Raw genomic sequence first — 404289 nt, 5'->3', positions numbered from 1 at the left:
TAGGAAGAATACAGTTTGTAAGCATGGGAAGACTTAGATGAACAGATGCTAAGAAGAAACATAAAAACACATAAAAAGAAAAAAACATATATGCATACATACATATGAGAGAGAGAAAAAAAGACAGCAATGTAGTAAAAAGATTGACATAACTAAATTGTATAAATTTTTTGACTCTCTGGGCAGAGCATATATTTGATAAATGATATAAAATCAAAATATATAGGTGCATAGCACCTTTACCAAAAGTAACCATATGTTAGGCTATTAAAACCATACAAATTCAGAAAAGCAGAAACATTAAACACATATTTTTATAGACCACAATTCAATAAGAATATATTCATTTAAATCCTATTAAGAAAAAAAATTTGGAGACAAAATTTAATACTAAAGCATAAGTAGGTCAAAGAAAAAATCATAGAAATAATAATTTCATTAAATATAATAGTAACACTAAGACAACATATTGAAATCACTACTTAAAGGGAAATTTATATCTCTAAATCATTCTCTCAATAAAAAGGAGAAGAATAGAACCATAAATTTGGCATGCAACTAGAAAACTAGAAAACCAACAAATTAAATCCCAATTTAACACCAAAATGGAAATTCTGGAGGGAAACATTAATAAAACCAAAAGCAAAAAAAAATACAATAATAAAAACAACTAGGAGGTTTTTTTTTAAATAACAATTCATCAGGTAACTTGATTTTTTCCATAGAAGAAAGTCAAATTTCCAGCCAACATGAAAAATGAAACAGATTCATAATCAATGGAGAAATAAAAGAAACAATTAAAAAAAACTACTTTGCCTGGTCATATGCCAGTAACACTGACTATCTAAATAAAATGGTTAGATATTTACAAAAATACAAAATGCCCAGATAGAGGACTTAAATAACCCAATCTCAGAAAAATACATTTATCAAGCAAGCCTGGGAAAATTACTACTGAGAGAGAAATGAAGTAATGAAAAAAGACAAATTTGCCATGAGGGATTTCAGTTTAATAAATTTTTCTTTTTAACTATTACCTTCCATCTTAGAATCAATATGAAGTATTCATTCCAAGGCAAAAGAACAGTAGGACTAAGCAATTACGGTTAAGTGACTTGCCCAGAGTCACATAACTAGAAAGTATCCAAGGCTAGATTTGACCTCAAGACCTCCTGGGTCTCTAACCACTAAACCATCTAGTTGCTAAGTATTAAATGAGCATCTATTATTTATAAGACACTATGCTAGGAGCTGGGGATATGATAGCAAAATAAAAAATAGTTTCTACCTTCAAAGTGTTTATATTCTATAAAACAGGTTGTGTGTGCATGCATACATGTGTGCATGTGTGCGTGTGTGTGTGTGTGTGTGTGTGTGTGTAGAGCACTAGATCTGGAATCAGAAAGAATTGAGTTCAATCCTGCCTCAAATATTTGTCTGTATGACCTTGGACAAGTCATTTGATGTCTCAGTTTTCTCATCTGTAAAAATGGGAGTAATATCACCTTCTTCCCAGGGTTATTATGAGGATAAAATAAGACAATATTTATAAAGTACTTAGCATAGTGTGTGACACATAGTAGATGTTTAATACATTTTTATTGATTGATTGATTGCAAACCATAAGGCTCTATATAAACATTAGCTAATATTATTAGCATATGCATACCATATATATGTATGTATGTGTATATATATATACATATATATACACACACACCATAAATTGAAGAGGGAGAGAACACCAACAATTAAGAAGATCAAGAAAGGTTTCTTGTAGGAAATAGCATATGACCTAAAGGAAGGAAACCAGGTATTCTATGAGATAGAGCAGAGGGGGAAGTACATTCTAGGAATGGAATATAGCTGATGCAAAGGCATGGAGTTGGGCTTTGGAATGCTGAGTTTGGGAAACAGCAAATAGGCCAATTTGTCTGGAATTTGGAGTGTATGAAGAGAACCAATATGAAATGGGAAAAGACTTTCTGCTGAGAAAGCTAAATGTAGCTATAGGTATGACTCACAAAAGAACTGAAATAGCCCTGAGGCTAGCTGTCAAAAACACTGCAAACCCAATATGAAGAAAAGAAGCCTCCTAGCAGATTACTCTTTATGGGGCATAAACTTTGTAAACTATTGAATGGAATATTGTTTTTCCATAAGAAAGGACAAAATAGATACTTTCAGGATAAACTTTAAAGATCTACTTCTATGATGTGATACAGTTACCAATACTAGGAGAACAATTTTTACAATGACAGTAATATTGTAAGAAAAAAAAAACCTTGAAAGACTATAGAATTCTGGTGAATGCTATGAAAACCCACAAACCCAAGTCACTAAAGATGAACATGCCACCTACTTCCTACCAAAAATGTAATAAACTTAAAATGCAAATGCAGAAAAAGATGTACATTTTTGGTCATGATCAACTTAGGAATTTGTTTTGCTAGGTCATGTGTGCTTATAATGAGAGGTTTTTAAAATCTGCTTTTTGTTGTTCAATTGAGGGGGCTTAGTGGAAGGGACAGAGTATAATTGCATGTAAAAATAAATACATTTTTTTTAGTTTTAGATTATTCATCATCCTGGTTACCCTTCACTAGTCTCTCCAGATTATAATACTATCCTTTCTAATTTGCGATGTCTAAAACTGAACAATACTCTAGATATGGTCTGATTAGGAGAGAATGTAGTAGAAGTATCAAGCTTTTTATTATTGGAAATATACCTCTCTTAAGGTAACTCAATTCACCTTGGCTTTATTTGACTTCCATATCACACTATTGACCCACTGACTAAAACTCCTAGATCTCTTTTAGACAGACTGCTATCTAATCATGCTCCACCTTTTATACATAGGAAGTCAATTTTTGGAACCCAACTGTCATTTTTTTCACATTTATTGCCATTAAATTTCAGCAGCAGATGGAAGCTTAGAAGGAAGCCAGTGATAATAGCAGCAAGTAGCACTTTCTGAGGCAGAGGGCAGCCCTAATCTAGAGATATTAGTTTTTCAGGTTCTGAATTATTCCTCTTATTAACAGTGATATAGGAATCTTGTAGGAGAAGATATCACTGTGTACTTATGATAATTTTTCCTTGTTATTTACCTTATTATTGTTGAATTAAATGCCTATTCTTTGAATTAACATGTCATAGAGTAATTGATTGAAATCTAGAAGGGGCCTGTTAGATTTAAAATAGTTTTGAGCGTTAAATAGTTGTAGATAAGAGAGTGGGAGCCATAAAATGTGATAATTAAAATGTTTGGGAGCAAGGGAAATATATAACAATTATGACTGCTGAAATATGTTTTCTACTGTGTCTTGGTTTTATATAAATATAAGATGGTCGCCAGGGAATATATTCCCAATTTATGAATATGCCCAAGCCAACTGGGTTTTATAGAGAAATTTAATTTATAATACACTGATTAATCAATAGAAAAAGAGAAAAAGTAAGAAAGGAATAAGAATGAAGGGCCTCAAGCCAATAAGGCCTAGACCTCAGTCCTAAGAGATAAATCACTCAGTTGGTTTTATCACTCACCCAAGATCTCTCTAGGTAAGGCTTCTCATGCCAACCTCAGGCTCCACCTTCAAGAGAGCCTCCTTTCAAGAAAATGTTTCCAGAGAATTCTCCTCCTGACTCCTCCTGAGTTCTCCTTCCACAGCCTCCTTCAAGACCTCTCCAGGAGCTCTCCCTCCAGGACCTCTCTCCTCTCAGACCTCCTTCAGAGCATCAACCTCCTTTTTCCCTCAGTCCTCAGATCTACCAATCACTGTCGATCTCTCCCCTCTGCCAATGGTGGCTCTAGCTTAACCCAGGACCGCCCAGAGGTCTGTCTCCTTTGCACATGTCTTGTTGAAGGTCATATTCTCAAATAATTAAATCTTGATCTTTGCTACAGCCCTTCCTAAATCCTGTGACTCTGAGTAGGGTGGAGATTATAGTTTCCAAGACCTGGTTCTGTCATTCCAAGTATCTCTATTGTATCAATTCTAAAATCAATCATGACTCAAAGAACTTCCTGTTCTATGCTTAAGCATAGGTCAAAGCCCTTTCCATTGTTTAGCAAAAGGTTTCTGTCCTAAAGTAGTCTTAAGTAGGGAGGAGACGGATCCTCCCATGCCAAGGAGTTTCATATTCCAATAGAGTTCTTACTATCAATAGGAAATTTTTTCAAGTATGAAATTTCCCAATGGGGGAAATTTCCAACATTCATAAGTCTAAGAATTTTTAAGGTTTACAGGGCCTTAGAAGGAGCTAATCCACTCTTATTTCAAAAAATGGAGAAACTGAGACAGATAGCAGTTAAGTGATTTGCCCAAGGTCATATAACCAATAATTATCTGAGACAGGATTGAACAATCACTTTATAATCTTTCACTCAACTACCACTCACTATATTATTAAATCATTTCCTGATTTCTCCTATGCTAATATATATACCTATGATGGCAAACCTATGGCACATGTGCCAAAAAGGGCATGGAGAGCCCTCTCTGTGGGCACATCTGCAGTTGCCCACCAGAGTTCATTACTAGAAATCTAGAGGCATTAGGGATGGAGCTGTTCCCCTCTCCATGCACCTGAGGACATTCCTCACTTCACCTTCCCCTCTGCCCAGCACTCCAATGGGAGCACTTCCTCCCTTCCCTCTCTAGGGTAAGGAGGGGTTGGGGGGGAAAGAAGGAGGCAGGGAGTGGGGGGGAGTGGCAGGGCCTGACATTCCATGTCTAAAAGGTTCACTATCACTGGTATATACTTTGTATTTCTTTGTATGTATTTGTGTTATTCTACTGCAAAAAAAATATTAGTTCCTTGAAGATCTCTCTTTGACTTTTATCTTTGTATCCCCAGTGTTTAACATACAATTGGTGATTAAACAATGCTTGCTAATTGATTGATTGAAAGGGAATTGATGGGGCAGATACATAGTTTAGTAGATAGAGACCAAGCTGAGAGATGGGAGATCCCATGTTCAAATCCGACTGTAGACATGTCTTACTTGTGTGACTCTGGGCCAGTCACTTAGCCCTTACCTCTCTTCTGCCTTGGAATTCATACTTAGTATTGATTCTAAACCAGAAGGTTAGATGGTTTTTGTTTTGTTTTTTTTAGGGAACTGAGGCTTCAGACTCAGCAAACTTTCATTAAGGATTGGATTAGTTTAGGTACCACAGGCAATAGAAAATCTTTTGTTAATATTTCTAAATGTCTTAACTTGGTGTGTTATTTCTGAATCTATGTTCTTTGTTCCTCTTATAAAGGTAGCTATAGGTATGACTCACAAAAGAACTGAAATAGCCCTGAGGTTAGTTGTCACAAGCACTGCACACACTTAAAATATGAAATGGTTCAGACACTGTAAGGAAAAGAGGGAGTGAGTACTGGGTTTGGACATTTGGTTACAAGATCAATTCACTTAATTCATCAGTTAAAAAGCACAATGTAGGGATAGCTAAGTAGCTCAGTGGATTGAGAGTCAAGCCCAGAGATAGGAGGTCCTGAGTTCAAATCTGACCTCAAGACACTTCTTAGCTGTGTGACCCTGGGCAAGTCACTTAACCCCCATTGCCTAGTCCTTACCACTCTTCTTCCTTGGAACCAATATACAATAGAAAAGTTAAAAAAAAGTACAATGTATTCTATGAGGCACTAAGGCAAGAAAGATGAAAAATAACTATCCCTTTTCTTACAATAGAAGGGGGAATCAAATGTACATGAATGAAGAAGAACAAAAGGTGGGGGGAGGGAAAGATTTTCAGTGACCATATTGTCCCTTTCCCACAATATGAACTCTAAGCTTGAACCTTCTATCTCATGGACTCTACACGTACTCATCCTCCCAGTTTGTGGAGATATTTGAATTAATTGTTCTCATTTACCTATTTAATAAATGTCCCTAAGAGCTAACTAAATTTGACTGACAAATTGATAGCAACAGATAATAAATGGGTAAGAATATCAGTAGTGTTCCATACTGAGCCTGTTATTAAATCAAGAAACAAGCATTTTAAGCACCTATTAAGTGCCAGGCACTATCCTATTACCAGGAGAAACAAAAGAAAAAAGAAATAGTTTGTGTCCTTGAGGCTCTGTTATGATTAAAATTCTCTGGAGACCATATCTTAATTTTAGAATTATTACTTATTAGATATAAAAAAGCAAGGGGGGGGTGCTTTCAGCCACCTCCTCCCAGAAGAGGCTGAGCCAGCCCAAGCACTGTTCTGAGTCCCTGGTTCCAGGAAAAGGAAAGGCCAACTCCCTGTTTCGTCTGTCAATTTATGCCCTTCATGATGCCCCTTCCCTGAGGCTCTCTGATTGGAGGATTCAGATGGCAATCAGGACAAAAGATGCATCTTTTGGTCCCCTGAAATAACTCATATGCCCTGCTTCAGCCTGGAGAGAAGAAGCAAGTTCATAGCTTCAGCCTTATGAGACAACATTTTTTAGCTTTAAAATCAAAATGTTATGGGGGGGGCCAAAAAGGGGTACAAATGAATATTCACTTTTTACAGCTTGTGGTTTTTATTTTAGGTAGACAACATATTCATATATAAACAATTTTTTAAAAATACAAGATGCTTTGTCCTCCACCCTTACAAATATCTCATTTTATCTTCATAACAATCCTGGGAAGTAAGTGCTCTTATTATTCCTGATTTTACAGATGAGAAAACTGTGGCAAACAAAGGTTAAGTGATTTGCTTGCATGGCTGGTGAGAATATGAGGTTGATTGAAAGTTGGGCCTTTCTGACTCAAGATATAGCACTCCATCCATTGTACCACCCAACTATCTCATAAGGAAAGCTGACAAGGAAGAAGCATGAGTCAAATCAGCATGGCTCATAGTTATCCCCTATGCCCAGAATTCTCTCTCCTCTCATCTCCTCCTGGCTTCCCTTAAAGTCCCAGTTAAAATCTTACCTTCTATGGAAAGTCTTTCCCAATCCTTCTTAATTCTAGTGATTTCCCTCTATATAGCTTGCTTGTACATGGATATTTAGATGTTATCTCCAACATTAGTCCATAAGCTCTTTGAAAGCAGGGATTGTTTTCTGCTTTCCTTTGTAGCCCCAACCCTTAGCACAGTGTTTAGCACACAGAAGGTACTTAATAAATGCTTGTTGATTGACCAGCTGACTTCCAAATTTTTCTTCTCATAAAATACTGTGACAGTTTTTCTGCCTGTTTTTAATGGAAGTAGAGTTTAATTACAATGGAAAAGAAGATCATCATCTTGTCTTCCCCTTGCTAGAAATAATGAGTGAAATGTGAAATTCTGAAGCTCTTGAATGTTGGTTAATAATCCCAAGGATTACTGGGATAATAAGAAATATGTGCATCAAAGTAGGCTCTGGAGAGAAAAGAACACCCTACCAACAGAAGCAAATTTGGGTCCAACCATTATCACATAGTTCAAAAGAAGCCTGACTGGAGATCTGAAATCACAATTACAATCTTAATTTGAATTTGTGTGTGTGTGTGTGTGTGTGTGGTATTAGGGGTGAGAGGAGGACGGGCAGGTAGAAGAAGGAAGAAAATCTTCAAGGTCTTTTTAAAAATAGAATTCTAACCACCACCCCTTTCATTTGAAAGTTCTTTCTTTTGGACAGGGTAAGCAGACTTGTAGAATAGCATTCACCAGTGGCAATCAGTGACCCAGGAGACACCTAGGTCAGAAAGGAACACCTCCATTTTGGAATGTCACTTTCCATGTGTAAATCTTGAAATCTCTCAGACTTGTGAATGTTAAAAATTTCCCCATCGGGGAATTCTTCATTGGAACAAATTCCCTATTGAGAAACATTCCCCATTTTGATGTGAGAACTCGCCAGGATCAGAAATGGGAGGACCTCTACTCCAACCGTACTTAAGACTGCTTTAGGAGAGAAAACTCCTTGCTAAACAATGAAAGTACTTGGACCCATGCTTATAATAAAGCAAGGAGTTCTTTGAGCCAGGCCTATTTTTAGAATGGATACAATGGGATGCTAGGTACCTAAAAGGGTAGGGCAAGTTTTCTCTTGATGAGATTAGTTGACTCAGCTGTGTTTTCTCTCATTCAGACTTACTGAGGAGATTGGTCGACTTAGCAGGAATTTAGATGGGCAGTCCTTTGGAAAGCATCTACAGTGATTGGTAGATGTAGGGACTTAGGGGAGGTGACATGGGAGAAAAAACCCCTATATAAGAAAAAGCAGAATCTCTTGAGGATATATCCTTTTGGAGAAATCCTTTTGGAGGATCTCTGATGAGGATCGCTTGGGAAGAATCTCTTGAGAGAGGCTCTGGAGAAGGGAAGCTCTTGGAGGACAATCTCTAAGGAGGTCTCGCTGGAGCTCCTCTAAGGGGACTCTGTCCCTCTAGAGGCTCTGGAGAGAGGCCCTTTGGAACAGTCTCTGGCTGGAAGGCTCTCTGGTGAAGTCAGCTGAGATGGAGCTGGCCTGGTGTCACTAGAATCCTTGCTTAGGCAGACCTTGTGGTGAGTGTTAAAAGACTGACTGACTGATCTCTCTCTCTTAAGACTCAGGTCTAGGCCATGTTGGCTTAAGGCCCTTCATACTTATTTCCTTTTTTCTCTCTCTCTTTTCTTTAATTCCACATTTGTATTAATTAAACTCTCTATAAAACCCAGTTGACTTGGGTATTTGAATAATTGGGAATATTTCCCAGGCGACCACCTTATATTTGATTTAAAAACCAAGACACTGTAGTGAAACATATTTTCTGCAGTCAAATTTACTCACCCTCTCTTATATCTATCACAATTTATATCTTTCACCATTTTAACTCACTACAGTTTAAGACCTTCACCATTTTAAATCTCACACATGGCCATAACAAAGGCTTGTAAATCAAAGATAGAATTGGTTCTTTAAGTAAGACCAGTGACCATCTAACTGGGTGGGATAAAAAATGAGCACCCCCACCCACTCAAATGACAAACCTGGAGTCAGAAAATGGGAGTAGATGAGATAGTGTGAAAAAGGGCAAATGCAATGCATGGGTACAGATACAAACATTTTATAGGTTCCTAACCAAGGACCCCCACATTCCCCATCTGACTCCCTTTGTCTGGGAGACCAGGACTTACAATCTAGGCACAAAGTCTACCCCAAGCAGAAAAGAGCAAGATACAGAGCATTACTCATCATAAGCCTCTACTTGGGAGGGCTAAGGAGGGAAGGTAGCCATGTCCTTAGAAGTGACTCTCTTTGACAAGTGATATACTACCTTCCTTTTCTCTTGAGCTTTGTCAGTGTGTTCTTACAAAAGAAGCATTAAGAGGCCTCCCCAACTTGCCAGGTCTGCCTCCTAAATCTACTAAGCAAATAATCAAGAAGTCCTGGAAACTAAAACAGACTTGCTTACTCATTCCATTCTTGATTGGGTGTGTAAAATGGATGCTCATCCTGAGAAGGACACACTTCATTTTATTTCATTCATAACAGTAGTATAGATGACAATTATCCACGTTATTTGAGGAATGCTGAAAGCCATCTGGCCCGCGAGTCTCCCCTCATCCTCCATCTTCCACAAATGGACTGTAGACTTAGACCTGGAAAGGATATCAGAGGTTATCATATCCAATTCTCTCATTGAACAGAGAATTTATATGATTTGCCTTTGGTCACATAGCAAGACATGTCTGAATCCAAATCCACTGCCTCTTCCACTTTGACACATGGCTAGTGCTGAGATTCCCACACAGAATGCTAGGATCTTACAGGTTTGGGAGGAATCGTAGAGGTTACTTGACTAACTACTGACTCCAAATGGACCTTTATTTAAAGTTTAAAACATGAACCTGCTTGACATAAGATAGCCTAACTTGTTCTTTTTTGAATAAGTTTATTCATTCTATTTATATATTCTTTGGAACAAAGGGCTAGTCAGGATACATTGGGGAGTTGCATGCAGCCCCCTAAGAGGACTGATCTCGTCAAACCCTAACTAAAATATGAAACCCTCTCAGAAATGACTATCACATATTATGCCAGGTTTCAAATTAGATAGTCTGACTAAAGGGTCTAAGGATCTCCTTTTATAATGCAAATCTACTATGTAGGGAAGAGAACATATGTCCAATGAGCCAGTTTACTTCACAATGCCCTGAAGGGATGGGGCCCAAGGCAGGTAAATTGGAAGGGGGAAGGGTAATGACTGAAAAGTCTAAGGTCATATTTAACTAGGTCTTCTTGGTGAAGGGCCCTAGACTGATGGAGGGGTGCACATGGGTGTCTAAAAAGGACAGATGCAAGGGGAAGACACCAGAAAGAAAGATGGAGGGAAGCTCTTGGAGAAAGCATATTTATTTCATTCATTACAATGCAGGCTGGAGTCTCCAATTCACAATGCAAAGCAAATAGCTTCTTCCCCTTCCTGTTGCCCCTAACAACCCGCTACTGAAAGGCATATGTCAATGACTATTTCAATACAGAAAGGGAATGATGAATATACAGCCTTCTCACTCCCATGAGCAAGCGCTGTGGATTTTAGTTTTGCATATCTCACAACAGGGAAACCATCACTAATTCTCATAACAATCAGTACCACTGTTGTGTTTTTCCATCAGAAAAAAAACAAAACCCAGACCTACCCATTTACCAAGAAATTTACCAAGCTGATACAATTCAATTACACATTAAGTTTTTGGACACAGAATTGTTTTGTGGATTTTGAATTTTTTGTCTCTGTTTTTTGAAACCTTGACCATGAGTGATTATTTTTCAAAATGGTAATCCTTTCTTTAATGCCTTGGTATTGCTGTTCACCAAGAATCATTAATGTGATCCATTGATTGATCATTGGCTCAATCCATAAGTGTCCAAGTACCCATAAAACTTCACATGTATTGATTGGGACTGGACACAGTCAGGAAATACAAGCATTCAGGCATTCTCTTTTTGTCCTGGCTCTGCTCTCTATCTTTGTTCATGTCCCAGCCCAGCTTTCCAAAAACAACTAGGATAAAGCAGGATTTGGAGATGGTTGGGAATAGATTAACATGATTGTGCTTTGTGTGTGTACCTTGTATTTGGCATCTGATAATCCACACAAGGTGAAGGAGAAAAAAGGCATTCATCATCAAAAAAGGTGGCTGGTCCAACAATCTTTTCTAGTTGGATTTTGAGGGAATTTTTTATTTTGGTTTGATTCAGTTCCATTTAAGACAAGAAGCAGATGGGGCTAGGTAGCCTTGTGGATAGAGTATGCATACTGGACCAGATTCTAAATTCCACTTCAGATGCTAATTATCTATGTGATCCTAAATTACTTAAACTCTCTCAAACTCAATTTCCCAACTATAGCATCTCCCTCTGAAAGTTATTATGAAGATCAAGTGGGATAAAACAGAGAAAGTGATTTGTAAACTTTAAAGGGATTTGGACTAGACCTATGATTTCATCGATATTGGGAAGTAGAGGAAACTTTTTCTGCCAATGAAAATTGGCATCTGCTCTCTAGACTTGTAGACTTAGAGAACTGCTGACAGCACTGAGAGAGTTGAAGTCACATAGCTTGTATCAGAGACAGAATTTGGTTCAAAACTTCAAGGCTCCAAAACTACTACTGAATGTACCTTTCTACATTATTTTATGCAAACTGATAAGCACTACAGAGATGCCTATGTGGCCTTAGTGGATGGAGTACTGGCCTTGGTGCCAAGAAGATATGAGTTCAAATACAGCCTTAGACCCTTCCAGGCTATATAACTCTGAGCAAGTCACTTAACATCTGTCTCAGTTTCCTCAACTGTGAAATGGGTATGATAATAGCTTCTCTTGGAGTTATTGTGAAGACTAGATAAGATTTTTATATATAAAATATATGCATATTTATTGATTATCAAGTAATATATAATATATTTTATTAATATATTATCATATGATATTTTGTTAATATATTATTATACTATTTATTTTGTTATTATATACTATATAATAATTTATATATGCATATATATATATACTTATATATAAACTCTTACCTTCATCTTAGACTCAATACTTATATATTGTTTCCAAAGCAGAACAGTAAGGGCAAAGTGGGATAGGGATTGGGGTTAAGTGACTTGCCCAGGATTATACAATCAGGAAGTATTTTAGGTCAGATTTGAACTCAAGACTTCCCATCTCTAAGCCTGGCTCTCAATCCACTGAGCCACCTAGCTGCCCCCTAAATGAGATAATATTTGTAAAGTATCTGAAATAATATAAATAAAAGGTTTTTTTCTTCCTTTCAGGTACTTGTTCTTATTCCTAAAATTTGAATATGCCACATCCAATATTCTAGAATTTAGCTTCAATAATATGATTAAGCCACATCTTACTCCTTCATGCTCCCTAGTCTATGGTAGGACAAATATGTTTCTCTCTCTCTCTCTCTCTCTCATTGTCTTCTAAAACCTTTCAAAAGGAAGAGAAGGTTAAGTGGGCTACTTTGTAAGAAGAGGAAGTTGATATGTCAATAAACCCATATATAAGCAAATTAGGTAACTGACTATCAATATTGAGGCCTAAGAGGTCAGCAAAGTAAATAGCTGAGCAGGAGAGTGTCCTGCCTCAGGATCTGACTAAGAGGAAAATGGAAGCAAGAGTAGCTGCCATGCCATAAATTCCTTTAAAATAAAGCCACCATACCCATGTGTGCTATTACATACAAGCCAGAGACTTGAGCTATCATTAGGAAGCAGTAGCAGCCACTGATAACCCTGACATAGTCACATAGTCACCACTCTCTCTGTCTCTGTCTCTGTCTCTCTGTCTCTGTCTCTGTCTCTGTCTCTCTGTCTGTCTCTCTCTCTCTCTCTGTCTCTGTCTCTCTCTCTCTGAGGCAGCAGATAAAATCAGAGATCCAGAGATTTCAGATTTTTCTAAGAGCTGTTTGTCTTAGAAGAAGGGAGTAGGAGGTAGCCAAGTCTGACATCTTAGTATCAGAGTAGTCCAGCTCTAGTTGCTCTCATATTTCTAGCTACAAGAAAGACTCTGCAAGCCTGTGTTCTCCTGGATTATGTGCTTTTGCATGATTCTGGTGATGTCTTAGGCATGGATTGTGGTGGAATCTGCCTGGGATCTAAAGCACAAAAACCAACAAAGTCCTAGGAAATGATGTGGTATACATACTCTGTTCTCATGGGCCTGTCCATGTAAGAGGTTCAGGGACCCTGACACATCCATGTGTCTTGCTTCCAGGTGGCCATCTGTGGCTTGTGTCTGAGGTTTTGACCTCACTGTGCTTGGGTGGTGGGTAGTACCTTTGGTCACTTTTTAGCCCCATTCCTTATTGCCTGTTCAAGACCCTTTTCATTCAGCTCTGGTATTTTCAACTTACCTGGCTTGACATCTTCCTCAATAAATCCTGATTCCAGCTTTTACTTGTTTTCTCTGGTGTCCATGACCAATTCTGCCATTTTGATTTCCTCCTCTCAGCTAAGAGGAGTTGTCAGCCGTCCAATGTGGGCAAGCCCCACCCCATCTCCAAGGACCAGTAACTGTGGTTGACTGCTGAATGTCTCCCTCCTCACAGTAGGAGTAAGTACTCCCTATAATTTAACTTGAAAAGTCTGATTTGACTCAGTAAAATTGAAATGTATTCACCAGAGAACATTTGCTTGGAGCTCAGTGCATACAAGGCCCTGCACTCTCACAGACCTAACAAACTAGTCTTGGAAATATGAAATAGTCTCAAACAGTGGTCTACAAAGGATGTTTATGTCTATTGTGAAGATTGGATTTAGCTATCTCCTGATTGTAACAATGAAGATACTTAATCTAACAAAAATCAGGAATGTTTTGTGAACTTTACATTACTCCACCCTACTTAGTCTAACAAAATTAGGAATGTCTACACCCATACTAAAGGATTAAGTATTTAGGAAGATGGCCTTTAACAGGCATGTGCTAGCAAATGACAAATCAGAAACAGCTGACAGACCCCTGGGCTGTCCTAAGTCAAGCTTAAGCTACCATTAGTACCATATGAGACGCAGGAAAGTGATGTAAAATCGTCTATATATTTCTCATCACTTCTTCTCTCCGGCCTCTTTCCCGGAGAGGTGGTTCTGGCTGGCAGCGTGCTGAGCGTTCCGACATCTTGGCGTAGTGGCATGTTAAAATTAAAATCGCCAAACTGTGGCAGGTAAAAATTAGTTTCTCCGCTAGAAGTATTATATTTATGAGGTTTATTAAAGATTAAGAATTTAAGAAAATACAAGTAAGAAAGCAAGTGCCTAGGAGGGCCGAAAGGCCCATTCAATTTCACTTACATCATGAGATACATGTCTGCTTGGAAGCGGAAGTAGGAAGAGAACTTAGTAGGCTTTTACAGCCAGTTAAATAGAAATTTTGACCGAGCCCAGGTGGAAATCTCAGTGAGATTAGAGGGCATCTCGGGAACTAGAGCAAGGACTTCTGGGGATTGAAGTCCAGGATTCAAATCTCCATTTTTACAGGTAGCTATTGTCCGATTTGGTGGTGAGTTTTCCCTTGATACTATACTGGGAGAAGCTGAGTAGCTAGTTCAGGTTCAGGCATCTTAGCTGAACCCTCTTGGAGTTTAGGCTGATTCCTTTCTCCTTTACCTTCCAACACTATCCTCTTAAAAGCCACTAATTTGAACTCCGCCTGGCCTCCTACACCTTTCCCTCTCCATTCTCCTTAATTTCTTTCCTCTATATCAGTTAAAATCACCATAAATTTCCAGCTGACTAGGGTATTTTATTTGGGATATCCCCTGGCGACCAAAAATTAATTTAGTTTTAGGTCACAACCCTAAAATTATCCTTACACTGTCCCTAATCATTGTAGGTCTTGGAACCACAGACACACTACAAGATTGCTATTGAGATAAGGGCTGGACCTGTTTTTTCATTGATATAAAGAACTCTTGGATAAGGAAAGTCCCTCCAACCAATCCTAGTCATCTCATAGGAAATTTATAATCTTAGAGAGGAGCCTGAATACAGAGGATTAAGTAGGGATGAGGAAGGGAAAAAACAAACTGGTTCTATGAAAATATCCCTTTTCTCCATTAGTGGCATGCTCAAGCAACTTTTATCTTTATATTCCAGGAAGCTATTTTGCTCTCACTGTTTAACCCATCAACATCATACTCAGGTTCATATATATCAAAGGTAAGATTTCAGGGCTACTTCTCTATCTACTACACCCCCACTGTCTCTCAACATTAATATGGATTCATAAGATTTTAGAGCTAAGAGCATCATAAAAACTATTTTTTCCAACACCTCTGTTTTAGAGGAGAAAAAGCTGAAGCCTACAAAGGAGAAATGACTTGCCCAAAGTCATACAGCCATCCAGGAAGGAACAGAACCAGGTCTAGAACCCAGATTTTTTAATGAAACACAGCACTATTTTGGCCACACCATGTCACCTCCCTCTTTAGATGTTCTAATACTCACCAATTTAAGATAACTAGATAATAGTATTGTGATACATTGAGACCCTTGCAGGCCTATCTCCTTAGCATAATCTATAGGGTTCTAGCTGCCACTTCATTCTCAGGTGGCTATCAAGAAGTGAGAAATTTCTATATTTCCTTGGCTCTTCCACTACCCTTTTTGGTGTTTTAAAAAGTGTCTTTACTATAAAATCTGATAGAGAAAACCCTGAGGGGAAAGGGATAATATACAATAATACATGGGAAGGGAAAAACATTTACATGTTCCAAGACTTTTGCCATTTGATCCTTTTCCTAAGCACCCTCTCAGGTTTACTAGGTAATTCTCAGCTCCCTCTTGCCTTACCTACTACCAGATCTTGACCTCTGTTATCTCTCTCCTAGTTCTTCTTGGAGATGTGACTAGCTTGGATGCTTCACCTCAGTTCTCTTGAATCAATTATGGATGTTAGAAATTATTTCCTGGGCAAATATTTCCCACAGAGACCCATTTTTCCCCTCATCCCTAATCACCACCATCTCAATAGTTTTTTTAGCTCTTGAAACCCTGATTAAGGATTAAGGAAATTTTTGGCATCTCTCTGACTGCAAAAGGAAGAAAAAGGTATCCCAATTTAGTCACCAAAGCTAACTTTCCTTTTCAGGGTTCATGCTTTCATGTTATCTCCTCCTTCCTCTGAGAGTCTCCAAAACTTGACTCCTAGAAGCCACTTTTATCTCTATCCATTCTGCCTATTTTATTTTATCCAAATATATTCAATTCTACTAGCTGGGACTCCCTGATTAGCTCAGTCTTTAATGGTGAAATGATTTCTTCCATCTCTGCTCCAAATGGCTTATGCCACTGCTCATTCCAGCCTCTCTTCTTAGTATACATTTCTCTCTCTCTTTTAAAAATGACCACTAATCATTGGTTGAACTGAGCTAATAGACATAAGCTAAGACAAGTGCATCCAGGATACTTTTCCTTGTTCTCTTGCTCCTTGATCCAATTACTTCCCTCTCTCCAGCGAGTCATGGCCCATATGTGGGACCTTCCCCTCTGGGGATGAATCTTGAAGATTACATGTTTTTGCAATAATTACAAATAAAAAATGCATGAGCCTCCAGCAGCAGCAAGGCACTGTCACCCTCTCTATAACTGTCAGGACCATTCGACTACCTGCATAAAATGAGGAATTTTATGATTCAATCCCTCCTGTTCCCTATTTCATGATAGAAATAATGAATGCCTGATGGGTGTAGTTAGTGCATCCTCCATGATAAAATGACAATCCTCTGCCTTTGGAATCCTTGCTGTCTGCAAATCCAGTTAACCTAGGTACAATTCATTTCTAGGTTATACATCTCCAAAGGGGTTGTCATAGGACTGTTTTAAAACTACACTCATCATTCTCTCCAGCACAATGAAAGCTCAAGTGGGGCTTTGAGATTAGTGTCCATGTTTCTGGATAGCTCCTGTGAAGGAGCCAAAAACTTTGAATTGTCACGAGAACTTCTTTTACCTTCCTGTAGCCTTTAACACTGTTGGATCACTTCCTCCTTTTTCATATTCTCATTTCTCTTGGTTTCCATGACATCATTTTCTCCTGAATCTCTCCCTACCTATATAATCACTTTTTTTTTTAGAGTATCCTTTGCTGTTTCATCATCCATCTCCTACTGTCTAAGTGTGTGTCGGGGGAGTTCCTCCAAGATCTGTTCTCCATCCTTTTCTTCCTCCTCAGGCTGCCCCTTGAGACTCCTCACAACATCCTTGAGTTCTATTATCATCTTTATGCTAATGATTCCTGCATCCATCCAGTCTAGTCCTAATCTATCTATACATCACACAAAGTTCAAACTCACTGTGTCCAAAACAAAACTCAGCATCTTTCCCCCTAAACCTGGTCCTTCTCCTAGACTCCCTATTTCTATTACTAAAGAATTCTCTGGAGTGGGTGGGGGCAGGGGGAGGGTATTAAAAGATAGAGACAATGAAAAGTAAAGGGGAAAGTATTCAGTAACAAAATAAACATTTCACTCTTTAGGAAGTCACAGAGCCTTAAATAGCTCAACTGAATAAGAGATAAGCAAAGACAATTAATTGTCCCTAGAATACAGGCTGCAATCCTGTCCTTGTCTCTAACCACTCACCTGCAATAAGATCCCAAATGGAGTTTGTGAAGTATAACAGACTGAATTGGGATTAATTACCAGAAGACAAGGTAGAGTATTTTAATGAGAGAATGGGCTTTGAACCAGTAAGGGTTGTGGAATGGAGAGCCCAGACGTCTCCCAATGCCTTCCAGCATGTGAGAAACCTCAAAACTTAGAAGTCCCTAGGTGACTCGGTCATGGTACAGAAAGTAGATAAAGCACCCAGATCTGGAGTCAGGAAGACCTGAGTTTTAATCTGGCCTCAGACATTTCCTAACTTTGGGACCCCTGTTAAATCACAACTTCTCTCTGGCTCAGTTTTCTCAACTATAAAATGGGGCTAAGAATTACACCTACCAGGTAGGATGATTGTGAAGATAAAATAAGATAATATTTCCAATAGCTTAGCACATAGTAGGTGCTTAATAAATGTTCATTCCCTTTCTCCTTCCCCTTCCCTAAGGCTCTGAGGCAGATACAGAGGAGAGGCTTGTCAACTCTTGGCTAAGGGTCTTTGTCCTCCTCCAAAAGAATGCCAAAGCACTCAGTTGAAAAGCAAATATTGAGATTCTAATTTAAAAGGTTCAGGACATCCTGGTCCTTTACTTTATTCACACACCAGTGAATGAAGGCAATGAAAAGATGCAGCTGCCCATTGAAGGGCAAATGAAAGGAGTCCAGAAGACTGACCCATTCAGCAGATCCTAAGACAAAAACAACCTAACTATGACCAACTCCGAGAGCATCTGCCCACACATTTGGTCACACAGAATCCCAGGAGCTACTGTGACTAATAGTTCACTATCCTGCCTGATCCTGTAACTGATCTCACGAAGGAGACAGCCCAGAAGCCAAAAGATCTTTTCTACGCAGCCCAATGAAAGTTTGATCTGTGTAGCTGAGATACTTTGAACTCTTGAGGAACCAACCCAGGAGAGTAGTAGCTAAGTGGTACAGTGGATAGAACCCTGTATGGGCCTGGAATTAGGAAGATCTGAGTTCAAATTTGAGGTCAGCATTCTTTAGCTGTGTGACCTTGAGCAAGTCACTTAAACTTTCCATTCTTCATGTGTCAAGTGAGGGGACAAATTAGATGGTATTTAAGGTCCCTTATGGCTGCCAAGGTCTGATACTGCTCAATGAGCTATAGTGGCTCTCCATTACCTCCAGTATCTAAGACAAAATCCTCTGTTGACATTTAAAGCTCTTCTGAATCTGATCCATTCCTAGCTTACCCTTGATTCCCTTTCAATAGTTCTATGATCCAGATATACTGGCCTATAGATGCTCCCTATCCAAGTTACTTCATTAACTGATTAATATTTGTTTTCTATTATAGTACATTAAAATTCCATTATGATCCAATACTATGTTTTGTTAATTTATTCCTCAATTAATGCATACCCATTTTGTTTCCATTTTCCTAGAACCACAAAATGGACAGCTATAAATATTTTGGTAAATAAGAGATTTTCCCTCTGTCTTTGACTCTCTTGAGCTATAGTCCAAGTAAAGGTATCTCCCTCAATGAAAAGGGAATTAATGGTTTAGTCACTTTTCTACCATGGTTCTGTTGTAAGGAAAGTGTTGAAGTTTGCAGAGAGAAGTGGCATAAGACCAGCAGAAAGATTCTGGAACTTTGAAGGGGGCTTAGGTTGATATCAAGAGTGTTAGCTGGCTTTCTGGACAATCTCTGGAGGTGTTAGCTGCAAATTTCCTTGGTGGCTAATCCTATCCTTTCCTGACTGCTGTATTTCATGGAGGCAGTTCCTGGTGAACCTGATCCACCCACAGAGATAGAGTCTGGATCCTTTTTGGATCTAAGACCTTCCCTGGCCCTAGAAAAACCTTACACAGACCATTTCCTTAAATCAAACAAAGTGGGGTTTAGTTAAGGGTTTTAGTTAAGATCAGGGACTAAAGATTTGGGGTTAGGAAGAATTAGAGTAGGAAGTTCATGAAGAAGAAATGCCTGTGAAGGGATTTTTAGATCTGGTGGGTATAGGTAGATTAACATTAGTTTAGATTATCCCAAATCCCCTTTTCATCATCCCTTAAATCCAAAACTGTCCTGTGTTAATATAGTGGTCTGTGTTTATTAGCTCAAGGTCTGGCTCTGCCTGCCCTGAGCTTGGGTATCCTTCCCAAACCAGATTACTGGCCTAAATTACCATACCCTGAAACCGAACAGTTATATCAGATCCAAATTATTTTCCAGTGGTTGAATCAATTTTATGCTCTTCCAACCTGACTTTCCAGTCTTTGTTCTCATTGTTCCTCCTTCATGCCTTCTGAGTTCCAGGCAATTTAGAGTACTAGATGTTCCCTGAAATCAACAGTCTTACACCTTTTTGCATTTGTACAATCCATGCTGGGAGTATAGTCTTTCCTTGTTTCTGCGTCTCAGAATTATCTTCTGTTGTAACTCACTCAGATACAGTCTTCTCCATGAAGGCTCTCTGGGTTCTTATTATTAATATTCTCCCTCAACAAATTGTTAACCTGGGGGAAAACACAGAACTACTAAAGTAGTCAGAAAAAATAAGTCTTTAATCAGGAAAAAGATAAGTGTTCAATATTTGACAGCTACACAGAGTTAAGCACCTAACACTACACAGAGCCAAAAGCTCTGGCACTCTGGCAACAGTATCTCTGAGAGGATCACCATGCTAAATGATTCTCCCAAGAACAATAGATTTTGGGGAACATATACCATTTGGAGAACTAAAGACAGGGAAGTATTTCCTTTTGTCCATTGTATTGAAATTAATTGTGGTTGGGATTTATAATATATTAATTATGTGGTCGCCAGGGATTTAATTTCTAAATCCCAAAATGAAGTACTAAAGTAAATGGAATTTATGGTAGTTTTATTTCTAATATTCACAATAGAAGGAAGATATTAAGGAATGAGAGAGAGAAAAATCTGACTTCTTCTTATACCAGTTAGAATTTCTAAGTCCCAGCCAAGGGAAGAGAGTCTCAAGAAGATGGGCCTTATCTGGAGGCTTCATGTCTCCAGAAAGGCAGGGTCACTATATCAGTTAGAATTCTAAGCCCCAGTCAGGGGAAGAGAAAAACAAGTCTACTAAGTCAGCCTTTCACTCACCAATGGTGACAGTCTAAAAAGAAGTCTGGGTATCTGTCTTCCAGTCACTCCTCAGAGTCAGTGCCCGAATGTCTGAACAAATGTTCCCTAATCTCTGAATCTTTGAATGTTCAAATGTCCCCTTCTGGTCTTTACATCCTCTTTTTAAAGACTTTTTTCTCTTGTGTCACCTCCCCTAAATTTTCATGTCTACCAATCACAGTAGACTCTTTTCTCCAGGACAGTCCACTCTTTAGTTCTCACCTTCTTTGGTTAGATTTTCTCCAGGACTGTCCATTCTTTAGTTCTCACCTTCTCTGGTTAGATTATATCCTTTGGGTTACTTAACACCTCTTTCGGTAAATTCACCTTTTGTAGTTACTTAACACCTTTTTGTGGTTAAAATGGGCAGATCTACTTAAATACTAAGTTATCACTTTTTTGTGGATTACAATTTTATCTTCACAATAAAGGAAGAGCTAAGTATATTCACTGTTACAATCAGGAGATAGCTAAATCCAATCTTCACAATTGTAAAGCTAATTAACCATACTTCCCTGTCCTTAGTTCTCCAAAAGGTGTATAAGGCCTCTATGTTCTATTATTCTTTGGAAAATCATCCTTGGTAGTGGGTATTCCCAGAGATGCTATGACCAGAATGCCAGAGCTTTGGCTCTGTGCGGTATTAAGTGCTGACTGTGTGGTGGCCAAATATTGAGCACTGACTCTTGTCCTGATTAAAGATTTGGTCTTTCTGACTACTTTAGTGGTTCTGTTTTTCCAAGCTGACAATACAGATAGATAGATAGATAGATAGATAGACAGACAGACAGGTAGGTAAATAGGATAGATAGATGATAGACAGGCAAATATATATATATATATATATATATATATATATATAGAGAGAGAGAGAGAGAGAGAGAGAGAGAGAGAGAGAGAGAGAGAGAGAGAGAGTGAGAGAGAGAGAGAGAGAGAGAGAGAGAGAGAGAGAGAGAGAGAGAGATGGATGGATAGATAGATAGATGGATGGATAGATTTCTAGGGTTTTGCTTGAGGGGCACATTCTCCCTTCTATTAAAATAATCCTTGAGCTCAATCTTTTTTTTTTTAAACCCTTACCTTCTGTCTTAGTAACAACTCTTAAACCAGAAAGGCAAGGACTAAGCAAATGAGCTTAAGTGACTTATCCAGTCACAAAACTAGGAAGTGTCTGAGGTCAGATTTGAATCTACAACCTCTTGACTCCAGGCCTGGTGCTTTATCCAATGTACCACCTAGCTGTCCCCAGTGGGCTCAATCTTAAAGTGGCTGGTACACATATTCTTCCCACCAAGTTCACTTTTAAATGAGGTATGGGTAATGGACTGGTCCCATTCTCACTTGTAGCATGTAAGTGTCTTGACCACCTGGTTGATTCAGTATCGGGCTGTCATATATTGGATCTTCCTTTGGTTGAACTGGAATGACTATGGCAATCTCTGCAATGGACATTCAACCCTAGCCTTTTTGTGGCTCTCCAGATCTTTCAAAGCCCCCCAAGTCACTTCATCTCTTATACTTCTTTACCTAAAATTAAGGACAGAAGAAACAGTACAATGATATGTCCCCAGGCTACATGGCAGTTAGGGAGTTTCAATCTTGAAAAATGCAGAACCACCAAAGTAGTTAGAAAGAACAAGTCAGGACAAGGGAGACTGCTCTACTGTCTCCCACAGAGTCATGCACAAAATACCATCCCAGAGGCAAGCTCTGGGACTCTGGGAACACTATCTCCAGAAAAACGCACCTAGAAAGGAGATTTTCCAATGAACTGAATGCATTTCTGAAAGAAGTCTCCCCAAAAATATTTGGGGAATTAGCATCAGAGCAGACTGCATATGCTCACAGGACTGGGCCCCCATTGGCCAGTCCACCATTATGCTATGACAGTGCCTTCCATAGAGGAAGCTATCCATAAATGTTTGTTGCATCTATTTCAATTGCTGACAGAGTTCCTAAGAGTGAATATTCTTATAGTACATTTCATGGAGATCTAGACTGGACCTGGTTTCATTTGTTGTAAGAAGATCCCAGTGGAATACAGACTCTAAACCATCACCCTAGTGCAAATATCAATAATATGAGATAGGTCTTGATCAATGACACATGTGAAACCCAGAGGAATTGCTCATTGGCTACTGGGGGTTGGGGGAGGGGAGGAAAATAACATGATTCATGTAAGCATGGAAAAATACTCTAAATTAATTAATTAAATTAAAAAAAGAAGATTCCAGTGAAGAGTTTCACCTACCAAGATGAGTAAGCATCTTTTCTGCAACTTAGTCTTAGAGAATTGAAAGGTTAAGGAATTTATTTGTCCAGCATCACACAGTCAATATGTATCAAAGATAGAACAAGAACTCAAGTCTTCCCGGCTCCAAGGCCAGCTTTCTATCCATGACAAACTCTCTCATATTTCATAGTTATAATAAATAATAAAGGTTGGCAGGCTTTTATTTTTAAGTAGAAGGACTTTTAACATTCATTTTTTCAGCAACCTGTAAAAAAAATGTACAAAAGAACTTAATTAATTCAGACAGACCCCACTGATTCAGAATGTGTGATTATGCTATGTGGGAAATTGTCTTTGCTTCTTAAAATTCTTTCTTTATAGATAACACAAACAAGATTATATATAGAATACTCAAAATTCTTCAGAGGACAACCAATCTTCCCATCTCCCTAAGAACTTTAGAAATACCTATTTACAGATCATTGATGTGCTAATTGAAAATCATTCTTATCTATTCATTTAACCAAGTAACCTAAGGATTTCTTATTTTTATGTTGATGGAGTGACTAGGTGGTACTGAGAATGGAGCCCTGGGCCTGGAGACAGAAAAACCTGAGTTCAAATTCAGCCTCAGACACTAGCTATATGACTCTGGGCAAGTCTAACTGTGCTTGCCTCAGTTACTCATATGTAAAATGAGCTAGACATGGCAAACTACTTCAGCATCTCTGCCAAGAAAATACCAAAATGGATCACAAAGAGTCAGACATGACTGAAATGATTCAACAACAAAATGTTTATGCCCATCAAAATATCAAAATTTCATTTAAAAGTATTTTATGGGGGGCAGCTGGGTAGCTCAGTGGATTGAGAACCAGGCCTAGAGACTGGAGGTCCTAGGTTCAAATCTGGCCTCAGACACTTCCCAGCTGTGTGACCCTGGGCAAGTCACTTGACCCCCATTGCCTAGCCCTTACCACTCTTCTGCCTTAGAGCCAATACACAGTATTGACTCCAAGATGGAAGGTAAGGGTTTTAAAAAAAAAGTATTTTATGTTTATAATTTTATAATTAGTTCTATTAATAGAATATGTATATATTGTACTTCATAATAAAAAGTTTTTTTTCTTTGTACCCATCCTGGGAAGTACAATTGTTTTCCCCATCTTACCCATGAAGAAACTGATGCTTAGAATTAAAATGACTCACCCAGGCTAACAAGTAGTATCTTCATCAGAGAGTAGGGATTCAAACCTGAGTATTATAAATCCAAATCCAGTATTCTTTCTATACTACCACACTTTTTCTGGTCAGTTGGTATTTCTGAGATTTATTTTATTAGAATTTTTAAAAAATCCTTATCTTCTATTTTAGAATTGATAGTAAATACCCCTTCCAAGACAGAAGAACCATACTGGCCAGGCAATTGGAATTAAGTGACTTGTCCAGGTTCACATAGCTAAGAAGTGTTTTAGGACAAATTTGAACCCAGGACTTCCTGTCTTTAAGCCTGGCTCCATATCCCCTGAGCCTCTAAACCGCCCCTATTTCATCAGAATTTTCAGAATTTTACATTTGTGTTATGAGAAGAAAGTGGCAGGGAATCAATATGAATCTAGAAACTCTGAACCAAACTGAACCTCTAGTCTATGACATTTCAGTTATCCCATTTTTTGCTGCTCACAGAAGGAATTTGGAATGATGCCACTGGAAAAAAACCTGATAACTGACGAGCATGCTGAAGATAGTGCTAAAGGAGAAAAAAAATACATTCAGATTCAGAATAGTTGGCTCCTCTGGTGTTTCTAATGCAAGCTCAGTTAGAACTAATCTCCAGCCTATGGGGAGCAAGCTGGGTGAAAATTGGAAATGGTTTCTTTAGACTGTCAAGACTCCTAGTTACCGCCTTAGTCAGTATCTTAAGGTTGCTTGGAGGGGGGTTGCCCAGTTCATTTGCGGAATAGCCCCAGGACTCAATTCAAATTGATTAGTTTGTGTTCCAGTTGGAAATATACTCAGTGGTTCAGGATCTGGCATTAAGAAAGTGTCAAGATTTGCTTTTATCCACACCTGCCTGGTACCCAATCCCTTCTTTTTTTGTTATTGTTCAATTTTTTCAGTCTTAGCTGACTCTTAGTGGTCCCATTGAGAGACAAAGACACTGGTATCGTTTGCCATTTCCTTCTTCCGCTCATTTGACAGATGAGGAGACTGAAGGAAACAGGGTTAAGTGACTTGCCCAGGGTCACATAACTAAGTATCTGAGGTCAGATTTTAACTTGGAGAGATGAATCTGGCCAGTATTCTATCTAATGAGCCACCTTACTGCCCCCAATGCCTTCTTTAATCATATCAATTTACAGTGTCCCAAAAATTTTAGTGTAGTTTTAAGCTTTAAGAACTGAAAACTGACTCTGGGGACATTTTGTATTTACTTGGCTTCTCTCTCCATGATGTCAATAAGGAAGAAGATCAAGGAATAACCCATTTTGAATCAGAAAGGATAAGTCATCTAGCCCAGATCCTTCATATTCCAGATGAGGAAACTGAGATTCAGGGAGGTGAAGTATTTATTCAAAGTCACAAAGATAATGAGGGTCAGGGTGAGGATTCAGATCCAAGTCTATGGTACCAAATCCAACATGTTTTCTCCTGTATTTCATTTGGGGGAGATTGGGGTAGAATGAGAATAGCTCCCCCAAAACGTCCTTGAGCAAAAGTTTGTCCTGGTACCAAAGAGTTCTTAGCTAGAAAGGATAGCAAAATAGATAAAGCACTTCACTAAAGAGACAGATAGTCCTGAGTTCTAATACTTGTCTCATACACAAATCAGCCTCTTTTCAGGCTGTTTCATTATCTGTAAAATGAGGGATTCGAATCAAGAATTTCTAAAGACCCTTCCAGCACTAAATCAATCATCCTAGGGTGGCTGTGGGAGGACTTATAAGAAAAAAATAACAATCTAGCTAGGTAATCATGGGCAAGTCACTTAATTCCCATCGCCTAGCCCTTATCACTCTTCTGCCTTGAAACCAATACCCAATATTGATCCTAAGTGAGAAAATAAGGGTAAAAAAAAACTACTCTGGGGCACTAGGTGACACAGTAGACAGAAAGCCTGGGTTTCAAATCTGGACTCAGACACTTCCTGGCTGTATATTCCTGGCCAAGTCACTTAACCCCCATTGGCTAGCCCTTACTGCTCTTCTGCCTTGGAACCAATACATAGTATTGATTCTGAGATGGAAAGTGAGAGTTAAAAAAAGAAAAGAAAAGAAAAGAAAAGAAAAGAAAAGAAAAGAAACGAAAAGAGAAAAGAAAAGAAAAGAAACGAAAAGAGAAAAGAAAAGAAAAGAAAAAGAAAAAAACAGCCATTAAGCCGAACTTTATAAATCAGCAACCTGACTTTTTCTTTTTTACCAAATGTCTCAACAGAGAGAGAGAGAGAGAGAGAGAGAGAGAGAGAGAGAGAGAGAGAGAGAGAGAGAGAGAGAGAGTAGAATTGCTTTTGTTTGTTTTATTCTATCTTATTTTATTTTTAAGATAGGAGTATAGCTTACTGTATTCATTACTTAGCCATGGCTTGATTTTCTGAGAAGTTCTTTCACTGATCCTTGTCAGAAAAAATAAAAACCCTCATTATCCGGAACAACCTATTTGTCCTTCCTCTTGTTCCCTGATATGATCTGCCTTTGCCAGGTCATCTGGTAATGTAGAAATCCAATATCATTTTTTTTTAAGTGAGGATACAAATGCTTCATTGTAAAAATGAGAAGCACCAAACAGAAGGAAGAAAGGTTTCATAGATGGACGAGGCCACAGACTTCTGAACTGACTAGTTCTTCACCATGCCACATGGTGGAGCTTAGAGATTGCCTGACCCAGGAGGGGGGAAATCGTGGGGGCCAAGGAATGGACTTCCTTCAGACTTGTTGGACCCTGAAAAGTCAGAAACCTGTCCCAACTCCCTTCATGGAAGCAGATCTCCCAACAATAACAGAGCTAAAAGATTCACTTGCTCAGATGTGATTCCCCCCTGAGCCCAACAAAAAACTAGGCATGAAGCATATTCACTGAAAAATGCATGAGGCCAGACCTGTCTGGAATATACTCCTTCCTCACCTCCTCTTGAGCTTCCTTCAAGGATAAAATCAAGGGCAGCCTCTAGGGGCTCTTGCTTTACTCTCCCCAGTCACTAGTGCTCTTCCCTTCCATCCCCCTCCCAACAAGTGAAATGCCTTTGCATTGATTTTTAATTCCTCTGTGTGTGTGTGTGTGTGTGTGTGTGTGTGTGTGTGTGTGTGTGTGTGTATTTTCCCTAATAAAGTTTAAGCTCTATGAAGGTAGGGAAAGTTTAATGTCTGTCTTTGTTTCCTCTTTGTGCCTATTATATACTATGTACGACACATAGCAGGCACTTAACAGATGATCATTTTTAATTTGTTGATTAGACACACTGCCTTTTAGCTCAGCGGATTAAAAGCCAAGTCTTGAGAGAGGAGGTCTTGGGTTCAAATTTGACCTCAGACATTTTCTAGCTAGGTGATACTATTGATCACAGGCAAATCACTTAACCTGAGCCCCAGTTTTCTCCTCTGTAAAATGGAAATGCTAAATCTTATAGTATGTTCTACCTTATTCAATTGCCCTGAGAATCAAATGAGATATCAGGTGTCTGAAGAACAGACAACATCAATTTTAAATACACAAATGACAAGATAAAATTGTTCAAAACAGATGGGATGGGGGGCAGCTGGGTAGCTCAGTGGATTGAGACCCAGGCCTAGAGACTCAGGTTGTATTTGAGGGGTTGTTCTTTTGTAGTTGAGGGGTTAAGTATTGAGAATAGAGAGAGAGAGGAAAAGAGGAGACCTTCCTTCTCAAAGCAGCGTTCAGGGGAGACAGCTGATGTTTAAGGTTGGCTCAGAGAGAGGAGAGGGGGTTTGAAGATTTTCCTCCTTCTGCCTTCCCTCCTTAGCTAAGGCTGCTCTCTCAGATTCTTCTGTCCCTCTTGTCCCCCTTCCACTACTTGAGACCAAAGGGTCTCCCCTTGATCTGTTCACTCACACTTGATTCACAGCTTGAGGAAAAGATAACTATTTAATGTCAACTCAATCAGGGTAATACAAAGGAATAACTAGCAAGGAAAGAATGGGAGAGGAAAGTGGGGGAAAGGGGATCCCTGTCTCTATCTAAACCCTTTCCCCTCCCTCCTCAAGTTTGGGGGGAACTCAGGCCTTGGCAGCCTGAGCCCCCTGAGAGAAAGTCAGGTTGACTCATCCTGGGTTTGGCCAGTTGGTCACAGCTCAGACTCAGGGCAACAGGAGCTGAGGTAAAGTCTGACAGAGATTCAAAATATCTTTCTCAGGTTTCCTCTTCTATAGTCTTTTCAATTGGGAAATGTTGGGGGGAAGGATTTCCAGTCACAGATGGGGAAAAGTGAGTAACCCTCAGGAGAAAGTCTTTTTCAACCTTCTCTCTTCAGCTTCTTCCGACTCTTCCAGCCAGAATCTTCTGTTCCTCAAGATTCCAAACTCCTGGGACCCCTCCCCTGTTGAGGTGATCAGTTTCACACTCTTCATCCTGGCACTTTTCTTACTTGCCCGCCTCTGTCACAAGATCCTAGTTCAGATCTGGCCTCAGGCACTTCCTACCTATTCAACCCTGGACAAATCCCTTGATCCCCATTGCCTAGCCCTTGGAAGCAATACTCAGTATTTTTTCTAAGATGGAAGATAAGGCTTAACAAAATAAAGAAATATAGCCTATGACTAATTGCCCCCTAGACTTACATGAACTGGATTCAATCTTGGGTGTACATCCCCCAATTATGTTTGTCTCACTTAGCCCCCACCCAGAATCTACTCTGAGAAATACTCTGAACATAATATAGTATATCTTTTAAAATTTAAATTTATTTAATTGTTTGTTACTTTAAAATACCCAGTTCATACTATTGCTCCTCATCAAAGAAGGTACTATTTGACAACAATAGATAAATACAGATAGGCATAAAACTTTGTCTTACTTCTATTTGTCAGTCCTTTCTCTGGAGGTGGACATACACAAGTCACTCTTTAAACAATATTTCTGTTTCTTATATGATATTCTCTTGGTTCTACTCATTTTACCCTTCACAATTTTATGTAGGTCTTTCCATTTTTCCAAAATTAATCTACTCGTCATTTCTTACAGTGGTATTCCATCATTTTCATATGCTACAATTTGTTCAGTCATTTCCCAATTGATGGGCATCCCCTCCATTTCCAGTTCTTTGCCACCACAAAGAGAGCTGCTACAAATATTTTGGAACATATAGATTCTTTTCCTTTTTCCTGATCACCTTGGTTATAGAAATGTGGATGAAAAGATCCCCTACTTCCCACATAACTTACTCAAGATAAAAATGTGCCTATTGAGTGTAGGGCAGCCTTTATTCTACCTCCCTCTAAAAATGCCCCAAACACATAGCAATCTATAAGTAATCAATACAATTGTTTCCTCCTCTGAGTCCAGTCTTTACCAAGTCCCCTACGGTCTTCTAGACTTAAAACATGGCATATGTTTTGAGCTTTTTTTGAAAGGAAAGTATTTCTGTGAATCTCACTTTCATCCCTAAAGACTCATAGACATTCAGTCTCATGGTACTACAGTGAGGAATTAATTTCTCAGGAAGTAAAATGAACCAGGGGGTTGCAACTTTCCTGTTGGAATTTCACCGTCTAAGAAACTCATGATAATGGAAGAGAGCAAAGTCCTGGCCTTTTTTTTTTTTATCATGGCTTCAGTCCCTGGCTGCTCCTTACAGCTCTACATGGCCATGAGCAGGCTTTCTTTCTCCGAGAGGTTGGTGTTGCCTGGAAATTAATTTTCTGTGACTCTGGAGCACTAGAGTCTAAGTTTCTCTTATCTCTCTAAGATTAGTGCTTTCAGGAGTTCCCCTTCTCCTGACCCATTCCCCATTCATTTTAGTGCCTCCTCTCTGTCCCAATTTATCCTCTATGCAGCTTGATTGTATGTATTTGCTGCCCCTCACTAGACTGTCAGAACCTGGAGAGCAGGAACTTTGAGCTTTCTTTGTATCAGCACTATTCCTGACACATAATATAGACATTAAAAAACATTTTTTAAATTTATTTATTTATTCCCCCCCCCATTTGAATAAGTTTATTTAGTCAATTTAGAACATTATTCCTTGGTTACAAAAATCACAATATTTTCCTCCCTCCCCTCCACCCACTCTTCCCAATGCAAAATTTCATTGGGTATTACATGTGTCCTTGATCAGGACCTATTTCCATGTTGTTGTTTACACTAGGGTGTTCATTTATAGTCTACATCCTCAACCATATCCTTTCAACTCATGTATTCAAGCAGTTATTTTTCTTTGGTGTTTCTACTCCCACAGTGTTTCCTCTGACATTTTTTAGATTTAAACCCTTACCTTCCATCTTAGAAATTATACTGTATATTGATTCCAAGGCAGAAAAAAGTGAGGGCAAGGCAACAGGGGTTAAGTGACTTACCCAGGGTCACACAGCTAGGATGTGTCTGAGGTCAGATTTGAATGGAGCACCTCCCATCTCTAGGCCTGGCTCTCAATCCACTGAGCCACCTAACTGGCTCCACATAATATAAACTTAAATGTTTATTGAGTGACTGACACTGCTCCAAAACAGCCATTAGTTTACTCCTGAAGGGGACTCGTGCTGGGTGTGCAATCCCCTTCATCACTCCCCCTTCCTTTTTTCCCCTTTTCTTTCTCTTTTCTGCACACTTGCTACAAAGAACAGGTCAGGAAATACTAAGTCAAGCACAATCCCCGCCCCCCCAATTCCCCTCCACCCTGCCACATAGGCTAAATCTACCCAGCTACTTGGCTTGAGGTATGTACAAGGCTGCTTGGGTTTTGAGAGGTGTGCATGAGCATGGAAGAGGGGCAGGACTGGGTTGAGGAAGGTGATCTCAAGCCAGGAGGAGGAGAGGATTGGGTGTTAGATTGTGAGCCCCTTAGGTGCCTCCCCTGAAACTATACTTAAACACCTGCTTCAGGTTCAGCAGGTGCCTCCCAACTGAGTTATATCTGGGTTTCCGAGGTCCTTTTCCAGAAGAAAAATAAAACAGGCTCGCTGCTTTGTAGTCTCAGTCTTGCTTTTTTTCTCCTCTTTTCATTTTGAGTCATGGGCTGGCAGCCCACCCTCCTGATGCAGCAGCACACATATGATATCTGTTTGTCTCTCACACACATACCACAAGCACACGAATACACGGTCTTCTCTTAGGTACAACGCACTCCATTTGTATAGAGCTAACACGAGGGGATCCTTCCCACAAATGTCTACTGGATCCAAAATAAGTCCAGAAATGTTCAAGTGGGCATGGCCACAACCTGCCCAATGGAAGTGTCAAAGCAAAGGCTCACAACCTTGTTAGCCCAAGTTGATCAAGGCACTCTGATCCAATCTCTCTGTGTAGTTCAAAGGAAGGAGAAATCCTTCCTGAGCTGGGGGGGGTGGGGGGATGGGGAAGAATGGGGGGGGGCCAGGAGGCCCTTGAAGGATCTCTCAGATTTAAAGGGGGGGGGGAAGGAGAAAGGAGATTCCAAGCAAAGACAAGAACAAGGACAAAAATTTCAGAATTGGGAATGAGCAATGTGTTGCCCTAAGGTGCAGTGAAGAGTTCCTCATTAGGTCCCCATGGGGCATGAGTAGATCTCAATATTAGTAAGGTGCTTTACAGACATGGTTTACCATCTGGAGGGACCTTGCTGCAGTTCTGCTTCTGGTGCAATTGGTCATCCAGAGCCTGAGGCTTTAAATAAATAATACCTTTAATAAAAACATCTTTAAACACTCCCAGGTAATAGCAGTACTCAAGGCAGTTACAAAACAGTTCACAGTAAGATAAAAGCAGGTAAAGCCCAGTGGCAAGGAGATTGAAAGTAAAAGGAAGAAGGATCTCTGGGCTTTCCCCAGCAGTCTCTTAGAGTTAACTCAATACTCTCTTAGCCTGAAGGTCCTCACAGGTGGTTTCCATATAAATCCATTTGAGGGCAAAGTTAACCCACAGCTCCAGGTCTGCCCCAACACTTCTTTACTCCTAGCAATCCCAACTGGGGTTGTAAGCGTGTGAGGTGTTAACCCCAGCCTCTTCAGTTCCACCAGTTTTTTCCCATAACATTTAATGATTTAGTTTGAACCTTAACACCAAATGTTTCATTTGCCACTTCCAGGAAGTGTGTCTTTCCAATTTCCAATGTAACAGGATTGCTTTCCCTAGTTATCCTGTTTCTAGCTATATGTTGGGTTCTCTTTTCCAATGGAAGTCCTCCCATCTCTAGGCTTGGCTCTCAATCCACTGAGCCACCTGACCGCCCCTACATAATCTAATGTGGTGGTAGAACACTTTTTTTGGTAGAACATTTTCTGGCTCTGAAACCCAGAGCCAAAACCAAAGATCAGCATGAACCAACCTCCAGCTTCCTCCAAGTCTTCACCAACCAAGCTGAGCCTGTCCCTGCCTATTGAATAAGATGAAATGAGTGAGTAAGACTTATCTCAAGGAGGGCTCTCACCTGCAAAGTGTCTTCTGCAGATGCTGGCCTGAGCAGATGGAGGGCTCTACACATCTAATTAACTACAGATTTCTAATTTCTAACTAATAACTTCCCACAGGAGACATCTGGTAATCCAAGAATGAGGACATGATGTGCCATTGCAATAGAAAGAATGTTAGGGATTGAACTGATAATCTTTTTTTTTTAATTTTTAATTTTAGTTAGTCAATTTAGGATATTTTTCCTTGGTTACAAGAATCATGTTCTTTCCTTCTCCTCCCCCTACCCCCTCCCATATCCTACACACAATTCCACTGGGTTTTACATGTGTCCTTGATCAAAATCTATTTCTATATTATTGATATCTGCACTAGGGCGATGGTTTAGAGTCTAAGTCCCCAATCATATCCCCCTCAACCCATGTGATCAAGCAGTTGTTTTTCTTCTGTTTCTGCTCCCACAGTTCTTCCTCTGAATGTGGATGGTGTTTTTTCTCAAAAATCCCTCTGAATTGTTCTGGATCATTGCATTGCTACTACTAGAGAAGTCCATTACATTCCATTGTACCATAGTATATCCGTCTGTGTACAGAGTTCTTGAGTTCTTCACCTGAAAGGACTAAATCTATGTTAAGTCCCCCCCCCAAATAAAAATAAAAAACCAAACCAGAGATATTCTGGAGTGACTTTTAGCCAGCTCATAAGAGCTAAAGGTTAAATTTTCAGTATGAGCATTTACACCTCAGAAAACACAAATTAGGACTTAGTTTATTGTTTTATTAATTATCTATATTTACAAAAGTGATCAAAATGTTAACAATGCAGATTAAACTTCAAAGTGTGTCCTACATACATCCCCCCCCAAGAGAGCTGGTTGCTAAATATTTACAATCATCCCTTTTAATTCAAGACTAAAAAGTATTTTTTATACTTTATATTTTTTTTAAATACCTGGAGCTCCCCACAACAGAACAGAAAAACAGCATGATTTAGTGGAAAGAATACTAGATTTAGGATCAGAGGCTCTGAGTGAATTATGATTCTAACTTACAAGAAATTTTCCTTCCATAGACCCCATTTTCCTTCTCTGTAAGATAAGAAGGTAAACAACATCCTTCCTATCTCTAGATCCTATGATTATGCTTTGCTTGAACGTATAAGATACAATTCCAACCCTAACTCCTTTCAAACTAGAAATTCCACTCAAGGGCTTGGTCAGTGTCCAGAGATGTAACTAGGAATTTTAAAATGTTTTACACTTAGGGCAGGATACAGACTGGAGGTAGCAAGACATTTATCCCACTTCAATAATACAGGGGACCCCATTGTGGGAAAAATAAAGACCCTGGGACTCATGTAGCTAGAGTGCTGCTGGACTGGCTGTCACAGTGGAGGAGGGAAAGTTGGGAGCAGAGAAAGGAGGAAGAAAATGTTCACTGAACTCCCAGCCCTCTATCTGGCAGCTTCCTGTTTTAAGGAATTATTTCTCTAAAGCAGATGCCAAGTTCTGATTGTTTCTATGCTCCTTGAAGGTCTACAAGTACATTTTATGCCATCTAAATTAGGCACCTTGGGCTAAAACTCTGGTTGCTCCACCTTTGTTATAGTCTGAATGTGGTTAGTACTTTTCCATGCATTACTAGTGCCTGAGAACAATAGGAACCCTGCTAACAAAGCATTCTTGCCTTATCTGCTCTTTAAAAACATTAATAAAAACTTGATTCCCCCCCCCTTTTTATCCTCACCCACAATTCTATTCTTTTGGAAAACCCATGAACAGGGATTTTATAGCATAAAGATCAAGTCTCCTCATACCTGCTCTAATTTTGGCCCTCAACTATGATATCAACCTTTGCCTGTTACAAAAAACAAACAAACAAAAAACAACCATATTGGAGAGCCTGTCCATAGAGACCTAGAAGAGCATTTTAGAACTGGAAGGGAGAGCCTTTAGAGATGACCTGATCCTGCCTCCCTCTCAGTAAAGATGATGAAATTAAGGCCTAAAAAGGGGAAGGTTTTTTTTGTCTTTTTTTTTTTAACAAAGAAAACCCAACAATATCTGAGCAGAATTGGGAGAAGAACCTTGATCTGGGACTGTAAACCCTCCTGTTTTCTTTGTCTCATTTCTGTTCCCATCTTTTCCCTTCTCTTCTCCATGTCTGAGATCCTAAAACCCTTGTTTTGCCTTCAGATAACCAAATCTTCCTTTGGTCAAATATTGCAACCTCCCATCTGTATCCTTAGTAAGACTCCTTGGACTGGTCCTTCAGTGTCTCCCCTCTAATTCATTGGCTTAAGTGGATCTGTTCATTTCTCTCTTAAATCTTCACTTCCCCTGGATAGTAATACTATGGTCTCCTTGTCTCATTAGCTTTGGGACAGGGGAGAAGACAGAGCTAGATTTCATAGGATCCTCTAAAGTTCACTAACATCAACAGCTTTTCTCCTCTGACTTCTCCCTCTTCTGGGTTGCAATGTTCTCTGTCCAGCTTCATTGCAATGATGCTCTTTTTATAGACTTTACTCTGTGTGAATCACCACATCACAGAGCACTTCCACGACTGGTTCTAATGCATCAAGGAGCAATGAGACAGCAGAACAATGCCTACATTGTGTAGTGATGTTACCTGGTTGGGATGTGTTGTTAGGAGAAAGACAGAAGCCTCAAGGTCTCTGTTTGCCCTTGAGGAACCTAAACCCCAAGCTTAACTCATTCCATTCTTAAATTCTTTACACATCATAACATGTCAGAGGCTGGTCATGTTGTGACCAGGCTTGCTTTGTCTTCCAAGTGTTGCTTTCCTAGGGCTAATTCAATCAGTGCTTCCAAGCAAAGTTCCTGATTTCATCCCTCACCTCACCAAAGACCACTAGAAGAAAGGATAAGGGAAGTTTATGCCACTATTTTAATACATCAAGTGATTTTTTTTCTTTCTAAAAGAGTAGCTTACCTATTAATAATAGACAGAAATCTAGACCTAAGAGTCAGGATACTTGAGTTCAAATCCCACGTTGATATTTGTTACCTGTGAGATCTCTTTGGGCCTCAGTTTCCTCATCTGTAAAATGAAAGTGTTGGACTGGGAAGGTCTCTGAGGGTTTCTCCAACTCTGACCTCAAGATTCTGAGTTTTCTATTTCAATTCAGCAGTTTTACATAGTCACAATATGCCATGAGATCCTTTCATAAGCAAAATTCTCTTCAATTAGAAAAGAATAAGGTAGCATCTCCACTGTTCCACCTCAACCCCACTCCCCACAGGTAATATGCCCTTCGGTATTAAAGATTCTGACTGTCATACCCTAAGACCAAAGCAAGCAAAATATATCCATAAAACAGTGAAAGGCAAAGTCAAGAGGGCTGGACTTGTAGTCAGAGGACTGGGATTTGAACCCCAGCTCTGCTATAAAGAACCTAGATAAAACTTGGGCAAGTCGCTTAACCTCTATGGAGGTTATAAAGGCATAAAGGAAGTAGGATGACCTGGATAATCTCTAAGATTCCTTCTACTTCTAATTTTATGAGCTTGAGTGCCTCATTTTACCACTTGGTTTATCCATACCAGGTTCAAATTATGTCCCTAGTCTACATAGCCTCACTGGCCCCCAAGTATGCCATGTCATTCCCAGCTCTAAGCTTTGCTCATGCTATTTTTTTTGTCAAGAGTCTTCTCTGTCTGTCCAAATTTTGCCCTTAACCATGAGACCTTCACAGTCTATATATGCATTGTTCAAGTTCCAGCTCAGGCCTGATTTCACCCAGGAGGCCTTTTCTCACCACCCCCCATTCAGTCATTCAACAAACATTAATTAAACATTGCTATATGCAGGGCTTTGTTCTAGGCACTAGGAGGGATACCACACTGAACAAGGCATGGCCTCTGACTTCAAGACTAGTAAAAGGCAGAGCATAGGGACACAAATACTCACGAAATTAATTAGAAAATGAGAAGAGCACTGGGGAGGTATGGATAAAGTACTGTTAATGACTAAAGGTGAGACGTTAGGAAGATGGTAGCACCTGAGCTCATCCAGGGAAGATAAGATCATTGTAATTTTTAATTTCGTGAAGAAAGTACAGTTGGGTGGCCCAGTGGATAGAGTCTGGAATCAGGGTGGCTCATCTTCCTGAGTTCGAATCTACCTCAGACATGTACTAATTGTGTGATACTGGACAATTCACTTTTGTTCTGTTTGCCTCGGTTTCCTCATTCGTAAAATGAACCAGAGAAAGAAATGGCAAACCACCTCTGTATCTTTGCTAGGACAACCCCCAAAGGGTCACAAAGAGTCAAACATGACCAATCAGCAATAAGACAAAGAAAACAGCAGAAAAACAAGGAAGAAATGGACAGAAATTTTGTGAGAATTAAGCTTTTTTTCAATAATGGAATTGAAAGGTACTCCTTTTCTGTTTGGACATTTTATTTGCCAATAAAGGGCAAGAAAAGGAAATTTGCTTGAGAAAAGCAGCTTTGAGAAAGTGCTGGGAATGTGAGAGAATACAGTGCCTCCGTTAAATGTATTCAGAGGACTTTTTTTTGCTGCAGCTTAGAAACAAAATCACTGACAGAAGGTGAAGGTAGCCATAATGTATTCTATAGATCTCATTTACATATGACTATTTTCAGTGTTTTTGAAGGTTATAACAAACTGCAAATCAAAGAATAATTTGGGAATGACAGGAAAAGCCATTGTATGTTGTTGGTTCAGCTGCTAGAATTCTGGAATGAGGTTTCTCAGCCTGAATTAGAGATTGGACACCACTACTGAGTGCCTGATCTAGAAGGTTAGAGGAGGAGGAGGAGATGAGTGGCTCAAAATGGGAGCAGCAGAGGCGAGACTACTCTCTTACTTGGAAGCAAAGCCGAGGAGAAAGCTGCTCTGACAGATTCTGGGGCGATTTTGATTGGAAGGGAGCTCTGAAGCTGCTGGGCGCTCATTGGACAAAGTAGAATTCTTCTGCTCTGTGTGAAGTTGATTTAGCAAGGCTTGTCTGTCCTCAAGAAGCTTTCAAACTGTAGATGGCACTAAAGAGCAATATAGATTGGACCAGCCAGCCTGCTAGGAAGAAAACTGATGTGGTAGAAAGGAGCTCTCTGGAATGAGGAGGAGGGATGGTTCCAGCTCTAGTTTTTTTGCTGACTAATTGTGGGTTCCTTGGGCAAGTCATTAATCCCCTCTGGGCCTCAGTTATCTCTTCAGTAAAATGGATAAAGTGGGTTGGATGAAGGTTGTGAACTGAGCCTGAACCAAGCTAGTCTAAGGCATAAGGTTCAGAAATTAAATGAAGTGAATCACATCCTGATGCCTCTAACAGTTCAGTAAAGCAGTTTACTTAGCATGGAAAGGATATTCAGTCAGGATACAGCTCTGATTCACTTGGGCCAGGCTCCCCTGACATTGTGTTGGCCATGCTGGTGGTCGGAAGATTAAGGGGGAGAGGCTTTCAGTTCCCACAGACAGGTTTGCACTTGGGCAACCAGGAAGCTCCTTCAAGCCTTATTCCCCTGGACCAATTAAGTCTCAAGGGCAGTTTTAATACCTTTAAAGGAAAAACTAGACCAGCCTTCAGGAGGCAGAATATAAAAGTGATATTGTTCCTATCCCAGAACAAATGATCTCTGAGTTCCCTCCGTTATCTAACATTCTACTATTTTTCTAACTCATCTTTTGCCCTGGAATTAATATATATGGATTCTAAGACAGAAGAGTGATAAGGGCTAGGTAACTGAGGTTAAGAGACTTGCCCAGGATCACACATCTGGGAATTGTCTGAAGCCAGATCTGAACGCAAGTCTTTCCAACACAAGTCCTGGAGCTCTATCCAGTGTGCTACCTAGCTGCCCCAAATATATTTCTAATATTACTTAAAAAAAAAAAAAACTCTTACCTTCTGTTTAGAATCAATACTGAATGTGGATTCCAAGGCAGAAGAGCAATAAGGGCTAAGTAATTGGAGTTAAGTGATTTGCCCAGGGTCCCATAGCCAAGAAGTATCCAAGGCCAGATTTGAATCAAGGTCCTCTCATCTCTAGACCTGGTTCTCTATCCACTGAGCCACCTAACTGTACCTCTAATATTACATTTTAATCATTATAAGATTTCTTAAAAGAGGAGAAACAAGCCAGAGTTTTAAAAAATTACACAGACCACTAAAATGAATGGATTAGAATATTAAAAGAATTAGTTTCATATAACACCTTCTTTCACATATTCACTAAAATTTTATGAAGTGTAAAAGTAGTCTAAAAGCATGATGTTTGATCTTGGGGAATTAAAAAAATGGAATTGGAAAAAGTCTCCTGACCTCAGGGAGATTTTGATCATGGAAGAACCATTCCTCAACCTATTAAAGGTGCTTTGGAAATTGTGAAGTTCTATAAAATAGGAACTTTCCTTTTTATATTAAATATAATACTTTGGGACTGCTAGGTGGTACAGTGGGTAGAGCACAAGGCTAGAAATGAAGAAGACATCTTCTTGAGTTCAAATTTTACTTTAGACATATACTAATTGTGTGACCCTGGGTAAGTTACTTAATTCTATTTACCTCAGTTTCCTTATAGGTAAAATGGACTGAAGAAGGAAATGGCAAACAATTCCAGTATCTTTGTCAAGTCAACCCCAAATGGGGCCACAAAGAGTCGGACATGACTCAGACAACTAAACAGCATAATGCCATGAAATAATAGGATATGGAACTAGAAGGGACTTTAGAGATCATCCATCCCAACCTCCTCATTTTATTATTCATAATAATAGCAACATAATAACACCCTAAGATTTGCAAAGCATAAAACATGCGTCATCTCATTTGCTCCTTATAACACATCTGTGAAGAAGCAGGATTATCTCTATTTCAGGGATAAGAATGCTAAGGCTAAGAGAAGTTACTTGCCCAAGATCACACAGACAGTAGAAAGAAATATAGGATCATGGGATTTTTGAGCTGGAAAGGACCATAGGGATTATGTACTCCATCTTTCTCATTTTACAAAGGAGAAAACCAAGGAGGCTCAAATAAAGCCTAAGAAATAAAGTTGATCCTAAAGGATCTATAGTTGGAAAGATGATAGGAGACCTGGATCAAATAAAGGAAGAAAGACAAAGCCCCATGGAAGTAAATGAAGTCAAAATTGACTCTGATGCCTAGAATTACTCTTTCTGACTAATTTCCCAGGGGATTTCATTTTGCAAACCTATGGAAGGTCATAAAGGCTCCATTATTTACCTTTTAATGTCTATGCAAGCTAAGTAACCTTAAAGATTGAGTGTTTCCCAGGTCCTAAGAATCAAAAGGAATGGGTGTTATGGTGGAAAGTTTGGAGCTGAGCCTCCTGTTGATCAAACCAAAGATTTAGGTGATAAACTCTCAGCCAAAGGAGAGGTATTAATATACCCTTCTGGCAGAGAAGGAAACAAGGGAACAAGAAAGGTAAAGTTACTTTCCCAAAGTCGCAGAGTTAGTGGAAGAGCTGGGATCAGAGTCCAAGTTTCTTGACTGTTCAATGAATGCTCTTTTCATTAGACCACAAAAAGCCAATAACCAAAATTTCTGAAAAAAGCTAATTTTTTTCCCCCTTTCTACCTAGTTCTTTTATTATTTGTAGGCCTATCTTTATGTAGCTCTCAAGTTAAACCTGTCATGTTTAAAGGAAGCTAGAATGACATGAAGGGATTTTGGATTTAGAGTCAAGAGACCAAGGGTTCCTCGTTCAGAAAGTTCCTGAGTGACCTTGGGAGAGACAGTTAACTTTCCTGAACCTTAATGTCTTCCTCTATTGAATGAGGATGATCAAATTTCTGTTGAGAGCAAATTGGTTTAACCATCCTGTATAACAAAAATGTGAGCCATTACCATTAAAACTTACATGAAAGACAGATCAGTTGCCATATGGTAGTTTTTATTCTTCTCTCTACTGGCCCAAAGGGAGCTCAAGCAGTCATCTGATCCATTTTAGGATGTCCTCAAGTAAGAATGAGGCCTAGAACCAGACCATTTAAGAGATGTCACAATTTTCTTGGAAATGCTCAGATATTTATTATTAAGATTCTTTTGACAAACATTATAGAATCCAAAGACCATATAGTGAAGGAGTGAGGTGAAGTAGAATGGATGCTGGACTAGTCTGTGCCTAAATTCATATATTTAAAATAATAAAGACAGATGTATCTGTAAAAGGGGGGGGGGGCTGGACTTGATGGCTCCTAAGGTCTTTTCTAGCTCTAAATCTATGGTCCTATGTTCTTTGACCTTTTTTTGAGCCTTAGTTTCCTTAATTGTAAAATATGGATAATACCTATAGAACGTACTTCACAGGATGTTAATATTTTATTTTAAAGTTTCCATTTTGTGTTTCAGTTATATGTAACAACAATATTTCACATTTGTTTTCTAAAATGTTGAGTTCCAAATTCTTTTCTTCCCTCCCTCCTTTCCTCTGTTCCTAGTAATGAGGCTTTAATAGACGAATGTATGTAAAATGACTTGCAAACTTTAAAACATAGATTATTTATTATTTGGGGCTTAAAGGGTCCTTTGATATATCAATCAAAAAGCATTTGTTAGATAACCACTATAAATACCCATTATTCAGTCTTAGGCAAGATGGGATTTTTCCACATCTGAAGCTCCCTACCGAGAAGTGAAACAATGAAGACAGATTGATTCAGCATTTATTGAGTATCTCAGAGGGCAGCAAGGTGACAGTTATCATTAAATGATATTCACTAAGTAACCACTTACAAATGAAACATGTTGGGTAGAAAAATTGTACAAGCAAGTCAGAAAGACCTGGACCTTGGCCATAAAACGTTCAGAATTATACAAAAGACACTGAATTGTCCCTGAGGAGACAGTCTAATGAATTCAGAAATGATAGTATATGACCTTCTTTTCATTTTAGAAGACAGAGAACAAAGAATGAAATAAGAAAAAAGAGAGGTTAAGTATGGCACAACTCTTATGGTAGAACTAGAAGGAGAATTTGAGATGACTTAGTCCAGTCTGATATTTGTTAGTTGCATGATTGTGGCCAAGTCACCTGAGCTTCTTTGGGCCTCGGTTTCAACATCTGTGATCTGTGGCTTCTTGTACCTTATGGAGTTGTAGGGAAAATGCTTTGTAGCCCCTAGAGATTAAATAAAGGAGAGCTACTGTTATCTTTAACATTTTCATAGCAAACAGTCAAAATGTATTTAATTAATACCTTTACTTAACTAGTAGATTATAAAATTCTAGTTCTAGTAGATTATAAAGTCTTTGGCAGAGATTATTTCAGTCTGTAGATCTCCTGTGCTTAGCATCCTGTCTTTAAAAACAAACAAACAAACTTTACTTCCTGTCTTAGAATACTAAGTATTGGTAAGGGATAGGCAATTGGGATTAAGTGACTTGCTCAGTCATATAGTCAGGAGGTCATATTTGAACCTAGGTCTCCCCAACTCCCAGTCTGGTACTCTATCCACTGCTCCCTTGCTGCATAGTGCTTTGCAAATAGTTGTTGCTTAGAGAATATTGCTTGGCTTTATTTAACTTGAATTGCATCAGTTAAAAGTGAGATAATTGTGGGAAAAACAAGGAAGAACAATTAAAAATGGTTTAACTATAGAGTCAGTTGTCCTACCAGAGAGAGATCTTTGTCACTGGAGGGAGATCAAGCTCAGGCCAACCATGAGTTCCTGGGTTGTGTGAGAAAGACAGAATTGAACTAGGTGACTTCCAGAGTCCTTTCCTACTTCATGATTCTAGCAACCTTCCATTAATTTCCTTTAGTATTCTTCCATAGGGATTTAGTTATTATTTTTTCTAGTTCTAGGAAATAATTTTTGGGTAGTTTTCTTGGCATGATAGGGAATAGGTAAATTAATTCAGGTAGGATTGTTATTTTTATTAAATCGGCTTAGCCTATCCATGAGCAATTAATATTTTTCCAATTGTTTAGGTCTGACTTTATTTGTATGAAAAGTGTTTTGTAATTGTGTTCCTATTGTTGCTGGGTTTGCCTTCTTCCTTAGAAGAATCATCTAACTTAGTACATCAAATCCTCTGGAATTTAGCTCAATGGGACTCAATGTGTCTTCTTTCAAGAACCTGGGAGTGAGAGAATGAGTAGCCAAAAACAATGTAGAACAATCATTCTCAAAGTATGGTCTGTGGATTCTTTAGAGCCCTAGAGAATAGTGGTGCTGGAACCACCAGCTAGCACAGATTTCTAAGAAACTGAGTGTGAAATTTTTAGTCTGAGCATTTACACTTCAGAAATCAGCAAATGCCACAAATAGGGTTTATTATTTTCAAGAAATGTTAATATAGAGGAAATTCAAATATTTGTCTCTTTTTGGAGAGCTAGTTGTTAAATATTTACCAGATACCTCTGCCCAAGATCCTTTCCAGCCTCTCTGAAGTCAACATTTAAAAAGATAACTCTAAGATGTTATTTGCCTACTTAAATACTCCTCCCTCTTCAACTTCATATCTATGTGAGACTGGATTTTCTACATATATTGCACTTTGGTCATATTGTACTTCAGACAAAGCAATATATCAAAAGAAATTGAATGCACAAATAAATATAAGAATCTAGCTGTCTTCTAGACATTAAAGTAATTTGCAAAAATCTGTAAAAACAGTAATATTCTTCTCACCATTTTTTTTTGTTTTGGAAAATATAGTATTTTTCATTGGACTATATTATTTATAGGGGCAGCCAGTTTTCTCAGTGGTTAGAGAGCTGGGCCTGGAGATGGGAGGTCCTGGATTCAAATCTGACCTCAGATAACTTCCTAGCTATGTGACCTGGGCAAAAAATTTCATCCCAATTGCCTACCCCTTACTGATCTTCTGCTTTAGAACCAATACTTTGTATTTATTCTAAGACAGAAGGCAAGTTTTTTTAAAGTATATATATGTATACATATATACCCACACATACTATGTATACTAACATAAATTTGGTGTATTGTTATTTTTACATTAATTAATTAAATTACAATTACAATAATTTATACTAATTAATACATATTTTAAAATTTCATTCACTTTAATTTCCAAGTTTTAAAATATCAATAAGAAAACTCACATAATCAAAAACTCTTTGGAGTTCTTAATACTTTTTCAGGGTGTAAAAGGGTCCTGAAACCAAAAAAAGTCTGAGAAATGCTGCCCTACAGCAAGGGATTATCTCAATTTACACATTAACTCAGCCCCTTTCCTCACTAGGGTAATAGTACCACAAAAACAAGAGTGAAGATTTTGTGCTCAATCATATCTCACAACTGCCTGATTTAGTTTGCATGAGATATCAATGCAGAAGAAAACTCACTGTCATTACAGTCAGAGGAACTGGCTTTGTCACTTGTTACCTATGTCTTTTGGCAAGTCATTTTCTGAGCCACAGTTTCTTCATCTGTAAAATGACATGATTAGACTAGACAATCTCGAAGGTCCCTTCTAGCTCTAAAGTTTATCATCCTATGAGTTAAATGGCTTGGAGAAATGGTGAGAAGGTAGTACTGTTCAGTGATTTTTTAAAAAATGTATTGATTTATTTGTTTGTTACATTAAAATTCCCAGGTGTATCTCTCTCTCCTTTCCTTCTCCCAATTAAGACAAAAAGATATACGTGCATATATATATATATATATACATATATATATATATATATAATGTAGTAGTAGTAGTCTCTTGGTAACCGAGGATGACAATTGTCTTTGTGTGTTTTCATCTATGATAGATGAGTGTGCACAAAGACACTTGTGCGTGAAGGAGATTTAAGTGGAAAAGTCGTTGCACAGAGACAGTCCCACTCTCTCGGCGTTGGAAGCCTGGATCCAGTGGCACGAAAAATCGTTACACCTGGAGACTTCCTCAGCTGCATTGGATGGCCCTGTTGTCTTTTGTGCTCCAACACACCCTAAGCACTCCACAGCGCTTTGCTGCGTCACCATCTCAGCCATTGAACCTTCTTATTGGTTTCTTCTGTCTGTTCAGCCGAAGCAATCTTCACATGCTGAGTGAGCAAAGCCCTAGTTCACCAGGGGTCTATGACCCGGTGGCTACTCTCACAAGGTTTAGCGGGCCTGTCAAAGCTGTTGCCTGGGGTGTGGCCACTGCTGCAGCTACTAGGAGCCACAAGTGAGAGCTGGGTATATATATGGTATATATACATGTAAAACTATGTTTTGCTTGTTTCCATTCATCAATTCTTTCTTTGGAGGTGGACATGCACAAATCATTCTTCAAACTATTTCTATTGCAATATATAATGTTCTGCTCAAACTATTTCTATTGCAATATATAATGTTCTGCTCATTTCATTTTTCATAATTTCATGCAGGTCTTTCCATTAAGAAAATTTAACCTGATCATGATTTCTAACATAGTAGTATTCCGTCACAATCACATGTCACAATTTTTTTAGTTATTCCCAAACTGATGTTTCATTCTCATTTTCTATTCTAATAGAATGGAAGCTCCCTGCTCATAGGGGATGTGTTTTTTGCAGTCCTGTTATTCCCAGTACCCAGCATATCATTTGTGCTTATATATTTGTTGAATATAATTGAATTGTGAACCCACTTCTCTACTAGTATGAGCTCTGAGATATGATTTACTTGCAGATGTAAATAGTAGTTCTTCAGAGATAATTCTGTCCATAAACAACATGGAAGCAGATTTGGGGAGGGGAAGTAGATTCAGGGTTCAGGAGAAGTGATTTTTAAAACACTTATATGGGATAGGTGAATCCTTAGTAATAATTAGCTACTTTCCAGATAGAACTGAGCTAAAAAGTCTTATTGTAGGAGATTTAGATTCCTTTCAATTAGTTTCAAAAGAAGAAGCTAATTTTTGCATTAATTTAGGACTGGATAATTGGGTTATGAGCAGCTCAAAAGGAGCTGATGATTAAATTTTCAGTGAGAGCATTTACACCTCGGAAACTGGAAAAAGAAAAATAAAACCAGGGTTTGATTTATTGTTTTACTAATTGTCTAGACCTAAGAAAGTGATGGAAAAAATGTTAATAATGCAGATTATACTTAAAAGTGAATTGTGTATATTTTCCTCCTCCCCCAAAACTGATTGTTAAATATTTACCAGCACATCCCAGATAAAATCCTGAATCCCTGTTTATATTTAAAGTGAATTCAGAGCTAGTCATAACTAGATTTGGGTTCCACTACTACTACTTGTTGGGTGGTCTTAAACAAGTCCTTAGCCTCTCTGGGTTTATTTCTTCATCTCTGGAATGAATGAGGATGAAGGAAACCAACCATAAAGTTCTTTTCAGTTCTAAATCCCATGATTCAGCTCATCTCATTTTCCCCACCTATGTTTATAGACAAAGACAGGGATGCAGAGAATGATTTTCCTAAGATCATGCCTTTGAAATGGTGCTGGTTCTTTCTTGGCTAGATTTGGGAGTGATGTGTAGGATATTCTAAATTCACTATACAGAGTAATTGTGTCTATATAATCTGATATGTAGATATAGTCGGTGTTACATTTTAACAGAGACAAATCTTTTTTTAAAAAATGTATATATTTGTTTTCGGTTACATTAAAGTTCCCAGGTATCTCCCTCCCTCTTGATGTCAATTAACTTGTGTCATCTGTTTACATTTATTCCATGTAGTCTAGAAAAGCCAATTTTCCTCTGTTACTATGTATTAATATGCTATTCTCTTGCTTCATTTTGTGTATGTTTTGCTAGACTACAAACTAGGGTAAGACAAGGACTCTGTTTTTAATTTCATATTCATAAGAAAGCAGCTGGCCTATTGATAAGCTCTCTGAATACTTGAAAGCCTTCTCCTTAGGAAGTCATTAGACCAAGAGACCTCAAGTTTGCAGAAGGGACAGCTTTGCTGAGCTGATTTTAGAGCTTATATTGCTAGTCCTTTTGGGCGAAATGGTGGCAGGATGAGTTCAGTAAATGGACTGGAGTAGGAGAAGCATCAAATATTAAGCAATTCCTATGTGTCAGGCATTGTGTTAGGTGCTGGATGTGCACGTACAAGGAATGCCACTATTCCCCCTTAAAACAAGCTAACTTTCTAATAATTATGCATAAAAATACATACAAAATAAATATACAGTAAATAAATACAAACAATTATCAAAATAACATGGTAGTTTGAGATGGAGGGACCTAAAGGTTGAAAGGGCTAGGAATAGCTTCATGTAGAAAATGGTGCCTGCGCTGTAGCTTTAAGGAAGAGAGGAATTCTGTGAGGTGGAGGTAAGGAGGGAGTGCATTCCAGATATGAGAAGACAACCAGGGCTGGAATTGGGAGAACGTTGTGAGTGAGGAAGACTAGTTTGACTAGATTACAGAGTATGGAATCCAATGAGGCTGGAAAAGGAGTTGGAGACAAAGTTATGTGGTGCTTTTTAAACTAAACTTTACCCAGAAGCTCTGATGTTGGTTCAGTGGAATGGGCACATGGTTCATTTTGTGCTTAAGGAAAATTATTTTGAAAGCATTGTGAAGAGTGGATTGGAGTGGGGAGAGCCTTGAGGCAAAGAGATCAATTAGGAGACTACTGCAATAGTCTTTGGGAAGAGGTAATGAGAGCCTGAATTAATGTGGTAGTTGTGTGGGTGGAGAGAAAGGGTTAGAAACAGGGGATGGTGAAAAGTAGAAAGGGCAAGATCTGGTAACTGATGGGATTGGGGGGGGGGGGGCAGTGTGGGAGAGTGAGTCATTCAGAACAACACTCAGATTGACAGCCTGAGATTCAGGAAGAAAGATGGCGTCTTCAATAAAAATAGGGAAGTTTGGAAAAAAGTAGAGATTAGTGATGGGGAAAATGAGCTCAGTTTTAGATAGGCTAAGGTAAAGAGATCTCTGGGGAATCCAAATTGAAATGTCCAAAGACAATTGGTGATAGCCAGATTGATGCCCTGGGGAGAGCTGCTACATCTTCTGGACAGGCTGATGGTCTTTCAAACTCATTCAGTGTAGATCTCTCTCTGAATCCTGAAAGGAAGTGAAAATTCTCAGGTCTATAGACCCAGGAACATATGAAGAGTATGGAGTTTCATTCTAGAACCATAGGCTTATGGAGATGGAAAATGTTGTCAAGAAACAATCTAAATAATCATTCTATTTTACATGGGAAGATTTGGATTTTGGATGGAATAGAGAAATGACATGACCAAGGTCACACATAATTAGTAGCAAAGTTGGAAGCTTTCTGATTGCAAATCTAGGACTCCTTCCACTACACCACAATGTATTTACTCAGGGTGGTAGGCAGCACATGGGGCTTAGAATCAAAGGATATGAGCTCAAATCCGAATTTAGTTACTAAATTACTTCTCACCTTGGGAGAGGCACTTAGCCACAAAGTCTTCTGGAAAATTAGCAAATTAGGTTAGATGATCTAGATGATTTAGTGGCTAGAACACTGGGGAACCCAAGTTTAAATTCTAATTCAGATCTTTAAAAAATACCTACCTTACATAACTTACTAGTTACTTGACCTAAGGCAAATCTCTTTCAGCCTCAGTTTTATTTATAAAGTGGAGATAATAATAGCATTTACCTCTAGGGTTGTTGTGAGGATCAGATGAGATAACATATATAAAGTGCTCTTCAAAACTTAAAGTGCTATATGAATACTAGCTATTATAAAATCTTATGATCTCAGTTGCCACTGCTTTCCTAACCAGACCAGAATGGGGTTGGGGAGGTCTGAGCTCAGCGTTCTGATGAGACCAGCTTCAAGGAAGGGTGGGGCTGCTGCTTTGTCTGAGCCTGTGGATTGTCAGGTGTGGCCACCATCAAAAGGTAAGGCCATCCCTCCGGTGCAGATGAGGGGGGTGGGGGTGGGGGTGGGGGCTGACAGGCAGGGGAAAATCACTGTATATATGTCTCTTTTTGTATTTATTTGGTATTTATGTAATATATTATTTACTGACCAAAACAACTTACAATGAGAATCTATTCTTGAAGAAGAGTCTAAAAAAGGGCAAGCAAAGGGAAGAAAGCACCATACAAAATATTTTTTAAGTCACCTCCTAATACTAGTGTATCATATGGTAATTGATCATTGCTAACACAAGTCTTTTTTGTTTGAAAGAGGTGGTTTAGAAGGTTGTGAGAGTTCTTCAGTGTGGGGAAACTGACAAGATAGAAAACCCCTCCTGGCTGGCACTAATTTGCCTAGGTTTTTAAGGTGCCTTATCTAAAACACTTGCTTGAGACACTAAGAAGTAGAGAGAAAGTCCTCCAGTCCTTAAGCCAGTTTGCTTCTCTGAGGAATTATTGAGAAATAGATTTAGAATTTACTGACCACCAGGTCCAATTCCCTCATCCTTCAGTTATAGAAACTGAGGGAAATTAAGTGTTCAAGGTCACACAGGTGGCTAGTCAGAGCGGGGATTCTAACCTGGACCCTCTTATCGTTAATCTCATGCTGTTTCCAGACACCCTTCAGGTGACATTGGGAAATGCACGGCGGGACTGTTGCCCCAGTTCATAGGGCAAGTGGTGGCTAAGAAATAAGAGGCTCTGGTTGGGGAGGGTGCAGAGAAGGGGTGGAAACAGGACGAACTCTAGCCCCAGCAGAAGACCACTTCTGGTCGGCAGAAATAGAAGGGGCCTGAATAGCTAAGCTCCTCCCCCTGCCCTCTGCCCCTCCTCCCCGCACTAGGTGGGGCGGGGCGAGCGGTGGCACCTCCCTCGCTGCCGTGCCGGGTTGCTGGGGAGCTAGCTGTTCAGTGCGCTCATTAACCAGCAGCTGCCCCACGCTGCCCTGCACCGCCCCCTCCGCTTCGGGACACCTGGGGCAGGAGCCGAGCAAGCGAGCCGGGAGGCAGGTCCGCAGTCTCCTGCGGGAACTCGAAGAATCCCGGGGCGGGGTCAGGGCAGCGCAGCGCCTCGAACCCAGGGACTAGCGGCGAGGAGAGAAGCGCCCAGGTACCAGGAGAACTGTGAGAAGGGAAGCTCGGGACCTGCCTAGAAGAGCGGGGCGCAGCTGCCCTCCCGCCCGGCCAGGCTGCGGGGATGGAAGACACCAGCTCGCCCTGTAAGTACCGCAGCTCATATTCCCCCCTCCCTACTCTTCCTCCTCCTCCTCTTCTTCCCCTCCCTTTTCCTCAGCTCTTTTCTCCTTCCCTCTTCGCCCCACTCCTCCAGCTCTCTGCCTTTGTGTGGGTTTTGCTGCAGCCCCCTCCCCACCCACGGGCCCCAGCGCCCTCCTCCGTCCGTCAGTCCCTCCGCCCTCCTTTGTGGAGCCGCCCGCAGCCGCTGCAACCGCCCTTGAGCCCGGCCAGCCGCCGCCGCAGCCTCTCTCCCTCGTTGTCTCTGTGAGGACGCACCTCCGCCTGTCTCCCCTCGTGGGGCCTGGGCTCCAGCCCCGGCTTCGGGGCGCATCCGGGAGGGGGAGCTGCCTCTTTAGGTTGCCCTGACGGGTCCCCCTCAGGCCAGGCTTCCTCGCGCCCCCCGCCGCGCGCGGGCGCTCAGCTTTGTGTCTCCAGCTCCCCCGCCCCTCTTCCCCACCCCTTTTTCCTCCAAGGCTTTCCTACGCTCCCGGAGCTCTCTTGGCGGCCGCAGCCCTTGGAGGCTCCGGGTGAGGGGCCACGGTGGGGGTGGGAGTGGGCTGTGGTGTGGGGGTGCCGTCTCACCGCCCTCCCTGCCCCCCAGGGTCGGCGGATAGCCTGCCTGCGCCCGGGCGCTAAGGGGCTGCGTCAAAGAGCGCGCCGCCGCCGCAGGTGACAGGCTGGGCTGGGAAGTTCTCCCATCCCCCTCCTGTTCTCACCCTTTCCCTCTCTGCGCCCTACAGAGATGGACCGCGATGCCGCCTGGAGAGACCACCCCGGATCGCTGATGGAAACCCGGACTGAGGCCAGCGGTGACGCTCAGCCGGGGGGCGGCGGCGGCGGCAACGCGGACGGTGAAGAGTCCTCGGCTGCAGCAGATCCCAGTGCCCATCCCCAATCGAAGAAGATGCCGGAGCCCAGCATAAATGTGGCTGCAGCAGCAGCGCCCAAGGGCAGCCGGGCAGTTCCAAATCGGTGCGTCAAGGACCCCAAGCTAGTGCACCAGCGCTTCCTGCGGCGCAGCGTAGTGGACTCAGACCAGGAGGAGTTACCGGGTTTGGAGCCCCCAGAACCGGAGCCATCCCCGCAACCCCCGCAACCCTTGCGCAAGGTCCTGCTGCTCTCCAAGACGCGCCGGCTCATTGCGGAGCGGGCTAAGGGTGGAGGGGCGCGCGCGGCTCCTGAAGTCCCCAGGACCCCACCGCCACCAGCAGGCTCCCCGGTCCCCGAAGCTGCCCAAGAGGCGAGCCCAGGCCCCGGTAGCCTGGGGGAGGGGGTGGCCACTGCGAGTGTAGCAGCTTCTTCGGCTCCGGAGAGCAGCCAGGATGTGGAGAAGAAGGAGATTGCCACTGTGGCAGCCTCCTCGGCTCCGGCGGAGGTGAAGGCTGAACCCGGGCCCACCAAGAAAGAGGAGCCTGAGGAGGAGGAGGAAGATGATGAAGACGACTTGAAGGCGGTGGCAACGTCCCCAGATGGCAGGTTCCTCAAATTTGATATTGAGCTGGGTCGGGGCTCTTTCAAGACAGTCTACAAGGGGCTGGACACTGAGACCTGGGTGGAAGTGGCCTGGTGTGAACTTCAGGTAAGGATTTCTGACTTTGACTAGTGTAGTTGTCTAACCCCATTTCCCTTTTCCCTCTCAGCCTTCGACCCCCACCTCAATCTCAATCCCTCCCGTGGGCCATTGCTTGTGCATCTCCCAACCTGAGGCCTCATTTGGACATTGTTTCCATTCCTTGACATTTTTGAGACAGCTGTGTGTGTTTGTTGTGGTGGGAAGGGAGAAGGTAATGCATTTCCATGATTTCAGTTCATACCTGCTCTGTAGACCCTGTTCTTTCTGGACCTTGAAATCATGGATTCCTTTTCTGCCTGGGCAGTGTAGTTTTCTTGTCAAAGGAGTTCTTGAATGACTAGTCAAGTCACTAGGGGAAGAGAGTGCCACCTGCCATATTAAGCTAGAAACTTCTAGTATTTCAGCAAGGATAGTAATATCATTCTTTGTTTTTAAATGACCAAAATGGCTTGAATTTTAGCTGTAGGTGTATCAATTTGAAAAGATACTTTCAGTTCTATTGGGGATACCCACCTAAAGAGGTTTGTCATACATTATTTAGCATTGTGATCTGGGTGCCAAATATCTACTCCTATTCTAGTTGTTCTTTTATTTCCCAGGCTTGGTAGGGGATAAAGTAGAAGCTGACCATTGAAGGAGGGTGTCAAGGCCATTGGTTCATTTAGAGGACTGGTGAATTGGTGAAGCTCTTGAAACCAAATCATAGGAAATGTGAGTTTAAAAGTAAGGGCCATCCCTGGGCATGAATTTTTCATAAGTTAGCCACACATTGACTTTGCCTGCTCAGTATGCTACAGGATTATATAAATGACAATGAAGCTTTTGGAAACCTTGGGGCCTAATTGTCTATAGTCCTGTTTTATTAGTACCTAGTAAGAAAGAACTGCAGCCCTCAGCCATTCAGGGTTTGCCTAGTCGAATTTCCCCTGGGATTTCTGTAAACTATTATTTGAACTGGGCTTTAGACTAAAGTGACATTGAGGCAAATTGTTAAACTTTAAGAGTGAATTCCAGGTCTGTTGCAACACTCTAGTAAGATAGTCCTTAGTGACACCTAGGCTAATTCTTGTTCATTGTGCTGGATACCAGTAATATGATTTATCAATACCACATCTATCCCTAAGTCATCTAGCTATGTTCCTGGAGGGAAACTAGATGTAATTGGGGAAATCTGTCTAATTCAGTTACATTGAGGTTTCATGGCTTGTTGAGTCTTTCCTTAGAAATACAGTGAATAGTTCTTCAGTTTCTCTCTCATTTTTCAGTTGATTATCTTCCCTTTTTCAACCCAAATTAATGAATTTCTGCCTGCTGGGATTGGGGGTGGGGTGGTAGTTAGCCCTGTCTGTTCTACCTTAGCTTGTATATACTGCTGAGTTTGGCAGCTGCAGAGCCAGCAACTTGGAAGCTGATCAGGAAAAAAAGATAAGTCAGGAAGCTGCAGTGTTGAGGAACTCGAGGCTCAAGGCAGCCACTCACCAGTTCAGTAAGCAGTGACTACTTTGGTTGGATAAGAAAGCAGATCAGAAAAGAAAAAGTTAGTAAGACGTAAGAGGGTCTTTCCAGAAAAACTTATATCTTCTTTCTTAACGCTAATAATTTCTGAACTGTTATTACCTTCTCTTCTTCACCACCACCCAGCTTTTCCATGACTGCCAAATAGAGGGACATTGTGCCATACATAGTGCAAGTACTCAGTCAATTGAGGTTGAATTTGTAGGTTATCAAACAGGCCTGGATTCAGGAGGGATACATTCAAAAGGTGAAGAATACATAGTTAAAAGGAGGTGATTAATTCCTTTCCTTAAAAAGAAAACAAAAAACTTAATAGGAGGTAGCCAGCCATATTTCTGAATGTCTAAAGGACAATGATAGAGGACTTGGAGGTCATAAGTCTAGTGCCCTCATTTTACATATGAGGAATCTGAAAGCCAAAGGCTTAAAGTCATTTGGTGGTGTTGATTGGTCATTTCAATCGTGCCCAATGCTTTGTGACCTCATTTGGGGATTTCTTGGCAAAAGAACTGGAGTGGTTTGCCATTTCCTTCTCCAGCTCATTTGACAGATGAGGAAACTGAGGCAAATAGGATTAAGTGACTTGCTCTGGGTCACAGTAACTATATGAGGCCTGATTTGAATCTGGGTCACATAGGTAATAAGGGATCTACATAAACTCCTTTGAGTAGTTAAGTGACCTGGCCAAAGTCATACAGTTCACATTTGGCAGAGCTCAGAGGCTCAGTCCTCTGATTCCAAATCTACTTTTCTTTGTCCTGTGTAACACTGCTTCCCCTTCCATCAAAAAGATGAACTAAATGATGTTTCAAGATCATTTTTCTAAGGAAAAAAGGATTCCCTGAGGTTCTTTTTTTTCTAATTTTTTTAAAATTGTGAACTTACAGTCAACACCTTGGATTCTTGATAGGTGGAAAAGCAATAGGGTAGTGATCATTACATTTCTCAGTGCTTGCCAGATGTGGAAAAGAAAAGTCTGAGGTACAGTGTTTGCCCTTTAGAAGCTTAGGAATTTAAAACTGGGGAAAATGACATGTGTTAAAAAAACATAAACATGCCAACAAAACCGCCCTACCACATAAGGTGGCTAGGATTAATGCTAGATGAATGCTAAGTTTTGTTGGAATCCAAAGAAGGGAGAGTTTAGTTCTGTTGGACTAGTGAGGGAAAGTTTTTTTTTTTTTTTTTAGGAGGTAGAATTGGAGTGGGGCCTTGAGGGGAAAAGTAAGGAGGGGGAGAGAGGACATTCTAACCTAGAGGAGGAATAATGGAGAGCAAAAAGATGGATTCAGTTGGTTACTGAATTCATACAGTTAGTCCATAAACATTTATCAAGCACTTATGTATCAATTCCGTATTAAACACTAGGGATACAACAAGAGGCAACGACCTGTCCTCTAGGAGCTCACAGTCTTATGGAGAAAGACAAACAAAAAGGAACTGGCAAGCTCTATACAGGGTAAATAGGAAATAAGTAGAAGAGGGAAGCACTAGAATTAAGGGGAATTGGGAAAGGCCCCCCTACAAGATGGGCTTTAAGTGGGAACTTGAAAGAAAGGAGGAAGTAGAGATGAGAATGGAGAGCATTCCATGTTTATAGGATAGCCATAGAAAATAACCTGGATGGAAATGCAACAATGTCACTGGATTCAAGAATACATTTGGTAGAAAAGTGTAAGACCAGAAAGTTAGGAAGAGGTTAAATTAGGAAGGACTTTGAACATTAGAGGATTTTATATTTGGTTCTGGAGACAATAGGGAACCGCTGGAGTTTACTGAGTTAGTGGGGTTGGCATGGGCAACTACAACTTTGTACACCTTGGGAAAATCACTTTGTCAGCTGAATGGTGGATGGATTGGCATGAGGAGAGACTTGAGGCAGGTTATCTCGGTAGTCTAGATGTGAGGTGGGGAGGGCTGTACTGGAGAGATGGCGGTGTCAGAAAGGGGGGCATATCGAAAAAATGTTCCCAAAGTGAAATTTATAGGTCTTGGCTACAGATCGGGACACAGGGATGAGAGATTCATAAGTAGATAAGATTTTTTTGAGTGGAACAAGAGAAAAGTTTGCTTTAGGGCAGTAGTAAGAGATAAGACTGAAAAGGTCTGATCATTAAGGGCTTTGAATGTCAACTAAACACATTTTGACTTTATCCTATTGGCAATGGAAAAATGTTTGAGGTGAGAAATAATATGATGAAAGAAATATTTTAGGGACAACTCAGCAACATATCACTGTGGATTGAAGGGAAAGTTGAGGCAGGAAGTTCATTTGAGAGTTTTTTGGAATCTGTTGGTTTTAAGGGTATTGGCAGTGGGAAAACAAAACAAGACAGATTTACGTAACATTATGAAAGAAGGCTTAAAAGGACTTACTATTTAGCTGTGGAAAAAAGTCAAACGTTGTCTTTAAAAGACCCCAGAAACCAAGCGCCATGATCGACTAGACCTGGGAAGTTAGAAGAAAAGATGATGAATTTAATTTGGAATATGATGAATATGAGGTGATGGGGAACAATTAGGCATAGTTGACTTGTAGGAAATTGAAAATGAGAACTCGAAAGGTAAGGACTTGCTACAGATTTGGGAGAAAGTTATAGTTGAAGTGCAGAAATTTTTTTGTAGACACTCTCTTAAAGTAGAAATATTTTAAAAATGTGTTTATCATCAGTGTAATATTAGTAATATCATTGAGCAAGATGATGGCCAATGACTGCTATAGAGTAAAAAACTTTTTTTCTTTTAAAATTGGATTCCAGATGATCTAGTCTTTCTGCTCATAAAAGTAAGTCTTTTGCTTTTGTGTAGTTTTTCAGTTTTGAAGATTTTGTTGACTTAAACAGATCAATGAGTTCTAGATTCCCTCCACTCCCCATTTTTAGGAATGTTTCCATCTATAATTTGCATTCTAATCATTTTCTTCAACTACTCTTTAAGTTTCTCATTTTTTTCCCTCAAAAGCAGAAGAGACTTTAGATGAGTTCTTTTAAACTATGAGTGAAGAATGTTTAAGTGTTCAATATATTGGCAACTAGATGCCTCAGTAGATAGTGCCAGGCCTGGAGTCAGGAAGAATTGGTTCAAGTTTCCCCTTAGATGCTTACTAGCTATGTGACTCTGGGAAAGTCACTTAAAGCTCTGTTTGCCTAAATCTATTGGAGAAGGAAATGGCAAACCACTTTGTCCAAAAAAACCCCATGGACAGCATTGGTGTACAGTGATCCACAGGGTCATGAAGAACCAGTACAACTGAACAACAAAATATATTCCCCTGGAGTTCCTGAATTAGAAAGGAACCAATTTTTGTGCTGAATAAAACATGGACACAAATACAATGATATTTCCTTTGTCCTAGGTTTGCTGAATTTTCCAGAAAACTGAAACTTAATCTTTAAATAGCAAGTCTGGATATTTAAACATTTGGAAGGAAATCTTAACACACAATGTTTTACACATATAAAACATTTATGTGTATATGTGTGTGTGCATACATGTATATATACACTTCTCTGCCTTGCTAATTATATTCAATGTCATATAATTAACTTTTTGTTGACATCCTAGGATAGTTATCAGTGTTCTGTTATATGTGTAGTGTTTGGTGATGTCTTTGGAGGCCATAGAAGTAGGGAGATTGTGTGACCATCACAAAAAAGTCCTCAGGCTGTTTTTGAACTTGTTCTTTAAAGATATCTTCTCTTCCATTGTAATTCATTTTAACTGTAATCTATAGAGAATAGTAATCATTTGTTTGCTTTCTTCTTGACTCCACCTATTTCCAGTCTATCCTACAAGTGCAAATCATGCAGCCATCCTTGTTAAAATCATGCCAAATATAAGAGGAAACAGGTTGTGATTTAAGATGTATAGAGTTCTGCTAGGAGACAAAGACATGAATTCACGAATTATTTTTTATGATCTCTCTTTTGACTACTTAAAGGCTTTCTTTTTTTCTTCCCTTTTTGGCTTGCTTCCTGGTTTTCCCCTTGTGTTATAGATAGTTTAGCACAAGTGAACTCTGGATAAAATGAGATGCTATTGTAGAAAGAAATTACAACTCATTTTGAACTGGGGCCACCAATGGAAGTGTCCCCCCCCCCCCCCCCAAAAAAAAGAAAAATCCAGAAATCACTTGTATTCCATAATCACATACTTGGTTGACAGTGTGTTGTAGTGGTTCCAATGGGCTCTGATGTCAGATCTGAGATCAAATCCTGTCTCAGACACTTACTAGTTGTGTGACCCTAAGAAAGTCATAGAATCTTTCTGAGCCCCAATTTTCTTACCTATAAAAGAAAAGGGTTGGACTTGATGGGTCTCTCAGAGTTCTAAATATGTGATTCTATGACTAATCTCTTCCATACTTTTTCAGTTACATAAAACTCCATTTCTCAAACTTTCATGCCTTCAGCTCCCTTTCCTCCCTCTTTCCCCCTTCTTCAACTGGCTTAAGACAAAGGTGATATCATGGAGAGAGCAAAGCACTTTGAGCCAAACCCTTGGGTCAAGTCTCATCCCTGCCACATGTGTGCTGTATACTTGGGCAAATCAAATCATGTAACCCAAATAAGGCTGATTATGCCAGCACTACCTCTATGACAGAGTTGTTAAGAAAACACTGTAAACAAAGTGCTATCTAAATGGGAATTTATTCTTTTTCAGTGCTTAAGAAAAGCTGTGATTCTTTTTTATAGTTATTATTGCAATGGGAATTCCTTCCATCAAGGTTGATCACAAATCCTCTCTTCCTTTGGAGATAGTTTCAGAAGATGCTATAGGGAGGAAGCTGGATAGCTCAGAGGCCTAGAGATTGGGGGGGGGGGTCCTAGGTTCAAATCCGACCTCAGACAGACATGACCTAGCTGTGTGACCTTGGTCAAGTCACTTAACCCCCACTACCTGGCTCTTACCACTCTTCTGCCTTGGAACCCAATATACAGTATTGATAATCCAAGATGGAAGGTAAGGGTTTAAAAAAAAAAGTTGCTGTAGCCAAAATATTAATCATCTAATGGATGGTCTTCTGATCCTGAGCTTCTCAAAGCTTAGTGCATTCAGGTCCTCAGGAGACAGCCACACAGTCTGGTACCAGGCACATCCTCAAGGACTTTCTAGCTTGTCTAGGACTTGGCAAAATTTGTGACTTGTTGGCACAGCCTTGGAAATTCCGGGGTCACCTCTGAGCATTACACAAAGACTTTATTAGGAATGAGTGGTTTTATGATAATAATGATTATAATAATAATAATTAGTAGTAGTAATTAAATACTACCGATTTGTCATATGATTAAAGGAATGAATTCTGGAGCTGTATGGTATACATCATTACTTCTCTCCTCAAATATAACTTGGATTTCCTGACTTTTTTCCATTTTCCTCTTACTTCAGATATGGGAATACAGGGGAACAGCCACTCTCTGAGTCTGATCAGAGACAGAAATCTTTCTTGGTGCCCATGATGACATGATTTTGGAACCTGGGTAGCAGATAGCTCTAAATTATTCAGGGCATTGATGGTTTATTTCAGCTTCTTGCTTACCTTGCATTTGTGGTAATGCTTAAAGTTTGTAGAATCCTTTCATATGTTTTATTTGATCCTTATATGTTCTTTTAATTGTAAATAACTATTTATGTGTCACCAGTTTACAAGTCTTACATAACTCATCACCAAACAAGTAAATGAAGTTTCTAGGCTTGTTTGCATCCCAGTTGCCCATAAAAGCAACAAACTAAAATTTCATTGCTGTCCCATTTTCCTGTTCCTCTGGTAGCTTTCTCTTTCTCTCTCTCTCTCTCTCTCTCTCTCTCTCTCTCTCTCTCTCTCTCTCTCTCCCTGCCTCCCTCCCTGCCTTCTATCCTTCCATTCTTTCTCTTTCTTTCTTTCTCTCTTTCAGAGCTGTCGGATTCACCTTTGGTCTTCTGCATGTTTGTGCTATTTACTTTTTGTTTTGATTTTCAGTGTGCTTAATACCATAGTTGGGTGAATTTAACTAGTCTTTTTTAGCTTCTTTTGAATTCTTTCTCTTTCCTTTGATTAATTCCATTCTCTCTCACCAACTTTAGGTTCTGGAGTGCAATTTCTCTCTTATTTCCACTGTTATCCTACTAGTTCAAGCCTCTAGCATAAGGTCAATTGCATTAATCTCCTAACTGATCTCCTTTCTCTGACTATCTTCACACTATTGCCAAAATAATTTTTCTTTAATGCATAAGTCCTATTAGATCACAGAGGAGACAGGGTCAGGGGAAAACTGAATTTCCAGGCTCCTTCTGGTCTGTTCCTACAACTGTTAGCCTTGCTACTGTCCTTTCTCCACAGGGTGCTTCCTCATTTGTACCCATGCCACACTCTGTATTTATCTTTTGTCTCCTCTATTGCCTGGGTTACCATCAGCCCTTGGTTCCTCTTCTCTTTCCTGGGGGCAACTAGGAATTTTTTCAAGGTTCACTACTCAGAAGGGAGTTTGTTTTTCAGCATGACTCTGTGATGATATTATCGGTGATCTCTCTTTTTCTGTCACCTCTTTTGACTTTTTCTTTTACCCTAAATGAACATAGTTCCCAAAGATGCTGTGCTTGATTTCCCCTTTATTCTATCTTGATTATTTTCCCTGGTGATCTTTACTCTGGTAAAGTTATTATATTGTAGTGTTATATTGATTTAATTCATATAGGTGTTATATTGATTTAATTCATTCCTATAGCATAAACTGTCTTCTCCTTATGGATGCTTTCAAATTTTAGATCTCCAGTGCTGACTTTTTACTTTTCTAATTGCCTTCTTTTTTTTTAAACCCTTACCTTCCATCTTGGAGTCAATACTGTGTATTGGCTCCAAGGCAGAAGAGTGGTAAGGGCTAGGCAATGGGGGTCAAGTGACTTGCCCAGGGTCACACAGCTAGGAAGTGGCTGAGGTCAGATTTGAACCTAGGACCTCCTGTCTCTAGGCCTGGTTCTTAGTCCACTGAGCTACCCAGCTTCCCCCTCTAATTGCCTTCTTGATATATATATCTCACCTAGATTTCCTATCATCATCTCAATTTTGACGTGTCTAAAACAAAATTTATCTTTCTTCTTTCCTTCCTTGCTGCCATGATTCAGTTGCAACTGGCATTTCCAGTCTTAATTTTCATACATCATTGGTTGAATTTACAATAAAACTAATTCTTTCCCCAATTATACTTTGGGTTTTTTACATTATAAGCACCTCTATTTATACTATTTCCTTTTCATTTAATGCTTTTTGGTTTTCCTACATCCCCACCCCCATTTAGGAAGATTTAAACTAGTAGGTTTAATTAAATCTATTATGCTATTGAATTATCTTTATCTATATCTTTTTATGAGCATAAATAATTGAGAGATTGTTGAATAGGAAATCCAGTTCAGTGGACAGTGACTCTATTGCCCTACATTATTTATGGTAGTTGACAAGTTTTCAGGACTTTCTTTTTGAGGATGAATTCAATTCAGCAACATTTATTAAGTCTATATGTGTGCTAGGTGCTGGAGTTACAAAGAAGAAAATGGAAGAAATTTCCTTGTCCTTAGAGGGCTTGCTTGCATTCTACTCAATGGACATAGCTTGTACACAGATAAGAACGAGTTGAACAAAAGTGGAGAGAGATGCTGCTAACAACTGGGAAGGATTAGGTAAAACTTCTTGAAGGAGGTGGCCCATGAGCTAAGCCTTGAGGGTAGATTAAATATTCTGAGAGCAAAAGATGAAGAGGGAATACATTCCAATCTTGTAGGGAATAGTTTGTGCAAATGCAAAAAAGGCAGAATATATAACTTTAAGCTTGAAGAACAGCTGCTAAACAAGTTTGGTTGGAATATAGAATGCTCAAAGGGGAATACTGAGGTTTAACTGAAACTAGGTTGGAGTTACATTGTAGAGGACTTTTTTCCTAACCATTACAAGAAAGGGTTAGGAAATTAGGGTTAAGTGAGTTAAGTGACTTGTCCAGGGTCACATATCTAGAAAAAGTATCTGAGGCCAGATTTGAACTCAGGTCCCCCTTTCCAGGCCTGGTGTTCTGTCTGCTGTGCTAGCTGCCTAATGTGGAGGACTTTTAATGTTAAGATGAGAAATTGGTATGGATCATGGCATCTCTAGCCCAAGTTTCTGAGTGTCCTAGGGTTCACCATATCACACATTAGGATCCTATTTGTTGCTACTTTTTCTGACCCAGAAATGGTGGTCCCATGGAAAGGCTCTTGAGAAATGAGCCACTGAATGAGTCCTTCAGATTTAGGAGCAGAGTTGATTCTCTGAAGTATCTTCATCTTTGTGAAAATACTTTGACCTGCTCAACTTGTCCATTACAATTATGTAGTGTTTCATTGTCCTATTTATGTTGTGAAGTGTGTGTATTAACAAAGGAATCAGGTGAAACCATAGTAGCTGGGGAACAGCTTAAGGTCTGGGAATCAAAAAAACTTGAGTTATAATTCTGACCCCCCTGAATTGCTTCAATGCTGTATATCGCAGTTTTTGACTCTTAACGTGTTAAATTGTTTTCAGTTTTTCATTCCAAGATGATATTTGTTTGGGTTGTAGTTGGAAGGCCTTGCTGACAAGTAGGAGTTTTCCCCCTCTGTGTTTTACATTTTATTTTATTTACTTTCAGGGATGCTGGAATTAAGCTGAATATAGATCTCAGGATTAGGGTTAAGTAATCCCAAATTGCTATTTCTGATGTCCCCTGGGCATGCTCTGTATACGACCTTTCCTTATCCTAATACTCACATGCTGATATCTCCATTTTGATGGTATCTTGTATTCATGGGCAGTTTGTAGTGGATAGAGTGCTGGGTTTAAAGTCAGGAAGACTCATCTTGCCTCAATTTCTTCATCTGTAAAATTTCTGGAGAAGGAAATGATTACAGAGTTTTTACCAAAAACGAACCCAAATGGGGCCACAAAGAGTTAAACATACCTGGAATAACTAGACAGCAAATATGCATATCTGCCCTTGTCACCGCTGTCCTTCTCATCCCAGGAATATGTCATTTTTGAGAGATTTTGTTATTGATTTGAATCCTCAGCACCAACTGTAGGGCTAGCTAGCACAGAGTAGACACTTCATAAATACCTGCTGATTATTTCTTACTCCAAACAAGAAAAGGTAGTAAGATCACAGCATTAAGACCTGCAAAGGGGGTTTAGAGATCATAAAACTCAGCTTCCCTTTTTATAGATATGTCATGGATTTCTATCTCCCTCTGCCCCCCAAGGTCTTTGAACAGAGTCTGGGTGACGACTCATTGAGAATTTTATAGCTGGGATTCCTTTCATGGATGGATTGGACTAGATGGCCACTAAAGTCCCTTTCTGTGAAATTGTATATTTGTATGATAATTGAGTAAAATGGAGCAGGCTCACAATTACAGATAAAAGTTCTTTTTTAGTATTAATATATGTTAATACTTGTTATTATTAGTATGTGTCAATATAGTAGTATTAGTAATACTATTATTATTGTTAATAATATTACTGGAGACTGACAAAATATTGGGTCATAGGTATTATCCCAATTTTACAGATAAAGAAACTGAGTCTGGGGTGCAGCTGGGGGGCTCAGTGGATTGAGAGCCAGGCCTAGAGATGGGAGGTCATAGGTTCTAATCTGGCTTCAGACACTTCCCAGCTGTGTGACCCTGAGCAAGTCACTTAACCCCCACTACCTAATCCTTACTGCTCTTCTGCCTTGGACCCAATAAGGGTTTAAAAAAAAAAGGAAACTGAGTCTGAAAAAGAGTGTGATTGGTCATTGTCTCAGACCTAGTATATGTTAGAAGCAAAATTTGAACCTTGGGTCTTTCTGACTCCAAGGCTACCACTATGCCATACTGCTTATAAAAGGTAATTTTAGTGTAAGTGATATGATATATTTTGAAGGAAGGACACAATGTTGGTTAGATCTGCTTTTAAGCTCTGACTCTGACTAGGTATCATTGTCAAGTCATTAAATCTCTTAATGGCCCCAATCAGCTCTCTAGAGATTAGATTGCTTATCTCTTACCTATGAAATCATTAGTCTGAACCAAAACATACATATTTTAACAATCGTAAAATAAATGTTTTATATTCCTTAACTTTGTTGAAGAGTATAATTTAAAATTGATTTAATGATAAATATTATACTTTCTTAAATGAAATATTTATATTCTCTGATAATAACAATTTCAAGTATTTGGTTGTGGAATTTTTTTGGGGGGTGTGTGATGTGGGGATGACTGGGCAGAAGTGTTCATTTTTACTTTGTAATGCTTCTTTGTAATAGTCTTCCCCATCCTTCCTCCAACTTTCAACATGCAGAAATATGTGTATGCTTCTAATACATTTGTGAATAATCTTGAGACTTCCTCATAGTTTCAAGGCTGTAGAAATCTTTCCAAAAGCTTCCTTAGTCATTTAAATTTTGAATTTGTTGTGATACATGTCACCACATAAAACACCAAATAAATGAATAAAAATAGACTAATAGTTTAGGAGTAATGGAAATACAATATATACTTATGTATGTGTTGATTGCTGTCTTCATTAGGGGCTCTTAGCATTACTAAACTGTTCAGTCTGACACAGTGATACATTTTCAGTTCCTAGCTAACAGATTTAAAAAAAGAAATCTCTTCTGTGTGTTAAAAATTTCTGTACTTCATTAACTTAGTGAAATATAGATGCTTTCTCAATTCCTTTAGATTACTATCCCAGTACTTTCTTATCCTTTGAGATTCTTGCCTTTGTCTTTTCATAAGTTTTCAGAGAGGACCTACCCAACATATTGGAGGTTTTTTTAATGTCCTTTTGTAATGTTATGAATTTTATCTGCCACTTGAGTTGTCCAGCTTATTATATGCTCTAATTTCACTGCGGGATTGATATGTCTTATTTCCTGATATATTTCCTGATTCATACTGTTTTATATATACAAAATATGTTGGAAATATATAGTTCTGGCTTAAGAAAGAAGAGACTAAAAGATAGTAGGAGTCTCCTAGCTATGTATTGTGGATCATTTTCTCAAAAAGAGAGTTGGTAAAACATTGAATACCCTGAATACTGACTATCTTCAAAAAACGGAAGAGACCAGAGAAAACTGACAACTGCGGGAATCATTTCTGAATCAACTTTTGTAGTTCTGTCATTAAACTCAATCAAAGCTAATGTGATTGTATGTTCTTTGTTACTTAAGTTGTCCAGTTGTCCAGGTAGGCTGAAGCTATATTAGATGACAGAGAAGGTTTTTTTGTTTGTTTGTTTTAATGGGGAGAGCAGGGAAGAGTCTTGCTGACATTGCAAACCCCTCTTTGAGAGTGTATCTACTTTCATTCAACCAGTAATCACAAGTAGTAGCTCAAAAAGATGTAAGAATGTAAAAATAGGGTTGTTATATAATATCAAAATGAATTTCATCACCATTATGCAATATATCCTGATTGATCAGTATAATTTTAATATTTGGTTGATTTGCTTAGTTTTAGCTTTTCCAGAGTATATCTAGGGGTGTTTAATCCATCTTTTGAATTCATAAATATATAAATCATGTTATATGTATCAAGTTTCAGCATATCAATACTTTATAGTATTTGAGAAGAATGTTCTTTTAAAATTGTTGATACTTTTAAAAAATACAAATATTACTATCATTTCCCATTACTGTAATGATTAAAATACCTTGGAGACTGTATATTAATTTATAATTATTTTTTAGTAAAGGTGAGGGAGAGAATCACCAGGCCACTCTCACTAAAAGTCTCCAAGCCGTGCTGTGCTTCCTCTGCTCCAGCTCTGCTTAAATGCTCCAGAGTAGGAAGGGAAAGTCCCTCCAAAAAGAGAGCAAACTACTGCTCCATCCTTTCTTCTATAGCCAGTGATGTCACTCCCAACTAGGGCCTCTCTGATTGGACGGTCTGGGTCCCAGGTTCTGACTTCCTCACCTATTCTATGGGGACTTCTGCCAGGATGCCAGGTAGTCACACATGTGCTTCAGCCAACCTCTTCCAGGAAGTCATAGTACACATGTGTGGCCAGTCAAAGGATGTCACTATCAAATGTTATAAGGGGGTATATTTTATATTAAATTCACATAATACCTCTCTTTCAATAGAACCCTTACTTGCAACAAAAAAAGCTTAGGCAAAACAGATACATTGACCAAGCCTTATACTTATAGAACATTTATCATTCTGCACTTGTAGTCCATCATCTTTCTATTGGAAGAAAAGAGGCATGTTTACCTTTACTCCTTGGGAGTGAAGAATTATTAAAAAACAATTAAAAACATTTACCTTCTGTCTTAGAATACTAAGTATAAGTTCCAAGGCAGAAGAGTGGTAGGGGATAGGCAATCGAGGTTATGTCACTTGCTCAAGGTCATGCAATTAAGAAATGTCTAAAGCCATACTTGAACCCAGGACTTTCTATCTCTAGACCTGGCTCCCTATCCATTGAGTGACCTAGCTGCCCCTTGAACATTAATTGTTGCCTTAATGGCAATTTGTCTATTACCTATTTTTCTTTTTCTTTATAGGGAAAGTATTCATGACAGACAAAACTCTATTTTTGTCTAGATTTTATAGTCTTACTAGTTCCTCTTTTTTCATTGTAAGTAATTTTTAAACAAAATTCCTAAGAAAGAGGAATGTTTCCTCAAGCAGCTGACTTCACAATTTCCAACTCTCCATAAAAATTTTTTCTTTGTAGTATCTTAATGTTGAAAAATTTCAAAACCTTGCTGAAACCTGGTTGGAAAGCTTTAATGACATTTTTCACATTACAATTTTAATATAACAATGAATAATTTTTTGAGGGCAAGGAAATGTCGAAGGTATGAAGGGTAAATAGGAAGGGAGTTAATTGACCAATCTCTTATGAGCTCATGATAACTCACTGTCTCTAGTTGATATTTCTTCTTTTTTTTTTGGAAACTGTTACCCTCAGGGCCTTTCCATTTTTCCAGTTTAAGACTCTGTATGACTGGTTTTTTTTTTTAACTGAGTATGTAAACTGACCATCTTAACAATGTGAAAATACAGCCCTTTTAAAAAACAACTCCTAAGTTTTTGTATCATGTTGCATATGTTGTTTAAAACACATTTGAAGGCATCCATAATCAAAGAAAGGAAATCTATGTACCCTCTTTGGTACTTTAACTTGATTTAACTTCTTAGAATCATGGTCTCATCATCTGTAAAACGAGAGAGTTGCACCAGACAACCTCCTGAGGCCTCAACAGCTCCAAATAGTTCATATGAACTTTCTTCTTTAGGTCAGTTTGTACTCTGCTTCTAATACTTATGAAACCATCAATCATGCTGGCTCTTTTCTCATAGCATATTAGCCAGATTGTGTGCATTTATACTTTTGTTAAATGCCTACTGTGTGCCAGACACTGTTCTGTGTGTTGAAGAACATACAAAATTGATATATTTTCTGCTTTCTCAGTGCTTTGATCCTAATGGGATGAAACGTGTTGTATATATTAAAGTAAATGTAAGATATATACAAAGAAATTTCAGATGAGAATAATTGTAAGATAATTTAGAGGGAGGGAGGGTGTATATAGCTGAAATCAACTAGGTTGGAAGAGTTCCAATTTCTTAGGTCTCGGTTTCTGACATTAATTGTGGCACATGGGTGCTTAGTTAATGCTTCAGTGAATCAATGAACTCATAAGTTCAAGTATAACTTCTAATGGTCCATATGGCAAACCATCCCATCTCATTTATAATTCCTGTCCATATCCTCTCATAATTTTTCTTTTTCTTTTTGAGACTGGGTCAGCCTACCTCATCAAGCCAGAAGTACAATGGCTATTCATGATAGTCTAGATCCTTTTATTGAACATCAACAACATTAACCTATTCTGTTTGTCCAACTTAGATCAACTCACCTCTTCTTAGTAGCCTTGTAGCTCACTGCTCCCAGGAGCTCACAAAATTGGTGTTGGAATTTGTGTGAAAAGCAAATTGGCTTAGCTTACTGCAGCTCAGAATTCTCCCTGCTTTGTCCTTCCCAGCAAGAAGGGTTAGAGACATGTGCATGCTTGTAAATTCTCCCTAAAAGATTGACCAATGTATTTGAGGTCTTTCTCTAAGTCTTTTAACATTTTGTCAGTACTAGTTCATTGCTTAGGCTAGTTCTTGCCACATAGATGTCCTAACTTCTTTGATTATTCATTTCTAGGATGACCTTTTTTTCTTTCATATGTTGTGTCATCATTGGTAATATTCTGGAACTGACAGAGTCATAACTTTAACGCTAGAAGGAACCTGCAAGCCATCTAGTTCAACCTCCTCATACTGACAAGGCACATAAAGTTTAAATAATGAAATAATTTGACCAGAATCACACAGCAAGTAAGTGCCAGATTCAGCATTCAAAACCATGTTTTCTGTTTTTCTTCTCTTCTGTTTTGCATGGTGCGTGGCATATAACAGGCACTTGATTTATTATTCTAAAAGTAACATTTTATTCACGGTGCTATATTTCACTTTTCATACAGCAATATTCCATGTTCTCTTCATTGACCTCCAAAGTCTTCCAGCTCTAAATCCATTCTCTTTTGATTTTGCCATCTTAATTATTTGGTGATTATAGTGTGCATCATTTTAGCCATACAGCATTGGTTTCTACCCATTCAGTTAATGTGTATTAGACATTGATAAATTGGTAGTGGAAGATGCAAGAATGGCAGAATTCTTCACGCAGACTTGTAGAACTTTTAATAGTTGATATAATGCTTACTTTGATAGATCCATGATTTCATTTGTGTGGTTAGTTTCTCCATTGGTATGGTTCAAAACCTTACCACACCTTTTCATCCATCATTGTTCTTGTCTCTGTCCTTTTGGGTCTTTCTGTATTGATCTTCTATAGAGATCTAGCCTGGAAAAACAAAGTAGGTGAAAACACTAGCTTTTGATCTTATGCTTTTAATACTTGGGGGTGGGGAAGACTGTTTAGTTGTCAGGCTGTCTACATATGTCACATTTTTGGCATGAGGTTGACCTGTTTCCTCTTCTGATCATAATGTTCTTTCTTTCCTGGAACTTCTTGAATACAAAGGTAACACAAGTGTCAGACCCTGACTTAGGATAAATCAACTGGTTTTAGTCTTGGAGACTTCTCTCTAATGCTCTCTGTCTCATTTTGTACCCACTCAGGGTCACCTCCCAGCAATATCAAAATCTGGCTCATGAATCAAAGGGCCTAGGAAGACTTGGCAAGCACTGAGCAAAACAAAAGCATTGATGATAGAACAGGTTTGTTGAAGTCATGAAAGAACAGAGGAAACCTTTAGCAAGGCAGTGGTTATTGTCCTCCTTCAAGAGAGCTCTGTTTCCCTTCCTCTCCCACCCTCTGAATTTTACTCCCAGTTCCTGCAAAGTCCAGTACTTAATATCATCCCAGTTTTATGCACTACAATTACAGACTGAGGATAGTTTACAGGGTTAGTTGCTCCTCTTCTTCCTTTAGGGGTCCTGTATACTTGCTTGCATTAGTGTCCTTGCACCTGTTTTTAACTCCTGAACTCTCTTGGGTTGCATCTCAAACTATCTATTTAAGAACCTCTTTAATCTAATTTATGGTAGTCATCCATTGCAATTCCTAAATTTTCTGCTCATTAATCACCAAAAAGCTCTGGAGTTCAGGGTTTCCCAGGTTTTTTAAAGTTCGGAGTCTCTTATTGGCAAAGGAACAGAAGGGGAACAAGACTTGAGTGCAGATGAGCAACTTCCAAATATTTCGTGCTTTCTGTCTTTAAACCTTACCAAAGTCTGGGAGGGTCATTGGACATGCATTTATCAAGTGTTTACTATATCAACAGGCATTTATTTATTAAACACTATATGCTAGCTACTGTGCTAAGTACTGAGAATACAAATAAAAACATAAAGAAAGACTATGCTCTCAAAATACATGTATAACCCAGATCAAATTGCCTACCATCTCAGAAAGGCAAGGAGGAAGGGCAGCAATTTAGATATTATAACTTCAGAAAACATGTGGAAAATTGTTACTACATGTGTTTGGGAAAATAAAATATCTTTTAAAAAAATTATGCCACATCAAACTTATGGTGGTCTGATATGGAAAATCAACATATAAGGTACCTATGCGGGAGATTGGTGGAGAAAGATCTGGAGAGTCAAGAGCAGAGTCCCAGAGAGGAGTGAAAGAATAAACCTGTATGGCTTGGACACTTCCTTTAAATGGAGGTTCCAGGAGGAACTGACCAATCCGAGGAAGTATCCACAGGGAAAGAGGCTTCTTCCAGGGAGAGAAGGCTGCTACTGGTGCTTTTTGGAGAAAGGCATCTGGAGAATTAGGAATGGAACCCTGAGAGAAGTGACAGAATATTCAAATGTAATGCATTGTGCACTAAGCCCCAGAAATTCAAGTAGAAAAATGGAGACAGTTCATGCTCTCTAAGAGCTTCCTTTCTGATGGGGAGAGGGGAGACAACAGGTTTAAGTTTCAAGTCAGATGGAAAGTTTTCCTGGTTCTTAGGGTATGATGACAGAACAGATGATAATGCATGTTCCATAATATCACTTCCACTGATAAAAAAATGTCTCTGATTCTGTGCTATTTTACAGAATCAAATCTTTAGAGAATCTTGTTTTCCTACATCTTTGGTAGCCGTGGCTACTGATGAGGCAGGTAACTATAGAAGCTAGTACTAGGTCACATTTCCATAGGAGTTGTTTCCTGAGCCATTGGCTGTCAGAGTTGTGCTGAAAAGAGCCAGATAAAGAATTTATTGAGTGTTTACTATGTGCCAAGCATAGTAAACATCACTTTTATTATGTATAATAAACTATTTAAACTACACACTGGGGATTAAAAAAAAAAGACAAGAAAACCGGATAGCTTCTTCTCTCATGGATGTTATATCTTAAATAGGATAAGGCATAAGAACATAAACAGGAGCTTCTTTGGGAATATTTACATTGGAGCATAGTATCCAGAATAGAGGTAGAGCAAACTGACCAATGAGAAGGAACTGAAGAGAGCAGATTAGATGGGGTTCCTGAAAGTATGGTGGTTCTTGACAAGAGACTCACTAGTCAGCCAGGATCCCCTGAGTCCAGAACCATTCTTTGGTGGGCAAGGCAGTCAATTGTAGAGGTGGATGGAGTATATACCTTAGTTAGCAATAAAGATGACCAGTGGTCTTGGGAGATGCACCCATTTCCAGGTTTCTTGGGGATTACTCAGTTGTCAGTAACAGTTGGTTAATGGTAGGAGTGGTGGTGAGGAAAACAGACCCCGCCTCAGGGATGTCTTCAGACACAAGTTTGGAATCAGGGCTATGATCTGGAGATTACTGCTATTTTCAGGGTTCTTGGCTTCAGGCTTTTTGTGGCTGCCTAAAAGGAGGTGATGGCAGTGGCTTTAATCACTTGATACATGCCATTTCTCTGTCTCTATTTCTGTTGTCTCTGTCTTTTTCCTCCCTCCCTCTTTCTTTATCTCTCCTGTCTTGCGGGTGGCAGTTGGTAACTATTCATGCTATTTTATTTTCCAAAATGATAGTTGTCAATTTAAAAATTTTGGCAATTCAACTATCATTTCATTAAATAACCAGTCACCAGAGCACTGAACTAAGTATGAGTGAAGCTAAAAAGATGTGACAAGTTTGTTGTCCACATTGAGCTTATAATCTAGTAAAATTTGAGCTAGGAAAGGCATTACATTTCAAAGATGGCAAAAGACTTTCTACTAACACCCTTTACTCACTGCTATTTACTTGGCAGTGGGTATACTTGTGAGAATTCCAGTGTGTGGCATAGATACAACTGCCCACATCTTTCCTCTTTCCCAGGGGATGCTTCATGTTGGAAGTGTTTGTTTTGCTTGCAATATACTCACAATGACAGTGGTTTATGAATACTAGCAGATCTCTCCAAACTAGGACTAACAATGTTATTAATGGTCAAAATTACTGACCCATCCCAGGTCTGCTCAAAAGTGGCTGAGCTTAAAGCTAAAATCTAGGTATTCTGATGCTTGGGGCTATGTTTTTTCACTTTTTTTTAAAATCCTTACCTTCTGGCTGAGAATCAATACTATGTATTGGTTTTAAGGCAGAAAAGTGATAAGGGCTAGGCAATGGGGGTTAAGTGACTTGCCCAGGGTCACATAGCTAGGAAGTGTCAGAGGTCAAATTTGAACCCAGATCTCCTGTCTCCAGGTCTGGCTCTCCAACCACTGAGTAACCAAACTGACTCCATTCTTCTTCTTTTTTTCATAATGTGCATTTTGTCTTTTAAGAGCCATTCTGGATCTCCTTTCCCATTGGAACCTTCCTTTGTAACAAAGAAAATCAGTTTAGCCAAAAACTGATCATATGTAACATTTTACATTCCTGGGTTCCCCCATCCTTCTGTGTACAGTTTCATTTTCTGTATCCCATTTCTAATATTGTTCATTGCAATTAATATGAACATTTTTATTGGTTCATTTCCATTGTCATGTATATTTTCTTGTTTTGAAATTTTTAAAAATTATTACATTCTTCTGAATTGATCATATTCATTGCCTCCATATGTCTGCCTGTTTTATTTATTACCCAATTGATAGGCACTCATTTTGTTTCTAGATTTTGGTAGAGCAAAACATTCTATTATGCATATTTTGTTACATATAAGGACTTTACTTTCTGTTGCTGACCTCCTTGGGCTTTATATCCAATAGTGGAAGAGTTGAACATCTTGTTCTCTTTCCACAACAGAATACTTTCTTCTCTTGAATCTGGCTTGATCCCTTCCTGATGCCAAAGTGTTCCCTATTACAGTTTTACTGATGGATTTTATTGTATTATGTTATAGGCATATGAAAGAAGGAACTCTCCTGAGTGCTTGAGAAGCAAACCAAACTTCTATGCACCTCATACTATAGCTAAATGAACAGGAGGTGTGGCAATTGACAGAACTGTTACATTTTTCCTGCGTGGTATTGGAATAAGGAACAGGAGGTAGATCTTCAGCTCTGTAGCCCCTTTCATTCTATCTTGTACTGCAGTGAAAAAGGTTGAGCTAAGTCACAGAAGAACATTGTGAATCAGGAAGGAAAGCAGGCCAACCATCAGGTGACACTCATGCCTCAAGACTGGAAAATCTCTTTAAATGCTTGGCACCAGATGCCATTTTTGTTAACATGGTTAGCATTCAGTCTTACTCCATTGTGTTGCAGTTATGTTCTGGACCCAAGAAAGGAGAATGGACACTGGGATTACATTAACCTTCCTATTTTGGAAATTTGAAAGTGAGCAGTTAAATCAACAGGCAGCATCAAGGGAAAGGTTTGGTATTATCTTCATGGCAAGTTTTAGCAACAGCCCCTGGAGAGAACAGAAATTTCTCTATGTTGGATTCTACAGAAGTGTTTGAGATGCTGAGGGCCAATAATCCTAAGTCACCATGAGCAGCAGGTACTTAGGCTATTATCCAGGACAGGCAGTCCTCACTTTTTGCAACAGTACATTCCTGGAAGCCAGGTCATCTACAGTGCATTGTATTTTCCCAGAGGGATAGTGTTATAATTCAGGATTACGGTTTTGAGTAAGGACTGTGGCTCACATAAATTATAGATATGATCAACAATATGACATAAAAGCAAATATTACAACACCTATAAATCTCTCTAATAATGTAAATAGCTCTATAAAATGGGCACAAATGTACTGTGTGTTGGATAAATAAGAATGCTTTTCTCCTACCCCATCCCCTTCCCTTCATAGTATTATAAGTTGTGTACAACCATATTTATGCAAATAGGAGAAACACAGAAAATTAGACTTGGAAAAGACTTAAGTCTTTTTTTTTAAACCCTTGTCTTCTCTCTTAAAATCAATACTAAGTGTTGGTTCCAAGACAAAAGAGTGGTAAGAGGTAGGCAATTAGGGTTAAGTGACTTGCCTAGGATCATACAGCTAGGAAGTATCTGAGGCAAGATCTCCCATTTCCAGGATTGACTCTCTATCCATTGAGCCATCTAATTACATATGAAGGTCTAACAAAGGAAACTGAGGGAGTGACCAGTGGAAAGATCAGGAGTGAGCAATGCCACCAAAGAAGAGAGGGTGATTTGACAGTGGCAGAGAGACCCAGAGATGAGGACTGAGAATAGACTATTAGATTTGGCAAATAAGAGATCCCTGGTAATTTTGGAGAGAATTGTTTCCATTAAAGATCGAGCCAGAAGCTAGACTGCAGAGTGTTTAAAAGTGAGGAGAGAAGTGGGGGCTTTTTCAAAAAGAGTTGTGTAGACAAATAGGATGGCAGATAATGGAGATTTTCACGAGTGTGTTTTTTTTAAGGGTGGGGGATATATGTTATGTTTGTAGACACCAGAGAATGAAATGACCTATTAGCGAAAGAATGGTGGAAAATTATAGTAGGGATGGTAGAGGGGACAGTCTGCCAGACAAGATGGAAGAGGTTTCAAGGGTGCATATTGTGAAGGGGAGAGTTGCCATGACAAGAAGGATCATTTATTTCTTCATGTGAAGTTTATGAAAGAGGAGATAGTGGGGGAAGATTTCTTAGGGATGTGAGATGTCAAGGAGCATGAATAGTAGGGCCACAGATTTGAGTTTAAAGCATAGTTTGGAGTTGAACTTATTCACCAAGGGCTCAGGATAGGAAAGGAGGGAAACAGGATAGGCAGTGCAAAGATGATGGTCAGTGAAAGAACTGAGAAGTGAGAATGGAAAAGAGGGTTAGGGGTACTAAAATATAGGAAAAGATGGGATATTAAAGGTTTTGATCAGATAAAAGAATTTCAGAGTTCATGAATATGCAAGTGTGAGTGATAGCAGAGTCTCCTTCTCTGTGTGTGTGTGTGTGTGTGTGTGTGTGTGTGTGTGTGTGTGTGTGTGTGTGTGTGTGTGTAGCTGAGGTAGACCAGAGAAGCAGGTCTTGAGAATTGAATAAATTGAGGAACTGGGAAGTTGCGGTATTTGAAGGAACATCAAAGCTCCTTGTAGAGGCCCCTTGTATGAGGACAGGAATTAGAAAGATTGTAATACAGGCACTTAACTCCTTGTGGAAGAAAGGAGAGCTCCTGAAGGCTGATAGATAATGGCCACCAAGATCTAAATTGGGTGATAAATTTAGATAGGTTGAATTTCAAAGGAGGAGAGGTTGCTGGGTGATGGTAGTATGGGGAGAGTCTAGAAGTGGCATTGAGGAGCAAGGAGCATTCTAGGTCCTCTCAGATGATAAGTGAGTTTATTTGTGTTATTGGGGGAGGGATATGGAGTATAACCATCATTGAAAAGAGTGGTCATGGATGCAGTACTATGGGGAATGAGCCAGATTTTAGCAAGTGCCAAAATATGGAAGGAATGAGAAAGTTAAAGCTTGAAGATAAAAACAAGTTTGTTAATAATAGAGTAAGCACTTTGGAGAATGCAGTGAAAAGGGAGGATAGGTCTGGAGTAGCAGATCAACAGATAGTTCAGTTACCTCATGATAGTGCTGATGTTAAGCCCTGCTTCATTGAAGGCAGGATCCAACAAAAGTATGGCCTGAGAAGGCTGGCCATGAGGAAGTGGCAGTGGGAGGGGATCTGGTCCAGATATGGCTCTGGTGACGCCACAGTCTATGAGGTAGGCAGCGAATCTGGAATGATGCAGACCTCACTGAAGAAGCTATGGAGAGAAGACAGTTTGGAGACAGATGGCTGGATTCTGGGCCAATAAAGGATTCTCAGAGCTCTCTGGGAAGGCCCTGGAGGGAAGATAGAATCAGGAAGTGGATGGCTTGCAGTTGGATTGATGTAAAGACCATCGAGTTGCTATATCAGCACATTCGGGGTGGATAATGCATATGCACAGTGATTTGGACCCAGAATTTATAGGAGGAATAGAGCCATATGGATTGCATTTGGAAAACTGCAGTGTTTTTAATGATAACAAGCTGTTCCCTGGCAAAAAACAATAACAACAATAACAAAAAACTTGCAAGCATTTTCCTGGTGATGCTGTGTGGATGCTAAACCTTGAACATCCAATCTCTGAAGAGTCACAGCTGTTGGTGACCTTAGAGCTAATATAGAATTGTGGTGGTTGCAAATAGGCTACGGCATCTTTCTAATGATTTACAACCAAGAAGTGGTAGGGAAGGGTGTTGATGAATGGACCAAAGGGGATGGATTATAATACCAAAAGAAGATGAGATGGGCTAGTCAGGAATGAGATTGAGGGATGATAGCCAGATTGCTCTATTTCTACCCATGATATGTAAAAACATTTATGGGAATACTTCCATCACATTGCATATATTCCCTGAAGAGGATCTGTAGGTGAACCTGGAGAAGAATCATGAAGGTTGAGGAGGACTAATGAGATTGCAAATTTATCAAAGTATTGAAGGATCTCTGAACTGTAAGGAATAGTAAGTCAGAGAGCCTAACTTGTACCTAGTACAATAATTCCCCTTCACTGTGGCCCCCTGCAGCCAGCTTCTCTTTGAGCACTTGAGTATCGCCTTATCCTGATTAATAGATGGAGCTTCAGATTATCACGTTTACCTAGCCCAGCAGGAAAATGAAAGGGTGTGCCAATTTGTTATCCCCCTAAATAACTTAATCAATAATGAATAACCCTAAATAAGAAGGCATATAAATGTCTAATTCAAGTATGTTTGCATTCTCATCTCACTTTAGCCTTGAGAATTTAGTGTCCTTCAGAAAAGAAGTATGAATTTTCTATCTTGCACAAATTCCTCTTTAAGGCTAGAATTCTTAATGATTTTACAAGCAGTTTAATCCTAGTCTTTCATTACACTGTTGAAGAAGCAAGCCAATTTTGCAGAATTAATTAACCTAGTACTTCATTTCCGTCCACTTTTATATCCAAATATTAAACTTTGCACACATCACCAAACCAGATGTGCACATTAACAAGGTAATATTCTTTAATGGCTTACTGAATTTTAAAGGAATGAGGGAGGAATAAAACTTTTCTTTTTGAAATTATACAAATTATTTATTTGCTTGATTGGACAGGAGAGGTCCCTTAGATCAACATTACCAATCAAAGCTCTTCTAACTGCTGTCTTATACAGTGACTTGAGCTCCGTATTCCAGATCTGAACTCATTCATACCTGTGAATTAAACTTAAAATATTCTTTATTATTGGGAATTCTTTGACATCTATCTAGGAAAACCAATTTATTAACCTAGTTTTGTTTTTTTAGACCCTTACTTTCCATCTTAGAATCAATACTATGTATTAGTTCCAAGGCAGAAGAGTGGTAAGAATTGGGCAATGGGGGTTAAGTGACTTGCCCAGGGTCACCCAGCTAGGAAGTGTCTGAGGTCATATTTTAACCCAGGAGCTCCCATCTCTAGGCCTGGCTCTCAACCACCCAGCTCCCCAGCTCCCCTCCCCCCCCATCTGGATCTCAATCCACTGAGCCACCCAGCTTGCCCCCATTAACCTAGTTTTTTAAAAGCTTTATTACTATCTTTTCTATACCAACCATTTCCCCCAAATCCCTTCACTGCCCATCAAAACTTCTTATTTTTAAGGAAAAAGTTAAAAGTAAGTTAAATCTGAAAATCACAATGTTTGAAAATGCATGCAACATTCCACACTTGTGCTTCCCTATCTCTCTACTGAGAAAAAGTATTTCATTCCATTTATTGATCAAGATTGTATTACCATGTAATTTAGAAAAGAATCTTTTGTATTCAGTTACTTTGTTGTCAGAGAGAAGTTGAAAAAGAAGAAAAAATCAGATTCAGCAAGGCAAAGGAACAGCCCAAATGGGGGAAGGGCAAGGAAGACTCAAGATTCCAGGAAGGAACAAAGGAGCTGAAAGGATTCAAAACTGTCACTTTACTTCTGATCAGCTCTCTCCCCTGAGGTGGAGGGTCTAAGAGGAGGAGCTCTAAGACAGAGGATCTCTCTGGACATTGACTACCTTCCAGGGAACCCCTAAATCTCTCTGGTTACAACTAAAGACAAAAGTAGATTGGGACTTTATAGAAAGCCGTTTACTGAGAAGATTTCTCTTTCCCCAAATTGTCCTGAACTTCAACTCATAGCCATATTAGCTTAGGAGGAAGGACAAACCCAACGGCTGACCAAGGGATGGTCAGGCAGACATCCTGATCCCCTCAGGATTTGGGGGGGAGGTCATTTGCTAATCTATAAGGATTCCTATCTCCCACTTTCCTCAACCAGACACCCTCATCCTCCCTTCCCTGTGTGACATCAAGAATAAAATGTTACCCTTTAGATCAGGTCTGCCTGCTTTCTGATATCAAAGAAGGAGTGAAGATTTGGGGGGAATCATACTGTTTCCCAAAAGAGAGAATAGTTCAAGACCAGGACTAAGGAGTGAACTAAGTTTCAAAGGGAAAGGTGGCATTTGGGATATTGGGAGGATCCAGAGGCAGGAAATTCACCTGCCTCTGAGCAAGAGCTAAGATCAAGAAGGGAGGCAGTAGATCATTTCTCTAAGTGGATCATTTCTCCTCCAGTCCTTAACCTTCACTTCCCAAACCCAATCTCTGAGAAGACATATTCTGTGCCTCAGGAAGACAAATAGTGCTATCTACCCCAAGGGGAAGAGAGGGGAGGATCAATCTCTTCCCTCTCTCCATTTCTTCAGTTCTCTTACCCTCTCTCTCCAGTTCCCCAGGGTGTGAGTGTGTGACCTCCTTCTGGCCATATATTACATTGTTCAGTTTTCTTCATTGGGTTTTTCAAAAGAAAAAAAATAGTGTTCTCTCCTTAATTATTGAGAGCCTTAAAGGGGACTGGCCATTCTAATTTCTTTATGAATTTTGTGGTAACTATCTAAGTTTCTTATGTCTTTAAGTGTGACACGATATTCCTAGAACCACTGGTCCTTCCTTCATTTGAATATTTCACTATTATCCCCTAAACATATTTAATTTTACCCCAAATGGATCATTTTAATTGACTAGTCAATTGCTAATTGAATACAGAAAAAATCACATTTGATTCTTCTTGACCAGCATTGGCAAAGTATTGGCATATATGCCCAGTTGGCACTCAGGGAGCTGCTCTATTCCTCCTCTTCCCAGCACCAGAGGACATTTTTTGCATATCCCACCACCTAAACTGAGCACTTCTTCCCTCTGCTGTCTGGGATAACTCCAGTGGCTCACAGGCAGTTTGAAGTTGCAGTTTGGGCACCTGAACTTGAAAACCTTCACCATAACTGTTCTAGACCAAGCTCTTTTTTTAAAGTAACCATTACTTTTAGGACTGACAATAGTTCCATTCTTTTCATTTTACTTTGTTTTAACAGCTGGTCTCATTTTCAAAATTTTTTTATACAATCAAAATTATTTCTTTAATCCAATGAGATACTGGTAGTACTGGTATTGTTTACTAGAAAATGACACCAGATAAAGAAACTGAGGCTGAGAAAGATTACAATTTCTAGTTTTCTTCAATTATATGGTTTTATAGAACTGGCTTTATCTACTCCCTCCTATCTCCCAAAATCCGTGCTTTTCTTCAGACTCAGTTCAAGTACCACCTTCTACAAGGTTTACTTTTGGGTACTCACATTCCCCAACTATTTTGTATTAATTTATTTCTAAACCCTTAACTTCTGCCCTAATAACAACTAAGACAATTGGGGTTAGGTCACTTGCTCAGGTCACACAGCTAGGAAGTTTCTGAGTCCACATTTGAACCCAGGTTCTCCTGACTAAAGGCCTAGAACTCTTATCTACTCAGCCATTTAGCTACCCCTATTTATTTTTTACATATCCTCTACATACTTCTCTGTGTCCTCTTTCCCAACTAGAAGCTCTGAGGACTAAAACTATTTTGTGATTGATTTTGCATGCACCACACCTAGCCTACTGTAGATACTTTAAAAATGTTTGTTAATTGGTCAATATCTTTCTATCCTTCTAAACTGGTCATCCTGCTGCTTCTAAAAGGAGCATCCTACTTCCCATGTGCAGGCCTTTGGACAAGACTAGGATGCTCCATCATTTGGATTCTCCACTTCCTTCACAGCTCAGTTCAAGTTTGAGACTTTTCTTAATACCCCATCACAACTGCTAACACCTCCCCCAGCACTTAGAACAGTTCTTAGGTGCTGAATAAATGTTTATGAATTGACTCATATAATAAATGTTTGAATTGAAATTAGGTAGGTTTTGAGTACACACATAGCATCTTGTCAGAAAATACCGAAGATGGTCAGGACACTTGGTTTTGTTTTGTTTTTAATTTTGAAAATTTCATTTAATTAATTTGGAGTATTTTTCCATGGTTACAAGATTCATGTTCTTTCCTTCCCTTCTCCCCACTCCCCTCCCCTAGCTTATATGCAATTCTACTGGGTTTTACATGAGAACACTTGGTTTTGGTAACATTTGTGGAGGGGGTAGAGTTCCCCATTCCCATCCCCACTTTAAATGGATTTAAAATATATATATATATATATATATATATATATATATATATATATATATATATATATATATGTAGTGTGTGTGTGTGTATTTATATTGAGACTTGTGGGTTTTTTTAAAAAACCATTGGCCTCTTATCTCCTGAACTAGATTCTAAATCCCCTGAGAGCAGAGAACTTTGAATCTCCCATCTCACCCAGCATAATTCCCTGCACACAAAGACTCAGTAAATATTTTATTATAATGATAAAAGGAAACTTTTTTTTTCTTTTAGTAGGTAGAAATGTGTGGTGGCATTGAGGCATTCCTGTGTTCTTGTGTTTTTACTTTTTAAATTAAAAAACAAAACAAACAAAACCCAAACTCCAAGCACTTTATATCATAGAAGGAACAGCTGTCGGGTCCCAACAAAAGAGCTTTTTAGGGCTTGGCACAGCTCAACCCAGATGGAAACCTTGCCAGCTTTCCATCTGGCAAACTGAGCTGGTCCTCTGAGAAGTACAGGTCCTAGGGACCAGTCCTAATGGAAAGGTCAAAGTTCCCTTCTAATGCTTTAAGGAGAGTTTATCCAAACTCTTAGATGGAACTGGTTGGGGAGAAAGCTCCCAGGGCAGGTTAATACAGCCAAAGACAGGTAACTGTGAATAAGTCACAGGTCACTTGAAAATATTATAAGAAATTAGCTCAGCACTGGGGCCTCTCTAGCCTTCTTATGGGCCAGGCTGGCTGTGGAATTAATATAATGTACCAATTTAATTAGCATTATTCATGTGTCCTATCTGTATGAGGGCTATATTTAGGTCTCTCTCCTGAGCTGCCCTTTGTAGCTGCTGGACATAATTCAGCAGTAGAGTCAAATCCTATGCAAGTTTTATAAGCTAGTTTCACTTTTTCTTATTTACACAAGTCTAAACAAATGCTGATGTATGCTTGAGGTTTTTCTATGAATAAGAAATTAATGTCTCTTGCCCTCATTTGCCTTCAAATCTACAGGTAACTTGCCTTTCTACTTGGGTACAAATAGCATTTAGGGAGGTATAGGCAAAAAAAAATTATTGGGTGGCTTCTGTTGGCGTTATAGACATTTAGGGTATTTGTTAATTTAGGAATAAACAAGAGATGGATTAAAGGAATGATTCTGTCCTACGGGTGTTTGGCCGATAGGGTATCTCCTTAACCCTGCTTACTTCAAGTTTCAAAGCTTCAAGGATCTGTAATGGTGGCACTGCCAGGCAGATTATAAACCCCCAGAAACTTCATAGATGGTCTTCAGGAGTTGCTGTGGCCAAAACCAAGATCATCTGGTAGTAGAGCTGATGATAAGCCTTTCTGAACTGGGCTCTCGGTCTGTGCTTGGCTCAGCTGACTGACGCCCGTTGATCTCTTATCCTGGACGCCTTTCCAGCTTAGTGTAGGATCTGCCAGTGTTCGTACTCTGTTGGCACAGCCTTTGAGCACTCGGGGTCACCTTCATGCCATGAAGAGCCCTTTGCAGTAGGACTTGATGGAGGAGCCTCCTTATTTGTTGATTCAATTCCACAGTCAGAGAAGAAGCTGAGCTGGCAAACTATTTGTTACATAAGATCCTCTTGGATCTGAAACAAAATGATTTTGACAGCAACTTGGATGGTATCTTAGGATATGTCTAGTGCATTTGTTAATTGTACCATGTTAGAGGAGGTAACTAGTTCCTTGTTTGGTAATATCTAGCTAGATAGAAGGGAAGTAAGTGGATATGGAGTCAGGAAGACCTGAGTTCAGATTTGTCCTCAGATACTAATTCTAGCCATGTGATCCTGGGCAAGTCACTTTCCTTCATTTTCCTTTCTGTAAAATGGGGATAATAATAGCACCTACCTCCCAAGGTTGTTGATAATGATTGCAAGTGCCTAGTACGGTGGAATATTTATGTTAACTATTAATGGATCATAAGCAGAATCTAAAACAGCAATGCAACAATGTGATCTTCAGATCCCTACATAAAAAATCATGCTTTCTGTAATGGAAATGAAACATGCAAGTATTAAACTAATTGTTTAGTATCTCTCTCCGTGCTGTCTACCCTTATTTCCTCCTTGCATTCTGTATCTGCTAGGAGTGGGGCAGGAAGTGAAGTAGGGGGTGCAGCTGTAGAATTTCCCTTGGAGGGTTTGGAAAGAGCTATCGAACCTATATCTACACTGTTCCATGATGGACTTACTATGTCCAGATGAGATCAGAGGTTCATGCCACAGGACAAAGCAACCAAACTAGAGAATATTTACTGCTGTGAGAGCTCTAGTTTTCTTCCAAATCTACCCAGATTCCAAGTTTATTTCTTACACTATGAAATGCAGGTGTAGAATTTTGGCATCTTCATCTAAAGACTAGCCCTCTGGGAAGTAGAATTTGAGCATCACGGGGGCAGATGGGACAGAGAGATGGTCAAAATAAACACAGGCTGAGCAGTTGCTATAATTCTTGGCTCAGCACAGCTTTTGTATAGTCTTCTGAACTTTTAGGGCTTAAGAAAGGGGTAGACTTTTTTTTTTTAACTCTTTAAGACTTTTGTCTTAGTATCAATTCTAAGAAGAGTAATAAGGTCTAGGTAATTGGGGTTAAGTGACTTGCCCAGGGTTACACAACTAGGAAGTATCTGAAGCCAAATTTGAACCCAGGTCCTTCTAACTCCAAACCTGACACTCTACTGTGCTACTTAGCTGCCTTAAGAGAGGGGAAGACTTAGTCTCTTTGGAAGATTTTATTTTATTTTTTAATTCAGAAAGATCAAATGACACAATAAAGAGCCATCCTTGAAGCCAAGACCTGAGTTCAAATCCCAATTCTGACATGTACTGGTTATGTGATCCTAGGTAAGTCACTTAACTTCTCAGTGTTCTAAGCCACTCTGAAACTGTCGATTGTGGCAAAGTTGCCCACTTGCATTAGTAAAGAGAATTTATTCACTTGTGAATTCTCTACACCAATGAAATGAGAGGGATTATCCTGATTATATATTGAGGGCTAGTTACTATTTAGTATTTATTTGCTTATTGCTTCTATGCTAAGGTTAAAATCCTATACTAAAAGCAAAATCTAGGCAAGTTTGCTTGCCTTCTATGGAGAGACAGCACTCTTATGCCACAATCTCCTAACTGAAACTCACTTAATTGTACAGCAAGTTCAGAAAGAGGCCCATTTGGGCCAGCAAGTCAGACTTTTAGTGCTAATTTTGATTCAGTCAATCTATATACCCCTTGAACAGTGTTCCACTCTTAGAGGGAAACAGAACCTAAGGATAGAGCGCTACTGATTCTGAGAACCAAAGAGCTTGGGACCTATTGCACACTTTTAAAGAGTAGGACATGTACAAACCACCACGAGAATAAGGGTGGAACTGCCTGACTTCTCATTTATTAGGCATTAAAGCCCTTATTAGAGGGAATGCTCCCCTTCAGTATTCCCAAAGCTCTTTACCTGGCCATTGTCCTTTTTGGTCCTATCACTCCTTAACTTATGACCTGTGTAAATGCTATAGACTGCTCCCATCCCATATGTAGTCAAGTCAGTGAGGACAAGAACTGCCTTTAAAAAATTTTGGTATTCCACACATAATATTGTATACATAATAGGCTCTTAATAAAGATTAATATAATCGGTTGTCTTCAATTTTAGGCTCAATTAAGAATTTAAGACAAATCATTTAAGCACAGATTTAGAGCTGGAAGGACCTTGAGGTTGCTTTCTCCAATCCCCATATTCCCAGATGAGGAACCTAAAGCCTGGACAAATTAAATGACTTGCTATATAAACCAAGATCACACAGGCAGTGGGTGACACAGACTGGATTCAAAACCTAGTCTTCTGATTCTAAATCCAGTGATCTTTCTACTGCATCAGGGAGAATGACTAGAGAAAAGCAATTTTCAAAATTATAAAAAAGTGGCTAAGGGAGAGATGGGCTCTAGGTCAGACTGCTGGACTCCTGGAAAGGATTGTCAGCCTGTCATTCCACAAATATTTAGTGAGTGTCTACTATGTGTTAAGCCCATTCTAGGTGTCATAAAGGATACAAAAATACTTATCATGGCCTTTACCCCCAAGGAACTTACAGTTTGATAAGATCTATGCAGGAAAAGTTGACTAACAACTTGAAATCATCAGATCAGAGAATTCAGAGTAGGAAAACATAATCAATTGCTGGGACTGTCAGGGATACTTCATGGAGGAGGGAGGATGAGTTCTGGGCCCTCAGATCAACAAATATTTAATGAGTGTCTGCTACATGTAAGGCACACAGTATAGAGTACTGTAAAATGATGCCTTTTTGAGTCAGACTCAGACCAGTAACCTAAAGATGCCTGCTGGCTGCTACCCTATTGTTCTCTTGCATAAGTGACAGTCTGCTTGATTGACTGCCTCAATCCTTTTCTATTCCCAGGATTCTGATGTAATGTCTGAAAAAAGGGTTGTTATGGTATTTGAATAATTTGTTTTCTGAAGTCAGTTCAAGAAAACTTCTGCTCCTGTCCAGAAAGTAGAGCAAATTAAAAGTGATGAGAGGGATGGAATGTGCTTAGTCAGGTCTTTTCAAGGAGGACATTGAGCAGATTTTAAAAAATGTTTATTTAGGAGGATAGTGTCAAGTATAATTCAGCTTCTTTTCTAGATCCTATGAGAAGGAAAAAGATGATGAAGACACTGCACTTCCCCATGAAGAGCTTATAGTTTAGTCAGGTTGATGAGATATGAACCAAGCTCAAAAATAAATATACAAAGTGCTATTCTCACTTCAGACCTTTGAGACATACTATAAATGTTATAATGCCATTGATTAGAGAAGTTATTGACAGAGAAAAACTGTAACTTGCTCAGGGGTTCATGTAGCTAATTAGCCTCAGAACTGGATTTCTTGACCCCAAGACCGGCAACCTTCTTTATTACATCATGTACATTCTAAGAATATGGATGGAATCCTGTGGAAAACCACAAAGGAGTTAACTGGAGGGCCTTAGAGGCATCTCTGCCCCTGTAAGTCTTAGGCTGTGAGGTTCCTTGTGTGTCTGTGGATCTGCTCTGGGAGGCAGGACCTATCCTAGAGCTTCCCTCTTTCTGGGATGAGGGTACCAGACTGTCAGCCTTTGGAAGGCTCAGTTCTGGGGAGGTCCTGTTCATGCTCTCATTTGTTTCTGATTCCATTAACTTTCTTGTCTCCTTGCCTCCCCAATTTGTTTTTAGAGGAAATTCAGGTGTACTTAATCAAATAGTTCATCTCCTTTAGAGCAGATTTAAGGCAAGCTGTATCCAACCCTGGGTCATCTATCCAAAGGAGCTTAGAGGACTGACAGGTCATTTCCAGCTGGGCTGATCAGGGAAGTTTCAGTGAGCAGATGGTATTTGGTCTGGGCCTTGAATGATGGGCAGGATTTCAACAAGCAGAGCTGGTAGGAGGAACAGCATGAGCAGACACAGAAATGAGAAAGCTAGAAGCATCTTCTAGGGGACCATTTTGGTTATAGTGGAGGAGGAGGATATGGAGGGTAAAGAGTTTGAGTTTTATCCTTTGGGTGGTAGGTAACCATCCAAAAGCTTTTAAAAGTAGTTTTTCAATTTAATAGAAAAAAAATTTAATTCCTCTCCCTGCTTTGGTGGGTGGGGGACAAAATCCTGGAAGTAATGATTTGTAGTCAGGCTAAATAAATTCCAACATTGATCATATAAAAAAAAAAAGGCTAATTCTGAGCCTGGGTCCATTGCCTTTATGCTAAATGGCATAAAGGGACTTGGGGGTTAGTCATTACATTCATTGGAGATTTTTAGTCTTCATTTGAAAGTTTTTCAACAAAGGGTGAAAGGGACTTGGTCAAATCAGTATTTTAGGAAGATTATACTAACTATAGGATAAAAGGGAGAGAAAGGAGGCAGAGAGAGACCATTTAAAACTAAGGAAGCTATTCCACTGATGGGTCTCTTTTTGGAAATATGGTACTGCAGCTGATATAGTCTATGCTCTATATATTTGTTGTAGGATAGGGAAGTATCTTACTTAATATTCAGATGTAATTCTTATGGACCCTCATCTCAGAAGACCAAAAGCTGGATTAACTATTTCAACAAACATTGAGCACCTGTTTGAGGGATTGTAAAGAGCAGAAGGACATAGATTCTGTCTTCAAGGAATTTTATAATAAAAACAGCAACTTAAGTCTCCCAGGGAGCTTAGAAGTCATCTAGCTGAAGCATTACATTTTATACCTAAGGAAACAAACCCAATGGAGTTGTTATTTGTTCAAGATCACACAGGTAGTTTGGTAGAGTGAGAATTTGAGCCCAAATCTTCAGTCTCCAAATCCAATTGTATTTCACTTGTGTCTCAGTATAATATGAGGAAGAATAAGATCATTGTATTAAAAGGTATGAACAACATGGTTTTGGGGTCCAGAGGTATGAAAGGATCAAATGAGATAATGTATATAAAGCAGTTTGCAAACCTTAATTAAGGGTATAACTATAATAATAGTAAACTTGTAGAACATATTCCAAGTTATTAATTTAATGTCATAAATAGTGCTTCACTAATAATTATTTTAATTCTGCTTAGGGAGATCAGAGAAGGCTTGATGGAGGGGGTGGCATTTTCCTAACTTGAAGTATGGGAAGAATGAGAGAGGGAGTAGCCATTTCAGTTTGTAGGAATAATAATAATATTACTAGTTCAAATTTATATGATCTTTAGAGTTTAAGAATCACTTCCCCTTAAAACCATGTGAGGGAAGGTAGTATAAGTTGTTATTAGTTTCATTTTACAAATAAAGGGATTGGTTTCAGAGAGACCCAGTGACTTGCCTTCAGAAACAATATCTGAAAATATATCCTCCAGCACAGTGGTGGCAAACTCAAAAAGAAATGGAGGCCATTAATCCATGCATAAAGATCTCTGAAGACTATATATTGACTTAGTTTTAAAAATATAATGCTATCTGTGTTTTGTTGCATTTTCATTTATTTTGCTAAGTTTTCCCCAGTATTATATATATATATATATATATATATATATATTTTTTTTTTTAACCCTTACCTTCTATCTTGGAATCAATACTGTGTATTGGTTCCAAGGCAGAAGAGTGGTAAGGGCTAGGCAATGGGGGTTAAGTGACTTGCTCAGGGTCACACAGCTGGGAAGTGTCTGAGGTCAGATTTGAACCTAGGACCTCCCATCTCTAGACCTGGTTCTCAATCCACTGAGCTACCCAGCTATCCCCCCTCTCCCCCTCCAGTTATATTTTAATAAGGTTTGGGCCCCATTGGGAAGACTTTATGTTTGATACTTTTGCTCTAAGACACTGGACTTGAGATCAGTGATAGCTAGAGTTCACATTTCAAATGTGACCCTGGGTCTTCTCTGTGACCATGGGCAAGTCATCTAACCTCCCTGCCTTGAGAGGTTTGGACTAGATGACTTCTAAGATGCTTTGATCCTATGAATTCCAATGTCTGTTGCTCATCCTATTATATCACACTAATAAGACTCTTCTGCTAACCTCAGATTGTGGAACTTGCATCATAAATTTACTGGAATGACCTATATACTTCGGTGGGACAGAAAGAGAGTTGATCATGGTATATATCCTTTTGATTCATTTTTTTTCAAGCCAACAAACATTCATTAAGTGCCTATTCTCTGCTAGGCAAAGGGCCATACAGACAAAAATGGAAAAAGATCCTACTTGCATTATATAGGTTGGGGGGCAGACACCACACACACACACACACACACACACACACACACACACACACACACACACACACACAGATCCATACAAAGTAAATGGAAGAGGTTGGGGAATCTATCACAATTGGAATGATAAGCAAAGACCTCTATAGAATGAACCTGAAATGGGGCTGAATATTTTAAGAGATGGACAGAGATTTAAATCTTCTAAATCTTTGGGTCAAACTATAGAGTATTTATTTCCCCATGAAATATGGCATATGGCATATATTCTTACTACAACTTAAGAAAGGCTTAATAACTGGAAAATTTTCAGAGAGAAGCAACTGAAATGTAATTATGGATTTACATCTGGAGGAATCTCAGAGGTCATCTAGTTCAGCCCTCTTGTTTTTCAGATGAGGAGACTAAGGTCCACAGAGGTTGAATGGTCTTGCCCAAGGTCATTGGTAGTAAACAGAGTTAGGATTTGAACCCTGATTTTCCTGCTGTTATAGCTTGCTGCCTTTCAGGAACCAAGGGCTGGAGTGTGTATTAAGGATATGTGAATGAAGTCTCTTCATTAGCAGAAGTGGGAGGGGGAATCTATTCTTTGAATATACTATAAACTTTGAGCCAGAAAGGAAGGCTGTCATTTCTGAATAGGGACTTAACTATGCTATTTCATGAAACTGGATGCCAAAATATAGTCTCAAATTGTTTCAATTTGTCATTTTAAGATGGAGGGAGGAGGAAATCAATGAATATTAGTAATCAAGAAACTTAAGAATCTATTGAGCAGCCAAACTGTTGAACAAAAAATTGAAAAGTATTAATATTTATGGGGAAGTTTTCTGTCCAGTGAGTATGTTTTGTATCCAAGAAATAGATGCTTTTAAAGCTCCTAATTTTTACTGATTTGCCTATAAGCCAATGGCATTTAAATATTGATTTTGAATGGGATTTCTCTTTCTTGGCATTTAAATATTGAGATAAACATGGAAAGAATGAATTTTTGCTGATTTTGTGGAATATTTTGTTTCTTAAGCAAGGGGAGACAAAATTATGTATTTAAAAGGCCCCTAAATTAGATCTTGCTAAAACGTGAGGTATCAGTAAGTGAGCACATATGAAAGATACGTGCTCTGCCTGCATCTTTGCTCTCCACCCTTTAGCCCCTCCTGCTTCTCTGTTGCCTTCGAGCTGTGTGTTCATAGCAACAGTTGCTATGGTGGGAAGACAGTGATGCTCTATTGGCTTAATCACTAGAGGATATATTTTTGGCACTGCAGGTTTTTTTGGTGTCGCCTTTTAGCTGTTAATGTAACTAACAAAGAACTCTGCTGACAAAAAGCTACATTAGGAAAGCCTTTCAATAGGAATAATTATTTGAGAAATGTTAGTTTCTTGGTAGTAGCCTGATTCAGTTTAAGGAATATTTAACCATTTTTTTCTTGTCTTTCCTGTTGATAAGATCAGTTAAATAAACATTTAAATTTCTGAGGTGGTGTTATAGTACAACTGGATTTGCAGTTAGAGAATATGGGTCTGGATTTCAGCTCTACTCCTTATTAGCACTGTGACCTTGAACAAGTCACTTGATCTCTTGTAGCCTCAGTTTCTTATTCTATAAAATGAGAGGTTTAGATTCAATGACACCTAATGTCCCTTTCAGTCCTAAATTTATGGTATGCGCCTATAAGATCTTTACATTTAAAATGTCAACTTGGACACCCACAAATCCTACAAAATGGCACAGAATTAATGTTTAACTATAGCAGGGGTTCTTAATCTGGGTCTATGAATTTTCTTTAACTTTTTTTTTTTAAATAAACCCTTACCTTCTCTCTTGGAACCAATACACAATATTGTTCCAAGGCAGAAGAGTGGTAAGGGCTAGGCAATGGGAGTTAAGTGACTTGCCCAAGGTAACAGCTGGGAAGTGTCTGAGGTCAAATTTGAACCTAGGACCTCCCACCTCTAGGCCTGGCTCTCAGTCCACTTAGCTACCTAGCTGCCCCTCTTTTTTTTAACTCTTAGAACAATACTGAGTATCAGTTCCAAGGCAGAAGAAGAAGGGGTAGGTAATTGGGTTTAAATGACCTGCTTAGGAAAGTATAGTGTCTGAGGTCAGATTTGAACGGAAAACCTCCTGTCTCTAAGCTTGCATGAATTTGTTCTTAATATTTTGACAACTCTTAGAATATAATTAGTTTCTTCTGTAATCCCATATAGCATGCATTTTAAAAATATGGATTTAGAAAAGACTTCTTTGACCAAAGGGGTCCATGACATAAACAAATTTTAAGAACACCAGAACAATAAAGTATAAGTTCCTTGAAGTTGGAGGACTGCTTACTTATTTATTTATTCATTCATTCATTCATTCATTCATTTATTTATTTATTTATTTATTTGTTTATTTATTTATTTATTTATTTATTTTTGTTTTATCTTTATAGCCACAGTCTGAGCACAGTGGCATGCAAATAGTAGTTGCTTAATAGATGCTTTGTTAGGTTAGTGGCAAAAAAGCTTAAGATTGAGGTGTCAAACAGATTAAAATGTAATTGGAAAATTTTAACAAAAAATTACAATAAAACATAATACACTTTGAAATAAAGTCAGGCTCTGGCCCATAGGGATCCAGATGAATGTATTAAGTGCCCTGTTAATATTTGAATTTGACACCCATTGGCTTAAGAGATGACCTTTTCTTAGTTGCTCTCTGAGCTCCACTCCCACTTTATCAAATTCCTGTTAAACAGGACATTCCACAGTCATCTTAAATTTATTTTCTCCAAAACATAACTTATATATTCCCTTCCACTTCTCACCCCTAACCCTTCTTTCTTCTGAATTTTTCTATTACTGTTAAGGGCACCATCTTTCTTCCAGTCACCCAGGTTGGAAACTTTCATGTCATACATGATTCCTCTCTCATGCACCCTGCATGTCCAGTCAGGTGCCAAATCTTGTCATTTCTTTTTCTTCAGCATCTCTTGCCTATGTTCTCTTCTCTCGACTTACACAGCTGCTATCCTAATTTAGGATTTCATTAGCCTTTGGCTGAACTATGGCAATAGCCTTCTCATTGGTCTTAATTCAGGTCTCTGATCACACCAATCCATCCTCCACACAGCTACCAAAATGAATTTCAGGTCTGACAGTGACACTCCCTAAATCCAACAGTTCCTATCACCTCCATGATCAAATATAAAATCCTTTCTTTGACATTCAAAATGTGGCCCTTCAGCCTTCTTAGATTCAACTCCCCTCAATGCACCTTGTGATTGATTTTGCTATACTGGCTCCCTTATTCGTTTTCATCTATCTGCCCATCCATACTATCTCCAGGACTTTGTATTGACTTCTTTAGGCTTGTAATACTCTCTTCCTCAGCCTCTGACTCTTAGAATCTCTGACTTCCTTTACAACTTGGCTTAAGCTTCACCTCCTCCAGGAAGCCTTTTCTGGTTCCCTGCCCCAACACCCATGCCCATCTCTTCTGTACTTATCTTTTGCATTCTTTATATATATATATATATATATATATGGTCTCCCTTGTTTAAATGCATATTTTTGGAGTAAAGTGACTATGTTTTTGTTTTTGGTATGACTAGTGCTTAGCATAGTACCTGGCATATAATGATTTGTTAATTGACTGTTTTACAAGTGTGAAAGGTCAAAGGAAAATGAAACTCTTTCTCTTTTAAAAAATATTTCTATTCAATTGCGTCTGCAAAATGAATACACTTTCTTATTCAGCATATCACCAGATGCTTTTATCATTTAAGTCTGTAGTAAAGATTTCCAAAGTTATCAAAAGGTATTTCTTAGTTCTTATTTTCTCTGCTGATCTCTCCATCCCACTCAGTCAACTACGGGGTGCCAAGGGCTGTGCCACTAAGGATACAAAGAAATTGGGGGGGGGGAATCCCTGCTGTCAAGGAGCTCACAGTCTAATGGGGGAGACAGCTTGCAAGCAATTATATACAAACAAACTAAAGACAGGATATATTGGAGATAATTTCAGAAGGAAGACACTAAAATTAAGGGAGACTGGGAAAGGCTTCTTGCAGAAGGTGGGAATTTAGCTGAAATGTGAAGGAAGCCTGGGAAAGCAGAGGACTCAGATAGGGAGAGAGCATCCCAAGTCTAAGGCATAGCCAGTGGTTATGTGTAGTCAGGAGACAGCATGTTATGTAGGAGTAGCAAAGAGATTATTGTCACTGGATGGCAAATTAGGTGGAAGGGAGAAGAATGTAAGAAGACAAAATGGGCAGGAAGGGGCTAAGCTATGCAGGACTTCAAAAGACAAACAGAATCTGATATTTGGTACTGGAAGTAATAGGGAGCTATTAGAGTTTATTGACTAGAAATGAAACATCACTGGATAATATTGGTAGGTTTTATACCATCTCATGGTCATAGATGTGTCTTGTGTGAGTAATTCAAAGAATTTTAGAATATGAGCTTTAGAAGGGACTTTAATTTAGGTTATTTAGTTCAACCCATGTCTGGGTAGAGTAACTCCTGATAGTGGTCAGCTAAGTGCTTTTTAAGGATAGCTTCTGTTGAGAAGCTCACTACTACTTATGGCAGAGCCCATTTTACTCTTTGGCAGTTCTGTTCAGCCTGAGTTCTTTTAATTATATATAAACAGTCTAAGAGAGAGTCTGACTTAATGAAGATGGGGAAGAGCAGCAGTTGGAATATTTGAAATAGATTGTCAGTTCAGTGTGATAGTAGCGATGATAGGCAGAACCTGTGACTGACAGATTTTATGGGTGCCTCCTGATGTATGAGCAGTCAAGTCTTGGAGCCAGGGTATTTGGGCCAGCTATTTGTCTCTGTTGGAAAGGTGAAGTGAAGGGTATTGAGGACTTGGTTTTAGGACACGTGGCTTTTATGAGGACAGTCTGCTTATTTGCTTTCCAATTAGTGCCTGGTACAGTTCTCTGCAAAAATGGTACATCAAATGGTGGTTAAATGAACACATTATACACTGTTATTGTTCAGTCACATCCAACACTTTGTGACCCCATTTAGGGTTTTCATGCTAAAGATACTGAAGTGGTTTGCCATTTCCTTCTCCAGCTCATATTATATTTGATGAAACTGAGGCAAAGAGAGTTAAGTGACTTGCCCAGGGTCTCACAGCTATCACAGTATCTGAGACCAAATTTGAACTCAGGAACATGAGTCTTCCTCCGTCTACTATCTCTCTGCCCATTAATAAAGTTAATAATAATGATAGCTGTCAACTTAAGCAAAATGCTTAATAAATATTGTCATCTGAGCCTCACAGTAGCCCCATAAACTAAATGCTATTATTAACCTCATTTTACATATAAGGAAACAGAGGCACAGAAATCAAATGACTTGCCCAGGGTCTCCCAGCTACTATCTGAATCAGGATTTAAATCTAACTCTTCCTAATTCCACATCCAAGTCTATCCACTATAAAATTAATTCAACAAACATTATAAATTGTTTGAATGAACAGAATGTGCTAGGTTTGGAAAAATTGCCAAACCAACAAGCCTGTTCACTTTAATGGTCTATCTTTGCATGAAAATATTAAAAAAAAAAAACTTTTAGTCATCACTATGGTCCACTGAACTGAGCATTTGCTTTTTTTTCCAGTGGCATTAATCTCAGTTTTTTTTACTAAGATATTTTATTTTACCAATAATAATTTTCCACATAAGTTTTCTGATCCAAATTGTCTCCTCCCTCAGCTCCCTCCCCACTCCCGGAGCTGATAAGCAATTTGATCTGAGTTATACATGTATTATCATTCAAGACATATTTCCATATTGTTCATTTTTGTAAGAGAATACTCATATAAAACCAAAACTCCCAAATAAAAACCCAAATAAACCAAAATGGAAAATCATGTGCTTTGATCTTCATTTTGACTCTTAACAGTTCTTTCTCTGGAGGTGGACAGCATTCCTCATAAGTCCCTCAGAATTGTCCTGGATCATTGTAATGTTGAGAATAACTAAGTCTTTCACAGTTGATCATCCCACAATATTGCTGTAGAATGTTCTTCTGGTTCTGCTCATTTCTCTCTGCATCAGTTCATGTAGGTCTTTCCAGCTACTTCTGAAACTATCCTGTCCATAATTTCTTATAAAACAATAGTATTCCATCACCAGCATGTACCACAATTTGTTCAGCCATTCCCCGGTTGATGGATGTCCCCTCAATTTCCAATTCTTTGCCACTACAAAAAGAGCTGCTATAAATATTTTTATACAAGTGGGTACTCCTCCCTTCCCCTTGCAACTTTAAAAAAAATCTCTTTAGAATATAAACCTATAAAATACTGGTATTACTGGACAAAAGGTATGCATTGTTTTATAGTCCTTCGGGAATAATCTCAGAAAGTTAAAAGTTGTATCATTAAATATCCATAACTGTCTTTGATGGACACATAATCTTTGATCCATACCTTTATTAAACTAGGTTGTTGTTTTTTTAAATTGGTACAATTTTGGAGGTAATTTTCAGATGATGATTTTTTTTTTTTGGGGTTTTGTGAAGTAGAGCATCAGCTTGTCCTGGGAGACAGAACTAGGGGCTAGATGGAAAGCTAGATTTGGGCTTGATTTAACAAAACACTTTCAGATGATTAGAGTTGACTAAAAGTCAAATGGATATCCCTAAACAGCCAGTTTGCTATCATTCCAATCTATATCTGTAGGCAAAGTCTGAATGACCGACCACATGTTCTGAATATGCTAGCAGATTCCTATTCAAGTATAGTTGAACTAGATGCTGCTTTTGGGGTCCTCTCAAATGCTAAAGCTTTTGTTATTTTTTGGGGGGGCATTTTTAAAAATTGGTTCTGGAGCTGACTACAAAGATACACATCTGGGACTTTCCCATGTTGTAAGTGAAGAGAGAATATCAGAGAGGCAAGAGACAATAGATATGACCTACTTTCCCCCTCAGGTACTGATACATTTTTTCCTCTTTTCTTTTTTTTGTTCAAGGTATAGTAGCATAGAGAGAAGTGAAAAGATGGGGACAATAATAGTTTAGGTTGCAGAGGCTAGACTCTCCTGCCCTAGACAAACTGGATTGAACAATGATGAACTGAGATTCACAGCATTCTCAGCATGTCTTGGGATTGGTCACCTATGAGAATCACATGAGCTACTAATTGCTATCAGATCCCCAGGCAAGACTGCAGCATAGGCACATTTCTTTCCTCTGCAACTTCCTTTGTCCTCTGTTAAGGTGCCCGACTGCCTTGTGCTGTCTCATATGATTCAAAGTCCTCCCCCAAGTTCCCTGTGCTCCCAAATCCTCCCCACTCCCAAGTCACAACTGGCTTTTACTCAACCTTTTCTCTGATTGAAGGAAAAAAACCACACTTCCACTCTCCCCAGACTGTTATGCCTGATAGGCTTCACCCACCCAAGGATTATTTTTCTCTTGAGAGATATTAAATGAAGCTCCAATCAGTGTCAAGGATTCAACTATGAGGATGATACAGCCTCCCTGTACTACTCAGAACAAACATTTTGTGAAAATTGCCCACCCCTCTCTTCTAACCCCCAACACATACTTTTGCTATTTGATTTTATCCTTATCACTTTTTAGTAAGAATTTGGCCTCGTGAGAGGTTGTCCACTAAGCTGATTAAAATCCAGTGAAAAATTATAGAATAAAGCAAGTCTCTTGTTCTTCATTTTATCTTTTCAAAACTTACCCATAAAGGTTTAAGAGTACTTAATACTAGTATTTGGTGAACATATTTACTTTGCCCAGCCAAACTTATGGCTATAGGATCCAAGGGTTTTGTTTTTGTTTTTTTTTAAGCTAAAAGTACTCAAAATAACCTTAGAGAATACCCAGAAGTCTAGTATTTCATTTTACAGATGAGAAAATTGGGACCCAGTAGAATAATGTGACATATCCATGGTCATATTTGGGTTCTGTCTCTCACTCTATTTCTCTGTCCACTGTATCTGCCTGCGGAGGATCTGTGAGCTCATTGATGGGGATACACCCTCCAGTAATATATATTAGAGCCCAGCCATGCTTGCCTAGCCTGTGGTACTTCTGACCACGACTTCCCATAACCTTTCGACAGAAGGTGACCACCCATTGTGTATGTGATGGTGGGGAAACAGAGTGGGACATACCCTTTGAAATTTTAAGGAGGGAATGGGATAAATATGTAGTACACAATGCTAGACACTATGCTAAGCACTTTACTAATATTATCTCATCTGAACCTTACAACAACCCTGGGAAGGAGGTGCTATTAGCATTTCTATTTTCCAGTTGAAGAAACCGAGGCACGCCTAAGTTAACGTGGTGGACAATTAGGGTCACACAGCTAGTAAATTCATTGAGCCTGGATTTGAACTCTTCATCCATGGCATAATTTAGTCACCTCTGCCTTCTCATCTCTAGGCCATCTCTTTCAGACTAAAGAGGTCTCATGGTTTTAGTCTCATCTTTTAGACTGTGAGTTTCTTTCCCAAACTAGCTTATAAACTCCTGCACTGACCTAGTACTCTGGCATAGTCCTTTGTGTCCATCAACCCCCATCCTTGATACTAGGAGAATGATGATGGTTGAGATGGAATGGAACTTTTTTCTTTCTGATCTTTCCAGGAGAAAGAAGACCAGGTGACCAGTGGAAACTCACAGATTCAAATTGGTGATTGGGAATTTTGGATAATTAGTAATTCTGCCTTGATTTAGCATATTCAGTACAAGCTCCAAAACCATTTATAGAACAGAAGCCAAAGAGGCGCTTCAGGAAATTAAATTCCATGGTAACCCTCACTTTCAAAATTAAAATAGCATTGCTGTAAACACTTCTCAAACACCAAACTTTGCCTACTGCCTTGAACACTCCGAGCATGCACGGACACTGGGAGAATGAATTCTGATGATGGTATGTGTAACTGTTAAAAGTGAAGTAGCAGCACCCACACAGGCTTCTGGCTGTTTCCTTCTTTTAAGGGAAGTCTGTATAACCTCTGCATTTTCATCAGCTGCTCAGCCAACAAGAAAGCCTGCTCTAGCTTTTTGCTCTATTCAGAACTTCTGTGAGAGTGAAGGTTTGGCAGGAGGCTAGGAAGGGAGGGTGTGTATGATATAAACCAGGAGCTTTGTGCTGTTTATCTTCTGTCTTTGTGGTCGAATTCCACCTATTTAATCACGATGGTCAAAGGCACAGCAGTAATTCCTGTGGGTACAGAAGTGGCAAGGTGAAATGGGCATGGTGGAGGGTTGTTCTCAGGGCGGTCGCCATTGCTTAGCTGAGGAAGAAAGTGTGATCTTGGAGCAAGCAATGGGAGGAGACTGCTGAGTGAGTTGCTTGCTTTTCTCTGTGACTAATTCTCCCTCAGCCAGCAAAAAAACATCCGTGGGAAGCTGGGAATGGCTGAATCCCAAAGCACCTTCTCTAAAGGGCTTCTTATTCTTTCAGCTTCTGATGACAGCTTTCACCAGACTGATTCCCCAAGGGATGTTGAGTCTTCCTCCCCCAGGACCTGAAGTCAGAAAACTCTCTTCTCCTCAGTGTATCTAGGAGATGCTTGGAATTCTAAGTTTGTTTTGAAATTAAAGGAAGAAGCAAAATAAAGTAGGGTATATAGCAATATAGAATGATCAATTTATAAAGGAAGAACAATTTCCTATTTAGTCTGATCCTTTCTGAGCTCCCAATCCCTGAAGCCTTACATACCTTTTTTCTTATTGGAAGAGAAAGGATCAGTGAATCATGTCTATATAGCCACCTGTCCATTGGGACTATGGATAATTAAAGGGCTACTATTATAATATCCTTAGATGCTTTTTGGATCAGTGGAAAGGCCATAATCCAGAGCAGGACTTGAGAAACCATTTTGTCCAATCTCTTTATATTCCAAATGAGGAAACTAAAACCCAAGGCCTTACATATAAATTAGTTATCCTCAGAGGTAGGATTTGAATCCAGGTTCTCTGACTCTAGAGTTAGTGATCTTTGCAGTTTCACCCTGGCATCTGTACCTTTCTCTATGCTTAATCATAGAATGTTATATTGGGCAGCTAGATGGCACAGTAGTTCAATCACTGGCCCTGGAGTTCCTGAGTACAAATCTAGCCTGTCACTAGCTGTGTGACCCTGGGCCAGTCACTTATACCTGTTTTCCTCAGTTTCCTCAGCTGTAAAATGAGCTGGATAAGGAAATGTCAAATCACTCCAGTATATTTTCTAAGAAAGTACCAAATAGGGTCATGAAGAGTCAGACACAACTGAAATGAATTAACAAAAATGAAAGGACAAAAATTATATTAAATGGTGATTGATGATAGAGACATCTCTTGTTTTATAACACTTTGAAATTTGCAAAATAACTTAAATTATCTCATTCAAGCATTTTGGTGCAGTGGGTAGAGTACTGGATCTAGAATTAGGAAGACCCAAGTTCAAATCCATCCTCAATACTTTCTAGCTGTGTGACTCTGGGAAAAATCTCCAAAATGGAGATCATAATAGCATGACCTGCCAAACTACTTGACTTCTTCAGGCCTCAATTTCCTCATCTCTAAAATGAGTAGGTAATGATATTTGTCCATTCTGCTTTGCAGGATTATTGCAAGGAAAACACTTTGTAGATTTTAAAAACACTATGTAAATGTGAGCTTCAGAATTAGGGAGTGATCAGAGTCAAGCAGAGTTCAACAGAGTAGGTTCCTGGAGGGCAGGTGAGTTTAAAAAAAAAACTGTTTGGCTGCTAAATCTTTTAGGTTTTTTTTTCCCCTAAGGCTGATCCAAAAATATGACTTGTTGTACGAAAGCCCCATTGGCTATTTACTGATGAATGAGTACCCTAGGGATAAGGCAAGGGAGCTTTTCTGACCCTTGCCTTTTGTGGAGAAGCCTTAGAAAGCTTGGAAAGGGCCTTTTAAAAACCAGACACTAAATAAACTTACCTTTGCAGGGGTGAATATTTTATAGATGGAACAGACTTGTACCCACCCACAGACTGACAAGTCTTTAATCATAGGCAGGCAGGCAATTACCCTTGTCAGACTCACGCACCTACATGTGAATAACTGAATCTCAAATAAAGGATTACAGGTGGTGAGGACATTCGGTGTCTAATCTCCAAGGCTTTTTAGGCTGGAACTCTGAACCTGATTCTACCGTGGTGTCAGTTGTGGAAAGGGTGGCTGAGCTAAGTGACACACCTTAACTCTCTTAGAACGTTGGGGAGCCACCTGTCAGGTTCCTGCCAGAGTCCACACAAAGGAGAAGGAGGTAGGAAGCAGTGTTGACTCTGTTGATCATGCATACTTAGCTGTGCTGACCTCTCAGGTCAAGGTTCTCTTTTTATCCAAACATAACTGAAATGAAATCTTCTTGTCATTTCCTTATATGCTTTTCAGAGGAGGTTAGGGGTTATTTTGTTTGTTACTAAAGTTCTTTGGCTAAAAATACTCATGGCTATGCTTACAAAGCTTGTATTGTTTCTGTCCTACCAATAGGTTTGACACGTGAAATCTTTTATATTGCAAGTCTATTCAGCAAAAGTTTTTGGCATCTCTTTAGCTGCATTTTTAATAAAGACTCTGATCCATGCCCTCCTTCTTCCTGCTTTTCACCTTCTATTAATTTCCAAGGAAGCCCATAGGCATGTGTACCTTGAGCTGAGGTTTGGCTGGTGAGACTTGAACTCCTGGTTTCTTTTGGGAAATGGATAGCCAGTAGATGGTAGTCCTAGAACTGGAAAGGACCTAAATGCCAAACCGTCCAACCTCTTCATTTTAGAATGAGGAAACCAAGTTTCAGAGATGTGAAATTGTCTATGTGTAAATTGTCCGTGGAGGTTTTGGTAAAAAATGGTCAAATTGGGATTTATATTTGGGTTCCTGAGCTTTGTAGTTTCAAGGGCTCTTTCCCTAACACAAAAGCCAGCTCATCCCCAAAGATACCCTTTCCTTAGGTGGCAGGATCTCCTCTGATATTTGGGTGCCTCAATATGCATCAAATAATTGGCAGCAACAAACTAGTGAGAGTATCACAATGGAAGACAGCTCTGACTGGAGCAGGCAGGATAGGCTCCTCTACTTCTGAAACATTTTGGTTTCTCCAGCAATAATGACAATAACACCAACTAACATTTATGTGGAGCTTTGAGGTTTTCAAAGCATTTTACATTGATTGCTTTAATTTATCATTACAACAAGCCCATGATATAAGTAGTAAAGGCCTTTAGAATCATCTTCCTTTTGTAGATGAGGAGATGGAGGCACAGAAAAGTACCAGGTAGCTGCCTTCAAGTCCTTACTTGGAAGACTGTCATATAAAAGAAGGATTAGGCTTGTTCTGTTTGGACTCAGAGGGCAGAATTAGTAACATAGGATGGGAGTTGCAAAGAGGCCAATTTTGGCTTGGAAGTGAGAAAAACCTCTTTCACAGTGACATCTTCCCCAAAAGTGGAATGGGCTGCTTTGGAAGGCAGGGGGCACTCCTCTGATGGGAGAGCATCCATCAGAGGCTAGATAACTACATGTCAGCTGGGTTGTTTGAGCTCTCTCTCTCTCTCTCTCTCTCTCTCTCTCTCTCTCTCTCTCTCTCTCTCTCTCATATATATATATATATATATATATATATATATATATATATATATAAGAAACCAGTGATTTTGAGAGATAGTCATAAAAATATATGTTCTTGAAATGTTCACAGACCCCAGGTTAAGAATCCCTATGCAGCTTTTTACTTTCCCCATGCACTCTTTTATTTTTTCTTTTTAAAAGATTACCTTCTGTCTTACTATCAATTCAGAAGGGCAAGGGTTAGGCTATTATGGTTAAGTGACTTGTCCAGGGTCACACTGCTAGGAAGTATCTGAGTCCAGATTTGAACCCAAGACCTCCTAACTCCAGACCTAGGACTCTATCCACTCTGCCATCTAGCTGCCCATTCCCCATGTACTCTTCTCTTGATCTTTGGGTCATCCATGGTTTTTATTTTCCAAAGATGCTGATACTCTATAGTTCACAGCCCTCTTGACGAGAGATGTGGCATTGAAATAAAAACAAGCAGAGGTGAAATTGTGCTATTGAAATGCCATCTTAAGTCTACATATTAACAGATCATAATAGACTCCAGGATCAGAGCTACCTTATATAGGATGTTACTGTTGGATTTCAGGACTGTTTGTTTAGGTCCTCTGCTTCTCTTCATTCTGATATCTTTTGGCCATTTCGTTACATGCCAGAATTAGGAATGTGAGGGAACTCTAGTTACATTTTTAAAAAAATAAAGCCTTACTTTAAGTCTTAAAATCAACACTGAGGATTGGTTCCAAGGCAGAAGAGTGGTAAGGGCTAGGCAGTTGGGATTAAGTGATTTGTCCAGGGTTTCACTGCTAGTCCAGTTATATTTTGAGAAAGACGGTACTCTTTTGTCTTCTGGTATTCAGTCTTCAGGATCTGGTCATATCTTCAAAAGAAATTTTTTTAAGAAAGGAAGGAACATAGCAGAGGGATGTAGGAGAGGGTAGAAGGATGTTTATTCTGAAGACACCAGGCTTTTATGTTATAAGCTGGCAACATGCCTTGGTTTGTTGTGACCTCTTTTGATGGAAGATTAGTTATGATAGGGCATTGCTTGGACAAGCCTATTTTAGACAATTTAATTTGGAATTAAATGTTTTTGTACTTTATTGGCTTAGAAGGCTAAAATCCTTAGTTTTGTGTTATATAACTAAAGAGTGGGGTTTTTTCATTTTGATACATAGCAAACAGGGTCACTGTTCATCCTTTATCTTCTGACTTCCTTTGGGCAAGTCCTCAACCATTTACTCCTTTGACATGATTTCTAGACCCCTCATCCTTCTGATAATTTCCTCTTGGAAGGGCTCCATTTTGTGAATGTCCCTTTCACAATGTTATAAAGAAATAATAAATATCAAACAAATATGTTAGCTTCTCTGATGACTTGTGAAACTTTTTTTTTTTACTCCTTTAAAAAATTCTGTGTTTTAAGGTATGATTTTCCAGGGTGGAGAGAGGACTACCAGGGAATATTTGGGTGATAGAAAAATAAAATGTCAATAAAATTGATTTTTAAATTATAAATATGAGAGTTGAAATTTGCCTCCATTTTTTTTGTTGGAATTCTGTAAATAAATACAAATTAAAAAAAAAAAGAACTTAACCATGAAAAAATTCTGTTAATGCAGCCTCAAGTTACATTAGCTCATGTTGCAATGTTGGTTTATTTTGAGCTTGAAGTCCTTTTAAAGCTTCCATATCTTTGGAAATTTCTATCAAGTCAGTTGTCTCAGGCCCAAACTTTGAGAAAATTATTATTATTATTTTTAATCCCAAGGAAGGAATCTTCTAAAACTCTGGGCTAAGTGTTTTAGCCTATTGTCTTTTGATTCTAGGTCTTTCATTTGAGTTGTTAGCAATCCCTTCTCGTTTTCTCATCCATAGGACCCGTAAATCTGCCATCTTCCATGTCATTGATGAAGATGTTGAACATGGTAGTTTTGAGGACAGAGCCTGCATTAAGGCTGTCCTTCCACCAACCCAAGAACTTGGGAATAGTATGTACTGTTCAGTAATAAGTCAAAAAGGCATCTCTTAAGTACTACATGCCAGACTCTGTGCTAAGTGTTAGACATATAAAGAAAGACAAAAAATAGTCCCTGCCCCTGGGAGTTCTCATTCATTTTAAAATGTAAATAATTAGGTACATACAAGATATATACTAAGTAAATGGGAGATAATCTCAGCGGGGAAGGCACTGTTAAGCAGCTAGATGGCACACTGGACAGAGCTTTGGGCCTAGAATAAGGAAATCTGAGTTCAAATTTTGCCTTGGTCACTTTACTATCCATGTGACCTCAGATAATTCACTTAATCTCCCTTTGCCTCAGTTTCCTCATCCTCAAAATAAAAATCATCATGGCACCTACCTCCCAGGGTTATTGTGAAGATCAAGTGAGATTTTAATTGTAAAGTGCTTAGCATAGTGCCCAGAACATTGTAAATACTATATAAAAGTTAGCTATTATTACTCTTACTAGTTTATCTAGCTAGAGAATCTAGAGAAAGGTCCCTTACAGAGTGACATTGCAGCCAAATCAGAGGAAGAAAGAGATATGATTGAAGGAGCAGAACATTTCAAGCATGCAGTACAAAGCTGCAAAAACACAAAGATAATAATAATAATGGATTGTAGTGAAGAGACTTCAGGCAAAAGACCAGATAGAGAATGATCAGGCTATACTCACGAAAAATCCTACTTCTCCAAATAAGCATGTATGAATGACCTGAAAGAAATATGGCTCTGCTGAAAAGAAATCAGGCTGATGACAAATTAAAATTCTATGAAACACTGAAAATTTGACCCACAGCATGGACCTACCATTGAAGTTCTCCACCATGTTATGACATCAAAGTGACACACACAGTGCTATTTCAGCTTTCCAATGAGTTTTCTTTTTTTTTTCTTTCAACTAAGCTCTCAAATGTCCCACATTAATGTCATTTTCATATTAAGAAATGTGACATATTACAAGTTATGTGACCCAAAGAATGTCACTATATCCTTTCAACCTTAATTTTCTCCTCTTAAAATTGAGGATAATGATACTAATAGTACTTACATCATTGGGTTGTGAAGTTCAAATAAGATGATGTATGGGAAGCACCAAAATAAATTTAGAATCTATTCATTTAGTTTATTTGGGGTTGAGTAATTGGAGGCCCTTCTTGACACAGGCAATGATATCTAAATTAAGTCACAGGCAAGAATAAAGTACTATTCAGACTTGTCAGATTTAGAGTATTAAAAGAGGGATCTTTGTATGCTATCAGTCTTTGTATTACTAACTTTCAAAACCTAGAATTTGGGATTTGCTTAAGGCTTTTCTTTGTTTTGTTTTGAAGTAGGAAAGAAATCTGATTTTGTTTCCTATGATTTTTTTTTAATAAAGAAAAAATAATTATCTCTGAAATGAAGGAATTCTTGTGTTCTCTTCAGTTCTAAGATTCTTTGAACAGAATAACTAATCTGCATACCTAGAGTTACCTCCACCATCCACTTTTGACTTATGGATGGGACTGCACAACAATTTTGCATATTTATTTTTTCCACCAGAGAACTCAAATTCTATTTTGACTTTTAAAACCAGGATTGTTTTAATGAAGCCACTTTAGATATCTAGGCAAAGATAATCTTTGGAAATAAGGAGAGTGATGGCTCCTAGCATTTGTATCTATGCCTTTATAACCACTCATAGCACTTTTAGCTTTACAAAGCACTTTATTTTTCATTTTTGTCCTCACAGCAACAACTATTAGGTAGGTGCCAGCTCCATTTTAATGAGGGAACTCTTTATCTTATTGCTCAGGGACAGTTTAATGACTTGCCCATTGTCATGGCTAATGTTTGACTCTGGATTCAAACTTAAATTTTTAAAACTTCAAGCCCAACTTCATGCCACCTTGACAACTCAAATTGAGTGGCATCTACTGAAAGGAGACACAGGAGAAGTAACTCTTACTGCCCTCAAGAAGAGTACAATTTTTTCTATAGAGAGATAAGACATGGAGACACAAAAAGGTTAAGAAAATAAGACAGACAGTAATTTTTGTTGTTAATAACAGGATTAAGTATTATATGAGAGGCTAATCAGCTACTATCAATGTTAAAGGGAGTATCTATGTGCATTTGTCTTCCTGTGCCTCTCCTATTTCAGGAGAAAGAATATGTGAATAATCCATATCTTGTACTTTGATTCCCAGTTGAAATGGCCATTTGCTTGCTATACTGACTATGTCCTTATGAGGCATTTTCAGGATCTTGGTAGGTACTGAGAATGTTTAATAAAGGAGATTCAAGACCAGTTCCAAAATTTGATTAAAGTTCCAGAAGTGGTCTTCTACTGAAATTGTCAAAGCGGATCACCATAGTTTTGGAGAATGTTGGGATTATCTAGTCTGACCTTATTTGATCGTGCTGAGGTGACTTGCTCAACACTTGAGGGAGTTGTGTGCCTTTTCTTATTCCTGTGTTCTTTATATTATGATATGCAAATCCAGAGCCATTTCAACACCAGCTCTTTTTGATGTTAGCTGGAGTTGAAAGATTCAAGCTATAGAAATAGAAGGGATCTGAGAGATCTAGTCCCCTACCTCCATTTTACAGATAAGAAACCTAAGGCTCAGAGAGGTTAAATAACTTGCCCAAAATCCTATAGACAAAAAGTACCAGAAGTGGTATCTGAACACATGTCCTCTTTCTGCAAATCTACACCATGATGCTCCTTAACTGATCATTTTTCCTCAACCCTCCTTGTTTCTTATTCTAATGTCTCATTGAGCACACTAGCCTCTACTCAAAGGAGAAAGTGTCCATCAAGGATCTCTGATCCAATTTGATGTGAGTATTCACTCTTTTTTTTTAGGCTCTTAGAGAAATATCTTGCACATGGAGATAGGACTAGAACCCCAATCTTTGGACTCAGAGCTCTTTTCATTATACCCCACAGTTGGCTCACACTTTTATCTCTTTCACAATGTTCTCTACCGATTTATTTTTATGTGTGTCAATGTCTTATCTCTCTCTTCTAAATTAAATGCCTTTTGAGGACAAAGGATTATGTCTTTATTTTTTTCTGCATAGTCTCATATTGCCTAGCATGACCTTTTATATATGGGAACTATTGAATATTTGTTGAGTGAATGATGAGTGGTTGAGATAGTTCTAGACTATTTGTACCAACTTCTCCTTAGCTAGTTCCAAATCATTCTGGGAGATAAGGTACAGAATTCCCCCTAACAAAATCATTCATGGAACAGCTTGGATTTTTTTTACATAGGAGCCTTGCCATTGGACTTATTTTTTTTCTCTCTCCCCCCCCTCCCCCCTTAGCTTCCATCTTAGAATCAATCCTAAGAATCAGTTCCAAGACAAAAGAATGGTAAGGGCTAGGCAAGGCAGGGTAAGTGACTTATCTAGGGTAACGCAGATGGGAAATGTTTGCAGCCATATTGGAGCCTAGAATTCCCATCTCTAGGCCAGGCTCTTTATCCACTGAGTCATCCAGATGCCCATTATTGGACTTCTTGAAATTACTATTCTCTCGAATAGGAGAGAACTTTTGACAGTGTGAAGTATCTGTGATGTGTAATGATAGTAAAAGTAATCATGGCAATAGCTAGTACAGTGCTTCCAAGTTTGCAAAGCTCTTTACATGCCTTATCTCACATATAAAATGTATCCAAGTAGTGATCTGTACCCTCTCCCTACCCCAAACCCTCTCCAGGGAAGTAGGAGTGGATAGCATGGTAGCATGATTTGCTGCCACCAAAGGGATGCCCAATCTGTGGGATACTGTCTGTTGACCCTGTTTTTTCTACAGTGGTGTCTCCTTGTTGCCCTAAGAGCTTGAGAAATAGTCTTGCTCAACCTGGCATCTGCCCAGTGAGATTGGGGAGTGGTGAATGTTTGTACCTTCCAGATGAGGGCACTGTCCTTGGCAGTGGAAAATGTCATTCCAGTTGGTTTGAAATTTAGCCCCTGATAATAGTGGTGCCATCCAAATCTATCTTTGGGTGTCCCAGAGAGCAAAATAGCAATCAGGTGGTGACCATCCACTTTCTAGAAATTAGAAATATGATACGGTCAAGTGTGTTGGGGACGTAAAAGAATATCTAGTATTCAAGGATCCACACTCTTATTTATTCCAAGGGCTCTAACTTTTCCAATGATACTAAACTTGGTAAAAATGCAGCTTTCTCTACTAGGAGGAAAGATAGCCTGTGTATAACTAAATTCCTCTGTCTGATTGTGGAGAAATGCCTTGACATAGATTGAATTTTAAAAATTGTATCCATTTAAAAAAATTATCAGTATATAAGTGTCTGTAAAATGCTCAGCAGGGAGCTTGCTTGGTTCTTCATTTCATACCAGGATAAGTAAACCTCCAGGGTTTTGATCTCAGTATCTGAAGTTTTAAAGGACCCACATTTTACTTCTTTTTAGATAGTGTGATTTGTTTTCAAATGATTCAGGCTCCTTTTTGAGTACCTTTTGAAAAACCCACTATGCATTATTTTAATGTAACAAATACTTTCTCCATCAAATGTTACTTGATATAAAACAGAAAAGAGAAACAGTATGAGAAAACTGTTTTCTATACAAATAATTAAATACAATTAAGATAAATAAAAATAAGCCTTTCACAAATTGGATTTTTAAAAATGTTCAAATTTCACATCAAGATCAAGGTAGGCCAGATTCTATTTTCCTGAAAGTAACCTACAATAACAGAGAGTAGAACCAGAGGCAGTAATAACTACTTTACCTAAAGTGTCAGCTTATTTTAGACTATCATTTGAGAGGGGTTGCAACTGTTCTTGGAATCCTGTGTGGCTTTCCTTCCAGGGACTTAGGAACAAAAAAATCACTTAAGGTCCTACTATATGCCAGGCATAGTGCTAAATGTTTTATAAATATCTTCTTTGATCCTTACATCCTTATAATAAACTAAGGTAGATGCTGATAATTTCCATTTTACAGTTGAGAAAACTGAGGTAAATTGACTTGTTCAAGGTCACACAGTAAGTGTGTAAGGTTGAATTTGCACTTATGCCTGACCCAGTGTGCTATACACTGCACCACCTAGCTGCCTCTGTTATAAAAGGAAGAAAAGATACATAGGTAACAATTTTAGAAATGAGAGGGAGACAAATGTAAAATGTAAACTTATTTGTATAGTGTATACATGAATAATACACATAAGTGTAAACATAACAGGTACTATATCTATATCTATATCTATATGTGTATATCTTCCCTGTAAAGGGAAAGGAAGGGTCCAAGGAAAGTGCTGTGAGAAATTTGAAGTGAAAGACTTCATTTTCCACTGAGGGTTTGGGAGCCTACGTTGGTCAAAGAAGGTTCTTAGGATGCGGGAACCTCTGAGTTCAACTTTAGAGATATGGTTACAAGGAATAATAATAGCTAACATTTATGTAGCACTTTCTTTGGACTAGGCACTCTGCTGAGTGCTTTACAGTTATTATCTCATTTGATCCTCACAACATTTCTTTCCCTAGTAAAAAGAGTTTTAACTTTTTTGCGTATCATGGATGCATTTTGGCATTCTGGACCCCTTCTCAGAATAAAATTTTTAAATGAATAAAATAAAATACATAGGATTATAAAGGAAACCAATTAAGTTGCAATATAGTTATCAAAATATAAGTGAAACAAGCTTACCTATGCTCCAGTTTAAGAATTTAACCTCTGTTTTCCTCAGTTTTCTCAATTGTAAAATAGCAATAATATTAGATCCTACCTCCGGAGGTTGTTTCTGAAGATCAAATGAAATATCCAAAAAGCAATTAGTGTAGTGTCTGCTCTAATACTTCTGACACAACTGCTTTCAGTTAATTCCCTAAGTGGAACTTGTACAATGAGAGGGTCTCTCTTTTTATTTTTTTGACAGGGTCTCTTTTATAAAATTGGATTAACATCTTGGTTACATTATATTTCATTTGAATTCTATCTTCTGAAAACATGCTTAATTTTTTCTTATACTGTCCCATCTCCTACAAAATCTTCCCTTTGCCTTTTTGTCCCTTTGAAATCTTTCTCTCCTTTCTCACTAATAATATGTTTTTGAGAAATAGTCTATTCACTGTCTTCACTTCTTTATGATTTCTGTCTTCCTTCGGGTTTCTGCTTCCAACATTTTAACTTCTTTCTCAAACCTTACCATTGTCATCTTTTTATCAACTAACTTCATTGGAGTCTCCTCAATTTTTATCCTCATTAATTTCCAGTCTCTTTTCCTCTTTTAAGCCTTTCCATAGCCATTTTGTCCTCCCCAAACCAAAATACTTTATCCTACACGTTGATTTTAAATCCATCTTTTTATATACCGGTCTGTTTGTGTCATTTTAATGCTTATAACAAAAACCTTCAGAGTCCCTCCTCGAAAAAATCTAAAGTCTTTAGCCTCACATTCAAGGCCTTCCCTGCCTTGGCCTTAGTGTATCTTTGCTGCTCTCTCTCTACTTGCATATGTAGACTTGACTTTTTCTTAATGAGGCCATGCCTTTGCTTATGTGTTCCCTCTTTCTAGAGTGCTTCCTCTCCACCTCTGCCTACTGCATTCATCCTCAAAATCTAACTCAGATGGCTTATTTGGGGGAATAATTTGTTTTTTGTCAGGAGCACTAAAATCTACATAATCGTCTCAAGGCACAGATTTCTGAACTTTCATCTCTGCTGTTTTGTGTATGATCAGGCTCTTCTGTCCCATCCCATCCTTCCCTCATCACATATACCACACCCCCTGCAAAAAAAAAAAAGTTTTACATAAACCAGAATGTGACATGGATATTGGAATGTGTGTTCCTGTCAAGTGTGTATAAGAAAGAGTGAAGATGGAAAAAGGAGTGAATCTGGTTTTCATGTAATTGTTGATTACCTAAAAAGAGTGTTTAGCTGGAGATACAGTCTGTAAGGAACAGCAGTCTAAATTTCCTTGGAAAATGTCTTGCTTTTCCAGTACATTGAGATCTTAGTGGTTCTGCTAGTGTTTAATTTAGAGACACGTCACTGTGGCTTTATGAGTGTAGCTCTGAAATGAGCTTGAAAGCAAGGTTTATAAAATGGCTTTTCCCTGGGAAGATTAAAACCTTCAGCCTAGGTTTGCAAAGGAGTATGGGGACGAATATCTCTTGAAGGCAAATTCTTTGTCAGTGTGGTGACATCTCTCCCTCCCCCTTCCAATAAAACACAAAGTCATGTTCCATGTTTCTGGAAGACAATACCTTGGTCTGTATACTTACTTGGGCTATGAAAAAACAATGAATATCCGTGAATTCAGATCAATGACTCTCTCTGAGTGTCACCTTGTTTGACACTATTCACAGTTATAAGCTTTCTCCATGAGAAATAACCTCTCCTTGTTGGGCAAGGTTATGGTAGACAGAACTCGGTGCCATTAAAGCCACTCGTGTATACAGTGATCTTCCCCTCATGGCCAAAATAGGCAGAAGGATGCTTCTCCAGATGGCTTAGAATGTGCTTTGCTGAGATAGGTTTCTTAATCTGCTCTATCTTTCACCTACCCTAGCCCTGCCTCAGTGCTCTGAAACTGGAAGATTATGAGGTTATATGGGCAAAACAGGACTTGAGTTCTTTTCATCAGCCACAAAAGAGCAAAAGTTCTAATAGGGAGGATGTTTATAGCAATTAAAAGGTCTCTCTTTTCGGCTTCATTTAAAGATTTACAAGGTGACTGCTTCCTAAAAGCCCTGTGAAGTAGGTAGTATGAGGTTTCTAAGAGATAGTGGTGGAGTAGAGTGAAAGGTTTGAACCCTCTCTCAACCACTTCAAGTCATCAAGCCTAGCCCTTTCATTTTGTAGATAAGTAAACTGAGGCCAAAATGGTTAAGTGATTAATAAATATTTGGGGCAAAATTTGAATTTGGGTCTTGCAAACCCCACACCCTGTGTACTCTATCCACCAGGCTGCTTTGTCTTCCTCTTATCTTGGATATGTACATCCTGTCTTGTTTATTAGAATGTAAATTCTTCAAGCTCATAGCATTTGGCACATAGTAGATGCTTAATAAATGCTAAATGAGTGATTGACCTTGAGCAAGTAATTTTTCCTTTGAACTTTAGTTTCCTATCTGTGGAAAAAGAGAATTGGAATAGTCCAGGCTTCTTAAACTTTTTTGTGTCATGGATACCTCCAGCAATCTGGCAAAGCCTAGAGGCCTCTTCTTATAATAAGGTTTTGTTGCCTGCACTCATTTTTAGAAGTGCTAAATTTCAATTAGAAATCAGTAATTTTCTCCTCATCCAAGTTCACCTAATAATAATTTTTTTGTTTAGTCATTTTCAATTGTGCTTGACTCTTCATAAATTTTGGGGTTTTTTGGGCAAAAGCATTTTTTGGTTTGCCATTTCCATCTCCAGCTCACTTTACAGATGAGGAAACCAAGGCAAATAGAGTTAAGTGATTTACCTAGAAGCACACATAGCTGATAAGTTTCTGAAGCTGAATTTGAACGCAAGTCTTTTTGATTCCACTTACCTGCCCCAATAATGATAATAGTTAATTTTTTATATAGCACTTACTATGTGTCAGGTGATTTACAATTATGATCTCATTTGATCTCCACAACAACCCTGGAAAATAGGTGTTATTATTTTCATTTTATAGATGAGGAAACTGAGGCAAATTGAAGTTCCATGGCTTGCTCAGGCTTCACACAGCTGGAAAGGATCTACAGATCCCCGAGGAGTTCAGAACCCCTTGATTAGATGACTTTTAATTTCTTTTCCATCTCTAAATTTATTTTCCTGTTATCTCCATTTTACATGGAATGAACTGAGTTTTGGGGAATCCCTCCAGGGGAACAGAGCTCATAACTATCATAGTTAGGATTTTCATTCCACTTTCCTGACACTCCAGGTGTGTGCTTTAAAACTGTATCACCCTGAATTTCAACTATGAAGAGGAGAGACTTGTACTTTTTTGGCATAGCAGTTGAATACTTAATTTACTTTCTGTTCCATGAAGGCATGCCCGGGAGTGGATTATCTCATGGAACTTGAAATTGCCAAACTGATAAAGGTGTCAGCACAAGATCTGTTCTGGGAGTTCTTCATTGATCTAAATTCTCTAAGCTAGAGATAGCAAGAAAAAGAGAAACAAACAAGTCCTCCACTCAGTGCCTACATGTGGGCAGCATCTCTTCTCTTTGTAGATCCCTTGTTCCTAATAAGAGTTAAGGACTCTCATTTAACTTCACCTGAAGGCCCATGACTAGTCACATTTGAGAACTACTTTTAATTGATTAATTAACCCCTAAAATTATTTAATTAATTAATTTAGAGTAATTTTTCCTTGTTACATGATTCATGCTCTTTTCCCACCTTCCCTCCTCCCTCCTGGAGCCAACAAGCAATTCCACTGGGTTTTACATGTATCATTGTTCAAAACCTATTTCTATATTAATATTTACAGAGGAGTGATCTTTTAAAGTCAGTGTTCCCAATCATATCCCCATTGAATCATGTGATTGATTATATGTTTTTCTTCTGCATTTCAACTCCCACCATTCTTTCTCTGGATATGGTTAGCATTCTTTCTCCTAAGTCCCTCAGAATTGTCCTGGGTCATTGCATTGCTGCTAGTAGAGAAGTCCATTACATTTGATTGTACCACAGTGTATCAGGTCTCTGTATACATACAATGTTCTCCTGGTTCTGCTCCTCTCACTCTGCATCAATTCCTGGATGTCATTCCAGTTCACATGGAATTTCTGGAGTTCATTGTTGCTCTAGAAACTCCCAGAAAAGGGAGCAGAGGTGATCATGCTGCAGGGTTGGTAGAGGGTCACAAGCTGTAGTGGCAATATCTGGGGGGGAAAACTGTACCTCTTGGGTGCCAGACACCTTGAGGCAAATCTCCAATTGCTCCACCTTAGTTGCTGAGCACTTTCCTCTGCTCCTGGTTCAGCTTGTCACTGCTTCCTTAAATGAAGCATCTACAGTTGAACACAGTAATCGAAATATGATCTTATTAGGGCAAAGTATGGTGACACTTTTTACCCCTATTTTCTAGGTGCTAAATCTGTTATAGTGCAGCTTAAGATAATGTTAGATCTTTTGTTTGCTATGTAACTGTGATCCACTAAAATCTTCAGGTTATTTTCAGATAAATGTTTTGGTCTAGTCAGATCTCCCCATCTTATGCTTATGAAGGTGAATTTTTTTCAATTCAAGTGTAAGCCTTTGCAATTCTTTATCTTATCAAACTCACTTTTGTTCTCAACCTGTCACCCTGTGTTTTAGCTATGCCTCTTAAATTTTTAACATTACCTGCACATTTAATAAGCATATGATTAATATCTTCATCCAAGTCACAGATAAAAATGTTAACATCTCAGGGCCAAAGAGGTCCCTGGGTCATTCCATTCAAAACCTTTCTTTAAGTTGCTCTTGATCTATGACTACCTGCTTGTCATCTTGCCTGATATCAGTTGATAATCAATTGGAGGCTTCCCCTCCAGAGATGTATTGTCATGTATAAAGGCTACTCCTAATTCTGTCCTGAGTCTTTGTAGTTCCTCTGATCCTTTTACCAGCAAGTACCCAAGTATGGGGGAGGGGGAGGCATTAACAATGACTCTGTCCTTGTCCTATACCTTCTTTCTCCTTGGACTCTCAGACATCACCAAACACTGGAGCTGGGGACTCCTACCTGGCTCTGGCTAGGGACACTCTGGAATCTAGGGCCATGTTTGAGGTCCTTTGTAACCACCAGGCCACAGCCTTTCATTATCTACACTGTATCCAGCCAGGTCATGGGGACTTAATACATCCCACTGCAGCACCTGTTTCCTTTCTATCCATCACTGGTCCTAAGAGAGTGGTTCTTTTAACACTTGCCTGGATTTAGAATTTCTACACATTTGTGGAGCAAGGAGACTTCATTCTTATTGGCCCTGTAAGACAAGGCCACTTCAACATGGGGAGTCAGGATTGTGAATCTACTGTTACATTTCAGAAGTATTGCCTGCTTCACTGTTTTTCATTGAACTAGCTCAGAAATCAGTATTGCTACATCCCTTTGCAACCATTGGACACCCAGACAGCAGGCTTCTCTGGTGCCAGGACCAGGGCTTCAGGCATTAAGAGTTCTCACTGCCAGAGCAGGGCTTCAGACACCTTCGATCCACTTCTGTTCTCCAACAACCTCCTCTCACTTCCTTTTCTATTGCCTCTCCAGTCCTTAGCCTTGGATTATTATTTGATTTCCCTTGAAACTATTATTACTAGACAGTGCCATGTATTTCTTTACATTTCGTTTTAGTTGCTTTTGATCTCCTGTATATGACTTAAAATTTTTTTAAAATCTAAGTTGGTTAATGTGTTCTTATATATTCATATTTCTGCCATTAGATAGTTTCTCCATTTCCTTCTCATTGAAGTTATTTCTGCCTATGTCTTCATATTTTTTTCTTGAGATTTTTTCATCCCTTCTGGTCTGACTTCCCTCCAGAATTTTAGACTATTCATTCCTAGCTGACCTTTTTCAGAACCTTTGGAATTCTTCCCAAATCTAGGGCATGTGTCAAGACTAAGAGTGGCTTTCCACTCCTCTATAATTAATTATAAAATGAGGTGGACATGCCTCCCAAAGCTTCCTATCATTTCTCCTTCAAACAACTTATTGGTGAGAATAGGTATAGAATAGCAGCTCCCTTCAGTGTCTGCTTACCTTTTGAAAGATTATCTTTAAACAAGCCAATAATTTATTAGCTGACCTCTTGACAAAGAGGTCCAGAAATCCCCCATCACCACCATATCATCCCTCCAGCTAGGCTTATGACCTATTTAGCAGAGTCCTTGACAATTGAGTGGATTGAGTTTAATGTCATCAGTCAGCCATTGAAAGTGAAATGAATATCAAATTATACAGGAGTAGCTATTGATTATCAGACCTTCATTAATCAACACAACAGATTATTTTAAAATTAGAAATTATTAGCTCTGGAAGCAGCTTTAGAGTTCATCTAGCTTAACTCTTCATTCCACAGAAGAGAAAATGGAGGTCCAGAAAGCAGAAATGAAAAGGTCAAGAGAGTCACGACCATAAAGCTAATTGATATAGAGCTAGGACTGGAACCCACATTGCCCACATCGGGCCCTTACTCTTTCCACAGGATCATTTGTTCCAAATTCCAGATGTTTTTCAAATGACATACAAAAAGGGAACTTTGTGTCATAATCCATTCTATTTACTTAGTTTTGTCCAATAATTTATATCCATTTATTTCCGCAAATCCAAGGTCTGCTATTGTAGGGCATGATCTTGTTTTGCCTCCTTACTAGGACTTCATTCCCTGAAGCCTATCCTGTATCTCTTTGGTCCTGGCTGGTTTCCTGCATCCCTCACTCAGTGGATCAGTTCCTACTGTGACCCTTCTTTTCCTTCTCTGCCTCTTTTGGAGAACAAAGATTCTTTATGTGAACCTGCACCAGGGGATATGTTCCAAAGAGCCTTTTTATTTTTGGCTGAACTAGTTTTTTGTCCTCATGTATATCCTGGGCAAAAGTTTTAATCTTAAGGTTCTTTGGTGATATTTTTTTCCTCTGGATTTCTTAAAGTGCTACCCATTCATAGTTTTGTGTGTGATTTCTCCATGACTGTAATGACAAACTTCAGTCAGAGAACTCTATTTGGGGTCTTGATGAAGGAATTTTGAGATAACATTTTTGGTATTTCCTTTCTGAAACAAATGAAAATCTTTCCCATTTTGAAAGTAGTACACAAAAAGAAGACTCCATGGGTTTCCCTGTTAACCTCTTCAAATATCTGTTCTCCTAGAGTTGATAAACAAGAGATTATTGTTTATATAAGTAACTTCACAACAGCCCTTAACTTCTGTAACTTTTAAGTTTACAAAAGGTGCCTGGGACCCCCCTCCCTTTTTCTAATCCTCTTTTCTTTCTATCTTACAATTAATTCTGTTTATTGATCCTAAGACAGAATTGCTGTTTAGGGCTAGACAGTGGGGGTTAAGTGACTTTCCCAGGGTGACACAGCTAGGAAATGTCTGATCCCAAATTTGAACCCAGAACCTCCTGTCCAGGCCTGGTTCTCAATTCACTGAGCCACCTAGCTGCCCTCTGGGATTCCATTTAAAAGTTAAGTTTCTTAACCATGTTTGTGCTAGAGGTAGGTCTCAAATCTTGCTGATTCTGAGGCTGACCCTCTATTGGTGGCAATTTCATCCTTATGGGAACTTCCTGTGTGGAAGCTCCTTTCATCAAAGAATTTTGAGCTTCTGAAATGATAAAAGTGTGTGAAAAAGATTAATGTGGTATCCAGACCATATGCTTTGTAGAGAAAAAAAAAATAATAACCTTTGGGATTCATTCAAGTTACAACAAGGAACTTTGTTGGGAAAAAGACATAAATGTTCTCTTTGAAGAAATGGCTTGCAGTAATTCATCCAAGCTTACCATATTTTCATGATGTACTTTGTCTGAATAAATACATTATCAAAATTAACACAAGGAGTTTCCCAACAGCATATATTTTTACAAGTTGAGTCTTCTGAGGGAATTTTAATTTTTAATTTAATTTAATAAAATTGAATTAAAAACTTTTAATCTGTGTTTGGTAAATGGGGGTGAGTGAGGAGAGGGTGCCCTGGATTTGGAGTAAGGAAATGTAGGTGTGATTCCCTCCTCAGATTCTTGGTAGTTGCTCTGAGAATTTAAGTGACTTTCCTGGAATACGATTCTGAAGTTCCTTAATTGTGTGATGGGGATAACAATATTTGTACTTCCTTGCAAACAAGAGTTGTTTGGAAACATTAAAGTGTTGTAGAAATATCAGTTGTTATTTATGTTGGGAGATCCTAGCGACAGGCTCTATCTACCATTTCTGATGGATGCTTAATATGCCTGCATTTTATAGTCTTAATTGTTTGTCTAGTTGAGGAGTGGTCATATAGACAAAAGTCATATAGACAAAACATTGAACTCAGATCTTCCTGATTCAGGTCAGCACAGTTTTCACCACTACTTATCATTGTTGTTGCCTAATCAATGGCATTTGTGAGTTACTTCATAACTTTAGACCACATAGCTGGCAGAAATACCTCTCCATTAATAGCTAGGGAAGAACAGGTAGCAATTAGCCATAGACATGCTAAAATAGCAAGAATTTATGCCATAAAGAATCAAGTGCAAGTTACTGTTGTAGACATAGTAGAGGTCCTTCAAAGGAAAGAATATGATAAATGGGGATGATGAGTCAAATCGGTAAGCTTTTAGAGAGTATATTATATGCCAGTCACTGTGTTTAGGGGCTGGGAATACCAATATAAGCTGAAAAGAGAGGAGTCTGTAGTGGAGCTCAAAGAAGACTAAAGATCATCCCATTCACTAGAGTGATTGCGAGAATGGGGCCATGTCAACTTTAAAGTGCACTAGAAACTTGAATTTTTAAGACCACTGCTTAAGGAGATGAAACATTCAAAGCAAGAATATAGAAAAATATCACAATGCAGATTCCTATTTGTGATGCTAAAGGGGCACCGCCCAAAGAAGAGATGAGTTTGGGAATGGAGGTATTTACCGAAAGTCTTGTGTAGTAAAGAAATCATAAAAGTTTGGTGTGTAGAGAATATTGGACCAAATCCGGTCCATGTTCTTTATCATCAGTGTGTCTTTGAGCAAGTCCCACTGCCTCATTTGTAAAATGAAGAGGTTGGGTTAGGTGATTTCACAGATTCCTTTTGTCTACATCCTTTGATTTACTTTAAGAAAACAAAAACAAGAAAGAACAAACCTGATCTCGAGGAGGTCACTATTACTTTGTAACCTTTACTTCCATCCTAGTACTTTTCTGTCTGGTTAGATTCTACAGGAGATAGAAGACTTACCAAATGGAGGGAGTTTTTCTCTGTTTTAGCAGCTTAGCTTTGCTACTTCTCTTTTTTGATGGGAGGAGGGCACAGAGGGAGCAGGTGAGTGGAGAGATGAAAAAGCACGAACATCTTACATGTGAATGAAATTTTGAACCAGAAACTACTGTCATATTGTAACTCCTCCTTGATTGGTCAGACTTTGAGTTTTCTAAGGTTCCAGGATTTAATTATTTCTTTTTGTCCTTCCCCTTTTGGAAGGGTACTAGCATCACAACTAATAATGTGTCTGAATCTAATAGAATTCCCAAACCCCTCCAAGCCCTTAATCCTCAAAACCCCTGCCTCCTTCTTTGTCTTTCCTCTCTTCCCTAGCTTCTTGAGCAAAAACAAACAAACAAAAAAAACCAACCCCTTAAATCCTTTAAATCTGTATAAACCACAACTTGAACTTGAAACCATTGCCTTGATCTCCAAACCACAGTGCATCCCTGACAGCTGCAGGCTTGTGCTTGTCAGTGGGTAAGTTATATTGAACTTGCTTTGTCAGAGACTCCAGAGTTTGTCAGCAGAGGGTTGGTGACCCTGGGGGGAGACGTCAGTGGAGATCTTCCTACTTGGCACCTGCTTATCTGAGGGTTTGATTTCATTGTTCAATGCTTCAGCAAGACACTCGGGTAAAGAAAAGGCGCCATGCTTTTTGAGAATCCAGAGGGGTTGGTTTGTTTTGACATGTCCTGCCTTTACCTTACAAGGTCTTACTTCACGGTCTCTTTCCCATTTTAACTACTACTACTCTGACATGTGAAGTCTTGGCTTGAGGCTCTGCATCCACAGGCAGTCCTTCAGGGATGACTAAAAATTTCTCTGTGTGCTCTCTCTAAATGAAGCTTTAACTTTCAGAAGACAAAAGCCCAGAATTGGGGCTCATCTTCTACAAAGCCTGACGTGATGCTGCTAAACAATAGAATGTTGTTGCCATTTTCTTCTTCTACTATTTTTTTTTAAGCTTTACATTCTGTCTTAGAACTGATACTAAATTTTGGTTCCAAGACAGAAGTGCTGTAAAGGTTAGGTAGTGACACTTAAGTGATTTGCCTAGGGTCAAACATCTAGGGAGTATCTGAGGCCAAATTTGAACACAGATCCTCTCAATTTCAGGCTTTCTATCCACTGAGATACCTAGCTGCCCCAACATTAATCTTCTTTAAACATTTTCAAGTTTTTAAATAGAGTAGTAGTGGGATTAATCTTTAGTCCTCATTCTGAAACCCTATTATCTATTCAACAAAGTCTCTACTCTTTAAGTTGACATTGAAGGTCCCACACAATTGTGTGCCAAGTTATGTGTGCCACTTTTATTTTCCAATTTTAAAAAAACCCTTGTATTCTAACCAGGCCAGTCTCTCTCATTTTCCTATATAGGCTGTGGAAGATTATTCTCCAGAGAACAAAAGTTTTCTGCTTCATTCTCTGGTAATACCTTCTTCCCTCCCTTTCCCTCTCCTCCCTTACCTTCCTCTTAGAATCACTATGCATTGGTTCCAAGACAGAAGAGTGGTAAGGGCTAGGCAATGGGGGTTAAGTGCCTTGCCCAGGGTCACACAGCTAGGAAGTATCTGAGGCCAGATTTGAACCTAGGACCTCCTATCTCTAGATTGGGCTCTCAATCCACTGAGCCACCCTGCTGCTCCTAGTACCTCTTTTCTTACAAGTTCTCTTCAAGGCTTCCTATGCTCAAATGAGAGCTTCAGAGTGCAAAACAGCTGTATTATTTGTAAATAATTATAAATACATACACAATTGCTTACCATAAATTGGTATAGATGAACATAATCATATTGCTATCAGTTATTCTGTAATACCGGCTCTTCCCTCAGGCTTCTTCCTTGATATAGATACTTATCTAGTACACATTTGGTTCTTAAAAAATACTTGTTGACTAGGTTCCTATGCTCCCTGCCCACAGCCTTTCTAATCAAAACTGTATGTCACATCCTTTCTTACTGATCCACCCTCTTATATATACACCCAGTTTAGTCACCATGGAAACATTATCTTTTCTGTTGGGAGTTCCCTTTGAAACTGCCTTCTTAGGAGATACTTAAATCTCCCTTTAGAGCTTTCATGGATTCCATACCAATCCCAAATAAATATTTGTGTTTTGTCTTCCCTTCATATGGGCACACAGCCCAGGACTTGTCCCCAAGAAAGCATCTTTTGTTTTCCTCTCCACCAACCCATCTCTTGCCGATCTCGGCTCTCCCCATTAATCTTCATGTCTATTTCTCCCCGCTACTTTTTTCTAATTGCCATACTTTAATAACCCTTTTCATAGCTCCTATCTCCGTGCCTCTTCACTTTCTTTCCTTGATGTTATCATATATCTGGTCCCCATTTCAAGGTCTCTTTGTTCTACCAGAAAGAGAAAATGAATATCATTGTTTGAGGCAGCAAGGATAACAAGATACAGAACTGAGAGTTAGGACATAGTGAGCAACCTTGGGCATGTCAGTTGGTCAGCCTATCCCCACCTCATCTGTAAAATGAAGGGATTGGGCTACAATCTCTTGGTTCTCTGATCCCATTAAAAAAAAGTTTTGATAACTGTATTTTTAAAAAATCCATATATTTCATTTGATATATTTAAAGATATTATCCTGAAAAGGGGTCCTATGACATAACCACGAGAGCTGAAGGGATTCATGATGGGGAAAAAAAGTTAAGAATCGCCTCTGCCCTAGGTAATCTCTGAAATCAGTGTTCCATCCTTACCTTTGCATGCTGCTCTTACAAATCCCACTCAAACCTTTCCATCAGGCACAACATTAGCACATCAACAACACAAATACCTTTATGATTACCCTGGATAAAGAGTATTTTTCCCCATTAAACCATATGAGTAGGGAAATGTTATATGACATTTTCTATCAATCCTTTTCAGATTTCATCAGATTGCTTTGGATGTTTTATTTTTCTAAAGCTTTCCTCCATTAAGTAGTGTCTTGAGGCATAGTATCTTATGCTAATTTTGTATTTCCTTCAAGGCTAATACAGTTCTGGGCCCATAATAGGTATTCAGTAAATAGCTGAATGACTAAAAATCTTTTTAATATAGCTTCAGACTTTACAATCAACCCCCAGTTTATCATCTGAGTGCATTCCTACATGTTTAAAAAAAAACACAACATTTTACCAAGTGACCTTTTTGCCAAGTTAAACATTTTTTGATACCCTGGATTATTACAGTTAGAATTTTTTAACACTTCAAACAATTTTCTTTATTTAGATTGTGTTAATGAAGCTTATCCTACTTTATAAGTGCAGAGCATGTATGGAAATGGTATAGCTGTCTGCTCCTTAATCTTTTAATAAAAATCTCAGGTTTTTTCCTTCTGACTTGGATATATGTACTGAATTGACAATTAAGCCCCTTAGACCAGTTTAGGCTATGGAAGATATTCCCATGACTGCCTAATAAAATAACATCCTCCTGGTGATTTGACTCAGTACACTATTTAGTGCATTGGCAGAATAGTGTCATAAACTCTCTAGAGGAGGGAATGGTAAGCACTCTGCAACTGGGAAGAACTAATCATTAGGCATTTGACCCTTTTGTTCTGTTTCCTCATCTCTAAAATGGGGGAGTTGGAGTAAATGTTCTCAGATCTCTTCCATCTCTAAATTCATGATCTTATTTGTTAGTCAGGCATTATACCTTCTGATGTAGCAACAGACTTATCCTTACTATCCTAAGATATATGAGAGTGAGTGGATGCAATGAATCTAGCACTATTCCTATATCTTAAAATTATATAACGTCTTAAGTTAATTTATAGCTTTATCTTTATCTAACCCATTGTCTAATGTAGCCAGCCAAGGCACTAAAGCATCCGCAGTTTTCTAGAATTTAATGCCTTACTCTTATATAGAGATTTTCTACTTAAAAAGCAATTTCATCTTCAGCCTTGTGTGATTTCTCACTGTATAAGGGCCCTACCTTGTGAAGATGGAGCAGATGTTGTTATTGTTATTGTTGTTATCCTTTTTTTGCAGATGAGAAAATCAAAGTTTTAATAGGTGTCTTGTTCCCGAGATCAGACAAGACAGCAGGTACATGGCAGATTCACAACTGAAGTTTAGGTCATCTGGGCTATTTCTATCACGTAGGGAGAGCTGCCAATTAAACGAATTTCTCTTCTTGCTCAAATACATTCTATTAGCTTTGACACATTTGGGAGAAATGCAATTGGTGAGGAGAGGAACGTATGGAAAAATTTGACCTATTCTCTCTCAATTGACATGCAGTGTGGTTTGTCAGCATTGAGAAACTGAATGTAATGATTTGAAGTGAGAAGCATTCTCATGCAGGTGTTTCCAGGGTTAGAGTAGAAATAGGATAATAATAAGCATATTAATAAACCCTCCTTAGAAATCCTCCTTTAATGCTTCATTCTGCCACAGAGATGACCCTGAGTTCTTCAAACTCCTACCAAGCTAAAATGAGTTTGTAGACAATCTCAGAAGCACTCTCCTCTGTCTACTGACTGAGGACCCGGCCATTTAAGAAAGAGAAAGGTCATTTCCAGAAGGTTGGCCCCTAAGGGATAAATCTGGATTGGGTGACACATGAAATACAGATTAGAAAATAGAACTAAGTAGATAATTATGAAGCCTTTGACCTGCCCTTGCCTTAAGCTTTGCATTCCATCATCCAGGTCATTGCTAAAGGAAGCATGTCCCTAAAGGGCACCAGTTTATTTCCAGATAAGATGTTGCCTCTCTTAGCATGTAGGGAAAGACACTTACCACTTTCTCCCAATAACCCAACCTGATTCGCTTTAACTCTTCCAGATCATTTCACCCTGTTTGAAGGGAATGGCTACTCCCCAGTTTTCTTCCATGAAGTCTACTGGGTTGATCCTGAGAAACTGAGTTATGCCAGTACTTAGAACAGTGCCTGGCACATAGTAGGAATTTAACTCTTATTCACTGACTGGCTCTGCCTGAAGGGAGAGAGAGATTTAACTGAATACCTCCTGACTTAATGATGACAGTAAGAGTTATTGCTTTAATTACTTAGGGAAACGATGTTGATGTGCTCATATAGCAGAGACTATTCAGCTGCTATATGGAGTTTAGGTTTCTGAGATGGCTGTCATTGCTTTTTTTCAGACTGCAAGAGCCTGCAGAGTAGAGCCAATTTCTAATTGTCTTCTGCCCACTTGATTGACAATAAGTTTCGTTAAGCCTAGGCACTGCCTCACACTAACCATACCAGCTGCTCCCAAAAATATAGGATTAAATAACATCAATTTAGCCCAACCACTGGAGCTGTATTGAAGTATACATTAGTGAACAAACCCAAAGGGATTTTATTTTCCAAGTCCATTCCTTCTATGTGGACCACCGTATCGCTTTCACATATTTAGCAAAAGGAGCTTCTATGTACATAGCAAAACACACAAAAAAAGGATTATATTAGAAAAAAAGTCTCCATTTCCTACCACTATATATATTTTTTTAAAAATGTAATAAACTCAACATATTACTTTTATAACTATCCTGTTTGAACTTCCTTCTGTTCTCCTGTGCATTTTCCTTGTATTTTTTCTAATTACATGAAAAAACAATTTTTAACAATTAAAAAAATTTTGAATTTTGAATTCTCTCCCTCCTTATCTCCTTCCCTCCTTGAATTTTTATTATTTTTTTCTACTTCTATAAAATAGTTTTTTGGCAGTTTTATAGGTATGGTACTGAATAAGTAAATTAATTTAGGTAGGATTGTCATTATTATTTTATTAGCTCAGCCTACCCATGAATAATTAATGTTTTCCCAATTGTTTAGATCTAATTTTATTTGTGTAAAAAGTATTTTGTAATTTTGTTCATATAATTCCTGTTTTTGTCTCAGCAAATATATTTCCAAATATTTTATATTGTCTAGAGTGATTATAAATGGGTGTTTCTCTTTCTAACTCTTGCTGCTGAGTTTTGTTGGAAATAGATAGAAATGCTGATGATTTGTATGGATTTATTTTGTATTCTGCAACTTTTACTAAAGTTATTATTTCAACTAGTTTTTTAGTTGATTTCTAGGATTCTCCTGGTATACTATCATATCATCTGCAAAGAGTGATAGTTTATTTTTCTTATTGCCTACTTTGATTCCTTCAGTTTCTTTTTTTCTTCTCTGATTTCCAAAGCTATCATTTCTAGTACAATATTAAATAATGGTGGTGTTTAATGGGCATCCTTGCTTTACTCCTGATCTTATTGAGAAGGCTTATAACTTTTCCCTATTGCAGATGACACTTGCTGATGGTTTTAAATAAATACTACTTATTTTAAGGAAAGGCCCTTTTATTCCTGTGCTTTCTAGGGTTTTCAATAGTAATGGGTGTTGTATTTTATCAAAGGGTTTTTCTGCATCTATTGATAATCATGTGATTTCTGTTAGTTTGAGTATTGATGTGGTCAGTTATGCTGATGGTTTTCCTAATATTAAATCTGTCTTGCATTCCTGATGTAAATCCCACCTGGTCATAATGAATAATCTTTGTGATATATTGCTATAGTCTCTTTTCTAGTATTTTATTTAAGATTTTTTGCATCAATGTTCATTAAGGGAATTGATCTGTAATTTTCTTTCTGTTTTTAGTCTTCCTAGCTTAGGTATCAGCATGCTATTTGTGTCATAAAAATAATTTGGTACGATTCCTTCCTTGCCTATTTTGCCTAACAGTTTATATGGTATTGGGATTGTTCCTTAAATTTCACTCGTGAATCCATCTGGCTTTGGGGATTTTTTCTCGGAGAGTTCACTGATGGCTTGTTCAATTTCTTTTGCTGAGATGGGATTATTTAAGTATTTTATTTTATCTTTTGTTAATCTAGGCAATTTATATTTTTGTAAATATTTATCCATTTCACCTAGATTATCAGATTTGTTTTCATATAATTGGGTGAGATAGCTTCTAATAATTGCTTTAATTTCTTCATTAGAGGTGAAATCACCCCTTGCATTTTTGATAGTATTAATTTGACTTTCTTTTTCTCTTTCTCAAATTAACTAATGCTCTATTTTATTTGTTGTTGTTTTCATAGAATCAGCTCCTAGTTTTATTTATTAGTTCAATAGTTGATTTACTTTCAATTTTATCAATTTCTCCTTTGATTTTTAGGATTTCCAATTTAGTCTCTAACTGGGGATTTTTAATTTGTTCTTTTTCTCATTTTTTTAAGTTGCAAGCCCAATTCATTGATTTTCCTCCCTATTTTGTTGATATAGACAGAGATATGAATTTTTCCTTGAGTACTGCCTCGACTGTTTCCCATAATTTTGATATGTTGTCTCCTCATTGTCATTCCCTTGAATGAAATCAGTGATCATTTATGTGATTTATTCTTTGATCCACCTGTTTTGAAGAATTGGATTATTTTGTTTCCTATTAATTTTTAATTTGCCTCTGTGAAACCTTATTTATTATTACTTTTATTGCATTATGATGTGAAAATGTTGCATTTATTATTTCTGCTTTTCTGCATTTTATTTTGAAGTTTGTATGCCCTAATACTTGCTGAATCTTTGTATATGTATCATGTGCAGCTGAAATGAAGATATATTCCTTTTTATCTCTATTCAGTTTTTTCCAGATAGCTATTAAATCTGACTTTTCTAAAATTTCATTCACTTCCTTTACTTATTTTTTTGTTTAGATTTTCTAGTCCGATAGGAAACTACTAGTGTAGTTTTATTATCTATTTCCTCCATAAGCTTCTTTAGTTTCTATTTTTAAAAATCTGGGTGCTATGTTCATTACTAATATTTCTTCATTGTTTATACTACCTTTTATCAAGATGTAATTACCTTTCTTATCTCTGTTAATCAGATCTATTTTTGCTTTAGCTTTCTCTGAGATCATGATTGCTACTCCTGCTTTCTTTGTCTCAGTTGAAACCCAGTAGATTCTGCTCCAGCCTCTTACCTTTACTCAGTTTGTGTCTATCTGCCTCAAATGTGTTTCTTGTACATAGCATGTGATAGGATTTGGGTTTTTTTTTTTTAATATATTTTATTTGATCATTTCCAAGCATTATTCGTTAAAGACATAGATCATTTTCTTTTCCTCCCCCCCACCCCCCATAGCCGACGCATAAGTCCACTGGGCATTAGATGTTTTCTTGATTTGAACCCATTGCTTTGTTGATAGTATTTGCATTAGAGTGTTCATTTAAAGTCTATCCTCTGTCATGTCCCCTCAACCTCTGTATTCAGGCAGTTGCTTTTTCTCGGTGTTTCCACTCCCATAGTTTATCCTTTGCTTATGAATGGTGTTTTTTTTCTCCTGGATCCCTGAAAGTTGTTCAGGGACATTACACCGCCCCTAATGGAGAAGTCCATTACGTTCGATTATACCACAGTGTATTAGTCTCTGTGTACAATGTTCTCCTGGTTCTGCTCCTCTCGCTCTGCATCACTTCCTGGAGGTTGTTCCAGTCTCCATGGAACTTCTCCACTTTATTATTCCTTTGAGCACAATAGTATTCCATCACCAACATATACCACAGTTTGTTCAGCCATTCCCCAATTGATGGGCATCCCCTCGTTTTCCAGTTTTGGGCCACCACAAAGAGCGCAGCTATGAATATTTTTGTACAAGTCTTTGTGTCCATTATCTCTTTGGGGAGGATTTGGGTTTTTAATCCACTCTGTTATCCAATTCCATTTTATGGTGAATTCATCCTATTTACATTCACAGTTATAATTACCATCTGTGTATTCCTCTCCATTTTGATTTCCTCTTTTAATCCTGCCCTTTCTCTTTTCATGCTTTCCTTCCACAACTGCTATTTTGCTTTTAGTCACTGTCCCCCACTTCTCCCTCCCTTATATTAGTTCCCTCCCCACCACCCCATTCTTAGTCCCCTTCTGCTTCTCTGTAGGATAAAATAGAATTCTGTATCTCAACTGGCTGTTCTTTTTCTGAGCCAATTCCAATGAGAATAAGGTTTAAGTATTACTCATTACCACCTTTATCCTCCCCTGCACTGTAATAGTATTACTCCCCATGTTTCTTTATGTGATATAATTGTGAAACTCCATTTTATTATCTCTTCCTATTTCTCTAAGTACAATCCTCTTTTTCACCCCAGTTTTTTTTTTTACATATCATCCTAAGCAGCTTATTGCCACACCCTCTGTATATGTATACTACTCCTAACTACTATGATGATAATAATTTTTAAGAGTTACAGATATCATCTTTCCATATAGGAATATAAATAATCTGACCTTATTGAAGTTCTTGAATTTTTCCTCTTTCTTATTTGCCTTTTCATTTATTGCTTTTATTTTATATTTGGACATTCAATTTTCAGTTTGTTTGGTCTTTTCTTCAGGAATGCTTGGAAATCTTCTACTTTATTAAATGACCATTCTTTCCCCTGAAAGAAGATAGTAATTTTTAATGGGTAGGTGATTCTTGGTTATAGACCTAGTTCCCTTGCTTTCCAGAATATCATATTCCAACCCTTCTGGTTCTTGAGTGTGAAAGGTGCCACATCCTGTGTAATCCTGACTGATATTTGGATTGTTTCTCATACTGGCAGCTTGTAGTATTTTCTCCTTGGCTTGGGAACTCTTGAACCTGGCTATAACATTCCTGGGAGTTGTCATTTGGGGATTTATTGTAAGAGTTCATCTGTGGATTCTTTCAATTTTTATTTTACCCTCTTTGTTCAAGAACATCAGGACATTTTTCTTGGATAATTAATAATAACATAATATCTAGGCTTCTTTTTTGGTCATGACTTTTAGGTAGCCCAATAATTCTTAAATTGCCTATCTTGGGTCTGTTTTCCGAGTCAGTAGTTTGTTTTTTTTTTTAAATGAAATATTTTATAATTTCTTCTATTTTTTCATTCTTTTGATTTTGTTTTATTGTTTCTTGATGTCTCGTGAAGTCATTAGCTTCTATTTGCCCAGTTCTCATTTTTAAAGACTGGATTTCTTCCAAAACTGTTTGCTCATCCTTTTCCATTTCGTCCAGTCTACTTTTCATAGCACTCTTTTCTTCATTAGATTTTTGTGCCTCTTTTTCTGGTCTATGAATTTTACTTTTTAAGCTTTTATTTTCTTTTTGTGATGTTATTTTCTGTTTGCATTACTTTCATTTCTTTTTCCCATTTTTCTTTGACCTATCTCATTTGATTTTTAAATTCTTTTTAGTTTTTCCAGAGCTTCAGATGAACTTTTGCTTTTCTTAGAAGTTTTGCATGTGGTTGCTTGGATCTCACCATTCCCTGTTGGTTCCATGCTTTGCTCTGTCCCCATGGAAATTTTTGAGGACTAAGTGTTTCTTCTGCTGTTCCTCATTTTCCCAGGCTTTTTTTTTTTGCCTGTGGACTGGTAATTCTGAAAACTGATTTTGCCGGGATCAACACTGATAGCTATTTTGCCCTGGGACTAGGTCTTCACCCCAGAAAAGTAGGCTTGAAAGGGCCCAGTGCTATGAATTTCCTGGCCTCATTGTGGGCTGGTGCCAGGGCTTGGGACTTCAAGGGGTGGGTCTGAGTTTTGTTGGAATAGCCAGTATCTCGAAGTTAGCTTGTGTCTGTTTGTGGAACCTGGTGTGATAGGTGGGGGTCATGGTCAGCCTGCACTCCTCTCTATGCAGTTTTGCATCTGATTCCCCCTTATCCTGTGAAAATCAACTTTCTCTGTCTACCTTTCAAGTTGTGTTCAGCTGGAGAGCCCCCTTACTCTGTCTTGCTTATGGTTTTTGATTCTTGTCATTTTGAGGAGCTTTTTACAGATTGGTTTGGAGGGACTGTCAGAGTGGTTTCAGCTATTTCTGCTACCAGCTGCCATTATGGCTCCGCCCTTCCTCCCTCCTTGAGAAAGCAAACAATTAGATATAAATTATACTTTGTCAGTCAGGTTCTTTTGTACATTTTTAAAAAAAATGTTTCAATGATCTCTTTATTGGCATCTTTTTTATTAACCTTCACTTTTCTCCCCTATACTTCACACTTAAAAAAAAACAACAAAAAACTCTTTACCTTCTGTCTTTGAATCAATACTGATTATCATTTCCAAGGCAGAAGAGTAGTAAGAACTAGGCAATTGAGGTTAAATGACTTGCCCAGGGTCACATAGCTAGGAAGTATCTGAGGTCATATTTGAACCCAGAACCTCCTGTTGCTAGGCCTGGCTTTCTATCTACTGAGTTCTTATACCCTCCACTTAAAAACATGGAAGAAAAAGAACACTTGTCATAAAAAAGCAGTGGCAAGCAAAATAAATTCACTTAGTAGCCATGTCCAAAAATAGGATTCTTTCTCTACCTTGGGGCTATCACCTTTTTGTCTGGAACTGGGTAACATGCTTCATCATAAATCCTATCCCTGGGAAAGTGATTGGTAATTGATTGAATCAGGGTCCTTAAGTTTTTCAATAGTTTAAAAAAACTTTTCAATTAATATAAATTCATTATTTTATGTTTCCCTAATGGAGGCGGAGGAAGTAAAGAGCTTTGTCACAAACCTGAATGCTCTAGCAAAATGCATTCTAACATTGGTCATATCTGAAAAAAATGGGCTTCATTCTTTACCCTGTGCCCATCACTTCTGTGAGAATGTGGGCAGCATGTTTTATTATAGGTCCTATGACATCATGGTCAATACCTGCATTTATCAGAATTCTTAAGTCTTTCAAAATCATTCATCATTACAGTGTTTTGTATAATTCATTTAAGTTCTGCTTACTTTGCATCCATTCATGCAACTCTGAAATAGTTCCTTTCATCAGTTCTTATCATGTAGTAATATTCCATTACATTCATTTACCCTAATTTTCTTAGCCACTCTCCCTTTTATCTTTTCAGTCATTCTATACTCTAAGGGGTGTTATGTCCATTGTTGAAATTCTGGGTATAGGTTTTAGTGCATAACACATGATAGGAGAAGTTATAGAAAGGATATGAAGAAAAGCAACTTTTAAAACCAAAATCCCTTATTTACCAGATCTATCTAGACTCAGTCCTCTAGAAGAAGTCAAGTATCTTCATGCACCTATAATTTTATCCTTACAAAACTGCTATGAGGGAGGGAGTGGTTTCTTCATTATGGAAATAGGAGGTGTAAAGCAAAGTAGGAGAGACCCTAAATTTCTACTTCCTGATCTACTTATGCCCCCTACCCTTCTGTCTCCACTCCATTGATCCATGGGTAGGAACAGCCTTCAATGAATGTTCTTCAGTTGTGCCAGAGATATTTATGGATGATGATTTCATTTCTGTGATACTTTGGGGGTTTGTAGTGTGCTTTCTTCACAACAATCCAATTGAATCAAGTGGGACAAATGTTATTTACTTTTTTACAGATGAGCACAGTGAGAGTCAGTGCTAATAAATGGATTAAAATGCAAGTTTTTTCATCTCCTGTTCTAGTATTCCAATTCTATCTCATACTTTCTCCCTCTTAAGTGCACAGCACCAATCTTAGCACACAGACCTTTTTCATTTTGCCTTCTCTGTTTTCATTTAATGAATTGTTACACTCAAACAAAACCCAACCCCCCCCAAATAAAACCATAAATGCACTGATTCAAAAGATAGTATGAGTGTTTTTAAAATGTCTTTTATAAGACAACTAGGTGATTCCTTGGATGAAGAGCAAAACCTAGAGAGAGATTGTCATGGGTTCAAATCTGGCCTTAGACACTTTCTAGATGTGGGACTCTGAGCAAGTCATTTAACTCTAGTTGTCTAGCCCTTACCATTATTTTGTGTGGGAACCAATACCCAGTATCAGTTCTAAGACAGAAGGTAAGGGTATATGTAAGGCATTGTGTTAAGCATTGGGAAAGATTCAAAGAGAAATAAGACATGTTTTCTGACATCAAATAGCTTGCACTCTAGTAGAGATGATAAAATGTGCACAACTAAATTCAACATTGAATGTATGACAGGTCCTAGGGGATCCAGTGAGAGAGACAGAGAGACATGACATCCAAATGGGAGATGGAGGAGGCACTTTTTGCTGATGCTTGAAGAATGGGTAGAATGTCAAGAGACCCTATGTGAAGAAATGCATTCTACTTATGAATGTTTTAAAAATTTCTGCAGAGAGAGAGAGAGAATATGGAAAGGTAGCGGCTACTAGATCATGCAGAACTTTGGCCATGGAGTTAAACTTTATTCATTAAATATGAGGGAGCTATTGAAGGTTTTGAGTAGAAGAGTAACATGATTAGACCTTTTCCTTTCCATTTTCTTCTTTAACTTCTCTCTTTTCCTACTTTCCCATCCCTTTCCTTGTTCCTCCAGCCATACTTATGCCATTGGACAAATGGCATCAAGAGACAGTGTTACCCTTTCAGCTGACATGGGGCTTGGAAGAAGTTGCCAAGTCCTATTCCAGACTAAGTTGGCTCTGCTTATTGTTGTATATGACCACAAATCCTTATTCTGTGGTTCATACAATTTTGGTATTATTGCTACAGGGATAGATGAAACCTATGACTTTCTTAGCTGAATTCATGTCTACTAACAGAGTATGAGTCTAGTTGACTACTGAGGCTGAGCCATGCTGCCTTCCTGGCAATAGCTGACTCTTATTTCATGCTACTTTATAAAAATGAGTGAGCTTCAGATATCTTTGAGTCCCAGAACAGGAATATTTTGCAGGTTGACATTAAGTAGATTTCATTGGCTTTTCCATTATGGGACCAAATTGCAACAATTAAAACAACAACAACGAATCCCATGTGATAATACTATGGCAGAAGTTATTTTTAAAACCCCTATTTTAAAACAGGTCATGCATCTCTAACTCTTAGATCCTCTCCTCCCCACTGACCTTCCTTTAGGAAAATTGCTTATTTTATTGAAGCTCTAAAAAGACAGTGTTTATTCTTCCATATTAGATTTCAACTTTATGAAATTTTAAACAACTGGGACTTTTTTAAAAAGGAAAAGTTTGGCATCAGAATGGAAACTTCTTTCTGTATCTTTCTCAGTCTTGCCCTGACTTTATCTGTGTTTCTATCTTCCTTTCAATTGCTGTGAATTTTATTCACAGCTCATATCCAAGTCACAGATCACAGAACATAAGGCTCGAAAGAAGTTTAGAGAACATTAAATCTAATACCCTCATTTTACAGGTAATTGAGGCCTATTAACCGAGCTTTTTGACCTCTTAGAATACACAAATTTTAAAAATAGATCTAGGACAAAATCCTCTAACTCCATATATGTTTTTCTTTCTTCTGTATCACATTATGCTCATAGAAATTTGCTGTGGTCCATAGTTCTAAAATATTTAGTTGCAATTGGTTGTCTATTTTATCTTGCTTTGAAATTTTGATATTTAGCACTTCTGGTATTTAATACATACCCTATTCTATTGACATCTGGGCACAGTTACTATAGATAAAATAGTAATTTTGCTGATTCTGACACATGTGATTTGATTCTCACAAAGTAAAAACCACTTCAAAACCTAAACTATCAACCATCTCCTCTCCTCTAGGGAAGACTCAAGAGAAGTTAGATATAAGGCAGTTTATTAACTACAAGAATGGGGAAACAGCTTCTAGCTAAGTAAGGAGAAAATAGGAAAACTAGATGACACTTAATTCAATGTGGTTACCTTTTTTTTGTTTGACTCCCTATTGTACTGGATACCTCCATTTTCAAATACAATTTGTTACAAAACATAAGTGATCTGGGGGCTTTTTACCCTCTTAAATTATTTTCTATTTCTCTATTTCCATAAAAAAAATCCGCATCTCTTAACAATAGGTGATTGTTTAACTAGTTATGACTAAACCTTTCCAGCCATTGCAATGGTAAATGGATAAAATGGTAACTATTGGGGTACCAGAGAGAGGTAATTAATTTAGTCAGAAAGTGGCTATACTTATGGTTCATGATTTCTTAATCAGTATGTCTCACTTGATACTGCTACCTACCTTCCAAATAATTCCTTTGTATTCTATGATCTTTTGGATTTCCTTTCACTTCTTAGACTGATGCTTTTCCTTAAGAATAAAAGAGGCAGTGATCATGGGTTGGGAGACACACAGAGTTGAACAAATATATATTTTTTAATTAAAAGTTTTTTCCCCAATTCCATGTAATAACAATTTTCAACCCACATTTTCACAATTATAAGGTACAAATTGTCTCCCTCCCTTCCTTCTCCTTTTGGATATGGTAAGAAATTTTATCTGGATTATACATGTATTGTCATGTAATACATACTTCCATATTGGTCTTTGATATAAGAGAATGCTCCTGTAACACCAAAAAACCCCAAATAAAAACATAAACTAATGTGAAAAATAATATACTTTGGTCTGCATCTGACTCCAACAGTTCTTTCTCTGGAGGTGGATAATATTCTTTGCCATAAGTACTTCAGAATTGTTCTGGATCATTGTATTGCTGAGAATAGTTGTCATTCACAGTTGAATATGGTACAATGTTGCTCTTATTGTACATAAAGTTTTCCTGGTTCAGCTTATTTCACTCTGCATCATTTCATGTAGATCTTTCCAGTTTTTTCTGAAATTATCCTGCTCATTATTTCTTATAGCACAGAAGTATTCCATCACCATCATATACCACAATTTTGAACAAACATTTTAATAATCATCTATTATATGCAAGGCACTTCAGTAGGTGTTAGGATTAGAGATGAGCAAACAGTGCAGAGTGCTAAAAATGGATGAAAATGGAAAGAGTGGATGGAGAAATGGCTGGACTGGCAGTGAGGCAGGATTAAAGAGGAAGATTTTTTTTCCTATCTCCTTTCTCCCTTGGTGTTGTGGCAAATTCAACATTGGATCATGCTTTTTAAAAGATTAGGAAATGATACCTTGAGTCTAGAAAATCTCATAGTAGATGGATAACTGGTCTTAGAATCAGGAAGTTTAAATTCTGTTATTCTGGACAAAAAACTTGACTTTTCTCTTTGTGCCTTAGTTTCCTCATTTATAAAAGGAGAGGGTCAGACTCGGACCTCTCAAGTTCCTTCTCACTGTAAATCTGTGAGCCTAAGTTAAATACAGTAAATATATGTTACAGATGTAGATGGAAATTAGCATGGTCCACTCTGGTTTATGCCATATCAATAAGAAAGGTTTATCTTTGTGTGAGAGGCACCATGATGTAGTGGGTAGTTTGGGTTCAGTTTCTGCCTCTAATACATTCCGTCTGTTTTGAGCCAATCATTTAACTTTTCAATACCCAAGTCAGCTCTGAGACTAATTTACAGAGAAGGAACTAAGAAGGAGTCCTAATCTGGGAATTCCCTATTCCAAATGAAGTTGCAGATTCAAGCCCTGCCCCTACCTCCCTCAGCAGGTCACTGAAATCTCCTCAACTTAGATATCCTACAGACGGGCTGTCTTTCTGGTTGGCAGCACCATCTTCCTAGTCCCTCACACTTAGAGACTCAGACTTGTCAGACATCTCAGACTCTTGCCTTGACCTCTCCCTGACATACTTAGTTGACAGCATCTCTTGACTTGCCTTTTTAATGTCAGCCTCTTCTTTTCTCCACCTCTAAGATAGTCTAGTTCAAGCCCTTGTTACTTATCACCTGGACTACTGTAATAGCTTAAAAAAAAATAGAAATAGAAAAGAATCTTTACCTTGCATCTTAGAATCAACACTATGTATCGGTTCCAAGGCAGAAGAATGGTAAGGGCTAGGCAGTGGAGGGTTAGTGACTTGCCCAGGGTCACACAGCTGGGACATGTCTGAGGTCAGATTCAAATTCAGGACTTCCCACCTCTAGACCTGGCTCTCAATCTACTGAACCACCCAACTGACCCCATAATAACTATTTAACCGAGCTGCCAGTGTCCCTGTCAGTTCTCTCTTTACTCAATCCTTTGGAGTAGAAAGAATTCCAGAGTTGGAGTCAAGATCTAAATCCCTTTTCTGACACTTAAAGCAAGTCACCCAGGCTCTCTTCATTTGCTGAATGAAGATAATAGGATCCAAGGAAGGAAGGCAATGCACATTTGGAAACACTTACTGGTAATGCCATGGGTAGAGTGTGGGTCAGGCCTGATGTCAGGAAAACGAATTTTCTTGAGTTCAAATCTGTCCTTAGACACTTATTAGCTGTGTGACCTTGGACAGGTCATTTCATGTTGTTTGCCTTAGTTTTTTCATCTGTAAAATGAGCTGGAGAAGGAAATGACAAACCATTCCAGAATCTTTGCTAAGAAAACCCCAAATAGGGTCACAAAGAGTTGGACACCCCCAGACAACAACAAAGCACTTGAGTTTAGTGCTGGGGATGCACATTTAAGAAAAAAGGAACAATCCCTTCCCTGAAGCAGTTTACCTTCTATTTGGGGAAGATAACCAGAAAAGAGATCTGAATAGTGGTGGAGGGGGAGGGAAGGAAAGTATGGAGGTATGTGTGTACCTAGCAAATGACTTTGAAGTCCAGAAAGTCAACAGTAGGACCTGGAGGAGAATGAAGACAGGCTTTACTTCACTCTTCCACAAAATAAAGGCTCTAGGAGGAATGAATGAGCAAGTTGCTAGGCTGATAGGTTGTAACAAGACAGAGAGAGAAATTCCAGGATGACCCAGCTGGAACAAAGGCATGGTTTTGAAGTCCAGAAAGTCAGACAGGCCTGAATGGAGAATGAAGAAGAAATAATAAATAATAAAACCTTAATGAAGTTGTTGTGAAATAAACTAAGTTAAAGTATATAAAACATTCTTCAGGCTTTAAAGCATTTATGCAATGCTTTATAATAAAGCATTACATATAATATATCATATATATCTATTATTTGTGATACACACATATATAAATGGCTTATTACTATTCCTTACATACTACTCCAACCAGGCAATCTTCCACAATTGTTTGTTGCTTACTAAATAAATAGAAACCTCAGCATTCCCTCATCCTGGCTCTAACCGTCCTTTGCTGAGTTATCATCTAGTGTTACCCTTAAGAAACTACACACCAAAGGGAACTACTGCTTTATTGGAAGTCTTATCCTGCCCTCTCCCATCTCCATGTCTTTGTTCACTTCATCTTTAGTGCTGGAATGGACTCTCTTCTCCCCAGACCACCTTCTCCATGAAGGACGGATGTCCTTCAGCTGGAATGAACACTCTCCTACTTTTCCTTGGTCCTTTGACTTTAGAGGTAGAAGGGACCATAGTGACCAGAGAGCCAAAGATTCAAATTTGTAAAAAAAAAAAAGTTGATTTTTCATTTTGTAGATCAGGAAAGTAAGACTGATTGAGGCTTCACGATTTGCCAGGATCATACAGTGAACGTCCAAGATAGTGTATGAACTTGCTTCTTTATGACACTAAGTCCACTGTGCTCTATCTACTATAACATGTTTTCCCTTTGTGCTTATCTCATTCTCTTTTATATCATAGCTGTTTGTATACATGCCATTCCCATATTAGGTTGTAAACTCCTTGAGAATAAATGTGTGTCTGTCCTTTCACAATTTGAATCCCCATGATCTAGGTGCCTTAAATAGAGAAGATGCTTAATAAATGTTAATTGAGTCTCAATTTAGAGGCTTAGGGTAACATTTAGTTTATTTCAGTTTAGCAAGTAGTTATAGAATATCTGTTTTGTGACTAGCAGAAGTACATGATGCATAACCTGCCCTTAAGGAGCTTATCAAAAGAATGTAAAAGCAGAGCTATTCCTTCCCCTTTCCCCATCATGGAACTTTTTGGGAAGGTTTTCTGAGATAAAATCCATTTGTGTACAAAATGCAAAATAATTTTGATTACATTAAATTAAAAAGATTTTGCACAAACAAAACCAGTGCAATCAAAATTAGAAGAGAAGCAACAAATTGGGAAACAGTATAACAAATCTCTAACAAAGGTCTAATCATTCAAATTTATAAGGAGCTAAATCAATTGTACAAAAAATTAAGCCATTCTCCAATTGCTAAATGGGCAAGGGACATGAATAGGAAATTTTCAAATAAAGAAATCAAAACTATTAATAAGCACATGAAAAAGTGTTCTAAATCTCTTATAATCAAAGAAATGAAAATCAAAACAACTGGCAGATTGGCTAACATGATAGCAAAGGAAGATGATGAATGTTGAGGTGGCAAAATTGGGACATTAATGCATTGCTGGTGGAGTTGTGAATTGATCCAACCATTCTGGAGGGCAATTTGGAACTATGCCCAAAGGGCACTAAAAGACTGTCTGCCCTTTGATCCAGCCACACCACTGCTGGGTTTGTACCCCAAGGAGATAATAAGGAAAAATAAGTGTACAAAAATATTATAGCTACTCTCTTTGTGGTGACAAAAAATTGGAAAATGAGGGTTTGCCCTTCGATTGGGGAATGGCTGAACAAATTGTGGTATATGTTGATGAAGGAAAATATTCTAAAACATCTAATTAAATAAAATTTCCAAAAATTAAAATAAATAAAAATGCCAACTAGTGACATTAAAAAAATATATTCGTGTGCTAGGGTTCACTCCAAGAGAAACGTGTTATCACCAATCATAGTAGAATAGATTTAGAGCTAAAAGGGCCCCAAGTGATATTTAGCTTGTCTCCCTTATGTCACAGATGAGGAAATGAATATAAGCACTATATTTACTGACTTAATTTCCCTCAGTGGTAATAGTGAGCTGTCACTCACACATTTGCCATTGAACTTGAGGCTCATCAGAAAACATAGACCTGGGTTAATGGAGTAGTACTTGCTGTCTTATCTACAAGTGGGTGTTCACATAGAGATAAACTATTTAGATCCTTATTTTTTGAAGATCCACCCATCAGATCAGTATGTATCTATACGGGCTATAATCTCACTTTAAAAATAATGGGTCTCTTGTAGCCTTCCATCCTCCTCAATCTTAGCTAAGCCCACAGCTCTATCCCCTAATGGAAAAACTGTGACTTGTCTAAGATCAACTTTGGCAGTGGGTGGATCGTGCCCTCTAAAATGATCACAAGCCTGAATTTTACTGCTCAGGCACCAGGCAGTGTCTTTAAAAAGAGAGAACTCTCCTAAACCCAGGCTTTTCTCTGCTCTTGGGAAAAAATCTTAACAAGAGACCTTTTTTGCATTTATTTGTAAAGCTCTCCAACTTAGCATCCATTTAGATTTTAAAACTATAGAAGCTTGACTTTATACTGTCCTTTAAGTAACCATTTAAAAAAGTTGGATGGCCTGTCTCTTCCTTATTTAATATGTGCTTCCTCGTTCATAAGCAGAGACCTTATGTGTTTCTGTGTACAACAGTTTGCTACACACGCCCTTCCCTGATCCCTATTCCTAGCTGCTCGTCCTCCACCTCCCCACAATTACTCTCTATGCACTTCGTTACTTAGCTGTGTATGTGTTGCTTCTCCTTGTGAGAATCTAAACGTTCTAGGTCTGGGTTTGTTCCAGTTTTGGAACATCCAAGCATAGATACTTACATGTAGTAGGGGACCCTAATACCTTCTTGCCCAATCCTAACGGCTCAGTTTGAAAAGAGACAGAAGGTTTATATGGGGGAAAGTATAATGTGTTTGGGAATTTGCCAAATCAAGAGAAAATCTTCCTAAGCTACAGTAATGAACTTCCTTTGAGCTTTAATGACTTATTAATAAACCTGTTTAGATTTGGTTGGAGAGGATTCAGTCAATTCTTCAAGTCCCATGAGAAACATTCAGTTCAACAAACATTTAACATCTAATATGTGCAAGACCTTTGAGAGGTTCTAAGATTCAAAGCTGAAAGGTATTAGGGTCCTTGCCTTGCTTAAGAAGAGAAAGTTAATTTTTTTTTTCACTCATAGATCTAACGGTAGAAGGGACATCAGAGATTATCACACCCAAACCTCTTATATAGATGAGAAAATGGAGACCCAGGCAAGATTTGAACCCAAGCCTTCTGACTGTAGAGCAAGTGCTCTTTCTCATGTATCCTATTCCTTATAATTTTCTCTCTTTTTTTTTTTGAGCTGTGAAAGATAAAACTCTTTCATCAATAACTGTACTATAAAAGGAGTGTAATTAATGGAAGAGATCTGACAGATATACATATTGGGAACTTGATGGCCAAGATCAGGGGCATATATACTGTATGTTCTCTAGTAATAATGACTCACATTTGTGTGCTCTGTTTCATAATAAACTTTCTTCACTATGATCTTAAGTAGGCAGTATAAAGGTTATTGTCACCATTTCTTAAATGTGGATCCCAAAGCTCAGAGAGGTTAAATATATTATTTAAAGGTATTCCTATAACTCTAATTATTGTTGCTGAGAAAGGAATCATGATAGAGTGGATAGAATGCTGGAGTTGGAGTCAGGAAGAGCTGGGTTTGCTACCCCCTAAAACAAGTCACTTAAATCCCCCCGATATCACTTTCCTAATGTGTAAAATGAGGTTAGACACCCCCATCTTCCTTTCCCCGCAGGTTTCTTACAGCTTCGATTACCAGGACTTGAATTCTAACCTCTTGACTTTAGATCAAGTATACTTTCTGCTCCATCCCAGTGTGCCTAAGAAGTGTTTTCTTTGTCCCTGTCAAGCAAGGAATGTTCTCTTCTAAGTCTTCATTACTGGAAAGTGCATTCAAACCACTGGCTTATTTATTTATTTATTTATTTATTTTTTACTTTTTAAGTCTTTATTGCTGGAAAGTGCATTTAAATCAATGGTTTATATATTTATTTTTTACCTTCCTCCTCCAACCAGCAAGTACATGTAATGATGGAAACCTTCGTAATTTGATCCCAAACTCCTTCCCTTGGAAATCACTCTTTGGCTCTGCCTATACAGCTTTTTTATTTTTAATACTGACTTTTCTCTTGGTGAAGCCATTTTTCCTTTCCCCAACATGTTAAGTAGGACACACCTGGGGTTAGATCCTAGGATAAAGAGTATCTGACGTGACTTATCTGACGTGACTTCTATCCTATTGTGTAAACAAAGCTGCAGTTAATTTTCCATGCTAAGTAATTCTGTCTGATTTTTCCCATTAGATTGTGACCTTTTCCTTAGAAACTTTAGTAAAAAATTATTTCTTCCTTCCATATGAGAGAATTTTATCACTGCTTAATCATTTGGGATAAAATATATGACACCATGGGTCTGGTGACTCTAAATTGAATATAGTGAACTATCAGATATTGAGATAATTATCCATAGTAGAGTTTTCTAAATAGCTGGAAATTTTCTTCTTGAAAACTTTAACTTATTTTAATCATTATTGATGGATTATTTATAAAAGATACTACTCTCCCTATTTTATTTAACAGAGTTTAGAGAGTATCATTTTTTCCATTTTGCTTTAAATAAATACTAAGGAAAACAGTGGTGGTGGTCATGATGGTGGTAAATACATTGATAACAAATGACAGAAAGAAGACAGAACTATCTTTTTTTTTTCTTCTCGGTCAGGGGTTTTATTGGGATAACAGGATGGGAAACTGAGGTAAGAGGACAGTGAGTTGACATTGCAAAGAGGCAGATATGAGTTCATGTAGGAAAAACTTCCTAACAATTAGAGCTAAACTCCATGGAAATATGGTGCCTCTGAAAGTGCTATTCCTCGTAGACCTTACTTGTTCCCATTTCTTAGATGTAGGGCCCAAATTTCTGAGAGGTTAACTAGCTTCTCGGTAGTCACATAGCTATAGGTAGTAGGCTCCTCCTCTTCAAAAATCAAATAAAAATTGGATGACTACTTCTTAGAGTTGTTGGGGAGAGGCTCCTTGGCCAAGTTAGTATGCATTTAACCACATGGCCTCTCATGAGCTTCCAACTGCTTGAAATTCTTTGTTTCTATGAATTGTATAAAGATCACCCTTTAGGATTATTGAGATGCATAGGCTGTTCTTCCACTCCTTTCCATACTTCATCTCCAAAATGAAATGGTCTACATCTTGCATTTTTTTTTTAGTTCATCTGTTTTCACAATTTTTCCAATTCACAGCCAGTTACCCTGAATACCCTAATACAGTCCATCTAATCTTCTAATAGTTTGGAAATAATGTAATCAGTTTTGTTGGAATCAAATTGTAAAATAAGAGGAATCGGAATGTGAGTGAGCATCTGAGGGAATTAACTTAGTAATAAAATGCCATGTTTTAGTGTATCATCTTGGTGACACTAACTCTTCTGCTTAGAGATGGTTTTTTTTTTTTTTGCTGTTTCTTGTGTTCTCAGCAGGCAAGATTGCCAGATGGTGATGTACCAGAGAGGTAGTATCCAAAGAGATATTTTGTTTTTATTTTTATATATACATATAGGTATGCATATGTAAGTATGTGTATGTGTGTTCACCATTTCACCCCCTCCTCAAAAATCCTCAAAGATTTTAACTTTATTCTCTGTGGAAACAACTTAAAATCTTCACTTTGGCATTAAAACTCTTTATGATATGACTCCACCTTTCTGATTAAATTTCCCATTATTCCCTACATGGCCACTCCATGTAAAATGTTTCCGTTTTATGTATGTAATGTATGTATATGAACATGCATGTATATAAATATACAATGCCATTTCTTTTCCTCATACCTCTATATAGATAGTCCCACAGATCTTAAGTGCATTCCTTCTTCCCTCCATCTCTTAGAATTCTTCCATCAAAGTAAAATTCAGGTTTCAGTTGTTAGTGTTTTCTGAGAGAGAGAGAGAGAGAGAGAGAGAGAGAGAGAGAGAGAGAGAGAGAGAGAGAGAGAGAGAATATGAATGAGAATTACTTTATATTTGTCATCTGTGTATATGTTGTGTCTCCTCCAGAGACTGAGTTCCTTGTAGTAGGGATATATTTCATCCTTTTGCCTTTTTATCTGTGGCACCATGCACAGACACTAGTCAATAGTAGCCATAGTAAATGTTTGCTGAGTGGGATTGAAAGGCTTCAATCAAAAAAATAAAGCCAATACCAAAGTTCTTCTTTGCTTGAAATTTGACAGTAAAGATCCAAGGAATTGCTTGTTTCCTCTTCTTCCATACATGCTTTTTAAAGGTAACAAATGGCTTTGTATCATTGATTTAAAATAAGGATAAGGTTTACAAGTACTGAAAAAAATAGCTGATGTTCTTTCTATACCCTATAAAGAGACTGAGAAACCTGCATTTAGCAGATTCTGAAATGTGATCTGCTACTACTATCGATTTTAATGCCTATGACTATAAAAGCAGTTTCTAATTGATTCTATACATATCTTAATTATAGGATAGAAAACTGACAAAGTTGGAGAGACAAAGATTTAAAGAAGAAGCTGAAATGTTGAAAGGCCTGCAACATCCAAACATTGTTAGATTCTATGACTTCTGGGAGTCTTGCGCCAAAGGGAAGAGATGCATTGTGTTGGTAACTGAACTCATGACTTCCGGAACGTTGAAAACGTAAGTTACCAGACTGATTTCTACATTGTCAAATACCATATCTCCAACCCTCAAAGAATCTTGCCCTCCTCCCCATCTGTCTACCTGGAAATAAATAAATAAGGAAATAAATACACACATATTTACATACATGAATGTATGTATATAAACTCCTCCCAAACAGCAAGCATATCTTTCTTTGGTGTCTACAAAGCACTCATACCAGAAAAGATAATTGGAACAATTTTTAATTTCTTATACATCTTTCTATTTTATTCCATGCATAACAACAGATATGCAGCTTGTCAGTTGATTTTGCCTTCTTGATTTCTTTTTTATATCTGGGTGGTGTATCATAGGCTAGGAATCGATTTTAGTTTGGAATCTGGCCATATTATATTTTAATGACTCCCAAAATGGGCAGCGTTAGCAGGGTATTAGCTTTACTATTCAAAATCTGCAGTGGAAATTAAGAAGGCGGTACCAGATTTGAGAAGTGTTAAAACAAATTTTTTTTGTCCCCAGTGGATATGTTCTGGGTGAGTGTACAATATGGCAGTATAGAAGAGACCTTGGGGATTACTAGGCATGTGATTTTTTTTTTTAAACTTAGCTCTCTATCCCAAATATATTCCCTAGTGTGTGAGAGAGCACTATTTAAATCTTCAGCAATACTATTGATACACATTCTGAACTGGTTCCTTTTCCATTGTCCACATTGTTAAGTTCTTCAGATTTGCTTTTAAGGCTTAAATTTATCATCTCCTTGCTGCTTATTTAAAAAAAAAAGTGTGGTCCATAAACACTAAACCAGGACCCTTTTAGATAAAACGTATTTTTAGACTCCTGGGCTAACTGAAAGATTAGACATTAAAACATCACAGTGACCTGGCGTCTCTTTTATAGAATGGTTAGGAGGAAAAGCATATAACCTATATCCTAGCAATTGGCATTGCCAGTAATGCACCTGTGATAAGAATATTTTCCTAACAGAATTAGTGAGGAGTAGAAGGTCTTAACATTTGTACTAGATTTTAAAGCTGGTTCAAAAATAGAAATGCCTTGTTTTTCAGATTGAACTTGAACAGCTTTTAAAATAAACTACTTTCTTTAAAGACCACAAGATCAATCATTTTAGTAAGCTTTGTGGCTGTTCCTTTTCACCCTCTCTGCAGATATCTGAAGAGATTTAAAGTGATGAAACCCAAGGTTCTCCGCAGCTGGTGCCGGCAGATCCTGAAAGGCTTACTTTTTTTGCACACGAGGACTCCGCCAATTATTCACAGAGACTTAAAATGTGACAATATTTTTATCACTGGACCAACTGGATCTGTGAAAATAGGAGACCTGGGCCTGGCAACCCTGAAGAGAGCCTCATTTGCCAAAAGTGTAATAGGTAAATCCATCTCTTTTCCTTGTTGTACTTGGGGTCTTTAATATATGTATGCAAATGGTATGGCAAGTTTTCTACGGTAGGTTTTTTCATTCAGGTAGAATATAGTCAAATTGGAAATTTGATAAATTTTGTTTTCATTGTATTTTTCTACCGATATAATTTTAAAATTGTTTGATTACTGGCCTTATGGATTTTAATTCCTTCTTAGGATATAAAATTTTATTCTCTTTACCCTATTCTGGTTATTTTTCCTCCCTTTCAATCTGTGAATGTCTGTGCCCATATTATTTGTGTCAATACTTCTAATCTCTCTGACCCTTCTCCTATATCTTTCTTAGCACCATCCCTCTGATTCCCTTTTCTTTATCTTTTCCTCTTCCACCCCCCCATCCCCTTTGCTGTCTGAGTTTCCTTCATCTGTTCAAATATGGTAGACTTAAAAGAGGAATCATCTTTAAATTCTTCCCTTAGATATTCAGAAACACTTTAGTATTATTTTAGTATTTCTTTATAATAGTCCTACTTTTTACCCAAGTAGTGCTCAAGGACCTACAGAAGGAAATTATCTAAAAGGTCATCACATGTGCACACATACACAAAGTCTTTCTGGAGTTGACTTAGATTCCCAAAATTTAAATATGTTCATCAAGCTATCTAATCACAACTTCTTCTCCCATTCAATCTGAAATATTTAGGCTGTAGTATTTGGATTAGAATAAGGAATAAATCTTTTTATCTATTAATGAAATATTTATAAAGTGCTTAGCATGATACTCAGCACATAGGAAGTGCTACATAAATGCTAGTTATCAATATTATAATATTTTAATTATTATTATTATATATCATTATGTTTATTATTAAAGTAATTTTTTTATTAACCCCTTGGTGATAGGAGTAATCATAAATTATTGCCTTATTGGCTAGGGCTCACATCATGTGATCCAGTAGATAATCCTATAGTTATGGAAATCTTTTTATGCAAGATGTTTAATGTATCTTAATGATCTTCATCTTTGGGAAAGTATGAAGTGAAAAGCTGGAGTAAAATCATCAGAAAGGCTATACTATAGCCTTATGTATACACTTACTATAAAAATAATATACTAAATGAATTGATTATGGATATAAACTGATTAGATACTCTGCTTCCTGTGCTTACAAAGTAGCTTCAGTTTATATCAGTGAAGTGAAGTTCATAAGTGAACTTCTCTTCAGGACCAGGTGCAAGGATGCTAAAGAGACTCTTGTTATACAAAAATAAACTATTTATTGAGAATATAAGCATATAAAAGGATTTCTAACTCTAAGAGATTCTAACTCCACCCAAATAAAACTCCCTGGCTCTGCAAGGAACCTCTTCTCCTGTTTCCACAGGCTACACTGATCCTTCCTGATCTGACTAACCCCAATTTTCCCTATTCTACAATAAACTAACACTATTATTCTTATAAGAAGTATATAATTCTTAACTTTTTCTCCAAGTTATAAAAATTACAAAGGCCAGCTGGCTAAACCTCAGCAAGAACCAAGTTAGGACTCTTAAGCCTTAGAAGACTTAGAGTCCAAACCAAAGACCAGGTCATTCTTTGGTCTTCTCAGAGAGAAAACAATTTATGAAACAGCAATAGACAGTCACTAGTGTTTCTCAAGTTGGAAAAGGAAATCACTTAGCTCCTTCAGGTTTTTCCCTCTTTTCCTTCTACTTCAGACAATGAAGAGAGAGAGAGAAAAGATGTTACCTGTTCTAGCACTCTGAGAGAGAGCAACTGACACAGAAAAACTGTTAAACCTCCCACACACACTGTCAACATTTGAAATGACACTGTCTCAGATCTGTTTCAAACTTCAATTCTTTCTTAAGTCAGCTTTTCTACTTTTTATCTCTAAACTAATGTAATAAGACTTAATTTCTAAGATCATCCTTATAATACCAAGTTCTTTCTGACTGAAGTACCATGATGAGGGCTAAATGAGCACATTTTTCTTGGCCATGAATATGATTGGTTTGTGAATCGGGTGAATAGTTGACAGAGTAAGTGAATTTATCATTTCATGTTCAATTAACTCTTAACTAGGTTAAAAAAAGAATTGTAGATGTTGTGGACTTAATTTGGTAATCAGTACTTTATAGCAAGCTCTAGAATTCTCTAGCAAAAAATAAAACTTCTAGGTTTGTGATATTTCAGATAATCAAAAAAAGAAATGTAAACAAGCCCCCTCAGGGAAGGTTAGTCAGGATGTATCATAAAACAGTGAAAGAAAAATTTCTTTGTTTCTTTCTCTACATTGGTAGTAACACATTGACCAAAACACACTATAAGTTTATCAATAGGAATGCTGATTTCTAATTATGGGTTCGTATCTTTCAGGGAGTGGGAGATATTGGCTTTAATCTAATTAATATCTAATATTTCTGGGGTCTAAGCATGCCTACAATTGAGCTTGTCTGTTTTTTATCTAACAACTAGCTAATGATATTTGCCCTAAAATGAGTGAACTTCCCAGAGCAGTATAAGGCAGAACCTATAAAATAACTAATCTGGTAATTTCCTAAATGTGATAATAACTTCAGAGCCAAGGCCTTCAGAGAAAGAAAAAGGAAGGCCTGCAATTGTTCTGCTTTTCTCTTTTTTGCTCTTTTCACTTTCTACTTATCACATCCCATTAGTATCTTAAAGTACCATTATAAGGGGATTTATTATTACCTAACAAATTTGATTTTGCTGCCAATAACATTATAGCTTTCTCGTGTATATTGCCATATGTTATGAAATAACAGATTTGATTTTTGCTGAAAATAACTTATAGCTTATGTATAGTTCTGTATGAGTATCTTTAAAAAAATAAAGCAATGATGGCCTTAACATCAGAGTCTAGGTCTCTGGGTCCTTTTGAAGTCTCTTAATTTAATGAGAAAAACAGCTTGATTTCTGTTCCCTAAGACACTTCAGGGTTTCTCCAGAGCTTAGCTAATTGACTATCATAGAGTAACTTGTTTCTCATGCTTGTGTTGTATGAGACATATAGTTATTTTAATAATTACAAACATTAATTGGGTGAGAGGAAGGAAACAGAGGGAAACATATAAAAATTACTGATTTTATTAAAGGGAAAGGGATGAAGGGGTTGGGAATAAAAGGAAGGGTACAGTGACTGCTAACACTTATCCCAGATATTAAACCCACTAATACCTATTCTAAATCTAAATAACTAAGCTTATTAACATTAAGTCCAACAGGGTAAGAGTCTCACACAAGAGTCCTTGATAAATCAGGAGTCCCAATTGATTTGCTGCCAGCAGGGTAGAGGTCTTTCTCCAATCAGGCTGTCCAGAAAGCTGACCAGATATATTCTTTCACCCAGCTGAAATCCTCAAAGGCTAGTTGTTGATGAATGATCAGGATCTTTGCAGGCACACACCTTACTCCTCCTGCTCCTCCAGAGAAAGTGGCAGTTGGGGGAAAAAAAGCCCTCTTCAACTCTTTGGAACCTTGACCCAGTAGGCTCATGAGATTCTAAATCCTGCCAATCATTTTGCAATTGCTATCTTTCCTTGATACAGTCCCCTCTTTGCACAAAGCCTAAATTGTATTGAAAACACTATTTTGGCATTTGTACACAATCTAAAGTACTTAAAAATTACCTAAACTAAAATATCTACCCAAAATAACAACCCTCAACTATCTTATTCTAACTAATACTAACCTATACTAGGGATTTTAACAAGGAAAGGAAAAAAGGAATTAAATAATGAACAAGTACAAATTTCGAACATAAGCAAAGCACAACAAGCAAATAACATCAAAAGCAAAAGATGAACACAACTTCCATGTACACATTAAACTCATAAATACTACCTTAACATCAAGCTTAGAGAAAAATTTTGAAAATTACATGAAACACAACATTGCATACGTTTTTACACAGAAATTAAACTGAAACATTAAACTCACTTATGCAAACTACATGTAACACTAGATATAAGTGAGCTATGTACATAATTTACACACATATATACACAGCACATACATACAATATATACGTGTGTGCTATACACATGCACTCCACACTTCATCTTTACACACATGTTACATATATGTCACATATAGTCCATATTGACTCTTATCATTTTCTTAGCTGAAATGAAACTAGTTATCTTTAAAAAAATTTTTTACTAGCAATTATTCTCTTTCCCTCCTGCTTTCCACTATCTCATCTAACAATGAAAAAAGAAAAGAAAACCATCTCTGCATAGTTCAGAAGAACAAATCCCCATGTGTTGTCCATGTCCAAAAATGTATATCTCATTCTTCATTTGAAGTTTATCTTCTTTCTGTCAGTAGGAGGGTAACATATTTCATCTTGGTCCTCTGGATTTGAAAGTCATTTGTTTTTTTAAAAGTTGCCACCTACAAATTGGTGCTATTTGTTGAGCTCCTTACTTCCCTGTTCTTTTTAATTATTGTAATATTTTATGGAGCTTGGGGGTAATACAGCACTTATCCAGCAGAAACATGAGATCACCAATAAAGTTTCTTCAGCTGTTTGCACTCAGGCTGACTCCCCATGCCTGTACTTTCTCCTTGCTTTCTGCTGAACCATTTCAAGAGTCAAAGTTCATGTCCTTGAAGTGTAAAGGTGAGTGAGTTTCTAGGAGGGAAAAAGCCTTAGATTTAATTAAGCATTTTAAGGATCTTTATGTCTTCCACAACAAATATAGGACTGTGTATAGTGTTTAAGGAAATAAGACAACAGACTTTTTCTTTCTTCTTTCCAAAACATTCTGAATAGAAATACCTGGGAGACATATTAACAAACATTTTCATGCCCATGTAGAATATCACTTTCAGATACGTAACTCTTTGTAGCATCACATGGGCAATGAGAGACTGTGAATTTGGTGAAGACTATAGCTTATGGGGCTCTAAGTTAACAGAGAGAACTTTTTTTTAAAAATCAAGATTACTTTTAAAAGTTACTAATCTATTCATGTTTTATCAACTTGTGTTTGTCCCTTGGAGATAAAAGCAGCTTAGCTCTCTGCTTTGTTCAAGTGGTAAAATTCAAAATACAATCACAGTGGAAATGGCAAGAGGACAGCCTTGAATCACATGGTTATCTCATCACTAGCCTGTTCATGAGGACACATTCCTCTATCCAGTTTTGTCAGCTGTTGAAATATTGCGTACATATCCACTGTGACTTCTTAACTCTGGCCAAGGGTCTGATACTACTCTGTGGCCTTGAATATCTGATAGGATCTTTTTTCCCCCAAACAGTAATGTGTGTGCTTTACAGACCACCAATTCTGGAAGTCCCCTTCAGGAGGACACAAAATCAAGTCTCTGTTGATTAGAGAAAACAATTATCTCTTTGGATAACTCAGTTTTTTAAATGTATCTGTGTATTTTTCCCTATTTCAATGTGGAAATAGATATATACACACCAGATAATTCATTTTAAAATAATTCCCTCTGAAGAAAATCTCTCTACAAAAGGCAATTGTTCTGCACTGGATAGGCCTAGAATTGTATTATGGCACTAATAGATTTAATTGACTTGGTCTGTGTATGTCAGAGGTGAGACCTGAACGTGGATTTTTCTGATGCCTTGGCCAATTTTTATCCTCTTCATTAAATGAAATGGCACAATAGAACACCAGGGGTCTCTGAATTTGATTTTTAAATATTTTCAACACAGTACCTTGTATTTTATACAGTACTTGGTTTTCTTTGTAATCCTATAAATTTTATTTTATCCCTATAAAAACATTCTGCTAAGATTTTTAAAGGAGGTGAGACAGCTAGGTAGCACAGTGGATAGAGTGCCAGGCCTAGAGTCAGAAGGACCTGGGTTCAAATGTGGCCTGAGACACTTTCTAGTGGTGTGACACTAGACAAATTACTTAACCATTTAACTAGATCATAAGACAAAAGGTAAGGATTTTTTCACTAAGAATCTCTGAACTTTTCAATGATTTCAGTGTATATCATTCTTTTGTAGATGTGTGATGTTATAGGACTCAAGTGAAAACTCTTAACTTTATTATTCTTTCAATAAACATCTATTAAATTCCTAGTGTGTGCAAATTGCTCTGCTAAGATTTGGGAATGATAAAAAGTTTAGTCTCAACACCTTGTCTTGGGCTTGGCACTTTAGTGATCTTATCCACTGCCTCCCCTGACCATCTTCAATTTCTCTTAATCCAAATGACCTTTTTTCATTCATTCTTCATGATTGTTCTGCTGCTTTTGATGCCATTAATCAGTCCTTCTCCTGAATACTTTTCTCTAAACTCTCCTGACTCTACTCTTTCCAAGGTCTCCTAACTGACTGACCATTATTTTCCAGTCTTGTTTACTAGATCTTTCCTCATAAGTGAAGTTATCCCACAATGTTCTATCCAAAGTTCTCTTTTCTCCTTCTTCCACAGATCCCATTATTCTCCCACTTTTTATCTTGAATTTCCATCTAGATAGATAGAGACCACTCCCAAATCTATATATCCAACTACCATTTCTCCATTAACTCTAATCCCATATTACCAATTTCCTGCCAGACTGTTCTACCTAGATTTCCCATAAGTATCTCAAAGTCTAGTATTTTTTTCAAAGAGATTACATTTAATGGGAAGACCTCATTAAAAACTCCTCAAAGGTTCTCTTTTTTACCTTAGAACACCACTGTTCCTTCTATCAACCTGGCACCCTCCTTGACTATTGTCTTTCTCCCATTCCAGTCAAATGCCATGCCTTATTAATTCTACTTTTCCATCTCTGTCATCTATCCCTTTGTTTCCATCTAGGCAACCACCTGGTACATACCATTGTTTCTTCTTGTCTAGACTATTGCAACAGCCTTTTAACTGGTCTCCTTACATTCATCCTCTTTTCTGCCCAAGGCAACTTCCACGTAATAATTCCTAAAATGAAGCTCTGGCTATAACTTCCCTATTTTCAGTGGTTCCTTATTATCCCGTGGATAAAATACAGACAACTCTGTTTATGATTTAAAGGCCCTTACCATCTGGCTCCAGCCAACTTATTCTACCCTTTCTTCACATTGCTTACCTTTATCATGGTAGCTAAATAGGTCTATAGTTCTCTCCCTGAATTTGGCATCTTCTTTCCTGTCCAGCTTCTGTACAGACTATCCATTGTGTCTGAAATATATTCCTCCCCTCAGCTCTACTTCTCTATGTATCTATAGCTTTCTTCAATGTTCAGCTCAGGTGTTACCTCATATAAAATACTTTTTCTGATAATAATATTTAATATTCTCCTTTCTACAATTACTTTGAATTTACTTGTCTTCTTGCATCTTGTAATGCCTTGGGAAGTGGTAAGCATCTTAAAGAGAGAGAGTATTTTGGTTTTTGTCTTTGTAGTCACAACATTGAGCCCAGTATTAAACTTAAGACAGAGCAGACCCTTCACCAATCCTTGGTGAATGCTGACCAAATGGAATTAGCTACCAACAGTCGTGGTAAATACTAGATTATATAGTATGTGTATCGCAATTGTAAAACAAGATGTTCCATGAAATCCTAAGAAGATTTCAAAGACTAGACAAAAGTTGTTTGATTTTTTTTTTTAAGGAATAAATATAATTGGACTTTAGTTATTTGTATACATTCAATACAGTTGTCACCACACCGTATATCCCAAAACGTGTTCAAATTCCAAACATATGTTGCCCATTAATTTATAATTTTAGTCTATTAAGAGAAGCTTTGCCATCCTTCATCTTTATTCCATTTAATCAACAAAGTGCTGTCAAGGTGTTTGAAAAGCCACTTCACTTTATGTTATATTAGCAAACTAATCATGGTAAAATGTTATTTCTCTTAATGATTAGTGCCCTTGTCATAAAAACAATTACTACAGAATCTTTCTAATTCCCATGACACCACTCCATAGACCTCTAGTTCTGCTTCAAAGCCAATATGCTTACCCACCTCTTAGAAAGGAAGTAACATGAGCTCTCATTACAGCTATCTCCTATTAAGATTGATAAATGCATTTTATAAGGATAATGGAGTAACTAGAATGGCTAGAATCAAACTGTCCAAGCAAATAAATGTTTGGGTTGCTGATCTTTTTCTTTCTTTTTTTTTAATGGAATAAATTTCTTTGAGCGTTTCAAAACCAGTAAGTCACTTGTCCCTGTGCTGTTTTAAGATGAGTGAAAAAGGGGTCATTTTAATGAATTCATAAGGTCATTTTAGAAGTTAAAAACATTTTGATAGTTTTTTTCTAGCTCTCATACTTTAAAGATTTTTCTTATAACTTTCTGATGCTATTTTCTATAGCTTGGATAATGCAGATAATACTTGCTCTGCATACTGCCCAGTGTTATTGAACAGATAAAATGAGAATACTTTAAGATGTTATTCAAGTAATAATAGTATAAAATTGTGTCACATTTTCTCACATCAAAATTTGTTTTTGGAAGTTCATTTGTCATGAAAGTAGATTATTCAGATCACTGAAGGATAGATTTTTTAAATTTCCATTTCCATTTCTATTTTCTATTTCTTTCATCAACATAGTTATCCCAAGTATTCCTTTCCCTTCCCATCCCATATGACAAATATTGTTTTTTTAAGAAGGAAGAAAAAAGACAGCACAATTAATTGATACATTGAAAAAGCCTGAAAACATGTGCAATGTTTAACACATGTGTACCTCCCACTTCCATGAAAGAGTAAATTGGAAATATCTTCTCATATCTCTTCCTTACATCCCACTTGATTTTTATAATTTTGTTACATTTACTTTTTTTTTTTTGGTATGGCATTCTTTCCATTTACAATGTTATAATTTCTATGTTACGTTGTTTTCTTGGCTCTGCTTACTTCACTCTGTTAGTTCATATAGCTCTCTCCATCTTTCCACTTTCATCATACATATAATTTTTTAGTGAATAGAATATTCCATTATATTCATATACTACAGTTTGTTTAGCCATTCCCCAATTGATGGGCATCTACTTTGTTTCCAATTTTTAGGAATCACAAAAAATGCTGCTATAAATATTTTGGAGTATAAAGGGGACTTTTTTCTTATTGATGGCTTCCTTGGGTTATAAGCCCAGTTATGAAAATCTCGAATTCAAAGGATATCTACATTTGTCACTTAATCTGCATAATTTCAAATTGAATTGTTCCATTATTTCCTAGCTTCATCTACAATGTGTTATTGTGCATATCTTCCTGAATTCAAATCTAGCCTCAGACACTTACTAGCTGTGTGATCCTGAGCAAGTAATTTAATCCTATTTACCTCAATTCCCTCAGCTGTAAAATGAACTAGAGAAGGAAATGGCAAACTCTTCTAGTACCTTTGCCAGGAAAACCCCAAATGGGGTTACAGGAGTCAGACATGCCTGAAATGACTGAACAACAACTGCCTCTATCACATTTGGTTAAAATTCTATCTCTTACCCATAGCTGTGTGGGGGAAAAGTAATCCAAAGAAAAATAACTCAACTACAGATAATTATTATAGGGTATGGGAAGACCTGGGTTCAAATTCAGAGGAGAGTGAAGCTAAAACACCTACTTATAAAACAGCAAAGAAAAACACCAAATTGTCACAACCCCAAAAAGAGTTTTTGGAAAAGCCTAGAGAGGTTGAAGAAACTAGAAAAAAATAAGATCAGCACAAGAAAATCCAAACAATGCATATAAGAAAGATCACTCAATTGGAAAAAATGATCAAAAAATTCAAAGAAAAAAATACGTTATTAAAAATTAGAATTGGGCAAAGGAGAACAAGAAATAACACATCAATAGAATGAAATAATAGAAGAGAATATGAAACATCTTATTACAAAAACAAGTGGCCTGGAAAATAGATCAGGGAGAGACAATATAAGAATCAAAATGCACAGGAACATCCGGAATTAAGTTCAGGAAGTCCCAGGTTAAGGAGAAAAGCAACAAGAAAAAAACATTTAATTATCATGGAGCTACATTCTGAATAACACAAGATTTAGAAGCTTCAATGTTTAAAGAACAAAAGGCATAGAACATAATATTGTCAAAGAGCAATGGTGCTGGGGTTACAACCACAAATAACAGGCACAGCAAAGCTAAGTATAATTATACAAGATAAAAATAAATATTTAACCAACTAAAGGAGTTTCAACCATTCTTGGGAGAGAACCCATAGTTCTGAAATGTATATATTTAGTTTCTAATAGTATGGTTATGTATCCATTTATAATTATTATGAAATGTAATGTGTAGTATTGGTGTAAGCCTAATTTCTGGTGGATTGCTTCCAGATTTCCCAACAATTTTTATTAATTAGGGAGTTTTCCCCTAGGTGACATCCATTTTATCAAATATGGGGTTAATGAATTCTGTTTTTTTCTGACTCATCCTTGTCTCGTCTGTTTCCTTGATCTTTCTGTTATTTAGTCAGCATCAGTAGGGTTTCACAACTGCTACTTTATAATATAGTTTGAAATCTGGAAGTTCTGTTCATTCTTTGGCCCTCCTTTTCATCATTCCCCTTGATATTCTAGATATTTTTGCTTTCCCAAATGAATTTTGTTATTATTTTAGCAAAATATATAAAATATCCAATTGGTAATTTGATTGCTATAGCATTATCTATTTAAATTTATATTTTGAATATTTATTTTTGCTTTGTCTGATAGCATGATTACCACTTCTCATTTTTTTGATTTATTTTATGCGTAGTAAATTTTCTACTCATACTTTTTCATTTTGTGAATGTCATTGTTTTAAAAATGTTTCTTATAAGCACCAGATTGCAAGATTTATTTTCTTATCCAATCTGTCATTCTTTTTTGTTTTAATGGATTGTTTAACCCATTCAAACTTAAAATTATGAGTTAAGTTTATATTTTCCCCATCTGCCTCTAGTTATTTTTTGCAAGTTATGCTCTTTCTCCTCTTCTGCTATAAACATAGTGCTATGTTCCTTTACTTATTTTACTTCAATCCTTTATTAAGGTATGTGGCAGAGCATTTAAAAGTATAAATTAATTTTGATAGTATTATCATTTTTCTTATATTGGCATGGCCTAACCCCAATCACTGAATATTCTTACATATATTTAAGTTGTTCTTTATTTCTTTGTCGCATTTTGTAATTGAATGTATATGTCCAAATGTATCTGTACATTGGGAGAGTGATTTTATGCATTTTGTAATTACTTGTGTTGGGATTTCCCTTTATATGATTTCTTCTTGTGCTTTTTATTATTATATAAAAGTACTGGTGATATTTTAAAGATTTATTTCATACCCTGCAAATTTGCTGAAACTATATCATTTGTCTAGAGGCATTTTTGCTAATTCTCAAGAATTCTTCAAATTAGTCATCATATCATCAGCAAACAGAAATAGTTTTCTTTTCTCTTTACCTATCACTATTCCATTAATTTCTTTCTCTTGCCTTATTGCAATTGCTAGCATGTCCAGGAATATATTAATAATAGTGGGGAAAACGGATGGAGCCAAGATGGTGTAGAAAAGGCAGGTTCTCACCTGAATGTACCTAAATTCTTCTGCTTAGAACTTTAACATAGTACCTCAAAACACATATTGAAGTAGTAGAAACCCACAAAAGGATAGGGTAAAACAATTCTTTATCCCAAGACAATCTAGAAATTAGACAGGAAATATCTGGCTCGCCACGGTAAGAATGGAGTGCAGACTAATAGATATAATAAATACCCTGCCAAGAGAGCAGGAAGCCTTGCCTTGGTAAGCTATCAACAGTAGTCCTTGGAAGCAATTGAATCATCAGTATTGACTTCCAGAGCTCTCAGCACACAAATGGTAAGGGGGAATAACAACTGGTCAGAAGGAGATTATAGCAATCCCTTTGCTTATGTTGGGTGCAGGACTCTTTTTCAGTGCTCATATGGCGATCCCAAACCACACTCCTTGATTGCAGACATACTCAGAATGAGGAGGGACATTAACACACCAGAGATTGTGGTAGCAGGTGTAATAGGGTGGTGTAGAGGATGGGATATGATGGATTATATTGGGTCAGTATCAAGATGTTACACTATGTTTTGAAGACCAGCAGTTAACTCTAACCAGGGCAGAACCTGGTCTGAGATCAACACACAGACCACTCAGTAATAGGGAAAGTATTTAATTTTAATAGGAAAAGGTTAAAGGGAATCAGGATAAACCTAATGCTAATCCCACCAACTAAAATCCCCCAGATCTAAATGTCTCTGAGAGGAGGATTTTCACAGAGATGTTGGACTACTCTAATCTTTCCTCACTCACCTAAATTTCCCAGTCCTTGCACCAGCTAATTCTGCACTAAACCCCCTTTAGTTAGTATTAAAAGAATATTGGTCTGTGATAAACTTAGCAGGGCCCAGGGAAGGTCCAAGATCCAAAAGGACCTAGACTTGGTCTTACAATCACTGCAGATGGGTGGTTTAGGATCACCAAGTTCTTCTCCAAGGAAATACAACACACAAGACAGCAGACAGGATAGGAAACAGAACTAAGCACTCAGGATAAGCAGCCACACTTCCCAGACACCTCCAGAGAGAGAGACCACCAGATCCAACAATCTCTGAATAACAGCTTAACCCTTCCTGCAGAATTCCAGAATCTTTTCCTTGTTGGCCTCATGCCTCTGCCTTTTGCAAAACCTACCAAACTTATCTCTTCCTTATAACACAGGGGACAAGGGAGCCCCTGGTCACAGTTCTAGAGTGGAAAAGATTACTTGTGGTTGCTCTCAGACCAGTACGCATGTCAGGAGAGTATTAAATATACCTCTCCTTAGATCATATTACCTTGGAAGAACTAACAACTTAAACTAGCTCTGGAAAACAGCTGCACAGAAAAGCTGAAGGAAAGGATAGTTCCCCATCTTGGTAAAAATCAAGAAATGGGTCAGAAAAAATGAGCAAACAAAAAGAGAATATGATCATAGAAAGTTACTAATTTGATAGGGAAGATCAAAACACAAACTCAAGAAGACAACAAAATCAAAGCTACCACATCTAAAGTCTCAAAGAACAAATATGAATTGATCTTAGAGTCAAAAAAGAATTCGTAAAAGAGTTCAAAAAGGATTTTTTTCAATCAAATAAGAGAGGTAGAAAAAAATTGGAAAAGATATGAGAGCAATAAATGAAAATCATAAAAAGTAGAGTCAGTTGCTTAGTACAGAAGACAAAAATTACTGGATAATAACACTTAAAAACAGAATAGGCCAAATATTCAGGGAGACAGAAAAGTCTACTGGAGAGAACTCCTTGAGACATAGAAAAGTTTACAGAACAAAATAATTCCTAAAAAATAGAATTAGGTAAGTGGAAGGCAATGATTCTGTGAAATATCAAGGAATAATAGAACAAAATGAAAAGAATGAAAAAAATAGAAGAAAATGTGAAATATCTCATTTGAAAAACAATTGACCTGGAAAAATAAATCAAGGAGAGATCCAATAAGAATTATTGGGCTACCTGAAAGTCATGGTCAAAAAGAGCCAAGAAATCATCAAGGAAAACTGCCTTGATATTCTAGAACCAGAGGGGAAAATAGAATCAGAATGAACACACAGATCATCTTCTGAAAGAGATCCCAAATTGAAAACTTCCAGGAATATTATAGCCAAATTTCAGAGCTCTCCAAGTAAAGAAGAAAACATTTTAAGCAGCCAAAAAGAAAAAATATTTAAATATGGAGCCACACTCAGGATAACACAAGATTTTTCAGCTTCTTTGTTAAAGGATCAGAGGGCCTAGAATATGGAATTTTGGAGGAGTAAAGAGGCTAGAATTACATCCAAGAATCATCTACTGAGCAAAAGTGAGTAAAAGCCTTCAATGGGAAAAATATGGATATTTAATGAAGTAGAAGGCTTTCAAACATTCCTGATGAAAAGACCAAAGCTTAATAGAAAATTTGTCTACTAAATAATAATACTCAAGACTATAAGAATTAAAATTTAGGACACTGGTCCTTAATTTCCATAAAGTTTATTAGTATTTACTTGGATAGGTAGAGGCATAGAATTAGAGTGGGTGTTCTCAACATGGCTCCCTCAGCCACCTTCTTCTTGGCTGGTTCCTGTGAAAGAAACCCTGCTTCCTTGTCTCGAACCTTTTTTTTCTCCGCTGTAATCCACTTCAATCCCATCTGGTTCAAACTAAGTCTCTTTACCCACACTAGATGACGTAACTGGGATTGTAGGGATGCAGGTAAGACCCCATGTGTGATCCTGGGAGAGGATTCCCTTCATACAATCTCCCTTTGATTATTTGGGAGACCAGCATGTTAAATCTCCTCATTCATGTTTTCTAGGAGATTAACATGTCAGTTTTCCCCAGTGAAACTGGCTTTTTTTTTTTTTTGGTGGAAAGGAAGGTCATATAGCTATGGATTGTAGAAATAGAAACTAGGAAAATAGAAAAAAGAGCTAGAGAAATAATCATAACAATAAATCCTTTAACAGGGTCATTGATTGTAATAGCCTAAATTGTAACTTGGACCATAACATACCATGCCAACGAATCTATAATCACTGTGAGGTACCGCAGAGAAATAGAATGATCAGAGGGATGGCAGGAGGTACAGCCAGAGGTGTGGTCAAGGATGTGGCCAAAGGAATCTAGATTAATGATGGTACTTGGAAGGTGAAGGGACATCAAAGAGTCGGGAGGTGAATTTTAAGCCTTTTCAGATCCCACTGCCTTATTGGTGCTGTTTAAGTCCATTCCCTTCCCTGTAGTGGAGAAGTCTCTGTAATGCAATCTTGGATACAGATCTACACCTAGGAGACAAGGTGTATATAATTTCCAGTGAACTACTCTCAGCTATCAAATTCAGAGAAAAGGACTCTTGGATTCATTACTCACATGTAAAATGGGTACCTTCTACTGACACTGAGTATCCTGTCACATATATTGTATTTGCTGCCTGTTTGTTTTTATATTTAATTTTGTTTTTAAGTTTCAATATTAGCTGTATATTACTATTTATAACAAGCTTTTACCTGGTTAAAAAAATTATATACACTCACAATGTGGATCATGGCCAAGTTTGAGAGGAAATAGAACTTGCTTTTGAGTGAGAAACCTTTGTGTTATGCCTCTGTTTGGCTGACCGATGGTGAAATGGAATGTGCAATATGAATTTCTGATTTTTAAAATGATTGTTTTTCTTTTTTGTTTTCAATTGTATATTTGATTTTTTCTCTCTTATTTTTTGTACTTGAGTACACAGAATCAGTATTAATGTTTTTTATTTTGAAGGATAGGTTTGCAATATCTATTATCCCTAATGCTAGTGCTTACCCAAAAGCTTTAGACTATGGAAATCTGCAATTGATTGTTAAGTATTATGGGAATTTAATAATTGTTCAGATTTCAGAAGAAGAGATCACAAAAAATCTACTGCACAGTGCAAAGAAGCACAAGGTCAAGGAGCAACAATCCCTGTGGGATTGATGAGGATATTTGCCAAAACAGAGGACTTGTTTTGAGGTTTAAGAAAGCATGTTTGACAAATTCAGATGTTGGACTTCCCCATGCCAGGTTCCTATAAGTACCTCCATTTGGCTTTCATTTTGGCTCCCTATTCCCTGAAATTAAAGGTAAAATCAGACCAGGGAATCATATTTATCTTTTACCTCAGATTCTAGTCCCTTCTTTTTTATGATATGGCAATTTTCCATAGTTCAGGCTGCGATGGGTAAGTGCAATATTGTTGGAATTGTCCTGCATGCTTATAGGACACAAGCCACTTCAACTGGTCCTTGCTGGTGATTCAGGTTTTCTTTTTTAGTCATAAGTTTTTACACATAAGATTTTGATACATTTTCATCTGAATTTAATTTTTTCTCTGTATTTGGTTTTTGGTTTCTTTTGAGAATTGATTCATATACCTCATAACTCAGCCATGTATCCCCAGGGGGGATTATCGTGTTGGTTAACACCCTCCTAAGGGGAGATTGTTTAAGATCTTTTAAAGCAATTTTAGGAAAAGAAAATCCTCCATACCTGAATCAAGAAAGTGGATCTTTTGGAGAAGGTGTCATAAGGATGCCTATAGAAACCACACACTACATCAAGAGATCCAGAATGAACTTTGGGATATAGTGAACTGAACCAAAGGGGGTTGAATCTATCATATCTATCAATCATTTTTTTGTTTTCTTTCTCCTTTTTCTTTTCTTTCCCTCATCTTCATATTGTTATCATTTCCCCTTTGTAAAAGGCAATATTCTATATACTTGTAGTAAGAGTTTTTTTAGATACATAAGCTACATATGTGAAATGATTCATTGGGGAGACCTGACATGTTAATCTCCTAGAAAACCTGAATGAGGAGATTTAATATGCTGGTCTCCTAAAGAATCAAAGGGGGTATTGTGTGAAGGGAACCCTCTTCCAGGTTCATGCATGAGTGAAAATAGGATGGAGGCAAATACATAGTAATTATAATGGAAAAATTTTATAGTTAAGCTTCTTTGATAAAGGCCTCATTTCTCATATGCTAAGAACTGAGGCAAATTGATAAGAATACAGATCATTTTCCAATTGATAAATGGTCAAAGGATATGAAAAGACAATTTTCAAATGAAGTGGTAAAAGCAATTTATAGTCATATAAAATGTTCTAAGTCACCATTAATTAGAGAGTAATGCAAATTAAAACAACTCTGAAGCACCACCACCTATCAGATTGACTAATATGACAGAAAAGGAAAATGTTCAATATTGAAAGATAGATAGGAAAATTGAGACACTAAACTGTGAACAGGTTCAGCCATTCTGCACAGTAATTTGGAACTGTACCCAAATGACTATTAAACTGTGCATACCTTTTGATCTAGCTACTACTAGGTTTGTATCTCAAAGAGAATTTATAAAAAGGGAAAAGGACCCATTTGTACAAAAATATTTATGGCAGCTCTTTTTGTGTTGGCAAAGAATTGGAAATTAAGGAAATATCTACCAATTAGGGAATGACTGTACAAGTTCTGGTATATGTTTGTGATGGAATACTATTTATTGTGCTGTAGGAAATGATGACCGGGATGGTTTCAGAAAAACCTCTAAAGACTTACAATAACTGTTTAGCACAAAATTAAGTGAGCCGAACCAGGAGTACTTTGTATACAATAAGAACAATTTTGTTCCATAAACAACTGTGAATGACAACGATTCTTAGCAGTATAATGATCCAAGACAATTCTGAAGGACATAGGATCTCTCTCCATCTCTAGAGAAAGAACTGATAAAATCTGAAGGAAGATCATAGCTTCCTTTTTCAAAACTTTCTTTTTCTTCGGGGAGGGGGTTACTAGTCTGTTTTCTTTTACAATATGACTAACATGGAAGTGTTTTGCATGACTGCACATGTATATCTATATCAAATTGCCTTCTCAAAGGAAAGGAGGCAGGAAGGTGGGAGTGAGATAGCCTGGAACTTACATGTATTTTTTAAAATATTACCAGGTAACTTAATTTCTATAGCAAGTCAATTAGTCTTTTTTTTTTTTGAGTGCCTGAAATCTATATAGTTTTGAAATAAGCTTTAAATTACAGAAAAGGGTTTAAGAAAATGGCTCACAAGGAAATTCCATGTTAGTTGGGGAGATCAATAAAGAGATAAATACAAAACAACTAAGGCATAAGACACTGTCTGATACTTAGCTATATATTTAGGCATACATATTTGTTTATGAAGGCTGCAAAAAATCTTTGGCCATTGCCTTGCTGTGGTGTGGGGCTAACCCCAGGTTTTCAATGATTATGCTAGGGCTGGAGATTTTAAGGAACTTCCCCAAGGTCACACAGCTAGTTCTTCAAAGAGCTAGTAGAATTTGAATCTTAGTTTGGATTATGTTGTAGAGGATACAAAATTGGAGCCATGTTGAAAGCTATGTAGATGATGAGATGGAATAAGAAGATATTAAAGGCAAGGAGCCTGACTTTGGGCAAATTTCTCTTCAAGGATTATTTTCTTCATCTGCAGAATTAGGTTGGAGATAGATAAGGGAAACGCTAAACTGTAATACACATATAGTGTATTACACTTCTGTTTCTGAATGTATGATCTTATGAAAAGTGATTGACTTGAGGTTTTTCCATATGATTTTGCCAGAATAAGCTAATTGATCTTTTCAAAACTGACCAATGGGAGCTGAGAAACATCTTTTCACTTTTTTGTTCTAATTCCCAGGAATACCAGTGTGCTTCCTTGGTCCTAGATACACTATCCCCTAATTTGTGGTTCAGTTGTTTCAGTCATATCTGACTCCTTGAGACCCCATTTGGAGTTTTCTTGGCAAAGATACTGGAGTGGTTTGCCATTTCTTTTCTCCAGAGCATTTACAGATAAGTAAACTGAGACAAACAAGGTAAAGTGACTTTCCCAGCTAGTATGTGTGTGAGGCAGGATTTGAACGTGCGATTTCCTACCTTCAGGTCCAGCACTCTATCTGCTTCTACACCTCATGCTTTTATCCCCTAATAGCATCATGTGATTCACACTCACATATTGAGTTATACACTTTTGTGAACAGATTTTATAGAGTAGTTCATGTACTAAGATTTTGAAGAAGCTATCTGTGTATTTGATAAGCAGAATAAACATTTGCTGAAAGTAATTGCTTCTTTTGCATTTGACACAACAGCTGTCTTGGAAAATCACTGGGTTTAGAGACATGACCTGGCATAGACTTCTACTTCTGCTGTGTCATTTCTGTGAGACTTTAGGGAAGTCATTTCCTCTTGAGGAATCATCTTCCTAATCTATTATTCAGATTCAGTGAGCTTTACATTTCTTATTTCACAAGATATTTTGAGACTCCAGGAGTGGGCTTGTAAAGCATCTTGGAAAAATCAGATCATGCCATAGACAACCTGGCTGCATTTGTTTTCAGACATTTTTATTAGTATAAAGATAGAGTCCATTCATCAGTAATGAGCTCAAACTTTTTTTAATGAATATGGTTTTCACCCATACAAATGCTGGTCACTAGGGCAAGATGAGATATTCCGAGAAGCCACATCAGCTTGTTATAGGTTACCAAGGGATCACTTTGTAAATGGTTGTTTCATAGACATCATTGGCACCCAAGTGACCTAAAAGTGTTGACACAAAGGCGCCTGTTTACTCCCTTAGAGCAGCTTGTACATAGTAGAATCTGCTGCCTAATGCCCAATTCTGTTTCTAAATATGAGACAGAATGAAAACACAGCTTGAAACCATATAATAAATGCTCATTGATTTGAATATATGCTATGCTCACTCTTTTCCCACTAGATCTATTCAAGAAGCAAAACTGTTTATAGCATTTGGGAATTTTGGCTGTCAATTTATTATGTACTCAAAAAAGCATTGGCATTGCTTAGGATTGGAAAATGAGAAGAGTTGTCCAAAAGTGGAAATAAATGTATTCTCCCTTGATTGGAGGGCTTCTGGCAAATGGTGGATGATATTCAATATCTTTAGATAGGATTCTTGTTTTAAGTTCAGGCTGAACTAGCCTCTGAAGTCTATTCCAACTTTGAAATTCTGTGCACTTGCTTTTTCAGTCCCTTCAGTGATTATTTGAGGGATAGTTCTATGTGATTGGGTCAAAATTCCAAACAGACTTGGCAGGCCAGGCTTAGAAAGACAGGCAGAAGCCAGAAAAATGAAATTTGCTAGAAACAAATCTTGTCAGAATCAGGAAATCTATGTTTCAAGGAACCTCAGAGGCCATTTAGGCCAACTGTTATCTAACCAAAGACCTACTCTACAATATATGTGACAAGTGGTAATCCAGACACAGCTTATAAAGTTCTAGCGAGCAAGAACTCACTAATTTTAGAGGTAGCCAATCTCCCTTTTAGATGTCAATCAACCCACAAGTATTAAGCACCTTCTCTTGCCAGGCAGCTATGTCAGGTGTTGGAAATCCATGTGCAAATACTGAAACAACCTTACTCATCCTTGAGTTTACATTCTACTTGTAGTAGACAAGAAGTTTTATACAAATATGTGCACATATATATATAGACATACATACAAAGTAGTTTGGAAGGGAAGAATATTAGCAATTTGGAGTTTCATGCAGAAACTTGTTAGGACATTTGTTAATACATGAAAGCCCAAATCTGCCTCTTTGAAACCTCTATATACTACTGTTATTCTGTGCCCTCTGGGATCTAGTATGTCCAATCTCTCTTTCATTTAACAAGTAACCAGATACATCAGAATAGATACTCTGTCTCACCTCCCCGTCCTCCCCATGAGGCTTATATTTTCTAGTTTAATATTCCTAGTTCTTTCAACTAACTCTTGTATGATAAGATCTTCATCCTCTAGGTCACACTCTTCTGGTTGTGTAAAGCTGACCAACATCCATTCTAAAGTATGGCATGGAGAATTAACAGTTCTCCAGATGTGTTTTGACCAAGAGAGAATACAGCGAGACAAGCCCCAGCCCTAGGCATGATGTCTCCTACACTTAGTTTCAAAAACTCAGCTCCACAAATCAACTTAAATCAATTACATGTGATGGATCCTTGTGCAATAGATTCATGAATTTTAGTGGACTTTTATGTTATCTTCAGCAGTGTAGCATGGCACTCAAAAGAACTAATCATTGTTCTTGAGGATAAATATTGGTTGCAAGAGAATGGGAATGTTTAAAGAAGAAAATATATAGTGGGGACATGATAGCTGTCTTCATGTATTTGAAAGGTTATCTTTTAGGAGAATTCTTCTGCTTTTGCTTCAAGGGTAGAACTGGAAACATTGGGCATATGTTACAAGAAGGTAGATCTTGACTCAGTGTAAGAAAAAAGTTCGGACAATTAGAATAGGCTAAGAGTCAAAACGGCTGTCCTAGCAAGTCTTTGTGTTGTGAGATAAACGTTTGTTGGTGTTGTATGGAAGATTCTTGGTCAAGTATATTTGTATTTGATGACTTCTGAAGTTCCTTCCAAATCAGAGAGTCTGCGATTTTGGTGAATAAGGACTGTTGCCCTTTACTTCTTTCATCCTTTGAATGAAAAGTAATGCTCTTTCTACTGCTTGATAAGTCTAAACAGAGCCATGCTAATAACTAAAAAACATTTTACAACTTTGCAAGTCTAGCTGTAAGCAATTTTGATATGCTGTCTGAAACCTTGAGAAGCTGCTTGAAGCATGGGAGTGGTAGCCCATGTTGTACCAGGCGACATGGGAGCACTCAATGAAAGCTAATTGAATAAATTGAAGTTGAAGGCTAAAATAAAGTCTTTGTTGATTCCTTTCATCCATTGCTGCCTTTATTATCAATTTATAGAACTGCCAGTCAAGATACAATCACTATAGGCATGTAGCAGACAGAAGAATTGTGTTAGTATGAAATTTTTTTTAAATAAAATTTTTTTTTAAATTATAGCTCTTGGGACAAGGGTACTTTGAGTTTCAGGAAAGTGAGCACTTCCTTTTTTTGTAACTGCTAAAACTTCCTTCTTTATTGAATTTAATTAGCATTATTCTGTATTCATGTGCTATATTCTCTTACTCATCAAATCTTGCCTTGCTTCTTTCCGCCCCTGCACTTAGTCATACACTCAGAGAAGCTTAAAACTATAAAGGACTAGAGAGTGCTTCTCTCCCAAACCCCCTCATTATGTGGATATTGAGAAACTGAGGCCCAGAGATGCTCAAGATCACATAGTGAATTAATAACAGAGGAAAAAAATCAGAGTCAAGTCTCCTGACTCACAGTTTAGTGCTTCTAGATGCTTTTAACTCTTACCTGCTCTATAAAATCCCTCCCTATGTAGTCTTTCCTCTTTGGTGGGCAAAAATCTTTTTACAAATAAACATTCTACCTTTTGATGTCTTCCTACTTAGTGATGATCCTTCCTACTGGTAGTGATGATCATTAGCTCAAGAGGACCCTGGGTTCAAAAAAGGCAGTGGCTGAAGGTGGTGTGGTTCTCCAAAAAACATTATGCTGCTATCAGAACTGAGAGACAGGCCTGTCTCCAGACTCCTTTTATGCTGTTGCTGATCTTAGAATGCAAGGACACTTAAAAGGGGTTAAGTGGTCATTAAATTGTGAGCAGATGCTTCTAAGCCTGCATAGTGGGGCTCCAGGGTCAAATTAGGTTACTTTCTAGGTCATTTTCTTATGTGTTTTTTTTTATATGGACTTAGTTTTATGACCCAACCTGAAACACCTTGTTAAGTAGTCAAATGACAGACCTAGGGGACAAAAAGGCAAATTAAATTTGGTTTAAGCTCAGTGTTCCTTTTCAAGTCATAGTGCCATGGGTTATTGAGAACTGGAAAGGAATGAGAAGAGGGATCATTGGTGTTAAGGATCTAAATTTGATACTATTAACCAAGTTATGTCCCATCCTGGTTTTCCATGAAATGTGAGTGATGTTTATATGACCAAATTTTCATTCCAGCAATATTTCCTTCTCTGAAAAAAATTTTTGAATGTAAAATTATTATAACACTTGGGTAAGTAAACCCATATATAAGCACTTTTCATTTTTCTGCAGGAAAGAAGAATGAAAAGAACATAAAAAGAAAACATTGATAGGGTTTAATTATATTCCAAATGCTCGTGAATTTCCTTCTTCCCAGTGAGGGCACTGCCTTCCTTCTGATAGTTAAGGTTTTTCTCCCCCTTAAGCCCTTACCTTCTGTCTTAGAATCTATTCTAAGGTAGAAGATGGGTAAGGGCTAGGCAATTGGAGTTAAGTCACTTGCTTGGGATCACATAGCTAGGAAGTTCACATTTGAACCCAGGACCTCCTGACTTCAAGCTGGGCGTTTTTTCTATCAACTATTCTATCTAGATGTTCCTGAAATTGTAGGTTTTTAATTTCTTTTTCTTTGACTTCTTCCCTAAATTGAAACTGTTCTCTTCAAAGGTATCAATTATTTCTTATTTGCAAAGACCTTGTCCTAATCCTTATCTTCATAATCTCTGTGCAGTATTTGAAACTGCTGATCACCATTTCCTAAAAGTACTTATCTCTTCTGTAAGCTTTTTTCTTCTAGGTTTTCTCTTAGACTGACTCCTATACCTGTCTTCCTGTGCCTCCTTCTTTATTGGATCCTCTTAACTGTGGGTGTGTCTCACAACTCTGTCCTGAGCCCTCTTCTAAGTCCTTAATAAATGCTTGTTGACTAACCATTTCTCTATATTCTTAATTACTAATTTGATGAGTACTCGTAGGTTTAATTATTATCTCTATGTAATTGATTCCCAAATCACTAAGCCAAACCCAAGTCTCTCTCCTTGGGGCCTATTCTGTATCACAAATGCTAATCCAAGATTTGAACATTTCAGATTTGGTTTCCTGTAGACATCTCATACCACATTAAAAAAAATTATTATTTTGTATTTTTCTTAATTACATGTAAAAAAAAAGTTTAACTTTTAAAAAAAGATTTCAGTTCTAAATCTCCCTCCTTGAACAGGTAAACAGTTTGATATTGATTATGTTTGTGCAATTATGCAGAATATATTTGCGTATTGGCAATGTTGCAAAAGAAAACACAGGACGCCCTCGCCCCTCAAAAAAAATAAGAGAAAGAAAGAAAAAGTATGCATCCGTTTGCATACAGATCAGTTCTCTCTAGAGATAGCATTTTTTTATCACAAATCCATCTTGGAATATTGTGTTGCTGAGAAGAGTTGTCACTACAGTTGATCATCATACAATAATTGCTTTTACTGTGTGCAGTGTTCTGGTTCTGCTCACTTCACTTTGCATCAGCTTATGTAAGTCTTCCTAGTTTTCTGAAATCATCTTGCTCATCATTTTTATAACACAATAGCATTCCATTACAATCATATATCACGATTAGTCCAGCCATTCCCCAATTCATGGGCATCCAATAAATTTCCAACTATTTGCCACCACAAAAAGAATTTCTATAAATATTTTTGTAAATACAGGTCCTTTCCCTTTTTCTTTGGTCTCATTTGCATTCAGATTTAGTGATTGTATTGCTTGGTTACAGTTTTTAGCACATTGGGTATAGTTCCAAGTTGTCTTTCAGCATGGTTGGATCAGTTCAAAACTTCACCAACCGTGTATTAGTGTCCCAATCTTTCCACATCCCCTCCAACATTTGCCATTTTCCTTTTCTGTTATGTTAGCCAATCTGTTAGGTATGAGGTAGTACTTCAATGTTGTTATTTGCATTTCTCTAATTAATGGTGATTTAGAGCATTTTATATGACTAGATTGTTTTGATTTTTCTTACTCTGAAAACTCAGTGAATATCCTTTGACCATTTATCATTTGGGAAATTTTTTGTATTCTTATAAATTTGCCTTGGTTCTCTGTATATTTGAGAAATTCAGACTTTTTTAGAGAAATTGCTATGAAGTTTTCCCCCACATTGTCTTATTTCTTTATTGTGGCATCTTTTGCACTTAACAAATTGGAGTCTTATAGTTCTTAAATCATCATAATTTGGTGATGACACTCTTAATTTTATTAAATTTTCATTCTCAAGTAATATGTATAAACATAATGTTTGTAATATGTGCTTAACCTAATCCTGGGTTCTTTTTAGCTTTCTCAGGATATGGTAGTTATCACCTCCCTACAGCTCATTTTTCTAAGCAAAGGCTGGATATATCTTCCTAGGGTATACCTGTAGAAGGAATTCTGGCTTAGCACCAGTTAGATTAGTAAGCTATTACTTACTAATGGGTCTGTAAAGTCATTTATGTGGTCAGTCAACAAAGGCCTATTTACTTGTGGCATGCTAAGTACTCTAGATAAAAAGGAATGCTCACAACCCCACAAAACAGTCACTGTCCTCAAAGAGCTTACATTCTAAAGAGGGAGACATGTTAAAAATCAGGCTTGTACAAGATATATACAGAATCCTAAGAGGTAATCTTAGAGGGGAAGTCACTAGCAGTTGGTCTTTTACAACTTTGCAATTCTATATTTAAAAGATTTTTCTTTTTTGCTCACTGAATTCTGAGTATTAGATGTTTTTCAGACTGTCAAAAAAAAATTTAGTGTAGAAACCTTCCTTTTTCTGATTTGAGGCTGATACTTGGGTTAGCTAACTTTTATATTTCTCTTTTTTTGTGCCCAGGAACCCCAGAGTTTATGGCCCCAGAGATGTATGAAGAGCACTATGATGAATCCGTTGATGTCTATGCCTTTGGAATGTGTATGTTGGAAATGGCTACCTCAGAATATCCCTACTCAGAATGCCAGAACGCTGCCCAGATCTATCGGAAGGTCACTTGTGTAAGTCTGTTCCAAGGTCCCATCTCCAGTTTCTTTTACAAAGGTTCTCTCTTCTCCTCGCCAAATTGTTGTGTGCATAACTGTCCTATCAGAAGTAGAAATATCCTTTCCCCTTCTTTAAAAAACAAAACCCAAACCCAGTAAGTCACAGCAGGGTTGGTACATCCCATGGTGTTGGTTTCAAGACCAGCTGATACAAGGAATGTTCATTCATGTTTTCTTATTGATGGAACTTTTTGCTCTAACTGGAGGACTTCAGCTGGTCAAACAATTCTTTATAACCCTTAGCAATACTACCAGATAGTTCTACCACATTCACTTAAAGGAGTACTAATACTTTATAAAAAGGCAGATCAAATGCTCATGTAATTTACTCTTACCCCTGATGCCTGCCTTCCTCTTCTCCAAGGTAAATTCCTCCATACTCATTCAAATGAGTAAAAAATAAAAAGCTAGGTGAGAATCTACCATTAAGATTTAAACTTTTTTTTTTATTCTGAGGTTGGAATACCACTTTCTAACAACATCCCAGTTTTCTTTGAATTACTTTTGGGCTAATGTTTGGACCTTCTCTTGAATTCTGTGGAAAGGTCTAAGTAGCCCCAAATCATAGAGGTTTTAAAATGAGAAAAACAGTGCTTACATTAGACATAAAGCACTGTGTTTCTGAAGTTAGCACTTCTCTTATCTCTCTACAAGCAGTATTTATAGCAGTTGTTTTTATAAATCTGATATTGAGGAATTTGTTCATTATGGTCTAATCATAACCCATGTAGGATCCTTCATTAAGGATAAGATTAGAGTTCAGTTCTTTTGCCAATTTGAGAACTAGATCTTGAAAGTATAAATTACTTTCTCATAACTCTTAAGACCCAAAGGCAAAGACTAGGCACTTGGGGTTATGACTTGCCCAGGGTTGCAGCTAGGAAGTATCTGAGACCAGATTTGAACTCGAGTCCTCCAGAATCCAGACCTGGAACTCTCGCCACTGAGCCACCCAACTACCTCTTTAGTTTTTATACGTTGGTTTTGCAAAGGAGTCAAGGATTGCATTTGAAATTGAAATCCCTAATCTGAACCAATGCTTTTTCACCAAATCCCTTTTTATCTGCTGAAATTCTATTCCTCTTTTAAATTCTGACTCAAATCTCACTGCTTCCAAGATGCCTTCCTTAATTATTTAAGAGACAATATCTCATGTTTGGAAATTGTACAGTGCTTGGCTATAGCTTTCACATGGTATTTACCCTAATTTGTCCTGTATTCATTTGTGCACATTATATTTTTTCTGGATTGGAAACTCCTGGGGGGGGTGGGAAGGAATATTGACTTCGACATCTTTTTACCTTATATGATTCCTAGAAAAGTGCTTTAGATACCTCAAGAATCAGAATTTTATAGTGGAGAGAGCCCTGCACTGAGACTGAAAGCCCCCAACCCAGTTGGATCACTTCATGACTGTGTGACATTGGACATTTACTTAACTGCTTTCCAGCCTTCATTTCTTCATCTATAAAATGTGTATAATCTCTGCTTACCTCAGCACTGTTGCAAAGATCAAATGAGATACTGTAAAAGTTAAAATTAAATCTCAATAATAATATTATATTTTAAAAGATTTATTAATGATCATTAGAAATCAAGGAATAAAGAAGATACAAAATAAAGACCACATGCCAATGGCTGGTTAGCCATTTTAGCCATCCCCACTCACCACCATCACTGCTGATTCTATATCAGAGAGGAAGAGCCTCCAAAATCCACGCCCTTTATCCTCTGTCTACAGGAAGTACGTAATGACAGGAAGTCAGTGGGCTCTTGGGATAGGTAGTTCTTTTTTAGGGTAACAGATTTTCAATCATACAATACATAAATTATAGAATATTCTGTAAATGGGAGATAGTGGTGTTATTTGTTGAAATAATAATCTACTACTTGCAAAATGACATAACCTATGTATTGTGGAGTTTTGGTTTGTTTGAGTTTGTTTTGGATGGTCAGTGCCACAGTGATATGCAAGTGGTTAAACACTTTGGCCTTAAAAGTACAAATAGTCCAAATTTATTCCTGAAAAAGCACACTTCTCTTGAAATGGCCTTCTGAGATTTGAGCTCTGTGATACATGAAGGAATGTTAATAAGTAATGAAATTTAACAAATTGGATTCCTATGTCGTGTGGGATGTCACTGAAATTTGTAATAAAGTATTTATAGAACCAGGCTCAAAACTTTCAAAAACTTTAGTCTTCAAATCTGACTTGGGAACCAGTGTGCTAATTCCCACTACCATATACTAACAGGTGACCCTTTATCCTCTGCTTGAACATTTTCTATGGTGCCAAATGTCCTATTTCATGAAATAATTCTTTCCATTTTGGGACAGCTCTGGTCAGAAATTCTTCATTGTATTGGGAGACTTCCTGTCTCCTAATATCTAGACATTATAGTTCCAACTTCTGGAATTACACAGAGTGACAACCTTTCACATTTAAAGACAACTGTAATATGTCATTTTCATACCAAGTCTGAACCATATATATCCAGTTCCCTTATCATGACATGATTTCAAATCACATCATTGTTCTGCCCACCTTCCTCCAGACATATTCTGGCTTTTCACTATCCTTGAAATGTTGACTACAGAATGAAGCATCCATATTTTAGATCTAGAATGACCAGTACAGAGTATATTTAGACTATTTCCAAGAGCCAGAATTGGGTGGAGGGGTGTCCGGACTCTGTTCTTATTGTACTAATGATTTTAATGCCTAATTAGCAAGAATAATTATAACAGGAAGTTTGAGGTGCTTCCTTCCACACCTTCACAAGCCCATAGACTCATTCCAGGCAAGTCCATCTCCTATTGCCATTGTCCCCAAAAGGAGTCTTGTAGTATTACAGAGTTTTATCCTTATTGATTGCCTTTGGAACAGTGATTCTGCTGTTAGTTTCTATGATTTGGAAAATATACTATAAATATAACCTATGATCATGATAAGTTTTGTTGTTTGTTTTGGTTTTTTTTTTTGTTGTTGTTGTTAATAGTTCACCCTTTTGGCCCATTTTGAGTTTATAACCAACTGTTTGTTAGGTTACATATTCCCCATTGTGGATTTATGAAATTTATTCTTTTTCCCTAGTTGTAGAACTTATTTGTCCCTGTTAATTTCAACTTGTTAGTTTTTATCCCTCATTTCCCACCACACTTTGTCAGTAAAATTGTGTGTGTGTGCACATGTTTGTACATGTTATCCCTAAAATTTCTGATAAAGTGTTTAGAGAACTGGACTTGGGCTTCTGCAAGCCAACATATTAGCCATCCCATCCAGGGCTGGATAATTATTGAATAAATGTGTCATAGCAAAATCTCAATAATTCAAAGAAGGAACATCAGTGATCCTTTAGTCTAATATATTCTTGGGAAAAAAATTGTTACAATGTACAGACTTTGCTTGCTGACCTCTCATGAGGAGAAATTCAACCTCTTTCATGACAGCCTATTTGACTTATGGCTAGCACTGATTGTTTGCAAGTTTTTCCTGACATCAGACCTTGATCTGTCTCTTAATAGATTCATACCTTTCTCGTTCTTAGTTCTTTTCTCTGGGGATAAGCAGAATAAATCTTTCTTCTTCCATTGTGACAATGTTAAAATACTTTAGATGTTTGCTCTAGGTTAGCTCTTCTCTAGGTTAAGCATCCCAGCTCCTTTACCAATATACACTAAAGCATTTTAACCATTGTATTTACTTTTCTTTTAATACATTCAAGCTTTTTGTCCTTCATAAAATATGGCCACAAATTTGATTGTTTAGCTACAAATCCATGTCACTTTATTGTTATCTGAGCCATATTTCTTCTTCCTGTTTAAATATTGGCTGAAAATTTTTTGACATTGAAATGAAATTCAGTTCATCTGTATATTTCCCATCCTTTACTACTCCAAGTAAGATGGGGTTGAAAAGAAGGAAATAACGTTAGTTTGGCATAACTTTTTCTTCATGAACCAATGCTGGCTCCTAGTGATCATCATTTTCTCTTCTAAGTACTTTATAAATCTTAATACACACACATGCAAAATATATATTTTTTTTTCCTGGACCTTTGCCCCATATTATAATTTTTAGAATTTACCTTCACCTCTCCCTTCCCTCTGCTCTTTAAAGTTTTAATTATATTTGTTTGTCTTTAGTTTTCTGGTGTCTGTTCTCAGTGCTTTCTCAAAAAGCTCTGGTAGCTCTATTTTCCTATCTTCAAGTTCTTCTAATACTCTGAATTCAGGGGGACTTTGGACTTCAAATAATTTAAAGAATTTGGGATGGGCCCTTACTCTTCTTTAGACTATCTCAGGCTTCAATTTCCTAACCCAGCTTATTGTACTCTTCCTTTTTAGAGGTTTTTCTCTCACCTAAAATAGTAGGCCTTCCCTTACTTAGTGTTGATACTTCTTCAAACACTCCTTTAAGAGCTCCTTTTGTTAGCATTTCTTCACAAGTCTAAGCTCATTTTTGTTTTTTAGCTTTCTAATACATCTCATAGGAATTTGAACCTCCTTTTTTAATTCATTCTTTGGTTATGTGCCCTGCATTTATCTTTTGTACAAGATTCTTCAAAAATCTTAATCTTATTGGACTTAATTACTATTGATTTCTTTAGATCTCGCTTTGATTTCTTATCAAGATAACATGCTGTTACATTGTCAGAATTTTGTTTTTGACCATCCCCTTTCCTTTCTGAGCATACATGTTTCTTTTAAATTGTCTGCATTGGAATTAAATCTCTCTTTCTGAAAATTTAGACTATGTGTCTGAATATGCTTCTCTTACCTTTTGAGAGTTGAAACTCTCATTAAGGCAAATATAAATGTTATCAGATATTCTACTTATGTCAAGACAATTTCTACCAGACATCCAGATGGTTGACAACCCACATCATTACTATATATATACACACACACACACATATATATATATATATATGCAATTCTGTAATCTATCTTAGAAAAACATCATCTGTATCTTCCATGGGGTCATGTGATCTGAACTATACTCCCATAATTATCACTTTTTTCTCTCTTTATTTTTATGCATAGAAAAATATTCTTTATCTTGCATCTTAGGATTGCCGATATAGAAGCATTTGCACACACCTATATCTGTGTCTCTTTGTGATCTACAGTCCTATTCCTTAACCTTTAATTTTAAGGTCAATTTAATATGACAGCTAGTATATGTCAGAACCTGGGTTGAAACTTTTTTTTTCTTCGCAGTGTACCCACTATCTCTTGCTTGGTAACTATCCCAGTCACATTGGTGACACAGCATCAATATTATTTGATGATTCAAATATCTCACTTGAAGAAATCTTTCTTTTTTGACATTTATTTTTAGGGTGTTGCTCCTAGAAAGAATATTGACGAAGTTGTAATTCCTAACTTAGAATTTAAATATACATACCATTCAAGAAATGACCTTGTATAAGTGAATATTTGTTTATTTTCTTTTGGGTTTTTTCTTAATTGACAAAACTCTATTTGATTTTTTGCATCCTTACAGATAAATTGAGATAAATAACAGTAGTTTATTTTTGTGACCATAATTGCCAAGTAACCTACAAAGAGAACCAGACCAATCTGCTCTCTACTTATCGGTGCTTCCTATGGAGGGCTATCCTAACTTCATCTTTTAAGATGAAAATTTTTATTTTTTTTAATCTACTTATATTTTATACCCATTGAAATTCTAGGTACCTCTTTAGCCTTATGATAGAGAAGAAGCATTTAGGGTTTTTAGGCAGCATTGACTTTCCATCCATAACATTAATATACATTGGGAACATATACTTTGTGACACAGCACTGTGTTGGGTTGTATGAGAGATGCAAAGAACTATATGTTAGGGTTCTTGAAATCAAGATATTGACAATCTGGCTAGATCAGACGAGAGGCAGTTATAAGATTATATTAAAGTTTAGTGGTTATAGAGAGATTTAGGATAGCAGTTTTATCTATTAACTAGAAGGAAGTGAGAGTTAAATCCTGGAGACTACAAATATGATTTCCAAGGGAGAAATGTGGAGGAAGATTTGACAAGGACAGATTCTTGGAGAATGCCTGTGTTTATGGGGCTAGTGCTAGAAGAGGAACCATAAAAAGAACTAAAGAAGGGGTAGTCTGAGAAGGAAGAGTCAGAACCAAAACAGTGTCATGTGCCAACCTAGGGGAGCATAGTTTTAAGAAAGTTATAGTAGATGATGTCATACTGGTAGAGAGTTTAAATGAATGATGAATGAGACCTTTGAATTTGGCAGTTAAGAGGTCATTAGGGGCCTTGGAGGAAATAATTTCAGCAGGATAGTAGATTTGGAACCAGGATGCTGAGGGGAAAGAGAGAGAGAGATGGTAGATAGAGTGCACTCATTGGAAATTCTTGGCAGTGGAAGGTGAGGAACTGTCCGCTCTGAAGCAGGATTTACTGTTCCATAAATTTGAGAGAGGCGCAAGTATAGTACTTGGATTTCATTTTGGTTTATTTTAATAACTAGAAGTTTCACCTTATCTGCTGATTAATTACTTAGTAATTTTTGGTGCATTGCTTATGAGGCTGTAATTTAATTCAGTGGACAATTATTAACACAGGGCCCAGCGTTAGGCACTTGGAGAGATCAAAAAGTTTAGATAAGAAATGGTCCTTGCTTTCTTCTACAGGGGCTTAAAGTCTATTTAGATATGGGACTAGGTTTTATTTACATTATAGTTTTGTATCTAAGTGAAGAAAAATAGAGCAGTTAAAGTATACTCTGTGAAAGTGAGAGTAGGAAGGTCTTTACTGCCCAAGGGAATCAGGAACTATCTCCTATAGGAAGTAGCACTGGAATTGTATTATTTTCAAGATTGTCATTTTAATAATATAATTATAACAATCATTATAATACTCATTAAAATGAAAGTTCCTAGATAGTAAGGATTGGTTTATCCTTTGTGTTTGCATTCCCAGTGCCTAGCAACAGTGCCTAGTACATAGCTGCTCAATAAATGCTTGGTGTTTGATTATTAGGCAAAATGCTTTACAGTTGGCAAACCTTTATCCCCTCCAACAGCTTGCAAATAGGTCATCTAAGTAGTGCAGGTGTTATCATTCCCATTGTAAAAATACAAATGACACAACCATGATTAGAAGCAAAGTTGGTAGACTCCAAAGGTTAGGCAGCAATTGAGCAAGCATGGGGAGAGGCCTTCTAGTCACTAAGGACAATGGAATGAAAAGCACAAAATAATGGGAAGTTATGGTGGGTGGCAGGTAATGAAGAGCCTTGAATGCCTAGCAACAGATTTCAGGATTAATTTTGAAGACAATTGGGAAAGCTGTTGGTGGTCTTCAGCTTTGTAAGTAACCCAGTTAGCTCTTCTTCCTCACCTTTCCCATACTTAATGAGTTTTTAAGTCCTGTTATGACTTCCTTAGGAACCTCTTTTATATCCATCTGTTTTCACTCACTCAGACTATTTTTTAATACATTTTTTAAAAAATATTTTTCCATGGTTACATGATTTATGTTCTCTTTCTCTTCTCTCCCCTCCTTCCCCCCTCCTGGAGCTGATAAGCTATTCCACTGGATTATACATGTATTATCATTCAGAACCTATTGCCATATTATTCATTTTTATAATAATCTTTTAAAAACCCAAACCCCAAATCATACACCCATATAAACAAGTGATAAATCATACGTTTTCTTATGCATTTCTTCTCCAACCATTATTTCTCTTGATGTGGATAGCTTTCTTTCTCATAAATCCCTTGGGATTGTCCTGCAATCCCATTGCATGGCTTTTAGTAGCAAAATCAGTTACATTTGATTATCCCATAATGTTTCAGTTACTATGTATAATGTTCTCCTGGTTCTGCTCATTTCACTCTGCACCAGTTTATATGTGTCTTTCTAGTTCTTCTAGAAATTGAGCAGTTCATTATTCCTTATAGCATAGTAGTATTTCATCACCATCATATACCAATGGTTTGTTCAACCATTTCCCCAATCGAGGGACAACTCTTCATTTTCCAATTTTTCGCCACCACAAAAAGCACAACTATAAATATTTTTGTAGAAACAGATCCTTTCCCATTTTTTAAATCTCTTTTGACTACAAACCTAGTAGTGGTATTGCTGTATCAAAGGACATGCACTCTTTTAAAGCCCTTTGGGAATAATTCCAAATTGCCTTCCAGAATGCTTCATCAATTTACAACTCTACCACCAATGTATTAGTGTCCCAATTCTGCCATATCCTCTCCAAAATTTATTATTTTCCTTTAATGTCATATTGGCCAATCTTCTAGGTATGAGGTGGTACCTCAGAGTTGTTTTGATTTGCATTTCTCTAATCAGGAGGGATTTAGAACACTTTTTCATGTGAGTATTGATAGCTTTGATTTATTCATCTGAAAACTGCCTATTCATATCTCTTGACCATTTGTCAATTCTATCAGACTATTGAATAACAAACAGCCTTCTAACTCATTTCTTTGCCATTAATGTCTCTCCCTTCTCCAATCTGTTCTTTCTAGCTCCTAAAATAATTATGTGGTACAAAGAGTGCTGAACATTTGGGTCAAATCCTTATTTTTACTACTGCTCTTTACTACTGCTCTAATATCCTCTTTTTTTTTTTTTAAATAAACCCTTACGTTCCGTCTTGGAGTCAATACTGTGTATTGGCTCCAAGGCAGAAGAGTGGTAAGGGCTAGGCAATGGGGGTCAAGTGACTTGCTGGCGGTCACTCAGCTGGGAAGTGTCTGAGGTCAGATTTGAACCTGGGACCTCCCATCTCTAGGCCTGACTCTCAATCCACTGAGCTACCCAGCTGCCCCCTATCCTCTTATTTTTACTACTGCTGTAACCTTAGCAACTCATTTAACTTTTCTTGGTCTCAATTTCCTCAGTTGAAAAGACTGAACCAAACAACCATATTGAACATTTCTTCTTACTCTAAATCTTTATTGCTCAAATTTGTAATCTCCCAACTTTCTCTATGATAAAATATAAACTCTTTAAGTAAGACCCATCACATTCTGTGTCCAACATACTTTTCCAGTATTATTTCACATAACTCTTTTTTTACTTTTGAAGTTCCACAGAAACTCTACTTCTGGCTGCCCCCCAAATTGCTAACATCTTCCTTGTCTCTGCCTTTTAAAACTTAGCTTGGCTTAGATGCTCCCTCTCTTGGGAAGTCATTTCTTCTTCTTCTTTCCAGGCTTTTTATTTTTATTTTATTTTATTTTTTAAACATTATTTTATTTGGTCATTTTCATACATTATTCATTGGAAACAGATCATTTTCTTTTCCTCCCCCCTCCCCCCCCCCCCCCCCCCCCCGCCACCCCTTCCCTAGCCTATTCGTCTGGGTATCACATGTGTCCTTGCTCTGAACCCATTTCCCTGTTGTTGGTATTTGCAATTAGGGCACTCATTTAGCGTCTCTCCTCGATCATGTCCCCTCAACCTCTGTAGTCAAGCAGTTGCTTTTCCTCGGTGTTTTTACTCCCTCAGTTTGTCCTCTGCTTGAGGAGGAAGTCATTTCTTAACCTCCTAGCTGAAAGATCTTTTCCCTTCTTAAATAACTGTGGAGCACTTCACACATCTTCTTTCTTTCTTTCTTTCTTTCTTTCTTTCTTTCTTTCTTTCTTTCTTTCTTTCTTTCTTTCTTTCTTTCTTTCTTTCTTTCTTTCTTTCTTTCTTTCTTTCTTTCTTTCTTTCTTTCTTTCTTTCTTTCTTTCTTTCTTTCTTTCTTTCTTTCTTTCTTTCTTTCTTTCCTTCCTTCCTTCCTTCCTTCCTTCCTTCCTTCCTTCCTTCCTTCCTTCCTTCCTTCCTTCCTTCCTTCCTTCCTTCCTTCCTTCCTTCCTTCCTTCCTTCCTTCCTTCCTTCCTTCCTTCCTTCCTTCCTTCCTTCCTTCCTTCCTTCCTTCCTTCCTTCCTTCCTTCCTTCCTTCCTTCCTTCCTTCCTTCCTTCCTTCCTTCCTTCCTTCCTTCCTTCCTTCCTTCCTTCCTTCCTTCCTTCCTTCCTTCCTTCCTTCCTTCCTTCCTTCCTTCCTTCCTTCCTTCCTTCCTTCCTTCCTTCCTTCCTTCCTTCCTTAGATCTGGTTTTATATAATACTTAGCTAGGTAATAGATGCTTTTCTCCCTACCTCCCCTACTTAAGTTCCACGAGGGCAATATTATTTCTCTTCTGCCCTTGAATAACAATACTATGTCTTGCAAACAGTAGCCACTTCATAATGTTCTGTTGAATTTGGGTCATAGATAGTAGTTAGAAATATCTATCCATAGCTGACAAAATAGCAGATTGAATATATCCAAGGCACTTATTTGAAAATTCTGTTTAATTTATAGTCATTCAGATGAATAGTACCAAGGGTTTATCTTCATATGTGTGGAAGGAAAAAAACCTATATGATATTGATTATTAAACAGGACTTTAATAACCACAGAAAGTATTGCCATATGGGATAACTAATGAAAATTATTTTAAAACACTTTGCAAATACACAGTACATGTCATATAGGAATTTACTCCTTTGGATTTCTGTCTGTTATTTTTATAACATATCTATGATCATTTTCATCTTTAGTATGAGTGTGTTCAGTAAAACTGTTCTCTCCTTTCCCTATTTCTTTGTGAGTATCCATTCTGAGTGTAGAATTGTTCTAGGTGACAGAGGAAAAGTGTGGTCTAGTTGTATAAAGAAGTGTTGGAAGCGCTAAAGTTTAGATGAACTGAGTCTTGCTGGTAAACTGAAGGACCACAAATGAGTCTTTGATGTCACACATAACACTACAGTTCTAGATTGTGAGCATTTTCACAGGCTTGTCTTCCATGCCTGGAATTCTCTTTGCCACCCAGCTTCCCTGCCTTCCTTCCTTCAGGTCTCAGCTGAAGCTCTGCCTTCTGCAAGAAACCCTTCTCAGGTCTCCTTAAACCTAGTGCCTTCTTTTTGAGACTAACATCAGTTTTTTCTCTCTGTATCTTGTTTCTACATAGTTGTTTGCATGCTGTCTCCCCAATTAGACAGTGAGCTCCTTGAAAGCAGGACCTGCTTTTTAACCTTTTTTATTTTTATTTTTTGCCTTTCTTTGTATCTCTAGCACTTAGATTGCATGGCATGTAGTAGGTGCTTAATGCTAGTTGGCTGATGGGTTAGCAACCATGTACATTATCTTTTTCAGTACTGAATTTTATGCATGTTAATTCAGTAATTTACCACTTTCAAGTACCTAATATGAATGTCTTTGAAATACATTTGCTTTAGTTATAGAGAAAAAAGTTTAGAATCATAAGACAGTGGTGTACTTACATCCCTGATTTTAAATGGTTTACAAAGTAATTTAATAAAAACAGTTACTTTTTGTGATTGAATTTGGGATTATTAGGGATAAGCTTGTTGTTGTTGTTTTTTAAGTGCCATATTTTCCTTCCTCTCCCCCTGTACCATCCCTCATCTTATTTTCTTTGTACTTATAAAGAATCAAGAAATATTATGTTTGGTATTCTTTAGGGGGATATATATATATCACACAAGAACTTTGAAATAGTCAGCTCTGCTTTCTAATGTCTTTTAGGGGTTTGGTGAGAGAGGCTTGAGGTGAGTGAATTATGTATGTTGCAGGGGCCTTGAAACTAGTGTAAGAAACCTGTTTGGAGTGATAAATTCACCTTTGTGTAAGACAACATGAAAGATGGCTCTGCTTTGATGAAACCTATTTAAAGTGCATTTCTTTTATTCAAGTGATAAACTCAAGGCAACAAGAGAAAGTGCATAATTAGAAGCCAGCAGCTACTATTTTTAACCCTAAGATCAACAGAACAGCTGATTCCAAAAGCATGATGGATATTGGATTATCATACGCCACTTATGAGAACTGTTGCAAATGCTGTTTATTGAGCTTATCTAAGAAGTCACTAAAAGGTCACTGTTGTTTAATGTAATAGAGTTCGCATTTCAATATCCTTTAAATCCTCCATATTTTCTAGTAGTATTTTTAAAATAAAAATATTGCTGTCCCAAAGCCCTAAATCACAGTTCCATTTTTCCTCTTTTTGTTTTCCTATAGCCCTATGGATAACCACAGGACTCATACCTTGAACCAATATTATATTAGATGACAGACCAGAACTAAAACAGACCAACTTCTGATCTATTTAATATCTGGCAAAAAATGCTGCCGCCTTTGTTTGTAGATCAGCTTCACAGAATTATTTTTAGAAAGTTAGTGAAAAGGGGTTGTGGAGGTCCATTTTAACCCTGATAATTTTATTTTTATCTATTGCTTTTTTTCTATCTACTAATTTATTAAAAATTAATAATGATAACTATCATTTATATAATACTTGCTATATGCCAGGCAGTAGGGTAAGCACTTTACAAATGTTATCTCATTTTATCCTCACAACAACCCTGGGAGGTAGGTACTATTATTATCTATAGTTTATTGTTGGCAAAATTGAGGCTGACAGGTTAAGTAACTTGTCCCGAGTCCCAAATGTAGAAAATGTCTGAGGCTGGTTTTGAACTTGAGTCTTCCTGACTCCAGACCTAGTATTCTATATACTATGCCACTAGCTGTCTATCTGTCTCTTTATCTTGGGATTATACTGTTAGCATGGTTGTTCTCTTTTAAAGTGATTTTTTTTTTAAACCTGATCTGGGTTCAGGGAAGCAGAGCAGATTTTCAAAACTATAGTTGTTCATTACTGATGATTATTGAGAGAGAGAGTTAAGTCTTGTCTTTTCATCCTTTCATTCCCTTTTATTCCTGAAAGAATATTTGGTATTAAGACATCTGTCTGCACTGTTGGCACTAGATAAAGGCATCATGGTTAAGTATCCTCTGGAATTGTTTTCTGTGAGATTCCTTCATGGAAATTCCCTCCAGAAGGAGTCCTTTCCATCCCTCTCTAACAGACTTTAAAAAGTAGGAATACAATGTCAAATTAATGATCTGACTTACAGAAAGAAACATACCTGAAAAGTGATTTGGGGGTTAAAAATGTCTTACTCCTTCCATGAAAACTAGTAGCTAAATTTTCAGAAATTAGTAGAAAAGGTGTTTCTCAAATAAGTTCCTATTTCATTGTTTCCCTAAAGTTACCTAATACTCTTCAAAGTTGACAGGAATGACAGGAAGACCATCTACTTATAGAACAGTTTTACTTTTAAGTCAGCTGGTCACTTGTCACCATACTGTTAATCAATTCTAACTTTAGTTTCTTAGAGATGAAGTTGAAAAAGTTAGATTTGGTTACCTCTGAGGTCACTTGTAGCTTCTTCTAACAGTGTCTGATGGTATGGGCAGTTCTATGAAGGAACCTTAAACAGGTTTTCAGAATATGTTTCCACTATTTAGAAATAAATGTTTGTCCAACTATGTTAACAACTGTTGCTTTTTTTTCCCATCTAGAGTACAGAAAAATAAATTTTCATGAAAACAAAGATCTTTCAACAATAAGATCTAATTTTCTTAATGTCTGAGGTCACTTGCAAGGCAAAAAGATTTGAGATATTAATATTCTTCTCAAGGGAATACACTGTGGGAAAATAACCTTTATCCTTGTCCCTATCCTCTTTTTTTTCCCATCCATCTCTATTTTTTCATGCTTCATCATTGCCCCCATACCCTAGTGCTGGATATGTTTTCTGGAACTTTACTCCTTTCTGGACCTTTTCCTACCTGTCTCACCTTTTATTTTCTGAATCATCAGCCATCTCTTGCTCCCTTAGCTCAAAAATCTTCCATAGATCTATTCCAAATTCTCTCTTTAATCTCTATTCTTTTCCCCCTTGGCGATCCATTGAATTCAGAAGGATTTGATTATAATCTTTGCAGTTGACTTTCAAATCTACTCAACTAACTATAATTTTTCTTAGGAATTTCAGTCCCACATTACTTATTTCTCAAGTCTTCTTCTGTAGTTGGAATGATTTGGACTAAATGACTTTCCAACTCTTAATTTCATGATCAAATGCTTGGTGGATATCATCCCAATGGATGACTTATTAGCATCTCATAAACAACACATTTAAACTAAACACATTTAAAATGAAATTATATTTCCTTCTAAATTCACCTGTCCAACAAATTTTCTTTTCTGTTGAAGGGTATTACCAACCCTAAGCTTCACAACTTCATTATCATCCTTGATTATTCCTTTTTTCCACTGGCCATTAACACCTCCCCCCATTCAATCTGTTGCTAAATCTTATTGATTCTACCACTATGGCAGTTCCTTTTACTATGGCTACCACTCTGGTTAAGATTTTCTTTACCTCTTGCTCAGCTGTCTCTGCTTCTAGTCTCTTCTTTTTCTACACCATCTTTCATACAGGTACTAAATTATTTTCCTGAGAGACAGGTCTGAACAGTTTACTCTTGCTTAAAAACTTCCATTGTTCTCTCTTACCTGTTAGATAAGAGGCAAATTCAGGCTGGAATATAAGATCCTCATATTCTTCCAGTCTATCTTTCTTGTAACTATGTATCATATTCTATCAGCTTGTTCTAGTTGGAACACTAGATTTTCCCAAACTAGACTTTCCTACTTCCATGCATTCTCATAAGTTACTTTCCATTCATGCAGTCCATTTTGTCTTCCTCTTCTCCAACAGTCAGAATATTTTTCATGTTTCTTGACTTATGTAAAGATTAAAATTTGGGGAAACTGAGGCAGGTAGAAATTAATTTCTCTCTGCAAAGAGTATTATATTTTTAGAGGTTTATTGAAGATTAAAATATAAAGAAAATACAAGTAAGAGAGGCACGTGTCTAGGCCCAAAGAGCCTATTCACGACCACTCACATCTTGCCTGCTAGGTGGAGAGCCGCGTCTGTTCCCAAGTGGACGTAGGAAAGAGGGCAGAGCCTTTTTACAACCAGGTTAAATATCCCATCTCACTCTCGGCCCAGGTGAGGTTACAAGGCATTCTGGGGAAGTGGAGCAAGGACTTCTGGGGATTGAAGTCCTGGATTCAAGTCTCCATTTTTACACTTAGTTCATGTCTTATCTAATACCTAACAGTTTCACCCATTGCCCCATTTTTAGAGTTTGTTTGCTTTTCTACTTGCCTAGTATTTATTTCACTATTCCTATGTTGTCATTTCCACTAGCTCCTTGGGGTACTGATTCTGTGGTTCTCTTTGTACCCCCAATATCTTCAGTTGGGCTCATTAATATTGAATAGAACTGAGCAGTTAGAATACTGGCAGCTTTTTGAAGGAGCAATTAGCATGAATGTCTTTCAGGCCATAAAAAGAGAAGGAATGAATGAAAATGAGGGTGAAGTGAGCAAGTTTAGTTGTCCCACAAACAACAATTTGCAGAGCAAATCATTTGAGCTTCACATTGAGGCACTAAAGAATACACACACATATAGTAAGATGTATTTCCAAGGCTGTTTATGGATGTTCCAACATCACAAGATCGCATATCAAGAAATTCCTTATGGGCAAAGACTTTTGTTCTAATTCTTGTATTGGCAGTATTCCGAACAATACCCTGCTAACTGTAAGCAGTTAATAAATGCTTTCTTAGCTTTGTTACCTGAATGGAGCTGGAGCAAGAACTACAGGGAGATGAGTGGTTCAACCTTCTTTTGTCACAAATAAGAAAAACAGAAATCTAGTTGATGGGCTAAGTGAGTTGTCTTAGCATCCAAAATGGTTTTTTCATCCAGATCCTCTAACTCCTGAGACAATGCTTTCCCCCATGTTCTGTGCTGTTTCCATTCCAAGAACATTTCAGACATCTCCAACTAAGTTAATAAACATCATGAGTTAACTGCTTCTAAGCACCATATTGCACAGGTGGGTTTGTGCTTACCTTATTATGTATACAAATAGTCAATAGAGCACATTAGAAATATTTATATCTGGAAAATGTCTGTCTTTAAAACCACCTAGCATTAAGAAACATTCCTAGAAATGTTTTTTAGCTAGATTTGCTTTTGAAGATTGGCTTTATTCAGTATAAAGATTTCAGAGTCTCTTCTGTCTCCTTTCTATGAGGACTCTGCTGCTGCAGTAATGATGGCAGAAAAGGGAGTAGAAGGGGCTAAAAATAAAGAAGATTCTTGGAGGCTCTGTTTTTAAAATGGAAAAGCAAGACTGGACCCATATCTTTTCTCCTCTTCCTATCAGGTGACATATCCAGAAGCCCAAGCTTTTTCATTGGCTATGTTCCATTTTATAGCAACAACTTTTATTTGGCTGTCAGAATTAACTAAGTTTTTATTAACACCAATCCAAACATTAAGCTCTGTGTTTCAGGGACATTATGTAGTCTGAAATTCAGAACGGTAAATGATGACATTGTTGCATCTTGTTGCTAATATGATGATGATAATAAAACAAGTGAAAGCAGGTAAGATGCAGCTGGCATGAAAGATATACATCAGATTGAATCAGCTTCCATTTCAAAGCCTCAGAATCACCATAGGGCATCTTTCAAAACTATATCTAGTCAAATTTTGGCTTATGCATGGAAGAAAATGAGGCTCCCAAGTAGAAGTAAAAGAGGAGATTGATAAAGTTAATTGCAGTGACATCCACAAATTTATTTTAAAGCACCACTAACAAGAAATCAAGCTTGACTCAATCATTCTGGTTTATAAAATTAAAAAAAAAAAACACAATCACAAGAATTCATTAAGTGCTTACTCTTCCTGACTTCATACCAAGAGCAGGTTTTTTTTTTGTTTTTGTTTTTGTTTTTTACATTTTTACATTACATTTACAAAGGAATGTAAAAACAGGGTGCCTTTCCTCAAGAAAATTGAACTCTAAACAATTTTCTATGTTGGAGAAATGAGAGATGACAAGTCCATCTTTAAGTTGAATTCTCTTTAAAGTTGTATTCTTGCCTTTTGTTTTTTATACCCCAGTCATTTACTAGTCTACCCACCCTACTATGAACTCTCCCTTGTAACAAAGAAAAACAGGAAAGTAAAGCAAATTAACTTGGCACCTGACAGTGATGCAACGCAACATTGAACGCTTATAGTCCTTAACCTCCCTGGAAAGGGGAAATGTGCCTTGTCATTTGTTCTGTACCAAGGTTGATCAGTGCAAGGAACAAGTTGAGCCACCTTTTAATATTATTGATTGGCATTATTTTATTCATTAAGAAATTTCTTTGTCTGGTTCTGCTAACATCACTATGAATCGGTTGATATAGATTTTCCCCAAAAGTTTTTCTTTCCCATATATATATATAATCATTTCTAATGGCACAGTAATAGTATGTTATTTTGAAATACTACGGTGTGTCAAGGAATTTGCCAGTTGATAAGTGATTTTCTTTCCCCCATCCCAGTTCTTTGCCACCTAAAAAGGTATTACTATAAATATATTGGTTTATAGAGTTAGAGTCAGTATGGAACTTTCTCTGTCTCTTTTGGTTTATATGCCTAGAGATTAAATTATTAAAATTTTAATAATTTTTTACAATTCCAAATTGTTTTTCAGGATGTTTGGACTAATTTTACAGCTCTACCAAAAAAGTTTATTGTTATGGCTATGTTCCCACAACTACTTTCTATTTGCTGATTATCTTTTATCTATTTCTTTTATCATCTTCATTGATTTGTGAACATTCAGAGTTGTTTAAATGTACATTTCTCTTATTAGTGATTTAAATTATTTTCGCACATAGTGATTGATAGAAATTCTTTTAATTTTTTATTTCCCTAGTATGTAACCTTTTATATTGTGGTTATATATCCACTTGGAGCTTATTTATGGTATATAGTGTAATATGGTGGTCTAAATCTAGTTTCTTCCAAAATACTTCCCTGTTTTCTAGTGGTTCATTTTGAATAAGGTTTACTGAACTATTGTGTTCAATTGCTTCTGTGAATTACTTAGGAAGTATGCTCCATTGACCTGCCTTTCTATTTCTAAACAAGTAGCAACAAATTTTGTTCATTCCTACTTTATGAAAATAGTTTAAGCACTACTAATGATATACCCCTTTAATTGCTTAATTTTAAAAATTATTTTCCTTGAGATTTTTATCCAAATGATTTTTAAAAAATTATTTTATCTAGTTCTGCACATTAACTTGTTGTTAATATTATTGTCACAGCACCATAATTATAAATTAATTTTTCTAAATTTTAAAAATGAAACGGGAATGTTTTTCCTACCTTTTACAGGGTATCAAACCAGCAAGCTTTGAAAAAGTACATGATCCTGAAATCAAGGAGATTATTGGGGAATGCATCTGCAAAAACAAAGAAGAAAGGTTAGTTTTCAGTGAAACATAGTTGACTATTTGTATTCTTTTTTCAAGTTGAAATGATTGACAGTAAATTGGATCATTTCCTAGAATAAAAATAGAGCATTAGAGAATAAAAAGAAATTAGTTAAGACTTAAAAGAAGAACAGATGACTTGAATTTGGGTGGCTATTATATTGATCAGTTTGACATTGAAAAGCTAATAAAGTTATTGTGGGTGGACTATGGTATACACTGTCATTAAAGACATCAGTCAGTATGGTTAAATAGCATATTTGCCTAATTTAATAAGGCATACATTACACGAGGAATAGAAGTTATGATACATGGTTACTCATTGTCAACAAGTATACTCTTTTGAAGTAAAATGGGGGTGATTGACCCCCATTGCCTAGCCCTTACCACTCTTCTGCCTTGTAGCCAATACACAGTATTGACTCCTAGATGAAAGGTAAAGGTTATTAAAAAATGGAGGTGAAAAGTGGGGGAAGATGTGTTTTGGGGAAAAAAAAACTTGTAGGAAATGTTCATAAGGAAGTTCTTTAGGGCAAATTGTTCAGCACTATGGCCAGCTCCAAGACAATAACATGGAGAGCATATTTCATTAAATTTTGGGAAGAAGATTTCTTTCTTGCTGTTTATCTGCTCTACATTGACTTTTTGTTCAAACACCTCTGGATCAAATGGAGGAACACCTGTAACTCTGTATCAATTATCTTAAATTGTCTCTGTTGATACACTACTTAAACATTTGCTTTTGTCCTTTTCCAGGTATGAAATTAAAGATTTATTGGGTCATGCCTTTTTCGCAGAAGACACTGGGGTAAGAGTGGAACTTGCAGAAGAAGACCATGGTAGGAAATCTTCTATTGCCTTAAGGCTCTGGGTTGAAGATCCTAAGAAACTGAAAGGAAAACCCAAAGATAATGGAGCAATTGAATTTACTTTTGATTTGGAAAAGGAAACTCCTGATGATGTTGCACAAGAAATGGTAAAAATTAACTTTCTTCATTTCCCTCCCCCCCAAAAAAGTTTATATAAATATTAAGTGGCCTTCAAAGAACAAAAGGAAAAAAATCTGATCATATATGATCATATTGTTTCGATGACCACTGCTTTCTAGTATAGTTTGAGATTTGGTACTGCTTGGCCGCTTTCCTTCACATTTTTTTTTCATTATTTCCCTGAGTATCCTTGATCTTTTGTTCTTCCAAATGAACTTTGTTATGGGTTTTTTCTAATTCAGTAAAAAAGTTTCTTGGTAGTTTGATGGGTATAGCACTAAATAAGTAAATAAGTTTGGGTAGGATTGTCATTTTTATTATGTTAGCTTGTCCTACCCATGAGCAATTAATGTTTTTCCAATTATTTAGATCTAGTTTTAATTGTGTGGAAAGTTTTTTGTAGTTGTATTCATATAGTTCTTGTGTTTGTCTTGGCAGATATATTCCTAAGTATTTTATATTGTCTAGGGTGATTTTAAATGAAATTTCTCTTTAATTATAACTGCTGAGATATGTTGGAAATAAATAGAAATGCTGATGATTTATGTGGGTTTATTTTATATCCTGAAACTTTGCTAAAGTTGTTGATTATTTCCACTAGCTTTTTAGTTGATTCTGTAGGATTCTTTTAAGTAGACCATCATATCAAACACAGAATGATAGCTTGGTCTTCTCATTGCCAATTTTAATACCTTCAATTTCTTTTTCTTCTCTAATTGCTACTGCTAGTGTTTCTAGTACAATGTTAAATAATAGAGGTGATAATGGGCACCCTTGTTTGACTCTTGATCTTATTGGGAAGGCTTCTAGTTTATCCCCATTGCAGATGATGTTTGCTGATGGTTTTAGATATATACTGCTTATTATTTTTAGGAAAGACCCTTCTATTCCTATACTTTCTAGTGGTTTCAATAGGAATGAATGTTGTATTTTGTCAAAGGCTTTTTCTATGTCTATTAAGATAATCATGTGAGTTTTGTCAGTTTGCTTGTTGATATAGTCAATTCTGTGGATGGTTTTCCTAATATTGAACCATCCTTGCATTCCTGGTATGAATCCTACCTGGTCATAGTGAATAACCCTCGTAATCTCTTGCTGGAGTCTTTTTGCTAGTATTCTATTTAAGATATTTGCATCTATGTTCATTAGGGAGATTGGTTTATAGTTCTCTTTCTCTGTTTTTGACTTGCCTGGTTTTGGAATCAGAGCCATATTTGTGTCATAAAAGGAATTTGGTAGAATTCCTTCTTTGCTTATTATGTCAAATAGTTTGTATAATATTGGGATTAGTTAGTTCTTTGAATGTTTGATAAATTTCACTTGTGAATCCATCAGGCCCTGGGAATTTTTTCTTAGGGAGTTCTTTGATGGCTTATTCAGTTTCTTTTTCTGATATGGGATTATTTAAGTATTCTATTTCTTCTGTTAATCTAGGCAATTTACATTTTTTTTGTAAATATAACTGCTTGATCACATGAGGCAATGAGGATATGATTGGGGATGTAGACTCTAAATGGTCATTCTAGTACAAACATCAACAATATGGAAATAGATTTTGATCAAGGACAAATGTAAAACCCTGTGGAATTGCATGTTGGCTATGGGAGGGAGTCGGGGAAGGGGAGGGAAAGAACATGACTTATAACCAAGGAAAAATATTCTAAACTGACTAAATAAAAATTTCCTATATATATATATATATATATATTACATATATATATGATCATAATTTTAAAAATTATAGTTACCTAGTGTGGGTTTTTAAATTAATAATAACTAAGTATTATATTTTATAAAGTTTTATTAATAACTAAAGCAAAAGAACTTCCTGACTTCAGCCCAGTCACAGGTTCAAAAGAGGATGAGGGAGGGGTTTCAGCCACTTAAATACAATCACACAAAATGTGGGGATGCAGGAAAATGGAACCCTGGGAAAAACTAAGGGACTTCTGGGAGATGAAGTCCAAAGGCTCAAAAATCTCCATTTATACACTAGGGAACAGAGAGAATATGATAATTCTATGTTTGAAAAATGTGCATCATAACTCAAAAAGTAAATGAACATTTTAATAAAATAAGCTAATAATTTTAATGGGAAAATTACTTGATAATTGTGAGGATGGAAATTAGCCTAGTCATAATCTTTTTTATGTTGTGTGTTTTGTTTATAGTCAGAAACTTCATTAGGTATGATTGAAAGAAATAAGACCAAATAATAGGAAAGTGGTTGGGTAGAGGCCACAAAAATGAAGCATTAGTTCCTATATGTAATTTAGAAACTGAAAAAAATAGAGAGTGTTTTAATATATTAATGATTAATTCTAGCCACCTGTTTTTATAGAATTACATATTTAGTATTTCTAAGCTTTTTACAAGTGCAATTGAGCTTCTTAGTTTCTAATATTCATGTTTCTCCCTTCTCCCCGTTCTTTTCCTCTACTTCTCTCTCCTTTCTTCTCTTCTCCATGACTTGTAGGATGGGTATTCTTTTCTTCCATTCATTTGCTTGAAATGTACCAAGCATCAACTAACATGCCAGAAATTGTGGTAGTTGCTATGAGATATACAAATGTGAATGGAACACAATCCCTGCTCTTTGTCTAGTGGTGAAGATAAATCACAAGCTAACTTGAATGCAAAGTAGAAAGTACTAAGTGTAGTATAAGAATAACAAAATAGCTTGGGAATTTACTTCTAGGCAGAATGAGTCATGAAGTTAGAAGCATTTGATTATAAGGTATCAGATAAAGAAGTTTATGCTCATTTGAAATGGTGGCATAAGAGACACGAATTGATTTCTTTGGATAGAGGAAAGGAATAGAGTCTGGACCTATGATTTCCTTGCTATACGGAACTCCCTGATCAGGAAACTCCTCCTACCAGTACATATTGGTATCCTCACTATAACTAAATATCTTAGTGTTACCAAGAGTAGGAAGAAGTTAAATGCCTGACCAGAGACACACAGCCAGAATTGTGTTGCACATTGCAAGTAACTTGGCTTGCCTGTGGTGTATTATCATTCACAGAAGGGAGCATTGTCCAAAAAGGTTGGAAAAATAATATGGAGCTACTTAATGGAGACTGTCAAGTACTGGACAAAACAGTTCAAATTTTATTTGGAAGGCAATGCATGATTATTTAAAACCAACTTTGTGGCAGTGTTTGTTTTAGCAGAGGAGTAACATAATCTCAGTGTTTTTCTGAGAATCATATTGACCTGTCCAATCTGACTCAAACCAAGAATGGATCTCTTTTGGTGGCATAGCTAAAGAACTTAAAAGTCATTGAATTAAAGCTGGAAATGGCCTTTCTGTAAATAAGCCAGGGTCAGAGATATTGTGTTTTGTTTAAGGCCACACAGTTAGTAAATGACAGTGGTGGATTAGAACCCAGGCCTCTAGATTCCAAATGCCCTTTCCACTATAAGCTACTATAGCTTGCAAGGTAGTTGAAGTTGTGCAAAGCCTTTTGCCTTACTAGCTAGGAATTCCATGGGCTTTGAAGCTAGGATATTTAACTTAACCCATTTTATTGAGATCCCACTGCTGATTCATTTCCGTCTCCTAAATAGGCTATAGCAAACACTAGAGATGCGACATACATAAAAGTGGTTTGTATCCATAACATACTATATAATTTTAATTTGTTAAGATGGTAATCAGATGTGTGCTCAGGAGGTTAATATGATGTCAATCTGTAGGATAAACTGTATGGGCAAGAGCCTGGAAGAAAGTGCAATTAGGAACAAAGAGTTAGGATAAGAGGTAATGAATGAGAACATATACTAGTGTGGTGGCGATGGAAAGAGAAAAGAAGGTAGGTTTGCAAAATACATTCCAGAAATCACATCCTCCAAAGTATTTGGAAAATTGTTTGAGTGAATGAGTTGAGCCTGGGTTACTCAGAAAACAATGGCAGTACTGACATACATAGGGAATCCGGAAGGAAGAACACCTCTATTGGAAAGGATGGATGGGAAGAGATAGAACTTTGTTTTAGATGTTCCCTAGGTTAATACAGTTGGAGGAAGAAGGGTCTTCTTCCTCAGAGAGAGATTAAAGACTGGAAACATCCTGGAGTCTTAAAAAAAAAAACCCAACATATATGTAATTATTATTATTTTTTTTTTACTGAGAACTTAAGGCATAGGGATGGTAAGGGACTAGCCCAGGCTAATTTTGAGTGTCTGAGCCACAATTTGATTCTAGATCTTCTTGTCTCCAAGTCTGGCGCTCTATTCATTAAAATATGCTTCCTGGTTGAATGCCAGATTGAGGTGCAGGTTTGAATCTCAAATTTGAAATCTAGGCTTGAGAGAGTGATTTGGTGGTCATCTCCACCGAGGTAGATAATTGAAAACTTTAGAACTGGGTGAGATCATTATGGGATGGAATACAAGGAGAGAGAAGAAAAGAGAAACAAAAATATTCCTTTCTTTCTCTTTATCTTCTCTCCTTTGACTTTTAGTTCAAACAGCTTTGTGGCAAATGGAGGAACACATTGGACCAAATACCACCTTACATGTAAGAAGAATGCAATTCGACAGTCAGCTTGACATATACCCTGGGAAGCAACCACTTCCTAAGTGGTTATGTTTGGAGGCCTGCCAAGCAAGTCCTTGCCTACACAAATGACAGTTCTTTGCTCTGTAAAACCCACATCCACTAGGAGCTATATTCACAAGTTGGAAGGATTATGATAAAAATCATAACTATCCTAGACAGGGCCATTTAACCTCATTTAAAGCCCTTCTTCAAAAGGTTCTTTCCTGAACTGATTACTGATGTGCCTTTTATTTTGGACTTGTTCACTCTAATAATTTGAAACAATGAACCCTTGTTAATTCATACAACAGTAATTCAGGATTTGATGTATTCCAAATACACACTGCATTCAGCTTTTATCTATGAAATAGATAAAATTTCATAGATATGTTTATCTATGAAATAGATAAAAATACTAATATGGTGGCAATGGAAAGAGAAAAGAAGGTAGGTTTGCAAAATACATTCCAGAATCACATCCTCCAACGTATTTGGAAAATTGTTTGAGTGAATGAGTTGAGCCTGGGTTACTCAGAAAATAATGGCAGTACTGACATACATAGGGAATCCGGAAGGAAGAACACCTCTATTGGAAAGGATGGAGCTTTTATCTATGAAAATTGGGGTTTCCACACAAGATAATTCAAGTAACTTTCCTTTGTTTAATAAATGTATACTTAGTTGATTTTGCTGTTCACCCCAAAGTAATACCTGTGCCCTTTCTGCTTCAGTCCCTGTGAAACTTCGCCTGGCTTCTATTTGCTTCATCTCAATGTTAGCTCAGCAAGACACTGAAAATTTAATATTAGGAAATGAATAGGGTTGTGAAGCAGAGTCCATCATTCAGAGAGAAATTCCTTTTCCCAAACTAGAGAAGCTCCTTTATACCTTACCTTGCAACTTGGACTCTGGATGGTAAGATGATTGGGCTGTGACCATACTTCTTTAAACCTGCATCCCCTTTTCTATAAAGAAGATGGATTTCTCAGTTGGTCTCTGACAAGAAGGAAGGTATCAACCTTAGGAAAAAGTCTGATACTTGTCTTTGGAACTCTCTCCCTCCTGCTTCCCTATGCTCTTCTCCCAGATCTTAATGTCCTGATGTCCCCCACCATCTAGATACCCATTGTCCTTCATATTGTCCCATTTGGCTTCCCAAAGCCTTCCTTTGAGAAATCCATCAGTGTCATTTCTTTCTAGGGTTCCTGAAAAATACATTCTCCTTCCCTTCTGATTCTCACATTAATTTTCTTCTCATTTCTCTATGCTTATTAATCATAGCCAGGTGGCAGGAAAGAAGGGGGGAAAAAAGAATCAGTGTTGCTAAATTGATTCACAGTAAGATTCACCAAAAGTTATGTATCATTTCAGTTCTTAAAGTGAACGTTTTGAAAGTTGCAGGAAGAAATAGACAACAAAGCTATAAAAATTGGTAAACTCAATATACTCCTTCCAGACATAGACAAATCAAACAAAAATAAATCTCCAAGATGCAAGTTAAAGGCCTGAATAGAATTATTTGCAAGTTCTTTCTCATGTTCATCTGAGATTTTTGCCTCTCTGTAATTTGTACCTAAATCTTTCTCTTTACACTGAAATGTCATGGGACAATTATCATTTTATCTACTACTGTCATTGTATCTACTAATGTGATGCACAGAACTAAACATTACTTCTAGCTGCCTTCTGACCAACATGAATGCAAGGAATGACTGACTTTTGATCAGGACATTTTATTTTAATATTTTAATCAATTCTTTTTATCTAAGCATTACATTTTAATCAATAAAGCTTAAGATATTTGTATTATTTTAGTAGCTGAATCATTCTGTTGGCTCTTGTTGAGCTTGTGATTAATTAAAATTCCCACATCTTTTTCTGAGAGAGCTGCTGCCAAGATAGAAAGATTTAACCCAGTTAGTTTTTTTGTTCTTAAGTGAAGGATTTGGCATTAACAGGGATAAATGTAATCTTGTTAGTTTGGCCCTAGCATTCCAACCCATCAAGATTTTATAAAAGGCAGACATGTGAAATTTGATAATGGTATATTTTCAACCAAATTGATAATATTTGATGAAAATTTTGATTTTGATTGATAAACATGTGAAGCAGAACAGAGCTAAGAGCTAAGTTTTTAGAGATTTTACTTAGAGACCTCCCTCAATCTGGACACATAAACATTAATTGCTAATCTTGTAGAATATAATGACTTTTGTCTCTCCTAGCCTGAATTTCACTCTCTTATAAAGGTAGTACAGAAACTATCATGTTTTGCTCACATAAAGAAGTACAACTTTCTATCCTTGTCCTGATTGATTGATCTTATTAGTCTAAACGAAAGTTGGTTTGGCATGACCAATATTTTGCAAACTTGAGTCAATATTTTATAATTTTTTATCATTTTCATTATGAAATAAAAAATTTTAAGTAAAATTAGTATGTTTCAACCTCTTCAACACGAGAAACTTGAATGTCTGTTTTTCTTCTATTTAGTCTTCTCATATCCTGATTTATATAAAATGATAATCTTTCTGACTTTTCAGTTTTCAATAAATTTCTCATCTTTGAAGGAATCAATCTACGTGCCTATTGAAGGAGCCACTGTTAGAATGGTTTTATTTCTTTGTCTATGATGAAGCCACATGTTTAAGTGATTTATACTTGTTCATTGGTGTTACTTAGGGATCTCACGTCTGGCCCACTTCCTAGCTGGGCAACCCTCAGCAAGCCATTTTACTTTGCCCCATTACCTAGCCCTTACTGCTCTTCTTTAAAACTGATACTTATTTTTGATTCTAAGTGAAAGGAAGGCTTTAAAAAAAAAAGACATTTCCCATCCAGAAGAAGATTCACAGTCTAATAAGGAGTTCCTGATGTAAGAGAAATACTTGTTGAATGACCAATCTGGTAGGCACAGGGTTCAATTTAAAAAATGCTAAATTTATGGTCAGAAGACCTGGATTCAGATCCTTGCTCTTCCCTTTAATTAGAGTATCCAAGTGCTCTTAGGCAAGCCACTTAATTTCTCTGGACCTCAGCTTCCACATCTGTAAATCAAGAAGTTTGGACTAAATGGGCTCCAGGGTTCTTTTTAACTCTAAAATCCATGCTCTGAACCTATCTTTTTTAAAAAAAAAAATTTGTTGATACTGTTTGCTCTTACATTGCCTAAATTTCTACCAGTATTCCTCCCCTTCCCCTATCCCAGAGAGCCAGCATATTTAACAAAGAATGTTTAAAAGAAAATAAAGACAGAAAAAAAGTCATCAAAATCAATCAGTACATTGAAAAGATTTGGAACTACATCCATTGCTCCACACCCTTTGCAGAGATGGACCTTCACCTTTGCAGAAGAGTTGGGAGAAGATATCTTTCATCTCTTTTTGGAACCATTGAACTTCTGATCTTCTAAAAAGATCTTGAACTGTCCTTGTAACAAGTATTGAGAATAATGATAATTAAGCTAGAGATAGTACAGGGATGACCATGACCTATTAATAAAAGCAGATTGAGTCAGCAGATCTGAAACATATGCTAGACTGGAAGCTAACAGTTTCATTTTAATATATACACATACACACATATATACATACTTTATGTTAATTCTAAATATTGGATAGAAAAGTCTTATGCTTTTAAAAGGGAAAAAATGTCTTGAGTATGAAAAGATAAATTTAAGAAGGTACATATAGATTCATCCATGGTTCTACATTTTGGTTCTTTTGACTTGAAGTCTTACGGAGCAGAAGACAGATTTTTGCTAAAAATAATAAAAGAACAAGGGGAGTGCAGTAACCCAATTTCTATGAGCTCTAAGTGTACAAATTAGTGCCCTGTATCTAATAAATAGGAAACCAAAAGTTAGGGCTTCTCATTCCCAGAGACTGAAGTAGCTCTTTAATTTCAAGCATTTGGGAATCTGGATCTTGGTCCAAAGAATGTTGACACTCAAAGCATTCTCTAGAAAACAGAAGAAGGAATACAAAAATCAGATTACAAAGCAACTTTGTGGCAGCCAAAAGTCATAAGAAAGTATTATTATTATTAGTTTTTGCATTTCTTTCCTTTGAGCTCTAAGTGATAGATCACTAAACAAGGGAGAAATGAGATTATTCTTAACAAAGGAGGAAGGAAATGTTTATTTACTGCAGAAAAGGTATAATGAGACTGTGGGATAGTGGATCAATCTCTGGATGTAGAAATAGAACTCTGATTTAGAATTTTAACTCCTTTCTACCTGTGTGGAAAGAGGCAATGTATCCCCCACATCTTCAGGTTTCCTAATCTATAAAAAGAAGGGGTGGGACTCATTCATTCCTAAAGTCGCATCCAGCTCTAAGACCTAGGATACAAAGTAGGAAAGAATGTTTCCTTTGTTCCCTCCTGTCTTCACACCTCCAGGAAGCTTCCCTAGTAAAACAATACAAGTCCATCCATGGTCAGCCATCTGCTGGCCACTGTTGGCATTGCAAGCACCTTGTGGAAATAAGCCTACAATGGAGCCATTACTTATTATAAAGGAAGATTAAATGTAACCATCCTCAGTAATATTTCCAGGCATATAAACAGATTAAAAGATAAGACTTCTTAACCCAAATGAATTTCTGATTGGTGAGATGCAGGAATTGTGACTTATCAAATGTTAGCTGACTATAGAAAAGAGATCCTCAGGAAAAAAAGAATCTTTCTGGTGTCCTACTAGACATCCCAGGAAACCTAGATCAGACCCCGGGGCCTCTCTCAGTCATAGTACAATGGAAAGAGAACTTAATTTGGAGTCAAAGGATTTGTATTCCAATTCTGCCTCTTCCACATAAAACTTGTGTGAATTAGAGTAAGTCACTTAGCCTTTCTTGACCTCAGTGTCATCAGCTGCAAAATAACCTTTAACATACCTTCCAGTTCTAAATTTATGATCCTCTGATCATTTAATATCCTCAAAGCAACTTTCTGTCCCACTCTTTTGTGCCAACCTTATACTGGTATGGTAAGATGAAATTATGTGTATGTGGCCACACACTTTATGCCCTTATTAACTTTCTTTTTGTAGGATCCAGCTCCTCATCATTTCTATCTGTCAAGATTTTTTTATGTTTTAATTAATCCAATTTTGTGTCATCTATAGAATGGAAAAGCATATATTCCATGTTTTAATCCAAGTCATTGATTAACGTTTTAAACAGTAAAGGACCCAAGATACAAGACTGTGAAACTGCTCAGTCCATTAGTTGACATGGTCCAATAAGCAAAACCCTATGGGCATACACACAGAGTCCTTTGATTATAATTATCCCTAAATATATCCTACACACTCTTTCATCTTGTCTATAAGAGCAAAAGACTTTGCTAAATGCTTTGTCAAAATCCAGATGTGATACATGTCTAGTATTCTCTTGGTCTTCCAAGCTGTAATCCTTTCAGATAGGAACTTGCCCATTTCAGATTCTCCCTATTCAGAATTGGACCTAAAAGTAAGTCTATATAAGGCTATACCTAAAATATACCTAAAAACAGAGGCTCAAACAGAATGAAATCTGAGTTCATTGTGTAGGATCTCCTCATGATCTAATTTTTAATAGCTTTACACACACACACACACACACACACACACACACACACACACAACCAGGTGAAAGATTTCTCTTTAAAAAAACAAGAGAGAGAGAACTAGAATGGAATTAGAGCAACTTTGTACCAGCATCGTTTTCTCTGTGTCTATGCTCTTCTCCCTTTCTTTCTCTATTATTAGTTGATCTTATCCCTCTCCTGTAATGGAAAACATGTTGGTGTAAATAGTGAAGACAGAATCTATCTCTACTTGTGTAGCACATGATAGTGTCACCCTTCCCCTATATTTCTGGGTAGGAGCCTAAGGCATGAAAGGCTGAAACCTTATATTGCCCAAGTGTGTCACCATTCTGAGTGGCTGGAGAGTGAGGATTATGGCACAGCTGTGAAGTCATGAAGCCACTTGTGCAATTACATATCTTGAAATGTCAGTAACTGATCTGCCTGCATGTACTATCAGTCTGATGTTGGGCCCTGGCTTCAGGAGTTAGAAGTGGTCTCTCCAATTCTTGTTAAACAAAGTGGGATATCTGCGTTGCTCTGAAACGGTGATCTTTAGGCTTTGTGATTTTCAATAGTGCTTTTCAGTGCCTTGAACATCAGCTGCTCCTAGACACATATTAGGAATCGATCTATAAGGTGAAAGAACATATGAACTCTCAACATTAAATAGTAGCTTACTTTACTGTGGGCTTTAAAGTTTTTAGAACAGTTTCCTTACAAGTCTATAAAGTAGGTGGTATTGCACATTATCATCTCCCATTTTACAGATGAGGAAATTGAGAAGTGAATTGTCAGGGCAGCTACGTGGCTCAGTGGTTTGAGAACCAAGACTGAAGATGAGAGATCCTGGATTCAAATCTGGCCTCAGATTCTTCCTAATTTTGTGATCCTGGGCAAGTTCCTTAACCTCATTTGCTTAACTCTAATCACTCTTCTGCCTTGGAACCAATACACTGTATCAATTCTAAGACCAAAAGTAAGGGTTGTTTTTTGTTGTTGTTGTTGTTTGTTTGTTTGTTTTTTGTTTTTTAAGTGAATTGTCCTGCCTATGTTTTCCCAGGTAGGAATTGTTGGCATTGAAATTTTAGTTCAATTTTCATGTCTCCAAATTCTAACTTTTTTTCTTCTGTGACAAAGCACTGCTATCTTTAGAGATATATCACAGAATCTTTTTTTTTAAGGACCCCACACCTTTGCAACTTATGTGGTAATTATTGTTGGGAAAAGAACAATGGACTTGTTATTAGGAGAGACCTTGGTTCAAATCTTGCCCTTGCAATCAGTAGCCATTTACATAATGACCTTTGAGCTGATTACCTGGTTTGTATAATGGAAGCAAACACCAGTCCTTTGCAGTGTGGTTGTGAAGATCCACAAAAATAATAAGCTCTGGAAAGTGCTACAGCAATGTCAAGCCTTCAACTACTCTTTAAGAATTTAAAGGTTGAATTTCATGGGAAAATGAACATTAATTCCTAAGTTTGTTGTCATTAGAAAGTAAAGAGAACTTCGCCACCAAGAATTGTTTGAATTTTTCTCTGGATTTTTTCCCCTACAGTCATCTTCATTTTTAGCTTGGGCTCTGGCACATGCAAAGTATGTGGACATAAAGAGTTCCATACCTAAGAGTTCTGGCTGGGTGTGTGTGTGTGTGTGTGTGTGTGTGTGTGTGTGTGTGTAGTTAGAATAAGCCTCTTCTTGTGGCATAGCCATAGAATGGGCAAGGGACCAAGTCTAAATTGCTATATGATGCTGTTGTAAGGTCAAGAATTGAACAGCCTTTTATTACTCCAAGTTTTTAGTTTCATTCTACAAGAACAGACTACTAAGTTTTCTATCAGGCCTTTTTGTATTGGTCTAGAAACCAGAGAAATATTAGATTTTTGTAAGTGTGGGGAACTTTACTTTTGAATTGTACAAATAGTGAAAGTCCATTAACTAAGATTTGAATAGCTAAAATTCATCTATCAGTTCACAGTTGAGTAACAAGAAGGTTTTGTTGTTGTTGTTTATAAGACTGTTTTTCTCCCTATAGCATTATGAGGTAGATAGTTACTATTTATTATTATAATTATTATTTCCCTCATTTTGCAGATGAAGAAATGGTAGCCTAGAATCCAAGTAGCTTTCCATGGTTACACACTAAGTATGTTCCCAACCAACGCAAGAACCTGGGTCTGCTAACGTCCGAAGTTTGGTATTTCTGTTTTCTGTCCTGCCTTTTTCATTCTCTCTCTTTAAATCAAGACTCATTTACTATATTGCAAACTACATGGCAGGATCTCATGTAGTTCAGTCAAAGCTTCCAGTGAAAATTCCCTGTGGTATTCTAGCAGCAATAGTTAAATCTAGTGCCATTTGGTCTGAGGTAAAAAATAGTCTTTGAAAGGAACAACCCCAGGTGGTAAATCCAAGGAAACCGGCAGAGAGGCATAGCATGGAAAATACGAGGCCATTGGCTATAAGTTTGATGCTAAATAAGCATTGTAAAATGTTGGATTCCATTGTTCGAGATCTTTAACGCTTTTCTTTAAACATCATTAGTCATGCTAGAAAAACCTTAAGCCTCTGTGTGATATCCCTGCTGGGTGAAATTACCATGGACAGAAATGAATGGGCAAACAAGTTGAAGCCAATTCAAATTCATTTTCTTTGCCTGCTGTTTTCTTGCTGGCTGATGTCAGCCATTCAGAGATGAGTAATTTCTTTTATGTTGGTGTATCTTAGAAACAACTTCATTTGGGATGCTAAGCTCGCTGTTGGGGCTGTGGTAGTTAAGGTCTTGTAGTCATAGAATCTTAAGTTAGAAGGCGACCTCTAGATCATCTAGACTTCTGCCCAGGGTAGGAATTCCTATACAAAGTCCCTAATTCTACTTGGATATTTCCAGTAGAGGAAACAAATGGTCTCACACAGTCATCTGTTTCATTGTTGTTAATATCACTAATACCTTGTATTTAATAATACTACTAATAATGATGAACATTCCTGTACTGAGGCAGCCTAGGTAGCACAGGAAATAGTAGACCCAGCATGGAGTCAGGAAGGTCTGAATTCAAATTCAACCTCAGACACCTGGGAGCTGTGTGACCCTGGGCAAGTCACTTCACTTCTGTTTGCCTCAATTTCTTCATCTTTAAAGTGGGGATAATTAGCAACTAACTTCCAGGATTCCTGTGAGGATCAATTGAGATAATAATTATAAAGTTCTTAGTACAAAGTCATGCACATAGTAAGCATATTATTGTTGTTGGTGTTATTATTACCTTTGAAGTCTTCAAGACACTACATTATGTCTCATTTGATCCCCATAGCAACCTTTGGAAGTAGGTGCTGTTATTATCATCTCCATTTTATAGATGAGCAAATTGAGGCAAATGGAGTGACTTGCCCAGAGTCACAGCTAGTAAGTTTCTGAGGCCTAATTCAACTCCCAGTCTACTGTATTCACTGTACTACTTAGCTATTTTAGAGTTTCGTTATGAATTTCCAAAAGAGTCAAATGAGATAACATTGTAGCCTCGTGAAAGAAACTGAATAGCATCCTTTGGTGTACTGAGCTGAAATCTCTCTTCTTGAGTCTTCTAGCAATCAGTTCTGGTTCTGGTCTTTGATACTACACAGAGATGTGAAGGCAGCTGCCCCTTCTCCCCTCTATCTGGTTTTCCAGTATGTTTCACCCACTGCTTATGTCAAATGATTCCTAGATCTCTTACTGTCCTGCCTCAATGCCCTCCTCATCATTCTAATTTGTCACAATCTCTTTTCAAATGAAAAAGCTTCAGATCAAGCAGTAAAGAACACATTGGGAACCTTTTAATCACAGAGACAGCCTAGAGAAGTAAAAGGTTCAGATTCTACCTCTGATACTTAGTAACTGAGTGTTAGCAGAAAAATTACATAATTTTATTATCTGCAAAATGGGAATAATATTTGTATATAATGTCAGCATGTTGTTCTAAAGACCAAATGAAATAATGTATATACAGCACTTGGAAAATGATCAAAATGCTATAGAAATGGCCATTCAACAATTTGTGTTGAACGCCATTCAAATATACTTGAGTATACTATATACTTACATTTATACTCTATATTCATTTATAAAATGTATGTAATACATATATACTTACATATTTATACACCATTATTATGTTCAAGGAGCTTTCTTTTGGCTCAAATTGAGTTTGTGGTGCCCAAAATTATTACCAATTCTTTGTCACATGAAATTCTAACATCTATATCTCTTTCATTATATAGTTGGGGGTTTAAACCCCAATGAAAGGCTTAGCATTTATCCCTGATAAAAATAATTTTGAAACTTGATTAACTCTCTCTTCCCCTTAAGCAGTGCCTTCATTGTGTTATAGGAAATGATGAACAGGAGGAGTTCAGAAAAACCTGCAAAGACTTATATGAACTGATACAAAGTGGAGTGAGCAGAATCAAGAGAACAGTGTATATATAGTAACAAAAATATTGTACAGTGATCAACTAGAAAGAACTAAACTATTATAAGCAAAATAAGATAACCCCAAGGGAATCATAATAATAATAATAATAAAAACTATACACAGCCAAAGAAGGAACTATTGGAATATAATTGCAGATAAAAGCATACCATCCTTCACTTTATTTCCTTCATGAGTTTTTTTTATCATATATGTTATGCATGTTTAGTTATAGCATGAGGATTATGAAAATATGTATTGCATGAAAGCACTGATATAATCTATATCAGATGATTTACCACTTCAAGGGGTAGGGGAGGAAGGTAGAGAATCTGAATTGCAAAAGATCAGAATATCAGAAAATATTGTCAAAAATTGTTTCTTTGTGTAACTGGGAAAAATATCAATAAAATGATAGTCCTTCATTAACCTTGAAAGTCTGTTTAAATAGCAGTGATAGTCTTTATCGCACTCCTAGTAGATGGTCTCAAGTTTTTATGACAAATTTATTACCCTACAACCAAATTGGATGATAAACTTCTCCAAATTTCCTTTGGCTGATTCTTATACCCAGATAACCATTAGCTCATAATAAGTTCATGCCCCTGTTAGTAGGACCTATTAAAGTTGTTTCTGTGTTGGAATAACTTCCAAGAATGCAAGGTTTTTGTTATGGCGAGACCTCAGAATGAGACTCAAATAGGGAATCATAATCTAGAACTGGAAGGAGTCTCAGAAGACATCAGCCCAACCCCTTCACTTGAAATCCAAGGAAACTAAAGACATGAGACTTTAAGTGATTTTCCTAAGGTCTTTCAGAGGGAGTTACTGGTAGAGCCAGCATCCTCCATCTATGTTATTATAGTTGTGGGTAAAAACATATTGACATTTGCCTTTAAATGTGCCCAGTTTTATTCCTCCAATGGTTATGGAGTTTTTGTGTGTTTCATTTCTTACTCATGAACTCAACTGTGTGCTAAAAAATGTAGGTAGGTTACATTCCCAATGGATCTACATCATTTATGCCTTGATTCTATTATGTTTCAGGATGGATAGGTGTTAAGATTTATGATTTTTGGTTTTTATCTTTTTCTCAGTCTAGTCAAAAATAAGTGGTGTGCATGCTGTAGATTAACCCTCAGGATGACTTTCTTGCAGATTGAATCTGGATTTTTTCATGAAAGTGATGTCAAGATAGTGGCAAAGTCAATCCGAGACCGAGTGGCATTAATTCAGTGGAGAAGAGAGAGAATCTGGCCTATTGTTCAGTCTGAAGAGCGCCGGGACTCAGAGATCTTGGATAAGTCCAAGCTGCCCCAGGCACAGCTTCAGGTTCAGGTCACGTACCATTCTCATGTTGGCCAGCAGACTCCATTAGAACCTGAGGAGCCCGAAGTTGACCAGCATCTTTTTCAGCCGAAGCTTCCCACAAGTGCCACATCAGTGGCATGTAAGTCTGCTATTTCTTTCCTTTTCAATGAAAATATAATTTTGATATAACAGAACCCTATTTCAGATGTCAAATTGTGCCCCCTGAGACCAACATAGATATTTAAATTTATTTATTTATTCATTTATTTTTGCCAATTACATGTAATAACACATTTCCATATGTTTTCCTAAGTTATATGATTGAACTCATCTCCCTCCCCTCCCTTCCCCCTTCTAGTGCTGGCAGGCAATTGATTTGGGGTTATACATGTATTATCACAACATAGATATTTAAAAGCTATGGTTTGGGTTTTTTTTGCAAAGGAAGGGAAATAATAAGAATATTTTTTAAAACCGCTTTTGTGCATATTGACATTATAATAAAATAAGTAACAAATAGTTTTCATGTGCTATATGAGAAAATGAAAGCTATTGTGAAGGGGATTTATAGTTTCTCAGTAGGGAATTTTAGACAATACAATCTATGTGCTTTAATAAGGTCAAAATGGGCTCATTCTTTTTTTCCCCATCCTTTTAAATATTAGTACTGAGCAATGTGATACAGTAAAAAGGATACTGGGCTTAGAGTCAGAAGGGACTTAAGATTGAGTCAAATCATCTTAGTTATGTAAGATAAGTCCCTTAAATTCCCTGGGCCTTAGCTTTTTCATCTCTAAAATGACCACGTCGGTAGTATTTACTTCTCAGCTTTGTTTTGAGGCACATTGCAAACCTTAAAGATAGAGTCAGTTATACTAAACTGGAGAAGGCACTGGCTATTGCACAGGTTTCCAGCAACCATCCTGTTTTATGCTGGTGAAAATATCAGTGCTGAAATCAGTCATTTAACCTTTTTAAAGCTTCTGCAATGAGCCAGACATCTGAGATTCAAAGACAAAAGTGATCCAGTCCTTTCCCTCCTGGAGTTATCATTCTATTGGAAAAGACAATATGTGCATTTGTAAGTGTATACAAAATATAGATGCAAGGTAATTGGGGGTCAGAGGAGAGGCAGTAGTAGCACGGGGAATTCAGGAAAAGCCTCATGTATGTGGCAGCTCTTGATCTGGCATTCTAAGATGCAGAGACAAAAAAGAGAGGCTTTCCTCTCATTCCAGGTATGGAGGGTGAAAATAATAAAGCTGGGAAAGTACGTCTCAGGCAGGTTGTGAAGCCCCTTAAATGCCAAATAAAGAAGCTTCTATCTGACTCCAGAAGAAATGCGAAACCCCAGGGAGTTTGAGAAATGGAGTCACATGGCCAGACATGCTTTAACAAAATCATTTTGGCATCTGGGTTGAGGAGCTGGTTGGAGAAGGGAAAGACAGGGCAGGAATAAGAAATAGCAGCCAATTGAGGGATAGCACACCACTCTACTGCTAGAATCCCTTTAACAAGTAGGTCCCTCCTAATAACAATAGCTTTTTTCTTTTCAGGCCATCCTTTTAAAAGGAGAATTTTGGGAACTGAGCAAGCAAAAAAGTTTGTCTTTTTCAGTTTGAACTAGCAGGGTAGTGGTTAAGATTCAGTTAACTGCCTATCCTAATTTTAAGGTATTTTTGGTTGATATGTCTGAAATTTGTTTAAATTTTATGTGTTTTAATATAGATTGTCATTCACAGTGATTTGGAAAACAGAAAAAGATGGTCTAAGTTTTACAAGTTATATAAAATATATTTTTTAAAATAGTTCATTTTAAAAGTACTTTAATTTTTTTAAAGGAAAAAAGATACATTAGTTGAAGAAAAATAAACAGACTATAAGGAATGGTTTTAAAATATCTGGTTTATCAGATTACAAATCCAAAAATTATTTATTTATTGTAACTATATCACTTCTTGTTGCCTTCATAAAAACCCCATAAGTTGCCTCATTTTAAAGACAAAGGAACTGGAGGGTCTTATTTGACTGTCAGCACTTCATATTGGATGGAAAAGGAGGTTTTACTACTTTCAGTAGATGGTTCTTATATCTAGTTACTCTGGCAAACAGTTTAGGAGACAATTTGTGGTGCTAGATAGACTCCAGGACCAAAAACTGAGTTCAAATTTAGCCTCATATATTTTCTAGCAATATGACTCTGGGCATATCACTTTTATTTGTCTCAGTTCTTCAACTATAAAACAGTGGTAGCAATAGCACCTATCCCCCAGGATTATTGTTGTGAGGATCAAATGAGATAATATTTGTAAGGTATTGAGCACAATGCCTGAGGACACATAGTAGGTGCTTAATGTTTGTTTGCTTCCTCCCTCCTTTCCTTTCCTTTCTTTCCTTCTTCCATTTTGACCTTCATGGTGAAGAGGGAAAAGGGTCAGTCATTGGTTATGCCAACTAGTCAGCTTTACTGAGTGCTAACTTAGTCTGGTTCCTTTGTTTAGAAGCAATGTAGAAAGCTAACATTGTGCTTAGGTAGTTAGAAAATAGATTTGGCTGGGGAACAGCAGAACAAATCCCTAAACTTGAACATGCTATTCAGTAATATATTTAGTGGATAAGCAACTAAGGAGTAGCTAAATAATCTATTTGTTTCTCTTTATGACTTTCTGTAGGCAGTTTACCCAGCATAAGTAAATTGGAAGCAAAACCCCCATTGGATTTCTAACCCAGTTTATTCATATGGTGCTTTACCACATAATCCAGTAGTCCATGTCGTAACAGTTTTGATTGATAGTGCTTTTAGATTCTTCAGCCTAGTATAAACAGCTCTCTGCTTTTGGGGAGTTGAAAAGGAGAGATTGCTTTGTAAGTTAATAATTTAATATCTATGTGCACTTGAAGTACTGTAAACAGAGTTAGGTTCAGCTTATAATTGCTGTCACTTTTACATTCTTTACAACTGGTTTTGAGGTTATTTTTATTTCTACTAGTTTGCTATTGGATAAGTTCAGAGGAAATAAAGTCTGAGGAAGTCATATAAAGAATGAACTCTTTCTACTGATCACCTGCTTTCTGAAACATTAAAGATTAAAATTGAGTTTAGGCTCCTAGAATTGGAGATTCAAAACTTAGGTTTACAAACTTAAAAGGATAGTATCATTCTGTTTTCTAAATCATTGTAGATGACAGTGTGTATGCATGATGATGATGATGATGATGATGATGATATAATAATAACAGGAAAGAAGCAGATGGGGAAGGGGAGAGAAGGCGAGAGTTAGAAGGAGGGAAAGTAGGAGTGAGGGAGGAAGGATTTATTGTGTGCTTACTGTGCACCAGACTTTGTGCTAAGCACCTTACAGAGCATTTTAATGTTTGCAAAGTGATTTAAATTGCTATATCTATCAAGCCCTGTAGAAACCATGTTTGAGAGATGCTACAGGTGTTATTGTCTCCATTCTTCCAGTTAGGAGAAGTCACAGAGTCACACAGCTGGTCTGTGTCAGAAGTGGGATTTGAAATGAAATCATGACTCCAAGGCAAGCATGCCATCCACTAAACCATGCTACTTTGTAGAGTGCATGATAGATACATTTTTCACAATTCTTGGTCCAATTTTTGTTCAATAAGTTTAAACATCTGATTTTTTTACTTGATTACAAAAGAGGAGAGGAATTGAATTAGGTCATAGACACTATCACTACCACTGGAGCCATGCCTCCTCTTCTACTTTTTTTTTCTTTTTTTTGCTCTCTTCAATAGTACATTGGCAAAATTGACTTTCCCCACTGCTGCACTAGCATTAGTCTGATTGAGTTAAGAAAAGAAGGTTGCCATTTGGTGTATGCAAATCCTGATACCAGCAGTTAGGCTGTCACTGACATTGAGAGCTTCCTTTGGGATATGGGAACAAGAAAGGCATGATTGAGAACCAGCTGTCATTTTTCATTTTTACTGCAATGAAAGCTGTAGAGTGAACAATTTCCATGGGCACCATCTTGGAATTTTCCACTGAGGGACACAATAGTTTTAGTGAAACAAGCTTGTTAATTGTATGGAGATATTTAATAAGCCTCAGTGAATCTGAAAAGGCCCCTCTCAAGCTTTAATATTCAGTAAAACCATTATAATCCTGACTTACATTTGACAAAGATGCCATGATGGACCAATTGCCAAGCTTCTGCAGTTTCCAGACTTGAATTCAGACCAAGTCTCTGTCTGATGAGCAGCAACAAAGCTATGGATTGTGATGATGATTTTTTTTTAAACCTTGGCTCATGACAAACTTGGTGGTGCATAGAATGCTGGATAGATTATCCAGAGATATACTTTGGATTCAAACTGGGACAGCAACTGGAATACTGAATCCTTACTTTATGGCTTTATTTTTCCTAAATTCTAAATGAAAACAGGACCTATTCAGGTGATTCTGATGATCCTTGAGAGTTCTGCCAGTCTTTTAAGTGCTATCAATAGGACTGTTCATATCATTCCTCTACTTGATAAACTCATCCCTAGGATCAAATAAATATGTGCTTTACATTTTACAGTTTAGCATACTAGAATTCTTTATAACATTGTCCCTGATTTTCTAATCTTCTTGTATACTCTCCCTCTCTACATACTCTGATACAGTCATACTGTATTTTGTTTATTAGCATAATACGCAACACTATTTCCAAGCTTTTGAACTGGCAATCCTCCATGTGTGTTATATTATATATATTCCTCAATTCTGCCTTTTGGGATCTCTGGTGTCCATTAAGTCCCAGTTAGAAGCATGACCTTCTACATGAAATCTTTCCTGATCCTCCTACTTGCTAATATAATCCCTCTTAAAACTACCTTGTCAATCAGAGAATGAGCATTTATTAAGTGCTAATTATTATATGCTAGTCATTTTGCTAAGCAGAGGGGATAGGAATACAAGCAGAAAGACACTCAGTGCCCACAGGGATTGTCATTCTAATAAGAACATCTCCTATAAGGGAGCTAAAAAGTAGGATGTAGCATCCAGGGATAAAGTTCAGAGAGTAGAGAGAAGTCCCAAGACCGTCCCTGAAAATGGAGACTTTAGAAGGAGCTCGCTATTTGGGGAAGGGACCGTTCCAAGGTGAGAAGATTACAAGTGATGTCTGAAGTTGCATGATGAAAATTCAGCTTAAGTAAGGCATGGTGCCCAATTCTGAAGACTTAAAAAGCAGAGCCAAAGAAATAATGATATATGTATGTATGTATGTATGAATGTTCTAGGGCTCTGCCTTCCCTGCTATTGATTTTGTATGTCTTAGATGTATATTCATATGTACTTGGTTTTTTCTCTCCAGTAAAATAGAAACTTCTGGAGTTAGGGGATATTTTATTTTTGCCTTTGGATCCCCAACATCTAGTAGGTGCTTAACAACTAATTTTTGATCAGTTGATTGATGCTTTGTATATATCTTGTATTTGCTTATGTATATATGTATATGCATGTGTTCTCGTTCACAGAGAATGTTGGTTTCCAAAATGACTGGGGCAGATAGGTAGCTTAGCAGGTAGAGAGCCAAGCCTAGAGATGGGAGGTCCTAGTTTCAAATTTAGCCTCAGATACTTCCTAACTGTATGACCTTGGGCAAGTCCCCATTTCCTGGACCTTTCCGCTCTTCACACAATATTAATTCTAAGATGGGAGATAAGGGTTTATTAGATAAATAAAAATGCCTGATATTCAACCAAATGCCTAAAACTCTATATAAATACTTGAAATTATAAATTATTAAAAATAATTTTTGAGTGCCTCTTCTTTGAGAGGCTATGGGAATTCAAAATAGTCCTTTACCCTCAATGAGTTTATATGTGGGGAGGCAATATCTGATGAATATATATGGCAATAAGGGAATTAGGAGATGAATCCTTCTTAGAATGTGATGCTTCTTCAGTAAAATGAATGTTGTGAAGCAGGTAAGTCACCAACTGATAGCTTTAATTGCCTTCTTGTATAGAGAGCAGACCACCAAGATCTTTGGAGTTGATCTTATTTGCAAAGTTTTTAAAAATTCCTTAATGTGTTCTTCTAATGGAGAAGTAGATTTAAACATAATGTGTTCTAATGTTACCAGTTCTCTGGACATGTCCAGCATTCCTTGTACTGGGCATTCATGGGGCTGTAGTATTAAAAAAAATGTTTGTTCTAAACTGTGAAATTCTGTTTGTTGCCTCCAGCGGACAGCACATTTGACAGTGGCCAAGGCTCCACTGTGTACTCAGATTCCCAGAGTAGCCAGCAGAGCGTGATATACTCTTCCTTGCCCGACACCATCCCTCCCACTATTCAGCGTGTCTACAGCCCACCTGTCAGTGATGGTCAGGTTGTACCGCAGAGTCACCCATCCCTGGGGCCCTACCAGCAACCTGCAGCGGTAAGTTCTTATTCATCCCCCATTGCTCATATTTATAAAGTGATCTGTTCATACAATAAGATTTCTGAATGATCACTATAGTCAAATCTCACTTGTTTTCTCTAATGGCGGTGGGGAAGGAACAAATGCTATTGTATAAGCCAAAATTCATTTCTGCTTGGCTTTGGAACACATTAGACAATCAAGTCTGACTTTGACTAATTAGATTGAAGTCTCATTCTATGTCCCAGCTGACTGCACCAAACTTGGCTAGAAGCTCACTGAGAAGCAGGGGGCATATCAACCTGGGATTAAAATTTTTTCATAGGATAACCCTCAAAGTGAATTATTTACACATATGTCACTGAGAGTTAGCTGTAGTTCATTATTTTGCTCCCTACCCCCAACTTCTCATTCTCTTTGCTCAACATTCATACTAAATAGCTTCGATATTGACTTTTAGATTTACATATTTTTGTCTTGTTATAAAAGCATAGGACATCTAGCTTTCTTTTAAAAAGGCAATGATAATGATCACATTTTCAGATTTTCATTAAAATTGAGTTTAAATTCACACACAGACACACAGATACAGTGTTTTGTGACATTTTTGGAAACTCCCCCAGGATGCAGCAGATGGTCCCAGCATACCTAATAATTCTACTCAACTACCATTAACTGACTAGGTCTTTGAGGAGAACTCTCAAGTTCCATTAGTGGACACATGGTTGCTACTTTCTCTGTCTTTTGTGATGCTTTTTATTTTGTAACACAGAAGCTCTGCTGTTAGAGACATATAGCTAAAGTAATTGGAGAATTGCTGTGGCAACCATCCCTGCAAAGGGAAGACAGGAAATAAATCCTTGATATAAATGAGAAGAAGAAAGTCTTTCACAGTATCAGCAAAGTCCAGAAAAACATTTCCCCTAAAACAGGTGAAATTATGTAATTATGACAAGGAAAGATCGCCATATTCTTACCAGTCAAGGTCATTCTGTGTGTGTGTGACCTTATTTCAAAATAACCTCCTTGCTGTGAGGAGTGGGATTTTCTGGCAATAAGATGTATGCATTCATAAAAATAATAGCGTATTAAGAAATTTCATCCTATCTATTGTGCCCTATATGGCTGCTTATCCACAGTTCTGTCTCTGGCTTTGCTCAGAAGTCAAGACCAGGGATGAAAAATGGCCATTTTCCACATAGATGGATCCAAAGTGATATTATTGGCATGTATATAATTCAATATAATCAAATTCTTACACGTATCTTCCTCTATGTGCGATTCATTGCACTTGATGAGGATAAGAACAACAAAATATGCCTTCTTGGGGAAGGACATTTTTGTTTTTCTTTTCCTAATTTTTTTGGGGGGTGGTCTTTGGTAACTCCAAAATTTCCTAAAGAGTTTTCATTTTCCTCCTTGTCATTTTATTTTTTAACAACTTCCATTTTGCATATTGAATTAGTCTGCCATACTTTGAGGCTGTCCCGGAGTGAAATGTGAGGGCTTGTGCTTTCTGTTCTCTTCAGCCTGGACTGACTGTGGGCCCTGTTTCATCCACTGTGCTCCCTCCAAGACCCCAGCAACATTACCCAGAACCAGCAATGACTTTCTCAGTGCAGCCAACTACAGTTGCATCAGGGCATATGGGGCCAGCGCCATCTATGTTACCCAGCCAGCAGGTAAGTCTGTAAATTTCCTTTACTTATGAAAATCCATTTTTTAGGTGGAAAGAAAAAGAAGACAACTTATATTACTACCTTTTGTTTCTACATTGCAATTATTTCTTGATATGGTGCCTTCCCTCTCCAAAACAGAATAAAGAAAAAGTTAAGCTAAAACAACCGATAATAATGGCTACATCTTATGTTACATATATGTTATATCTGATATCTAGCATTCTCCCTCACTACCTCTTAGAGATCTTGAAATGAATGGATAGTCTGGGTATCTCAAACTCAACATGTCTGAAGCAAACCTCATTGTCTTCTCTCCAAAACCCCTTTCTTTTTAATATTTCTGTTATTGTTGAGAGTATCACCATCTGCACAGTCACTCAGGTTCCCAATGGTGGTGTCATCTTTAATTCTTCACTTTCACCCAAACCCCCCCCCAACCCCCCCCATCCAATCTATTGCTGAGGCTGGTCAATTCTACCTTTGCAACATCTCTCATCTATCCCCTTCTCTATATTCCCATAGCTACCACCCTGTTGTAGGCTGTATCACGGCATGCCTGATCTACTGAAATAGCCTTCTGTTTGGTCTCCCTGCACTAAATCTTTTGCCCTTTTTGGTTTTATGTGATTATTCTCTTATAAAAGTCATCAATATGGAAATACGTTTTGCATAATAATATATGTATAACCCAGATCAAATTGCTTGCCAACTCTAGGAAGGGGGAGGGAAGGCTGGAAAGGAGACAATTTGGATCATATAACTTCAGAAAACTTTTGTGAAAATTTGTTGTTACATATAATTGGTAAAATAAAATATCTTTATAATTAAAAATAAATAAATAAAATTAAGCACTGAAAGCAAGAAATTAAAAAAAAAAATCTGTTCTCCAGTCCAGGCTTCATTCAGCTGCCAAAATCTAATTTATTATTCTGTCCAGGTTACCTACTCAAACTCCAGGAGCTGCCTATTATCTCTAGTATCAGATATGAAATTTTCTGTTCAACATTTAAAGTCCTTTACAACCTGACTCTTTTCCTTTCTACCTTTCTAGACTTCCTCTCTACACACCCTGTGATTCAATAATACTTGCTTTCCATTCCTTGTGTATAACATTCTACCTCTTGACTCCTTTGTTTTTGACTGGATAATTTTCCACCCTTGTTTATGCCTCCTGATTTCCCTGGCTTCTTTCTGGACTTGGGTCAGATCTCACCTTCCTCAAGGGTCTCAGGCCTTTCCCCTTGGTTTACCTCCCATTTTCATTGTATATGTCTTGTGTGTGTGTGTGTGTGTGTGTGTAGATTGTCTTCCCCAATAGAATGTGAATATATGCGCTTAATAAGTACTTGTTGAATGAATATCTGCCTTTGTGAATTTGTAAAGTCTTCCCATATTTCTTTGAATTCTTCATATTCATTCTTTCTCTAAGCATTCATTTAGCATGCACTGCATGCCAAGCACATGTGCTAGGAGCTAGAGATATGAAGCTAAAAAAATGAAACGTTCCATTGAGGAGAAGCATAAAGTAAAAATAAAGTTTACTCAAAGCACAAAGTAATTTTGCTGGGCTGGGTCACTACTAACTTGCAGGGATGAGGAAAGGGCTTGTGTAGGAGGCAATCACAATGTTTAGAGATAAAAAGATCTGCACAATTATATATCATTTTGTTCCTAATGACTAAGCCACAGTTTGCTTAGTCATTTCTCAGATGATGAGTAACTGCTGGTTTTTAGTTTTTTGCACGAAAAGTGTTATTGTTAGTATTCCATTGTATCGTGACTTTTTATTTCCCTTGTTGACCTCTACAGGCTATATGCTCAGTAGTGGGGTTGCTAAGGCAAAGGGTGTGAACATGTTAGTCATTTTTCTCACCTGATGGCAAATGATTTTGCATGCTGAGTTTTACTCATAATAAAATTTTCTCAATTTACATATTCTTTAAGAAAAATGACAGAAATTGGTTTGAAGTACTTTACTTAGAATCTGTTATATTTTCCTCAGTTGTCAAATTAATCCTTCTAAAGTACAGTTCTGATCATGTCATCCACTCAAACTCTAATTAATGGCTCTCTGTCACCACCAAGATAAAATATAAAATGTATTTTATTGGTATTCAAAGGCTCTCACAATCTGCCTCCCTCCCCTTCCTACCTTTCCAATATTTTTATGCTTTATTTAGCCTTATGTAGGTGAGTACTAAAACCCCAATCAATATCTGACATCATCATCAAAATCAGTCACTGAATGCAGACCCTATTATGGACAAATACAATGAATAAAATCCCACTCACAAAGAAATACATATCCTTATAGGAGACAAACAGAACATATAAAATATATACAGATAGGCAGCTAGGTTGCCCAGTGGAGAGAGAGCTAGACCTAGAGATGAGAGGTCCTGGGATCAAATGTGACCTCAGACATTTCCTAGCTGTGTGACCCTGAGCAAATCACTTAACCTCAGTTGCCTAACTGTTACCACTCTTCTGCCTTGGAACAGACTCTCAGTACCAATTTTTTTAACCCGTACCTTACTCTTAGAACCAATACTATGTCTATATAATTAGAGATAATTAACAGAGAGAAGACTTTAGATTAAGGAGGAGCTAGATAGACATTTTGTAGAAAAATTTTATCTGAAATTTGAAAGATCCAGGGAAACTGTAAGGTAGAGAGGAGAAAGCAGAAATTTTCAACCATTGAAAATGCCTAAAGTTACTGGAATGACCTCCGGGAATTGATGCAGAGTGAATGGAGCAGAACCAGGAGAGCATTATTCACAGAGACTGATACACTATGGCACAATTTAATGTAATGGACTTCTCTACTAGCAGCAATGAAATGATCCAGAACTATTAGGAGGAACTTATGAGAAAAAACACTATCCACAGTCAGAGGAAGAACTGTGGGAGTAGAAACACAGAAGAAAAACAACTGCTTGATCACATGGGTTGATGGGGATATGATTGGAGATACAGACTCTAAATGATCACCCTATTGCAAATATTACTAATATGGAAATAGGTCTTAATCAATGACACATGTAAAACCCAGTGGAATTGCACATCAGCTAAGGGAAGGGAGGGAAAGAACATGAATCTTGTAACCAGGGACAAATATTCTTAATCTAAATTAAATAAAATTTTCAAAAAAAAAAAGAAAGAAAAGAAAATGTCCAAAGTTGAGAGAGAGAATAGCTTGTATGAAAAACCATCAGTATGCCAATGCCATTGGATCACAGAATATATAAGATTGAATAAGTTATAAAATACTAAAAAGGTAGAAAGAGGGAAGGAAGATTATGGAAGACATTGAACACAAAAAAGAGCATTTAACATTTTATTCTGGTGGTGGTAAGGAGCCATTATTTAGGGTTTATTAAGTGGGTGACATGGTTAGATCTGTACATTGAGAATCATTTGGACAGTTGAGTGGATGATAGACTGAGAAGAGAAAAGATTTGAGAAAGACCAACCGTTAGGCTATTGTAATAGTCTAAGCATGTTGTAATGAGAAAAAGAAGGGAAAAGGAAGTATTGATGAAAGATGTTAAGAAGGTAGAATTCACCAGATTTGGTCACCAATCAAATACTGGTGATGGAGATGAGAGAGTGAGGAATTGAAAATTTTATCAAGGTTGTCAGCTGGAATGACCAAGAGATTCTTGATAGTAATGAGGAATTTTAGAATAGGAAAGGTTGTGAGGAGGGCAGAGAGATAATGAGTTCATGTTTGAAAAGATTGAGTTTAAGATTTTCCTGGGACATCCAGTTCTACATGTCCAATAGACAGAGATATGAATCTATGGTTTAGAGTTGGGTAAGAAGTATGCTGAAAGTCCTCAGCATAGAGATAATTAAATCCATGAGAGTTGATAAGTTCACCAGGTGACAGAGAAGAGGGTCTCAGAGCTCTGGGGGACATTTAGCATTAGCCAGCATAACCTGGATGAAGATCCAACAAAGGAAACTGGAAGTGGTCAAACAGGTAGGAGAAGGACCAGGAGACAGCAGTGTCATGAAAGCCTAGAAAGAAGACAATATCAGGGAGAAGAGGATGAAAGATGGAGTCAATGACTGCAAAAAGTTCAAAAAGGATAAAGATTAGAAATAAGCTTTTAGATGTGGAAATTACATCTTCTACTCTGGAGAAAGTTGTTTTGGTTGAATGATAAGTTCAGAATTTGGACTTGAGAGAGTTTAGAAAGAGAATTAGACAAAAACTGAAACATCTTGGAACAATAATGTAATTGACTTTGCTACTACTAGTAGTAGGACAATCCTGAGGGCTTTAGGAGAAAGAATGCTATCCACATCCAGAGGAAGAACTGTGAGAGTAGAAACAGATAAAAACACAATTTTTCAATTTTTTATAAGATATATGATTTGGGGTTTGGGTTTTATAAGATTGGTCTATTGCAGAAATGAATAATATGGAAATAGGCATCAAGTGATAACACATGTATAACCCAGTAGAATTGCTTGTCGACTCTGGAAGGGGTGGGGAGAAGAGGAAAGGGAGAAAAAATTAATCACATAACCATGGAAAAATATTTAAAAAGAAAAAAGAAAGAGTGAGAGGAAAGGAAGTGGAAGTATGTTTTATTGATGGCCTTCTCAGTGAATTTTAGTTACAAAAGGGAGAAGGGACAAATTAGTGAGGGTTTTTCAAGGGGGATAAAATGGGAGATAACTGAATATTTTAATATAGCAAACAAATGTAAAAGAAGAAAAAAGAAAAGGAATGAAAAGGTTTGGAAGAGTTGCTTTGGTTAGTGGAATAAATTTATTAGGGAAATATAAAAAGAATGTCCTGCCAGGGTGAAGACCCAGCTGAGATTATGTAATATAAATCTGATGTGGAAAGAGTTAGGCACCATAAGGGCTAGTTGTGGATAATATATGAGACTGGAAAGCTAGGTTTGATCTAGGTTTTGAAAGGCTTTAACAACTAAACAGAGGAGTTTGTATTTGATTTGAGAAGCAATAGGGGGCCTCTGGAGTTTATCAAGTGGGGGGAATGACATATCAGATATACATTTTAAGAAAAATCACTTCTGCAGCAGAGATGATCATGATTGAGGTTTGCAAAACTCTAACAGCATTATGTTAATGCTTACATACTGAAGATATGTTGGGAATTTGGAGGCTGTTTGAAAAAAAATCTTTGCATGGCCTTGTTTGTGGGCAAGGACCTTGGGCTTTGTACACAGGTCGCTGTGGTTCTCTTCCTTCTGTTGGAAAGGTTGCAGTTCTTTGAATTAAACTGGGATGCTTTCCAACTGCAGACATCTGAAATGGCCTCCAGGCTTTCTGCTGAAGCATCACAAAAACACTGTTGTGAGAAAATATGGTTTGTCCTGTTCTGGAATCTGCTCCTTGCCTGCCCTTAGTTCTTTTATTTCCTCAGTATTTCTCATGCATAGGTCCAGCTGGTGTTTATCTTTTTGCCTTCACTAAGAAGTACAATCACGTACCCTGTAGTGAAGTTTATTTTCTTAGACTATAGTTGAATCTTTATCTGTTCCACTCTTCTCTCCTCCACACTCCTTTCGAAGACCTTTTAAAAAGAACAAAAAACTAAAACCTACCTCCCCAGGACACTCACGGAATTGGAGTTCAGATTTGAAAAATGGCTCGCCAAGTTCTCCATGTCCTCATGCATTGACCCGTGCTGTGCTCCTTGGATAATCTTTGGAGCTTGGCTTATGCAAAGGAATGCCTGACTCAGGAATAGAATACCTACAGAGAACTCAATTCTGCAGTTTTCCTATATGACAAGTGAGGAGGAAATTGAAATTTCTCACCCCTTGTCGTTAGTGGATCATAAATAGTTGATTTAGAGCCAGAAACATTGGTAGTTATTTTAATCCAGCCCCTTCATTTTACAGATGAGAAAACAGAAACTCAGAGAGATGAATTAAGTTAAGAACTTGATGAAATTTGAACCTGGATCCTCTTAATCCAAACCCAGCCCCCTTTATATTAATCATTCCTACCTTTCCTAGTTTCTTGAATTTCTTATTAGCTATGATTCTTATATCCACTCTACTACAACTCAACAGTGGCATAATCACATGTGCAACATCACCATCTCTCAAACTCCATGATTCCTTTTTCTAACAAATAATCTCCTCTTTAATCTCTTCAACCCTTTCTGAACAGTTTATCATCTTTCTCATGACTCATTCCCTAGCAGTTTGCTCTTTTCCCAGTTTAATGTCCTTGGCCTGATTTTCCTCTGTACCCAGCTTTGACTATTTTGTGGGCTAACTTCATTAATATTCTTTATTGTTCCTTGAATCCCTTATACCCTTCATCTTTCACTGTTCTTGCCTTGCTAATCTTAACTACCATTTGGTTCCTGTATTCCTATTCTGAAGCAGGTCACCAAGATAACACCGACTGCATCAACAAGCATTTATTCAAGTCAACAATTATTTATTAAATGTGTCAAGTACTTTGTAAATGTTAGGGATATGAAGAAAGAAAAGAAGTCCCTACTCTCCTGGAAATTGCATTAAATGGATCCACTAAGAATCTTTGCTATTTAATTTTAACTCAATTCTCTGTACTACATGGTCATCCTCTTATAGCATTTCTTATTGCCACTCTCTTTGCTATGACAACTTCTCATCAGATCAGAGCTCTTATTCACGGAACTAGAAAGAAGAAATTAAAATTAGTCCATATTAAAGATAATTCTCCCTGTCCCATCAGTCTTTAGCAAATGACTCTTCTTTTACTTCTCTGAAAAAAATGGGCCAGTCAATGTGTATTAAGTCAACTTTCTCCTCTCCCGTTTTCTCCATCTTTGACTACTCTCTAGTGAACCTGCCTTCTTGCTAAAGCTAAAGCCCAGCTGGTCCCTATCCCATCTAAACCTCCTCCTTGACCTTACACCATCAGTCTCTTGCACTTTGCTTTTCCCCCTTTTTATTTTGGGTCCTTCCCCTCAAACTACAAAAACGCTCAGGTGTCCCATATCCTTTAAAAAACAAAACCAAAAACCTTCCATTTACCTTGCCACCCTCTTCAAGCTATTATACCATCTCTCTCCTCCTCTTTGCTGCCAAACTTCAAGAAAGAATAATCTTATCTTCACTGTCACTTTTTCTACCACCCACTCATTCATCTTTCCTTTGAAATCCAGATTCTGTCTCGACCATTCTGTTATAAAAGCTCCTTCCAAAGCTACTAAGGACCACCATATCACCAAATCTAATGACATTATTTCTGTCTTTATTGACTCATCCTCTCGTTGGCCTTAAACATCATTGAGTACATCTTCCTGCAAAATGTTTTCATTCCATGAAGCTTGCATGAGACTTGCCTTTTGCCTCTCTAACTCCTCATTTTTTGCTCCCTAAAACAATGAAAGATTTAAAGATTAACAGATTAATACATCTTTCTGCCCCTTAAACATGATTATTTCTTAACATCCTGTGCTAAGCCCTTTTCATTTCTATTGCTATATTATCTTCCAAGGAGAGTTCCTTTACTTTCATAGCTTCAATTGTCACCTTTTCTAGAGACCTGTATCTTCACTGCCAGCCTCTTCTCAGAGTTGTGAGCCTATATGTATTTCTAACTACTTGTTAGGTGTCTCACATGTTCTAATATCACTTCAAATTCAACACTTTCAAAACTGAGCATATCCTTTCCTATGAAACTTAACCTATTTCCCTCAACTCACTAGTGTTTTGTTTCACCACTAATCTAGTATCTCAAGCACAGAACCACTCATAACTCTTGAATAGTAATGGTGAATCTTTTAGAGGAGCAGGTGATATCCTCAGTTGTGCGTGGAGAGGGGGAGGGGAGCAGCCCAGCGCTATGTCCCTCTAACTTTCTAGTAATGAACTCTGGCAAACTCTTGTCCTGGGATAAAGGCGTTCATGCCCACAGAGAGGGCTCTAAGTGCCCCCTCTGGCATGTGTGCCATAGGTTTTCCACCACAGCTCTAGAAAGTTACCTTTTGTATTTATTATCCTTGTCTTTTACCACTGACATATCCAATCTGCTATAAAGATCCCTCCCCAAACACTGAGAAGGCAAGCAATGTAATATCAATTATGCATGTGAAATCATGCAGAACATTTCTATATTAGTCATATTTTTTTAAAGCAAGAAAAAAATAATTCAATTTGCACTCATAGTTCAGTAGTTTTTTCTTTGGAGATGGATAGAATTTTTTTTATCATGAGTTCTTTGATATTGCCTTGGCTCATTGTATTGATCAAAGTGGCCAAGTCTTTCACAGTTGATCATCATTACATTTCTGTTACTGTGTAAAATGAATTCCCAGTTCTTCTTGCTTAACTTTTCATCAGTTTATATAAAAATTGCCATGTTTTTCTGAAACTACTCCTCTTGTCATTTCCTATAGCACAATAGTACTCCACTGCAAAATGCAACAGATTTTTCAACCATTCCCTAGGTGTGAAGATTGGATTTAGCTATTTCCTGGTTGTAACAATGAAGATACTTAGTTTAACAAAATCAGAAATTGTCTTGGGAACTCTAAATTTCTCCACCCTACTTAGACTGTACTTTAGGGGAAAATAAAGTTGTAATCTCCTGATTGAACAATGAAAGTACTTAACTCTTACTTTATAGTGAAGCTAGAACTTTAAGCTAAGTCTATTTTAAGATCTTAATACAAAAAAGGTGTTAAGTAACTATAAAGGTTAAATTAATCACAAAAAGTTTAAGTAACTCACAAAAGGTGAACTTAACAAAGAAGTGTTAAGTAACTCTAAAGATATAATCTAATCAAAGAAGATGAGAACTAAAAAGAATGGGCATTTAGAGGAGGAGACACAAGAGTGAAAGATCTCTATATTGGCTCATTTCCTCTCTCTGGTACCTTTTGTGGCAAAGAGTTGGCTGATAGCAGGGTGCTGGGCCTTTTGGCATCTTAGCATGGCTACAAGCTATTATCCGGTTTGGTGGTGAGTTTCTGGCTGAGTTTCCCTCCTTTACTTTTCCAACTGTATCCTCTTAGAAGCTTCTAATCTTCTTCAGAGACCTAGAGGTTGGAATTTTAAACTCCCCCTGGCACAGTCCAGGCAGGAGAAATCCTATATCCTCTTCCCCAGTTCTCCTTAAATTCCTTCCCTCTATATTAATTAAATTACCATAAATTTCCAGACTGACTTGGGTATTTTTTTGGGAATTTCCCCTGGCAGCCAATTAAATCTAGATTTTCAGTCACAACCTTAAAATTATCTTCACACAAGTGATGAGAATCCCTTCAATTTCTAGTTCTTCTCCATCATAAAAAGAGTGTGTGTGTGTGTGTGTACATATATATACACTCACAGGTCATTTTCCTTTTTCTTTGATCTCTTTGTGATTTGAACCTAGTAATTGTTTTGCTGGGTCAAAGAATATACATATTTTTATAGCCATCTGGGAATAGTTCCAAATTATTTAACAGAACAGTTGAAATTTGACTCAGTTCTAAATTCAAAATATATTTGAGAAATGAGGCTTTTATCAGAAAAATGTGCTATGAACATTTTTTATATTACTTAATTACTAATTAAGTAATTAGCTATATTACTTAATTTTATATGGTTCCTTTTGGTAAAATGTAGTTTTCCTATTATCTCTTTTAATTGGATCCATTTTTGCTTTGTCTGAGTTCATGACTACCTCCCCAACTTTTTTTTACTATAACTGAAATATATTAGGCCCTGTTCTAGTCCTTTATTTTAACTCTGTATTTTTCTGTTTCAAGTGTGTCTCTTAATAAGCACCATACTGTTGCATTCTAGTTTCTAATCTCTTGCTCTCTGATTCCATTTTATGAGTGAGCTGATCCATTCACTTTCATGATGATGATTACTATGTATTTCCCTCCATTCATTTAAGTGCATGTACATATTTTCTTCCTTCTTTGAACCAAATTTGAGGTTCAGGCATTATCTGCCACCTTCCCTGCGTTTTCTCCTCCATTATAAATGCTCTTCCTTGAATGACTCTTTTATGTGAGAAAATTTTTCCCATTTTGCTTTTCCCTTCCCCCTTCTCTCAGTGCATCCCTCTTTATCCTGCTCCACCCTTTCATTTTTTTGGAGATCATTTCAAGATAAGCAACTCACATTAATGCTCTCTATGTAAACTCTTTTTAACTACTCTCATAATGATAAAGTTTTTAGGAGTTATTTATATCATCTTCCCATATGGACATGTAAACAGTTTAAATTTAAGTACCTTATAATTACTTTCATATTTACCTTTTTATACTTCTCTTGAGTCTTGTGTTTGTTTGAATGTAGATTTTTTTATTCCATTTCGGGTATTTTCATCAATAATGCTAAAAGTGCTCTGTTTTATTAAATATCAGTTTTTCCCCAGAAGGATCATACTCAATTTTACTCAGATTATTCTTAGTTATAATTCTAGCTCCTTTGTTTTCTGCAATATCATATTCTAAGCCCTCTGCTCCTTTAACAAGGAAGCTGCTAAATCTTGTGTGATCCTGACTGTGGCCCCACAATATTTGAATTCTTTCTAGCTGCTTGAAGTATTTTCTCTAACTTGGGAACTCTGTGAATTGACTATAATATTCTTGGGAGTTTTCTTTTGGAGGTCGTCTAAGAAATAATAGGTGGATTCTTTCAATTTCCATTTTAAAATGTCAAGGGCAATTTTTCTTGATAATTTCTTAAAATATATTGTTGTAAGTTCTTTCTTTGATTTTGGCTTTCAGGAAGTCTGATGATTCTTAAAATTATCTCTCCTCATTCTGTTTTCCAGACCAATTGTTTTTCTCGTGAGATCTTTTATATTTCCTTCTGTTTTTTTCATTCTTTATAATTTGTTTAATGTTTCTTTCTGTGTTATGAAATCATTCACTTTTATATTTGGTCAATTTTGCTTTTAGGAAGTTCTTTTCTTCAATTAATTTTTGTACCTCCTTTTCCATTTGGCTCCTGTTTTTCAAGAAGTTCTTTTCTTCAGTAAATTTTTATGCGTCTTTTACCATTAGGCAAATTTTCTTTTTTGAGATGTTATTTTCTTCTTTGTGTGTGTCTCTTTTTACCAGCTATTAATTCTCTTCATACTTTTTTTTTGCTTCTCTCTTATTTATTTTCCCATTTTTTCTACCACTCTTACCTTTTTCTTTAACTCTTTCAGGAATTCTTCTTATGCTTAGGTTTAATTAGCATTTTCTATGAGGCTTTTTTTGGGTAGCTGTCTTCACATTATTCTCTTCTTTGGAGTTTATTAGTCTTCCCTACCACCATACAAAATTTTTATGGTCAAATTCTTTTTTTATTTTTGCTCTTTACTCATTTTTGTAGCCTATTTCATGACATTGAACTTTATGTTAAAGTTGTACTCTGCTCACCTCAGGGTGGGGAGGCATTGTCCCAATGTTAAGGATTTTTCATGCTGCTGTTTTCAAAACTTCAAAATTTTTAGTGTTTCCAAGGTGATATGATCCTGGGAGAGTTATGGTCAATGCTTTCCTTCTCTATGTTCTAAGGTCTTTACTAAGGAAGGGCAACTATTACCCTGTAGCTGTACATACTAGTTTTCCTCTCTGCTTTAGTCTTTTGACCAGGGCCCCTGCTCCCTTGTAACTGACCACCAGATCTCCTTTTCATCTTGAAACTTCAACTCAGAACTGTATATGGCCAATAGAGTTGTCAATCTTTGCCAACTGTACTCAGTGCCAGGGAGAACCCTGTAGTCTCTTTCTGAACAGTTGTCTAACTAACCCTTTCACCATCTCTAAGCTGAGAACTCATGAAGCTGCTATTATAGCCATGGCCTTTATGGGCTCTTGACGGGCTTTTATCAGATCTCCACTCCAGTGTTATATACTTCTACCAACCTCTTAAGTTTTCCTACTTAGACTAGAAATATATCTATCTAGCCCTGATTTTTTGTTGAATTCGTTGCTCCAAAATTTGATTCATTATTTTAAAGTTGTTTGGAGAATAATGATAAGATAATTCAACTGGGTGGCTGCTCCTAAACTGTCATCTTGGTTCCTCCCTCTTTTAGTTTCTTTTTCAATATTTCTTGCATGCATCCCTTCCTGTCAGCTCTCACTGCAGTGACATTTGTTCCAATCCCCTCTCTGTCTTGTGTAGATTCTAGACTCTTGTAATAATTTCCCAATTCACCTTCCTGCCAAGTCTCTTACCTTTTCATGTTATGTTACATTCCCTTTTACTCCTCTCCTCAAAAGTCAATGGCTACTCATTGCTTGCTATATAAATTATAAATGCCTTCCTCTAGTAGTCATGGCTCTTCAAATTCTTCTGTAACTTGCCTATCCAGCATCATTATCTCACTACTCTTCATGTATTCCACATTCACTGAAACTAAGCTACACTTTGTATTCTCGTCTTGCCGTTTTCTGTCTCTATGCTTTGTTCTTGCTCTCCTCTATGCATGGAGTGATTCCATACTCTTTTCCTATTTACTGTGAGACCCGACTCAGGTGTTGTCTTCCCAGTTAAAAATTATTTTTTCCCTCTTCAGATTTCTCGTCATTCTTTGCATAAATTACTCTTCTCTATGTACTACCTTGTATCAATTAATTTTTCATTTGACCCTTGTCCCTTCCCAGTTAGAGTGTATATTCTTAGAGTAAAATCTGTATTTTGTCTACCCTTGCATATGCAATACCTTAATGTACATTGAGGAATTGAAAATTATATGGGACATTGGTTATTCAACCCAGGAGAATACCCTGGAGCTTAAGGAAGTATATTTACTCATACAGACCCCATGGAAGTAGCTGAATATAAGGATAGGCTTGAGGGACTTTACATAGAAAGTTGATACATTAGTTTATAGTTTTGGAAAATTTTTTTAGAGCTTGAAGAAACTGAAGAGGTTCTATGATCCTGCTTCATTATCTTAAAAAAGAGGAAATGAAGGCCCAGTTAACTTGAGATATATCAAAGTGGACATTAAACTTGTGACAGAGTTCAGAGTGACAACATATTCTCCTAGCTCCCAAATCATTGGAGTTTTATGCTACTTTTTTAAGTATAAGTTTTATTTTTTTTAATATTTTCCATGGTTACATGAGATATTCTCTCCCTCTCCTATTCCCTCCCCCCTCCCAGAGCTGACAAGCAATTCCACTGGGTTTATTATACTTTTTAATAAGCAAAATCTATTTATTAAATAAGCAAAAGTCTATCTACAGATAGGGTGATCTAAATTGTCAGTTCATCAACAAGTCAATATTAAATGCCTACTACTAAAGCTCCCTACTTTTACTCTATTCTAGGAAGATCCTCAGATGCCTTAAGAAGTTTTCTAATGGTTATTTCTGATATCCCATTTCAGGTACAAGGAGGAAGAAAGCTCAATATTGACTTTTGAGTTTATCTGAGGATGTAGAAGGAAAAAGAGCATTGCCTTGACCATCCCCCCTAACTTATCTATCCAAATGATAAAATTGATTTAACACATTCTTTTCAAATAGCTACTGCACCTGGAGTGCTTCTTACACATTAGTCAAGGGGAAAGAAAATTTCAAAAAAAACATCCCCTAACCTTGTGGATGGCATAGGAACATAGAAGCGAACTAGCGAGCCATTTGAGAACCCGATATTGCTGCCATTGGAAGGGCCGTTGCTTCACATGTTTCCATAATAAGTGAAATAATAAATAAGAAAATGAGGAGGTCTCTAGACATAAAAGTTAGTGCTTGGGGAATTTTGTTTTTAGAAAACTATAACCAGAAGAGGCTATTTGTTTGATGGTTGAGTATTGAATGAATGGTGTATGTTGGTTTATTTCTTTATTTATTATAGCCTCCACCCCTGGCTCAGCCAGCTCCAATACAACAAGTTCTTGCCAGTCAACCCGTGTGCCCACACCAGCCAGCACCTCATCACTTGTCTCAGTACCCAGCTCCACCTTCACAGGTGGCTGCTGCTACTCAGCTACAGCCCCTGAAGATGCCACAGGTGCCACTACAGCCGCTTCCTCAAGTGCCACCTGCCCAGGTAAGCTGTGATCTTCTAACTTTGGGGATGGGGAGGAGGAAGAAAGGGGACAAGTGAATGGGTTGCCCTTTGAAGTGTGTTTGTTGACCAAAAAGAGAGTATATCCTTGATGAGTAAACATAATTTAAAATGTAGTAGATTTTGCATGATGTATAAGAAGAATGCATGTTAACTTTTGAGTGGTGGTACTGACAATAATAATGATGATGATGATAGTAGCTAATATTGATAACTCTTAGGACCACAAAACATTTTTCTCATTTGACCCTCCCTCTAATTCGAAATACCCATTTTACAGATAAGTGAATTTAGAGAGATTAAGTGACTTGTTCCATTATCAAGGAGCTACTAAGTGTCCTAAATGTGATTAAAGCTTGGATCTCTCTTGGTGTTTCAAGTTCAAGTCTTCAAACCTCCTTGATGAAGGCCTGTTTAGATGTACCCCCCAACACTGAATAAAAATAGCTTCCTGCCTGATGTTTTCCCTAATAGTGCAACCTAAATTAATTTTGTGACTCTTTATCAACTTTTGTCATTTTAGTTTTAATGCTACCTCCATTTTCAAATTAGCCCACCCACTTTTCCCTTCTCCTTAAGTGCACGAAGATTACTAGCATTTTTCCTTAAGCCTGATCCCCTTTCTTTCTGCCTAATTTCTGTTCCCTCCCCCTTGGTAATTCAACAAAGGTGTGTTTTGCTCTTTTCAGTCTTGAGTAGTAGAAAGATGCTGCTTTGACACCTTTTTCCCCATCACAGTCTACCTGTGCATTTTAGATGCATTTCTAGCCTTGGATCTTATCATTCCCTAGGTGCTTAAGAAGTAGGTATTAGAGGGAGAGTTGCTGGAGATCAGGAGAGTTCATTGCTAGGTTTTCTGGTGCAAAGCAGAAAGCAAGAAATTGCCTGGTGTATTACACTATACCAGCTAGCTTCATGTCCTATTGGTGGCAGGATCTGACTTTGGCTTCTTTTGCCTGAGATTAAAATATCCTTCTATGTACAAAGAAATTGGACTTTGTCATTTGATCAGAGATTTATTTACTTCATGATTCTGATGTGGAAGACATGGATTAACCCATGAAGCAGAAAATTCATACTGAACACAGTGAAGAAAATGTGGCATTTGCCTATAACTAATGTCTATAATAAGGAAACTTCAAACCTTCTCATGTAAAATATAAAAGAATTCCTACTGGTATAAAGGGAACATGGCCCATCATTTTCTTAGCACTAAATAAAAAGCAAATCTCCAGTTTCCTCTGTAAAAAAATTGTGCACAAGTTTTAGATAAGATATTTAACAGTTCTCTAGGTAGTGTGTGTGTGTGTGTGTGTGTGTGTGTGTGTGTGTATACATATACACATATATACACACACACACATATATATACACATATATATATACACACACACTAGAGGCACATAGAATAGAGTGAGAGTGCCAGGCTTGAACTCAGGAAGACCAGAGTTAAATCTGGTCTCATATCCTTACTAGTTGTGTGTTCCTAAACAAGTCACTTAACCCTTTTTGCCTCAGTTTCCTCATATATAAAAAGAGCTAAAGAAGGAAATGGCAAATCACTCTAGTATCTTTGCCAAGAAAATCTCAAATGGGGTTACTAAGAGTTGTACACAACTGAAACAATTGAAAAACAAGCACATATTTTAATTCATTGTTTTCTAGTTGGTAATAGTTCATTCCAAAATGTCTATTGAAATGGACATTTTTTTCTAATGCATTGCTTCCATCGTTCAGCATCCATCCTTTCAACTTTACAGAGAAGTAAGAGATTAGGATCCACCAGTTTTCTTCTAGTAGTATTGTGGTGAACACATCAAAGTGAAGAGATATTCCTGAGATTTATAGATATAAATTAGAAAAATAGCTTAGATGTATTTTCAGCTGGCACATTCCTTATTCTGCCAAAATATATTTTTATTGGCAACACTTTCCTATTTACTCCATTGGCAATTGACTTTACCTTACAGTGCCCCCATTCCCTTGCCATCATATACTAAGAGAACAAGGGCTAATACATCTAGCATGTTGGATAATTCCCATATGAAGAATCTATTAAAAAACATGAAGAAGAATGAAATCTACCAACAAACACTTTTTTTATTGTTGTTCAGTTGTTTCAGTTATGCCAACCTCTTCAGTGACCCCATTTGGAGTTTTCTTGGCAAAGATACTGGAGTGATTTGCAATTTCCTTCTCCAGCTCATTTTACATTGGAGGAAACTGAGGCAAATTGGGTCAAGTGACTTTCCAAGGTTTACATAGCTAGTAAATGTCTAAGTTTAGAGTTGAACTCAGAGAGATAAGTTTTCCTGACTCCAGGCCCAGAACTCTATCAACTTCACCATGTAGCTGCCCAAACATTTATTAAACTCCTATGTATGTCCACAAGCTCTGTGCTAGATGTTGTTGATATAAATACAAAAACAATTGGTCCACCCTCTCTCTGGAAAGACAGAATATGCTCACAGATAAATAATGCAAGAGGTATGAAAAATAAATTCTCATAGGGACAGGAAGAAAGGAATTAACTGCAGGACTTGGAATAGCCCTCTTTAAGAAGGTGGCATTTAAGCTGATCTTTGCTCAGAGGCAGGGGTTCAGTAAGAAGGCTAGTAGAGATTGCAAATGGCTGAGCAGGGGATATTCTAAACCTTCCTCTCCCTCTCCTTCTCGCCCTCCCTCTCTCTCTCTTTTTCTCTCTCTCTCTTTCTTTCCTTCTCCCTCTCCTTTTCCCTCTCCCTATTCTTCTCCCTCTCCCCCTCTCTTTCTCTTCCCCCCTCCCTCTCCCATTAGGTTATCTATCACTTTTTTAACACACTTAAATCCTGGATGTGCACTTTGTGGTTTTTATGAGGCTAAGTGAGCTTGGCCCTGAAGTATTTGAGTTAGTAATTTATTTTTCAAATATTATTTTTTTAATTAAAAAGTACTATTCAACAAATTTATTTTAGCCTTTGTAACTATGCACAGTGATGCCCATTATCCAAAGGCACACTTTTCAAGGAGGCCTTTTATTTCTCCTTAAGAGAACCATAATAGAAAATCATCTTACATTTTTCTTAGTTTAAATTACCCTAAAACCCTCAAACTCAAGTCTTAAACTTCTCATATAAACATTTGTTCTTCCATTCCTACTTAGTTAAAAAGGCTGAAAATCAGAATGAGACAAATTTATTTTTCCATGAGGTCTGTTATAAGATTTGTGGCCTTGTTTCTGTTCAACTAAGGCATGAAGAGACTGGTCAGTTTGGGATTTTGTCTCAGCTCCCCCGTTACTCATGCACCCTTGTGGGGCCAGTGTTTGGAATACAAACACAGCCAGTGAGAAACATTCAAAGAAATATTTTCACTGGAAGGAAAACCCTGCATCACCACCATCTCCCACTCCCCCACCCCCCAAAAAAAGTTTTTTCAGCTTCAGTTTGAGAGGGATTAAGTAATTTAAGTATATACTGGCTATATTGAGTTTAGAGTTGGTTGTTTTCAAATAAAAGCTATTTAAAGCAGTAAATGCTAGTCTAAAAACATGCTAGCAATTTACATTCATGAAAACCATTTTCTTGCTTTTAAAAGTACCAGTTCCTTTTTTATCATTTCTTTCTTCCAGGACCTGCAAATTAGCTACATAAACTGGGTTACTTGTTCTATGTTGATATAAAAAACATCTTAAAAGCATTTTAATTTCGTAACCAAGAATTTTCATTAGTCAAGATTTTCTTGTATGGCAGCCAAACTTAGATCACTTGGGGGCAGAGGTGGGGGGTGGGGGGCAGGAGATACCCCCTGGCTTTTTAGTTAGTGGATTAGTTAAACTTGTATTTCTATTTGAATTACATTCATTTTCATTATTTTTCCCCCACTGCTGACATGAAAAATGATCCCTGAAGTAAATCTCCTCCTTTTTGCATCAGGGTAGTATTGTAGCTAGGATCTTTTGGCCTTGGAAATCAACTTTTTTGATTCATTTAGAATTTTTTGAAGAGGGTAGCAGTGGAGGAAGGGAGGAAGAAATTGGTTTTCATCATTGATTTCATCCATGTTGGAATTCCCTTCACAGATTTCTGTAGCCTTAATTAGTTACTTGGAGCATTAAGAAGTTAAATGACTTGCCCAAAGTCACACAGTATGTCAGAGGCAAGACTTGAACTTGGGTAATATGCTTCCAACGCTACATTTCTCTTCTGTATGTCATGATTCTAGTTTATGAAACTCCTATAAACTAGTGAGGTAAACAAATGAGAAATACATCCTTAATCAGTCTAGGAAAAGATACCTGTTTGCTTTAACCCTTTATAACCTAAAGTCTTACTTCATTGCCTCATGGCATGAAGTCATTTCTAGTTGCTCATTGTGGGAGGAATTGTGGGAGGAAAATCTCTGATGCATCCTACCAAGCTGGAGAGACTTTGAGGACTTGTCTAGCGATTCGCATTGTCTCATCCAAGGGCTAGCCTTGGCTCATCACCAAACTGGCCTCAGGGTGATGAATTTTTTCGACTCTTGCAACTCTCAGAGACCATAAACCAAGTCATAAAGAGCTTGTGATCTGTGTTAGTGGGGTTCAGTCCCCACCCTGATGACACTGTGGATTGTCCAAGCACCCAAGTAAGTATTAAGTTTGTAAAGCTACTGAGGCTTGATGTATAGCATCAGTGAGAACTCCTGCAATTGATCTGATGTTATATCTTTTTCAGATTCCTCAGTTTCCTGTCATTCCTCCAATCACCCCTCTGGCAGGAATTGACAACCTTCCTCCAAACCTCTCTGATTTACCTGCAGCAAATGTGCCCCCTATTCCTCCTCCTTCTCAGTATTTTTCTCCAGCTGTGATTTTGCCAAGCCTTTCCATAAACCCTGTCGCCCCTCTGCCAGCTACCCCTGCCCTCCCTGTGCAGGCTGTCAAACTCCCACACACTTCCGTGGCGCCTTTGGTCATGCCCTGCCAAACGATAGTGCCAAATATGTCTGCCACGACGATACCATTGCTGGCCGTGGCCCCACAAGGCGTCACCGCATTACCCATCCATCAGGCCGTTGCCCAGCTCCCCCCACAACCACTGTATCAGGCTGCTTTCCAGCCAATCATTCAGAGCGAAGTCCCACCCTCTCCCCATCACACTCAGAACATACAAGCGGTCTCCCAGCAGCAGCCTCCGCCGCCACCACCCCAGCCTCAGCTGCCTCCACTTCCTCAGTCCCTTCAGCCAAGCGTAATTCATCCTTCAGAACAGGCTATTCCGGCTTCTGGGGCTGGTAACCAGGTAATCAATTTGATGTATTCTGCTCATTTTGGCATTGAGGATTTCATTGTTAAAAGGTTTTTGGAACCAAGAATACATCTATGTTCACCATTAGAGATAATTCTCACTCGCCGAGTCTTTTCTTCTGGATGAGTGGTTGAGTGGAAGGCAAGAGAAGGAAAAACCCAGGCAGAGCTTTGTTTTTGGTTGGCTATGCTAGGAAAAGTTATTGACACCAATTCTTAAAATTGCATTTTCAGGTTGTCCATGTTATGCCTCTCTTCCATCACTTTGGATGGTAGGAGGTCTGCCAGGAGTCAAAGAGTTTTCAAACTTGGGTAGCTGTTAGTATAATAATGAGTTATTGTTTCATGTTTGGTATCATGGAGCTACTGCTTGGTGTACAGAAAAGGTGGCAAAACACACAGTCCCCCGACCACAATATTCTTGAGTGTGGCCTGAACCAGACCAAAATGTAGTTCCTATCTGATTTTAATATGTTGATATATTAATAAAAAAGAAATAATACAAATGTGTGGTTTTCTAAGTCAATATACAGCCACAGAATCCTTGTATACTGTTTTAGTGACCCTGTGTTTATCTGATTTTGAAACTACTGGTATATAAGACTCTTGTAAAACGAGCAAGCACATAGGAAGTGGGTACTCTATTGACTGTTCATCTGGAACCAGATAGCTGGAATTTCTGTTTTGGATGTGAGGTTGGACTCACGTCTGAAGTCGTTTCCCATTCTAAGATTCTTTCGTTCTATAATCATTGGTAGAAATATAAAGTAGGAGAGTTGCCTGATTCTGTTTATTTTTTTAAAGTAAAGTGCCCTAGGCAATGCTTCAATAATGAGAACTGATGTATTATATTACTGAGTGGGAACAGTAATCACATCTTGCTAAAGAGAGAAGTAGGATTCATTGGTATTCTGCTGATGAGTTTTCCTCCCAAGGATGTATCTTTTATGTTTTTCTTGGGCCTCTGTGAAGGTTCTATAAACAAAGCACATGTCACAGTAAGTCTGTGATAAGTTCTCAGCAACACCAGCTTCAACTAATGAATATTTGTTGCAGAGCTCTTACAGATAGCATTTTGGAGAAGTCATTTGCAAGAGGACCCAGTTGGGTGGTAATGCTAGATACTTTTTGGCTCAAGTTACTAACATAAATGTCCTAACCTTTGTAAGATTAGCTAATGCTATGATGATACTAAGAACTCCTAGACAACATAATTTTGAGTACAGATTTCATCTAATGACTACAGCTGACAGACCATCCATTCAGCTCAGAATAGCCTCTGAAATTTTTTAAAATTCAAAATGTGATGGATGAGAGAGAGAGAGAGAGAGAGAGAGAGAGAGAGAGAGAGAGAGAGAGAGAGAGAGAGAGAGAGAGAGAGAGAGAGAGAGAGAGAGAGAAAGAAAGAAAAGCAGGTACAAGAAGGGAGAAGGTCTCAGGGAAAATGAAAGAAATGTAAGTCTTGGTTTCCAACTGTACTATGAACCCACAGCTTTGTTAATGCCCTTCAGCCTTTCCTGAACTCTCTTTAAATCTTACCTTTTGAATTTTCTTGGGCCTTCTTGTCAATCATGTATTTAGTACTCAGACATTTGTTTTTAAAGAAAATTGCTTGTTTGTGTGGTGAGTGCTATCAGACATAAGTGATGAAGGTCATTGTGCTTTCACAATTATTATATCTGAAGGAATCTAATGTTTCATTAGGATGGATAATGAATTGGAATAGATGACCTCTAAGGTCTCTTTCAGTTCTAGCATTCTATGACTCTTGATTAAAGAAATTACTCTGAATGAAATCAGGTGATTAGGTTGGAGGAGAGGACACAAAAAGAAATTCCCAGGCCCTCATTTGGTTATACCTTCTGCAGAGGTTCTCTATCAGCTAATAAGCAACAAAATAGAACCCCCTCTATCCCAAATTAATAGTGATTTTCCCCCAGGTACACAGGAGGGCAAAACTCAAGTCATTGTCTCATCTTTCTGAAGACTGAAGTAGTTTTTAATTCTGTCTTCCTTCCCCAATTCCCACATTATAAGATTATTTTATAAAGGGAAGTTTCTCCTGAATCACACAGAAATTTAAGTTTTTATGCCCTTATTCTCATGTGTATTAAATTTTCTTTAAATAATCCTAGCAGTTCCTTTAAGGAAGGAAGGGAGGGAGGGAGGGAGAGAGAGAGAGAGAGAGAGAGAGCAAGCGGGGGGGGGGGGGGGGGGGATAAAACAAAAAAAATCCCACCAGCTAATGAAAGGTGGCAAGTATTGATTACTTTATGTTTGTATGTATGTATGCCTTTGTGGGTTTTTTCCTCTTTTTTTAATAAGTGGTAACTCAATCACTGTGCATGGGTTGAAATAATTTAATGCATGATGTTGGGAGCAGAAAATGGAATGCTCCAGGATAGTCTCAAGTTGCAAACAAGTTCTGAGGTTCATTAATGGAGTTTTCCAAGACTGAACTAATTTGTATTGGCTGGCATACTAAGCTCTTATCCAGTTTTTCTAAACCATTTAGAAATGTGTAAATCCAATGTAATTATGACTGCCTTTACATGTCATATCCTACCCCCCAAAGGCCACAGAATGAAGTAGTATTCAATATATAAAATATTGATTTTGGTTTGTCGTTGAATAAGAAAATTTATTCAAATTTTCTGACCTACTTCCATACATATGGATGTATATATGCACATACACATGATATGTATGTCATGTCACCATTCTCAAGTGAACTCAATCTGGATAATTTTAATTCATTGTGCTGGCATCCTGTGTGTCTGTGTGGGTGGGTTGGGGGTAGATTATCTGTTAACATCAAAGACTTTTAGAGTTTGGCTCTTAGGTCCATGGATTAAATAAAGCAACTCTAATGTGCATTGTTGTTCATTATACAATAGCAAATACTCATTGGACACCCCCCTCCATATGGCGTGGATGTTGCAGCCCAGGTCCCTGTTGTACCAGTTCAGGCATCAGCAGTCCTATCTCCACCTTTGCAGTTCCAACCTGAAATATTACCTCCCATCGTTGCTACAGAGCATCTCCCTCAGATTTCTGGTACCTTGGCGACCACTACTGTATCAGTTGATCATAGTTTGCCTATTCAGACAACTGGCCTCCTGCCTCAACCAAACCCACCCCAATCCCTGATATCTTCAGCTTCCATTCCGTGTCCTGCTATCCAGTTGACTACAGAACCACCCCAAGAGGTATGATATATTTGGTATAAATGTCTTTTCATTTAGGCAGGTTTTTAGGTCACTAAAATTATAGCTCCCTTAAATTATAGCTCAGAAATTACAAAGAGAAAAATATGTTCAAATTTATTCACGCCATTAAACTGTTGAGTTAACTATGAACAATATGGTTGTGGTTCTTTTTAAGTAGAAGGCAGAGGTTCATGGCCAGTGATTTGTCATACTAATTTCTTGCTTTAGACATACTTTCTAGGGTAGTCAAATGGATTTAGTGTGCTCTTTGCTTCTCCTCTCCTTATACCTTACAGTTTCTCTAAGTTCACATAACAGTGTAGTGGCTTCAGAGTTTCACCCTGCTTCCTGTGCTATGTGATAGCAAAAATTTCCCTTCAAGGAAGCTGGTAAGATAAATGATAAAATTCACCATATTGCACTTGTGCCTTTTCAGGTATAAAAGGAGACTTAATATTTTTGCATAGTTTTTTTTGCATATTTTTTGCATAAAATGCAAAATGCATAAAATTTTTGCATATTTTTTTCAGTCAGCTTTTAGGAAATCAACTTGATTTAAAGTATGTTAATAGTAATAACAAAGCATTTATTTCTTAGAAAACTATTTTGTTATTAGGTCATTTCTCAATTCCATTTCTCTGTTATAATTTGTGTAGAACTTGCATCCATTAAACTGGATCAGGCTATGTTAAAGTATGTCCATGTACAAAATCCTATGAAGAATTAGGGAACCTTTTATTTCCCAGTGACTTCACAGTAGTCAGGATTTATGGATCTGCCTGGCTTTTTTGTTCTGTTTCAGGAGCAGACAATCCAAGAGAAACAACCAAACCTCCTGCAGAGCTGTGAAAGGTAATTCTGTCTAAAATTCAAAGGGATTCCAAGCCCAGGTGCAAGTGATATTTTCATCAGGGGCATAGTCTCAGCTCATTCTCTATCCTGTGATGTAAACAGTGATGCATTAGACCAAATAAAGATTTATATTTTACCCATTCATAAAATGACAAACTCTTCTTTTGCCCAGAATGGCTAAATGAATGCCCCTTCTCTTTCTCTGAATGGTAAAAAATGAAGTGTATATGTGTATACATGCATACATATGCCCACACATGTGTATGAACATGTATATTAATATTTGTGTGCATCTAGATAGCTATATGAATGCACACACATGTGCACCTCTGTATATTGTTTGTGCTCACATGCATGTACATATTTACACACATTAATTTAGTTAAGCTCTCTTTATAAGTTCTTGCTTAATAAAATGGAACAGAGAGCTCTTTAACCATAGGCTGGATGACCATTTGAATACGTTAGTGAGGTGAATCTTTTTCAGGTAGGGGTTAGATTGGTCATCCACTTCTGAATTCGATGATTCAGATAATGCTCCCAAAATTGAGATGTCTTATTTGAACTAATGAAAGCAAATGGTCTTAAAAGGAACTATGAGAGATTCCCCCCCCCCCATGTTCCTCACAGTGGAAAGAGTTGACCCCAAGGATCTGGGTTCATATTTTGTCTCTGATTAGTATTATCTGTGTGAACATGGGTATAACTCATTAGTGTGCTCATTAGTCCCATTAATTATTAGACCTCTATTTCTTCATTTTTAAATTGAGGAATCTGAATTAGATGGTCTCTGAAATTCTATCTAGCTCTTAATTTATTGTCTTTAGGTTGACAACATGAAGATTTTTCAGGTTAAAATCTTGTAGTAGTATGTTATATTAAACTCTTGCTACTAGAAACCTAACTGTCTTTTTTAAGGTTGTGTTATTTTGCTTTGTTTTTTTCTTTTATTCCATCCCCCTCCACCCCCCACACCCCCCAAATATTCTTGGTATCAACAAAGCTATGGAGGTTCTGATGTGGCTTCAGGAAAAGAAATGAGTGATAGCTGTGAAGGTGCATTTGGAGGAAAACAAGAAGGAAAATCTTCAAAGAAACATCATAGAAAGTCTACCCGCACTCGTTCACGCCAAGAGAAAGCCAATAAATCAAAACTAACTATCCTTAATGTGAGTAGGACATGTGTATTTGTATGTGTGTTTATGTATGAGTCTAGCCTGCCTAGGTAACTGATGAACATCTATATTTTCCAGGTATGTAACACTGGAGATAAAATGGTAGAGTGCCAATTGGAAACACACAATCATAAAATGGTAACCTTTAAGTTTGATCTAGATGGGGATGCTCCAGAAGAAATCGCTACTTATATGGTAAGCCTTGGCTTTCAAATATCCTTTAACATATCAAAAAGTCTTGAACTGATTCGTAGTATTATAGCCTTCCCTTAATGCAGGGATTCTTAACCTAAGAGTTGTAAGCTTGTTCTTTAGATAACTATATTTCAATGTGATTGGTTTTCTTTGTAATTCTTAACTTTTGTTTTCTACTTTTAAAAATATTATGAAAAGGGGGACTCTTAAAGTTTCCCCAGACTGATAAGGGGAGGTTCATAATAAACATAAAGGTAAAAACAATCTACTTTGGAGCAATGATAAAATACAATAAATTGATAATTGTCTAGCATTTAATTAACACATTAAGGTTTACAAAGCATTTTACAAATATTATATCATTTTATTCTGAAAGAAATGTTCTTAATTTATCCTTCAAGCCATGGAGCCTTTAGGGAGCTTTTGGAAAAGACATATATTGTATTTTAGACTGGCCCGTATAGGACTCTTCCCATTTGCCCACTCTGACTGCTGGTTCTAGTTCTAATCCATCCACGTGTACTAGAAAGAATGCTTTATAATTGGTCCTTTATCTACCAGAATCCTGCCTATATACTCTGGGTCATAAATGCTATAGCAGATGTTCAGCCTCCTGTAGATTCTTCAAAAATAGGGGTTTTGATTAAGTGAATATGTAGGCTAATGAGATAACTACTTTTTTCAATCAAACTATTTAAAAATTATTTTAGTAATATTGCCAAAGTATGTTTATTTGCCTTAATGAATTTAGTTTAGAGAGTATGTTTGAAACTTTTCTTAGATTAAGGACTTTTCTGCATTGCAGAATTACCATGTTGAAAATTAGTGTACATTTTATAGGCCTGTTGATGAAGATATAAGATGAGACTGAATATATACTGAACCCTGAATGTACCATACCTATAGGGTTTGATGGGAAGGGAAAAACAAATGTTTCATCATGTGTTGTCTCAAGAAAAAGAAACAAGTTAATTTAGTTGTTGTGGTTTTGTGTTACAAATATAAGCTAGTTTCTCTGCAAGGAAAAAAAAATGAACACACACGAGAAACTATTCATTAAACTTCAGGTTTTTTTAGAGAATATAAAGGGCTTCTTTCTATCCATGATGGAATAAATGGTCTAGAAAAGAGGCCAGGATGAAAAATATTCAAAAATATGCAGAGAATTATTTGGATCAATATCAAAAAGTTGAGGAATTAATGAATATGTTTCTGTATGAGAGGAGATAGAAAAGAGACTCAGCATCATCTCAGATCTATTTAATGTATAGGAACTGCCCATGGAGAGTAATAATAGATCTTCTGATGAAACAATATTCACTAGTCCTTGGAAGCATCAAGGATGATTCACATGCATCCGAAAAGTTCAGGAAATATTGTTCCTAAGCTCAGGAAAGAGAGCTGCATTATGAAGGTTGCCTTCTCCTTACCAAGAATTATCAAGATGCCCATCTGTCAGACATGGCTGCACTGTGTTGTCATTATGGGACATGTATCCAAGAGAAGATAGGATGCCTGCTATGATACCAACTGAAACTTAGTTCTTTTAATTCATAAGGATAGAAAGGTTAGAGTCAAAAGAAAACCAGAATATATCTCTAGTGACTTTGAAGGTCACAGACAGTGTTTTTTATGCCTTTGTCTAACTGAACATTAACAATGTGGAAAAAAATATACAGGAAACAGTTAGATATTAAGGTTGTGTCAAGGCTTTAGATTTGATTGCCTATACCATGGTATGATAGGAGAAGGATTAGCTCCTGACAAGGCATAATATGCCCCATTAAGATAGATAAGATTATATTTGACAAAGTTTTGTTGACTGATTCAAGACACCTTTCAATTATAATTGAGCAGATATAGAAAGTCTTAAGGAAAGTAGTCTAGCAAATAAAACTCAGTGTAATGATTGATTTAAAAGACCATTAGTGAGAAAGGCCAAAAAAACCCCAAACAACATTTTTCTCAGCTAAGAGTATAGAAAAGCATAAAATTTTACAACCTCAGATAGCTGTATATACTACAACTGTATAGGGCTGCAGAGAGCTTGACATTTTATTAGAAGACATATCTCATAAATATCTCTTAAGATGATGAGATCTGATGACTTAAAGCAGTCCAGAGTGGATTGTCAATCTTCAGAGAGTTCCTTCGAGGCAGCCTATAGAAGATCTTCTTGCTCTTGTTCTTTCACATATACATGTTGGTATGAATTGGAACAAGCCAAAAGGTGTACTTAACAAATGTGTGGCTGATCCAAAGCTATAGAGGAAATAATCAATATGTTGACTCACAGAAGCAAGATTCAAAAACTTGATTGTCTGCCTTTCCTAGACCAAAACTCTGAAGCTTACTAGGAATAATTATAATGTCCTGTATTTAGATTATAAAATCAATGACATTAAGAAAAGACCTGGCTTGATAATAAGTTTGTATGAAAGAAGTATGTGGGATTTTGCTTGATCACAAACTTAATATGTTTTAACTAGGTAATGCAGCTGCTAAAAATGTTAAAATCAATGTGGACTCCATTAATAAAAGCACAGCATGACATTTCTACAACAAATTCACATTTTAAACTTCAGATTAAATTAAATACCATTTTCTTCCTTATCTTGCCAGACTTCTCCTCTTGACTTTGCTGTCTTTGCCTATAAATTTCCCAGGCACACAGGCAAAAAAAATGTATAATCCTTTACCTCTGTATCTAGGGAGTCACCAGAGTTTCTTGGTGTCTCTCAATCTTGTTACTATCTTTTCTGTTCCTTTAATACATTGTTTCTCTATTCATTCTAATCTACTAGTGTTTTTCATAAAGTTACTAGATTAATTTTCTTTAAGAACTAGCATACTATGGTAAATAGAAATCAGGCCTTGGAATGAGGAAGTCTTGGGTTCAAATTTAGTTTCTGATATATAGTAGTTGTTCCCTTAGACAAATTATTTAACCTCTTAATGTCCCAAATAAGTCTCTTAAGATAATAAATTTAAAAACATTGGAAGAGGGAGCCTATCTCCAAGAATTCTTTATGTTGCTGAAATCTCAACAACACCTTAATTTCTATCAACAAATCACTGTATGTCTAGATTAGAAGGAATCACAGAAATCACATGTCACCAAGCTTCCCTATTCCAACACTCCTTGCAGGTCTTCTTCAATCCTATTTTTAAAATGAAATTGTTCCTCTGAGCCCTTTGTATTTACAGGTAGAGAATGAATTCATACTTCAGACTGAAAAGGAAACCTTCATTGAACAAATGAAAGATATCATTGATAAAGCAGAAGACATGCTTAGTGAGGATCTGGAGTGTGAACAGAGCTCGGATCAAGGAATGAGCCCTCAGCATAATACCTATGGACTAGACATTGGAGAAGTGAGTTTCATGTACTTCTGTTAGTGAATATTAAGTGCTAATGGCAAGTCTGTGGTATACATTAAAGAAGAATGTTTTCTTCTGAGGAGAAGAAATGCTTCTGGACAATTACATACTGAGCTTTCTGTTGAAATACTAATAGCCATCATAGAAAATAGTCCAATGTGAGCTAGAAGGTTGGACTAGATGAAATTTTTTTTTTGTTTTTCATTTAACCCATACTTAAGCTCTGACTGGATATGTGACTTAGATGTAAAAGGTCATATCATAAACAAATAAGAGAAGCAAGGAAGAAATTACCTTTTGGATCTCTGACTAGATGATCTCATAAGGTTAAGTACAACTCTTAAGTTAAGTTTGTAATTTATGCCAGGATGTTTTTGAAAAAATTTATACCAGGATGTTTTTTCCACATTAATCACATTAATTTCTAATCTGTTGTCCCTTAAAAAGGAGAATCGACAGTCTCAACTGAATGCCCCTGTGTATCAACAGAATGGTAAGCACTCCTTCCTTGCTACCCTTAAAAAATTTATATGAATATAATAATGTGAAGTTATAGCAGGTGCTCGAAAGCCATGACATGGGGAAGAACATTCTGTACTTTGTGCTTTAGGCACAAGCCTGCCAGGAGAATTTTTTTAATTAATTTGGATAAAAACACATCTAAACATTTCTTCTTAGGGAAAGAATCCAAAATTGAACAGAATTTCGTAATAGTCTTCAAATTCTCTCTCTCACAAGGCACTTCTTTCTGAATCACAAATTATGCTATTCCCAGACAAAAGACAACATTCTGCAATGGACTTAGGAAATGGCTACAGATCTCCAGTAAAACTTTACTTCACATTTCATTTCATCAAACAAATCAACAATATTCATTTTTGGTCTACTCTTATTTTCCTAAAACTATTCAGTCTCTCTTTGACCACTTCTCCAAAGTTTCCCCTTTCTGGTAGATCAAAGGTGAACTCAAGAAAATACTCCTTTTAACTGGTGTAATAAAATATTTCTTCCTCCTAGGCCAGAGTTTATTTTGACCTTGAGGGCCTGTGACCTCATTTCTTTAATATTTTAATTATATTTCAGTCTAATTGGTTTCCTTGTAATTTTATACATTTAAAAATATTTTTCTGAGAATGGGACTCACAAACTTTGACAGACTTCCAAAGAGGTCCACAACCCAAAGAAGTTTGTAAACCTTAGTCTTAGTCTGATTATTAAACTAGTTATTTCAAAGAGAAGTCTCTCCTGATCTGGTTATGAAAAAGGGTCTTGGGAGAGTGAATGAGAAACTAGTTGGACCTTTAGTAGAAGGGAAAGGAGACAGAAAGAATTCACTGTAGCAGGGTATTGTTTCAAAAGTCAATAGTTAAAGTTTCTTTCTGTTTAGTCCAAAGATTTCAGAGTTGGGTACTGAAAAAATACTTAATCTTTATAAGAGTGAGGGTAGAGGAATTTAGTATATGTATTTTCATTTTCATCAGAAAGCAAATGATGACCATTTCTAATAAGTTGGGAAGCCTTCAAATATCTGCGCTGTAACATACTATTTGTCTAAAGGAAGGCCAGACTGGATAAGTAGAGATTAATCCTAGGAGTTTATTTGAACATTTCCTGAAATTTATTTTAACCATGGCTTCTCTCACAATGGACCAAAATACAAAATTCCCCAAGCTTGTGTAACCTGGCAAGGACACAAAAAAAAAGAGCAAAAAAGTATCACAAAACTCAGAGTTCTTAGATGGTCTGCATCAGAGCGGCAAACTCTCTGGTGACCTGGAAATCTCCCAATTGTAGCCCAAACCAAATTAAGATGTAATTGGGAAATGTTTAATAAAATAAATACAATACAGTACCACAGAAGTACTATTAATTTGTGATTTTCTAAGTTAATATGGAGTCCCCCCAATTTTTATTTTAATTTGACACTAATGATCTGCATCTATTACATTTAAGTGTGAGGATTCTTAATATGCAGTTTTTGCATTGCAACAAACAAGTTGCTATGCTACTTGAGAAAAGAAAGTACATCTATGTTGATGTGCATATGCTAAAAATTGAAGACAGCAAAATTTGGAGTTAATTGAAAGAATAGTCTTCTCATTCTTTTTGGAGAGGAGAATAAAGGAGTTGGGAAGATGTGTTTTCATCATTCTCTCAACACCTGAAAACAGAATTATATGAGACACTTCATTTTACCTTGAAGTGTTCATAAAAAGCATTAACAAACACAGTAGGATGAAGAGAATTTTAACTTAGGTGTCAATAGTAATTGCAAAAGAAGAAAGAGGAAACTATTTTTTAATCCAACAATTGAACAAGCAATCATTTATCATATGCTAGTCATAGATATAAAAGGTGAAAAAATTATAATAGGCCTTGCCCCAAAGAGTTTATAATCCAGTCGGAAAAGAAAATATATACATAAATGTGTATGATGCAAAGTAGAAATTCACAAAAAAGTATCACTTTCAGCTGGTGAATTCAGGAAAGGCTTCCTAGAGAAAGTAGTACATGGTTGTTTCCTGTAACAATGAAAAGCATCCACAGGAAAAATGAACTGTTAGAGTTTTTGGTGTAAAATATCCAGGAATATTTGTAGATAAAACCAGGACAACAAACAGATATGAAGTAGAATATAGCTGCTATAAGTTTTATAGTCATCTATTTCCCCAGGCAACTCTCTAAGGCTATAAATTCCAATCTGGCATTGGTAGAGACAGTTTCTTCATTGGATGTTCCTTTATACCATTAAAGTCAACGGTCCAATTAGAAACATGGATAATGTGATTTTCCATGGCAGTGTGGAGCCCCACCATATTTGGACTGTAATTTAAAAATGTGAGGAGGTAACAATGACTGACAAGAAAGTCAGTAAAACTAACTGGAACTGGTGAAACACATTCAGCAATCTATACTGGAGGCAACACAATTTTACACATTCAGAAATTGATTTTTCAAACTCATTCAAAAGAGGGGGAGATTTCCAAAAGAATGGACGAGATCAGATAATGCTTTCATAACGGGAGAAAAAAGAAACCAAGAAAATAGCATTACTACCAACCTACTTACCTGCTTTTGCATTTCTCAGATGTGTTAAAATAGCCTCTCAATATATCAAGTGTACTGTTAATGAAATATGAAAAGGAAACAACAACCAGACTTTGAGATGATTTTGCTCAGTAGGCTATTTCTACAGTCCACAGTTGAATTGAGGTCTAGATAAGATGAGATCCCATTGCATCTATTACGAATTTTTTTTTTTCTTAAAGAACCTGATTCAGGGATAAAAATGCAGCTTTGAAAGCTGTTCTCAAACAAGATTTCTCCTACATATGTACTATAGGATGACAGATGTGACAGTGATCTACAAATGAGGAGGAAAATAGGGAGATAATCAGTCATTCATTCAGCAAATGTTTATTAAGCACCTGCTATGGACCACGCCTTATACTTTGCATTCCTGAGGTTCTTGCCATTATCATGGAAAGTATCTTTCACAGAATTCAAACAAGAATTCTTACTTGATGGTGAGGTTGTCTAAACATTCCTAGTTACAGAATACTACATACTACTTGTAGCAAAGCTTCATTATAACATCCATCAAAAGAGAGATTTGTCTAACCATTAACACTGGAAGAACAAGATTTAGAAAAAAAATGTATTTTGAGAGGACTTTGAATTGAATCCATACTATGAAACCCACTCATGGAGTTGGTCCACTGATGTAAATATAATGACTAGACTCCAAATAAGTATGGGATTAGATTGTTATATTTTGGAAACATCAGTATTTTTAATGATGTCAAACTGCTATGTTTTCAGTGTCAGACTCCTCAAAAACTCATTTCCTTATAGCAATCTTATGGTCATGGTATTGGGAACCTGAGAACACTGCCATCTCCAAGTCAAAACCCCAGATAATCCCAAACAATATAAAGATGTCTGGCCAGTAGATGTAGACAATAGCACATTTCCAGTGAGATCTTACACATGATAGTCTCATAAAAGACAGTGTTAAGATCCTAAGTGAACAAAAACGAAAGCCCTTAGTGATAAGAAACAGAAGAAAGGCTACCAGGTATTGGGGTGGTAATGGGTGGGTCTTTGGAAGGTTTATAAAGAAAAGACAGCAATAAAAATTGTGCAGATGGAGGAGGCTGTTTTCTACCTTGGTGTTTCTATTAAGTGCCTGCTCTGATCAATAGCATAGACACTTTAAAAAAACTATAGAAAAGCAATGTAGTGGTTTTAGGCTCACAGATCCTTTCTATCCATTAACCTGTTCTCTTTGCCCTTGAGTTCCATTACATTCTCACTTGAATCACCCAAAGCTGTTCACTTAGTACAGATCCTTCAAGCCAGGAAAGGTTCAAGATATGGTTGAGAAGCATTGCTTCATTACATCATTTGGAATCTGAGGCATGTCCATCAGAATGTCAGTGAGTATAGCAATCTCTTTGAAAAGGCCAAATTTAGTATTTCCGTGCCTTTTTATATTGATATTCAAGTCTCTCTCTTGTGCACTTCATGCATCTGTAAAGTCTTGTAGTCCCAATTCATAAAGAAAAAGTATCGTGGGAAGAGAGGGTAACTAGATTAGCACATGTCTTATAGAATATTATTTTCTTTCTATGTTTCTTCTTGGAAAAATAATAAGTATGATATCCTGTGAAGGCTTCTTACATAGAAATAAGAACAGGAAAGGAGTTCTGTTACCACAAAGAATTTGCAATTCTGATAATATTAACTAACTTTCTTTTTCATTATACCCATAGTTCTACATACTGGAAAAAGGTGGTTCATTATATGTCCAGTAGCAGAAAACCCGACAACAGAAGCCCCTGAGTCATCTCCCCCTCCTCTTTTGTGTCCCCAGCAACCTGAAGGATATCAAGGTAGGGAAATAAGAACTTAGATATTTATTCATGTAACCAGAAAACTGCTTTTCCTCTTCTTTGTAGCTGAAGACATTATAAGAGGTTGTGCTATGATGAGATTTATTGACTTCATTCCATTTTCCCAATTCTGTTCTGTACCCCTTAGGTTTCTTCTCATTTTTCTCCTTATATTCTTTGGGCAAGGGTACTCTCATAGAATTGGGTGGCCCTCTGTCCTGGATGTTATAGAAGGAATTCCTACTTTGAGTGTTAAGTTGGATTACATGACCTTGGAAAAACCTTCTGAATATCAGAATCTTAAGTAAATTTGTTTTATTTCTGAGTACCTGGGGAGAGGACTAGTTATAGAGCTAGAATCTTGCTCTTTCTACATTAGAGAAATTCCAAAAAAAGCTGAATGTGAAGCACAAGTTGAATAAAATCATATTTTCTAAGTAACTTCCATCATAATATCAAATGCCCGCTCTCAGGATAAGAAATTAACATACAATGAAAACTAGCTTTCAGAGTTCTAACTTTCCATTAAATAAGTACTTTGCCTTTATCATGTGAGATTTAAAATGGTTGAGGTCTTAAACTGTAGTGATTAAAATGGTGGAAGATATAAATTGTGATAGATATAAGAGAGGGTGAGTAAATTTGACCGCAGAAAATATGTTTCACTCCAGTGTCTTGGTTTTTAAATCAAATATAGGGTGGGTCGCCAGGGAAATATTCCCAATTATTCAAATACCCAAGTCAACTGGGTTTTATAGAGATTTTAAATTAATAATATAATGAGGAATTAGAGAAAGAGAGAAAGAGTAGGAAAGGAATAATTATGAAGGGCCTCAAGCCAATATGGCCTAGACCTGAGTCTTAAGAGAGAGAATCAGTGAGTCCGTTTTTTAACACTCACCACAAGGTCTGCCTAAACAAGGATTCTAGTGACACCAGGCCAGCTCCGTATCAGCTGACTTCACCAGAGAGCCTTCCAGTGAGACCTCCTTAGAGATTGTCCTCCAAGAGCTTCCCTTCTCCAGAGCCTCTCTCAAGAGATTCTTCCCAAGCGATCCTCATCAGAGATCCTCCAAAAGGATTTCTCCAAAAGGCTATATATATCCTCAAGAGATTCTGCTTTTTCTTATATAGGGGTTTTTCTCCCATGTCACCGCCCCTAAGTCCCTACATCTACCAATCACTGTAGATGCTTTCCAAAGGACTGCCCATCTAAATTCCTGCTAAGTCGACCAATCTCCTCAGTAAGTCTGAATCAGAAAAAATGCTGTTGTGTTGACCAAGATCCTCAGTAAGTCTGAACTAGAGAAAACACAGCTGAGTCAACTAATCTCATCAAGAGAAAACTTGCCCGACCCTTTTAGGTACCTAGCATCCCATTGTATAAATTCTAAAAACAGGCCTGGCTCAAAGAACTCCTTGCCCCACCATAAGCATGGATCCAAGTACTTTCTTTGTTTAGCAAGGAGTTTTCTGCCCTACAGCATTCTTAAGTCCTGGTGGAATAGAGGTCCTCCCATTTCTGATCCTGGCGAGTTCTCACATCAAAATGGGGAATGTTTCTCAGTAGGGAATTTGAGGATTCCTCAATGTGGAGTAAAATTTTTTAACATTCATAAGTCTGTGAAATTTTAAGGTTCACAATCAATGCATAATTTGTGTGCTAAATACTCACACCCTTGTAAGGAAAGTCAATGTAATGGACAACCTATTCACATGAGCCCTTCCATTTAAGGTACACTTACCTTACAAAATCCCTCTCTAATGATAGATACTCTTTTTTTTTTTTACAACAAAATTGTGTTTGTAATATTCTACACTTTTTATCATACTTTTACCCCTGTTAGAATATTTCACAATATTCTTGAAACAAATGCAGGATTAGGGCAGTTAGACCCATTTTAAGAGAATTGAAAATCAGAAAGGTGGAGATGATATGATTGGCTCTGTGGCCATACATAGCATAATTAATATAAGGCTGGACCCATTATCCAGGTTTCATATCTCCACTTTTTTTGCATTTTGTTTATTTCTTTATTTTTAATTACAAGATTGATTCACATTTGAAAATAATAGGGACCATAAAAACTATCTGGCCTTATCCATAAGGAACTAAAAACTTTAGCCCAAAGAAATCACGATTATTAAAAACTCATACAGATAGTGAGTGACAAAACTAGAATTTCAACCTCGCACTTGGTTTTGGATTCATTGCTCTACCTATGTTTTTTAAACCACTTCATGAGCAATTCTTCCTATTTCTGTGATACTTGAATGTTTAAATATCCTAACTGCCTGGGGAAACCCATAGAAGATAATGGACATAAATGTGTTATTATTTAAAATTGTAATGCACTGAAAGGAATTTAAGGAAGATTTGGGTTGTTGAAAGGTTGCATTAAGTAAGCAATAGGCACAGAGCATGGTTGCCTGGTACAAGATGTTTTTATTGTCCATTCCAGATCCTGAGCCTTGTGAGGACCTGCTGTCACGGACTGAACAACCAAGCATCTTAGTTGGTTCACAGCTTCCCATTCAAGCTGGTCTCAGTGACACTCACAGCAGGGCACCCACTCCTTTGGCACAGGTCTCAGTACCTTTGGCTGTCTTGCCAAATGAGGCTGAAATAGTAGCTTCAGTGCTGCCAGAGCCAGCTCTATGTATCCTCGAGCCAGCTGTGACCGTTGGCCAGGGAGGGACTCCTGCTGAGCAGCCAATCCCAGCTGGTCAGTATGAAGCTCCTGCCCCCAGCTCTTCTTTGATGATAGAAAATTGTGATATTCAACTTGTTGCAAAGCCTGCCAGCCCACCTGCACAAAATGTTGACCAAGATGTTTGTGGCCCTACCTTGGAGGTCCCGTGTTGCGCTGGGGGACGTCGAGAATCTGTCCTCACTCTTACCAGTTTGGCAACAGAGGCAGGGGTTATCTCAGAACTTGCCCCAGAACCTCAAGCAATGCTCTCTGCAGTTCCTGGACCTGAGACCAGCCAGCCAAGTGGAGCTGCTCATCCTTTGCTCAGTCAAATGCTTCCTTCAGCTGTTGTGTCAGAACCACCAAGTCTCAAAGGATCCCAGCTTCCAAGCCCACCTCAAGTCTCCACTGCCATGCCCCAGCAACCAGTGCTCCCCAGCCAGTCCCAGCCAGTGAGTGGCACTGGCCCTGGAACCAGTCTCCCACAGCCACCATCTGCATTTGAATCTGATGGAGAGGGACCACCTCCTAGGGTTGGCTTTGTAGATAACACAATTAAGAGCCTGGATGAGAAGCTGCGTAATTTACTGTACCAGGAGTATGTTCCCACTTCTTCTGCCTCAGCAGGGACCCCTCTGGAGCAGTGCGACAGTGAATTCACTCTGGAGCCACTGAGTGAAGGCTTGCTTCCTCCTCTTGCTTTGGCCTCCACCATTGACTCCTACCAAGCTACCAGTGGTACCACCTCTGCTGCTGATGAAAAACTACCATCATTTATCCCTGCAGATGTGTCCTCATGCCATGCCCTGACTGGACAGGTGGTGAGTGAATATGCCCATTAAATGAGAGAAGCCATCCATGGAACATGAGAGGGAGGCACAGGGCACAACTAGAGAGTATATTATAAGGGAATTTCAAATAAAATGCAAAGGAATCTAGAGAATGAAGAAGGGGGAAGCCACCCACCTAGCTGAGACCTGCCAAAAGAGAATTTCCTGGCACTCTATCACAGTCTAATGACTCCCCCCTCCCACTTGGGTCCTACTATCTCGCCCCCTTTCTTTCTGTAACAAATAATTCCCTGTTTGAAGGAGCATGAGATAGTGTATTCTTGGGTTATAAACGGGTTGTCAGATGTGTAAGTGAGCTGGAACTGAGCTGTTTAGTTCTGTACAAATCAGCTTCTTGCTGTTCCCCGAAATATCCTAGTTATTCGATTGTACTTCAGGGAGAGGGGAAAAGGAAGAAAGAGAGGCAAAGCTTTCTAGCGACAAAGAAGGGGAAGTACACTTTGACTTATTTTTTCCCAACCAAAGATGTGATGGAAGGCCACGGGTGGTATTATTTCTTTTTTTTCTTGCTGAAGGTGGAAATGTCAGACATGATGCAAAGGGGAGTCAAGCCATCAGAACTAGAGGGCTCACCGAAAAGTACAGGTAATTGAAAATAAACCCTGATCTGATTAGGAAACTTTCAGAGGTCACATGCTAGCCTGCTTCATCCTTCATCTTAACCCATTTTGGATATCTACTAGTGTATCCTCTTAATATGAGAGTTTGCAACAATCAGTGACTACACTTAATCCTGGGCTTATATAAACATGTTGAATAAGATCTGGAATGAACCTTTCAAAAATATGTACTAGGGCATATACAGAACAAACTCTAAATGGGTATATGATCTGATAATCAAAAAGCCCATTATAAAACACTTAGAAGAGAACACAGTCACAGCTTTGGTTTGTGGAAGAATTCTTAACCAAACAAGGAATGAGGGCAATCATACAAACACACACACACAAAAATCCCCAAATAGATAATTTTGATCACATGAGATTGAAAAGCTTTTGTATGAATAAACCAATGCAAGTAGGTAAGGGAAGCTGCCCTACCAGGAAGATTTGGCTAGGTACAGACTGTTAATATTTTCATGAAAATCGCCTGTGTGCTAGCATTGGAGCATTCTCCCATGGGGGGAAATAAGCCATGGAAATCTTCTGGAAAAGAAAGACCTTAATGAAGATTGTCATCTTTTTAGATATTGCTGGCAGGAATCTAATGTCCTCATTATATGACTACATTAAAGCTACTTTTAGTCCTTCCCCTAAAGGTGAAAGGATAAATTCAGTAACACACTAAAGGTAAATGGTTTCCAGAGAATCTGGGTTTTTTGTTTTTTGTGTGTGTGTGTGTTTTTTTTTTTTAACAGAAGAAGGAAATCCTGTCAGGGTGGAAGGGAGGGAGTTTCTGGTAGCTGGACAGAGGCAGAATGAGATATCAGATGATTTTGCCCCCTAAACACTCTTCCTGGATAAGGTGAATCTTTGGGAAGACTTTCTTTTGCTATGGCAAACATCCCAGGTCTATCAGGTTAGCCCACTCTTTTAAGGTGTGGCAGTTCATTCTTTCTGGAAAACTGGTAATGATAAGAAATGCCTTACTTAGCCAGGAGCATCAGGCTTGCATTTCCATACAAGCAACTGGGTGACTCCTTGTTCTTGGACCACAGCTGCCCTTTTATGTGGATTAGTATCCTGATCTCTGCAGTTAATTTGGAGTGTGTTGTACTTCTTAATTCTATAGCTAGATGGGGAAATCACACCATGGTGTATATTTAGTTCTATTTTCTAATATAAACACATGGTTTGGCTTGATAGGCACCATGTAGTCCTATTACTAAAGTGTCCTTTGGCAGCTCGCAAAAATGGTTCTGCCCTCAGTGAGCTTACATGCTACTGGGGGAGGAGTATGTTGGGAACCATCCAACACATTCAAAGGTAAGAGAAATAAGTATACGATGATTTGCAGAGGCAACAGAGCTAACAACTGAGGGAATCAGCAAAGGCCTGAGCTAATCCTTAAGAAAAGTTAAAGACTCAATGAAATGGTCCTCTATTCCATTTGGGAGATGGAATGTTATGGATGAATAAGTATATAGGCCATTTGGCTAAAATTTTTGAAAAGAAATATAATGTGTAGTGAGACTAGAAAGATATGAGTTCTAAAGTATTTCACAAAATTTTATGAAATTTTGAACTCTATCATCATGGAAGATTTGGAATATTATTTTTGAATTCAATAGAAAAAAGTATAGGTTACTGATTTTATGGAACAGTAACTGATCTGTTTTAGCTATATCAAAAGAAATCTTGTTTTTCCATCCAGCTACTTAGTATCTTTATATGTAGAGGTACTTACTAGTTGGATTTTTCCAATGGATGCTTGAACTGTAACCTAGTCATTTTTCCCCAAGTTGTACATCTAAGTAACCTTTTTTATTTTTAATTTATTTAACAGAGTCATCTCTCAGCATCTCGCTGAGTTCTCATGGTTGCTCAACATCCTTCTCAAGCACAATCCAAACTCTTCAGGTAACAAAATTCTTTTGAGAGCCCTTATCTTATGTTGGTGGGGTTTGCTCAAATTTTTAATTGAATCTCTTCATTTCTATGTTTGCTTTTTTTCCCCTCTTAAGGGCACCCCTTCTTCAGTTGTCACAAAACATTTGGAGACTTCAAAAAGGGATGATCAAATAGAGCCTGAAATTTTGGTTAAACCCATGGGAACTTTGTCGCAGACGTTTGTAGCAGATGGAGAGCTAAGTAACCTTCAGAGGCACAGTTCTCTTGATTCTGGTTCCCATCAAAAGCAGACAGAAAAGTATGACAGTGACACACCGGCCAAAACTATTGGCAGATTTTCCGTTGTCAGCACACAAGATGAATTAACTCTGGCATCACCCCAGTGCTTAAGATATTCTGCACCTCCAGATGTCTACTTGGATGAGCTTCCTTCCAGCCCTGATTTGAAGATAGCTGTCCGACGTGTGCAAACAGCATCTTCAATTGAAGTTGGAGTGGGTGAGCCTATATCTAGTGATTCAGGGGATGAATGCCTCCGACGAAAGCCCTCCATCCAGAAGCAGTCCTCTCTGCCCAGTAGCAGCACAGCCAGTGACTTCATGAAGAAAGCAGCTGCAGCCCTCTTACACCGATCAGGGAAGACTGGATCTCTGGGCTCTGATTCTCCTAGTAAAAGCCAAGGAATGAAAATCCCAACCATTAGTGTGACCTCTTTCCATTCCCAGTCCTCCTATGTGAGCAGTGACAATGACTCTGAATTCGAAGATGCTGACATTAAAAAGGAGCTGCAAAGTCTGAGAGAGAAGTAGGTGTTGCAGTCTGTTGCCAAGGCCATATGATGTGTGTATTATAGTAGAGCATTGTCTCCATGGCAGGGGGATGGGGGGGGGGGGGGTAGGAAGAACTACAGTCTTCAGTGTGGATCAAAGTCTAAACCAAGTATAGTTTTTATTACATCCAAGTAATAATTCTTTAGGGGTAGAAAATGTTACCAAAAAATGTGGGAAAATATCCATCTGTTATATACATGTATGTGTAGTATGCAGGTAAACTAAGGGTTCCTCTTGTCCACTCACCTTCTCCCCTATTGCCTGATCTTTACACTGATCTTCTTAGGCTATACTGCAGTTTCTAGATATCTCTCCAGTGCTATTTACTATCTCTGTATTATTCTATACCAGTATAATAAATGCCTATGGCCACTGGGGTTAGGCTTGATGGTTTTGATTTCATGCAGACATATAACTTACCATTTTTGTATATATTTTTAATAGATGACTTTTTTCCACCCTCCATCCAATTAGTTGTATTTTTATCCCTGTATGATTGCTTAGTTAAGTTCCTTAAATGTTGTGACCAGGAGTTAAGGACTGACTATCAACTCCCCTAGCCTTGAAATAGGAACTCATTTTTGTGCTACACACTCCACATGACCTAGCCAGCTAGTGCCATCTGCCTTTACCACTGCCATTCCCCTTTACTTCCCAGGACCCAGAGTTCTTGGAATTTCAAGCCAGAAGATCACAAAATCATAAATCTGAGTTAGAAGGGACCTCAGAAGCCAACTATTCCAACTGTTATTTTATAGTTTAGAAAACAGTCCCATAGTGGTTAAGTAACTTACCAGGGTCACACAGATAATGAGCATCAAAGTCAGGATTTGAACTCAGATCTGTTGACTCCACTGGATCTTTCTCCCTCCATGTGGCCTGAGAGACAAGGAAAGGGAGGAGTCTATAATTGTAATGCTGACCAAGAAGGACATTTACTGATGAGCCGCTGACAGAGTTACAGTAACCTAAAAGCCATAGATATTTTACCAGGGGTATGGTATTTGCTTAACTACTGTCAAAATGGGGAATGGAAAAAGAGGAAAAAACAAGAATCAAGAGAGTTAATTACTAAGTCCCTTTAATATATTTGAATTAAATAATATTTGACTTTCCTGGCAACCTCACTGTTGTTGACTGATCCAGAGATAAGTATTAGGAAAGGATTTCTCATAGTATGTGTCAGAAACTTCTGAATTCACCACCACTCTCTAAGACTGTTCTTGATTACTATCTCCTTACTTTTAGTACTCTGCTTCCCAAGTTATAGTGAAAAACAAGATACTTTATAATCACCTAATGTGTGTCCTAGTTCCATTTGGTGAGGAGACAAATAACACTCATGAAACAGCTAGAAAGCAGATGTTCAAGGGTGGTCTTGACGAAGAAAAATTCAATCAGATGTTGCATGAAGTTGTTGGAGATGGCTTTATGGAATCATTGAAACTTAAGATAGATCTTAATGGATGTATAGAGTTTAGACAAGTAAAAGAGAAGAGGAAAGCCATTTTGGATAGAACACCTACATCAACAGGAGTGGGGATTGATAAAATGCACACAGAAAACAGTTAACGGGACTGGCTGAAATAGAAGACATTTGTTGGAGAGGTGGGAGATAAGATTGGATAGAGAAGAGTAAGGACAAAATATGAATATCATTAAAAAGTAGCTAGTGTGATTCATTATAGTAGAAAGAATGGAGACATTTTAATTTTCTGAGCAAGAAACCAACCTGATTATAAAATTTTTTAATATTATATACTGACTGGTAGTGTGCAGGATAAAATGGAGTAAAATCACCTTCAGAAGGCTATTAAAGAAATCCAGGTTTTGAGACTTGTGAAAGGAATCGGTAAATCAGGGAGACTTTTGAAGGATAAAATAATATCATAATGACAGTTCAGATATAGAGAATGAAGAATAGGGAGAAATAAAAGACTGTAGCCAGAGGGGCTGGAAGAATATTGGTGCTACTGACAGAAATTGGGTAGTTCAGAAAGAGAACTAGCTTTAAATGCATTTTGGATCATAGGTTTGAGGTGCTTATGGGGCATATCTGGTGGGGATGTCATTCTGGCAACTAGAAATAAAAGACCATGGAATAAGCAAGAGACTGAGATCAGGGGTAGAGATATAGTTTTGTAGGTCATTTTCCTAGAGGTGATAGAAAGTAGAAGGTATGATGGAAGACATATTCACAAAAGAAGAAAATTTACAGAGAAAAGATAGCAAATGACAATGCTTTGGGGAATATCAGTTTTCAAGTTATTAAGCTACCTTAAAATATGCTTCATACTAGAACTATTTTGACTATAACTGAAGTTCATATTTTATTAAACAATCCATGGAAAGCTTGAACCTATGTAAATAGGAGTCATCATCTTTGGAATATGGTTCTCATGAGAAGATATTCATTGGAAAAAAAGGCTTCATTGAATATTGATTCCCATGGTTGGTGTGGGGGGAATGGAGGTGATGCCTCTAAATGAATTTTTTAAGGAGAAAAGATTGCAAGAATTTGTTCTAGAAAAACCTTGTGAAGAGATAACTTTGAGGTTGCAAGCATAAATCTTGTTTTTCATTTTCAAATAAGAAAAAAACCTAATTTATCTTTAAAAATGGGAAGAAGAAATTTTATTTTAAAACTTAGAAGCTCTGTTTTCCCTTTGTGGAAAAGTAAGTTGAAGCAAGCCCCCTCAAAGATATACATGTAGCATAAGATGATAGCACCATTCTCTACAGCCATCAAATCACCCTTCATGATATGCACAAGTAGCATTGTAGCCAAGATCATGGCCAAAATTTAAATTTTCACACTAGAATCACACTGCCAACCAGGTAACAAGTACTGTGTTATAAACAAATGGTATTTTGTTTTAAGCTATAAATTTAAAGATGCTAGCTCTGGAGCTCCTTTTATTATATAGATGATGGACCCAAAATCCTTGATCTTTGATCTGCAGTCATGTAAAGATGTAGTGTACACTGAGTCCATTTGTTTTTAGTTTATTACTTTCCTGCCTTTGTTGTACATAAAACTTCTCTATAAACTCTGGAAAGATTTGGATAGGGAAGGAATCAAGACATCAGCAGCCTACAAAGCCCCAGGTCATCTCCTTCCCCTTACTGGTATTGGCTGGGATGACAGGAACTTGAAGTTCAATTTAGAACCTAGTGCCCATTTTTAATAATTAATTTCTACAATACTCTTAAGTTTTCAAAATATTTCTATTCACATCTCTTGTTTCATTGTGATCTATGAAATTCATGAAAGGGCGGACAAATGTTGGATACATAGTGGAGATAGATTGAAATAGTCTCTCATTTCTTAGTATCTGCTTTTTTTTTTCAACCTGTGGGTTCAATAAATTTTTCCAAGTTGCCTTCATATGTAAATCTGAACTCACCTTTTTTCTCCTTTATTTGGCCAAATTTGTTTATACCAGGAAAGGTGCAGGGAATATGATGGAGCTGTGATTTGATGGTAAAGGTTGGGGGGTGGGGAGACAAATCCCTCTACTTAAATAATTTTGTAATTTTGGAGATGTGTGGGACATAAAGTCTTAAGTGACTTGCATAGGGACTCAACTAATAAGTGATAGTCAGAATTTTACAACTCCAACTCCATAATGCTGCCTCCTCTCGATATTTGTTTGGAGACATTTTCAACAAGACTGAAATAACCCATTTCACTATACATCTAATAATTAATAGATTTGAATGTATTGAGCCAGAGTCCTGCAGTACGAATCCAATTTATTTTCATTTCAAACTGAACAAAATGAGAGTCACTATTTTAAAAACTATGTAATTGAAAATGGTGGCAGCTAGGTGGCACAGTGGATAGAATGCCAGGCCTGAAGGCAGGAAGACATCTTTCTGAGTTCCAGTCTAGCCTCAGACACTAGCTAAGTGACCCTGGTCAAGTTACTTAACCCTGTTGGCATCAGTTTCCTCATTTGTCAAATGAGCTGGATAAGGAAATGGTAAACCACTGCAGTATCTTTGCCAAGAAAATCCCAGCAAGTCAGACAGGACTAAACAGCAATAAACAACAACAAATCCAAAATGGCACTTTACAGTGCATTAAATTATACCATGAGTTCCCTTGATGATGCATTTCTGATTTGATAATTGCAACAAAAAATGAAAATCAGTTTTTAATGAAAAAAAAACATTAAAAATTATTTTGTTTGCCTGTATTTGCTACCAGGTTTATATGTAGCTGAAGCTTACTTCCAAGCATAGTTTTATTAATTTTCAGTAAATAAACCTGAAAGATGTGAAATATATAATAACAGCGTTTTGGGGTGGGGAGGAGAAAGCAAGGTGCTTGGAGGAGACCTAGCACCTTTTTTTTTAATTGCTGTGTTTTCAAGATGTCTAAGTTTAGACGAGAAAACTTAATCTTTCCTTCTTCCTCTTTTTTCCCCTTCTCCTCTCCCCTATTTTTTCAAATCAGACACCTGAAAGAGATCTCAGAGCTGCAAACTCAGCAGAAGAATGAAATAGAAGCTTTGTACCTGCGCCTGGGGAAACCCTTACCTCCCAACGTGGGGTTTTTTCATACCGCCCCCCCAAGTGGTCGGAGAAGAAGGACAAGCAAAAATAAATTAAAAGCTGGGAAGCTGTTAAATCCTCTGGTGCAGCAGTTAAAGAGTGTGGCATCCAATACAAGTAGGCAAATAGTTTCACTTCTTGGAGATTTTAAGCATTGAACAGTGTTATCTGGTGGGCATTTGTGATGAGAAGAAGACCGAGATGTGTCCTTAGCTTACTCTTTCCTCCATAATCTAGCTACAAAGTAGGCCAAAAATGTTGCATTCTCCATTATATCCTGTGACAGGAGAGTGGAAAATTCTTTTCAAGGTTACTGTTTCCAAGCAGGCCCCTTAATTTATTATTTTTTTTGTTTCCTTTTAAAGAAGTCACAGAATATAGGAGTAGATTAGGAGCAAGTAGAAAGGAGACCCAGAATGATACTCGTGGATCATTGAAGCAGCCCCATATTATAAACAGATCCATTTCTCTGTTGCAAAAATTCTGGCCCAAATTAGGGGCAAGGGTGGCCTTCCTGATGTGGGAAGAAGAGACCAAAATTGGTTTTCTAAGCCTGGACTCAGTGGGGAGAAAAGCAGGTGTTGCTGTTTCCCTATAATTACTGTGGGTAACCCCTTGAGTTAATTAGACAATATGCATTTAAGCACCTATTCCGTGCTAGTCACTGTGCTAGGTGCTGGGGATATAAATACAAAGAAAGGAATAATTGCTGCTTCCAAAGAGGTTACATTTTATTGGTTTGAATTTTGTTAAAAAACTGATACTTGTCATGAGACCTATATATCCTGCTGTGAGTCCTGATGTTAAGCTTTACCTGTGATTGGAGCTGTTTCCTCTGATCAATTTTTTTTATGTGATTAGCTGCTGAAATACTGTCATTATGAGTCACAGGGAGTGAATTTGGTGGTGTTATTGCTTTGTTTTTAATTTTTCTTGTCTAATAATAATGCTTAATATATAGGTGGAATTGGATTAGGGAAAGAAAGAATGAAAGGGAGAGAGAGAGAGAACATGTTGGCATTACAATTGGTGTTTGGCTGTAAGGGGGGTGATGGGAGAAGATTTCTCCTGACTGCTGCTACTGCTGAGCAGTCTATATAATCGGGATTGTGTTCAATACAAGGAACCTTCAGCAGGATGTTTGGTCTGTGTGGAGAATGTGGCAGGTGTAAATCCAGGATAGATTTCAGAGCACCTGGAAGGAAAGCTGTGTTTCAGCCTTAAAATTCCTTATGTCTTTATTACACATTTCCTTCTAAATGGATTAATTTGCATTGCAAATTATCGTCCATCTAACAAAATACTAATTATAGTGATAAGCAATCTGTTTGTGCCTAGACATCCATCTCTAGAAGTGCTGAGATTTCCTAGCCTACTTAAACAGAATTGAGTTGCTAATGGCACCTAACTTTCTTAGTGCAATAATGTAAATTAATAATGCATTTTCACATTAAGAATTTTTTTCTACTTTTTCCTTGTAACACTCCTACATGGCAGGTGGTATGGTAGGTATATCTCCATTATAATAAATGAGGCACAGAGAGATTGAGGGGCTTACCTAGGCTCACACACCTTACCTGTATGACCCTAGGTAAACCCCTCAACCTCTTTGTGAAGGGGTTTGTGCAACCTGTGATAAGGACCCTCGATCATGGCCCTCACGTCATCCTGTTGAGCCAAGCTGTCTGCTCCCCCTTCTGTAGTTCTCTCATAGTGCCTTTTGCAACTTTCTTCCCCGCCATAGGTAACTTGTCAGACTGCAGAGGTTCTCCCTCTAAAGACACCACTAAAGCACGGCCTGGTTCCACTGCAATCACTTCCTCAGCTTCAGGCACGTTCGGAAAGGCAGTACAGACACAGCAACCCTGCTCTGTCAAAGCCTCCCTGTCTTCTGACATCTGTTCCGGGTTAGCCAGTGAAGGAGGTGGAGCTCAAGGCCAAGGTGATTTGCAGCTTGACACTTTTCCAGCATGTACTAGGAAATGAGGACATCAGTGGTGTTGCAAGGCAGTCTCCTGCTAACTTAGAGGAGAATCTGAGTGACATCCTCCATCCGCTGATCTCGCCCTCCCCTCTGAAATGCAGGCTTTGCTTCAAGCTAACAGAGGAGCTAAATTAGCACAGAATCCTTATTTTGGGGGTGGATTTTGTCGTTGGTCATCAGTGATCTAGTGGGACGCTGGTTTCCTACTGAGTTGGCTTGGCTGAGACCACAGAGCTTTAACAGAGGGCAGTCAGATGAGCCACCTATCTGTTCTGGTTCCAGATGCTTTTATTTACAACCACCCCCACAGTGGAGCCAAGAACTCCCAGGAGTGATGCAAGAGCCCCCAAGTCCTCCTTCAGTAGAAGTAGAATCAGGAAGGAGGGCTGTGGAGTGGCCGTAAGTCTTCAGTATGGGGTGGGATAACTTCTAGTCTGATATCCAAATGGGGATTTCTCTTTTTCTTTTTAAATCACTGTAGTTGCTCTAACAGTGGCCATATTATAACCTTTAGCAGTGCCCAGCTCCTTAGATTCCCGGCTCTCCTACCTCGCCATATATATCAAAAACTCTCATGGCAGTTACTATCGAAGTGACAAAGCTAATGCTGCCCTTCTCTGGCCTAATCTCTGAGAGTTATGTCATCTCTCCTGCTGCCGCTGCATCCTTTTCCATATATGGTTGATTAACTTACTCCTCTTTGGCTTGGCTAAAATGGAGCTGTGGATGATTAACTAACAAGAGCTGATTTGACTGATGGTATAGGACATCATATCACAGCTATTTGTACTTTATAAGTGTCTCTTTGTTTTCTTCCCTTTATATTCATTTGCAGGCTGGACGGTTTACCACCAAACGTCTGAGAGAGTGACCTATAAATCTAGTAGCAAACCTCGTACCAGATTCCTCAGTGGACCTGTGTCTTTGTCCATCTGTTTGTATTGGTTCTTTTTGTATTTTATCACTCCCCATCTCTTTCTTTTCTCTTTCCCCTTTTCTGAACTCATCTGTATCTTGGATATGTTTGGCAGGATGCCTTCTCTCCCCACCTCACCCCCACCTACTCCCACCATTCCCATCTAAATCATCATTTTTAGTTAAAACATACACATGCACAACATATTTCCCCCTTTTTTCTTTCTTTTTCTTTTTTTTAAAAAACAATCATCATCAACCACTCGTTACTTTTTTGTTTCTCACAGAAAGCTTTTGCGAACCACTTTTGGCTCATGCCTGGGTACCAAAAGCATGTGTGGAAGATCTCATCCCTGATTCCTAGCCTTGTGGTAAACTGTTGTATCTCAGACATACCAAGGCTCTCTGTATTTTGTGGATTTTTTTTTATGTTGGAAGTAATTTTTTCAGTTGCAATGTGGCAAATATACATGTCTGCTGTCCCCAGTTCCAGCGACAACAAAAAGAAAAACCCAACCTTCTGTAGACGCATGGTCTCTTTCACACATGTTTGGACTCTGAAGACATGCATGTAGCAAGCCGATACAATTCTAGAAGGTCACTGAAGGGTATAACTTCTGTAAAAGGGCTGTATTAAAACAACATACAGTACTGTTTTTATCTACTATTTTCCCCTGCTCCCTGCATGTGGAAATGCTGTTAGAACAGTGCTCCAGCTAGGACTTCCCAGTTCCTTTTCCTAAAGTGGTATTTTTCTACCTAGATCTTTAAGTACCTGATTTCCCAACAACCCCTTTTCTTCCTTTTTCCCTTCTCTGCCTTCTCCCCCTAAATTAAAATTTTCAATTGAATGATATGGCTATTCCTCTAAAGGGCACTCATACCCCCTTCTTCCTCCTCAAATTATCTAGCTGGAGCACTTAACATGTTGTATTTTCTTATATAACCTCATGTGACCTCAGAGATGAAGTCAATTAGCAGTTCATCAAAGTTCTATTCAGATTTCCTTCAGATATTTTGAAATGTATTCCCAGTATCCAATCACTTCCATTTCAAATAACTGTGCACCTGTTTTAATCTTTTGACAAAGTGCATTTTGTTTTTAGCTTCAAGAACAATTGGCTGTTGAATCCAAAGTCCTTGGGTTTGGGCTTTTTTTTTTTTTTAAGTAAAAATAAGCTTTTTTTATTGGTCATTTATGCTGGTTTGGGGGCATGTGAATTTTTACTCGTACAATAAAGATATATTGTACTGGTCAGGTACAAGAGGCCACTTACACATGATACATAGCTAATGTCCTCAGATAGAAATTCTAGTGTCCATTCCCATCAACGCCAGATTTTCCTCCCCCCATTAGAGTTCTGCATTATTCATCATTATTCAGGTGAGACAGATCAAAGGCACAAGGACCACTTAGATATGCTCCACCTTTCCTTAAATAAACTTCCCTTAAGTGAACTTTTGAAACTCCCTAGTTCATTCCATTCAGCAATTGCTGCTCCCTAACCTCAAGATGTCAACCAGCTATGAACATAGTTTTGTCTGGCATAGCCATATATGTTTCTATCATTTGGTTTTTACAAGTTGTAGAAAGGAGAGGAGGCAAAGGGATGCCAGTGATTATAGGAATCTCCTACTGAGGAGAACCTTTCTTTATCCCTTCCCAAACAAATGCAGACTCTTGCCCTACTGGGCCGGTGTTTTACTCTTAATTTCGCAAGAGACCTTAGAGGGAAAACTGACCTCCAAAAAAGGGAGCATCAACCAATTATTGACATTAACATATTTTTCATACATTGTATATGAAAATGCAAAATATTTCAGATTCGTTCTCTTTACCATTCCTGCATGACAGATGTCAATCCTGGATAGATGAGTGACCAATGATATATTTCAAATAGCCAGGATAAATATGAGTTAAGAGCAGTTTGTGAAATCCTTCAGAATATATTGGCTATTTCTATTTTGGAGAAATGAAGGGACTCCTTTTTCCCAATCTTCATTTATGATCCATGTCTCTTAATTCTTGAAATCTTTTATTTTTTTTAAGTGATACCACCAATAAATTTAAAAAGATCATAGTATGAACAAAGGAAATTAAGGTAGAAAACTAAAGTTTTAGTGGGATCAATTATTTATTTTCCCATTACTCTTTCTTTAACATTACATAGGGGGCTAATTAGGCAATAACAAATGGGAGCAGGGTGGGAGAGAGAAGAAAAAGCAGGCATAGGTGATTTGCAAATTTGGGTAATAAATTAGTGAGTTAACTTATATTGACCATAGTGATGAGATTCCTGGTGTTGAAGTCAGAATGTGATATTCACTAACCTGATGGTCTTTGAGTCAGTCCCTGCTTTTTCTCATGTTCTGACTAAATTAATATTGTTTAGCTTAAGATAATCAATACACTTAAATGAATGTTTGAGGCAGCTAGGTGGCTCAGTGGACATAGTGCTGAATTTGCCATCAAGAAGACTAGGATTTAAATATTGCCTCAGGCATTTATTACGGGTATGATCCAGGGCAAGTCACTTAACTTCTGTCTGCCCTAATATCCCCATCTGTGAAATGGGGATAATAATAGCATCTAACTTGCAGAGTCATTGTAAGGGTCAAATGAGATAACATGTAAAATATTTTTCAAACTGCTACATAAATGGCAGTTGTTATTATTTGAAATTTGCAGGGGCAGGGATAATTGCCCTCAATTTGCAGATGGTAACACTGAGGAAAGAGAAATTGAGGGGCTTGGCCATAATTAGTCATGGGGAGGCTTTGACCAATCCTTGAGTCTGCTTTAAATTTTACCTGGTTAAGAGAATGTGTATTTTTTCTTACATATGCATGTGCATGGGCATGCCTTATCAACCTGGATTCATGTCTTGTTCAATCATTCTCATAGCAGTTGGAGAAAATCAGAGGTGCTCTCTGAGGTACATCAGAGAGGAGATTCCTGTATAAGGTAGGATGTTGGGATTGGATGGCTACCATGTTCTCTTCCAACTCCAAGATTCTGTATCTTGATAAGAGCCCAGAAATTAAATTCTCCAAAGTATACATCATGTTTATTCCAAACTTGTCATTTTGAATCTACCCTGCCCTAGAATGGGTCTGTAGCATAAGGTCCCAAAGACTTTGAAGTTAGTTAGTTCTTTTTCTTCTAAGGAATTTTCACTACCCAATGAGGAAATCATCAACTCTTCTGCATGTCAGGAGCTCCCGTGTTAATAAGTCTTTTAATAGACCTATTCTTTGCCTAGCCCTCGGTGAAATATGAAGGATATAAAAGAAAAAAAAGATATCCATTCCTTGCCTTCAGAGAATTGCTACTTTGGAAGTTAAGAAGTAGACTCAAATATATTTAGGAATGGTGTGATGTTACATATAATAAAATGCTAAATTATGTGATTTAGAACAAAAGTTTTGTAAGATTAAAAAAAAAATGACCAAGGACCGGAGTCCTCTGGGAAGACTTCATGAATGAGGATTTTATTCATCCCACATTAGATTGCAGGAGTAGGGCCTATTTCTCTTTGTGTCCCCAGTTCCTAGCACAATACCTTTCATACACTTGGTATTTAAGGATTTGTCAAAATAAGATAGTACTTAAACTTGCCTTGGAGTGTAATGAAGACTTGGATAGGCAGAGAAAGAAAATATTTCAGATGGAAGAGAGAAGCATTTGCAAGGGGCAGGGAAAATGAACATGGAGGGGGAAGTAAGGGAAAGCAAAGAGACCTATCTAGCTAGGGTAGAGGATAAGTGTTGGGAAGAATGGGAAAGGAAAATGTTCCGGGAAAGCAGAACTCCTTGGTGGAATGCTCTAGTTTGTTTGGGAAGTTTTCTTTAATTAAAAAATACATGCATACATACATAATATATATCTATATGATAACACAAAGTTAGCAATAACTACCAGAAGACACAACCAAAGAAAACTATTTCTAATTCAGAATCCAGAATATGAATCATGTAAATCATCCATCAAAAAAAAAACAAAAACCTTTTAATATTGAAACAAACCACCATCTGCAATAGGAATAGCATTAAGGAGCAGGTATGTATATACAAATTATTGGCACCAGCACTAATTCTCTTCCCCTGTCCCCTTAGGTTAGAAGACCAAAAAAGAATCAGGGAGGGATAGCTGAGAATTGCAAAAAGATGCAGGAAAATGGAGATGGAATTTGCAGTAGAGACAAGTAGGAATGAACTCATATTGTTAGCAAGACAGTTTTTACCCAAAGATGAAGAGTCTAAAGCCATTCTCTGAGGTTTGAAGTGAAGATGAAAGAGTTGAGCAGCTTCCTGGCCTGGAAAATGCAGGGAGGTACGTTTTGTAGAAGATAAATGGAACTTGGGTTGTGTTTTGTTGTTTTTTGTTAATGGATTTTTAAATGAAGGAATGAAAATTCAATCTGTAGATTAGCATAGTTTTATCCCATATTAGATGTGACCCTGTGGTTCTTGAAGTGTATCAAGCTTCAATGAATAGGGAGATAGCTTACATACAGAAAAATAATTTCATATATTGGTAAATTGGTGATACCTTTCCATGTTGCTTCATACTTTTCAAATCACCTTCCCATTTTTCTACATCATCTGTCAAGACCTACATCAAGCACCCTGTTCTTTGGGGCTTTGAGTTATTCCTGAAAGTTATACTTCCCTGATACCTTGCCTGAAGAAAGTTTAGTAGAGTCTTTAATGCTAAATATCATAATTATCAAAATAAAGGGATTGTCTTCTAAAAAATAGTTAACCAAAAGCCCCCCAAAAAGACTCTTGATGCAAGTGAGAGAAGTTAAATGGGATAGTTTTGTAGAGATGAGATTAGGGGGTCCCCCCTGCTAGGATTAAAGAACCATGCCTAAAGATAGGAGAGCTTGGGTTCAAATCTGGCCTCTAACACTTCCCGATTATGTGATCCAGGGCAAGTCACTTAAACTCTATTCCCTAGTCCTTCCTTACCAGTCTTCTGCCTTGGAACCAATATGTAGTATTGATTCTACGATGGAAGGTAAAAGTTTAAAAAAGAGAGCAAGGAAGATGAGATTAGAACCTGAGTCCTCTAGTATGAAAGAATTTTATCATTCAGTTATTCTGCTTTGCTGTTAGAAATTTAGAACAAGAGGTTTATTAACATCTTTGTTTTCTTTCCATGTCATAAACAATGATAATTTTTTAATGTATCAACTGCTGAAAATGCTTCCTCTCTATAGTTAAGTTGGGAAAGCCTGGCTCTTTTCTTATAATGATGATGTGATATCTGAAAGTGGACTTTGGGGCTTTTCTTTCAAGTAAAGGACTCCCATGGTTCTCTCTCAGTACTAAGCGGACACGGTACTCCCAGGGCTTGGGAGCCAGCAACATCTGTGCATTTTAACTGTTATTCCTGCTACTCTCCACATGTTTCAGCAAACACTTCATCTTGCAAATATTTGACCAAACTGTGCTTGCTCAGAAATAAAATGGGATGAATGGCAGAAGGTCTTGACCTACTTTATAAAGCAGCCCTTCTGAGTAAACTACAACAATTTATCTGAAAACCTTTCTTTGGTTTTTGAATAATTGATATTTAAAGATTCCTTTTCATAGTAGTTATTCTATTTGGATAACAGCTATTTTAGAGTGATAGGTTATGTGAGGTCTAGTTGTCAGCATCCAAATGATAGTCATGAGAGTGGAGATTTCCTAGCCTCCTAACCTTTTAATTATGTCATTAAGGTAAAGGTTATATAGAAGTGGGGTTCAGATACTCGTGAATCATACCCTTGGTCAATAGACCTCATTGAAGAATAATGGAGGAAAAGGAAGGAGAATAAATATTTAGATAGCACCTACTATGTGACAAATATATGATCCTCACAACAACCCTGGGAAGTAGGTGCTAATATTATCTCCATTTTATACCTGAGGAAACTGAGGTAGGCAGAGGTTAAGAGACTTGCTCAGTGTCACACACACAGCTACTAAATATCTGTGGCTAAACATGAATTCAGGGCTTCTCATCACTGGGCCCAGTACTCTATTCACTGTGCAACAAACTCCCTCCAATAGACCAAAAATTCCTCCTTTAATGCTAGCAATAAGGTCAGAATCAGGCTACCAGAAAAGAAATAGGCTGCCAGCCTGAATGGTGCTGGACCAGGTTCTGTTGGAAAAAAATGCCTCATCAACCATGCTACATAGACACGTTTCCTGGGGCCTCTTGTAATCTGACATCAGTTATTTCTCAGATTCATTAGTGGTGGTAGATTTTACTCATTTTTTCTTTAATCCCTTATTTTCTAGCTTAAGAAGTGTCCATCTAATTTGAAAACTGCATCCAAAATCTGCATATTGTTTCTCTCCCTTTTATAATAATAGGATGGCAGTCTTCCATTTCTGCCTAACAAGAATAATCTCCTTCCTGCTAATCTGCAGGTTTTCAGTTCACCATTCAGGGGAATGTTTAGTTATTGCTGAAAGGTATCTTCCCTTAGTGCCTTGCCTGAAGAATAAGCTATAGTATGACCTTTAATGTTCTCTATTGAAATAACATGATTGTCTTAAAAACAAACTATCAACCCATAAAAAGGAGTTTAAAAAGATCCAAAGCCCAAAAAGGGATCCTACAGATTTTACAGTAATTATTTGTTGATCCTTTCTATATAGGAATTCATTAAGAAGAAAAGCTTTGCTTAAGACAGATGATAGTAGGTCGAAGAAAAGGCATTTATTCCTGTCTGATATTGCCAGACCTGGTTTCTATCATTGTCAGTTGGAAAACTACTTTTTTTCTTGTCTTTCAGGCCTTGTAAAATAATAATAGATATATAAGGTTCTATTTCTAGCCTTTTCATCCCTCTCCTAAGTTGTTTTTTTCTGGATGTAATTCTTTAGTTTTTTACTTAGCTTTTTTTTTGCATTTCTCATCCAAACCTCTTTTCAAAAGCTCTAAATTAAATCTATACATTTACGGTGGATTAGCAGTGGTTTGTGATGCTGAGAAAGATTTTGATAAGTTTAAATATCTGTGTATGGCCATTATTTTTAGATTTTTCTTATGGATTAAGCTAAAATGTCTAAAGTACTGATGATAGAAGAATGGATTGGAAAGAACTGGGGGGGACTCTTTCCCTTTCTCCAGGTTGCATTCTGGCTAAGAAACTTTATAGGCAAGATAGGAGGGGATATTGGAGATGATAATTATTAGAATTATTATATGGTGGTACTTTCAGTTCTATTTCTGACTATAAAGCTATTAATAGGAAAAAGAAAAGGAATCGTGTCATCTGTGGTACTGCCACCCTGACGGTTAGGAAAGGTATTAACTGTGCCTGTTTGAATCCAAGTAGGAGAATGTCAGTGATATAGAGAGGATTTTAAGAAATCCTGAATCAGATTCACTTATGTGATTATCTTGAAATTGTCTTTCTATGAGAAAAGATCTTATGCTGTTATATTGCTCCCAGTAAGAATATTATTTTATACTTCAGACCTTAACCGAAAGCTTTATCATCACTCTGGAGTAAGGTACCACCAATGACAATAATAATAACAGTAATCATATTTCTTTAACTTTTTGTTCAGTGAGGATTTTTTATTGCTGTTTTTTACAGTTCACAAAATGCTATGTTACAACCTTGTGATGAAGAGATATTAAAAGCATTGTTAGCTCTGTTTTAAAAAGAATATATAAGTGGCATAATAATGCTTTTATTACCTCCCCATCAAAAAGGAAGAATTAGGGAGGAAAGAGCCAAAAAAAAGTTAAGAGCTTTGCCCCAAGAGAAGTAGTATGAATGCAATAGAAAGATCAGAGACTCTTATTTCCTGCCCTTAATCTCCCTAGGCTTTAGTTTCCTCATCTGCAAAATGAGGGAATTGGACTTAATGACCTCTGAGGCCCCTTCCACTTTTATATCTATGATCCTGTGTAAATGTTAGAGCATGCAGAGACTTCAACTAACTATGAGGTCCATAGCTAATTCCCTTTCTACTATGCTTTCTTATCTTTCTCCCTCTCTTCCCCCTCTCACCCTTTTCCAGCTTCCCTTCCTGTCTATATAGAAGCCAAATATTAGTATTTTGTTGTTGCGCTTTCACTTAGAAGAAAATGGACCATGGAGAACAATTTTTCTTTATTTTCCAGCGTGATGACAAAGCTTTTGATTAAGGTCTGAAGTATAAAATAAGATGCAGAGTCTGGCATAGATTAGATGGCAGACTGCTTGGGCTCGTGTAATGTGGGCTGAAAATTTGGCCATGAAGTATTTTTCAGATTTGGACACAACCAAGTCCCCACTTTGTTGTTCACCTGGAGAATAGATTTGAACTGCAAGGGATGAAAATGAGTGCTAGCCTTGGGGTACAGGGTGGGGGAGGAAGGGATTTTCAATGAAAACATCATGCCCTGCCAAAATGCCTATTTGGGACATTTTTCCAGGTTGTAGAAGACAATTAGCAGTGAATGTGGCAGCATACACCAACTGGCCACTTTTCTTTTCCAGAGCTTAGATAATTCCTCTTGTAGTCTACTCTCAAACCAAACCCACTCTACCATGATCTAAGGTAGATAATGCTTAACTCTCTTAGACAATGAGGTGCCAGTGAACTAGAGAGACTTTCCACGGTGCTTTTCTCCCTTTTTTTTGGGTAAATTTTGACTGGTGTCCATTCAAGAACAAAATCAGAGAAAGTAAGTTACTGATTTCCTGCCGTAGATATATCTATATTTATATCTATCTATATCTGGCACACATAGGCACACACACACACACAAGTATGTGTGTGTGTGATTCCCTGAATGTGTGCATTGTCAATCGCCACTTCAGAAAGTAAAATGAGAACTGTTCTAGACACCTGCAGTTAGAAAATAACAGTGACAAATTGTTATCTGGCTCACAGACTTCAAGCTGTAGTTCAACACTCTCATTTTAGAATAGCATAGCCTATTCTTATAGTCAGACTTCAAAATGAACCTGCTTGAATGATGGTCATTATTTTAAAGATGACTTTGAATCTGTGAGTCCTGCAGGGTCCTTTGGCAAAACAAAATAAAGAACCATAAAATTATGACCCGCCCAATAGCTTAGCAATAAATACTCATCAGAAGGAACTTAGACAAGATGAATGAGGGCCCCTACTGCTTTAAAAATCTGTGATCCCAAACTGCCCCTTATTGTAGATGAATGTATTTATAACAATGGACACAGATATGTCATTATTTCTGTGAGTTTTTAACTAAATATGCCATTTTGGTTTGAGTATAGGATGGACTTTTTCTTTCAAATCTGGCTAATATAAAATTTGAATATAGCCTCTCATTTGTGAATTTCTTTCACTATATATATGTTTATATACACACATGTATAAAATTTATTCCCCTTTGATCATGCTGACTGTATCCAAATAGTATCATATATTGTAGTATATTAACCCAGCCAGATTCCCATTAGTGTGAATAATGAAGCTCCATAAATATGTTGCATTATTTGAATTTGTACAGTTTATTTCCATTGATTTGGGGAAAATGACTATATTTTACAGAGCTATAACTTTGAATAGTGAGAGTAAATAACCCTTCAGGGGATTTATTATTCCTGGAATTTAGATGTATATTAGTACAATTCTTAACTCAATTATTTGCATATGAAACCTACTGAGTTTTCTTCAGGGAATTTTCATTTCCTGGCTACCAAGTGTAGACCACTTTCTCCAAATCAGTATTGGTTAGTGTGCAAGATTAAGAAATGTGGTTTTATTTGAATATAAGTCATTTTACTGCCAGCCCAGGTAGAATATGGCAGAGTAAATCTATTGCACAGAAATCTAAGGCATATAAAAGCCAAAAATAATTTTCAGATTATTCCTACCTCTTGCTAGGCCTGGTAATCAAAAGATACCATGTCTTTCATAAAAATCTCATTGCCTTAGCTAACATTCATAAAATGTTTTAAGGCAGCAAAGTATTTGACAAATATTATCATTTGATCCTTATGAAGGTAAATGCTATTATTAGCCCAATGTTTTAGATGATAAAATTGAACTTAACAAAAGTTAAGTTCAGATGCTACATGGCTAGTAAGTATCTAAGGATAGATTTGAATTTAGACCTTCTTGTGCCTTCCTTTGATGCCATTTTGTACCTCATTGAGAATATAATAGATAATATAATTAGCGATCATTCTCACCCATTTCTAAAGTTTAACTTTCTACCATTCTAGCAGTCCCAGTCAGTAGATTGTGATTTCCCATAAATAAACATTTCTTAGGTATCTGTTATGTGTAAGAGCTGAGTTTTTGATCTGTCAGAGCTCTAAAAGAGTTGCTTCTGCCCCATCCCTGAAGTTTGCTGGAATTCTTAGCAAGAAATGAAGCCCAGTTCTCCTTTCCTGATACATTCCAGGACTTTGCTATCAGAAGTTCTCCTTACCTTCAGGTTCTCAGGACCTTGGGAAATTTTATTCCTTCTCACAAACAGGCTAGGGAAGACAATGTTGGCAAACTAATAGGTATAGTGGGTCAGACCTTTTCTTATCCATGTGAAAGCTTTCATAAGTTGGCAGTTAACTCCACTACCTCCTAGAAGTTATTGAGGGTTGGGTCTTTACCTGTTATCTCAGATGCCCCCTCCTACCATCAACCCTATGACTATGGTGGAAAGAAAAAGACATTCCATTATTCATGGATTTTTATCAAGTCCAATTGCCTCTTCCCTTCAAATGAAATAAATTAACAAAGCCTTATTAACCATATATTAATGCCTATCAAAGATAAAGAATTTTGTTGTATATATATATGGCTCCATCACTCTGCAATTGATGAATTATTTGCTCAACTGTCTATATCAAGGGTTCTTAAGATATGAAAAGAGCATTTAAGAAAACTGATAAACTTGGGAACAGAGAGTCAACACAGAACCGTTTATGTTTTCTGAGATTCTGGATAGACTATTCTGTTGTATTAACAGACTTCAACAACAACAGACATCCTTGGTGAAATAAGCCTTTGAAGCTATCCAAGCTGGACTGGGAGAGCCTGTTTAGTGTGTACACTACAGATGTCAGTAAGTCAACAAGGATTTAGGAGAAGTAGAACATTTGGATCAAAGAGAACGAGTAGATGAGAAAGAATAAAGAATTTTCAGTCAAGCCACAATGATCTTCATTATGTTGGAAATTGCTTGTCATCAATTTTTTTTTAATGGACTCACTATAATTTCTTCATCCTGAGCACAAAAGTTTAGAGAAGATGACCTTTAAAGTCCAGCTCTAATGTTTGTGTTTCTAGTTCATTCATCCTGAATGTGCCCTGGGGGAAAATCACCAAAGCTTTGACTTTCCATAATATGAATGCCTTGAGTTTTCATGTTTTACCACTGAAATTATTTTCCAAGGTTTTATTTATTACTTAGATCATAGCTTGTCACGGTTAGAAGGAACTTTAAAGATCCTCTAATCCAACCCCTTTTTTTCAAAGTAGAAACTGAGGACTAAGGAGGCACAGTGACTTGCCTGTATTTACGAAGCAAGTTCATGATGGCAGTGGGAATAAAATCCACAATTCCATTCTTCTAAGCTCAATGTTCTTTCTTTTAAAAAGCAACATTTGGTAGGTTCAAGTCACAGCTATACAACTGGGCTAGCTGATGATACAGTGGATAGAACACTCAGCCTGTGGTCAGAAAGATCTGAATTCAAATACATACTGAGATACTTACTAACTCTGACAATGGGTAAGTTATTTAACCTCCATCTCAGATTCCTCAAATGTTAATTGAACATAGTAATAGCACCTTCCTCAAAGTGTTGTGAGAATCAAATGAGATAATATTTGTTTTTAAAAAGCACCTAATAGTGCTCTAGTTAATTACTTATTTTTTGGTCCCTGTTTACCTTACAAAGGGGTTGTGAGGAAACTGTTCTAGAAATCACAGAGCATCACATAAATTTGAATTGTTATTTCTACTATTCTGTTTTCTTAGTTATGCCACCAGGAAATCATAGCTGCTTATTGTCTGAACCTCCAGAGAATCAAGTGTATCTTAGGAGCTGTATAACATCAGAATTCAAGTCCATATTGGGTTGAATGACCTTTAATGAATATTTAATAGAAAGCCCACTGTGTGCTTAAGCATTTAGTTCTGTAGTTTCTCATTTCAAAGCCAGAGGATATAGAGAGCAAGTTTTGAGTCTTTAATCTCCCTCTCTAGGAATGGAAAATTTACAAAGTGCAACTGTTTCCTACCAAGTAGGAATAACAATTACAAATTATTAGCTGCTCTCAGAATCTTAATTTGATCACTTTGTACTATATATATAAAACCTTCAGAGCAATTGTTTTTATTCCCCTTCTCTGTTCACTCTCCCCCCACCCCCAAACCTTCTTAGGCAGCTAGGTGATGATGCAGTGGATAGAGCTCTGGGTCAAGAATCAGGAAGACTTCAAATTTGGCCTCAGAAGCTTAGTAGCTTTGTGACCTTGGGCAAGTCGCTTAAACTCTGCCTAAACTTCCTCATCTGTATAATAGGGGTAATAATATCACCTCCCTCCTAATTGTTGTAAGGATCAAATGAGATAATAATGATAAAGCACTTAATGCAGTGTCTGGAACATAGATGCTATATAAATATCATTGTTATTATTATTTTTGTTATTATTCCTAAATTGACTTGCAATGATTATGTTTATATAGCACTTTATCCCTTCCAGGGGGTTTTCATATACTTCCTCATTTGATGATGCCAACAGCTCTGTGACATGGACAGAGCTTTTGAAATAGGCCACCTGACTACTAATGATGGTAGTAACACAGAAGGTGGCAGACATGTAATTTCTTATTTTTAAAAAATAATTTCTTTTGAAAATCTTTTACATTACCAGAATTTCCCCATGTACGTCTCTTCCTCTGCTCTCCTAGAGAGCAATCCCATAGAAAAAGGAACATTTGTTCCTTGTGCAATTTGCTTTAAATCACATTCCTTATAGATCTTGCCTTCCAGTTGTTCCATCAGTCACTTAGTGATGACAGGCACTTGTTCTTTTTTATTTTCTTTCTTTTTGGGCAGATGTCCATTTGGCCTTCTTTATTTCTTTTTCTTACTTCTTCTTCCCTGTTTTCCTTAATGTGATTTTCTCCTTTTATTATATCAGTGACTGAGAGGAGAAAAATAACAACTTTACAATTAACTCATTTAATCTCACAACAATCCCATGTTGGAGGAAACTAAGGCTTAGGGGAGTCTCTCGCCTTTAAATCCTTCAGCTCATAAGTGTTAAAGACAATCTTTGAACACAGATTTCCCTGATCCCAAATCTAGTCCTCAGAACTACCTGACAGCATGGTGCTATGGACAGACCACTTGAATCTCATGAATAGGAAATGTGGGCTCAAGTCACATTACCTCTGTGAGTTTCCCTTTTGTCATCTACAAAATGGGAATGAGAACACTTGACCTTTTTACTCTTAGGGGTATTGAAAATAATGAACGGCTTCTCCTGATAGAAAGGTAATGGGCCCAGAGTACAGCTTGAGATGTGTTTATTCACGTGATCAGTATGCTTTCTCCATAGGACAGGGAGAGAGAAAGATCTTTGTTTGAAAATAAAATCTCAATTTAAGATAATAGTAAAAGTAAAATGTTCCTTTTTTATGGGATAGCTCTCTAGAAGAGCAGAAAGGACACACAAGGGGAAATTCTGGTAATGTAAAAGAAAATATCAAGAAAAAATATATTTTTTTAAAAAATACAAAAGTATACTGTAAGTTGTCAAGCTCTATTCAAGGAAATGAGTAGTTTTGCTATGACTCTGGGACCTACTTTGACCTTTTGGCAGCACAAAGTTAGAAGAGGGCTAACATGTTTATTCATCTTGGTTCCTTTGTAAGGAGTGCTTCTGATTTGGGGGTATGAGTCTGCAACCAAGACTGGCTCTTTAACAACCTAAACTGAGGTTAGTGGTATTCCATGAGGGAAGATAGGAAATAAGCCTTAGATTTAAAGATACCTTGGATCTTTTTGCCTAACCATCTCATTTTATAGATGAGAAAACTGAGACCCAAGGAAGTAAAATACCTTGCCCAGGAAAACAACATGGATCAGTAAAGAAAGGGCAGCTAGGTGGCACAGTGGATTGAGTGCCAGGTCTGAACTCGGGAAGACTCACCTTCCTGAATTCAAATCTGATCTGTGTGGCCCTGGGCAAGTCAATTATCCCTGTTTGCTTCAGTTTCCTCATCTATAAAATGAGCTGGTGAAAGAAATAACCAAGCACTCCGGTATCTTTGCCAAGAAAACCCAAAATGGGGTCAGGATGAGTCAGACACCTTGAAAAAATGACTAAATAACAACAACAAATAGTGAAAAGAGTTCTGGTCTTGTAGTCAAAGGATTTAGGTTCAAACCCTGGTTCTGCCACTTAAAGGTAGAGAAATTACATCAATGCTGTAGAAGAAAGGGAGCTGAACTTTTGAGTAGAGATTAGTGTGTCGTCTAAACATTGTTTTTGTTAGTATTTCAATATAATTGGCTTCTTTTATAATCCTATATGTTTTATTCATTAATTGTGTTTTGGTTTAGGTGGGTTTGGGGGGGGGTGTTTTGTTTTTGTTTTGTTTTTTTCAGAAAAAGGATCCATGACATTTAAAAAATATTTAGAGCCTCTAATTTAGTGTCAAAGGAACTGGACCTTATTACCTGGGCAACATTAGGGAAATTGCTTAACCTCAGCTCTGGCCTCAGTTTCCTCATCTGTAAAGTGAAAGAATTCGCCTGAATCATCTTTTGTGGCTCTTCCATCTCTTAAAAACTATGATCCTTAGAACCTAAGAAGTATAAATCAAAGATTAGAAGATCTCTTGAGATCACCTAATTCAACCTCATCTTGCAAATAAGGAAGCCACAGAGGTGAAGCAACCTTGCCCACACTCACCAGACTAATAAGCAGCAGAGCTTTGAACTCAGTTCCATTTGACTCCAAATTTAGCTCCCTTGCCTCCATTCCTCTGCCTCTCTGCTTTTGATTGATCTACCAAAGTACCATTTCTGGGGCAGGAAAACTGTTTGGAAAAGGCAGGCAAGAGGGTTGGAAGTGGGACTGTTTTTATAATGGGAAAGAATACACATAGTTATACCAACTTATTAGATTAATTGAATGGAAGCAACTTTGAAAACCTCAGCTGGAGCTCCCTCTGCTGGCTCCCAAGCCAGTGGTTCCAGTACTGTACAACCCAGCAAACAAGCCAAAAGGAATTTTTTCCATTTTTCTTCAGTGTGATAAGCAAGAAACAGAGCATTGGATGGAAAGACAACAGTCAGGTTAACAGTTTCGTAGCCTCCCACTCAGGCTATCCAGGTTATTTTTGTTAGTCAATTTATCTCAGGTTGGTTTTATTATTGTCATTGTTCCTAAAAGGACATTCCTTCAGCTTCATCCCTTGACCTTCATAACAATCCCAGGAGTCACCTCGTAAATGAAGACTTCTTTACAGTGAGGCTCAGAAAGCTTCACCTTAGAGGTCCTATAGGTGTAAGTGGCTAGTCTTTGATCATAGAGCTAGTAGGTTCAAGGCAAGACTTGAATTCAGGTCATCCTGACTTCAAGGCTGATCCTCTCAGTACTGTGCAGGGCTTTATAGGACTTAGGGACTGGACCTGTGATTTCATTGGAATGGGGAACTCCCAAGATGAGGAGATTCACTCTTATCAGTACAGGTCAGCACCTTCCTCCCAAACTAGAGCCTTAGAAAGTTGCCCAGAGCTATAGGAGCTATCTAGATCTCTAAATGCCTTGCCCAGGAGTCATACATCCAATATACATCATAAGAAGGTCTCAAAGCAAGGTTTTCCTGACTCAAAGGCCAGCTTCTATCTCTTCTAGTAGTTTTTTTTTTTAATCTAAGGTACATACATTTGTTTATTAATTATTTTTATGCCTATATTTCAATATCATTTATTTCCTTTGTAATGCTATTTAATTTATGTGGAAGAAAAGATTCATAGGTTTTACCATAGTGCCAAAGGGATCCATGGCACAAAGAAGGTTGGAACCTCCAGTAGTATAATATATTGCCTTTAATCCAGCACTGCCTTTCTTAAAATATCTAAACTATTCGCATTTAACATGATCTAATTAATAGGATTTACTCTGAGCTATTAACTCCAGGATGTTTAGGGGTTTATTTACTACTAGACTTTTTTTAAGCACCTCTCCAGTGCCTATTCCTCTGCCCAGAGGCCAAGGCAGGAGAATAGGAAATATGAGGTGGCCCCTGCCCTCAAGAACAATGGCAAGAGGCATAAGCTGTGCACTGGAGATCATTCAGGTAGGTAGAAAATGTTTAGAATATTCTAGGAAGATTGTGTAGCACAAACAAGTGAATAGAGAGGCAAGATATTAAGCAAACCATATTCTCAATCTAAGAAGAGTATTAACATGATTAGATCAAGTCTTTGTGAGCTAAATTTTGTAGAGGGCTTTGAATTTTGGCTAAAACGTTTGAAACATTATCCTTAAGGCAATCAAAGCACTGAGCAAGAAAATACAACTTTTGTCTTAAAAAGATTATCTGACAAAGTGTGAAATTGATTATAAAGGAGGAAGTCTAAAGAGAAGAATACTATCTATATAGTTATTAGAATAGTCTAAGCTAGAGATGGAGAAGGCATGATGGCTGGATGGAGGTGGCTGGTGGAGCTTACCAGGAGAAGAGTATTCCAATGTCTAGACTTTCATTGTGAATTTGGCTCTCTTTGTCCAGAGCTGTGTTTACTCATCTATAGTGTGATGATAAAATAATGAAACTGGTCTTATATGCCACGAAAGAAAAAGCACTTATTTTCCTCCTAACTAGGCTGTATCTAGTTTTGTTTTGTATCGATCTGTCTTAACACTTGTCATGTGGATGTCTCAAGCACGTGAATCTGTTGGAAGTGATGCCACTCACTGTGTTGTTACCTGTGTGTTCAACTGAGGATAATGAGGAGATGCGCATGACCTCTGCTTTTCTCTGCAAGCAAGACTAATGTCACCTGTCCTGTGGCTTATGTCTCCATGTTTTTGTGTCCAGCTGTGTATGTCTGCCTCAGGACTCCGCAGCCTCATTGCTCAGTAATAGGACATTCCCAGAACCGTAAAGGCGTACCTGCTTTTAAAAAAGGTTTCAGATGCCTAATCCTTCTATTGGTTTAAGGGTGAATCACGCAGGTTTTCTTCTTCCATCCACCCCAGCCCATCCCACCCCTCACAAAAAAAAAAAAAGAAACTAGTCTCACATCCTTTGAAAGACACCTGACCTAAACTCCCCACAGACAAGGTTTGCTTTTCCTAAATACAAGCTCCATTCAATGATAGGAAAGAAAGCAAAATCCCCTACACTGCTCTACTTGTAGATGAATGTGCCATTTTTTTTTTGCATGACATATTTGAAAACGATAAATAATTTCTTGGACTTCCCCTAATATGTTCACACTAGCCAGAAGCAATTAACTCTTTCTGGTTCTCCAGGTTTGTTCTTCTGTATGTTTAGATATTTGTTCTTTGCAGAATGTTCATTGTTGAAATGTGATTTCATCTCCCTGAGTGTTCATTTGGAACTTGTGCCAAATTCTATTTCAGTGTCTTTAAAGCAGGAATTTTTTTTTCTCATCCATATAATTTTGTAGTAATAATGATGACAACTATGTGAATTCCTTGAACCGTCTTTGATCTAGGACTTGTTTCCATTATAAGAAAGGAGTAGTAGATACATCCGCTACTATCTAATTATGGAATAAAGGAACTCTGGAGACAGCACTGATGTGTAAGTGGGTAAGATGTTCAACTGAAGTCAAGTCTTGTTATCATTCGTCTTTGTATCCCCAGTGCCCAGCACAGTGCCTTGGAAGCCCTTAATAAATGGTTGTTTGATTGTCTCAAATGAGAAGATAGAATGATTTCTGTTTTTGGCCCAAATTGATTACTAACTTAGTTACAGCCATGACATAATAAAGAAAAAATTGTACAGTGCATTTCACTTACTAAACACATATTAAATACCCCATACAGTGAGCACTGAATCACACATTGGAGTCTTCCCCAAATTTTAGATAATATATGGTTTTCCTATGTACATGTTACATACAGTCTAATTGGAGAACTATAGTGTGGTGTATATACCAACTCAAGTTAGGACTGAGTGGGTTATCTTAAAAATTAGCCCCTTGAGCAACATTTTTTCAGAGTGGTACTAGTCTTATCATAGTGTCCGTTGAGCTATGTCATTGGAAGAGGGTCCAAGAAAGGAGATCTGTGGTTTAGGGGTTCTTTGGAGAATCTCATGGCCCTACATCAGCCTGTTGTGGGATCTGTAGCATGATCATTTTGAAGTTGGTAAATTAAAAGTGAGACTAAAGAAGATAACATGGGGGCAGTTGGGTGGCTCAGTGGATTGAGAGCCAAGTCTAGAGATGGGAAGTCCTGGGTTCAAATATGACCTCAGACACTTCCTAGCTGTGTGATTCTGGGCAAGTCACTTGACCCCCATTGCCTATCCCCTATCACTCTTCTGCCTTGGAACCAATACACAGTATTTATTCTAAGACAGAAGGTAAGGGTTCAGGGGGAGAGGGGAGGGAAGATAACAGATTGGCCTCTCTGACTTCTTCCCAATATGCAATCATTTTCTGCAATCTACGTTCTTCACCTATATTTCAAGTTTGGACCCCCTCAGGGCCTGGACTTGAGTTCAAGAAGAGTAAACAAAAATCCTCTGGATAATAACAAAAAGGTAAACTTTGTCATGAAGTTTGTGTGAATTTTTTTTTAAAGGGTCCTTCCTTGGAGCTACGATTTTCAGAAACTAAAGAAATTATATCTTCATTTTCAGCTAAGGACAAAGTAACTTTCTGGCATTGGAGAGGAATGGCAGTGTAGGACATACCAGTTTGTAGTTTAAAAGGCCTGTCAACATGCTCTAAGAAGATATCCTCATTGTGTACGATTTTAGAGCATCCCATTATGATATCTTATAACTGGGCTATGATTTTAGATGGATTGGTTTAAATGGATTTCATGCCAGAAACCTAAGAGAGGGTTTGTTTCTGGAATGTAAAGAAGGGATTAGGTTTTCAATTTTAGCTGTACCATTAATCTAGTTGAGTAACTTTAGGGGAAGTCCCTTAGACACTCACTAAAGTAAGAAATTTTCTCCCTGTATCCTCTTTAGGGATAATAACAAGCTATGTTAAATGGTTTCTGAGCAACTCCTTTCAAGGAGTTTTAAAATGAGTCATTTCTCAGTGATGTTTTAGATAATTTTAATATAATAATAATAATAATGACTGATCTAAGTAGTAGTAAATCCTCAAAAAACATCCCTTCAGCATCTTATAAACAAATGATATTGAAACTGAAGTAAGGCAGGATCTAGAATTAATTCCTTTGAACTAATTGCTATGTGCTCCTATCTTGCAAGAAAAAAGTAAAGGTTGTGCTTTGTTCTTACACAGAAATCTGTTCCACAATTGACTTATTGCTTTTAACTCCTACTTATTTGTGAAGAGGGGAACATCCTTTCCCCACATTCCCATCCCCAACTCTTGTGTAATAAAATTTACTTTTTAACTTCTCCTATCCACAACTTGGGCAATTTTTAAGTAAAAAATAAAAGGAAGAAGATGGCTACCATTAGGAAGGCATCTTAGTGGTCCTCTAATTAATTAGGAAAGTAGTTGTGAAAAGAAAGTTATCTTCTTCACCCTACCCATTCTCTCAATATTGAAGGAAGAGAACTATAAGAGTTTTGGGAATATGTGTCACAAAACTTGGTTTAAAACATGGTTCCAGATGAATTTTTGCCCTTTGAACTAAGAATGGGCTATTTTTGTTGCAGTGGTATTTTGCCACTGGATTCAGAATATTCAAACCTCTTTGAAGCTCAGATATTAGAATATTTTCCAAATTGGCCTCAGACCTACAGAACAATGTATCTTTTTGGACTTGTGAAACTTTGGATTTGGCCTTTACTGCCAGTTAACCAACTGCTGGCTAGCTCCCCTTTGCCTTATAAGCTCTTGTAACCAATTTTGAACCGCTTTTTGTGCTTAATCAGAGCGGAGAGCCAAGTGCTTGTATTGGAAAGCCATGGGGATTTTTTTTTTGTACACATCTAGAGATATTGGGTTTCCATACACAAAGTCAAAATCATAATCATACTTGAAGCTTTTCAATATTATTCTTGGCATGTGGATGTGCTCGGTAAAACATTTGTTAACCTGCACACTAACATGGGTTTGGGATGCCCAGTTAATTGAGGTTTTCTCTTCTCTCTGAACTGCTGACTTTTTGTCTGCTCTTCCTTGCATAATGATGACCTTTGCTTGAACATACAGTAGCTTGTACAGCAGAAGTACACTGTCCTGCCTAACTCTGTGTGTCTTGTATTGTTTTACCTTGTAGGGTCCACCCTGAAACGTCTATGCCTAGGCAAAGAGCACAGTAGTAGTAATTATCTGATTTTTTTCACCCCCTTTTCATGTTTTCTCCATTGCATGGGCTAATTTCCTCTGTTGGCTCTACCATTAGGATTTCATTGATGTTCTTGCAAAAATGGTGCTGGCTGGGCATTGTGTGAGTGAATGAGTAGACAGACAGCCATGTCTGTGATTTGAGATTCCTGTCAAATAAACTTGGCTGTTAATTTCCATGGAAGTGGCTGCTCTGTTTGTGTCCAAGTCATCCTTACAGCTTTGGTATAGCAACATTTCTGCTCTCACCTCATTCCAGCTTCATGCTCCTTCATCCCTGCTGCTATTTGTGTCATGTTACCAAAGTTACTTCAGGAGCTCCTTTTTTCCCCTGATCCATTAGTTACTAATAACTCATTGGCTCCTTTTCCCCATTCACATGAATGAATATTCCCCTAAAAGTATTTGCAAGAGGAACAATGTCTAGGACTGAATGGGTTACCGGTTTACCTGGTTTACTTTTTCAGCCATTGGTTGAAAAATTCCTATTAGAAGTAGACTCTGTGTCCATGCTTGTTCATTGCTAATTACTAAAATAACCTCATATAGTGCATTGTGTTTCTGAACCATTTGTTTGAAGAGATGGTCTCTGGTTAAATCACTTTGAAAATGTTCACTTCAATTTTCTTTGAACTAATTTGTTAAAAATTATTAAGTTCACAATCAGAGTACAACCTTTTTCATTTGACTTATCTAGAATTTTAGATCTGAAATTACCTGCCAAGAATTTTTTAAAATTTTATTGTAACCAAACATAATGTTTGTCCAGTTCTTAAGTTCAAAAAGCATTTATGCCCTTGTTGTATTCCAGGCATTGGAGACAGAAAGACAAAATTAAAGCTGTCCCTACCCTCAAAGACGTTGTAGTCTACTTTAGCCTATGACAGTGCAAAGTATTTCCCCAGGCACTGAAACAGTCTTCCTTCTACCTGCTTTAATGCATCCAAGTCTCATGTTTGTGGAAAGCTTCCCAGCCAGCTCACAACAAAAGTATGTTACTCCCTTGGCTTAAAACCCTCCAAAGTGTTCCCACATACCAACCTACCCTAAAAGAAGCTAAACTTCTACCTCCAATTGCCTTCTTAATACATTTCAAGTTAATTAGAACCACCAAGGAATTGCAACTTACTGGACTTAAAAAAAAAATCACATGTGAATGTTGTTGCGATGTTCTTCCTTTATTCACTCCAAACTACGAGTTCTGTGCTGTTTCCATTCTATTAACCAAACTTGGGAATTTGGTATCGTACTCCCTCTGTGCACCAAGAGCACTGAGCCATGGTGATGAGGTGCTTCTGGTAGAACAGATGGGTGCCGTTCATAAAAGCAAATTGGAAAGGCTGCTATAAGAATGGCCAAGCTATTTGTCATTGCTGTCTTTCTAAGTGCTGACACTTGATACCACATTCCCAGAGAGGGAGACCTATGGAAGTGCTCCAGCAGCACAGAATTTAATGATTGGCAAAATGTGGGAAATAGCAGTGATCAGATTTTAAAATCTTGAAAAGGTCCTCTTTCTCCAGACCAACTCTTGAAGCAAAGATGTTCTCCAGTGCAGTCATGTTCAAAAATAATTTTGAGCAGCAAAAGGCCTTATGTCAGATGCCTTATAATTAATCCTGCCTTGTGTGTGATTTCCTAGGATCTTCTACCACCAGTCTGGTAACAGGTCCTGAGCCAGTGCCCCCAGCCACTCTGCAAGTCCAGGCACAAGTCAATAATAGCAACAACAAAAAAGGAACGTTCACGGATGATTTGCACAAGCTAGTGGATGAATGGACAAGCAAAACCGTGGGAGCTGCTCAGACAAAACCTTCCCTAAACCAACTGAAACAGAACCAGAAAAGGCAAGATATGGAACCCCGCGCAAACCCTGCCCAGGCACAAAACGAGGCACGTGGCGTAAGTGGTGGTCTTTGGGGAAGACAATGTGGCAAGGGGTCAGAGGGCCAAGGGAGAGCCTGTTCTTGTCTGGAACGGGTCTTAGAAAGTAGTGATGCCTTCTTATTGAATGGCATCCACCTCACTGGGTTGCAGAGAACTGCACGGTGGTGTCCTATGTCTCTGAAACCAATTCTCTAAGATATGCTGTCATTTGTAATCTCTTGCTTGCATAATGCTAACCTATTCCAATTCCTGAGAGTGTTTGCTGATGTATAATTAATTTTGCTTAACCTGCTCAACCTCTCTAGACCATGATTTCCATTAGTTCTACTGCATGACCTGTTCATGAAAGAACTTGACTCCTATGAAATCCCTTTGACTTCTATGATTCTGTGACTTCAGATCTGTGTGGTCTGCAAACCAAGTGACCTTTAGTGGCCCAAAGTTCTTCTTTTCCTGGCTACATGTAATTCTCAGCATTGCTTAAATTTTAAAATATATTGAGCTTCCGCGCTGATAAACATTTACAACAATCATTTGCAGGAACCGTTGGCTACTATATACATCTCTGCTATCTTCCTTCTGTCCTTCTCTCCCATTTTAGTCCAATGTATCATGAAAGACCTGTTTATGTAGCACATCTAGAAAAAATCAGGTTCAAGGAAATTTTATCCCCAAAGATTCCAATCAGTAATCTTTTATTAAGCACCCATCATGTGCAAGACACTTTAGATACAGAGACAAGAAAAAGTCTCATCCCAAGGAGCTTACATTCTAGGGGTGAGCCTTCAAGAATCACACTTCAGGGATTAAGCCTGAACTTGGTGAAGAAAAAGCCCAAGATGGTGTATCTTCTATCAACCTTTTTTGCCCAATGTGCTTCCCTCTTGGGTTAAGATAACACAGCTTAGTGTGAATAGCAATGGCTTAGCTTCAGTAATAGTTTCTGGTTGTGACTCCAAAGTGGGTTCACTCTAAGGTTAACATTGTCCATTTACATAGATTCTCTTCCCCCCAACCCCCCACCTTCACCATTCAATTTCCACACCCTGAATGGAGAATAATTCTCTCCCTTCTTCCTGGGCAATAAGTATGGGTAGGGGTTATGCATGTTACTAATTAGCTCAAGAAGTATTTTATTCATCCATCCTCTGCCCCAACCCATCCAAAACATCCAAGCAAATCCAAGCAAAAGAAAGGTCACTTTAGTATATTGTTCTGTATGTGAATAGCCTTTACAATGGATGATAAACATGAGGGTTTGTTTTTCTGATTCTTTAAGGGTACTATAATAGATACATGAATGGTTAATTGACTTCATTTGCCAGATGCAGTGAGACCCACTTATGTTTCCTCTTACAATTAGAATTATCATTGAAAAGCCATCCTTGATGCCCAGAGTATCTTGATAAGTTCTCCAGCTTATCCCTCCTTTGTCTCCTCAACCCTTTGGGGAATCCTGTAAAAGAGACTATGTGTATTTGGAAAGTGGGCTCATTTCAAAAGCCAGCAGCTCTTCCAAAGTATACTGACCTTTTCCATTCATCCACAAGTAGATGGGGTAACCCTCCCCACACAATTCCTCCACCAAACTCATCAGTTATCCTGTCTTTAGGCAAGAAGATGCTTGCCTAAAGGAGAGTGGCAAGCAATGATCTATGGAAAGAGAAAAGTTAATTGGATCTAAAAATATTTTAGAACTTGATCTTAGGAACTCAAAAGAGAGTGTTTCCTATTTGGTTTTAAGGTAGTAAGATCAAGAAATCTCTTGATTTTTCTAATAGGATTTTAAAATTATTATTTGTCCAATATAAATGTGAAGTGATGACTCCCAGTCTTTCATAAGAGGCAACCAAAACCCCTTTTGGTGGATAGATGCTGACCTCTCTGGATAAGATCACCTAGCCAGGAGTAATTTAGGTGACATAAAAAAAATTATAACAATAAAATTGCGTTTTTTTAAAAGTATGACCTGACTAGAGGATATGACCATTGCTTCTGCCCAAGTCTCCTTCTCTGAAGAGAGTTTTCGGGAAGGAAGTGAAAGTAAAGAGCATTTAAAAAGACAAAAAAGAAAGTTAAGAGCAGGCACCTAGAGACTGCCCCATAAACCATAAACTGTTTCTTCATGTAAGCTTGAGTCTGAAATTCATGTTCAGCAGATTCATTTCCATACTTTTTTGTATATTTCCTTGTTTTGTTTTTACTTATTTTCTTAGTAAAAGCACTTTCTGAAAAACTCCTGCAGTGATTGAACTGAAAAGGCAAGAGTCTTCTCTTACACCTTAATCTGTGTCACAAGGAGGACCAGTGTGCTAAGGGTGGGATGGTGACATATCAACTTCCAGGCACAAAGTGAGGAGGCCCTGGACCTGGTGGCTGTTATGAAAAGAAAGGAGGAGAGAGAGAGAGATTCAGCATTTCAAAGGAAGGAAAATCAGAGACTGAACAGATAAGAGTGCAGAAGAGTCAATACTAAATTCAAAGTCAAGGTTTGAGCCTGAAGGAAAGGTAGAGAGATCAAGAAACCAGCAAAAAGAGTATCAAGTCAGATGTTGAAAATAATTTCTCTGTACTGGAGCTATTCTATTAGTAAATCCCAGGACTTTGGCAAAATACTGCTTCAGTTTACCTAAAAAAGTAATTTTCTCAATACCTGGGCTCAAATCTTTATATCTTGCTGAATTCTAACTCTAAAGTAAATTTTTAGTCTTTTGCCAGGGTTGTGTGCTTATTTTTGTCACTCAAAGAGAACCAGGAAGTCCTTAAGGCATTCTCTATTATCTACTGCCCCAAAGATCATCTAAGAAGAAGACAGAAAGAGTCCAGCCATGTTGTTAGATAATAACAACTATCATCACCATTACTTTTCCTCCTACTCCAAGAAATGGGAACATTTGAGATAGGACAGGTCAATAACATATGTCCACATTATTCACTATGGCTCCCTTGAGCCATCAGCAGGTATTTTAAGATCCTACTTTGTATTCAAACTGTGATTTAGCACTGTGGCTGATATAGAAATATAAAATACAGTCCCTTTCCTCAAGGGCTTACAATTTAGTTAGGAGTATGACTAATATATAAAACCTTGAAAAATCTTGAGCTAGAAAAAAATTAAATGTTTGGATGATCCACATACACATCTGAAGGTTCTGAATCATTTTCCTTTCAAAAGATTCTATAGAATAGACTATATAGAAGGACTAGAAGGAGAAGAAGAAAAAATTGTAAGTTTTAATAATGGACTTTTCAGGTATTCTTGGACTAAAGTCCATATCCATCTCTAATTTTCATCCTGAACACATTCCCCAATCACAGCTTTACAGGGAAGCCAGTCTAACTCTTGGGCCATTCAGAGTATTAGATGGATGTGGGAAAAGCTATTGGAATATGGTATGAAATCAGGTTCTCCACCAATAAGAACACTTTTTCTTAGAGCCCTTCTTTGAACATGTGTTCCAGTTTACTGCCACTTCAGTACAAGACAATGCCTGACTTGAAAACAATCCATGTGGACAAACAATACTCAGAGTTGTTACTTTATGTTCCCTTGTGAAAAATCATGGAGTTGATAAAAAAAAAACCAGTAGGTTCAGAAGGAAGAAAAAAAATCCAAAAAGGCCATGGAATCAGCATTGGGTGCCTATGCTGGGGGATGGGGTGCAGAAATTTCAATAGTTGAGTGATTCTTATTTCTACCCCAAAATATCTTACCCTCTACTGACTAAATGGCCATACCTCATTTTTAATGCTGCCTGTAATGTCCTCATTTGGCAGCCCTTTGGCTTTGTTTGTTTTAAGAAAATGAATAGTCCATGACCCTCTCTGAGGACATATGGGTTATTTACACTTGAGTGTCATATCCATTACTTGACTTTTCTCCTATAAAGTGGTGGAACCAAGTTCCTTAACTTGGGGTCTGTGAATTTGGTTTTATTTCAGAGGTGGCTTTTGGCCAAGGTGGACTTCAGAAGACATAATTAAATGGAGATTTTTATGTCTCACATGACCAGTTCCTCCCATATAAACCAGAACTTTGGCTAAAAATTTTTTTAGTAAAATTTAAAAAAAATTTTTTCAACTAAAAAGGGTTCGTTCTCATTCTCTCTCCTCCCTCATAACAAACACAAGCCCTTTGTAATAAATATCTGTAGTGAAGCAAAACAACTTCCCATATTGACTCTGTACAGAAATCATTTGTGTATGCACTGTCATAGGCTAAAGTAGACTACAAGGTCTTTGAGGGTAGGGACAGCTTTAATTTTGTCTTTCTGTCTCCAATGCCTGGAATACAATAAGGGCATAAATGCTTTTTGAACTTAACAACTGAACAAACATTATGTTTGGTTACAATAAAATTTTATTCTATATCAAATTCATCACCTCTCTGTGAGGTCTCTTATAGTTCCTCTAAAATTGTGATTGATCATTGTGTTGATTAGAGCCTTTCAAAAGTATATTTTTATAATGTTGACATTAAAGTCATTTTATTGTTTTCCTGGTTCTAATCACTTAATGCTATATCATTTCATAGAGTTCTTCCCCAGATGCTCTGAAACCATTTCTTAAATTGTTTCTTATAGTAGCACAATAGTATTTCATTATATTCATATGCTGTAATTTGTTTGGTCATTCCCCCAAATGATGGACACCTCCTTAGTTTCTGGTTCTTTTCCAGTACAAAAAGAGTTATACCTTTTCTTCTTTTTTGATCTCCTTTGCCTGTTTTCCTGCAGGCACAATACATTTGTCATGTTCCCTTTTTCCTCACTCTTATGGATGTGAGGTAGAACCTCAGAGCTGCTTAATTTGTATTTCCTTAATTGTTAATGATTTGGGGCATGTTGTTGCTGTTGATAGCTTAGGGCTTCTTCCCTTGAGATAGTCTGTTCATCTCCTTTGGTCATTATAAATTAGGGGTATAGCTTTTACAGAACACACACATACACCCAGCCATCTTATGGCTGATCTCTAAGCTAGTTTCCAATATTAAGCTCAAATAAAGTAGTTCTCCAAAAGCAGTCAAGTGGTGCTTTGTAACTCACTGACACACAGCTGGATGACTAAACCATTCAATTTTAAGTGTACATAAGAGTCAGGGTTTTTGTTTTTTTTGTGTGTGTGTCAAGACCATCTACAACCCACCACAAATGCCCTAAGGTTATTCTAGAACATGGGGTTGGCTGGTTCATTCTGTTCTGTTAACTTGAGGTGCTTTCTTATCTCCTGAACCCAAAATGATAGGATTTTGCAGAAACTTTAAAACTTTTGCATCAACATCTGAGTCAGGTGACAAAATTCTTTGGGTAACTTTTTAAACTGGAAGGTCATCCCCTTTTTTGTGGTTGAATTGGCCTTCAGACTTGAGGCCCTTTGTGTGGGAGAGACCTTTAAGTTAACCTTTTGTGTTCAGAGAACTGTTGGCCAACAATGGAGATTAGACTTGACACTAATAGAACTTTCTTGGTTCTCCTCCTTGAGAATAAAGATCCTGGACATTTCAGGTGAAATAGTTAGCTTCTTAAAATCCCTGGAGAAGCTCTCTTGAAATTCCTGAACAGGCTTATGAGTAACTTATGAGTTAAGAGGAAAAGGATGGTGTGATGGTTCTTGTTCCCTACTCCTCAACCCCAAGTCCTGGTTGAGTGGCTGAATCATTAGAAGGCACCAGATTCTAAGCATGGTTCAATGACTGCTTTCTCTTAGGGACAGAGCTGTCTGCCTGGCAGGTTCCTAAAGACTTCCCAGCATTGAAGCAAACCTATTGTGTTGACCCTGGCCAGTCAACCTAAGCATAATCCTTCTGCGTGTCTTTGTGTTTTGTAGGTTAATTCAGTCAGAACAGGAGTGGGGAAACAATATCTTGTTCCGGTGCCTGGCCCTGTGTCAGCTACATTAATTCCCGGAGTCACTCCAGCCCTGCCAATGCCTATGACAGGTACTCCCCTTTCTGGCCTGGTCCCACCTTATGTGATACCTCCATGTCCATATGGAGGAATGTTCCCAGCACCTGTGTATGGTGCTCAGTGGCCAGACACACTGGGCCAGCCTGGGATTAGAGGAGGGCAGAACCTTGCACGGTTTCCAGGCTTGGGCAAAACGGGCTTGCAGTTGTTCCCCGTATACCTACAGCAACCTGCTGCCGACTCACGCAGCCCCAAGCTGAGAATTACATAGCTTTCTGACCTCCCTATAAAACAGGATGTTCTCTTAACACACACACACAAGTCTCTGTCTTTTTCTTTCTCTCTTTCTCTCTCTTTCTCTCCTTCTCTCTTTCTCTCTCTGTTTCTCCCTCTCTTTCTCTCTCTGTTTCTCCCTCTCTCTCTCTTTCTCTCTCTTTCTCTCTCTTTCTCTCTCTGTTTCTCCCTCTCTTTCTCTCTCTCTCTTTCTCTCCCGTGCTTCCAAGAGAGTATTGAGCCTGGGGATGCTATTTGTCTGTGCAGCTTTGGTGGCTTCAGCTACATCCACAGCCAGCCTGGTAGAACCCACCACAGCCATATCCCAAGAATGGGTTTGTTCATGACAATATTTGCATACTTCACTGTTAAGACTTTATTCTCCATTGTTGTGATTGTGGTTTATACTTGCGATCTTCAAAACACAAATAACTTCCTGTACTTGATTTGGTGATTGACAATATTGTATTAATCCTGCAGGAGTATTTGAGTGCCTTGAATCTTGACTTTTCAGTTCCTTACTGGAAAGAGATGTAAAATATATCTATATATAGAAATATATATATATATACATATATATCAGAAAGGTGTATTTTATTTATAGTTTGTGAGTTCAAAACTGATTTCCCTATTTTAAGTTGAAAAGATATGCAGAATTTACACACGTTGAAATTGAAGCTTGTGGTCATGTTTTTGGTTTTCTACTGTAAATGTGCTATTTTCTTTCATCTTAATGAGAAGATAATTTTGACTATCAAAGGGTTGCAAATGTTAGGTTGACATTTGGTTGATGGTAGAAAAAAATAAACCTCTTTTGAGTTTATGTCATGAGAAAGAGAAGACAGAATCTTTTTTTTTTTAAGTATTCTTCAAGGAAAGCTGTGAGTGAATTGTACAGAAAGCCAGATGATAACTTTGGCCAGCGTGAGTCTATCCAGTAACTGGCCTTTTGGTATAAAGTGGTACATGCAGGTGGAGACTTCTTTCTGTTAACAGGGACCTGATAGAAAATGTTTTCTTCTCTTTCCCAAGTTAAGTATCCAAATTTTGCCACACTTTAACCAAAAGGGCATGCATAAGACAGTTTGATTTGAAATCCGCACATGCTTTATCGGTGCAAGGCAAGAAAAGACACCATTGTAAGTGGCCTTCCAGCCCACTCTGAGAATGCAGACAGCCCTCCTACAAGTTTCTGTCTTCCATTAGGCCTATGGTGCTACTCTCTGAGGAGCAAACTGAATCGAAGGCAGCAGGGACGGTATTTAAAGCATCTCTACTATTTGCCTTCTGACCAACAGATCTATCAGAACAATGTTACCTGACCAGCTCCTGCTGCAGGCTTTTTCTTTCTGTCTTTGCAATGCAGAACGGGAGCACCTTCACCCTTCCCTCCCTGAACCCCAAACCCCACCCCAGTTTGGTCCCTGTTATGGTCCATGGACTCTCCATCACCTCCGAAGTCTTACACTCTGCGGGTGACCAATATAAAGCCACTATGTCTATGGCAAGTTTCCTTTCCGTAGACAGCTCGACCTAGACGGGGCTCAGTCTGGGCATGGGATAAGGAAACTTTCCGAGGTGGAACGCTGAAGGCACACTGTTCTCTTCCTGCTGGAAAGCAGAATACCCTGTGCTGCCAAACATGGGAACTGTGTCATTCTATTGTACTTTGGAGCATTCTTAGAACTGTCTAAATTATTTGGTTTGTACCCTTTGAGAATATATTATTCCATCAATTCAGTTAGAATTGAATTTTATAGACAATTAGGCAGAGTCTTCTGCCTGGGCAAAATACTGACTGTAGTAAGAGATTTCTGTTCTCTGTAACATGTATATTTGATTTGTTTGTTTTTAGATTCATGTCTGTATGCTTCATGAGCAAACATTAGGAGACTGTTCTCATCTCCCCCCTCACCCCTCATTCCTCTTTGAGCTTGCATTGGAACTGTCTGGAGTCACTAATGCCTGTTAGTTCCATCCTTGTACACAGACAGTCAGTGGAACAAAATCCCCAAGAGATTGTATATATTAAGGAGAAAAATAAACATTTTGTGCTTGAAAACAGTGTGAAAACATCTTTTTCTTTTCCCCTGCCCCCTAAAAAACCAAAGAAATAATTCCATCCACCCAGATGACTTGTGACCGAGTCCCACCAGAGCCTCTACTGGTCTCGTAGTTTTTTGCTATCTGGATGCTGGTATTTAGAAATACTTTTTTCCTTAACCTGTTCAAGGCCATTTTAATGGAATCTGTGACTCACAGGCATTCCAAGGTTTAGGGTGTTACTCAACTTTAGGCAAAAACTTCCATCCCACATGGGTGAGGCTGGATACTGAACAGACCATCAGTAAAACTGAAAGTAAGATTCCTTTCTAGGTAGGCAACTCCCTGAACCAACATACGTGCTCAAATCTGTCAGGGAAGACGTAGAGACCAACATGAGTTAGAATCTCTGTGGGGGCTGGGCTAAGGAAATATGCTTTGAATACACTTTCCATTCTGAAGGTGTCCCAGGATTCTTCTAGGCTACCTGTTGTAAGACTGAAAATTTTAGAGGGGAGGGGAGGAGAAAATGTGTCTGTCTACCTGCATGGGTGTGTGTGGTGGGGCGAGCCGTAATCACTTGAGTTTTGTCTCCTTTTATGTTATTTTTTTCCAAAAAAAATTCACTTTTGTAGGTTGTGGATTGACTGTTAGAATTATGGGGGAGAAGGGGATGATGGGGAAGAGGGATGGAGGATGACTTTGGATTTTTCTTTAAAGTAATCACTTGAGTTTTGTCTCCTTTTATGTTATTTTTTTCCAAAAAAAATTCACTTTTGTAGGTTGTGGATTGACTGTTAGAATTATGGGGGAGAAGGGGGTGATGGGGAAGAGGGATGGAGGATGACTTTGGATTTTTCTTTAAGTAATCACTTGAGTTTTGTCTCCTTTTATGTTATTTTTTTCCAAAAAAAATTCACTTTTGTAGGTTGTGGATTGACTGTTAGAATTATGGGGGAGAAGGGGGTGATGGGGAAGAGGGATAGAGGATGACTTTGGATTTTTCTTTAAGTAGTTAAATGAGGAGTCAGTCATCTTCTGTCCTAGCTATCATCTATGGAAGACTATTGGGAAATGTTTGGGCAAAATGGAAATATTAGAATTGTGCATCAGCAATGGTTTCTAACCCTTCACAAAGCACATCTTCAAGAAAGATGGAAATGGAGATTTTTTTTTCACCTTAGACTGTTACCATTAGACCTTTCATTCACCTTACAAACCTAAAACAAACTATCTGATTAGGATCCTGGAGAGACTCCATTGGATATTCAAGTTGAGATTGTAGAAGGATGGCTGAAATCCCTGGAATTTAAAAGGCCACCCTTTTAAAGGATCTGAATGTCCAGAAAAGCAGAGTGTCTGCCCAGGATGACTTTGTATGACTGATCAGCTAGAGTGGGATTATTATCCCTGTAACGGGTTGGTTACCGCCATAGCATGGCCATAGTAGAGTGCTCGGCCATTCTGCCAGGCCAGGAAGCACTCTATAGGGCAATCTTTGACCGGATGACAGAGAGGAGCAGCATTTTTTGTCAGGCTTCACTGTTGGGCCTGGCCTTTCCTACAAGTGAAGGTAGGTTTGGCCTAGTGGGTGGTGCAGAAACTGGCTGATACTTCTGTGCCAGGGTTGGGTTGATTGTTAGGATATAAACGATCCAGTTCTGGCCACTTTGCCTGAGTTTCTTGAGGCCCCTGAGGCAGCTGCCTTTAAATGGAGGTCTTCTCTGCTCTTGTATGGCAGAAATGGACCTGAGTATCTTTACAAACTCAAACTTCCAATCCCAGGGAAGCAAACTTTTATCACTTGGCTATTTCTGCAGTGGTTTCTTCAAGTGGCCTCAAAACGGATAGATCAGTGGGGAAAGTTATATGTGTTCTGATGCTTTCCAGAGCCTGCTTTGGAAGCAAATATCTGGGCAGAAATTGGTTGGGGGGAAGTAAGTCTCCTTGCTTACTATCTAGTCGCATCCCGATAATGCAAAATAATACAATGTTCTTATTTAATTACTTAAATTGACAGACTAAGGAAAGCTCCAACCCTCAAATTTAATTTGAATTGCTGGGGGGAGAGCCCCAAAAGCGTATTATTGAGGGATAATCCATATGCACCTGCTTTGGAAGCTGCTTAAATTTCTTTCCGGGATGGTCCTGTGCTTGGTTCTGCCTGGAGTCAGGATTGGTATTCTGCTAAACTTTGTATGGGCTCTCTGGAGTTACTTCTGTTGTTCTTCCTGTGTGTCACATTAACGGGAAAGAGAAAGGCATGAACTTTCCTTTGCCTTAGAAGGGCAAGAATCAGGATTACATGCATTAGATGCCTTTGAGTCACCATTTTCCATTTTGATTCCCTGACTGATAGAGATTCAAGACTTAGATAATCAGTAAAGGCTTAAAAATCCGTATTTACTTATTTTCTTCCATCTGCCTCTGCTTCCTTTCCCTGGCTAGCCTCTTTCCTCCAGGGAAGTTTGATTTGATTTAGAAATGTGCACTAGAGGATGGCAGTGGTTGGCAGTGGTGGTGGTGGTTCATTGAGCTGCTGATGGGAGAGCCCTTGGGTGCTTCCAGAAGACTGGCTGGCACCTTCAAAACAGATCGGGCGGTCAGCACGTTGTCAGGACTGTAACTGGCTGTGGCGGTTTTGTTTTCTAGATTCTGAGAATTCGAAGCCCGACTGACCCCAGGCCAGCTGAGTTTGCGTCCCAGGCGCCAGGTCCCACTTCATCTAAGGAGGACGAAGGGGAAGATGGGAAGTGATTTGGCCTTGCTGTGTGTAAGGCACCCTGCTCCTTGTGTATCCCATGCTGTTTTGTAACTACTTTCTAATTTTTTTATTCACAATTGGAAACACAAATGTTATGCAAGAATAAAAAAATATTTTGGGGGAAAAATACTTTGGTTTTTTTGAAGATAATTCTCATTACTCTTGGCCTCCAGGCAGGGATGCCAGTTGGGATATCAGGAAGTAATAGGCAAAGTCAAGAGCATGGACTAGAGCCCAAACAGTTTCCAAGATGCTCTGTGCTAGGGGAGAGAACCTCAGTATTTAGGGTCCTACAGATAACTACTCATCCTGAAAGAGTTCATTAGAATTTTTCAACATCACCCAGTGAGCATTCTCACTTGGGCTACCTAAACATGGGACTAATAAGTGACTTGAGACATACATAACAAAGCCACAGGCCAAGGGCCAGTCGGCCTCTGGGAAAAACAAAGCTATTTTATCCTTCAGTTCCCAAGTATAGATTACAGAACCCAACTTTTGCTTTAGGTCTCTTGGCAGGCGTCTAACTCCTTAACTGTGGAGGCAGGCTGGACTCTACTCTTGAAAGGAATCATGAATTTTTTTTTTTCTAGAGATGTCCTGAGCCCATGGAGATATAAGGGGCAGATGTCCTCTGAGACCTGATGGGGTATTCATTGCCAGTGTGGAAAAACCCTGGAAATGAAAGGAGAAGTCATCCTAGGCTTGTTTTAATTAGGGGTGACCTGAAGACTTTCAGGTGGTCTTGATAAATTCATTTATCTTGGATAACTCCTAAGGACAACCTCTCTTCCAAAAGCTGAGCATCATTCTAGTAGTGTTGAGTGAGGCAACTGAGCAGTGTTATGATAGATGACCTGACTGGCCGACAGCTGTAGAGCAAAAAATAAATTTGCAGTTGGGTGGGGAGATTCTCCCGTTTACACTCACCCTACATCTTGTAGATGGGCAACCCTCACTGGCTCTGAACTAAGTTCAAGTCCCACCTCTCATTCTTGTACAAATTTGAACATTCACTTAACCTCTCTAGATCTCAGTTTCCTCATCTGTAAAACAGGTGTAGTGGATGAGTGTTTTTATCTCTAAATGTGTGATGCTTCGATAGTATTCCCACTCAGGTATGAATTGTACCAGCTGACTACTTGAGTGCCATCCAGCTTTTAGTGCTCCAGTAGAGTATGTGCTTGACTTAGTCTATTCAGCTAGAATGGTAAATAGTCCCTGAATCATGCCTTTCCATAGCAGAAGGCATCATCATGCAATGGAAAATGTGCTGACCCTAGAATCAGAGAGTCTAGGATGAAATCTCGATTTTGTCACTTCTTATGTATGTGACTGTGGACAATTCACTTCACCACTCTTGGCATCAGAGTGAGTGACTTCTGAAATCCCTCCCTGTTTTAATTATGTCATTCTCTGGTCCATATAAGGATATTTGTGCTTTGGAAGATTCTTTCAGTGGAGAGAGACTTGAGTCAGGGAAGCCAACCAGAAGACCAGCACCAAGATGGTAGCAATGTGAGAAAAGGAAAGGGGCCATATATGAGAGATGGTGTGAAGGCAGAGTGAATAGAACTTGACAACAGATTGGATGCATCTTGGTGAGATATGATCAAGATATGAACTAGGGTGATGGCTGTTTAAGTGGATAGAAGGGAATTTTTAAAAAAAGACTGGATGTGAGAAGTGAGGAAATGGGATAAGTGAAGATATATGGTTATAAATCTGAATGACTTTAAGGATTGTGGTGGGACTGTCAACAGAAGTAAAGAGGTTGGAGTAGAGGTAAGGAAAGGGAAAAGTGATGGGTCCTGTTTTAGACATATTGAATTTGAGGTGCCTTTGGTACAATCCAATTAGAGATATCTAATAAGCTTTTGGTAATACAGGACTTAGATTCAGGAGAGAAACTGGCCCTGGGCATAGAGATCTAGGAGGCATCTGCATAGAAATGATCATTGAAGCAATGAGAGCCAAGAAGATCACCAAGGAAGAGAAGGAGGAAAGAGAAACCAGGATAGAGATGGGTGTGGGACAAGGATGATGACCCTGAAAAAGAGACTGAGAAGTAGAGATTAAGAACAGTAAGAACTGGAGCAGCTAGGTGGCTCAATAGATTGAGAATCAGGCCTGGGGATGGGAGTACTGGGTTCAAATCTGGTCTCAGACACTTCCTAACAGTGTGACCCTGTCTAAGTCACTTAACTCCAATTGCCTAATCTTTACTGCTCTTCTACCTTGGAACCAATGCATAATATCAATTCCAAGATGGAATGTAAGACTTTAAAAATAATAAAAACAATAAGGACTAAGAAAAGAGCACTAGATTTGCCTTTGAAACCATGACTTATCAAGAAAAGAGATAGTAAGAAAACCTACTATTCCTTTAAGTACTTGAAGGTTTGCAAAACACTTTATATATTATGTGACTTGTTGCTTACAACAACGAAGGAGGTAGGTGGTATTATTGTCTCTACTGTATAGATGAGGAAACCAAGGCTGTAAAAGGTTTAGCAATTTGTCCAACATCATACAACTGAAAATATCTGGGTTTAGATTTGAATTTATCTCTGTCCTATGCTTCTGAACTGTTTAGATTCCTATTGTTGGAATATTCATGATAAAATGGAAACAGTGCCATGTTTTAAATTGGACAATCTAGGTTCAAATATTTTCTATTTATTACCTATATAATCTTAAATCACTTAACTTCCCTGAGACTTGGTTTCCCCATCTGGTAAAAGAGGGGTTTGGACTAGCTAGTCTCAGGAAGGCCATTCTAACTCTGAATCTCTACTCCTGTGTCATATTTTTGGTACCACTTTCTCCTCCACTCCACAGGACCTAACTCAGTGATGAGCACAGAGCCACAGATGAGTTATAGCCACAGAATCAGATCTTTACTTAGGGATTCTTAACCTGAGAAGTGGGAAGGCCCATAGATAGATTTTCAAGGTTTCTCTGAACCTGGATTGGGAGAGAGAGGGAGAATGAAACCTTTATTTTCACTATAATTGGTTTCCTTTATAATTCTCTATACTTTATTTTACACATTTGAAAACATCATTCTGAGAACGGATTTATGAAACAACAAAAAGATAAAGACACCCTGTACTTACACCCCAGCTCAGAGGAAAGACAGTCTCTGATAATCTTCAGGAAAGATCTTTGAACTAGACCTCTATTTTAGCTGCAATAAACTTTTGTCTTCTGATTTCATGTATAGCAAAAGGGTCAAGCATCATAAGAAGCAGCTTCTCCAGTGGCATGAAGTCTTTGTCTCCCTGAGAGTCAGTTAGAAGGCAGAATCCACAGTTTGAGGACTAAGAAAGGACCTTTAGAGTTAGGACCTAAAGGCTCACCAGTAACCTTGCCAAGGGCAGTGGTAGAGTCAGGAATCAAATTGCAAAACAGGGTTGAGAAATTAGTGAGTGAGGAAGAAATGGGGGCAGTGGATGTAAGGCTTCTCTTTCTAGGAGTTTGGCATTGAACAGCCAGGGAAATATATAGGACTATAGCTATTTTGGGCTCTGAATTCAGCTAAGCAGGATAAACAAATCCCTACCCGAGGAGGAATTAGTTCTCCTGAGCCTGCTCTGCCAAGGGCATGGATAGCAACAGGACAGCTGGCCAAGAGATGCCGGGATTGGCGGCAGGAGTCAGCTGAATCAGAGAAGCTCTGCAAATATTCCAGAATCAGGCTGATAAAGCATTAAGGTCAGGGAGCCAAGAACAAGCAGAATCCAGAGGTCAGGAGGTGAGGGCAGCGGGTGGTGAGCTCAGAATTGAGGGCAGAGCCATGTGCTCTTTCGCCTATTTTTATACAGCCTGTTACATGGGGATGGGCTTGGACTTGGTTGGATTCCAAAAGGTCTTCAGATATTTGGACTTGGTTGGATTCCAAAAGGTCTTCAGATATTTGTTCAGCCCCCGGCATAAAAAATAGGAGTTAGAGTAGTAGTCAAACCAAAAGAGTTGTGTATATATATATATACATATATATATGACTATAATTCTATGTGTGTATACACACATACTCATATATATATATACACAAATATATTTGAGTGTGTGAATATATACATTTGTTTATTTTATGCTATGTGTTGTCATGTTGTATATCATATCATATATTGTAGGTCTCCTTGTCACATCCAAATTGGAAGTAGATGGCCATATGGGGGTCCAGTCCCCCTACTGATTGGCATGGAAGCTTTAACCTACTGCATTTCCAACATGAGTCACTTTGCCCCTCTTGGGGTTCACCATATTGACGCCAGATTTAGCACGGATACCAATCTGCTTTATCTTCATTGTAGCTCAGAATCCAAAGCTGGATTGATCCCCTAACCTCACCTTCCCCAGCAGTAGTGGTTACAGATGTGTGCCACCCCACTTGACTCACAGATAATTATAATACAAAATAATGCATGAGGTAATATGAAGTATTAAATAGAGCTGTCCCTGAATTTGGGAAGCTTTGAATTTAAGTTCCATTTCTAACATATATCGGCTGTGTAACTAGACAAAAATCCAAATTATGACTAAGACAACTCTTTTAAGTCAGTCTGACAGGGAACTTGCATTTATTAAGCACCAACTATGTGCCAGATGTGGTGGCACAAATTTGTAATCCCTACTGCCAAGAGGCAGGTAGATTACTCAGTAGTTAAAGGGAGTTTCCTCCCTTTCAAGCTCTATCTAAAATTCAAAAGTCCATAAGAGAAAAATGTAAAATGGCCATTAGTCCTTTGCTATGTCTTTCCAGTTCTGCAGTGACTGTGGCCAAATGGCAAAAATTGGAGGCAAAGGGGACTGAGAAATGCACTGTTCCTAGACCATCTTTAAAGGCTGATTTAGCTGATAACACTATGCGTGAGTGTGGATAGAATGCCAGACCTGGAGTTAAAAAGACCTGGCCTCAGAAACTTCCTAGCCATGTGATGTCAAGTCACTTAATCCTATTTGCCTAGCCCTTTCCCTTCTGTATAAGAGTTGTTACTAAAACAGAAAGTAAAGGTTTTAAAAAAATAAAATATTCTACATGTGAAAGCCTTATCCAGTGACTATATTATATGTGTATATATGTATGTGTATATCTTTAAACAGTAGGAAATGCATCATATGAACCTTGACCTTCTAACTATAAGTGAAACCAAAAGTCAAAAGGAGATTGAAGCTAAATGGAAGGATAGCTCACAGATCATTTGTGGAGAAACAAAATGAAACCTCTTATGGGACATCAAGTAATGAATTGCAGCTATACACCGGTATCTTACAGAGAATAGACATGGGAGCATTCTACAAAAAATGAATACTCTAAAAATTACATCAACATATACTGGGCTTCAATGCAAAAATAGGTAAGCATAGGGGGATGACAGAGGAAAAGTGGTTGGAAAACATGGTTCAGAAATTTGAAAGAAGTGAAACCAAAGGCTTAGCAACCAAAGGAGTTGCTTCTGACTTAACTAATCCACGTACAGGCAGACTGCCCACTTAGAACAAAAAGCCAAATGGAAGCCAGATTAGAAGAATAAAAATGAAAAGATCAGGTAAAACTGACCTGTTTAAACAGGTTTTTCATGCTAGAAAAAGAGGAAGAATTAAAAGAAGCAGCATTGATATAGAATTATCACTATATACTAAATGAATTTAATTTATATAAGTCATTTGCCACAATGAGGAGACCAAAAGAGTCAAACTGACAAGAAAGATGGTAGCCAAGGGCAACATCAGTTTAGTATATGAACTTATTTTTTGGTCTGTAGAGGAAAAAAGATGGTGGAAGAATATCAACAGTATTAATTGCCTTCTTAAAGATTAAAAAGAGACTATGGCAAAAATTAACTATGGATAGTTTTGCACAAGATGCAACTAACTATATTATCTACTATAGTCAAGTAGAAAGAGAACTAGTTTTCAAGTTCAAATCCTGTCTCTGCTCCTTTGGATATGTCATTTAATCTCTGTAGATTTTAGTTAGCTCCTCTGAAAAATAAGAGAGTTTAGTTAGATGACCTTTGAGATTCCTTCCTGCTCTAAGCTTATGAACCCAAAAACATTCATATCAGTTTAGAATATAAACTCGGTAAACTCTTATGGAGGAAGATAGTAAAGGAGTACGAACTATATTGCCTCATAAAATGGCAGGAAGCAATTGAGATAAACAAGTTTTACTGAAAGTTTGGCAAGAGTCCTTAAGACAGATTATCCTGAGATCATATAAGAATGAAGCTGGAAAGAAGGCAACAAATGAGAAGTGGGAAAACTATATAAGGATTTCTGTAATCAAGATTTCTCAACATCAATGATGATGGAACTACCAAGATTAAACTCTGACATTGTAGTCCCCAGGGTGTTGTATGTGAAAGTAAAAATGATACTGAAGATAATAAAGATGGGAGAAATTTAGCTGGAGTAAACCAAATATACACAGATCAGGTTCATGTTAGAGACAACAAAATTTTGGATTGTATAAGGATTGCCTTAATATCTGAAAGAAGAGAAAACAAAGTTCTTGGAGAGGAAGGGCAGGAATCTCAGATCTTGTTATTATCAGAAAGGGCAATCAAGAAAGTACTATTAAATACCAATCCAGGGACCTATTTCTTTTATTTTTTTGGAAATTTTTATTTAATTTAGAATATTTTTACATGGTTACAATATTTGTTTTCCCTCCTCGCCCACCAACACCCTCTCATAGCCAAGGCACAATTCCACTGGGTTTTACATGTGTAGATCAAGACCTATTTCCATATTATTGATATTTGCACTAGGGTGGTTGTTTAGCATCTACATCCCCAATCATATTCCCATCGACCTATGTGATCAAGGAGTTGTTTTTCTTCTATGTTTCTACTCCCACAGTTCTTTCTCTGGATGTAGATAGCGTTCTTTCTCATAAGTCCCTCAGAATTGTCCTGGATCATTGCATTGCTGCTAGTAGAGAAGTCCATTACATTGGATTGTGCCACAGTGTATCAGTCTCTGTGTACAATGTTCTCCTGGTTCTGTTCCTCTCACATGAAATTCCTCCAGTTCATTATTCCTTTGAGCACAATAGTATTTCAACAACAATAGATACCACAATTTGTTCAGCCATTCCCCAATCGAAGGAATCCCCTCATTTTCCAATTTTTGCCACCACAAAGAGCACAGCTATGAATATTCTTGTACATGTATTTTTCCTTATTATCTCTTTGGGGTACAAACCCATCAGTGCTATGGCTGGATCAAAGGGCAGACAGTCTTTAAGCGCCCTTTGGGTATAATTCCAAATTGCCCTCCAGAATGGTTGGATCAATTCACAACTCCACCAACAATGCATTAGTGTCCCAATGTTGCCACATCCCCTCCAGCATTCATTACTTTCCTTTGCTATCATATTAGCCAATCTGCTAGGTGTGAGATGGCCAGGTACCTATTGTAAATCCATATAAAATCTTTAACAAAAATAAACACAATTATCAAGAGTTTCCTTGATGAAGACTTAAAAAGGAGATGAGGCAGTAGTGAGTGTGAACCCCAGTAAAATCAAAGCCATGGTCTGGCCAGAATCACTCCTCACATGAGGTCCCTCAAACCCCTCCTTTCCCAACCCCCTTCTTTGCTATACTTGGTAATAACTGGCTGTTCTTGACAAACCCACTGAAGCAAATATTTCCAGAGAATCTGGGCGAGATGGTTATATATTTACCTGTGATTTATTAACCTATAGAAAACTCTTTGTCTAAGCTTTGGTAAGCAAACTAAGTTGTACTAAGACTGTAAATCATTACTAACCATTGTCCATGTAAAAAGCTTAACTAATCCCTTAGCCTACACCACTTTTTCTACAAAATACTAGCTATGATCAATAAACCTCTCCTCTGATTGCTACCAGCTTCAGTGGCCCTCCTGATGTGTGTCATCCTTCTCACCATATCTCATTCTCCTTGCCCCTTCAGAGCCCCCGAATGTTTGTCAGGACCCCTTAGGACTCCCAGACATAATGCTCTGTTAGATAATATTAAACATCGTACCTATGGCTTTGTAGACACAGTTCACAATGATAGAAAGAAAATAGGATCCCATCATTTTTATTTGACATTTTTTAAGGCTCTGATTTGGCTGGGGAGAATCTACCATGAAGGATGTCTTGCACAAAGTACACCTATGCCAAGTTGTGAGCATATGTGATACCTTAAAAGGTATAACAACATATAACAAAAACTTTGTTCAACCTTTTAGTTTCAAATATCAAGGAAGGCCATTTTCCCACCAAAGATGTGTGCCTCCTTGCGTGTCCAGTTCAGAGTCAGAAATGGAAGAGGCATATATGTGAAGAGATGCTATATAGTTTTGTATGTGGATGACTTGCTGATGATAGACTTTGCTAAATAAGACCTATACTTCTCTAAAGAAAGCCAACCATCCACACAGAAAAAACCAAATAGATGAGAAATGTCCATTGTTCCAAGAGTGGTATGTAATTGAATAGACAAAGCGTAGACCTGGTTTATCAGCACATATATCTTGAGCAAACCCTAGGAATAGACTGTTCTGGGTTCAGAACTGAATAGGAGGAGCAAAGTGGGCTAGGAAAAAGATTTGGGGATTGCTATCCAAGTTCTCAAAGACCAATGTGCCTTCAAGTACCAGTTGATCAATAAGCATTTACTAGGCCCTTAATAGTTGCCCCAGCCCTGTGCTAAGTGCTTGGATTACAAAGAAAAGGCAAAAATAATTCCTTCCATCAGAGTGTTTTTTATTGTTTTGGTGCCAGTGCTTAACACTAATGCTAGTCACTTTAAATGTATCTTCCAATACACCTCTTTCAAAGTGAATTGACATTTCCTTAGGCTTCAACTTAAAACTCCTCATAACTTTCTAGATATTTGGGCAGAATTGATTGGTCTATTTGGAGACAGACACACCTCTACAAATGGGAACATTTCTGTTTGGGTAGCCTTCACCTCAAGGGTCTTTCTCCTTTCTCCATCATGACTTCTACAACTTACTGGCCAGAGGGAAATGAGAGAATCCAGGCCATCACAACATACCCAGAACAACCATAGCATACCCATCAGCAAACATTTATTAAGTAAATCCTATATGCTATGCACTGGAGATACAAATATAAAAATCAAAATAGCCCCTACCCTCTAGGAACTAAAATTGTAATTCAGGAAAATTATATGTGTGTGTGTTTATACACAAATTATCCACAAGAGTTTAACAGTGATTGGGAAGACCAACAGCTGGAGGATCGGGAAGGAATCAAGAAAGATTTTGTCAGTATGGCTGACAGGTTCAACCCAAGAGAAAAATGAGACCAGGGTATGGTGATTTAGCAAAGCATTAATGGAGGAAGGAAGGGGGAGAATGGAACAGAGAAGCAGCATGTAGGAAATCAACACCAATAAAGATGACTGCCAAATCTCAACTGAGTTGGGGGAAGATATAGGGTCTTATAGGTTTGGGGAAGGGATGGGGCAACCTGGATTGCCTCTATTGATTGTCTCTGGGGAAGATGAGCTACTTGGACTAACTTCACTGGATGTTCCTGAGGTGGGTGGAGAGCCCTGGTCTTTAGGGATGAAGGCTGCTTCTCAAGTCTGATGCTCAGCCATGCAGGACAGTCTGAGGAACAAAGTCCTGGTATTCCGCTGAGTGTTGCTAGAGCGAGGGGGGGGGGGGGCTCTTTGTTCCCATGGCTTGTCAAATCTTACATCAAAATACTTGAGCTAAACCTTGAAGAAACAAAGAGATTCTGAAGTAAGGTAGCGAGCACATTATTCCAGGGATGGGGGACAGTCGGTGCAAGGGGCACAGAGCTGAACAGCAAGAAGGGCAATAGGTTGGTCTATAGAAGACAGAGGAAATTAATACATAAGAAGATGGAAAATTTAGATAGAAACCAGATTGTGAAGAGCTTTAAATTCCAAATAGAGAAGTTTTTTTTGTTGGGTTTTTTTTTAACCTCCAGCTAATAAGAGATGCCATTTTGCATTTGATCACTATTCATGAAGATGTCTAGCAAGCTGACAGGAGACAGAACACCAAGGCAGACTGCTAAGCACAGAAACAGGTGTAACACTTTCTGGATCAGAGATCAAATGCCATAGATTTAGAGATGGAAGGGACCTTGGAGAGAATTCTTTAAGGTGAAATTTCACTTTATGAATCTGCCTGAGTCCCTTGAAAGAAGTCATTAGTAATGGTGACCATTTATTAAACATATGCTAAGTCCTCGAAAGGCAACTCATCTGTCCTTTTAAGGAACCTGCAATCTAGCCAGAGGGTCAACATATTTCTCTTCTATATATTCAAGGTACAGAACAAGTGGTTTTGTTAGGAAAGGCACCAGGAGCTGGAGAAAAGCAGGGAATGCCACACAAAGGAGGTGACAGATGAGTTGAGCCTTAAGGGAAACCAAGGATTCTGAAATTGAGATGAGGGTGGAATTGTTTTTTGGCTGTGAAAAGGGAAAGGGAAGAGGGAAGGAAAAGAAAATTAATCATGTAAACATTGAAAAACATTTTTTAAAAATAAAATAAAAAATTTTAATGAAAAAATAGAAGAAAACAAAATTGAGATGAGGAAGAAGGGCATTCCAGCATGTGGAAGAGCCAGTGCAAAGACATGAAGGCAGGTAGAGATCCGAGTAGGAGGAAGAGCCAAAGGCCAGTCTGGCTGGCTCACAGTGTACATGAGGAGGAGTAATGGACCAAAGCGTTGGAAAGCTAGGTTGGGACCATTTCTACATGCCAACAGGACTTTAGACTTGATTCTCAAGGCAATCAGGAGCCACTGGCATTTATTAAGTAGGAAAGTGATGTCAAGGCTACATTGAACTTTATTTAGTACAGTCTCTCTGGCTGTCGTTTGGAGGATAAATCAAAGAGGGAGGAACTTTAATGCAGGGAAACCAATTCTAAAGCCATTGCAATGGTCCAGATAAGAAATGATAAGGTCGTGAGCTAGTGTGCTTGCTGTGTGAAAGGAGAGAAGGCATATGAGAGATGTAAAGATAGAAGTGACAAGATTTGTTAACTAGGTAGAGTGAGAGAGAGGAGAGTAAGGAATTGAGAAGTCCCAAGTGGTTGCTTCTTGGTATTGGTATTACAAGGTTTCCCAAAAAGCTTTTTGCCTATCTCTGATGCCAGCATGAGGCATGAAGACGAACATAGTATTGCTTGTAACTGAGGTAAGACAATTTTCAGCATGCTGAAAATTCAAGACAAGATGACATTTTCTTTGGAACCAGCTTCCTCTCCTGTCCAGAGACATTTTGATGAAGACTAGTGTGAGATCTGTCTTGGGCAAGTCAGAAAAGATAAGGGCAGAAGAAGGGCATCCACATCAAACACATGCAAGCAAGGAATATTAGAACCTTAGAAAGGAACATGTCTGAGTTGGAGAGAACCTTTGAAAATACACTATAAGAGTTAGAAAAAAACTAAAAGAAGGTTTAGTGATGCCCTCATTCAAAATATTCATTTTACATATGAAACAACAGATGCCTTCAGAGGAAAGATTACTTACTTGACACAGAGTTATTAGCAAAACTCAGATTTCATTGTTCTTTCCTACCTCAGACAATTTGCTAATTCTGTAACCCTGGTCAAGTTATTTATCCTGTCTCAGTCTCAGTTTCCTTATCTGTAAAATAGGTATAATAATAGATGATACTGTCAGATAATAGACATATATTAGAAAGATGATAATACTTCATAGGGTCATTACAAGGATCTAAAAAGAAAAACCCATAGAAAGTGTTTTGCAATCACCAAACATTAAAGATCTATATAACTTTGATGATGTTTTTACTTATGTTTATTTATGCCCCATGGCCATATGCTATTTTTTTAGGGTTGACTCTGCATCTGAAATAACATAGTAACTAAAGTTCCTTTAGAATCTATGCCTTGAGAAATCCAAAAATAATTTCTGTGTCTATTTGGGGTAGTTCAGCATGGAAAGCAGAAACAACCATGTAATTATCTTATCATTATCAATTGTGTTCTTGCTGTCTATGGCCAATAGTCATCATAGGAAAATTGGAAAGTCTTTGTGCCTGACACAATGAGGTGATTTTCAAAATGAAGGAGACACATATATACTGCCCCCTGCCACTAGTATTTAATGTTGTGCAAAAATAAAGCAAAACAGGGGCAGCTAGGTGCTTCCTAGAGACTGGGAGTCCTGGGTTCAAATCCAGATTCAACACTTCTGTAGGATTTAAATTAAATGTACAATACTTTATGTATTTTTTTATAAAGTTTATTATCTGACAAAATAAAACCAGAATCTACCTGCTCAAAAAGCCCACTCCACCAAAGCTGCAACAGGAAGATGAGAGAGACGGACCTCCACCCAATTTATATCCTGTCTACATCAGCACATAACGATGGGAAGTGAGTGGGATCCTGGGAATTGTAGTTTTGCTGGGGATCATAGTTTTTAGGGTAACAGATTCTAATTACACAATCCCCCCCCAGGATCCCTTTGGAAGACTAGTCTCCCCAATGGATCCTGTAAACATAACTGACTTATAAATTACAATGATTTGGGGATAAAAGGGAAAGAGAACAAAACCAATGATTGCTAGGTGTTTTAACAAAAAGCCAATTGAGGGGCAGTCCCCTTCAATGTAAGAGTATACATACAAAATAAATGTGTTATAACCTCCCACAGTTCAATTTCACTACAATCCAAAGTTCATTCTAGATCTTTGAGTGCAGTGTGAGGTTTCTGCAGGCATCTCCATGGCACCTTCTCCAAGCAGTTTACTTCCTGAATTCTGGGAGGTAGCAAGTTTCTAAATTTTTATAAAACTAGAATTTTGTGATAATTACTCACTTCCTAGCTGTATGATCCTGGACAAGTCACTTAACCCCCATTGCCTCCACCTTACTACTCTTCTGTCTTGGAATCAATACACAGTATTGATTCTAAGACGAAGGAAAGGGTGTTTTTTTTTAATTAAAATAAAGCAAATTAATAATTATATTGTGTTTTCTTGGAGATCATTTTAACTTCCTCAGTCAGAGTAGTTGTTTTTTTTCCCCTTTGTTCCACCTGACAAGTATGCTACCAGAGTGTGGTGCTACAGTACTAACCAGCAGATGGGTCTTCCACCCTTCTCCCACCAATGGGCTCATAAGGCGTTTTTGAATGGAGGCCATCCAATTTTAGAAAGAAGAGTTTTGCCGTGGAGCTATAATAGGGGGAAAGCATTGAGTATGGTGTCAGGAGGCTGTGTTCTGCTTCCTGCTCTGCCACTCTCTTTGTGATTGCTGACAAATACTTACCTTTTCTGGACTTCGCATTTCCTCAATTGTTAGAAGAAAGCCCTGAACTCTGCCCCTTCCTGGACTAGTAATCTATAAACTTGTACGTTACTGAAAGAAGCCGAATTGTATGCCAGATCTGAATTCAGGAGACTTGAGCTTGAATCCCATCCAAGATACCTACTGACTGGGAGAATTTGGCCAAGTCATTTAACTTCTTCAACTTCTGAAAGCCTCAACTTCCTCATCTCTAAAGTAGGGATAAGGATACTTGCACAATTTATCTCCTAATGTTATTGTAAGGTGAGCACTTTGTAATCCTTAATGACATAAATCAATTTTATAGCCATATGTATAAATATGTAAATCATAATATAGTTATGTGTGGTATATGTGTATTTGGAGGGAAACAGAGGCAAAGAGGGAGAGGGAGAGAGACACAGAAAGAAAGGGAAAGGACAAGAAGGGAGAGACAGAGAGAGAGATTGTAAAAGAAGGGGAAGGGGAAACAGGGAGAGAGAGATGGAGAGGGAGACAGAGACAGCAAGATGGGGGAGAGAGGGAACAGAGAGGAGAGGGAGAAAGACAGACAACAAGATGGAGGGAGGGAGAGAGAGATTGTGAAAGAGGGAATGGAAGGCGGGGGAAGAAAGGAGAGGAAGAAAGACAGAGACAACAAGAGGGAGAAGAAGAGGGAGGGAGAGGGAGAAAGAAGTTGTGAAAGAGGGAATGGAAGACAGAGAGGAAAAGGAAGAGAGGAAGACAGACAGCAAGAGAGGGAGAGCAAGGGAACAGGAAGAAAAGGAGAGGGAGAGAGAGATTTTCTCTAGGCCTCTTCATTCTTTTATGTTTGAGTATAAGGTAACTTTTCCCCCAAAAGAATAAAAACGTGAAGAATGATGATTAAGACCTCACATCTCTGTCTTGGAAAGTTTTGTTTTAGGGGAAAGGTCAGCTATCCAGAAAACCCAGGACTAATACTTGGAGGCTTTCCTGGATTTCCTGGGTGCTAACTAAAAGCCAGCAGTTTTGGTTCTTTCCAATAGGTTCTTCATTCTAGACTCCCTATATTCCAGAAAACAGCTATCTGTCGTGGGGTTCTAGGGGTAGATGGAAAAGCCATCCTAGGAATCCAGGAAAGTCTGTGCCTTTAGGCAAAGTTCATGGGGTTAAATTTTAGTGTGTGGCTAGGTAATACAGGATGAAAGAAAGGAGGGTAGGACCAGTGAGTCCATGGGGAAAAGGACAGAAGGTAATTGAATATCCTAAACTGGCTGATGCAGTATCCATGATTTAGCCAGGGCTAGATTTTGGTCATTTGCACTAGGGAGACCTAGCAGGATACCAGGGACCCAAACAGGAAGCAGGAGTGAAGCCAGATTTGAAGCCAGGATCTGGGCAGGAGGGGAAAGGTTTGAGCATAGTGTAGGACTCCAGTTTGGAGAGCCCATGATTCTAGTCATCCCTGAGTCGGAAGGCCCTACATCTTGTTCATCTCTGAGAAGCAATGTGACGTAAAAGAAAGGGCACCAGATTTTGAGAGTCAGGATTTGAGTTGCAATTCTACCAGTTAGCAGATGGGTGGCCTTGAGTATGTTCCTCAATCTGCTCTTCAGTTTCCTCATCTGTAAAATGAGAATAATGAAATGCATGCTACCTCGACCCTAGCCCACGCCTCATATCCCTCATAGGGTTGATAGGAGTCAAGTGATTCATGAACCTTAAAGTACTTGAGATATGTGACTTCTCATTTATGACTTGATGTGAATTTGTCCTTGGCCAGACCTCTTGACATACATTTAGATTTCAAAAAAGTTTACTTCTTTTGCAATCTCATTGCTTGATTCTCTCCCCTCAATTGCACTCATCCCTGATCTCTCTCATTTTTCTCAGCTTAGTTTAAGCTCTCTTTTATCCCCACAGGAGAAGCTTCTGTGACAGTTGCTAAGTAAACCCTAGAACCTAGAGTTCTCCTCAACTCGAGACTGAGGCTTCTAAAATGCTTATATTTAACCATCTTTTATTTATTTGGCACTTGGCATATGTAAAACACTATGTTAGGTATAAAAGACACATAAACTCCTATCTTTGTGATGTTTATAATTTAACAGAAGAAATATAACACAAAATCTAAATGTATCCTTTGTGAATCTGTAATTCCAAAACTACAGCTTGTGAGCCCCCATTGATGGAGTTACCTTTTAAGTGACCAGGCAGAGGACTCAAAGGAAAGGCATTTACTGGAATAGCATAGTAAGATTTTGAATAGAACATCCATGCCGCCTCTTTCCCCATAAGATTAGTGCATTCTCACCTGCAAACATGCACACCATCCATGGGGAAAGAGGGAACAAGTAGAGAGCTCTGACACTAAAAGCTAAGGTCCATGATTGGGTTTGGGGTTTTTTTATTCTTTGTACTATGCACAGCTCCTAGCACACAGTAAGCCCTTAATAAGTGTTTGTTGGTTGACCAAGTGGTCCACATAAGGAGAATTCACACTTCTGATGCTCCAGAACCCCCAACATCCCCTCACTGGGTGAGACATCCTAGCTAGAAGCATTATTCAGATAAGTTTGCTATAAAGCATGTTGCTTTGCCAAGTAGTTGTTACCTCCAGTTTCTAGCTAAATTAAAATTCTCGAGTTCTTATCCAACCCCAGTAGAACCTCCTCCCCTACCTACCACCACCCAATCGGCTCCCTCATAGTCTCAGCTCTGAAGTTTGCCATTATCCAAGGAGCAAAATTCTGCTTTGGGTATCAAGCCAACTCTTGTCAAACTTTCTAAATATCATTCTGCCTTTGAAACTCATCAGGGCTAGCGATATCCATGCCCAGGCACAAATCCATTATGTCAGCCAATCATCCACAAGGGTTTTTGGTGGCTTTCATAGTCACACAGGCCACTTGAGGTCTAACTCCTTTCATTGCTATAAATAAACCACTCAAAATCTAAACCTCTTCCATAGGCAATATTGGACAATTGCTATAAGGTGTGATGAAGCACAAGGATGGGGGGAATGCAGAGGGCAAATGTAAGTCCAAAGACAGATCATTTCTAGTTTGAGGTGGGAGAGAAATGCACTTCAGGGACTTCCACTCCATGGAAGAAGGGGCATTTGTTCTATGACTGGTTTAGGAATTCAAAAGGCAGAAAGCTGAGGGCATTAGAGGCATGGGGAAATGTATAGACAAAAGCACAGAGGTAAGAAGCATTGGACAGAGGCAAAGGAAAAAGAGTAGTCCAATTACCCAAAGAAGGACATCAAGGCAAGCTGGAAAGGTCAAGTCATGTAAAGTCAAACAGCATTAATTAATGATATACTACATGCCAGGAATTGTGCTAAGCTCTGGGGATACCCCTAAAAAAGGCAAAAAACAGTCTCTTCTCTTAAGGAACTACTGTCTAATCGGAGAGACACCATGCAAATAATTATGCACAAGTAAAATAATAGATGTTGTCAAAGTGATAGTATACTAAGATAATCTGTGTGTGTATTATGAGAGAGACAAAGAGAGATGGGGACAGAGAGAGACCGAGACAGAGAGAAAGAGACAAAGAGACAGAGAGAGAAAAGAGAGACAAAGAGAAAGAGAGACAAAAACAGAGACAGAGAGAAAAAAGAGACACAGATACAGACACAGAGAGAGAGAGAGAGAGAGATTAAAGACAGAGAGAGAGAGATTTAAGGATAGGAGAAAGCACTAGCATTAAGAGGGCTCAAGAAAAATATCCTGATTTTTTGTAAAAAATGGGACTTAATCTGGAATTTGAAGAAATCTAGGAAGTAGGAGAGAATTTCAGGTTTGGGAGACCACCAGAGAAAATGCACCGGGTCAGAGAGTGGAGTGTCATATGCAAGAAATGGCAAGGAAGCCAGCATCATTATACATGGGAAGGGAGGAATTTGGAGGAAGATGGGAAAGGTAGGAAAGGACCCCATAGCCAAGGATCCTTGTATTTGATCCTGGAGGGGAAAGGGAGCTTATTTGGGGGGGGGGGGGGACATTACAGAGTCAATGTGACAGCTGAGTGGAGAATGTACTAGAGTGGAGTGAAACCAACCAGAAGACTATTTCAGTAGTCCAAGAGTGAAGAAATGAGGGGAATGCCAGGGCCAGCAGAGAACAGGGAGAATGTCGTCAGTCGGTCTGTAATTAAGTGCCTCTAAAAAGATAGCACTGAAAGGACTTGAAGACTTGGATATGAGAAGTGAAAGACTGAGCAGTCAATGATGATGTCTAGAATGTGACCCTGGGCAGTTGGGGATGTCGTGGTGCTCTTGATAGTCATAGGAAAATTAGGAAGAGGAGGATGGAGGGCCTGAGGGGAAGATAATAATTTATCGGTTTGGGCCAAGTTAAGTTTACATCGATGGCCTATCCTTTAATTGGAGCTGTGAGACTGGCAGTCAGGAAAGAAATTAGGGCTAAACAAATAGGTGAGGATCATTTGCATAGAGATGATAATTGAATCCTTAGGAGCTGAGGAAATCATCCAGCCAAATAATATCAAGGGGCAGAGCACCCAGAACAGAGTCCCAGTTATGGGTACGGATGAAGGCCCAGCCAAGGAGTCTTGAAAAGGAACAACTGGCCAGTAGGAAGACAACCAGGAGAGAGCAGTGTCTCAAAGACCTAGAGAGAAAAGAGTAGCCTAGAGAAGAGAGGGATCAGCAGCCTCAAAGGCTCAGAGAGGTCAAGAAAGATGAGAACTAATACAAAACAATTAGATTTGGCATGTAAGCAATCATTGCCAACTTAGGAGACAACAGTTTCTCTTGAATGATGATGTCAGAAGAGAATGACAGAAAAGGAAATAGAGGCACCAATTACAGGCTATCTTCCCAAAGAGGGACAGCTGGGTATCTCAGTGGATAGAGAGTCAGGCCTGAAGGTGGGAGGTCCTGGGTTCATATTTGACCTCAGACCCTTCCTAGCTGTGTGACCCTGGGCAAGTCACTTAATCCCCATTGCCTAGTCCTTACTCTTCTGCCTTGGAACCAAGACACAGCATTGATTCTAAGATGGAAAGTAAAGGTTTAAAAATAAATATATAAAAGATTTCAGCCCCCAAAGGTTAGAGAGAAAGCATCTGAGTGGGGAGCAAAGAAGGAAACACTCCTTAATTTTTTTCAGTAAAATGTGGAGCCAGGTTCTCCTGGGAGAGTGAAAGAGAGGATTGAAAAGATTTGGAAAGGTTACTGCAGTGAATGGAGCAATGAACTGATTAGAGACACATAAAAGGATTGCTTTGTTGAAATTACATAACACGAATTTGTAGTGGGCCCAGTCGGTACAGTTTCATTATTTTTCTCCAGCTTCATTCAGTAGCATATAGTTCTGTACCACATTTTAGGAATGATATTGACAAACTATACTATGACAAAATATAATATGGTGACCAGGATGGTTTAGAAGTCGTGTGCTCCTCCCCCCTCATTTTACAAATAAAGAAGCTAAGACCCTGATAAAGTGACTGACCCAAAGGTCACACCTATACTAAATGACACAGTCAGGATTTGAACCCAGGTCCTCGGGCTCCAGATTTGAGACTCTATTTTACCATCCTCTCAAGGGGATAAAGGGACAGGAGGCATTACTATATGTGGAACAGCTGAAGGAGTGTGGTATTTTTACCCTAGAGGAGAAAAACATATGGGAATAGGATAGCTGCTTTCAAGTATTTGAAGGGCTGGCTGTCAAATGAAAGAAGGATTAGATCTGTTCTTCCAAGCCCATAAAGCAGAATTAGATGCAAAGGGGGCAAGCTACAAATGAGCAGATCGGAGGTAAAGAAAATGGAGCTTCTGATATGTGATGGGCCAGAAGCAGGGGGCTCTTGGTCCCTGGAAGTTTTCCAGAGGAATCCAGATGACCCTTTTAATGATGTCATTTTCACTTCATTCCCCTTTGACATCTGAGTTGGACTCAAGCACTTCTGTGACTGCCTTCAGCTCTGAGATTCTTTAAGGTTCTAGGGTATGGTGGCCTTTCAATATCAGGGCAAGAAATTCCTACTGGAGGATTCTGGAGATAAGACTCTCTATGTGTGCGTGTGCGTGTGTGTGTGTCTGTGTCTGTGTCTGTGTCTGTGTCTATCTATCTCTGTCTCTGTCTCTCTCTCTGTCTCTGTCTCTCTGTCCCTGTCTCTCTTTTTCTCTCTCCCTTCCTCTCTCCCTGTCTCCCACTCCCTCTCTCTCTGTCTCTCTCTGTCTTTATCTCTATTTCTGTCATTATCTCTCTCTGTCTGTCTCTCTCTGCCTCTCTGTCTCTGTCTGTCTCTCTCTTCTCTCTCTCTCTCTCTCTCTCTTTGTCTCTCTCTGTCTCTGTCTCTCTCTGTCTCTCTGTCTGACCCTCTGTCTCTGTCTCGCTGTCTGTCTCTCTGTCTGTCTGCCTCTCCTCTCTGTCTCTCTGACTGTCTGTCTGTCTCTGTCTCTCTGACTGTCTGTCTCTGCCTCTCTCTGTCTCTGTCTCTCTCTGTCTCTGTCTCTCTCTCCTCTCTGTCTCTCTGTCTTCCTTTGTCTCTTGGTTTGAAAGGGCTTTGAGAACAATGACACAACCCACTCTCTGCACAAGGAAGTTTGAGGAGAAGAGGGCTCCAGGAAGCCAGGAAGCCAGTCAGGAAGCTGTTGGAGTCATCCAGGTGAAAGATAAGGCTGCCGGGTGCTCAGGGAGTGCCCAGGGACAGGAGGTAGTAGATAAGATTAATCTAGTGGAGGAAGAATTGATTGGACTTGGCAATTTATTAGGTGTGGGAGAGGGGAAAGTCACCTGTACCAAGAGACTTCTAATAATAGCCCAGTCAGGAGGAGGCATCGGGCAGGAAAAGGAGTGAAAGTAAGTTCCATTTTGGATGGCGTACTGGAGACAGCCAGGTGGAGATTCAAGCTCTTGGTTTCTGGCTGGATCTGCCTTTAACTTGCTGCCCATGAGTTAATATGTCTATAGAGCCAGGGAGACAGAGCAGCTGGGCAGAGAGGGCTGTACAAGACCATCTGGCACCATCAGAACCATCCCAACTGCCCCCTTTGTATAATCTTTCTCCTCCTGGACCTCCTCAGCTTGGTCTACAGCAGTGGGTCGTCTCAGTGCTTTCGAGGAAGAGTGAGGAGGAAGGGAGTTCACAGATCTTGAACTGATCTAAAAAAAGGCCAAAGAGGGCAGCCAGGTGGCTCAGCGCATGGAATGAGTGCCAGACCTGGAGATGGGAAGTCATGGGCTCAAATCTGGCCTCAGACACTCCTAGCTTTGTCACTGGCAAGTCACTTAACCTAGCCCTTACTGCTCTTCCACCTTGGAACCTATACTTGGTATTGATTCTAAGACTGAAGGTAAAGGTTATTTTAAAAAGAATTTTTTAATTCATTAACATAAAACAGTTAACAAGAAATGCAAAACTAATTGCAGTGGGCTCAACAAATCTGGGAGAAGACAACTGGGTGACTCAGTAGACTGGGAGCCAGGTCTAGAGACAGGAGGTCCTGGATTCAAATCTGGCCTCAAACACTTCCTATCTGTGTGACCCTGGGCAAGTCACTTAACCCTGTTGCCTAGCTCTTACCACTTTTCTACTTTGGAACCAATATATAATTTTGATTCTAAGACAGAAGGTAAAGGTTTTAAAAATAATAACAATAATAAAAACCCTGTATTGAGTATTCCCTTCCAAGAATGGGTCTCTAATACAGTCTGACTTTGTCCATATGCAGACAGGAGCCTGTACGGATGGAACTGTTGGGTGGCAATTTAAGTCCTTGATTGCATCAGCTGCTGACAACCTCCCCATTCAACAAAATGTACATTTCATCTCTTTCTTATCTACATTATGTCCAGGGTGTCTCTCCCAATGGCAGGTGAGTGCCTTGAGGACAAAGACCATTTGGTCTTCCATCTATGTGTCCCCCACATCCCAAATGGTACCTGGTGTTCATAAATGCTCAAAAGGTGATTGATCGGCACCATCTGCTGCATTATATCCTCCAGGAAGTGCCCCCCCCCCCCAGGATCCAGCCCCCTGACAACACTGTATTACCCAGTAGGCACACCAGGCATATGCTATGCGGCCGTCCAACTCGCAGAACCAAACTCCTGAGCTAAGCAAAAAACCAACCAACAAAAGCCTTTTGAGTATCCACACAACATTCATTTATTCAACAAACACTGACTGAGCTGCCTGTGTTGCTAGGAATGGAGGGAGATACAAAGATAAGGAAGTCCATGGTCTCAGCCCTAGTTTGCAGTGTAGGTGTGGCATGTACACAAATTCCTAATACCACGTAGAGGAAACAAGAGTACCTATTTTATAGTTCCGAAGAAAGACTTCCTGGAAGAGGTGCCCCCCTGAGCTGAACTATGAAGTCAGGGGAAGGGCAAGGCATTTTTCAGGCAAAAGCATGGAGGTGGGAAAACTGAATGTGATCAGAAAATGGTTTTTAGTCCAGTTGGGTTGAACTGTGTAGAGTCCATGATGGAAGCTGAGAAAGAGAAAGCTGGAAAGAAAGAGGCTCATGTCTGAGCTTGAGGACAGACAGTCCTAACCCAAACAATAAGGTTGTTGTCATTGTCATCTATGGGATATAGCCCAAATGTCTCTTCCAAGACTGCTTTCTTTCTCCCATCATGCCCCCTGCACCCAGGAGTTGGCCAGCCCTTCCAGGAAGGGGGATGGAGAGGGAATCCCATGATGTGGCTGCTGCTATTTGCCAAGGTCCAGGGAGAGTTGGGAATTCTCCCAAAGCCACCAACCGATGGGAGTTTGGGTGGCTCCCTCTCAGGTCTGATGGGAGAAGAAGGAAGCTACTGATCTTTCATTCAGCAAGATCATGGGATTCTCATTGGAGGACTGGGGCAGGGAAGGGGGAGAGGAGCAATGCTCTTGGCATGCAGCCAGTGGAGTGATGGAAGTGAGAACCCAACCACCAAGGAGTGAGAGGGATGGAAGGGGGCCACAAGAGGGGAGGCCTCGAGGGAAAGGACCAGTGGATTGTGCCTGAACGGGGCAAAGGTGGCTGTGGTCTCAGACAGACTCACTCCCCCTCATTTTGTAATATTTTAAACCAAGATCAGCCTAACAAAGTTGTGGTTTCTATCTAAACTCTTACCTTTGTAAAAATGGAGATTTTGAACCCTAGATTTCATTTCCAGAAGTCCTTGGTATTTCCCAGAATTCCCTATAATCTCTCCAGAGTCTCCACATTGGCAAGATCACAATTGGTATTTAACTGGCAGTAATGCCTCCTGCATGGTACCTGGCTCTCTTCTCTTCCTTTGCAATGATGTAGCAAGTATAGTGGTAAGCTAAGTACGGGGATTTTAAATGGGCTAATCAGCCATGGGCACGTGGTTTTTATTTTGTATCCTCTTATTCCTTGATTTCTAATAATCCCTAATAAACCTCATAAAATATAACATTTTTATTATTAGAGATATAATTTAATTTTTACACCTTCTGCCATAGAGTTGGTACTGAGTGCCAGTTCCAAGGGACTAAGCAGTAAGGAAGTGTGTGAGGCAAGATTTGAGCCCAGGACTTCCTGTTTCTAGACACAGCACTCTAACCACTGAGCCACCTAGCTTCCTTCAAAGTTGTTATTCAAGTGTCTTCTCAGTAACTTCACTTTAAAAATTAAATTATCAGTTACTACTTGAACAGAAATGATCATAAATATTCCTTGTTGTGAAACAAAATTATAAAATGCCTATTATGGATAAAAATAGGCACTTTGTGAAGCCCCAGGGATAAAATGATAAAAATGGCTGTCTTTGCCCCAAAGAGCTTATATTATACTGGGAGAAATAACATGTACATGGATATAATAGAGGGCAGCTAAATGGCCTAGTCAATAGGCTTGGAATCAGGAAGACACCTTCCTGAGTTTAAACCCAGACTTGGATACTTACTAGAGCTCCATGACCTTGAAATGTCATTTAACTCTATTTGCCTCAGTTTCCCAATCTGTAAAATGAGCTAAGGAAGGTAATGGCAAACCCCTCCAGTATCTTTGCCAAGAAAACCCCAAATGGAGTCACAGAGTCAGACACAACTGAAAAATAATTGAACAACAAAGATGTAGTAGAAAGAACACTGATTTGGGCATCAGAGAACTAGGTTCAAATCCCAGTTCTGCTACTTAATGTCTCTATAATTGGACAAGTCACTTAAACTCCACAGGTGACAACTTCCTCATCTTTTAAAATGAGGGATTGGACTAGAATAGATGAACCTTTAAGGCCTTTCTGCTTTTAAATTATGAACCTATGATCCCATCCTTGCCATTAATTACCTATGAGACTGATTGTGTGATTGGTTTAACAACCAGGTCTCTGAAAAAAGAATAAGTATGAAGGACACACTTTTAAATTTAATCTGTGTTATTAACATTTCCTGCATTACTTTCTTAAGTTGAGACAATGAAACAATAAATAAAGCCCTGATGAGTAGTGTTGACCAATTTCCAAACTATAAACCACTTGCTGAAAATTTAATAGTTATCCCTTCTATATCTCAGGGCTTAGGGGTGCAATACCCCCATGATCTGGAAAATCTCCATGGAAAATTTTTGGACCATCTCTTCCTATCAGAGAAGTCTGAATTTTTTCTTTGTCTTTCATGGGGTGTTTACAGGATCTTATTGTAACTTTTAAGTCAAATATGTATTTCTGAGTTTCTAAACCTTTTCTGTGTTATCAACTGGCCTTTGTGTGTTGTCTGCAGCTTCTGCAAAACTCCCCCCAAATTCCCATTTAATTTCTGATGCCAACCCATGATATAGCAAAACTGTGATAGGGAAAGTCGAGATCTGGAAGGAATGCCTGTAATTGGTTCCCAATCACTGGTTAGAACTGGCTCCAGCACACCCCTGTGTGCAACCTTTGCCAACGCACACATACACACTGGGGCAAAAGACAATCCCTACCCTCAAGGAGCTTACAATCTAAAATAAACATGTGTTTTTGTGTGTTTCTGTTTATTCTGATTTTTGTTTTAAAACCCTTACCTTCTATCTTAGAGTCAATACTGTGTATTGGTTCCAAGGCAGGAGTGGTAAGGGCTAGGCAATGGGGGTTAAGTGACTTGCCCAGGGTCACACAGCTGGGAAGTGTCTGAGACCAGATTTGAACCTAGGACCTCCTGTCTCTAGGCCTGGCTCTCAATCCACTGAGCTACCCAGCTGCCTCCCCACCCCTGTTTATTCTGATTTTAAGAGGAAGCAAGAGCAGTCTTTTGCCCCTTTTGTATCCTCAGTGCTTAGTGCTATGATGGTAAACCTATGGCACGCATGTCAGCACTGACACACATAGCCATTTTCAATGATACATGGCTACATGTGGGCTCAGCGTGCCTCGGGGCCCAGGAGCTGCCCAGGGAGCTGCTCGCCTACAGCCCACAGCTTTGGCTATGACCATGCCCTGGCCCGGCTCTGTGGGGAGGGCTACTGGTCTTGGGGGCAAGGGTTGAGCGGCAGGGCATTGCAAGCCAGGTGCATGAGGCTCCCTCAGGGGTGGGGAAGAGGAGCACACTGGCAGGCAGTGAAGGTGGGCTACAGCCTCTGCTCTCATAGTGCCTGGCTCCGGCCCACATGCAACTGAGGAGTGCCTAAAACCAATTACCTGACACTCTTAGCACCCTGAAAAACATAGCAATGACTTTACTCACAATTGTTCCCTCTATGTACTTTTGTGAGACCTTATTCTCAGCGTTAAATAATATCAAAACCAACAAAAGAAACAGAATGACAGATAAAGTTAGTGCTTGCTTGAGTTTGAAGTGTCCAAAATACCAACCTTCAATTGAAGATTTAGCAATGAAATTCAGCAACAAAAAAGACACTAATAGGCAGGTTAATTAAAGAATTCCCCCTTACCCTCACTTATCACAGCACCCCACACAAGTTAAATAACATCAAGCCCAACAAAAGAAACCAACTGACAGATGAATAAAGAAATCACTAAGCAGGTAAATTAAATAATTAATTTTTGGTTTATTAAATACAGTTACATATTATAATTCTACATTTTTGTTATTTAAACTATAAATATCATGAAATTATGGTGTTTTTTTTTCTTGAAGTGACACGCCACTTGAGTTACACTGAGTTTTTTGGTGAATTTTGACACACCAGGCTCAAAAGGTTGCCCATCATTGGTTTAGTGCCTGGCACATAGTGGGCATTCAATAAATGTTTATTGATAGATTTGTTGATATCACCTATTACACACCTGGCATTCTACCAACCACTTTTTAAAATTTTATTTTTATTACCATGCAAAATACACTTTCACTCTTGTGAGAGCATGCTCACACAAAGCCAAAATCCCAAATAAAACCATAAATACACTGATGTGAAAGATAATATGCTTTGATCTGTAGCCATCTGACTTCAACAATTCTTTCTCTGGAGTACACTAAGCACTTTAGAAATATTATCTCATTGGATCCTCAAGATAGGTGTTGTTATTATCTGTTTTACACATAAGGAAACTGAGGGAAGTGACTGCTCAGGATCACAGAGATTGTAAGTATCTGAGACTGACTCTGACCTCACAGCTTCCTGATTCCAGGTTTATTTGCTGTCCAAGGAGAGCTGGGTGACACTTGAACTGGGCTGGGCACGGCAGGGCTTCTTTCTCATTACACCCAGCTAGCTGATGGATGCAAGAGACAGAATTAGGAAGCGGCCATTAAGAGATTCGTTTTGCTTGTCACTGAATATTTGTTACAAGGGTTTTGTTTTTCTTTCCTTTGATGAAGGCTGGCAAGAAAATTATTTTTCATTAACTGAAAAAATAAAATTTAACTCAAAAGAATGATAAGACTTCTGACAGGCAGAGATGATGGAGAGTATTGCATGCAGAGGGGAGGGCTTGTGTGAATACATGGAGGTGAGAGATGGAATGTCAAGTTTTGGCAACACTTAGTATTCCAGTTTGGAACAAAGCATGAGTGAAGGTAAGCAATCTGAAATAAGGCTGAAAGGGAGTTCTGAATCATACTATGAGGGGTCAGAAATCTATTATTGGGGCACCAACGTGGCTCAGTAGATAGAGAGCCAGGCTTGGAGATGGAAGGTCCTGAGTTCAAATTTGACTTCAGACACTTTCCAGCTGGGTAACTTAACCCCAATTGCCACTCCTCTTCCATGGAACCTATACTTTGTATCAATTCTTTTTTATATATATATATATTTATAGTTTTAATTATTTTCTTTGATAAATCAGTTGCTTCCCAAAAATCTTTTTTATAGATAGCAACCTAAGAAAAACTTAATATTACAGTTGCAGTATTCACATTTTAAAGATTGTAGACCAAATATACTTAAAAACAAAGAAAGATTGCTGGATTATTTTTGTCACTATTTGCCAGAGACAACCCTCTATGTGGGCAAAAGATTAGATGATAGATCTAAACTGGTGTAAAAAGAAAAAGTGCTCTATTAACTTTCTCACACAGATTAGAAACAAAGCTCACTTAACAAGTTTACTTTGTATCAATTCTAAGACAGAAGGTAAGAGTTTTGTTTTTTTTTAACTCTTATTTTGTGCTGGAAACAATCTATCCTGGGAGCCACTGAAAGTTTCTTCATAGAAAGTGACATAAGATAATAGATTTAGAATTGGAATGGATTATCATGATCATCGAGTCTAGACAGTCTTAATCCGTGAACCTGTTTTTTAAATATTTTGATAACGATTTCACTAGAATTTGTTTTTTTTATAATGCTATGTATTTTATTTTATACATTGTAAAACAATATTCTGAAAAGAGATCCTTAATTGCATCAGCCTGCCAAAGGGGATACCATGACATACACAAAAAGATAAGGAATTCACATTTTTCAGGCCAACTGCCTCCTTTTACTTGTGAGAAAACTGAGGAAAGAGTATCAACAACAGATATTTGTTGAATGTCTTTGTGATGTTTATTATTCATTTAATACACATCTATCAAACATATATGTATATATGCTGAGTATAGAAGATTGTTGATACGTAGTGGAAGAAAAGGGTTCAACATGAATAAGCCAGTGCTTGCCCTCAAAGAGCTTATAGTCTAATAGGTAAGATGTGTAATACAAATAAATAGCCTACAGAATGGACTTCAAGAAGCTCATGAAAGAAATTGAACAAAGGGCTCTCTGAAGTGTGAGGAAGGAAGGATTATTTCTAATTTAGTGGACCCAGGAAGGGTTAGGAGAGGCAGCAGGTATTAAAGAGTAAGACTTGAAGAACCAGAGAGGAGGGGAGAAGGGGAGGAACACCACCCAGGTCCAGGGAATGATATCCAGCTGGAAAATGAGATGATTCCAATTGGAGTGTCAGTTGTAATGTGTTAGAGATTGATAGAAGAAAGATCATGAAAAAGCATATGAAAGAAGAGGTTTTCTTTGTTTTTATAAATACCCATTTTGATCATCCCAAGTGTTCCTTGAGAACAGAAATGCTAATTGAAGACAGAAAAGTCAGACTGACCAGCTAATCAAAACACACAAGCTGTACAGGATTAAAATAGAGTATCTTGCTGTGGTGATTGGCAGGCACCAAGGGGGTGTTAGCAAGTATAACATCCCGTTCTTGTGATTTAAATACCAAAACAATGCATTGACAAGAAGAGAGAGTGGTCTCACATAAATCTTCCTGGAAGCTGCTCCTTCTTTGAAAAGCTGCCAAATGCTGCCTTGCTGAAGGTGTCTAACTCACCTCAAATTCAAAGAGAGATCTTCGCTTGGATTGGGAGGTTGAGATTGAATTTGGTACTTCTTCCTCCCATCTTACCAGACAACTTCCAGTTTCCTTTTCAGATACTGTCCAAAAATCTTTATTGGTAAAACCCCTGCCAACCCTAACCTGTCTACCCAGGAGGCAATATGGTGTTCCGGAAAGAGCACTGGGTTTGTAAGCAAAAACATGGCCATGACCCTACTAGCTGAGCAAATTTAGCAAATTATTGACTTAATCTTTCTCATTTATAAAATGGAAGCAAATAGCCTAGAGGACTTTGAAATCCTAAGAACCTTCATGATCCAAAGTGGTTGTCTATGAAATGATTGGGGTGAGGGGAATGGAAAAAAACTCTCAACTGACACCAATTTATTGCAATATATGAAATTCCCATTATTAGTACCATCCCCACCTATGAGTTTTGACAATTTTGTAGGTATAAGTAAAAGTGAAAATATTTTGCCAGGAAAATCTAACTCAGGAAGCTATTATTTTCCTCTAATACCTGTTCACTGATGAATTTTATCCAATGATCTAACCTCAAAGTCAAAGGTTCAAAAGGAATGGGGCATAGAGCAGGTACATTTCTGAGGGGGTATAACATCTGCTGCTATTCACAAATTTAGCTTTCTAGTTTCAGCTTCTAAATAAGAGCAATTCAATTGATGCAGAGTGAAAGGAGCAGAACCCAGAGAACATTGTACACAGAGACTGATACACTGTGGTACAATCAAATGTAATGGACCTCTCTGCTAGCAGCAATGCAATGATCCACAACATTCTGAGGGACTCATGAGAAAGAACGCTATCCACATCCAGAGGAAGAACTGTGGGAGCAGAAACACAGAAGAAAAACAACTGCTTGATCACATGGGTCTATGGGGATTTGTTTGGGAATGTAGACTCTAAATGATCACCCCAGTGCAAATGTCAATAATATGGAAATAAGTCTTGATCAATGACACATGTAAAACCCAGTGGAATTGTGCCTTGGCTACAGAAAGGGGGAGTGAAGGGAGGGGAGAGAAAGAACATGATTCTTGTAACCATGGAAAAGTATTCCAAATTAATTAATTAAAAATTTCCAAATTAAAAAAAGTGAATAAGCTAAAAAATAAATAAATAAGAGCAATTCACCTCTCGAGGTAAATACAAGGAAGTGTATTGATTTAGAATTCTAATCTTTACAAAAGATAGTGGGGCATTATCCTTTGGCCTTGGAGCCAATAAGTCTTGAGTTCAAATCCTGTCTCTGACACATACAAGTTGTATGGCCCTCTCAGTGAAAATTCTCTAAGATCATAAATTGCAGAGAAAAGGCGAATTTGCTCTGATAGAAGTCCTCTCACTGGGAAGTGACATCAAAGGTTGTCAAGTCCCCTTTTGGTGTTGTTTAGTCATATCTGACTCTTCAAGACCCTATTTGGGGTTTTCTTGGCAAAGAACTGGAGTGATTTGCCCTTTCTTTTTCCAACTCATTTTACAGATGTGGAAACCAAGGCAAACTGGGTTAAGTGACTTGCCCAGCATCACATAGCTAGTTTTCCATTTCCTTTTTCACCTCATTTTACAGATGCAGAAACTGAGGCAAACCGAGTTAAGTGACTTGCCAAGGGTCCCACAGCTAGTAAGTGTCTGAGGCCAGACTTAAACTGAGAAAGATGAGTGTTCCTGACTCCAGACCCAGCACTCTATCCACTGCATGTCTAACTGCCCAAGTCCTCTTTCACCTCTCCTAACAACAGAACCTGCAATTTAGGTATGCTTTTACCAGGTGGCAGTAGTTTGTCACAATCATATAGGCCAAGTAGTTCTGGAAGCTGCAATTTATAACTTTCTTTGCTGAACTTAACCCAATTTAATCATGAGTCTTCAACCATCAAAAAAAGAAAATTTTGAGAAAAAAGATGAGTCTGGACAACATTAGCCAATAAGGCCTAATAATTCTATAGGAACAACTCTGAAGAAATATTTGCTTAATATGCCAATTCGGTGCCCCATTAATCTTTCACATTTCCTTTGTCATCTCCCCTCGATCTTAGCTTGGAATTCATACTCCTCTTTGGCAGCTCACCCTGGCTTTTAGGACTGACCTCAGAGAACTTGTCCTTGAGTACTTGCTATCACTTCTGTCACCAGAATTGGCATTCGGATGAGTCTTGGTGGAGCAGAAGAGCCTTGGAGACAGACCTGGGTTCTGGTCTCCCCAAGCCAGCTGTGTGATCAATGTCTCTGGTTCCTTATCTAGTTCCTTGTCTAGAAATGGAAGGATTTGGATTGGACGATTTCTACAACTCCTTCCAGATCCAATAAACAGCTTTGAGTTCCCTTCACTTTTCCTTACTGTCCAAGTGGGTTATGGGAAAGGTTTTGGTTGTTCTAACCAACACCCCAGATTGGCTAGAAAGGGCCAGGATTTCCCCCACACCCTCATCTGTAATTTCCATGTCCTCTGAAAAACAGCAGAAGAGAGAAAGAAAATGATAAAATGATGTGATGCCACTGAGAGCTAAAAAGCACATCAGTCTCTTTTCTCCAAAATGGAAGAAGACTCTTTTTATATCCCTGTTCCTCTCCCTCTCCTGACCCTCCCCCCATCATCTCCCTCTTCTTTAGTCAGAATTTTATCTCTTCATTTTCATCCACTAGCTAGAATTAATTAGTATCCCACTTCAGGTCATAAACTGCCCCAGATAACAAGGCTTCCCCCCTCCCCGAAAAGTTCTTAAAGGACATACAGCCTTTACACAAAACAATATTTGGAGCAATGTTTAAACAATCTTTTTGAGCAGAAATGCAAACTGGCTTTAGGGAAATGGGGAGGTAGTGAATCAAGAAAGCAATGTGTAGTCAGGGGAGAGCTGGGAGTCTTTCAGTTATTCTTGTGTGACCTTGGACAAGACATTAAGCCTCCAGTGTTTAACCTCCTTTACTTTAAAAATCCATGAATTAGGCTAAATGATTTCTAAGGTTCCTTCTAGCTCTTGCATTCCATGATCTAGGGCAGTGATGGGAAACCTTTTAGAGACCAAGTGCCCAAACTGCAACTAAAACCCATGTGTGGAGATGGGGAGGGAGCAACCCAGCCCTGTATCCTTCTGGCTTTCTAGTAACAAACTCTGGTGAATTCTGTGCTGGGGTGATGTGCTCACAGAGAGGACTGAGTGTCCCCTCTGGCACACATACCATGGGTTCGCCACCATGGATCTAGGGGATTTACTAGGGACAAGGAGTTTGCTTAGGTGCTATAGGAATAGGTCCAGGTAATCAAAGGATCTCAATTCAAATCCTGGCTCTGTTACCAGCAAATTACTTCTCTCTGGGCCTCAGTTTCCTCATTGAGAAATGAGATGAGAGAAATGCTCTAAGATCCCTTCTAGGTGTTGATCTAAAATTATTTATGAAATAGCATGTCTACCATCTGTCTGGAAATAGAGCCAAGGGGGAGTCTGGGGAGGAGACTAGGGATGGAAAGATATGGATGGAAATCCTGGAAATGGAAGAGCCTCTTCTGTAGAGGGCTGTTATATTGTCAACACACTTCTGTACCATGGTTTAAAATAGAGGAAGGGCATGGTCCCAGCCATAGTTGAAATACAGCTAATAAAGGGCTGTATTTCATAATACATTATATATACATACAATACATACACATAATACATAATACACATAATACATAATAATAATTAGGGGAAGCTAGATAGCTCAGTGAATAGAGGACAGACTGGACCTGGAATCCAAAAAAGCTGAGTTCAAATCTGACCTCACACCTTTACTAGCTGTTCATGTCACTTGATCTCTGTTTGCCTTAATCCATTGGATAAGGAAATGGCCAACTGCTCCAGTATCTTTGCCAAGAAAACTCCATACCGGGTCATGAAGAGTCAGAGACTACCAAACAAAAATAAAGAACATAGTTGCTTGGAAATCTAATTAAAAGGAAGGGAAAGGAAAAGTTTTCCTAAATCTAGACACCAAGCTAAAAGTAGTTACTGTGATAATATATGTATAACCCAGTGGAATTGCTTTTCAACTCCGGAAGGGGAGAGGGAAACAACATAAATCATATAACCTTGGAAAATGTGTAAATTTGTTACTGGAATAAAAATAAAGGGAAAAAAGTAATTACTGTATGGAAGATGAACAGTAGAGATGTCCAGAAATTCATGGAACACAAAATCCAAGAAAGTATCCAGCAATTAAATTCATAGTCTTAGATTTCTGTCTATGCAAATATGAAAAGCATACAATCATGGGCAGCAAATAGGATGACTTTGAGATCGTATCACTAGAGATTGAATTTTACATTTGACAGGAGTCCCTGAGACTCTTTGGATAGTACCAACTGGAACAGAGCTCGGAAAAGGTAGCATAGGTCAAAGATGTGGGTAGCTTTTATGCCTAGGAAACTGGCAAATGTTACACTGAAAATTTGAGGCAGGAAGGTAGTAAAAAGGATAGAACTCCCTGCCTGGAATTAGGGAGATATCTTCCCGAGTTCAAGTCTGGTCTCAGACACTAGCTGGGTGCCCCTGGGCAACTCATTTAATCCTGTTTGCCTCAGTTTCCTCAGCTGTAAAATGAGCTAGAGAAGGAAATGGCAAACCACTCCAGTATCTTTGCTAAGAAAACCCCAAATGAGGCCACAAAGGGTCAGACCAGACTGAATAACAACAACAAAAACTGACCATCTAACAGTCTGCTCTCTCTCAAGCAGGTACAAGCTAGTTTCAACTACCCCAATTTTCCCTCTGCAGAGGTCTTTACGAAAAGTTATTTTCACTCTCCTGCTGTCTCAGTGTCATACTCATAATCTATCAGCATTGTTCCCCCCTCCCCAAGTTTGTAGACTTGTTCTGCTTAGCATCTAATGGCCTTCTCAACCTGACTCATTCTGCATCTCCAGTCTTACAGTTTGCTCCCCCCTCATTCTCTATGATCCAACCATACTTGCCTGTTTCCTTGTAATGGTCCATCGCCTCCTTATGTGCCTTTGGTCTGGTTGTCCTCCATGATTGGAATGAGTCCTCCTTTCCTCAGAATCCTGGTTTCCCTGGCCTCCTTCAAGACTTAGCTCCTTCAGAAGGAGGCCTTCACTGGTCCTTCCTGCTTCTAGTTCCCTTCCTCTGAGACCATTCTCAGTTTATTATATATATTAAAATATAGTCTATATTATTCTCATAATATATTTTGATATATGCTTTGTTATTATTGTAATATATTATTATATATTTTGTATTATATTATATATTGTTATATATTATGTTGATATATAATCTGCATTATTATAATATATAAATAATATAATATATAATAATTATTATATATTTGGTATTATATAATTCTATATTATACCATATGTTTTAGATTATTATATATTCTGTATCATATTATATCATTATATGTATTCTGTATTATTAGATTATTACATATTTTACATATTGTATATTATATATTCTGTATTATATACATTCTATATCATTCTATTATATATTCTGTATTATCATTAAATATATATATTCTGTGTTGTTATACATATTCTATGTTAGAATATTCTATATTTTGTGTATTATATATTCTAAATCATTATCTATATTCTATATCATTCTATTTATATATTCTATATTATTATTAATATATTCTGTATATGTAGACTACATTATTAGATTATTATATTTTGTATATTATATATTCTGTATTGTTATATATTCTCTATAATTATATTCTATTAGTATATTATATATTATCAGATCTATATTGTTTTATATATTAACATATTCTCTACAATCATGTATTATATTTTTATAATATTATTATGTTTGTATACATTCTGTATTATTATTATTATTATTATTATATTCTGTATTACAGTTATTTGCCTGTAGTTGTCCCAGGAGACTATGAATGACTTGAGAGTCGGAGAGCCAGGGCTGAATTTTGGCTTTTCTTTGCATCCCAAGGGCTTACCACAGGCCTGGCCCACAGTTCCCCCTTAATAAATGCTTGAGTGACTTGGTTGGGAAGCTGTGCAGGAGTGACATTTTTCATCATCACAGTCATCCCAGGGAGTAGACGGGCCAGACTCCGATGCTCCCTTCCCCCATACCCCATCCAAAGAGATGTGTTAGCTGGTTTTCCACAAGGCTTTTTGTGGCCTGTGATGAAAGGAACTTAATCAGAGGATCCTTCTGGGGATGGCTAGTCTGGAGAAAAGAAGACTTTAAGGACACATCAACGGCTTTGATATTTGACCGGCTGTTGTGAAGAGGACAGAATTAGAAGGGATGAGGTGGGATGGGGGCTAGAGACAGAAGGAAGCAGATTTCAGCTAAATAGAAAGAAGGTTCTAACTAGAGCTGTACAACATTAGAATGGGCTTCCTTAGCAAGAAGTAAGCTGCCAGAGGGTCAGCTAGGTGACTCAATGGATAGAGAGCCAAGTCTTGAGACAGGAGGTTCAAATCGGAATTGGTCACTTTTTAGCTGGGTGACCCTGGGCAAGTCACTTAACTCCTATTGCTTAGCCCTTATGGCTCTTCCTTAGGACCAATTGATAGTATGGATTCTAAGGGTTATTTAAAAAAAAAAGAAGAAAGCTGCCTATCACCAGAGGTGTTCCTGCAGAATCCTGACAGCCTCCTGACGGGAAGAATTTCTTTTCAGGCAAGGATTTGAACTAAATGATCTTGGAGATCCCTTCCAACACCGAGATTTTGATTCCAATGTTCACCTTCCCAGTCATTGGACTTTCACTTCTCCTAGGTTGATAAGGAAGAACAGGAATTGGACACGTGACCTCCTAGGCATGGAGGGCTCCCACGTGAAGGAACTTCCACGACCCATTTGGGTCATTTGGTCCTAGAGCACTCCGAAAGTAAAAGACTCGTCCTGTATGGTAGACATCACGTGTCAGAGAGCGGACTGGAACCCACGTCTTCCTGGCCCCAAAGGCTGCCGTCTCCACTCCAGGCTACCTCCTTCCCGAGATACTCAAAATGGTCCTGAATGAGTCAGGACTGGATCTCAGCCTGAGATGGACAATAGAGCACAGTTAAGGTCAGGTTCCATAATCGAAGAGACCCAGGCAAGGAAACAAGCCTGGGCTGTGCTACCCGATGGGACCCCTGAGCAAGCGAACGCAGCCCGCCTCTAGTGCTAATCACAGCTGCTGTTTTAACCCAATTAACAGTACATCCGGGGGCTCCCCAGAGAAGCTGGGCTCACCAAGCCTAGTCACGTGGTCAGCGTGAGCGTCAGCGTCAGCGTGGGGAGCTATTTCATCGGGCTGCCTTCGGAAACATTTCCTTGGCCTCAGGCAATCACTGCTAACCTACTTAATGAGAACTTTCCAAAACATTCCATTTATGTCATTTCGTAAGTCCTCCGGGAAGCCCGGTTGTCCCTTTTCTGAATCTGAAAGGAAAAATGCCCGGTGTGGTAATGAGCTTGGGACCATTTCTGAGAGGTGGGGTGTGTGTGTGTGGTGTGTGTGTGTGGTGTGTGTGGTGTGTGTGTGTGAGAGTGTGAGTGTGTGTGTGTGTGTGTGTGTGTGTGTGTGTGTGTGTTTGTGTGTGTGTGTGAAGGAGAGCTGGACCGGGAATTGGGAGGCCGGGGTGGATAGAGGCTCGGACACCTCCGACTAAGAGGCGGACTTCTCCCCAGCCTCAAGCCAAACTCCCTTTACAGCCTTATAGAAACATCACGTAAAGGCGTTGGGCTTGTTTAGCCTGGGTACATACACTTGTCTTCTGCCTTAGAATCAACATTAAATATTAGTTCCACTGCAAAAAAAAAGGGCTAAGGATTGGGCAATGGGGTTAAGTGACTTGTCCAGGGTCACACAGCTAGGAAGAACATAGTCTTTTTTTTTTTTCTAAACATCTTAGAATCAATACTAAGTATTGGCTCCAAGGCAGAAGAGCAGTAAGGGCTAGGTAATGGGGGTTAAGTGACTTGCCCAGGGTCACACAGCTAGGAAAGATCTGAGACTTGAATTGGAACCCAGGTCCAAGCCTGGCTCTCAATCCACTGAGCCACCCAGCTGCCCCTAGCACATAGTCTTAATAAACACTCACTGACTTTTCCAATTATCCTGGACTAAATTCTGCACAATTACCCCATTATCCCGGATGCAATTAGTTACAAAAATAACAAAATAAGAGTCCATCCATGTAGTCTCCTCTGCTACTAGCAGTCTTCCCCCCATGTAAGCTCCATGGATTTGTTCAAATTTAAAAACATTTTTATAGAGGTCTTTGCCAGAGTTCCATTTTGTGTCTGTGAGCCTTTGGTAAGCCCAGAGCACTGCAGGAGCCTGGCATCCCCAGTGGGTGCTTGCTGCTGCTTGGGGTCACTCTCATGGGCCCCCTCCCAGCCCCCTGTACCCCCACCACCAGGAGGACCTTCATCTTCTGCTCTATGGGTTCACAAGCCCTTAAAGAATAAGCAGCATATTCTGAAAGACCTAAGTCAAGGGCAAGCGCCTCCCTACCAGGCAGCATCAGGATGGTCCTGGCCGCTAGGGATGCTGCAGGGGGAGAGGGGGAGAGGAGAGATGTCCTGCTGGGACCTGGTGGGCGTCAGGAAGCCAAGGAGAGGCTGGCTGCTGGAATGAGCTCACCAGATGCAGAACGCATGAGTGATGTCACCCGAAAGTGTGATTAGAAGTGCTTTAATCAAATTAAGACATCTCGGCATTAAGGATGTTTTATTAATTTACTCTTAATTGTATCGCTAGCACTCTGCCCACACCATGAGAGGGAATTAATACAATACAATTCACATCCTGTCGTGCTCCTCTCAAAATGACTTCTTCCTCAATTAACTCATCCATTAGCTGCTATGGCGTATTCTAGGCCTCAGCCAGGGGAACGGGCATCTAGTGAGGAGACCCAGATTTTTTTTCCTCTTCATTTAACCCTGCAAACTCCCACCTCTGGAGTCTTCTGGACACATGGTACAGGTGTGTTGTTGGATCCATTGCTTTTCTTTAAATCATTTTTTAATGTTGAATCTGAGTCATCTGAGGACATAAAAACAAGCCAAGAAAGAAAAGAGAAACGTCTATAAGAGTGAAGATTATTTTTTTTTTAATTTTCTTAAAGTAGATGTGATAGTACCAACCCTGCCTTCTTGTCTGTGTCCATGGCAGAATCTCCTTCTGCTACTCTCTTCTGTGTATTTTTTAAAATGTTGCTTCTGTATGCCCTTTGATCCAGCCAAACCACTACTAGATTTGTACCCCAAAGAGGTAACAAATAAACAAACAAATGAATGAATGAATAAAAATAAACACCCCAAAGAAATCATAAAAAAGACTTGTACAAAAATATTTATAGCCACACACTTGGTGGTGGCAAAAAATTGGAAAATGAGGGGGTGTCCCTTGATTGGGGAATGGCTGAACAAATTGTGGTATATGTTGGTGATGGAAAACTATTGTGCTCAAAGGAATAATGAACTGGAGGAATTCCATGTGAACTGGAATGACCTCCAGGAAGTGATGCAGAGTGAAAGGAGCAGAACCAGAACATTGTACATAGAGACTGATACACTGTGGTACAACAGAATGTAATGGACTTCTCTACTAGCAGCAGCAATAACCCAGGATGATGCCGAGGAACTTATGAGAAAGAATGCTATCCACATCCTGAGAAAGAACTGTGGGAGCAGAAACAAAGAAGAAAAGCCTATGATCCATCACTTGTTTATATGGGTATAGGATTAGGGGTTGTGGTGTTAAAAGATCACTCTATTGCAAAAATGAATAATATGGAAATAGGTATCAAATGACATTTGTATAACCCAGTGGAATTACTTGTCTGCTCTGAGAGGAGGGAGGGAAGAAGGAAGGGAAAGAAAATGAATCATGTGAACATGGAAAAATTTTTTTAAATAATTTTTTTAATGTTGCATATGTTACCAAAGCAGGTGACCATTTTCATCTTAGTGCTAAGCACCTTTTCCTCTCTAAACTAGGTAGTCTCCATTGCTTAGAAGATCCTGAAACCTCATGGACCACACTGAGGCTCCTGCATGATCTCCTTAGTTTCCATCATGGAAAAAAGGAAGGTTTCTGTCCCTAAACTGATGCAGTGAAATACACAAACCTCTACCCAGCATCCACCATCATTTCATTCATTGAGAGCACCCAGCTAATGAGAAGTAAAAACAAGGCTGAGCTAGTTGGTTCAGTGGATTGAGATCCAGGCCTGGAGGCCTTTGGTCCTGAGTTCAAATCTGACCTCAGACACTTCCCAGCTGTGTGACCCTAGGTAACATACTTTACCCCAATTGCCTAGCCTTTACCATGCTTCTGGCTTGGAACCAATACTCACACAAAATGTATTTTCCTTTCTTCTTTTTTTTTTAAGCCCTTACATTCTGTCTTAGGATCAATACCAAATATTAGTTCTGTAAATGAAGATATTGGGCAATGACAAATGGATCTGCAGGGGAAAAAAGCAAGGAGCTCAGAACTTTGGAACACCAATGGAACCTTGAAGTTAGCAGTTAAGCAGCTTGAGCTGGCTGAGAATTCATTCCTCCTCTGGCTGTTTGACCAGAAGGTGGAAGACAGACCTCTTCATCTCCTCTATAGCCATTGCCTTCTACATAGACTGTGAGCTGCAGAGAAATTTGGTTTAACCCAAAGAGACTTGTCAGCAGTGTTGTGAATATCTACCCTTAAGGGAAAATAATTCTGTTTCTGAACTGACTATATTTCAAATCTTCAATCAACAAGATAACTTAGAGATTAGGGAGAACCTAATTTCCCTCTTCCCTTCCCCTAACCTCTTCTTACCCCTTCTCCCCAAAGAATAAAAATCCCTTTAATTAAAGGATTGGTTGTGAGATTTGATTATTAGGGAGAAAAATATTCAAACCTTACCATCTGTGAGAAGACCATTTCCCAGACAGTTGAAAAGGAACAGGAAGTGGCATAGGGGAGGGGCTCAAGATTCAGTCTTTTCCCTGGCTTGCTTCCTGGTACAACCTCTCAAAAAATTCCCCCCTACTATAATTCACCAAGTTTCATTATCTGCTACAGTTCCAAGGCAGAAGAGTGGTAAGGACTAAGCACTAAGTGGAGCAACTTGCCCAGGGTCACATAGCTAGAAAGTGTCTGAGGTCAAATTTGAACCCCAGACCTTCCATCTCCAAACCTGGCTCTCTATTCTATAAGCTTCCTAGCTGGCCCTGGAACTTCTATTCTAATGGGGAGTAGACATCTCACAAAAGGAAGCAGGATTGTGAGAGGACATAGAAGGGGGAAAAGGGGATGCCCAGAAGCAAGAAACTGGGCCAAAAGAGGAATGTTTTGTTTTATTTGTTTGTTTTAAAAGAAGAAGCAAGGAGCAGCTGGATAGCTCAGTGGATTGAGAGTCAGGCCTTAGAGCTAGAGATAGGAAATCCTAGGTTCAAATCTGGCCTCAGACACTTCCCAGCTGTGTGACCCTGGGCAAGTCACTTAACTCCCATTGCCTAGCCCTTACCACTCTTCTGCCTTGGAGCCAATACATAGTATTGATTCCAAGACAGAAGGTAAGGGTTTTAAATTTTTTTTAATTAAAAAAAAGGAAGAAGCAAAGGCAGAACCTAAATCCAGGTTGTAGGTTCTTAGATCAAGAGTTGGAAGGGAACTTAAAGGTCTACTTATAAGCCTCTCATTTTACATATGAGGAAACTGAGTCACAGAGAAAGGTTTCTTTACATCACACATGTAGTCAGGAGCAAAGGTGGGATTTGAACCCTCATCCTCGGACTCAAAATTCAGAACTCTTTCCACATACATTACCCTGACATTCCCATCAAGGTTTTAAAGATGGAAGGGACTATATCTTAAACTTTTTTAATTTTAATTTTCAGATTTTTCTTTTCTTTTCATGTTTACTTCAAGGACCACATCAAAGGCTATGAGGACCACGAGGCTAGGGCAACAAGTTGAGCGGCCACTTCTCATTTTGCCTTACTCCCTTTTTTCTGCCAGTTCTTTTAAGTTGACAGTGGTACAATTGACCACTTTAAATCTTTTGCTCATGCCTGAGTAGAGAATTTTTCTTTCTCACTTTCCTCTGTTCTCCTTCTTTAGTGGCACCTCTATCAGTTGCTTAGCCCCAAAGAGAGCCTTCAAAGCTAATCTCTGCCTGAAAGAAAGCTTATAAGCACAGGGGGGGAAATGATCCTGGAATTCAAAGGCCAAGGCAATATAAAAATACAGATTTCCAAGAAAAGAACAAATTCTTAGCATGAAGCTGTTAATAACATAGAAGCAATTTAGATTCTCAAACTGAAAAATCCTTTTTATTTTTTTAAGATCTGTGGTGTGGAACATAGAATTATAGGGATTGAAAAGAACCTTTAAAGACATTTTATTTAGTCTTGATTTTTACAAATGAGGAAACTGAGGTTCAAAAAGGTGGTGATTTCCTCAGATACCCAAGAGATAGGTTGTTCAGAGAAGCACCTGAAGATTCATATGGATTGATGAAGAGTTTAAACAGTTGAATGAGAAAAACCAATATATATGGTTGTTTCAATAATGGAAATGGAAGAACTAAAAGGAAAAACAACCCAAAATGTTACATAATTCTAATGATCACACTTGGTCCCTAAGAAGAGATGGGGGGGGGGGGGAAGCAGCGTCCTCCTTTCTTTGAAGGGATGGAAAATGGATATGGAGGGCTGAGCATATTATTAGACTTGGGCGAGGGGTTGATTATTTTGGCTGAACTGACTTTTTTTCCTCTCTCTTATTCTTTCTTACAAAAGATAGTTTGTCAGGCAGTGAAAGTAGGAGGGATATATTTGGAAAAGAAAGTGATAGTAGTGATATAAATGAAAAAAAAGAAAAGTGTCAACAAAGCATTAAAATAAACAGAAAAAAAGAGGTGCAGAAGGGAATGTGGAGCAATTTTGTTACTGCCTTGTAAAATGTAATATGTACTGTAAAAAACTATGAACAGATGTTCGCAAGTCCTTGTGCATCCTTTTTCTTGTTCTTTGTACATATTGGAATATTTGTGTTTATTGATGATTAAGTTCATAATAAAAAGAAAACTTTTAAACATCAGAAAAGAAGGTAATTAAAATAAAAGATATCAATGAAAATGAAAAATGAAATAATGCCACCTCTCATGCATAGGTCCCCAACATCTTGAGCCTACTGAGCAATCTCCAAGCTTGAATGCAGAAACTATACTGCATTCTTTTTTTTTTAAAGCCCTTATCTTCTCTCTTGGTATCAATTTTTTTTAAAAGTCTTACCTTTCTTAGAATCAATATCATGTATTGGTTCTAAGGCAGAAAACCAGTAAGAGCTAGGCAATGGGGGTTAAATGACTTACCCAGGGTCACACAGCTAGCACATGTGTGAGACCAGATTTGAGTCCAGGACCTCCCATCTCTAGGTCTGGCTCACAGTGCACTGAGCCACCTAGTTGCCCTGCTTAGTATCAATTCTAAGACAGAAGAGCAGCAAGGGCTAGGCAATTGGAGTTAAATGACTTGCCTAGGGTCATACAGCTAGGAAGTATCTGAAGCCAAATTTGAACCCAGATGCTCTCAACTCCAAGCCTGGCATACTATTTACAGTGCTACCTAGCCAACCCTACTACATTCTTGAGAAAAGAAAGAGAGAGAGAGAGAGAGAGAGAGAGAGAGAGAGAGAGAGAGAGAGAGAGAGAGAGAGAGAGAGAGAGAGAGAGAGAGAGAGAGAAAGGAAGGAAGGAAGGAAGGAAGGAAGGAAGGAAGGAAGGAAGGAAGGAAGGAAGGAAGGAAGGAAGGAAGGAAGGAAGGAAGGAAGGAAGGAAGGAAGGAAGGAAGAAAGGAAGGAAGGAAGGAAGGAAGTCAATCCTATAAGAGACTTTTTCATTGCTGAGTATGGCAGGAACATCTCCAGCAATAGTTGAGAAACTGAAGTTCAGTCCACCTAGAAGAAAGGGAGTGTGTTGGCTAGCCACACTTTTCTTTCCCCTTCCTCTCTTCCTCCCTTTCCTTTCCCTTCCTCTTTCCTTTTCCTCCTCCTTTATCTTTTCCCTCCATCCTCATCTACTTCTAAATCTATCTTTCTCTGCTTTTTGTCTATCTTCACCACCCTCCTGGTTAAGATCTCTGAGATCAGGACCCCAAGAGCTCTAATCATTTTAGAACCAACAAGGAAGAAACACTTGCCCATGTCCCCAAACCTCACTCCCACTCCAACCAATTCAGTTTGATTCAGTAATTATTTCTTAAACATCTATTACATGTCAGGAGAGACATAATGTGGTATAAAAAGAGAGCTTACCTTAGAGCCAGGAAGACCTGGGTTCAAGCTCCACATCTGACACAAACTGTCTGTATGACTTTGGACAAATCACAAGACCTCTCAGGGTATAAATTACAGAGAAGGTGCAAGCTGGCATTGGAAGAAAGAATTGCCTCATCTAAGAGTTCTCTATATCAATAAAATAACAAATCTCTTCCCAGTCTCCTATTCCAAAATATCAATGATGGCAAAACTTTTATAGATTGAGTGCCCAAATGGCACTCTCATGCCACATGTGAACCACCCCCTTACCCTAGACAGGGGAGGGAGAAAGTGCTCCCATTGGGCTGCTGGACAAAGGGGCAGGTGATGTGAAAAATGTCCTCAGGGGCGGTGGAGAGGGAGAAGGAAGCAGTCCCTCTGCCACACATGCCATAGGTTCACCAACATGGCTATATATCAAGAACTATGTTAGATGTTTTACAATGACAAAAATGAAATATTCCCCACCCTAAAATAGCTTAGGAAAAATAATATGTACGTAAGCAAGTAAATATAAAGCACCTATAACCTAAAAACAAAGTAATTTGGAACAGAGGGAATACAGTAACAACTGAGGATATCAAGAAAGAGTTCATGCAGGAGATGACCCTTGAGCCAAGTCTTGAAGGGATCCAGGAATTCCTAAAGGCAAAGGTGAGAAGAAGGAACGTGACATACCTGGGGAACAGCTTGTGCAAAGGAATGGAGGTGGGAAATAGAATACCATGCATGAAGAATAAGAATGGAATGCGGAATGAACATGAGGTGGGTGTAGGGGCAAAATAAGTCTAGAAAGACTGGTTGAAGACAGACTGTGTAGAGCTTTCAGTGTCAAACAGAGGAGTTTATATTTCATTGTTAATCAATCAACAAGCAAGGCACTATGCTAAAACTCTGTGGATATCAATACAAAAATGAAGCAGTCCCTGACCTTGAGGAGCTTGTATTCTATCGGTGGAGACAACATGCATGTATATATGTTACTGCATGTATATAAGCATAGTATATACCAAAAATGTACAAAAGAAAGAGAGAAATTGGGGAAAGGGATAGACTTTGTGGGAAAGATAATGAATTCTGTTTTGAACATATTGAGGTTGAGATGTCTATAGGATATCTATTTTGGAATGTCAAATAGCTGCAAAGGAATGACCAAAAGTTCAGGTGACTGAATTGGGCTGGATATATAGATATGAGAATCATCAACCTAGAGATAATAATTAAATGCATGGCATATCATGAGAGAGTGTAGAAAGAGAAGGTAGAAGCATCCTAAACAGACTTGGAGTCCATTCTGAGCAAAAGAGCATGATCTACATGAATCAGACAATGAGGCCAAGAAGAAATGGTCAGACAGTGGGTAGTGAAAAACCAGAGAGGAGAGAGACTATCCAGGAAGAGAGGATGGTCAATAGTATCAAATACTCCAGAAAGGTGAGAAAGAATGAAGATTCTTCACATTTGGTTATTAAGAAATCACTGGAAACTTTGGAGAGAGCAGCTGCAGTTGATTAGATTAAAAAATCCAATGGGAAAATCTTTAATGTGAATGAGGAGAGAAAGTAAGGGCAATAACACATAACCAGCTTTTTTTAAAGAGTTGTATGTGAAAAAGAAGAGATAGAAAAGGTGATAGCTTAACAGGATGAGAGTATCTAGTAAAGGCTTTTAAGTAAGAGGCGACTCGGTTGTGCTTAAAAGGCAGCAGCAAAGAAGATAGTAGATAGAGAAAGATTGAAGATTAGAGGAAGAAAGATAATTGTGGGGGAAATGTGGGGGAGAATATGAGAAGAGATGGAATGGATGGCACACAGAAAAGGACAAAAAAATGAGTCACTAAAGCTTGAGCAGAGGAATGACATAGTCAGAGGTGAATATTAGGAATATCGGTTTATGGAAGATGGGTTGGAGAAGGGAGACATGGGAGAGTGATAAGAAGATGATTGTCCAGGCAAGATTACAAAGAGGCCCTGAAGGAGAGTAGTGGCCTTGAGGAGGAAAGGAGAATGATACAAGTAATGTTTTGTAGGTAGGTAGAATCAACAAAGCTTGGCAACCAATTAGATATGGGAAGTGAAGGAGAATAAGGATGACTCCAACAGTGGGAACCTAAGTGACTAAAAAGATGTGGTACCCTCAACAGAATTAGGCTATTTATGAAGAGGGACAGGTTTTGGGGAAAAGATAACAAACTATGTATAGGACATATTGAGTTGGAAATGCCCAAGGGTCATCCAATCCAAAATATCCAATTTCTATTGGACCATTGGTTGACAATGTGAGAATGAAGCTCAAGAGAGAGACCAGGAGACCAGATCTGATGAGATAGACTATTTGTGTGTGTGTGTGTGAGAGAGAGACAGGGGGGGGGAGGGAGAGAGAGAGAGAGAGAGAGAGAGAGAGAGAGAGAGAGAGAGAGAGAGAGAGAGAGAGAGAGAGAGAGAGAGGGAGCACTAGGAATTATTTGCATACAAATTATAATTACAATTGGGATTGATGAGTGCCAAAAGAGTGGGTATAGAGAAACATTATTTGAAGACCCAGGAAAGATCTTTTGAGGCAGCTAGGGAATAAGAACACTGGATTTAGAGTCAGGAAGACCCGAGCTCAAATCCTACCCTAATTACCTATATGACCCTGGAAAAGTCACTTAACCTCTCAGCCTCATTTTCCTCATCTGTTAATGTGGATAGCAATAGCACCTACCTCACAGGGTTGTTATGAAGATCAAATGAAATAACATATGTAAAAAGCACTCTATAAAAGGTAGCAATTATTGGTGACAACTACACCTAGGGGGCTGAAACAAAGTTTTCTGGATAAACTAGCACATTTGTTAAATCAAAACATCCTGTTCCTCAAGCATCTGAACTCAATTGTTCTTCTCTCATTTCTAAGAAGACTGATGACATCACAGGGTTATCTTGACTTGGGAGTGAATCGGATTTAAGTGAGGCAATGTTGCATGAAGTCCTCAGTCTCACTATCTCTTCCAGAGTCATTGAAGGCCAGTGGCAAGACAAAACTCAAGCTGACTGGTGAGGGACTGGGATGCCATAGATGATGTCTTTGGCATCTCTGAGGTCTGACCAAGCTCAAGCAAACCATAGCACTGCCTTCATGGCTGTTGGAATACATCGTTCTCATCTGCTCATTCCACCAGAGGAAGTCTCTAGACACTTGCGGTAGACATCTCCCTAACTCACAACAGGTCTGAAGCCTGCTAGTTATTCTCAACCTGGTTTAGCTTATCTGCTGAGACTTCTACTAGGGTTTGGCTACTGCACATGTCATAGCTTCTCGGAGCCACAGATGAGAGTTGGGTGAAAGGTGGACATCAGAGATGGATAAACAGCCCTGAAAAGGTATTTAGTCTTTCCTGAACAATCTATAGGTCCCTGGATTCAACTAAGTAAGTGTTTACTAGAGGAAGCTACTGCCTTACATATTAAAAGCATGATCAAATATTAATATAACATTTTGTATACACTTGGGCGTATGGGCAGGATGGGTATGGAGAAAGAAGTCCCTCTGCCCCTACTCATAGAGCCAAAGGACTAAAGCCAGCTGGATGAGAGACTGCTCCTGCCCAATGGGAACAGCTTTGGACCAGAAGCCCTCAAGTAGTCTATCATTAATCCTATGCCATGATTTCCCCAGTAGAGGAAATGCCTCTTGACCTACAGAGAGGTTAGAATATGACACTCAGTCAACAAGTGCTTGTGAAAGACTGGTGACATTACTGACAGATGAGACTTGGCTACTAATGCAACACACCCTCGCCCAGTCAACTCCAAAGTCTCCTCATCTTATGCAATTTCCATGTCTTTCTGAAAGAAAAGTAGTTTATAAATCAGAATAACACTTTGTGATTTACTAAGCGAAATAAATAGAAGAGACTGATCTTGAGTCCATTTGTAAAAGATTCCAAGTGTCAATGTTTCCACTGTCAAATAACTCTTAGATTGGAAAGTTTTATCCAATATGATATATGACTACATATATGTAATCAAATGAAATGACACAGTATACCCATGTTTATCTACATACACACATGATACACATACTCACATATGAGACATTCCTAAAAGGCATACATGTATGCATATGTATGTATGTGGTATATACACATGTAATCTATAACATGCAGGCATGCACCTATGTAGCCCAGGCTGGCCTTGTGAGTGTGCCCCATGTGGCTGACATGGTGCCTGTTGTTTCCCTACCAGGTGAATGGAGATAGCCTCCTTGTCTACATCTTTTAAAATGGTAAGACCAAGTCAATCATTCTCTTTTCTACCATCTTTTAAAAACATGGGCAGACAATCAAGGAGGCTATCTCCACTCATGTAATAGGAGGCACAATGGGCTCCATGTTTTCCAAAGTGGACATGCTCAAAAGGCCAGCTTGGACTATAAGCACATGTACATACATACACACACTGATATTAGTTATATTCGTTTTTACTATGACATTGTTATGGCCCTTAGACTATCTGCTTTCCTTTAAGAGCCTGAACTAATGCTCATCATTTCTTCTTTCCCTTCTTCCTCCCTTCCTCTCTTCCTCTTTCTCTTTCCTTCTTTCTTTCCTTCCTTCCCTCTTTGTCTCTTTCCTTCCTCTCTCCCTCCCTCCCTTCCTCTCTCTTTCCTTCCTTCTTTCTCTCTTTCCTTCCTTCTCTCTCCCTCTTTCTTGCTTTCTTCTCTCCTGTCTTATTCCAAGACAAAAGAGCAGTAAGGGCTAGGCAATTGGGATTAAGTGATTTACCCAAGGTCACATCTCTTGAACACACGTCCTCCAGATCCCAGACCTGATGCTCTATCCACTGGGCTACCTAGCTGCTCTTCATCTCTTCTTTCTAGAGTCTAACTACCCCCAAGAAGAAGTCACTGTAGGAGTCTCCAGGCTCTGCCCTGCATGGAAACAGCATGATAACCTGAGCGTATGGACCCATCTTTGGAACCCACCTTGTTCTGTACCCATGAGTGAATGTGAAGGCAGTCCATGCCTTGTGGTTTTGACATATATTTTTAAAGCATTTCACAACCAGGTCCCATCCTATTATTTCAGCCTCAATATCCGCCACTCCCATCCTTCACTCTGCAGGCACGCTAACGTCTTCTTTCTGTTCCTCAATAGTGAGAGCTAGCATGGATGGACGCAGCCCTTTCAGGTTTACAAAGTGCTGTAGATGCACTGCTCTATCCCCTGCCTCTCTGCTTTTGTACTCACCACTGCCCATGCCTAGGATGCTCTCCCTTCTTTGACGGAGCAGCTTCAGGGCTTCCCTTTCTCCACATGAAGCCTTTCCCAGTTTCTCAGCTGCTGGCAGCCTCCCTCCCAAACTACCTCGTATTGATTTTGTTTATACTTACACTGGTACAGCATGTCTTTCCTGAGTCTCAGATTCAAAAATAATTTCATAAGTGCAAAATGGGGGAGGCATGGTTAGACAACTGCCTGTTTGAAAAAGGTCTGGGGGTGGTTTCAGAAAAACATGACTACCCTTTGTCTCAGTAGATAGACAGCCAGGCTTGGAGATGAGAGGTCCTAGATTCAAATCCAGTCTCAGACACATCCTAGCCACATGACCCTGGGCAAGTCACTTAACCCCAAATGCCTAACTTACCTTACCTCTCTTCTGCTGTAGAACCAATACTTTGTATAGATTCTAAAATAGAAGATGAGTTTAAAAAGGAAAAAGAAAAACATGGCAAAACCAATATGAACTGATGTAAAACGAAACAAATGAGAAGCAGGATGGCATTGTTCACAGTAACAGCAATGACATAATGATGCTTAACTGTGAAAGAACCAATAATCCAAGACAATGCCAAAGGACTGGGGTGGATAAAATGCTATCCACCTCCAGAGAGAACTGACGAACTCTGAGGGCAAATTGAAATATAATTTTCTCACTTTTTTTTTGCTTTTTTAAAAATATGGCTAATATGTTTTGCATGATTTCCCGTGTATAACTGATGTCATGTGGTTTCCCTTCTCAGTGTGTGAGGGAACAGGGCGGGAGAAAATTTGGAGCTCAAAATTTAAAAAGGAAAGAATATACAAAATAAATAAATAACTTTTTTTAAAGGAGAGTATCCAGAACTGGATGATGAAGTTGCAAAGGGTCCTGAGACCATATTACTTGAGGATTGGTTGAAGGAGCTAAATTAGAGAAGAGGAGACTCAGAGGGAGCATGCTATAGCTGGATTCAAGTTCCTGTAGAATTGGGTTGCTTCTGTTTGTCACTAGAAGTGTCTGAGGCAGCTGAACATTAGGCTTGGAGTTAGAAAACCCCAAGTTCAAATCTTGCCTCAGACACTCTCTAGCTGGGAGATCCTGGTCAAGCCACTTAATGTTTCTCTGCCTCAGTTTCCTCTTCTGAAAAGTTGGGATAATAAATAGCACTCACCTCAGAGGGCTGTTGTGAAGCTCAAATGAAGTAATGAACATGTACACTGCTTTTTAAACCTTAAAGCACGATATAAATGGTAGTGGAGGAGAAGGCAGAACCAGGGGGAAGTCTCAAAGAAGTACATTTTTTTTAAAGTTGTGTCTGACTCTTCTGCCTTAGTTCTAAGACAGAAGATCAGGGTTTTAAAAAACAAAGAAAAGCCAATTCATGAATAATATATGGTGCAATAGAAAGAAGACTAGTAGTGTGAATTTAGGAGTGTGCCACCAATTGGGCTGTGCAATCTTAGATGAGTCACTTTGCCTTTGGGGACCACTTTTCTCCTGAGTAAAATGAAGATAAATAAAATAAAAAAGAAAGTAAAATGAAGATGGATTGAGGACCCTTCCAGCTCTGATGTTCCAGGGTCCTGTGATCCTGTGAACATTCCTTGGGTTTGTCTTGGCCAAGCCCAGGAATCGAATCATTGGCCTGGTTCCTAAGCCAGGGGCTGAGCAGGGTTGCTTTGGTCAGGAATGTGAGTGTGTCAGCAGGACAGGCTGTGAGTCAGCCAGCATCTAAATAACCAGAAGAGGAGGGCTCTCCAGGGTGCAGGGGAGACCAGGTCTTCCTGAGAGACCGAGGTGCTGCTCCCTGCGTGTAGCCAGAGGAGGTCCAGGGAGAATATCCTCATGCAAAGTGACAGAAATGGAGAGAAAGAACTTTCTGACGCTGGTTGACCAGCTGGCTATTTTTAGGCTGAGGGCTCATCATTCATTTACAACTGATCTAAGGACCTCAGCCAGAGCCAGAGCTCCACTATTAGAAGGCCTTGGATTTCAGGCCAAGGGGGAGTTCCCAGGGAAATCTCATCCCCAAATGCTGGCCTGACCCACTTGATCCTGTCTGCTTTAGGAGACTCAACCAGGCTGATGAGTATCAACTGGGTCACCTATAGGCTGCCTCTCCCTAGAGAGAGACAATCTTATGCCAGATATCTGAGAAATCACCCTGAGGGGGGCTTGCCCTTTTTATGTCCTTCCCACCTGTTTAATGGATTTCGTGTCCAAAAAATTGGCACTGACAGCTTATTTTTAGAGGGAAATTCTAGGGCTGCAGAGCTAAGGAGCTTGGGTTCTCATCTTGGCTCAGCCCCTCCATGGAGAAATGGACTTGAAATCAAAAGACTTGAGCTTTAGGACTGGTTCCACCAACTATAATATAATGTGTTGCCATGGGCGGGTATCCATTGATGTCTCTGTTTCCTCCACTGGAAAATGGCGGTGACAGTCTCAACCCTACTTGGCTTGTCATGGGGACTGTATATGGTAAACTGTGAAGTATATATAACTGCATGTAGTTGGGACTCAGGACCCTTTGGAACTTCAGCATCCAGTTCTGGATACTCTCCTTAAAAAAAATGTTATTTATCTATTTTTTACGTTCTTTCCTTTTTTAAATTTTGAGTTCCAAATAAATGAAATATTAGCAATGAAGAGCAAGATGATGTTTTATTGAACTGGGTTTCCCCCCTCCTTTTTATTCTTTGCTCCTTTTTTTTTTTTAACTCTTTCTATCTTAGAATGGATACTATAGTAGTAGTTTCAAGACTGGTAAGAGCTGGGCAATTGGGATTTAGTGACTTGCCCAGGGTCACACTGCTAGGAAGTATCTGAGGCCATATGTGAACCCAGAACCTTCTGGCTCCAGGACTGGCTCTCTATCCACTGAGCCACCCAGTTGCTCTAGCTCTTAACTATACTTAGCCTTTGCTTTTCAGTCTCATTTTCAGGGTCATAATCCTCATCCCACCACCATCTCTATCCTGGATTCTTTTTCCTTATTCTTTGTTCTAATGGCATTCTGGCATGGGGAGGAAGGAAAGGACATGTGAGGATGGCACGGAGGGCCTGAGATCAGCAAAGATAAGGTGAAATAGCTAGCCATCAAAGCCCAGGGTCCCACTTTCAGTTCCATGTGGAGATAGAAGCTAACATAGCGATAACAGCCGGAAGACCCTACTTTACAGGGTTGTCATGAGCCTCCTATGAAATAATGTATGAAAAGCATTTTACAAATACTGGAGGACTCTATGAACACTAGCTATTCTTATTATTGGGGGCAGATGTCATTCCTCTCCAAAACACTAGGGAGAGGCACTCTCTGGAGAGTGGCTTATTAACTATCAAAGGCGGCTGGCTGACAGTCGCCTGTGGGCAGTGGGGCATAATGCCTAAACCAACATAAGAGTGGAAGACTGAATGCAAAGCTTCTGCCAACATTGAGACTGAGAGAGGAGCAAAGCGGTAAAACAGAACCCAGAAAAGTCAACTAGGGAGCTCTGCTAGCCCAACAAAAGACTGTAGTCTTCTCTGATCCCAAACAAACAAAATTTGAACAGGTGGTGCAGTGGATTTAAACAAATCCCCATGACAGACATCACAAAGCTCCACTACTTGTTGCATGTGGGACTTGCAGACGAACGGGGCCCCAGGAATCCTTATTGGACACACTGAGATACAAGGAATGAGAAGAGGAGAAACAACTTCCTACCAGGACCCCGAGCCTCTAAATGTCCAGATACAGATGGCCCCACATGAAAGAGCAGAAAAAGGATGGATTGCCCAAGACCCACCACAAGAGAAATCCAAATGAATCAGAGGTACAGTTGGAGCCGGGGGGGGGGGGGGGGGGGGTTGTCCACACTGATGCAATAGTCTATCCACAAAGCCTGGAGCAAATGAGCAAGTAATGCCTGAAGATCAACCCAACCAAATCCATGCACACTGAGTTCTGGCCAAGCTGGACACTTTGTGACATGCCCCTGTGCTCTCCACCTCCGCACCTTGGCTGACTTGTGCCAGGCTGGAATGTGATCATCCCTCCCCCTCTTTTCCTGTTCGATTCTATCCAGCCTTTAACACATAACCCAAATGTCAGGGAGTTTTTTCTACTCCTCCTTGCTCCCTGGTAACAGCTCTTTTCCCATCAGACCTCAGATGGCACTTTATTTCTCACCACTCTAATAAACAAGGGATGCTGTAGGGTTGGTTAGCTTTTTCACATTGGTTTGTTGTTTGTTTGTTTGTTTTTTTTTTAGCTTTTCTGTTTATGAATCTGATTTCCATGCTCCAAGAGGGCAGAGGTTGTTTTTTAATGTAATTTTTGTGTCTCTCCAGTGTCCAGCACAATGCTATGCATAGGTGCTTAACAAATGCTTGGTGCTTTTAGTTGAATTGAATCCAGTTCATAAAAATAGTAACAGAAGGACAACTAGGGAGCACAATGGATAAAGTGTCTTGCCTGGAGCTGGGAGGACCTGCATTCAAATTTGACTTTAGGTACTTCCTAGCTGTGTGACCCTGGGCAAGTCACTTAACCTTCATTGCCTACCCCTTACCACTCTTCTGCCTTGGAACTGATGCTTAGTATTCATTCAAAGACAGAAGGGAAGGTTTTTGTTTTTGTTTTTAAGGATAAGAGAGTAGATTGTTTTACCTTGCTAAAAAGAGCAAAGAATCTTTACTTTTGTGAAAAGTATTATTAAGATGGGAAACAATCCTTTTCTAAACTTTTTATTTGAGGGCTAGTTTTATAAAATGCATTATTATATTGTTTAACTTTCCTCATATATCCCTTTTCTTCCCCTTGCCTTCCCTCCCCCATAACAAACAATATTTCGATAGGAAATCGTCCTGTTGTGGAAGAATGCCCACCCCAGGACTCCTTTTCTTTGGGGAAATAGGAAGAAATCGAAATCCTTCTGTCACAGTTAAATCAAAGGTCAAATCAATTTTAAAAGAAAATCTCGATTAAGCCCAGGCAATAATACTGATTCACTAAAACTAAGAAGGCTGACAAAATGAAGGGTAACAGCATCATCTGATTAAAGTGGACTCTACCATGGGCACCTATTAAAGACTTGGAAATTAAAGTTCTTGGAACCATCAACATCAGAAACAGATATGATTATCAGTAGAAATGACATGAAATAATAGATTTTACCATCAACTAACTGTATTGTTACATCCAAGAACCTTGGGACCTTTCCATCTGACTTGTAGCTAAAAACCTTCCATATGTGTTGTGTTCTCTAGCAGAATGTGAGCTCCTTGGGAGTGGAGATGATCTTATCTCTTGCATCCAACATAGTGTTTGGCATATAGTAAGAGAGAGAAGGGGAAGGATCTAGCGCCAGAGACAGTGTGCTAAGTGCTTTACAAATATTATCTCATTTGATCCTCACAACAACCCTGAGAGGTGTGTGCCCTTATTATTCTTATTTTACAGTTGAGGAGACTGAGGCAGCCAGAAGATGAGTGACTTGTCCAATGACACACAATTGACTACAGCATCTAAGACCAAATTTAAACTTGGGTCTTCTTGACTCCAGGCCCACCTTCCTATCCATTGCACCACCTAGTTGCCCTAGTTAACGTATCAAACATATTAAAATAGATGTCTTTTCATTCATTCCAGTATCCTGGGTTTACAACCTCAGGCTTATCCTCTTTCTGTATTCTACATATCCAATCAATTGCCAAATACCTTCACAACATCTCTTATATCCTCCCCCTTCTCTCCACTTATGGATCCATACTACCTTAATTCAGGATCTCATTACTTCTCACCTGAACTATCACAAAATCTTCCTATTTTAAAAAAATATATTATTTATTTATTTATAGCATTTATTTTCTAATTTGAGCTCTAAATCCTTTCTCCCTGCATCCCATTGTGAAGGCAAGAAATGTAATACCAGTTATATATGTGAAATCATGCAAAACACATTTCCATACTAGCCACAATGTAAAAAATGTAAGAAAATAAGAAAGTGAATATGCTTCAATCTGAACTCAGATTCCTTCAGTTCTTTCTCTAGAAGTGGATGGTGTTTTTAATCCTAAATCCTTCAGAGCTGTCTTAAATCATTATATTGATCAGAGTAGCTAAGTCATTCACAGAAGATCACCATACAATATTGCTCTTTCTGTGTATAGTGTTCACTTCATTTTGCATCAGTTCATCTAAGTCTTGTGAGGTTTTTTAGAGCCATCCTGCTCATCATTTCTTATGGCACATAATCATATGTCACAACTTGTTTGGCTATTCCTCAATTGATGGGCATCCCTTCAATGTTCAAGTCTTTGTCCCCACAGAAAGAGCTGCTATAAATATTTTTGTACGTATAGAGCTTTTCCCTTTATTTTGATCTCTTTGGGATATAGACCTAGTAAGTAGTACTGCTGAGTCAAAAGGTATGCACAATTTTAAAGCCTTTTGAGCATAGTTCCAAATTCCATCCTCTCCAACAATTATCATTTTTCTTATCTGTCATATTAGCCAGTGGTACCTCAGAGTTGTTTTATTTTGCATTTCTCTAATCATAGTGATTAGAGCACTTTTCCATTTGACTGACTATAGATAACTTTGATTTCTTCTTTTGAACACTACCTATTCATAATCTTTGGCCATTCATCATTTGGGGAATGATTCCTATTCTTATATATTTGACTCAATTCTCTCTCACAATGACTTTTTTAAAACCCTTACCTTACCTTCTGTCTTAGTATCAATTCTAAGACAGAAGAACCACAAGGGCTAGGCAATTGGGATTAAGTGGCATGTCCAGGTTCATACAGTAAGGAAGTATCTGAAGCTGGATTTTAATCCAGTTTCTTCCAACTCTGAGCCTGGAGCTCTATCCATTATACTACCTAGTTGTCCCCACAATAACCTTTTAATTGGTCCCCTTGCCTCAATCTCTTCCCACTCCATCCATCCTCCACACACTATTCTTCCATACATTATTCCCCTCTAAACCCTTTAATTTCTAGCCATACTGGTCTACTTGCTATTCCACACACATGTGGGTCCATGGACCACCCCCATGTCTTTGCTCTCACTATCATTTGTGTCTGCTCTGTTCTCCTTTCTAACTTTATCTCCACCACTTGGAATCCCTGGTTTCCTTCAAGATTCAGCTCAAATGCTACCTTCAATGAATGGGAGGTTTTTTCCTGGGGCTCCCAGCTGCCAATGCCTTCCCTTTTAAGTCTGCAGAAGATTTATTTTGTGTGTATCTTACATATACCTATATACACAAGCTATTTTCCCTTTTCAAGTTCCTTGGGTGCCATTTTCCTCTGGTCTTTGCATCTGCATTGATTCGTAAAATGTTTGGCACACAGTAAGTGCTTAATAAAGGCTCGTTGAATGTTCTCCAGACCTAGTTCAACTCCTCTGAATATCCTATAATTCAGTAATGCCTCCTTTTAAAATACAGAGTCCAGAACTGAGTAATATACCACAGATATAATCTGACCAGCGCAGAGTGTAGTTGGACTCCTAAATGCAGTGTATTTATTTATTTAAACCTTAACCTTCCTCTTTTAATCAATACTATGGATTGGTTCCAAGGCAGAAGAGTGGTAAGGGCTAGGCCATGGGGGTCAAGTGACTTGCCCAGGGTCACATAACTAAGAAGTGCCTACAGTCAGATTTGAACCCACGACCTCCTGGCTCTCTATCCACTGCCCTAACACTATGTATTTATTAATATAACCTACGATGACCTTAGAATGCCAACCTTTATTGACAGCTCTCTCAAAAGTGTTCCAGGAAAAAATCTAAATACATATATATGTATATATATATATATATATATATATATTCTAGTTTGCTTCCCCAATTTATCTTTGGTCACCTCAGAAAACTTTAATGAGCCCCCTTATCATACAAAATAATTTTCTAGTCTGGAATTCAGCAACTTCTATCTGTCCTCAATCTACCTTTCTAGCCTTATCTCCTACCATTCTCCATTATGCTTCCTGTGCTCCAGCCAAATCAGACTGCTTATGGAGTGTTCTCTATCATTTTCCTGCCTCTAGACTTTTGTTTTTGCTGTTATCTCTGCCTAGATTATCCTGCCTGAGCCCTCCCCCACTGTATAAATCCTATCCATCCATCCAAATGCAGCACAAATGCCACTCCCCCCAGGAAGCCTTCCCTTATTGCACCCACCTTAATGAGTTCCTCTCTTCCAAATTTCCATAACACATTGTGCCTCTCTAATGGAATTAATCACATTCTAACTTTGTTTTCTAGTTAGGGATGCCTGACATCTTTGAGAAAGGAATCCACTAGCACAAATGGAGCCATCTTATTCATCTTGCCATTCCTCATCACAAAGCTTTGCATCGGATAAACCTGCACACGATTAATGAATGAAATGACCGAAGAAAAGTGAGTCTTCCGGCTTACATAGAAAGCAGAAGCAAAGTTCATTGCAATGTAGATTTCTTAATATCTCCTTTCTTCTTTTAGCAAACAGAGAATTCCTTCTATTTTAGAATAAAACGCTGCTTTTTAAGAGCAGGGCCACATGTGAAGCAAGGAGAAGGCAGAGGATTTGCACTTAAAAGGCAGTGTTTATATTTAGGACTGCACTTTTAGGTTTGGGATGTAAGTCCTCTTGGCACTCAAAGAGAGCAAGAACAAGGCAGCTCCTACAGCCCTACTCTTATTGTTCTGTTTTAAAGCTTACCTTCTGTCTTAGAGTCAACACTGGGGACTGGTTCCAAGCAGAAGAGTGGTAAGGGCTTGGCAATGGGGGTTAAGGGACTTGCCCAGGGTCACACAAGAATCAATACAGTATATTGGTTCCAAGGCAGAAGAGTGGTAAGGGCTTGGCAATGGGGGTTAAGTGATTTGTCCAGGGTCACACAGCTGGGAAGTGTCTGAGGCCAGATTTGAACCCAGGACCTCCTGTCTCTAGGCCTGGTTCTCAATCCACTGAGCCACCCAGTTGCCCCCTCCTAACTCTTATAGTTTAAGGCATCCACTAAAAGCTGAAGGTGCATTGGGGGACTCACAGAGAAGGAATGGGGTAGAAGAGAGACAGAAACCAATAGTGAGCAAAGGTGGGGAAACGGAATAGTACTCTAGTTTGCTTACCCTAATTTATCTTCAATCACCTCAAAAAAACTTTAATGAGTCCCCTTTTTATGCAAAATAATTCCTCTCCTGAGAGAAATTCCTGCTAAGCAGCTCTTACCTTGGCCACTCCTGCCAGGGACAGACAACTCCTTTAATTTAACCCTTTTTTGATCAGGCAAGAACAAAGGATCATAGATTTTATTGCTCCTGAGAACCCTAAAAGCCATCTAGTTCAACTCTCTTACTTTACTGATGAGTCGCTGATGCCCAGAGAGGTTGTGATTTGCTCAAGGCCACACAGGTACTAAATAGGAGAGTCAGGATTCTAACGTAGGTCCATGAGCTCCAAATTCGCCCTTCTTCCCACTGTGTCATGCTTTCCCCCAACATCTACTGGCACTACTGTTGCTTTAATGGTGAAACAAGGGGAGAGAAGGAGAGAAATCATGCAGGAAAAGCATTTTTCTTGCTTTCATTTTCAAAATGCACATATGGGTACATTCAAGGAAAATGCATGAATACTTAAAAATAAACAAGGGAATATGGTTTATCATATTTCTCCTTAAGGAAAACATGGCTGTTTGTTTCATAGGGGTTGGGAGTAGAAAAAGCTCCCAAGCATCCACGCCGTAACCAAATAATTTTGCTAGGATAACCAATCAATCAACAAGCATTTATTAGGCACTACTATGTGTGAAGGAATTGAACAGATGGCTGAAAAGTTCCTTAAATTGCCTGACACATAACAAATGCTTATTATTAATAATAGTACAAAATAAAATATATTTATCCAACTATAAGATGCACCAGATTCCAAGAGCAGAGGGGTTTAGGCTTATAATTCAATTTCCCTAGTTTCATTTGAAGGTGAGTTGGAGAAGGAAGAAGAAACACATATTCTTAGACTCTTAGAATGTCAAAGCTGCAGGGACATTAGAGTTCAACAGGGATGTGCTGGTTAATATTTAACAACTAGCTCTTTTTAAAAATGTACACATAGCACACTTTTCATTTTGATCTGCATTGTTAACATTTTCTTGATCATTTATTTTAAAAAAATTTTTTTAAACCTTTACCTTCTCGTCTTAATATCTGTTCTAAAGTAGAAGAATGGTAAGGACTGGACAATCAGAGTTAAGTGATTTGTCCAGGGTCACACCACTAGAAAGTGTCTGAGGTCAAATTAAAACCCAGGACCTCCTCCTGATTCCTGGTGTTCTATCCATCATGCTACCTAGCTGCTCCCTTGATCACATTCTTACGCTTGGAAAACCATTCAAATAATAAATGAATTCCAATTTGTATTGTTTGTCAATTGGGGAAGTATAAATGTTCACACTGAAATTTTAATGATCAACTCTCAGACCCAGCTCCAGCCCATCTGACCCCCTTCTTTTATCCAGATACCCCAATGCAGTAGAGCTATAGTCATTATTTTGCCTTGATTGCTAATCTCCAGGTCTTGTACATAGTACAAGGGAGCCAGTCCTGCTTATGTGGTTCAAGGATCCTTTGACTGAAACTATTTAAATGTAAAACTACAATCTTTCTGAGGAAAGCTAAACATTATACCCTCTGATAAATAGATTTAGAAGGGGGAAAAGGTTCACCATTCAGGGTTCTCTTGAACCTAGTGAATATGAAGGGTGTATGTGTGTGTCTGTGTGTGTTCAAAGAAGAGATGGTTTGCTTTTTCCAAATATTTCTGTTCCTTCAAGGGGGAAATAGTAAGGCCATACTAGTAGGGGGGTCTCAACCTTCCCCTTTCAGAACTAGATAAATCGAACCAAAAAATAAATAAGAAAGAAGTAAGGAAAGTAAGTGAAATACTAGAAAAATTAGAGTTCATAGATATCTGGAGAAAACTGAACAGGGATAAAAAGGCACATACCTTCTCAGCAGTGCATAGTACATATACAAAGATTAACTATGTACTAGGGCATAGAAATATTGCAAACGAATGCAGAAAAGCAGAAATAATGAATGCCACTTTTTCAGATCATAATTCAACAAAAAATATAATTAACAAGGGTCCATGGAAAGGCAAATTTACAGTTAATTGGAAACAGATATTTCTGTTCCTTTCTTTACAAAACAGGTTGAGTCACTAGATGGCTCAATCAATGAATAGACCAACCAGCATTTGTTAAGTACAGGATCCAGGATCTGATAGTCCCTTTCTCCTTAGTCACAGTATATAATCAGGTTAATGTGATGTTAACAAGGTGCTAACACCTAGTGATTTCTTTATGAATAACTTTCTCTGATGAAATGAAAAGGAGCCTGGTTATTGGATTGAGTAAACAAACTGGCCTCTCTCCACTGAGAGCTTCAACAAAGGAAGCCTGGGTGACAGTGAGAGAGTTTATGCAATTCAAGGGCTGGAGGCAAGAGGTTAAGAGTCAACAATCACAGAAGAATCCAGATTTTCGTGTCTTAAGTAGGAGAGGAAGGAATTTTCTTTTTGCACCCCATCATTCATGGTGTCCACACCACATCCATTAAGTGAAACTATAGTCCTGGAGGGAAATAAGCCTTTTGGTGGTTAGAGAAGCAATTTAAAAGAGTTTGAGGCAGGGGGCAGCTGGGTAGCTCAGTGGATTGAGAGCCAGTCCTAGAGACGGGAGGTCCTAGGTTCAAATCTGGCCTCAGCCACTTCCCAGCTGTGTAACCCTGGGCAAGTCACTTGACCCCCATTGCCTAGCCCTTACCACTCTTCAGCCTTGGAGCCAATACACAGTATTGACTCCAAGATGGAAGGTAAGGGTTAAAAAAAAAAAAAGAGTTTGAGGCACAGCTGAGTGAGTGACAGGGATGATGCAGGGAGAGTCACAGTAGATAGGAGGCAGTTTCAAGAAGCATAAATAGCCCCCTAGTCATCCAACAAGGAAGAGAACCCACCATTGAGTCTCTAAATTCAGACTCTAGAGAGAAGTCCAGATTAGCAATAACTCAGCAGAGATGTTCTGCATGGTGGGGAGCTCTGTGAGGATTCTGAAGGAAAGGGAGTAAGAGGAGAAAGTAAGCATTTATATAGTGCCAAGCACTGTCTCTGATTCTCACAACAACCCTGGAAAGCAGGAATTCATATTATCCCCATTTTACAGTTGAGGTAACTAAGTCAAATAGAAATCAAGTGATTCACACAGATGGTAAGTGTTTTTTTTTTTTAATGCTAGATTTGAACTCAGGTCTGTCTTGTCTCCAGACCCAGCACTCTATCCATTGTGTCATCTAACCTGTCTAGGGAAGGACTTTGAGAACCAGAAGTTCTAAAGGAATTCATAGTCTTGTTCAGATGTATTCTCTATATGTGTGCCTCCATGCCATTGTACTCCAACTTTGTGCCCATTTCTCCTACAGACATTGTTTTTGGGGAAATGTATTTCAGGTTTGTGAGCATGCAACATTGTGTGGCACTGTTCTTATTATGCCATCTTAATAAATGTCTTTGCCAAGAGCTAATTGTATCTATCGCCTGACTATTAATGGTAAGCATACTGGTGGGGGTTCATGAGCTACATATTGGGAAAGCAATTCCATCAATAATAGAAACTGAGAGTAGTGGCTGCCCTCTGAAAACAAGGGGAAGTAGGGAGAGTACCCTGTGTAGGGTTCTACAGAAGCACCTATTATGCTCTAGGCCAGAGACTGGTAAACTTTGGTCCACTACCTATTTTTATAAAAACTGTTCTTATCTTCCAAAAACAAGTAAAAGGTTAGATTTGGCCCTTTGGGCTATAGTTTGTTGATCCCTTTCCAGATTATAAAACTGTAAGTAGATGATACTTAAACAAACAAAAAAAATCTCATTAATATCATGGGAGTTATCCCTGAATCAGCTATCTATATGTAGTCAGAAATCAATTTGTTGGAGCTAATATCAGAATTAGTAAAAATAAAAGAGAAAATAATGATAAAGATGTGGTATATAATTTAGAAAATTCGGGCCTTGAACAATTTTGCATTTTAATTTTTTAAAATATTTTTCTATGTTTATATGATACATTTTCCTTACCCCCCACCCTTCAGAGCTAACAAGCAATTCCACTGGGTTATACAAATGTTATAACTTGATACCCATTTCTATAGTATTCATTTTTGCAATAAAGTAATCTTTTGAAATCAAAATCAAATGATACATCATATGTTTTTCTTCTGCGTTTCTACTCCCATAATTCATTCTCTTGATGTAGAGATTCTTTCTCATAAGTCCCTGGGAATTGTCCTGGATCATTATATTGCTACTAGTAGCAAAGTCCATTAAATTTGATTGTTCCATAATGTTTCACTTTCTGTGTACAATGTTCTCTTGGTTCTGCTCATTTCACTCTGCATCAGTTCATAGAGGTTCTTGCAGTTCATATAGAAATCCTCCATTTCATCATTCCTTACAACACAATAGTATTCCATCACCAACAGATACCACAATTTGTTCAGCCATTCCCCAATCGAAGAACATCCCCTCATTTTCCAATTTTTTGCCACCACAAAGAGTGTGGTTATGGATATTTTCATACAACCCTTTTTTATTATCTATTTGGGGTACAAACCTAGTAATGGTATTGCTTGATCAAAGGGCATTCATTCTTTTTAAAGTTCTTTGGGTATAATTATTGCCTTCCAGAATGGTTGGATCAATTCACAACTCTACCAGTAGTGTATTAGTGTCCCAATTTTGCCACATCCCCTCCAACATTTATTACTTTCCTTTACTGTCATGTTGACCAATCTGCTAGGTGTGAGGTGGTACCTCAGAGTTGTTTTGATTTGCATTTCTCTAATCAGGAGGGATTTAGAACACTGTTTCATGTGATTATTGACAGTTTTTATTTCTTCATCTGAAAACTGTCTATTCATATCTTTTGACCCTTTGTCAATTGAAGAATGGCTTGATTTCTTGTACATTTGACTTAGTTCCTTATATACTTGGGAAATTAGATATCTCTCTTAGAATTTTGAATAAATTTTCCCAATTTGTTGCTTCCCTTCTAATTTTTGTTGCATTGATTTTGTTTGTACAAAAACTTTTAAATTTAATATAATCAAAATTATTCATTTTACATTTTGTAATGTTCTCTATCTCTTTCTTGGTCTTAAATTCCCTCCTTTCCCACAGATCAGACAGATATACTATTCTATGTTCACCTAATTTATCTTTAAGTCATTTACCCAATTTAAATTTATTTTGGTATAGGGTATAAGATATTGATCTAAACCTAATTTTTCCCATACTATTTTCCCGAATTATTTAAATAATCAATTGGCCATCTAAAATGGAAAACAGATAGCAGAAATGACATCAGCACAGACTATAATAAGTTTATACAGAAGTTTAACTAATGTAAATTAAACTGCTACAAGGAGACTAAAGGGAGCCCAGAAAGAATCTTAGCCAGCAAGCCTCTACTTGCCAAATGAAGAGAGATGACTGCCAAAGGCAATATCAGGTTAAAATATAGACTTCTTTATAAATATTGCAAAGAAGGATGATGGATAATTATGAGTGTATTATCTCATAAAGCAGAGAGAATCAGTGGAGGCTAAAAACCAATTTAAAGAAAATGTGGGTCCACATTCTCTGAAGGTTGGAATCACTCTTTTGCCTACCAAACTTTTAGGAAGGCTGGAAATTAGTTGGGAAAACGATAATTAGGACTTCAGAGGCTACTCTAATGACTAAAAGACACAGGACTTTGCAAGGTGAGACCAGGAATCCGACTCCGACATTGTTTATATATAAAACATGCCTGTAGAAATAATGGAGGAAAAAAAGCACAAGAAGGTATGAGTACCTATTGAGAATTAGATCATACTCTAAATATTAGTTGTATACATTCTGGGCAACAGATTAACCAAAGAGCAGAATTAGAAGCAGCTGTCCACACAGAGGTACTTGTATGTATAGACAATTAACTCAGGACACAGATGTTCACTGGAGGTATGTTCCTGCTCATTCAAAGGTTGAAGGCAATTAAGAAACTCAAAGATTAGCCAAAAAAGTAGAAAGTGAGAGGAATCAATCAATATTTGTAGATGTTGATTTATCTTTAGGCTAAGTTCTCAGTGTAAATCTACAAGGTTGAAGTGAAAGGAAGCCTAGTCATTGGACTGAGTAAACAAATTGGCCTCTCACTCTAAGAGCTTAAAAAAGCTAAGCTTAAGAGACAATGAGACAGTTTTTGCAATCTTAGAGTTTCTTTCCCTTACTCTTTTTTTCCATTGACTTGGAGCTATTTTCCACAGCTTTCCTTGGCTATTTCTCTCTCTCTCTCTCTCTCTCTCTCTCTCTCTCTCTCTCTCTCTCTCTCTCTCTCTCTCTCTCTCTCTCTCAATTTCTTCATGTATTTCCTAGAGTTTTCTTACATTTACATTCTAAATTCCATTTAATATTTAAAAAAAGAAAAACAGACTAGCAACAATGGTAGACGTTGTTAACATTCACTAATAATCGGAGATAGTTATATCATCAGGTCTGTCTGTAAGTCTGGTTAGACTCTGACTGCCATAACTCTTGTGCTGACCACCTTGAATTCATCTGGCTTCTTGGAGTAATAGGAGTTGATGTGGAAAAAAAAATTTGGCACTTATTAATGCTGAAAAAGATGATTGTGAATATCAGTAGCTATTAACCTAGATGCCTATTCTCCCATCTAGTCAGTCTTTTGAACTTAGGACATTTTTAATGAAGATATCAAGAGAGTAATGATCATGAGTAATGATCAGTGATGGACTACAGTTTTTTTCCTTTCTTGATTGATTGAGAGACATAAAAAATATATGATCCTGGGGCATGTAGGTGGACAATTGTGATTCAGGGCAAATCATTTAACCCCAATTGCGTAGCCCTTGTCACTCTTTTTTTTTTTGCCATGAAACTGATGATTAATATCAGACCTAAAATAGAAGGTAAGGGTTTAAGAAAAGAGAGCTTAAGATCCCACTATTTGTTGTTTTTTTATTATGAACAAGCATTTGATTTGGTGGAACAAATGCCACCTGCCAGGCTATTTTTCCACCAGGTTCTCCCCTCCACATATCAAACTCATTCAAGATTCCTTGAAACATAGAGCAACATAAATAACCCTGATCCATGATCCCCTGATCACAAACATCTGGCTAGGCATCCATTAGGGACACAGACACTCAGTAAAGGCTTTTGCCACCATGATGGAGGAGATCTAGTGCAGAATCCAAGTTAAAAAGTACTCGTTGTGAATAATGAGGTCCTCCAGATATTCCTCTTTGTGAATTACATTGTGCCATTTGCATTAACCCCTAAAACATTACCAAGCCTTATGGGAGAGACCTATAATCAGTCAAAGGAGTTTGGTATGACTATCAACACAGGAAAGCCCAAGTATTTGAAGAATGTCTATTGCCTAGATTGCCACATGCATTTGGATGGACAACCTAAAGAAGTTGTTCAGCAGCATGTATATCTAAGACAGACAGTAGAGATGGACAACGTGTTAGATGCAGAGTTGAACAAGAGGAGGAAAGAAGAAGAGAGATTGACTTCAGAAAATTGCAACACTTTAAATGAACATCCTAGTGCAAACATTATTAACTTGGAAATGGGATCTGATCAAGGACACATATAAAACCCAAAGGAATTGTGCATGGCTATGGGAAAGGGTGGGGGAGATGAGGAAAAGAATATCATTCTTGTAACCAAGGAATAATGTTCTAAATTGACTAAATAAAATTTAAATAAATAAATAAATGTCAGGAAAAAACAAGAAAATTGCAAAGCTTTAAATGAACATCCTAGTGCAAACATCAACAACTTGAAAATAGGTTGTGATCAAGGACACATGTATTACCCAGTAGAATTGTGTTCAGCTACAGGAAAGGCAGGGGGAAGTGAGGAAAAGAATATGATTCTTGTAACCAAGGAATCATGTTCTAAATTGACTAAATAAAATTTAAATAAATAAATAAATGTCAGGAAAAAACAAGAAAATTGCAAAGCTTTAAATGAACATCTTAGTGCAAACATCAACAACTTGGAAATAGGTTGTGATCAAGGACACATGTATTACCCAGTAGAATTGTGTTCAGCTAAGGGAAAGGCAGGGGGAAGTGAGGAAAAGAATATGATTCTTGTAACCAAGGAATCATGTTCTAAATTGACTAAATAAAATTTAAATAAATAAATAAATAAATATCAGAAAAAAAAAAGAAAATTGCAAAGCTTCTTTAATATTTGTCAATTTTCCATGGAAATAAAGGACTATCTTTTTTAGGACAAACATTCTAAGGGTTGTTTTAGGACATTGAAATATGGAATGTAGCAGTGTTGGAAGAATTAAAAATGAGTATCAGACGACAATGGGAAAGCACATGATGGGTATGAGTAGGCTAAAACATGCAATCACTAAGGAATTTTGAAGAAAAGGAATAAAAGATGTCATCCATACAACTGTAAAAGAAGAGAAGATGAGCCAATTATATAACACTCCATTGTACTCATCACAATGTCAGAAAAAAGCAGCAAAGTCCTCCAGCCCATTGTGTAGGTCCATAGCATTAAATTTTTGGAAGGGTATAGACAAAAGTCTCATCAGATTAGAAGGCATTATCTTCAGCAGGTTTACCATCTGCTGCATTTGAGGGACTTGGAGATAGATGAGATTCCAGATCCATGTGAGTTTCTGAGCATGAGCCAGACGCTTTCAGACACCAGCAATACAAAGACAAAAATGAAACTCTCAAGGAGTTTACATTCTATAGGTGGAAACAACATATACACACATAATTATATACCAAAAAGATTATATAAGATAATTTTAGAAGAAAACATTCAATAGCTGGTAGAGAATCACAAAAGGCTGAATGTAGGACTTCCTAACTGTGTGACCCTGGATCAGTCACTTAACCCCCATTGCCTAGCCCTTACCACTCTCCTGTCTTGGGACCCATACACAATATTGATTCCAAGATGGAAGATAAAAGTAAAAAAACAAACAAACTACAAGTAAGAGAGTGTGTTTGAGCTGAGCTTTAAAGGAAACTAGTGATTCTAAGAGGCAGAGTTGAAGAGGACATGCATCCCAACCTGTCCAAAGGCTTGGAGATGAGAAACCTCTATACTATTATAACATTTTAGGAGACCTTGAATGTCCTGGCTGTAATCCAGGTTTGGTCTTATAGACAAGCAGAGAGAGCTTCTTTGGTATGACGTAAAGGGCTTCTGGACATCATGATGAAATGCTGCCTTTGGGGTAAGGCAGCAAAATCTTCAGCAACAATACAACTATGTTTAATATATTTCCTAGGAGGTGGGCATCCTCAGCCATTGGCCTTTAGCTCATGTTTCCTTATACCACTAGCTTTAGTAGAGAGCCAGGTCCCGAGAGAATAGATCTGAAGAAGGGAAGTTTTCAGGGCAAAGAAGCTGGACCATAGTTAATGGGATATATTAAAGAAGAAGGAAGTCTACAAATATTAGATAAAGAAACCAGTATGGAGTTTGTTAGGAATTTTTATTAAACAAGGTATCACAAAAATCTTCATTTTAATTTATTAAGGTTATTTACTAATGGATTCATTAGTTATTCAGGTTATTAAAACTATATTCAAGTTTTTCAATTAAAGCTTAAAACTAAACTAAGATTGTTTTGCTTTTTCTCCTGAACTAGGCAAAATGGGTTTTGGCCCAGAAGACTTTACAAGAGGATGAGGAAGGCAAACCACTTTTCTTCCTCCCCGTGGTGCATAGCAGCCTCCCAAATCTTCTGTGTCCATCCTGCATCCAACCAGGGCCTTTCTGGAAGGTCTCCCTTCCCAGCCCAATGGTGTCCCCAATGGGACTGTCTTCTCTGCTTCCAGATTCTCCCTATCCCATCTTCTGTGGCCATTCCTCTGCCTTCCCCGAATGTTCCAAATGAATTTACCCCAGGTGAAATTTGCATTCTGTACTGAATTCCTCTGATCTTTTTTCTACACATCTGTTTATAGGGCCAAGGTTGGGGAAGGCTAAGCAGATAGCTCCCTAAAGAGCAACTTTTCAATGCTGTATAACTTTTTAAATTTAATGTACATGTTTAATGTCAACAAAGTCTATTAGCAGTGGAATAGAAACATTTATCTTATAACAAGCCAAATAGCTTATGTTACAGCAAATACTTGGTGCCTTTGAGAGGGAGTGGGTATAATGGAAAGAGGGCTTAGCTTGATGTCACCTCATTTCAGTTCAGATCCTGGCTTTGACACTAAATTCTGCAAATGACTTAGGGTAACTGACTTTGATTTTCTGGGTCTCAGTTCCCTTATCTATAAAACAAGAAAGTTATGGGGCAACTAGGTAGTACAGTGGATAGAGTTCCAGGCCTAGAGTCAGGAGGACCTAGGTTCAAATCTGATCTCAGCTGTGTTTCTCTGGGCAAGTCACTTAAACCTCCTTTGCCCTAGTTTTTGTCTTTCTCTCTTCCTTTCTTTTTCTCCTTCCTTCCTTCCTTCCTTCCTTCCTTCCTTCCTTCCTTCCTTCCTTCCTTCCTTCCTTCCTTCCTTCCTTCCTTCCTTCCTTCCTTCCTTCCTTCCTTCCTTCCTTCCTTCCTTCCTTCCTTCCTTCCTTCCTTCCTTCCTTCCTTCCTTCCTTCCTTCCTTCCTTCCTTCCTTCCTTCCTTCCTTCCTTCCTTCCTTCCTTCCTTCCTTCCTTCCTTCCTTTCTTTCTTTTCTTTCTTTCTTTCTTTCTTTCTTTCTTTCTTTCTTTCTTTCTTTCTTTCTTTCTTTCTTTCTTTCTTTCTTTCTTTCTTTCTTTCTTTCTTTCTTTCTTTTCTTTCTCCCTGACCATCTATCTTAGAATCAATACTGTGTATTGGTTCCAAAGCAGCAGAGTGGTAAGAGCTAGGCAATGGGGGTTAAGACCTTCCTAACTCTAAATCTGTGATCCTGGGACACTAAATGGGAGGGGAGGCAGAAGGTTTCAGTGGCCAGGCTTTGCCTGCTGCTGCTATAATGGCCACAACAAACCACTCCACAGGATAGCACAGCTGTTGCCTAGCTGGTCTACCAGGACCTCATCACCTTTCATATTCTCCAGGTCTCATCCATCTTGAGATTTCAACTTAGTCACCTGGTTGGAGAGGGAAGTACAAGAAAAGAGAGGCAGCCCCATTGCAGGCACAGGCTCATCTCCCTAGGACACGTACCGCCAGCTGCATGGGATCAAGTGGGAAATAAGTCTTCTTATATTTCCCCCATGCTTTTCTTTTCTGAGTTGAGTCCTGCTGATAACGTCAAGGATATACTAATGGGGTTGACTGACCTCGTAAGACTCCTCTTTCTTTCCAGCTTTGAAATGTTTGGAGAAAAGCATGGGGAAGCTGCCCAAACTTCTGTGGGGTCTCCATAGTCAATAGGAATGGTGACTAAACACGCTAAAAAGTTGAGGTGCAACGGATACCTGCTGCCCAGTAATACTAAGATAGCATATTAATAGTTCCCCTTTCCCCTTCAAACAACAGGGGAAAAAGAATTGTAGGACAACTTTGTTTTATCCAAATTCAATCAAATTCAAGTCTCTGCAACTGGTAATTAAAAAATAAATAAAGAAAAATGTATGAAATAAGAAATTTTCATTACATGCTAAAAAAACACACCTTTTTCCTAAGTGTCATGAAGTCTTTTTTTTTAAACCCTGACCTTCTGTCTTGCAATCAATACTGTGTATTGGCTCCAAGGCAGAAGAGTGGTAAGGGCTAGGCAATGGGGTCAAGTGACTTGCCCTGGGTCACACAGCTGAGAAGTGTCTAAGGTCAGATTTGAACCTAGGACCTCCCGTCTCTAGGCTTGGTTCTCAATCCACTGAGCCACCCAGCTGCCCCCTCAGTTTTCATTTTTAAGTACCCAACCACAGATGGAGCATCTCCCACTGGATGGTTCACAAATGCCTGAAAATGGAGCCCTTCATCCCACCCACCCCCAAATCTGCTTCTGCTCTAAACACCTCCACTTTTGTTTATTATTCTTCCCATCCCTTGGTCCATTCTGTTGTAGGACAACAGAGTTGTCTCGGTGTTAGGAAGGTCTTCCTCACATTTCTCTAAAAATCTCTCTCTGATTCATATCTCTGATTCAATGCAGTCACTCACTGAGAGTGTTTTCTTCATTCCCATGATTTCTCTCTACTCACTTTAGTGCTGATGTAATCCAGGCAGGGATGAGCCGAGGACAGTTCTAACTGACAACCTCTTATTCTTAAATTCTTAGTTGTGAGTACTCACAGCTTGGAAATAGGCAAACACTACAAATTAGAGCTTGCTTTACTGTTTTGTTGGTTGTCCAGACTTAAAGTAATGGAGAAAAATGTTGGCAGTGTATGTTAAACTTAAAAATGCGTTGGAAATACATTTTTTCAGAGAGTCTGTTGTTAAATATTTATCAGCACACTCTTGAGTCAAGTAAACCTCTGGAGTCAGAGAAAGTCCAATTTGAATCCTTTTTCTGATTTTGGCTACCTGTGTGACTTTGGGCAAGTCCCTGAACCTCCCAAGCCTTCATTATCTTATCTATAATATGAGGAACTGGTCTACGTGTCTCCTGAAATATTCTCCAACTCAGAAACTGAAACTTCCCCATAAATTGGGGAATGGATAAACAAGTTGTGGTATATGGTTATAATGGAATACTATCGTGCCAGAAGAAATGACAAACGGGATGAGTTCAGAAAAACTTGGAACGACTTCTGTGACCTGATGCAAAGTGAAGTGAGGAGAACCAGGAGAACAGTGTATGTAGTAACAGAGATATTGCACAATGATTAGCTGAACTATTATCAGCAAAACAGGTCCCAAGATAAGCCCAAAGGACTCATGGTTTAAAAAATTCTACTCAAAGCCAAAGAAGGAACTGTTGGAGACTGCAGATCAAACATGCCATCTTTAACTTTGATTTTCTTCATGAGTTTTTTTTTTTTATTGTATGTGTGATATGTGTCTTCTGTTGTGCCATGGGGAACGTGGAAATATATATTGCAAGACAGCACTAGCATAACCATAACAGACCATTTACTGCCTTGGGGAAGTGGGTGGAGGGAGTGAGGGAGAGAATCTAAATCACATAATGTCAGAAAATAATTTTTAAAAATTGTTTCTCCAGAAAAGAAAATGATCTATGTCTTTAACGAATAATGCTTAGAAATGATCAAATAAAATATATTTAAAAAATTGTTTCTCCATGCAATTTTTAAAAAGATTCTATTTTAAAAAAATAACATATTCTTTGGGATTTAATAAAATAATATAGAATAAATTAATCTGAAAAGATAATTTTTTTAAATTTAAAAATATTCTCCAGATGTAAGTCTATAATCCTGCGACATCATTGCTGGTCTATAACTATATCTCCTAACTGGTCTCCCTAATATCAGTTTTCTTTAGAAGAAGATATCTTTTGTTTCTATTTCACTATTTCCCAATATAAGTATTATTCTTCCACTCCCAGAGAGCCATCCATTATAGTAAAAATGAGAAAAAAAAAAGTTCAGCAAAACTATTACATTAATCCACTCTGATATAATATCCTAGTCTTCCACCTTTTCAAAGAAAAGAAAGAGGTTTATTCTCATTTCTCTTCTTTAGGGTCAGGTTTGCTCATCATAATTTGCTGTGTTTTTTAAAAAATAATTCTTTGCTACCACAAAATTTGCTGATACAAATACTTTGGCATATATAGAATCTTTTTTTGTTTTTTTTATCATTGTTATCCTTGGGGTATATGCCTATACAGAATCTCTGGGTCAAATTGTATAGCTAGGGAACAGCTAGGTGACTCAGTGGATTGAGAGCCAGACTTGAAGACAGAAGGCCCTGGGTTCAAATTTGACCTCAGATATTTCCTAGCTTTGTAACCTTGTGCAAATCATTCAACCCCACTGCCTAGCCCTTACCATTCTTGCCTTGGAACCAGTACACAGTGTTGATTCTAAGATGGGAGATAAGAGGTTAAATAGTTTCATCTATTTGCATAATTCCCTTTTTTTTTTTTCTAGAATGGTTGGACCAATCCAGATCTCCTGCATCAATGAGTGAATTTCACAACAACTGCAACAATGGCCATGCCCATCTTTTGTTGTTTTTGCCAATCTTTTGGGTGTGAGATGAAACCTCTGAACTGTCTTGATTTGAATCTCTCTTTTTAGTAGTTACTTGGAGCATTCTTTAATATAGTTGTTAATGCTTTGCAGGTTTTTTGAGACCTTTTTGTTTCTATCCTTTGACAACTATTGGGGAATAGCTTTTGGTTTTATGTATCTCTCTTAATCATTTCTGTCTTTTAGATATCAAACCATTTCCAGAAGTATTAGGTGACGTATTCCATTCTTATCCTGGATGCATTAAATTTTTTTGTGCAAAAAGGTTTTCAATTTTATGTAATCAAAATGATCTATTTCATCTTTCATAATTGCCCATATCCTTTATTTAGTTAAGAACAGATCCCATATCCAAAGCTGTTACAGATATTCTTTTTATTTATTTTTTAAAACTCTTACCTTTTATCGTAGAATCAATACTGTGTATTGGTTCCAAGGCAAAAGAACAATTCAGACTAGTCAATGAGGGCTAAGTGGAATGCCCAGGATCACACAGCTAGAAAGTTTCTAAGGTCAGATTTGAATCCATGAACTCCCATCTCCAGGCCTCACTCTCAATCCACTGAGTCACCTTACTTTCCCCAGGTAATTCCCCAGGTAATCTCTTTAAAGCTTTCTTTTCTAATATTTTTTAAATTATGCAATCTTAAATATTGAGGTCATGAATCACTTCTGAATGTTGTTGATCTCTGCCTAATTTCTGCTAGTCTACTTTCCAGTTTTCTAAGGAGTTATTAGTAGTGACTTAGAATAGTCTCTTATACAATTGGTAATATTTTGCAATTCTTATGAGAACGTTTTGTTCCCATCCTTTGGCAACTTGTCTAAGTGAAATGACTTTTGTTTTGATGTATTTCTATTCATTATCTATATCTTTGGTATATCAAACTATTATCAGATGGGCAGTTAGGTTAGTGACTTCAATGATTTCTGATTCTTCCTTCTCTAGTCTACTCTATTCATCTTTTTCTATTCTTTAATCAGTACCAAATGTTTTTGATGATTATTATATACAAAGATATATAGATATTAAGTTGTATAAAGAATCATTTTTCCTGGTTGTCATAATTTCATATTTGCTTTTGACTTTTCTTGTTGCTCTTTTTCCATTTACATTAGTCTTCTGTGTGTGTGTGTGTGTGCTGTTTTTTAGGTTCCACTTATTTCTCTTTGCTTAAGTTCATATAATTCTTCCCATGTTTCTTTGTAGTCATCATAGTCCTTGTATCTTACAGCGTAATAATATCCCTTTATATTGATATATCACAGTTTGTTTATTTATTCCTTAATCCCTACCTTTAATCTTAATACCTTCCAAAGCATCTGCTTAACTATGAATGAAGGATTGTCAACAATGATTAAGCATAGATTCATGCTCAGGTATGGTTCCCTTCCTAGCTCCGAGTCTGCAATTCTGTGGAACTGAGATACTGAATAGGACACAAAGGTAATGACTTTGGTGCAAGAATGTAGCTCCCAAAACTGAAGTACCAGGAAAGAACTTTGTCACTGGAAACAAAGCTGGAGGTTAGAGACAGGGGTGCAGCTAGGTGGCTCAGTGGGCTGAATCGCCTTGGAGATGGGAGGTCCTAGTTCAAATCTGGTTTCAAGCAAACCACTTAACCCCCATTGCCTAGCTCTTACCACTCTGCTGCTTTGGAACCAATACACAGTATTGATTCTAAGATAGATGGTCAGGGAGAAAGAAAAGAAAGAAAGAAAGAAAGAAAGAAAGAAAGAAAGAAAGAAAGAAAGAAAGAAAGAAAGAAAGAAAGAAAGAAAGAAAGAAAGAAAGAAAGAAAGAAAGAAAGAAAGAAAGAAAGAAAGAAAGAAAGAAAGAAAGAAAGAAAGAAAGAAAGAAAGAAAGAAAGAAAGAAAGAAAGAAAGGAAGAAAGGAAGAAAGGAAGAAAGGAAGAAAGGAAGAAAGGAAGGAAGCCAGAATCAGAACACTGAGCCACCCAGTCTATGAATTCATGGATGAGCCTTTCTGTTTCCCCTACTTTGTAAAACCTAACTTTCTTCTTCAAGAGCATTCCAGATTCAGAATGATATTGGCTCTGGCTGAAGGCTGTGGCAATACAGAGAGCAATGAGCAATTGTTTTGTTTTCCCTTTCTGTGTCCAGTGCCTACAATATAGTAAGTGTTTAATATATACTTACTGATTGGATTGAATAAAAACTCAAGATGGAGCAAGGTCGGCTTGCAGATTCAGGTTAATAAGTTTTAGTATGAGACCTAGAGGAAGCCCAAGACACCTACACTGTCCCACTGTGTTTTAACATCTTATCATCACCACCTTTACCAAGATGGTGCCTTGTATGCAGCAGGTACACAGCAAAGAGAGAAGTAGCATGGTATAATAGAAAGAATCCTGGACTTGGCATCATATAGATCTGAATTCAACACTTTTCTCTGACATATTCTAGCTGTTTGACACGAGGCAAGACACAAACCCTCTCTGAGGCTCAAGTTTTTTCATCTGTAAAATAAAGATCATAATACTTGTGCCTGCTTCATGGGGTAATTGTGAGTCTAAAATTAGGTTTTTATTTGTAAAATATTTCGAGGGGGACTTTAAAGCACTAACTATATGTCTGTTATTGTTCCAAAAAGCTTGTTGCTCATAGTGACAATGATTCTGATAGTAACAATGAAGATAAAACCTAGTTTCATCACTTTGTTCTGTTTAAGAGCTTTCGAAAGTCAGAATTATGTTGGTTTGTATCAAAGGTTGAATGGCTTGACCTATGGAGCAATGAGTGGGTACATTGTGATCTTTAAAGCCAGTAATAAAAATATAAACAGAACAAAGCTGCCTGGGTTTCTGAGTGTAAAAATAGGTGACATTTCAGAGTTCATTTCATAAAAGAAGTAATCAGATCACTGCATCACTAGATCCTTTTGTCTAAAATTGAGCTCAGAGTTTTGAAGTGGTCAATGCATACGTATTCTCTTGATACTAGAACAAGAACTAGTATCCTAAAGGGTCTCTCTGCCCTCATCAAATTCGTCCTATAAGTCAATACCAGATTAATTTTGTGCTAGCATGATCACAACCCTGATCTTGCCATTTTCTTGTTGATAAGTTGTCAATGACTCCCCCTGATCAACAGGATAAAATCTGTCTAACATTCAAGGCCCTTGATAACCTGACTTTAACCTTACATTTATAGCTTTCTCTCATACTATTGCCCCATCAGATAATTTGCATTTTCACCAAAATAGACATCTTTGTTTCTACATGTGGTCTTCATTGTCCAGCCTCCATGGCTTTCCTATCCTCTGCCTGGAACACTGTTTCTCTCTCTCTTTGCCTCTTGAAATCTCACCCACCTCACAAAGACCATCTAATAATGCTTCCTTCTCTTTGAACTTTCCCTTTGTCTCCTTCCTCCATTGGAAGTAGTCTTTCTACAACTGAAGGACCATGGCATTTAGCATATTCTAATTTAATAGGATCATGGATTTAGAGTAGGAAGTGACCTTAGAGATGACCCAGTCTGACTTCATTTTACTGAAGAGGAACTAGAATCTCAAAGAAACGAATTAACAAAGTCCTACAGTGGCCAAGTCAGGATTCCAAGTCTGTTTCCAGCCCAACATGCCAAATGTATACATCATATCCTCTCAATAAGACTTTTATTTTTGTTGAAGGAATCTCCACTTCTATCAATCACCAACATCTTGCTCTTTCTCTTGATTAGAATTTGGTAATCCCCAATAGAATTTTTTAAACCTTTTTCCTTCAAGCCAGGCATGGATTACCAGAGATACAGGTTGCTAAGCAAAGGGACCAAGGCAAGTAGGATGGCCTCAAGTTGTAGCCTATGCTAGCATTAGAAGTCATAACATTAGAGGGACTGGAAAAGAGATGGATTTGGGTCAGAAAGGGGTTCTGATCCTAAGAGAATGAGAAGTTCCCCAACTTCACAAAACACCTAATTCTAGGAGGCCCATTTGTGTGAGAGGTTAGTCAGACTATCCAGTTTTCCTCAAATAAGGTCCATCAATTATCCACTGGAGATACCCACTGGTATCTCTAGCATTACCTTCAGAGAGACGGTCATCTGTACAATAGGTGAATACTGAAGGCAGTAATCTTTTCCTTTTTGATCAAATGAAATACCCTATTCAAGGTACTCTGAAATGCTCTATAAATGCTACCCATTACTGTTGTTTTTATATTAAGGGCAGTAATGTACCAAACAGACTGACATTCTATTGTTAATCATTCTTGCTATCTGATTCAATCTGTACTCCTCACTTCCTTTTCTGATCCTTTTAGAAATATCTTTTTTTTACATTTAAATTTCATTACTAACTTTCATTCTGACATTATCTTTATTTCCCAATATATAATTTCCCTTCCCCCTCCCAGAGCCATTCCTTATAACTAAGAATAAAAAATAAAAAATATTTCAACAAATCTAACTGAATCATCAATCAAGTCTAAAATTATTTATAGTATTCCATATGCATAGTTCTCCACTTATGTAAAGAAGAAAGGGAATTCATTCTTATATCTCTTTTTTCACTGTTTGATTATCATAATTTCAAAGTATTTGGTTTCAATTTTGCTGTTTTTTTTCATCTATATTGCTATAGTATTGCATATATCGTACAGTATTTATAGGTTTGCTTCCTCTACTTTGCATCAGCTTATATACATTTTCCCATGATTTTCTGTATTCAACATGTTCATTGTTTGTTATAGCACAATAATATTCTATTGCATATGTAGGTGCTATGATTCGTTTAGCCCTTCCCCAATCAAAGAACCCTCAGGAACTTCTTTTTATGCCCCTCCTTCAATGTGGGTCTTCTTTGGTAATATGCTGAAGCCTACTTATGCCCACTAATGCCTTTTCCAAGCCCTTTGGGTGATTTGTCATTTTAATTCTTCAGAGATCACAGGGTTTTCTGATCCTCAGCCATATGGCTTGACTGGAAGAATATTGATGGTAATGAGATAGACTTTTTTGCTGCAGGGGGCAGCTTGGAATCATTGGAAACATGGCATATCTTCCTATTTTTGAAAACCCTATTGCTAGCAGCATGGCATACTCCCTCCTATTTCTCCCCACTATTAGAAAAAAGAAAAACAAAACAAAATACACTTAGTCAAGCAAAACAAATCCTCCTCCTGATTATGTCTGAGAATATGTCTCATCCTGCATCTCCCTATCAAGAAATGGGTAGCATTCTTCATTACTGATTGTCTAAAATTGTGGTTGATTATTACAGTGATCTTAGTTCTTAAATCCTTCAAAGATGTTTCTCTTTATAAAGCTGTAGTTACTGTACAAATTGTTCTCTTGTTTGGGTTCACTTCACTCTAAATCAGTTTCTACAAGTCTTACCACATTTATCTGACCATGTGCCTTTCATCATTTTTTATAGCACTATAATATTCCACTATATTAACATACCTCAATTTGTTCAGCCAGTCCCCAACTAATGAACACTATCCTCTCTCTCTGTTTCCAATTTTTTTTTTCTTTAGCAAAATAGAGCTACTATAAATATTGTGTACAAGTGGGACCTTTTTTCTTTCTTTCTTTGATCTATTTGGGATATAAGGCCCTAAAAGTAGGTATCTCTGTGTTAAAAGGTATTCACAGTTAAGTGATTTTTATAGCTTAGTTTCAAGTTGCTTTCTAGAATAACTAGACCAAAAACAGTATATTAGGGAGGCCTGTTTTCTCTCTCTCTTTTTTTTTTTTTGTTGTTGTCTTTGCCAGCTCATGGGCATGAAGTGGGAACACAGGGTTGTTTTAATTTTCATTTCTTAAATTGTTAGTGACTTGAAAAATCCTTTTTCATATAGCTCTTTATAATTTGATTTCTTGATTTAACAACTACCTTTTTCATTTATTTTGACTAGCTATTACAGGATAACTCTTGTCATAGATTTGAATTAGTATATATATCTTGGATTGTGTGTGTGTGTGTGTGTGTGTGTGTATGTGTGTATAGGATATCAAAGAAACTTGCTACAAAGATTTTTTCCAAATACCTTTTTCCCTTTCAATTATAAATTGGATTTGTTAGCACAAAATTCTTTTAAATTTTACATAATCAAGACTGTCCTTTTTATCTTTTATCATCCTCTTTATACTTCGTTTAGTCACAAAGAATTCCCCTAGTCATAGTTTATGAGGTGATATATTTAAGTCATTGTCCATTTAGTACTTATCTTGATGTATGGTATGAGACACTGGCCTAAAGCAAATTTCTGCCAGATTGTTATCCAGTTTTCCCCACAAGTTTTTGTCATATAGTAAGTCCTTATCCCAATAGTTTAGATTTTGGGGTCTATTGAAATCTTTGCTACTCTTTTGTTTATGCATGCAGCATACCTAATCTGTTCCACTGATAGATTTTCCCATTTTTTAAGCACTGACAAATGGTTTTTAATGAATACTTCTTACAGGTTCCCAAATAATTCCAGGTCCTAGGATTTAATGACCCTTCTCTTCCAGCCCTACTATGCTTCTGTGTTGCCTGGAATTGTCTGCTTCCATTTAATCCAATTAATCCATTAATTCTTGACTAGTCAGAATGAAGATCAAATCCAGAACAATTCTGAGGGACTTATGAGAAAGAACGTTATCCACATTCAAAGGAAGAAATGTGGGGATAGAAACACAGAAGAAAAACAATGGCTTGATCACATGATTTGATAGGGATATTGGCTCTAAACAATCACCCTAGTACAAATATTAATAATGTGGAAATAGATCTTGATCAATGACACAAGTAAAACCCAGTGGAATTGTGAGTTGGCTAGGAAGGAGGGGAGGGAAAGAACATGAATCGTGTAACCATGGGAAAATATTCTAAATTAATTAATTAAATAACAATTTTCAATTAAAAAATAAAATCACTTTAGACAATAAAAAAAGAATGAAGATCAAAGCAAAGATCAAATTGGAAGTAAGAATAAGAATGGTCCCCTCTCTAGTTCATCACATCCTGCTGGAAGAATTGATAGGACGCAGTGAATTGAAACAGGGTTAAAATAAACCTTCACTTTCATTGTCAGTTGACAGAAATATGTTTAGGCTCCTCTCCTGACCCTCATGTGACATTCAACCTCCAACAAAAGTCCCACTTGAGCCACATCAGATGGCGCCCTTCATCCTCAAAAAGCCCCAGAAGAGGGCTATAGATGGTGCTCACGCTGACTTCAGGACTTCTAAAGAAGAGTCTGAGATCTTGGGCATATACAGTTATTAAGAATGGACTGTGATTCCTTGAAAAAACAAATCAGAGAATTGTCTATTTAAAGTTGGGCAAGACCTCATTTTACCAAGGGGAAATAGAAAGGCTAAATGGCTGGCCCAAAGTTACCCATCAAGGAAGTATATGAGACAGGATTTAAACCCAGATTTTCCTAACTCCAAATATTAAGCTCTATGATAGCCAGAAAGAGGATGAATATTTTTAAGGGTCTCCTTCCAGCTCATCCACTAACTTGGGCTATCTTTGTATGAACTACTCTGCCTTGACTCAGTTTCCATGACCTCAGGGGAATTATTTCACATCTGTGGTCCATTGTGAGAATGCTAAGTACTACTAATACTACTAATACATGGTGGCTAGGTGGGTGAAAGAGTACTGAGCCTGGAGTTAGGAAGACCTGAATTTAAAAACAGCCTCAGCCATTTACTAGATGTGTCATCTTGGGCAAGCAATTTGTCCTGTTTGTTTCCGTTTCCTTAACCTCACAGGGTTTTTGTGAAGATCAAATGAGATCATATTTGTAAAGTACTTAGCACAAAACCTGGCACATCATAGACACTATATTAATGCCTGTTTATTATTATTATTATTATTATTATCCATAATAATAATTCTCCTTCTACAATTATTCCTTTTCCTCTTATCTTAAATGAGTTAGTCAAATAATAATGAGGCCACTAATCTGTATATAAGGCATCTGGGTGATGCAAGGGATAAAGTGCTGGATCTGGAGGCAAAAAGACTTATTTTCCAGAGTTCAAATCTGGCCTTAAGACACTTACTAGCTGTCTGACCCTGGGCAAGTCACTTCACTCTATTTCACTTTCTTCATCTGTAAAATGAGCTGGAGAAGAAATTGGCAAACCACTCCAGTTTCTTTGTCAAGAAAAGCCCAAATTGGGGCAGCTAAGTAGCTCAATGAATACTGAGACAAGTTCTTATCCAGTCTCAGACACTTCCTAGCTATGTGACCTTGGGCAAGTCACTTAACCCCAATTGCCCAGGAGCCTTTACCACTCTTCTGCCTTGGAACTAATATTTAATATCCATTCCAAGACAGAAAGTAAGGGGATTAAAAAGAAAGAAAAGAAAAAAACTTAAAATGGCATCAGAAAGATTCTGACACAACTGAAAAACACTGAAAGATATCCACAGATACCAATAATCCATACAGAGAGATTGCAGCCAGCTACATATTAACTTAGTTTAAAAATAGGCTATCTATGCATTATTGTATTTTTATTCATTTTGTTAAATATTTCTCAACTAATTTAATCATTCAATTCAACAAATATTTTAAAGTACCTACTGTAAGAATTAAAATTAATCTCAATAACAAAAATATTATATTTTAAGAGATTTATTAATGATCATTATAAATCAAGGAATAAAGAGGATACAAAATAAAGACCCATGCCCATGGCTGATTAGCCATTTCAAAATCCCTGCACTTAGTTTACCACTGCCACCATGTTGGCTGCCAGCCCAAGAAAGAGGCCCAAGGGGACCACCCACTTGCTAATATCTTTTGTCTACAGGAAGTACATAACAACAGGAAGTCAGTGGGCTCCCAGGAAATGTAGTTCTTTTTTAAGGTAACAGATTTTCAATTATATATGTGCCAGGTATTGTGTTAAGCTCTGGGAATGAAAATCAGACAAAAAGACAATCCCTGCCCCTGAGGAATTTATCATTTAAAGGGGGAAGACAATATACAAAAGGAAGCTGGAAGGTGGGGTGGGGACAAGGGTCAACACATGGGGAACAATGCATTGGGACATCTTGTTCTGTGGAGCTGAAATCAAGTAAAGCAATAGTTGGAGACTGGAATGAACTGGAAATCTCATTCCTGCCCATGGTCTTTTGCTTCTAAGTTGTTCAGTCTCCTGAATTGCTTCACATTCTGTTCTCTACAGGCCAGGCAGCCAAATCTAAACCCTCTTCCTTTGAATATTTGAAGATCACCCCATGCTTCCTTCAAGTCTTCTCTTTGGCAGGTTGCATGACCTTGGTTCTTTCAGGTGATGCTTATTCAAAGAAATCAGGCCCTCTTAATGCTGCCTAATTTATCAAAGCTCTTTGTAAGACTCTGAGAAATGAGTGCAATCCTTCTCCAGCTGCAGTCTGTCTGGGGCAGAGCTCGGTCAGACTCCCCTCTCCCTTGCTCTGCAGGATACGCCTCTCAAAGCAGCCGGAGCTGGCATTACCTTTTGGGGTTTTCTTGTCCATTCTACTGACATGTTCAGTTTTCAACACATTAAAAAAACCCATTTCATAAGAAATCTTGTTCATCTCCATTGCCTCTTATATACTTATTCAGTTTTTTTTTTAATCTCAAATACCAAGCTTTTCATTTATTCCTCTTTGATCCACTTCATTGGTCGAAGCTATTGAAATCTTTTTGGGTCCTGACTTTCTCTTCCAACTTATTAGTTATACCATTCATATTTGTGTCATTTGGAAACAACACAAGTATACCACTGACTCATCTGAGTCAATAGTAAGAATATCAAACAGTACAGAGCTCCTAACAGATCTCCAAGCACTCCACTAGTGACCTATGTTCGAGTAAAGATGACTACCCTTTTGGCCACACTGGTTTCTCAACCAGTTCCAAATCTATGCAGGTCTACAGTTATCGAGTCCCTATCTCCCAATCTTGTCTCCAAGGATTGCATGAGGGGAATTGCCAATGCAATGCTGAAATTCAGGTTTGTTATGTCCGTAGCCTTCTCCTATATAGTCTAGCAGCCTGACTAGCAAAAGAAATGGAGCCAGTTTGGCATGATGTGCCTTTAATGATGACATGCCAGCCCTTAGTGATTGATCATGGCTTCTTTTTTGAATGCTGGTAAAGAATTTCTTTTTAAATTTCTTCTCAATTTTTGACAGGAATCAAGGTTAAGGTTCCAGGTCTAGAGTGGCAAGACTCTACTTTCTTACCTTTAAAAAAATGGTGGCACAGTCGAATGTAATGGGCTTCTCTACTAGCAACAATGAAATGATCCAGGACAACCCAGAGGAACTTATGAGAAAGAACTGTGGGAGTAGAAACACAGAAGAAAAATATAGGATCCATCACATAGTTTGATAGGGATATGATTAGGGTTTTGATGTTAAAAGATCACTCTGTTGCAAATATGATTAACATGGAAATAAGTTTTGAACAATGATACATGTATAATCCAGTGGAACTGCTTGTCAGTCCCAAGAGGGGGGAGGGAAGAGTGATGGGAAAAATCATGAATCATGTAACCATAGAAAAATATTCTAAATATTTTTTTAATTGTTCAATGATACATGTATAACCCAGTAGAACTGCTTGTCAGCTTTAGGAGGAGGGAGGAAAGAGTGGGGGAGGGGGAAATCATGAATCTTATAACCATAAGAAAATATTTTAAATTAAAAAAAATTTTTTTAATTGTTGTTGTTTGGTCATTTCAGTTGTATCTAACTCTTTGTGACCCCATTTTAGGTTTCCTTGGCTGAGATATTAGAGTGATTTGTAATTTCCTTCTTTAATTCATTTTGCAGATGAGAAAATTGAGGCAAACAGGGTTAAGTGATTTCCCCAGGGTCTTATAGCTAGTAAGTATCTGAGGCTGGATTTGAACTCAGATCTTCCTGACTCCAGACCTGACCCTCTATCCACTGTAAAATCTAGCTATCCTTTTTTTTTTTAATTAAAAAAATTTTTTTTTATTTAGGGCATTTCAATGGTTTCGCAAAAATCACTGATAGCAGAGTAGTTCCATCAACCAGTTCTTCCAGTATCATGGAATAGTTTGTCGTATCCTGGTAATTTGACTTAATGTTCAGGCAGCTTGGTTTCCTCATCTGACCTCTCCCTGATACAGATTATCTGATGCTACCCATGTGCCCTAAGCTGTTAGATAATGAATTGTGTGCCTGTCAGCACAGGAAAAATTTTAAGAAGCTCTCTTTACCTGAAGGTGGGGAGGGGGGGGGGATATATATATATATGCATATATATATATATATTCTTTTCACAATTTTGTTGTTGATGATGCCTTGTATCTACTATTCTTTGCTTATAATCATTAAGGGGTTGATTTTATAGATAACAAGTTCTGGTTCTGTGTAGCCATGAAGCCCAGGAGACCCGGATTCAATTTCTGCTTCATGCCAGCTAGGTGACTGACCCCTGGGCAAATCATTTACCTTTTCATTGCTCTAGGCCACCCTAAATATAGATGGCAATAACTAGTACTGGCAGGAATTTCCTTTCCCTACAGCTCCCTATGCCAAGGAAACCTCAGATCCAGTCTCTGTCTCAAAATAAGCCCAGAGTCTTCAAAAAATAATTTGCTAAGTCATTCACCCACTTTCAACCGGAAAGATTGAATTTGACATGGACAAAGTGATGTCATCACCAGCGTCAGTGATAAGAAGAGTAGCCCAAGGGAAACCAGGCTCAGAAAGAGAGAGCCTGGCTTCAGACCTGGTCTACAGGAGAAGTTTGGCTTCGTGCCCTTCCAGGAAAAGGAAGCCAGATGTTCTGAAGTCCAAATGGGGAGTGTTGCTATCACTTGGCAGACACACATCCATGACAGGCACATCCTTTATGACTCATTCCATTAAGCTCAGACCATTAGCCTTTATTAGATTAGATTAGCCGCTAGATGGCACTCATCCTTGGTAGCTTATGGTTGGGAAGCCTTGTTCCCTTTGGCAAATGGGTGCGAAGGACTGGTTCAGGAACATCTATTCAGAATTAGAGGATAATTCTTTAACTGGTTAATTTTTTAAAAATTAACAGTCACGATAATACGTCATTATTCAGGGGACGACATTTCAGAAAGGCAAACAGCTCAGGAGCTTTACTCTCTCAACTCACCTTCTAAATTCCTTAATGTTTATCCAGAAGAATATTATGATTTATAGATACCAGGGTATGTGGGTTAGGATTTCAGAGAGTCCCTCTGGCTGTCTCCTTCCAGCTCTGAAGGCATCTCTATGCAGCTGTTAAGTAATAGAACTCCTACGGCTTACTGCTTCAAGGCACATGCCTGGAGTCTGGAGACCCCAAGGCAGATCTGACTTCAGTCCAATTGATTCACTAGCTCTTTAGTACTTTTAAAAATTGGGCAATTCTCATTTACTCTGGAGATAAAGGGTGCTTCTTCTCTACTCCTGTGAACTAGGAAGGCAAACAAACTGGGAAAAGTGGCCATTTCCCTATTTCTTTGACTGTTCCAGGTGACCCAAAATGGTATGACCCCCTAGCTCTTAACATTCTAGAATGTAGAGAGGATGCTAGAGCTAAAAGAAACCTTCTGGGTCTTCTAGTTCAATGCCCTGATTTTACAGATAAGGAAAATGGGTCTAGAGAGAATTAATTATTCCTGCTAGATGTGCCTGGTCTTACTCAGAAACTGTTGTTCTTTTCATAGGATGTAAAGGTAGAAGGTCCTTTAAAGGCCATCTAATCGATCCATTTTACAGATGAGAAAATCGAGGCCCACAGAAGAGGGGAGGGATAAAACAATTTACCTAAGGTCATAGGACAGCTAAGTGGTGAGGGGACAGAGCACCCTACCAGGAGTCAGGAAGACCCAGTTAAAATCTGGCCTCAGATATATACTAGCTGTGTGATCCTGGACAAGTCATTTAACCTCATTTGCCTCAGTTTCCTCATCTATAAAATGAGCTGGAGAAGGAACAGGCAAGCCACTCCTGTGTCTTTGCCCAAAAAACCCCAAATAGGGTCATGAAAAGTAAGATGTGACTGAGAGAACTGAACAAGAGAAAGGTGCTCTAGGGCAATGAGTGGTTAAATTGAGGAATGAAGCCAGATCGTCTTATTCCAAAGCCATTCTATCCATCCTACCTCTCTAGAGTGAGATTCTAAGTTGTCAGTTCCTTTAGTATTTTTGTTGATGGGCATTTAGCCTGCCTACAAACCACTCTGGTTTCTTATGGACACCGATAAGGAGTCCCAAGAAACACATCTAAAAGCGTTCAGCATTTATTGAACAAACACAATATAATTGTCCTCGGATCAAAGGAAAAGCCGACCAGGACATTTTATGACACTGGGAACTAACTTTAAAACTTCTGTGATATGTGACATAGAGCATGTCAAATAAAGTTAAAGTAGAGAGACAGTACAAGAGGGAGGAGTTACAGCGAACTTAAATACCATCACGTAACCACGCAACGTGGTGGAGAGGGGAGAGGAATTCTGGGAAATCCTGAAGGACTTCTGGGGGATGAAGTCCAAGGGTTCAAAATTCTAACGATCCATTCTATAGCGATAGTAAATGCTCCCTGTGGTTCCACTGGAGTGTCTACTTCTCCCACGGATACGGATCTCAAATCATCCTTTCACTGAGTGAGTTTCTGGCACCTTCAAATTCATCAGCCTGTGGCTGATTGCCGCATAATGGACTCTGAACTTCACGAGGTTGATAACAACAGAGGGTCCATTCCTGCATTCAAACCTCTCCAGCAGAAAGACCCTGTCAGAATACGTGGTCACTAGCACGGCTGGCGAGAATTAAGAGAACTGGACAAGGGAAGCCAATGGCTTCCCTTGTCCAGTTCTCTTAATTTTTGTCATAGTAGGTCTATGGTGGATCAACTTAGAGATGATAGAAACAGAGAGGAAGCCAGAACCAGACAAAGCAGCAGAGGGAAGAGTGTTTAAGAGGAAAGATAATGATGTCTGGTTTGGGCATATTTAAGTTAAGAGGTCTACTGGACATCCAGTTTGAGATGTCTGAAAGGCAGTTGGAGATGCAAGATTGGGGATCATCAGAGATTTGGAGACAGGATAGGTAAATTTGAGAGTCATTGGTATAGATATTGAAATTGATTTCATGGGAACTGATGAGATCACCAAGTGAAGTAGTACAGAGAGAAGAGAAGAAGGCCTAGGATTGAACCCTGAGGGACACCTACACTTAGAAGAGTTACCTGAAAGAAGATCCAGCAAAGGAGATGGTAGAATGAAAGCCAGGTGAGAGTGAAGCCTTGAAAACCTAGAGAATATCAAGAAGGGAGAGAGTGATCAATAATCTGAAAGGCTGCAGAGACATCAAAGAGAATGAAGACAGAAACCAAGTTTGGCAACCAAGAGAGCATTAGTAAGTTTGTTGAGAGCAGTTCTGATGGAATGATAAGGTTAGAAACTGAATCATAAAGAAGGTCAAGAAGAGCAGAGGAGAAGAAGTGGAGGCATCTATTATAGAGGGCTTTTTCAAGAAGTTTAACACCAAAGGGTAGAAGAAATGCAGAACAATAGTTAGAAGAATGAAAGGATCAATGAGGGTTTTTTTTTTGTTTTGTTTTGTTTTTTGTTCAGGATGGGGGAAACAAGGACATGTTTGTAGACAGCAGGAAAAGAGCTGGTTGACAGGGAGATATTAAAAATAAGTAAAAGTGGGACTTGCAGAAGGGTCAATCTGTTGGAGGAGGCAGGATAGAAAGGGATCACTTTAACAAAAGGGGGGTTAGCACTGGTGAGAAGTAAGGACATTTCATCATATGAGGTAGCCATGAAGGAGGAGAAGGGCAGAAGGCTCACAGGAGATGAGAAAGGGGAAAGGAGAGAGTCCACGGGAAATGGCTTCGTTTTTTCTATAAAATATGAGACAAAGTTCTCAGCTGAGAGAATGGGGGAGAGAGAACCATGGCTGATTTGAGGAAGGATGAAAACGTTTAGAAGAGCTGCTGTGGAGAGTGGGACAGTGAGTTGTTTTGCAAGGTATGATGGGATTGTCTAGGCAAAGGGAGCCTGGTTAAGGTGATAGTGGCATGGTTTTCTCCATATTCATTCAGCATTATGTGTGTAGGAGTGAAGGCAGCAAATGATGGGAATGATCCAAGCCTGAGGCTTGTTTGGGCATAATCAGCAATATGATAAGGAAGGGCAGGGATTTAAGAGAGGAAGATAGTGTAGAGTTGAACTGGTCAAAAGGTCAAGATGGAGAAAAGAGGAGAGAAAATAGCTAGTGTAGGGGAGATGGCAGAGGAGAAAATTAAGAGGTCAAGGGAATAGAGGTCACAGTGTGGATGAAAAGTAAGGTTTTGTAAGGGAAAAGAGAAAGAGAGGTGAAAAGCCAAAAGAATATGGTTAGATAAGGCAATTTCAGAATTCTTTTTTAAAAGTTCTTTGAAAATTCTTTTTTTCAAAATACTTATTTATTTTTATTCAGTCCCTATCTCTTCTCCCCACAAAAGAGGCATTATCTGGCAAAATATATAGATTATTTCTTCTGGCTTTCCATTTCTCATTTCATTCTCTGAAGGTGAAGACTTACACGTTCTTCTTCAAATATTAAATCTGCAGTTGTAGATTTCAGAATTCTAGATCACAGAGGTGATGCATTTGTGGGTAATGGGAAGATCAAGGACAAAAACATCTCTGTGTGTGGCTGAGGTGGGGAAGAGGAGGAGTTGATGCAAAGTAAGTGGTTAGGATGTTTGAGGGAGAGTCAATATGTATGTTGAAGTCCCCTAGTATTTGGGAAGGAGTTGTGAAGGAGAATGGCAATAATAATTTAAAGGAAGAGATCCACCAATGAGATGCTGAGAAAAAGGAATTGGTCATACTTGGTTACAGAATAGAAATGAGCAGTGAAGAAGGAAAACATAAAATGGCCATAAAATCATGATTATCATGAAATAATATATACAAAATGTTTTAGAAAATTTTTAATGTTATATAAATGTTACTATTTTGACTCAATGTTTTGAGTTTGAATGTTTAAAAGAATTTAGAGCTCTAAACAATATAAGAAGGGATATGACCTATGAGGGCAGTTAAGGAGTTGTCCTCAACAAGTTGAGTTTAAGAAGATAGTTGGATATTCTTTCTAATGGACCTGTCTTCTAGGCAGAAGTATAGGTCTAGAGTTTGATGAATGGCGTAGGCCACAGATGGATTTAAGTTGATGGAAGAAAGAACAGAAGGTCAAGGACTAAAACACCTAGGGAATGGCAGGAGGAAGAGTTTAGGAAAGGAGAGATTGAGAGCTGGCTGTGTGTCAGATAAGTAGGAAAACAACCAGCAAAGTGCATAGGTTAGTTGATTTTGCAGGAAGATTGATGACTTCTAAGAAGCCACCAAAACAGGGAGTTTCAACAGTGTCAAGTGCCACAAAAAGCCAAAGAGAATGAAGATTGAAGAAAAGTCTTTGAATTTGGAAAGATCATTAGATAGTTTCCAGAATGCAATTTCATAAGTGAAATAACAGGGGATGGGAGTGGGCAGGGAGGTAAGGAGACAGAACCCAGACTACCAAAGTACAAAGAGAATGAATGGTAATAAAATTAAGGAAAGAGAGACAAAAATTGTAGAGAAAGGAGAACAGTTGCGTCAAGTGAAAGATTTTTTTTCCCCCAAATGGCTATAATATTTGTGTGCTTAAAAGCAGAGGGAGAAGAATTAGTGATTTAGGGTATTCCAAGGGGAAGGGATAGATATGAGAGCAAAATCATCTAGCCAGCTGGCTAAGCAATAATTATTTAAAGCAACTCTTCAAACAAATGGAACTCAGGAGATGCATACTTGTATCATTTTAGCTGACTTTTCAACTTTTGTCACTTTCATGTCCCTTTTTACTCATCCTCCACAAGCAGGCATATGGTGCCCTGATCAACCTGGCATCCAGCTGGGCAATTCTGATCTTCCTAAATTTGAGATACTCAAGGAGTTCTTGGCTAGTCTTTCTTCCTTTCTTCCTCTAATCATACCCTCTATTTCCTTTACCCTCTTCCTAACCTAAAAACCTGTAAAACTATTATTTATAATTGCTGACATGCATTATCTCACTTTGCCTTTATAACAACCTTGCAAAGTAGGTCCTATAGGAATTATTATTCACTATTGTAGAGAGGAGAAAACTGATGCTCCCAGATTGGTCAGAGTCATGAAGAGACTTCATCTTAACTTTCAAAGGAGTATTTTCCAACCTTTTAAGAAAATCTTCATTTTTCTTCCTTTGTAATATTAAAGTAAACCAATCTTCTTTCTTTTTTTTTTCTTCTTTCTTAAATCCATATAGGGCTGTTAGTGAATAGCTTTCCTAGATAATTTCCCTTCATAACATTTGGCAATTGACCTTTCCTAGAATTTACCTGAGATGCAGAATTTATAGTGACCTTGGAGAGCTCCTCCAAAATGCTCCTTCTAAAGACGGTGCCAGGACCACCTGCTCTGCATTTGCAACTTGGCTGTACCCTCTTTGGATTTCCTCATGCCCCTAAACCAAGTACCCTCTGGTCCATTCATCATCTCCCTAATTTTCAACTTCTTTTTACCTGTGATCTTTGCCCATTAGATTGTGAGGCAGGGCTTATCTTTGGCCATCCTTTTGTCACTAGTGTTTAGTACAATGCCTGGCATTTAATGACCACTTAATAAATGTTTATTGGCAGGAAGTATATCTATAAAGGGAATAAACTAGAAAAAGAGTTCCCAGGAGCAGCTGGGTAGCTCAGTGTATTGAGAGTCAGGCCCAGAAATGGGAGGTCCTGGGTTCAAATCTGGCCTCAGACACTTCTTAGCTGTGTGACTCTGGGCAAGTCACTTAATCTCCATTGACTAGCCCTTACCACTCTTCTGCCTTAGAACCAATACACAGTATTGATTTTAAGACAGAGGTAAAGGTTTAAAAAAAAAAGCTTTACAAATAAGTTCATGGGTGAAGAAGGATATTCATTATTACTATTATTATTCAATATTGTTCCAGACATATTAACTATAACAATACAACAAGAAAAAGAAGTTGAAGGAGTTAAAATAGATAATGAGGAAATAAAACTATCACTTTACAAACTATATGAAAATACATTTAGACAATCCTACAGTATCTAAGTTGAAAACTAGTTGAATCAATAAACAATTTTAGCAAACTTGAAGGACATAAAATAAATCTGTGTAAATCATCAGCATTTTTTAATATTACCAACCAAGTCCAGCAGAAAGAAATAAAAAGATAAATTCTATTTAAAATAACTGGAGACAATATGAAATACTTGTAAGTCAACCTGCCAGGACAAACTCAGGAACTATGTGAATACAATTACAAAACACTTTCCCCATAAATAAATATAAATAGCTGGAGAAATATTAATTGCTCATGGATAGAGCAATCCAAAGTAATAAAAAGACAATCCTACATGAATTAATTTTTTATTCAGTGCCATACCAATCAAACTACTAAAATATTATTTTAGAGAGCTAAAAAAGAACAAAATTTATCTGGAAGAACGGTAAGTCAAGCATATCAAGGAAACCAATTAAAAAAATATGAATGTAGCCTAGCAATACTATATTTCAAACTGTATTTTGAGTGGCAAGCATCAAAACAATCTGACACTGGCAAAGAAATAAGTGGGGAATCAGTGGAATAGATTAGGTACACAATACACAGTCATAAATTACCATAGTAATCTAGTATTTGATAAACCTAAAGGTCTAAGCTTTAGGTACAAGAACTCACTATTTGGCAAAAATTTCCAGAAACCTAGAAAGCAGTTTTTCAGAAGGTAGGCACAAATCAACATCTCATACCATATACCAAGAAAAAAAGTCAAAATGGGTACATGATTTAGACCTAAAGGGAGATATCCTAAGCAAATTAGCAGAGTATGGAAAATTTTACCTGTCACATTTATGAATAAAGGAAGAATTTATGACCAAACAAGAGCTAGAGAGGATCACAGGATGTAAAATGGATTATTTTGATTACATTAAATTAAAAAGATTTTACACAAACAAAACCATTGCAACCAAAATCATAAGGAAAGCAGAAAACTGGAGGGGAAAATTTATAGCAAATTTCTTTGATAAAGGCCTCATTTCTCAAATATGTATATATGCATATGTATGTATACATATATATATATATATATATATATATACTACACACATATATGAGAGAGACGGAGAGAGAGAAAAGGAGAGATGGACAAAAGATAGGGATGGACAGTTTTCAGAAGAAGAAATCAAAGCTATATTTATATAAAAATGCTCTAAATCATTGATTGGAGAAGTGCAAATTAAAACAACTCTGAGATATCATCTTACACCTTTCAGATTAGCTAAAATGGCAGAAAAGGAAAATGAGAAATATCAGAAGGGAGGTAGAAAAACCGGACACTGTTGCACTGTTGGTAGAATTGTGAACTAATCCAATCATTCTGGTGAATGGTTTATGCTCAAATTAAACAAATTATGCTCAAAAGGCTATAAAATTATGCATACCCTGGGAAACCCAGTAATACCACTACTCAGTATATGTACCAAAGAGATCAAAGAAAAAGGAAAAGGACTTACACATGCAAAAAATATTTATAGCAGCTCTTTTGGTGGGGGCAAAAAATTGGAACCTGAAGGGATGCCCATCATTTGGGGAATGGCTGGACAAGTAGTATATGATTGTGATGGAATACTGTTGTGCTATATGAAATGATGAGCAAGATGGTTCCAAAAAACCTAGTAAGATCTATATGAAGTAATGTAAAGTGAAGTGAGAAGAACCAGAACATTATATAAAGTAAGAACAATATTATATGATGATCAGCTATGAACAGTTTAGCTACTCTGATCAATACAATGATCCCAAACATTAAAATGAAAAATTCTCTCCACCTCCAGAGAAAGAACTGATGAAGTCCAAGTGTAAATTGAAGCATCATTTCTTCACTCTATTTTTATTGTTTTTTGGGGTGCAATATAGCCAATGTCTAAATATGTTTTGTATGATTTAATATTTATGATTTCACATGATTGATATCACATTTCTTGCCTTCACAATGGGTAGAGGAAGGTGGGAAAGAATTCAGAAATAAAATTTTATGTTAAAAAATTTTAATGTAATTGGAAAATATTTAAAGAAATAAGTTAAAAATAATAAGCCATAAAAAAGAAATTGGATGTACTTTTATGCATAAAACTCAGCCCTCTCACCTTCTCTGAGTTCCACTCTAACTGGATTGTTCTCTGTTCCCTGAATTCTACAATCCATGTCCTGCCTTCATGACTGCATCAGTTGTTCCCCCTCTCAATCACAAATATTCTCCACCTTTCTGGTTCCAAGGCTCAGCCCATGTTCCTTCAATACAATGCCTTTTCTGACCATCCCTGTTAATGGTCACTCCTTCCATTTCCCAGAAATGGATTTCTTTGTGCAAACCCTTTTTATTTTATATAATTTAAAAATATCCATTTTACCTCCTGTGGTTCTCTCTGCCCCTTGTTTGATTACAAACTTTTCTCCTGTCCACAAATATGATTGGCAATTTTTCCATGTTTCTCTGGTTTGTTTATGATGTGATCTCTTCTATCCAGAACATATACTCACAGGGAGATGATCTTTTCTTTTAACCCTTACTTTCCCTCTTAGAATCAATATTGTGTTCCAAGGCAGAAGAGAAGTAAGGGCTAGGCAATGGGGATTAAGTGACTTGCCCAGGGTCACAGAGGAAGAGTCTGGGGCCAAATCCGAACCCAAGACTTCCAGCTCTAGACCTGGTTCTTGATCCATGGAACCACCTAGCTTCCCCCAGATGATCTTTATATAAGATACCTGTGAGTTTAGTGAAGCCTCTTGCTGTTTCAGTTTTACTTTCGTAACCCCAAAGCCTAGCAAAGTAATTGGCATGTTTCAAGAATATTTACTGAACTGAAATGAATGAACACAAGCTCTATTATTGGAGTATATAGTTTGAAAGAAAAATGTTTTTCAACAAGTTATCCTGGGCAATGAATCTACCACCTAGAGGTTAACCTCCTATAATAAGATCTTCTCTTAGAGACAATTAAAAAACATAGACTGCCCCAGTGCCAAAGAATCGAAATTGTGGTTTGTCTAATGGGTAGCGAAGGGACAGAAAATGGATTGTCAATATCAAGTTATCAATATCAAGTTATCATGTAAGAAATATATAACTAGAAAAGGGAGTGGGCTGGTCATGGGTATGAAGATGGCATAGATAGCCCAAGGGTGGCACTCGTAGATCTCCAAAGTATCTAGTAGAACTCTCTAGGGAAAAACTGGCAAGAATCACACAAAATAAGAAGGCACAAATAGATTAGGGTCTTTACTAATGTCCAAATTAACTCAAGAGACCCCTACATGCAAATTACAATTATATAACAAAATTAAATATGGAAGAACATTTTAGTACCTATAATTGGAAGTCAGAATTTCCTGTTGAACAGGAATTTCTCCCAGATTTGATTCTATCAAAAGCTCTTCAGATTTGGAAAGTATTATGTGTCGGAGGTAATTCTCTACATTCTATTAACCCTAGACAAAGCTTTTTACTTTAATTTAAAGTTTTCATAATTAAGTTTGTCAAAGACATTCTTGTAACTTTTGAACTCCATATTTGTCCTTTAACTATGCCTCTTAGGTATCAAAGGAGAAATGTACTATGAAAACAATTTTGAGGAGAAATGGCTATTTCTATGTATCTTGTCACCCCAACACACACACACACACACACACACACACACACACAACTATGACCCTGAATTAGCTAATAATACTTTGTTCCACTGGAATCTTACAATAATGTAGCCCTAAGAGTCAGTGCAACTGAACTACATTATAATGAGGTACTTCAGATAACTGTCTTCTTGCTTGGACAGAGTCCAAGTTCAATTTGCCATGTTATATTGAATTCCAGGCCATAATGAGACTTCTGTTTGTGCTATAAACATGATTCATGGAGAATATTGAGAATATTAACATATAGGACTTGCCTTTAGACAACTAAAGTTGTTTGTTTTTTTTTCCAGTGCCCCCTCCATCCTATCTGAAACTCACTTCTCCATTTTAACCATCTCTCCTCTTATGTCCTCATGCCACCCACTGAATGCTCAAGTATTCCTTCCCTGGCATTTTTCTGGTCACCTCGGTTTTTTATGATCCTAATCTTTCCTCCCTCCACACCTACTGATCTTGGACGCCATTCCTGACGCCTTGATAGGTTACTAGCTAGAGAATCTGATGACTAATTTCTACTAAAGTCATAGTAAAATATGATTGTTTAATGTGTTACTGATTCCCAGAACCATTTGCATTTAATAGACCAGTTCTTTGCCCTAAAACAATGAGAACCAATGTGGGAATTTAAATATCATAGCTGTCTAGTGGGGAAGATATTTTGTGTTTTGGTGACCTTTTATATACTCAAATAGTACTGCAGGAGTGACTATCTGTTCCTTCTAGTGATCTCTTTTGACTTTCCATTTAGTTCATTTATCCTTTAATGCAAACTTCTTATCCTAACCAAACTAGTTTATTTCTTTTAAATTCATCTTGCTCACTCCCACCTTCCCACCTTTGTTCATGTTGTTATGACCCCCATTCTTGGGGTCTTATTTATCTTTTCATTTATCCAATTTTCTGTCCACTCATTAAATCCCAGTTCAAGTCCTATCTCTTCTGAATATTTCTCCAAACTCTTCTGGTCCATATCGCTGTCATTCTTCTCTGAAGACCTATAAAATTTATTATTTGTACCACTCATTTTGGCAACCTATTCACACATGTGTTCTCTAAGAAACATCCAAATATATAACATATATGTACAGATTTTCATACATATATATACACACACACACATATATATATACACACACAGAATGTTCCCCAAATCTTAGTGCAATTTAAAGCTATAAATGCAGATATATGCCAGACATTTTTATTGTCTCCTATGAGGTTGTAATTTCCTTGAGGGCAAGGATAAGGTCTTATGTTTGCTTTTTCTAAACCGTCTAATGCTTACCACAATGATAATCATAGTAGGTACTCAAGTCTTTGTCACATTCATCTATCTAAAGCATCTTTGTAAACTTTCAAATCTAATACAAAAGTGTTATTTTACTATGAATTATTATATATGTTATATATATTTTTATATATAATTATACTATGAATATATTATACCATACTTAGTTTATCTTAATTTGGGAAGAGGGGGCAACTGGGAAATTAACATTTGAGTCATCATTCTAGGGGTGTATGGGGTGCTCAGTGAGGGGTAATATCTCTGGTATGGAGGGCTTGTCGTGCACTCCTAGGGCAGCTCTCCAGCCTCTGACCCTCACCTGACACCCAGCTCTCACTTGTGGCTCCCAGTAGCTGCTAGCATGCGGCAGCGGCCACACCCCGGGCAACGGCTTCGACAGGCGGGCTAAACCTTGTGAGGGTAGCCATCGGGTCGACGTCGACCCCTGGTGAACCAGGGCTTTGCTCACCCAGCATGTGAAGACTGCTTCGGCGGAACAGACAGAAGAAACCAACAAGAAGGTTCAACGGCTGAGATGGCGACGCAGCAAAGCACTGTGGAGTGCTGAGGGCGTGATGGAGCACAAAAGACAACATGGCCATCCAATGCAGCTGAGGAAGTCTTCAGGTGTAACGACTTTTCGTGCCACTGGACCCAGGCTTCCAACACCGAGAGAGTGGGACTGTCTCTGTGCATCGACTTTTCCACTTAAATCTTCATGCACAAGTGTCTTTGTGCACAAAAACGCACAAAGACAATCGTCATCCTCGGTTCAAGAGACAACCAACACACACACATCATTCTATTACATTTGCCAATATTTTAATTTTTTTCTTGATGTACTTTTGTGAACTATGAAAGGTGCAAATATAACAATTTCTGTAGTTTCTGGTCTCCATAGCCTTCTTTCTTAATGATGCCTAACTGGGTCAACTAGCCACGTGCAGCTAATAGATGAGGTTGCCTAAGTTGCCTGCTCTGCAAAAGGAGGTATCCTTCTAGTTCAGAGAGGAAGACAAGTCCACTGTTTCTAGCTCTCTTAACTCAAGATGTAATTCCTTCTCCAGAGAGTCCCTAGTGTAATAAGCTTTTGGACTCTATAACCACCCTCCATTATCTGTACACACCACAGACAGATCCCTGGCTCTTAATGTCACACCTTAGTCCCTAGACCTTCCAGAGATTATAGTCTTATTCTTGGACTTTGGTCCTCATGAGTAAGCATCTGCTGTTACTGGATATTTCCAACACTGCCTATTTACATGGGTTTCTTCCCACTACCTGGCACCAGTCTTGGGTGATGCCATGCTTTGCCCAATTGCCAAAACCTGCAAATATTTGGATCTTTCCTGACCTAGGCACTGAATGGTATAGTATCTAGCGTTCAGCCATTATTGGTCTGGCATGACTCTCATGTCTGAGTCTCAGTTTTGACAGTGAATTTTTTTTCTGTTTCCCCCCCTTAGATGTACCTCTATTACAAAGGGGTGTGTGTGTGTGTGTGTGTGTGTGTGTGTGTGTGTGTGTGTGTGTGTGTAGAACCACAGAGCTAGAAATAACCTCTCATTTTAAAAAATTATGGATACAGGAGGAATTTATTTTATTTTTTATTTCTGTCATTAATATTTTATTTTCCCAATTATATGTAATAGCAATTTTCAACAAATATTTTCAGAAATATAAAATCCAAATTATCTCCCTTCCTTCCTTCCCTCCCCTCTCCTGGAGAAGCATTTTGATCTGGGTTATATATGTATTATCATGCAAAACATATTTCCATACTGGTCATTGTTGTAAGGGAACACTCATATAAAACCAAAATCTCTAAATAAAACCATAAACAAACTAATTTGGAAGATAGCTTTGATCCTCATCTGACTCCAGCAGTTATTTCTCTGGAGTTGGATAGCATTCTTTGTAATAAATAAGTCCTTCAGAATTGTCCCAGATCATTGTAATGCAGAGAGTAGCTGTCTTTCATAGTCAATGCTTCCACAATATTGCTGTTACTATATTCACTTGTTCTCCCAATTCTGATTATTTCACTCTGCATCAGTTCATGTAGATCTTTCCAGCTGTTTCTGAAATCATCCTGCTTTATTTCTTATAGCACAATAGCATTCCATCACCAACATGTACCACAATTTGTTTGGCTATTCCCCAACTGATGGACATCCCTCCCATTCTTCAATTCTTTGCCACCACAAAAATATAATAATTTTTGTACAAGTAGGTCATTTCCCCCTTAAAAAAACTCTTTGGGATACAGACCTAGTAGTGACATTACTGGATCAAAGGATATGTACAGTTTTATAGCCCTTTGGATATATTTCCAAATTGTCCTCTGGAATGGTTGGATCAATTCACAAATCCACCAACAATGTAGCTGTGTCTCAATTTTGCCACATCCCCTCCAACATTTATCACTTTTCTTTACTGTCATATTGAACAGTCTGATAGGTGTGAGGTGGTACAGGAGAGGTATTTTAATTAGCATTTCTCTAATCAAGAGTGATTTAGAACATTTTTCAAATTGATAACTTTGAGTTCTTTATTTGAAAACTGTTTGTTCATATCCTTTGACCATTTATCAATTGAGGAATGACTTGTATTCTTATAAATTTGACTTAGTTCTCTATATGTTTGAGAAATGAGACCTTAATCAGAGAAATTTGTTATAAAATTTTCTCTGTTGTTTCTCTTCTAATCTTGGTGACCTTGGTTTTGTTTGTACAAAAGCTTTGTAATTTTATATAATAAAAATATTCATTTTACATCTTATAATGATCTCTATCTTTTATTTGGTCTTCCCTTCACCCCCTTATTTTTAGATAAAGATATGCATAAAGAGATGAAAATAACTTATCAAAAGTCATTTCTAGAGGAAGGAAAGAACTCAGCTCTGCTGGCTTCGAGTCCAAGTTTCCTTCACTAATCCTTAGAGTTCCTCTCTGATATCCTTATTTAGGGTCCTAGAATCCATCGTTTAGAACTTTAAGGGACCTCAGAGGTCATCCAGTTTACTCCTTCACCACTTCACAAAGGAAAGTGAGGCCCTAGGAGATGAAGAAATTTGTCAAAGGTCACAGTGCCAGAGGCAGGATTTGAACCTAGGATTGAAAAGTAAATCTTCATTTATTTTTCTTTTCCTTTAATGGCTAAACAGATGTAGTTTTTACAGTGAAGCCAGTGACTGCTCTAGTAAGAACTTAATATATGTATATGTCCCTTTTGATGAGTACAGTATTTTAATTCCATTGGTTGTTTTTAATTGGAGTCTATACATGTAGTATTATTTGTATGTCACCAGCTCTCTTGGATTTAGTTACCATCTTTACTGAACTGATAATCCTCAGATCTAATTTTCCTGTCCTAGTCTCTCTGCTGATCTCTAATCTTGCATCTCTACCTGCCTTTCAGACATCTAGAAGTCCAGTCAATATCTTAAACTCAACATGTCCCAAACTGAGCCCATCTTTTCCTCTAAACTCACCCCTCCCCAACCCAGCATCCCTTCTACCTTCCTTGTTACTGTAGAAGACAACATCATCCACCCAGTCCCCCGAGTTTGAGACCCAGGAGTCATCCTGGACTTCTCACTATGTCTCACCTCCCATAACCGCTCTGCGGCCAAGACCTGTCGAGTTTACCTTTGCGGTATCTTTCAGATTCCCCTCCTTCCCTGCCCTGTTACTGCCACCACCCTAGAGCAGACCCTGAAATCATCTCCCACCTTGACTATCGCTATAGCTGTTGGTGGGTCCACCTACCTCAAGTCTCTTCTGACTCCAATCCATCCTCCATTCAGCCACCACAGAGATTCTCCTAAAGCTCTTATCCAACCACATCACTGCCCTATTGATTGATTCAGTGCCACTGGCCTCTTGGCTGTTCCACCAACTAGACATTCGGAGCACTTTTTTGGTCTTTCTCTCATTCCTGGAATACTATCCTTCCTCATCCACCTCTGCCTACCAGCTTCCTTCAAGTCTAACTAAACCAATCCCTCTGAATTCTGGTGCTTTTTCTGTCTAAAATGTTTACTATTTTTCTTTATAGTAATTAATTTGTATTGTCTCCCCCATTTCAATTATGAGCTCCTTGAAAACAGGGACTATTTTTTGTCTCTTTTTGTATCTCCAGGCTTAGTACAGTGATTGGCACATAGTAGGCGCTTAATAAATGTTTAATGATTGGTTGACCTTTTACACAGCTTCTACTTTCAAACTTGTCGAATTATTTCTATTTGTGAAAATGATTCATTCTGCTTTGTACCTTACACAGGGCCAGGGCCATGCAAATATTAGATGGTCAGCAAATATTTGTTAAATGAATAGCCATAATCCATATTTGTTACATTTCTAATCTCTCTCTCTCTCTCTCTCTCTCTCTCTCTCTCTCTCTCTCTCTCTCTCTCTCTCTCTCTCTCTCTCTCTCTTTCTCTCTCTCTCTCTCTCTAGGTATAGATGAGGACACCAAGGTTCAGAGAGTGACTTTCCCACAATTATGTGGTTGTTAAGTATTAGAATTGAGATCTAACTGAGGGCTTTATGAGTCTATCTCTTTTTAAAACTCTTTTCTTCCATCTTAGAATAAATACCATGTATTGGTTCCAAGGCAGAAGAGTAGTAAGGGCAAGGCAATGGAGGTTATGTGACTTGTCCAGGATCCCCCAACTAGGAAGTATCTGAACCCAGGATCTCTTGTATATGGACCAGGCTCTCAATCCACCAAGCCACCTAGCTGCCCCCATCTTTTTTTTTTTTTAACAGAGGCTTCATTATTAAATGAAACAAAACAAAAAACATTTCTTTTTGAAAAGTAGTATCCTATTTTCCCAATTACATGTAAAAATAATTTTTAAACATTTCTTAAAAACATTTCATTATGCTTTTTGACATCACAATCATTATTTGATAACATTTTTTGCTGCACCCACATGGATTCTGCCTTTGTAAAAAGTCAAAAAACCCCACTTAAATAAAACCAATCCAACAGGAATCCCATTTGCTTGACTGCATGTGCAATATTCTACAACCACAGCATCTTAACTCTATAATGAAAAGTAAAAGGTACATTTTCTCATCTTTTTTCCAGGGGCAAAATTGGTCACTGTGATTATATAGTATTTAGGAGAAGTCAGGTTTTGATTTTTTGTTAAAATACAGGCCTAATATATTGTGTATAATTTGTATAATTAAGTTTTCTACATAGTTACCAATTCAATTTGCCACTAGGCAAATAGAATTTAAGATGCTCATTTTCAGTAGAGCAATTGGAAAGGGGTGGTGGTGGCTGTGCCTTTGGGGAGAAGATGCTCTTACCTAACATCAAACTTGGATTTTATGTGTGGCCCATCTAGATAAAGAATTTGTTGCCTTTTGAAAATATTTAGAAATTCTTAAATCTGATTTATGCTAAGGAATACCCAATCAACTTCTCATGACAGAATATTTTAGCACAAACACAAGTAGAGGAGGCTTTTGGAGTGAGTTGATACCCACAATAATCTGTTCTTTATTCCCCCCACCCACTTCCTTTGAACTTTCTAATTCAAGTTGTTTGTGGTTTAAGGAAGGTCTCTAAGAAACACTTTTGTCTCTAAATCTAGGTACTTCTAAAGAGAGTGAGAACAAGAATCTTTTAGCAGTTTGAGTAAGAAGTAGAATGCTTTAGATAATCAGATCCCAAAGATTTATCCTCCTTCTCCATATTCAGAGGTGGGCATCAGGCTGAATTTTTTTTCAAGGAGAAAAGCGATTGGCCTCTGAGTAACCATGGCAAGCCTTTTCCTTAAGTTTGTTGATTTCAGTGTGTTTAGAATTGGAAACTTAATGAGATTCCCTTCTTGGGGTTTTTTAGAAGTAATATTTAAAATGCCACTTTCGCTATATTTATATTAAATGAAGGGAGCGAACATACGTACGGGCATAGGTCTACGTGTATTCCTACAGATACACAAAAATCCCATGTTGTTTTCTTCTCCTTAGCCCAATTAGACTCTTTGGGGGTTCATTTTGGAGCCTGAATACATGCAGAACTCCTTAGAGTTTAATGAGTGTTATGTCCGTGCAAGAACTTCAGCATTGGGCCTGTGGCCTATTCCTCGAATCCTTACTTGAATTTCTTTTGCTTAGTTTTCAAAAGATAGTTTCCCGGATCTCTATTCATCTGTACACTGCTCCTTCTCTTTTCCTTTTGTAAATCTGGACCATTCAGACCCCGACCCTCTCCTTGCTTGCTTCAAGTTCCGCTCTGCAGCTCCCTGTTGCCTGGCAACAGGCTCTCGGGCTTTTCCTTTCTCTAGTTCACCACCGAATGGCAGATCAAAGCCCCCACATACTCTGACTTATTTACTAAATGAATATGAGGAGACAGCCTCTTGTTCTGTATTACTTACAGGGCGATAAAATCTGTCATGGGTCCTCCCAACACCAGGGAGATAAAAATCACTGGGGATTTTATTAAAAAGTTCTTGAAATCCACCAACAGTTTTATCTTGTCATTTCTTACTATACTTCATCCTATAGGAACTTTTCCTAATTTCAATTGTCTGCTTTGAGAACTAAGCTGAACAGGACTCTTTCAAAAAATCTAATAAAGTATAATTGGGGGAAAAGAAAATACAGGAATAAAAATCAAATGAGGAAAATCTGTTTACTGTAAGTTCACATTGTAATAAAAATGAGACTGTTAAACATCTGTACATATAAACATATATATGTTTATTTATAGTTTATATTTTATATATAATTTATAATAATAATATATAATATATTATTATAATAATAAATAAATATATTATTTATAGTTTATATTTTATATATAATTTATAATAATAATATATAATATATTATTATAATAATAAATAAATATATTATTTATAGTTTATATATATACATATATATGTATAAATTTACTCTTATGCTCACTATAAGGACTTTTCCAACCTAGCTTATCTAACAACTTTAAATAGCTATCAGATAGTAGCCTTCTTCGGTGTTTTAGAAGAGGTATAAATGCTCTGAGAATTTCTGTTGGTCTGCAGTGGTAATTCGAAATTCAGAAGCCCTGAAGACCATGGGGAATGGGAAACATTCACACACACACACACACACACACACACACACACACACACACACACACACTTTTTTTAAGATGCATGATTTCATTGGCATAAGAAACTTTCCGTGTGGGATTCAACCAACGCAGACCATCATCCTCTCTGCAAAACTTAAAATGCTGAAAATGACATCTTCCTTAACTGGGAAATGGGTAAAGTTCAGACAGTTTATTTTCAAAGAGAGGCCTCAGTGATACAGCATCATAACATTAAAAATTCATCACCTGCCAAATTACCCTCTGTCCTGAAAAAACTCCTGTTGCTAGGAAAAGATTAAAAAGAATTCTGGAGCCTCTTGGGGGTGGAGGGGGGTGTGGAGCTCTTGTATTGCTAAAAATCAACAAAGTTCTTAAAATGTACACAGTTTTGGAACACTTTGCTGTGCTGAGTTTGGTTGAGGACCAGAACTAGCTTTGAGTTTCTCCCTTCATTCTGTCTCAGTGAGCCACTAAACAAGGCAAATATAACTTTCCCCCTCACTTAATGTGCCAGTCCAAGAGACTTAATAGCTAGCTAGCATTTATCAGCCTTTTTTAGGTTTGTATAGGTAATGTCATCTGATTTAAAACACCACCATGCCCTTTAAAGAAGACATCTTGCAATTAGCTCATTATTTGGCACAGAGAAATGATGCTATTTTATATGGTGGGGACCCCTTTTAAATCTAGAAGTGGGTGATAGGTCTATGAAATATAACTTATAGGACATTTTTGTTTATTATTGTTGTTTAGTCATTTTTCACTCTGACTTCTTGACCCTATTCAAGGTTTTCTTGACAAAGATATCGCAGTGGTTTTCTATCTCCTTCTCCAGTTCATTTTTACAGATGAGGAAACTGAGGCAATAGGGTTAAGCAACTTGCCCAGGATCACACATCTAGTAAATGTTCCAGGTCCTCCCAAATCCAATCTCGGACCACTTTATCCACTAAACCACCTAGCTGCCCCCCACCCCCCAAATCACTTTTAAAGCCGCATTTGACTCTAATGGAACAAATGATTTTTGGCAAAGAACAATCAATGACAGCTAATATTTATGTGACATTTTAAGGTTTAAAAAAAGCTTCACATATTTTATCTCATTTGGTCCTCACAACTCCATGAAGAGGATGCTGTTATTATGCCCATTTTACTGATGAGGAAATTGTGGCTGAGAAAGGCAACATCACACAGCCAGTAAATGTTTGAGACAGGTTTTACACTCTCATCTTTCTTCAAGACCAATCTTCCAGCTACCTCATATTATATTTCTTTTTTTTTAACTTTTACTTTATGTCTTAGTGACAATTCTAAGACAGAAGAGCAAGGGCTAGGCAAACAGATTTAAGTGACTTGCCCAGAGTCACACAGGTAGGAAGTAGCTGAGGTCAGATTTCTGGTATTTCACAAACAGCAATCTTGTCTTCTTGGTGTTTTTCCTTCCATTGCGCAACTTCAAAGATTGGGTCTGACACAGAAAATTATTTGTGAGTGCCTGCTTGTTCTCTTCTCATATTTTCATCAAGAATATTCTCAATAAAAATAAAATTAAAATAAAATAAAAAAGAATATTCTCAATATATGGGAAAACTCTTCTCATAAAGAGAGGATGGACAGGTGAGTTAATTGTTATTGATGAAAAAAAAAAGTGATTGATGCCCTGAAAGCCACCTTTTTTTGATGGAAGTATCATCCATGATTCTTTCCATTCTTTTCAATCTTCCCCTCCCTGAGATACCTTGTATAAGAAACCATATAGGATACTTCACTTTCAGATTTGGGCCACTATGGTTCATTTCCTTGCCAAGTATTTGGGGGGATGCTGCTGTGCTTCCTACCTTCATTTTTAAGGGCCACTTTGATTTCCTAACATAGTCTATTAGAGGCTGGGGTTTGGAGTTAGATTAACTATTAACAAAATCAGACCATCACAGAAACCCTGACAGACCTTTATTCTGTTTTCTCTAGATTTGCTGTCCTCTTTTCAGACTTGACTGGATCATTTAAAAAAGTCAACCCTTACTTTTTGTCTTAGTAACAAGTCTAAGTCAGAATAACAAGGGTTAGGTAAATAGGGTTAAGTGACTTGCCCAGGATCACACAGCTTGGAAGTGTCTGAGGCCAGATCTGAATCCAGGTCCTACCAACTCCAAGCCTGGCTCTCTATCCACTGTGCCACCTAGCTGCCCCATTGTCTGGGTCTTAAGCTAAGCTTTCAGTAGACAGCTTTTTACCTTTACTGCTTTTCACTATTTTATTACATGGTGTTGTTTGCAATCTTCTACTGTCTTTCTCCCTAAGGAACTTCTAAACTAGGGTCCACCTTGACCATTCTCTCTCTGATTCTGTCTCTGTATCTCTCCCTCCCTCCTTTCTCTGTCTCTGTCTCTGTCTCTGTCTCTGTCTCTGTCTCTGTCTCTCTCTTTCTGTCTCTGTTTCTCTCCCTCTCTGTCTTTCTCTCTTTCTCTGTCTGTCTCTATCCCTGTCTCTCTCTGTCTCTGTCTCTCTGTCTCTCTTTCTCTCTCTGTCTCTGTCTCTCTGTCTCTGTCTCTCTGTCTCTGTCTCTCTGTCTCTGTCTCTCTGTCTCTGTCTCTCTTTCTCTCTCTGTCTCTGTCTCTCTCTGTCTCTGTCTCTCTGTCTCTGTCTCTCTTTCTCTCTTTGTCTCTGTCTCTCTCTGTCTCTCTCTCTCTCTGTCTCTGTCTCTCTCTGACTCTCTGTCTCTGTCTCTCTCTTTCTCTCTCTGTCTCTGTTTCTCTGTCTCTCTCTGCCTCTCTGTCTCTCTCTGTCTCTGTCCCTCTCTGTCTCTCTGCCTCTCTCTTTCTCTCTCTCTATCTGTCTGTCTCTGTCTCTCTGTCTCTGTCTCTCTCTTTCTCTGTCTCTCTGTCTCTGTCTCTCTGTCTGTCTGTCTCTCTCTCTCTTTCTCTCTCCCTTCCTCCCTCCCCCCTCCCTTCCTCACTCTCATTGACAAAAATATTTCCTGGTTAAAACAGTTTGAGTCCCTTTTTGACCTCCCACCTGTAGGGATTTTTAAAAATCAGTTCATTTTTACAGGAAATGGTGAAAAATCAGTATGGTTCGTTTTTGTTTTTAATTCTTATTTTTCAGCATTAACAGCCTATTTGACTAGGCCAGGTTGAAGTGCTTCTGATTCCATACAGCACGCCCTTATCCATATCCTAGGTTGGAAGGAGCTTTTTCCAGTGGGTCGAAGAGCTTTTGACAGCTCCAGAAAAGCCTAGCGGGCTGTACTTGCCGTTTTACCTCCTCCTTGTCTGGGAGAACTTGGTGGCTCTCTCGTGGTTCTGAGAGACCCTGCACTGCAGCCCGCAGGAGTGGGAGGGCTGGAATCCAGGCTAGGCATTGTAGCTAGAGCCAGATGAAGACCTCAAGGGGCAGGCAGTGATGCATAAGAATGATATTTGGGACCTCAGTCCAAGGAAACGATCCGACTGTTAGGTTGCATGTCCACATGAACTTGCTGGGTTCTGAGCTAAGTTTTTCTCCTCCAAAGACCAATGTGGCATAGAGCAGAGCAGGCCCCTGTAAAAATTAAAATTAATGTACAATAACTTCAAATATTATATTTTATAAGATTTATCAATAATCACTAGCACTAAAGGAATAAAAAGGTAACCAAATAAAACCACACGTTCCAGAAATATAAAAGAAAATGTTCCTCTATTTTTTCTTGTTATATTTAAAATTTATATTTAAAAGGTAAACATCTTTCTGTAAGAGCCATTCAATGTTAAGTGGTTAAAGATAACCAGGAACGGAGGAATTACAGCTAGTCGGGGTTCCTGCTGATCATTTTTGTTCAGTCCCTTTTCAGTCTGTCTGACTCTTCTGACCTTCATCTGGGGGCTTCTCAGCAAAGATCCTGGAATGGTTTGTCATTTCCTACTTCAGCTCATTTTATAGATGAGGAAACTGAGGCAAACAGGCCCAAGTGATTAGGGTCACTCAACCAGTAAGTGTTGCTAGCAGTAGGGAAGTAAAATACTCCCATCACTCAGGGAGAGAAAGTGTGGCCTGCTTAGACTTCAAAAAGAGAGAGAGGGCATACATATTAAACTTGGATTGATCCGTTCATTTCTCTGGAACTTGTTTTTTTAATCTATAGAGCAAGGAATTTAAACTGAATGATCTCTCAAGTTCCTTCTAACTTTCAGGATTTCTGTTTTAAAGATTAAATGACTCAAAATTGCCTACATGTGGAAACAAATATTTACTGTAAGAATAAATAGTCCTGGGGGCAGCTGGGTAGCTCAGTGAATTGAGAGCCAGGCCTAGAGATGGGAGGTCCTAGGTTCAAATCTGGCCTCAGCCACTTCCCAGCTGTGTGACCCTGGGCAAGTCACTTGACCCCCATTGCCTAGCCCTTAACCACTCTTCTGCCTTAGAACCAAAACACAGTATTGATTCCGAGATGGAAGGTAAGGGTTTAAAAAAAAAAAAGAATAAATAGTCCTGGGGGCAGGTAGGTGGCTCAGTGGATTGAGTGGCAGGCCTCCAGATGAAAGGTCCTGGGTTTGAATTTTACTTCAGACACTTCCTAGCTATATGACCTATGCAGGTCACTTGACTCCAGTTGCCTAGCCCTTACTGCTCGTCTACCTTGGAACCAGTTGACACATTGATTCAAAGATGGAAGATAAGTGTTTTAAAGAAGAAGAAGAAGAAGAAATAGTCATAGGGCATCTAAGTGGCACAATGGATAGAGTAGGAGGCCTGTAATGAAGAAAGATCTAGGTTCAAATTTGGCCTCAGACCTGGGCACGTTATTTAGTCCCATTTGCCTAGCCCTTGCTTGGCCCTGTGTCTTAAAGTTGTTACTAAGACAGAAAAGTAAGAATTTTTAAAAATGATAGCCATTTAAAAGTAAGACCCCATCTTATATTAAATGCCACTATAAATTCAAAATAGACATGTGGCCTGAATATTAAAGATCCTACAATCAAAATCAAAAACCAGTAGATGAATACTATATCTTTTATAGCTCTGGCTGGAGGGGTGAATTATTACATAAATAAATGAAAGGGCAGATTAAAAAAATAGATAACTTTGATGACATGAAATTGATAAGCTTCTACTTGAACAAAACTCATGCAGCTAACAAAAAAGAGAAGTACTTGACTGGAGAAACAAATCTTTGCATCACATATCTCTGATAAAGGTGTGATAGCCAAGAGATTAAGTAAACTAACAGACATATATCAAACCAAAAGCCATTCCAAAACAAATAAGTGCTCACAAGGACCTGAACAAACAATTCTCAAAAGAATTGGGTCTGTTAACGACTATGTATAGTATCCAATAATAAGACAAAAACAAATCAGTCCTAAAGATTGACAAAGATTTCAGAAGGATGGGAATTATCAGTGTTGGAAGAATCTGGAAAGAGAGGAACATTAATATATTGTTGGCAGAGCTGTGAATTGGTCCAACCATTCTGGAAAGCAATTTGGTATTGTGAAGAGATTGACTAAAATGTCCATTCTCCCTGACCTAGATCTTCCACTGCACAGCCTATACCCTAAGGAGGTCAGTGACAAAAAGAATGGCACCATATACAGGAAAATATTTGTAGCAGCACTTTTTTTGATGGTAGCAAGGAAAAAATAATAAAGTATATGCCCATCACAAATTACGGTACATGAATGAAATGGAATATTACTGTGCTCCAAGAATCAGTGAATGTGATGAAGCACAAGATGACTTAAGTGAAATGTTGCAAAGTAAAGTAAATAGAATTTAGAAAATGACATATTCAGCAACTATCTACCTTATCAATGGGAAGAACAATAGAAAAACAATCAGAACTGAATGCTGCAGTTAGAATGACCAAGGCTGGCCTGAAAGAAGAGAAAGGAGAATCCATTTCCCTCTACTTCTTTACAGAAGTTGGGGAATTACAATTATGAAATATCACATATAATGTCATACATTGCCAATAGGTTGCCAAGCTTCTTTTCTTCCTCCTTTTCTTCCTTATTAGAAGGGGATTATTCTCCAGGAGATGTCAGGGGTTGGGGGCAGGATACAGTAGAAAATGAAAGTGATATAAAAGCAAAAGAAATCAGCAAAATTTATTTTTAAAATGACTGTTGCAATTATCAATAATATGGAAATAGGTCTTGATCAATGACACAAGTGAAACCCAGTAGAATTGTGCATCAGCTATGGGGGAGAGGGAAAGAACATAAATCATGTAACCATGGAAAAATATTCTAAATTAATTAAGTAAATAACATTTTTCAATTAAAAAAATAAAAATAAGACTGATAAATATCAGCAATGTTTACTAGCTAGGTGACTCTAGATAAGTTGAAGCTTCTCTAAAGTTTGTTTTTTTCATCTGCAAAAAGGAAATATAATACAAAGTACCACAGAGTTAGTGTGGCACAGAGAATAACAGGTTGGGTTTGGAGTAAGTAAGAATCAGACTTAAACTTTAACTCTATTTAATAGTTTTGGTTAGTAAACCATTTGATCTCTGCAAGATTTGATTTTTTCATCTGTAAAATTGGCATAAAAATAATCTGCAGTGCCTACCTCACAGGAATGTTATAAAGTTAAAATAAACCATGAAAGTATAGCACTTTGTACATTTTAAAGTGCTATAGAAGTGTAAATTATGATCTTCAAATTAGAAGTCAGACTTTATTATTTTATTTAGTTTAGTTTTATTTAATTGGTCAATTTAGAGCATTATTCCTTGGTTACAAGAATCATATTCTTTCCCTCCCCTCACCCCACCCCTTCCCATAACTGACTCACAATTCCACTGCGTTTTACATGTGTCTTTGGCCAAAAAAGTTTTTTTCATGTTGTTGATATTTACACTAGGATGATCATTTGGAGTCTACATTCCCAATCATATCCCCATCAACTCATGTAATTAAGTAGTTGTTTTTCTTCTGTGTTTTTGCTCCCACAATTTTTCCTCTGAATGTGGATAGTGTTCTTTCTTGTAAATCCCTCTGAGTTGATCAGGATCACTGCATTGCCACTAATGGAGAAGTCCATTACATTTGATTGTACCACAGTGTATCAGTCTCTATGTACAATGTTCTCTTGGTTCTGCTCCTCTCACTCTGCATCAATCCCTGGAGGTCGGTCCAGTTCATATGGAATTCCTCCAGTTTATTATTCCTTTGAGCACAATAGTATTCCATCACCAACAGATACCACAATTTGTTTAGCCATTCCTCAATTAAAGGGCATCCCCTCATTTTCCAGTTTTTTGCCACCACAAAGAGTGCAGTATCAATATTCTTGTACAGGTCTTTTTCCTTATTATCTCTTTGGGGTACAAACCCAGCAGTGCTATGGCTGGATCAAAGGGCAGACAGTCTTTTAGTGTCCTTTGGGCATAGTTCCAAATTGCCCCCAGAATGGTTGGACCAATTCACAACTCCACCAGCAATGCATTAATGTCCCAACTTTGCTACATCCCCTCCAACATTTATTACTTTCCTTTGCTGTCATGTTAGTCAATCTGTTGGGTGTGAGGTGATAGCTTAGAGTTGTTTTGATTTGCATCTCTTTGATTATAAGAGATTTAGAACACTTTTTCATGTGCTTATTGATAATTTTGATTTCTTTATCTGAAAATTGCCTATTCATATCCCTTGCTCATTTATCAGTTGGGGAATGGCTTGATTTTTTGTACAATTGATTTAGCTCTTTGTAAATTTGAGTAATTAGACCTTTGTCAGAGGTTTTTGTTATGAAGATTTTTTTCTCAATTTGTTGCTTCCCTTCTAATTTTGGTTGCATTGGTTTTGTTTGTACAAAAAAATTTTAATCTAATGTAATCAAAATTATTTATTTTACATTTTTTTATTTTTTTCTAACTCTTGCTTGGTCTTAAAATCTTTCCTTTCCCAAAGATCTGACATGTATACTATTCTGTGTTCACCTAATTTAGAAGTCAGACTTTAATCTCATGTTCTTTCATAAGAACACTTGGGACACTAACCATGTTACTTAAACAAGGACAGATGAAAGTTGATTAAAATTACATTAGATTTTAAATTTCGTCTTTTAAAACATCTTGCAAATAAGGGAATTATGAGATATTTTTCAGCATCATCCTAATAGCCAACATTTATGTAGCATTTACTACATTCCAGACACAGTGCTAAGGGCTTTACATTTATTATCTCATTTTTTAAGACAATTTTTAAGCCAAAAGAGGTGGTAACTTCCTGCTTTCTCTCTCAATGAAAAAACAGGGGTGGATGTTGTTGGGGTAGGGGGTCTACTGTGCAGAGGCAATGCTGCTTCAGAGGATAGAGGGTTAGACTTGGGAATCAGAGGCTCCAAGTTTGAATCTCATCTTTCTTCCTACTTGGGTAAATTATTCTCTTTTAAACCTCAGTTTCTGCATCCTAAAATGATAATGCTACTTGTACCTCAAAGGGTTATGGTAAGGAATGTACTTTACAATCTTTTAAATGCCATTGTGAGGAGCCAAGAAGGAATGCTGTTCCGTCATGTCGTACTCTTCATGGTGCCATGAACCATCTAATTGTACACCAATACTGTCCATGGGTTTTTCTTGACAAAGATACCAGAGTGGTTTGCCATTTTCGTTTCCAGTGGATTAAGGCAGACAGAAGTTAAATGCTTTGCTTAGGGTCCCACAGCTAGTGAGCGTTGGAGGCTACATTTGAACTTGGGTCCTTGGGGAGGCTGGCACCAGCAGAGACATTCTGTCCTGGTTCCATTCAGATAACCTTATGATCTAGAGGAGGCCCTTGAATTGGCTACAGAGTGGTTCCAAAAGGCCTGACAGCTTTAATGCTGCTCTCGAGGGAGCATAGCAACCAGGGAAGGAAGCGAAAGGTCCAGAATGCCCATCATTCCAGCGTTCAGATTTACAGAATGGGCAACATCCATTTCCTGGAGGTGTGAAAGGAGAGGAGCCTCCGTGGCATCCTGGAGTCCCAGAGTACTGGTATGAAGCCACTGAAGCCCTGGTGTCTCCGGGAGGAGTGATGGGAGCCTAGCAGGAGCTGAGACAAGGTCTGTTGACTGGACGTGAATTTGGTGGGAATGCTACTATGGAAGAATACACCTCGATGCAGTCTTTTCTCCCTAGAGTTGGAGGTGGTATAGTAGAGCCCTCGGGTATTGGTGGTAGTGGGATGGGCGTCTCAGTAATACTTGTATTTTGCTTTGACTCTTTCGGTAAAGTCAAAATCCCTTTGTAAAAGCTATTTGATGTTAAGTAGTTAAATGAAACTGGAGCCCTAGTCAAAGGTTCCCAAACAGATGGAGGAAGAGGAATCCAGTGGAAGGGGGCTCTAGCTAATAGGAGTAGAGAAAAGATATCCCACAAATCCCATTGAATACCTTGGATCCCAGATTGCCGATGTAGTGGGCCTGGCTCTTTCAGAGTTGGACAGTGACTATTGTAGAGACTTCATTGATTAAGGGAACTTCTCAATGAATCAATAAGCATTTATTAAGCACCACTTATATGCCTGTACTGTGCTAGGCTGGAGGTACAAGTTTAATAATTAGATAGTCTCTACCCTCAAGGAACTTACCCCAGAGTATATAACAAGTTGGAAAAAAGTAAACATTTGCATGTTTGTGACCTTATGTTTGATTGATGATTGACTCACCTATACCAGGAAGTTCCTATGTACTCAACTGGTTTAGTGGGTTTCATTTAAGGTTCTTTTTCCTGATCCTAACCAGTTTAGCAAACTCCATATATAACAAACCTAAATTGCTTTTATACTGCATATAGACATGTGCATGTCTAGATGAATACATATCATCATTTGGAGACAGAACTCAATGACAGCTCGATGATAACAGCAGGTAGAGTATGGGACTTGGAGTTAAGAAGGCTCTGATTTGCATCCTGCCTTAGGTATTAATTAGCAGGACAGCTAGGTAACACAGTGGATAGGATGCTAAGCCTGGATTTGGGAGAACCTGGGTTCAAATCTAGCCTCAGATGCATCTAGGTGTGTGACCCTGAGCAAGTCACTTAACCCCCATTGCCTAGCCCTTACTGCTCTTCTGCCTTGGAACCAATACCTAGTTCTAGGACAGAAGGTAAGAGTTCTAAATATATATATATATATATATATTTTAAAATTAATTTATTTATTAACCATGTAACCTTGAGCAAGTCACTTAACCGGTCTTTGCCTCAATGTCCTCAAATATAAAGGGAAAATTATAATAATGTCTTCCTCATAGGGTTGTTAGGATCAAATGAGATTAACTTTTGTAAAGTCCTTTGTAAGCCTTCAAGTGTGCTATAAATCTGCTATTATGATGGATACTGGTGAATGTGCAATCAGGAAAGTCCTCACTTTCTCTACATGACCAGTCTGCCTCATTTTCCAACCAGACCTTGGCAGAATATCCTTGATGCTGCGGTACCTTGTGCCACTTATAATGAACAAGTCAGGATACAACACTGCAGATTGCTGGTACCCATCCAGTATCTTTTTTTTTTCCTTCTCTGAGTCGCCAGCAGTTTTAATTCTTCTGTAATCATGGATGCAGACCTGTGATTTTATCTTTATGGGGAACTGCCAGTGTAGACATGCAAACCAACTAATTATCCTATATTAGGTGACGTCTACTGAAGCTGACCAACAATTATCCTATAACATATAGAGTTATATGTGTTATCCTTTATATCCTATAACATAACTTAGAGAGTTACCCAGAATACGGAGGTTTTTTTCTGGATGGTGACACATTAAACATGTCAAGAGAAGGTAACTCAGGTTTTCTGGACTCCAAGACCAGCCCTTTATCCATATATTGCTCCCTTGGGACCATGGATTTCAACATTAAAAGATATTAACAATATATTTATATTTATATAAGCCTGAGGCTTAATGTCAAATAAGTGGGACACACAGATAATCAATGCAACAGGAGACCCAGAGGATGAAACTGCAGTGGTCAAGAGTGGTCAGGGAAGATTTTGCAGAGAAAAGATGAAATATAAGGAAGAATTTAAAGAAAAGATAAGACTCAGAGAGAAAAGGAGAGAGAGCTCAATAGAAACCTGACTGAGCAGTGTGTGAAAGTCAAAAGGATCAACCATGGTCAGTCAATCTCTTTTCTTCTCACCACTAGACTGAAACTACTCTGTCAAATGTCATCAATGATCTTATTCTAACCCAATTCAAAAGTATTTTTCTCAATATTTGTTTTTAATAATTTCTCTGCCACATCTGACTCCATTCCCCTCTTCTTTGAAACTTAATCAAGTCCAGGTCAAGAGAAAACCTCTAGGCTCTCATTTTCTTTTTTCATTCATCCTTTTGAATGTTCTTGGTGAACTGTATCCTTAGTGTCTTTAAACCAGAAGATGAGGTTGTATTTAACCCCAATCTGAACGACCAAGGCCACTGTATACCATGAGTTTTAATAGAGGTCAGGAGAAGGATATAAGGAGTCTCACCTTAGTAACTCATTCAACATTGGATTACTTCTGATATTATTCCAACTCTTTAACCTTGGCAATCCAGGCTTCTGTGTAGTCCCTGACCCAGGTTACTCTGGTCCCCTGTTTGGATTCTTGGAATTTTGTATGCATGAAACACTGAGAAAATACAGGCACAAACTGGTTCCAAGAATCCTGCTCTCAGTTCCAAAAGGGAGAGATGATACATCATACTTATAGGTGACTCCCTGATGAGAGATACCAAGATGACCATCTGTAGATCAGCCGTGGCCGATCTGAAGGTGTGCTGTTTTGATGGAACACATAGCCAAGATATAATGGAGATCCTGCTGGAGACTCATAAAAGCCACCAACTGATCCCAATTTCTGCTGATTCATGTAGGGGGAAAGATTGCAATTAGAAGAAACTTGATACCTATCTCTAATGACTTTAGGGGTTAGAAAGTGTTTTTATCTCTTCCAGATGAAGGCGATGACCTTAGAAAAGAAGATATAAAAAGTTGATAGCTAGCTTCTTTGTGGAGGTCCAAGTATGGATTTGATTTCTGGAATTAGTTTATGATATCAAAATGATGGGCTCCTAACAAAGGAAAGAGCATGTCCTATGAAAATTGTGAAGAATGTGTTTTACAGAAGACTCAGAAATATGATAAAAATAATTGCTTTAAAACTAAAATGTGGCACACCATCTTTTCACTGAAGATGAGACCAGGAGTGAAAAATATTACATATGCTATCAAGCACATTAGTTTGTTGATTAGGTTTTGCTGAAGTCATTTTTTAAAAAAGGATCTTTGTTATGATT

At 38.0% G+C, this 404289-nt stretch overlaps 1 protein-coding gene and 1 long non-coding RNA gene across 24 annotated transcripts; one reads left to right on the top strand and one right to left on the bottom strand.

Moving 5' to 3' along the window:
* Nucleotides 1–49140: 49140 nt before the first annotated feature.
* WNK2 (WNK lysine deficient protein kinase 2) lies at nt 49141–291314 on the top strand. Of its 23 annotated transcripts, none has more exons than XM_007500364.3 (30): nt 49168–49535; nt 50292–51130; nt 140457–140629; nt 141784–142004; nt 167103–167260; nt 185463–185551; nt 186317–186536; nt 202277–202568; nt 208634–208830; nt 210342–210494; nt 224288–224482; nt 229198–229764; nt 232667–232978; nt 233781–233830; nt 234834–234999; nt 235084–235200; nt 238408–238575; nt 239029–239074; nt 243357–243476; nt 245939–246990; nt 247536–247605; nt 249466–249539; nt 249644–250335; nt 254823–255037; nt 256665–256862; nt 257740–257838; nt 278247–278291; nt 279957–280207; nt 286028–286139; nt 291076–291314. In XM_007500364.3, exons 2-30 carry the CDS (start codon nt 50294–50296, stop codon nt 291099–291101), a joined length of 6915 nt encoding a protein of 2304 aa, XP_007500426.2. In that variant the 5' UTR covers nt 49168–49535; nt 50292–50293; the 3' UTR covers nt 291102–291314. The 23 variants fall into 23 exon arrangements, with proteins under 23 accessions (XP_056660783.1, XP_056660780.1, XP_007500426.2 ...); XM_016424548.2 differs by having other exon boundaries at nt 279957–280216; XM_056804804.1 differs by lacking the exon at nt 291076–291314 and adding an exon at nt 288236–288442.
* A 36562-nt stretch (nt 291315–327876) lies between these two features.
* LOC103096633 (uncharacterized) lies at nt 327877–330180 on the bottom strand. Its single transcript, XR_470855.3, has 2 exons — nt 330078–330180; nt 327877–328208 (listed from the first exon to the last, which is right to left on the bottom strand). It is a non-coding gene; the product is annotated as an uncharacterized LOC103096633 (long non-coding RNA).
* Between the last annotated feature and the right edge of the window lie 74109 nt (nt 330181–404289).

Source organism: Monodelphis domestica, chromosome 7 (genome assembly GCF_027887165.1).
Source record: "Monodelphis domestica isolate mMonDom1 chromosome 7, mMonDom1.pri, whole genome shotgun sequence".
Lineage (NCBI taxonomy): Eukaryota > Metazoa > Chordata > Mammalia > Didelphimorphia > Didelphidae > Monodelphis > Monodelphis domestica.
This window is presented reverse-complemented; position numbering and strand designations above follow the sequence as displayed.

Bases quoted from the DNA above. Each gene is read 5' to 3' on its own strand.
- WNK2 (XM_056804802.1), top strand. From the start codon at position 50,294: ATGGACCGCGATGCCGCCTGGAGAGACCACCCCGGATCGCTGATGGAA. The intron at 243,477-245,938 runs GTAGGGAAATAA...TGTCCATTCCAG, and splicing joins GCAACCTGAAGGATATCAAG to ATCCTGAGCCTTGTGAGGAC. The intron at 256,863-257,739 runs GTGATTTGCAGC...ATTCATTTGCAG, and splicing joins AGGTGGAGCTCAAGGCCAAG to GCTGGACGGTTTACCACCAA.